Consider the following 525,645-nt stretch of genomic DNA (forward strand, 5'->3'; position numbering starts at 1 on the left):
GAACACTTGTGACAAACTTCTCATCTACACATCCATGCGTGGGCAGCTCGTGCGCACTGGGGCACCCAAACCGCACCTGAGAAGGGCATGCTCTGCAGCTCCTGTGCCACACCTTCCAAGCAGCTCACAGGCCCTGCAGCTCTCCGCTCTGAAGGCGGACACCCGGGACTTGCTCCGTGCCGGGTGAAGGGGGCCCAGCTGGTGCCCCGGAGTCTCGAACCCAGACAGGAGCCCGAAGGATCTGACAGGCCTGGCTGCAGGTTCCAGGATGGCTTAAGGCAGAGGCGGGGTCCGACTCCTCAGCCTGGGCGGTGAGCGGAGGCGCTCGCCATGACAGGAGCTCGAAGCAGTGTCCGTGCCCAGCCGCTCCAGAGGCGCGGCCGCCCGTGAGGCGCAGGCCCCGAGCGCGGGAAAAGCCTCAGCGCCCAGGGCACGGGGCAGCCGACCCTGCGGAGAGGCCCTGCCGGCAACCGACTCCGCCCGCCCGGCGAGGGAGCGGCGGCGGCGGCGTTCCGCCCTCCGCGGAGCAGGCGCGGCGCTGCCGGCGTGGCGGCGGCGCTGAAGCGAGGCGAGGCGAGCGTTGCGGCCGGCGCCGCGCCCAGGCCGAGGGCGGGAGGGCAGCCCCGCTCCCCGCGGCGGCGCGCCCGGGCCCCGCTAGAGGGCGCTGCGCCGCGCTCCTCCCGCCCCGCGCCGCGGGATGGGCCCCCGCTGCGGGGAGGGCAGCGGCCCGGGCGCGCATGCGCAGTGCCGGGCGCTAGACGGCAGCGGCGATGGCTCCGCAGTGACGGTTGGATCTAACGGTTGCTATTGACATTGCGGCGCGGATCGGGCGGCGGATCCTGCCCCGCGAACGGCGCCCGCCCCGCGGCCGCCCAGCCAGCAGCCACCGGCCCCGCGGAGGAGGCCGCGGCGGCGCCGCGGTGATGCGGCCGCGCTGAGGCCCAGGTGCATCCGCCTCCCTCCCCCGCCGCCGGATCGGGCAGCGCGGCCCGGCCCGCCGCCGCCCTGAGCTGGCTTCGCGGTTCCTCCCTGCGGCCGCCGCCATGCCGGGCCGCCGCTGAGGCGCGGCCCGCAGCGGCCGAGGAAGCGTCCGCTCAGAGAGGAGCAGGGCCCGGGGGAGGGCGGCCCGGCATGGCCCGCAGCCTGGAGTAGCGCCGCCGCCGCCGCCTCCCTGCGCTGTGTGGCTGCGGGCGGGCCGAGGCCGCTGCTCGGGAGCGAGGCCCCGCTGGAGGCGGAGGAGGAGCCAGCGCGGCCCCTCTGACAGGGCCGCCGGGCCGCCGCGGCCTCCGCGCTGCCGCCGCCGCCGCGCGGCTCCAGGTGGCCCCGGACCAAGGTGACACCCGGCCTGCCCCCGCCCCGGGGCCACCTGCCCCCTCGGCCGGCACGGACTCGGCGCCGCGCTTTCTTCTCACCCCGGAGCCGGCGGCGTGCGAGCGGCTGCGATGAACCCGGTGAATGCCACTGCTCTCTACGTTTCAGCGAGCCGCCTGGTGCTCAACTACGACCCTGGGGATCCCCAGTCCTTTACAGAGATTAACAAGCTCCTGCCCTACTTCAGGCAGTCCCTCTCCTGCTGCGTTTGCGGTGAGGATCCTTTCTTTTGTTCCCTGCACAATGAGCCCCCCCCCGGGGCTCGCCGCACGGCGCTGCGGGGCGGCCCTGGGCCGCGCTGCCCCGGCGGGCGGGCGGGCAGGCGGGCCGGCTTCGCCCCGGCACGGCCGCCGGAGGAAACGCCGCGGCAGGGCTCTTCCCCCGGCCCCGAGCGCCGGGCTCGCCCACGGAGGCGGCCCGGGAAACTTTTCCCCAGCCTCTCCCCGCGGAGCCCCCCGCGGCCGCGGAGCCTCTCCCCACGTGGGCGAGCCGCGCTTCTCCCGCGGGGGGCGGCGGGCGGGCGGGGGGCGCGGGCAGCGGCGCGGCTGTTTTGCAAGTTGGGAAAGCTGGCGTGAAAATAGTCTTCGGCTTAGACCCGCCCCCCCCGCAAAAAACAACCCGAAGTAGGGGGAAGTCTGCGGGCAATACTGGTCAAAAAGATAGGCGTTAGGGGTCTGCGTTTTAATAGCCTGGCAAGCTGTGAAGAAAATATTCTGTTGTTTTGGTTGAGAGAGAGTGCTTTGCCCAAAACGCAACACTATTATGGTTGCTTTATTTCATAAAGGGTATGGTAGTTATTAGTGGTTATTGGGATACCCTGGTATAGTGGAGTTAATTGCTTTAGAAAAAGTGATGACTAAGAGCAAGCACGGTAAAAGATACTCAAAACAATGTACAGACTGTAGAGGCAGGGAAATAAGAACTTTTTACTTTTTTTTTTCCCCCTTCCTTAAAATGTGAAGAACAAGAAGTAATTCAGATTGAAAGCCAGGGATTTGAAGCACACAGAAACAATGCTTGATTGGATTATTTTTCTGTGTGTGTAGCAGGTAATTGTCCTATAACAGTAATCACCATAAAAAGCAAATATGCTGAAAGTCTGCTAGGATTTCCCCGCTCCCTCCCCCCAAAACAGAGCATTCTGCATTTTGTGGGCAAAGGCAGACATCCGGAATTTCAGTATTACAGTCTGGGGAACATTGGGAAGGAATTGCATTCTGCTCTGTTTATGAAGTGGGGGCACGTGTCCGTTCCTGGTAGGAAGCTCTGGAATGAGCTGTCAACCTTTCTTGAACTTTCCTTTGAAGCCTTGGTCAGTGTTGGGAGAGGGAGTCTGAACTGTTAGACCTTTCAGTTGATTGATTTTGTTAATTCTCCTTTTTTTTTTTTTCCTCTGGTAGTTTTAAGTCCTGGCCCTGTGTGTGTTTGTATTAACAGAGTGGGCTTACATCCACTATGTTTGCATGTGTTTATCTTTACTAATGTGTGTGGTCACACTAAGTTTTAACTGAATTACTGGGGTTTATAAAGCTAAGTATTTTATTTATTTACAGGATCAGGATTTCAACTGTTGAGGCTGCTAAACTAGTGCTGGATGCTTCCTATCCTGTAGCCTTTGGCTCCTCCCACTTAAAGTCTTAGAAAATAGAGATCTGTTTGTACTGGGAAAGAGGGAGCCTGTTCCCAGGATCACTGCATCGTCATTTCCTGAAATAATTTGTTTAAGTTTTTTTTTTTTCCCTCATGTAACCCTGATGTCAGTATTGATGCACCTCTGCTCTTTATCTCTTGCTTATTACCTTAGGCCCTGTTAATTCCAATCCCTAACTGCTTTTTTTTCCATAAATCCTTCTTGCTCTTGGTCAATCATCAGACTGCTTTTGCCTAAAAATATGCTAATATTTTTCTGATTTTGTTTTAAAAATAGGATATTTACATAGGGACTACGTGTTTCTAACTACTGTGCTATCTGGCCTCTCCATTTTAAGACTGGTCTTCTGAAATGTATTCTTTGTTCTCCTTGCCCTGACTTCTTCCCTTCTTGGCCTTTTGCAGTCTTATTTTTACACTCTGTGCTATTGAAATCATCTATCTTTAATTTGTCCCTGCCCAAATTCCTGAGCTGTTTTCCCCCTCTTCAACTTTTCTTGCTTGGCTTTTCTGTCACTCTCAGTTTGGTAGAGCAGACCATGCTTTTTAGTTTGTTTTCTCTGTTGACTTGGGCTTTCATGGATATTCCTGCTTACAAACTGCTTCTTGATGGTTCCATTTTCTTCATCCCTTATTTTCTTTGAATTTTAAGGTTATATTAACCTTTGGCTTATATTTTTTTCTACTGTGGCTAGCTTTCAGATAACTGTAGCCGCTGTTTGTTTCAAATATTTTGTCTACAAGTGATTCCCCAGTATTATCTCTGTGTCTTGGGCTCCTGTTTGTGGCGTGGTAGCATACAGAGGCCTCAGTAAATACCAGGCTCTTTGTGAAGCCGTACAGTAAAATACAGTTTCTGTCCTTCAGAGTTAATAAAGTGTCTTTCTGGAACCTGCAGGCAGTTAGTCGTGGGAGAGTGGTCCTGCCTGATACAAAACTGTCCACTCTGGTGTTGACCAGTAGTCATAAATCTTCAACTCAGACTGGTAAAGGCAAATCAATCTTCTTTTTCTTGTTTGCTTTTTGTGTTCCTTTTCTCCCACTTCTGTCATGGGTGAATATTGGTGCCTCTTTCTCTCTTTGGCCCTCTGACCTTGCTATGATATTTGTAAAATACTTTTTTCTCTTGTACATGTTAGTGCTAAGAGCTGTTATACCTTCTGAATATTTAAGGTCATTTAAAGCGTAGCCAACTGTCAAAACCTTTTTAACTTTAATGTTTTAAAAGGTAAAGTTTAAGTACTGAAGTAAAGATTGCTTTGTGAAATGTCGTGATCACAAGAGTGAGTGCTATGACCACCCAAAACTTCACAGTATGGTGGTTTTTTTTTTTTTAAATATCTAAAAGCTTTTCAGATGCTTACTTCTTTCTACCCTATTTGTCTGTTTAGACTGTGAGATCCAAATATCTGTGTATGCATTCATATACATGGAACTTTGAGTGTCTGGTACTTCCCTTGCACAGATCTTAGTAGAATGAGATCTTGACTGTAAATGTTTAAAACCCATGCTTTGTTGGAGAAATGCTGCATGAATTCTCAGTAATGCATAAAACCCCTACACTTGGTTAAAGTCCCAAGTGTTGGACTTTTAGGACTTCCCTTGGGAAATTACTCCCCAAATCAGTGCTTCTTATGTCATCAGCCTTTCCTCAGTATTTAATCTCTCTGAATGCATTCTGTAATGCCTTTTTCATGCTGTAGGTATTAATTCCGCAGTCAAGATTGTCCCTTTAATTTTAGAGAATTGTTTTTGGAAGAAATTAGCGACAGCTATATAAATCAACTAATATTATTGTGCTTTCACTATTTTCTCAATGCACCAAACATAAGCCAACTGATTTTCTTCTGATGATTAGACCACCAGCTCACATAGTAGGGGGTGGCAGAAGTTTTTGGAAATGATGAAATTCTGATTAAAGCTCTGATTTTGGATTGAAATTGGCACACATGAAGATCCATCAGTAGAAAGTCATAATGTAAATACAGTATGCCATTGTAAATTAGTCAGCTAAATCTGTTTTAGGTGGATTTGAGGTCTCTGTTTTACCTAATGGCTTATAAAGGTTAAATTATGTTGATGGTATGGCGGTGTATGTTTCTAGGATTTAAGTGTGATCATGTGATAGTTTCCTAGACGGTGTTGTAGGTAACGCATCGTCCTTTTACAGGGATGTATAAGACGATATTTCCTAGAGCTTTTAAAACTTAAAAATAACTACTCCCAAGTGTGCATTAGACAGAAGGTATATGCCTTGTGTGTTTTGAGGATGTGAAGTCCAAGTGCAAGTCTCGGGACTAAAGTGATTATTATTAAATTGCGTGTTAATACCACATTTAATTTAAAAATAGTTTAGTAGGATTTATGCAACAAACTTCTATGTTTTAAAAGTACTGCTTATTGGGATAAAAATCCTAGAAGTGCGTTTCCCTGTTTCAAATACCATGTAGGTTACTGCAAGTCATTCAAAGGTTCAGTTGGCTTTTCATTAACAGGCTTTTTTGAAATTCAGTTAAAATGCTTGTAAGAGAGATTGCCAGTCAGGTCAGTTTAGCTTTTTGCTTGTGGAAAATTTCATCCTGGAACCTCTGAAAGATATTTTAAAAGTGTTTGAAAGATAGTTATTGCTGATTTAGAATGTGAAAGTTCTTGAAAGGTTGCATGGCTTTAGGACAACGCTTTACGTTTGGCCAGGAACCCAGCTGTAGCTTGTGCTGTAGAAATACAGGATAAAAATATAGTTCTTGCCTTAAACATCCTGTAATCTAAGTAAGGGGATGTAAGACAACATGTGGCTTAAGGGCGATTAAGGGGTGGGAAGGAACAAAGAAACAACGTGACAGTACTGACCGGTACCGGTACAGTGCCTGTCAAGTGTTTTGAGATAGCTCTTGATAATTTTAATTAGAGGGTTGAAGGCTAAATGGTAAAGTACCATTATGGAAGCAACTCCCAAGCATGGGGAATGGCATGGATTACCAAAAAAGTAAAATAAAAATTGTAGACTTTTTGTTTTCCTATTTAAAGATTAGTATAGGGATGTTATTTCCATCCTGCTCTTGTGTAAAAGTATTAGCCCATTTTTTGAAAGTTTTATACTGTTAATATAAGTTGAGTCTTACGGAACTCATTCTGCTAGCTAGGTTTGAAATTTCTCCATAGTTGGTGGTATATTGAGTTTTGTAAAATTTTCCATCTTTGTGCCCTCTTGTCCATGTTGTTGGACCTGTGAAGGGTCCTCCTCTTCTTCCTTGCCCCTCGCTGAGCTAATTCTTCATTGCTTCTGCAGTTCTGACTGCTTCCCCTGCTATGCTAGTGCGTGGTGTGACCTCCTCCGGACCCCTTGTCTGTAGCTGTTACTGGCATCGTCATGGATCCCAACGAGAGCTTACTACTTTAGGCTATGCTTTGTCATTAGGAAATTGTGAATTAGACCTGTACAGTTCCATTAAACTTTCATATGAAAATTTCTACAAGTATCTAAGGGAAGAAGCTCCACAAGCAAGTGGAATGCAAGCAAATTATGGCTCTAGAGTAAGCAGTCTCTTCTTTCAGTGATAGTATTGAGACAATCTGAGGCATGCAGCAGTTACGTGATGTCCTTTGGAGAAGAGAAGATAGTTGGGTGACACCTAAATAGATTGAAACTTTCTAGAAAATTCAATTTCCGGTCACAGAGATGGAAGAAGGCAGAAGAAACAAATTCCCACTACTAATAAAACTTAATTATATGCATGATACTGGATTTTCTGTTTGGGATGTGAGCCATGACTAAGTGAGTTAAGCCTGGATATCAGAGTTTTAAAGTGAAGAAGCCTATTTAAGTTTTGTGATGGAAAAGTTTAGCCTAGAACTCTCATTCCCTGTCCATTCTCCTTAGATTAAGGAGAGTGAAGGCTGATTCATGATCCATGCTGCCAGATCAGAGTTGTCTTTTATGTTTGAAAAGTGATCTGGGTTGGTGCTTTTTTTTTAGGTATTTTTTTAATTGACATTTTCTTCTTTCCTCCATTTTCAATGATGAAAAATACTGTCCAGCTATCACATATTGGTAGTTTTTAAAAGTATGTTATTTTCCCCTTAAAAATTACATGAACAGTTGCCAAGATACTTCTGAATTTCTGAAGCATGTGCAAAATAACCAGAATCTCTGAAACAACCATCAGGGAGCATGGACTAGGGGACTAAGTACCTATCAAATACCTCCTGCTGCAGGTATTCTTTTTCCTCTTGTCTTGGAGATAACCAGCATGGGCAGTTGCCTATAAAATGTCCACTCAGACATCTCTGAATACACCAGTTTTTAGCCAAGACCATGTTGGGTGATTTCTCTTCCTCTTAAAATCTCCTTACTTAAATTTACTGTTTCCTTTTCCTGTTTTTAAATCCTGTGTATGACTCCTGGGAGAACTGCTTTTTCAAGGTTGTCTGCGCTATACTGCATACATTTTCATAACATAAAGTTCTACCAGTTAAATTTACATTGGTTTGTAAACTTAAAAATACTCCCCTGTCTGAGAACAAAATTGAGAAGAGGAGTAGGGAGAGAAGTAACTGGTTTCCACCTCAACAGCAGGCTGATAGTGGGCTTCAAAAGAAGGTTGCAAAGTGAAGGTTGCAATATTGTCTTCTGATGTGATTTGACTGTGTGTTCCTCATTGAGGCAATGGGAGATGATGGACGGGTTTTGATGGTCGCCTGAGGATATTGATTAAACCAATGGCATTTCAGAGTGTTTAAAGAAAAGTTAATGTGTTGCCAAGAGGCATCCTTATTGGGACAACTTAGTTGTCTGGGTCTATGGACGTAGCGCGTTCAAACACAGATTTCTTTGGTTTTGTTTTCTTACTATGTTATGATTTACAGATTAGTCTGACTACATAAGGAGTAAGCAGTTGCTGGATATTACATCGGAGTTCTTTGCAAGGCCAGAAAAGATTCTTTGCATCTAGTATATGACTTGAGTAATAATGCACAGCACAACCTTTCTTGAGCACTGTGCTTTCCAGATAGTAATGATTTTCCTGCTCTTACGGAGGAATTCACTTTGAAGTCCTTCAATGATGTAATTTGTTATTCTCTGTCTCCTGAGCCTTGCAGTCACAGCACAGGGCTTGCTCCTTCTCCAGTGGTCTTGAAGAACACAGTTTATTTTAAGATTGCGTGGTTAATCTTGATGATGTGAGCATTTTTGTTTGGTGGGAAAAAAATAGTTTTCATTACTTTTTTTGTTTGCTCGGAGAATGTGATCAACTTGATCTATAACGTTCAAAGTAAGTTTTAACTCTTATGAGTGTTTATGCTGTATAGAAACATGTTAAATTAATCTTATACCCATAGGACAAATGTTGACTTTGCCATTTAAAACCTCCTAAAATACAGCAACCTTGACTTTTGGAAAACATCATTACATGAAAATTTTACATTGGATGGTGAAAAATATGAACTTATCTTTTTAAAGCCTGTTAATTACAAAGTTTGAACTTTGCCACCTAAGTTTGTTAAAAATACATTTAGAATTTTTCCAGTCAGTGATTTTGTAAACACAAAGACTTTCAAACAGAAATATAACTTTGACATAGGACTTGGTAAAATATGTTCTGTTGTTTATTATGCAGGGGGTGGAGTCGGAGAACAAAGCAGTCCCTTCTACAGTTAAAATGCAATTTGTTGTCATATTTCTGAGGTTTTTTTCTTGAACTTTAGCTAAAGAGGTTGACTGTATTTCTCTAAATATGCAGAAAAATAGTCTAACTGTATTCTTATCATGGTTAATTTGGGTTCTCGTGGTGTTCAGACAAAAATAGTGCAGTTTTTATTTTTCCAAAGAGTTATACAATCATTAATTCTTTAGTCACAACCATCCCTATATGAGGGTAATAATTTCTGTAGCTAATTATTCATAGTTGTTTGTTGATAGAGGATGCTCAGAAATATTCAGCGGCCAGCAGAATGTTTTCTCTGATAAAATTTTGAAATAAGGTTGTGGGTTGGTTTTTTTTTTTATGCTTTTTTGTGTGTCCCCCATGTTTCCATTTCACCTGACGAGGAATCTGTCAATGCTTGTGAACGTCTTTGGACAAATTCTAGCGGCACTGTTGTTGTAGTGATCTAAGAGCAAGATGGTATTTTCAGGAAGAAATACTATCATTTAGTTCACAGGTAAACTCTTACTGTTTCAGATCTGAAAAAGGGTTGTGTGCTCAAAGTCTTGGGCAATTTTTCCTATTTCTAGTTTTTGGCTGAATAAAACTATTTCTGTCTACAAAACCTTGTCTCACAAAAAACATTAAAGGATAAGTATGTTTCTAGTGTGTCATTGTGAACTCCTCTTACTTACAATCTGTGTTTTATAGACAGAGGTTCAAAGTTTTGTGCTAGTAATATTGCAAACATGTCTTGTGCCTCCATGCCTCTCAACTGAGTGTGGTGGCTACAAATGCTGATTTGTTTTCTCAATACTGGGAAGTGGGTGTGGGATATCTGGGTGATAGTCGGCACCTCTGCCAGGTGATCCAGTAGGTTTCTGTGTGATGAGAAAAGTTGCCAAACATTTTTCTAACTGGGACAGTTTGTCAGGGCGGGGTACGACAAACCTCCCTCTGGTGAATCACAGAATGGTTTGGGTTGGAAGGGACCTTAAAGATCGTGTGGTTCTGACCCCTCTGCCATGGGCAGGGACACCTTCCACTAGACCAGGTTGCTCAAAGCCCCATCCAGCCTGGCCTTGAACACCTCCAGGGATGGGGCAGCCACAGCTCCTCTGGGCAACCTGTTCCAGTGCCTCACCACCCTCACAGTGAATTTGCCTCTTGACTTCGGTACAATATTTGTGAAAAGTATCAACCAGACCATGGTTCAAGCCCACCATCTTGAGTGTATGGTTTGGAAGGGGTTTATGTGAGGGCCTGGATCTGTGGAAGGAAACCTTTCACTGTTGTCTTGTCCTTAGTAGTTGTCCCTTGCACTAACCTCTCCTGAAATTTCTCTGGTTTTGAGTGTATTTAGTAATCTTCTTTTCTAGTAAGTATCCAGATCTTTCTCCCATGTAAAACAGATCTTACACATTTGTTTTATTTTTCTGCAGATGGTTAACAGACCTTTTCACTACTTATCATATGCCTGCCTGTCTATCGTCAAATAGTTTTGCAAATAGTGCTTTTAGTTTTTTTTATCAAACCCTCAAAATGCTACTGCTTTTATGATCGTATTTTTCTTTTGCATGTTTTTGCTTTGAAACCTCATTGAGCTACTTATTCTTGTCGGATCTAGATGATAATTTCTTAGATGAAAAGGTGCTGTGTGGGGTGGAAGAAGGGAGCAGTGCACGGAAGGCGGTGGGGGGAGCAAGCCTTTTCCTTTCAGACGCTGCTTCAGCTGAAGTGCTTGAGCTGCCGGTAGATGGAGGAACTTCAAAAAGCCTATGAAGTGGTATTGCCAGTTGGTGAGAACTAGTTCCCATCCTTCAGGAGGTGGTTAACTCTGAAGCTTGAATGTAGCAATTTGTTAGAGCATACTGCCTGTTGCTCATTATTTTAGTAGAAACAATCAGATCATGTTTAATCCAGAAATGAAAATGCTGAAAGTGTAGCAGTCCAACTGTTAAATCTCCAGCTTCTGGTTATTACTTGGAGGCACTTGCCATATATTAATTTTAAGCGTAACACAGAAGTATATGTGTGCTTCATTGGACTGATTATAGCTTCCCATTTTTTAAAACTTGCTAGATTCATAGAGCTGTAGAATTTCTGTCTGACTAATCCAGAATTCCCAGAAGCTGTTTGTAATCTTGGTTTAAAAATTAAATCATAGTCATTGCAATGTTTGATGTTAACAGATTCACTGGTGCAGGTGAGCTTCCTCCCTACCTTCCTTCTTACTGTCATCTTCCCTGCTTCATGGATGCCAGTCCTACTTTCGTGTTGCGTAGCAGATACGCCACTTCAGTCCGGTAGAAAGTGAAAGGAGTAGAGGGCTGGGCTGTTGAGCTTTCCACTTGTTTGCTTCGCGCTGTAAAACGAGGGTGATTTCTGGTGACAGGAATGCAACCAAGGCTTAAAGACTCTGTTTTGGCAGACAAGTGTTAGAGATTAACCCCAGCGATACATTTATTTCTACTTGTAACAAAATTTGACACAGTTTTTTCTAGTTTATGTCATCAAATTAAGATTTAATAGTTACATCATTCATAAGACTTTGAGTTGTTAAAAAAGGCAATATATTATGTTTCAGTAGGCTTTTCCAAGGGTGCTAAATTAGTTACTTGTGTTTATTCCCTTTTCTGGGGCATTATATTTCTGCCTTTCCTGAGGATAGATGAGAATGGAAGGAGGTGACCTGTTTGGATTCAAGCCTTTCTTCTCAGTGAATTTCATCCATTTGAAGCACATTTGCTGGATACATACACACCTAACAATTGCTTTGATTCCCAATTCTTCTCCTCCCTTTGGTCTCTGAGATACAATTTGCAGATGCTTCCCCTCTTCCTTGCAGCTGTGAAGTAATAGTCATTAAGGAACACAATAGGAAGTATTCCTTGTGGTTTAAATGACCTCCCTTCTGGTAGCAGCCTTTCCAGGACAGCTGTGATATTTTGTAAATAATATATTAAAGGTCTTTCCTCTGTATATGCATCTTATTAATTGTTAAGTGTGCGTATTAATGTAGATGTTTAGTAAACCTTTCTGAAAGTAGGATAGTTACGAACTGTTGTTGTTCAGGGAAAGCCTCTTATTGGAGGCTTTATAAGAACATGATTTTGCTTTTGGTGTATTAATATACCCCTTGCAAAAGAGGAGGAGAAAAGACAAGGCAAAGTTTAGTAATACCAAGCTATTTAGGGTAGTAAAAATGAAGGCCTGCATTGAGTAGTTGTGGAAGGATCTTATGTGGGTGAATGACTGCACAATAAAATGAAAAATTAAATTTAGTTTAGATAAATATTAAATGATAAACATGGGGAAAGTATTAACTTCTCAGAGCCCACCATTTTATATCTTGCAGGTCTATATAAATTTGTAAATTTATAGAAAGGGGTAGCACTGATGGCTACCAGCCAAAAGTGAGATCTTGGCTTTGCAATAGAAAATTCCATGAGAATATCAGCTCAGTACTGAGTATCAATCAAAAAAGCGAAGCAAATGCTAAAAATCAGGACTGCAATAGAGAATGGAGAACTTTATTATGGCACTGTATAAAGCTGTGGTTCACCCGCATCTTACATTGTTGCAGTTGTGGTCCCCCCATCTCAGAAAACAACTGTGGAAGAGTTAGGGGAAGGGTGATCCAACATAAGGAGCAACTTCTGTACAGTCTGGAAAAGACACAACTTGGAGGGTTACGTGGTAGATGCAAAACCATGAGTAGTGCGGGAGAGAGGATAGGGATTGACTGTTGCCTCATCCAACACAAGAACCAGAGATTGTCAAGTGAAACGAGTGAGAGTAATGTTCAGAACAAAAAGGTCCTTCTTAGCACAACGCGCAGTTGACCAGGGAACTTCTTGTCAAAGCCTGTTGTGACTGATTCCATTTGAAATAGTTAAAGAGGAGATGAGGCAAGCCTAAGGAGAGAATCTGAGGGTTCTCAGGCCCCATCTCCCATGAGAAGTATCTCAGCTAATAATGGTTAAAAGCTGGGCAAGTATTAAGAGTTCACTTGCCTTGTTCTGTATGCCCTAGGCACCTGCTTTTGGACACTAGTGAGACAGCCTACTGGGGTAGATGGATCTTTGGTCTAACTCAGCATGGTTCTTCTTAGGAGTTTGAGGATGGTCTAGGTAACATCTTGGAATCCTTCCTGGCTTTGTTTTCATGGTGGAGTTCATAATCTTAATCTGGGAAGATCTGGTAATTTGCAGCATCAAATGAGTGTTATGCATTGGGAGCCTGTACAACCCAGCAGTTTGGAACGTCCTAGAACTTAGTACCTCCAGATCCTGGGTAGCAGCTTGGGTGCTGTCTTTCTGGGACAGTGTTGCTGACTTAATACCATTCCCTGAGTATTAAAAGTAATGAAACTTAATTTTCTGTGAATTTGCATCTTCTGGTTGACTTTTTTTAGCTTAACAATACTAAAGCTGAAGAGAGTGATAGGTGCCACAGAATCCATATGAGAGAGAAACTTTGACTGAAGAATGAATATTCAATGAGATATGAGCTCAAGCTGAAAATATTCCCACAGCTCAGGCATTCCTAATGTCTCTCCCGTGTAGGTTGCCTGGCATTTACTGAGAGCAGAACTTGCTCTGTTCTTTCCTTCAGTGAGAGCATGTAAAGTGTCTGGGTTTTTTCATCAAAGCTTCTGGAAATTTAAATTTTTCAGTATCTTCTTTTAGCATTCATACCCATTCAACAGTTTCAGCCAAAATTATTTTGGGAGAAATAAAATGCACAGTTGGTGATGACTTTTTTTTTTAATCTAATTAAAAGTTAAATTGTGGTATATTGTTTATTTGGTTCCATCTCTGAAGTATTTTAGTGCTTCATAATCTGTAAAGTATTGATCATCATAACTCATACTTAATCATCAAAAGAAGCAAAAAGAGGCTAAAGATGGACTGAGAAGCACACCCAACAGTTTTGTTTCATTGCGTATTAATGCTGGTGGGCTTTTGGTCCGGGAAGTGCTGTGGATGCATGTGGTTTCACAATGGCTTCTGAAGTCTCAAAGCATTAAATGAATGGTAGGTGTGTTTGCCTCCTGCGTTGGTCCCGGCATGGCTTTCTGCCTGCCCTGTTGGAAAGACTCAAGATCCAGAAGGGACGGGCAGTTGTTTGTGAACTGTTTGTGCTGAAGGACATGACTTTTGAGACTAGCTGATGTGATTTAAAGTTTTCTTTTTGTTTTTCCCCATGGGAGTTAGAGACTTTTCTCACAAAATCAAATCCAGTCTTAGGACCATGATGGACATCTCTGCCTGCATTGCTTTTTATATACTGTCATGTAAAGAGAACTTTTAAAAAAAATTTGCACTGCAGGTTGGATTGTGTGACTTCATGTTCCAACTGTTGGCTTTAAATCTTCACCGCTTAACTTGAAGAGTGTTTTGCTATTGTCTTCTCATGGTGGAGTCTCGTGGAGTCACCCTTCCTCAGTCAGTCCTTCCTCGTTAGATTAGCAAAGAAAAGTTAAATACCTAGTCTTTGGTCATGAAATGCATTTCCCATCGAGTACTGCCGTAATTGTGCTTTGAACCTTTCTCTGTTCTACAGCTTCTTCTATTCAATGTTCGTCCTGAATGGCTTTCAATTAGCCGTGTTCAAATACTGCGCGTTTCCCTATGGCCCGTCTTCCAGTCGTGCTGTAATGACAGTTCTCATTATTTGACATTGTGTAGATGTGTGCCACCTGCCAACTTTCTAAACAATTATATTTTCTCTCAATTTATTAAAAAAATACTACATAATGATTACTTCAGCACTGACTCTTGTTACTTGTTGCTCAAAACCCAGTTTACATCAAGCTACTTTTACTGGAAGACAGCTCAGATGGAGGGCTGGAGCAGCCCTTTCCCAAAGAGCTACCAAGGGATTCAGATTTCCAAGGGAAAATGGGATAGTCTGCTCACTCATAGAATTCAAGACTGTTGCAGAATTACTGTGCTTTTAAATTTCCTATTTAAACACACGCAAAAAGTTGAATTTCCAAAAGTTGTTTGAATAGTGAAAAGTATGGAGGGTTAGGTTAGGAAAGGGGGTGCAACATTTTGACAAAAGCTACAGAGTGAGGGACAAGTTTTGTAATTTAAGTGCAACTACAGCCAAGGGTTAGTATAGCATGTCTTGTTCTTCTACCTGAGGGCTTGGATTCTTGACTAAGGTAGTACACGGTAGAAAGGTTGGGTTTTATTCCTTAGTTGGTAACTCAGTCCACTAGACTAGGTCCAGTTAATTATATTATAATTAGATATAATATATGTATTATATCAAAGCACTATCACGAGAATCAGTAACGAAAGGTCCATGTGATTAAAATTTCCTTGGCAAGTGAGTGATGAGAGAAAATATCTTTATATTTTGTAAGGTTTGTTTTTTTTTTAATCTCAGTCTGTTTTAATATATGCACTTTGCTTTCTCTTCCCAAATTGTTTAATTTCATTCATTTGTTCGTTAATAGCACGTTTTCACTTTGGAAAATCTAGGTGAGAATTCCCTGATGGTTGTAACTCATCCAACAAAGGCTCCTCATGGGGAGAAAGGTCTCATCAAAGCTGAAAATCTGCTGCTTGGAAAGGAGGGGAAACCTGTTGCTGTAGATGACTATAGATACTCTGAAATTTAATTTAAGTGTTAGAATATCTTTCTGGCCTGGAACTCCCTAGAAATAGCAAAGCAATACTGTCATTTTCTGGATCTAGTTACTAGTTGGATTATTTCTACGCAGAATTTCAGTTACCTCAGTTCTTCCATATTTTATTCTTATGTGTTATTTGGTTTGTTCTTAAATAAAACCAAAAACGTTCTTCCAGTTTTTTACTGTTTCAGAGATCTGGAGACATAACCTTCCAGATGGTCAGTACTGGGTGTCTGAAACTTTCTGGGCTGTCAGGTGTGTTGATTCCTTTAGCAACTGATTTTTATTAGTTTTTTATTCTTAACAGTAAGATCTCAGAGAAAATCTTTTCTTGTGCTTTCTTCTCTCCTGCCCAGCACATGAGCTGTTGTTGACACTTCAAAGTATTTACATATTGTGGTTATGACAGTACCACTATTTTAAGTATTATTTCACTGATATGTGTCTGAATTGGAGAACCGGGAGCCACCACTCCCCAGGATATGTTAATAGTCACCTTGTTGCACCTTCTGGTTTGACACAAGAGTAATCTATTAGAGCGCAATATAGTGTCGCCCCCCTCCCTTCATTTTTATTCAAATATATTACTAGGTGTTTTATTTAACGTTTATAAGAATTCATGGGCTCTGTTTAACTGTTTTTGTTGCTTGCAAAGTTAAAAACGTGTTTTATTCATGGCATTGACTGTCACAAAGCTAGGCTCTATTTTTAGTCCCAGCTAAATGAAAAGTAAAACAAAGTCTGCTGTGTCTTCTTTCCTTTTGGGGTTGACATTTCATCATTTTTACATTCCTTTTAGGGTTTCCGTTTGCTCCGTTGCCATTTGTTTTCACTAATTTCATTAAAATCTCTGCAGTAGCTCTCCATGGGAGTTTATTCTTGCACTTTTGGTAAATTCATAGAAATCTTGTGTATTTTGTAAGTTTCGGTGGAGGAAACTGCCCAAGGGGACAAGGGGGTCGGTAGGGTTTTAGTTGAGAGTGTTTCTAAAGGCTGCAGCAGCACAACAAATCATGGTGTGATGGTTTTCTTCTGTGAAAATTTTTACAGACTGTTGTCTGGGGGTATGTTTTCTTGTGACTTACTGAACTTTTTCAGGCAATTTTTTTGATAGTACAAAAAATTCATCCCATACTATCCTGGAAACCTGCCTTGAGTCCATTGTAATCCTTCTCTTTCTTTTTTCCTTAGGAAATTTGTTACAAGACCCTATTGCTCCTACCAACTCCACATGTCAGCATTATGTCTGCAAAACTTGTAAAGGCAAGAAGATGATGATGAAACCGTCATGTAGCTGGTGCAAGGACTACGAACAGTTTGAGGAGAATAAGCAGCTAAGCATCTTAGTGAACTGCTATAAGAAACTCTGCGAATACATAACGCAAACGCCACTGGCACGAGATATTATCCAAGCAGTTGATTGTTCTGCAGACCTTTTGGCTTTGCTCAAAGATGGATCACCACTCCATGAAGAGACAGAAAAATCTTCCGATACAGCCTTGGCTTTGTGTTTGACACATTCCCCAGTACCTTCAACCTCAGAACTCACAACTGATCCTCCAGCTAGTTTTACGTCAATACCTGAAAGCACACACAACATTGATATTAGAGGTTCTGTTATCAACGGGTTGCCTAATTGTAATGGGCTTTCGGTAGATAAACTTGGAGTGAATATTCCTTCTCCTGAACACGCAAACACAATTGATGTCTGTAGTACTGGAGAGTACATAAAGACTGAAGATATCTCTAGCAGCCTGCAGCCTGTGTGTGATACAGTTTCTACTAGTGACTTGTGTACAACAGGCATTGACATCTGCAGTTTCAGTGAAGATATAAAACCAGGTGGCTCGCTTCTCCTTAGTGTTGAGGAAGTTCTCCGGAGCTTAGAGACCGTTTCGAATACTGAAGTCTGTGATTCTAATTTGCAGCCCAGCTTGGAAGCAAACATGACTAACGGCCCTTTCCTGCAGCTTTCTCCCCCACCTCTTAGCCATAACATTTTCATGTCCACAGATGCTTCTCCTCACGGAATCTCCTGTACAGCGGCGACGCCTAAGGTAGTTAAGTTAAACAGAAAGCGATCTCGATCAGAAAGCGACAGTGAAAAGGTTCAACCTCTACCCATTTCCAGCATCATCTGTGGCCCAACATTGGGAGCATCAGCTCCTGTAACAGTGAAACAGGAAAATAAAATGTCTTTGCAGCCTATTGCAACTGTACCTAACGGAGGCACTACTCCCAAAATAAGTAAAACTGTGCTCCTGTCTAACAAAAGCATGAAAAAGAATTTAGAACATGCCCCTAAGAAATCTCACCCAAAAGCCAAACCAGGGGTGCTGAAAACAAAAGACAAAGCAAAGGAGAAAGTTCCTAGCAGTAATGTTATGCCAGGAAGCCCAACAAAAACTGTGTATAAAAAGCCACAAGAAAAGAAAGGGTGTAAATGTGGTCGTGCCACCCAAAATCCAAGTGTTCTTACATGCCGTGGCCAACGCTGCCCTTGCTATTCTAACCGCAAAGCCTGCCTTGACTGCATATGCCGTGGCTGCCAAAACTCATACATGGCTAATGGGGAGAAGAAGCTGGAGGCATTTGCAGTGCCAGAAAAGGCCTTGGAGCAGACTAGGCTTACTTTGGGCATTAATGTGACAAGCATTGCGGTGCGCAATGCCAGCACAAGCACCAGTGTAATCAATGTGACAGGGTCACCAGTAACTACGTTTTTAGCTGCCAGTACACACGATGATAAAAGTTTGGATGAAGCTATAGACATGAGATATGACTGTTGAATCTTTCTTTCTTTTCCCTGCCATCAGTAGGGGAACTGCTACAGTTTTAAGGCAGCTATGGTTCTGTTTAACTTGCTGGAGCTCCTGCGTTTAGATCACTTGTATCAAGTGTTTTTCATTGCTATGTTATGTGTATTAGTGTCTGGGAAATAGTTGCAGATAATGGAGGAGTTACCCTAAAACTGTTTTTAGTTCTTACAGCACCTCATAGTTTGAGATCAATTGCTGATGTAAATGATTTTATCACAAGATCTTTGGCAAGGAATATATTAACCTCATTGTACTTGGTCATGCTTTGTGCTCAGTCAAAGCTTCTGCTTAAATGTAGAAAAGTGGTATCTAGTTAGTCCATCTAAACTGTGCTAGGTTATGATGTAGGAAAGTAATTATCGATTAGTTACAGTCACCATTACTAGAAGAATCACCTAATATTCCTCTAGGAAATGCAGCATTGAGCTGGAGAATACAGTCCGAAAAGGGTAGATAATTTCTGATTGTGAGAATTGGTTATCTACTCTATGGAACAGTTTAAAAATAAAAAGATTAGTAATATATTGAGAAAGCTGATAGCCCAGAAAGCAGTTCAGTCTCCAGACAAGGGTCAGGAAGATCAGTTGGTTAGATATGAACGACGAACTGGTGACTCGGATACACCGTCCCTGTTAACAACATCATTCATTTTTTTTGTTTTCTTGACAATTCCACAGGTCACATTCCTATGTTCCTGATCAGTTATGCCCTCCGTGCCAACTCTGCTCGGTTGACATGTTACTGACTATTTTGGCTGGGGCGAGAAAATTACTTGTACACAAAGAAGGCTCAAGTTTTATTAGCACCATTCTCCCCCCCTCCCGGTTTTTTTTTTGGAGTTACTGCTGATTTTACTGCTGTTGCTCCTAGAAAAGAGAGGGGATTTTGTGGGTTACAGAGAGACTCCTTGGCTGATTCCTGCCCCCCAGCTGCCGATCAGTGCCTGGGATACAGAGAGACTTCCACAGCAGTTATCACCATTGGGGGTTTGTGTGTGTTTGCTTGTTTTATTAAGTTTGTACCACAACAGACCTGGGACCCATCCCCTTGAGGGTAGTTCTTCCCCGACAGGCATCCTTCAGCTGGGGCAGAGGACGGATTGTTATCTAAGGTCAAATATTTTGGATGTTTGTTAGACAGAATAAGCTATGTAACTCACTCCACCCAGAATCTATCTCGTTTTTCGCTAATATGTTGAAAGTAGCTTTCGAAGGTCAGTGCTTTTCAGCCTGGGCTGAAAGGCTCTAAAATGCAAAAATAACGCAAAGTTGTCAAAGAGCTTATCTCAGAAACTGTTAAAATGAAAGCGCCTCTGTAGGAATTCAGCTTTATGCAAAAATGGTTTATTTCAGCGCAATCCCCAATATAAGAGTACAAGCGGAAGAATTTAGTCTTGCATTTAGGGCTTCATTGACAGCCTAAAAAAGTCAGATTACTTTGTGAAAGCAGAAATTTCTCTTCTTTGAATGATACAGCACAAACTAAACATGGGCTGACTAGAACACAAAACATTACCTTCTAATTTAAAAGGCAATTCCTGTTTCAACGCATGTTAAATAGTATGTGAATTTTTTGAGTTACTTTACTGCTTCCATCTTTCCTTTTATTCATCCAATGAACCCCGCAGCGCTTTCTGACCTAACGTTAGGTGTATTTTGATTTGGCACAAAGCATGTACAATGATGGTTCCTCACCTAAGAAATAAGCAAAAACCTTTGGACACAAATGACACCTCCTTTTGTTTTGTAGTGTACCATGGTGTCATTTTCTGTGAATGTGGTCAGATCTTTTTGTTGGTTTTGGTTTGTTTCTCCCCCCGTCTTTTTTGTGGGGTGGGTAGGGTGGGGGGTTAAAGCCATAGGAAGAAAAATGTGATGTACGTGTCCAGTCTGTACTTTTTTGTTTTTGTTTTGCAAGAAGAGTTGAAAAATATTTTTGATAATGAGTAAATGGTGGAAAATGCTTCTTAGTATTCTTGTCTTTATTTGCCAACCCAAGTACCTAAGATCTGTGTTTTTTAGCCCTCATGAGATTTAACGATGTCCTATTAAAATGTATTTAGTTAAACTTGTATGTGATTTTTGTGTTGACCCAAAAGGATCCTACCATTTTCTGATTTGGTGGTTTGATCGTGACCTACTAATGTAAATCTGTTTATTAGTCCACTACGTGTAAGAAAAATAGCCAAACCAGAGTCTGATTTAAGAGGAGTGAACTGCACAGCATGGGTTGTTTCTGAATGCTTTTGCAGAGCTGTTAAGTTTTGCTGAGATTGTTGATGGTACATTTATTAGGACTTTAATTAAATTAAATACATAGTACCTTTGCTCCAGAAATGTGGGAGTACTTGGAATCTTTACTATCTCACTGCTGCATTAAATATGGTACCAAAAGTTGGAGGCTTAGGTCAAGCGTGTTTTGGAACCGTCGACAGGAAAGCCCTGATCATTAATGTAAAATTGCAAATGGTAGATTCAGGTTGTTTCTAAAAACATTTCCTTTTATGCTGCCACGTTCTTGAAATGTATATTAAAATTCAAATTGATTTAATAAATGTTAGTTTTCTAATTCTATTTTGCAACTGCTAAGGGCATCAGTGTGGCATATGTTGAGCTTATTGTCTAACTACTACTTAGTCCGTTGATGACTAATTCTGTAATTGTTTAAATTAGGGTTGGCTTGGTTTGGTTTTCTTAACCTCCTGGCTAGTTTTTCTCGAATAAGCTGAGCAATGGAAAGGATCATAGCGTTGCTGAAAATAATTGCCGCGGTTCTAGTTTGAAAAGCATCAGTTTCCATTTTATAGCGATGCGAGCAGCACACTGTTGTGGGACCTTCCGGTATTGGTTGTGGTCAAAGAGAGTTGAGTGAAAACTCAGTCCAGCGCAGCCCACAGCAAGGACTTGCTCTCTGCTGGCCGCGTGTGGGGAAGCTGATGGAGAGCAGCCGCAAGGATCGTTTTCGCTCCAGCTTGGCCTGGGCTGGGCTGGCAGGCGTTCCTCCTGCGGTGCTGTGGATTTGGGGAACTGTTCTCAGTGTTGGCATAGGGGAAGCTGCTTGGGGATTTCTGTTCGTATAGGAAGTGCCTGATACTTCAGCTTTCTTCCCAGTCCTTTTGAAGACAGTGATTAATTTCCAAACTTTATTGAAATCCTGTAATTTGTAGAGCTGCATCGGAAAGAAGAAGCAGCAGTTCATCAGATGTTCTGCTGTGGGCGTCTCCCTGCCTGAAAACATGTCGCAAAGGTGGAAAGAACAGAGCTCCTTCTGGAAGGGGGAGACTTTTGATCATGTGTAGTGGTACAAAATTAGTCTAGTGCTTTTGACCATCCAGATCTGTGGAAGATGCTCTTTCAAGGAAGAGAAGACATCTGAACTTTCATTTTGAGTGGAAAAGCTCTTTCCACATATCATACATCAGTGACGTCACTGGTTGGGATTAAATCCCGGAGGGAGGAGGGACAGGGAAACAAAACTGGAAATGAACACTTGGATTGCGTTGACCTTGCTGCTCTTCTAGCGGTTCATTCATGCAGGTATGGTCTCACTCCCTGGCTTGTCTGACCCTACAGTACAGTGCCTGTGAACAACGGGGTCGCAACAGACGCTTCTGTTCCCACTGAACTCCCTGCAGATGTTCTTGTACAGGCACCCGAGTTTTCAAACACTATCACAAACTGAGGCGGCAGGTAACAGATGTCTTCTTGCGCAGCTGCTTCCATTTGTGTCATCATTACATCTGAGAGGCTGCCCCCTGCAAGCACCATAAAATTTTGTGTTGTCAGAAAAAACCTGTAGAGTTACAACGTACCAGCAGTCTGAAATCAAACCTGAAAAGCCTGCTTTCCAAGGCAGGTACTTCTGGCACAGCAGGGAGCTGCTTGTTCACGGAAAACTCTGATAGACTTTCAAGAAAAAGATCATACAGATGTGGCACGTGAATCGTGCAAAGATTCTGGCGTGGTCCAGAATAAAAGCATCTTTTTACTGTATGCAAGAAGCACACATTCCCAGACATTTTTATGTATTTAATTTTTATACAAATTATAAATAAGCTTTTGATTGCTAACTAACCTTCTGAAAAGTGAAACAACAAAAAAAGAGGAGCTTTGTATGTTAGAATCATTCCAGGTATGTGGCACAGCTGTTGAAATTCACTCTGAAAGGTATATAATGCTATTTAAAATAGTACTGATAGCGTTGCAAGCACATCTTGTTTGGCTGATCTTAAGGATTTAATTTTTCAAATTGAAGTGCCTCTGGTATTTTAAAGAAACACAGAGGTTCCCACCAAAAAGTGACTGTGCTATATACAGATTTCGGCACACGGGAACACTGACTTGCCAGTCTCACAGATGAAGCAATAACATAATGCAGTGATTCTGCTTGAGCATTCACATATAATGAAATTAGAAGAGGCATTACTTCCCCCCCCCCCCCCCTTTTTTTTTCCCTTCATTCCACTTGCAGAAGACCCAGGAGATGTCTGTTTTCAGAGAGGTTAAAATGAGGGAGCTTGGCATTTTGGTAAGTCAGCACAGGGACAGCGCTCCGTGTTGGGGGATGAAGATGTGAGGAAGGTAAGTGGTAGGATTGCTTCTCTTCCCCAGTATTTTTGAGAAGAAAGCCTGGGATTTTGGCTTTGGCAGGCTTGCTGACAGGTAACTGGATGGTGTGAGCTTAGCAGCAGCAGCAGGGAAGGCGATTTTGGGACAGCAGCTGGAGATAAAAGTGAACAACGACACTCTACCCCACCACTACAAGACAGGTTTTACTTTTTAAATTCAAAAGTCCTTTATTTGCCAAAGAAGAAGAAAATACAAAGTGAAAATACAAAGATAAAACCATGCCAGCACAAAATGTCTCCAAACTACTTTGTAAAAGTATGAGAACCTTTATTATTAAATACTCAGTTTCTAAGACCATCACCCAGTGATACAAAGAAAAGATTAGAACAAAAGGGTCAGCACTGTTTACATGTTTTTCTTACAGTAGCTCATGCTCTTTATTGAGGTTCAGTTTTGATTGCATAGACCTAAGATGCTGTGATTTAGAAACACTGTACTCCAAAAATACATACCATTAAAATGACATTTCAGTGACCTCTCTTTTTGGCCTTTCAGGCATATTTTGTTTTGGAAAAACTAAGCACAGTACCTTGGTTAGAGTATCTCAAGTCAGCTTTCTTAAATCCCTCGTTCAGGGGAGCAGGAAGGTTTTCCGCAATGTTTTCTGTAAACCTGAGACTGGAATTTCTTTTTTGCTGTCCATGTCTGTTTTGCAACACTGCCGCTTGGTGGCAGACCGGCAGAAGGGGAGCTATGTCAGTGCCTGGGTTTTGCTGACGAAAACTAACGTAGCAATTACTACTGAAATTTTAGAAGAACGGGGGAAAAAAAATCAAGCTAGTACCATTCCAGCAGTAATTGCATGTGGCTGTATCGAACCGTATCTCCAATCTTAGTACTGCAGAGAGAGAGTATTTGTGAATATAAAAATAAAAAGCAAGGGTTTTGTAAGGACACAGGACTTAATTTTGCTAGACAAAAGCAGACTAGAGAGAACAAATAAACGCAATTTTTTTTTTTTTAAATCATGCAAAACTGAATGTTACTCACTTTTCTGACTACTCGTAAGGACAAAGGAACCCAGCTCATAATAGACTTCAGTCTGAGCTGGATTTACAATGAAAAATGCACGCTCTGTCTTCAAAGGTATGCAACATCTAAAGTGGCATTGACAGCTGGAGATGGGAGGCAAAGTCAGAGCCAAGTGGACTCCTACAAGTTTACTGCGCTGTGGTTCCTGGGTTGCTTCATTCTAGAGAGCTTGCTGACCTCTGAAGCTGGTGTGTGTTGCAGCTGAGCAGGTCCTGCTGTCTGTAGTCACAAACATCCTTGTCTTCCTACATTTTTACTGTCCCAGAAAGAAAAGCCAAGAAGTAGGACAGGAGTTCCCAAATTTACCTTGCTTATATGCTGCAAATTTAGAAACCTTCCATCCAGAGAAGCTGTGGACAGGGCTAAGTCACAACTGGGGTGTAGAATACCTTCTTTACTAATTCATCTGTGGCTGCTGAATTATGATTCTTTTCAAATGTATTAGTGAGAGAGAATGGATTTCTACTCCTGGAGTAAATAATACGAATTACTGCAAGTTTTGCACCGATATCCTACTGGCAGTGGCTTCTGTAGCTTGTCCTTATATTCACATATAAGGCAAAACATTTGCTCTAAGTTTGTTGTTTTTTTTTTCTTTGATTAGCTTGTTGTGTTGACCTACTAGAAAGCATGAATTGCGTTTGGAATCACTCTACTTTGTCACAGCAGCAGTGAACCTCTGTTTGTAAAAGAGAGGGCCTTGGGTTTGGGGGCCAGAGAGCTCAGCAGAGCAGCTACAAGCTTCTTTCTCAATTTAGGGAAGTCAAACCTTGAAAAGGTAACTGGTGATTTTTACCAGGCTCAGGGTACTGACTTCTTCAAAAAAAGGCACCAGTTCAGGCAGACTGGTGTGGTGTGAGATGGAAGTCTGAATTGATTTGCTGGGTTGAGTTAAAGCCTCTCTGCAAAAGGCGTATGAGGAGAAAGACAAAAGATCCTGAAGTGGTGGGTGAATAGAGAGAGCAGGAACAGCAGAAGTAGGCTCAAGGTATGACCTAGCAAGAACAGAAATGTCAAACCAAAAGAGCGACGCACCAAGGGTTGCCGGAGTACCAGCTCTTCACAGTCCATCATGGGCTGCGTCTGCATCCCAACATGCATCTGGTGCTTGAGAACAGGGTGTCACTTGCTCAACTGGCGAGTCCTTGAGTCCTTCATCTAACTCCCTCCTTGCGTGAAAAAGAAACTGTGCGTTCCCAGGAGTATACGTCCTTCCTGGAAAAGGGTGTTGCTCTGAACTCCCATAGGGAGGAGGAGGAGGAAATGTAGTATGTAGAGAGGTTGTAGAATCAACATCTATGGAGATCTTCCAAAACTCAGCTGGATGAGGTCCTGAGAAAGTTGCTCTAACTTTGAAGCTGGCCTGCCTTTGAGTGAGGGGGCGGAATAGAGACCTACAGAGGTCTCTTCCAACCTGAATTATTATATTATTCTGTACAGCGCTAGGAAAGCTTCTTTTCTTGGAGGTGCCAGGGCTATCCCAGGTTAAATCCTTAAAAAGACAATCGCTAAGTTATTCTGGAATGGGACTTTACATAATTGGCAAACTGGACATTCCAGTACTGCTGCTTATGGAGTTAAAAGCTAGCAATGCTGAAGTAACACAAAGGTTCCATTTCAGCCTAGAATGGGGTCAGGTTCTTGTTCCTTTGAGGAATCTTTGTCTTTGGAGAGATGTAAAATTTTATCAAACTAAAAGATCACTCTGGACCTAGATAGTGAAGAGGTGAACTGCTTTGTCTAGGTTCTTTCAGGTAAAAAGTGGACAGAGCTGGTTACAATTAGTGGTTGTGTGACTTTCATCCTATGTTCATTTCTGCAATCATTTCCTAGTTTCAGTTCTGCATTTGGGCCTTTTGTGGAATCATCCCCAGTAAAGCTTTTCCTCTCAGGGTTATACTGATGATGGAGATGCGATTCAAACACCCTGGTGTCGAACAGAGCCGCTCTTGTGTGCTTGTTGCATTCAAAGAGGCTTATCCTGGTTTGGTTAGAGTGCTCCCTGCTTACATCTTTTATTATGGAATGGAAGTTACCTTGCCATGCCTTTGCTAATAACCTGGACATCCAGAAGTTTCCCAAATATCAAATCCAGGATGCTGGGGTGTGTATATGCATCTGGATAAAACAGCAGCTTTGTTCAAGAAAAAAGAGAATAGATCTCCAAGGCCAGTATAACTGAAAACTTCTTCTCTTTCAGATTTTCATCCTGAGGAGTTAGTAACCTCAAGGAGGCAGCAGTATATCCCACCTGGGCATCGGGAGGCAGGCATTATGCTTCAAAGGCTCCTGGAAAAGTTGAAGCTGCATTGTAGTGATCAGCCAATTACTTATTTGGTTATTAACAGTAGCACTTAGAGGTATCATCTAGGGATTAGTGTTCCATTGTGCTATGTCCATATGTACAAAATACACCCGGCTAACAGCGTGCGTGTGTATATACAAGTTATCTATTAACTGGCTGGGTTCTGCCTTTAGCGCAGGCAAGGAGGTGTCCGCTTGGAGATCCGATCCTGGCATTGGCAGTTGTCTCTCAGGTATTCTGGCAGGGATTCACACAGGGATGTCCTGAGGAGGCACGGTCTGATATTCTTACAGTGAGGTAAGAGGAACTATAGTGTATCCATGCCAACCAAGCATTACATATTTGGGTGCAATTACAATAGTTGAAATAAAATATGACAGCTGAAACCTGTCCCAAGCTGGAGAAGGTAAGTACCAGATCTATTTGTGTATCTACGAAGGCTAAAATTGCAGACAGGTAAGAATATGTTATAATCACCTCTGTGTTGAATCACAGACAGCTACTAGGCAAGGAGGAACAGCTCTAGCAGCAGAGCATGTGCTATTACTAGAGACACCAATTGTGATTCTATGGGGAAAGTCAGTTTAATTTTGCACTTAAAGCAAGAATTCGTTAGTTACAGTGTTCACTCTCTGAGACTAGGGCCTACTTCATGGGTGGAAAATAAATTTTTGGCAATATTACAGACTAATTCCTTTACCAGTTAAAGGATCCCTCTGGTAACAGAAATTCAGCACACTAGGTTAGGGTTGGGATTTTTCTTGATTATCTCAGCTTAGTCTCTTGGAGAAGGCTACACGTTAGCAATACAATAGAGGGGAAGAACACAGGGAATGGACAGAACTGGTGCACACAAGACACAGCAGTTTCAACACACCAGCTGAACAGCATATATGTCTTTTTTTGTAAATATGCTAGAAACTACTTTTACAGAGACAAAACACTAGCTGGAGGAAGATCTTATGCACAGGAGAATATGTAGAAATGTTAACTGTATCTCAAATTCTTAGAGAAGCATTACATCATGTGGTGCTTAAACTGTCCACAGATTCATACAAGTAAAATATGTCCAGTATCAACTGTAAGAGCTTGTGGTTTAAAGCGCAAAAGGGGACTTCACTCTCCCCACATGCAGGCATGTTGCCTTGGTTTCCAGGACACTAAGAAAAAAAGAGAATTTCATTGACTTACGTTTTAAAAGATTTCTAGACATACATTTAAATTAAGTTAATTTGGCAGCTCTTTTGTCACTCCTGTATAAAGTCAAGGGGACAGAATGGCACAGGCTTGCACTGACTGAGAAACGACCACTGTAGATGTTGCATGCAGTTGTTACAGTTAATCATTAGATGCTGGCATTTATTGCACATCTGGGCACATAACAGAATTTATATATAAACAAAACAAGGTGCAATCACCATTTTTAATGAGTGTGCACGGTAACACATTGTAAAAAGCCTTTTTATAGAAATTACCTTATTGCAATTACACAGGAAGAGAAAAAGGGTTCTCAAGTTACAGTGTACAAAATAAAGCACATTGCTCCAATGACGGATTTAAGAAAAATCCCTAAGTGTCTTGGGACTGAATGCTATCCAGTTTGAAAGATATTAATTAAATGTCTTCCATTTGTCTATGCTGAGAGATCTGAGATAACTAGTTTGTCTGACTTGTCTCCAGTTTCAGGGGGAGATAAGACTTCATCTGTGTCATAGTCTTCTTCAAATGATCTGCAAAGATAAAATGTATGTCTTTAAAAGCCGTATTTTGGTGAGAGCATTTTCAGGTAAGTTATTTCAGTCACTAATAAAGCAGCTGGCTAAAATACAGTAGCATGCAAGATGTTAACCTCGAGGAGGGTATTTCTAAGGCATTGAAAACAGTGCTGTAGTAATCAGTATTCTGACAGCTGACATCCATCCTCATTTGTAAAGTTCTGAAACAACTTTTCACTGGTGTTCAGCATTATAAAATTTGAGTCCAGTTTCAGTAACAATTGCCAGTAGCTCACAGTAGCTTTAATAGTTCAGTGTAGAAATAAAGTCTTCCAGCCACACATCTAGGCCCTAGAGGATATTTGGCTTGCTCAGAAACACCTGGTTTCCAAAGCGTCTTCTGGCTTAGGATATGTTTTGACATCCACAGAAGAACAATTGTGGCCATGCTGTCAGGTTCCTCTCTCACTTGGTTTGAAGTTTAATATCCAGGTCTCAGCATTTATGGCCTGGGGAGGTTTGGCTGTGAATTCTCAGCTACAGCCAGTTGCACTCTTCAGGCTGGCTGGGTTCTGTGCTCTGCAGCAGAGGATATCACTTTGGTGCTCTCATCCCATTCCTATTCCTGAGAAATGATGTTTTTAAGATGTTTTCCCTCCAGTCTCAGCACACTACAGGTTAGTTTCTCAGGGCTCCCAAGAAATTAAAATTCTTCCTTTTGTTCTGAAAGCAATGCTGCTTATGAAGGAAATGTTGCAGTAGGTGTTCCAATGGCAAGCACAGGAATAGCTCTAGTTTGTTCAGTGATAAACTGTGCTGCAAAAAGGTTAACTCCTTTGATACCCCAGCACGGATGGTGCCAAGAAAGAATTGTCTACCACTTCTTGTGCTGTTTGTCCCTTCACTAACCCATATGCAGGCACAGCAAATCCTTGGGAGCCTGTCACTATGTACGTCCTGCTGTGGGGAGGATTCTGTACTATAGTCTGGTGACCCCTATGTGAGGAGGAGACAAACAGCATCGAGATCTTCCTGGACAACATTTTCATCTTCTCCTCCATAAAGGAAAGCACCTGCTTAGTATTTCTGCCACCTTCTGGATCCTTGCATAAGTGGGAGAAGGGAAACAATGGTCTGAATCCTACACCAATAATTGTTCTGATCATGCATGTAAGGATACCAGAAAGTATGCAATATGCATACTTTTTGCTTAAGCACTACCTGTTGGGAGTCTGCGTGGCCCTGCCTCCCCCCACCTGGGAAGGGACAGTGCATGTTTGTACATGCCTCGGTTTCTCTAACGTCTCCTTGGTTTAAGATGATGCAGCTGAGGAAAACTTTTTATTTCCATTTGAATGCTGTTCTTCAGAATGTTCCTTTTGTGTCCCCTTTTCCTTCAATTTTACCAATTTCTGTTAGCTTCCTTTTTTTCCTATACATGGAATGTAACCTTTTCCCAGTATTGTTTATCCTGCATATTCACCAGCACTTGGAGCTCCATTATAATTTTTTTCCAGTACCTTTTGAAACCTTCTCATGTCTTCTTCAAAAGGGGCTTCCCATTGTCCTTTCCCATGTGAATTACTTTTCCACTTCACTCTTTTGCTCCTTAAGGCTCAACAGTGCCTGCCTTTCCCATCTTCGAAAAAATGCTTTCCACCTTTATGGCTAGGAAGTATCCAAGGGACAGCTTTTCCATGAGATTAGCACTAAAGATAATCACCTCCTCTCCTTCTAGGCCAGTTTCAAAACTTCACAGTCACATAAATACACATATGGGCTCATGTAAATTAAACACCCATTCCTCAAGACTCAACTATGGCAACTCTAGCTTGTTCAGAGAAGGCAAGTTACTCCAGGAAATTCTTTGTCCTTCCTTCTGGCAAACACACATGTTTTGTCACTATGTAGTTCAGCGATGTACTTCTTCCCGCTTTCCCTTCCTTGTGCTGCTGGGTTCATGAAAGTGAGCAACTGAGCCATCAGCCGACTTCAGGGAGACAAGAAGAATGGTCTAAGCTGCCTAAACCAACATCATCTGATCCTCTGTTTTTGTCCCACCTATCCACCTCTGAGCAGGATTGCTCTGCCTTGTGCCCTCACTCCTCGTTGCTCAGGTGAGCAGCAGCTGATAAAAGATGGCCTCTTTCTCCTTATTTCCTTTCCTATGGAGAAAGATCTCTTTCCATGAAGGCAATTGTGGCTTCCATGTACATCAGCTGGCTGAAACTGGTTTCTGGAACAGTGAAAAAAGCAGTGCCCACTTCTGCCAGGCAAGCCATAGCTTATACCTGCATTAAGGGCTTGTGTTGGTCAGATTCAACTATTGCTTCTACCTTCAAACGTGTGTATACATTCACCAGGGAACAAACTCTTATTGAATATCATACACAGATGTATAAAGCAGAGCATGGCTGAGAAGTGTTCAGATCAGCTTAAGCTTCCAGAGAAACATGATGCTTCATTGTTGTCTTGAGCAAGACAACACCTTTCTCTTATCTTATTTTTGGTGATTGTAGCTCTCAACAGTCACAGCATCCTTGAAATCACTCTGCATATCCACTATGTCTTGAGGAGATTCCTCTTCCAGGAGCAGTGCTCTCTCATGGGCAAGCCCGCAGACAGCCACTGACTGGTTTTAGAAACCTTCCATCCAGAGAAGCTACAGACAGAGCTAAGTCACAAATGTGGTACACACTTACTAATTCATCTGTGATTGCTGAATGATGGCTATTTTCAAATGTATTAATAAGACAAATACCAGATTTTAGATTCTGCCAGCTAGCTTAGCCAAAAATCTTCCCGTCTCTCATAGAGCTCATAAATTGTCTTGGTTTTGTCCCCGCTCCCTGTTTCCATCATCCTCAAAGGACAGCAGAAATAATGTATGTGCAAAAACTTAATGCCTGTTTCTGGCAAATTTGTCTGGGCATCCAGCTCTTTGTTTTTCTTTTTCCCTTCCTTTTTTCCTGCGTGGTCTGTTGCTATGCTCCACAAATGAGATCTAATCCTGCTGCCATGACTACAGAGCTTTTCAGGGGCTCTTAAAAGCAAGCAGCAAGGTTGCTGACATGCTCTTTACAGGAAGACACAGAGCTGTTTCAGACAGACTTCAGAAATCTGACATCACCTGCCACTTTTCCTCTGGTTTTGGTGAGTTTGGAGATTCACGGTCCTGCAAAGCTTTTATGGCAGACTCCTATTTCTTTTCTGTGCTGAGGACACAGGTGTTGCAAAGCAGCTGCAGGGAATACAGCAATTTTATCTTCCATCCTGTGTTACCTCATCTTCCATTGTGAAGACCACAAAAAGGCAAGGCAGCTCAAAGGAGACGAGGGAACAGCCCATAGCTGTTTGGATGCACATCACAGGGAGAGAGGGAAACATAGCTCTCAATAGCTTTGCAAATCTCTGTGGCTAATTAGTAGGTGCTACTGTTATCCCAAGCAATTTCCAGTGTGGGAAGTTTGAAAATTACGCAATCTTCTCAGCAGTCTTACTTTAATGGCTCTACAAATACTGTTCAAGAATGGATGAAATCCTGAATCATGCAAGGTTAACATGGGATAAGCATTCTTTGGATGTTTGTTATATTAACCTGGAGACTTCCAGAGAGAAATATTCTCAAGAAGATACTAACACAGACACAAGTCTAAAAGATAATTATACTCAATCTGCATTAGGAGCCTCTGCCGGAAGCCCTTGCACACAGAGAGGTTCTGGAGCAACTGCTCTGCCTAAATTCATTGACTCTAAGGATAGCTGGAGTACCTGTCCATAACTCTACAGAAGGGTGCAAAAATGAGTGTAGGTATTGCAGAAACCAACTGTGTTTTAAAGAGAAAGTCTCAACAAACTTAGTAAATAATGAAAACGTTGAAACACAGCTTATGAAGAGTACAGACAAATAGGCATAAAGTTTGGCAGAAAGTAAAATTATTTGACTAAAGAAAGTCTTCACTAGATATAATAAATGTAACAGAGCTACACCTTCTAATCTATGATAGTGTGACATGGTCAATACGTGGCCAAGACTAGCAAAAGTCATTTGATCTCTTTTTTGTACAGCTGCCAAAAGAAAAAAGCTTTGTCCTTTTTCCCAGCTATCTTCATTACTGCAGCATGTGTAGCCGATTCAAACGGCTCCCCACAAAGAAGCCCATTGTGACAAATACACCAATACTGCCTTTTGGAGCAACTGTTTCAGGCCTCCCATGCTCCAGTATTGAGTCCAAATGATAAGTCCACTAATCCACTACCTCTGTTAAAAGTGGCATCCACATGCTCCTACTAAACCTCAGCTGGAGCCAAATAGTGTGTCCCCAGGGCAATGCAATGCCTATGCTTACCCTTCTTGTAACTGTTCGTTCCCAGACTCCTCAGCCACAAGAATCTCATACTCTTCAGCAGCATATCTGTCCCAGTCAGAGGGTTCAGGGCCATCATTTTCAATGTCCTAAAGAGATCAGACAGTCAAGCACACTATGTCCATACCTCTCTACAGTTGTTTACAATAGGTCTAAACATGTGAAACAGTAATTCTAGGAATAGTAAGCAACTGTACAGAAACAGCTAATCAAAAATTTTCTGAACTGAAAGATTCACAATTATCTTAAACTATTTTAAAATCTGCACATAAATTGATGATCCAGTTTAAACAAAAGAACAAAGTAGGGTGGTTCTGGATTGGGATATATTTAAGCCTTGAATCATGGAACCACAAAAGTTCCTCTTACAAGTTATGTGAGAACAGCTGGGAAGGAACCAGAGTTGGTTTTGGCAAGCCCACCACTTTACTGTACTTGACCAGATAAGAGGCTTCTGGGAGATAGTCTTTAATCTGTAGACACATCTGGTTTCACTGGATGTGCAAGGGGAGCCAGAGGTGAGGGACTTTACACCAACAGCTGACAAAACTCAAGTCTCTGAACATCCCACAGTTAGTGGTGAGCAACGACTGCAAAATACAAAAGCTACAATCTCCTCCTGCTTGGGAAGAGAGGATGGTGAATGACAGTGCAGCCAGGCTGATAACCAGGCACAATATGCAATATCCAAACCTTCCATCTAAGTCTACCGCCTGTGTGGCCTGATCACGGAGCTGGCATCTCATCTGCCTTGTCGCATGTTGTAAAGAAGGCCTGTCTCTTTGCTTCTGTTTAGGCTATGGCAAAATTGCTAGTGCTGTTTTAAGGATCAGACTCCAACCTGGATGTTTAACAAATCTTCACATGTAGCCTACTTATTTATGACTGCAGCTGTGTAGGAGACAGGAAGAGACAAACGGGATCTCAAGTTTTGAATATCACAGCTCCTTTCTAAGCTGAGCGAACCAGGTTCCCTTCTAGTGCAGCTGAGCCCCCCTCTTTAAGCCTGCTGAATCAGTGCAACTCAGCAGGCTCTGGTCATTCTCTCTAGAATCACACACTGCACTGCCACTGCTGGTGTAGTAGGATCAGTGACAGCAACCAAATCATAGAATAGCAGTATAATTTGTGTTGGAAGAGACCCAGGAGGTCTGTAGTCCCAGCCTCTGCTCAAATCAGGGTTTGCTATGAGGTCAGATCATGGGGCTCAAAGCTTTGTCTAGTCACATCTTGAAAACCTCCAAGAATAGAAGCTGCATAACCTCTCTGGGCAACCTGTTCCAGTGTTTGACCACCGTTTTTTTTGACCGTGAAAAAGGTTTTCTTATATTCAGTTGGATTTTCCTTTCATCCAGTTGCATTCCAAAGATGGGTTTGAGAAGGTCTGTATTTAGAAATAAAGGTGATTTATACCTTTTGCACTGCAAAGGGATCCCTCTGTTCATTGTCCAGATATTTCTCTAAATTAAAGAAGGTGTTGTAGAATACATGAGCCATTCTGCACCTCTTCAGGTCTCGCAGGGTTACTCTTCCTGCAGAAAAAAACGCCCACAATATTGTGCTGAGTTCTTAGTGAAAGACTGGACCTGTTCCTTGTCAGTCTTATCAAAGTTTTAATTAAAACACCAGTATGCTACAAAAAAATTCTTATTACAAGATTTCTTCCCAAGTCAGTCAAGGATTTTAACATTATTCAATAAATGGGTATGTTTATTAGGCTTAAATCTCACATACATATGGAGGTCTTTCACATTCATGTGAAATATGAAAGAATGTGAATGGGGATAGTCCAGTTTCATAATCTAGACTGTCAACACATCCCACAGCTGGAATATACAAGACCTGTTGCTCCAGTTCCAGCAAGTTAATTCACAAGGTCTCTTGTTTTAGTATTTCAAACCTCCTGATGCATAACATGACACAATAGCCACTGTTCAGACTTTTACCCTGTGCAGTAATTTCAGCCCTGTGATTCTTCACCCACCTATAGATTGGTTTCACGTGACATTACTTTTTCGATCCACCATAGATCAAAGAGGATGGAACCTCCCATTAAATAGGTCTTACCTTCCCTTTCTGGCTTAACGAGATCAAGCATCTGACACAGTAAGTCATGAAACGGCAGTGGTTCTATGCCCATCACTTCCATCCGCTCACACTGCTCCTCATAAAAGTACTCCAGTTCATACATGGAGAGCACTCCATCCCCATCCAGGTCCATGCACCGAAACCAGTACTCAATGCTAGGAAAAAGAGACAGGACTAGTGAAAGCACAGCACTAGGAAATACATACAGCAGAGACTGCAGCAATGCACATCCCCTTTCCCCAACCCTCTAATGCTCTTCTGCCCAAAGACTGGCATAAAAGCAGGGATGAAAATACCCTTGGGAAAAGGCACAGGCTAGCACTCAAGAGTGCCTCCTGTTAGTTTCCTAGGTGGCTTGTGAGCACAGCCATGCTCACGACCTGTTTCACCTGGTAGCTGTAGCAAGCATCCACTGCGCTGTAGCTCAACTGTCTCAGGTAGGTTAGAGTGTCCCTGTCTGATTCAGCAGCCAAAGGTAGCCAAATACAACCAACTCTGAACCCAGGACACTGGCCATCCCTGAGTGATGCTGGTGAGTGATCAGGCAGGCATGGTACGCTCTTATTTCCTCCACTCCTTTATACAGAAGGCAATGCTATCAGGCAGTTACACTCTACATCATGCCTTCGCCTCTGGATAGTCCAACCCTGGATTTATGAAGTCGTCTTCTCATTTTTAATGATAAGGTTCCTTGTCCTAATAATCGCATGCAGATCTAGTTCAGCTCTGCACAATAGTCTCCCACTGGCTGTACAAACCAACCACATGGGCAGGTTTACAAAATGACACAATGAAGTTTCCCTACAAACTCTTCTTACGCACTTGCTACATGCACGAAGGGAACATGCCTATCTGCTGCAAACATCTCATGGGTTTACCCCCAGAGCCAGTGCTCCGTGGCATGAGGTAACCAAAGGCATTGATGACTACCGACATTTAATATTACAAAAAAACTCTGCTTCTACACAATTTCTCCTCAAGAAAGGCAAATCATTTGACCAAACGTGGACAGTAAGTTGCTTTCTTCCTAATAATCACTGGAATGCAAGCTGCCATCACTTGTAGGAAGCAGTAGGTCACAGAAATTTCTATAATCTTATCTGCTCATCTCAACACTTTTACTAAGACATAGAAATCAGTCAGACCTTGTAGCACTCCTTTTGTCTTCCTCTGAAATCAGGAGCCACACAAAATCGGCATAACTCATGCGGCCTTCCTTTTGAACTTCGTTGCCTCTGGAAGACAAATGAGGAGAAGGAAAAAAAAAAACAAACGAAAAACACAAACCACCAGGCTCCTAAATACTCAGAATGTTATCAAACATATTTTTCAAAAGCCCCAAATCATTAGTGAGAGAAAATGGGGCATCGTCACCCATTTAGCCTGTACTCCCTGCACTCCCCAGCACCAGTCCTTGTGCACTTCCCCACAGGCACAGCATTTGCTGCCTTGCTGTCACTGCAGAGCTGAGGCTCATCTACCACATCCCCTCCCACAACAAGTGCTGTGCTGTTTTACTTTTCAGAGACTTTAAAGCAGTGCTCTCCAGCTATCCCTGTGCCACTGTGGGGCACAAGCACGTAGTGCTTGCATGTTCCCTCCGTCTATGCCCAGCTTATTCTACAATGAGGTCTATAGGTGGTCATCCTGTGGGACTTCTTAATTTGTTTTCTTAAAATACCCAGAAGTCTCACTCCATTTTCAGGCAGCTCCAACTGGAGCACCATGTTTGAAACCATTCTGATCAGTGGGGATTTTTGAGAGTATCTTGCATTTCTAATCAGTCTGACAGAAATTCCCTTCACTTCTATCCCCAATCAGTATGCTATTCCTCTCCTCACCTCACCACAGCGCCACTGAATATTCGCTCAATTATCCTGTTTGATAAAGCTGGAAACAAAGAAAACACAGAGAAAATTAAACTACAGGTCACAGGAATAACTACAATCAGTTGTTTATGCTGAATCCACACAAACCCATTTCCCATTGCTAAAAGAATGCTTTATCTACATTGCCTAACCACTTTACTGGTCACTGTTTAGCACCATTTTGTAAAAAACAAAGATGATTCTCCCAGTGTGTCTGCCTTTGTATCCTCCCAAACACCATATTTCCCCACAAATATGGCAACTGTGTGTTATCTGGATTCTTGGACATGGGCAGTGTTACTCCTACTTTGCTGCAGTAGGATTTGTCACATAAGCAAATCCTGATGATAGAAGGAGACTATTTTAGTGTGTATTGCAAAAGAATTTCAGTTAGCAAGCAAAAATCACACATCAAATCCCTACAAAACACTTCTTAGCAGAGCACAAGCTGCAGCAATCCTGCTGCAGGGAAGGACAATGAAAAACAAGCACCATTTTAGGTGAGTGGGAGGGCTTTGCCAGTCAGGAAATATGTGGCATGGGATTGTTATGGCAGAGACACACCAGCCAAGCAGCAGGTACCAGTCTTGAGCAAGACTAGCACCCTGACCTCACCCTCCCAGACTGCTAATGCACTTCCTTTAGACCCTCACCTGAGCTCCTTCTACATGTTCTCCATCACTTCTGAAGTCCTGGCACACTTCCGCCACAGCAGCCAGGCAGACCCAACCTGCACCACCCCTCAAATCCCCCTGGAACAGTGCTGGCAAGGCTGCTGTACCACTGCACTGATGGTACCCTTCACCCTACCCACAGCACCCCTTCTGTCTTTAGCTCTCCAGCACCCAGTGCTCTCAAGCCTCCTGGGCAACAAATACTCCATCCCCACACTCCAGCATCCCAGCAGGGACCAAGTCTCCCATATCACCTATGCCAAGTCAGGCACTCCTCCATCCTCACCCCATCCAGCCCCATTATCAACGCTCCTGACCCCTGTGACTGCCACACTCACCCAGAACCCCCGTGGCCTTTCCATAAATGCCTGCATTCGGAACACGTGGGCCACTACACCACTCTGACACACACACATACCTACAGCATTGTTATTCTCACACCCCTTTCCTTCTTTCTTACTTCAGCCCACTAGGATCTTGGCTCCTACAAAATGTTGTCCCCATCCCCAGAGCTCCAGCAATGCCTGGCAACTTCTCACACCTCCAGATCCCTGTAGCCCTACGCACTACAACACCTTACCACACGCTTCACCTTTCTTGCCACTTCTAGTCATGCATTGCGTCCAAACATCCCATTTCCCCAAATCTGATTCTTTGTCCCAGATCTACTTTCCCAAAAAGTGCAGCAACCACATGGAAGAATCCAAGAAGGCTTTGCCTTCAGGATTAAACGTGCTAGTCAACAGCTCAAGCTCGTGACTAAAACATTACATCATGAGTCCTAAAAGGTAAGCACATAGGCATATCATGCTCTCAGAACATGGATAATCCTAAAAACAGCCAACCTGAGTGCTTCCATCTAGCACAAAGCATACAGAACAAGTGCCTTTGGATTTTTTAGCCCTTTATCAATTTGTATTCCATTAACTTATCCATGGCCCTTCAACCTTTGAAAACTCATAGCATCTGCTCAACTTGTGCAAAGGAGTTCCACACTGAACTCAAGAGATATTCTCCAGAATGCATTTGCAAACTGAAATTCACCAGGCTTCACTGGACTCTAGAATTTCTCTCACGCATAATGAGATTGCACTTCAGCAATCTTTGAAGTTCACATGGGCTTGTCCTTCTTGTCCCTACTTCCAAGTTCCTGCAAAACCCTTAGTAAATAATAAGCAAGTTTCAAGACATTATTTTAGCTTGTCCTCCTGGCAGTGACCCACACGTGAACAGAAGCCCCCTCTCTAGATACTTATGCAGAAAATAGTGTGTACTGCATTTCTCTGTGTCTAAGCCCCTACAACTGGCTCTGTAAATCAGCATTTGTATAAAAGATGGATGGCTCCATTTAAATTTTTTTGAGGCATCAAATTAACCAAATTAAAGCCAGGCTTTACTCTTCAGTGGGAACATTCTATTTTCAGCAATCCCCTTCGTCCCACCACAGCCTGCAGGCAGCATACCTTGATCACTGTACCTAGCCAGATCCTTCTGGCTGATGTAAAGATCATGGTCAGTGTCCAGCTCCCAGAATTTACAGTATATAACATAGAAGTGCTCGTAGGAGAAATAATCTGTGATCTGATTTATGTCATCCTCTTCTTCCAAGAGAGCAAGAGTCTGAAAGAGTACAAATAAAGTGGGAAGTTAAACCTAGACAAAGAGGCAGTTCAGCAGCTGAAGTCCTCCAGCCTCTGGGGAAGCTGGGTGAACGCAGCTCTGAGAGCTAATCCAAAATGCAGCCTCTCTCTCCTGTAGGAGACTTTGTTGCTGCATTCCTTAACAGGCACTTAGAGAGCATCTGGCTTGGCTATCCTGGTTAGCATATGTATGCACAATATTTCTGCCACTCCTGTGAACAATTTCTGCTAATTTTCAGCTATAGTGAAGAATGAGGCAGAGAAACAAGAATACAACTGCTGTCTCAGCTGGGATCCTTTATTTATGAAACATTTCTGACCTGCACCAGAGACTCTTAGAGCCATTTACAACAGCAAGTCCACAGTTCTCCACAGGAACTGAGATATATCTTTACACATCACACATCCTTGCCTGGCTCCCAAAGGGCAAAATCAAGTCTTGCTCCAGACTCATGCCTGGACTGGAGAAGGAGGCATGGATCCCAAGCAGATCAAACCCATCACACTGATTTTCCTGGGCTGTTGCTGACAGGAATTAGTCTGGTTTAACTGGGAGGCTTAGACAGATCTCCCACCATGACATCTGTTAATGTGTCTTGTTAGATAACATTTAGTGACAATGCCCTTGTTTCATTCCCACTTCACACCTGCCTCTGTCCTTCCCTCCATTCTGCCTTCCCACCTACAGGAGAGTATTGCGTGTTTACCAGTGCCACCTCCCTGCTTGCCTTTCTCCTACTGTTGAGGCCACAGGACACCAGGCAGCCTTTTCAGTCTAATAAATTATGGCTGCAGGAATGTGAAAAGGCTAACAGACTCAAGTGAGCTATAGGTCTGTCCTCCCCTGCCCTCACAGCTTCTCAGAAGGGAGGAGGTGAAACACAGCCTGAGCTATCCCAGGGAGTTGTGTCTCTAAGCAGGCAGGCTTAGTGGCCCTTCTATCCATAACCATAAAAACAGATGCTGTGCTATATGTAGGCACTGATAGTTCAACGTCAACTTTCAGTCATCTCTGCATCCAAGGAACCCAACTGAGTCTCAACAAAACTCTCACATCCTGCTCTCCACCAGGTTCAATAAAGTTTCAGGCAGGGACAACAGGACAGCACTGCCAGACCTGCACTATTCTGACTTGCTGACACTCAAGTCTAAAAACCTCTGATCACTCACTCGCTAGCCTCTTCAGATTCTTTGTGGGTTTATCCATTTCTTTGTAGATAATAATCACTTGCGTAGGTTTTTCAATAACTTATTTTTTCTTTTATAGCTCATACCAAAACATGCCATTTACACATGCAGCCAAGAGCTGCCCAAACGAAATTACAGTCCCAGAGCTGAACTTCCCTGCTGCAGCAGATGAAAGGCAGAGTAGATACGCAAGGAGAAAAAGGGGAAGAGTGTATAAAGGGAGAAAATGAGTGAATAAAGATGCAGGATACGTTGGGAGGATGTTTATAACAGAGGCTAGGGAGGAACTGGGATGAGACAATCTAAGGGAGCACTGATTTTTTTTTTCATTAGCTGATGTGATCAGTGGGGCAGAAGATGTCTGAAAGGAGGAGTGTTAATTCATGCTTGAGGCTTTTGAGGAAGACAGCACGCTACATCTAGAAGGGGGAACAGAATGCAGTAGGGAAGTCTCACTGCTTTAGCTGAGTCCTTAACCTTTCAGCCTAAAGACTTGCTGACTTTTTAGGTTGGGCTGGAGCTGAAGAGCCTTAGACAGTTTTAACCTGGTGCTCTTTTGGGCAAAATGTACAGAGAAGAGAGATTCACATCCTGAAACCTCTGCCCAACATAAGGATACATCACAGGGATTGTAAGAAGAACTAAGCTTCATTTGTTAACCTTTCTGAAGTCTACTGCAGAAGTGGGAATCAGTGCCTGAGATGCACGGTCTTACAATTGCACAGCACAACGGGCCTGACCAACTGTCAGTGGGCCGACTGCCGGTTGGGAGTCAGGAAATTGGCTGTCCTACCCACTGCGTATTGTAGGCAATCCAGCAGCTATTCTTGGCTGCTCAATGAGCCACTTCACGTAGGTACACTGCTGTGTCTTGCTTCCCTTCTTCTTTGGCTAGATCAGGACCCAAGAGCCAATCTGCCTGATGCAGCTTCAGAGCAGGTACAGTCACCCCTTGACCTCCTATCAGTGCACTCTTGGCTACTCCAGTCCCTGGTCTTCTCTCATCTCCACTCAGACACAACTCCTCCACTAGCTCCGGCACTCTCCTGGCACTGAGCATTTGGCCTACCTCACTACAACCCAGGCACAGCTCCCTTGCTATATAGTATACAGCTACAGGAACAACGGTATGATGCATTCTATATCTTGTTCAGGCAGAAACCAACATACTTGCAAGAAGTTGCTTTTCCTCAGCTCTGTTAGAGTGATCTTCCCAGACCAGGATCGATTCACTGTGTAGAATATTCTCTGTATAACCTGCAACACATGAACAGTGCTCTTGAAATCAACTCCTGAAATATACCAGTTTAGGAATTTAAATGCAGTAAACTTTATTTTGCTTATTCACTCATCCTAAGGGGAATTCTTTTTGAAAACTGTTTTGTGATCTTTTTTGTAGGTATTACTATCCTTAATTCACTATGCAGTCTGAAAGTAACATTTGTTTCTGAAACAGTATTATCCATTTCCACTCTGCAGGTACTTCCACTGCTCTTAATTCACATCTTTGGGCATGCAGATGCATTATTTATATCAGGGAATATGTTCAAAGTGCTGACAAATCATTCTGAAATTGAGTTTTTCAGGTTTTAGGCACTGTAACTTGCATAGTTCTCAACTGAAACAGTGTTCTGCACCAGAAAAAAAAAATAATCAGGACTTTTGAAGAGGAAACAGGATATGTAAATGAAAGTCACAATTGATGTCTGACCTATTGTGCCTGTTAACAGCACCTCATCCTCTTGGTAGCTCCACTGAAAGTAAGCAATAGAGATTATCTGTCTGCACTTATCTTAGGTAGGTGTTAACCTCATTTGTCTCCTTTACTGATCTGCCTCTGGTGAAAGTGAGCAAAAAGCAGAGGGGGAATGCACAGACTTCTGAGAACCCAAGAGAAAGAGTTCACAATATGAGACTGAATACACTCCCAAGTACCTAAAAAAAGCAAGCTGAACCCTCCCTAGTCCACTCCTTGTTAGCTTGTCAAATATCATCACAAAGTGGGGAAAAGGCAAATGTGTGATCAAGCACATGCAAGAATGAACTTAACAGGAGAAACAACAACAAACAAACATCTGCAACAAGAGAAATTAGAAATATAATTAATTTAACTATTAGCACTGAAATCTATGGAATACAATTCTTGTCGACCAAACCTAATACAAACAAACCTTTGATGTCTCTGACATCATGTTGACATGTTATCCTAGAATTTTGGTAAACCTTAATAGTGCATGCTATTCCAACACAAAAATTAACTTTACACAACAATACGGACATTATAGGGATTAATCCAGTTAACAAATTAAATGGGATGGGCTTGTTTTTTAGCTAGAACTAGTTTTGAGTGGGCAATCACCATTTAAGGGCCATGCTTTGACGCAGTCACACAAGCGCACGTTCTTAGTCCAGAACGGATCTGGAACCAAGTATGCGATTGTTGTTAACAGTCTGCTTTGGGATACACAGATCAGTGAGACAGTAAATGCTGATGAGCACAAATAATTTTGAGAGCAATAAGAATGATTTGAATACTCAAAATGTATCCTGAAGGGAGAGAACTAATATATTCAACTTGGCTGAACATGACACCTGTTGGTAGCTATCCTGGTCCTTAAAAGTCTACATGGGGAGATGTGGGACAGTATGAGGACTTTTTGTCTCTCATGGAATACATAACTAGAAGCTGAAATCAGCCTAATTCAGACAGATAAGAAAGCACTTTTACACCGCCATTGATTAGCCACTGGGACAACTCCCAAAGAAACACTGCAGGCTCTTTATCACTCCAGACTTCAAAGATGGACGTCCTTCTAAATTTGGGTATCAATTCAATTAAAAACAAAGAAACAAAAAAAATCTATCCTAACCATAGCAATCACTGAGCAATGTTCTATGGCCTGTGTAACGCAAGAGGTCAGACTAGGTAATCACAATGATCTTTTCTGGTCTTAAGCCCAATGAAAAAGCTGTATGTTTGTTTCTTTAATGCCTCTGGCAGCCGCTGCCATTCTGGACTCTATTTTTGGACTTTGTTTGGCCTTTGCTTCCAGATTGCACTACAGCTCAGAGGCTGAAGTGGTCTCACCTCATACATAACCATTATCACACCTAACAACTCTGTAGCAATTCTTAAAGATACAGGGTTTTCATACCATTCCAAGGACTCAAAAATAACATTCCCAAGAAAAAGGACCTCTATCCAGCAATCTTTTTCTTTTCCTCTGCCTGCAGGGTAATAAAAGACAACAAAATATCCCCGTTTGTGACATGTAAGAAACTGTTCCTCTATCAGACCATATTGATAAAAATGTTCCATCTGCTCTCTCCTCACCTAGCTGTAAAAATAAGGCATTCAGAAGTAAAATGGGATCTCTTTTAATCTCTTTTACCATGTCCAGTCACTCAGTGCAGGATTTATTATTCAAATAATGGTCCAGTTTGAATGGATAGCACATAGCGTATATATCAGTACAAAATGTCAAACTTCTCTCTCTCTTTTCCAGGTTGTGAAAACCAAGCTATCAAAAAAAGCATTTGTGAAACATCCTAGAACATAATTACACAGCCTGAGATGATTTGCAGCATTCAAGCCACACTTGTCAGTTATGCCTTACTGAAAGCCATAACTGGCTTCGTTTTCCCCAGCATGGAAGATTATTTATTCTGAATCCAGTACATAAGCCTTTGGAAGGGGGAGCCCCTTCCTATTTTGTCCATTATTCTCATGTAATCTCCCTCCAGGACCCAAACCATTGATGGGTCAGTTCTAGACCTTTCCCCAATCTTCCCATAGAAGAACAAAAGCAATACCATTTCTGGAAAAAAACACAAAGCTTTATTAAACCCGGTAGTCCATCCTCCCCTTACACATTCGCATTGGTAATACTGCATAAGCCGAAGCATTTTTCAACAAGCAATAATGTTTTGCCAAGTTGTTTTTAGTTGAGCCAGCTTTTCGACAACAGCATGCAGTGCAAACTCTGAGCCTTGTTTGAACATTCTGCGAGAAGTCACATTTTAAACCTTTTACAATAAATGCTATGTGATATTCTTCATAGTCTTCACCAGCTTCAGGAGTCGTTCTCTGTTGAAAGAAACAAAAGTAGTTTAGTATACTGGCAATACAACAGCTAACAGATACTGATACAGATTAAATTACAGCCTATTGCATCCAAAAGGCACCTCTAATAGGTGCAGAGGTAGGCAAAAAAAAAAAATTTGAAACATGCATACACATCTTACCCATACTAGACTGTTAGCTTACTCCCCAGTGATTTCAACCAAGTGATGCTGTATCCAGCAATGAACACAAAAGCCAGTGTCTCCTTACAGCCCTCATCTGTAACACAAAAATAAAATGTAATTCTTGCACTTGCAGCAAATACAGCATTCTATCACTGTAATTAGGTATAAGGCACTCTACCTTGAAGGGATCAAAAGGATCCAAGTAGTCTCAAAATCCAAGGACAAAGCTGTTTCCTTCATTACCTCCTGGTGGAAATACTGAATTTTGTAACATTAAAGAGAGAGAAGTGCGAAACCGTCCGTGAAAGGAGATGTAAGAAATAGGAACTCCTGGTATCAGAGAGGAGAACCGCTACTGCAGTGGGCCAAGTACTGCCACTCCAGATGGGAGCAACCTGACCCAACAGACTGGCTGTCTCCTGAGGTCTCGACTCTGCTCCAGCTCAGTGACCTGGCCAAGGCCAAACACGCTGAGCTCAGAAGGAATCTGTCTGACAGCACAGACACCCAGAACAGCATTGTCCTGCCAGTGTGAGGAGCCTGTGAAGGACATCACAGCTTTGTAAAATTTGCCACTACACTCCATTCCAACCACAAGCACCACTGCTTCCTGGCTGCCTGGGAGCAATCCTAGGAAGCCACCTCTGTCAGAGCATTGTAAGGGTGCCTAAAGGTTTAGACTGAAGTAGGAAAGCACAGAGGAGCACTGAGGAGCTTCATGTACTCGGGAAGGGTCCGGTTCTGTAACTGCTTTATGTTGGTCACACAGGACCTTGCCCAGGCACAAGGGAAGTTGTAGAAAAGGAGAGAGGGAGGAAAAGGTGTTGCCCTTTTCAGCAGCAGCCTGCACTTCAGTTATCTCGAAGTGGAACCTCAGCTTCACACAGCTGCTCTCTCAGACCAGAACATGCATTGCACCCCGATGAGGTCCAGAGAGTGCAGCACTTGCTGCTTCTGGACACCAAGGGTGATCATTTGGGGGATTACTCTACAAAGACATTCGTTTCTTGCTTTTATTCCCACCTTTAGTCCCTGAAAAATACAGGAACAGCATGTGACTTGAGAAGAGGAACCTGGAAAGGCAGATGCACAGAACTGCCTTTGTCACTACCCAACAGCCAGCACCAGGACAACAACACACTGTATCTTGACCTGCTCACCAGCAAAGAACAACTGGTTGATATTGCAGTCAGAAACTAATGCTAGTGTGACCTCAAATATTTCAGCTCTCACTCCTCCATGTACTTTAAACACCAAATACCAGGGTACATGTGCCACAGGCACCTTCCACACTCACCTGTTCATGTGCCTCCATAATTCCCTGGCCATTGTTATATTTATTCTGGCCAGTTACTATGCTTAATGTAGCTTGTCTTGGTCCATGGGGACTAAATGTATTGACAATACACTGATGTTCACTTTGATGTTCAAGTGCATCTAAACATTTAAAATTGGTTCTTGTTACACATTTTCATAAAATGTTAGTGTGACAGTTCAGGGTTTGCCCAGAGCAACAATGTCTTTCTGCCATCCGTTCCTTACAGGAAAGGAACAAGCCTGTGTCTGCCAGTAATCTCCCAGCTGCCAGTATGTGATGCAGCTGGCCCCCATGCAGACCCTGGCAAGCAAACAGGAGAAACTTGGGCCAAACAGGCCCTTGGGCCCTGTTGTGATACAACTCCCATCATCAGGTCTGTCTGAACTTGTTACTGCTGCAGAGATAAAATATCCTAACAGTTTCGTACCCAACATGAAACACTAAATGCTTAAAAAAAAGTACAAACTTATTCAGGTAAAGCACCAGTCTAACTGCTGACTGCAAAGCTGGAACAAAGCTACAGAACAAAACCCCACAAAAAATAGTAGTCACAAAAGCTCAGAGACTCAGAAAGACTAGATAGGCTTTCTGGCAAGAGCGAGAAGCAGGGGAGTTGGACGGTAGCCCCTGTGTGCAATGGATGCTTTGTACCATGGAACAATCACAGATTCTCCATGTCTAAGTGACAGAAATCTTCAAACATACAGCCTTCCATGTCTCAGTAGCCCAGCAGAATTAGGGGTAACTTAGCAGCTCTCAAAGACCAAACAAGAACCTCTCATTTTCCTTCATCAGGATTGAATGCCAAAAAAGTTGTGTTTATAGATTTGCTTAAGACCAGAAAGAATCATTACTAACCTTTTGAATAGCCTCTTGTACACATAGGCAGATTCATTTTTCCTTTGGAAGTAGTTCTTAAAATAACTCATTGCCAGTAGTATTAAAAACACGTATTTTTTGAAATAACTGAAGGATTTGCTGATGGGAACAGTGACAAATCACAAAGAGGGTTGGTACAGCAGTATCACAGGAGATCAAAGGAGCCAGCCTACCGTCGTAATATACCGGGAATGGAACTCAGGAGCATCCTTCAGGAACGTCAGGCCAGGATGCGTTTCCACCACATCCTGCAAGATAAGACCAAATAAAATGAAATAGATTTTCTTCTCCTTTTAATGTTTAGAAGTTACTGGGTTTACAAACCAATACTTTTGCTTACTTTGGAAACGTATCTGCAGCATTAACAATAAAACTGAAATGACATCTTTTTATCTATAAAGTGAACCTTCTAGAAGTATAAGTAGAATACATTTTCTGGGCAATACGCACCTGTTGGGCCATTTTGATTTACTTAAGGACAGAAAAACAAAGGAAGAGAGTTAGTGAGTAGATGAAAACTCATTTTCATTGGATGAGACAAAGAATTAGTTAGCTAACCATGCAACTATCTCCTCTCCAAGATCTTTTTTTTCCTCCTTTCATTGAAGATATTACATTTATTAGAGCTGGGTGTCAGAAAAAAAAACATTCCTTGAAAGGTTGAGAAAGTTGCCTTTTGTGTCCTCCACAACAATGAAAGCTCTTGTGAGCCTCAGAATGCACACAGATATGATCAGTGCTTTTCCAAAAATTACTTGAACTACCTGTGGAGATGCCTCTTTCTCAAGATCAGCTTTTTGCAAGCCAAACACTGGCTCATGATGCCAGATCTGCCAAGAAACGTGTGACCAAAAACGTGGAGAAACTGCTCAGATCCTGTATGAATCAATGTCTGTGTAATTTCTACATGTCTGACTCCTCTACCCTTTAAAAAAAAGTGTTCAAAGTTTTGCTTTGTTTATACCATGACATGGCAAGGGGATAGAATGCCCTTAGGGGTGTGATATGACCAAATTTAGGCCAGTCTAATTTGACGTCTAATATGATGGTGTAATATGGTGTAATATTGCTAGTCTCTGGTTGACTGACAAACAAGATTGTACATGCCTTTGATTGCACCAATAGCTAAAAAGCACAGCTGCAATCAATCAGCAAAGGCAGTGTGCCCAGTGGAGAAAAGATGAAAAGGAACATGAGAAAATTTACCCATCGCAGTCCCAGTTTTGTTTGAGACACAGAAACATCCAGTGCAGACACAAAATCTTTCCCCAAAGCAGCATCTCCACAGAGGTTTTGCATAGAGGGCAACACAGTGTGAAAAATCTAGGGATATGTGGAAAAGCTCAGAAAAAGTATCAACAGATGATCAGAAGAGCAGATAGACCCTATTTATAGAGAGACTATAAAGAAACCCTAAACCTATCCAGAATCTGCCTAAACAGCCACAAATAATTAAAGAATGATACTTTGCTTTGTTAAAAATATCACATGTGACTAAAAGGAAAAGAAAGAAATGAAATCAGGATGCACAGATTTAGCCTGAATATTGGGAAAAAAATAAATCAGCAGTGAGACTTGTGCACTAGCAGGTTTAGAGGCATATACAGAACAATTGGAACTGCAAAATTTTTTGCAGAGATTTCCACATGATATTGTATCTGGTAGTCTTGCTAGACACATTCAATTATAATTGTCTTGTCAAGCAACTTTTACAACTTTTCTAATAATCTTTTATGTTGTGCTTGAGTATCAACAGCACCATGTATTTTTCCCAATAACCACCTAGAGAGACGGGGCAAATTTCAGCCTGGTTACCAGGCACTTATAAATACGAATCCTGACAAGAGACTAAGTAGAGTTTTGACAATCCTCAGTGACTTTAGCAAGATATGTAGCTGGTTGGCACTTATGCTAAATAGTCCACTCAAAATGCTTATTTCTATTTCACTCCAAAATAAACCCCACCCAGGTGCTGTTCAAACCAAAGGTCTGCATGCCCTTGGGAAACATTTAAAGACATGAAAATAAAGAAGTTACAAAATAAACATAGCACGCTCTCCCCATCCATTCACTGCTGAACTGTTGCAGGTACCTGAAGCAGTGGGATGAAGTCCTCCTGTTCTAGGTAGTCACAGCTAGGCTTCGCTAAAAGGTATGTAAATCTGGATGCATCATCATGGCAGTTACATAGGATTCTACAAGAGAGATGAAGAGTTACTCCAACCACTTTGTACCTCACAGGACAATCACAAACTACAGATGGATTATGAAGTGCCTTATCACATGTTATGCAATACATCTACACCGTGAATTGTGCAAAATTGACCTCAGGCTACTAGCACCCATTTTCTTCAATACCTTTCAGCAGCACCACAGTACTACCACCCAGTGGAGCTTTTTCCATGTTAATATTGCTGTGCTAAACAAGGTTTCTTACTGACGACTGTTCTTACTTTGATTCCACAGCATCTTAGTAAGTAACCTGACTTTTCAAAATGCTGCATTGCTCACTGATCTCATTTGAAGTCAATAGGATCAACCTAATGGGATGCCATAACAGACATGCTCTCCAAGTTAATCCTTTACTGTATTTCGATATTTGAGGATATTAAACTACAGCAACTAAATTTTCAACCAGAAAAATCACTCCCCAGAAGGGAAAAAAGAGCATCCCTTGTTAATTATGGCACAGGTGGCTGCTGTGCACTGAAGTCATGGAGAATAGCCTAATGAAAGAATTAGTAGGACTCAGTATTTAGAGAAGCATGTCAACTCATTCCTTAGGTTAACAGTTTGCAATTATGACACCGATTCTTGTCTCTGCTTTCTTCTAATACGAAATACTATGCTGGTCAAAGGTATCACAATTACTTAATTCACTCCAAACAGAAATACTCATGAAAACGGAAACTCCATGACATTTACCAAATCACTTCTGGATACCTGTAACAGAAGAGAACATTCAGATATACCAAACACTAAGTTGTTCAAATAGTGTAAGGGAAACAATAAATTGCTCAGAAAATTACCCTGGATTCTTTAATAACTATGAAAATGCAAATGCACTGTTAATTATTTACTATGAGTAAATATTCACCCCCCTCCTCTCCTGAAAGTGTATGAACTTATATTAAAACATAGTACTGAAACACCTGTAGTTTTCCTGCAGAGATCACCCTGTAACTGGCTTGCCACTACTTCTGGCCTCATCACTCTTTACCAAAAGCAGACTTTACAAAAAAAAAGTTTTTTAAAAAAGTCTTCTGGCAAGGGGCGAAGAAAGATTTAGTGGCTGACAAGCAACCCTGTTAGCTGCACATTCATATCATGCTAACTGTCAATTAACAGATACATTCTAAATCAGCTGTAGAGAAGAGGTATGAATGTTTTAGCTTTTTAAAAAAATAATCAGGCACATAAAGATGAATCCTAAAGCCATGTTTTAGCAACAAACTAAAAGATCTGATTTTCAGAAGTATTCTATACCCAGCAATTCCTATTGACTTCAAATGAGAGCAGTGAGCATGTAGCCTTTTGAAAAGTCAGGTCAGCTACTAAGATGCTTGAAAATAGGCTTCAGCAATTAAAGAGAACTATTTTAAAATTACGGCTGTGTTCAGATAGCTGTAGTCTAACTTTACCAGGAGCGCTACATTTATTTCCGTCTATCATGTTTCTAGAAAAAAATTTGCAACTGTCAGAGGGGAAGAGAGAAAAAAAAATCTTTCTAAAAGAGCAATTAAAGTGAGAAAACCATACAAAATTTGGCTTGGAAATGGTGTGGTTAAAAGAATACAGAAAACAGGCATGACCACAGTCTGCAAATATCTGAAGGATGTGAAAGTCAGAGGAGTGAAAATACGTGGTATCATACATGAGGGATTAATTAGGAGTAATTGGAGGAACCTAAGGAAAGAAAAAATGTTGTCTGTGTCAAGAAAAACTTACTGATCACAGTCACCCCTAACATTTTTGCAATTTTGCCAGGGTAACTAGAAGCTGCTTGGACAATATCATTGCAGGAAATACTTTGGGAACTCAGGGTTAAAGGGTACTTTAAGAATCTGAAGAGCAACCATTAAGCCAAAAATTAGAACTCTCTCTGGATATGAGATGGAGACATTGTTCAGGTGTTTCTCAAAGTAGCCTAACGCCTGAATCACCCTGGAGGGGAAAAGATTAGACAAGAGAGCAAGTCTGTTCCATCTCACACCTGTGACTCCAAGCACGACATATCCAGAGCTCTCAATTTCAAAAAGAAGCCTTGACAATGATACGTAGAAGTAACTGTCAAATCCCACAGATGTATTATAGAGCATGCTTAGGGAAGGTAATAACTATTAAAGCTCCCAGAGTATCCACTTGTATGATGCTTCTTTATTTTACATTCCTTCTTCCTGTCCTATAACATTATCACATGCCTCCTCTCCCCATTCCCAAATGGCACTCACTTAGCGCACTAGTGTGGCAGCAATAAGGCCTCAGATAAATATATCCAAAATCCACTGACACATCTATCAGCTATCTCATGAAAGGCTGACATATTTCTAGTGAGTGTGTTAATATATTTTATATGCCAACCAGACCAAAACATAGAATCGTCTATACAATTGCTTCCAAGTTTGTTGATACAGCATGGAAACAAGTGTTCACATAGCTTTAGGGAAGAAAACTTAAGCTGATGGAGATTTTTAAGCCATTCATTTTCTTCTAAATAAGGGACAATGATTTGAAAAGTCGGGGCGGGGGGGGCAGGGAGGGTGAGAAGAGAGGCTTCTATGGCAGACTGTTCTCTTTTTCCAGAAAGAGAATTTTACATTTGCTATACTCACTTTCTCCACATAGATACAAATGAGTGTACAGACACACATGCTGTCCTTTCTCCTCCTGATGCATTGAACATAGGTGCTTTCCAGTAGAGTGGGCAGCCACATATCTGTAATGAAACACCACAACGAAGAGGAATACAAAAGCAGTCACAAGAAGAGCCTGCTTGTTTACACATAGAATTCACCATCAAGACTTTTACATAAGGGAAATAAAGTGGTAATGACACACAGGTTAGTCAAAAAGCTATTTACTGTATGCCAAGGTTCAGAATCCAACAATAACTTTCTACTTTGTCATATGCCTTTTTAAATAGCTGAGAAATACGTCCTGTCAGGCTAGGAAAAGGATCAGAGACTATCAAGCTCTTAAGCTCTGTCTTTGACTGAGCTGTTCAGCAAGATTCCCAGCAAAGTGAAGTGGAGAGAGACAAGCACCTCCTTCTAGAAGGTCACTCAAACCAGCTGCCTCACTGACCTACCTTAGAAAAGTATGACCCATTCTCTACATGGACTGACGACTTCTCATTGACAGCAAGGGAATTTCAGTTCTAATTATAGACAATTAATGATTAAATGCCTGAAGGTAAAACAATTCCCATCCTGTAGTTTTCAGTGCAGTGCCTTCCACCCAGAACAGTCCATTTTCCCCAACACTGCTAGATCATGGCAGGATAGCAAAAAATGAAAAGCACAAATGGAAAGGGGACGATTCCAGCAAAAGGACTCCCTGAACACAACTTTTTAACTAGCCTCTGCAGAGGCTGCTAGCTTTCAGAATGGTAGTCAATGAAAGCTCAAGCATTTTATACACTCATGCCTCAGAAACACTCATGTACACACTAATGCCTCAGAAAAGCAGGCTTGAAAATGGCTTTAAACATTCAGCTGCTGACACCTTCAAGAAACCTCCCCTTTACCGCAGAGATCTTTCCAGCCACCTTCATGACTCCAGCCAAGGTATCAGAACTTGGGCAAAACACAGGCCTTGGAGGGAGTGCAGCTGATTCAGGCCAGGCACAGGTAAGAACGATATCATACCAAATGGAAGGAGGAATATTTTGAAGGTATCACTTCTGCTTTCCCCACAAAGCCTCTTTTACCTCTTCTATTAAGCAAGACTATCCTGCAAGGCCATTCTGAACTTTTTGTCTGGGCCTGCATGTTTCTTTGGGAACCCCAATCAGCATAAGAACTGCTTTTGGATTTAGCCATCCCTGCGTCAGGCAACTGTATTTCTACAGGTGTTTAGCTACTCTGAGGAAAGAATGACATTTACTTTTTGCTGCTTTCTTTGTGTAGCTAGTTCTCTCACATTTATTTCAGAGCCGCAAAACTGGTACCATTATCAATAATCCTATGGAACAGAAGCAAGCCTTACAACAGCTAAATGGCACGGAGCAAATCCATGTAGAAACAGATGCAGAGACCAGACAGAAAGGCAGAGGTCTCTTCTACACCACCCTTCTGCTTTTCCCAGTTTGAACATGACAGGCCACACACAGTTGTCTGTCTTGTCATAAAATCAGTTTCAAACCTTTTTTTGGCCAAGCAAAGAAGTTTTTCTGTTTATGTTTTCAGAGACAGTTTACAAGTAACACCACTCAATTCCTCTAAAAGCAAACAAACAAAAAACCAACCTAGTCTCTCCTTTCAGAAAAATCTTCCTTCTTGGAAAACAAGTGCTCCTCTTGGACAGAACATCATTGCTCAATCTACAGTGCCAAAGATGCATTCAGGGCAAACTGAACATATGAGATGTGTCTGACAACTGCTAGTTTTAGATCAGCATTACTGAAAACCATGGTTGAAGGAGAGGAAAATAGAACCACCCATCTGCATCGTGCTCCCACACAAGTGCTGTGTTTAGTTCCCTGAAGCCAGGAACTCATTAGCAGACTGTAACAACTCCAAGTCTGCTGACACCTGCATTATGGATATTGAACATATGCATCTCAGTGGCTGAGGGTTGACTAAGCATTTCCCTGTTCTGTGTCCAAGGAGGCGTAGGTTGGAAACTGCATTCCAAGCAACACTGCAACAGTATACATAGATCACGTCCAGATTAGTGGGACAGCTAACCACAAAGAAGGTAGCTGGCACTACCTGAAGCCAGAGAGGCAGACTAAGCTTCTGCTATCTTCTGAGCATAACTATGGACGAACAGAAAAACAAAAATGCAATTTGTATCTGGTAAGAAATCTGAAAGAACCATTTGCAAATCAAAGCAAGAAAGAGCACACACATCAGATGTGACGAATAGCAAACCGAACTCATTTTTGTTTACTATTTTCTTAAATCTAAATAAAAACATTCAGAGCAAGAGGATATTAGTTCTTTTTTCACTATAAGTGAGAACAGCTGTGAGATACCTTATTATTTTTAGATTCAGTCTTTCTCTCCAAAAAATTAAAAAACCTAGAGAATAGTTACCTTAGCAATTTTCCCCATTTCACAGATGTTTGCTTTCTCATCTTCAAACTCTGTAAAGGCTTCTTCAATCCTGGCAATGATTTCTTCATGATTAGTGCAGACATTCGGAAGTCCTTTAGGGAAGTAGAAACGTGGAATGTTTATCGACAAAGGGGTACTGCTGGTGGCTTTATTCACAGGCAGAAGAGTGCAAGGGCTAACCACGGAGTTCAAAGGGACTGGGGATGAAGTTCCAGGTTTCTTCTCTTGTTTACTTTGAACCTGAAAATATATCGAATAACAACAAATGCTCTTTTAACAGCACGGCATAATGAGCAAGAGAAAATAGTTTGCACTCCCAATGAGCCGGAAAAAAATTAAAAACACCAACAATAACATATATAACAACTATAGAACAGGGATAAAAATGCATGTCTTAAGTAGCCAATTAAAAAAATTCTGCAATATCAGACATTGCAAATGTAGGATACGTCCCATCCTGCTTTTATGTAGTTTCTTTGCATTTTACGTATGTAGCTGTGGATTATGACATACTATTGAACCACAAGAGAACACACTGCAATTCAGCAATACCACAGAACAAGGACAATGCTATTTCTTCTCATGCTGGTCACTGTGTTGTCATTCTGCCCCACAGACAGCAAAGCATCAAAATCTGGTCTTCTGTATTTCCCCTTACAACTACAACACCCACCCACACAAACGTCTTGCCTCATGTATGAACAAACTTACATTCCTAACATCAACATTTTCTATCCCTTGGGAACAACATAATTAGTTTTGCCAAAGTATCGCTTCACAGATAAACTAAGAAAAGATTTGCAAGACTATCTTCTGAATTTCAGGAAGCCTTTTATTCTATGCCCAACTTGAGCAGTGCAAGACCTGATTTTGTCTGAGGTACTGCGTACTGGCAAAACAATTTTTACACTAGGAATTATGAGCAGCCAGCAGTTTGTCATTGGGTACCCACATGATACAGCATGCTGGGTTAGCGCAAAATGCAAAAGGTCTGTTTACAACTCCAGTTGGAAGAGTCCTTTTGCAGGCAAAGCACCCAAAGGTTTCACTGAATCAGCACCTACATCTTTTGCTGAAAAACAAGGAGAAAACTGGGAATTTAAACTAAGCCTTCTGCATGCCTGTTTGAAGGTGGTCTTTTCTCCCGTGCCTGCCACCTCTTTTTTCATTAGCTCTACCACCCTATCACTCCTCTCCTGTCTGTAATAAACATATAGCTGATATGGTGATCCCCACTAGATCACCTTTCTAACAGACCTCTGCAATCTTCTAGTTCTAGCTCTACATCAATACTTTTCATAAAAGTCAGCATTTGTATTTAAGTACATAATGAGATCCTAAAATAGGTAATTTTTCAGACATGGGAGGGAATATTTTTTAAACTTTGAAAAGTAGTTACAGTATAAGCAGCAGAATTCAGTTGTTGGAATGCTGAGGGATGACAAATTCCCTACTCCCCCATGAACATACACTTCCTTGTGAAAAGGCGATAGAGGCTTGCCTATTGCACAATGGTTCGAATGCAAGAGTTGTTATTAATATAACAACATATGTGATAAGAGGCTAATAAGGCAATAGTCAAGTAAATACAGCTGCAACTTTCAGTTTGCTTATTCTAACTATTCCAATATTCCAAAACAAAATGGGTTTAGGATAAAGTAGCCAAGTCTGAGTTCACTACATACAGAAGAATGTATCTGATGAACTGACTGAACTCTTTGCCTTATTATTTTCCAGAAACTTAGGGCTTTTTTCTTAACACATACTGAATACCCCAACTTGCCATTGGCTTGCTCTCCAGAAGGTGAAGAAGTGAGAATTGTAAAAGCTTCCTTCAGCCCTGTTTTGTCTGCATTTTAGAATACTTTATAACCCATTCTTCAGAGACCTGTAAAATGAGAGAAGGAAGGACTTTCCTCCTCTTCACTGCTCTTCTTTAAATGGGGAGGACCTCCTCCTTCTTCCAAATGCTGTCCCATTTCAGAAGCAGGAATACACGTGCTTGCACATACATGCCAGCCCAAGCATACTTTTGTACTGTAACTGCTCTGCACAGAACACACAAATGAACCCAAGCTCCAGGTCAAAGTCCTCCTCTCCCACATCTTGCAACACAGGAACAACTGAAAATCACTTTCAGCCTTCAGGTTTTCCGAGTGTATCAATACTAGTATTCAGAGTCAGTATGGTCCTCAACATAGCTCTCAACCTTTGGAGAACAAGCCCGATTACCACCATCTGTTCTTCCTCCCTTCCTTGACTTTTCCTGCTCTCCCACATACTGCACATCTTTGTGTCTGATCCTGAATGATGTTGGAGCTCAAAGTAGGCCAGGAAAGAGGGTCAAAGGGTCTGAGGCTCAAAATGTTACTGGGGCTGAAGGGGGCTATGGGACAGAGTAAGCTTCAACCCACGTTACTCTGTCCCACAGTATGACACTGCAGGTAGGGGACCTGAAATGGCGGCAGGGGCTAAGCTGGGGGGAAAGTTGGTTACTCACTTTAGGAGCGACAGCTCACTGGGTTAATAGAAGACAACGCTTCTCCCGGCCTCCTTTTTCTCTTTACTCAGTAGAGTAACAAAAGCAAAACCCAGACAGGCTGAATATGTCTGGGAAGCAAGCACAGAGCAGCCACTGCTGCATGTTAGAGGTAGATGAAGATCCACCCCCCTCCCATGGCTGCCAGCTTCAGCAAGTGAGGCTAAGCAAGATGGGGGAATAGAGCTCCCTGAGACAGGCCTTCTCAAGAAGCCTCCAACTGATTGGGAAATAGCGGGTTAGTGAATCGTGCATAAGTCAAGCTAGTAATTTGGCTTGGAGGACTCCTCGCACACATCACCACTTCTGCTTCTACAACCTGCCTCCCACTGTATCTGCCCTGCCTAGCTCATGACTTTTCCAGCCACGACCCAACTCTGCTCAGTAGTTTTCACTTTCTGGATTCCAGCAGAGGGAAAAATCCCTGCTGGTCTCTCACAACACCATATTCATACAAACAACGCAAAGCTGGAACAGACAATGAGGTGCCAATTCCAGCCATTTGACTTCTATAATAGGACTTAACATCAGTTTGTCTTGAAGATCCACTTCTCGGAAGCAGGTTTATTGCTCATTAATCTCTTCAATGCACACATACACTCATAGCTGTCAGGACTGTGAGGAACTAGAAGAAATGACTCAAATTTAACAAAAAGGTCCACAAACCAAAATGAAGCAAACCAACATATTGTTGTCTCAAAGGACACTGACTCTTCACTTTAATAATATATTCCTTCCCTTACAGTACAAGAGAATGATAAAATTGGATTTTTTCTTTTTCTTGGAAGGCAAAGAGGCATCCCCAAAGTAGATCACCACAACGGCTCTGTGCCATTTTCCTCCTCTTCTGCATACCACATACATCCCAATATGGCATAAGGCTCGAGCTGATCATCCTGTAACACAACTCATCTGCTTTGCCCTGGCCTCTACCCTCTGAAAAGCAGAGCAACTCATTTTCCTCCAGGTACTGCCAGAGGCAGCAACACTTGGTACCACATCAGCCACAAGTCAGGACCCCAGAATCTACGTTAATTTCCTGATCTACAACCACAAGCCAGAAGGTTAGGCATCTACAGGAGAAATATGGGGAATGCTGCTAAGCTTCAAAGTGGGGACCCACTTCAGACATAGATTTGCAGCTGTCCTTCCCAGTAAGACTGAATCACTAACTCCTTCTCAGTCCAAGGCAAACAAGGTGGAAGTATTGCTCATGGATGGCTTCTTTTCAGAAGATTCTTCTTCAGGAATAGAAATACAATTTTTGAACTTTGTCTTCTTCCTTCTACTGTAAGAAATGAGCTGTCTACAACAACACAAAGAGAAAACAACAAGCAGCAACTGGCTCTTGAGGATCCTGTTCCCTAGAACAATCTTGTGAGTTAATACTCTGGGATGGGTATAACCAGGTATCAACCACTATGGAGACAGCAGGGAGTCAGTTACAACTATTTATGAAAAAATAAATTTATATGAGGGGAAATTCTGAGGGAATTCCTTGGAGAAAACATTTTCTTATTGCAAAAAGTTAACCTTAAATGCTGTTTGCTTAGTGGAACACATTTCTCCAACAGGGACATGCATTTTCAGAAAGGACAACTAAGAAAAGAAACTACAAATACTATAATAAATCTTTTAGCTTTGTTACCAATAGCTAAGAGACCAACCTTTTTTTTTTTTTCTTTTTTTTTTTTTTTTGCTAAAGAAGGTGAGATTTAAGCCCATTTTTAAAAACTGCTCTACAGTGTAGTGTAATTTATCTTAACTAAAATCTGTCTATCCACTACATCACCTTTTGCCAGTCATACAATTTATTTATGGACAGACTAAAATAGTGACATCTGCATTATAAATAAACCAGACAGAACTACAGTCTCACTGTAGCTATACAAACAAAGCATAGAGACTAAACCTCTGCCATCCAGGCCTGTCTCTCAGGGACTTGCCAGTCCCAGCAGAAAACTCCACGGAAGGAAGCAGTATCACGTCAAATGCTCAAATACTTTCTACTCCTTCGTCCTGGCCCCAGTCTCCATCAGGAGCCTAGTTAATAAATTTACCAGTTTCTTGTTTTTTTCCAAATGAGATTCTGTAATCTTCTTTTCTAGGGTACAGTGACTCAGCCTGGTTTCTCGCAGTCCACAGTGCTGACTTAATGTCTCCTTCCATTTTTTACAGTTTCTGTCTTACTGAAGTCTGATGGTAACTGGACACAAGCCATCCTCAAAGATCATCAGCTCTCCAGAGCTGATTTGTATCTTTCACGCAAGACTTTCTCTTCCTTTCCTTCCCTGAAGCCCTTTCCCATCATTGTGTCTTTCTGCTGCCTCTTTTTTACCCATTTTGAAGGGGAGTAAGAACAGCAAAGGTTCATCTGCACATGGCTCCCAACAGCACAACGAGGAGAGGCTACAAGAAAATGCATTTCTGGAGAGAATCTTTTCTACTATAAATTGTAAACTCACCAGCAGAAGCAAAGTCTAATCGCTGCAAAACACAAATGAAAACAAGCTTTATCTAAGTAACACAGAATCACGAAAGGACTTAGGTGGGAAGGGACTCAGGGCTAACTCTAAGGCTAGATCAAGTTCCTCATGGCCTTATCCAGTTGAGTTTTGAAAACACAGACTTCGCATGCCTCCACTGACAAACGTGCCTATATATCTTACACATGCCCTTCCTGCAACTGATATATTTCAGTCCACGCTCCAAATGCTTCCCTGAAAACTCCATGGAGAAAAGAACCAGCGTGCATCCAAATTAACTCAGACAGAAGGACAATGGCGGTCATAAAGCACCACTCCTCACAGAACCCCCATTGCAATTCTCATCTGTCCTGATTTGCAGATGACACTTACCTAGGGGGAAGGCTGGCATGATGAAAGGCACAACCTTAGGTGTGAGACACCTTGACAAACTGTTCAACTACTTCCATGAGAAAAGGTGCCAAGTCCACCACCTGCACACAGCAACCCCAAGCATCGGTTCAGGCTGGGAATCCACTGGCTGAGCAACAGCCCTGCTGAAAAGGATGTGGGGGAGATGGTGTGCACCAGGCTGAACATGAGCCTGCAGCCTTGTCTAATTACACGGCAAATGGTGTACCAGACTGCATTAGGAGAAGGGCCAGAAGAACATGGGAAGTTATCTCCTCTACCTGACTCTAGTGAGGCTGCATCTGGATTACTGTGACCAGTTTTGGGCCTTCACTTCAAAAGGGATGGGGAGAGACCAGACAGAGATCTCCAGAAAGCAAATCAGATAGCCAGGATCAGAAGCATGTGGCAGGAGAGACTGAGGGGCTGGGCCTGTTCAGCCAGGCAAAGGGGAAGCCAAGGGATGGGCTAATCACAGCCTACAGCTATTTGAAGCGCAGTTACAGAGATGGTGGAGCCAAACCAACCGAGTGGTACATGGTGTAAAAGGGGCAACAGCCATAAACTGCAGCCTGGGTGGGTTAGGCTGGACAGTAGGAGGATGAATTTAACTGAGGGTAGCGCAGCCTGGAAGAGGTCACCAGAAGGGCATGGGAGGAATCCTTATCCTTGGGGAGTTTTCAAGACTCAGAGAAAGACAGCTCTGACGTGACCTAGTGTTGTGAACAGTCTTCCTACAAATGAGATGTTGGATTAGAGACCTTCCTGAGAACACTGCTATGGGAGGGTCTCTGATCCTTCCGTAAAAAGTCCTGCAAAAGATGAGCATGAGAACTGAAATTCACAATGCTTGAGAGATACGGGTTTTACAAAAAACCTTCTCCTCCCTTGCCTTTCTGGCCAACATCTACGTGTTCCACTAACTACTTATCATTCATCTCTCTGCTCCCTCTCACTGCCTCATTACCTTTCCTCCTGCTAGCACTTTTTCTGTACTTAGTGAGTCCAATTACCTCTACTCTCAGGTCATCTCACACTGACACACCCAAGCCACAAAGTATAGCCCCACAAGGCTCAAAAACTAACATCTCGCTGCCGCCAAGTGGGAAAACTCCCATCTCTGTCCTGCACTCCCAAATGTACATTGTCACTGCGTACCAAGTGCCAGCTCCAGAGCTTGCCAGACCCCTCTGTGAACGGATTTAACCCACTTGGAAAGGCAGAAAACAGACTTCGCTTTGTTGCTGGATGATATTGTATCGTGTTATGAGTTAAGCCAGCTAACAGAAAGGCCCGTGGAGCCCAGTGCAAGACTGGGGTGACACACGGTGAGGAGGCAGCAAAAGGGAACAAGTACTGGAAGAAAGAGAAGAGGAAGTAAGACTATCTTTTTTCAGCTGCAACTGCCCACTGCATTAGTTCGCTTGCCTGGGATCTGTAGCCCCAGAGCAGTTATTCTCAATGCATTTAGCAGTGAAGGTCGCTGATCCTACTTCAGACCAGGCAGAGGGCTCATGTACCAAAGGCTTGTCAATTTTTCCAGTTGGTCTACTAGGAGATCTTATCTCTCCCTGCAAACCTGACTATGTTCTTAGGTGATCAGACTTAACTCTGGAGAGTGAACTTAGCTGTGCTGCATGGTTCTTGTTAGTCTCTTCTAAATTGCTCGTGGTCCCCGCCAAGCTATTACTACACATCATTACTTCATGCAATTCTCCTCTAGGGACTGAAAAAACATGTTCCAGAGATTAACGTCATATATGTACTTTAACCTGTCACCAGAAATCATGAAAACAAAATGCGCTACAATATATTCTGGAGCGATTTGAATAGCTGTTTCTTAGGAAACAGCTGCACCACTCATAATTTCAACTTTTTAACTTCCTCAGTGGCTCACTGATTATTTAAATATAGATGAATCTGAAGATGGGCTGATTTTGGCATATTGCGACCCCTGTAAATCTGGGGTTGCTACATGCCCATTTGGTGTCCTAGCATAAATTACTCCAATCCTTTGCCAGTTGTCACAGAAAGTGAGCACAGCAGCTGGGATTTACCAAGAAATATAGCTGTGGTACAATTACCATTTCTTTGGCTACATCTCCCTGATCTTAAGGGTCTTTTCCAACCTAAATGATTCTATTATCTCCTTCAGCCACAGCCCAGAGACAGGAAGGAACAGCACGGAGAAGCACCTTGTGATGGTAAAATCACAAATGCCAAAGCCAGGTAGGCTGGTCTGTGCACAAGTTTGTACAGTAGAGAGCACAAGCCACTAAATACAGCAGAATGTTGTCGTTGTTCCACATGCAACAAGAAACATTCAGACCAATCACATACACAGAGAGGGGTTTTCTTACAAAAAACACAGAAAAGATTTAATAGTCTTACACTACCTCCCCCTAGTAAATCACTGCCCTTGCTGTTAATTTTTTCCCCTTGTTTACAAAGACATTTTAACTCTGCAATCTAAGCCTGGCAGGTTTATTTTTAAACCTGCTGGTATCTAGCTGCAAATAACTTTCTGCAAATAGACACGCCTAGAGGGGACACAGTTTGATTCTCTGATCCAATAAAAAAAATACAAAGCAACAGAAAAAGAAAAAGAAACACCAAGTGTTCAAACCTGGGCCTGCTGGAATGACTTCAGCCTCCTCTTGAATCGAGATGGAAGAACAAAATCACAGCCCTTCGCAAGGAAAGCTAGCTCCCCTCCTAAGTCTGGGTCCCTCCGCAGAGAACTCTCCTTGATCATCATCCTGGTCAGCTCCTAAGCAGATATTGCCCTTTCCAGAAGGGGCACAGGGACTCTGTAGGAGATCACGTCAATACCAGTACGTTGCTTTCTTGGTTTTGATTTTTACAGGCTAGAAATGGCAAATGGCTTCAACATACTATGTCTTCTCTCTCTTCACAAGAACAACATCTAGAGATTTTATCTTACTCCTGAAGCCAGACCTCCCTTTTTAAACTGATATTCAAAGTATCTTTCAGTACCACCAGGATCTTCTGCCTTCTTGTAATACTTTAATTGAGAAACATGATCTACAACAGAATCTATTTCCCTGCTGGCTACATGACAGACACTCTGTCCTTGGCTTGTAATAGGCCAGGGGTAATATGGGAAAGGAAGCACCCACCACCACTACCAAGAGTGCTAAAATTAGATGAACTGCAGAAGTGGCTAAATATACCATCTTCCCCAATAGTTCTTACTTTATGTGCTTCAGTGCTGAAACCTGAGGTACAAATTTGCGGTCAGACTCAGCCAGAGTTAAACCACACGCTCTCAGCCAAGGCCCGTGCGCATATGATGCTAGTGGTTTGAGGTCCCTGCCTCTGAAGTGATGAAGCAGAAGATCAGCATTAGTTCCCACTCTAGACCAAAGGCTGTAATTTTCAAAACCCATCAATTTTTCCTTCTTGCTTGGAAAAAGCAAATCATCTAGTTTCTTTAACACCAAGCAAGCACATAAGGATAATGTTGGATAATAAGCTAGGCATTCTAAAGCAGTTCTTAAGAAAACTGTTTCATGAACACACCAAAATGCATCACTCTCTTTATTCACTTTTCCCATAACTCTCACAAGGCAAAGGCAAAGCAATTCTCAGTGGACAATAGTCTACTCTTCCTCTGTGTGACCTTGAGCAAATAGACTTGAAACTCTTGCTCAGACTTTGCTTAGGCTTGTTAAAAGCATATTCTTCCTCTCCTATCATGACAATGGTGCTGAACAAAGGCCTAAATCCAGTTCTTGCTCCACAAGATGAACAAACACCTAGTCCCATGTCCCGCTTTCCTACTTGGTTTAAGAAGTCCTAGCTACTTTGCCCGTTTACTTTGTAAGCTTAGTAACACAGAAAAACATCCAATTTCTAGCTAGTAGGGGTTGCTTTTATCAAGATATTGCATTTGAAATGAAAAAGTCTCACTGAGCCTCACCAACAGAAAGCTTTTATTGGACCACATGCGCCTCCGATATCCCTGTCTTCCTGGTTTCCGCTGGAAGGTGCAAGGTTACTTCACATACAGCACCACTTAATATAACTGGACTACAGATAGACACAGAAAGCCTATCCAAAAGGATACCCTTACCATCAAACATTTGCTCTTGTACAGTTAAATACTCTTATTTGCTAAAGGAGAGAGACCCCCAGCTGACATTCACAAAAGGAATTTTTTTTAATGTCTTCATAAATCTTTATCAAAACCCCCAAGATTTACTCCTCTCCTGTTGCTTCTCAATCACCAGGCCATGGTCCCACAACCTGGGCTGTGGAATCCAATTCTTTATGAAAGATTTAAACAAGAATTTGGTTCTTTTAGGTCACTTTAGCTATGTCTAAACTATGCAACCTGGGAACTGAAAAAGCTCTGAAGTCCAGGTGTATATTCACAGCTACAAGTCCGAAGAATCACAAGGTCATTACGATGTCATCAGCCCACTTTGCCACATGCCTTGCAAATGAATATGAAGCCTAACAGAGTGGTAGGATGAGGACAGCAATGAGAAAAGGAGCTCCAAAAAAGAAAAAGGTAGGCAGGAATGTTTTAACTGGAATCGCCACTAAGTGATACAGAGATCTATATGCAAAAGTTTTGGAATAAATTTTGTTTTTCTGACACTGACAATTTTTTTCTAAAGATTAAGGCAATACCTAAAGAGCCCACAAGGCTCCACTGTACTGGGAGTCCTACACATCTCATGTAGCAGCATGTCAGAAGGTGATTTATTTTAAATCATCTGTGGCAAGTGTAGTTACCTCATCTTCCATTGAACTCTCATTCTGCTTACAGACTGTCACCTTGTTTACAGACTGCAGAGGAAATGTAGTCCGAAGAACCTCTCATACCTACAGCTGCCTCCAGACAAGCTACACTGGGCTTTAAAAGATGTATGCATGGAATAGACATACTGATCTAGCAATCACTAGCTATTTCTTAAAAAAAAAAAAAACCAAACCCACACATTTTTCATTCACAAATCAACCAGTCACAAAAGATCCCAGAAGTTTGGGGTTTTTTGCACTGATAACCTGGAAAAATACAAGTAATCTGGAGACAAGGCTTACTGTGTCTGAATTCTAATTTTTTATAACATAGCAGGTTCCTAGGGTGATACTTCCTATCCTCAAAACACACAAGATGGATATAAATAAAAACATAGATGTACAGTGCTATCATAAGATTCTCTTGCTGTCAATTTCTATCAACAATTTCAAAGTCAATTGTACAAAATCCACAGCAGAAAAATCTGTTACCAACAGCCTACAGATCAACTGAACAAACTGCACTCAAATTTAGAAATTCCTCTTTGCTATAAGCGACCCAGTTTAAAGCGTTGAAGGTGAGAGATATCAAATCTAAAGAGGTGTCAGGTTGCCTCGGTTAGCCATCAGAACACAAAGAATCTCACCTGTGCCTAAAGCTGGAGGCTTAGTCCTAAAAGATTTGGATGATTTAATCATCACAGGACTTAGCTGTACCCCAAAGCCTGGCTGTAACAATTCAATGCACTATGTATAGCTGAGAAGGGCACCAGCTTCAACTGTTTTGAAAACAGATGAAACCTCTCCAGCAACAGTGTGACTTTTTCTTGGCTTTAGAGTCAATGAGGCTGAAAAACTCAACACTTATCACTAAGCTTTGTTTCACCTACCTTCAGATGTCTCCTTCAAGATAAATCAACTTCACACAAGCAGAGACTGTATCTGCCCTGATTACAAAAGGTGCCCCCATACCATGAACATGTCCCTGAGCGTTTGGTATCGGTTCTCTTAACTCTTTAATCTGATCTAATTTTTTTTCCTGTGTCATCTTTGACTCTGAGATATTTTAAGATTCACTTACTATTTTCATTTATTCCAATAACTATTACCAAGCAGAAAAAAAAAAAATGCCCTTTTTTACTATTTGGGTTTAGAAATAATGAACAATTGATGTCTGAAAAGAGTGTAGATTGTGTGTATAGCTTAATTGACAGATACTATCAATATCTGATCAAAACAATTTTTAATATATGTAGATGAAAGCTGATTTTCCAGAAAAAAGTTTTCTATTACATTTTGGATGCATTTTGAGAAAATGTGATTATTTCACGACAAAGTTAAAGTCACTATGATGTTATAGAAGACATTTTTTACAGTTAATTGCCCCACACAAGATCCTTCATAAGCGTATCATTAAATTTGCAAAACGAAGCAGCACACAGAATTATGAAGTAGCATTTTGAAGGGGCAGAATTACGAAGTTGCTAGGTCAACCTTAACTTTATATATGATTACGAAACAATCTTAATTCCACTCAGCCATCTTTGGGCCACCTGTTTAAGCATGCAACATAGGCATTTCGATACATAAAAGCAAGGTGTGTGGCCTCAGGACAATGTTTTAGATCACAGTAAATTAGGAACACTTCTGAGAGTCCCAGCCATCCCCACCCCATCAGTCATTCAGGTGAGGCAGGATTAGACAGATGCCAGATTAGACAGAGACAGCCCAGAGGAAACACGTGGCAGCAGGGAATGGCCTCTGGATACTTGACTCAGGGCTCTACCATCTGAGATACAGTGTGGTTAGACAAGGTGGTCCGAGATCATTCCTCAACTCTGTAAACCCTCTGTTCCTAGATTCACAGTCCCTGTCCAGAGATAGTTGTACCACCCATTTGACCTCAGTGTGAGAAACTCCATTTACTAATCTAACAGAAAACAAATATCACTAAGAAATTTATCTAGTATACAAGCATCATAGTATAAAGAAAGATTCAAAACCATGCAATAGGAAGTAGAGGCATGAGGGAGAGAGAAATGGGAAGCAGGACTGCTCTTTCTAGCTCACAACACCATGAGTAATCCTTTTGAGAAGAGATACCCAACTTAGGAAGGAGAAAAAAACGAGGCCTCTCTTTCTATCAAACCCTGGTCCTGGTCTCTGCTCCAAAAATTATTCACAAACTTTATCCAACAGCTCTTAAAGTAAAACGCATGAACAGGACTTGGAGCAGAGCCTTGCACTACTCAAATTTGATTCTGAAAACAGAATGAGTAAGTTTCTTACAGACTTTTCTAGGGTACTTTCACTAGAGTACCAAGTATTCTGCAAGTGTTAACTGAATTTAAATACATCCTGTACAGGTGGTAGACCAAGAGCACAGAGGTTAAGGTCAAAAACACTCACCACTGACTTTTCCAAGGACTTTGCATAAGATGACATTTTACTCAAAAGGTAGCACCTTTTACCTTCCAGGAAAAAACCCAACCAACCAAAAAAACCCCAAACCTGACACTCAGCACTCAGGTCAGGTCAGAAAATCTCCACCTTCTTCACTACTCACTGGTTGTAGTTTCCCCCATTTCCCTCACACCTGACAGTCCACCCAGGCTTCACTCCTTCTTGCCCTCCTGTCTAGAGACAAAAATATAGATACATATTTGTGGGTTTTGCTAGCCTCTATCAGACAACTGAACTGTTTTCACTAAACTATTTCTTTCAAAAACAACATATTAAAAAATCAGCTTAAGACAGGCACACAGAACAGGAAATTTTAAAACAAGTAGTTGGAGTAGTTTAGAGATAAGGCATCGAAAACCGGATCTCAGAATGGGAAATGTCAGACAGCCTGAAAGTATGCAATGCTTCCTGGCCTGCCTGAAAGAAGCATGATGCACTCACTATGTGCTCTGTAAAACTGATGGACTTGAGTATTCATGTCCTAGTTTCTGAATATCTTGGTTTTGAAAATGAAGAGGCAAGTAATTCTATTGTTCTCTGTGAAGAATCATAATTGGTTTTATGATAAACGGAAAAGTCTGTTGCTGAGATAAGTTAGGACAGATTTCAACACAGATAGGCCAACTGAGCCAGTGAACAGCCTAGTCTGAAGTGGCTCTCCCTTTCCTTTTTCATTGCTTACGATTTGAGGGATATTAAAACTGTCACAATCTTCATAAATGAAAGCTGCACTGTGTTTTCATTGGTATCAGATCTCTGGGGTTTTTGCGTGTGTGCATAACTATTTGATAACAGTTTTATGAGCCCTAAGAAAATACAACAAATACTTTACGTATTATTCATTCAGGCACACGTGCGATACTGAACCAGAATCCACATGGAGCTCCAGCCAGATGCAAAGTTATCCAGGAACATGGATGTATTCCCTAAATGCTATACCTAGAGAGGGCCTTGTGTCCAGAGACAAGTGTGTGGCCACATCTACACCATAAATGACAGCAAACCTCAGAGTAAGTGTAGAACCAGCAGTTGTGTCCACTCTGCTAAGGGCCAACTCCCTCTGAAGGGTCCCAGCTGCATCCACACTGTGCAGTGCCCAGCCCAGGCCCCCTCCAGCTCCTCTGGGTCCCCAAGACAGTTACTCTGTCTCATGATCTTTGGTTCTAGGCATCTACACGAAGCAAGGGTTGTGCTGCTGCATGGAAGAGAAAAGCTCTTGTAGCGTGGGTACATGTTATATGTCCATAGAAGGCAGGCTGGGTGCAAACTAAGACACAAGCTAGGTGGGTGATTAGGGAAACAGAAGCTGGTAAGGGACCAGAACGATAAGCTATTTGACAGTGTAAATGGATCCAGTTTTCAAGTATTATAGAAAAACTGCCACAAAGTCAGTGTCATGCTTTATCAAACACATTTGTTTGAAGTTCACAAGTTAGAAAATTTTGTATATTAATATACAAGGCAAGAATAGCTATTGTAAGAGATCACTTCAGAGCTTTTGGAGCTGCTTAATTCTATACTCTTTGAGGAAAAAGAGTCTTTCCCTTGCTGGAGATATCAGACAAGGTTACGCTCACCATTTTCTGTAAGCAAAGATACCCAGAGAAACATCAGAAACACTTGGAAAGCTTAGTCTAAAAAGATCTCAGCACTGTCATTTAGGGTCAGACACACCCCACCCACCCTCTTTCAGAATTGCACCAAATACCTGTATTTTCAGGAAAATGGACAGTTTTGAAGACATGCATATCATGCTCCAGCTGGAAGGAGCTGTGAAAGCTCACTTATAATCTGGGCACTTTTTAAGTGCCTATGTGCAAGGTGGATTTTGGAAATTGAAGCCCTCTCTATAGTTCCTGCACACTTGGAAGTTTGGCACCAAGTTGTCTTGAAACTTATTATCAAATGAAAAGCACTGAGGGCTGGACAGACAGTCTTGGCTTCTCTCTAAAGCAGACTCCCACCAAAACCCTTTTTCCTGGGAAAACCTACTCCTCGTTTGAGAGATACGAGGAATGCAGACTCCACAATGACACTATGCACTGGGGACAGGGAGAAGAAAATTAAATCTTCCTAGATTCTGACCTTTGTGCCATGAAGGATCTCTCTCTTTAGGAACTAGTGATGAGGAGGACAACAAAGGCTGTTGGAGTCTGCTTGGAGATGGGAAAGGGAGAGGGGGAGCATTCAGCTCTCACTGAACTGGTGAGAGGTAGTCCAATACCTGCTCCCAGGAATTAAGTAGTTAGCTGAAAAGTTCCCACCCTCTATTATATAGGACCCATTTAAACCACAAACAAACTGCCTACAGGAGCACCAGCAGGAAAGGAACAAGCTCAAAGGTGAAACAGCACATCAGGGCATATTTTGTTTGCTTAGGTGTTTTAGTTTCCTTTTTTTTTGTTTGTATTTAAATAAATGCTACATTTCTGCCAGGTTGAGCATCTTATTCCCCGCTGCAGCATCCAAAGCATGAAGAATCACTTAGCATATGTAATTTTTTTTTCCTGCACATTTTCCCATGTTTGTTTTATTCACCACCCCATCAAAAGTTTGGTTCTCTTACCTTAATAACTTCTGGAGCCTGCTGAATTGAAGCTGGAACAGAGTCTCTGGAAGCAGCCCCAGCACAGCTTTTTTGCCCTGCAAGGAGGGACTGTGAAGGAGTTGTTAAAGTTTCCTGAAGAATCTGCATTACTTCCCTCTCCTTGGACAAACTTCCCTTGCCTGTCTGGAATTCCACCAGTTCCTGGGCAAAGTCCTCAATGCTTTCCAGGATACGCAACAAGAGGGCTTTGTCATCCTCTTCCATTTTATGACCATTGGTTTCCATGATTTTTGACAAAGGGGAAGTGGGGTCAACGGGTTTACTTTTGGGTTCAAGAGCCAGAGGTAGTACCTGCCTACCTTGCCAGTCAAACACCTGCAAATGGGCAGGTTCATTCTCCTTTAGACAGGGTTCCCTCAAAGTACTCTCCATTTTCTGTGAGAAGGACTCCAAGTCCAGCAGCAGTTTATCTATCTCATCCTTGTCTATCTTACTGCACATCTGTTCTCCTTTGGAGACACCAGCTTGGGAACCATGCAATACAGAATCTGAAGCTAGTTTTAAAGGAGTAATTTTCTCAGAAGCATGGGAGAGCTCTACATCTCCCACTCTGGCACATTCTGCTTTAGCATCGGTAGTTAGATCTGAACAACCAACTAGCTGGTAGCTGCGCTCTAATCTCTCCCAGCCCCCTTTCTGCTCTGCCTTCTTTATTTTCCCTAACGTTCTTTCCCCATCAGACTCCTCCTCAATATACAGAGCCTCAGCAGAAGACATGCAGTCAGAAGGGCTTGTGGCTGGTAACTGAGGTAGAGCACAAGCATCTTTCACAGCTCTCACACTGTTCTCCTGTGGGACGCTGTGAAGGGAGTTTGAGGTAAAGCTCGCAGTATTTGTTTGGATGGACTGAGAGGTGCTTGTCACCTCGCACTGATCACCTGGTAGTCTGAGAGGAACTGCACTTGAAGATGGCAGCTGAATAATATCTTCATACCTAGGTGGCTGCTCATCTCCAAATACTGGGGGAAAGGGAGTTTGCTGCAAGCCATGAAAACAGTTAACTAGTTCTGCCAAGTCACTAGCTTCCTTGTGTCCTGGTGGCTTGAGCTCAAAGGGTAGCTTTTTCAGGTATGTAGAAAATCTTGTCATCAGATTCATATATATCATTTCTGAATTGGCCAGGGGATCATTGCTGTTCCCTCCACTAACACTGTCTGCAGACTTCTTTTTGATGCAATGTTTTATTATGTCTGTGCACTTTTTCAGATCCTCTGAGCACTTGAGCAAGATGTCTAAGCACACCTTAATATCTCCACCAGAAGAACCATCTAGCTTGTGTTTTTCCAAAATCTGAGTAATGAAATTTTCTTCAGAGAAGGAATGAGGAGAGAAGGGAACCATGGGATTCATGGCAACTTCTGCAGCATCATTGTTCTCCTGCCATTTCTCCACAGGTGTGGGACTCTGCAAAAAGCCACACGGAGGGCAGTTCTCATCATTGTTGAAGTGCCCATAAATCAAGTCAAAATCAAATGATCGTCTGCTGAATGATTCTGATCGAACTTTCCTTCCCTTTCTGTAGGCCACATGACTGGAAGAGTTTTTGAGCTTCTCAAAGGAGAATTCCTTTATTTTACCACTGGCAAGGTTTATTGCCTCACCAGTAATGTCTTTTAAACTGCTGGAGGCTTGCACTGAAGAGCCCTTTTTGATTCTTGGATTATTTGGAAGGATTTGCTGATAGTCCTCATTTCCAGGCAAGGCCAGTCCATTTTCAGGAACAGAAATTTTATGGTCTAGGTTGGCATCTTGGACACTGAGCTCTGCGCAGACACTGTGGTGGGCAACTATGCATGTAACTCCTTGCTTAAACACTTGGCAAGTCCCTGTGCAGTAATGCACAGTGTGCTGAAAGTGCTGGTCTATCACCACGCTGCTATAGCAGTTCACAGAAGTGACCATAAGCCTGTAGGTTGCTGCCATAGCACGGATCACACTTGGAAGTGAGGCTTTAAAATTCACCATGAACTTAACAGGAAAAAGTTCACCCCACACGCACTTTTCACAGCCACACCAGATTTAATAAAAAAAAACACAAAAAAACCAAAAAACAAAAACATTCAAATGTCAGTTGAAAACATTCAAACTACATGAGAAACTACTGTCTTGGAAAGCCCTAGTGAAGTCCAGAGTGGTATTAGCAGTACACTTAAAATTAGTGCAACTTGCATATGGTTTAACTTAAGGCAACTTGATTTTTGTACTCCATGCAGAAAGCTTTGATGATCAGAGATGCAGCATCAGCTGCTCCATTTCTAAGGATCCAGGTAGCTTCTCCAGCAGGCGTCATAAAATTCAGCCAGTTCTTAGGCAGAAGTGACAAGACAATGATTTTTGTTCGACCTTTCTTCTCTTTTTTTGGGTGGGTCAGTAAAACATAGATAATCAAGTAGCACGTACAGACAAAAAATCCACAGTATGCTTGTGAGATTCCCCTCTCACACTGGTAAGGCAGGTCCCTGCAACAGAAAAAAAGGTGAGAGTCTTTATAATTTCCATGTAACATGCAGCCTTGCCTACTACCAAACATATGGCACCAGATCGTAACAACCAACACACAGGCTTGTACAGAGTAAGAGTAGGCTGATATTTTTCCTTCACTCAGATCTACCATATAAGAACACTGCTGAGGAGCTAGCCTATATTTATACACAGACTGTCTGTGTGTTGCCATTTTAACAGCTCTATTTTAACCACTCATTAATTTTTTTCAGACTTGCTTTTTTTCCTCCCCAGACTGAACAAAACATTACCTTTAATTCTAATGGAGCAAAACATTTTGATCGTGTTGTGAATTTCTGACTTTCATTTTCCAGGACTCTAAAGATAAGGCAAAGAGCAGTAGAGAAAAGCACTTTCATGATTTCCAAGCTCTCTGGATTATAAAAAGCTGCAAACAGCCTGAAGCAAAGTAGATTAATGCCTCTAAGAATGCATGGCCTTTAATAAAGGCCACATTGGCTTCCATTAACCAAGGTCTCTGGGACCATGGCAAAATATTTTGAGGAGGAATAACTGTTTTTCATTTTTCTTGCAACCCGTAAGTAGCAGCATATTTTATTAAATAAGTCCGCTGGCGTAGACATCAAGAGCAGAAAGTAACATTTGTATAAAGGTTAAGCCTGTGAAAATTAGGAATTGAGTGTTTTACACTCAGCATAGCCATTTCCAGCTGCATTTCCTATCATCATGGTCAGAATTGCACCAGAAAAAAAAAAGGCTGCTTAACTTAGTTATGAAAAGATAGGAGATCCCAGATTTAAGGGTCTTAAATCTTAGACATTGTTTCATCTTTCTTGAATACTTCAATAACCAAATTAAAACACCTCAATGAAATTCTGAGCACCCTCTTTTCCTGTACAACCAGAAATCCATTTCACAAAACATGATTAAATCACAGCTAAGTCACACTGCAGCATGGGTTTCTTTTGTTTTCAAAGGTAAATATCTAGCACTGTGAAAGGCCAGACCTGCATCTGAGGAAAGGACTGCCTGCCCTCCATACATGTTACATCCCACCTATCTTAGGTCATAAGCCTGTACAAATGGCTCACACGAAAGGGAAGTACCTTAGAGTTTGGTGCTGTTGTAATTAAGGACTGGGGATAGCACAAGACTGATGAATGTTCACATTTTACATATTTTAAAGCCTTAATTTGAAATTGAGAAGCACTGATTTAATTGTATTCAATGGAACTTGTAATGTGCCAGGTCTGCTCATTGCAATTAGGTAGAATTGCACACTGTAAAGAAACCTTCCCGATTCGTTCTTTGGATTATATAAAGCATTGAAACGACTGCATTGAACATGAAGAACTGACTGCTCCAACTACCATGCTGGTATCTGTAACAGGCTGCCACCTGCCTATCAAATACCGCAGGCCAAGTTGCATGTTGTACCAGGGCCAGGACTTCTGTGCCTGTCCTGTACTGCTCCCCTCTACACCCACTGGCACTGCCCCAAAGCCCCATAGGCATGGGAGGGCCTTCCAGAGAGATGATCAGAGGTATGAGGTGTGCCCCAGCCACAGCAGTGAGTCAGGGTGCCAGGGGATAAAGGGCGTAAACAGAACCGTTTTTAAACCCCTGGGTGCTTATACCACCAGCCATAAGCCTAGGTAATAAGACTCCACACCCTCCAGTCACTGACTCTCAGGCTTCACTATCAGGTGTGCTAAATGCTCTGCTGAATCAGAGCCACAGTTAAAAAAAGTACTATTGGCTCCTCAACCTCTTCATCTTATAGGACTTAAGGGGCTTTGTTCAGACAAGAAACCCATGCTTCTATGCCTCCAAAAAGGCTAATCATCCACAGACTCCCTGAGAGTGCCTTCTGTCTAACACATCCAGGGTAAGAAGTCTGCTGCTTTTCTTCTGAGCCTTCATCAACTACAAACAAGCTTTCTGGCATTTCCTGAAATAAAAGTTAGATAATATTCAGAGAAAGTAGTGGTCTTCAGGACAACAGATTTGATGAAGAAATAATATTGCTTCCGAAAAAGCATGGGACTTTCTTTCTCAGAGCTCCTTCCTCCCTGTGTCATATACAGCAAAGAGAGACTGGTCTTCTTTTTACCACCAAAGAATAGTCTGGATTTATACCTAATTTGGGAAATAATTATATCTTGATTAAGTTATTCCTTAATTGGAGAAATAATGTATTAGACTCACTGTCATCTCCTATATGACTCCAAGTGTAATTTCCTCCCTACACATGTACCCCTTCCCCTGGACCTAAGTCAGTTTCTCCAATCCTTTAAGCCACCTTCAAACAACGAAGGTTTTTGGGTCTGTAAGATTATTCCACAAGGAGTTCTTCAATTAAAAGGTCTCCCAGATTCCCAACCTAAACTGACTCTTAAAGAGTTCGACTTGGTATTTCCACCTATGCCCAATAACAATGCTCTTCCCACCATCTCCGCTTCATACTTCCCGATAATTTTAGGTGCTTATGCCCTAAAACCATTGCTCAGTCATGTTACAAATAGTCAGCCCTTTCTGCTTCAGTACAAAGAAGGCCCTTCAGCCATGTTTGCCACATTCTCTAATCTCTTTCCAATATGTCTGTATTTCTCTGGTACTGTCACACCCAGGAATCGACATAATCCAGACACAAACTTTTCAAAGCTAACACAAGATTACTCCCTCCTGCCTCTGTCATCAGCACCTTTTACTGCTGTGTCAGGGAAGAAAGTAATCAAAGAATCAATGTAAAAAAACTTATATCCTCTTTTCAACCAGATTAACTAATGTCTTCTCAGTGATTATTTACTAGTTGCCTTATCATCACTGTCTGCAAAAACATGCTAAGGCTATTCAAGGTCCTGGAGTACTTGACTCCAGTTATGCAAGACAAAAAAAAAAGAAAATTGTATAGGCAGCACAAATGCATATAGATGCAGAGTAGAAACTATTTTTCTCATTTCTTCACTGGCTTGACTGAGGCAGCACATCCTCAGGTTGCAGCTTTATTTCAGTGATGCATCAAACATGACCCAGCACGTAAACCTAGTCAAGACAAAACCTAGAAGAGTATTCCTGTTATCAGATCTGGGAACCTGGTCTCAAGCGTAGCCTGAATGGGCTTTTGTTGTGATTTTCAGTTGATGACTAAAACCTACTATTTATGAACAGCAACAATGGAAAGACTGAACGCATTAAGAAACATTCATACTTCCTTCTTTTCAGCCTGCCATTTCATTCCAGTTGCGACTCTAGAACAGCCCCCAGTTCAGATATACTGTAGAAAGATTCTGCAATTAGGACTGCTGCCACAAAACCAACTCCAACCCTGAGGATACAGGATTGGCTTCACAATATAAACTATGAATGAATAGGGTTTCTTGTGTGATTGCAGAATAATGCTTTATGTCTTTCCTATCTGCAAGATGACATGAATCACTTTCCAAAGGAAAAAATTATTGCAGATACTAATGATATAAAAGGTTATTCTATAAGACACACAAGAAATTCTATTCATGCAAAGATTATGCTGGAGTTAAATAACTGAACAATGACAATCTGTTAAGATGGGGACTGTCAGCCAGCACTTGACTTACTTGCAAACTGAAGTCTAGAAAGCTACCGGACAGGCCTCTGCTGCCTCCGAAAGTCTCAAATTAGGCAAAAGTCTTCTTGAACTCCTACTTCCAGCACTAGAAACGGCATTATTAGTGATCAGAATTAGAAACCACCATAACGTGCAGTATGGAGTAAACCAGCCTTTTCTGCACCAGCACACAGCAAGCATGGGTGTCACTATGCAACTGTGCTCGTTTCTAGTGAAAGAGGTGGCAGGATAAACTCTCAAGTTTGGTATTCTTGCAAAAGACAGAAAGACAGACAGAACAACAGTTATGCCATTTGGACAGTCATCAATACAATTTCACAAGTATCATCCTAGCTATGTAATCAGATGTCAGGTCTTACCCTCTTAGAGGAGCTTGTGGTGCCAAAATGCAGCATGTAACTGCATCCTCTTATTTAGAAATGCTTGATTTTTGTTTACTGAACAAAGCAGATTTCGGAAGAAAGCTATATTGATTATAGAAGACAAAAGCAGGCAAATAACAAAGCAATGTTTTCTTGCAAAACACAACTTTCAGCCAATCTTTGGTACTTTGTCAAATAATAGGAAAAAACGAGTATTAATCTTCTATTCATAAATTCTTTAATTTTAAAACCCACTACAGAATGGTACTGTACCCTGAGATGTATCATTACTTATTACCTGGCTCAAGTCAGAATATGGTAAACTTTAAGAGTCAAACTACAAATGCACACTCTGAGGATGGAGATCGGAATAGATGAGGTGGCTCACTCAGTTGAGAGCTGTTCTGCAGTTTGTAAAGGAGCTGACACTGAGCCATGCTCCACAAAATCCAAAGGGTCTCTGATCACACAGCCAAGCGGTCGCTGCTCCAACGGCCCAGTCAGTCATTGCCAGAATCAACAGGGTTCACATGACCACTAGTAATGTTATACAGCGTTCTATACAGTCACTGAAAAATCTTTGAAAGTCTAGTATTAAAAACATCACCAGATGCTCTACGATAGAATCACATCAGCAGTAGCTGTGGTGAATTTTTGTAACAAATCCACTGCTGAATTCAGCAGAAATATTACAAAGAGCCATTTACATAAATTATTTTGAACCCCATCACAAAGGAACTGATTTACAGTTCGCTATCACTTGCACAATTTACCTTCCAAGATAGTTTGAACAGGAGACTAAGAAGAGTAACTTTTCCTTCTATACTGAAGAAGTTCAGAAGAAAAAAATCTAACCATCTGAGTTGCTCCTTTGTCCTGTATTTCTTATATATTTACAGCTTATAACATTTCGATGTCCTTAATGGCAGCATGTATAGTTAATCCAAAAGGACTTTTTTGTACATAGGACTTAGATGGGAACTACAGCTGTGGTAACTTTTCAATCCTCATGACCAGTGGGAATTTGACACACATGCATACATTTCAGCTATAGTAAAAGAAACCATTTACAATTGCACCCGTAAAGTTTTAGGATGAGAGGTACTTGTATCACATACATTGGCAAGGCATCTCAAGTTTAGTTTTAAGAGGTTTTAGCACCAAGCTATTTCATGCTTTAGAGACTGCAATGGACTGTGATGGCTACAAATCCTGACTTCCCTCATAACCCAGGTCAGAGGATCTGACCTAGTCAAACTGAGAACTCCTAGTTGAACCAGAGTACATTTCTTCAACAATTAATCTTGAGATGACAAGTTACATTAGATGCATCCCATCCATCAGGATTAAAACAATACAGGACCAACTGTACCCATCTCCAACAGTGGCTATAAGCCAATGCTCAAGGAATAGTATTAGAAAAAGATACATGGTATCTACTAGGAGTATTCTCCTGGCCTCCAACTGTTTTCAGCTCATGAGAACTGTGAAGCTGGATGTGGATTTTGCGTACTTCGTAACCTTCAAAGGATTTCCCTCACGTGTGCTTGGGATCCCCCAGATTCCACAGAAACTTTTTGCATCCAGAGCATCTCTTGACAAGACATTCTACCACCTACCACCCCTTTCAATTCTGTCACTCACCAGCTTCAGTATGTCAAGATCTTGCACTGAAACAGAGCACAAACAGTAACCCTGTATGCACATTGTCCACAGCATTCCTGAGTTTACAGAATTCCACGTCATTCCTCTGCCTTCTCTTTTCCAGGATTACTACTCCTCACTTACTCAGTTGTTCTTGTATAGAAGCCATTTTGCACCTTTGATCATTTCCACACCCCCTCATAGGCTTTTCTGGTTCAACTACATACTTCAAGATGCAGGAACCCAAACTGTGCACAACATCCAGAACAGATGAGCACCGCATTCAGAAATGAATTTTTGAACTGCCTTTCAAAAACTAGTATTATCACTGTATGTTCCCCTTCCAAGCCTCACTATTTTCAGATAATACATTCTCAAGTGTCTGCTCTCATAACCACCTGGGTTAATTCATACCTTCTGTCCCTCTTGCTGCCTGTCTTTCAAGAGGAAAGAACTACACTATTGTCCTTTGTTAGATGTGCAGGGACCTACTCATAGAACGCTCTATGCAAGAGGAAGGTATTCAGTCTTGGAGACCAAAGTTTTCATACAGTCTCAGAGGAAAGGTTAGGAGATAGGCAACAAGAATGATCCAAAGGTCTTGAACAGCTTGTCTGTGAGGAACGACTAAGCAGGACCAGGTGTTTTGAGACTGGAAGAGAGATTTCTACGAAATCATGAACGGCATGGAAAGGATAGATAGGGCCTGACTGCTCACCTTCTCCTTCAACACAAGAACTAGGTGCACTCAAGCAACGCTACCGGAAGCAGGTTAAAACAAGCACACATGCAGCAAATCTGTGAAACTTCTCACCAAAGGATGCCACGGACAAAGAAAGGTTCTAGGGAATCAAGGGGTCATGTTTTAACACTTCCTCTGTTAAAAGTTACCACCTTTTGCTTGGGCACCACTCAATGCCCTTTCATTCTTGCCATGTTCAGGTGACAAAATAAACAGGGAACAATTGCTTCATATTCCCAGGGCTGCAGATTGCTATCATAATCCCTCCTCTTATCCATCTTAACCCCAGGCTAAGCTCCAGCTTATTTGGTTATTCTTTTACAGAAGCTGCTTCAGTCATGCCCTTCTGTGTTTTTCCCTAATCCTTGGAGGGGCAAGAATGTCTGCCCCTAACTTTCAGGGGGGTATGTTATTCATTACACAAACATACCATGGATTTATACCATGGCATTCTGCTTTGCTCCCTCTCCCTTTCCTAAAGACCTCCGTCACTTCTATTTGCCTTTTTTTTTTTTTTCTTTTTTTACTATTGCTGAGAGTTTCACAGAGTTTTATCTGCATTACTTAAAAGACCTCTTTCCTGAATGGCACAGATTCTGAAGAGCTCATCACTGCATAGACAGTGAATTGTTTCTCCCTGGGCACACTATTTTATATCTACCAGTATCAAGTACCACTTGCCTACAACCAAATACTGTGAGAACCTTCTGCAACTCCAGTCACCTTTTGTTCCTGCTACCCTAATTTTGTGATTCTCAGCATATAGTGTCACTCAGCCTCTCTTCCAGATCATTTATAACTATGTTGAGCAACAGAAGCCTGAACACAGATCCCCCTGGGATTCCGCTAGTGATTACTCTTCACTAGAAAAACTGACAGTTCTTCCTACACTTTAACCAGGTATTAATTACTGAAAAAGCTACACTCCTACTCCACGGCAGTTCATTTCCTTTAAGGAGCATTAATAAAGAACTTTGTTAAACTCCCTCTGAAAATCTAGAAACATCAGAATGCTTGCTTGTTTGCCTCTTGTGCCTTCTTGTTGAATAGCTGCAGACAGCCTAACTTTACCAGCTGAAGCTGGACTTCAGCATTTTTGCAGTGAACCATGAAGGTCACCGCAATGGGAGCACTTATCAAGGCAGGCTTCCAAGTAGACATGACCTTGAGAATCACCATCTGTGACAGGATGATAAGTACTGCTTTGCAGTCAGTATGGATTCGTAAAAGTTTACTTCTCCATTAAGAGATCTGTTTCAGTAGATTCATCCTAAAAATATAAAAAAGTCCCCCAATACTAACTTAAATACAACCTCTCCATGTTTACAGCAGCAACATAAAGCAAACCCAACACTCAAAGATTTGGGCTGGTATCAATAGTCTACACTGCTTTTTAAAAATAAACCTGGCACTAGACGCTAACCTATTGTTCTAAGATACTGACTTGTGGTTAATGAATGCAGTATTATTCAGTGTGATTCTTCAGGTTAAGTCACAGTGTTATCTAATACTCTAGTGCTGCTATGCCCTTCAGAAACATTGGTATACAAGGCCTTTGAGCACAAGTGTACTAGAAACTGTTGTGGAGAACCAATGTATGGGACTTGCAAACCTTGTCATTATGGGTATCAACTGGGGAGGAGGATAGTTAATAATATCAAGAAAGATTTCACCCCTTTCAGCTTTCCTCAACTTTCCCTTTGCACAGAGACTTGGAACTAAAACTGACCAGACAGGAATTTGTGTCCCATGAGACTGGTTTCCAGTTATACAGATGAGACAGCAAGAGAGTAAAAGCTCACACAATTTTTCCATAACACCAATCTGTTAAGTATAAATAATTTGCCAACTAATTATTGTTCCAGCCCCATGTCTGTACAGAACTATAATTTAACCTTAGCTCATTTAGCAGGCCCCCAATACATTAAAACACACATTGAAGCTTAGCAAGGCATGAGTTAAAAAAAAAAAAAATCGTAGGAAGAGTAAACCTAACTGAGTTTTGCCATGCTAACAGAAAATAAGATGACCAACCAGAAAACACTGGAGGTGAACAAGATTCAAAAGCACGTAATTAACAAGGCGCAGGGCAGAGGTCATAAAGAGCTTAAGTAATGTGTCTCTTGGCTGTTTATAACCTTATATGGAAAAAGATAAATTCATATTAGCAAGATAGATTTATTTTCCTTGGAATTGATTAATTTAGTATTAACAGTATCCAATTACTTTACACAAATTAAAGTGATTTTATTAAAGTGTTAAGATAACAAAGGAAGAGTTGTGTCCAAGATGGCATTCCCTCAGTCATTAACCTTTGTTGACGCTGAGGTTACAATCTACAGATTCCCCAAAACCATCTTGGAGACTTACTTGCAAGTTGGGTAAAGTTTCTCCTGTAGCAGACTAGCTGTCTGCTAGTGATCTGCAGGGTAAAATAAATTTTTCATTTAAAAAAAAAAGTTTCTTTATTTGCTATTCATTCATTAGCCATCTATTCAGAGCTCATACGTTCCTCATTGCTGTCCTATCTCACTTCTTCATGTCTTATCTGTATCGCACTACCTCTTTATTCACTTATTTCCTCATGTGGTCAAGATTTTTGGTAAAGTTTTCTTTGTCTAAGGTGACAGCCCATTTCTCCAGGGTAGTCTCCGTTCCCAGCCAGAGTACTATAGCTCTTCCATAGATCAGCAATGAGAACAGTGAAATGCCAAGCTGGGGAGAAATGCTCCGATTCAGTGCTGCACGCCCATCCTCTCCTCTGAGGCATAATCACAGGAATAAAAAGCCAGCAGTCATTTCCACCAGTCATACCTTCCACAAGCCCATTCCTGCCAGCCTCCATCTCACACTCTGAAGAGGAGCAGCTGTTGAAACGTAACAAATTACACCAAAAGGTGCAGCATGTCCTAGCGTTCAAGAAGTTTGGCACTGCTACAGCTTTTACTGCTTATGACTTGGATAAGCCACACCAGCGACACAGATCAGTGTGATCAGAGCAACACATAATTTAAGGGAGCATAACTTTTCTATCCCTTTTCCTCTACCAAGGAAAATTAAGGGTGTTTCAGCCTGACATCCCAGTAAGACAGAGGAAGTAATTTCCCCTATATCTTTACTAACCCAGGGAGCTTTACAAAACAAAGAACTTCCATTCAGTTCTCTTTTTCCCTGTGTATTTAAAAGAAGCAGATTAAAAAGACAAGTGATATGCACAAGAAACAGAAAAGCAGATAAATGTAACGATTGCCTTACTCTAATTTGAGTGAACAGCAGTGTTCACATTCATGAATCTGAACATTCATTAAACTGAATAGTCATTTTTAACAAGCTTGCTTGTTACACATGTGACCTCAGGTATTGCTTACTGCATACTACGCATCCACTATTCTCCAATCAGAATTATTAATTTCTCCATCAGTATAGTATTTATATACTACTTAAACATTAACTTTTATTCCAGTATTATCCTCATTTTACCCTGCAAGAATTGTGGCAAAGAGAATACATCAGTTTTTGGTGCTCAAGACCTGATTTTCCAAAGTATGTGACATTATAGAGTGTTTCATATCACAGCATCTGCTCAGTTGCAACTGCCCTTACAGTTGTACATCAGAAATTCTGCAAATCAGATCCAGGAACATAGGCAGTAGATTAAATGTAACAGTGAGGTCTGGTGGAAGAAGCTTCTCCTGTAACACACATGAAACCAGTTCTTTAAGACAGCACTTAACTACCTTAATTACAAATGACAAAATTCCCTGCCTCCCACAGTTCTACTTTGCTGTCCGGTTTCTGCCAGAACTGGAGCACAAGATCCAAGCTCTACTTCAGTCTTCAGAAAGTTCAGTTCTGTGTAACAGGAGATAACCTAGTCTTATGGGGGAAGAAGAACATGCAATCATTTAAGTAAAAACAGTATTGGAAAACATTTAGTCAAAGGAAGTGAAGCAAGACTGCACAGCAACCCCTGTACTGGACCAAGATATACCAAATTCAGAGTTACTGTTTAAAGTAATGTTTTCTGTGTAATTCAAAGGGAAGAGGTGTCTGCAGGAAGGACAGAGAAAGGTCCTGACAAAAAAACAAAACAAAAACAAACAAAAAACCACCACAAAAAAGGGAAAACACAAAGTCCACTGTGCAGCACCATATTTATACCTCCAGGGCTACTAGCAGTGAGTGCTAGACCACAGGGCTCCACTACAGAGATTTCTGAACTGCCTGAGCCACAATATTCATCACCTGCTCCACAGGCTGCAGCTGAAGGAGATGAAATAGATGCTTTACCAGTGAATCTCTGCAGTATTTGGCAGTCACACATCGGTCAGCTTTAACTTGAGGCACTTTGCCCAGAGCTACCTTTAGTGCTGCACCTCTGTGCAAATTATGAGTACAAAATAATATGATGCATGACCATGATTGCAAAGGTCTAGTAGTGGAAGCTGGCTATGTGCCATCAGGGAACTTCAACTTTTTTTATTTTATGTGAAGTCAAATGTAAATCAGTCTCATCTGATACACAATGTTACTGTTTCCAGATACATAAATACTGAAAAAAAACCCAAACTACTGTCTCTTGCTTCAACTTCTCAGAACCCAGCAGACATTAAATACATAATTTTACAAAACTGAGAGAAGTCTGCTAGTACTGACAATCTGCTCAAAGTTCTCATGAAAATAACTTCCCCCTACATAACCTGTGAGAGCAGACCTAGCAAGCTTGAGAGATTCACAAGAAATAATCAAGAGGCAGCTATTTTAAGTAAATGCCTGGAAAATTTATTTCCTGAAGCACGCATCAGATCACATAAGGTAAAGCCATGAGACCACCACCAAGAAAAATGTGCCTAGCCTTTCAGGCAGCACTTCAATAGCAAACAGCTTGGGGATGACCTGCCTCTTCTCTTGAATTCTTCCCTTGCACTGCCAGCCTACCTTTACAGGAAAGATGGGGGCACACAACAGCACGTCTTCCAGGGCTTCCTTCTTTAGTGTGAAGAACAGAGGTAATAAAATTTGTCCCGAGCTTAAAAATATTTACATTACTTGAGACCAGCGCAGTCTGATGACCTTCAGAGAGAATTACTCCAGCAGGAACACGTCCTTCAGTAAATCATTCCAATAGTTATTCAATCTCAATTTTACAAGTTTATGCCCAACTTATCCTTGGATTTGTCTACCCGTGAACCAACAAGTCTTGTAGCTAAAGCTGTTCCCTTTCTTGATCATGAAGAAATACTTCAGAAAAAAACAAAAATCCTACTTTCATGACCATATAGTAACAGCTGCATTGAAGAAGATCAAAGGTCCTGGGGCAAGTGGCAAGCGTTCACAAAAGAAGAACAGCCTAAGCAGAGGTGATCCTTTGCCGGTGTTAACCTCCTGCTTTACAACAACTAACAGCTTCGGGCCACCCTGAACTAGAAACTGCACCCAGACCACTGTGCTTAAAAGCCGTTATGCCTCTCAGCACTCTGCCAAAACTCTTTTGAGACAATTTATGGTCTCGGCCTCCACAACACCAGCAGCAGTGGTTTTCACAACTTAAACAGTGGTTTTCGCAACTTAAACGCGGGCGATGCGAGCAGTATTTCCTCCGCCGCCGCCCTGTGTGCTACCCGGTGGCTCCATTCAATCCCTGCTTCCCACGACGGCGGCTCAGCCCGCCTGCCCCCGCCGCCCTCCCCGAAACACCCCGACGCCACCGCCGCTCCCCGCCCGTCCCCACGCCGCCCCCGCCGGGCCGGGCCGCTCGGCCCACGGCTCCCTCCCAGACCCTGTCAGCGCCAGCACCGCGACCCCCGAGACACGCCGCGCCGGCGGCGGGACGGTTCAGCACCGACAGACAACGCACCGGCACCCCCCACCGCGGGGCCCGCCCGGCACCTGCCCCTGTCCCTGTCTCCGCCGCCGGGCCCTGAGGGGAGCAACCGCTGCCCCCGGCCGGGGAGAGCCGGCGGCCGCTCGGCCTCGGCGGCCGCTCGGCCCCGACCCCTCCGCCCGCTCCTACCCCAGGCCCTACGGGCGCTGCCGCGGCGCGCCCCCCCTCACGAAGCCCCGCCGCGCCGCGCCGCACCGCACCTACCCGCCGGGGCAGCGCCCCATCCCATGCCGGCGCCGCTGCTCCCGCCGCCGGGCGCTCTCTGCCGCCCGCCCCGGCCGGCCCCTTCCGTGCGGCGGGGGGCCCCGCCCCAAAGGCGCGGCGGGCGGGCGGGCAGGCGGGCGGCCCCGGGCGCGCAGGTCGAGGCCGGGCTGTGAGGGGGCGGCCGCGGAATGGCGCTGCCCGCGCGGAGGGGGCGGCGGAGGGGGTGGGGGGAGAACGCGCCGCGCCCCTCCCTCTCCTCACAGCCACCGCGCCCGCCCCGCCCGCCCGGTCCCGCCGTGAGGAGGCGCCGGGTCCCCCGCGTCCCTCGCGTCCCTCACCGCCCGCCGGCCCGGCCCGGGCCTGCGGTTCACCGGGACGCAGCGTCCCGGGCGGTGGTTTTTGTTTTCACTCAGCCACTCGAGAAGTCCAGCAACGCGGTTGCTTCATCTCTTGGCTTCGGAGGTTTTTTCGGCCCTCTTTGGCTCGAGGCCGTTTGTAGTGCCCTCCGGCAAAACAGCGTGATGGGTGCCTCCCAGAAAAGGTAAAAATTAAGAGGGAAAAGAGACAAAGCGCGACTGGAAGGGGAAGGCAAGTGCCGCGCCGCAGTGGCTAGGCCCGGAGCGGGCCTTGCATTGGCAGTGTGTTTTGCTGCAATCATCAGACACAATGCTGGGGGAGGAGGTGCCCAGGGACACCAAGGCATTGTCGTCGGTAAGTCTTGTGATATTTAGGCCAGCCTCATGGGGTCTTTTTCTAAAGTGGTTGCAGCAGTGTCTTCCTTCTTTCACACACAGGCACACCAACCTGCGACGCCATGCTCTCTCGTGGCTTACAGGGACATCTCATAATCTCGGCTGGAACGCATCACATTTGTCTCTCGCACCTCCAGTTTATCTCCCTCTCCTTCACAAACACATACACTGTCTCCCACCACTTCTCCCTTGTACCTCCCTTCTCAGCCATGCTATCCCACCCCAAAAATCAGTTACAGATGCCTCCCTTTTGCTCTTCCTCTTCATTTTAGTATCTTCTAAATGTAGAAATCTTTTAATATCTTCTAAAAGCACTAGAAAGCACTGGACAGGAAAGTCTCCCTCTCATTCCGTTCTCAGAGATGAGGGAAGCAACCCTGTCATCCACAGCCCCTTAGGATGCCTTTCTTTCTTCCTCATTTCTTTGGAGAGGAAAACCAAACTACTTCCATGGCTGTAAATTATCATAGTTAGCTCAGGAAAAAAAAAAGCATTACTGGTCAGTGCAGGCGGGCAACAGCCAAAAGGGCAAATACCTCCCACCGAAACAATCCACTGATCTGAGCCTGTTTCTTGGGACTCTCCCTTCTCGGCCTCACAGTTCCTTCACCTGTCACGCCGGACAGGGTGGCATTCGGTCACTTCAGAGAGGTGCAGGTCCTCTCGTAGGACTGGACATCCAGACACGAAGACATGCGCGAGCACGAGTGCAAGGGACTGTGACTGCAAAGCCCAATCCATAGCCAAACATGCTATGTTAGTCATGTGGTGGAAGAGAGCTGCACTTCAGTCACATGCTTTTTTAAACAGTCTTGAAGGACTGAACAACATTACAATAACATAGTTAAACGTTAACTTGTTACTACTTACCCTGTAAATATAGCATGGCTGCTTCCTTTTGTGGTCTGACTGCTGTGGAAAGTTCAGAGCAGTTTGCTCGGTGAACACCCAGAGTTAAATTAGGGATGCTGAGATGCATAATGAATAGTGTACAAATACTAAAATGCTACAACATAAAAAAACCTTACTGACTTTACAGTGCACCAGTTCACTTGGGATAAGTGGCACGTGGAGTATGAGAAATGAGCCTGAGCTAACAAACCCAGGAATTACAGTATCAGCTTACCGTGACTGGCTGGGGATGAATTTGGGTAGGCAGGAGAAGCATCTGCTGGCAGGCTCAGGAAGCCCCCCAAGAGGGTGTATCTTGGGTAAGGGGGTATCTTCCAGAGACTCACAGACTTTTTCTGTCTTCCACCCGCTTCCTTTCAGGAAGTCAGACGTGGCAAATGCGAGGGGCTGCTGTTCTTCCCCAGAGAGGCTGGAAAGCCTTCCCAGGCGATGCCTTGGACTGACCGAGTTCTCGCGCTATGCCCTGGTAAGCCTCAGCAAAGTTAGTGAGAGAGCTAAGTGCACCTAGGAACACTTCTCTCTCTGCTTTTACTCTGAAGACTTGTGGGGTTTGAAAGCCAGAGGAACTTTCCCCTTCGCTTCAGCTGGGCTTGGATGAGAGCCCCGAAGAACACACAGTGACCCAACATTGTGAAATTATGAAATGTGTTAGAGAACACTCATATTTTCTTAGTATCAAAAGAGAGGCCATTATGTAATAGTTGCTACCGTAGGGGAACAGGAATGTCTGCTTGGTTCCATGATTACAGGGTAAGTAGCAAGTTAATGCTTAACTATGTTATTGTAATTTTATTCAATCCCTCAAGACTGTTAAAAAAAACCCAAACAGTGGAAAAAGTCTGGAGCGGTTTTATTACGTGACACACAAATACCACCCAATGATCCAATTCACCGCCCTTCGGAACGAGGAAATCGGTGCTCTCCAAAAGAGGCAGCCTGACAGTCTGTCAGCGAAGGGAGAGGTGCCCCATTTCTCACCCCGCTTCATACGCCATTGCCCTGGTAAACTCACTGGCTGTTCCTGTCCACGTGTGTTAGGGAGTTACAAGAAGCCAGAGCTCGACTATGCTAAAAATACACTTGCCTGATGCTGGACTGGCGGGACAAAAGCACTGCAGGGATGGTATGTCCTTTGCAAACCCAAAGACGGTCTTTTATTGGCACAAACGCCAGGCGAACGTGTGCGCAGCTACTGCTCGCTCTGCTCTGCCGCAAACGCTCCACCGCCGCTGCTCCACCACCGCTTTGCTTGTGGTCTTTGTGCCACGCAACGAGAAACAAGGTAAAGCTTTTGCCGCTTCCCTGCGAGGCCGGCAGAAGCGGCGTGGGCTGCGCTCCCCTGGCCCGGGCCGGGGAGAGAAGCGCCCGGTGGTTGCTGTAGCGCGGGGGGGCTGAGCAGCGTCTCCCCGAGCCGTTTGCGTACCCACTGCAAAAGGCGTTGGAAGCGTCTAAAACTGCGCTGTGTGGGGGAGACGAGCCTTTTTAATTCATCACGAACCCTCGCGCTAATTGCCGTGACAGTTTTCCTCCCCGGGGCGAGGTGCAGCCGTCGCGCAGGTCCCGCCTGCCAGCGGCCACGGGTGCTGGGGGGAGAGACGGGGAGCGCGGCGGCACCCCCGGGCCGATCTGACAGCAGCTGCTCTTGGCGCGGCCTCGGCTGGCCCAGACACGCGTGGCCGTAACCGCGCCGGTGCGGGAGGTGCGCCCGGGCCGCCGTCTGCCGGCGAGACGGGCTGAGGCGCCGCGGCCGGGCTCCGCCATGCGCGCAGGCGCCCTGTGGGCGGGCGGTGACGCGGAAGGCGCGCGCCGCGCCTGCGCGGTGGAGGAGGAGGAGGAGGAGGAGCGGCGGCGATGAAGGTGGCGGTGGCGGGGTGCTGCCATGGCGCCCTGGACAAGATGTACGAGACGCTGGAGCTGCTGCAGCGGCGGCACAACGTGCGGCCCGACCTGCTGCTCTGCTGCGGCGACTTCCAGGCCGTGCGCAACGAGGCGGACCTGCGCTGCATGGCCGTGCCCGCCAAGTACCGCCACATGCAGACCTTCTACCGGTGAGCGTCGCCCGGCCCGGCCCGGCCTTGTCCCACCTGGCTCCGGCCCGCTCCGCTACAGCGGCTGTCCTGTCTCCGCAGGTACTACTCCGGCGAGAAGAAGGCTCCGGTCCTCACGGTGTTCATCGGCGGGAACCATGAGGCGTCCAACCACCTGCAGGAGCTGCCCTACGGCGGGTGGGTGGCTCCCAACATCTACTACCTCGGTAGGTAGGGTCCCCCGGCGGCGTTGTCCCCTCCGGCCCCCTGCCCTGCTCCGGCCCCGCCGTGACGAGCCGCGCTCCCGTCTCCCCTAGGTTACGCGGGCGTGGTGCGGTTCCGCGGCGTGAGGATCGGCGGCATCTCGGGCATCTTCAAGTCTCACGACTACCGGAAAGGTACGGCGGGACGGAGCGGGCCCGGCTGGGCGGGCAGCAGGGAGGCAGCGCTGGGCCCTGCCCGTCGTGGGAGGGTCTGGATGTTCGTCCTCTTCTATCAGCCGACTCTTATGCTGGAAACCTCTCTGGGCTCAACACGCGGGTTTGTCTGGAGACGGTAGATGAGTCGGTAGCTGCCTGGCGACCGCAGCAGGAAGCAGTGCGCTTTTTGAATGTTGTTGTTGGACCAGTCTTGATTTTTCCACGGCAGCGTCCTTTTAGCGTGCAATGCAAGACTGTTTCGTTTTCCTTGCGTGAAACAGTCAATGTATAAATGTGATATTGTACAAATGTACTGTCCTGAGCTGAAGCTGACTGTCAGTACATCTCAAGATCAGTTCCTCCTGGTTATATCTGTGCGCATTCAAGAGTTCTTCCTTGAAGGCTTTTCATCAGTGGACAGATATCTTGTCACAGATGATACCTGGTGTCAGCAAATAGAAGATAGTTTAGTCTTTCTGATCTCCTTAACACATGTAATAGTGGTCTCTTACTTGTGATTACTGTACAGTAATATTATCTTTAGTAGCATACTGCTTCAGAGAAGCTTTGCAGATGGCTTTCAAGCTGCAAAGTGCTGAACTAGTTTTCTAGAACACCTGATTCTGTCTAATACCTATCAGCGCTAATTAGATTTGTTGTTATCAAGCATACAGTTTGTATGCCTGAATATTGCATGTGGGAGATGAGGCTTTTTTGACAATAATGCTAACTACTAAAAAAGGAATTTTTCTGTTCATTCTTAAGAGTATGTAGAAGCTCTGCTAGGCATTCAGGTTTCTTGTCCCAAGGCAAAGTTGGAGGCTATATCCCTTTTGCACTGCCAGAGTCTGTGGTGCCTGTGGGCAGTTACAGGCACGTTTAAGCTGCTGCTGAATCTGTTAAGCTGTAGTTTCATGACTGGTGGCAGCAGTCTTGAAGAAACACAAAAAATCCCGGCCTCAGTGGCCTGAGTCAGATCTCATGCAGTGCTTTGTGATCTTTTAGTTTGTACCTCTTTCTGAGTTGTTACATCCTAACTTATGTTCTGGTCACTGACCACGCAGAGAGGCTTGCTCTGTGCTCTCACTATGTTGATGCCCAACTTTTGCTTGTTCTCGGCTACCTTATGTTCTTCGGCTGTGCCAGCATGTTTGCATGTGTAGCCCTGATATTAGTAGATACGTATGTTTCATGGCTGTGCAGCAAACAGCTCTCTGTATATGTGATTACACACGGTTGTACAGCGTAACTGTGGAGATCAGGGGCGTGGGGAATTAATGAGGGGTGTTATCTCACTAGAGAGGTACAAAACCTCATTCAGTAATTAAGCACATAAATCTTTCTACCAAAAGTTACTTGTTTCAGTCAGGTCCTAGGTTTTAAGTATTGGAGTCAAACTCCCGTTTTTTGTTTCTACAACTGAATTACTGTGTTCTCTATTTTGCTGAAAATAAGACACAGAATGGAAGAAATGCTCATTGTTGTAGATGCATTTTTACAACATACTTGCCTCAAACATAAAAAGTTAGCAGCCTGTTGGTGTAAGCCTCGTGTAAAGGAAATACAGTATCTCCTCTGATTATTGGCAGCTTTGTATTTGGGGTTGCTCAAGGTGTCTGTATGACCCCAGGAAGCTAGCTTACAAACAGTGTTAGGAGGGAACTATTGATTCAGGCAACTGCTCTTTTTTTTCAATGTTTCAGGCCACTTTGAGTGTCCACCATACAACCAGCAAACAATTAGAAGCGCTTACCATGTGAGAAATATCGAAGTCTTCAAACTCAAGCAGGTTAGTGAAAAATCTGGTTTTTCAAACAGTGGTAAATAGTTTTCATTAATTTAGAAGTAAGATGTTAAAGCTACTCTGAACAAGTACACTATTGGATAGCAAATCTTACCAACAACTCCCAGCTAATCTGGACAGGCCATTTTATGCTGGGTGTTATGCCACAGTTCTTCCTGCAGAATATCTCCTCCAATGCTGTACATAGCAGTGCAAATTTGATCTGAATCAAACACAGACAGGAGTGTTGTTTTGGTTTTTTTTTTAATTGGATAAAATTCACAGAATGGAAAGTAATCCAGCTATACGCCTCTGTTCTAGCTTTATGTTAGCTTTAGGAAGATGGATGCTACCTTATCTAACATGCAGGCTGGTTGGTACAAAGTTAACTAATCAAAATTGAACCAGCTGAATAAGCTGATCCCAAATTTCTGTGGTTGAAATATTTTTGACTCCAGGGCAAGAAATTCAAAGGACAGATTAGCTTTATTTTTGAGCTATTGCCTATTCCCTGCTTTGTCACAAGGGCTACTGCATTTGGCTGAGGTTGTAGTGTGAATACATGTACTTATAAGCATCTTGTGAACGATTATTCAGGTTGCAGTTGCACCCTGAAGTGTTCAGTAGATACAGGGATGCTGAACATAGGACAAAGGTTTGCTGTCATTGTAAAGAGTTTGATGTGTTTCACTGTAAGTTTCTTACTAGTTGGACTCGGGTTTCATCTAGAAGTGTGTTCTGATACAGCTGATGGAAATATGCTGAATATTGACCCAAGACATGCTTAAGACATTGATTAGACTTCTGAGGGGTGCTTCCTTTGAGGAGGAATATCGTGCTTAGCCATTATCCCTTTTAAACAAAGCTTCTAAAAATTTCATGAGGAAGAAGATGCCTTTGATTGTGAGTGGAGAACTTCCTCTATAGCTGTAATTTTTAAGAGTCCTCTTCTGAGTGTTTGACACTTACTGTGATGATATGATCTCTTTTATAAGGCAGTAATATAAAACACAGCTGGCTGTCCCAAGAAAATGTAGTACAAACCATGGAGACGAGCCCCTGGACAACTTCAAAGGCCACCTGAAAGATGGGCTCAGTGGTATACTTACTTGCTTTGAAAGTGAGGCTATTGGTCACAGCAAACTCTGTACTGATCTGAGGTAGAACACATTACACATGTGTAATTTTGAAACTTCTTTATCGTATGTGTTTTATTAATACCATATGCATTTTGGCTTGACAGTTGAAGCGTCCAATTGATATATTTATGTCACATGACTGGCCAAGGAGCATATATCACTATGGAAACAAGAAACAGCTTCTTAAAATGAAATCCTTCTTCCGTCAAGAAGTGGAGAGCAACACATTAGGAAGCCCTGCTGCTTCAGAGCTTCTGCAGCACCTGAAACCCACCTACTGGTTCTCAGCACATCTTCATGTTAAATTTGCAGCTTTCATGCAACACCAGGTAAAGGGGAAAAAAAAATCAAGAATGTGTGTGTCCCAAGCACATTTTAGAATTCCAATGCAGGTAATCATGTCCAGAAAAACAACTTCTTAATGTTTTTGCTCAGTTATTAAAACTCAGCTTAAGCTGCAAAACATTAAGCAGTGTTAAGACTACTAGCTTATGCACCTTAAAGAGATGGTATAAATCAGTGGTGTAACTACCTAATCTTCAGGGACAGCGTGAAAAAGCTAACGTTACTGCACTTTGAAACCTCTTAATTTAAGGTTATAGAAAAGCACTCTCTTTCCCACTTTATTGGGGAAGGAGACAACTGCAAAACAACGTGATAGAGAAGCAACTGAAAAGAAGATAGTGGTTAACTGGGGATGGGAGGATGCCTGTACTAAGGCTTGGCAGATGAAGTTGTCTGGTGGCCTGAGTAAAGCCAAAAGCCAGCCCCTGTAGGCTGAAACTTCTATTGGTTTGAGTTATTCCTGAAAGTGGTGTGACATGCTATTCCTATTTGCAAGTTATTTAGCTGTAAAAATGTCACTCTAGACCTTCTAGACTCAACAAGTATGTTTTGAATTATGTTAAAGTTTTTCTTTTTGCTTCAAGGCTAGGTGTGCCCAGCTGCCTTGGTTAAGGACGAAGTGTGGGTCATACTTTATCTTGCTCTCATCTGCATCCAGCTTCCTGTTAGGCTTCCAGCGAAGTCTGTCTCTTTGTCCCTCCATCCCTTTCTTATAATCCCATGCTGATTTTTTTTCAGAAACACCTTTTCTGTAAAAAGTATGCATTTAAATCTCTCTATATAACTTTTTTAGAATGGTCAAATTTCATAGAAATGCTAATGACACTGTTAACACCATTTGTTTCCTAGACAAACTCCAAAGAAGAGCTACCAAAAGCAACAAAGTTTTTGGCTCTGGATAAATGTCTGCCACACAGAGACTTTCTGCAGGTGATGACCATGTGCAGTGGGTTTTCACTTTTTAAGTACTTCACTTATCTGGACCGCAAAGTGCCGGGCTTAAATATAAGCTGAAGAATAGTTCTGATAAATGGAGGAATTGGAAAGAAACTGGGAATGGTGCATGTGTGGAATGGTCTTTGCATAATATTGCCTTGATAATATTGCCTTGAAATAAGCAGACCTTGCATCCTGGCATGCAGGCATAGTGTTTGCTTATTCCTACCATTTCCTTCCACCTTAGAACAAGTACTTGACTTAATTGGAGAAGTAGCTCTACTTTAACCTGAATTAAATCTCCTGTTGTGTTTTTTTGACAAATGTCAAACCTAAAAAAAAAGCCTATTCTTTTTTTTTTCCCGGACCAGTTTGGGTCAAACAGTGACTCTTCAGATCTGTATTCGTTAATTCAGACAGGATTGAGTCCCAAGTTGAGTACTGCAATTTTCTTTCAGTGTTGTGAATTCCAGCAGGAACTGGTGTGACTTCCTAAGAGAATGGCTCAGCTTCTTTTTGCTTGTTGCATATCTTGGCTAGGAAGGGCAGTGGCCAAGGAGGAGGTCTAGGCTGTAGGAATTTTCAGTATGAATGGCAAACTGATTTGCCAAGAGTGAAAAAACGTTCATGTCTGTGGCCTGTGTATGCTACCTGGGGTGCCATCTGTAAAATCTCAAATGGATGAATCTGAATCCGTTGCTATGAGAGGGAGCTGCTGACAGCATGTTCTTCAAATGCAGTCAAGTGTTTTAGTAGTCTTAATTTAAATTATCTTTTATTTGTCAACTTAAAGGGAAGATGGTTCATTATCTGTCCTTTGGATGTGTGGTGGGATCCATTTGCCCTAGTAGCTACCTCTGAAGATGGGATAGAGTATGAGGATGGGCTTTTGCTGTGCAAAGGTACACTGGGGTGCTAGTCCACACTTAGAATTCTGTAGCAAAACTGACCTGGAGTAGTACTGCCTCCAGCAGCGTGGTGACCCACCTGTGTGTAGCTCTGGTTTAAAGTATATCCTTTTTTTTTTTTTTTTTTTTTTTTCCCCTAAAACTATCTTACAAGGTTGAATTACTGTATGGATTATTTAAAATAAGAGCCTGACTAGTGCAGTTTGGCTAAACCGAATGGTTTGATTCAGATGAATGTCGCTGAAGACAAAGTGATTTGGATTTCAGTTTGTCAGCTACTGAAAGAGTTTAAAAACATTTCATGTTAATTTCATTGCTGTGCTACAAATGCGTGTTTACACAGCAGAATAACTGTTGCTATCAATTCTTGATGTATATCTGCTGAGAAGGCAGCATGAGCTTAAGAGTAGGCAAATTCTGGTTTCTAGGTTGCGTAACTGTCCAGTAGCTGGCAGTAGGGAGGAGGGTGTTCTGCTGCTTAATTGCTGTAAGCTGAAATACAGAAATGCATTTTTTTTACCGTTGTTGATTGTCCTTTCTTAGCTCCTTATTGCTATAAGCTTCTATGTAGGGCTAACTTGAGAGGACTTGTTTGATAGAGACCACTAGCTCAGTGTATTTGAAACTTAATTAAAACTCTATACCATGAATGTAACACTTGAAACTTTAGTCAGTTTCTGGTGTTAAGAGAAATAACTCACTGTATTTTTTCTTTTTTTAAACAGATAATAGACATAGAACATGATCCTAATGCAGGTGACTCACTGGAGTATGATGCTGAGTGGATTGCAGTCCTCAAGGCCACCAACAGCCTTGTTAATGTGACTCAGAGCTCATGGAATATGCCTGAAAATAATGGCCTCCATGCAAAGTAAGTTGCATGCAAAGTAGAGAGGGAAGTGGAATTTTGCTGGACTGGAAGTAAACTTATTGTTGTGTTTCTCTGTTCTGCAGCCTGCAATGTCTGTAGGACTTGCTAAATGCCTTGGAAAACAAAGGGGATGGTGACAAGACCCATGCTCTAGAGCATACAACTTCTTTACTGCTCTACACGGGCAGTTAGTTTTGTTTTGCAAACTTGGATACCACCATTTGAGGGGCAAAAAATACATGGTGGCCAATCATGTTGCCAGTTATAACCACTGCGAGACTGAAAATCACCCTGGATTATGGGGGTGGGCAGGTGAATGCTTATTGAGTGGGTTGACATAATACACAAATCATCAGTGGGGAGAGGGGAATCTCAGTGTTGACCAAAGGCAATGTACTTTCCTGAAAAGTCATTTGAGAAATTAGATGTCTGTTGTAAGATGAATTTGTTATCCATCTTTAAAGGTTTCTCTTTGCAGTGGGAACAGGAAATACCTTTTGACTAGCTGCACTTGTTTTAACTTTATACACTTATTTAGGTGGGATTACAGTGTGACAGAAGAAGCCATCAAAGAGGTGTTAGAAGAGCTGAATCATAACCTCAAAATTCCTTGTAACTTCACATTGACAGCTGCTTGTTATGATCCCAGTAAGCCCCAAAAGCATGTGGAACCAGTTCATACCATCAATCCACAGACCACTGAGTTTTGTGCCCAATTTGGCCTCACTGACATCAATGACAGGATCCAGCAAGCTAAAGAAGAGGGCTCAGTACGAGGCGAATATGAAGAGGAGGAGGAGGAAGAGGAGATGGACAGTACTGGGTCAGCTGAGGAACCCAGTGAATATAATACAGATAATTCTGGACTTTCATCCATTAATCCAGATGAAATAATGCTGGATGAAGAAGGTGGTGATGAAGACTTGAGTACATGTTCTGTAGATCCTTCCCCTGATCATCCTCCTGATTTTTCTGCAAGTTTTTCTGACATCCGGATCATGCCAGATTCCATGGCGGTATCGTCTGATGATGCTATGGATTCCACTAATGAGGAACTGGAGAAATCTGGTGTGAGTAAGCAGGTGGAAGAGAAGAGCTTAAATGAGAGACCATTAAAGCGCATTGGTGGTAATGAAAACGGAAACAGTGGCATTAAAAAAATTAAGAGAAGGAATCAAGCTATCTATGCTGCAGAGGATGAAGATAAAACAGAATAATACTTCATATGATGTACAAATAAGTTCTTTCCGTACCTTTTTATGGGAAGGTGGTGAGAACAGTGGTGGACTAGTCATGCTTTTAATGTTACTTGATCTTATTCACGTTACTTAAGCTGAAGAGGCTGTATGTACCTCTTGCAGGGAGGCAGATTTATCCGAATTAAACATTTAAGTCAGAAGCAGACTTTTCCAACAAAGTACTTTGTCAAAGGATTTAAAGCTCATGTATAATCAGTTGATTTTGCTCCAGTTCTCGGTTACTAGTGTATACTATGTATCTTCAGCTGTACTGCTATACAAGATTCACCGTGCTTGTTTAACAAGAAAAGAACTCTTAAACTATAACTCAAGTCAAAGTGAGGGGATGTCTGACTTACAAGACTGAATGATTTGATTTGATTTTATTGCTTTTGTCTTGTTTTATACTAAACTTTTAATACAAGGTAGCATATGCAATAACTCCGTGAACTAAATTTGAAAATAGAATTCCCATGATAACAAAAGAGCAATAGAAGAGTGAAGATTTTTGTTTCTGGTGATATTCATGCCATAGAAAAACTTCATGGTCATAAGCAAAACAATGTGTATTGTCCAGTATTGGCTTTTAATTACAGTTTTGATAGGGAACCAAGTCTCTTAATTTGAAGCATGACGGTTTTATGGGTACCATGGAAAAGAGCATCTCTGTTCTTAAAAACTCAGTTGTGTGCTGTTTCTTGAAACTTGAGAACCATGTCTTAAAATTAAAATGCAAGAGGTTAGGATTAACAGCTTCTTAAATGTGGACATCATCACTGTCATAATTATTACTAATTAAGGCTGCGTTGTATTTTCATATAAGGTGGTTGATGTTTATAAGTTGCCTGAGACAATAATGCCTACTGTTATCATTAGCCTAAGTTTTCACCTGTCACTTCTTTTCAATAGTGTGTAACTTGCCGAATTCTTACAACTGGATTTGGAATCTTCCAAAGTACCTTCATAAACTTCAGCTGAGGCAGAACAGGAGCTGCCAGAATATAGATCCTCTTGGAAGTTTTCTTTTTACTCTTCCAGTTTGCCCTGAATTATTAGCAAGCAAATTATACTCTTTTGGCCTAAAAGGCTGTGAGGATAACAAAACTTCCTGAAGTCATGAAAATGACAGTGTTTTCAAGAACTATAGCCTATGTCATTAGACTCATTAGTCTTACAGTCAAGTTCTGCTGGCATTCTGTGCTGAGCTTTTGGAGTCCAGACAGAGCAGGACTTCCTCTTGACTGTGCTGCCCTTGAGAGCGGAGGTAGCTCCTGTGTGCTTTTACTCTAAGGCACAGGCGCTGTGGAGAAGAAAGCATCCCGACAGGAAGAGGGAACTGGACAGGGAGCCATGAGTGAAAAGGATTGGTGAGTGTGAGTCATGTAGCAGGGAAACACTTTAAGGTCAAGACTTCCGTCTTTAAAATCACTTCCACATTCTGGGATTCATCTTGGTTCCTCTCCTGTCAGCAGTTCGCTATGAACTATAAGTATTCCAGAGCTAAAAAATAGCAAAATTAATGCTCTCCACAGTTCTGATTAATGGCTTTATACTGGTGGGTTGATGCCGTTAACATCCTGGGTTTTTTCCAGAGGACACGATCTTGTTTGCTAAATTATTAGTTGGGCCCTCTTAATACTGCTGCTGTATCTCTCTATGCCTGCTCATCTGTCAGAACACCCACCAAAGAGAACTGTGGTACAATGTGATGAAAATTGGAAGCGTTTGGTCTAACCCTCAGGTTATCTAAAGTAGCTGTGAACTGTCAGCTAGATTACTGAAGATAGTTGAGTATCTTCAAGGGTCCTGGGTCTGCAATGCTAAAATTTTAAGCATGCCTCATGATCTGAAGACTATAATGGAAATAAAGTATTTTAAGTATAAATTGTGTTATGAACTTGAAAAGTCTCCCAAGAAATCTGAGCATGCTATTCAGCTGTCAAACTACATGAACTGGAGTGGAAAATACATGTTACATATAGTAGACTTTTTACACTGACTTCATATGTTTTTAAAGCAAATTATTCTGTTGTGTGTCATCCCCTGTCCTCCCCTTTCTGCTAAATGAGTTTTGGCTTTCTAGAAAGCAGGAGACTTTGACAAGATAGAATACTGATTTTTTTTTTTTTTTTTTTTAATCTTTAAAAATTTTTTTTAATGTAGTACTTCAGCATCCATTGCACAGAGTGCAGCTGGTAAATATACTTAACAAAATTTTTTTGAGTACAAACTATGTCTGATCTATATAAAGTTACTGTGCCCTTTCCTATTGTTGTTCACACCCTTTTTGCAGTTTGAAGTGTTGAGCTCTACTGTGCTCTCGTCTATTATGGATTTTCCCTGTCAGCAAGATCCTCTGCTGCATATAGAATTCAGTTGAAGCTCTGAACCTGAAGCTTCCCCAGTCAAGAAGACCAAATACTCCAAAAAGTATGTAAAACGCTAGGGAAGGCTGAAAAATCTTAATCGGTTCTTCAGACCCAGAGTCTTCACTCTTCTTTAAAAGGAAGCTTTAAAGTCATTCTGAAAACTTTTGACTTTTTTAATTTTGGTGAGAAACATCTGGAAAATGTTTGTCTGTCAGACCCTCATACAAGTTGTAATCACAGATTTTTCAGTATATGAAGCTTGCACTTAGTCTAAAAATGTTTTTGCTGTTACCTATAGTGCTTGAGAAAAGTGTTCACCTGTTTCATTCCACGCTAGCACACAGGTATTTTGTTCAAAGCATGTTATTAATCTACTCAGAGAAAAAAAAAAAAACAAACCACTAAGAAAAGGGGTATAGCTTTTTTTTTTTTTATGAGGAGTATTTTTTTTTAAATTAAATCTATTAAAGTCAACTTGTGGCAGCATCCCAAAGTATGTTTCTTGTGCTCCTGTTATCCTCTGCAATCTCTAACAGCTGGCAAATCTGCATTTACCTCACAGCAGCAAAAGTTGACAGTGAACTGTGACATGTGTCCTCCCCCCCACTTAATTGTCTTCAGGAGCAATGAGTTCGTAGAATTAGTATCCCTGTGCCTCAAGATGTGAAATACAGGGGGGTTAATACCAAAATACAGAAGTCTGTAGGAAAACTGAGTGAAGTCCTAGGCTTCTTGGGGTGTTTTCTGCAAAAACCCACCCCAAAACCGAACAAATTTATGAAAGCAACAAAAACAATGAAAAAAAAAAAAAGGAATCCAAACCATCTACTCTATGTGCAGCAAAGCTGCGGATGGGAAGTGGCATGCCATGCCTGTGTCCCAGATGAAGACTGTGCCCGAGTAGCTGGTTCTCAACAGCCCTTTAGCTCTCCCTATAGCTGGCGTGAATGAATCGCCAACGCATGCCCTGCTCACGCTGTCTTCACGTTCCAGGAACTCCACACAGACCGGGGCAAGACCCAGGATGGGCATGTGTCAGAAGGACCTGCAAAACTCCATGGTTTCCACTAGTGCAGTCAGAATATAAGGTAGCTGAAGCTAAACCTGGTTGCTTGTAATTAAAAAAAAGGTCAGGCCGTTGTTGGATAGCTGAGGGGCTGTCCTGAAAGCCGTGCTGGTGTCCCTGTCCCACAGGGTGTGGAATGGGGACTAGGAAAAGAGCAGTGTGGGGGTGCCTCTTAGGGTGCTGTGTGAGAAGCCTGTGGTAAGGTCAGCCTCCCCCTGCCTCAGCGTCAGGGCTTCAGTCAGATGAAGTCAGTCACCCAGCCCCACGTTCCGGTCTTCTTGGAGGGCTGCTGGGGTAAGCTCTGCAGTGGGACCGGGAGGACTGCGGTGGGAGAGCTGAGGAAAACAAGGGCTGAGTCAGTCCCCTGCGCTGTCTGCAGCTATGGGCTGGGGGAGGAGTGGCTGGAGAGCTGCCCGGCAGAAAAGGACCTGGGGGTGTTGACTGACAGCCGGCTGAACATGAGCCAGCAGTGTGCTCAGGTGGCCAAGAGGGCCAATGGCATCCTGGCTTGTATCAGGAATAGTGTGGCCAGCAGGGCTAGGGAGGTGATAGTGCCCCTGTACTCGGCACTGGTGGGGCTGCGCCTCGAGTACCGTGTCCAGTGTTGGGCCCCTCACTACAAGGACACTGAGGTGCTGGAGCGCGTCCAAAGAAGGGCAATGAAATGTCCTCAAGTTGCACCAGGGGAGGTTTAGATTGGGTACTAGGAAACATTTCTTCACTGAAAGCGTAGTCAGGTGCTGGAGCAGGCTGCCCAGGGAAGCGGTGGAGTCCCGGTCCCTGGAGGTATTTAAAACGCGTGTAGATGTGGTGCGTAGGGACGCGGTTTGGCGGTGGACGTGGCGGTGCTGGGTGAACGGTTGGACTCGATGCTCTCAGAGGTCTTTTCCAACCGCGATTCTACGACCCCGCCCCGCTCCGCGGGCGCGGCGGGGCAGCGCTTCCCGCCGCCAAGGGGCGCGCTCGCGACGGGCCCGCACATGCCGGGGCCGCGCCCTGCTGCGCCTGCGTGCAGCGCCCGCCTCGCTGCCCGCCGCTGCCGGCCGGGGTGGGCGGTGGCGAGAGGCGCATGTGCGGGGCCGCCCGGCGGACGGCTGTGGAGGGGCGGGGAGCGGCGCATGCGCGGCGGCGGCGGGCTGGCGGAAGGTAGCGGGGTTTCGGCGTCGGCCGATTCGCTGGGCGCGAAGCCGCGGCGCCCCGCCCCCCCCCCCCCGCCGCCCCGTCCCGCCCGGCGGCGCCGCGCTGCGCTGCGCTCCGCCATGAGGCCGTGCCCGCCGGCGGCGGTAGCGGCGCGCGCGCGAGCGTGAGGGCGCCGCCGCCGGAGCTGGAGCTGCTGCTGCGTCCGCCAAGATGGCGTGCGTGCTGGAGGCGCCGCTCCGCATGAGCGTCCTCTCGGTGAGTGCCGCGGCCCCTGCGCCGCCGCCGCCCCTTAGCGCGGCCGCCGGGGGGGGCGCCCGCCCGCCTGCCGCTGGGCTCGGCCTGACCTTGGCCTTGGCGGGGGCGGGCTGTGCGGGGGCCGCCCGGCACCTGCCGGGCCCCTTTGTGTGGTGGCGGGGGGCCCGGCGGGCCGGCCCCGGGGCCGGGAGTGGGCCTGGCGGCCTGCGGTGGGCCGCAGGGGTGACGCGGGCGGCGGTGGGGCGCTCCTTCTCTTGTGCCTCCCCCGTCGCAACAGCTTCTTCCCAGAGGGGGGTTTCTCTTCAAAACGGCATTCCCTCCTTTTTTGAGGAGTCTGTTCCCATTTTTGTTAGAGGTACTGGCTCTTCTGAATGTCTTTTTACCTGATGACACGACTTCGGCTCTTCAGCTGTCCTCCTGTAAATGTTTTTGGTCCCTCCAAAACGCCTGTTCAGCAAACGGAGGGTTCGCTGGCGTTATTTCGAGCTGCAATAGCCACGCTGCCGCAGAGGAGAGCAGGGTCTCTCTCGGAAGCGCACCGGGCTGGTTGTGGCTGGCGAAGCGTGCTCTCCCAGCCCTTGCTAGCAAGTGGGTGTTGTTTTGGTGGCGAAACGCTCATCTTCTCGTAATAGCTCTCGGGGCCTTGTTGGCTTTTGCTGCAGGGAGGAGGCTGATGTGTTGCATCTGTGGGCAGGGCGCTGGGGTGGCGGAAGGGGGTCTGACAACTACCACTAGCTTCCTTTCCTTGGGGAAAGCTGAGAGTAAGTAGAACAGCCGGTGCTGGTTGCCCAGTCCTGCTGCTCATCAGTCGTGCGCTGGGAGTAGCAGTGCAAAAAAGTATAGCGTGGATACTGCTTAAATGAGCTGAGGTTTGGGGCTTTTTTTTTTTTTTCTTTCCTTAGAATTTCTTGCTAGGTAAGAGAACTGTGAAACTGATGGTGTTGATAAATTCTTTATTTTTGGGGACTACCTGAAAAACTTGTTTGTCTGGATATGAATGCCCTTCTTCTACATATTGCAAACCTAGTAGTTGATAGGGTGAAAGCCAGGATATTTTAGAAACAGAAAGCAGTGGGATCTCTGAAGTCCAGAAGACTTTTGCATATAAATATGTAGATCACGTGGATGAAAGTCTACTGCTGTTCTCAAAAAATACTGTCTCTCATTAACATGGTGGAAGTTTATCTGTAGAATTTATTTGGCGTAATTTAATAGTATTCCTGGAGACAAAGGAGTCTTGCTGCCTCTGGATGATTCTTCTCTCAGAATTATGTGAGACCACATTCAAGAAGCTGCTGGTGCTTCTGACGTCTGGGTGGGGAAGCAGGAGCAGATTCAGCCCAAGAGTAGACACTTGCAAAAGCAAGGAAGAGTTTTCAATTCCCTTATAGCTTCTTTCAAGGAAAACTCATAAGGAAAAAAATGGGAAATGCCTAATAAAAAGTTGAGTTGGCAAAAAGAAAAAAAAAAAGTGAGATACTGGAAATGCACCCTGGCATGTGTTTGTAAGAACCTGGAGGGAAAATTTCCTTCCTGTTTCCCACCCTTGTTTTTTGGAATGCTTGCCATCTCCAACTTTGGATCTTCTCAAGGGAATAACAAATCATTGGTGCCTAAGTGTTTAGCTTACAAGCATGGTCTTGTTGCTGAGAAGAGAGTTCACTTTGTCTTATAAAGTAGCTATGGGAATGTTATGGAGAATATTGTGCTGCTGTCCCTGTTGAAGTTGTATGGGACAGTATATAGAAGGACGATCTCTGAAATGCATAGATATGTTATGATAAAGTAAGTTACAGAAAAATGCCTTGATATGAGCTTCCTTATTTTCGAGAGCTTGTTTGTGGCTGTGCTTCTTGAGCAACATTAACTGCTCTTACAAACTGTTTCTTTCAGGAATTCATGTTTTTTCTATATAGTAATTAAACATAATCACACTGGAATTTAAGGCAGTCCTGATAACTGAAGTAGACCCCTTTTGTGTGCCCTGTTCATAAACAGCATTCTGTTAACTTGCTTTGACTCGTAACATGTTATCTAAATTAAGTACATCATCATCTTTAAATCACACTTGAACACAGGGTTAATTCTTTGTGTGGATGTTGCTCAGCGGTAACATACTGCACATTTAAATACGATTTTGTGCTTTTGCTGCTATCTTGCCTGATAGGTTTTGTAGACTTGCTGCTGTGTTAGCCATTCCTGTTTGTCTGCCATTATATGAATTGATATAAACTATTACAATTTTTTTTTTTTTCTTCTCTGCAGGAGGTAACGGCTAGTAGCCGCCACTATGTTGATAGATTATTTGACCTCGATCCTCAGAAAGTCCTGCAAGGTGTCATGTAAGTCATCTGAAATACACTGGGGCTGTTGGTTGTGCATAGGCTAGGCTTACTTGAATTCCACTAGAGTTGTATGTCAAGGGCAAGAAGCTCTTCCTATCTTTTTTTGAGAAATCTTGTTGGAAAATTTTAATGCAAACATGATAGTATTGTTTTAGCAGACTATCACTCTGTAGTGCATATGGTTCATAACGCAGCCTCCTAGTTGCCAGAAATGAGGTTAAACATTCTGTGAGCATTCAGAATTTTTTTGGATATGTTTCTTCCTTTTGGCCTCGTTTTGCTCCTCTTGCAGGTCTGTTGAGACTCTTTTCTCTTACTCCACTGCCAAGTCAGTGTACCTGCTTCTTACTTTTTCCCCTGCTGTTGTGCCTGAGTGGGGGCTTTTTTTTTTTTTTTTAATGCATGGATTCCATCTCACCGATGGGAACTGCGAGCTGAAAGAAAATGCTTCCATAGAAATTAATTTGGATGCAAATTATACTTCAGTACTTCTGTTGCGTGCCAGTGATAAGGGGTAATAACTGAAAGAGTGAGTAGAAGACTTGCCATGCTGAACACGTAGTAAAACTGGTGCAAAGATCTGGTTGTTTTCTTGCTGTCCTTGGGCTATAAGCTTTCCATTATAACCACACAGCAGCATGGCAAACAAGTCCTTGCCCAGGACTGACTTGTGGTGGTGAAACAAGACCTTTTCAGGCTTACCAGTAACTTGCTGGCTGTGGCTATCTAGCAAAACACCAGAGGACATCGAAGGACCAGGTGAATCAAAAAGCCAAGAATGTTGGTTGTGTTGCTTAGGACAGTCTGAGGTGTTTTCCAGTAGCAGATGAAAAAAATTATTTCAGAAGGTGTCCCAGGGGCAACATATCAGAATTAGTGTCCCTTTGAAATGCATGAAAAACACAACATACGTAAAACTGTCCTGGAAACTTTATTGGTGGAAATACCCCCTTACCTGTATAAAAAATTCTGGCACACCACTGTAACTATGTACAGGTTCTTAACCCTTCTTCCCTGTAGGAGAGTTGGGGGATGGACCCTTGGCCTTCTTAGTCTACTACTCATAAGTGCTGGTGCGATGGTCCCAGGGGCAAGGATGTGTCTCATCCTGTGTCCAAGTGGGTTGACTGAACCCATCTTTTCTCCTTGGCAGATGCTCTGAGCCCTGGGTGGCGCTCCCTCCCTGCTCTCCTTTCTTTCCAAAGGACTGGAACCCACAACCCTTGGTAATCCCTTCCCTATCTTTTGAGGTGTTATTCATCTCTTTTGAAGTATAACTGATTTCCTAGAAACAAAAGTTTTAGGCAGTATCTTTGTCTCAGCTAACATCTGAAATTCTTCATCTTGTCCGTGGATTTCAGTGGCTTCTATGCTGAGATGCTTTTCTGGCATTTAAAGACAACAAAATACCAATTTATTTCACAACAGCTTTCAAAGGGCAGATTTGGATGGTAAACCATATTTGTGATGCTCTGGTTAAAGTCCTAATTCTGAGAGTATATCTTTCCTGACATTGAGCAAATCCTGTGTGGTAGATTTGTCATTTTCTGAATATTGGTGGATGGGTGTGAAACAGTCCAATTTAGAAAAGTGTATATGTAAAAATAGAATTTAGAATATTGTATATATAAAAAACTTCTGTCAGTCCAAGATTCTCTTTGGGCAGAAAAATACTGCTTTACCCTTCTTTCTTTGACTTCAGGGTATCTGAAGAGATATTGAAGTTGGAATGAACTGATATTTGGGGTGGAGTAGAAGAGGATTAAAGTTCTAACATAAGTGTCTGTCAGAAGCTTTACCAGATATTCTGCATACTTTGCTGAAAATCTTTGGTTCCTAAGATATGCTGTTTTCTTTTCCTGCATCCTGGCTGAAAATACTGATGACCTAGATTTTTATTTTGATTGATGGAACTGTACGAGTATCAAGGATCAGAAAATAGGCTGTCTTAAGAGCCTTTGTTTCTGCAGATTGTCTTCAGTTACAATAGTCCTGTTCTTCATATGCTATTGAAGATGCTTGAATGAATAACTTGGGTTTGGGGCTTTTTTTAATTGCATCCTTGTAATTTTAATGAGAACCAACTTCTGAATGAGGTTTGATAAAAGTAAAATATAGCTAAATGCCAATCCAGTTGTCATCTTGTAACTTGAGAAAGCTTTTAATTGCATGTTCTGAAAGTATTTAAATGATCAAATCTCTTCTTTTCCTTTCTTTCCCATGAATTGTCAGAGAGGTTGTGTTCAGATCTTCTTTTGTCCGGACAGTGAAGTCTTACCTGGCTAGAAGCTTTTTCCTTTTCCTCCTCATGGGAAAACCGAGAAACCATTTCCCTTGTGTCTGGTACCGCCCTATGTGGTTCTGTTGATCTTATTTCAAAATATCAAGTTCCCTGCAGAACTTTTGTTCACATAATTTCTGTCTTGTTCATCTGGGTATTGATAGTAGGTAGGCAGGGGAGAATTGTGTGTACCTGCCAGTAAATCATGAATTTCAGTTCAGGATTTGAAATGCTGAGATTCTTATGAGTATGATTACTGCCTTTTACTGTACCTGACAGCAAACTATTTACAGTGTGGAAGGCCCACATCTGTATGGCAGTATATGTCTTTACCTTTCTATTTACTGTCTTTATAAATAAGCAAGCTTAATATAGTAGTTTCCTTCTGTAAACATAAATTTTACATTGTGGCCGTGCTTAATGCTTGAGAGGTCTTACAGGTTTGCTTTGTGTCTACTTAGGTGCTCTTCTAAACCTTTCGTCTTCTACATGCTGTTCTGCAGTTCAAATTTTCTCAAATACGCTTTGACTGCATTCTGCAAGGTCAGCGTTAATGTCAGGTATGCAGCTATCGAATACATTTAGCGTTGACAGTGCATAGGTTACCTCAAACAGATATCGTAGGGGATTAAATACTGTGTTCTCTCAGTTGTTCTCTTAAATGTTTTGCCATTATTGGCAGAGGAGCAGAACATAGATAGCTCTGTAAATTTCTGCGTTGTTTTAAGAGCTTCGTTTGTCCCAGGATGGTTGCTGCAACATCATCCTGTGCTTTGCAGTGTGGCAGTATTCATTTTTTTTGAAAAAACAATTCTGGGTGGTGATCCTTAGACTATCATTTGCTTTTCACCTGCTCTTAAGCTCAGGACCACATTGTTCAGATGCAAGACTGATACCTATTTTTGTCCTCTAATTTATTTGCTGGTCAGGGGCTTCTTTGAGAGACATTTTGTCATGCTTACATTTAGCCTGATGTCTTCAAAGAGGCAATCTATCATTTTACAGAGAGCTATGTGATTCCATCTCGAGGGCTGGTTTTGAAAGGAGCATTCTTTCTGACAAATCTGGCTTACTCAAGGTCCCAACTGTTTCTCATCAGGCTGTTCCTCGGCAGTCAGAGGGTGTCATCTTTTAAGACTTGTAAATAATGATCTTTTGTGGTGCACTGAGAATGCCTGTGCTACTGCTGTTTCTGTCCTATATGGATGTGCTTCTCCAGCCAGCTGGAGTTACTAGGCAGGCATTTTCCAAACTTGTGTGAGCATTTTATTTCTTGGGAAAATGAAAGAAACATCCTATAGAAATGGCACTTGGTACTGAAGAACCAATTTCAAAGTGTATGTTTACAGTATCTTCCTTTTTCCTAGGGAGCGTGTCTAGTGCTGTGGTGGGAATACTGGTGCAGATCTCTGCAGTATATTTAATTTGAGTTATATATGCTTTCTACACAGTATGATTTTGAGTGTTTGAGAATTGATGTTGTTGCTAAGGAAAGCATAATAGCTGGCATACGGGTAAGAACTTGTGAACCACTATCAATCTGACAGTTATGTTTTTAGGATCCCTGCAGACTTAGACTGACGGTGCTGCAGTGGTTAGTGGTTACGCTCAGTGTTTTGAAGACTCTGAAACTGATGTTTTAGTACAACCAAGATGTAATTGGGCTTACCTTTGTGGTAGGTTCTTGGATGCAAAGTTAGATATGTGTTAAAAGCTCCTCTAAGGGACAATGGACTTGTACTTGCATTTGACTGAAGATGTTTTGTACTGCTTGCTGGTTTCTGCCTTTTTCAAATGGCAGATACCAGAAGGTAGTCACAAACCAGAAAAAAAACCCAAACCCTTATATTTTAAGTAGTAACACTGCTTTCATGGAACCTATCTTGTATCTCTTTTGTGGTCGGTTGCTTTGAAATGAATTGGGAACACCTCTAACAGTGTGTGGTTTTTACATCCAACTTTTTTCATTTGTGTATTCTTGGATTTGAAAAAATTGTTCCAGGCTGGATGACTGTATAATAGTGTCTTGTATTTCTCAGCTATGGCAATTGGAATGAGAGCATCAGTGCAGTGTTCCACACATGCCTGCAGGGAAAGCTGTGTGAAATATGAGGCAGCTTCATGGAGTGGGAAGAGAAGAAATTCCCATCTCAGTTCTAATGGAGCAACAGGTACCCCCTTCAGACAGTTATGAAGAGGCTACTTCTGCCTCTTGTTCTTCATGTCCTGTTAAACAAACCTTCTTTAAGACTAAATAATGAACAGCACTTATTTTCACACTGTGCATCCCAAACATATGCAATCACATTTTCAGTCTCTCAGTGGGCACTTTCGAACCTAAATTTTCTGCAGGAGCCATGTTTCGTTCTTTGCATATTCCCTTGCTTCAGTTTTCACCAGAATGGTCCTGTGGAAACAGAGCAGTCCTTGGAGGATTCTGCCTGTTATACTTTGTCTCTATGCATTTTTGATCAATTCTGTTATCTCCTAGACAGTACTCTGTAGTAAATGTATATTCTTTCAGATGGAATAGGGAACTTTGGGGTCTAATTGGCTAAGAACAAGTGATATAATTTTTTGAAGTATTGTTTTTGTGCAGTGTCATTCATGTGTTGAGGGAGAAGGTTCCTGAGTCTCTTCTGCTGATACTTTGTGAACTGCAGGATAGGCTCTTTGTACTTTGGCAATGGAAAGCTTGTTCTTTAGGTTGCAGAAGCTGACAGAAATTTGAGCAAATTTAGGTGATGCTGAGAGGGTGCTGGGAGCACTACTCCATTTGTTGATTTCTCCCTTTCAAGAGGTAAGCTGAGGAATCCAATAGCTAGACAAACTTTTCAGAGTGATGGAAGATGAAATTGAAAGGCCTCAAACATCATTGGAGAATTAAGTAGTCCTCTATGAAGAGTGGTTTTCAATATAATAGGTTTTTGTGGAGTCAGATAGAAGAATAGTGTAGATAGAAGGAAGAGAGGAAGATGCAATAGGAAGAAAGTGTGTTCCTGTCATAGCACAAGAGTGAGAATATTTTATTCTTTCTTTATAAGGCAGCAAAAGGTACAAATGCATAATACTATTTTTTGCAAGTAAATTGTTGTGTATTGTAACTCCTGGTCTAATATTTAAAGGTGGGCTAAACTTTTGGAAATTAGGTATACCTATTACGTTTGGCTAGCAGTCTTCAACCTAATAGGGTTGTTTAGTATTTCAAGCCTTGCAGTTGCCACTCTGAGCCTGTGAGAGAGGACTGACGATTAATGAATGTTTCAGTGCTGCCTTTCAGAAGGGCATGAAGCCACTTTTCTCCAAAACGCCTCTCTTGATGCCAGCTTCAGAGTAGTGGTACTGTTACTGTGATGATTTCAGGCTGTAAGTGGGATGAGAGAGGAGAAACAACTTCTATCAGACTAGCTGATGTAGCTGGAGAAAGTCAAGCAAGTACTGGTCACAAAAGTCTTGAGGTCTGAGTTGGAAGTAGCAAACTTCAAGCTGAGCACAGTTGAATACTCTGAGGTCATTCAGAGTTTAACTTAACTTTATTAATCTGTTAGATAAATGCAGCAGAGAGGTGGTTGCCTGTAAGGGAGGGCAAAAAGTAGCAGGCAGCGGACGGAGAAATAGTCGTTATGGCCTTTAAGGGTGCGTGTGGGGTGTTATTAAGACTGAACTAGAGGTTGGCCCTGAGGGATGTGTGCTGCAAAATCAGCAACACTACAGAGTTTATGATTCTTAGTACTTAGAATTTCACTTTTTGGTTCTAAGCTGCCAATTCAAGTGGATCAGAATCAGCATTAAAAAAATTGAATGTACTTGCTTTCCAAAACAAGCTCATTTTCAGTTTGCAATATGGAACTATGTTCTTCTAGGCTAGCTCCCTGTAGAGGGTTGACATTTCTAGTAACATTCAAAGGACAGAACTCTGTTTACCAATTAATTTGTCTGCCAGATGATTAAAATGATTTCAGTATGTATGCTGTATTGCTGGTGTTGAACTGATAATTTAAATATGTTGAGATTTTTTTATTTTTATTTTTTCTTTGAGAATTGTAAAGTAGCAGGAAGGCTAGCTGGTAAAATTACTTGCTAAAACATGCTTCAAACATGCATTGCCTGAAATGTCCAGTAACTCCCTCATATGTAGAATGAGAGAGTTCATTGGGATATAGATAAATTATGGTGTTTCTGTCCTAGTGAGCATTTACTAACACCCATTTGAAAAAGGAAATTTAGGCATGACTAAAGCATATGGAGGCCAGTACATCATCTTAGATGATAGCTATTGGGAGATAAAAATCTGAGGTTATACTTTCATGTTGGAAACACGTTAGATTATTATGATCCAATGGGTAGTAGCTATGTCAAATTAACAGGTTTTGGTGATCCTTCAGTGATTGTTGGCCTCAGCTGAAGTGGACAGTGTGTCATGCAATATTACGAGCTCACATCTGAGAACAGCTAAGCAGGTGCTGGAAAGCCATTTTAAGGTATTTTCCTGTACTGAATGAAATTTAAGAGTTCTCTATATGAATGACTTCTGGTGGACAACATTCTTTTGATAATGAGTGGTGGGCTTAAAATGGACAAAAATAACTTTAAATCAAGAGACAGTGAATGAAAAATAGTGCTAGAAAAATGTAGTGTTACAGGATGCCTCTTTGCTTAATGACATTTCATTTAATTTTTGCTTCAACTGTGGAATATACTACTAAATGCTGAAGGCATTCTACTACTTCATCCTGGGAGGGGAAATATACTTGGGAGGAAAATAGAGACATTAAAAAGAAACAAAGTAACACAGATACTTATATTCGACGGTTTGGGTCATTCATCTGAAGCAACAGTGGTGAAGGCTGTTCTTTTCATGTAGTTTGGCTGTTTTGGGATAGCTGTGAAAAACATTTTTCTGATCTGGCGTCACAGGGCAGGAGATCTCTCAGTTTCTGAGAGTTCTGCTGAACTGCAGCTGTTTTTCCCACACCTCTCTTTGGATAGTTCTTTGCTGTTAGAGCCTAGTTTATTTACATAGCAGAGACTGATGCTGAAATGCTGATAATACAGAGCTCTAACTATGGTTTGTGTGGTTTTGGGTTTTTTAGTTTAAAAACTGTACATAATAAAAGCTAGCTGAACTCCCATCCTCCACTGACTTCAAGCATTTTAAATTTGAGCTACATCATTCTTAAGGTTGAGTAAGCAATTTTTCTATTGATTTTGCGACAAGTTGCATGAGATCATTAATTTCCAGACTCGGTGCAAAGGATGAGGCAATAAAACATGTTTGAGAGAGAGGTGGGAAAAGCAGCATCTCCTGTTTTGTCAGTCAACCTAGAGATTTGAAAGGAACTTGAGTTGAAACTGTAGCCAAAGACATGGAGAGCTTAAGTTGTTAAGCTTGATATAGAAGGCTAGCATGTGAATTGACTGACGTAAGCTCTTATATGGAAGTAAAGATTTGATATGAGAGGTTTCTTCAGTCTGTCACACATACAGAGCAAGATAAGTACTGGAAACTGGATAGATTCAGGGTAGGAATAAGGTATAAATATTTCTAACTACTAAGTAAGTATGGATCATTGAAACAGCTTACCTTTCTATTTGGTAGACTTTCCTTGGCAAGAAATCTTACAACAAGGTAAGTTGCCTCTCCAAAGAGGATACTTCAGACAGGAGTTTAAGCTGTTTCTGTGGCATTGTGATATGGGGAAGTTGGATTAAACAATCACTTTTAGCATTATGTATGTTAAGTTCTACTGTTCCGCGTTGCTGTAATTATAGCCATATGTTATTTTTCTATGGCACTTTGATTTTATGCAGTGTCTGAGAATACAGAATTAAGATTGGGAACAACCATGGATTTAGGGCTTCCTTGTTTAAATGTTGAGTTTGTTTAGTTTGCACTGTATGCTAATTGTGTAACAGTTTCTAAGCGTTAAAACTCAAACAAGTTGAGTAACTTTCTACGTGCTACTTTGTTCTTTCCTGTAAAATCATCTTTTTCTTTGCATCAACTGATATTTTTTGAATGGGATTAGAAATCGTGAAACTTTTCTTCCCAGCCTGGTGATTAACCTTAAAAATGAGCTGATCTATGATTTTGGTGGTTTGCTTGCATTGGCCGGAGTTTTTAACATTTTATTGACTTGGTTGGACCAGTAATCATGCTAGTACAAACATGCTCCCTGCTAAAGGGGTAGAAAACAACTCACTTGTTGGGTAATTAACAGATTCAAGCTGTGGTAGTGTCCATCTTATAAATTAATTATGTCAAAACAATGATGGGCATATTTTAACATCCAAAATTTGTCATTAATTCCTGTTGTTGATTGTTTTGCATCTCTCTATAAAAATGGGAGAGTGGGAGGAAGGGAGAAGGAAGAGGAGGCAAAAGCTATAGAAAGCATAATTGTCAAAACTTTATCTCCACAGTTAGCTTTTGACTCGAGTCCCGCCAGTCCAGGTACCATTTGCTTATGTGATACTGAAACTTAGAAACTCTCCTGAAGTTGGGGCAGACAGTTTTTATTTGAGCTATGTCCTTGTATCACCTACCAGTACCTCAGCTTTTGAGATATTTGCATTTCGAGTTTTTGAAAACCTTTTCAGAATGACAGTTTGCATCATTCTATTGTTTATAATTTCGATCAGCCTCTGGTAGATAAATCTTCTGGTCTGACAATGCATTGTTTTGGATGCTTCCTCTGTGTGCATAATTGTCTCAGAATCTCTTGTAACTCTTTCATGTTAAAAGTGAAAGCATTGACTTGAAGTGTCTAGGACTATTTTTTCCTTCTGTGGTTGTTCATCTCATGTTTGATATCCTTCTCTGTCCAGGAACCTCTTAAATATGGCTACCTACTCTATTTTCGAAAGACATAAGATGAGAAAATATCACGCAGGCTGTTTATTTCCTCCTCTTCTGTGTAGTTCCTATTGCTGCTTCCTCATCAAGTCACTCTAGCTTGTTTCAAGATCTTTCGTGTTGCTTTGCTAGAAGGTGACATAGGAAAGCTCCAGGGCTTCCTATCAGAATTTTAAAATTTCTTATGTTTGTGCTTGATTTACTGTATTTAAAAATGTAGGTAAAACCAAATTCTCACTGAGGAGTCCATATATCCATGTTGCTTTCTCATGATCTCTTTTGCAGAAGAGGTGCAGGTATTGGGGCTTGCTAGGAATGCTTTAGAGGTCTGTTCTTTCTCAGCTGGGAAGTTAGCTCATACCAGTTCAGAGAACTGCACGCTAAATACGGGACACGTCTGGTGTTTTTGTGAGAAGAGTCCAAACTTAGAATCAACTTCAATAATTTCTGCTTAGGACAAAGTTCAGCACCTTAAGTTGCTTCTACAATAATAATTTACATTGACAGACTAGAATGCTAATTTTCTCAGGACTTAGACATTTCATAATATTAATTTTTATTGGCTAAGAATCATTAAAACTTAAAGGCCATATTTTACTTGCAAATTGCTATATTTAATATTGCTTCTTGCTTATCTGGAGTGGGCTATATCTGGTGCCTTTAAACACTTACACATTAAGTATCAGAATAAAAACATATTAACTTCATACACAATTGACAGATTAGTTCCTCTTGTAAGCCTTGTCGACCTGCATTTAGTTGGAAATTAGATGTTTTTTTTGTGAGTTCAATGTACTCCTAAAATATTTTATTTTAAACACTCATACTGTGCTAATACACTTGCAAAACTATCATGCATTGCATTTTATTTATAGCTAATTAATTGAACTGATTGCTTTTGGGTTGCTATGTTCCAAAAGATCATTAGAGCTGGTAAACCTCACCTGATAATTTTTTTCTCCTTTTCTAGGGTTTGTAGGAAGAAAATAAGTCTACTTTTCCAGTCTCTAGTTAGTTTCATAACTTAAAACTGAGTGGTCACAGGGTTGAGCTGATGAAACTATATTCTTATTTCTTTAAGAAGCAATAAATGAAAAAAGCTGGTTTAGCACTTCAGGAAGCAATATTTCCAAGTGCTTAGTTAGGATCTCTTCGCCGTATTTTATTGTTGGCAGCCTATATTATCCTGCTTGGAAGTTTTTTTCACATAAATTACTTTATTGCATTATAGTAAATGTAGGCATAAATATCAGGTATCAGATTTTAAATCTGTGCATTAAAATTATTGTAATTTAGGTTATTTTGTTAAATGACTTTGAATTCAGTTTGAATCTAAACTATAAGATTTAATACACAGGATATAAAACAAAAGAAACAACCCAAAAACCCAACCAACCTCAAATGCATCTTAAGACCTCTGTCATATGAAGGCTTCATGGTTTATCTTTTGGCTCTATAGAAAGCTGCCTTTATGAGGCTGAGAAACTGAGTAGTGCTGGAATGTTCTAGGTACATATATAAGATTTCCCTTTTTTTTTTTTTCTGAAGCTGCTCATGCTGTGCTGTTGCCTGGCAGTAGGGTTGATGACCTACCTGAGAGCTTGGAGCTGATAATTGGAAAGCCTGTGTTATCTCCCTCTTCTGGATCATGGTCTTCTCTCAGATTAGGCCTAGAATCACCATAGACTAGTTGTTCTTTTGAAGTTCTCATCTCTTTGTAATTGTGTTTTTGCTGCTGTTTCCTTCTTCCTCATTTCAAGGACTCCTTTTCGCAGTAGGAAATGGGAGCAGTGTGTATGACATTCAGAAATAAAGTGGTTATCCAGTTTTGGACTACAAATATCTGAGGTTTTTGTTACCTTTTGGAGAAGATGGTGATCTTTACTGCTTTTTCTCCTTGGATGAATCTCATGTCGTCGTGGATCTGAAATCAGTCAAGCTCAAACTTGTTGGAGATGATGTTTTCAAATAAGGGAGTTGCCTTCAGTTTTTCCAAGGTTCATGATTCACCAAGGACCTGGTAGCCTAGGACAGCACATGGTGCTTTACTTCTTAAGGAGATTAGCTTCCTGATCAGGAAAATCTCCATAAAATGTAACGTGGAATCACATAATTATTTTTCAGAGTAAACGAAAAAAAAAGTCCGCTATTATTCATCATTGGATTACGGCATTTTAAGGATATTCTTGGTTTCCATATCCACCTGCTTCCTGTGTATTGAATAGGTTCATTTCTGTAAGTGGCAAATTTGAAGAGATAAGCATGGCATGGAACTTGGGAGTGCCAAGGCATAATGCACACAAACATGGTGATCTTTGCTGAGTCCTATCTCTGACAGTTTTTGGTCACCTTACCAATTTGAAGGTATTTTACTTGCAAGTTGAAGTGGTCGAATGTACATGTGTTGGATTTGTCAGAAATCTCAAGCTTGTGATATTTCTTGTCTATCTGCCGTGACCTTTCTGAGGAACTTTATGAAGTAGGATGGAGAAACTCATCTGCATCATTTACAGATGAGGGCTGTGACCTCACTAAACCTCTAAATGTGAGTGTTGGGGAACTTGGCCATGTTCCTGCCACTTCTGAAAGGGTCTCTAAATCAAATTCTAATAGGCAGTACTTAATACCTATTAAATGGTTATCAGGTTAGCAAGCTATTTTGTTGTGGAGTTGGTGTAGGAGTCACAAAAGTTTGGTGGTGGTGGTTTTTTGTGTGTTTTTTTTTTTTTAAAAAAAAAACAAGCACAAAATGATGTGTAAAATCACCTGAGCGGAGCGTTAAAATGTCACCAAAATCTGTTTCTAGTGCCTTCTCTTCAGCTTCTCAAGATACCTTCGCGGATACATGAAATGATGCAGCCTTTCTGATGACTTCGAGAGCTGGTGCCTAAGGATAACAGGGAGAGGTAGCCTTTTTAGAAGTCCTAGAGTGGCCTGAGCAGTTTAGTACCTGAACCTAGCACATCTGTTGGTACAGTTTCCATTCCTTTGAGACATCTGATCATTGCTTCTGCCACTGTTTTGGACTGACTCTTGTATTTTAAAACCCTTTAAAAACACCTGGGATACTTTCATATCAAGTGTTCAGCATAGAAACCATTGAAGTACTGTTTCTGAGTTTAGTGAAATCTTCAAGTCCATTCCTTAAATTTTCTTGAGCTTCCAGCTTAGCCTGTCTTCTGGTCTTGCTCTTTCTCCTCTACCTCCTGTCTTGTGGTGTAAAGTTACCAAACTTACAGGAGATACGACAGAAAGGTCCAACATTTTGTGCTGATACTCAGCTGTGTAAAACTGCGTTCTCAGTAGGCAGATTCCTGTTAAGTAATGGCTCCCTTGACAATTCAAGTGGACTCTGCCTGGGTTAAGAGATACACAAAACTGCAGTTCAGCGTTCAGCTGCTTTCAATGCTGCTGCCTTCTTGGAGCTCCAAGATCACTAGCCGAACTTGAGAAGTTAGCCTCCATTTGCTTAAAATTTGTAGAGCACTCTTCTGTGTCCGCGTAACTGCATGCAACGGGAGAGTGAGTCACATGGAGAAAAATACTTTAGGAAGAACAGGCAATTACCTTTTACTAATTGAGGTTTATAAAGGTTCTGTTTTTGCCAGTCCAGATATTGCCTGCCTTGGCTAAGAAGTTTTTTATAACTCTTAATGAAGTGAGTTTAACACTCGGCGCAACTGCTTATTGCAGTGGAATTTGCACGTTCAGTGGGTACGTAAGGACTATATAGTGTTCACGCATGTCAGGGTCAATCTTAAAGAACAGGGCTACTCTAAATCTCTTAAAATTTGCAGTTAGCAGGTGCAAGTGTGATACAGCAAGAAAATACGCTAACTTAAAGCAACCACTAAAGCTCCCAAATTATTTGAATGAATTATGGGCATAGTTAGCCAGTGATAAGGTTATCAATTTTGCAATTACTAACACTATAATCAGTCTAGTTTTGTTTTTTGTTGATAAAGAATTATTTGAATTTGGACTGTTTGTTCTCTGCTCTTATAAAGATCCCTACAACTAGAAAGCTTCCTAGAAATGTGTCATCTTGATTTTCTGAAACTGGTCATAAGTTGCTAGCTTTCTTTAAGATTCTCTGGATGTTCATCTATGTTCAATATATTCATATGAAGAAAAAAAAAATCTTAAAAAGGTGGTGATGGTTTTCAAGATATAGTAGCAATTTTCTGAACAACAAGGTTGCAAACCACACATTTTCATAGGACTTCTTAGTGTGTGCAACCAGTGTCCTCTTTCCAAAATGCTTCCCTTGCTCCTTTACCATAGTGTGAATGCCTTTAATGTATTTAATCTTGCAGTAACTCTCAGACAGGAAAATGCTTTCGTTTCCACTTTATTCCTGGGATTTTGACATGCAGATGTTTAGGTGTCCTGCTGAAATTCACAAAAGGAAGCTTGTGGTGAAGAAGAGAGCGAAAGCCTGGTCTCTGGAGACTGGTGATAGTTCCTTGTTCCTTTTTTTTTTTTTAAGCTTGTCTTTTCCTGCACGCAGTAGAATATTCAGTTAATACTTTAAATTACCAACATTTGATTTCCCAACCAATAGTGTTTTTTCTTTTAGAAGTCTAGTGAATATATGGGCACAAAGAACCAGTATATCTAGTTTTCCTCAACAATGAGATTACTTCATGTCTGATGTGCATGTGAGATAGTTTGGGTTTTTGCTTACTTGCATAAGCTGGGACATAATGGAATCCCAGAGCTCTGGGGTATTTATATGTGGGCTGTGGAAACTGTGCCCTGAAGCACGACTCAGTCCTGTAGGTGCAGCATGGACATATGGAAGACTACTTGATAAGCCTTCATGGAAATAGTAAATTCTATAGATTAAGCCCTCAGTACCTCAGCATAATTTACCAGGGTTTGTTTTTCTTTCTGGATTTACAGAGATATGAAAAATGCTGTAATTGGAAACAACAAACAAAAAGCCAACTTGATTGTTTTGGGAGCAGTTCCAAGGTATGTCCTTTGCTACTCTCCTTTTCACTGATTCACAACAGGTCTGGAATAATGATCCTTAGATCACAGGCACTTTTTTGTTTTAACTTTGATTATAGTTGACTGCATACTTTCTTTAATGTAACTAAGAGAGACGTGAAATATCTGTTAAACTCATTTATTACAGAACAGGCTGTTGAGTAATGCTTTTAATTTAGAATTTCATAGAATTCTCTAAAGTAGTCTTGGTGATTTTTATTAAACTTCATCAGCTCAGGAATGAAATCTAATTTCTGACATTGATGATATTAATGATGGATGAAAGTGGTTTTATCTTAATCCTGTTCAGCCAATTGCCTGGTGAGTTCACAAGTGAAAATGTGTAAGGTTATGTTAAAAATATAATTCAAAAATATTAAAACCATCTGAGATAATTTGCTTGTCTTCTCCACCTGCTTTAGAGGATTAAAAACCATTGATCGTACTTTATTGCTGAATTACTGCTTCAGCTGATGTTAACATTTTCTGGATCCTGATTCCACTAGTACAAATTTAACAGGTAACTTTAGCTACTGGATTGCTCACTACAGCTTTCATTTCACCCCTCTTCTCCTCCAGCTTTCTTTCAGCCACAATTTGCAGCAATGGAGAAGATAAAAATTGAGCAATGCATTACTTGTGCTAGCAGTATGGGACCCACCTATGATCCTTTTGCTTAAATGGCAACTAGGTCCCAAACCGTCCTGCTTGAGAAAGCTTCTTCTGGCTTGTCAAAAAATGCATTTTATTTGCAGGGAATATCTTCTCATTTACAGATTGATTTTGTGTCAAGGCTAGCCCTTTAAATTCTCTAGGGATTAGCTGTGGGGAAACCCCCTCTACAAAACCTGCTGAATTATCTTCCGTTTTGACCAAATATAAACAGGTGAAGAGAAGACTTCACATGAGACGAAAAGATTGAAGTGGACACTTGTTGAAGATGATGCAAAGTTTAAGGAATTTTTTTAAGCAACAGGCCCTAAGGGATTCTTGCGACTACCATTGATTCTTGTGGTTCCAATTTTAAAAGCAACAGAAGATCTCCAACTTCCAAATCTAGAATCTGCTTGTTCTTAAATTTTGTCAGACTTCATGTTCCTTCAGTTATCCTGCTTTTTGCTGTTACTTGTTCTGTGCCCAATAATGAAAATCCAAAAGTTTTTGGGTTGGTTTTTTTTTCCTGTTAATGCCTTCTGGCTGTCCAAGTAAATTATATGGTTAACCTATAACTGCAAATGACTGCGTCTGGAAAATGTTAAATGGTAAACTATGATGCTTGTCCTCAGTTCAGTACAAGTTATCCTCAAATACAGGAAATCTAATATCAAGGCTTTTCAGACTAGAGATACAGATGAAGGTAAATTGGCTGACTTATTATGAGAAAAGACGATTCTCACTGGCTAAAACTTAAGTGGCATCATCTACTCCCACATGCCTTTCTGAAGGCTTTAGAATTTCCTCAAGGTGTTGCAGGCAGACTTAAATAGATTATAGACCATTTGAATTGGAGAACTCCTCTTGTTCTCTCTAAGAAGCCGGTGGGAATTCATTAGCTTTTTTGACATGCCTTCTAATTCGTGAAGTGGCTGCTGAAGTCATTAGAGTACTGGAACCTTTGGAATTCCAACCTGCATAGTCAAACCTTTCTCTCAATAACAATAGGAGTAAGCAAGCTAGCATTCTTTGTTTTAAGTCTCCTCTGCAAAGTTAAGGAGGAGAACAGTTTTCTTTTCACAGAGTTAGATTGCAGTCTCCCAAGGGAAGTCGATTCTTTCCTGTAATGGCATGGGGATTGTTAGAATTCTGCTGCTGCTGCTTTGTCCTGTGGTTCAGCTTCTTGTTTACTCATTTCTTGCTTCTCTCTTCTTCTCCAAGTATTCCTCCAGCAAGCTTTCAGAAGAGACCCTTTAAACCCAAAGAACCCCTTCAGATTTCCGTCACTTGGTGGAAAAGCAAACAGTATGTTCAAATATTAGACAGATTCATATGAGGTTTGGAAACAAGTCTAGGAAGTATCTTTTGTTTGAAATTGGGCCAAATACTACCAGTAGGTATGAAGTATCCCTATTATTTTAAAATATTAGACTGCTGCTTGATTGGAAAGAAATGCAAAGTCCTTTGAAGATCTCCATACAGGAAGAAAATGCTGTGGAGGAATGGCTGAATCACTGTCATTTCTAGGCCAGTGGCCTCCTGAGTCCATGAGCTGACTGCTTAGTCATGTCATCTTTAGAAGGGGAGATACATCTATAGCTTAAATGAATTTTTTTTTTTTTGTCCCTTTGAAATTCGGTCTGACCTATGGTCACTTCTTGACCACTTGTTCTGAAGAGGGTGCTAAGAAAAACAAAGTCGATTGAAGAAAGCTTGCAGAATTGCTGTGTCTGGACTTAAGAACTGAGTAGTGTTAAGAACTGTACAAATGTGTACACAAACATGGTCCTAGATGTTAAGAATATAAATGTAGCCAGCCTGTATGTGGATTTTGTTTCTTAAAAAAATGATCTTCTATATCTCTTCCTCTCTGCAGAATGAGAGTTGTTCCTTTAAATTCTCATGAAATGCTGGCCTCAGGCACCTCTGTCAAGACTGCAGAAATTTTACTTTTTGAAACTGTTACTTTTTAGTAGCAGTACCAGAAAATAAAATTTCTAAAGTTCGGGGGGGGGGAAAAAGGTATTTCAGTGCCATAATACCAAGTTCTTTCAGTGGCAGGCCAACTTAAAACAAAAAGTCAGCCTTGCCTACAAATGGTTTACTACTTGTACTGTCCTTCAATTTTCTAGTTTTTTTTTCCTTCTACCCCGCATAAGTGCTAGCAGAGAATGAGGAAGTCCGTTCTAATTATTGGTGTGCTCCTTTACTTGACAGTTTTACAAGAACAAATACTGCAGCTCTTGTGTCTATCAACATGTCAGGCACCTCTTCAGAGTCCAAGTTCAGTATTTAAAGCTTTTTGTCAGTTGCTCTTACTTCCTAAATCTCAGGAAAATGATTGAATCCTCAGTTCAAATGTAAATTTTTCTTTTCTAAGGCATCTTGATAGGACTTCTGACTTAACGAAACAACGTTCGTTTAGTAGCAGTTAGTCTGTGGTGCTGCTGGCTCCCAATCCTCCGAGTTGTAATTGAAGCCCCTTTCTGGTGGCCTTCATAATAGAGGGTAGAACAATGCTTGTTTACTGTGGAGTCCAGGCTGACAATCATACTGTCATCATATTCGTTGCCACTTAATAACACCTAAGGTGAAGGGGAACTAAAGACTCTCGCTTAAGTGGTTACCAGGACCACCCAGATATCTTTCCATTCTTTGATGTAACTTCAGAAGCTAAGTTCTCTTTCCCTCCCCGCTCTGTGGTACCTTGAGGTCTCCTTTATACACTTTCCCACAAACTGCAAATCTGTTACATTTTAAGGCTACTAAATTAGTGAGTAGGTTACGTTCTGTTGTAGGCAAAAGATATTGCTCTTAAGCTCTTTCTGAATTCTGCAGTAAACAGTCTAAAGCCTCTGGCTTACAGAGATGGAATTGGAAAAGAAAAACATTCAATGAAATGAACATGTGAATAAGTTCCTGATAACTCTGTTTTGCAAGTCTGTGGACCACTTTCTGGCACCCTGAAAAATACGGCATTCAGTGGTTTGTAATCCAGTCAACAACTGGGCCTTTCAAGCCTGTGACATATTTTCTCTCTTCCTTCATCGGGTGGATGGCAGAGTGTAGAGAAGGCAATGTTAAATTGTGGTTACCTGTTAAAGCTCTGACCTGTGCTATTTTGTCAAAAATGTTAGCTGAATCAAGTTATTGCTTATCTAATAATTACTGAGACTTTAATATTAAAAGTCTAATCCAATTCAGAGGTAGTTTCTCATTAAGAGCTTCAGTTATTCCTTTGCTCCAAAATGAATACAGAGGTGTTTTTAAATCAAATCTTAAACCTAACCATCCAAGACCTTTGACAAAAACACTAAATCATTCTTGTCACTTACCAAAAATGATTTTCTAACTTCCAGCTGATTGTTCTCCAGAGTCTTAAGGCGTAAAGTCAGTTGTTTGGAGCTGTAACGTGGTAGTGTACTTCTTCCCAAAGCTAAAGGCCTATCTAGGTAGGTGTACCTCAAAGAACGTTATATAGTTAATTTTCACTTTTCCCTAAATCATTTATTAGGGATTCTGTTTAACTGTTGGGGTTTTTTTATTTTTTAATTTCTTTGGAGCACATTTTAAATGACATGTAGAACAGCTGATGAGCTCTTATCCATTCCATCATTTGAAATTTGAGTTCTGCGAAGCATACTGTTAGGTTGTCTGTGGAAGTGAAAACTAGTAAGAATTTGTTGGGGTTTTAACTTGTTTCTAGGGTCATGAACACACCAACACGGACACTCATGAAATTTTATGTTTCAATTTATTGTTAAATATAATCAAGTTCCTTTAGGCAGTGTTCTTTTAGAGTTTGCCAAAAAATAAGACTGCTGCTTTGATAACTGTGTAACCTACTAATAAGGTGAGAAGATATCTTATTAACTGGAAGATTCTGTTACATCCCAAAGTCTGTCAGCTAAGGAAAAGGATTTTATGTAGGCTAGTGTCTACATTAAATATAAGAAGAGTATCCGTAAAGAAGATTCTTGTGTGCAGTAATGGCTGCCGAATACTAGAAGAATTAAAATGGATGTACTGATAAGTAAGTAGAGGAATTCACATATCTGTGATAGTGTTTGAAACATTTGAGTATGTGCTCCTTTTGAGATTAAAAAAGAAAACTTAGGCAGGATAGTTTTGCATAGCTCAAGTATCCTGATCAATTCTTTGTTTAAATGCATAGTATTACAAATTCATAGATGATCCATGATGTTGATACTTGATCCTGCATGGAGCTGAGCAGAAGAGCACCCTTACATATTGAATACTTTCATACTGGGATGCTGACTGTTGTGAGAGCAGTTGCAGGACTGCAGGGTGAAAAACAACCCTGTTGCTTTCAGCTTTTCTTGGAGTTACTCAGATAAATGTTAGATAATGTTAGTTAAACAATTCATTTACTGTTTAAGCAACAAACTCCGTGTGTTTGGGTATTTAGGAATAAAGAGGCTTGTGCATATAGCAAGGCTTTAGTTTAGTACCAAGAAAGTATGTCTGTTAGTGTCATGGAAAGCTTGGCCTCGTGGCTGGAATACTGAGCAACCTGCTCTAGCTGATTCTGCTTTGAGCAGTGGGTTGAACTAGATGACCTCCAGAGGTCCCTTCCAACATCATCTATTCTGTGATTCTGTAATCTGATTTAATGAAGAACTGCCTTTATATGTCTAGTTTTTCCTTGGGGTTGTCCTTAAATTCAGGCACTCACTCTAGAAGTTCTTCTAATTAGTGTCTTTTATAATGCTACTCCTAAAGGACTGACCATCCTTTATCTATAGGAATGTAAGTATCTGCTTGACAGAACCATCTCCTGTGCGGACAGGATGTATTAGCACTTGTCCGAGTTTTCAGCTCTAAATCCATCATTAGCTAGTATAAGGAAATGCTCCCTTATGAATGAGGGTATGGTTTCAATGAAATTCTTAATTTCTTAATTTATAACTTTATATGCTGAAATTATGCATGAAAGATGTATTTGTACAAATATATGTTGTTCTTGGTGCACGTCATCATGCAAATCTCTAATTACTGGCTGGTTAGGATTAGACACAGCAGTATTGAACCCAGTGCTATCCCAAAATGGTTTTAGACAGAAGTCTCTAAACCACCTTTGGAGGTACGCACTGATCCATGGACCTCATATTGAATTTTGGTAAAGAAGGAACAGCACAGTAATGGATTAGGAATTAACTTGCATAGATCTGACATGACTTTTTCTTCTTTCTACCTGGGGCAGTAAAGCTGTTGAACTATTTCAGAGAACAAACTTAGCAATCAGTTTTCACTACAGTCTAAGGCTGGGTTGCTAGACAGGTGTGGTTAGGTTTAGCAATGACAGCAGATAATTTTTTTGGATGTTTTCTGGTTTCTAATCTTAAGGTAGCCACCAAAAAAGAGTTCTCTTGTTGGAAAAGTTCTGGTATTGTGAAGTGGAAAGGGCTGATGAATGGTAGAAACTGGTTTGAGAAATATTCAACCTCTATGTGTTTTTCTCTATGATCTGAATGACTGGTGGTAAATGATGTCTGCTGTTGACTATTTTTGTATCTGATGGTTTATTTTCTTAGTTTCTTTGTTAAACAAATAATTTTAAAAAGGTAAAAAATCCCTAGTAGCTGGGGATTGTTTTTCTTGATAAAGGATGAAGAATACTGCAGGGTTGCCGGTTCTGATGAATCATACAAACCCAGGATTCAATACAGTAATAAAAATATGAAGTACTGCACCTTTTGGGAATTTCTAGATTCACCACACACACTTTCCTGTGAGGACAAGGGAGCATCCAGTTACTTTCATAACATGGAAGAGGGAGAAGAAACCTCATCATAGAGGATCTACCCCTTTTATGGAAAGGAGACAGCAACTCCTTCCTATTTAATTTGTCCATGTAACACCATTTGTTAAAGAGAGAATTAAACCCGGACCATTCTTAAGCGTGAGGGGATGAAGCATGCCTGCAGTTGCTCCTGCAGACATGTGAAGAAGGATTTCTAGTTTGAGGCCTAGAGAATGAGCAACTCTAGAAATGTTAGTGAAGTGACAGATACGAAGCTGGCAATATTATTATTTTTTGTGTTTTGGGTGATAAACTGGACTTTATGCCAGATAACCTGTCTTAATATATGTGATAGAAACTTTGTTTCTAACAGGAGTGAACAGTGTTCAGAAATCAAATTGGGAGGAACAAAAAAAAGGCATAAATAATTTAAGCTCCAAAAAGCCTATGCCAATTTTGAGTGTCAGATTTGGGTGTTCTAACTTTTTTCCTAGACTTTAAATACTTACCAATGAAGGGATCAAAGTTGTCTTTTAGGATAGTGAAATTACATTTTACAGAAGGCTAGGAATCTGTTAAGTTTTCCTTGGTCAGTTGATATTCTAGGGAACAAAAACATTTGTTGAGGTTTATCCCCAGCCAGCAACTAAGCACCACGCAGCCGCTCGCTCACTCCCTCCCTGTGGGATGGGGGAGAGAATCAGAAGAGTAAAAGTGAGAAAACTCATGGGTTGAGATAAAGACAGTTTAACAGGTAAAGCAAAAACTGTGCACGCAAGCAAAGCAAAACAAGGAATTCATTCACTGCTTCCCATGGGCAGGCAGGTGTTCAGCCATCTCCAGGAAAGCAGGGCTCCATCACACGTAACGGTTACTTGGGAAGACAAATGCTATCAATCTGAACGTCCCCCCCTTCCTTCTTTTTCCCCCAGCTTTATATGCTGGGCATGACGTCATATGGTACGGAATGTCCCTTTGGTCAGTTGGGATCAGCTGTCCCGGCTGTGTCCCCTCCCAGCTTCTTGTGCACCCCCATCCTACTCACTGGTGGGGTGGGGTGAGAATCAGAAAAGGCCTTGACTCTGTGCAAGCACTGCTTAGCAGTAGCGAAAACATCCCTGTGTTACCAACACTGCTTCCAGCAGAAATCCAAAACATAGGCCCATACTAGCTACTATGAAGAAAATAATCAGTAATCATTATATGAATTGTTTTGGCACAAGATATCTACTGCAGAAGAAAATGTGTTGTGTATCTCTTTTCCAGAAGAGAGACCTGGTGTGCTTAGTGATGCACAAAATAATTATGGTCTTAACTTGTTACATCTTTTGTAAAGTAGTTTTTGGCAAGATCATGTCCAAAGCCAGAAAATACAAGGATCTCCTCAAGTTCTGATCTCCAGTTTGCCTTCCAGTGTTGGTACCTTTTCAACTTGCTCTGTTTCAGTGGGAAACCATTTGGATACACAGCACAAACATGAGATAGAGTTGGATTTTGTTGCAGATGGCTGTTTATTTCTTAGAGAACAGTTGCTGAATATGCAACATGCTAGCACCTTATTGTCCTGATGCTACCTTCCATTTTAAACACAATCTGATGAGTTGATGACTTATGTTCAGATGGTCCTTCAGGATTCATGCCTGTGTTTTGAGCTTTTTCCTTTGTTTTTGCTTGGCATCTTTCTTCTCTGAAATTAGTATTTCTGGAGTAACCTCATCCCTCAGTGCTCAGTAGCAACTCCTTTCTTGTCTTCCTTTGTCTGAAAACTTTTGTTGGTAGAAGTGCAGCTTTTGTGGCTTGCATCTCCTCTTTTTATTGCCTTGGGATTAGGACTTTGTTACACTAATGAAAATGTCTTTGGTGGCTCTGGCCCAGGTAGTATATGTAAAGGCACAGGTGAAAAGCCAAATTGATGTAGCAGGTCTCTTCTTCTGACAGAGGGTTATCTCACAGACCCACTCCTCTATGCCTTCTGATCATATCCTTCTACCACTTCTTGTGTTGATGTTCGTGTGACTGCACAGAAAACTGCTTCAACTCAATAATCACAGAAAAGCTAACTTTCACAAAAAAGTCAGTATTGTTCTGTTGAATTAAAAATTGACATATGAGCACAGGCGCTGGAGAGAGCAAGACTGCCCCATAGTAGTAGAAAAATGTACATACATCTGCACCTTGCAGTGCTGAAAGGCTGCTGGTGGTGACAATGTGATGAATCTCCACCAACGAAAGTATTGAAAAACCAGCGAGACAGTAACTTCAAATGATTTAATGATTGATGTTCCTGCCTTAGAGCAAGGTCAGTGACTGGAGGATCTGTCAAGATTGCTTACAGCTCTGTGATCCTCAGTTCCCACCTAATTGACCTGCTGACCGCAGAAGTTGTAAGGTGTTCAGATCAACTTGTACTGCATGACCACTGCTGGTGGTGTTAATAAGAAGTGTATTAGTTATCAATTATGCGCATCTTTTGAAACATTCATGATCTCTGGCATGTTACTAGCTTGCTTTCAAGAACTCAGACAATACATTTGGACACAGTATTACTAGGTCTGTCATGCACATTAACGAGGTGTTTTGTCCAGACTTCTTGGACATCCTTATGAGGGCAAGGCACAGGTGTTTCCTGATGCCTTGTTCTGTTCTTGGCTGCACTTCGCATTGGGATTTTCTGTGTCATGTACTCCATCGCGTAGGGATCTGTGCCCAAACCTAGTGGTTTGCGCACTTAGGTGAAGGATCATCAGCTGTGATGCTGGTATTTTTAAAGGCTTCCTTTGCTCTAGAGTGGTGAAAGAGGTGGAGAGTAGAGGGCCCTAATAGGCCTCCTGTGGTTGTCCTTGCTTTTTTCTTTAAAGTAAGTCAAGAGTCAGGGCCTGTTTACATAATTATATGTCTCTTTATGAGGAATAACCCTCACCATGAGGGTTATGTATAACTGGAACAAGGTATTCTTCTAACCCAACTATGAAGTACGTGTGAGTCAAGGCAAATATTTGCAGTCAGCAAAATTTTATTAGAGCTGTTTCTGTTTAAAAGCTGTGCAGCCATCTATCTCTGAAGTGCCTTTTCTATGAGCAAAAAGGAAGTTGTTAATATAAGCTGTACCTCTAATGACACCTTTCAAATTGTGTATTTTTATTAGAATTTCAAGTTTCAGGTTTAAAAACATCGTGTAAAAGGCAGCTTTATAATATCTCATGGTATCTGTTCATAAGGAACTGTAAGAGTCAAATCTGTAAAAAAAAAGTATTCAAAAATGTATTCTTGACATCCTCTTTCATGTGCAGATATTGAGTGTTGGGCAGTGATATCAAATGGAGTGGGAATATAGTGTAGCTATTTTGTATACAATGGAGAGTTTCAAAATGCAGATGAATGGGAAGTCAAAACATAGCTTAATTTTTGTTTTAAGGTTGCTTAGCATCCTCATATAAAAACCTTTTGAAATTGGTTTGTCTAAATGAACAGTAGCTTTTCAGATGGTCATAGGCTGTCTGATTCACTGATGTTTTAACACGGAAAAAATATTTCCACACAGGAATTTCTGGAAGACTTAGAAGAAAGTTTGCATGTTGGTGGTTTATAAAGGTAAATGGAATGAACAGTTCAATGATGAACTTGTTCGTAAGACATCAGTCTTGAGAAAAGCGGTTAGATGGTTGAAGCAAGACTGGATGAAGATGTTGCTTTATATAATGCCTGTTAACACATTTCTTGTAAAACAAAAAGCTTGTATCTCAAAAACAGTCTTACTTTGATGAACGCAACTGACCTAGTCCTATAAAATGTTTAAGCCTGTGTCACACTTTAATACTAAACTGAATCAGTGTAATTCACTGTGTTAGTTAAAAGGCTTTGAGAGTTGTTAGTGTAAATTTACCTCTGTCGGGCTTCAGCGGTTGTGTGTTGATCCCTCATATTCTAGTATAAATGGCTGCAGAGAAAGGAATGTATTTATTTTTTGCTAAATGGCTTGTGCAGTGATCTTGGGGGTGAAAAATAGAATAAATTTAGCTCATAAAGACTGCAGATTTGACAGTGCTAATGCACTTATATGTGAGCTTTTTTTAATCTATTAACAAAAAGGAGAGGCCCTACTGCAGCAACTTCAATATCCTTCAAACTACTCTAAAAGCGCGTGCATGTGAACAACTTTAGAGAGCTGGTAGCACTTTGGGGTAAGAACTAGGAAGAGGGTTAGCAAAGTGTTATATGCTGAATGAAAGTATTCATGTTATAAAAAAGTGAATAAGACTGCACTGGTTCAATGTAGAGTAGCAAGAGTAATTTTCAAATGAAACTGATCATTAAAGAGAAAGGTGAAGAAAAACGTGATCGTAGTCCTTATTTACTCTTACATGAAAAATGTTGTGTTTTTTTTTTTTAATTCAGACCTCTTACAGCTCAGTAGATATTATAATGCTCCAACATTGGATTTAGTTAAGTGAACAAAAATCAAATTGGATGCAAGTCATGTGATGTATATAGAACAAATCATAGAATATTAATGTAAGTGAAGATGTCTAAGCATTAGAATAAATTACTAGAGCTGTAAGCTGAGACTCCTTGTTTTGTTCCTAATGGAAGATTTTTCTTTGCAGCTTACTTTCCTACTGCAACTTTTGGAGATTTTGAATTAACTTGTCACTTCCAGAAGTGAGACTGACATCTCAGTTTAGGATACATTTCTTTGACTAACAGTCATAAAAATAGCTCATATTTTTTAGTCCTTGTGTGTAAGAATCCATAACTATTTAATTCGTCACTTCAGATATTTTACAGAAATTATCCTGTGTACTTTTAAAATGATACTTAGTTCTTACTTTGGAAAATTCTGCGGCCAGTGATTGCTTCCTGTTATGATGTTTGAAAAGTAATGCTTAAAATGCATTAAAAGGAGCGGTTTTTAAAAAATTTGTATGTTGTCCTATCTTGTTTGATCTATCCTCATACTTTAATTCAGTTCACAGTTTGGGATTGATGCTTATTGGGACTTCCCACGTGTTCAGAGGTCAACCTCTATGCATGCATTAACATTTTATTCAATATTCTGTAAGCCAACAGTAAATAATATGCCTCAGTAGTACCTTCATCTGTATATTCATCACATATGTTGCCATAGTATAGTTTTCAGGCCTTCTTGCAATGGACTGGAAGACAAGCATCTTCCAAGGTAGAATAAGAAATCATGATCATTCCAGCAAATAGTGCATTCATCTGTTTTGCGAGGGGACTAATAATAAATATTCAGATAATCATGATTGAATTAAAGCTCTTATTTATTCATTTACTTGGATAAAAGGTATCTTAACATTCATGGTATTATAACTCTGTTACCCTGAGCTCTTTTTCCACATGCTTGCTTATGGGGCTTGATGAAGTGTTGAAAATTTTCTTTTACGAACAGCTGAGTTTCATCTCCTTCCCAGGTATTTTAAGAACTTCAGAGATTTTTGTGACAACTTGTAAGTGGGATGGAATGTCAAAGAGTAAATTTCTGTTATTTTTAGCTAACTGTGAGGTCTGTGTTCAGATTGGATTGATGAGGTCTAAATCATGCAAGTCTGTCTTACAGTGCACAACTCTGCACCACACCCATCTCAATAACGTTCAAAAGAAAGGAAAATCTGAACTGTTTATCTTCCTTGCTAAGCCACTGTAGTTACTATTTGTTCAGCAGCTACTTTCCTTGAAAAGTTTTCTACTTTATCTAGAATATTGCGTGGTTTTCCTAGCTGAATCCCTGTCAGTTGTTCAAAATACATCATACCTCCAGCTGACCTTTTTTTGGTTTCCAGGCATAGTTGTTCATGGAGTTCATTGAAATATCTCTCTGGACAGATTTACTGTCCTACCTCATTTAGATATGATTGCCTGGATACCATTACTGACATCTGAGAAAGAGGCTTTAATCAGTTAATTGCTCTTAGAAGTGCAGGGACAAATGGAAGAAATTGTATTCTAGATAAACATTAGAGGAAAATATCTTAGGGAAGCCTTCTAGAAGCTTGAAAAAGTCCAAATATTGTGTTTTAAACTGCTTAGCATCAAACCTTGGATTAATGTTTATGAAGATGTTGCAAGATCTTTCCATTAGCTTTGTTTCATTTCCTGTCTCATTGTAATGAACTTTACTGCGGGATCGTGGGCTGAAGAGTGAGCCAACAAGAACATTAGTACCTTTTTGTTGTTTTAGAATATCTGTTCTGTCCTTTTGGTTTCTCCTGAAGCTCTCTCAGGCTCTACAAAAGTGAGTTATGGTGGTTCTAACAGAGCCTTGTTCCACTGTTTCTGCAGGTTTGGCAGAAGTCGAACAGCTGGTGGATAAGGCTGGAGATAAGGGATCCAGGTTAAGCAGGGACATCGTGTTCTTAAAAAATGTGGACTATGAACAATACCTTAGTATTTTTTTTTAATGTCCAAAATCCAAATGATGACCTTCCCTTTTATCCCCTGCACGTACATGCCATTCTTCTACCTTTTTATCCTTTTAATATTAATACATGGGAGGAAAGTATTGCAAACATCCTTGCTGAATTTGTCTATGCTAGGCCCTGGAAACAACAAACCAGTCCAGGATGTACACTAGTGTGCTTTCCCTGTGTTTCTTGTGACAGTAGAAGGATGTGGTCTTTGTCCTTAATGTTTAACAGTAGTTCATTGATGCACAGTTTCACCTTTATCACTTATATGGGTTCTTCTCACGTAAAACTTTTCTTTGGAATTTTATAGTTTGACATTTAACTACTTAATTTTCAATGTTACTTGGTGTCAGTTTTCTCTCTCCAAGAAAGAAACAGAAAATGTTATAACATGGATGTCTAGCTCTGTGGAAAACCTAATCTGAAACACAAGCATATTTTAAAGATCTAGAAAAGGGTATTATTAATATTTCAAAAACTTATTGTATGTAAAATTTGAACTTAAATTTTCATCTTCACTAATTATAAAGCTTAGTAAAGGTTTTCTATTTTAAACACAGAAAGACTATAGATTATAGTCAGTGTTTCATTTTCACTCTTTAACATTAACGTAGCTGTAACATCTGTTCCAAGTTCAGAGTGTTAATGGGAAAGAAAATAGCAATTATTTTCTTTGTAAGAGAACAACCTACAGAATTTAGGGTGCTTTTGGATTTTTTAAAAATCCCTTTTAAAAAGAAAAGGTATTTTAGGACATGACAGTGACGTGCTGGAGCGTGTCCAAAGAGGAGCAATGAAGCTGGTGAAGGGTCTGGAGCACAAGTCTTATGAGGAGCGGCTGAGGGAGCTGGGGTTGTTTAGCCTGGAGAAGAGGAGGCTGAGGGGAGACCTTATTGCTCTCTACAACTACCTGAAAGGAGGCTGTAGGGAGGTGGGGGGTCAGTCTCTTCTCCCCAGTAACAAGTGATAGGATGAGAGGAAATGGCTTCAGGTTGCACCAGGAGACAAACCCATGTCTGAAAAGCTTGTTGAATGGCTTGCTAAGCTTGTTAGAAAATAATCGGTGAAAGGATTGATTTAGTCTTGATTCTTGGTTTTGGGTTTTTTTCTTGGTTGATTACTCTAAGAAGAGGTACTTTCTGTAACAGTACTCCTTCAGATAATTCTGAAATGAAGATTAGCATATCTCCCAAGTTAGTAGTGGTCAGTAATAGTGTGTAAGTGAGGCCTTTCTCACAGGAAGGGGACAGATGCTAATGGCCAGTTGTCGTTGCCCCAGCACTCTGAAACGTATTTCCCAGCTTAGTCCATAAAAAACCAACCCAAGTTAAAGCATGCTGCCAAAACACTTGTCATGGGGTATGGTTGAGGATTTAGGGAAAATGGAGCCTTTTATTCCCACTTCGAAAGCTGTTTTATGTTGCTTGATTACATGTTTGTTCTGTACATGCTAAATTAAATAAACTACATGGTTCAGTTTTATGTTCCTGCATCATAAATGGATGTACTTACTGCAGCGTAGGTACAGGTGACCCTGGATATGTCCTTACAGATACCATCACTGAAAGGTTCTAACACACGTTTGAAGGAGCAGACTGAGAAAGCATAGTGAAAACAGTAAGAATCAAGTGCCTTAAGTCTTACTAAAATCACTATATCATATACTGTATCATTTAAAATAATTGTAAAAAATAACTTTTAATAAACTACTTATACCTGAAGCTAAATTATTTTGGTAACAGACTTAAAACTTCTTATTCTCTATTCCTCTTGAAGAGATGAAAGATTGTATGTATGTTGTTGATGATTTCTGTTCTTGACTGCTCTGGATGGTTGTCAGTATGTTTTCTAAATGACGAACTCTTAAAAACAAAATTTTCCACTTGCTTTTTAAATACCAGGGGAAACAAAAGTTTAAGTTTTGCTGTGAAATAAAGTGATACAGATTATTGAAGATACATAACTATTTCTAGCAGTGGAGTTACAAATAGAACATGTTGAAAACTGTTCTGCAACGTTAGCTTGCAAGGTGTATGTGTGTAAGTTAGAAGGGTTGAGAAAAGTCAAGTCTTTGGTGTTAAAATAAAACAGCTGCACAGGTTACTGCAATAAATTAATTCATCTTCTGATCTGCTCACGGTAACTCCTGTCAAATTATTTTTTACAATAAGGGATTTGTCTTGGCAATTAGTGAATGTCAATCAGAGTTAGAACTGTAGATGAGATTGCACTTTCCACATAGTAGCTCAGTGTCCAGAAAAAACTTGACATCTTTTCAAGGATGAATTTTAGCCAGGATCACTCAGTGCATTTGCACATTACCAAAGAAGCTTCTTCCTGTCTGTCCTTACCCGATCTAGAAGGCAGAGAACAAAACCTGCTGTTTATAAAGAAGTAGTAGTAATGCAAGGTTATTCTGTCCCGTTGGATTGGAAGTGGAATGGTTTTTTTCCCTTTGTGATGATTTTGCATAACAATGATTATGTATTTTGCTTCTTTTGTAGTCTTTCAGAAACAGCACTAATCTTTACCTTGAACATAGCTCAGCTGATACTTCAAAGAATACAGTACCAGACTTTGTAGCTTTAGAAACATGTATTTAATTGCCTTAAGTATAATTTTTGTTCCTTTTCTAGAAGCTGATAATATAGGTATGGTTAATTTTTGAGTTTGCACAAATGATGTGTGAGAGATATGCTTTTGTGGAATAACTGAGCCTTTTTTACATACCTTGTTCTGTCAATATTAAAGGGGCCTACAGTAAAATGAAAAACAAACAGCAGATCAGCTCCACTGAGCCATGTGGGCAGTAGGGGCCAAAGTGCCTCAGGACCTTTATCTGGTCGCTGTGAGAAATGAGAATTACACAAATTAAAGGATAATATGTATGCAATATCAAATTTATGTAAATTTGTCAGGAATAGATTTATTCAAGGAATTAGAAGAGGTTTCTAAACATAAGGAATAAATGGCCTTTCAGATAAAACAGATAAGCAGCAACAAAGAACCTGGATGCCTTTGATAAATTTGTGGAAGGAGTGGATTAAAGAGTAATGATTCTGGAAATATATGCCATTCTGAATTTATGCCAGTCTGATCCTTTGAATCTGAAGGAGGTTGAAAGGAGAAAAGATATCTGTGCTTTTGAGATTGCTTGCATCTCACACGTTAATTTTGTGCCGCATTTCAACTGTTTTGTTTGTGTTCAGGGAGAAATTATATTTAATCTCCTTAGTATGTGTTTGTGTTTTGGAGCTTTTTTCCACAATGAGATTAGCTACATCTCAAAAAGAGTTCACGTGTGCTTTGAGTGATATTAGCATACCTCCGCTTTCTGGCTGCTGTCAAACCTGCGTTTAGAGCAAAGAAGATTCTTAACAGATTTGCAATCAGAAAATTTTTCATCCAAATAAATTGTTAGGGAATACTGGGGGACTATTTTGCTGTTCTCCTCCAAGAGCTTGGTAAATTATCTGCTGCCTGGGATAGTCCGAAATTTATAAAATAAATGTGCTGCTTATAGGTATTGAAGAGACCTTTGATCTCATAGCTTTCTTCCAGTGCCATGCCATAGTTATGTCTGTTGGCCTTTTACTTTAGGTTTCAAATGTAGGGGTTTCCAAGAAGCAATTTCTGCCTTATTTAAGTGGGGAACACTGGGAGTGTGTGTTAAAGGTATTCTTCTGTGTTACTGTCTGTTGTGGGGCTGCTTGCACTTACCTTGGTGGCCTTTTCCAGTCCTGTGTACCTAAATTGCATTTAGCTACTGTGTTTCTGGTTATTTTTTCCCTTGCCTTTGATTTATGAAGTCAGCTTTTGGGGCATTTTGTTCAAGGATCTGTCTACCCAAGTAACTACTTCTGTCCCCTTCAGCAGTGGGGTAGGTGCTGGCTCTTGGTTCCTTTTTGTTCCTAGAGAAGGCTTCAGTCTATTGCCTGGCTTTAGGAGAGACCTTTTCAAACTAGTCAGAGTAGTGTGTTACTAAATTGAGAATATTTCTGTCTTAGCTCAGTCAATGTAGAAAAGTGACTGTGTATGTTGCATATCCAGAGAGAATTGTATCTCAGTGTCCAAGTCATCTTACCTGTTACAGTTTTGCTCAGACTTGTATGCAATGTGGGAGCCCTTAGTTGAAAAGGTTTTCATCTTAAGCTTATAAACCACGTGAATCTTGAAGTGGTTATCTTCTGTGGTGATGCAAGGTAGGAATCTGGTTGCTCTCTGGGCTCTTTGTATGACTTGAATTTAGACTTAGTGTTCGGTGACCTCTGCTGTGATTCAGGTGCTACTGGTGTAACCTAAAATATGTTCAAAGGACTCCTAGGTATCTTGATACTGTACAAAGAGTTCAAATTAGTTGAGACCCAAGGTGTGCATTTGGCAAGATGTGTTTTAGACTTGAAGTGATCCTGTTTAGCTACAGTTCAGCTGCCTTCCTGCACATAAAACTTGTCTGGGCTTTCTTTATGTTCATATATGATCATTCCTCAGTGTTCAAAACTCAGATTACTCTCAGCCCCCATGCTTGTGCCTGATGATGGAATTATTTTGCAACTGTGACGCAGAAGAAATCACTGCCAAAGATAACAATCATCATGACAGCGGTAATCATGTCCCTAGGTGTTAGGGGAGATGCATTAGGTTCCCTTTCCCACTGATGTCAAACTGCAGAGTCATTTCCTTTAATTGAAATTTGGGATCTTCCTGGTATCCTGAAAGACCTCATCCCGGATATCAGTACTGTGACACTACATTTTTAGAAAAAACAGTGTGGTACCTATCTACCATAACAGCAAGTAAAACCTGTGTAGGAACACACAGTGTAAAAAGGTTCTTATGAATAAAGTATTCATCTTTTTTGTTCAGTCTTCATCTTTCTATTAAGGACTTCATCTTCTTTACATAGCAGGATTCAGAGGTTTTGTGGGTTTTTTTGTTGTTTTTGGTTTTTTTTACTAGACTTAAAAGTTCTTTTCCATCTGAATTTTATTCTAAAAGTAACTTTATTTCCAGGTTGCTGTATTTACTTCAGCAAGAAACCTCCAGCACAGAACTGAGAACGGAATGTGCAGTGGTCCTCGGAAGCCTTGCAATGGGTACAGAGAATAATGTCAAATCCTTACTAGACTGCCATATTATCCCAGCCTTATTGCAAGGTACATTTCTCTTAATGGATCTATGTTGGTAAATGTTCCTAATGTATTCAAATAAGCAAAGATAATGAAACTGAATAGTAGTTTTTGTCTATATTTTTAGGATTACTGTTGCCAGATTTGAAGTTTATTGAAGCTTGCCTGCGATGTCTCCGTACTATTTTCATCAGTCCTGTAACTCCAGAAGATCTATTATACACAGTAAGTTGTAAGCAGATTATTATGTCCTTTTAAAACCTGTAGAGTTGGTGGGAGTGAAAGGTCTTGTTGTCTGCAGTAGTAATGAGGACTTGTTTGGCTGACAATGTTAGCATTTTTCACCTACGTTTAAGACATCTGGCTCACCTAACACTTAAAGCAATATTTGATATGAGATGTTCAACAAGGTAGCACACTGATAAAGAAAAACCCTAAAATTTTCAGGCTTGTGTGCAATCTTAAGGACTAAAAACTGTCTCTAAATGGTATTTACAGATACCGTTATCACAGGTACATTGGCAAAAGTTAGTTGCTGAAACTTAAAATTTTACCTGACACTGTCCTCCCGCTCCAGATGTGAGGGTGCTTGCTTAGTTTTTGCACTTCGTGTGGAAGAGATTCACCTCCAGAATTTCTCTGCTTGTAGTTAATATCCATGTGATTTACATTAACTGGCAGGAGGATAGAAACTGTCGTCCACCATTGCTATAATCTTGAGTTCAGCTTGGAGCACGTGACCAGTAAGGCTATTGGTGCTAACCTTGTTAAGGTGACCGGGCAAAGCCATTGACGTGGAGCCCTGTCTGAAAGTAGTGCTGTCTCTTGGCAGCTTAGACACAAAAGGCCTTGCCCAAACTCAGTCACTGTCTCTTACTTGGAAGGAGGGGAAAGAAGGGTTTGCACTCTTCCCTCCTCCTTTGTCCCAGTGTAAGGGATGAGGCAAGCTGTGGCATGAAAACTGTGCTGTACCAGCAATCTCTTCCTACTAGGAAAAGGGTACCATTGCACCAGTCTGCTGGCTGGGGATCACTGAGCAGGTCCAACTTCTGAGGGTGACTGGGAGCCCACAGTGCTAACCGCTCTGGTCCCACCAATCAAAGGGATGACCGTCGCTTGCTGAGGAAGACTTGACGCTTATAGAGAAGGGCACAGCTGGCCTTTGATTTCATACTTTCTCTACAGTTCGGGTGTCTGTCATTACTAGATGATTTCTATGTGTTAATAGTCCTCAGCAGATTTTCTTCATGATTTTTGTCTAGTTGTTATGCAGTGCTGTAATGATGTCTGTTTTGTTCTCTATTCCTTTTCTAATGATTTCTTACATTTTCATTCCAGAAATAGGTATGTAAACTTGTTTTCTGTGGACTCAATTTTACCGTACAGCTATTTTGAATTTCATCTTCTAGTTAGTCCATGTCATGAAGTCTTTCTGCAGCTCTTCACAGCTTACCCTTGTATTTAGTTTGTGTAGATAATCAGCCAGTTGTTTTTCAATTGTTCAGCAAGGAAACCCTCAATGCAGATTGTATGTGTGACCACTGAAGGCACCTCTCCTGAGTGATCTGAGAGTTTCCTCTTTGCGTCTCTGTTCCTTCCTTTGACTCCACTTCATGCTCCCAGATTCCCCCAAGTTGGCCTCTAAGAGTTCATAATTACAGGGGCATCTGCTTCCTGCTCTTAGCATCCAAAGTCAGGGCTTAAGATGATTGTTTCCATTAGCAATCCATACCTCTTCCTGGGGATCAGTGCTCAATAGAGACTATTAATTGCTCCCTATTTGGAAGAGAGATTTGATATCTTGAAGGGAGAGGAATTGGAAGAGTATGTACAGAAATGTGAAAGAACCAGTATTAGCAAATAAATTACCACTAACATTGTGGGAACAATATGCCTAAGATACTGGATTTTTGGTTGCATCGTTTGCTTTCTGTGCTGCGCAACAATGACATCAGAACTCTGCCACCCCATTCCTTATTCAGGCAAATGTGATGTCCCTTAATTAACCATAGCTACAGGAAACGATCATCTGGTGAGGGTGCCCTTGTTCTTTAGTTTCAACTGTAATACCCGTTTTCCAATCTCCCATTTCAGTTGGACACCTGGAAGTTAAATATTTTATGATTGTGCCTAAGGTCCTATTTCTGCAAATCAGCTTCTTTTTTGCTGCTTTTGTGGGAATACCCAAACCCATGCTTTGAAAAGTAATGAATGCAGATCCTTTGAAAAGAGACGTTTTTCTCCTCTCTTAGAAGGTATAGCCATAACCCACACTGCTGCAAGCTGTATTTCACAAAGCAGCAGTTCAGAAGTTGTCTTTGCAATTAAAGAAGTAATTATGGGCCTAATCAACACTTTATGGCAGACACTCTGCTTTTCGGACATTGAGAGTAACAGGAAGAACTTAAAGTTCTTGTTTAGCCACCCTGCTCCCTCTTTGTTTCTGATCACAACAGCTCCAGGGAGACTGTCACCATTTCCATATAGCTTCAGATCTTGAATGAATGAAAGGGCTTATTCAGCAGCCTCTTGAGTTCTGCCTTTTTCAGGTCCTATTTTGAAAGGTAAGAGACTAGGTTTGTCAGTGGCTTTTCTTTCTTGTCCAGCAGTTCTGGACAAGACCTCTGAAAAGTTGGTTCCTGAGTTGTATCTAAGATAGAAACTTTTCCCAGAATTTCTTTGCAGTTTGACTGCATGGAGGATGCTGTATCTCAAACCTTGGCCAGGGCTACTTCCAAGACAAGATATTATGACTTAGGTCAATGTCTCCAAGGATGTTATAGTCACTCTAGAGGTTTCAGAGGACCTCTCAGTTAAGATCCAGGATACACAAGTGCTTTAAAGAGAGCTGCTTAAAATATTTCTTTCTATTTGTAGTAATTCAGGAGAGAATAACCATGAAATCTCATTTAAAAAAAACAAAACCACATCATCCACAGTAACCTGAATATTTCTGCCAGCAAAAATGCTAGGTGTCAGAAACTACATCTTTTCTCTTGAATCTTTCCTTATAGACAGGAGCTTGAAGGATAAACTGCTGGCAGTTTTGAGCAATTATGTTCAGTTCCAAAGACAAAATAGTTCTTCAGACATGGAAACATTTGGGCTGTTCCCTGTAGGAACTTAGGACCTGTATTGGGAAAATGTGAAGACCCATCCATATGTGTTTTGAGCTGAATGAACACTGAGCTCCCAAAAAGGCCAGGCTTTTAGTGTCTGATACTGAGATCTTACAGCAAGTTTGCTGCAGAACAGTAAGCTGTATCCAGACCTGCTGCGCCAGGTAAATGCACCTTGTGAAGACTTCCTTCACTGGAAGGGTGCTGGCTTTGGTGCTGAGACTGATTTAGTGACCATCCTGCAAATGGAAACGAGGAATGACATGGAATCCCAGAGTGATAGATCTGTTGAGATGCAGATACATGTGCAGACTTTTTTTTAAATTGTAAGATTATATTTGGAGGTGTTTTGTACATATCAACTAGCCAGCTCAATGTAGCTAGGTGTGTTTTGGCTTGCTGAATAGATTCAGTCACTGGGTCAAATCCAGTTTGACTAATAGCCTGTTGCTTCAGCTCTTGCTATTCTACTTAAAACAAAAAGAATGGTTTCAGTGGCAGAAAACCTTTCCAGCCCATGAAGACATTCTGCGTGTTTTCTTACAGATGTTCTCAGTTGTGATCCCATTTTCCTTCCTCAGTGGGACCCAGATACAATTTTATTGAGAAATTGCTATCTGTGGCCACTATGCTGGCCTTGAAGGAAGAGGCTGCTAGCAGGTACGTTCTCTGCTGTGAGCGAGTCTGCCTTTACAGGAAACGGGGAGAATGAAGGCACAGCAGCAGGATGAGTTTCTCCCTGCTGTTGAGACAATGAGGAATGAAGTTTAAGAAATTGCACTTTTTCCAGCTTACATGAGCTAGTAATGTGAAGTGAAAGGTATTCTTCCTTACTGTTCAGGTTGGAGATGGAAAACCTAATGTCACCTGGTGATCGACCAGGCTTGATGGAGGGGAGAAGGAAAAATTGAGAGGACAAGGCTAGCAGGACAGAGCAGGCTATGCTACACTGGTTAATAACCAGGTATTTAACAAGCAATGAAACCACACTGCAAAGTGTACACGTGTTCCACCATGGCTCAGCGATATGCAGTTACTAATGGAGGAATCTGGGTCATCTTCTAATGCCTTACTCCTTTCATCCCTCCTAACTGTTTGTGATGGCTGAGCCCGTGCAGCAAGGCTAAATGTTCTCTAATCTGAACTGTTTCCTAAAAATGAGAATTGTAAAATGATTAATTCTAGCTTAGAAAGCTTGAATTTAAGTTATTTGGATGAATATAAGAATTTCAGTTCTCTGACTTGGAAAAAGGAGTAATAATCCTCTGTTCCAAAGAAATGTTTTAAGAATAGATCATAGAATTGTTTAGGTTGGAAAAGACCTTTAAGATCACTAAGTCAAATCATTATCTTACAAATTTTGTTTTTATGTTAAAAAGGAATATGAAGAAAGTAGGTAGGTATTGGGATCCAAGCAGGTAAATGCAACTTTGTTAATTCTCTCTTTCTGAATTGGATGAGCAGTAATTTTGTTACAATACATGTGTTGTACAGATATTTGTTGTAAGTTGCCTGGAACTAGTGTTCATTAGCAGACAATGTTTTAATGGATTTGTGAATCTCATTGTTTTAACTGCAAATTAGGAGTGTAGACTCAATATTGCTTACTAGGATTGCTAGAAGGATCCTTTATTACTTAGATATTAACATGAAAAAAGTGGAATTGTGTAGCCTCATATTGCCACGTAATTACTATTTGTGTTTAGTTCAAAGTCAGTAATGTCCACACATCTTTTTACTCTTTCTAGATTCATTAACCCTTACATCATAAATACAACATCATTGCTGGTGTCACAGTGACACCAGAAATGCCCTGTCAGAATGTTTGGGATCGGAACAGCCCAGTCTCATAATGCTAAATTAAAATGCTTTTCATCATCCAATATGAAGACCTTCCTATTCAGGAATTTACCATTGGGCCATGATGCCGCACTGGTCAGTAAAATGTTATCTTATGCAAATCACTGTGCCATTCTATTCCCATTTCTATAACTCTATAGTAGAGCCTCTAAGCAGTTAGAGGCTCTATTTCTGTCCACTTACATCTTTACCAAAACTCTCCAATCTATCAAACTGCAGCCAAAAGTACTCATGTGATCAATACTGTTGAAGTTTTAGGTGAAACCGAACTATTGCATGGCAATGTCAGTGGCTAGGATGTGAAATAAAAGTTTGTTAGTTCCTTCCCTGGTGTTAGATACAAGTAGAGAGATGTTATGCGTTTGTCTGTGTTGATAAAAGAGTTTAACTGAATAATTATTTTATTCAAAGATGAAAGCAATGTATTCATAGTTTGGGAGATAAAAACAAGGATATGGGAAGATACATTCTGGTAGAATCTGTGAAAGCATCAGAAATCTTCACTTCTCTAGCTTCAGGTTGATTTCCAGTGGCTCCTGATACAAAGCTTGCCTTCTTGCACTTTTTATAGATTTCAAGTGCTTTCTTATTTAATGAAGAATAATCTAAATGTTATTCTTGTGTATTTTTGCTGAAATCTGATTTTCATAAGCAATTCCACCAGTTCAAGTTTAAAAATAAAACAAGACGCAAAACCTTTCTACCAGCTTGAGGGAAGGAGGGAACGTCCTATAGCCTTTTATAGGACACTTCAGAGTTGGCAGCATTATTCAGTATCCAGATGTGCACTGGTCACGTGATAAAGGTGACAGATTATGTGAATGAACTGTATGTATTGCCTGAAAAAAATGCAGATCTCTGCCTGCCAATATCTCTCTGTAGACAAGACAGCTGCACAGAGCAATCCATAAGAATTACCCGATTGATGCGAGGGTCAAATCTGGCTGCAAGCTAGTCACCTGTGATTTAGGAAATAAATTAGTTGCTACTCTTCTGGCTTTCTTTTTTTCCCTGAGAACCTGAATGGATACTGACATCTATAAATTCTTATCTAGAATTTCCTGGTTAGCTGGGAGAAAACCAAATTTAAGGTAAGGACAAAATACAGTTAAAAAGCAATATATAATAGTGGGTGCTTATAAATTAGAACCCTATCTATTTGGTGGAAAAGACCAAAATAGGAGAAATGTGTTTTCTCCCCTCCCTCTAGGTTTTCTGCAAAGTTTGCAATGTTCTGTGGTTTTCTAGATTATGTAGATAGAAAAGCTTATGTTACTAACATTAGGGAACACCGTGTCTGTGCTTCTTTAATAGAGACAGTTTGAGTCCTTTTTAGCTCATCGGGATTTCCTCTGGCTAAGGATTACTTAGCTGGTACAGATTTTTTCACTCAGCTCACTCTGCATATATTTCTTTAGTTGTGAATTCTTGTACCTCTTATCTTTGGCAAGAGCAATATCTCTATCAATTTAATTAGACTTTAACTTTTAGACCAACATTTACATCCTTCTAGTTGCAATTTTTGAAATAATCCAGATTACCTGGTCAGTGATTGCCCTGCAGGAGATTTCAGGTCTTGCATCTTACCTTTTGAAGCTCCTTTTTTTAAGCTTTACTGCTTCTGAATCGTGAAGTGTCTCTTTTCTCTTCCCCCTGCCCTCCTGACTTCTTGGTTGTTTTGTCTAAGGTGCATTTTATCGCTGATAAGCCTCTTAGCATGTATATATGTATGTTGTGTTGAACATTAATGTGGCTTGATGTCTTCAGCTGCCTAAGATTTACAGAAAATGACAAGAATCTGTTGTAATGGGTCAAATGTGCTAAACCACAGAGGAATCCTGGGTATGTTGTCAGTTTGTTTTGCTTTAACTCAAAGGAGGAGACACTTAGCAGGTCCCCAAAACTTCTGTGACTTTGTAAGATTGTAACGTGTTTTTCTTGAGAACAAAGTTGGCCTGTTAGCTGCTTCTGTTTGGTTTTTCATGGAAATTTGCTGCTCTGCTTGGCATATGCCCAAAACCCAATACCCACTTAGTTTACATGCCACTGCAGGCTTACCTCTGTCAGGGAGAGAGTCAAGAGACACTTCATTATGGTTAGGACCATCAGTGCTATTACAACATACTTGTGGATCTAATGTCCACTATTGCCCTGCAACAAAACCAGTTTCTTGCAGGCCTTTGGGTTCTGAAGTTGCAAAGAAATAGACGTGTTTGTACATATGCCATGTGTAAAGGTAGAAGATCAGATGGAGCTACTGTTGACCAGACCTGAAGAATATTGCTTAGAATAGTTTGTCCCTTGCTTTTCCTATACACATAAGTGTGCAATGAGCATGGGTATATGGCTGGTGTACCTGGAAGAACTCCACTTTTTAGTAAGTAACTTTATCTCTATAGGATGCTGAAATGGCAAATGAGGCTGTTGCACATTGATCCTTTCCAGTTATTGAGAAATAAGCAGTAGAAACAAGTTCTTCTTATTCTCAGTGTGTTTCTTGGCTCTGTTGTCCTATTGTTTTCTGTTGAGAGTAAGAAGGCTGGATTGTTGGCAGCAAAGCTTTCTAAAATAAGTCTGCTAATTTTTTATGTATATATATATATAAAAATATTAAAAATAAAAAAATAAATATTATGAAGCTTCACCTAATCTTAAATACGTATACAAACAGGAGAGACTTATACATGTTTATTTTGCTAATATAAAAAAGTGTGATTGGAGATTTCCCAAGTAATTGGGAAGTAAAACTTCATAAACAGCTGTGTATCTCTGAAGCTATAGTCACTAAAAGAGTCAGGCTAGTGCCACTTTCATTACTGTAAAAGTAGCTGAGGAGCACTACGATTTTGCTCTAACTTTAATCCACCTCTTCCTATTTAGAAGGTTGCAATTCATCATTCTGCAGGTAAAACAAAGAGTCTGACTTACTTAATAGGGTCAACATAGCACAAGTTCTTTGGAAAGAAAGACTCATTCAGTCTTTCCTCTCTTCTGTTCAGCACCCTTTATCTCATGGAAGTAATATAGTTTACCACCTTTCCAAACTAAATTGACCAGTGTTTCTTTTAATATCACTGCAGTTGCTGCCACTGAAATGTACTGGTAAAAGTAAGTGAAAACTTTAAAATGTAATTTTGTAACTTACCACAGAGCTTGAGTAACTGGATGTGTTTTCAGAAGGGATCTTCAGTATAATGATTTTCTTTTGCTGATTTATTTGGAATTCTTTGTCATTAGTGTCATGCATTCTAATAGTGTCTATAGTGTGTGTTTGACTTAAAGACAAACAAAATTATTACCCCACATTAATTGGTTAGAAAGTGAGTGCCACAGAATTCAAGGTGGACTATATTGTTCAGTCTGGCACCTTGTTCCCCTCTCTGCTCTTTTCTACTTGGAGCTGAAATGAAGAGGTAAGTAAATCACACTTGTAGTAAGAAAATACTAAGGCAATTCCTGGACTAATTGCTTTCAGTGACCATGTTTGCAGTCGGTATGTTTTTTTTTCCCCATTCTATTGTTTTCTCACGAAGTAAAGATTCTGGAGACAAATTCCAGAATTTTTCTATCTAACTTGCATTGACTTTTTTTTTTTTTTTTTTAAATGGGGATTTGGCTCAGAACTATCACTCATGCCTTGAAGTCTCTCCTGTACTACTTTAATAGTCTTGTCTTGTGTCCCTACAAGTTTCAGTGGAAGGGAGAACATTGAATGCAGAATCAGGAGTACTCTTCTAAATAACAAACTGTGAAGAAACTATGCTGAAATACAATGTTAATACTTTTTTTCTTTTCTGACTTGTTTCCAGGATGCTACAGTTATCTCCCACCTCATGGCACTGCTCAGTAGGTCTCGATATACACAAGAATACATATGTCAGATCTTCTCACATTGCTGCAAAGTAAGAAAGAGAATACATGTTCTTTATGCAACTTGTTGTCTTTCTGGCATATAAGAAACTGTGTAAGATGATACTGCCTTTTGTGGCAGGAATATTAGGATGATAAGACTGAACTGTTAGTGCTCTGGATTTGCTGACAGATTTACTGGGGTTGATATATGTTTCTCTACAGTAAAACAAAATATGCAAATAAGCGCTTTTTTATGGGGGGGGTGTATATATTTTTATACCTTTGGCTACTAAACAAAGTTAACAGTCTAGGCAAATATCAATCCTCACTATTATCAGTATAAATTTTGGAAGGCTTATTTTTTTCTCTGGAAGTCTCAAGACAGTGTGAGCATCTCTTTGCAGAGGTCTTGCATCTGCTTTCAAGACAGTTGTTTTAAACCCAGAGGATGTTTTCTAAGAGGTACTGTAGGTTGAGAGGAAGAAAAATGCTCTTCTCGGTTGAGCTCTACCAGTTACAGGTTTATCCAGATACATGTTCATTCCTGCTGTATAATGCAATTCTCTTGATATGGGAAAACTAATGTAAAAACAGCAGCAACCCCACCCCAAACACAGAGGTTTTTGTCTCCCCCCCCTCCCCCCCCCCCAGTTTCCACACACCACTGTTTTTTGTATTATTATTGCATTTTTTTGGTAGTTACTGTACTCATGGGTTATACAGTAACTGTGTAAAAATAATTCAGTGTAGGAAATCAGATTTATACAGCATCTTTCCCTTTTAGAAACAGTTTAAAACTAAACGATCATACATAGTATTTCTCCCAGACTAACAAATGAACAAGTTGCAAAATTTATGAATTTGTAAGTATTTACCTTGAAAAATATCCTTCTACCTTATCACTTACAATAAGCCTTCTGGAACTCTGAATTATTATTTTGTTAAAAATGTATTTTTCTCTAGGTTGTCTGTTATTTATGTACATTGCATTTCTTCTGTTAAGTGAAACTGAGGACTGAAAACTGTAGACTTAGTGTGACATAAAAATATAACTCAGCTGCTAATATTTACAGAATTGTTTAAAGAAAACATTAAGACAGAATCCTACACTGGACGGTGGAAGTTCAGGTCTATAGCTAATATTGGAAAAGTGATTTGGTATTTTAAGAAGAAAAATGCACCAGTGAAGTGCATCTCATGTTTTAAGTGGCCCTCGAAAGCCTCCTTAATAGGCTGAGTAGCTTGAACAGGTGAAAAGTCGGGCCATGTTGGCTTACAAGAAAAATTATACAGGAGTGATTATAGAGTGGTAGAGATATACAGTCAGGGGTTAGCTTTGTAGCAATATAAACCCTGTTGGTTGTGCGAGAACTGCTGAGTAACTTCAGGTAATTAGTCCAGCATGAAAACAGTTGTTGTCGTCTTTTTCCAAATGAGTTACTTCCTTGTACCTCCATTAACTTCTGGTAACTTACATATCAAATATATTGTTAACAAAGCAAATATCCAGTCACTTAACAAGAGTAGAGTAAGTAAGGTCTTATGAACTCACTATACTGTTTTGAATGTTGCCTCCATCCCCTCAAATCTATCTTGAACAAATTTTACAGTGGATGTTTTGAAAAATCCAGGTTTTTGGAAAGAAAAAGTTGATTGTGTGAACAGATAGAAACATGAATGCACAAGAAAAGCAGGGTGATGGGTATGAGTATTAGGAAATAGTTGCAGTTACAGAATAAACCTTAGCTGCATAACAAAGAAAAATATTTGAGGTTGAGTAAACAGATCATCACAAATGTTAAATTGATGAAGAACTCATTTTTCTCTTGCCCAGGCAAATGCAGCTGTTCAGCAAAAATCTAAAATGCGCCCTTCTTTCTTTTTTTGTTTAGTTCTTGGGTTTCAGGTCTGATTATCAAGGTCAATTACTGTATTTTCAGACATAACAAAATACATCTAATGCAGTGAAATAGAATTTGCAGGGGATTTTTCTGATTTATATGGATAGGCAAAGTACGTTCTTATAGTTAAAAAAAAAATTAAATACTGAAAGTTTCAGTATTCACTACATTTTTAATGAAGACTCCATCTTCCCCCCCAAAAGGCCATGAGTGAGAGAACCTTTCTAATTTTTTCCTGAAGAAATAAGTTACTGTAAGCTTTCATATTTAGATAAGGCTTAGCATATATTATAAGAGGTATTGATGCTTTTATTTCTCTTTCTCCTCATCTTAGTAGATTTATTCATTAAACTAATAGTGACTTATCATAGCTCCTACCCTCCTTGTTCCTGCATACTGTTCTCTGCTTAGATCTTGTGCGTCCATTTTTTTTTTTTTTCTTCCTTGCCAGAGTCTTGTCTGGTTGGGCTTCTCGGGTTTCTTTCTTGCCTGCTCGAATTTCCCTGGAAAAGCTCAGACCTGTTCTCTTGAGCTAGGAAATCCTTAATTCAGGTTCCTACCGTATTGCTGCTGTTTCCTGCTTTTACTGCTTACTTTTACTGCTTCTTACTGCATTTTTAGAGTTAAAATTAACTGATAGAAAACATTGATGCTGGAGAAGAGCCATCCTAAGCAAGGGAAAGTGTTGATTTACAGGGGGAGCAGATGCAGTTCTTAACATACAGAGCCAGGATTCTAGCAACATATAAGCAAATAAGTAAACTGAAAGCAGGTTGATGTGCATGGTATCCTAAAATGCAAGTATAAATTTACTTTTTAAGATTCTCCCTATTGCAGTTGATTTGTTTCCAGAGAAAGAGATGTGAGTAGGTAAGCTTTACTATTTTAATGGTCAAATTAAAAAGATAAGGTATGCATTTGGAAACACATGGTTGTTTGAATAATTTGAAAAGAGAGTTCTGGAACTTACATTTGAATGTGGTGACATCTCTGCATAAGTAATAAATTCACCCCCAGTTGAAAATTAAAATCTCCTGTCTGGGAAAGATCCAGGATAAAGCCTGTAATCAAGGCAGCTTACTCCCAAGCCTGTTCTGAGAATGTTTTCTTATGTGATCTTAGGCCTGGTACTGTATCCCTGAACTAAGTAAGGTACATTTGCATTTAGATGTCTGCTTTTAAAATTTCATTATGGAATGAATTGTTATATTGTTCTATCCTACTGCTTTCTTGAAAATTAACATTTTATGATGGAAAATCATGCAAGAAGTGTGATTTCTATTGCTGAAATATGTCATTCAATCGTATTTGGAGAAAAAGATCACTGTAATAGGACTGGCTTCTGGAACTATGTCGGTATACCCAAAGAGAAGCAAAACCAAAAAGCCTTGCTATCAAATTGGTGCCTGAGCTGCTTGGAATTAGGAAGGAATGATACCTTATATTCTCAAGTTTTCACATTTATATTTGAAGTTGTCCCTATTTATGGATTAGTGCTTAATATGATTGTGCATTAAATAAGGTGGATTGGTGTGTACAAACACAATGTGTACAGATTAGATATTTTCATGTACATCTAGTTATGCAACCAAGAATACACCCAAGTGTCACCTCTGTACATGCTTTTGTCCTGTTTGCACAGAACTTAACGTCTGCATCTTGTTGAAAAATCACTAATACTTGTGAATTACTAAAACTATCTAGGTCAATATGATTTCTTTTACTTTAATTTCATTCATTTTTTTTCATGTATTTTAATATCTGTTCTTCAGCTTCAACACTGGCATAGCTGCGGCTTTAAATCATTGCCTCAGCCACTTCTGTGTGCCAATGTAAGTTGTTTTCCTACTTCAACCATGCTGTTTTAATTGCATTTTTTGGTAGAAAGCTCTTGGTGGCAGTAGCAGCTGAAGCATCTCTTAAAGCACCAGATATGTTACATCTAAAAGTAATTTTATGCTTTTTTCTTTAGAGGTAAGGGATGTCCTAAAAATGTTCTTTCGAATATTAAAGGTATCTGATTCCGGCTGTATCTCAAATGTGAAGATAAAACATCACATACTAGGGTGTATATATGTGCCCATAAACTCAGCTGGGTTTAAACAAAAGATTGAGTGAAGATACTTTCTTCACTTGCAGATCAGTCAAGAAAGTGCATTGAGGTATGATTAATGCTGTGACATACTAAAAGCTGAATTTAAATCACACATGGCCTGTGCTTAATGCAAAGATAACTAGAATAATGGATCTACTTCTAAAGAGATGTTTGTAAGTCACAGATCAGATTCCACAAGAGACTGTTGAGGGTTGCAGGCCCCATTGAGATTTCATGTTGTTTTTCTCCAGTGTCGTTGGGCCTTGTCATACTACAGAAGTTCTGAGACCTTTCTACTGCAAAATTCAATATTTGTGTTTAATTCCAGATGCTTTTTAATCTTGGAAAAATATTGACATATCAGCTATTGTCGACTTAGATCTTGAAGTCGATAAATGGGTGATGGCTGACTAGATTTATGGCTAAATGGGTTTGAAACTAAAATTATCTGTAGGAGTAAAATATGAATCTGTTCTCAAAGCACTGTCACATTCTGTCTAGAAACAGTTTCAAAATTAATTTGCTCTCTTCTGAAGTCAGAATTGTTGAAAATGCTTAATATTACCAGTGAAGAAGACACTAGGAACTGGGGATCTTTTATATGATTCATAGAGAAAATCAGGAGCTTTCGATTGTTTCCAATATGAAGAATGGAAACATAAGTACTCTATCCATGTTTCTTCATTTGTGAAAACTAATTTCATTGCCTATTGAACAAAAGAGTAGAAATGATTACTGGAAAAGGGCAAATGCTAAAAAAATAAGCGTTGGACTTCTTTATTAAAAAAAAAAAAATCAGTATGCCAACTGATTACAAAGTCAATTTTAGTGAATCTACCTTTAATACTTAACAATAAGTTGTAGATAGTGGAAGCCTCTTACATGTACTTTTAAAAAAATAAATTGTGTTTTATGTTTTCCTTTGAAGGGTCCAGATCACCAGACAATCTTATTTAACCATGGAGCTGTTCAGAATATTGCGCATCTGTTAGTCTCCACCTCCTACAAAGTAAGACATTAAAATTATATGGTGTTTTACATATATTTATGAAAGGGATCCAAATTAAGATTATAAAAACTATGTCTATGCATATGAACTAGAAAAGCATCATACTCTACTGTAACTTGGTGGCAAGGAGGGTCAACTAGCTCTTTTCAGTCTAAGGCCAGGATTTCAAATCCTGAGCACAGCCTTAGGAGTCTGCTGTAGATTGCTTAATAAAAAGTTTGAGTGCATAAAATGCTTTCTGAGGCTCTTCTGTGTAGTTTGGTTTTTTTTAAGGGCTAACAGATGTCTGCTATGCAAATGATTTTGAAATCTGTCTGAAGCCAATCCTATGATCTCTAAGCATGGACTTTCTTCTAAAGATATCAATTCATCCCTCCTCCCCCCAAAAAGTATGAACGTTGTAATTCTGAAAATAAGAAACACTTCAAAGTATCCAAATTTATCTTGGGCTATTTTTGTTACAATATCTAATACCAAATATCTAATATGTTATCATGCCATTTGTATTTTATTGAAAATAAAGACTTCCTTACTACTGATGAGAAGAGATCTTACTGTGGCTGTGATTAGATATCATAAAATTAATGCACAAAAGTGTGATTGCCTTTGCTGCTGTTGTTTACCCTTGGACGTCCATGTTTCTAAGACTTGTTGTCGAGGAGGGTGGGATGGGCCTAAACCTAACTTGCAGTAAGTGCTTTCTGCCGTGATGGGATTCTTTAGGTCGAACTCTTGTTCCTTTTGCTTTGTTTTCACACTGAGAACATGGTAACAGAAACATGGAAAGACACGGACACAGTTTAAGTATGTGCAACTGTAGAAGGTGAAGTCAAAGACTAATATCTGAACTAAATTAGATTCTTCATCTGACAAGATGATAATGGTCTTCCCTGTGTCAAAAAAGAAGTTATAAAGACTTGATAGCCTAGTGTGACTAGGCAACCATGAAATATTATTTGATTAAACCAAGACATGGTTTTGGACTGGAGGAGGAAGATCCAGCATGAAGAAATTTGTGAATCCTTTTTGTACAGGTGATACCTGAGGCTGTGTAATGGCAGTAAAACTTGTGGTATATATTTTTTTTAAGATTAGTTTAGAATCGCTTCAACTGGATGGTTCTCTTTAGGTATTTTGTTACAATCACCTTTAAAGGCTCATGAAATATAAATCTCAACGACATGTATTTCTGATTCTCTTACTTATGAGTCCTGGAAAGAAACAGTGTTATTGTTATGATACTTCAGTTCTTTTGTTATTTTTTGCACGTTTGTGAGGCATCACAAATGAGACCAGTATTTCTGACTGTCTGGTTCCCAAGTTTTATCCTTGCTTGTCTTTTTCACAAATAGTTCACAACATACCCTATAGAAGGATAATTCCAACAGGGAGATCACAGGAGTCAAGGTGTGAGTTAGATGTTTCCATCTGCCTTTTATTCATCATCTGCATTTCTTATTGATTATACAGAATTATTTTCTACAAGCCTATACAGCAGTATACACCAATTTGCTTCTACGTTTGCATTTACATTTATATTTCGTGTATGTTATGTTTTTAAACAGGTTCGAATGCAAGCATTGAAATGCTTCTCAGTTCTAGCCTTTGAAAACCCACAGGTATCAATGACTCTTGTAAATGGTGAGTATAATGCTGCTGTTGCTTATTTGACACTCATTTTAATGACTGGTTGAATTAGAATTACTTGGAGTTCTTTTTCGTTGCTTGCAGTGTCGGTTGATGGAGAATTGTTACCGCAAATTTTTGTGAAGATGTTACAAAGGGACAAGCCTATTGAAATGCAGCTCACATCAGCCAAATGGTAATTTTCATCAGGAATTAGAATGAAATAGTATGCAGTTTAATACTTACTTTTTTAACTGTTCCCTTTTTGCTTGTTGCAAAGTAATATGTGATCTAAAATCTTAAGAATAATTATAGATATTATTTGTATTATGTAAATCCTTGAAGTGGTTCTCACCTAATAATCTTTATAGCATAACTTTCACTCTTTGCTGTACGTAAACAGGAAAAAATGTTTCTGGGCAGCAGTTTAGTCAGGAATGTGTATTCAGACGTATGGATTTTCATAAGCTGAACTGCAGTTTTCACAAGTAGCTTGGATTTTTGGTTAAGTTTTACTTTGAATAGTCTATGGTCAATCGTATGTCCTTACAGAGTATGATACTGAAATATCATCAGGTAATACAAGGTAATGTTGTTGCACCACTGTTCAGAGGACTCACTCAGGTGACTGGGGCTGTGGTGTGTTGAGAACTGTATGTACTAAGATGATGAGAGAGTAGAGCTAGTCCCTCTTCCCAACTGTTTTAATTAAAATAGATTATTCTTTAAGCTTCGTGTGCTCATACAGCAGAATTAATGTTATTAGTTAATTTTATAGTTCAGATCAAACTTTCCCTTCTGGTGTGGGCACATTTCTGTGTGTTCATATTCATAATGACTTTCTACCCTGTGACACAATGTGACCAAGTTCAGTAACAGCAACACTAGGGTTATACTCACTTCATAAGCTAGGAATTGACTGCCTTTAAGACACTTTTCCTTTTGTGGTGTTGATAATAATGGAATAAATGACTTCAGGGGGTTAAAGAGATAAAACTAGCCATCACTATAAACTACTAAAACCAAATGTAACTCAGAGTTTGGTCTCTGGTGTATTGTTTGATTATTCTTTTAGATTTTGGTGGCTTGTTTTTGACCTAGATCAGTGAGTTCTCTGATTCAGTTCACCAAACAGTTTCACTGACACTTGTCTCAGTGGAGGGTTTCAAGATTCTGGGTGAGGAACAAGCGGGGTAGGTAGGATGGCCTTTTTTGTAATGCTGCCAGGTTATGATGACTTAACCCGTTCATGAAGGCAGTTATAAAGACGTGTATGTGTGTGTAGGTTGTCTTAGGAAGGTAATCCCACTCCATGTGGAAGGTCTGTCTAGGGACCTCCCATGCTCCCTTCCAACCACAGTTGGTCTATGCAGTCTGGTTTTACTGGTTTGTTAGGTAGCTCTTAGTGAAGAAGGCAAGTTTAACTGTGTGGTAGCAGTTTCAGTTCTGATTGATTTATGTGTTTCTTTGAGAATTCAGAGAATACGTAGAGAATTAAGTATTAGAATTTTTTTTTTTTTTACTGATCTCAAGATACAAGGGAGTTGATAAGTTGTGAAGGCAGGCTGGAGTGAAAAGGATTGTTCTGGCTCTGGACTGCCTCCTTGTTCTGGGATGAATGCTCCCAGGTCTGCTGGTGTTCTTTACTGATCTGCTTCACATTGGAAGCAGCTGGGTAGAGAATCCCATCTTTTGCTGTTGGTTTGTACTACTTTGGCTCAAGTGGACCTTTGGAAGCATGGGAGAAAATGATGCGGTGAAAAGCAAAAAAGAAAATTGCAGGAAAATGGAAGACAAACCAGTATCTTGAGTTTCAGACTGGGTTTCTAATTAGTCCATGGGCAGTCATCCTTATTCATAGGGCATTCAAAGCCTCAGTTTCATGACAGTCCTGGATGCTCGCAAAGACCTACTACCTTTTCTTCTATAAGTCAATTCTCTGCTTGATTCCCTCCAAGTCAGACTATGTCTCCTTGCTTTTTTTTCCTAATGTGAGTAGTAGGTGAAATTATCACAGGTCGTCTTTTTTTCGGCTTCTAAATTAGACTTCACTCCTGCCTTGCCAGCTTTGGTCAATTAATCTGCAGTTCCTCTCTGATTTATTAGTAGAGTCCTTGGAACGCGGATGTAGAAGGGTTTTTTTTATGCATTTGTGAAGCCTTTTGTTAAATTTCTGTTTGAATCCAGACTGGCAATACGAGGCTATCTTAAGAAGTTTCCTTTGGTTTTCAACAACTGAAGTAGACCTGGAAGATCCAAGTTAATACCTCTTGATTGAAATGGAGTAAGGATCCTTCACTTGAGCAGCAGTGTTGGCACAGAGGGAAGAGCAGTAAGCCTCTTGGGAGAGCGATTTGCAGCTACAAGTGGAGCAGTAACATTGTCTACTAAAATTACTGGAATTGCTTCCAGCTAAGCCAAGCCTATTTTACTTGAAGTAAAAATACTTATTTCATGTTTGAAACAGAGCTACTTTGGCAAATAGGCTCTAGCTGGACTAAATGGCAACTGCAAGATGGATATTTTCACTCCTGATTGTTCAGGTGTAAAAATGAGTATTTCCTACTGTCAGCCGCAAGGCTTGGGCAGTAAAAAGTTTATAAAATGATCTCTGTGCTAACAGTCAAGTCTTGTCTTTTCACTTCTGAGAAATAATATATAGAAAGACTTCTGATTATGGGATTTCAGCTATGTCTGTCACTGGTAGGTGTTTGGAACAGGATCAGTGTTGTTGCCTTCTAAGAGGTGAAAGAACTCTCTTTAGGCACTTGGAAAGAGCTCAGGAATGCAGTGAAATGTGATATGGTTACAGTATGTTAGCATATTACTGTTCCTTAGCTGAGCAATTATAATTGGCCCTATGTACACTTTTAGCCTGCCCAATTGAGAGTTGAAACATGTTAGTTTTAAGTCACCTTCACTGAAATTCAATCATTCTTTTAACCTCAACTGTGGCATGATAAAAGCCAGTTACAATGGCCTAGTTCAAAAGCTAAAACAAAAGATACTTGACTGTTCCTGCACTGAATGCAGAGCAGTTATCCTCCAGCTTCATTCCGCTTCCTTGTAGCAAAGCAGGTAAAAAGTATAAACCACTTAAATGTAAACCACTTTTATTGGTGGGTGAACTACTTTGCATTTCTGGTGGCTTGGAGCATGATTCTCTCCTGATTGTTTTAAGTGTTTGCCCATGCTCTTTGCAGCAAAAGACAGGTCTACATATATTGCTGCTTTATCTTAATGAAAGTTGTTCATTTCGGGTTTTTTTGTTGCTAAAAGAGATTTGTGGATCAGTCAAGTTTGACAGACCTTTTTTGACCAGTGTGCTCCAGCAAGATGTCCTGTACTAGAAATCTGCTTAAAAGTGTGTCTATAGTAGTTGGTTCATGTGCCCAAGTCTAGTAAGCCCGAATGTATTGAAATCAATGGTAGAACAAAGGGGAGTACATTTCATTAGTACAGTTGGTTGTTCTGCAAGGTCTTACTTAAGTACATAAAAAACAATGATAGGTGAATGTATGTTTTATTATGTTGTTACAGCCTTACTTCCATGTGCAGAGCTGGAGCAATACAGACAGATGATTCTTGCATCGTTCTTAAGGTGAGCTGGTTAAACAGTGTTCTGTTTAAAATGTTTTTCTCACTTAGGGCTATCCTGTGTTTATTTGTCTCACATAAAAAGTAGCACAAAACCAGTTACACTAAAGACTTCAAAGCACCGCGTTCTGATTTTTTTTATTTAAAAAATTAGTTACCTAATTTCCCTTTGTGTCTTTAAGCTTTTATAGTGACGTGGCTTTTTTAAGAAGTTTAAAATAAAGAATCATACTAAAAGGTCAATATCCAGGAATAAATATTCCAGAGTTTGACACGCATCCATTTGAGGTTTGTAATCATTTCGGTAACTATTTGTAGGTAACATGGAAACAACATTACAGCCTTGGTCTCTGTATATGAACAAGGCACTGGTTCGTCTTTCAATAGCTTATTTCACAAGACTAGAATACTTGCACAGTGTATATATGGAGTCTGTCACGAGCAGATGATTTCTCAGGTTTCACAATGTTTTTTGGTTTTGTAGATTTGCCTGCTTCATACTTTGTCTAGGGAAATTTGTTACAAAATAAAAGAAACTGTCATGCTGAAATGTTGGATTTGATTTTTATACTGCATGTGACTGTATAAGGAAATTCATTAAAGGAAACTTCATTAAATACCCTAGGAACATAATCTCTTTCTTAATAGTCACACTTCTATAGCTAATCAAAAGAAAAAAGCTGTTGATGAGCAAGTATATCAGCCAGACATCAGATAATACTAACACTGCTTGTTTCTCCATGAGATATTGAAGTATTACTCTAATACTGCAATAATAAAACATGTTTGCTTTCTTTGATAATTACTGTAGCAGTCTGGCAGACTCTAAAGCTTTCAGTATGCTTTTAACATCCTTCATTCCAGAGAATAACACATAGTTCAGACTTAAGGAAATGCAGTCTAAATGCCTGAAAAAATTAATTTTTTCCCTATGTGTGCCCCTGTACTGAGATTGAGAAGATGACATGTGTTCTTGGAATTGGTGTTGATAGTGGCATCTGTTCTGCACAGGCATCTGGTCTTACAGCAAGTAAGGAAGCCAAGCTGCATCCCTCTCCCTCATTCTCCTGCTTAGCTTTTTTCCAAATTGACACTCCCAATTCCCTGATCTCTATTCTTTCTCCTTACAATACGTGCAAACTGAGGGCTACAATTCCATGCTCCCAACCTGCAAATCTCATTCTTCTTTTGAAAATTTCTTCCCTTCAGAAGTCCCCCACTGTCTGCTTAACCCCGGGCTATATCCTGGGCAGGATGTGTGCGTTCCAGAACTGTTCTGCTCTGGTGAGAAGAAATGGGCGGACTGCTGCTGTAGGCAAAGGCAGGTTATTGCTGATAGCTCACTGCTAACTGCGTGGAGCTACGCATTCTCTGTCACATGGGCCAAATAGATAACTAGTCCTTTCAAACCATTGTGAACTGATTTGCTTGCCAACCTACAGCAATAGGAACACTTTCTCATGGAAGCTGCTTCTGTGCAAATAAATGTTTTAAACTTTGGACTAAAATTTATTCATAGAATCATAGAATACCAGGTTGGAAGGGACCTCAAGGGTCATCTGGTCCAACCTTTCTAGGCAAGAGCATTGTCAAGACAAGATGGCCCAGCACCCTGTCCAGCTGCGTCTTAAATGTGTTCAGTGTAGTGGAGTCAACCACTTCCCTGGGGAGATTATTCCAATGGTTGACTGTTCTCATTGTGAAAAATTTTCCTCTCATATCCAATCGGAATCTCCCTGGGAGTAACTTGTACCTGTTACCCCTTGTCCTCACCATGTGACTCCTTGTAAAAAGGCAGTCTCCATCTTTGTAGCTCCCCTTTAAGTACTGGTACATGGCGGTGAGATCACCTCCAAGCCTCCTTTTCTCAAGGCTTAACAAACCCAGCTCTCTCAGCCTATCCTCATATGGCAGGCTTCCCAGACCTTGGATCATCTTGGTGGCCCTTCTCTGGACCCCCTCCAGCCTGTCCACATCTTTTTTGTGTAACGGGGAAATACTTGAGAGTAGATGAAAGAGTGAGGACAGAAGGAAGGCACAGAACCTTGCCCTCTTGTTCAGACAACTCATGTAACTTCTTCTTTTCTTCTGGGGTCACTCCAGGAGCTCGTAGTTTTAAGGTAACACACTGTCTCAGTCTGTGGTAAATCCAGTCACAAATTGTTTGACCTCCGGTGAACTAAAACAAAGCAATGCCCCCTCTAGTTTTCAGAAATTACTGAAGAGAACTTTGACCCTTTGCTATCAAACTTTCTTCAGTTGGAGGACAGTCAGGGATGTGTGTTTCCAAAATGGTTTTGATTTATTTTCATTGCTCAGTTTGAGTAGTGGGTTGGCCTGTAACGTGGAAAAAATAAAATCAGTTGGGGTGGCGAGAAGGCAGAGGAAGGATTTGCTTGGAAGGGAAATTATTTCTCTGGAATCCTAATAATGAAAGTGACCCTTTGCCCAGATAACCCTGGCACATCCGTGTGATACCATGTGAATTAAGTATTCCATCTTTACAGTCCGTTTACAGACTTGTATCTGCTGTCCAGAAAAGGTCAAGTGTGCTTTGTGGCTCTTCATCTTACACCCCTAATACAGTCCCCTGCTCCCCTGCATTAATTACGTGGTACTGACCTGGAGGTCTAATGGAACAGTTAAAACATGTCCTTCAGAATTCTTGATTTTGTTTAATTTTAAACAGATGGAATTGCTAAAAGTTGAAAGGTATGAGATTGTGTTTCTTGGGTGGTTGCAGCCAGTGACTTAACAATATCTAGCCCTTGAATTCCAAGAAATAGCTCATTTCAGGCCATTTGACCTTGGAAAGAATTGGGAAGTACAATATCTGTGTGGTTTAGGCATGGAATTCCACTTCTGTTCTTTCTTACTCAACCTGAATGTTGTTTTTTAAGAGCTTATGTTCAGCTTTTATGAGCTTATTTATGCAACTTTTCAGTTTTTAATATACCTTATGCCAGCTTGGTAATTGAAGCTGGTGATGTTTAATCATTATGGTGCAGTTCTGAATTCTACAGATTAAAAAGTGTCATAGCCTGAAGGCTTTAAAGCAAACTTGAACAAACTTGCAGAGGTTCTAGAAATCTCACTTTTGGAATGAGGTGATTTCTGAGGGCGGCTGAAGTTTACCAACCCTCAGAAGCTGTCTTCTCTTTTAAAGAGTTCTGCCTAACTTCCTAAGGAAGCAGAAGGTCCTTAGGTGTGTCTGCGCTATTAGAACCAGTTTTCAGCTGTTCAGGCTGAAAGTCTTATCTGATGTCTTCAGTGACAGACATGCAGAGAAAAGGTGCTTTGGCTCCCTGGATTAGGTGCGGGATTAGATGGTAATCCTTGTGGTAGCATCTACTTTATCAATAAATGTAGGCAAGTCCTGTAACCCTGCTTCCCTACCTGTGGACTGGAGCTATGTATCTATTTAATTGTTTGAACAGCCAATGGATAAATGTTATTTCAGGTCCCCAAAAACATAACTCTGAGAAACATTTTCTACTAGCAAAATTCTTTTGAAGTCAGTGGAGTAGTGCAAGAAAAAACCTTGATATTATTCCTCATCTATTTTCATACTTCTGTTTGGTGAGGCTTGAGTGAACAGAGTCCCAACCACTGGAGAACTGGTCTTTCCAGAGCTAAGTGCCTTTCACTGAGCTTCAGGTAAAGAAAGATTTGATTGTTTTTAATGTTTAAAGTAGAGAAGGTATGACAGAAGTGTTGCCATATGACTGTAACCAAGGTAGGGGGGTATGTCAGGGTATGGCAGAATGGACCTGGATTCCAAGTAGACTTCATTTCTGGTTGACCAAATATACTAGTTAGGAGTAGTTGTCCCTTTCCTACTACTCCAAACAGCCAGCATGGGTCAAGGGAAGCCCTGAGGTTATTTTTGACTGCATTGTCCTTAGTCAATCCTAGATTGCAAAAGGGCAAGAGGGGTCAAGTAATTCTTAAGGGCAGCTTGGGTACTTTTGGTTCTTGTGTGTAGTAAGAATAAACCTGTGCAAATAGGAACTTCTGAGGGGATATTTTTTTTTTTTTTTTTTAGCTTTTGCATAACTTTGAGCATGTTCACTTCTAAACGTTGTATTCACGCAGACTAATTTTGACTGCAGAAGTTAGTTGAAAGTAGCCTACTGTATACTTAGCAGTGCCTGAACAATTTCTCTGTGTGTGTAGTTTTAAAACCACTAAAATCTTTTTGTCTAAAGGTACCGATCTAAAGAACATTGTGAATTGCTCTAGGATGGCTGTTTGATTTTTTTTTGTGAGCTTTATGAACATAGCTGCACTAAACAATGGTGGTTTGTTTATTTATTTATTTCAAACTTTTCAGACTCTGCCATGTTTGGTTCGAATGTGTAGTAAGGAAAGACTGCTGGAGGAGCGAGTAGAAGGAGCAGAAACACTGGCCTATTTGATTGAAACAGATGTGGAGCTCCAGAGAATTGCCAGCATTACCGACCACCTCATTGTCATGCTTGCTGACTACTTCAAGTATCCCAGCTCAGTGAGTGCAATCACTGATATCAAGAGGGTATGTTTCCTTACCTACTTCTGAAGCTTTGAAGAATGTGCAAAAGCAATAATACATGGGCTCAGGATGGTTTGTTTGGGTTTTTTTTCTATTTAAACCTTATGTCTGAGTTCCTCAATAGAAAGGTGACCAGAGGTCCAGCAGGACTTGATTCCTGATGCATGCAGTCCCCAAGTCTTTCCTCGCTCACTGCTTTTTCTGGAGCCTGTATTATCCAAACTGAAGTTGTTGTGTATATCTGGACTCCCCACCCTGTAAGAAGGATTCTGCCACTCTTCTATGTCAAAGATAAGAGAGATGGCCTATGGGTAGCTTAATATAGTTTCACCATACAAGTTTCATGACTTTTTCCAGAGATAGCAATGAAGTACCAGAGTGCGACATCTGTCATGTTTCTCCTTTGCAGAGTTTGAAAGGCTTACCTTCAGGAACAAGTACATTTCAGCTTCGTAAGAGATAATAGTCCATGAGATGAGAGATTGATTTCAATTCTTAGGTCAGGTTTGTGAAAAGTGTTAAGTTCAGAGATGGTTCTGTTCTGTTAAATCAGAAGAACATGTGGATATCATAGTATTTCCTATTATGAGTTATCTGCACTTGCAAGAGGTTGGATAAACAGGGACCAAATATACCTTGGAGGCTTAGTTTGGTAGGTGTTGTACTAGGACTTCTCATCCGTGAACTTTTTCTTTTACAGGTTTGCATACACTTTCCAAAGCACTAGTGGATCAGTCAACCTTAGAAGCCAGATTGCTTTTATATTCCACATAGAGAAATATCCATTGCCTATTCCCTTCTCTTCTTACCAAGTCTGATTTTTAGAAAATACCCCCAAAAAATGGATTACAGAGCCTTGATTTTTCTCTGAAGCTAGGCCAAGAAGTAAACTCACTTCTCAGACTTTTATTGAATGGGATTGATTCTGTGTATAGAGCTGCCTTGAATTCTATGTAAAAATGCAAATGAAATATAAGAGAATAGTTGTAGTATAAAATTAAGTAAGCAGAAGAAAGTTTAGCAGCTGATTGGGGAGTAATGGACATTGGCTGTAGCACCAGAAATATTATTAGGTTCCAAATGTGAGTGGGGCAATTATAAATATCATGACATTGATTTGGGTGTTCAGAAAGTCTGTAAAATTAGTCAGCTGGGAAGCCAGGGTGCTTACTTTGTAAAAATGCTTCAAATTATACCTCGTAAGGTAAAAACTACATGAGTGAGGACTGCTGAACAGATTACTTGTCTGTTTTAAATATTTTTTTAACAAAGGTATAATACATTCTGCTCTAACATAGCTGCACCAGAGAGAATTACTCATACAGCTTAATTTTTGACAGTTCTTTTATTTCAGTGCTTTGCTGCTTAATACTAGCATTTTTCTGGCATTTTCTGTAGACTTTAAATATTGCATCATTTTGTGGAACCCTTTGGTGTACAGAGTTTTGAGGGCAGTCAGAATCATTAGAATTATTCTCGTTGGAAAGAATGTGAGGAGGTCTGAAAGTCTTAATTTTCTATTGAAAGCAGGGTCAATCTTGAGTTTAGATGAGCTTGCTCAAGGTTTTGTCCAGTTGGCTTGTGAAAACTGCTAAGAATGGAGATTAAACAACCTCTCTGAGCTATCTGTTCCAAAGTTTGACTATTCTAATGGTCGATTTTTCTTTCCTATATCCAGAAGGAATCTCTCCTGTTTCAATTTTGACTATTGTCTGTCCTTCTCTTGCTGTGTGCACCTACATAAAGAGTCTGGCTCCATGTTCTCTGTAATCTCCTTGTAGGTATTGGAGGGCTGCTCCTAGGTCTCCACTCAGCCTTCTCTTCTCCTGGCTGAACAAGCCAGGGTACACCCCATCTGCTCCTCCAGGTCTGCTCTCATGAAGTCAGGGCTCTATGCTCTGCTCCGTGCCTTTCTCATGCCTCTCAGGAACTTGAACACCACTGTTCTATGATCCCTATAGCTTAGTGCTCCCATTAATTATCATACCCCCAAGCAGTTTTTCCTGATCCGTGAGCAGCCTATCCAGTGGTACATCACCCTAATTCACCCCTCTAACACCTGTGTTAAGAAGCTACCTTCCAGAAACCTAGACAGCTTGCACCCTGCTGTATTGCCTTTACAGCAGAAGTCAGAAGTTAACATCCACCTTAAGATGGAGACCCTGTGATTTAGAGACCAGCTTTGGTTCCTGCTTTTGCTTCAGTTCTCTTGATAAAACTTCCCTTGAAATCCCCTCCCAATTCTTTCACTTCTCCTGGCTTGTTCCTGTAAGTTTCTGTTGGGTAAATAAGAATAGGTTTTGCCTGAATATGGTCTGGATAGAGTTGTAACTTTATAGAAGTGTTTTGGCCTCAAATTGTGTAAGTTGACTTTACCTGTAATTCAGCAGAGAAGTTAGACATATTCTTGACTTCTGTTATTGTATTCAGTTGGTAGACATGGACATTGGCTAATGGAACAGCAGTCCATTTGTGTTTCTGGCTGCCCTTGGTGTGGTCGACAAAACCCCAGTGGATAAGCACTAGTTTACAACAAATAAGAAAATAACACCTGTAATTTTTTAGTGTCTAAATTTGATATCTGTGCTTTATTTAAATAGCTTGACCATGATTTGAAGCATGCCCATGAACTGCGCCAGGCTGCTTTCAAGCTCTATGCTTCCCTGGGAGCAAATGATGAAGATATCCGAAAAAAGGTGAGCCTGTGAAAAATGATAGCAGTCAGGCAAAGACATAGCTGGAGGTTGGTCTGAAGGGCAGTGCAAGAATTTCCACTCTTCCATCCCTTTTTTCATTGTGGTATAAGTAAGTTGAAATAAGAAGGCTCTCTTTCTATTATGTTGCACTTTCTTTGCATGGGATTTGAACAAAAATTCATGTCTTGCCATAACAAAATATAACAGTAAAGTTTATTTATGTAACCATCTTCACAGTGATGAGCTAGAGTCTCACAGTAAGTTGTCATTCAACATGTTGAGGTCCTTGCTGCTCGTAAGCTGTGCAGGGATATTGTTGTGGCATATGTGTAATTTTTGAAACCTATGTTCTGAGGGACAGACTATACCTCTTGTCATGTGTTCTATTATAAAACAAACTTTTTTCCCAAAAATAAGCCCTAGAAAGTCTAATCATACTGGGAAACAAAGTAAAAATTTGTTCCATGATTCTGAAGTGACCAAGGGGGCTTGCACTGTTTTAATAAAGCAATTGGTGTGAAGGAGAACAAACTCTTCTTGGACATCACAGAGAAGAGATTGGCTGGTTAGAGCACTTGTATAGTTAAAAATTTGTGCGGAAAGTGGAGGGAAACAAAACAATGAATAATTAAAAGCAGCTTTTTTTTTTTTTTAAATTAAACATGGAGTTGCTTTGTCAAACAAAAATGGCAGGTACAGGAGGCAGGAGAGTTTTCTGAGTTTATTTGTTGGTTAAAGCAGAAAAACAAAAGGAAGAAAGAAGTGGAGAGGAAGGAGGGAGGAAAACACAGCACTGAAAAGATAACTAGCAGGAAGCTTTATCAATGGGGAACCATTCAGGATCTCCAGAATTCAAACCCATAAATTTCTCTTTTGTTGCCAGGTTAACGTCTTTAGTTAATAGTAAGGATCCTTCTTCTACATATCAAAGCATAATTTTTAAAAAGTGGTGGGTGTGTACATGACAAAGTTGATTTATTATACAAAAGCCATCTTTCATCTTGGTATTAACTCCCTTTTATCCTAGTTTTAAGTGCTTGTGCTGGCCATGTCTAAATACAGCAGATGAACTACTATGTATTTTTTTCCACATAGCTCCACAGCATGTCTCTAATCTGTATGTATTGTGTGCACTCACACATGCTCTCTTTTGTTTTAATATGACATTACGGGTAATTCATGTATATATAAAACCCTCTTGTTCCTCAGTGATTAATAAAATCATTTTGAAAGCAGTAGTGGAGCATAGAATGTAGATGTTTTTTTCTAAATTGTATGTAGATACACACTACTTTCCACTTAATCTGGGAAGAGAATGTAGCTTGCTGGTTTTAGCTACAGTTTTTATATGCAATATTTAAAATGTTGCAGACAAAAAACCAACAACCCATAAATGCTCATATTATTTTATTCCTTTTTATTCCTATAACATTAATTCCTTTTTGCTCCAGATCATTGAGACCGAAAATATGATGGACCGTATTGTTAATGGCTTGTCTGAATCTAGTATCAAGGTGCGATTAGCTGCAGTCAGGTAGGAGGCTTTTCTGATTCATGCAAATACTTTTGTCTTGTCAAAGTCTGATGCTGCACTTGCTAGAATTTCTGCTAATTTTTCAAAAGCTAATCTGAAGTCATTTTTACTGTTGGAAAATTTGTTGGGGAGGGGGGCGGGGAGTTATACTGGATGAGTATAATATTTTATTTTTGCTATTTACAGTCTACTACTTACCAAATTCTAAGCTGAATCTGTGTGTAGAAGCAACATATATATTACAGTGAGTGTGTGTGTTTCACAATGAAGGGTTCTTTTCCATTATAGATGTTTGCACAGTTTGTCCCGTTCTGTACAGCAGCTCAGGACAAGTTTTCAGGATCATGCTGTATGGAAACCTTTAATGAAGGTAAGTAAAGAAAAGTCAAGTCTCAACTACCGAAGTTCTCTGTTCCATTAAATAAGTATATGGTGTCTGTTCAATTTGTAGGCCTTTCTGTAGAATCAGAATAGAAATTACGTAGGAATCAAAATTCCATGACCTTCTCCTAAGAGAGTTGTAAATAAACAAAAGCCAAGCAGCAACAGAGAGGACTGTGGTCCTGAGTGATCAGTGAGTGAGGATAAGTTATCCCTAATATTTACATAGGCCACTAGGAGGACTACATCTCCTTTAACTTCATGCTCAGACTAGATTGCACAGTTCAGACTTGGTCTATAAGCCCTACAAGAGAATTTAGATCTGAGTTTTCTCCTGTAATTCTCTACCTTCTAGATCTCATTGCAGATTCTAAAACTGAAGCCAAAGAGCTCAGCAAGACTTCTAAAAAGACACATTTTAATATAATGCAATTATCCACAAGATTAAATGGGATCAAAGTGTGTAAGGTTATATATCATCTCTCATCCTGTAATGTGACTGTCATTAAGTTCAGATAAATAAACCAGTTTCTCAGTTTCAACATCTTTTAGACCTTCAAAATGGGGAACAGATGAGGTCTGCTAGCAAGAAGCCTGACAGCTTAGGCAGCATAGACATCTATGACAATCACCTGCAGTGAACTTGACTCTCTATTCAGAAGTAAAATAGCCAAACTGGAGAAAGTGTTGTTGGAAAAAATGAACTTATGAGCCTGATAATGAGGCAGTTATATGAGCTGACTGTGCAAAGCTTCACTCAAGAGCCTAGAAGGAAGTAGAGGTTCAGGAGATCCTTCAGTTATTTCTAGTGATCCAGAGATTTCAGTACATGAAAGATAACTGTTGGGCATATTACTCAGTGACAGTGTATTCATGCCTGATTTTCTCTGTTCTGCTCATGTTCTAATTCTCACAAGTTATGGACTCAAGAAAACTTGACTCACTAGTTATCCTCCACTCTGGCCATCTTGATGGCTGCAGCGCAAGAAACTTTCTCAGCCTTTTATGTTGCTTGCATGAATTAGAGGCCCTAAAGTATGTCTGCTTTTTTTTCTACAGTTTCATGATAGAAATGATGGGGAAATTGTTTTCTGACAATACACTTATTACAAGTTAAGCATTCGTCCTTGAATTGGGCGTGTGAGTTGTGATACTAATCCATGGGTGTCTAATTCATTACTCTTATTGGGAGGTCAAGGGAGATCTGTCTGTGCAGGTTTTTGCTATCAGTATAGCATAATAATCCCATGATTCAGGACTCATGATCATCACCTGAAGGGGCTTGGAGGGAGTGGTTTGAATTTTTTAAGAGTCTGTGAAAGGCCAAACATGAAAACATCAAACATTTATAAATGTAAAACACAAAAACGACAGGATTGCTTGAAGAAGCATAACTATCATAAAAGGAGAGCCATGTGAAAAAAACCAAATGTAGATGTCAGACTTCTGTGTAAACGCAGCTGCTGGCAGTTGTTAATTTTGATTTGTATTAAATAAGCTGAAGTCAGAAACCTGTATGTTCATTCCAAAACATCAAGAATTATTCTTAATAGAAAAATAAAAGTAATATTAAATAAAGATAAATTCATTTTCAGTCTAGATTAATAACAACTATGTAAGTCCTTTCTCTCTCCCCTAGCATGTGTAACTGTATAAGCCGTGGAAGATTAATGCCTAAAATATAGGGCTTACATTTATGTACTTTAGTGCAAGCCACTGTAAATGCAGTAATTGTTAATGTTTGCAGTTTGCTTGCTGCTCTGAAACAAAAGGTGGTACAGAACAACCCTTCTATGTTGCCTTTCTTTGCTGGAGGAGCAGTTGTATCCTCCATGCCTATTTCCTTATTGAGTTTTCTCAGAACATGCAAGGGAGATGCTCTGTTTAAGAATGGCATGTATTGGTCCTGCTGGAGATCCAGGCACAGATAAGAGAGTATAACTTGTTCCAGGCTACTTGCTTTTCTGAAAAGATAGTCATGAGGAAATTTGCCATGTTGTGCTTTGCATGAGGTACAGAAGTGTTGAGGAGGCTCCTCCTGGAGCTTCCTTCTCTTTTCTGTAAATCATGACACAGAAGTACACTGCAGGACACAGCCTGCTCTCTGAGAGAATGGCTGCAGGGCTAAATTATAACTGCCAGCACATCTATGCTTTTCAGAGTGGGGATCTGTTCCCACTGATTTCTTTTAAATTGGACCTGAAAACTGTCAGATCTGGCTTCTGTGAAATAACTTTGCATTGCTCCAGCTTGTCATGTAATGTGTATCATCACATTGAGTTGAATGAGCACTGTCTGGATCTGCATTGCTAGCATCAAAGCATCTCCTAAAGTATGGAATATAAAAGTGCAGCATAATCATAGTTTTAAAATGATCCCTCCCTTATCCTACTAGTTAACAGAGATTTCTCATTCTCCCCTTTGTGACTGCAGGTTTTACAGAATGCTCCAAATGAAATTCTCATAGTAGCATCTTCCACGCTATGCAATCTACTTCTGGAATTCTCTCCAAGCAAGGAGGTTAGTATTTATCCAGAAACAAGTGGAGGTAACAGACAAAAGTTACATTATACAATAGTTCAATAAACATAAAGATATCTTAATTGGTAGCCACTGCTTGTGAAGCATTATAGAACTGTAATGTTAGGCAGACTGTATCACTGATAGCTTGTGAATAATAATTAAAAAAAAAAAAAAATCATCTGTTTACAGTGCTGTGAGAGTTAATTATGGTTGAATAGTTAAATGTAGTCTCTAAAGAAAGAAGTAGACATGAAATCTCGGAGTTTTTTACTTGTAAAATGCTATTATCTAAGAAATTCATAAGCAAGAAGAAAACAAACTGATAATTGGCAATATGATCCATTGTCTTAGAGAATTAATGCTATAATCTTGAAAATGCTGGCATAGCTGATTCTTGTGGTTTTTATTGTTCTTGACTGAACGATAGAGGATATCTGTTCTTGAATTCTGCAATGTCTGTATTTCATACAGATCATACATACCTATCAATACTTCATAGCACTGGAACAATTCCCTAAGTCTTAAATATTTCTTAACTATAGAAAACATTTGCAAGATTTTGGTATATGTGGGCTCCTGTGGGGCACTTTGGATTACTTTGGTTTGATCAATTGATCTTGATGGTTTTAGTCAGGCCTGTGAGACAGAAAATTACCTGAAATAATGCCAAGCAGAGTTCACTGGCCCATGGGCTTTCTTGTTCATACGGCAGGTCACAGTCAGTGTAGTGTTTCCACTTAAATTGGATTGAAATATTGAATTTCCTGTCGGGTCACATGGTTCATGTAAAAAGCATCATTGCCAAAAGAAAATACTGCTGATGGAAAATGAAGGAATATTTATAAATGTTAGGTTTGAAAGCATCTATAAGCTATCTGGTATTTATTTGATGTATCACCTTTTTTTTTTCCTACATAGTATTTTGAAAATTGCATGTAAACTGCCAGTCACTTCAGTAAATAACCAAAGCTGAGGTGGATCTGTATTTTACCATGTAAAAGAGCTGAGTCAAAACCAATTTTGGAATGTTTCCCATCTGCTGTGGCTGTGGAGAAGTCCGTAGGAGCCAGCCAGCTACTGGGCTTGTGGAGAAGTCACCGGCAGCTTATTGCAGTGCACAAGCACTTGGGACCAGGTGAACTTTGGCACAAACTGCTGCCTGGTTCCATTATGGCCTTGCTGCTCTTCAGTGAGATGAACCTGTTCCTATGAAGTGCAGCCGTTTCCACACATTCCTGTTTTCTGATGAATTCAGCCCTTAAGTGGGTTAAAAACCACACAACTTCCCCAAAACTCAGATATGTTCAATTATTCACTGCTTTTGAAGCAGTAACTTCAGGAAGAAAGGAATACCTTACAAACTAGAGCAGCACTAGTCATTGGATGAATCCTTTCAGCATACGAGCTCTTCAGGTCTTAGATACAACTAGTAACCTTCAAATTCGGTTCAGGTTGAAAGCAGTTGTTCCAAATTTAACTTTCATTACATTAATCAGTTTGAAAGAAAAGGTGCTTGTATTCATCCTGTCATTTAAAAATGTGATATTACAAGGTTTTGCATTCCAATTTGATCATCAAGAATGGTCTTCAGTCATCTTTATTGTGCTGAAGTTTTTCTGTTGGATTTTAGTTTGGTCTGATTACTAAACATGAAGATTAAATGTCAAGACAGATATCAAGTAGCTACCATTCTCCATAATCTCTTTTAAACAGTCACAAATGTCCCACTTGATACTGAAAAAGATGTCCTTGCTCAAGGAAGACAGTGTTTTTGGAGAGCAGTCCCAAGCTGAAAGTTGTTGGGGAAAACATTTGCTTGTGTGTGTGGCGGATATGTGTATAGTATCACAGCAGTATGTGTGTATGGCTGTGTATATACATGTGTACACATATGTGGATACACATGAGAATGAAGCCATCTTGACTTGAGGTTTTTTTCATAAAAAAACTGCCTTTTAATGCTCATGAATATAGGGTATGGCTCGGCCAGTTCATGTGAGTGGACTGGACATGTTGTAAACTCAAGAAATAGATATAAGCAAGACTTTTCTTATTATATTTACATTTGTCTAGACGTGTAATTAGTCTAAGTAGTGTTTTAAATATTTTTTTTTTCCTCCCATTCATTTTAGCCTATTTTAGAATCAGGAGCCATAGAACTTCTATGTAGTTTAACACAGAGTGAAAATCTTGCCTTGCGAGTGAATGGCATTTGGGCTTTAATGGTAAGTAGAACACACTGATGAAATACCGCTTGTGATTTTGCTTCTTAAAAAGTTTGTGAATGTAACTTGAAGTCATCAGTTGTTATTAAAAATAACATAGCTGAAATCTGGCTTGTCTTTCCACCTAACTACAGAAGGAAAACAGTATCAGCCTGGAACACTTCATCAATTAGTCCTTAAAATAAAATAAACTCTTCAGTTCTGATACCAGTTTGGTTGCCAGGATCATTCAGGGAAACAGTTAAGTAGCGTCAGTAGCATGCCAGGGGACAAATAAAAGCAGGTAGTAACCAGATCAGCCGTAAGACTGTGTGGAAATTTAATTCACTGTGTAGCAGTTCCTCGTAAATTAGAACCTTTGCAAGATTAATTTTAGCAAGCATATATGCTTGCAGGTAATAGTCTACTAAATGAGTAAAAGCCCAAGTTTAAGGTAAAAAAATAAAGCAAAAAAAATTTGTCTCTTTCAGAATATGGCGTTTCAAGCGGAACAGAAGATCAAATCAGACATCTTACGAGGTCTGAGTACAGAGCAGTTATTCCAGTTGCTTTCTGATTCCGATGTAAATGTTCTGATGAAAACTTTGGGACTGCTCAGGAATCTTCTATCTACTCGCCCAGTAAGTAGAGCTGGAGACAGACCTTCTGAAAGCTGATCAAACATGCAGACAATACAAATTAATTCTTAATCTTTTTTGTAAGGCAAGTTATTTTTCTGTTTAATATTAATGTTTGATATATTGCTAAAACTGAAGCCTTTGCATTTATCCAAGTATCTGTAACCAAATATACAAATCAGTGTAAGAAAACATTTGAAAGAATTCTCTACATCCACTGAAACTTTGTAATTATTATCAAATACAGAGCTAGAGAGTTACATTTAATGTTCAATTCCATTGCATTTAGCTGTCAGCAAAATTATTTTCCTAACAGTCTTTCTGTGAAACTTGTCCAGAACAACAATAAGAGGGTTGCACTGTTGAGTCAATGTGTGGAGAGGCACATGTCTTAAGGATACCTGTGTTTCTTCTTTCTTGACACCTGAAATATTTCTGTTCTTATCCAACTATATAGATAGTACCGGCTTTTTGAATTTGACTGTGGCACTGTGCACTTACAAAATGCATACGTTCATTTTACACACTGAAATAAAATGGTTTGAAAATGTAAGCCCATGAATTGTTTTTGACAGGGAGAAAGAGATATTGGTGGAGGAAAAGAAAGGGGTAATCCCCTGTGAAGAACAGAGGGAAAACATGCAGCAAACATTTGGCAAGCCAACATTTTTGTGGGGGAAAAAAACCACGAAGCCTCTACTGTGCATTTATCACGTATTGTGTTTCTACCATAAAAAGGTCACTGCAAAAAATCTTCTGATATTTGTACTCGTTGAGTCTCAATAAGCTTCATAGAAAATTAGCTCTGTCTTAATGTGAAAAGATATTTAATAACCAGTCATTCATTAAGTTCACCCTGAGCTCTGACAGCAGAGTCTCATTATCACTTAAGGTGTTCTTCATCTGAAACTACGTCCCAGCTTCACCTACTTTCTGTAGTATGTTTTAGAGCCAGAACCAACCATTCTCATTTTCTACCCAAAACTCACTCCAGAATAACTCATCCAGCAGCTTTTGAATGAAGTCTCGTTATTAGCAATTTTAAGAAGTCCTACAAGAATCCCTAATGTCTTAAAAAACTGTAGTTGCCATGTGCTCTCTGGTGGCTGTTTGCTGTCACTCTTGGGTTTTGCTATCAGTTAATCCAGTAGATCTAGTTTCATCTTTTTCTGTTACTCCTAATGATCAATTTTATTGTAGTATAGGTGTTTACAGTCTGTGATCAAATGACCTTTTTACCTGTAAGTCTTTTAACTTGAGACAATTTTCCTAGATGATAAGTAATGTGTATGGCTTATTTCTCTGAACCCTCTCAGACTTTTGAAATGTGGCTATCGGACCTGGTCACAGTGTTCCAGAAAGAGTAGCAAATACCAGATAAGAAACCTCAGTTTTCTTACCCCTCTCTGATATCCCCCTGTTATCAGAAGAGAAGTGGTTCTTTGTAGCTGCAGCATCATACTTAGAGCTTGGGTCCAGCAGGATTCAGTCTTCAGACTGGCCTCCATGCAATTGGGAAACCAGTGTCTTTTCTACAGGTTACAGTGAAATCAGAACCAAGGCCCATATCATGCTCTCTCAAACAAGACCAGGCTTCAAATGAAGAGGAATATTATGAAGTGTTTCTGCTGTGATAAATTCTTGGTTTTGGGAGACCTTGCTAGGAGCTAGGGTCTTTGTGCAATGTTGCTACTCTTAGAGTAATTCAAGTAGGAATGCCCCTTCTTTGTCTGGAAAGTTCTGCTGATTGTATTTCATCATTGCTTTGGCAGCACATAGACCACATAATGAGCACTCATGGGAAGCAAATCATGCAAGCAGTGACCCTCATTCTGGAAGGGGAGCACAATATAGAAGTCAAAGAGCAGGTACCCTTTTTTGTTTCATGTTGTCTTGACAGAATAAAATTTAAGAAACAGCTAAGAATGCTTGTTCTTCTCAACATGTCATCTTTGGGTTATGATGTGCTGTGAATATTTTACTGAGATCTGTCAGATTAATAATTTTAGTACCTACAAGAATGCTGCTCTTTCTAATGGATTATTACAAACATGTTTGAATTGAATTCAGAATGTTGGTTGGTTTTGGTTTTTTTTAAATGTAGGTTTGGTAAAAGGAGGGCACTGTATGTGAGAGCAGAAGAATTAAATCTAAGGCAGTGGCATGGCAGAAAGGGGACAGTAGGAACAAGGGAAGAGAAAGAAGCCAGTATTTCACACTGGGGAAGTGTCATGGTTATTTGCTCCAACAGCAGCCATTGGAGCAGTCAGTAATGAAGAATACCATCATCACTTGCCTTGCTGGCAGTAATACATGTTCTGCTGGGAGATGTGGTAACTTGGCTGTTCTTGGGTGCCTGCAGGAGCCAGCAGCGATTAGAAGAGGAGAGGCACTAGCAGGGAAAAGAGCATGCTGATGTAGCCCAGGAAAAAGGGGGGGGGGGGACGACGACATGCCCTGACAAGAAAAGCAATATGCAAGAGGAAAGGGAGAAGCAAAGAGGAGATGGCCAGTAGGGAAAAGCATTCCTGGCTTGGTGGCAGCATAAGGGGGCCAGTGTACAGGGATACCTACTGCGGGGATGCTAAAGCAAAAGTAAGAGGATAGATGGGCAGAATTTGGCTGATGACCATCTTGTCTGTCACAAGAGTTAAATTGGAGAATGCTGTTTCTTCTTCATACAGGGCATGTGGTGATGAAGAATGGGGGCAGCAAGAAGCTGTGGGAGATTCCAGAGGATTGCTTTGGTTAGGATGGATATGGGTAGCAAACAGCATGGCAAATAAGTGTAAAAATGCAGCTAAATCCAGACTGGTCTAAATCTCTGCTCAGTGAAGAATGGGCTGAAGGCAAACAGGCCTTATATGGCTATTTAAGTGCAAAATTAGAAAAGAAAAAAAAAAAAGACTCTTAGCAAGTTTAGTGATACCATGGTTCTGAAACAGCTGAGGATTAACCAGTTGTGTCTTTCTAAATAGTTCTTCCTGAAAAAGCTCTAGTGACAGGAATGGCCTTCATTGCAATAGAAGGTTATTTACCTTGCCAAGCCTCTCAGAATTATTTTGGAGAATAAGTGTACCTGAGAAATACTCTTGGAAAGGGCTAGTGGACTAGGGTTGAATGTAACCTTTAGGGTTTGGGGCCTTTCTACATAGAGCACTTTCTTTGTCCCTGTGGTGTGATCAGCAGCTTGCTTTTAATTCAGAATGAAGTCATGCATCCAGTACTGCCTACGTGCACACAAGGGCCCATACTTCTGGCAGGACAGTGCTTATCACTATCATTGACTGGCTCATCAGTATGTAATTAGCAGCTTGGAAGTAATCCCTGCAACTGCTGACATGAACGCAGTGCAGCTTAGACATGGGCATCACACAAATGCTGATCGTTCTCCAGTGTCCTCTGGTAGTCATCCCTGCATGTCCAGAAAAGATGGTTAAGTTCTTCTACAACTCTTTGGGAAAGAATTTGTAGAGCATCTCCTGGTGCCTCCTGAGGACCAGGAAAGCTGGCCTCTGCAAGTCTACTACATGTGCATGTAGTGCCAACATGGGCCTAGTTGCTTCAAGGTTATTCTGTAGCATGGCTTCTCTAATTTGCAGGAAATAACCAGATGTGTTAGTAGTTTGAGTTATCTCTGCAGGTAAGATGTGTGATTAGACTTGTTGGGGAAAAAAAAAATTATTACTCTGCTAGATCAGCAGATAGACCTCTGTATTTCCTTTTCCTGTCCTGCAGAACTAGATGGATATGGTGGGTTTTTTTTCCCTAGCCACTGGTAAAGAATAGACTGTTTTATTTTCCAATGTATTTAATCTTTTCTATATGCTGTATATTTCCATGAGAGACTTAAAATTTTACTCACTGAAATGAATTAATGAATGATGAATGTTGCTTTTTATTTTAAAATGGCAATGACTGTTTGTTTTTTTTTGTTTTTTTTTTTTGCTGGGGCTGTTCAGCCACAGCTGTTAACTCTTTGGCATTGGCCTCAGATGCAAGCAAGCTGGAAACTCCATATTAAAGATATTAAAACTAATTAAAGAAATTGTTTGTCATAAGTTCAGAGCTGTCAGGGAAACTATAAATCATGGCATGTGATCTGTGGCCAAATAACAGTTTTTCTCTCTTTCAGACATTATGCATACTTGCCAATATAGCAGATGGAACAACAGCAAAAGAACTGATTATGACCAATGATGACATCCTGCAGAAAATCAAATACTACATGGTATGGGGAATTTCTCTTAAAGGTTTTATGTTGGTCTTTTGCGGGAACGAAAGAAAAGAGGGTATTTCAGCATTTTGTCTTGTAAATTATTCACTATCGTGCTTAACTTACATATACCCAGTTGTGTTTAAGAAATCACGTAGTGCAGTTCTATATGGCAGAGGTGTACTGAGGATCTGATTAAAAAGAAAATCCAGTCGTTATTTCCTGTAAGAATGTTACAGTGACTTAAGTAATACCTGTAACAAATCTACATGGAAAATGTTTCATGATCTTGGAAAAGGCATATCTTGTAGACCTCAATAAATATTTGGAAGGAATTGAATGCTACTCAAGTGTTTTATGTTATGGCACTATCTTTGAGAGAAGTTGTAGATAAGAATTAGTCCCAACTCTGCTACCTTATTTATTACAGGACTGCCAAAATGTAAGTCTGAGAATTTCCGAGTTTCTTCTTCTAAACTTGAGTACTATTTTTCTATATTTAGAGTCATTCAAATGCTAAACTTCAGCTTGCTGCCATGTTCTGTATATCTAATCTCATATGGAATGAAGAAGAAGGTAAGAAAGCATCATTATTAATGCATGTACAAGTTACTATCCTGATCAAAAGGCTAATGTTACATAGTAATCAATATTTGCAATGCACAGCACAGTGGGATCCAAATCATAAAGGGAGACATCATTATAGGTATAATATGGAATAAGTGAGAGTGGTCAGGAGGACATTGAGGAAAGTGTAGAGAGCTGTTCTGGGGCAGGAAGGGGAGACACAAAAGAGTGTCAGTAAATAGGAGTTGGTGAGAGTCACACTGGGAGGTTTCCACCTGTAGCATTTCTGTAAAATCTGGAAACAATTGGAGTGAAAGAGAATCCTAATAAGAGAGCTTCCAAGTCTTAAGGAGGTTATGGAAACTCATTGTTGGAGGGAACAGGTTCACTGGAGAGGATAAATGGATTAGAAAGGGGATTTGTTGAAAAGAAATTTTCCCCAGCATGGATGACTTGAACGGGTTGGGCGGCAAGACTCTGAAACCAGTCAAAGGACTTGTGGGTGGAACTGGAAGGAACGGCGAAGGCATTCTGTAAGAAGAGTTGTAGACTGGAACAATGGAAGGTAGCCAGGAGGGAGCTGAAGGATGCTGTTGCACAGAAAAATGTGTGTTTGTGTTGAGGGGTGGAAAGGGCAGATAGAGACAGCAGTGTGGAGCTGGAAGAAATGGCGAGGGAAGGAGTGTTGGGAGCTGGTGTGCTTTGAGGAATGGTGGGGCTGGGAGGAGGACTTTCCTAGATGGATGATTTATAGACCCTCAAGTTGACCATGCTGCTCTTCAGCAAAGAAATCAGTGTCTCTACTTAGTTTTGGTTTTTTTCCCTACTGTGTAACTTATTCCACATCTCTTGGATCACAGAGCTTCATTCAGTGTGTGACACCTGGTTATGCTCCTGGTGGCTTTCTGCTCATTATCCTGGCATTATACAGTGCTACAAGTCAGACTTAAAAACATACCTCCAGTTGAATGTTCTCTACATCCAAATCAGAGAGAAGAGAATAAACCAACTGAAGTCAGGCTTCTTACTTCAGGATAAAATGTGTTCAGATTTTTGCCTTCAAAATTTTCTTTTCTTTAACTATATGCACACAGTACAAAAAAAGAAACTAGAGCTCCCTTGGGAAGTAGCCATAGCTGAGGGAGTTTTTCCATTGCTGTGTTCTAACTGAACTGTGTTCCATACCCCTCCTTTAAGCTGGTTTCTGCTACCACTCCTTTCTTCTGTTCTGCAGACATTTATTTTTGGTGGTATTCCCAACAATGTGATTTATTGTTGTAGGTTCACAAGAACGACAAGATAAACTACGAGACATGGGAATAGTAGATATTCTACATAAATTGAGTCAGTCATCGGATCCAAATCTGTGTGACAAGTGAGTATAAAGAAAAATCCAAAAAGAAGATTAGAAGGAGCTCTCTGCTTTTGATTAAAAAAGTATCTTTTTTTGAAATCTTTTGATTATAGAAAAATTCCCCAGAAAAACTGTCTATCATTGCACTGAGTTTTACGGTGTATAAAGAAATTGTGATGAACACTTATTTAAAGAGCAGGTTTTGTATTGCTCAGGAGTAACAAATTTTACTGAAATTCTCAATAGTATAGAATAACTACACTTAAGATCTTCTAAACCAGTGGAGGGTCCTCTCTGAAATCTCACTGATACAAAAATATTTGTGTAAACCTTGGACTAACTAAGTTCCACAGGATTGGAACAATGATAAACCATCACATAACACTATGAATTAAAAAGATAATACAGGATCACCACTGTTGTTAATTAAATTCTTTTAAGCTCAACAGTAACTTTTCACATATCTATTCTGTATTGGTATTATAGTATCTACACAGATCATCTAGCTTCTTCACAAACACCTATAACTGAAATAGCTAATGACAGTTTCTGGTTTTTTGTTAACTTTTTGCAATTATCCCACCTACAGTTAGTAACAACTCATATTTCTTTCATGAACTAAAGGAGATGATCTGATTTTTGGAAGAGGTCATACACACAGACAACACAACTCCAAAACTGTGCAGTGTTTTAAAATGCATGAAATTTGGGGTTCTTGTTTTTATGAAGGATATTCCAGTGTTCTTGGACATCCTTGTAGTAAAGCTAGGACTTCTCTGTTTAAAATCTATGCCAAAGTATCAGTATTGAAGGTGATAATCAGGAACATATAGCAGGCTCAATAATAATAATTGAGCAGGCTCACAGAAAATGATGGAAAAGCTAAATAGTGTTTTCAAACAGTGAGAAATAGGAATAAAACTTACAGCAGTGAAAATACTTTCTGGTAAATGGGCCTTGCTTGTCAACACTTAAGCCTTGGTTTTAAGAGACAGGGAGCTGATTGTGCTTAGCACTGTTGCAAGTCACTGTCCCTCCTGTTCCTTCTGGCCACCTGCTCCCACTGTTTACCCTATCCCAACTCTGCTTCATCAGCCCCCTCTATGAGCTGATATGACTTGTGAATGTAGCTGGAAACTTGGAAGAAAAAAAATAAATCTTCCTCTGGTTTGCTGAGTTGTATTGGATCTTGAAAAAGTCTGTCAAGGTCATGCTAGCATGGTTGGGAGGTGTGGGGCACAAAGGAAGAGCAAAGCTGCTCACTTCAGGTGGTAGGAAACACTGAATTAGCTGAAGTGATGATGAAACTGTAACCCTACACTTTTGGGAGGTGTTTTTTTCTTAACAAAAATGTTACACAATGTTAGATTACATAAGTTCCATTATTACGCTGGCTGTTGCTTCTTTTTTCCCCTCTCGCATCATTGTATGTTTTTGGTAGGGCCGGTATTCCTCACAGAACTAATGTATTTCTAGTATGTTCTGAGTTGTCACACCCCTTTCATTTCTCAGCTCAAAGACCTGCTTTTCGTGGTACATCTGTGTTACAGAAAAGTAATTGCTCTTAGCAAGTATTGCTCTTAAGGGTTTTTTATAAGGTGTGTTGATAATGAGGTTCAATATACGTCTTAAGCCCTACCATACTTGAAAGTTGCTCAGTTCATGGTAAGCATCTAATATGCTTGGTTAGATCATCTTATTCTTAGGTGCAAGGTGGATTCTTAAATTGTTAGAGCCCACGCAGAGCACTTCTGCACCATGGGCTAGATTCTTCCAAACTGAAGGAGCCAGCCACTCGGCTTCATTTTACTTCGCTCGTTCATCCTCCTTCTCTTGCTGGCACAATGCGTAGTCTTGTACATAAAGCTGTTGATGATAAAGCCAAACTCCAGTAATTAACAAGTTGTTCCTTTATTGCAGGGCGAAGACAGCACTCCAGCAGTATCTTGCATGATCAAAGGCTAATTGAATCTATGGACACCCCTCATGTCTGCTTAAGGAATAGCAGGAGATATTCCTGACTCCTTATATTTGCACAAGTCACCTTGGGCTGCATTTTTCTCAGGTGCAGGGAGCTGCTTTGCAGAAACAGTTTAAATGATCAGGTCTCCAGTGCACTTGAGAATTTTCTTGAGGTAGTTTCTTTACTCAGAGGACTCTTGGGGGGTTGTTTTGTTTTTTTGGGTTTTTTTCCTGAGCTACCTGGACTTTCGGATAGAACAATCAGTCATCATTTTCCTTTTGGGCCTACAATTTTCTGCTTTTGCTGCAGCCTGCGTGTGTGGATGTGTGTGGGTGTGCTCGAGTGTGTGGGTGTGCTTGGGTGAATGTGTGTGGGTGTGATACCTCAATTTTGTTTTTCCTTTTTTTGTGTGAAAATCTTTTTCTACAGGTTTTCAAGGGTTAACCATTGTTTGCTGTACGAATACTTCAATGAATTATATACAGTTTGAATGAAATGTTATTTAAAAAAAAACCAAACTGTTGTATCCCATAAAGTTTATTTTGAATTTTGAACAGATGAATGTTTTTAAGTAAAATATATGCATTTCTGAACTTCAGCTTAACTTACATTATACTTCCTTTTTAAAGAGAAAAATAGAGGGAGACACTAGACCCCAAATTATAAGCAGGGCATTCTGTACTGACAAGGTCCAAGAGTTTTTTTACCACCGTACAAGGTCACCTGGTACTGATGACGTGCTCAAATCCATGGAATGGGTCAACTGGATTGTTTTGGGTTTCTTTGTGTTTTAGAAGAAAAGCTCATACTTCAGAGTTAGCATGACTGTTGATTTTTCTGGAAAGGAACAGGTGGCTGCAATATCAGCAGGCATAAGCTATTGCTTTAGTAGCCAAGAACTTGCTCAGATAATTGCTGAAGGATTAGCTTATTTCACTGGTGTTAAGTATTTGCCAATCACTAATATCAGTAGAGCAAACAGTATGTTGCAGAAGTTATACTTTCAAGAGACCAGAAGGAGCTGGCAAGCAGTGATTAAGGGATTGCTTTTGTTTTGCATCCTTTACCCCCAGATGTAGTTAAGTGACTTACAAATTCTTTCCACGAAAGATCAGCTGGGTGCATTAAACTGGGGAAGGGATGGGAAAATTGGGGTTTTGGTTTTGTGGGGGTTTTCTAGCTCAGTAATGTCGCTACAGGTTTTGTGTATATATGCAGATATACACACTTGCATGGATTTGGATAGCTGGATAATAAGTGATGGGATTTTACTGCGTTCAGAAACCTAGATTGTCCATAAGTTCCTGAAATTGTGCCTGTAAGTGTGGAGGGGAAAAAGAAAAAGTACAAGTGAAGATGACTGTGTTAAGGTTAGGCTGGAATATGAGACCCCAGTGGCTTCACACTCAAATATGCATAGAAACAAATGAGGGCAGCAGCAAGGAGCTCTCCTTCATGCAGTTCAGGGTTCTTGCTTTCTTCCCGTGTCTACTTTCTGATTGCAGTTTAGACCATAGTTTTAATAGTCAGAATCTCCAAACACTATATTTACATAGCACTAACAGGCACACTAAAGATTGCAGCCGATGTCTTAAGCCAAATCTTTCTTCTGTTACACTGAACTTCAGGAAGGCTGCAGCAAGAAGAGGTCTGTAACTTTGCTAACCAATTTTGATAAGTATCTTAATCTTTTATTTCTAATCAGAAGGTCAAATTGTGATAGCCTTACTTTTTCCCAAGGTAACTACTTGTGTCAGAAAATGTGACCACAGTTTGGCCTGCAATTTGAATGTGCTATGTATCAGATAACTGTTATCACTTGGTTGCAAAGGAGAATATATACATTTCATGTAACTTCTTCCACTCTTGAAAGACAAATAAAAGTGAGCACCTGACACTTTTTCCCCAGGCATTGCAGTAAGTGACTGGCAGTTTTTTAATGTCCTTCTGCAAATTTTTCATGATGGACTTTGGGGGCTGAACAAAAGGGAAAGTAAAAATATGTGAGAACTTGATCAGAATTGAAGTCTTATTTATAAAATTCAATCAAATATATTTTTGCTTGAACTGAGAAAAAAGTAATGAGGCAGGTATTGTAAATGCAAAACTGCACAGCGTGCATCTGACTTCTAAATTTGCACTCCTGCTATGTACGTTTAGGAGCTCAAGTTCTTACATATCTCTTCTCGTCTTCCCCCAATTCACGTTTCTAAAAGCAAATCTGAGTTTGATTCTATAAAACGTCAGTGCCTAAAGGTGTTCAGAAAAAAGGTGAGTAAGTATCTGTGTACATGTTTTGAGGTGGTTTCTTAAAATTGTACCAGAAAAACTAAAAACCAATGCTCAGACAATCTCGTTGCTGCATGAGAACAGTTGACATTTTCCACAGATATCGATAGGACAAACTGTTGGATGAGAACATTTTTACATTCAGTTAAGCTTTGTGAATAATTTTTGATGTTGCTATAGGTATGTACAAAAAGAAGAATACTGTAAATAAAAAGAACTTTACCAGAACACCTAGATTTTTCTCAGCTTCATGGAGAAATCTCAGCTTTGTGCCAGATTCTCTACAGACTGACAGTTGCTAGCCTGAGATTCACAGTGGGAACAAACTTGTTTGCTGCTTGGCCAGATCTTCACCAGCTTTATTTAGGTATCAGTGTCTTGTGAATTACAGTCTTGCTTGCAGAACCAAAGCAAGTATAGAGTTTGTCTGGACATAATGCAAAACACCAGGATTTCTGCTGCTGTTGTGCTATTTCCCTTCTGAAAACCAGTCCTAACGAATTTTGGTAAGTATGTCCACTCTTCATATCTGTGTACAGTGACGGTAGTCCTCTCAGAGGTTACGTGTATCAAAAAGTGAATAGTTCTGCATGGAGTTTGGCATGCTTGTTGTCAGACAAGTGGTACACTTGGTTGCTCCCCACCACCTCCAGTCCACATTTGGAGTAGTCTCTCCCACACAGAAAGTCAAATGACACATAATTTGGCTGTTGTTCCAATCATAGATTTGCATTGTAATAGTGAAAAGCTAAGTGACCTGCTCACAAGCATCTTGTGCCAGTATATCCTTAAGGCAAACATCTCTTACTTTTTTTAAATTTATTTTTACAGACTTCAGCCATTGCAGTAGATGCTGCAGCACCATGAAACTGCTGAAGCAGTGGCACAGCAGGCAGAAAAATAAATTGAGGTGCATGAGATTAGATTCTTGAAGAGCAGAAAACGGGTTTAACAGGACTGTCTTTGGTAATCCTAAAATGTAAGTGCGTGATAGGTGTAAACATGCAAAATTTCAGTGGTGGTTAAAATCATCAGAAGTTTACTGGAGGCTTAGTTCTACAAAAAGAGACGGTTGCTGGGGGCATCCAGGGATGCAGTTTGCTCTGCTGAGCTGGTGCTGGAGGCAGGGGAGCCCCTGCCAAGGCTCAGCCTTGCCATGTCCCCTGGAGGCACTGGACAGTGTCCCCTCGGGTTGCCAGAGACACTAGGGGAGTTGACATGCAAAAAGCCAAATCCTCAACCAGGAGGGACCTTGACCAGCTGGAGGACCAGGCCACCAGACATCCTGTGCTGCATGACAAGAAGCAGCACCACCAATGTCTGCACCTGGAGCCCAGTGACCCCAGCCATGGGAATGGACAGGGTGAGCAGCAGCCCTGCCCAAATGGGCATCACCCTGGGGGGGTGCTGGGCACAGGTGCTGTGCAGTCACTGCAAATAAGAAAAAAAAAAGCCAACCCAACCAACCTTCAAAAACTGAGCTGCATTTGGAGTGGGGCCAGCAGCTTATCTCCTCGACTCGGTGCTGGAGAGCTCATGGCTGGATCCCACGCCTTTATTTTGGGCCCCTAGTTTGGGAGAGACACGGGAAAACTGGAGCCAGGGAGTGTGTGGTGGGCTGGAGTAGTGGGCTGGGGGCATATGTCCTGCGGGGGGGGGGAAGATGGGCAGGTTTGGCTGGCAAAGAGGAGGCAGAGGGGCCCCAGCTGCTGCTGCTTGAAGGGGACTAACGGAGGAGACAGAGCTGAGCTTCCTGGCTGCAGCGGACGCAGAAGGGAGTGGGGTGGGCTGGGCTGCAGCTCCGCCTCTGTTGCCAGGGCTGCCATAGCAGCGTTGGGGTGCTGCCAGCTACCGCACCAGTGCTGCCAGGCCTTGGCTGGGGCCGGTTCACTTCTGCCACCCTCACGGGGCGAGGGGGGCCAAGCTGCTGTGTCTCTAAAAGTGAACAGCAATTCAGGTCCTGCAGCAGCACCTCACCTCTATGAAAAGGGTGCAAGGAGAGCTGTGTCCGGGCTTTGGGCACTACTGAGCTAATCCTGCTCCCTCAAACGGGGCAGGGATGCTGCTGTAGGCAGCGTGTCCTGGGTGGAGGAGCAAAGACAGGTAAAAAGCTTTCTCTGTGGTACAGGTTGGCCAGCAGTTGGATTCACATAATTAGAGGACGTCTGCAGTGCTTTGCGCTTTGGGACTGCTGCTTAAAGGACACTTGTTCCTGCAGAAGGATGGCTGCAAAGAAAAAGGAGGTAGTACTGCAGGTCAGTAGGAGTCAGGCTTTTAAAATCTTAAAAAATGGTTTCTACTGCTGCTTATCCAACCGTGTTCCTGTGTGATGGGGAAAATTACCTCAACCAGACTTTGCACCTTTGGCAACTGAGGGGAAAGGTGGGTCTAGATCTGCAAAAATGTGATTATTCACATCTGCAGATGAAAGCTGAACCTCACGTTGGACATGATGTGATGTCCTAGAAAAGTTCTGGTTATATTAGAGAAAAGCCAAGTCCTAGCAGCCTCAGGGCATCTAAATTAGCAAGGCACTTTGAAGGGTGCCGGCATTACTTTCTGAGTCTATCAGTTGAACTCACGGCTGAACTCATTATCACAAATTATTATCATAAATATTTTGAACTCATTAACATTCTGTGAAACACTCCGAGGGTGGTCCTAGCACTAGTGATAACTGGAATAATTAAATTTCTTAATTATGCAGGTGTTCTCTGAAAAAATTAGGCTTGGGGTCATGTGCCAAACAGGAGAACAGATGGAGGTGTTTGAACAACTCCCTAGCCTGTGTTAAAACATCATTACATATCAGACTTCTATTTAAGTGAAAGCAAAGTAGCTCTGTTTTTTCTATAGCAGGAGTGCTGTGATAGGGAGCTCAGGGTCCCTCATCCCCACTGCCTGCTGCTTTTCTGGTACCTGCACACCTGCAGGGCTGTATGGTAACCCAAGGCACAGGAGGAACATCTGGAGCCCTTCCCTGCTCTCGGATCTTGCTGCATGGCCCCATGAGGAGTTGTGTTTCCATAAAAGCAGGAGAGTGATAGGAAAAACCTGAGGTTGTCCAGGTATTTCACAGACCTTTGCTCTTGCGCCATACATGACACAGCCTGGTAAGTTCAGCTAGGGTTCTGGTCAGTCAGCCAGAGGTGCTGATAGGATGCAGGGGGCTGTGTCCCCAGTCCATTCCCCAGAACAACTCTTAGTCTCTTTGCAAACTGAGTCTGGGGTCCCCAAGCAGCCAGGCTGTTCAAGTAGTTGCTGCCACTAAACAGGGCAGGGCTTGCTATTGGCTGGATGCTGCTAGCCTTTCCATCTGCATTTCCTTGGTTCTTGTGAGACAACGTGAGTCTCTAATCCAACAAGCTTTTCTATGGAGTTAGCTGGCTTGCTGATGGGTCTCTCAGAGCTGGCGTCAGCTAGTAGAAAGAGCATGTGGGAAGCGGGGAAGGAATGAGAGTTTGGATGTGAGGATATCTTGACTTCAGCTGATTTTTCTCAGAGGTCTTCCACCCATGTTGTAGCACAGCTTGGCCCACCCAGCTGGTCAGAGGTGAGAGGATCGCAGTCAAAAGTGTTTCCTGAGTGCTCAGGTAATACCTCTTCGGGCAGATGTGTCCATCTTAAGTGCAAGCATGAAGTGATTTGTCAGTACGTTTGCAGCAACCAGGTAGTACCTGATGACTTACTGTTGCTTTTACTGTGTTTTTAAATTTTCACACAGATTATCATCAATAGCCAGGAGCTTTGGGAAGAAATGCTGTGTCTCAAAGGACTCATTGGTAAGGGTTTAGTCAACATACTAGAGTGCTTTTGTTCTGTGTTAAAAGGACACCAGTACTGTTAGGAATCAATTTTTACTGATATGGATGTTCAGTCAGTCCCTCTGTTCCTCTTGCCCTGAATGGAAGAAATATGCTAACAGAGGTGAGACTAGCTGGAGGTTGTAGTCTTCTTCGTTTATGTGAGACAATTATCATGCAGTCAAAGCAGTGCTGTTGCAGGAGCTTCTGGAGTCTCCAGTCCAGCCACCCGCTTGGAGCAGGACTGTCCTCAATGCAAGGAACAGCCCTGGTTCCCAAGGGTGGAGGTTAGTTGGCTGTTAGGTAAGCCTCATGTGCTCTACTTCTGTGCAGCAGTTTTCCCTAGAAAATCTGGTACGTCCAAGGTCACGGCCACGTCAATCTTTCTTCTAAAGACTCCTCCATAACGTTGTTATTAGCTTGTTATTTTATAATGTGATTTCATCCTCTGATCTAGCATTTGAAATCTTGAAAGAGTATAATATTTTCTACTTCAGAATTGAATCCATAGCCCTTCTAGTGCTCAGCAGGAGTCCTGCCACACTCCAGAGAGGACCATGGGAGCAACAGCCACAAGTTGCAGCTTGGGAAGTTCTGGTTGGACATGAAGCAAATCTCCTTCCCCAGGGTGGTGCAGCAGAGGTCACCAGAGGAGGAGACCTCAATCCTCAGAGATTTCAAGATTCTTATTGCACTAGCACCCTTTTGCAGTCCCTTTCCAAATGATTATGCTGCAAAATGGAAAAGCGCACAAACCAACCTATCGGTCTATGTCTAAACTGACCCATTTTGACCTAATTCTTACTAGTTTTCTTGCTTGCAGTTGTTGATGCGTTTCAAGCCTGGTGTGGTCCATGCAAAACAGTAGTGGATCTTTTCCGAAAAATAAGGAATGAAGTTGGCAGTGATCTCCTGCATTTTGCTGTGGTAAGATCTAATTTGGCACTGCTTAAAATATCCAGTCCCCCAAAATTAGCAGGTAACTAAAGGCTGAAGTCATTTATCTTTCCAATATTCAGCCAAAATGATAGCAGTCTAGGAGTTCCAGCTTGTGTGAGTGAGCCTGCCAAATACAGACACTTGGTTACATTAGTAAGAACTCATTAATAATTTTCAGGCTTCAAGTGTTCTGTACTTTTCAGATTTCTGCTTAAGCAAGTAATACTAGACAGAATCATTAACATACATGTGCCTCTGATGTACAGGGAGAGTCTGAAGGAGCTGGGTTTGTTCACCCTGGAGAAGACTAAGGGACAGATGCCTAGTGGGGGATTAGTAGAGAAGGCAGAGATAGACATTTCTCAGTGGTACACAGCAAAAGAACAGCAGGTAATAGGATAAAGCTGCAGCAGGGAAAAATCTAAGTAGATAGAAGAAAAAAGTATTCATAGTAGGAGTGGTTGGACACTGGGACAAGTTTCCAGAGAGACTGTGGAGCACTGGTTCTTGGAGATGCTCAAAACTAACGCAGCCTTGAGCAACCTCCTATAATGTTGAGACTAGCCCTGCTTTGGGCAGGGGCTTGGACTAGAACCCTTCAGAAGTCCCTCCCTCCCTCAGTTATGCTATGATTCTGTGTTTAAATGCCTTTCCTGGCTGAAGACCAGCTCTTGATTGCTGACAGAGCCATGGGCAGCGAGGTTTCTTGTGGAGGCCACTGCTCAGCACTCCCTGCAGCCTGCTGCCGCCTCTGCTGCTGCTGCCACCACAGCTCCTCCTGTTGCTTCTCTCACTCCTTGTAGACAAGGGGCCCTGATTTAAGTTTTACAGGCTTTTTCTCTGGGACTCAGTCAGGCAAGCTGCTGTGAGATAGATATCCCTGCCTCACAAGAGCTGCTGTTCCAACTCCTGCGGGCCAGATCTGCCAGACATCTGCCTGTTTCTCAGGTTGCTGATACTGAGCTGGGAGCCGGTTGTGACCCTGGCTCTGACCAGTGTCATTTTGTCCCATAAGACTGGGACACAGAGGTGTTTTGCTGTACACTGGGGATGAGTGCCAGCCAGCTGAGGCTGTCTGAGTCCAGGCAGTTGCATGTGTATTCCTCCAAAGCAGAAATGCTTTTCTAGAAACACCTGTTTTATTTTACGTTCCTTTTAGGCTGAAGTTGATTCCATTGATGCTCTGGAAAAATACAGAGGAAAATGCGAGCCTCTCTTTCTGTTTTATGCAGTGAGTGAAAACATTGTTACCATAGTTGCATAGCAATAAATATCACTTGCCAGTGGGAACAGCTGTCCTTTTTGAGAGATATTCTTTTTCTTTCATGTGTGACAGCACAATTTTATTTGCTCTGTCTCAGCCAGTATCTACTGATGATCAAGTGCTGCATGGATAAGAATGTATAGCCAGAGTTTAAATTTAAATATCTTCTGTTTTGCCACCAAGAAACAGAACAATGTGATTTTGTTAATTAAAAATAAAGTTGAGAGATTAAGGTGTGAATGAAGTAAAACAGTTTAAATTGCACAGGTGGGTGAAAAGCAGACATTGCACAAAGTTACAGGGACTCCTTTAGCTAGAGATTGTTGAGCTTTTTTTTTTTTTTTCTTTTACCTGGGGCGAGGCCCGTGTAGCCTGTGATGCATGGCTGTATTTCATGGCCCTTTCCCCCTCCATGACAGGGCATCTTAGTCATTAAAATCCCTATAATTCACTCCCAGGGATCCCTGTGACTTACTGAAGGAGGTATGTGTCTGCAGGGTCTTGTGGCTGGCTGAGTCCACGTGAGCAGTGTTCACACCATGTTAGTATGTGGACACGTGTGTTGCTCTGCGGGGTCTTCAGGTTCAGCTCCTGTTACTGCAGGACCTCACTCCTCTCACGAGCTGCTTTGGTTCATCCTAAGACTGATCAGGAACAACAAAGAAGGTTGTTCCAAAGTTTCCCTCTTGTTCTGGAGCAGAATAGCTCTGTCGGGGAGGAGGGCCTGGTATATAATACCATACATGATGGGCTGCTGTGGCGATTTCCAGGGCCCAGAGGGCACCACTTGGGTGCTTACTGACTGATTTGCTTTTCACACCTTTCAGGGAGGAGAGTTAATAGCTGTTATAAGAGGAGTGAATGCACCATTGCTGCAGAAGACCATCCTGGAACAGATGGCAGTGGCAAGGAAGGTTTTAGAACACGGAGGAGAGCGTGTGGTGGTAATCAGTCACTGAATCCTTAAATACCTGTAGATGTGCATGCCAGAGGAAAGGTTCAGCTCCCCAGTGCCAGCATAGATCTAAAGCAGAGTTACTTCCTCGCAAAAATCCTGTCCTTTTGTCTGGACTGACTCTGAAATCTGGTTAGTGTGCTGCTTGAGTGTCCACAAGCCTGCGGAGTGTACCTGGATGGAGGAAGCTGGAAAGGGTGATTGTTTTTTTCAAAACCTCTGTCCTATTGACAAGAGGAAAAGTAGTACATATCATCCAGCTCTGCAGGATGAAAGAGAAACTCTACTGTAATTTCTCTTGACCTGTTCACCTACCCTAAGCATTTATTTTACTCCTTAAAGCTACCTTCCTAATCAGCTTCTAATTCCAGGATCTCTAGCAGGTCTCTGTCATGGTATTTCTCAGGCTGTGGTGGGGGATGGTTCATTGCAGTCTTAGTCATTTTGGTTTCTTGGTGTGACTGATTCTGTGGATTTCTGTCTGGAGCCTCTTCCAGAGCTCTGCCCATCTTTCTCACTAATCTGCAGCTCCAGGGACCTGCTGTGCCTGTACTCTGGATATCACTGTGTGATCAATAAATCTGCCTTTCAGCAGCTCTATAGTAACAGTGGTCGTGCAGTCTGTAATGCCTGCTGTAAAGCCCTGGGCTATTGCATGGCAAATGTTCTCCTCCCTCCAGGAGTGAGCTCTGGTGTCAGAGCCTAGAGCCAGCCCAGCAAACTCCAGCACCCTGCTGCTGGCAGGGTGCTGTTGGGAACAGCATTACCAAAAAAGTGCTGCCCTTTGTTCTGAACTTGCTATGTGATAGGATCAATTAATTCCTCCCTAGTTCTCATATACCAAAGTGATTCTTATTCCCTAGTCACCTTCCCCACATCACTGATGACTTCTTTAGACTGCTATTAAATCTTCCGTCAGCCTGGAGACCTTTGTCGCCTTAAGTGTCACAACCCTGTTTTGGTTCCAGATTCCTAGCCTGGGCACTGCTGGTACAGGGTGTATCCTTAGAGCAGCTGGGCAGTCCTCGGAGCTGAAACCAGAGACAGCCCCAGGCCTAGTCCTCCCCAGCCCAGCTGGTCTGCTGAGCCACTGCCATAGGCAGTCTTTTTGTGTGTGGTCTCCTGAATGGGACTCCTGAACTAATGGTATTTCTGAGGAACAAAAATTACTCTCCTGTCTGTAACCTGCTACTCCTAAGGCATCTTCAAAGCACAGACGATGGTGTGTCGGTAACTGCAAGCTCCCTCCACTGAGCAGCTCTCTCTGGTGATGTTGGCTGGCCTGTTTCTGTGAATACTTTTTCTCCAGCTTTTGTTAGTCAACTGATTCAGAGCTCAGAAGGTGACCCTGGATGGGTAGAGCCTCTGCTCTCAGTTCTGTGCTGAGCCTGGCCCTGAGAACAGCAGGAGGACTGGTTCCTGCTCAGCTGGAGGTTGAAAGTGGGGACCTGCCTGGCCAGATGCTCACCTAGAGGGTAAGAGGACACTCAGGATGTTCCTTGCTTATCCATGTGCTCTTGCTGCTAGGTACAAGACAGAGCCTTCTCCAAAGAGGAGGGAGACATGGCTGCTTTTCAGGAAGAACAAAGGGAAGGCCAAATAGGTAAGGCAGCAACAGCTGTAGGATGCTCTTTGTGCCCTTAGTATGTGCCTTTGCTGGAGCTGCAACCCTAAAACCTTCAGCTGCTGCTGCTACTTGGACACCAGAGGGGCCATTCCTCCAAACGGACACAACGTGGGCTCTCCCCCAGTCTCTGACAGATCAGTACACAGGATAGTGTCACGTTGAAGCACTATATGTAGGCACAAAGAAGAGACCAGGGTAGCTTGGGTGTCTGACATCATTAAATATTTTTCCTCCCAATGTGTGTTTGTTTTTACGTTTGTCAGTACTGACCCCTCCCCTTGCCTCCTGGCTTGGCGAGGGCTCTTGGAAATCCCACTTGGCTGTAGCTAAAAGGCACCGTGGGTCTGGAAGGGGTGCAATGCGTGTTGATCTGTCTTTCATTTCTCTACCTACTACTAATTTTTCCCCTTTTCCTTCCTGCGGAGGCTAACGCACCCGTCGGTCCCGGGCCCGGTTTCCCAGCTGTCGTCGTGGAGCAGACGCGGGATTTCTCAATAAATAAAAGGATTTCGTGCGGCAGCGCCCCCGGCTCTGCCCCTCTGTCCCGCTCCGGCAGCGCGGGCGCCGCGGCCCCTTTAAGGCCGGCACGGGGGCGGGTGGCCTTGCCGGGCTGCGCCTGCGCAGGGCGGGGGCGTCTCCGGACGCGGGTTCGAGTCCCGGCGGTGCCGGCCTGCTGTGGTCGCCGCCGCGGCGCCCTGCAGCCCGGCGATGGAGGCGGCGCCGGAGCAGGGCGCCTGCCCCGCGGGAGCGGAGGCCGAGCCGTGCCCGGAGCTCCCCGCACACCGGCTGAGCGCGGCGGAGCTCGACCGCGAGCTGGACTCCCGCAGCGAGCTGGTGCGTCGCGAACCTCTGCGCGGGCGCGGCTCCTTCCCCGCCGCCGGCGGGGCGCTGCTCCCTCCCTCCGGGTGAAGCGGCCCAAGGGCGCCGGGGAGGCGGACGCGGCCGGGCCGCGGAGCCCTGCGGTCTCTGCGCAGGCCCCCGCCGCTCCCCTCAGCGCCCTGAGCCGGCGGCGCGGGGACCGGCGGCCGCCGGCCCCCTCAGGCGGCCGTGAGGGAGGGAGGGTCCGTGGGGCGGGCGGGGAGGGGCGAGGGCGGCGAGACCCCGCCGCTGGCTGCTCGCCTCGGTCCCGCCAGCGCCCTGCCCTGCGCTGAAAACAGACCCCGCGGGTCGCCTTGGCCGTGTTTAATTCCTCCCCAAGAACTCACCCGTACGCAGTTCTTGCTGGTGGGCAAAACGCAGGTAACAGTCAGGCTTGGACTATCAGATGGCTAGAGGGGCAGGTAATCAAGAGCTTAAAATAATCCTCCGTCCTGGAAGATGCTGTGTCGGGCCTTAGTCGTGTAGTCAGCCCGTTTTAAGTCAATGGGAACGGACACTGAGGAGGTGTGGGGACAGAGCAGCAGTAGACAAGTTACGCAGACAAGTAGGACACGAGTGCTGGGGCTCGCTTTCCTGCGACAGCAAAGCTTGATTTTCAGTGATGCAAGTCTCAGATAAAAGTATCTGTATTTTTAAGAAAGCTACCTTTTTTCTCATTAGTAAGTAGCCAGAAAATCTTGTGTATTGATGTCTATCTGTATTACAAAGGGAGTGTAACATTAGTAGTAGTGATCTTTGGAAATTAAAAAAAAAGGCATTTGAAATTTCAGGACTGGGCAGAAGTCTGAGAACTATTACATAATTTTCATAATAAATACCTCTTGTTCTATCACAGGTAGCGCATTTTGTATAAGAGACTCTGTAGGATATACGGTGCCTTTCTGGGCAGAGGTAGGTTAGGAGGAGTGCATGCATAGGTGCTTTTTTTTCCTTAGTTAAAAAAAAATCTGGAAGGTGGAGTAGGCAACCTGACTCAGTCTATGGTTTCTGATGCACAGATTGATGACAAAGAATTCGACATTCCTCAAGTTGATACCCCTCCAACACTGGAGAGCATCTTAAATGAGGTGAGTGGTCCATCGGATATGCAACCAGCTCTACTACAGGGATCATCTAAGATGAAGCATCACGTACTCCTTTGGCTCTTCTCATATTGTTTTTTCCTGGGAAATAAAATTGTATAACTTCATAATTTCCTGATACTGATAGCTCATAAAGTGCATGTTCAGTTGAGTAATTGCTGTACAGTGTGAAATAAGGAATTTTGGTTTTACAATCAAAATAGCCACAGCTGAAACATAAAAGGTTTCCATCAAATTTAAGCATGTTCACCTGTGGATTTGGACAGTCATCTGAAGTCTATACAGTTCATTTAAAGGTCAGGGTTATCACACAACTTTTTTTTTTTTTTTTTTAAGCTAAAAATAAATACAGAGATTTCTGGGTAGTTCTTAAGTTGTGGGAAGAGAGGAGAACTGTATTCTTCACAACTCCATTTATATTGTGTTTCATATATTTAGCCCTCTGGCAGGAGTAATGAACTGTCTCAGCATCTAATGATTCCTGTAGTACCTTGTAGGTGAGAATTGACTTTGTCTCACTTATATCCAATTCAGTGCATTTTTTACAATAGCCACATGAGTGCATGATTCTTAGAAAGGAAAAGAAGGGCATGGAAGTAAAGACAAACTTCAAGAAAACAAGCTTATTAACAAACTGAGGAAATTAGAATCATGGAATCATAGAATAGAATCATAGCATCATTTAGGTTGGAAAAGACCTTTAAGATCATCAGGTCCAACCATTAACCTAGCACTGCCAAGTCCACCACTAAACCATGTCTCTAAGCACCACGTCTACCTGTCTTTTAAGTACCTCCAGGAATGGGGACTCAACCACTTCCTTGGGCAGCCTGTTCCAATGCCTGACTACCCTTTCAGTGAAGAAATGTTTCCTAATATCCAACCTAAACCTCCCCTGGTGCAGCTTGAGGCCATTTCTTCTTGTCCTATTGCTTGTTACTGGGGAGAGGAGACCAACCCCCACCTCGCTACAACCTCCTTTCAGGTAGTTGTAGAGAGCAATAAGGTCTCCCCTCAGCCTCCTCTTCTCCAGACTAAACAACCCCAGCTCCCTCAGCCGCTCCTCACAAGACTTGTGCTCCAGACCCTTCACCAGCCTCATTGCCCTTCTTTGGACACGCTCCAGCACCTCCATGTCTTTCTTATAGTGAGGGGCCAAAACCGAACACAGTATTCGAGGTGTGGCCTCACCAGTGCCGAGTACAGGGGGACGATCACTTCCCCAGTACTGCTGGCCACACTATTCCTGATGGAAGCCGGGATGTCATTGGCCCTCTTGGCCACCTGGGCACAGTGCTGGCTCATGTTCAGGTGGCTGTCAGCCAACACCCCCAGGTCCTTTTCTGCCAGGCAGCTCTCCAGCCACTCCTCCCCCAGCCTGTAGCATTGCATGGGGTTGTTGTGACCCAAGTGCAGAACCCAGCACTTAGCCTTATTGAATCTCATACAGTTGGCCCCAGCCCATCGATCCAGCCTGTCCAGGTCCCTCTGTAGGGCCTTCCTACCCTCCAGCAGATCAACGCTTCCACCCAACTTGGTGTCATCTGCAAACTTACTGAGGGTGCACTCAATCCCTTAATCCAGATCATTGATAAAGATATTAAACAGAACTGGCCCCAGTACTGAGCCCTGGGGAACACCACTTGTGACTGGCCACCAACTGAATTTAACTCCATTCACCACAACTCTTTGGGCCCGGCCATTCCAGATGTTTTTTTATCCAGCAAAGGGTATGCCCATCCAAGCCGTGAGCAGCCAGGTTCTCCAGGAGAATGCTGTGGGAAATGGTGTCCAAGGCCTTACTAAAGTCCAGGTAGACAACATCCACAGCCTTCCCCTCACCCACCAAGTGGGTCACCTTGTCACAGAAGGAGATCAGGTTAGTCAGGCAGGACCTACCTTTCATAAACCTATGCTGACTGGGCCTGATCCCCTGGTTGTCCCACATGTGCCGCATGATGGCACTCAAGGTGATCTGCTCCATGATCTTCCCTGGCACTGAGGTCAGGCTGACAGGCCTGTAGTTTCCCAGATCCTCCTCCCGGCCCTTCTTGTAGATGGGTGTCACATTTGCTAACCTCCATTCAACTGGGACCTCCCTGGTTAGCCAGAACTGCTGATAGATGATTGAAAGTGGCTTGGTGAGCCCCTCCACCAGCTCCCTCAGGACCCTTGGGTGGATCCCATCCAGCGCCATAGACTTGTGTGTGTCAAGTGGTGTAGCAGGTAGCTAACCATTTCCCCTTGGATTATGGGGGCTTCGTTCTGCTCCCCATCCCTGTCTTCCAGCTCAGGGGGCTGGGTACCCTGAGAACAACTGGTCTGACTGTTAAAGACTGAGGCAAAGAAGGCATTAAGTACCTCAGCCTTTTCCTCATCCTTTGTCACTATGTTTCCCCCCACATCCCATAAAGGATGGAGATTCTCCTTAGCCCTCCTTTTGTTGTTCATGTATTTATAGAAACATTTTTTATTGTCTTTCATGGTAGTAGCCAGATTAAGTTCTAGTTGGGCATTGTCCTTTCTAATTTTCTCCCTGCATAACCTCATGACATCCTTGTAGTCCTCCTGAGTGGCCTGCCCCTTCTTCCAAAGGTCATAAACTCTCCTTTTTATCCTGAGTTCCAGCCAAAGCTCTCTGTTCAGCCAAGCCAGTCTTCTTCCCTGCTGGCTCATCTTTCGGCACATGGGGATGGCCTGGTCCTGTGCCTTTAAGATTTCCTTCTTGAAGACTGTCCAGCCTTCCTGGACTCCTTTGCCCTTCAGGACTGCCTCCCAAAGGACTCTGTCAACCAGGCTCCTAAACAGGCCAGAGTCTGCCCTCCAAAAGTCCAAGGTAGCAGTTCTGCTGACCCCCCTCCTTACTTCTCCAAGAATTGAAAGCTCTATCATTTCTGGATCGCTATGCCCAAGATGGCCTCCAACCATCACATCGCCCACAAGTCCTTCTCTGTTTGCAACCACCAAATTGGTGGTTGGACTTCCTAGGGAGCCAGTATAAAGGGAAAAGGAGCCTGGGAGAGGTGACAGTTCTTTTAAAAAGCTGTATTAAAGATACAGGTATAAGGTGTCCCACACAGATATAGTCTAAGAATGAGAGGAATAGTTGTCGGTGATTTGCTGCCCAAGTAGAAGGGGATGTTGAGGGGAAGTGTACAGGGGTATGTCCTGTTTCTGCTGATGCCTTGGGTGATGAGGGTGGAGGGACCTTACTGAATTTGGGTGATACCAAACTGGCAGGAGATGTGGTCACATCCATGTCAGAGGAGTATTATCCTGGTAGTCTTAAACTTGAGAGGTAATCTGAAGAAAACATAGTTCAGTGCAGACAAATATAAAGTTTTACTCCAATGCTACTTGTCTCAGTGCATCTGGGATGGGAATGACTGGGAAAGCATGTTCTGAAAAGGATTTTAGCGGAGAACAACCTGACTAAGCCAAAAAGGTATACAGCTGCACTGGAAAAAAAAAGACACTTAATGGGCACAGGACCGCTAGCTGTAAGACAAATGAGGGGCACCTACTGTGTTCTCCACACCTTTGGCATTAGGTGGGGTATTGTGTTTGCTCTCTGTGGCTCTGTGTTTTAAGAACATGAACTGTGCTGAATTTAGAAGACATCTGGGAGAATGGTAATTTAAAAATTACTATAAAAACAATTCCGGGCTAAGCTTGCAGGGAGAGAGGGAGAGATCGCCAGCAGAAGAGCACAGAAGGAGAAGAGCAAAATCAGCCCTTATAGCAGCCGGAGGGAATGCTAGACTCTTATCTACCACTTGGTGAAGTGCTGGAGTAGATGATAAAAATTCTAGGCCTTCTCTTAGCAATTGGAAACTTTTGAGAACAGCTTAGTTAAAGGTCTGTTAAAGTTTTGATGGAGTAGATCATATCTGGGGAAGAATGATTAGTTGAATAACTTTCTCTCCAGCTCACTTCTGTGATTATTGTGAATTCTGGAAACCAGTTCTTCCACAGAATAAGTTTAGTAAAATAATACATAGTTCTGTTTTTTACATATGAGACTATCTTGTCCTCTCCTTGATTTTTCTGCTTAATTGATGCTGTTTTGCTAATATTTCAGTTAGGGTGTTGTGCATTTTGAGTGTTTAGTAAGCTGTAGTGATTCTCTTCCTTCAGACTGATGATGAAGAGGAGTCTTTCATTTTGGAGGATCCCTTTCTCTTGAACATTGATAACACGGATACACACTCCTATGACACATCTTCTGTAGCAAGCTCTGACAGTGGGGACCGGACACACTTGAAAAGGTATTGCAGGACTGATAGCTTGGGAGGTTAAGTGATTTTTGAAGGAGCACTGCTTACATCCATTAAAAACGTATTCTCCTTTTTTGAGTGGGTAGAAGGAGAATGCAAAGTTAAGAACAGTTGAAACTTCCTAAGGCACCTCCTCCCTGAGCTTTGCTGTGAGCATGCAATTTGTCTGTTACCTGGGTAGGAACCCTTAATTGCACATGTGGATTTTGTCTCCTGCTGTTATATCCTTGGGCTGAAGTCCCAGGGGGATGCTGCAGGGACTCCAGTGAAGCTGCTTTTGACAGAATGGTGTTATTCCTGAAGGATCAAGTAGGCAAAGATGGGATTTGGTTTTGCATGGAGGGATAGTCTGTTTGAGCAATAAATGCATCTTATGGGTGATGAAGTATTTAAATTTCTCTGAATTTTAATGGAATCTTTAAAACACTAAGCCTTGATGACTTTAAAGAAAATCTTTCAAAGGTGTCTGATGACTTCCAGAGTCTGCAAGCAGCTGGTGGTTATTTTTAAAAGACAGGTGAACTGCTGTCACTCCTGTAAATGCAATGCTAATCTTGACATCTAAAAGCAGCCTGGAATGTGATAATTAGCTATAATACTGCTGACTTGTCTCAATAATTACTCAAATGATGGCCTGATCCTACATCCTGAGACACTCCCATGGCCTTCTTTTCTTATGTGCCATAAGAAGTTGTGATTGTTGCATGAGCAATTGCATAGGATATAAACACTCTTCAGTGTGATGGTTTATGGTGGCATATGGTGGTGTACTGACTCACTGTCTTTTCTTTTTTCAAATAACATCATTTGTATTGAAGGAAATGTTACCTGGAGTGGCTTAAACATTTTCCGGTACAGAGTGGGCAGAAAAACCTGGAAGTGTTATTGGCATCTTTGGGTGAAGCTAGGTGCCATGTTTATAGGTCCTTAGCTGTAATATAAGCTATTAACAACATGTTTCTTCAGCCTACATGTGAGCTACTGATTTGTCCACCTCTTGAGAGAGAAGAACCAAATGTTTCCATATTAGTTTTGGAAATTTGTCTTTATGGTGGTGTGTGCTTGGCAACAAAATTGCAAGTTTCCTGCAGATTTTCCCTCTGCTGTGTGTGCTACAGTATACCAGTGCTCTTTAGAAATAACTGTTGCCCATACACTCGTTACTTTTTAAAGACATTTTCTCCATAAATAGAAACACTTAACCTTTCATATTAGATAATGTGTTTTAATTGAATGTTATTCTTTAAGCATACATCCAGTTTTCCTGGCTAATTTTCCAGTATTCTGCTAATAAGCCCTGTCCAATTGTGTATTTCCCCTAGATATTCACCTTTAAAGGCTGAGGCTTCCTGATTCATTGAAAGATTAATTAAAGAGCAAAAGTGTTGCTTTCAGGCTTTATTAATAAATTCTAAGTTTTGTAGATACGTGCTTGAAACTGACAATTTGTTTGAAGAACTATTTTTTTTTTCCCCTGGGAGATGAGTTAAAAACAAATTTTATGCAGACACAATGGCTCATAGCAGACTTTGCTAATAATCTCATGTCCGTTTCATTCTGTGCATGTAGGCCCCAAGAATAAGAATGGAAACTGCATGAGTTACGAGTGCATGCAGAATTTACCTGCTGGTTTAGCTGTGGGTTAGGCAAAGTTCCAAACTTTTCTTCCGCTCTAATGCATTTGGATTATTTCTTGTTTCCTTAGGAAGAAAAAACTCCCAGATTCTCTCTCACTGCATGGATCAGTTATACGGCTCTCACTTCTGAAAGGAATTTCTGCCCAAATAGTATCTGCAGCAGTAAGTGTCTTTTTCTCCTGGTTGCATTCATTAAGAAAAATTTGAACCTCTTCTGGTGTGGAGGGGTGTGTGTGTGATCCCCTCCCTCCCCCTACAATTAGTTCTGGATAATACTAACATGTTTGGTACATAAACTACTAACTAGTAATCCCTAGCCAGTAGTGAATCAGGTATTAGCTGACTCATTGCAGCAGCAGTATGGTAGGTCCTCTTTAACGCTGATTTGTGTTGCTAGATGTCATTAAACCTGGTGGGAAATATTAATATAAAATGATAGCAGTGCTATTGTTCTGCTTGCTTGAAGATGCTGGAAATGGGTTTGCTTAATGCCTGAAGCAGGCACAGAACGCACTCGTTGTTCTGAGCTGAGAGAGGAGCAGGTTTGCACGTTCCTGCGTCTGTGACTGCACGTCAGACATGGGTGGAACAGAGCTGGCCTGTAGATCGTATTGCCAGGGGAAAACTGACTGTCAAAGATCGGAGCTAAGGTGGTGATTTATAATGTATAATTATGTATAATGTATGATTTATAGTGTATAATTTCTGAAGCATGTTCTGTTAGAACAGAATACAAGTGATGCATCTGTGTGTGTTTTGCGACGGCTGTGTGACCAGGGTCTCAATGTTAGTGTGCTGCTGCTGGCTGTTACTTGCGTTGATGGAGGTGTGGGTGATCCACCTGAATGGGAAGCTAATAAGGTGTGCTTGAGAGGGGAGAGGGGCATAGTTTTGCAATCGATGTCTATGCTGTGTACACAGAATACTGAAAACTGTTATTAAGATTAGACAGTTTTGAGAAGAACACAGTACACTTCATATGGAATTAGGGGACATTCTGGTTCCTCTTCATTTCTGTGCACTTTCTTATCCCTTCTGGGTATTTCTAGCCAGTGGTTTCCTCAGCACTGTCTGCCCTGGTGGGACTATTAAAATGCAACTTGTGTTGATTTTTTTGTATGTTGTAGTTCTAATTATTAGAGACGTGCACGGAGCTGGGATTTCTGTCTCTCTTGCTCATGACTTGTCCTGTTTTTCTAGGACAAAGTGGATGCTGGCTTGCCCACTGCAATTGTAAGTACTCAACAATTTTCAAGTACTGTATAGTTAGTTTTCAAGCAAGTTTGCTAAAGCAGTAATTTAGGACAGCTGATAAATGCATATTCCTCCTTACCCTTACTAAGAATTTTCAAATATGAGGGGTGGGAGAAGCAGCATGAAAGATCTAGTTCCTGGGGGCAGAGTTCAACCTTTCTTAACTGCCTGGCTGCCCCTCTGCTGATCAAGCCCCATGCTCTCCCCTTTTTCATGTCATCACTGGGGCTTGTTAGTTGAGCACCTAACCTTTCCCCATAAGGTAAATGTTCATCTGTGAACACACTGAATTTCCCTAGCTTCTTTTACTTTGCCAGTTATTGCTTTGGCTCCTAACAATTTTTTAAAGAAACTTAAACTGAAGTGCTCATAAAGTGATAGGTTCAAAATCTCTACGGCTCTGATGTAACTGAAATATGACCTTAAAATATAAAATTTCACTAAGAGCCTGTCTGAAAGATACTCCTGCTTAGCAATTTGCATTAAACTTCTTGAAGTCAAGCATGCTAATTAAAATACGTCAGAAGTGAAGCTGCCTATAGTTAAAGGAGAAGAGAAACATTTTAAGGAGGTAAAATAGGGCAAGTATTTGTTCTGCCCTTGTGAAATGAGTTTTAATGTTTTACAAAGAAACTAAAGATGTGCTTGGTCGCTTTGACTGTAGTAGCAGCAATCCATAAGAAATTATACTTTTTGTTTAAAAAAGAAAAAGGAAAAAAACTGTAGTCACATCTAAGGCAAAAGGTTGCACAGCAAAATTGGAAGCACGCTGTGACTGATGCGCACATAGGATGAAAACATGTACTTAGATACTCCAGACATTTGAGCACTTAATTTTTTTAATCTGATTTACATGTGCTAAGAAACAAAAAGTGGAACAACATTAATATGTCTAGAGCATTATGTGATTTCTATTAAGTTTTATTTAATTGGGCGCAGGTTTGCAAGTGCGATAGAATCTTGGAGCTATGCTTAATTCCCCATGGGAGGAAGTTGGAGTCTCTGGGTTTGCTGTGGACTGTCTCTTCAGGAGACCAGCACTGCCCAGGGTTGTAGAAGAGTTCAGATGTGGATGTAGCAGCTGAGTGAGCAAAACCCTCTGAGTATTTGTACTCAGCTACCACACCAAAAGGATGAGGCTGACTTTACAGAGAAGAAATTTCACTGTGGGTACCACTCTGAGCATTTGAATTTCAAACAGCAGAGTAAAAAGCAGGCCTCTGAACTTGAGAAAATCTGTGTGATGGTTGTTCAGGTGTAATACTTGTCTGGCTTTCACATGAGAATTGCTTATCACTTATAAATTAGAAAATGATTATATCTATAACCTTCTAAATCTTCCCCTTTTGGCAAACTTTGCATGAGTGTAGTGAGAGTTTAAGTGGCGGATTTGTGACTGACATTTCTTCTACTTCCAATCTTTCTGCATGACTATTTCAGGCAGCATCAAATCTGATAGCAGTGGGGACTTCCCATGGGTTAGCACTGATATTTGGTAAGTTAAAAATAAAGTTTTGATTATTTTGCATTTTAATGATCTTAAAAAAAAAACAACAAAACCAAACACAAGCAAAAAAACCCAGCCTGAATTAGAACTGCAGGGCGGATTTCTTCTAATATGTTCTGTTTGTGCTAAATGTGATTTTCTTGCAGTAAAGAAATAAAGCACAAGTAATATTTCAGTTGTCCTTATTCACATATTTCTTCTGCTTTGCTGGGGATTGGCACATTGATATTGAGAAATTTAGCTCTGTGGCAATTGTCTAAAGAGCATTTTCTATGTTTAAATATAAATTACTCTGTTTTCATGTGGAAGAAACCAGAACCAGTATACAGCCATCATCTCATACAGTATTAATCACCTTCTCCCCTATGACATAATAGCTGCCAGCATTAGGGAAATTAAAATGTGTTCCTTGCGAAGTGGAACTTCTGGCCCATGGCTACAAGGCTTGCATCATAGATTTCTCCTTCCCTGACCTTCCCCTGCACCAGTCACCTCTGTGTCCCTTCATTCTGTTATTCTTTCCTTCCTCTTATCACCAAACTTTCTTAAAAAAGTTTCTGAGCTTGTGCCTCTGTTTATCCAGCTAACTAGCTGGGTGAGAACAGCTCTTGAATTGCTCCCATGCACATCGAGTTTTTGTACCTTTTGTCTATGCAGCACGAAATTCTTAACAATTTTAGAAATTTCATTATCTTCTTTACTTTTCTTTTGAAGTTGGCTGAAATTATTCAAGAGACCAAAAGTTATGGGGGACAGGGTACAACAGAAGGATGGGAAAGACTGTGACAGTGTAAGACTCACCTTCCTGAGTATTTAGACATTAAACCATTTGATGCCATTTGCTTAATCCAGTATTGAAACAATTACAGGATGTGCTTAATCTGAATATAAACAACTTCTTATCTGCTACAGTCAACACATGATCCTACTGAGTTTTTAGTAGTAGGTCTTTGTGGTTTTTCTAAAATTTTTCTAATATGTGGAGATCTCTAATATCACTGCTACAGAACACATTTTTACTCTGGTTTTCCTATTGCTCTCTATACACAGACAGTATGAAGTCAGTAAGTTTTTAAACAAGAAACTGTTCTTTGCAAGCGTCATAATATAGAGATGTTATTTTTAGCATTTTACACTCCAGAAGGGGCTCTAGGACTCTATATAAGCATGCAAAGAGGAAGGGTCATTCTTACCTTTGTTGTGATTATTTGTGCATCAAGTCCCATTTAAGAGGATGGACCACTGAATGCCTGAATGTCCAAGATGCGTAGTATGCTATGGTATTTAAATTGATGTATTTTGTAAGATTTGTTTGTTTGTTTTGCTCAGTGCAAATGTGTTTAAGCAAAGTTTTCTTTGTTACACCATTGATTACTTTGGACCAACATGTTTACTGTTGTTTTAGCCATGACCTTTGCAAGACTGTGTAGTCTGTAGTTATTCGGTTCATTTTGTGGCCTTTAGGAAACTTGGCACAGTGCCATCTTTCCACTAATTGGCTTTTATTAAAACAAATATCAGTGCTTTGAAGAACTCTGCATACTTGCAACAGGGCCTTTAAAGCTTTCTGATCTATTGAAACATGTAAAGTTATTGTTTATACAGCCATGTACTGGGCTGTAGTATCACAAGCGCATTCAGCAGGTTGAGGAAAATTATTACTCCCCTCTATTCTGCATTTGTGAGATCACATCTGAAGTACGGTGTCCAGTTTTGGGCTGCTCAGTGCAAGAAAGATATCGATGTACTGCAGTGAGCCCAGTGGAGGGGGGTCACTAAGATGATTACAGGGCTGAAGCACGTGATGCATGCGGAGAGGCTGAGAGAACTGGGTTTCTTCTGCATGGAGAGAAGGTGGCTAAGAGGACATCATGTTGCTATCTTCTCCTGCCTAATGGAAAGGTATAGAGAAGAGAGACTCAGACCCTTCTTAAAGGTCCATGGTATTAGATAAGAGGCAGGGGACCCAAGTTGCAACATAGGAAGCTCTGATTAAATTTTTCACCACGAGGGTGCTGAAGCATTAGATAAGGGTTGAGAAAAGTTGTGGAATCTCCTTCCTTGGGGATATTCGAAACTCAGCAAGACCCTGAGCAAGCTGATCTTGTTGACTTTGCTTGGAGCAGCAGGACTGGGCCAGAGACCTCCACAGCTCCCTTGCAACCAAAGTTGTTCTGTGAGTCTACGCTGTAATTTAAAGGTGATGAGGAATGAAAGTATGTCATCCAACTTTGTTCCAGATATGGGCACAAATTCTTCCTGGACACTTGTGTTCTCTGCTAAATTCTTTCAGTTCTGTAACTAAAACTTGGGTGTTGACCCCAGTCCTCTCAGATCTATCTACAAAGAGAGAAATCCTCACGGGATATGGCTATATAAGGCCTTCTTGTGTACAAAGAGAAAGGATTAGTGTTCTGGCTTGGTTTTATTCTGTAATTTAAACCAGCAGTTTATGTCTGTAGACCGATCAATTTCTGTACATTTTTATGAAACCATTTTTCTACTAGATGTGTTAATTAGGATGAGATTTACTCCCTGAAGTTTTGTAAGCTGTGGGCATGGCTTATGCTGTACAATGGAAACATCACCTTTTTTTGCCTGCAAAAATGTACATCCATTTTCTAGTTGAACATTGCTTATGTTCAAGTTTCTCTGAATAGTTTTGTGTCACTAGTAAATTTTTTAACCCTTTATGTTTTTCTTTCATATATTTGGGTTTACGTAGCTATTTCATTTGTCTCTTTTCAGAAGTCCACCTGTACCTCTTAACTTGTCTGCTTTGTCCTTTTTAAGGAAGACTTGGGTAGCTTTCATTCTGCTTTTTTGAATGCTTCTGTTGGCGCTTGAAAAATTATCACAGGACAGTTCTCAGATTGCTCATCTAATCTTTGAAAAACCATATTTTTCGTGTGGATTAGAGTTGCATTAGATGCCAACTCTTTGACATCCTGTAAGTGTTGCAGAAGTGTTGGTAGGAAGGGATGTCTGGAGGCCTGTAGTCACCCCCTGTTTGGTGCAAGACTGTCACCAATAACTGGGTCGGGGCAGCCCTGGCTTTGTCTAGCGAAGTCTGGAAAAACTCTTAGGGATGGAAAATACTGCCCGACAGGCAAATGTGCATGCACATACTCCTCTGGTAACCTGCTCCAGGGCCACATAATCTTGCAGGGGAAAAAAATTCCTAACAGCCCATCTAAACCTCTCAGTCTACCACTTCTGGTATTTGCCGTTTGTTACATGATCTGATATTACTGAGAAGAGTTCGGTGCTCTCATTTTTTACCTATCTTTCAGGTAGTTTATCTTCTATTTGGTGCTTTGTTACCACATTTGGATAATGACAGTTTTTTGTGCTTTAGGAATATGACCCTTAGCTTGTTTCTAGTGCTGTGCTTGCGTGGGAATTTTTTTTTTTTTAATATAAATGAGGGCCATTCTTTTGCCAAATTCTTTCTGAAACTTGTTTGGAGTTGTGAGCATTGTGCAAATGAACAGTTGTGCTGTGTGCCATGACTTCTCATGAGGATTGCTAGCTGGAGCGGAGAAGTGGTCTCCCAGCAAGCCTATAACAATAAACAAATAATATTTAGAGGTTTTTTTCCTCCATCTTCCTAGAAGAACTGAGAGGTTTTTACACTACTCAAAAACTAGCCCTTAAGCAGAACTCACTGAAATGTGTTATTTTTCATGAAGACTTTATGTTCTGGACAGAAAATTTCTGTATAGCTAAACTTTGTTTTGATTAGTGTTGAACCATTTATTTTCTCTGTTGGCTGTAAAACTTATGGTCACTGTCCTGAGTCTTCGTTGAGGTGTGGGGGTAGCATGATATCTTGAGAGAACAGGTAGCGTAAGTACCTAAAGACAGCATTAAAACTAGATTTTGGGGACTGTTGTCCTTGGTTGTTTTTTTAAATTAATGAGGAGTTGATTGGCTGGCTGGCTGGTAACTGTTGAAAATAGTTTTACCAGTTATGTCACTGTGAACTTCCAGTTTTATTTCCTCTCAGATTTCTTTTTTTTTTTTCCTTCAGTACAATGAAGTCCAAATTTATAAACTCATTTTTCTTCAGTGATTCCATATGCTTTTTAAACTGCTTGGTTTTAAAACACTAGCTATCACAGCATCCTCTCAATTCCTTAAATAAATCAAAAGGGGAACTGTTAACAAAAGGAAATGCTATCAGCAAAATCTGAAGGTTCTCTCTGTCTTTGAAGATTATCACATATATGCTGTTCGTTACTTCACTCCTTCCTTTTATATTGATTTCTGGCTTTTTCTTTCCTCTTTTGGCCCTTTCTGTGTGGACTGAAAAGGAAAAGGTACAGTAACACCGCACTGTGCACGTACCCTGCATGAATGACTCCTGTCTTGCCCAGTTTGCATGTTGTCTGTGCCAGAATTTAAGATGCCAGATAAGCAGCAAGTAACGCAGAGCAGTAACCAGTCAGTGGATAATACTGCTGGTCAGTCTGGGAATTGGTTATTGAATGCATGTGCATTGCACATTTCCAAATTCTCCAGGCAAGAACAGCAGAGGAACAGGTAAATGTGCTATTTATAATGTTTTAGGGCAGCTGGTCCATAGCTGTTTGTAAAGGTGGTGTTTCGGGGCAGGACAAAGGCTCTTCCATGAGATCACCATCCACCTGTTTCTTCCTGAGAGCTGTCAAGTGGGAGCACTATGGAGTAGAACCCAATTCAAAGAGCCACAAGCCAGAAACTCTGTGAAACCCATGCAAGCAACTTCTGAAAGTCCTGCTCATGCACCCATTATACAGCTGGGGAGGGAGCAGTTGGTTCCTGATGTGGTAGGCACAGGTGGTCTGACTTAACCCCTGCTCTGAGTAATCATTTTACTAGCTTAAGCTAAGGGCAGCAAGTGGGGAGGAGGGTTCAGCATGCCCTGGTTTAGGGGGACAGCTGTTGTGTTATTGGGGGAGATGGTGTCTGCAGGCTGTCCCATTAGCTCACCATCTATTGTCCTCCTCATCCCCAGGCCCAAGAGGGATATACCTCCTGGGAGAGCATTTACTGGTATTGTGCCTAATAATGGTGGGAGGAAAGGACCTACCGGTAAAAATTGTCATATTTGAGTAATTCTGCAGGAAATAAAGCAGACCTTTGAAACTCAGGAAAATCATGGCTTAAGGAAAAGATCTTGATGAAAACCTGGTGATCTGAGAAGTAATAACTTCTGGAGTGCTATGCTTATTACTTTGTTCTGGAAATTGACTTATTTCATATTCACAAACTTGGTTTTGTTCTTTGCTTGTAGAGCTGTATCAAAGTGCCATCTCATTTTGACCTCAGACTTTGAGAGCAGCACAAATAGTTACTGCCAGAAATTCTTCAGATGAAGAATTGCTTTATGTAAATTGAAAAATTAAAAACATTTTTTTGACAATTGATAGCCACCTTTGTTTCAAGCATTTGGAAAAAGCTTTTTATGCTTAATCCTAAATGTGCCTTAATTCAAAGCTGATAATATTAGTCTGGAAAATCATCAAATCAGCTTTTATAACCTTTTGCTTTTATCCATTTTTATTACTCTACCAGCTGATTAATAGGAGCTCATTTATTTCAGGCATCTTGCTTTTCTTTGGAAGCAATTTCGTCCATCTTATTCGTAGTTAGTTTTTTTTTTAAAAATATTATCTAATGGCTCCTCCTTGTGTGTCATCTTTTGACTGGCTGGAAACAAGAACAAGTACTGGCATGGGTTTCTCTGGGGTTAGCTTTCCAAGTGATCATTTCTCAACTCTGAAAATGCATCTCTGGCAAACAATGGGCACTTCCTCCTTAGGAAGGAATAACTTGAGCCATACAAAGCATTTTGGGGGTGGAGTGGGGGTCTTGTTTATTTTGAATTGACATTGTGGGTGAGGGAAGAAGAAAATGGATTTGAAAGTTCATGGGGCATACATATGAAGATGTAAAGCTGGACTGAAAGTAGTAGTGATTCTGAAGCTGCTGCCCTTTTCAGAGAAAGCTGTGAAAGAGTCTCCTTTTTCATGCCTTACAGGAAACAGGTTATTGATGGACTTACTGACAGGTTTAAGTTGAAGTGGAAGGAACAGAATGCAATTCACCTTTAACAGCAAGAGCTGCAGTATTCACCTTATTTTTAAACATATTTCTATGGTTAGCAGATGGTCTTTTTGTAAATGACCTGTATTTCCAGTCCTCTGCAATAGGAATTATTTCTTTGGAACTTGAAGGACACCATTTGGAGACTACCTGTCTGGGGAACTTGTTTTCCAGCTGTAGCTCTGTGTTCTCTGAGCTTCCATGGAAATCTTGAATGATTTTTCTTCTTTTTCTTTGACCTGCTCTGATCTATGCCATGTACACCCTTGTCGCAGTGATGTCAAGGTGTTTTCTAGTAGCATGGCAAAGGATGATTTTTATTTCCATCACATGGCTTCTGCTTTCATCTTATCCTAATAAGGAGGGTTGTGTGCAGAGCAATGGCCTTAGTTTTGAAGCGTTTCCACTGCCTTGTGCTTGGTAATAGCGGTGGTGGCTGAAACACCCTGCCTGGCCCCTGGAGCAGAAGGTGCTGTGGTTTGCTGTGGCTCTGTGGCATCGGACTGACCTTCAGGAAGGCTCTGCATTGTGCTTGAGTGGCAGATGCAATGAATTACATGTTGCTTTTCTAATTTCTTGCTATAGTGACACTGAAGTAGTTTTGGCTCATGTTCCTCTTATGTATTGAATGATGGCAGCCATTCACAGTATAGTCACTTGAATTGTATACATCCTTTGTTTAGTTAAACATGGGTGTCAAGCCTTATAAAATTTAGATATCTATTTAAACAGGAACTTGTGTGACTGTTGGAGCTTTCAGAGCTGCTTCTGTACATGTAGGTTCAGCCAGTTTGAACCCTGACATTCTCCTTGGCTTTCAGAGGATTTTATCTTGAACAATGTCACCTTCATTTGGAAAGCTAATGAAAAGTGGTGTTTTATACAGTTCTGATTATTTAACTGTGAAAAATAATCTTCATCTACCTGTAGTTTAACTGAATATCTCTTACAGTAGAAGCAGTATCTTTATGCGATGTTTTTAAGTGTAAACAAGCGAATGCCAGTTCTCATTTGAAAATGCAGCTCCCTTGTTCTGTGTTTGGCACAAGCCAGACTGCAGAGGAAGAAAGGGGAGATGCTTCCTTCTTCATGCAGCATCAGGTGTTGTGCTGGCAGGCACAGCAGAGCAGAAGCATGTGAAGAACAGGTAGGCTTTTCCAGAACTGCCTGGGCTACGTGTCACCAGATGAGGAGATGATGATTTTCATTGATATGGTCAACCGAAAGCAGCTTTCTCTTTTCCTCCCACAGATTTCAAGAGCAGAGCTCTTCAACTTTCACAAGAATCCTGATGTCTCTGAGCACCCATAACATATGGTGTCCTCTTGACCACTGCTATCATCATGTTTTAGATCAAAACTGACAGTTTTCAATAATACCTGAGACTTACTTGTGCATTTGCAAGACAGAGCATGGCCTTTCTGTCTCTCCCCGGCCCTGTCTCATTTGGCGTGCAGAACAAGTGTTGTTTGTAACACCCTCTCTATCCCTAGCTCTCTGCTACCACTATCCAGATTTTGCAGGAAAAGGAATTTTTTACTTTCTTTTGGGTCACTACAGCGGACAAGTTTATCAAGGTAGATGCAGGAAAATGAGCAAGAGAGTGGAAAAAGTATTGGGGAAGAAATGAGAGATACATCCATGCTCTGTTTCACATCTAGCACATTGCTAGTGGTGCTGCAACTTGGAGAAATGTGTCCTGTGCCTTGGGCAATTCTTCCAGGGGGTTTCTGATGCTCAGCTGCTGTCTGTTCCTCTGAATCCTGTCCTTTCCCTTCCTTGCTCAAGGTGAAATCCTGCACACAGTGTTATTGTGGTGCTTCTGATGTATTTCAAATCTCTGGTCTTCATTCCAACAGTCCTCACAAAGCATCTTTTCTTCCTCCCCCACTCAAAAGCAGGACAAAAACAAAGAGAGGCGGAAAAAGCAGATCCAGAACATTTGTTTTCTTAGCTTTTAAGAGCAATGCACCGAAGATAGTCAGAGGGTTATCATTCATAACACCTGAAGTGCAACATCTTATAAAGCAGTTTTTAGTCTCTAGTGGTGGAAGCATACAAGAACTGAGCACAAACAGAGGTGCCTGTTGTTTGTCATCTGCAGGGGGAGGCAGGCATGGCCATGCAGCAGCCCAGTCCCCTAGGAGGCTGTGCAGGCAGTACCACCTCCTTTGCAGTAGCCTGTGTCTCAGGAAAGGAAGTTCTATCACAGTGTGGTGATCATTACTGTTTCCTTATAAAGTAAGAACTATGTTCACTAGAACTCATCGAGCGTTTTAACTGTGCAGCTTGGGCACACAAGTTCATTTTCCCTCCAGCTTCTGGCTTTTATCAACAAAACCGAGGAGTAAAAGTTACATAAAATTACACTTACCAAAAGCTTGTGCTGGGGACTTGTAGTTGATGTTCAAATCAGCCTACAGAAGTATAAGGCTCAGAAGATAGAACTAATTTTCTGTCATCTTCCTTGCTACAACTTAAACACCATTGCAGAATAGTAAAAGGAAAGCTAGATATTGCTTTGATTTTTCTGTTAGTTTCTTCTTCAGTTTGTAATACCTCTTCATTTCCATATTCCTTGGGCCTGTTTTGTACTTTTAAAAATAATTTTTGTATTTCCTTGCAAGACAGTGTCCCACTATCTCTGTACTAACATGGGCTCTCATCTTGTAAACTCTTTTTTAAGAACTTAACTGTAAACCTGTGAATCGTTAGTGTACCCCAAGTAAATTGTATATGTAAATAATTGCATGATGTTAATTTTAATCATTCCTCTTTCTTTCCCTTTAATGTCTTACTAATTGTTCTGCTCTAGATCAAAACCAGGCTCTTCGGCTGTGTTTGGGCAGCACTGCTGTTGGGGCCCAGTATGGGGCTATCTCTGCTCTCAGTATCAACAATGACTGTTCGAGGCTCCTGTGCGGCTTTGCGAAAGGACAGGTAATTCCCATAGGATGAGATGGTCCAGTGCTCTGTCCTTCTGCAGGCTGTTACTGAGAGACTTTCCAGAGGTGACAATAGCTCCAAGCCAAGCACACTCAATATGTAGCTGTTTGTTAGTTGTTTTTGTGCTGAGAAGCAGTATGCATGGCTTGATCTGCCCAGAGCTTCTTTGGCCAGCCAGTTCCTGCATCCAGTGAGCTAACTCAGACAGATTGGGGTAGATTTCTGTGGAGGAAATGGGTAATGCAGAATATAGTGAAGGAATCAATTAATCATGGCTTGTTGTGACATAAGTGCTGCTCCTGATAAACTGAAATGTGCAATGGCGCACCAGGACAACCAGCTTAGTCTTTCTAGCTCACTTTGTGAGATCTGTGCTTTGTAATTAAAGCTAGTTTTTACTGTGGTGGTGACTTGAAGTTCTTGAAACTCATATCTGGCCACAAAGTTCATTTTTATTAATACCTTACTTCTGTTGTATGACAAAAGCAGCATAGCTTTTGAATGCAGAGGAAAAAGGGTTTGAGTCTGCTGGTGTAGTTTTGTGCCCTTCTCTGAACCTAAAGAGAGAAAGCAATTCCTGAACAAAAGACTAAAACCAAAATGGGTGGAAGTTAACTTGGTAAAATTTAGAGGTCCATGGAATACAAAGAAGGCTGCTTTGTTTTTCTTTTTGGTTTCATTTCCCTTTGCTCCTTTGGCTTTCACCTTCGTTCTAGATAAAACACACTCCAGCGCCTGTGATAGGGCTAGATGACAGACTGCTCCAGACCATGTGGAAATACAGATTTGATCCATGGAGAGCAGTGGCCAGTTTTAAATGACACTCAGATAAAATATGTTGAAGCAGCAGTTCTGAAACATCTGGTCTATGAAGCTTTGATAGATGATTCATGGAACCATATAAAATAGTATTTCCAATAAAAAGTTTGATTCAAATTGTAATCTCAGCTCTTCTGGGCTAAATATTCCTCAGTTATGCAGTAAGTAGTTTGGGACTCCTGCTTCTTAGTTGAGAAATTGCCTGAATTTAATATCCAAGCACAAGCCAAGCTGTATACTCCTACCTGACCTGTCATAGTGAGCAAACGCAGAAGAGGGGTGATAGGGTTCATGGTAGCCATGGGGATGCTTGAGTTTTGCTAGTGGGTGTCAGCAGAGATTATTCAACTGTTCACTGATTCTGTGAGAGAGAAATGCATTGAACCACTTTGAACAGTTGTGTGGTAGCAAAGTTATCTTGCATTCTTTAATTGTGTTATCAGGCAGATAGCTGTGAGGTGAGTGAGTTTAGGTAGGTGGTGGGAGCTTGCCAAAAGGACGTGATTCAGAGTTGTGAAGATAACTCTAATATTGTCAATGAGAGTATAAGCAAATGAGTAAACTGCTTGTAAAAACAGGGTAGGAACAGATTGCAGATCACTTTTCTTTGATATGAAGACCCTACTAACCCAGGATGATATTGGAAATATAGCAGTTTATTGATGTACTAACGCACCAGGTGATGGAGAGAACCTCTTGGCAGTAAATGTGTACTGAGAACAATCTGCTTGCAGATCACAATGTGGGATCTGGCCAGTGGGAAGCTGCTACGATCAATAACAGATGCCCACCCACCAGGAACAGCCATTCTGCACATCAAGGTAACAAACACTACATGTACTCCTTGTATACTACTTTTTTTTTTTTTTTTCCTTTAAAACACACTTGTTTTCAGTCAGATGTGTTGACTTTCCTTGTGTAGTACTTTTAAATTTACAGATGAGAGCAGCTACTTAGGAGCTATATGGCAATAGTACCTAGAGGTGAGAAAAATGATCAGAAATTCTGTTTAAAAAGCAACCTGGGTATTTTGAGAGCTGAAATAGTATTGGCTGTGAGTTGTACTGTAACAAACAACAGTTGTCTGTTATAACTCCTCTCTCTGATGCCAAAATCTATGAAGAATTAGTTGCTAAAATACATTTCTCTAAAACTTGCAGTGGTTTTAACTGGATACATGACTTGCCAACTTTAAACTTAAGAGTCTGAAGTGTAGAAAGAAGCTTCTGTCAGCAGTTTTTCAAATAACTTGTTGGGAACATTTGGGTTGAAAGAGAAATAATCTATGGCTTCTTGTTCAACACAGTGTTGTTGTCACACACAGAAACTCACATCTCATTTTGTGCATGGCTTTGTTTTATGTGGACCTCTCCTACCAGAGCATAATACTCCTTGGCAGCCTGGTCAGAGCAGTAACTTTGGTGCATCACCCAAACTCTGCTCTCTCTTCTCCTTTCCTAGACCTTGCTGAGACATCCCAGACCCATACAGTGTCACACATGGAATTAATGTAGTGGGTCTGGTGGAGCACATTGCTCAAGGACAGGTTCTCATGTACTGGTTGGTCTGACCTGGCTAACCAAAAATGTTTTGTGGGCATGAAGGTGCCCCCTTACTGCTGCATCTTCCACACTTCCTTCTCTGCCATCTTTGCCCTGTGCATAAAGATGAATATTCCCCTGTGCCAGGTCCTCTGCTCCTAGTGGCTTCCTTCTTTAGCTCATGACCTGATGGCAGTACCAGCATTGAAGAGTACTCAAACACTGCTATACAGCCCAGATGCTTGTGCTGCTAGGTGCTGGGTTGCAGGGTCTTCCAGAAGGGTGCCTCAGCTGTGGCTGTGACCCTTCCTTATCTTGATTGTTTGGTACCATTAGTAGTTTTGGATGTTTCTGATTTCAGTCTGTTTGTGACTGCAGCCCATTCACTAGCTCTGGCACCAACTCATGGGCTTGAGGCTGTGAGCTGTTCTAGTGGTAACACAGGTTTTGGTATGCTGTAGTTCTGAGCTGCAATAGAAAGTAATGTGACTTTGGTAACAAAATCTAGCAATAGGGCTTGCTGGAGGGGTGAAGATGAAACACAAAACCTTGCCTTTCTTACACATCATAAAAAAGCCAGTAACCGTCTTAACTCTGTATGTTAAAGGTGTCTTTCTGGTAGGTACATTGCTTGTACTTTTGTGTACTGTTAATAATGCCATAGCATACATTTTTTCTATCAAAACTCTTTTATAGTTTATTTCTTAGTGCCACATTTAATCTAATTATCTGCTCAGTTTACAGATGACCCGACGCTTGCAATTTGCAATGACAGTGGAGGCTCCGTATTTGAACTGTCATTTAAGTAAGACAATAACTCTAAGTACCCATAGAAAGTACAAAAAACTAATGCTGGATCATAGTTTCTAAAACCTAAGCAAAAAACCCCATTGGAACCAATAAAGCTACTGTCTGAATGTTGAAGGTGTCATTTAGGGCTGCAGTATAATTTCACAGCTGAAGCAAGATGCTGTCTGGCAGTGTAATAATCAAAGAATAACCTAAGTTATTAAGTATCAATGTATTGGCCAGAATCTCGGCATTCCTTGTGGGCTCTTGGTAGTTGTCATAAAAGTGCTGCCTCTTAGTTTTCCTTGTTGCATTAGTGAGAGCTGCCCTGCAGTAACTGCTCATTTTCTTCTTGGCCTCTTCAAGAGGAGGAGGGACAAGGAGGAAGGATTGACAGTCTAGGGAGTCTGATCATGTCCAGGAATTTCCAAAACTTTACCGTTAAATAAGATCCTATGGAATTTTTGTCTGTATCTGAGAAGCTGTATGGGATTGCTTCCAGTGACACAATAAAAGTGATCCCTGGAACTGTGTAAATGACTTTTTAAAAACAATAGTTATGAAGGATCACTCTTGAGATTTCATGAGGTTGTTGGGCTGATCTTTTCTTGATAGCTGGCCACCAGGCTGATTTCTTTTTTTTGCAGGAGGGTTATGGGAGTGAGAACATGTGAGTCTCGATGTCTCTTCAGTGGCTCGAAGGGGGAAGTTTGCTGTATTGAACCATTACATGCAAAAGTTGAGCTGAGAGACCATCCTATCACCCAGTATTCACTGCTGGCCATGGCCTCCCTGACAAAGGTAACTTGCTGCTTGCAGAAGGCTTTGTGTGAGAAATCACAAAGGAGAAGTTTTCTGGTATATACTCAAACATTTTATTTTGCCTTTTTGTTTTCCTTGAAGATACTGGTTATTGGCCTGAAGCCATCTCTGAAAGTGTGGATGACCTTTCCCTATGGTCGTGTGAGTAATGAAGCCAAACAGTTGCTTTTTGAATTACGGCTACAAACAGTTCCTAGAATGAAGGGGATGAGATTAGGACCAGGTGTTTGGCATCGCTACTTTATCAGCACACAGTAAGCTCTGCATTGTGGAACTGCAGCGATAATCTGTTGGTCTGATGTGTGCAGATTGTGGGTAGAGCAGAGGTGAAAAGGCTGCTTTCATCTGTACCTATGTAAAGATGCTGAGTTTCTCCAATAAGTAGGAGGGGAGGAACGCAGGAGCCTCTCAGCTTCTTGTCTTCCCTGCTGCAGCCTGGATGCACCCGCAGATGGGATGTTGACTTGATTATGGCTACAATCACCTCGGACTGAGGCCATTGCTTTACATAACCATACAACAGAACCCTTAGTTGCAGGGACAGAAACAAAGTGGAATTAGAGCACTAAACAGTCTTCTAAACTCTTGATTATTCACTTTCACTAGTCGCTGCTATAATTCCTCTTGGCAGCTAGGGGAAGATGTCGTATATGTTAGATTGGGAGAATGGAGACAAGGCTGCTAGCAAGCTGCAGCTTGTCATAGTCCATCGATCCATGTGAGACTGGATCTACATTAAGCAGCTAGGACACGGGTTTTGTTCTGACCGGCCATCCACTTTGCCAAGAGACACACGTTGCCCCTAAACCGTGTGGCTAGACCAAAGAGCACAAGCTCAGCTGCCAGCAGACCACGGAATTGCTTTACAGCCTGTGTGTGTACATGGCAAAGTCAGTGAGTAGCAGCTGATGAACAGCATGTGTCCTGGAACTGAGGTTCTGCCTTGCGTACTGTAAATACTGGCTGTGCTTTTTGTCTAACAGATGGACCCTTCTAGTGTCCCTCTTCTGGCGTGGCACTTTGTGGCTGTACAGAGCTCTGTGAACCCCATGCTTGCATTTTGTCGAGGAGATGTCGTTCATTTTCTTCTGGTAAGCCTTGGATGTTTTATGCTGCTTTTCAGATAGACGTCTTATTCACATATTCAGTTGACTGAGCCTCTGTCTCAGTGAAAGTATGATATCTGTGCACACTAGGGGTGTCTGCAGCCTGCAACCAGCTTGGGAAAACAAACCTGTTGGTCATTGCTGTCCAGCATCAGTGGTGCCCTTCCCTGAGAATCTGGAGGCATGAGCTTTATGTGTTCCAGAAGTGTTGATTTGCAGCTTATCTCATTGCTACTGGAGGTAGAACAATGTGTATTGTTTTCAAGGAGATCACATGAATTTGAGATACCATTTTATTTTTTGCTTTAAAACGTGAGTCTTGAAAAAACTTGTATGAACCACTAAGAGACAACAGCTTTCAGGTCCTATTGGCATGTGACTTTACGGCATGCCACTTGTCCTGTTTAGATCTGCAGAAGTTACACATGTAGATAAGGTTGTTTGAAGATGATTTCATGCCTGATTTCAGTATGAGAGCAGTACCTAGGCTTCAGAAAATCTGGCATTTTGGCTTTGGAGCACTAAGTTTGTTTCCCAGCTCTGCTATCATCTTTGACCTTAAGCTTTGCTCAAGTACCCAGAGATTGCGTTGTCTGGATTAAATCCTCTTTCTCCTCTATCTTCTCTCATGGTAAACTTTGGGAGAAAGAAAAGGGTATATGTTTAAGCCTGTCTTGCTGGAGATGTCTGTGCATGCAATAGCACGAGCCTCTGCGCAGATACCCAGCTCAGCTATGGCCAGTGGTGCTGCTCTGCTTATAGGTTACTGAACAGCAGCCATGTTACCTGAATTCAGGTCCCTCTTGCTGTGCTTTGAATTGTGAAAACGTAAAAAACCTTTATTTTTCTTTGCAGAATGCTTTTTTAAATGATGATGCATTAAAGCCAGTTTCATGCTAGTGTTCTGTAACAAGAACGAGAGAGAGCCCGTGACTGGGAGTTGTCATGCAACATCTCCCTTCAATTCATTATTCCAGTGGGGCTGAGCACCTTGGGAGTCAGTGAATGAGAATCAGTCCTTCTTCGGTGCTCTTTGTACGAAAGCTGAAGGTTTGCACTCCTTTTAGAAACTGAATTGCCTTATATAATGTGTGAAGTGGGGCAAGGGGGAACAATCCCTTGAACACATGTAGTGCCAGCTTGTTTATGACATACAACTCTTGTAGTACAAATAAATGACTTAAAATTGATCCAGCAGAGGGCATATATTGTTACTGCCCCCTGCTCAGAGCCTTCTGTTTCCTTGCTTACATGATTGCTTTTGAAAGTGAGACATTATGCTCCATTTGAGAAGTGTGTGTGCTGCTACTGCACGCTCAGCGTGCTTGTCTGAGAGTTGCTTCAGACTCCTGGAGTTGGTGTGATGGTCTCTGGGTACAGAGAGGTTGAGCTGAAGAAAGTCTTTGAGTTTGAGTCAGCCTTGTCTGATTTCTCTTTTAGGTAAAGAGAGATGATACTGGTGCAATACATGTCACTAAGCAGAGGCAGCTTCATCTACACTATGACCTCATCAACTTTACTGTAAGTCTCAATACTATAGAATGGTTATTTTTTTTTTTTGCACTAGTTTTCTTCTAAATATCTCAATAGCCCTTAGTTCTATACTATTGGCTTCAAAAATGTAGCATAAGAAGTGGCTGTGTTTGTCTGGGGCTAACTAACTGAAAATGCCCTTAAACTTGGGACTCAGTGGAAAACCAGCACAAATAAAACAGCAAGTTAGTAGCTAAAGGATAAAAAATTAGTAGCATTAGTAGCAACAATACTGCCCTTTCTTGGGAAGGAGGGGTAGCCTTGTTGAGGAGATATTTTCCAGACCCAGAGAGAATCTGGCAAGAAAGATTTTTATTCTATATCTTCACTAAAAAGAATGCAAACTTCTGTGTAATCAGCTCAGTAAAATTCTAGTGTGTGCATATATAAGTGCTTGCTAAAGCACCATAATTGTATGATGCTCTCAACAAAAAAAATTGTTCAACTCTAAAACACATTTACAGAATACAACGAGTAAAACATGCAAGACCAAATTACCAAGATGGATGTCCACATCAGCTGGAATTTGAAGTTTGTTAACACATATGCTTGGCTGTTTAAAAAAAAATACTGTAAAAGCAGCAAAAAAAAAGCCTTTGTATTTGCAGGGTTTTGAACATAAAAGTAGAAGCCACAGAATATGGATGACAGGCTTTGAGTTAAACTTAGATGTACTATTTCTCTTTTTAATGCCTCCTGATGCCATATTTACATCCTAAGGGATTTGAGAACAGATGTTGTAGTAGTCTTGTTTTTGAGACCTTTGGATAGAAAGTGTGCCAGAGCATAAATAGTGCACCAAGAGGACAAGAGCTCTGGTGGATTGCCATTTGTCTACAGGTGTTATGTGAAGAAGGTTCCTTGTAATTTTTCTCAGTGTTAAAGCTGATACTCCAGAAGGAGCCTCCTTATCTTTACCTTTGGAGTTATGCATGAGTGCTGTTGTGAAGTGACCATGTATAGTAACAAAGCTACTAGCTATCCTTGAACTTCCAGTATTGATACTCAGGGATATGGCCAGAGCCTGTTTAGTTGGCCTCTAATTGTGTATGCATTGCTGAAATCTGGAATTTGTTGCTTTTTCAGTGGATAAACTCACGGACAGCAGTGCTTCTGGACAGTGTGGAGAAGCTGCACGTTATAGATCGTCAGACACAGGAGGAGCTGGAAACCATAGAGATCTCAGAAGTTCAACTAGTCTACAACAGCAGCCATTTCAAATCGCTGGCTACGGGAGGCAATGTCAGTGAAGCCCTGGTAGGCACAAATGACCTGCTTGTATTAGGTAACTGTTTCAGATATGCCCTAAGTGGAAGCCTGGAGCTTTGGAAAAAAGCCTTTTTGAAGCATGTCAGAAATCATACATGGTGGTGATGTGGCCAACTAACAGACAGTTCATGTTTCCTTTTGTGCATTGATGTTTTTAGGAGCTGCTCTTAAGTTACCAAGCTTTGGAATACTCTGTACAGGAAAAAAGCTGATGTGCTTTATTCTTCAAGAGATTGCTATAGGCTTTTCTACTTTGTATGCCACAAATACTCTGCCGCAGCAGTGCCTGTGCAGTACATGCATTCCCTGCCCTTGTCTCATAGATTGTCATGCAGGGGTGGAGAGGATGAAACATAGTACCTATGCTTGTAGGTACTACACTTCTTTCTTGTTTGAAGTAAAAAACCAAAATGATCCATACTAGTGGAAGTTACAACACTTCAAACATCGTGCTTTCTACTTTTTCCTCTTTTCTTTATTTTTCTTTCTTTTATTTTGACTTCCATGCTTGTTGGTTTGTTTGGGTTTTTTTTTGACCCTGGCCCATGTGGTGTCTGGACATGTTTTATTCCTGAAGTAGGTGTTAATTTCAGTGGCTCCTGATAGCTCCTGTAACCCACCTGTGCCTTCTGCAGCAGACTCACTTTGATGTGGTATTTGTATTGATGAGTTTTTTTTAAAGCCATGGTTGTGGGACAAGTTATTGCTTTCAGTAGAAAACCATTTTCTCTGTTTTGGAAACAGTTTGCCAAGAGTCTGTGTAGGAAAGGGCCTTCCACCCTTGCATTCAAGCCTCCCAATGCTTCACCAGAGATAGCCCAGGGGTTCTGAAATTCCACAGCTGGACAATATGGTTCCAATTCAATTCTGCTATAGCCCTGTGAGACTTGCTGGCCCAAACAACTAGCGGAAGGCTCATGTGGGTCTGTAGGTTGGATCCACAATTTCAAGCCCAGCATATGGTCATGACTCAGCTCCAGAAGCCCAAGGTAAAGTGTCTTCAACACAGGATGGCAGGAGTTCATAAAAAAGACCTCTCTGTCATGGTCCCCTCTGAGCACCAAGGAACAGAGTGCTTCTTCCAGTCTGAATGGCCAGATCTACGAGGAGTCTTTGCAACCTTTAGATCTACATAGCTGATGCTTATCTGGCTTTCACTGCTTTATATGATTCACACTGCTAGCCTTGCTGTCATTCTTTCTGCTGCAGATGCATACTGAGGAAGAAAGAGTTGGAAGATGGAGTCTAGTCTAAGTTAGCTTATGCACTGCCTGCCACATGATCTGGAATTGCCAGGCACAACCTCACAGAACATAGCTAGAGATTGTCCCTAAGATGGTATATGAGCTCTCCTTGCTAGGATATGTTGTTATTCAGAGCCTTTCACTCAATTCCAGAAACTCTGCAGTGTTCTGTGAGGACTTCTGGGGATTACCATCAAAGTGAGAGATATGTGGCTTGAAAAACTGGTGGGCTCAAATAAGTGCTGCCTATTAAAATGCCATTGTGAGTCTAGAAAAGACCCCTACTTAATTCACAGACTGTAAGTGGCAGATGAGATCTGGAGTCTATAATGCCGTTTTGAAATACTGAGGATATGAAACAGGCAGTCTCTTTTCCTGCATTTCAGTAGGAATTACAGGACAACCTATTCCAGAGCAACTGAGTCAAGGACAACTTCTGATGAGAAGTTGTTTTTTTTTTTCTCATGGCTCAGAGGATCAGAAATATGCCTTTTCTGGTGTTAGTTCTGCAGACACTCTGGAAGGCAAATCTTAAGACAAGGCTGCTACTCCCGTAGGAGATATTCTGGTTTCAGAGACGCCTTGGTTTGTGGATGAAGACTGTCAGACCCCATTCTTCTACTGCAGCATCTAAAGAAAGATGCAGGGAATATCTGCTACCTCAGCCTTAGGTCCTGTGCTGAGCAGGTTGAATGGTTATTAACGCAGTCCCTGGAATGGATATACTTTTCAGCAGTGGGAAGAGATCCAGGAAGCTTCCCTGCCTGACCAGACTGAGAAAAGTACAGGACAAACAGCTCTAGCCTGTGTAACTGTACAGCAGAGTGGGGAGCAAGCACTGCCCATGCACTGTGGTAAAATCTCTAATTTTGATGTGATCCTCCATTTCTCACATTGTAAATGTGCCCATGTACAGCCTTTTGAACACTAGTTACTGGCATTCAAACTTCTATTGTAGCAACTCTCACTTCAACAATATTCTTTCCATCTGTGTCTCCTACTCATTTGCTCTTGAGGAAGATTTGTGAAAAAGCAGATGGCAAGGAAAGAGCCCCCATAACTTTTTTTGCATCTGAGGATAGACACAGAGCACTGCTTGTGGGTCCTCATGGCTCCGTCATGTTTTCTGGGCAGCCAGAGCTCAGTGGCACTTTAAGCTGCATTCACAAGCAGGAAGGAATGACAGCAGAGCTTTTTTACTTACTACTGCCCAGCAATCTGTGTTGTTCTTTCCCAATCCTCGTTTTGATTTCTGAATTACAAAGTGTCTCTAAAGTTGAAGTGTGTATATGTTTCTTGGGAAACTTTACAAAAACAAAAAGCAGTTTTACTTGAACATAATTTTTCTCACTGTAGGCATTGGTTGGAGAGAAAGCTTGTTATCAGTCCATCAGCAACTGCGGTGGTCAGATCTTTTACCTTGGAACTAAGGTAAATGTGGGGAGTTTTTAATACAATACAGGGCATTCACTGTTGATGGTAGCTCACCTTCTGGAAAAGGGCAATTTTTTATTCTATGGAGATGTGAATCAGGGGTGGGTTCTTTGTGCACTTATGCCATGGGATTAAAGAAATGTGCAATAATTTGGTGTTAGCCAAGGTATGGGCTAAGTAAGACATTGTCATAGTTTCACAGCGTCCTGGTTCGTGCTGCTTCAGGGCAGCTTCAAAGCTTCAGTTTCTCTGTCCTAAATGTGCCGGTGAGTAAACAGAAGAAAATAAGACAGCAGGGAAAACTAGACTCTATTGCATGGAATGATAAAAGGAATATTCTATTCGCTTTTCCTGTCCTGCAGTGCAGGCTGTCTGTGAAAAGGCAAAGAGAGGTGGCCTGTAGGATGGCATGTGGAAGTAGGGGAAGAAGTGAGGGATGGTATCTTGGAGCAGATGGGTTGTAAGGCCATGTAAAGGATATTTTCTGTTAAATACAAACATCCAATTTATTTCTGCCATGCCAAGCTTGAAGGTTGCTTTACTTAGCTTAGAAGGTGGGTCTGTGAGATACCACAGGCTGCATGAGCAACCATAAGTAAATAACGCTTTTTTTTCCCCCCCTAGTCTGTTCACGTCATGACATTGAGAAGCTGGAGAGAGGTACGTTGAGAGGAAAACTGTACAGCTTAGTAGGTTTGAATTGCTTAAATATAGCTTGAGAGGAGGGAGGGAGCATTCGTGAAGCATGTTCTGAGCACTGCGTTCAGGATCCCTGATTGCTACGCACAACCAGCACCGCAGGTATGCTGCTTTCCATGGTGGGATGCAGTGGGACTCCTGCTTGCATGAACTTGCAGGCTGAATGGAGACCTTGTTCCCAAGCAAGACATAATGCCTTGCTATGTTTCAGCTTCTGTTAACAAGACAGAGTTAGTGCAATGTATGACTTTGGAGGACTGTGTAAGTCAATGTATGACTTTGGAGGACTGTGTAAGTGTAAGCCTTCTATCTGCCAGATAAGCATACAGGAATGGAAGCAAATCTGGTTCACTGTATTTTGTCTCCAGCTGCTGCAGGAGCTACATCATAAAATCCATCAAAGACTACCTAGAAAGTTCATTGGGTTTTAAATCCTTGTTTCTGTTGGTAGAAGATTTTTTTTTAACATCATTTCTCTGACAGATGAAACCCTATCAGTTTCCACACTAAAGTTCTTAGTGATCTATTTAAGTCTATTTGTTCCTGAGTTGTTCTTTTCACTTGAGTTAAAACAGCAGTTTTTCCTTTCTGGATCATCACTTTGCAGTATGTTTATTCAGTGTACGCACGTTCTCTCTCAGACTTTGTTTTGCAAGGCTAAGCAAAGCTCTTTCATCATCCTTTTGTAAGATTACCTTCCCATTCATTTCTTTTTTCATAGTCACTGTTCTCTGCACCTCCTTTGTGCTCAGTTTCTTGAACATAGGTAAACGCTTTGGCACATATTACTCTGGGTAGGGTCTTACAAGTGCTATGCACAATGGCACCTTTCTTCACTGTCTCTACTAGATATGTCATTCCTCATGCATTGTTGGGTCTCATTTTGCTGTTCCTTTGGCTACATGATGTCAGTGGCTTGTAGCACTCTGGAGATTCACCAGTACCCTGTAGCCAAACCCTGATTTCTGCTGTAAGTTGCTTGTACCATTGGATTGCATCATACTTCTATTACGCAGCTTTAGGGGCAATCCTATTGTGTCTGTCTTTCTGGTCTGCTGTCTCACATCACGTGTTGACAGTTGATCATCAGCAAACTTCATTAGTAAATTCAGCTCATACCAAGTTAGTTGACCAAATCGTTATGTAGAAGGGGGCTTCAAGGCTGATTCTCAAGGAACTCCAATAGTAATTTCTTTCCAGTCTCACATTTCTCCTTTAAGCAGTGACCTTCACCATTTTTCCTCTTACCTGCTTTACAGCTCTTGTACTCATCCACGATTATAAGCTCCTCCATGTGACATTGTATCAGGACCTTTAATAAAATACCAGCGGTTCAGCTCTATTGAACTTTTATACAGTTGCTGCTTTTAGGTACCAAGATCACTTTCCTCTGCTAGTTTTCCCTCCAGCCATTCAATACCGACTTTGGTTTAGTAAACTGTTAATGAAAAGTCTTGCTTTGACCCATGATTTCATGTACTGGCTTTCCTAGAATTCAGAAGTTAATCACCACTTACATGCTCTGAGCCAACCTCCTTCTAAATTACTGTATGGTTTCTGTTGTGCTGCAGGCCTCCTTATTGCAGGGGACTAACTCAAGAGTTGTAATTGACTATGTGGGAGATTAGGGTGTGTGCTGAGAGTTAGTTTTTGCTGCAGTACGGAATGCTGGTCTGAGACTCGGAATCTCTCTTTTCTCAAACAATACTTTAATATTTTGACCTAACATACCAAGACTAGTGGTGCTTGACCTTGTGTGCTAATAATTCCTTAAAGCAGAAACTGTGAGCTCAGGAGAAAATAAAGGGTAGGATGAGTACACCCGTATGCTGAAGACATGGCAGAGTTTTTCATTGTGCTTGAAGCGATGAGACAAGGATGGGGAATGGAAAATTTTTATTCTTTGTGATTGCAGACATTCGCTGATGCTGTGGGTCTCCATCCATCAAGCATCTGACCTAAAATGTAGCCCACAGGGACTTGATGTACTGGAGCCTGACATTTCTTAGTCTTTTTTAACTGTCCAGCAGAAAATGTACATATGAGAGAATCTTTTTGAGATACTGTCCTTTACTGTAATGTGTTGAGAGCTTCTGAGGTTTCCTGTCCCCTTGCTGTCAGGGATCGTGACCCACCACTGGGAAATGTTGATCTTAAATAGGAGGGGATCATCTTTTCTGTAATACTAAGGTCCAATATTACTTGTTATTTTAGAGAGTTGACCACCTTCTGAAACAAGAGCGTCTCACTGATGCCCTGGCTCTAGCCTGGTCTTTTTACGAAGGTAAAGCAAAGGCTGTAGTAGGTAAGTTTGGGTTTTATTTTTGGCTTTGGGTTTTTTTAATTGAAACCACTAGGGAAGGTTTTAAACCTATGCATGTACAGAAATCACCTTTTCAGGAAAAAAAAAAGGAAGATAATTGAATTAAAGAAGAGAAAGTAGGATGTGCTACTTTGGGTTTGGCAGAAACAACACTTTTATATGGATTGGTTTGATTTTTTTCCAGTCGTAGTCCCTTTAGTAGCCTGTTGTTTTCAACTGAAAATCAGACTTGGTCTGTCTTGTGACTCCTATCTGTTGTCACTTTGTCATGAAGGAGGTGGATCCAGGTGTTGAGTATCTAGCCTGCTAAAATATTCCTGAATTGTCTTTGTGATATTCTGTCAGCTCTGCCAAACAGGTACTTTCATTCAGGTCTCCTCTGACTATAAAACTGACTGAAAGAACTGCTGGGTTTTGGCACCATGTGTCCTCTGAAGGAGGATGCTTTGTGAGCACTTAGCTTGTTACAATAAACATGTTAATTATGCCAGAAACTGCTGCTTGAACGGTCTGATTTGGACTGGACACATTGACTTTTCAGCAAATAACTTCTGATGGTTTTGACAGATAAGACTCAAGTTCTCAGGATAAGATCCTCCTGCTGTGAAATTGCTAGTATGTGAAGATGTGTCTCGTTTTAATGCATGGATATAATGCAATTAAACAGATAGTTTTTCAGTATTCAAAGAATTACTGTCTTTTTGAACTGGCATTTAAGAATTTTTTTTCCCTTATAGTGCATTTAATTCAGCTTCTTTGCATCAAGGCATCCTCCAGCAATTAGCTTCATGTACACAGTCTTTGAAAGCCCTCCGTTAATTGTTCTCTCAATGTTAAAAAGCACTCAGATCTATTCTTGCCACTCCTGTGCTGGAACAGTCTTTACATTGGGAGAATAAGCTCTTCAGAAGAAGAGTGGGCTACAAGTAAAACACAAAATTGTGTATTTAGATATCCTGACCTCTGCATCTTAAGGGTAGTGGTGTTAGCATCTGAACTGTGGGATTTTTATATTTCAACTGGTAGCTTAGATGAGAAAAACTTCATTTCCCTCCCTGTCCCCATTCTTTCTAGGCTTGTCTGGGGACACAAGCAAGCGGAAAGCAGTCATTGCAGACAGAGTGAGTCATTGATCTCTTCCTAACTGGATTTTCATGTATGCCAATGTGATACTAACTGTGTTCTTGGAAGGAATGGCTTCTGTCCTCCAGAAGTTAATCCAACTAACTCTAGAACATGTACACGTGCCTTTCTTGCTAAGATTGTGAGCAGGATTTTAGAATAGACTTCGAAATACCTTTTGGGTAAAGGTGGGCATAAAATCTGCAGCATTAGCAAATCAAAATGTGACATTATCATCCAGGCCTTGAGATCTCTGGTCCCCTCACAGTGGAGAGAAACCTTTTTTGTAGGTGACTCCAGAGTTTCCTGACCTTTGGTTGGCAAGTGTCCATCAGTATGTAACTTGCTGACTCTCAGGATGGAAACTTCGCTCCATGTATACATGGACATGGAATAAACTCTTCAACTGATCCTGTTCAGTTGTTACAGAAACCTTTTTCTGGGAAGAGTATGTTTAAAATACACAATTATTGAAATAATTATTCAGCTGTACTTCATTCTTCCTGTATATTTTATTTGCAGGTAAATAAGTTTTGCTGTTTAAGATATTAGAACTTAAGCTTTGGGTAAAAACATGGCCCAGATGAGCCTTGTGCTTCAGGATGTGGTCATCTCCCTGAAAATTTGCTGGCAGACTGGCTGCCCAGTTTCTCGGTCACTTAAAGTTAGTGTAGGCCTTCAGTATCCCATTGGGCCACTTCTGTGCCGTGTCATGCTATTGTCTCTTGGCAGCCTCTTTCTTCTTCTCCTTCCTGCTCACAGTAGTTCATACCCAAAATGGTACAACAGAGTTTACAGTGCTGCCAACCCCCAAGTCAGTCTGTTAAATGTGCTACCAAGTAGGGCCTCTAGTATAGGATTTGAATGAATTTTCTTATTTGTTGTAATTCAGATGGTTGAAATTCTTCTCCATTATGCTGATCGGACTTTGAAGAAATGTCCTGACCAAGGAAAAATCCAGGTTATGGAGCAACATTTTCAGGTATGGTGCTCCAGAGGACTCTCTTGTATAGATCTTTTGAATTTTTTAATCAGACTTTGCTTTGCTGCAAAAATTACTTGTCTGTTTTTGGAAAATATTGCTGTGGTTCACCTGAACTCTCACCTCTGTTGTGTGCACTAATGCAATCAGGGCTTAGTTACGGCTCAGCGGCAGAACAGAACCTGTATGCCCTCTGTCCTCTGTAGAAGTGTGACTAGAGTTTGTCTCCATATGAACCAGCATACGGGAAAACCTGTAACTGTACCAGCTACCAGCTGATTCAAATAACTCATTGATTCTGCTCTGTATTGGCCAGGCTTCATTTTGTGCTATGCAGGCTGTGCTATTTGGCAGGATTTTTGCCAGTCCCTACCTTTTTTATGTTTCTCCCACAGGACGTGGTGCCTGTCATAGTTGATTACTGTCTCTTACTCCAGCGCACGTAAGTCTGAGCTTGCAAGCCTGTCTCCCAAGGCAGACCACCAGGGCATGTAGTCCTGAGTGCTGTCTCCTATACTATCACATAGTTTAGAGGAATTGTATCACATCGTCATATCATATCTCACATTACAGTTTAGAGGAATGCTTAAAAACCAATACTAAAGTCAAGGTACTCAGTACTCAAAGAAAAGTGTGTCTTAAATTTTCATTGATGTGCTGAGGAAGAAAAGTTTGCTTCAAACTGTTTCCCCCACACCATCCCCTTAAGAAAGAAGCTGCCTTGATAGATTTTCCTGTCATCATGATTTCTTCACTAACAGCATTTTTTTTGCTGCAACATCCATAGCCGAGTTATTCTGTGTAGCTGCCTGTAACTTGCATCAATATAGGAGCTGAACAGGGCATTCAGCTCATGAGTTTGAGAAATACAGAGAAAATGGTGTTTAATTTGGGGCCCTCAGAAAATAGATAAGTAAGGAGATTTTGATAAGATTATTTGATAACTAAACACTTCTTTCCTCCTAGGGACCTATTATTTAACCAGATATATGATAAAATGAGTGAGAATTCTGTAGCTAAAGGCATCTTTCTGGAGTGCTTGGAGCCATATATCTTAAGTGATAAGCTGATGGGAATCACAGCTCAAGTGATGAAAGACTTGCTGCTTCACTTCCAAGACAAGAACAGGTTGGAAAATTTGGAAGCCTGCATTGTACATATGGATATCACCAGCTTAGACATACAGCAGGTGAGCTGTTGTACTGCATGCTGTATTGAGTTCCTCTGAATAAATGACAACGTCCCCTAGTCACTGATGCAAACTTCTTGTGCTTTAAGCACAGCATAGCATGTGGAAAACAAGGTGTCACCTTTCAACAGACAAGACTTACATAGTCCAAACCATTCATGTCTTTTGGTCACCAATTTGTAACAGAACTTAGCCCTGTGTCCCTGGGATCAAATTCAATGAATATGGGAATTATTTACCGTGGCTATATCCATCCTGTAACATGAATGCTCCTATAAACATGTTTTGCTCCCCCAGTTTGTGTCCTGACATAGGTTAATGCATCAGCAGCTGAATGTGTTGGAAACTACTAGTCCGTCAGGATTAGTCTGATATTCACAATCAGTCTTTCCTGTTTTGAGTACCTTACCTAACATCAAAAGCTGCAGGGGCACAAAAAACTGGAGTTGCGTTTGTCAGTTTGGTGCCTGCCAGCCTGCTCTGCGCGGGTGCTTTTGCATGACAAAGTTAGTGGAGCAAGGAGGTGTTCCTGCTGGGTAGTCCTGTTTTCCTTGGCCAGTTTTTATTCCCACAGCACGGCTTTCCATTCCAAGGAGGGAACAGCTTGGGAACTTGACAAAATGGTTCACTAACTCAACCAAAAGGCAAACTAGTGCAATCAAGGGTTTTGAAGAACTGATTTTTTTTTATTATTCCTTAACCTCATGCAGGTTATGAATGCTAGAATCTAGACAGCTAGATTCCATGTTTGCTGTGTGAGCAATAAGCTGGATAGTCCCTTTGGGGATTTGGGGTCCTTGCACAGACTAGTTCTGTAAATGGAAACTCTCATTCTGCTTTAAATCATAATGTCAGATGATGCAAATGCAAGGACAGAGATTGTGTTCGAGGGACTGAGGAATGAGAAAACTGAGAGCTAAGAGCAGCTGTATATCTACATTGTGCTTTGTTTGCCTTGCAGGTAGTTCTTTTATGCTGGGAAAACCATCTCTATGATGCCATGATCTACGTCTACAACAGTGGGATGAATGACTTCATTAGTCCCATGGAGGTAGGAAAGATGTTCAGTGCAGTGAGTTGTTATTTGTGTGTTCAGCACACAGTCTTTCTGAGAAACAGCATTTCAAACCCAGTGAATTATCTTCTCATTGAGTGTGTATATATTCTTGTTCTTTTTCATTTCAAGGGGGAAATCATGTACGATATATGCAGTTTATTTGACTAGATGCAGTAGAGGAGAAAAGTAATTTGTAATTACTGTGCTTTAGAACACAAATTTCCCTGCTGAGGTAGCAATGCTTTGCAAAGTTAGAGCAGGAAATTTAGTCGTGTTAATAAAATAAATATAAAACAAAAGCAGCAGAAGAGAATAACATGATGACTTAAGGAGATTGCGTTGCAAAACTGTGCTAACAGCTTTGTTGCTGGTGGTGAGCCTGGCCTATGTGGCATGATGTGCTGAGAAAGCATCAACTTTCTGCACAATGGGATTAATGGGGGTGTAGGCGTGAGAGGTTCTATGAACACCTCATGCTTTTTTTCCTTCATGCTGTTCTTCCTCTGCTGACACAATAGTATATTAATATGTATTAAAGAGCAATGGAAACAAAGGGTGAACTTATCTGTGTACAGAATTCAGAAAAAAGGCTAGAAACAGTCCTTGCATTGGGGCGGGCTTTCTTCTTAGCACTTGGGTGTGATCTATCAACAGTAAGTATGGGACTCAATGTAATGCTGTAACTGAAGGCCCTGTTGATGCTGCTGCTGGTAATCCTGAAGATGTGCCTGCTATACCAATTGCTCTTGAAGCCTATAGCTATAACATCAAGATGTTTCATTATGGAAGCACTGCTGATATTTTCTCAGTAGGGCTGAAACAGAGAGCTGGGTCCATTTGAGTGTGAAAGTCTTAAACTGCCCAGTTTTTAGCAGTTATAATCTCATTTGATTTTTCTCAGGAAGGGGACTTTCTAGGTGTTCGTGATTTTAAAAAGGACTTCTAGAAACCTAGCACTAGCTGTGCTAGTACAAATAACTTTTTCTGCTTTCTAGAGCTAAGTATGTAGACGAGTCCTCATTCAACATACCCAAACTAAAGTCTCTCTGGTGACCCTGCTAGGTAGGCTGAAGGTTTGCATAATCTCTGGTGGCAGAAGATGCGGGAACAGGAAGAGGGGCTGGTCAGTTATGCTCTGACTGTTAGTTCTGGGACTACTGAACCTTGCTTTTTTTTTTGTGTGGACTGTGCTTAGGGTTAGATCTGATCGAATGAAGGCTGTTTTTTCATAGGTCATAACATCAGCTGGAAAAATCATCCTTTGCCACATCTTGGTGTCCTCTGTGCCTTTTAATTGTAAGACATGGTGAGAAAGCAGAGTTTCTGTGGGGAAGATACCCCATTGATCTGCTTTAAAACCACACAGATTCTTTGCTATGAGCTTTTCCAGCTGCTTGAGCACTGCCTTCTTTCTTGTTACAGAAGCTGTTCAAAGTCATTGCTCCTCCACTGAATGCTGGGAAGTCTCTCACAGGTACACAATTCTTTCCCTTTAAGGGCTTCTAGTTTTGATATTTGATGTTTTGAGTATCTCTAGTCACTTCCAACAGAGGGATGAAAAAAGGAAATACACACCCAATATAAGGGTCTTGGAGAACAGAAAAGTGCTCTACTACTATTTACTGTGTGTAAAGCTGCTCAGTTTACTGTGTGTAAAACTCTGCATGTGTGTCAGGTGAGATGTTTTGCTAACAGCTGGGAAAAATAATTGCATCTCTGTATGTTGTCTTGTGAAGAAAAGGTGACAAATAATTTTTGTTTTGTAGATGAGCAGGTGGTAATGGGCAACAAGCTGCTTGTATATATAAGGTAAGGTCCTTTAGAAAGTGTGTGAGGTGTTGCCTAGTGGTGGCACCAGATTTTTAACTCAATATAGTTGCGTAATGTTTAGTGTGTTTCAAGGTCTGAGAGATTGCGTAAAATAGCAATGGCTACTTTGTACAGCTGACTTAAAGTTACAATGGCTTCTTGTTAACACATCGTGTGAGTAGATAGGTAGGATAAAGTTAGAAACTTGGAGCTCAAGTTACTGCTGATATGCCAAGACCAAGTCTTTATCTTTAGAATTTGGTTAGAGTGAGTTCTTTGCCCTGTGTGTGACACGGTGCTCCTTGAACAAGGAGTCTGTAGCCTGAAAAGCTGTATTTTAACCCTTTCTGCCATGCCTTTTGGGATAGCTGTGCTCAGTTGCTGCTTACTGTGTTGCCTGTCATTTGCAGGAGGTCATTCTGAGATTGCACAGTAGTGATCAATTCATTAATTCCTCTTTCTGGAATCTATTCAAGATCGTGAACATTAGATTCTGCATTACTCCTGCTTCCTAAAATGCAAGAGTAAAGATTTTTGTCAGAAATACTGAGTTTCCCTGTTACTTTTCTGCTGTGGAATGGCATATCTGGGATGCAAGTTCATGCACCACATTGGCTTATTGTGTATTAACAGCAGTGCTGTCTGCAATGCTTGCTTTCATGATTTACAAAATAAATTTGTTTGGCTTGTTTTAAGAGCATCCTGAAAACTAACTCAAAAAATAAACTGTTCTCCTCAATCTGTTTAATGTCAGGATGTATTAAAAATGCCTTTCTCCTCCTTTTCTATAGCTGCTGCTTGGCAGGCCGTGCATATCCATTGGGCGATATTCCTGAAGATCTGGTACCTTTGGTTAAAAATCAGGTGAGCAACCTTTCAGAAGGAAACTTTCCCATATGAGGTTTTTAGAAGAAACCGCATATGTCTTATTTCTTGGGTTTCTGATAGAAAACTATTATCAATCTGATAGCTGTATCCTTGTGATATGAGTATATACCACTGTAAATTCCAAATAAATTTTTGAAGAATGAAATCAAACAGTTGTTGCAATCTGAACATTTAAACTTAATATTTTTTTTCAACTGTAAATTTTGGTGTGGGAACATAGAGTTCTTAGCGGCACTGATTTTGATTGTTTTTTTTCTTTATTCTTTACCACAAAGTTACCAGAAATTTGTAGCTGTCCCTTCTTTCTAAAATTGACTATGATGTGTCAAATATGGGAGGATCTTCCATGTTTTCAAATGCACGTAACACAGGCTTGACGGGAGTAGCAAGTAAGATAACATCAAAGAACATTAACTAAATATTCCTTCCTCTGTTTGGCTGTTGCTAAAACTTCAGTTTGTGTTGGAGTTTTCCTGCCTCAGATATTACACCTCTGCGTTCTTTGCACAGCAAAGTGTAAAGTTCAGCACAGTCATTTCCCATAATGAAGGTCCCATTAGATGCATTTCTGTCAGTCTTTGCTCTAGTATCCTGTCACCGTATCTTCACCTCTGAGGCTTATCCTGTCTCAGGTATTGAGGACACACATGCATCTGTCCTCTAGGTGTAATTCCCATATGCAGGGTGAATATGTTTGCCCTACCACTTAAATCCGGATCACATATCCACAGATACTTAGTAAATAGGTGGTTGAGGTGGAGTGTGCCATGACTGCTGAGTTAGGTAGTACTAGGTAGAGTTCAGTAGGTAAAAATGACTCTACTAAGTAGCTCTTGGTTGCAGGTTTTTCTGAGGCTTTTGATTTTATGGTCATAATTATATTAGTGTGTGTTCATGCTCATCTCTGTTCATCAAGACATTGTATTTGCTGAAGATAAACTTCCAGCCTTGTGATAACTGCAGATATTCAGCTGAGGTCGAGAGCACATTGTAATCAAGTACTCCAAACTGCATCCTTGTACCCTTGGCTCGCAGGGTCAGCCAGCTACCTGTTTCAGTGGTGGCTGGTCCTCTGCCACTTTACACAGTCATATGTGGGCAATTGTTAGCCAGCGCTACTTAATAGGCTCAGGGTGCTGCAACATGTCTCCTTAGACTTGTCTCAGGAACCCCTCTTGAGAGCCTCCTTTGGCAGGAAGGACGTTCTGGGGGCCACAGAACTGGGAAAGGGTTTAACATTAGACGTCTTTTGGTACTTGGAGAGAAAGGAGGATGCAGTAAGATCTGAACTTAAACTCCTGTATCCTAGCATTTGATTCCACTTGATGTGATTCCAGCTTTTTGTATGGGGATTTTTGGGTTGGCCTGCAGCTTACATTCCTGTCATCCCTGATGTCTATGACTATTTCTGAGATTTGGAGCTAAGGTGAATCTGTGATGGCTGTGAGGTCTGTGATTCAGGCTGTTTGACAGCTCCTTCCCTTATGTCCTTATTACTGCCTCCTGCCCACAGCACTGAAGGGAAGAGGCATTCCCGAAAGACTATTCCACAGTGATGGTGTTTGGAAAGACAATTTCCCTTTTCTGATAGTCAGCACCACTCTGAGACAACTTAAAAGGTAGCCAGTTTCTTCCTTCTCTTAAGAAAAGGCATAAAGCAACCCATGGCTTGATATTTTCCTGTCTTGTGGTGACTCTGTTATGATCATCTGCCTTCTCAGTCTGTTCCAGCTCTGGTTAGGAGGCAATAGGCTGGTACTACATTCCTCTTCATCCACCCATCTTGGCCATCCTTAGTTTGGGAGAGTTGGCCCTGAGCACGACCAGCCATTCTGCTTATAAGGCAGGATCTTAGTTGCCTCTCAAAAGTCTATACCTATGTTTACAGGCTCTGAAGCTGCTTGTTTTACACCCTGTGGGCTGAGCACAGGCTGATTACCCATCTTTCGTTCTTTTGTTGTTCTGCCTAGTACCTCTAGGAAGAACTGTGACCTAACATCCAAATCATCTTCCCAGGGCACTTCAGGAACAGCAGCTGATGCCTGAAGGCTTCTGTGTGCTGCTATTATCCTGTGACAGTGCAGGCTTATCCTACTGTCCTCCTTTGGGACAGGGTTTGATTCTTGAGCTGCATCTCTTCATGTTGTTCTTTGCCGCCCTGTTCACTGGACCATCTTTGGCTGACCAGATTCATCACACTGTTCTGAGTCTGCAACAGTAGCTTTCACATCGGCAGAAATAGCCTTTTCCATCTGGATTGCCCAAGAGATTGGCAGGTTGTTTCAAGGGAACGAGTACTATTGAATATGCCTTATATATTTGCTCAGGACCGGTGTGAGCACATTCTTAATGGTTTCATCGTAGGGAGAGAGTACCTAGCTAAAATCACAGCGAACTTATGCCAAAAGTATGACCAGCCATGCAGGTTACATGTCATGAAAGTTGGCTTGGTCACTGCCAAGTAAATCCCCTTTTCTTATTCATTATTTCCATCAGAGCCTTCAAGCTGACTATTTCTTTCTCTTTAAGCTGTGTCTGAAGGTTGGTCTAAGGCAAAACTTAACTCCTTTGGAGTCATCTCTGACAATTTCTTGAAACAGAGGAAGCTCCTGATCGTCATTTTGTGCTCATAAAACTTTTCCTGAGTTTCTGGCCAGTTTTACCGCAAACATTTTTCTGGGTTCTCTGGTGTTTCACTTTAGTTTCAGGGTTTCAGTAAGAGGATGCGCTTTCTGTTTTGCACTTTCTCTTTGCAGTACAATGGAACAGATATTTTTTGGTTGTGGGGTGGGGTTTTTTGGTGGGTGGTTTTGTTGGTTTTTTTTTTTCCCCTAATCCAGAGCTTGTAGCTACGTGGTAGCTCTGGGTTACTGCAGACCCTTTCCTCACAGGGTGTGCAAACCAGTCTGCTCCCCTTTGCTGGTTCAAGCACTAGGCTCTTGCCCTCTCTCTTTGTCCTTATGAAGTGGCCCCCTGCACACACTAGAGCTGGCACAGCAACAGACTGTGGCTCAAGGTCTAAGGGGAAGTGGTAGCCCAACCAGCAGCAGTAGCTCTGGGGAGGAGCCATCAACCTCTCTCTGACAGTGTTCCTGAGAGCTTGGCTTAAGTAACACCTTTCTGTCTGGATACTTGAATCCACTCTAGCTACAGTCTGGGTTTTTTGTTTTGTTTTCTTAAGAGTTCCTAGCTGGCAGGTGGCTATCGGGTTCAAGGAGGCCAACAGCAAAGGCTGTGGGTCTGAAAGTCAAGCTGCTAACTCCTCCTGGCTTCACTGCCACTGCGGTGACAGGAAAGTTAACTCTCAATAGGAGTAAATGAGAGAATGTGCATTTCCTGAGGATGGCTGGGAGAATATATTGCCTGTCAGTTCTCCATGGGATCCCAGTGTGTATCTTAACACATACTGAGGAGCGCTAGCCAGTCTGCAGCAGTCTGCTCTCTTTCTGCTGGTAGCCAGATCTGTTGTGAGCATGTTTGAGGCATCTGGAGCTGTCACTGCACTGTTTGTTCCCAGGGAGGGTCTGGACGCCTCTGTCAGTGGTTCAATAAAGGGAGTTGCCTTCACTTTGAAAGACATGCTCAAATTTCAGGGACTAGAAAGTCAGTGGAGGAGATAGAGAGTTGAATAGTACCTAAGTCAGTCTTTGCAGTGCCAAGAGCTTTGTGCCTCAAAGTGAGGGGGCAGATTGACTGGCTCTTCCCAAAGGAAGTGCTGACAAGGAGAGGAGCTGTGCCCTGGATAAGGAGGAGTTGTACAGATTCTCAGGAGAGCTGCCAGGAAGGGGAGGGAGTTATCTAATTTCACATGCTTCAGTCTGCAAGTATAAGCCTTAATTTTTGCTTGATCTTAAATTTTGATTGATCTTAAATTGGTTGGCAAGTCTAAGGAGGGGGAATTTTTTTCCTATTAACAAGCAGCAGAAAACATCATTCAAGTAAGAACACTGATGGACTCCTAAGGTGCTTTAAAGCTTAGGTGCAAAGCAGGTAACGATGCTGCTTTCCCATGTGCTTCTGCTATCAGTTATCTGAAATCCATAAGAAATCTGCTGTGTTTGTTTGAATTTTCATTGCAGGTCTTTGAATTTCTCATCCGGCTACATTCAACTGAGGGATCTGTGGATGAAGAGGTCTACCCTCATGTTCGTACCTTGCTGCACTTTGACACTCGGGAATTCCTTAATGTCCTTGCTCTGGTAAGAGATTGCTGATTTCCTCCAAGAGAAAAATGCAACACCACTTCTTCCATCATCTATGTCATGGTTGCATGATCTGTAAGATTCCAATTTAAAAGTTCATGCTTTAGCTAAACCAGTAGTTACTGCCTTGATGCAGGAACAGTTTTGATGTGTGTTCTATAAGATATCAGAGATCATAATAGTCCTTTATATCCTTAAATATAAACAGATGAATGTGACATTATACAATGAAGACTCTGGTAACAGAGGCCATGTTTAAGGCACAGGTAAAACAAGAATAATGTATTTGTAGAGTATTTTAGTACCTATATCTTTCTCCTGCATAAAGATACACCTTTCTTTCCAAATTTCTTGAATTTCCTCTGTCTATTTGGATTTGTTACTTTTACCTGAATATGTAAGAACCATTTTGGTAGTTACAAAAGAGCAAATTCTATCTTGGAACCTGCTGCTTAGGTGATATGCACAGAAAGGACTTAAAAGCGTTGTCAGCTTTGTGATATGGCTGCTTCTTTGTGTTTGCTTGTATTTCTGGGGTTGGCAGTGGAGATCATTCTTCTCAAGGTCTCAGTGTTTTGCCTCATGCAGACTTTTGAAGACTTTAAGAATGACAAGCAAGCTGTGGAATATCAACAGAGAATTGTGGACATACTTCTGAAAGTGAGTGTGCCTAAAAATTAACCTCTGTGTTTACATCTGACTGATTATATACAAGACTGTGCAGTAAAGCCTGTAATATGGATGAGATGTTTCCAGTCCTGCCCTGGATGACACCTCTGAGAAGGTGGTGGGCTGGAGCGTGGATTCTCCTCAGCCAAGGCTGTCAGTTGGATATTCGGAAGTGATGCTTCTTGCATATTAAATATGGTGACAGAGAGGTCTCCTTTCCTGTCTGTGATTTCTCCTGGGTTGTACTTTGTTGTCACATTTCTCCTCTCTGCAGTGTTAAGTTTATTTTTATCTGCTTCTCATTGATTCCACTCCCTGATTCCTTCTGAGCAGGAAAACAGGTCCCAGGAATCCTGTGCTTGGCAGGGTGCCAAGGCTCTTCTGATAAAACTCTGCTCCCTGTATCTGTAAATGCTGTGTTCGGGATGTAGCATACCCAGAATGACAGGCCTATCTTTAGTAAACGCGAGAGAAGAGGAATGTCAGAGTTATCAGCCTGGTGCTCTAGAAATCACTTGTCATCTGCAGACCGTGTTCCTTAACAATGAATGTTCTCATTAAAAGCTATCGCTGCCAAATGCCGTTTAGTTTCCCCTTCAAAGCTGTCAGCATTAATAATGAGTAACTCCACTTGGAAGCTGTTTATGTATAAACATATCATAAGTAGCGTTTTCCTGTCACTGTCATCATTGGTAGATGAGAGCAAGGGCACCAGTAAGTGAATTCAGTGACGGTGCTGCTGCAGTAGTCTGTGTTGGAGGGGCTGAGATAATGCCACTGTGGGGAAACTTTTGTGAGCCTGCCTGAGTAGGACGTTGCTGTAAGGATGTTAGCTCTGTGCTGGGTTAACCCATGCTTTTTTGTGTCTTTAGCTACCGTCAGCAGGAGGTGGCACACTGCAGCTGTGTTCTGGAGCTACTGTGGGATGTGTTCCTGTGGCACAGCGTAGGCTGGATTGAGCTGTTTACAGCCCTACTCTGTGCTGCTGGCCATGTAGCAAATGTCTACCACAACAGAATTCAACCCTGCGCTTGGAGGGGAAAAGGAGTGCAATTGTGAGAAGTGCTGCAGGATTAAATGCATCTGCAGGCAAACAATTTGATGTTATGGGAACTGTCAGTCCCTTGGTCTGGAATCTGCTCTCCTTTTAGATAAAAATAAAAATAAAAAAATTCAAACTTTTTCTTTAAATTTATCACTGGCAAAAAAAACCACTTAGGAAATACATGCACTTTTAAAATAGTTTGATCAATATAGATGTTCTGCTAATGCTGATCTAAACTTTGCCAAATATCTCATCTTTTAGAAAGTCCACATGGTTGGCCTGCAGCCTCTGTAAGGTTGCTCTGTTTCAGAGGTACAGTATTTTCACCTTCACATGGACTGATGAGGACCCAGTTTGTCAAAAAGAAAGCCAAAATGAATAAAACACTCCTATTGTTTTAGTGAGCCATATTTTTAATGCTGTTAGCTAATGCCATTCTGACTAGGCTCCTGTATGAAATAGCCTTTTTAAAGAGAAAATGAAGATTAGAAAAGAATGATAGAATTAGCTGATGTTTCAAGCAGAGCTCTACTTGATTTCTTAATGTGTCTTACCTGTCTGCCTCCACTTGTGTAAGATAACCATTAGCATCCCATGGGGATCTGGAACTCTGGGTCACTTTAAGAAATCAATTGTATCTCCCAAGCTTAGACTGAATGAGGTTATAAACTGTGAGATGCTCCGTGTCTAGGCTTTGCTAGAGCAATTCTTAGATGTTAGCTGACAGAGTTGTTCAGATGATGGATTTCCTCCCAACTAAACCCACTGCTCTGAGAGGGGGACTCTCCAAACAGGGGCACTTCACTTTCCTTTAGTGTTTAGGATTTTTTCAGAAGCATGAGACACCAAGTCAGGACACATCACGCTTGTTTTTTATATGCCAGACAGGTGACAAGCACTTCTCAGATTTCAAATCCCTTTTGTAGTGACTCTCCGTTTTTCTGTAATTTCAAGTCAAGTCAGCACAGCCACAAGTTTCTCAAAATATTCATAGACTAACAGCTAATTTAATGTGAGAAAAGAAACTTTTCCCCAAACATACAGTTGTTTCTTAGTCATTTGATCTGTTCTGCATACCACAATTGAAGTGGTGAGTGCCTGGGACTTGAAGTCAAATGTATTTTTTTTTCTCCTATAATTATTAATTTTATCTTTTTTCCTCATGTGAAAACATTTCTCTGCTCAGAAGCACTGTTACATGTCCAGTGATCAGCACAGACTACGGAGATGGAGATAAATGTGGGTTTGGAGCCCCCTCACACCCGAAAATCAGGGACATGCAAGAACGCTTCCCTTGAGTATATGGCAGAGAGGTCGAGCCTCTTCAGCTTTAGGACAGAGGTGATTTAGCAAGGACACATCCACTGTCTATGTCTTCAGGTGACACAGTTAAATGCCATGGAAGGTGCCTTATCTTTTGATCTTCAGGATGAACTAGCACCAGGAGATTGTGTAGATGTCTGGGGTAGGAGGAGACATGATGCCTGTACAGGGATTTCTTGTTGCAGTGTCCTGATTGCTTTCCCAAAAGCAGCTGCAGAATCTGTCACTTGTATTTTTATTTTTGCCTTTTCTCTCTAATGCTTCTCAGGTCATGGTAGAGAATTCTGACTTCACCCCATCGCAGGTTGGCTGTCTCTTTACCTTCCTTGCCCGTCAGCTTGCCAAGCCCAACAACACATTGTTTGTGAACAGGACACTTTTTGACCAGGCAAGTATTCTTTTGTGAAGGGTGGAAAAAGTTCCAAACAGGGTGCAGCACCACAGAAAGTGTGGCTAGTGCTGTGGACTGAAGCAATTCTGGAAGGACTGGTGCGTTATAAAACAGGTAGCATCTTGTTGGGACTTTGTTGTGGTTTCAAAGAAGCAGAGTAGGAGAGACCACAGAAGCACAGTAAGCTCCGTATTTCAGCTTTTCTGCTGGAATTGTTTGAGAAATAAGGTCAGGTCCTAGGAGATGGAACAGCCTGTGCTCCTCTCCATGGAATGGCAGATTCCGGTGGTTGCTAGTGTGTCAGGAGAGCGAAAGCAAAGGCCCATAAGGGCCGGAACCAAGCTGTTTATCTTTAAGCCCCAGTGAGCATTTTGGTGGCTCTGTTGTCACTTGTTACGTGTATGGAGATGCCAAAATAGGCAGATAAAGGATGGCAACTAAAACGGTACTAGTGAGCATACAGAGCTTGTAGTCATAGCTGGTAATTTCTAGTTTGCATGGCCACCATCCTTCTCTGCTGTTTGAAATAGGCTGATATGCAGCACTGCATACCTAAAGCTTGCATGGGCTAAGTTTATATCCTAGTTTAAGTCCCAGAAATTCCTGGGACTGAGGTGGCGGCTTCAATGGCTACAGCAGTTGTGCTTTGATGATAATATGGGTATATGAACAGTAATAAAAAACAGATTAGAAAGTATATGTCCTTTGTCATAATGTAAGACCAAAGAAGTCTGTGGAGGTGAAATGGATTTGGATTAAACACTGTAATTACAGATATATTGAATTTTATGAATTACATGCTTTCCTGTTTTTCTGGCAGAGATGGCACAGTCCAGGAGGGAAGTTGAAAGGGTCAGCGTAGTGGTTCCAGCTGTTTGGTGTGTGGTCCAAGGCAGGGTCATGGCGTCCCCTGAGTTACTCTGTATTCCCTGGGTTCCCCAAAGTTTGGTTCTAGATCCTGATGCAGAGTCATGGGTTTCCCTCCCTGGAGTCTTCAAGCAGTTCTTGGTTACTCCAGTATTCTTAAGTGTCCTTAGTTACAGGACCAAGTAGAGTGTATGTCACAGATGAATAGTAGGTTCAAATTGCAGTGTTGTGCTCTGATTTGCTGTTGCCATTATTGGTGCTCACAATCTGCTTGTTAGGTTTATGCCAACAGCTACACTAACTAGGCCTAACTCATGCTAACCTCTACATCCTTGCACAGGTCCTTGAATTTCTGTGCAGTCCGGATGATGACTCCCGCCATTCAGAGAGGCAACAGGTAACGGCCTTCAAGGGAACATTTCTTTAAGCATCAGATATGACCAGACTGTAAAGCAAAGTTCAGCCTCATTGGGAACATATGCTGGCTGAAGGTCATATGCTAAAGCAGTCACCTAGTATAGGAATGGTGGCCAGCATGGAAGAATTGTGCAGTGCTGTACACAGCAGGAGTGAAGGAGGCTCCTACCCCAGCATTGCCTGCAGGAGAGGTTTGACAGTAGTAAGAACAGAGGCAGGAAAAGTCCTGGATAAGCGCATGACCTTCATAGTTAATGGACAATCAGTTAAAAAAAAATCTGTAAAATAAGCCCTGTGTTAATACAAAGTTTAATGGAGCAGGAACAGTGTACTTTTGAATGGCACCGGCTGTCCAGGTACTCCTGCAATATAAATAACTGGCCTTCAATATCTGCAGGTCCTTTTAGAATTGCTCCAGGCAGGAGGAATAGTACAGTTTGAAGAGAGCCGTCTTATCCAAATGGCAGAAAAAGCAGAATTGTAAGTTGCTGTATACAATATATAAATACTGCCTTTAAATCTCCTCCAAAGCTTTTTTCCTCCACATTTCTTGTTCCTACTTTGCAGCTGTGTTTGGTGTTATTTTCCCTATGCATTCACATATGCTTCATTTAATATGTTCATATTTAGACCCAGTCTTTCTATGTTATCTCTACTGGGTGTTCTTACAGAAAGCATTGTTAAGATAAGAGGGGGTAGAGCTGTGGAAACCCTTCAGCATGAAACCGTGTGGGGCTTGATGAGTTTTGGCACTTCCTATCCTAGAGCCCAGGCTTTGTTCAAAGGTATAGTTGTATATTTGAATGCTCTACCACTGACAGATGGAGATGGCTTGTTGGGGTGAGAGTCACAGGTGGATTTAAGAGCACGAAGGGGTCTGAAGCCACCCCCATGGTACTCATTTTAGAATTGAGTAGGAGAGACAAACACAATGTCTGGAAAGGCTAAAAATTTCCACCATCTCCTTTAGATGCTTTACACTTCCAGCAAGAATCTGCCATGCATGAACAGAGTCAGCCAGGGAGGGGCATCTTCATCGAAGTCTTGAATTTGGATGTTCTGTGAATTAATCCACCATACTACAAAGGACAAGAGGGATATAAGTGCAGTGGTAGGGTATGCCATGCCTGTTTTCCTGTGTGTCCTAGAAAGAGTTACTCAACCAAATTTTTCAGACTCAAGAAATGCCTTTTTCCTCCTTGCTTCAGAGAGTTTGACAGCCAGAACCACCAGCTCAGCAACTTCCATCAGAGCTAAAAGACCTATAGTATAATGTTATTTAGCAGACTTTTCATTTGTTTTGTCTCAGTTGCATCTGTTTTTATCTAACGTCTCAAAATATTAAAGATGTTTATTAAATCTGAAGGTAGGAAGCTGTGTCATAACATGTTATTGAGTCACGTTCAGTGTATTTCTTCAAATTAGTATTGTGGTTTGGCCTAGCTTAGAGCTGAGTGTGTTATGGAAATAAGGATGATGATCTATGAACAGCAGAACCTGTGAAACCTGGTTTCTTTAAGGATTTTTGTCCTCTGTCCCTTGCCTCTCACCTCAGTAACTCCAGTTTTCTCTGATAACTTCCCAAAAAGAAGGGAGGTTGATAGGCTGATTGGCCTGTGGCTGATACTAAATGGCATATGTAAACTGGAGCCATCCAACCTGTGTGCTGAAAATCTTAATGTAAGATACTTCCAAATCCTTTTTGTAAAACATGCTGCATTTTCTTTTGAGTGCATCCAAACTGTGCTGGATCTGAGCTCCCTACTTCTATTCAGCTGCTTGGCTGAGGAGTGTGTTTTTCCTAATGTGGAAAGTATTTTTCGTTTTAGCTATCAGATTTGCGAGTTCATGTATGAACGAGAGCTTCGCTATGACAAAATAATTGGCTGTTACCTGCGTGATCCGGTGAGAAAGGTGAGTAAAACTGATGCTTCTGGCCTTTCTTCTTCATAGCAGTGCAGCCTGTCCTGCTGGCCAGAGTGTGAATGGGCACAACAGCCCTCCTCTTCTGTCATACTTCTCTGCCTTGAAAAGTGTCCTCTTTTTACAGTTGAGTTTTCTTAGTTATAGTCAGGCTTTTTGTGTTTGTGTGTGTGTTGGAGAAGAGTTTATTTTTTTGGAAGCTTCAGTGGTTTTTGTTTCTTTTTAAATTTAAACAATGCTAATACATAAAACCTGAGTGCAAGGTGGGATTTATTGCAAATGTTGCTAGCTGCAATACTTCTTTGTTTCTGCCATCAATCCCCTCTTTGGGATTGATGTAAAGAGACAGAGACAGAGTCTCTCTCCCCTTACTGTCTCTTTACAGTTACCTTCTGCATATGCATAAGTTGCATATCTGCCACAGTTTTTGAGGTATTCTCTTCCCTACCACCAATAGAAGTTGGGAGGAGAGTCTGGCAAATTTGATCTCACCAGCTCCTTATGAAACCACTATGCTGAAAGTTGTGTGGGTGAAGGAGTCAGAAGAGATAGGTTGTGATAGTGAGACGGTCAAAAAATATTATACAGGAGAGCATCTGAGCTGAGGACAGTGCAGAACCTGGGGCTAATGTCAAAGAGGAATTCAGGAATATGCTGGGAAAACTGACCTGCTCTCTGGTAGAGCATTCTTTTCTCTGCCTATACTCCTAGCTAAAGAGTGATGTCCTGTCCTTTTTTCCTGTGAGCAAGAAGGGGATATTTCTAATAGTGGAAGAACAATTCTCTTTGACCTCAGTGCTTAACACATTTAGCATCTATTCTGTTCCTTTTGGCTTTTTTTGCCTGGCAGTTCTTCAGGAGCTATTTAGGGACATATAATCTTGCCTGCAGATAACTTATCAGACTAGCCCTGAGGTCTTCCTAAGACTGTTTGAAATGCTTTCCCTTAGGAACATCTAATGCTGTTAATGGCGCTGCAGAACATACTATACCGTTTATGGTTTTATGCCTTACAGGAAGAAGTTTTCAACTATATTCACAACATCCTGTCCATGCCTGGCTACAGTGCTGAAGAAAAGCAGTCAGTGTGGCAGAAAGCTTTGGAACATATAGAGGTACAGTGTATCCTAAACGCGTGGTACCTGAGCTACTGCTAACTCCAGTCGGATGTGCCTAGTGCTGTTCCATAAGCAGAAATGCCACATTTTCAAATCACAACTGTTTAGGAAGCTCTGACTTTAAGGTTTAGTAGCCTCATACATTAATATAAGTGCATCTCTTAGATTCTGGCTGGCCTCCTCGGTTTCCTGGTTTCAAGTATTCCTCTCTGGATAATGGGACTTTATCAGGGGATGATGGCTGGTGAGTGCTGTGTAGCAGGGAAGGGAACCATTAGCAAGACTTTCATCTCCTGAGCGTACAGCAGCAGCAAGGTCGGGACATTGACATCACTGACCTCACAGTCTGTGGTATCAAATTCCTTACAATGGTAATAGCATTCAGCCTTGGTACCCTGGCAGTTCTAACCTGTGGGAAGACAGGGTCATGACTTCTACTGTAAGACACACTGTTGCTAGACTTCTGTAGCTAATAACTTTTCCCATCTCTGCAATCTCTCTTTGCTTCAGGGGATGGAGATGTGTCTGAAATAATAGTCAGTAGACATGGGAAATCCATAATATCTCTAGTTCCTACAAGGTGGTGTCAGTCCCCTCCAGGGTGATCTGGAGATAAGCCAGGAAAATAACTCTTTCTATAAAACAAGCAGTCATGCCCTGACTACTTAGCAGAAAATGGCCACAGAAGTCTGTGTCCTGTGAGGTGGACAAAAAAGTACTAGGTACATTTGAAAGATACAGAACACTTTTAGTCTCTACCAGCATCTGCAAGTAGTGCATGACTAATGAGAAAATGGACCAAGAGGGGAAATGGTTTGAAAGACAATAAACAAAGAAATGCTGTGAATCCAGCTGTATGACATGCAGATCACTGAGCTCACACCCACTCTCCAGATGCGCTTTCAGAGTCTATGGGAGTAGGTGGTGGTGATGGTTGTGCTGTGGCTGAGCGGGCCTGGCTCATTACTACCTTATCAGAACAACTGTGGTTCCACAGTGGGCTTTCCAAGTTGAGCAAACCGCTGTCTGCTTCGCTGCTTCCTTGTGTCTGCTTCATTCTTCTCCTACTGCATCCCTTGTCTCTGCTTGTATTGGTATATACAGCCCAAATGTTTGGCATGATGAGTGAGCCAGCCTCCCTCTGTAAGCCTTATTTTGTGTCTTTATCAAATCACAGGTGGGTCTCCTTGCTGGGTCTCTTCAGCCTGAGGCCTTTACAATTGCTGTTCCATGCTTGGGTGTCGCAGGACAAATCAGAAATGTCCTGGGTTGCCCTTCCTGATGTTTCTCACTGTGCTGTACCAGTTTTGATAAGCTTATTGTAGGCTAAGACTGCCAGCTTTTTATATTGAGTTGTTTGTTTATGTTTTCTCAGTCTGGTGGAGCCACTTCTTGATTATTGTTTGATTATTGGCCATTGATTATTGATTATTAGCCATCCAGAGGGACCTGGACAAGCTTGAGAAATGGGCCTGTGTGAACCTCATGAGGTTCAACAAGGCCAAGTGCAAGGTCCTGCACCTGGGTTGGGGCAATCCCCGGTATCAATACAGGCTGGGGGATGAAGGGATTCAGTGCAACCCTGCCGAGAATGACTTGGGGGTACTGATAGACAAAAAGCTGGACATGAGCCAGCAATGTGCTCTCACAGCCCAGAAAGCCAACCGTATCCTGGGCTGCATCAAAAGAAGTGTGGCCAGCAGGTCGAGGGAGGTGATTCTGCCCCTCTACTCTGCTCTGGTGAGACCCCACCTGCAGTACTGCGTCCAGCTCTGAGGTCCTCAGTACAAGAAGGACATGGGCCTGTTGGAGCAGGTCCAGAGGAGGGCCACAAAAATGATCAGGGGGATGGAACACCTCTGCTATGAGGAAAGGCTGAAAGAGCTGGCATTGTTCAGCCTGGAGAAGAGAAGGCTGTGGGCTGACCTTATTGCAGCCTTTCAATACTTAAAGGGGGCCTAAAAGAAAGATAGGGACAAACTTTTTAGCATCGCCAGTAGCGATAGGACAAGGGGTAATGGTTTTAAACTAAAAGAGGGTAGATTCAGACTAGATATAAGGAAGAAATTTTTTATGATGAGGGTAGTGAAACACTGGAACGGGTTGCCCAGAGAGGTGGTAGATGCCCCATCCTTGGAAACATTCAAGGTCAGGCTGGATGGGGCTCTGAGCAACCTGATCCAGTTGTAGATGTCCCTGCCAATTGCAGAGGGGATGGACTAGATGACCTTTAAAGGTCCCTTCCATCCCAATGCATTCTATGATTCTATGAACTCCCTCTTTCCTTTTGGCATCTTCTTTTTCCCAGGATTGGTGAACAAGATACACAATTTCATGTGGCTTAACAGCTTATTGGCTGCTATGGGTTTTTGTTTCTCTCCATTGTATTAATCTGCTCTCAGACATTCAGAAGACTTAAAATAGTAACTAGCATTTTACTAGGACAGTGCTGTGATTTCAGGTCTTTGAACAACTGTCCTTTCATCTGCTGAGGTATGACAGTAGCAAACCAGCCTCTTCAGTTGAAACTAGCAGTGTCTAGAGAGGCTTTCCTGGTGATCGTATGACAGAAAGTGGGGTTTGTGATCAGCGCCACTTCTTATTTTCGCCATCATCCTACCTACCTGTTGTTCCTTGATGTTTATCTTGAAAATAAAGCCCAAGGCTTCTCTTCAGTCATAGTGCTGTTTGTGGTGGTCACTTTCTGTCCTCAGACCCATGTGCCTTGTGTCGGTACTGTCTCCTCAAGGGCTGTCTACCTAGGAAGTACCATGTTTGCAAATCGCTCAAACCTGGGAAAGGATGAAAACCCAAGCCCCAAACCTTTTGCTTAGGGGTAGGCTATGAAGGTCACACTGATCCAAGAGCTGCAGTCAGTTACAGGGAGGCTGGGCCATCTCCCTTCAGCCAGTCAGTCCTATCTTCAGCAGTCCTCGAGACTCTCAGGGAGGGTTTGTCCAGAGAGAGAAACAAATGGAAGCAGTCACACTACATCCTTTCTGCGTTTCTCTGCACTACTGTGGTTAAGATCTTCTGGGTCCTTTGAATCGCCTGGGCCTGTGAGATGAAGGGGTCTTGCTCCTGAGCATTGGGGAAGCAACTAAGAGCTGTGGCTCATGCAGTAAAGCTGTAAGGTCAAACACCAGAGAGCTGCTTTACAGAAAATATGGTAGGCAAATTTTGCTTTGGAAACCTCACAAAATGCCTCTTCTATGATAGCTCTTCTTTAAAGTGCTTGTGGAGTAGTCACACTCTTTGTTACTTCCTTTCTTCCCTTCACCCTGGTCTGTTGCTGGCATTGGCTGAATTTGGTGGCTGCTACATCTGTCTGGAGACCAAGCTAGTGCTAAGTAACTTTTTCAGAGGTTTTTTTTTTTTCTTCTGGATGTATATTTATGAAATTTTTCTTTCTTTACCAGTATAACAGTTGTTTTTGTTTAGTAAAGCAACGTTGTCTCCTTTGTAGGCTTAGCAGGGGCTTTTGGGAAGGGTTACCAGGTACCCAATATGGGTTTGAAGCAGTTGCTTCTCATTTGTTTGGAAGCATGGATGCATTTAGAAGCAGTAGGAGCAAAAAAACTCATGTTCTGGATTGTGTAAACTTCTATGATATGAAGCCTTTTAGATCAAGGTTGACAGGATGCCAAACCACAGGCATTTTAAAGATTTTTTTCCTTTTATTACAGTAAAGAAATTGTTTTTTTTCAGGTCTGGACAGGTATCAGTTACAGTTAACAGTTACAGGAAACCTGCTTTTAAACCTCTGGTTTGGTTCAGTTCAAGCCAGTTAAACACTGTTTCCATTTGACTAAGAAATTCCCTAGGGTCAGTTGAGGGCTTTGTTTCTGCTGCTGGCTCCTAGCTGGCACTAGCTGGTCTTGTTGGCAGGGGGTAAAAGGCAGTTGTCAGAAAACCTGATGAAATAGTTTCCTTGCCTTAGGACTGAGATGTGGTCTCGTTGGTGTGAAGTGTTTTGCATTCTTACAAGGCCTGTTGTGTAGTAAAATGATCGACTTTCAAAAATGCCTTTTTACAAACTACCCTTCCTTCTAATTTTTTTCAAAATCACTTTTTGTGCGATGGTATTAATTATTTTAGACCTTTCATCTAGGCAAAGATGAATGGACAATATGAATGGACTCAGTGAAACTGCATATTGCCTATGAAATTAAAAGTGATTATTTTTGTTGTGTTTCCCTCTCCGAAGGAGTTGCTGTTGCTGAGCCCATGTAAAGCAGCCGACTTGGTAGCCATTCACTTCAGTGAGCAGATTGAGAGCATCATTACAAACCTCCAGGTAAAGTGTCAGACTTCATTGATGTTGGTGCTTCTTTACAGTGGGGTTGCCATTCTTGTAAGAAATGATTGCTAAGAGCAATGGTAAGTTGTTGCTGTGTCATAAATGGAAGAAAAAAAGCTTGATAGTTACTCAGCTGCAGGAATTGCTACATTTAAATTATTTGGCCTGTTTGTAGAGTTCTGGCCGTAAAAATGTGCTGGTTGCATCACTTGATAATGCAGTTTTCCATTTGGAGTTCAGTATGGCTTGCACTCAGATCGGATAGAGCTGTTGTCAGCAAATATATCCTCTGAGTATTTATGCAAGACAAATGCCTAAACCAACTTCTTCAGCAGGCACCAGGCGTGAACAGTATTTTCTTCCACGGATATAGTTCAGGAATCACTGGTTTATAGCACATTATTTAAAATAGTAATACTCTGTCTCCTCCTCTGTTGTACAGGACCAGTTTTTACTCTTCCAGTTTCTGAGGAGTCTCCTTGATCCGAGGTATGTAAGAAAATTAGACCATTTGCAATCTACAGCTTGAATACGTGGGTTAAAATAAATTCCTTTGACATGCAGCCTACAGCCAAGTTTAGGGCTTGGAAAAGGTGACTTGCTCTTCAAACTGCGCAAAGTTGAGAAGGATAGCACAGAAATAAGCGTTCTGGGGAGTATCCTTTAGCAGAGGCCGTGCTGGCTTCCTAACTGGGAGGTGGTGTGGGTTCCAGTACGTGCAATGTGACACCTCTCCCACGCTGGTGGGAGTTTGGGCTTTGCTGTAATGGCTTCTTTGAGAAGGCTGTGAAATGGTTACCCTGTGACTGAAACTGACATTTCTGTTCTTAGAAATGGCAGTTTCTGTTCTCAACCCACTGACTGATTACTTGACCGAGGCGCCCAAGTTTAACATAAATAGAAAAGTGTTTTGGTGTATTGGCATTTTTCATTTCTATATTATTTCAGAATTGCTGACATATTTCACTGCAAACTTCTCTTTAACTACTTGCTTGCTCCATCTGCTCCTGTTCTTTCAGTATTTCAGCACTGAGTGTTCTCTTTCTGTTGAATCAGTTTCAAATGCTACAAGAACTTAATTTTATTTATTTATTTTGTAAGACATTTATATATGCACAGCTCCAATTGCCTTCAAGCAATTGTTAATGCAATTTAAGGCAGGATCTTGTTTTGTCAATTAGCTACAAATTAATTGTGCTTTATGAGGAGTAGTAGGAAAAGGTAATATCTAAATTCAAGTGTCAATGTTTCAGTTCTTGTTGAAGTGGAATAAAAAGCATGCTTTGGAAGATAGAATCTGGAATTAATCAGTTTTGGGATTTTGTTAGGATGTAAATTAAAAGAAAAAAACAACCAAATACGATTTGTTATTTCCTGAGTTTTACAGACATGCTTGTATGGAAGGTGTGAACTTCCACACCTATTTTGTTTCTTAGAAGTCAATATAAAATCAGCATTTTGCCAAGAAAATATCTTGGTTGGGTTTTATAGGAGAGAAATTAGATTCTTTAGTTAATAAATGGATATATTTTTAAAAAATTGAATAGTTAAGCAGAAATGATACCTAGCTGGATGTTAAGTAGGACTTTGTTTATGCTGTGATATCACTTGCAGCAAGTGAGACCCAATGAAGGTAGTAATTAACCTGGATTTTAATCTTATGCATAGAGTGGCTTCCATAATCTCTGAGTAATAAACGTATCTAATTTAGCTCTACCATAATTAGAGCTAAATACCACCCTTTCTCCTGTATTTATCTTCTAATCAAAAGCAACACATGATGTGTTCAAACCAGCAATAGGAAGCAACTTTCTGTATCTGATCTTTCAAAAGATCTCTGCTTTTCCCTCCAAGGCTGATGTTCAGCAAGGTGCATTAGGCCACATGGCTTGTCACATTGTGCCGTGTGTCCCTTAGGAAAGCTTATGAACAGTTCCTTTTCCCTCTGTGTTCCAAAGTCCACTAATTCTCTGCACTGCAGTAAGATGTTTAGCATCCCAAGTAATGGAGGTAAACCACGTACTGACTGGATTGTTGTTGCCAGAATACTCAATAAGCGAAAGATAAGTGGGACAGCTATGCAGAAAAATGAACAAAATACTACTAAATACTTTGGATTCACATGTGCCTAGTGACTGACCGAAGGTCAGTCCTTCAGCAGAAGGTCTGCAAGCCCAAGGTTTAACCTATTGTTATTAAACTATGTTGTCGGTAAGAAGTGTTCTGTAGAGACTCTAGATTGCTGGAGGGGCTTTTATTTTTTAATAACACTCTAGGTCCTGTGGTCGGTTTCCAGTGCTATGAGGTTGTCAGCATCTAAGGCCTATTGGAATGAGCTGAACTGTATCCTGGGAGAGATGGGGAAGGAGAGAGAAATCTTGCTATGCAAGACCTAATCTGCAGATATACCTATACTTTGTAGTATATCTATACATAAAATAGTGATTAGGTTCTTCTGAAAACATCTGTCTCTTTTCAGTCAATCTAAATGTTTATATGCTTTTTTGAGCAAATTTTTTATTAAAATAAAGACTCTTAGAGCAGTAAATGAGCTTTTAATGTCGCAAATACAAACGATTGCCTGATCATATGGGGACACGACTCATCATGCTAGTTTAACTATCCGAGTTGGTGGAATTGCATTAGGGATTAATTTGGCCCATTTAATTTAGCTAGAGATTTATTTTAAAGGATGTAGAAGGCGGAAGGGAGGAAACAGGGTTAACAGAAATTGCCTGGGGAAATTAAAACCAAATGTCTGTATGTTTGTATCTTATAAGCAGCCACAGAAAACAGAGAATGTAGTGTGTATAGCTCAGCTCATTAATCACAGCCTTCGCTACGTTTCCATTTTAAACTCTTAAGTTTTTTCCTCTAAAAAAATGCAGCGAAGCGTGTCTGTTTGCAGCATGCGTTTGTGTATTATACCAACAATATTAACTTATTTAGCAATACAACGTTCTGGGTTTATAAATATATTAACAGATACCTAAACTTTTAGGTTCTGTTACAATGGCTCGTCCCACTGACCAGCTATCCGTGACACTCGCAAGGCTCACTTGTGCCAGTAATTATCACATTTTAATGTTTCATCTGGTGAGAAACCAGTAATTATCTCTTCCTTTTAGGAAAGCACATGTAGAGTATGGCAGGGGAGATGTTTGGCATGGTTATATTGAAGATGAACCTGATCACACTGAGCTGAGCAGGACCTGCAAGTCTCAAGACTGTTGCTTAGTTTTAACATTATAAAAATCCAGTTTTCTTTCCATTCTCTCTTCTCTGCATTTCTTAGTGAAATGGTTAAGGAAAAGGTCAGCTTGCTCATGAAGTCATGAATTACCAGAGGTACCAGAGGTATTTCCAGACTAGAAGTTTGTTCTCATACTGAAAATGTATGACTTGCCATTTTTCCCATTTTGGTAGACAGAGATCATTTTAGATAGAAAGTGCTTCTTTATTTTAGTCTAGTTGCAAAAAGAGTAGAACGCTCACTCCCTTACAGGCATTGGGGGAGTTTATAGGGTGTGTGTTGTGGGAGGAGTGGATGGTGAATGCGGAAGGCCAGAATTTAGGGTTCTCGTTTGGTCCTTCAAAAGTCTATCCTTTATTTGGTGTCAGAACACAATAGTTTGGATACTAATTTTTGTACAACTGTGTCCATACTTTGGGAACTGTGATCAGTATCTGCGTGAGGCTTTCATTTCTGGGCAAATATAATTTATAATCAAGTGATTGACATTGTAATCACAGTAAGCTTCTTTTGGCTTGCTAGGGGCACAGCATTCTCCTGGCCTTTCTTGGATGATAGTAATCCTGTTAGCTCTTGTAGCTCCCAGGAAATATAGGATCATATTGTATGTCAGACCTTTTCCATCCCGTGGTTGTAGGGTTTTGCACATCAATGCATCGTCTCCTGATCAGGAATTTCTGTTCAGAAAGGTAACAAAACTAAATACATACCTTGATCTGTTTTCTTTCCTAGCAGGAGCTTCGGAACAGGTTTAAGAGCTCTGTTTCCTAGACAGCATAAACTGCTCTTTCTCTCTGTGATGCATCCATCCTAGAACTGCCACATGAAGTGGTGGTGAACTGCTGGTCATTTTGAAGGGTTGCAGGTGCTATATCTATCTCTAGGAAAGTATCATCGTTTCCATGCTAACTCTTTGAAATCTGTTGCTTCATGATGCTCTTTTTAAAAATAAGATGAGTAGAAAACAGTCAAGACACAGGGACAGTCATAGGCACTGCATGCCATTCTGTTCTCTGTTTTGTTTCCCCCACATTAAGAGTTTACTTAATAATAAGCCAAGGGATTCGAAAATGGCCACTGCACAAACCACTGAAGTGCCAGCAGCTGCTGCTGGAAAGGAATTAGAGAAATGCTTTTTACAGGGACATCTTTATTAAATGAGTTTAATTGTACTCTGAGCTTCACCTGCAGAAATTACCTCGTCTAGAATCAGAAGGGAAGCCCTAGTTTGGCCTCCTGAATGGCTCAGGCCAGGCAGCATTACCCACAGCCCTAACCAGAAGTGAGAAGTGTCAGGTCTGCACTGCTGAGTGCCTGACCGTCATGGCAACGTTGCTTGTGACAGGTCAGAGGAGGTCAGGGAGACAACAAGGGCAGGAAACACAGCAGAGGTTGGAGACTTCGCCTACCTGTGTTGATTGAGCAGATCCCATGCTGGGAGATGAGGTAGATGTCTTTAGTTCCAGCTGGATATGGTTCTGTAGTGCAGCTGGTTGCAAAACCCTTGAGAGAGGATGCAGCCTTTGGCTGAACAATATGCAGGGTCTGGTTCAAAACCTTACAGTTGGCGATCTGCTCTACCAATGACCATAAAGTGCATAGAGTTATTGCCCCTGCAAAAGCAAAACCCAATTCACCAGTTTTGTTCTGTCTGAGAAGAGGAACTAAAAAAAAAATGCTAACAGAAGCATGAAGTTGTATCTCAATGAGGTAGATAAAAGGGATTATATTCTAGCAGATGAAACATTAAAATGTGATAAAGCAGGTCAAAGAAGCATTTCAGGAGCAATAAGAAAAAAGCAACTAAATATTTCTTCAAACACATGCAGAGAAGGTCTATATAACAAATAGATGATCAGCATCTAAAAAGACCACTTGGAGACCATAAGGTTTCATTGAAGAACTTAGGTGAGTTCTTTGTACCTCTCTGCCATAGAGTTGCTGAAAAGGTGTCTGTGCTGGAGTCTTTCTTCACAGGGGTCTTTGGTAGTCTAATTTATACTGAGGCATCAGTAGAATATGTTGTGGACCCAATGAAATGCCTACTAACGGACCTCCAGCACCAGTAACTAGTAGAAACAGCATAATTTTTCTCTTAAAACCAGGTTTTTTACTTCTATATTAAGAATAAAAGACAACACACAATTGCATAAGAAACTCTTCTTTCCAGACAAACTTCTGGGCTAGAATTTGACTTGAGTCTCCTGTGCCTTTTTTATTCCAGAGAAGGCATTAACCAAGACCTGATACACTTACCACCCCTCATCACTGAGCAGTTCATTGAGCTACTGTGCCAGTACAGCCCAGACCAGGTTTTGGAGACGCTTAAAGTCCTGGAATACTGCAGACTGGAAGAAACCATCCAGGTAGGAAAGACATGTATAAGGACAGGGGCTGGGGAAGCATTCAAATCAACTCCTACCTCTTTAAAATGCTGTAAAAGTACTTTAGCCTAGGTTGTGGATTAGTTCCTGGATACTCTTCCAATCCATTTCCTACACTGTTTGTTCCCTTGAGCTGCTAAACTGTTCTCCTGCAGCATGGTTAGCTATATTTAATATACTGATTCTGAATTTAGTCTCAGGGCTAATAAGAAAAGGCCATTAGTGCACTGAAGCTACTGAGTAACTGCAGAATGCAGACTGGCTGTGTTAATGTTGATTAGTATGTTGAAGGTAGGCGAAATCATGGGCCTGGGGTTTTTGGAAAGCAATGCTGCCAAAATTTGACTAGCGCTGGGAGAGCAACTATTGTGTCCCTTTATGAAAATTTTAACAATAATCTGTCCTTGATCTTGATTTCTAGAGGATTTTTTTTTAAGATTTTAATGCTGGTTGTGGCAATACTGCAAGTTGAGAAAAAAACACAGTGTAGCCAGTGGGGGGGGAGGTGGGGGGGAAGTAGGAGTGCTCAGACTTGGGTAACGTGCCTGTGAACACATGGAGACACAATCCTTTCTGACCATCTGGTCATCATTGTCTTGTGGAGTAAACAAACACTGGCAGATTTCTTAAGATAGACGTTCACTTTTTTTTTTTTTTTTTTAACTCAGATAACCCAGAAACATCAGCTCCATGAAGCTTCTTCATATTTACTGGAGAAGAAGGGAGATATCCATGGTGCCTTTCTGGTTATGCTTGAGGTACAGGACACTGAAATCCTGAATGTGGCATTTTTGCCATGCCAGCGTGGCATGACATGCCATCAGCATGATGGTGTGTGTTAAGGTTTCATGTTGTCATTGCTTCTCAATTTGTTTCCACTAGAATCTATGGAAGTATTTAGCTTCTGTCAAATAACAATATGTTGTGTGCAGACTCAGCAGATCAGTATATTTTTCTAGCATGTCTACAAATATCAAGTAGATAATAGATGCTGAAATTTGTTTTTCTTAATCAAAAATCATCTTTCAGCTCCTATTTTCCTTTCCATATTTGGAAAGATGTTTATGCTATGTTAGTCATATTGGGAAAGAAAATGAGGCTAAGCCTCTGTAACCATACCTTTTAAAAACACTTCTGTCAAGATTCTGCAAGTTTACTGTTCTGAGTTCTCTCTTTTGTTTCAGCGATTGCAGAGCAAGTTGCTGATGCTTACACAAGATGATGAAAGTAAGAGTTATCAAGTTAAATTCCATTTTCTGTTAAAAAGAGATAAGCACAAAAATGTAAAGTGCATATATCTGACACCTGGCATAATGAGATCCTCTTTCAGGTTTCTAGGTGTTGTGGTGACATTTTTTAAATTTATATTCACATGGCTGTGGTAGTTACTCTGATGACGCTTCCTTACTCTGTTACTCTGATCTCTAGCAAGATGTGATGGATTTTCATGTGGGGTCATCTGCCCTGTTAGCTCTTTTGATTGTGACTGGTACTCTTACCGGCTTACCAGACACGATTCCTGTGTTAGAATCCATTCAAACTCATTACGGAGCTTTAGCAGGCATTATAAACGAACAGTGATGAGACACATCTGGAAGTATCTTTTTTTGAAGCAAACTTCTCAGAGAAGTAAGAATGTTCTGCCTACAGAAAATGAGTATATGCACAGGTGTGCTGTTCACTAGCCCAAGGGCTCATGGGCACCTAATTAAATGCAGTGCCCATATTTGTTACTTAATTGTATCCTAACCCACAGCTAAGATATTCCTTATTCAATTACATGAAATGTTTTATATGCCCAATTTATTGTGCTATTCAGGAAAAGTGCTAAAAATCAGGACCTGTCTTTGTAATTTAGTTACTTGCTGTAGTGAACAGATTTTAGAAGAAAAGCATGATTTTATTTTGCAGAATGATTGGGAGTTAACATATCTAATGGTTTTTATAATTGCAATTTGGTTTTTTCCCCAAAAAACTTAGGCTCAGCTGAACTCCCCTTGCTAGAAAACATTGAAGATACTTTAATGAAAACAATTGCCCTTTGCCAGAGGAATTCACACAATTTAGACCAGCAACAGCGAGAGGTAAGGTAATAAAAAAAGTATTACTAAAATTAACAAAGGCCTCTGCATCTCCTGAAACTTTCTCTTCACATGCTTCTTCCTTTCCCTGTCTATTGGATACTGATATGTCTCAAGCAGTCATTGTTTTCCTCTGCCTTGTGTTCTTCTTGCCGTGGTTCAGGTTTCAGACCCACAAGAGAGAAATCCTCACTTGTAAGGATGAAGCACAAAATAAAGTGCATATCAGTAGTGGAGAAGCAGATGAGACAACATCCTTTCCCCCATTTTTAGCTCCAGTTGAAATTTTGGCTTGAATGTCAGTTGGGCACTAAAGAAGGCGTAGTAAGGTTTGAGCCAACTTTATGGTGGCACAAAGCTGATGCTGCTGTCACTGTGGCTGCAGAATATTGCTGTTCTGAGTATGTTCACAAATCCTGAATTTAATGTCAGCCTGGTCTTTGAGGGGTGGAGACAACACAGCTTGCCTGAGCTCTTGCGGAGAGAACTGGGTTTGCCTGTCTGCTTGTACTGAGGTTGCATTTCCATTTTGCCAATGTCAGTGACATAGAAGGCATCTTTACTCCTAAGATTATGTATAACTTGCATAACTGAACTCAAAACTGAGAACATTGTTCCCGTGTCTGAGGAGGTGGCATGTCTGGAAGTCAAGAATTCTGTAATTTCTTCTGAGCACTGCCCAGTGTATGAGGTGACCCACTCGGTTTCTTCTCTTAAATGATCTTATTGTGCAACAGATAGCTGCTGTGTTTTATTGAAGAGGTGTCTGCCTGCACACCCTGAGTGCTTATGGCCTGCCTGCCTAATTGGATAGATTTGAGTTAGTGTTGGCTCTCACTCTGGGTCCTGTTCCACCTCATGGAATTGCTTTGTTGACGCCCAAATAAGATTTGACTCTGGTCACCAAATGAAGGACCAGCTTCCCCAGTACAATATTATGTGAATTTTCACAACTCCTGTATACTGCCTGGAGAATTTAGATGCCCCTTTCCTGTTGCTACCTGTTGTGTAAGCAGTCTCTACACCAGAGAGTTTGCATTTCACATGGAGAAGTAGTTGGGGACTGAATGAAGTAAAAGTAGGTTTCTTATGTTGTCACAATTCCAGTAAAGAAACAGGTGACAATGGAGAAGAGGGAGCAACAGGAGTCAAAGGTCTTCTGTGCTCAGACCCCAATGAATAGTACCTTAGTGTAAGATATGAGCAATCTAGACTGCAAGAAGATCCCTAAGTGCTTTGCTCTGAGGTTATTTTAACATGTTTCAGTTCTGTTCCACTGCAGTCATGAGAAATGTAGTTCTGTTCTTCAGAATGTGGAAGTGAGTCTTTGGAAATACACTCTGACATTGGTCACAGCTCATTTTTAGTACTGCCATGTTCTTACTGTTTTTTTTCCTCGCATTCAATTATTTCAGGCCCTCTGGTTTCCCCTGCTGGAGGCTATGATGTCCCCACAAAAATTATCTGGTTCTTCACAGTGTCGATACTCTGAATGTAAGTATTTTGGCCTTTGTGACCCCCAATATTAATCAAAATCTATGTGCTGTCTCTCCTCCTCTACTGAATGACTAGAAGAAAAGCAGTTTTTTTACTCAGTTCCTAAATTCGCTGCTCCTGCAGTAGATCTGAACTGCAGTGGATGTAGGACTGAGCTCAGGTTGGACGTTCGGTAGGCTGCAGCTGCCAGATACTTTCTTTTTAGTCCTGAGTGGAAGAGGAACCCTACCACAGCCTCTGCTCATAAGCTGGTCCCATTGAGGATGGTCTCTGTGAAAAAGCCAAGGTGCACAGCGCATACAAAGGCTTTCTAGGTTGCAAGTAGGTTGCAGTCTGCACTTTGGGAACTTCTGGCATAATACACTGTCATCTTCCATGCCTAGCCTTTTTGAATGCTTATCCCTGCACCTGTCTATTGTCTAAAATCAGTAGAACTTGAATCAGTAGAACTATTGTCTCAAACCAGTAGAACTCGAATACACTAGCTAAATACACTACTGCAGTTCTAGTGCCCTGAATCTGTTGTGGGTGTCAACAGCACATCTTGAAAAGCCTCCCTTTATGGGAGACTTAGGACTAGTTAGAAAGGGGCTTGGATACTGTGGTCTTGGGACAGAATAGTGTCTTTTGGTCCAGTCCAGCCCTGTGCCCCACAGTGATTGTAGTTGTGCGTGGTTAAGGATTGCAACATATTACAAGTAAGTGTGGTGGTGATCGTGCTGTCTGTCCTCCCTCTATTTCTTTCCTTGCGGTGACCATTAGCTGTATCTGGACTCCTGGGGATAGTCTTGAAGAGATCAGTAACCCAAAAATATAAATAACCTCTCTTCCCTCAACTCATCTTTTCCCGTCAATTCAGAATGTCCCCTAGATTATCCATTTTTGGGAGCTAATGCCTGCAGAAAAGTAATCATCTGAAGTGATACCAGAAATGATGAGAGGATAATAGACTTCGATCCTGCATAACTATTTTGTTTTCATTCTTAATGTGCATACTTCCCAAACTGCTCTAACTAGCTAATTATCCCCACAAAGAAGCTGAATTGTTGGGTCCATGCATATCTCAATATTGGCTCTTACTTTGGGGAACTGGGGATCGAGGAACAAGTTTCATACAAAGGTTAATGCTAGGAAGTCTGTGGGACTATAACACGGAGGAGGCATCCAAACTGGTTTTTGGTAGCAGTAGGAAAAGTAAATGACAGTAAATCTCAAAATGTGAATGTTTATTGTAGGTAGGGTGCGGGAGGGGAAGGGAGAGGCATCGTGATATTGAAAACTTTTAAATACACTTTCTGATATAAAAAGCTGTGTGTGCTTAGTGCAAAACGTGCAGAAGAAAAAAAATTAAAACTGTTTTCAAACTAGAAAACAGGAACTGAAATAAAACTCTCTTAATCTGAAGGATTGATCTCTCTTTACTCCTTGAATCCTAATGAACTGCTGGTGGCTTTTATGTTTGATATTTCAGCTTTGAAGAGTTTGACAATGCAAGTGCTGAACAACATGGCTGCATTTATTGCTCTTCCTTCAATCCTGCAGAGAATTCTACAGGTGAGTTTCTGAAGAGAAGAAGCTTTTACCAAGCTGTGCCACTCAGTTATTGCAAAGAGCTGAACACTTCCTGATGTGATAGCAATTTCGATGTCGTTGAAGATCAGATTAGCTAATTGTCTGGTTCAAAGTATTTCAATAAAAGTTCAGTTGGTGAGATATAAGTTGGAAAAGCTGATAGAATGACTTGGAAGACTTGATGCTCTGAGGACACGTGGGAACACATAGACCTGTGAGAAGATAATTGAGGTAATTTCTGCAAACCAAATGAAATATTATCTCAAAGTTTGTAGTTACTTTGAACTGAAACTTAGCAGTTTTAGGGGCAAAGCCACTATGAATTTCTCAAAACTTGGAACTAAATTTGTTGAAAGCCATTTAGGGCAGTTGTGAAAACACTAAAGCAAAGTTTATGGGCTTTGAAGAAAGAGATCAAGACTGGGCCATTTTGATTGATGGTGCAATGTATTATTTGAGAGATGTTTGTTAGTGAGCAGCAAACACCTTGTAGAAGAGCTGATTTCAAAACAGGATCTTGGGTTGAGTGATCAGAAGCAGATATGATTTGTTAATTTGCAAAATAGACAAAAGATGAGATTGGGATTCAATAGCAAACCTTGAGAAATGCAGAAAATGAATTAGAGGATTTGTCTGCATTATGGAGTGGAATGATTGAAGAAAGTGTTGAATTAGTCGTCAGGGTTTCTATTCCAGATGAGAGAAGAAAATGTAGCAAAGGGCTTACAGGCTTCACAGGGTGAACACGCACCTCTAGCAGCCTATTAGTTTGATCTTAATATTATGCACAATCTTGGATTTTGGAAAAAATCATAATTAAAGACAAAGAAAAATGTTGTAAAAGAGTGGATAAAAAGTGTAATCAAATGAAATATCGTTTTATCAAAGGTAGAAAGTGTCAAGCAAACTTAATGCCTCTTCAATAACTTATTTTGTCTAGTTTTAACTGGGGCATTAGATATAATTTCCTATTGAGCTTTGTTTGATGTTTAATGTAGGCAGGAAATGATACAGAAGCTGTGAATGAATAAGTGGGAGGTTGACAGGGGGGCTTTCCTGGGTTATGTTGAGAATTACCAGAATGGGGCAAGAGGCAAACCAGCGGCCACTGTGGAGATAACACAGCCAGGAGGTATTACAGTGTGGAGGAAGATCCGGTTCTCCCTTGGGAAGAACAGAAATTCTTGTTTGCAGTCTTCAAATATTTCATCTCATTTCTGTTCTTACAGACTCTTTTAGCAGAAATAGAAGAACCCTTCTCTAGAGGCTGGCATTCATGTCCTGGAGGCAACCAATGAGTGAAACGTATTTGCCAGTGGTACAGGGAAGTGGTTGGTGTGATGGCACTATTGCAGAGGATAATGGGATGCTTATGGTGCATCAGGTGAAGTACTTTTACTAGGGACAAAAATGTGTAAGGCATTATTTAAAGCAGCATGTGCAGCTCTGGTCACTGGGTTTGGAGGCAGGGGGAAATTGCTCCTGCTCATTCCATTTCCCTTGTCAGCCTTACAAATTCAGTCTGACAAAATAGTGATTTAAAAAGGCAGATGTTTTCGTACAACTAGAGAAAAACATGGGGAGAAATTATGACTTCTTAAAATGCATTCAGAGAGAAGGACTGAATTCCAGGTAAAGAACATTAGTATCAGAACTTCATAAAATAGGAGTAGTAATTGGTACCTTGTAGCTCAGAAACAGGTGTAGGGAAAATAGTGTTGTAAAACTCATTAGAAGATCCTGTGGAAGGGAAGGTGGTATTTATTTACAGGATCTCTAAAAAAGATGACTTTGCCTCTTAACACTCTTATAGATTTCACTTAACACTTTTATAGATTTCATTCGCACTCACGTATTTGCGAACACCTAAGATGTATGGGAATGAGTGATCTTACCTGGATCATTTGTAGGCAGTAGAGTCATTTGTGTCAGCCCCTTACTGCATCTCTGGGGTTCCTCTGATTGATGATGACAGCTTAGGTTTGGACAGCTTAGGTATGTCTTTTAGAAGTTGCTGGCTGTTAGAAGGTGGATTTTTGCCTCTGAATCTCACTTAAGCTTCTGTAAATCATAGGCCAGATTGCTGCACATTTTGTTTTCCCTTGTTTGGAACCTAGGTTTGAAATACGTGTCTGTAGTTGGTTCTCCTGTTTGGCTAGTAGAAAAACAGTGCATGATATTTTGCACACTTGTCATCCTCCTCATGTTAGGACATGGGGTCTTCCACTGATAACTTGTCTCTGCTGGTCTCTTATCAGTCTGCTGCCTTCAGTGCTTGACACCCTCTTCAGCTTTGCAGCTGGGAATGGTGTCCTTTGTTACCAAGACAGACCATTCATTTAACCCTTTGTTCTTGTGCTTAAACCCACACATTTCCATTCAAACGGCGTTTACACCAACTTTTATTTCTGGATTTCTGGGATTGCATTGCTCTAGGTTACTTTTGCTTGTGTGTTTGTAGCTGTGTTGTATTAAACTGTGGCTTCAGGGCTTGCACTGGATGCCTGTGGGAGGTTTTCTTTGGCTTTTATTTTGGTGCACAGCTTGGCCCTTGGAAGAATGTTGCTTTGAATTCAGCTGGGAAGATGATGTCGGCAATGGTGATGAGTATGTCTTACTGCATGGCCATGTCTTTGAGTGCCCAGCTCAAATGTTCAGGGCTTCTGAACCCTTGCCATGTTTGGGATCAGGAAAGAAATTCCCCCTGTGTTAGACAGCAGGGAGCACTGGATTTTTTGCGTCCCTGTCTAGTGTGACCTGTCATCTGCTTCCTTGGATTATCTGGGAATGCCATTTAAGTGCCCTACGGGGAAGAATCACAACATGGCATGCATACATGGTGTTTCCCCAGAACACTCTGTCTCAACAAATTTCTCAGCCAGAAAGATCTCTATTTTGTTAGCCCTGGGTGGGTATTCCTTTTGCAAAGCTGTGTCGTTGCTCTTTGAAGCCATGTAAAGTTCTAAACCCTGGTGCCAAACCGTTCTGCCTTGGGTCTGAGCAATTTGTAGGGCCTTGTTCAAAATGTTATTGATGTGCCACTTTAACTGTGACCATAAATAAATTCTTAAACCAGCTCTGCTAGGCCCTGGAGAACATACAGCCTTTCCCAAGCCCTCAAAATATTTCTGTGAAACACAGAATTATAAGTGGTGCTTGTCTGAAAATGCCCTCAAAATCTGTTCCAACAGAGGTCAAGTCTTGGTGGTAGAGCATAGATGCACTGGAGCTGCAGGTCTGGAAGGTAGAACAAGTAATTAACTGGGGGATTTTTTTGTAAGGTGGATGACATCAATAAACTGAGGTAGATTATCTTGCCTTTTCTGAAAAGGAATTAGTGTATTCCAATTTTCGTGGACTGTTTTTGTTCCTCTTCTGGGCTTAACTACTTACAGATTATACCTTATGCAAATGTTAACTTTGCAACCAAAATGCTTTGCTAAAGGGCACCTTGCAAATGGCTGTGACCAGATTCCACAGCTTTCACAGAAAATAGGTATGTTCCTGGCATCTGCCTATTACAGCATATTGATTCAACTTTATATAATTGAAGTCACATGAAATAACGATTGATATATTTATGTTCTTGCTCATCCTTAATAATGTTGTAAAGTTATTTATTAAATAGGAAGTCTGAAATAACCGTATTAAGAGAGATACTAGAGGAATCCTCTTGAGCATTAAGAAAAATTCCATGTCATTAAGGATGTGAATGCTGTCTGAAGAGGGCTGAAAGGTTGAGTGTTAATTCCCTTACAAAGCTGTAATCCTTCATGAATGTTTTGTAAGTAGATGCAGCTGATGCCTCCTACAAAATGGAGAACTGGAGAAGCTAGAAATTTAAAAGCTACCTGTAGGAACCTCAGAGTGGGGAAGGAAGGAATCTCTAAAAACTGTTCCAGAGTAGAAGCAGAAAGATCTAGAAAGCCTTTGCTTTAATTTTTTCTGTCCCTGCTTAGGGCTCTGCCTATTTTGTTCTTTCCAGTCCTGAAGGTCAATGCTGGGATTAGTTTTACGTACAACAGTTGCTCTGTCCCCTTGCAGATGGGACAAGCTGCAAGTGAATGCGTTTTCCGAGTTCATAGTGCATTTATTAGCACAGTTCTCTAAGCGCTGTTAGCAAAGAAAGTGCTATTTCCTGGACCTGGGAAGAAATTGGAAATGGAGGACACAGAACTGTCTGAAAGGCTGCATGAGCATCTCTGGCTTGCATCTGAATACCTGCCAGCTTTTCCTGATCTGTTTCTTGGTAGCGGCACTGAGCAGTGAGCTTGGCTTTGGCTTACCACGCTGGGCGTCACCACGCCCCCAGGGAAATACCAGCCTGGAAACAGTAGCTGGGATCTGTTCCTGGCTTGGTGCAACTGACTGATGCGCCATCCCATACAGTGTATTTGGAGCATGCATGAAGTCCAAACTGAGGTGAATTTTATACAGTGGAATTAATGAAACATATTCCTCCATAAAAGTAATTGATCCCACAAGGGTCTTGTGACTATAAATTTTGTGGGGCCTGAAACCAGCAAATTGGAAGAAAGCATTATAACTGGCTGGAAAGGTGAAATGACAGCTCTGGATTTCATGCGCAAGGCAGGCAGGCAGCTGCAGCCCGGGCCCGTGAAGCACTGTCTAATGGCTGCCGGCAGGAAACGTGCATGAACGTCACCATTTGCAGTTGACTGCCAGGCTCAGTATAAGGCTTTGCTAGACCACATGCCTCCTCTTTGGAGAAAAGTCCATTCTCTTCCTACCTGCCTTTTTTTAGAGATCATCAAGCATGACTTGAGAAAAAATGAGCAAGTGAAAGTTGGCCCTCAGAGTCACATTCCTCCTCTGCAAAGCTGTAGGTGGCTCTTTCATTTTTCTCTCTTCTTCATGTCTCCCCTTCCTCCTCTATCTCTATCCAGACAAGAAACAAGTTGCTTTGAAAGTCTCTACTTGCAGCTTGGGAAGTTTGAGTTGCTATGTGTAAATGGTTGCATCTGTACAGTTCGTGAGTTACCTATTTGAGTTTCCTTGGCCATATACTTGAGTGCTTTACAAAAGTGAGTAGCTGGTGGATACAAAAATACCTTGCTCTATGTTATGGATCACGTACATGCTGCGTTGAAAGTCCTGAGTTCCCTTTTGCCCTCCATAATTCATATGGTGACTCAGTGTAGTGTACTTTCTATGCTGTTGCTTTTAAATTATGCATGCAGAAAGAAAACTTAGTGTTGTTTGAGGCTGTACTGTTCACCTAGCAAAAAAGTAGCCTCTGCAGCATGTCGAGCTCTTCTGTATATTCCAAATCTACAGCTGGTTTTGACTCAAGTGCTATTACTCAGTGCTGTTTTTATTTAGGCTTGAATTTCTGCCTGTCACATTTCCTCTGAAGACGTGTTTAAAAATTGCCTGACTTGCTTTCTATAGCTGTTTTGGTGATCTCTCTGGGTATCTTGCAGTGTAACTTCCATGCCACTTTAGTCGCCTTTGTCAACTTGCTTTTTCACTCTTGATTCTCCTTTCTCTCCTTCACTCTCAGTCCCAGCATGGAATCAGCCTTGCTCCTACTCCTTTTCTCATTCATCGTATCCAGAGCTTGTTCATCCAGCTCCTTCTGTTCCTGTTTCCACTGTGTCACCATCATTTTTCTACTCTCTAGGTTAGTTTCCTTTTCACATCTTGCCAGTCTATCTATTTTTGCCAATTGTCCATTCTACCAGTCAGCTTCTCTCAACTTCCAGCAGGCTTCCCCCAGTATCCTTCCACTGCCACCCAGCAGGGCAAAATGCTTTTTCCCAGGTCCAGTTCAACGACTGTCTGTCAGCCTTTGGGATTGTGTGTTACACGAAGACAAATTCCCCTGATCCTCTTTTGAGGCGTTCCTGAATAGACTTGTTCTGATTATAGGCATGCGTGTGCCTCGCCGGTGCCAGTTTGGGGTGGAGAGGGCACAGCCTTGCTCTTTTGCAGATCAGACTGTCTGGAGCACAGAGGCAGAACTGAAGCTGGGCTGCACAGTGTGGATCACACCACTGCAGTAGCCAGTAGTAGATCCTGCTACTAACCCGGCTCCTCTTCCTTGCTTCCCATTTATGTTAAAGAAACAAAGACTGGCTGCATCCCAGCTGGTTAGCCAACAGCTTGCAGGGCATCTTCTTTAGTGAAATATCACTGTGTTGCATCCTAGTCTGACCTTGCTGCTGCTGCAAAGACAAGTAGGAGAAAGTTGTGTTCCTGGCATGTGTGTGCTGGAAGTGGTGCCATGTTGCATGTTGGTAGGGGACAGGGCACCTCTGCAACCTGCATGGAGAGGTCTGTCAGGGTCAGTTCTGCCCAGCAGACACTAGTGCTGGTGGCTGATAGCGCTTGTGGCCACTAGGAGCTGTCAGCCAACTCTCACCATGCTGCTTCATGGGCAGAGGTATTTCCTGGCATGGTCCAGTCTGCCCATGAGCAGGAGCCTGCTCTCTTGTTGTGCAACAGGGAGGCAGGAGGGAAGGGTGTTGCAGAAGTCTCTCCTCTCTTCCAGTGCTTTGCCCATCTCTGCCTGTTTGAGAGGCTGTGCGCTGTCATGGAGAGCAGCTCCCAAAGGGCTCCTTGCTAAGCTCACCCCAGACCAGGGTTCCTGTCCTGCACTGAGCGATGCTTCAGAGGGTGCCAGGGTGGCTGTGGAGGAGAAGGGGAGGTTTGGTTTGGAGCGGGCCTAAGGAAGGTGGTTGAGATGTACCAGGGCGATGACTTGTATCACAACCCTTCGCTTGGGCTGCTGGGACATGGAAATAAAGCTGCTCAGGGCATGTGGAAATCATCCCTGCAGCAACAGAAGAGCCTGCCAGGCCCCTGTTCCCTAGGTGATGTTCTGTCATCTGGGATGTGAGACCAGTGTTGCCCAGGATTCCTGCATACTGCACAGGATTGCCCAGGATCCCTGCATACTGCTGTGCAGCTGCACAGCCCACAGGATCTCTGTGCTTGCAACCTGCAGCTGAGGGCATGTTGAATGAGCTTGGGGGTGACCTGTGGATGCACAGAGACTGAGGAGTGAATGAATTACCCTCTGACCTGGGCAAAAGCACGCTGGCAGCGTGGGGCCTGGAGCCCTGCAGGCAGCCCAGGAGCTCGCTGACCAGCAGACACCCGTAGCAGTCGGTGTCAAGCGGCAGCACAGACAGAGTTGATACCTCCTGTGTTGCTGCAGGGTATTTTCTGCTGTTTTCTTCGATATTCCTCAAATGTGCTCTCTAGTCAGCTCTTGCATTTCCTGAATGAAGTCTCCAAGGTCACATTTGAAGTCTTTTGACCCAAGCACAGTAATTAGTATTGATGTTGTCATCTACTCGGTTTTGCTAATTACCAATTTTCCCATCAATACATAGGATTATTTTGCTGTCCTTGTGCATGTACAGCATCTTTAAATCTGGAGTCATAACTTGCGTTTGCGATGCCAATCTGAAGGAAGAAAAAATGATTAAAAAAAAGCCAGAATGGTCATATCCTGTGATTCAGCTGTAGCTTTTCATTTCTTCATACAGGATCCAGTTTATGGAAAAGGGAAACTTGGAGAAATTCAAGGACTTGTCCTGGGAATGCTGGACACTTTTAACTATGAACAAGTAAGTTGCATGCATTTCTGTTCTGTCCACTGCTGTATACAGGGATTACTTTTAGCTATCTAGCCTACTACTCTCTCATTTGCCATTTCTCTCTGCAGGGCAAAGTAAATGGACATGCAAGTTATTTATATTTGTGTGATTGGGGGAAGGGAAATGAGTTTGTATTGCTCACAGACAGATTGCAAGTGAAGGGACTGGCAGGTACATGGTGATGTGAACACTGCTGTAGTTCAGTTTTATGTTAAATGTACCGGAAGGATAAACATCTGCTTTTTCTCCAGCTCATCCTGCAGTTAGGGATTCAAAGGCACAAAACCAGTATGTTTTTCTTTTTACGGGGTTTTAAATAACTGCCTTTTAAATTAGTCTGTTTTGCCACTTCCCAATGGTAATGCTGCACTTCCTTTGTCACCTGATGAGATTTCATCTTTATCTCACTCCTGCCTTTCTCTGTCCAGTCTCAAATCCCAGGCAGCCTCCAAACTTCAACAGTTTCTAAAACTCATTTTCCCCAAAACAGAATGCGTAGTCTTCCTCCAAACTCACCCTCCCTCGTTCTGCCTACTGTATTGCACTACCATTGCAGCTACTGCTCAGACCTCCGTGCAGCAGCATCCAATTTAAAACTAAAATGGGAAATAGCTTTCCTGTAGAGGGCTGAACATAAAGAGCCATTATCTCTTTTGGGTTTTTGGTAAAGGTCTGCTCTGAGCAGCACAGGTCCTCTGTCATTGCCTGGCAGTTTTTTGGTACAGGCTGGAGGTTACATTTGGACTAGGCCAGATGTGAACCACTGGTGCAACCTCTGCAGCCTTTTGTGAGTTGCTGCTACAGAGCATCGATAAATCACGGACCAGAGCACCTATGCCTGATACCTGTTGTTGCTGAAAGAAGCATTGACTGCTAAAAACTAGGGGTATTTTGCTTTTTGCTCTTCAGAAATGGAAATCTCAGTTGGGAAGAACTAGCAGATGAGAAGCTCAGGGGTTTTTTGTATTTTAAGTGCGATAGTGCATTTGGGCTTCGATTTTTATCAGTATGTTTCTCCTAAAATGGGAGACGTAAGCAGTAGCTTACCGGGTAGAGGGAAGAAAGAGGGATCTGGTATGGAAGATGACAGAATGAGCCTACCACGTCTCTTCTAATGTTCTTTGACAAAAATCAATAAAGGACTTACCTATTTAAGAGTGAAAAGGTACTGCCTCCATTAACATATGATGAAAGGATAAGTATTTTGAGGGCCGTGGCTAGAAAACATATAAAGAGAAGCAATTTTGTTGGAATGGTTTTGCTCTTAGTAATCTGCTAAGCTGCTTGTTATGAAGAATTGATCAGTATGGAGTTTCTGCAGTCTGGAGATGAGAAAATGACCTAGTTATTCTGTATATTGTCCTCTACACAGACCCTTTTAGAGACAACTACGAATCTTTTAAACCATGATCTCCACTGGTCCCTGTGTAACCTAAGAGCTTCTGTCACTAGAGGGCTTACCCCAAAGCAGGATTATTGCTGCATTTGTCTACAGCAGTACAAAAGAAGGCAAGAAACTGCTGACGAAATCATTGTTTTCAGGTAAAGTTAAGGGGTAGGGTCGCAGCTGTGATCATGTTAGTAGTTTTAAAAGGGAAAAAAAGAAAAAACAATGCTACCGGTCTTTGACTCGCACAAGTAATCATATGTATTCCTGTGAGCATGTATCCCTGCTCCCTTGCACTGTAAAAGGGCTGGCTAATCAAACCCATCAGAGCCAGCCTTCTTTGCATGCAGCCAGCTCTGTCTCGGCTGGAAAGAATTGCCTTACAGTTCTGTGAGAGCTGTTCAGTTAGCTGTCAGTTTATCTGTCATCTCGCCCAGCAATGCAGTTTGTGCAGCTGCAGCACCCTGGATTCATTTGCCTGTATTTGTACATCTCGGATCTACTGCAGCCCTGACTACGTACTCTGTTGGCATCTCCGATATTCCTGTCTGAGACCAGGTGGCTGTAAAATAAGACAAGATCATTATTACCTTAGTATTATGATCTGTAGCTGTATCAGCAAATAGGCATCTACTGTTATTTTTGCAAGTCTAGAAATACTACAGGAGGGTGTGGAGGTACAAAGGGAGTGTATATACTGCTGATCTGTATTTACAGATAAGCAGCCTTGTTTTCCATTTCCCCTCCAAAGTGTAGAGCTGTCAGGCTGTGTTACCCTGCTTTCAAGCACCTAGCAGAGTTCTCTTCTCTTTACAGCTGTGGCCACTTGTACCATTCACTGTGTCTGCTGAGTAAAGAGTGTGGGATGGTAACCAAAGGCCTGATGAGGTGGATGTGCTATAAATGCAACTCAAGTAACAAGGGAGGAAAACTGAGTGAGAACTTCTCGGAGCTAAAAAAAGGAAGTGGAGCATCCTTGGCACAGGTAAGGTTTGTGAGGCGGCTTCTCTTCAAGTAAACTTCAAGCAGTGGTTATAGACTTCAACGCTTTGTTCTCATGTCTGTCTGCTTCCAGACAAGCCCATGATCAGTAACCGTCAAACAGTATCAGCAGCTAACTAGTCACGTTTATGAATGTCATTTTGTTTTGGCGTGGGTATACAGAGCTGTGGAAGTTACAGAAATGTGTTCATCCAGAAGGTCTGGGAACTGCTAGCCAGTGTGAGGGGAAGCTGGATGTTTGCAGCTGATTGCCTCCTGGATGCATCTACTGCTTTGTCTTGTTTGTGAGAGCCTGGGACAGGTCACTGGGGACAGTTCCTTTCAAAATATTTTTAGGTGTGTTTTATGTAAAACTTGTATTAAAAGCTGGCATGTTCCTTGTGGCTGGATGGTGGAGCCTCCGTTCTACCTTCCTAACAGATAACCTGGCTTTGGGTAAAAGATCTGGAATTGATTTGACTCGCTAAGTGCTTGCACAATGTTTTAAGAAGCTTGTGTGTAAACAAGACTGATGCAGCTGGATTTGGGTGAGAGAACAGATAATTAGTTTGTATTTGTTGTCAGTATGTGTGTGCAAGAAGTTCCACCGTCCCTAATTCAAACAGAAGTCCAGTCTCCATATGCATGCTTCTGTCTTTTCCCTGGCAAGATACTGTGGATTGTAAGCAAAAATGGCAGGTAGCTTGTTGGGATGTCTTTTAGGGATATTGCACCACGGGGACCTGAACTCCGCTGCCCCGTGTTCCAGTGAAGGTGGTCACTGATGAGGGTTCGTTCCTAAATGCCTCAAGATACTTTGTGCGTTTGTCACCACACAGACGCGTGCAAAGCAACATTTTTCCACTTCTGAAACCGAAGTAATTCAATCTTGGAGTATGTTTTTATAGTAGCACTTTAGTTTTCTTCTAGCAGATTATTTCAATTTCTGCCAAATCAATTCTGATCAAAAGATAGCTAACAGCATTAGTCAACTTCCATCAGCTTCTGTATTAACAAAAAAAGAAGCTTCCTGCTTGAAGGGAGACTTGGGGGAAAAGTAATCTCTGAGGAATGTATGGAGCACAATGCAATCTTTGCAGTCAAATTGTGTTAGTTTCTTATACAGTGACAGAAAGAAAAGCTTTCCCAGGAGACTGTAAATCAACTGTGGTCCAAACAGTCTGCTTAGAAATGCTCGTCATTTTGTGTACCATCCTGGTACAGTGAAATATGGATACTGGCTCTAAAGTTAGGCAGATTCAGCAGCCCCATATTTTACCCTCTACACTTCTGCTCCAAAGGACTGTGTGCAAATGGGTGTGACCAACCAGGTTTAACTTTAAAAGCTAAAGGCAAAATTAAGTACTAAAGCTACATTCATCATTAAAGTGCCTGACATTTTATACCAGTGCCTTATAATTTGGTTATCGCTGGATTTCTCATCGGCTTGTCAGTCAGAGAACCCCTGTGTCTCCCCTTTACTACCGGTCCGGACATACCCCGTAGCACAATGAAGCAGAAAATGCTCCAGATGACATGGGAATGATCAGAGCAGGGAGGAGAAGATAACTTCCCTTTATTTAACTGATCCGCCTGTAAAAGTGAGGGGCTGGCTGGGAGTCAGGGTGTAAAGGGAGACATGGAGAGACTGGATGGAGAAGAAAAGGGGTTACAAGATGGACCATCTAGCGCTAGCTAGAAAATGCCCATGCCAGACCATCTGAGAGTGCTGGATGCTTCCCTGCTGTCTGTCATGTGCTCTTGGCAGAGAAGCCCATCGCTCCCTGCTCTGCGCACAGCCGGCCCAGCAGAGCTTGGCTCTGGCTCCTCAGAGCCCAAGCACTGCTTCAAGCCCCCCCGCCTCCTCCTCCTGATGTCCCAGATCCTCTCCAAGTTTGTGATGTTCCTCATGTATTTAAATTATAATATTTAACTGTTGTACTCGCATGTGATTAAACTGTTGCGCAGTCAGATCTTTAAAAAGCTGAATATATTTAGACTTGGCAAAAGACTGTAAAATCTCTAGCTTCTCCAGGAAGTTTGTTTGCTTAACAATTGCTGCTCAGTAGCATTAATTAACCCTGTGAGGTAATGATTCATCTGGCCAGGCAGTAGTCTGAGTTACAGAACAGACTTTTACTTCTGGGGCAAGTGCTGGGAATGCAAAGTGGAAGAGACGGATGTGCGTATTGCCTGGCTAGGCTGCAGCCAAAAGCAGAAGGGCGAGGGGGGGTACCTGGAGCACAGAAGCGCTTGCTGGAGGCAGGCTGGTGCACGCCAGTATGGCAGGGTTTGGTCTTGTGCAGCCTCAAGTAAATTTAAGAGAATTAAGCATGAAAACAGCTAAGCTCCCCACGCTTGTTTTGACATGACACTGGTCTGTGAAGAATTTTGAGGTCTGTTTGAAAGGTGCATTTTCTACAGTAGCCTGGTGGATGTTGCACAATGCTGGAGAGAGGAGGTGCAGGCAAGCAAAGGGATTGAAGGAAAGGGGAAACTTGCAGGGCTCCCCCCACCCTGAGCCACACTCGTGTTCCCAAGGGTCCTTCTCAGCCTGGGTCCAAGGTAGCAGCGGTCACTGGTCTCTGGTGCCACCCCAGGCACCGAAGGGATTTATTTCTGTTTGTCACAAGGTTTGTTCAGCCTTTTGGTGCTGCAGTTCTTTGGTGAAGGGCTTCTCTGAATCCCCTCTCAACTCCGCTGGCACTGGGCAGACCCAGAGGTCTGTGTTGGTCAAGCTGCTCTTGCTTCCACAGCTGGTGTTTCTGCAAACAATGAACGGGAAATCCGGGAGGGAGGTTACACCCACACGGTTGTGCTTCCAGCCCTGCCTTCCCTAGGCCTCGGAGAGCCAGCTCCGAGGTGTCTGGGACATTTTGCATATAGATCTGTGGGAGGGTATTTCTTTGCAACCACTTTGAAGACCCTGAAAGCTTAGTCTGTCTCTTGGCAAAATCTAATGTGTGTTTTTTTCCATAGTGAAATCCTCAATTTAGGTATGTATTTTCTTAGCAAGCCTTGAATTAGGAATAGATTCATACTGAGAAATGCCACTGAGCATCTGGAGTGCATTTCATAGTACCAATTCTGCTCTGTTGAAACAAAGACTGTCAGTTTGAATTTTGCAACGTTGTTGAGATTTAAATGTGAAACGACAGCCCAACAGACAGTGTTTTCTCTGTCCCTGCGTTGCATGCATGACTTCTGTAGCAATTGCCTTGAAACTGGGGGAGGTGGAGAGATGCCACAAGCCAGCACTGAACCTGAACTGTTATAGCTCTTATTTAAATGGAGCCTTGCTGTAATGAGGGCTTGAGACATTCTGCCCCAGCGAAGGGGAATAGCGAGAGGAGGGCAAAGGGGCTTTTCCTCTGGTTTTGCTACCAAAAGTTTGTGCTTTCTGTGTTATCCCCTAAACCTTGCTGACTTCCCAAGGGTAATCTTCTGTGTCTAAACTGATCATCTTTCCTGTCCTCCTTACCTTATATTGTACCATAAATGAGTGTTAAAAGAAATGAAAGCTTGTGTGTTTGTAGTGGTTTTTTAACCTGATTTAAAACATGCAATGCTTTTTTGCATTGTGGTGTTTGAAGTTAACTGAGGCATATTAGGTGAAAGCACAGTAGCTAGGCTTCTGCCTAAATACATACGTGAAATAGTCCTGATATCTTAGTCATTGATCTCCAAAACTGATTTGCCGTGTTACAGCAAGCTAGTTTGCGTTTCCCATTTATTCTGCCAGCCTACATACTAGGGATCGGGGAGAGGAACACAGTCTTGGCTCTTGGGCCATAAGCTCTGCAGAAAACACCGTCAACCCCTAAGCTGACATGCTCTGGTTATCCCATGTTTGAGAATGCGCGTGAGTTCTAAGGACACCATTGTTAGAGCTGTTCAGATGGCAAATATGTTTTATTCAGGAGTTTAATCCTGTCAAGTCACGCCGGGATGGACAACGACTGTGATCCGTAGTTAATCCAGTTTGTCAGACTCTACTTTTGAGCTCTGTTCTGCAGCCTGCCACCAGCGTCCCTCTTTGGAACTCAGCCTTCCATCCAACTCAGAGCTTCTTGACCAACCTCCACCTGTGAGGTGTTGGTACCATACTGTATCACTTAACTGAGGTGTTAAACATCCCTCTGCAGCATGTCTGTGTGCTTTCTATTGGGTAAGAAGGCTTAGGATATTTTTTTTGCCAATACTTATTTTAGAGCTAGACAAATGTTACATGACCTCCATCAATCAGTAGACAGAGCCGATTTTACTGTTTTCAGTGTAATGGTGACCATCAGTTATTAGCTTGACTCCCAGCAATATCAAAATTTTCCAAGGGCTTTATAACTTTGAAAATATCCAGGTATGATTTTTTTTTTCCCAAAAAACCCCCACCAAGCAGATAATTAGCATTTTATACAGTTACAAGATTGTGCATTCTCCTCTGTAGAGAATATTCCCACATACATATTAACTGAGCAAATGCCCAGTCCTTTAGCTTTGGAGTTGGTTTTGGTGGTAGATTCCTTAACTTCTTCAACAATGTGTAGGAAATCCATGTGAGGAAGGAACTGGCGACACTTTGTACCATTGGCTTCACATCAGCAGAACATCTGTGTTTTGAGATTTCTTGTAATATATTGGAAACAAAAGCGATTTAGCTAGAAGAAAACCCAGTGTGGGAGTCTGAACTAGCAGCTACAGGAGGACTGGCACTAAAGCTAAAACTGAAAATAAAATACAAATTTAAAAACACTAATTTCAAAAACATAATTATCCTTTAGCAGCTTTTAAATCAAAATTGACAATTTTCTTGGACTTTTCGTAGGTCAGTTTGTTCTGTTGGGGTTTTATTTGAGAAAATCAGACTGAATTATAATTGTTTCCCCTGGCCTTCATGTATAGCAATCTGTAGCCTGGCAGAAGTTTCCTCTTAGAGCCTGCAATCCAAAGTCTCGCACTCGAGGACCCGTGAGAGGCTAACGCGAAGCAAAGATGGCTGACTTTCAGACTGCCTGAAGCAAAGACCAGTGAGACTGGTCTGTGCTCCTAGGATCACCTGGGGAAGTATTGTGCTCTGGTTAAGAGAAAAGATGGCAAAATTTCAGTGGGTAATCTTTGCTTTACTTTACATCTGAATTTCAAAGAAACTATTCCTATGGTTTGATGAAAATTTCCTGCCTTTTAATAAAACATTTCATATCTAGGAGGATCTGAAGAACACACTCATTTAAATACGGTGGCAGATGCTGGGCTGTTGCAACCTGTACAAACTGCATCAGTCCCTGTTGCCAATAGTTACGTGGAGTTAAGCACAGTGCTTGACAGTCTTAGATCTGTTCTTCAAGGAACCGGCACAGCTCATTACATACATCTTCATTGTGAAATTGCAAGCTTTCAGTCTGTCTTCACGGGTCTGCCTTGGAGCACAGGCAGGAAAGAAAGCGTGTGACTTTCCGTCTGCTAGGAGAGGCTGCTTTTCCAGACCCAGCACCGGCTGGAGAGTCAGTGCGCTGCATTGCCAGTAACCTCTGCCTGGAGTGCTGTGCTTGCTGCTGCTGCTGTTGGAGGGGGTGATTGCTGCTCCCCTCTGTGGTTGTTTGTACTCATTCCAAGCTGAGAAATAACCAAAAGGCCAAAGGGTTAAGAAGGGTGCAGATGACTCCTTTCTTCTGATGTTCCTCTGAAGGAGGGGAACAAAATAAATAGAAGCTGAGGTTTTGGTTCAGTTTGTAGTAGTCTCCAGATGGGACGGCGTGAGAGGGAATTATGGCTGGTTCAGTGGTGTTTGCTGTAGCCGAGGGCGTCACTGGCTGTTCTGGAGGGTGGCTTTCAGAAATGCAGGTGGCAGATGAGCATCTCTCTCTTGTGAACCCCTTAAATGGAAAGCTGCAGTTTCCATGTCCCGCCTCCCTCCCCATGCCTTTTACCCTCATGTTGCACAATGAAAACAGTATGTTTTGTTGGTTTATATGTGAATTGAGCATACACAGGCTTGGGCAGCTGCAGCTGAGCTCCCAGGACCAGACTTTTTCTTAAGCACATTATAAACTTCCCTTGTGAACAGCAGTAACAGATTGCTGCATGGGTGTCAGGAGCTATGAAGGGGACAGATAGCAGAGGCGTCTGCTTGGATTTTTCTAAGGTTTGGGGTTACATTGTCAATAAGCCTCTGGCAGGAGGGGTCACTAATCCTTCTTACACCAAGTAGGACTTCTTCCTTCTTCTGCATGTCTTTACCTTCCCTTTCTTTTCCCAGACATTGAGAGAACACCGCACCTCTTGTGTCTTCTGGGGTTGGCTCTTGTGCGATGCTGTTTAACAGCATCTTAGCTCATGTTTAGAAAATGAATTATTTGCTTTCACGCATGATGCTTCTGTCGTCTTGGGTTCAGGCACTGAACTGAGATCAGCCTGAGCACAGGCCTGTTGTGCATCATCTTTATGTAATGTTTAATCCATGTGCTGCCATGCTTCCCTCGAAGCCTGCTACATTATGAATAAATCTCTCATCTGCTGGGCCATAGTGTCCAGTGAGGACATGTGGGGTTTGTATTTATCTAATTAATCCTGAACAGCATTATTGCTCCTTTGGCTGAAGGCATCAGCGGAAGTCCAAGGGAATATTCCAGCAGTGCCTGGTGTAAGCACGAACTGCTAAACAGACCAGCTAGCAGAGGGAGAATGGAGGTATGCCAGTGTGTTTCTAGATATTTAATACAGACAGTTCTTCCTCCTCTCTCATCAGTCACTGCAGTATTTCACGTTGCAGCAGCAGTGAGTCTATTAGAGCACAAATAAGCCTGTCCTCTCCCTTGCCTTGAGTGGGAGGTTTGCTCCTTAAGTTCAGCTAGGTTCAACTGGAAATAAGAGACATCTGCCTTTCCCGTTCTGCTCCTGAAGAGATCAGAGGACAGAGCTGTAGCACAGACCTGTGTGACAGATTGCTTCTGCTGTAGCAGTGCTGAGGGAGGGCTGCTCTGCGACGAGCTTTGGTGAGTCAGTGCTTCTGTTTACTTGCAGACAGCAGGTCCTGGTTTGCCTGCCACTGCCAGCCCCAGTGGTGCCGGCTGCCGCTGCATCCAAACAGGAGCAGGCAGGGCCTGGCCTGCTGCCAGGGGTTTCACTCCTGTGCGTGCTAGCAGAGGTAACTGGTGAAACACTGTGGAGGCTGGTCTTGAAGCAGCACGTTCTGCTGCCGTAGCGCAGCTACAGTGGTTCTGGGACTTCCTCCCAGCAAAGGTTTGCCCACTTGCCGCATTGCCCAGAGTGACTTGCAAGACTCCATTTCCACCTCCGCAGCGATCGGCCGGTCTGCGTCTGTCCCGTAGCAGTGGTGCATTACTCTGCAGTAGCTCTGCAGAGGTCTGCAGCAGCACGCTTTTGTTCTACGAGGGATGTCCTAAGCTTTTCTGAAGTTCATTAACAATTTTGTAATGTTAGTGTCATTCTAGTGACTTTGGGTCAGAGCAGCTGCCTGCCTGGCTCTCTTTTTGGTTGATTGTTCCAGGTTCCTGGGAGTACCATGAAAGCAGCAGGTCCTTATCCTGCGAAGGGAAGTAGATTTACTTAGTTTTACGTTAATTGGCTCAGCTCTCATTAAAAAACTGAATTTGGGTACCTTTTTGTAAGGCTACTTGAGCCATGGTGAAGTAAGTGTCCAGCTGCAGGGGAGGAATGGCAGAAGGTGGGCTTGGTGTCCATTGCCTGTGGATTCGGCTCTGTAAATGAGTGAGGCAGGTGTTGCTTTTGTTCCCAGGAACCCTGAAACCTTCCCCAGGACTTCTGGCCACATCTTCCCTGTGTTATGGAGCAGCCCCCTGGGGTAATGTGGTGCTCTGCTGCTCTAACTGATGTAGCAATATCTTTTGTGGAGGGTATGGCTCTGAGAGGCAGCACTTAGATGGATCTCTTGGCGTGATATTAATGGTGCCTCTGCTTACAACTGCTGTATGATCTGCTTTGCTTAGGCACTAGCTGATGATGGATTTTGTAGCTGTTAAATTAAAGATAATTGCAGGCTTAGGAGGGCTGTGTGGTGACTACCAGAGGGGGGTGGAATATGTGCAAGCAAAATGTGCAATGGAGATTAGCATTATAGTGGTGGGATCTATGAGAACTGTAAAACAAAACGGAACCTTTCTTCTCTTTGCTGGCCCAGATCCTCAAGGGGATAAATTGCCTCTCTTGGGTTCTGTGTCTAGTCTGAGGCCTTTCCGAAGGGGTGTAAGGATTTGGCTGGAAATGGCTTGGAGGTGCCGAACTGCTTCGTACTGATCTAGACAATAACGAGCTGGCTGGCCCTGCAGTAGCACTGGAGGCAGAAGCTGTGTTGCGGCGTGAGCGAGTGAGCCAAGTAGATTCCACTAATGCCTGAGTGCTGATGCTGGACTCTGAGGGCCTCCCTGTAGCTCTTGAATGAAAACATGCCTTTAGTGACACGGTTAAAAAAGGAAAAGGCCTGACAGCAGTTGTTTCCATGACAACAGAAAGAATTGCCTGCAATATTTCAGCTCATCAGCCTGGAGAACAGTCTGATTGATAGTTACATACACGTGGTAGAGAGATAGCAGAAGAGGGGAGGCCAATTATATTGCATTTTCCTTGTCCTTGAATGCCTGTGGCCACAGCAACTGTGGAGGGCAGTTTTTCCTTGCTTTTTGTCATTTTTTTCCAAGTGAGAATGACCTGCATGTCCCTTGGAAGCGTCTGTACAACCTGCCAGCTGCGGATATGTGACCCTCACTGTCATAGGCTCTCTGGTTCAAAGCCTGTGCTGTGTGTGCAGGGAATATGGACATTTGGCTCCTTGACTGGGGATTAGCAAATAGTTATTTACAATATAAAGAATATTTTTGGAGGGGAAAGAAGTGAGTTTGAGCACATGCTTCCAGCATAAGTGATCTGCACTCGGGACATTCCTCTCTTCTCACGCTGTCTGATGAACGTCTCGAAGGCAAGATGCACGTGGCTTCAGGAGAGTAACAGAACGATTCAGGCTTCAGGAAACCTGTCGTGGCTTCAGTGCTTCTTCCCCCAGAGCACTCCTGGGCTCGCCAGCTCTGAGCCGTCTCTAGGACATTCACATGATGAAGGGGTGGGTGGCCAGATTCTGCTCTGGCTGTGCTTTGCTCAGAGCTGAGTAGGAAGGGGAGCATGTGATGGAGGAGCTGCCAGAAGAGAGGGACAGGTAAAGGTGCTGTGGGAGAGCATGAGAAGACAAACCCAAGGGTCTGGGTGAAGCATTCCCAGATTAAGAGTTTTGCTGAGGTCGGGGGACAACATGGCTCTCAGGTGGAGCAGAAGGCCCTGCCAGTGCAGGGTGGAGGGCTGCTGCTGGGAGGGAGCGTTGTGTCGCCTGGGGAAGCCAAGGCTGGTGCCAGTGCTGGTGCTCTGCGTGGTGCCATACCCATCTCCCCACGGTGTTTGTGCTCCGGGTTTTGTCCACAGTAACTTTCTTTCAAGGCAGCTCACTTTAGTTGATTTTCATTGCACAGTTGCCAGCAGCGTTTCCCTTTTTCCTTGGGTAGTGATTAAAAACTGAGTCGAAGACTAAGACAGTGTGATCTCCAGCAAAACGTTGTTCCCTCTGCCCCCAGACCTGACCTGTTGCAGACCACAGCTCACCATCCACTTTGGGCAGGGCTGCTCAGCCAGAGCCTTGTCCAAGAGGCCCTTAGCTCTGTCCAGGGCGTAGGACGCTTCTCTGGGGCCGTGAGACAGAGCTGTAATGCAGACTGCAGCCCCCCCAGGCACCAGCAGCCACAAGCTGTACCTTAAACGCAGATGGCAGTGTACTCCAGGCTTAGGATAACTGTGTGCTTAGGATAATTATGGGAGTGTGCTTTCTAGGGTGTTTGCTGAGTCTGGCGAGCTCTTCCAGAGAAGCTTGGGAGCCAGCGTGCTGTGCCCCGCACAGCACCATGTCGCTGTAGCACGCGCTTATTTCCCCAAACAGGATGGGGAGTCATCTTCACAGAGCTTTAGAACATGCTCTTTAAACACACCATAAAGCATGAGAAGTACAAAGCAAGCTGGGTGTTGCAGCGAGTGCGCTGCAGCCCCGAAGGAGAATGGCTGCCCTGGCAGAAGGGCCTCGCTGCTGGTAGGAGCCTCTAAGTGCAGAGGGAAGCACGCTTATGCCTGACCGGGAACGGTCCTGACTCCTGGTGACCCTGCCTGACTCCAGAGGAACAGTGAAGCCCCCTCTGCCTTCATGGGGCCAGGAGTTCACCCTTAATTCCAGTTGATCGCACTCCTTGAAGGCAGCAATACTAGTTCTTCATGTTGGGCTTGATCCATTGCCAAAGAGTGTTTAAAGTAAATGCAACTTCAGTCAGTACCCACTGGTAGGACTGTAGCATTTTGGGTTGAGAGCCTTTGGGAAATGTATTTTGGGGAAAATATTTGAGAATGAACATTGAATGTTCCCTTAAAAATAGATCCCCAGAGACAACAGATGCCAGATTGCTGCTCTTGAGGGAGGCTGTTCTCCCTGGCTCCTGTTGTAGTTTCTTGATGATGCTTTTGCTTTGGAATATGAGCAGAAACATTCAAAATAGAAACATTGTGATGTGATAAAATGGAACAAACCTACAAGAATCTGTGATGCTCTGTCATCTCTCCCTGAGATATGTAAATGATGCCTTTTAAAGCAGTTTGAGTATGTATGCAGCCCTCCTTGTGCTAATGCTCTTGCTGCAGGCTGTGGTCCCTCTCTTTGCCTTTCTCTTTGTCCTCACCTGCAACTCTGTAACTGCCCTGGCGCTGCTGGGGTGACACTTACCCTTGTACCCAACTGCTCGTACCCTGCAAACACTGACACTGCTGGGCAGTACCACGATGTCTGTTGTGTCCGGTTTCTCAGGAGACATGGCTGCCGCTGATGTGTGAGTCACCTTGCCTCACCCCCACTTTTCACCCCTCATTTCCTAGCTTTTACTCTGTAACATCCTACTGGGGGAAAATATGGACCTTAGGAGAGATACTGTTCGTAGATAATAGTCATTGGCACAGCAATCATTCCCTGTAATAGCCACCCACGACCTGTGCCCGATCACAGCATGCTGCAGTCGGTGCTGTGTCGGGACCCAGCAGGGAGGCTGAGCGGGGCTGGGGCAGGCTATCAGGAGATGACGAGAAAGGACTGGGGGGAGCTGCTGCTGCCTGGGGAAGAACCCAGGAGAGGCTGCTCATCTGCAGAGACCCATTACTTCTCTTCCCAGCTGGCTGCAGGGGAGTTTTCCCATTCCTTTTCTTTCTCTCTTTATCTGCCTCTCTTTTTTTTTTTTTTCCCCTCCCCTTCCCCCAAAGGTAACTTAGTACTGTTTGTCTGTCTGCCATCAGCTACAGACCCCAACGATAAGTCATTGTGGATATAAGGGTATTTCTGTCCTTTGTGCAACCACAGGATTTTTCCTTCCAAAACGAAGGTGCGCACAGTGGCTTCAAGCCAGAAGAAAGATGGCTAAAAAAGCCCCCCAAACAGGCTGCGGACCAGCTGCTCCAGGCCCAAGGACAGGAGCAGGGATGAATTTCTGTGTATATGAACCTGGCATCTTTTTGTGTGTTGTTTGTGTAACCTTCTCACTCTGTTTATCAGACAAGTTCAGAGTCTCTGTTGGATCCTCAGCAAATCCAAGCTTTTGACCAACTCTGCCGGCTCAACCGAGGAACCTCCAGAGTATGTACCACCTGTTTTCCTTTCAGTTTTAAATTGGTGAAGGGTATTTTGCATGTTGTCAAGCCAGATATTAGCACTGGCAGCAAGGGCTTTGGCTTTTCTCTTGGGTGTCATTTAGTGCTGGCAATTTACTGTGCGTAGAGCTGGCTGTTTCACATCACAAGGCAGCCACGCTGCCTCTGACAGAGCTGGGGAATTCACTGGCAGTGAAACCATGGAAATGCCTCTGGCTTTGGGGCTGGGCCTGCAAAGTGTCCATGGTGTGAGGTTTTTCAGATTCTTTTTAGATTTGCAAATAACCTCCCCTCCAGACACTGTGTGGCTCCTGCAATTGATTGCACAGAAGGCTCCCTCCTGCCCCCCGTGTTGTCCCAAGGAGAGTGCAGCTCCCTCTGTCCCTTACATTTTCCTTGTGCCTCCTGCTTTTTTGACTGTAGTTGTTGGCACTTTCAGCTCTTTCTGGGATTGTTTTTCAATTACGTAACCTTAAAACAACCTCAAAACACCTGGAAAGTTGCTTAGTTCAGGACTGTTGTCCTGCACCGAGCTCTACAGGGTCACTACATACCATATATACCCTTTTCTTTACACGTGTTAAGTTTTTTCTAATTGCTGCAGGAAAAAGGTGAGCCCCCCATGAGCACTTTGTCTTTCTGCACCTTGCACGAGCGCTTCTAGGCAGTCTGCCCAGGCCGCCGGACGGTGATCTGTCAGGGTTTTGTCTTGCAGCTAGCTCTCCTGACAGAACTGTCTCGCGGCCATGGTGGTGAAAAGCACGGGCTGCTCAGCATTTCCCACGGCGACCCGGCCACCAGCAGTGTCTTCCAGAACGAGAACTTCCAGCTCCATCTGGCCCCCCCTCCGCTGGCTGAAGAGTAGCGCTCCTGCCTCCAGCCCTGGCTGCGGCAAGGCCACGGCTGGTTTCAGGCCTTGGAGCTGGGAAGACTTTCCATCGCAACACTGGACTTTCCCCTGCTCTGCTGCCTCTCCCAGAACCCTCTGTGCGGTGTTGTCTTGCTAGGCGCTGGTGGGTTTGTAGCAATGGGTGATCTCCCAGCTCTGCTGCCGCCTCTCACTAAACTGAGGCAGCCATGGGGCAGCTGGGCTGGAAGCTGTGAGCTCTGGGGGCAAAACCAAGCGTGCTGGAGCACCGCGCAGCACTGGGCTACCTGCACTGACCCGGAGGCTCACCGCAGTGGTGGGAACTTTGTCAAATAACCGAGTCAGCTCCACTCCACTGGAGGAGCATGGCCTGTCCTGTGCCCAGAGCCTGTGTTTCACGGTGCTGTGTTGTTTTTTTGGATAGGTACCACACCTGAGTTTTAACTGTAGTACTACTAAAAGCAGTCATTTTGCTAGGGCCTGGCTCACTGTCTCATGGCAGGAGCCGTGGGGTCTGAGGGCACAGAACAGGCAAATCTGGAAAAGGCTGAAGAATGCAGAAAACAATACACGTGAGCAAACTAACCTGCGCACGGTGTGTTCCTACAAACTTCCATTAAAAAGGCCCTTGGTTGAACTTTCCTGCGTGAGCTGTTGCACATGGGGAGTGGGTAAGAGGGCAGCTGGTCTGGCAGTGCTGCTGGCTGCTGTTTTCTTAGTACAACTGCCACTGAACTCTGGTAGAGAAAGATGCATCTTGTCACTGTGGGTGAAGCACAACCCTCCCCATCTTGCCACCTTGTATCTGTGTTAGGGGGGGCAGGGGGAGGGGGGTGTGTGTGTAAAGAGGTGCTGCTGCAGGCCCTTGGGGGCTGCAAGGGGGAGAGGATCGGTGTGATGGGCACTGCTGGTCAGAGAGGTTTGTCACTACTAAGCTCAACCCGCTGTTTTGCAATACCAAGCTGGGCAGCGTCCCTTCCCAGCGGCACCTTCATCACTCTACTCACACAGCTGCAACCTAATAGCAGTGGTGTTTCTAATACTGTCACCTCTGGCTTGGAAACACACTCCAGATCCTGCCCTAACAATGTGTGTTATTGGTCTGGTGATTATCTCTACCTCTTCCCCCTGTTCATTTTGTCACTAGCACTTGGGTGTTTTGGGGTACCATACCCTCAGGGTCCCAGCCACCCCCAGGAAGAACACAGCACCAGGCGGGTGTTGCTCTCCATGCACACAGAACGAATGCACAGAGCCGGTGGCTGGTCCGTGCAGAGCTCACACGGGATGGCAGGAATACGGGGCAGCGCTGCTGCCTCCAAGGAACACAAAAGTGCCAGCTGTTGTGCAGAGCCCACCTGGCTGGGGAGCAGTGCCAGCACCGCGCACCCTGGGACCCGGCATGCCCAGTGCTCTCGCTTTCTTCCCACTAGCATTAAGAACTACAAAACGGTGCCCCAGGCTGATGTTTCCAGCCTGCAGCCACATGTGAACCTGGTCAGAGGTAAGTCAAGGGCCTGCAGCCAGCTGAATTCTCCCAGACATCAGCGTGGGCTTGCAGCTCTTTTCCCCGCTGTCCTCCCCCCTGACTGGGGTAGCTCTTCTTTTACAGGTGAGTGAGAACTGGGCTGTGAGGTTGCCCACCAGCCCCAGTACTTACCAGGTGACCAAACCCAAAGTGGGGCTGGGCCTGGCGCGCTCCACCTGCTTATTACACTTCTCTGCCTAGCACTAGGTGTGTGTTTCGGGTGCTGCCATCTGAAGCTGTAAGTGACCCTTCCTTTGCTGGAAATATCAGAATGTTTCACTGCAGTATGGAAAATACACAGTTAGTTAGGAAAAGCACAACTTCAGTTGTTTAGTATTTTATTAAAGAGGAAATATACACACCTCTCCCTGGCAGAGTGGAGCAATGCCCAGGGCATGTCTCTTACAGCACGTCTACGCCAGTGTTTGTGCAAAGAAAAGAAATCACGTTTCTGTGAAGAGTGTGTTTCTGAACTGGGGTGCGTGATGGAGCGCAGTGAGAAACCTGCCACTGCGCTGGCTGCTGAAACGCTTTCCGGAACTCGCCCTGTCCCACACCAGGCTGCTCCACTGATGTTTTACAGGTACAACAGAAGGAAGAGGCAGCTTATTGTGCTTAAGACATTTGAACAAATCCTGGGTAGGAGACACTCACAGCTTGTGAATATTGCTAATTACTTACAGTTAAGAATGTATCCTGACGACAGTGATATGAACCTGCAAGACCACAGGATCTTACAGTAAGTCTTGGTCATAAATACCCAACTGCATTTCACTACGCTCACAGCCTGTGCCCCCTAACAGCGGGAGGAGGCGGCTCCTGCTTGCTTGCAAACAAGGTGAGCTCATGCCACGTCAGAGGGTCCTGATGACCGTTCCTGTGCTTGGTGCCTGCAGCGAGAGCTGGCGAGGAGCACCCCGTCCTCAGGAAAGGCCCCACTGCTGCTAGTCCCTTGAGAGGATGCATCTGCCAGCCCACCCCGTCCTCCCGGGAAGGAGAAGCCACCGCTGGGAAGAAAGCTCAGGCAGGCCAGGCACAAGAGTGAGCTTTTTCAGCTCTCCACTCAGATTACAATTGAAAGATTAAATATGAATAAATGCTGTAGGTTTATACATAATGCTTCCTTCTACCTATGGAATGTGTCTGAATGGTCAAAAGACACTAAAACCTTAGAAACCTTAGTTAACCAAGAAAGACAACCCCGCCCTTAAAAAAGAAATAAATCCTATTTAGTTTTACTACAGCCTTCGTTTAAATGCCCTCAGAAAAAGAGAATATTTTCAGGTGCCTTGTAAGAATGTATCTGTTCATGCAATGGCCCAAGTTCCTCATTTAACAAGCATTGAACTTTTTTATGTAAGTCATCAAAACTAGAAAACCTATTATTTTTGTCTGAAAGTGTTAGTCTAAAAAGTACAGTATTACTTTATAACCATTTATGGTAAACTCTTAGCACACGCGCATGTGCACATACACACACTGTTGCCTAAACGTTTTCTAAAGATACTGATTACAAAGTGTATAAAATTAGTAATACATTGTCAGGATACAGTGAGAGAGATGAGCCATCCTATAACACAGACTATAATCTAGTATCAGTCACTAAACTGTACACATTTATACAGCCTTATATTCACCAATGACTTTTGAAACGTAAACAGCAAATACACAAAGAAATTCAGTAATGCTGTTGAAAACACAGTTATTACTGACTCCAACTGATTCAAGCTGACTGAAATCTTCTGAGAACAACATTTTCGTTTCTTCAAGCACGGCCAAAACCAAACCACCAGTGAGACAGCTCGCTCTTACCAGCTATTTGAGGAAACCCCTGTTCAGAATCCGCTCTTGAACTGGGTGCAAAAGAGTGGGAGTCGAAGCTTCCTCTCTCTGCTAGAATGACCTTAGGCTGTATTTTAACAAGCACAGGCACTACCGACTGAGCCCGTGGGCCACCTCCCCCGGGCACCTCCGCGCTGTCCCCAAGCTCTGCCGACACAGTGGTGTGGCTGATAAACTTTTTTTTTTTTTTTAATTTTGTTATTCTTCAGGCAAATGCAGGCCCTGAGGCCATTTGGTCCTGAGTGCACGTGCCCGGTACCAAACAGCACAGGAGGAAGCAGCAGGCAAAGCCAAGGGCGGATTTTGTGTGTTTGGAGGTAGTCACTTCCTTCATTTTACACCCCAGTCTAGCATGGTATTGGTCAGATGGCCGTGCTTCATCTCTGCCTACTCCCCCTCCTGCTGAGCTGCAAAAGCCAGATCCCCTTTCCGAGATCCATGTAGAGAAAAGGGACCAGCTGGATCCAGGCAACTGATCCCCCTCTGGAGCAACAGTTGTCTTCTCAGGAGATTTCAGAGCCTGACCTAACTCAGCAGATGCTCGCTGCATAGCCTGGAGAAAAGTTGGAGGCACTTTGTGCATTCTCTAGCCTGCCATACCAACCCGCTGGAAGAGTGGTGCCAACAGCCTTCAAGAAGGGTCGCACCAGCACTAGAGAAAAGGATGGACAATGCGCAAGGACAGACCGAGACAGAAAGAGCCTCTTGTCGCCACACCTCGCGTAGCTGTTTGAGAAAGAATAAGGGCAACTTGGTTTTGCTGCTCGCAGGCGTGCTGCACCAGCTCAACCCTCTGTGCTTTGAAGGCCCACTGCAAAGAGCCTGACAGATGGAAACATCTTGAGTGGCACATCCTTGTATGAGTAGTATATGATGTAACCCAGACCAGGAAAAGGGCCTATTTCAGCTATAAAAGTCTTAAGATTTATCACTACCTTACGTGCAGACGTGGGAGATCTGATCAGGCTGAGAACATGGTAACATTGCTCAGGCTGCTGCTAGTTCACCAATATGGAAGTCCTGTAACCACACTCCCATAAGGAATCTGAAATATCAAGTGCACTGGAAAAAAGGGATTGTCAGAAAAAACAGAAAATATAAATACTACAAAAGTAACATTACTGAGTGGGAACTGGACTGATCTGATACCAACTTGTTGGATCACACAGTGGTTTCTATAGTCTCAATCACTTCCATTTCGCACTGTGAGGGTGACAAGAGTGGGCATTCATCTGGTTCCCAGCTGCTATCCGGGCTGTAATCTTCTTCTGAACTTAGCTCGGCCACCCCCTCCGTGTCCTCGTCACACGACTCCACGTAGTGAACCCCCACCGCATTGATCCCGGAGTCCTCAGAGCTGGAAGGGGATGAGCAGTGATCTGGTTTTGGTGTATTGCTCTCTTTTGTGATTAAGGCATTGCGAACAGGGACTTCCTCGGGCTTTATCTTGTGGGGCACGGGGGGAGGCTGCCTCTGCACATAGCACATCTTCCCGTTGATGCATTTCACGCGGTAATTGTCAATGAAGAGGTCTGCGATCGTGCAGAACTGCGGGGAGTCAGGGGGCAGAGGGGGCTGGAAGACGGGCGCAAACTTCAAGAAGTGTTCGGTGAGCGAAACGGAGATCTGGATGGTGTTTGTAGACTCCCGAGGGCGAACAGGTATTTCGGTGCTGGGAAGCTGCTCTACAGGTGTCATAGGCTGATAGACATATTTACCTGCAGGGAAAACAGAAAAGCAGCATTTAAAGATTGTTATCTTTATGTTAGAAACAAACGCATGACATGATGCTTGCCCTTGGCCATCAATAATAATGGTTCCCTGCAGTCAGCAGCCGCTCTGTTTTCAATGGCCTCAAGGTGTTCAGTCCTCTCCTGATACAGATTCTCTGATGCTTAACAGGGTAGGTAAGCATAACCTTCCTTACCCCAGTCCTGCTCCTCTCCCTGCCCCTGCTTCGAAGACATCTGTAGGACATCACTAACTCTAGAAAATTAACTCCAGGGGCACAACTCCATAGCTAAGAAGTGGGACAGACGGCAAGTCTGCGTGCACCCCTTTCTAGGGGAAAGAAAACTGAAAAGATGCTCAGACACTTTTTTTTCACTGAACACAGAGCAGTTCTAGCTTACATCTTTGCTACAATGATCTAAATTGTATTATATTATTATTCTTCCAAATGACAATGAATCGCCCTGCATGTGTTTCCATGTTCTTTTTTTCTGGGGACTAAATCGTGTTTTTCTGTATTATAAACCAGAGGTTCGTACATGACTGCAATTAGAATTTTACGGCAGAAAATAAGGGAATTCCCAAGCCATAGAAATGCCTTTAGCATCTTGATTATCTGGTTAAGTAGGAAGAAAACAGGATTATGTTAGTTATGTAGAGCTGAACCAAGAGTGAACTGAAAATCTTTACTGAAAGAAATAAATAAAAGAGCAGAAAATCAGCACTTTGTTAGGAAAAACTGAGAAACCTGAGGCTGTGCCTAGGACTGCAAAATGCTGCATTTTATTTGCATGAAGCCTCTGAAAGATTCATGTCTCCCTAGGGGGTTCATATACTATGAAAGCACAAATTTCCAGAAGACTTGCAAGTAGCGGGGGTCTCAGAAGAGTTTTGATGCAGAAGCTGCAAATACTGCTTTGCAAAGACAGAAAAAGTATCAAAGCACTGAAGGACTGTTTTGATGCTTGAAGCTCTCCAGGTAAGGAGCAGAAAGCCACCAAAGTCTCGCTGCATTAATGAATCTGGCTGCGCTGTGATGAGATCTGCCACACGTTTTTGTGTCTGCAGCTCAGAGGTAGGTGCAGCCCTTCTCTCCTGAATTACCCATTCCTTTGGAAAATCGGAGCAGTGATTGTGTTTCTGCTCAGGGAGGCTGAGCAGGGCCCAGGCCAGCAGCAGGAGAAGGGCTTTCCTCTGCCCGCTCCCCCCACCATGCCTCTGCAATAAAAAATCCCATCCTCAGCCTGGGAATCCTTCCCAGACATGAGAAAAGCTCTGACTGCAACAAGTTCCCAGCCAGCGTGGCAGTCGGTGCCCCAGCCACCTGTTGAAAGCACTGGCAATGGGACGGGCTGAGAGATCCCAACTCTTGGCTGCAGCAGCTCTGGGGTGTTCACTGGCTCTGCCAGCCCCGACGAGCCAGGGCCCACGCACCCGCTGTGCTTTGCCAGCCCAGCTCCAGCACGTCACCAGGGGAAACCCTGAGCGCCGGGGGAAGGCTTTTCCCACCCCTGCTGTGCTGTTGGTATTGGAAGGGAAATGGCTCGTGTGAAAGTCGGCTGCGCTCCTCTGCTGGGACTTCAAATCCCCATCGCCGAAGGACGGGGAGAACAGAGGAAACACCACAAAGAGCGCAGAGCCAAAGGAAGAGCTCCGGGAGCACTGGAGTGTGGGAGAGGCAGACTGCAAGGCCAGCACAGGCAGAAAGCAGGCTCGGAGGAACGAGCGCCAGACACACTGAAGAGAAAAGCCCACCCCTGTCGTGCCAAGGGAGAAAACAGCCAACCGAGCCAGACTGAGAGCAGCGAGACAGTGGTAGTGGGTGGGCAGGGGAAAAGAACATTTTGTGAATAGATTTGACCAGCTCCCCTCAAATACCTCATTAAGCACTTTTTTCCTACAATCTGTGGAATGATAATTGTTAACAGAGCCACTGGAAAAGCTCAGTGAAAAAAACCAAGCTTTTTTTCCCTTCCCTCCTGTTTGATTATGGCTGGATGGCAGAAAATACAAAGACATCCTCTCCACTTGCCATCTTTTTAACATACCATGGTCTAGTTTCTAAACTTGCTGTGACTCAGAGGAATTAAGTGCTAGCATCAAACAACTGAACACTTCAACCACGGGCAGAGCAGAGCTCTTACTCCTCCTCTGCCCTTCGGAGCAGCGGCACAGCTATTTCAGTTCTGGGAGTCACTGAGGGATGGGGTCCCTTGGGTATTTTTCAAATCTTGCTGACACAACAACTCTGGGAAGCTCACCGGGGCAGGTGGGCAGACCCTAGCTTCACAACCCGCTGTAACAGCAGCAGCCTGTGGCTTCCTGCCATACACTGTTCTCCAGAAATCCTTCTTTGAAATTAGTGATCATTAAATACGCTACTGTCTTGCAAAGCAACACGGACAACTGATTAGCATGCTGCTGGTTGGAATAGTGTCTGATAAAATTCAGCTCACGGCAACTGAAATGCAGCCTACCCTTGCCTGAAACCACGATGCTGTATTTGTTCATACATTTGGAGCACTTCTGTGTGGGCTCCTATTCCATTCCATTGACAACCAATGATAAAACACAGATACTAGTGAAAAAAAAAATTTCTCAGGTCAATTTTGTGCCGCCTCTATTTGAAGCGTCCAAGGAAGGCCTTGGTGAAGATTTTAACAGGATTAAGGAAAAAAGGTATTTGCACAACAGGACTATATTTTTCCACTTAAAATAGCCACCACGTGCTGGCAGAAGGCTGGGGGACATTGGGAGAAGAAAGCTACCTCACGCCAAGGTAGCTTACAGCATGGACATTGAATGATGAAGCCTTGAGTCATCAGTTTGACTTTTTGGGTTTTTTTCCCCCCAAAAAAGTGGCGGCAGGGGGAGATGAGGTGTTACCTGAGAGCTCAGCTGGTTGTTTTACCATTGCAGCAGCATGTGGTAATTCTCTGCGTGTTTCAAATCTGCCCTGCTGGCACTAATTTCAGGGTAGAACTAAACAGTGGCTATTCTGTTAACAGAGGATTTCAGATCCCCATTCGTGTGACCCTACACGTGGCTGAAACCGGTTCCTCATGTTCCAAGGACAAGCTCTGCCAGGGTAAAGCAGGAATCGCCCAACGGAAAAAAGAGAATTTTCTACATGAACTGATTTCTACATTTCTTTAGAATTCTGGTATAAGTTTGTTCAGCTTCAGCTAGTTTTAGGGCCAAGTTTGTTTATTTTAGACAGATTAAACTTCTGTTTTAAAACACGATGAGGTCCCTCTTTAAGGGGTGCTGGTGCCCACAGCGGGGACTGTCAGACTGGATCACGGACAAAGCTGTGGTTACAGCCTCCGTTACAACTCCTCACCCTACATAATGCGTGTAAACGCATCAGCCATGATACCTCCTATGAAAAATAGATGCAGAAATTTAAAAATAAGATCGCCCCCCGCCCCTGCAGCTTGCAGGATTGTCAGGGATGTCTTTTTCACAGAAAATTATCCCAAAAGCACAAGTCCCCAAGTTCCCTTATAATACGTCTTGGTCTGATAGAACTCCCACTGAAATAAACAGCAATATTTTCGCTGACTTCAAACAGCTGGCAAAAGTCTATGATAAAATAGTATTTTGAGCACCTATTCTGATACATTCCTTTTAATATGCTAGCACATAATTTGTTGCCTATTTATTCCAACCAAGTCAGTTGAAGAACTCTGCAATTGAGCTGTGCTGATGAATGCTCCCGTAAATTACAGCGTTTTGCACAAATACAGATGCCAGACTAGACACTGCATTGCAAGTTGCTTCCTGGGTCACTTGCCACCGCTGCCTACGCGGAAGACGGTAATTCAGTGAAGGAAAAATACTGCACGTGCCAAACACATGTCCAAAAATCAAACTCCAAATTCTGTGAAAAGCCATTTGCTGCATTTGCAGAAGTTTGGGAAGCTCTTGAGCACTGTAGTAGCTGCTATGGAGAAGCATCACAGCTCTGGCTCTGCAGCTCCACCACCATGGCAAAAGGGCTCAGAGGAAACAAGAGCCCGTTGCTCTCCTGGGTGTTTGACAGGAAATGTGTGAAACTAGGCTCTGCCAAAATTATTTTCATGATAAGTCTCAATTATCCATGACGACCATATGGTAACAGATGATATGATGAAATGCAAGACAATGACAGACTTCAGAAGTAGGTATGTAGGCTACGCTTAACCATTTGTCACAACTGAAAGCCTGCACCAGTACCTACACCTTCTGCTGCTACATGCTCGCCAAGCGTTATCCTCCATAAACATTGCACCTCTTTGTCTGATCCCAGTCACACAGTGACAGCAGTTTGTGCACAATTAAAAAGGACTGATTGTTTTTCCATTTCTTCATTATTCAACTGACCCTTGTGAAAGCCTGAAAACCAAATCCTCCACTGAATTAGCACACACTAAAGCCAATACTCAACTGCAAAACAGCTATTCCAAACGTGTCCAAGGAGGTAAGTACTGGGCAGTGCTCATCTCCCTGCTTCTCTGTTCACAGAAATATGATTTTTTATTGTTAAATTGGATGGATGCTGTTCACCAAAGCCTTGGCTCCAAGCCTCCAGTGACACCTGCCAGTAGGTTAAGGCAGAATCCAGCAGAGCAGTGAGCTCTACCGTGACCTGCAGATCCTGAGCAAACTCATGCAACTTGGAAAATTTTTCATCCCCAAAAGTAGACGCACACTTCTGTATAATATATATATAAAGCCTCTTTGTAGCATTTATATATAAAGCCTCTTTGTAGCATTGATTACCAGAACTATGTGGTCGATTGATTGGAAGCTGTATTATAGTGTCTCCTGCTTACAAAAACCAAATACAAGCCACAAAGCAAGCCACGAGGTCGTTTCTTTCTGATTTTTTGCTAATTGAGCAGTCTGCATGCATCCTCACTGAACAGACACAGCAGCAATTTCCGTGGCTAATACAAAATAACTTAACCATGAAATAAGCAGAGGTGCTGCTTAAACATTTTATTTTCCTCTTCCCTTGGTCCCCATATTCTAGTTTACCTCTGACACTCATTAACGTGCTTGGCATAGTAAAAAAAAAAAAAGAATAAATCCATCTTTCAGCAGTTAGGTTTCTCATAACAAATTCTCAAGTTTTACCCTCTCAAAATGCTACCTTGAAGGATCTTTTCCTAATAAACACCACCACAAATTGCAATGCACTTCAGAAAATAATAAAAGATTGCTGTGGCTCTTCAGTTGTGGATCTTACGAGTCTAAGTCAGCAATACCTACTGTGCATATTTGTTTGCATGCAAGACATTTAGACACCTTTTCACTGAAACATTAAAGCTTTTTTCATATGTATTCTTGCCCCTGCAGCTGCTTGGACAAAGATTTCTTCACCCTCCAATCTGTCAGCTCACCCACGCTCTAAAAATCAGCAGGGTTAATGAAGACCTGCTAACCATACACTATTTAACCATAACCTGGCTCAATTTAACCCATACAGCTTAGGAACTGCTCCCTGGCACCTGAGCTGGCTGAGTGCTTGTGGTGAAAGCACCTAGCCAAGGTGTGCTGGAGGAGAACCAGCTCTGACCTCACCAGAGATTTCAGTGCCTTTGGCTGTGACGTATGATTCAGGAAGGCTGAAGCAGTGACCTCAACCATAGGGCAAAGCACCCGGGCTGACATTTAGGCAGCTGTGCGTTCCCACTGAATAAGGGTGCCCAAAGGGTGCATGCAGTCGGCATCCATGGTTTAACAGCAGAGAGCTGCTCTTTAAGTGTTGGTGACTTGTTTCTGCTTGAACCTACACCTTTGTTAACAGCACCAGTGATCTTTGGTTGCAAAGTCATCCGGGATTCTCACTCCAGCCATGCAAAGCTCTCCTATTGCCACACATAGCCCTGCCAGAAAAAAATCAGCTTACATGGGAGGGAAATCAGTCCCACTATGAAGAACATAAAAAAAAATTCTAATTAAATACCGCACAGCTTTGAAGGAGAGAAGGCAAAGCAAGTATTCATAATGCATGTGTAACAGGAGACAGTATTAGCTTGGAGGAATTCTGCATTAGTCTAAGGAGAATTCACAACACGGGGGCTCTTCCACATCTCTCTGCGTGGGGAAACGTGGGAGATCAGCCTCTCAAGCACTGGCTTTCTTCATAGCAAAAGATGGAGAACTACCAAGCGTTCCTCCTGTGGGACTTGTTTCATATCTCACCAGTGTGGCAGGAGAGACAAGCCTGTCTCTTTAGGAAGAGCTGACTGGATGCACACCCCTCTGACGTCTAAATGAAGTTGTCTCGCAGGTGATGACAGCTACAAGCTGGAGTAGTGTGCTGCTGCCTGGATTGGCACCGTAGCCCAAGGACAACGTATAAACTGTCAAACACCCAGCTGGTTCTCCAAGATCCCTGGGGCGGTGGGTGGCACAGGTGGCAGACAGCTCTGCCGTAACAGACTGGCCCGCGGTCAGCCCCAGCCTGTGCGTGGGAAGGAACTGGGTATTGTTTCACCACTGACAAAGCAGAAAGTCGGGGCAGACGGAGGGCTTTCCTCCTTTACAGACTAAAGCAAAGCTCGCTGCCCACAATCTGGAAATGTATACTGAAGGGCACTCAGCACCCTAAGCCTGCTTGAGGTACCCACCACACCTTTTTTTCAGAAGCGTTCAGCAAGTAGAAGGGTCATCTGAAAGCGCGATACTGGTCTGAGCACCTACACCAGGATGCTGCCTTCCAGCCCCGCAGGCTGCAACAGCGGACAAAATGACTGCCTCCGGCCTCCCTCCTTCTTTCTCCAGTTATATGCACTGCTTGGGACAACAAACCTTTGCAAACAAAGATTGCCCAAACCATAAATATTCACCGAGGACTATAATAGCTTCAAATTACATTTTGCTTAGAGCATAGTAATAGCTTTCCCAGAGGGGTGAGAACAAATGGAAGGAGAAACCCAGAGTACGTTTACAGATGGCACATGTAAAAAAAATCACTGCTAACCCAGTTTCCATTTCTTTGTATTGTATGGAATAGCCATCATGTCATATCTAGCAAAACATCACGGGCTGCGTTGGGAACGTGAGACATGGAATAAGCCACCAGAGGAAAAGAAAAATACTTCAGGCCACTGAGGCACTGTCAGATTTACAGTGCAAGCTCAAGTAGAGCTGAGCTGTGCCATTGGTCATTATAATGAAACGTACCTACAATGCCTGTCAACGTTGAAGGAGCCTTGTAGATAAGGATGCAACACCTTAATGCAAGTGATGCTTTCACCCTGCACTTCTTCCAAACAACTTTGAAAAAGCACTGCGATTGCGTTCCCCACTCTAGAAATTTGTTTGAACAGAGCATCCTGCACATTTCCAGTACTTCTGGCATAGCTAGAAGGCACAGCAGGGGATCATAAAAGAGACTCCAAGGACACGAGCCAACTCTGCCAGGGAACACCAGTTACCCCACTACCACCATAAAAGAAAAAGAAGTCATGCAACAGGACCTTAGCAGTTTGGAAAGACATCAGGAAACATTAGCAGGCTCTGACCTAACAGACGTGTATCATTACAAACAGCACCTTCTCACAGAAGCACCTATGTCAGGCCACTAAAAAATCCATCCCATTCCTGACCTCATCCAAGCACAGAATAGAATGGGTCTAGCAATGTTTCTACAGTGGCTCCTCCAGCAGCGATATTGTTCAGTTGCCAGTTCTCTTCTCATGTGAAGGAGAGGTGTTCCTTCTCATTGCTGTATAGCGAGAGGCAGCTGTGACAGCCCTTGACTTGATGAGCCATCAGCTTTTCACAGGAAACCAAGAAAGACAGGGGAAAAAAATCAGCAAGTTTTTCTTCATCAAATTTGTATTTTAATGTTCTTTTGTATTAATTCGGTTTAAATACAAAAAGGATCATGATTGTACATGCTGCGAGCCGTCTAAGCCTTTCAGGGTTTTCTGTGCACGTCTGCTTAAGAGCAGGTAACTCTTAAATGCAAACAGACCCTGGAGCTTCCTTCTATCATCCCTGCTCTTTCCTCTCATTTCTTACACGGATTTACCAGACTTAAAGAAAAAGTGACGCTGGAGGCTTGAGAAATGTTTCATGCAGCCATAAACCCTCTTAAAGGGGCCATATTTGCTTACTAACCATCGCAAGGGAACAGAATATTGACACCTAAAAAAACAATGAACACCAGCGCACACCAGATGTGCGTTCTGAAAGGAGCTCTTTCCTTTCAGGACCTGTAAGAAGTGTCACATTTATCACAGGTACTACTAACCCCAGTCCCGGCAAAGCCCTGCGCTGGGTTACAAGAACAGGCACACACCTCAGTGCAGGCATGAAAAGCGTAGCAGACAGTCTCAGGTACCTCCACAAGCACAGCTTACTGTGAGCACAGCAGCTAAGCGCTGGCTATCACAACCTGTGCTCTGAACCCAATGATATTTGCCTTCCAACATCCCTTTACAAAGCTACCCCCAAAGGGGAGAACAGCCACTCTTTGCACATTTCCCTGAAAAATTTTATCCGCAACTTACACTAGATATTTTTTTTAAATTCAGTAGAGAAGATAGATAGCAAAAAACAGCTTAGTGCTAAATATTTATTCTACAAAACCATCCCTGGGCACCATCTGCTCAAGCTTCAGCATCCCATCATTTTCATGCAGAAAGTCAGTGTGCTGATATGGTAACAAAGAAGGATAAGCACAGATCAGTGTCAGAAGCTACCTAGAAAATGAAGCCATTTCCTGGTATACAGAAATCACAGGCACTAGAGAGATAAGTTACAGTCTTCTTCCAAGTGCATAGTACCTGCTGGAGGGGGGCACCCATGAGCCCCTGTATGTAATGAGAAAATTTTCATGTGAATTCACAAATAAACAGAACAGCTCATGGAGTCTTGAATGGAAAGTCCTCTCCAAAGGACTGTACCATGCAATAAAGACCCGCGCTCTGCACCCACAGGAGACAGCCTGGACAGACAGCTGAGGCAGGAGGGTGGATTTTGTAGCTTGGAATAGACACATTTTCATGGCTACAGCCTGTTTTCCTGGTGGGCTGACAGGAGAAACAACGGTATATGTGATGTGCTGTACCTGTGCTGCTCCCTTCCTGTGGTCAGAGTACAGGGTCTCCTGCTGACGAGTCATTTGTGCGGTGGCCTGACCAGAGCGCGAGCCTTCTGGGCTTGACAAACAACACATTCTTCAACTTCATTGCTGGGAACAGTGTCCTTATTATCAATACAGGCCATTCTTTTAACCCTTGTCCTATTGCTTCTTCTGGTGCCTATCTGTGCACATTTCCATTCATACTTCATTCAAACCAATCTTCGTATTTCTATTACAAGCCTCTACTGAACGTATTTCTGGAGAATTTAAAGGACTACTCTCCCTGCTTATGCCCAGAATATGTCACCACGTGGAGCTGATGTGTGTAGGTATAGGTGCCAACCCTTCCCTTGGAGGGGTGTGGGATCCAGCAATGCTCTGCATGAAAAAATAAAAGACCAAGTACCACCCTTGAAGGCAAAGGAGGTGGGCCATCACGTCACACAGTGCCACTGCGGGCAAATGGCTCAGAGCAGCTGGACAACGCAGGTGGGAACAAACTCAGCACTTGCCACTGTGGCAGGGTAAGCAAATGATGGCAGAGAGGTAAAAGCATCGCCCTCGGTTTCACACCAAGAGGGCCACGATCCCACAGCACCACCTGGAGAACGCTGAGATCTAGTGGCACAGGTTAGGAAAAACAAAGAAAAAGGTGAGTGTCTCCTTTTACCTGCCCTGCCTACCAACAGACTAGTGCTGGTGGACTGCAGAAGACTGCAAGAGCTGATCAGTCCACTCTGACACAACTGATGGTGTGCAAGCCTTTCATCAGGGACAAGAGGCACTTGTGAGTGAGTGCAAACACCTGGAATGTGGCTCAGGATGAGCAAAGCACTGAATTCCAAACATCACAGGCAGCCACACAGCACGAAGCGTGAAACAGCCAAGCACCCTGCCTGAAACAGCTGCAGGTGTGCTCTAGCACCGACATCACGCGTCAAGCAGTGAGAGGGACGACAGCAGAGCATGCTCTCGCTGGGCACAGCAGGGAAAAGGTTTCAGGGCTGGGTGCAAGTACACAAGCAAAACAAGCAGTTTTGAGAGCACGCGTGTGGGCTCTCAAGCTCCGCAGCCACCAGTGAGAGCAAGAATACAAATGCATGCCTCTTGTTGAAATTGTTTTACAACATAGGTTATATATAAATTCCAACTGTTATGTTGCCTAAATTAAAGTATGGGTATATTAAAAACAAGGCCCAGTTGCCAAGCAATCAGATTTTCCTTTCCCAGTAGGTTTTTGACTTCCATCTATGTGAATATACTGAACTATTGGCAAAAACATCTCTAAATTGCACCAACTGCACTTCTTGAATGCTGTGATCAGTCACTACAGAAAAATTGATTAGTGGAAGAATCAAAGCCATTATGAAAACATACTCTGTATCTTGTGGACAGATAGATTCATGAAGGTGCTGGAATAAAAACCACAACACACTACAAACCACAACACACTACAACAGGGCCACTTTAGAGAGAGAGTACGCACTACCTGGAATCCAATCTACTGTCAGCCAGCTTTTTACATTAGTGTAAGCTCGTGCCATCCATCAACAGCTAAGCCCACACTGTCACAGCTATCATTCTGGAACATCATACAATGTTTGTGAGTAAAGCATTTTGCTTTTTGTCCCTTACAGAAACAAAAATTTCTGGTATAGCCTTACCAATGTGCAGAACTAAGTTACCAAGGCTTGAAGCGAGTCATGCAGTGTAAGGCAGTATTGGTTAAATTGAGAGCCATTACATAAAAACTCCCCAAGATACCCATCCTCTACAAGCCCAGCTCTGCTGGTTGCATCCACATGAGCAGTGACAAAACAAATTCTTGATGAGCACAAAGGTGCTGCCAGGAAATTTGAGGTCCTGTGCCAAGTACCTGAATGCCCTCTTCAGTGCTTCCAGCAAACGCGAGCACACAGTCAGCTCTGCCGACCTGCAGGATGGAAACCATGAGGATGACAATCTCATGACTCAGTTTGTCTCATAGGGCAATGCAACGATATGACCACGGGCTGCAGTTTAAGACCCATGAAACATCCAGCATCAACCACGAGTAAGGATAATGTGTTAGAAGGCACCGCAGTCATGCACTTTTGCATTTAGGTGCTCAGAGTAAGCACACTTTCAGATTCAAGCTGGCAAACAGATTTCCTCACCTGCAGAGTCTGGGGAGGAAGCCACACACTTGCCACAGGCACTGTACTCCAGTACAAATTTTATCTTTGAGCTGTTACTCTGCAGTGAGAAAAGTGCCTGAAGCCTTTTACCAGAATGAAGATCTCTGAGCAGGAGCAGAGACTCAGCCTTCACCACGAAGCTGTTCAGAATGTCCTGAATTCACAGACAACCGCACCAGCTGACACGACGGAACGTGAATGAACTTTTCCTTCGGAAGTACTTGCTTCTGGTAGGAAACATCCACAGCCTCGGCATTTCAGGCTGGTCCTGAGCAGGCTTCATGAAAACAGCAGGTTACCCCTTCAAGCAGCTACAGAGCAGAGGTGTCATTATCTGCAACTCTCAGAGGCTCTTAGCAGCAGATCATTGAGTTTTGGGCAAGCAGATGTAATTCTTTGTGAATCACGCTCCTCAGATAGACAGACAGATTATGAAACACAGCCTCATAGTCATGCATGACAAACAAGAGGTTTTGGCTGGCAGAAAGCGTTTTGGTACACAAGGCCCCTTTTTCTCAGGACTTTTGGAGAAAGAAGTGCAGTGATTTCTATTCAATCCTGTATGAGGCGTAGAAGACTTAGTCCTACAAGATGTACTTAGAGCAAGTAACTTGAATTAAAAGATTTTCCTGTGGTCTGTTCCTGTTAAGTGATATCAGGGGTTTTGTTAATAATAATAATAATAATAATAATAATAATAATAATAATAATAATAATAATAATAATAATAATAGAACATGCATGTCTCCAAACGTAACTGCATTATAGTAAGGATTTCAAAAGGAATGCCAGCAGGTTCTTTCAAAGCCGCTGATGTTCCCACACGGTATGATGAATCTACATATGTGGGTTCTCCTTCTGAGACACAGCATCAATAGTACATTCATACTGTGATTTGCAGATTAGAACTAAACCCAGAGCAACAAAACACAATCCAGGTCCAGAATGGTGCACCCATAAAAACTGGCAGATAAGTGTTTTCCCTTAGAGTTACACTTCAGAATATATTAAGCTGACATTCTCTCCTTCATTGTGTGCAGCTTAGTGAAATGAAGCTAGAATATCATAGCTCTTCAAAATACAGGTGAAGAGAAGATCTTGCACAGCCACAGGCAGCAAATCCTCATTAAAATCCACCTTTCTGGGGCTCTTGCCTGGTGCTCAGCATAATGCCTTGCTTGTGCACAAACATTTTGTCCGGATACACGGACTTAAACTGGAGGGATGTTCAAATCCTTTTCACAGCAAAAGCAAATGAAAAATGCCTATTTCTCCTAGGATTTGTAATCATCCTCCCACCAAGACAAGCCGTGTTTTCAGAGAACACCCAGCCCCAGAGTTCCTAGCCCCACTGCTGCATTGCTGTTTAGACAGAGTTTTCTGTCTTTCTCTGCAAAGAAAACCCACCAGAACAAAAACAAGGCTTTTGGAGATCTACAATGTATGCAATGCTGCAGAGCATCCCAGGGCTTATTTTAGGATCCCCTCCAGGGCTGTAGCTGCTTCTCTAACATGGAGGGATCAACAGAAGCTGGCTGGCAGGCAGACACAACTCCTCTTTAGATCCCCAAGCTCTGTCACAGTGCACTTGAATACCTTCAATAACCACTTTAGCTCACTTACCAGTGGTCTGTTACAGGAAAGAAAGGCTGCCTTGCCGATTCCCCGCTTACGGTCCCCACAGGCAGACTGGGGTCTGAATAATTACATGGGCTTCAAAGATTGTCAGAGCCCCTGCTGATAGCTTCTGTCGCTTGAGAGGTGGGAGAGGCACCACGGAAACGCTTCCCGTGTGCACAGAGCTACTTATATGCTGCACACATCACTACGTAGCAGGGGAAAACACCAGCACCTGGCGCGTGGGGCCCGGGTGTGTACGCTGCCAGAGGACAGGTAGGAGATGCGATGTGACACACAACACCACATCTTTCTCTCGAGAAGAGGTATAATCAAGGCTGGCATTGACAGAGAGCTTTCACCAGTTTTGTGGGACAAAAAATGAATGTTTGTATTTAAAAATGTTATAAAATAAAACCACTGGTATTTCAAGTAGAGAAGAATGTGAGAAACAAATATCTGCTCAGAGTACACACAGGTGCAGTGACCGTACTGATTTGCTTCATTCCCTGTCAGGAGCTGTGGGAGATGGATAATCACCTCTCACCGCCCAAGCACACAGCAGAGACCGACTGCAGACCCAAAACTACGACTGGCTGGTCCACCTCCGGGGGACCTGCAGATGCCCGTAACAGACACAATAAGGAAGCAATGGCGCTTGCTCTGAGACCGAAGAGAAACCCTGGTCTGCCTGTTCAGCGGGTGGATGAACAAGAAATGTAAATATACTCTGATTCTGCGTCCCCAGAATATGTGCTGGCATGGCCAAGATCAGAGAAGTCCTTCTCCGCAAGACCACCCAGAAAACACATGCCCTTCGTAGCATGCCACCCGTCATATAAACCCAGTTTCTCCTCCTGGCCGAGGAATGACAGTTTCTTAGGTTTCTTGCCAAGCCTGCCTGACCTCATGCAGAAACTGCCAGGTCTGGATCTAAACTCAGGGCGTAACAGTCCCATAATTACGTGATGCACACCAGGGAGCAGGAAGCTATTTCAAGGCACACCTGCAAGTGCTATACACCACTTAGCAAAACGCAAGGGTGAGGGAGAATATGTATCTTTGAAAACCTATACTGCCACCATAATCTTTTTACATGTCTGAGCCTAGCAACTGTTTTCCCTTTCTGACCACCCAAAGGAGACCTCACAGCTTTCACCCATGCTCAGTTTGTTTTTTTGTAAACAGTCCAAACAGCTGAATCTCGCAAAAGCGGTGGAACTGAAATTTATTTGCCGCATTTATTTTTCAATATAAGACATGCAAGAGGCTTTAAGTAACTAAAAGCCTGATTTTTTGATGCTGAACCAGGGGGGAAAAAAATCACAGAAAGGCTAATACAAGGTAGCACAATTACTATCTATTGATACAACTGCTGTGAAATGAGCATTGTGGAACCATTATTCATAACGTATTTTTAGTAACTGCAACATAACATACTGAGAGTTTTGCAAGGTGTTTAACATAATGCAAGATATTCAGATTAAAAAATGAACACACTTGCAACAGAATACCCTATTTTTGTACTGTCCAGGGATGAAGCCAATCTTGTAACTGTATCAAGCGTGATGCTTTCTCTGGTGACGTAATTCTTAGGAAGTAAAATTAGCAAAACACAGTCAAATTCCTGCTGTCAGGACAGATGTAACCCCAAGGATCTGATCCCTTCTGACAGAAGCAGGTACCACCACACAGCCAGCAGCCTTGCAGACAGCATCAGTGCCAATCAGAGCCGCAGCGGAAATCCAGAGGTGAGGAAAGGAAGGCAGGCACCTTGCTGCAGACCTGCCTCTGGCGCGTGTTTTCTCTGACTCTGGAAAAAGTAGATCTGAGTAATTTAAGGTTCTCAACCTGTATCTAACAAATAAAACCCCACAAAGGCTGTCAGAGGGGATGGGAGGAAAGTGAACAGGGGGCTGTCACCCTGGCCAGGGGAATGCACGCAGGGATAGACTGAAAGGGTGCAGTGCAAGCAAGAGACGTGTAATGGGACAAACATAGGGGCTGAAGTCAAAACACCTCTTGGGCCAACACCTTCTTCCCTGCAGGGAAGAGGACTCTGAATGCTTGAGCCCTCACCCTGCTTCCACGTGCAGACAGGAGTCAGCAGGCGTGCAGATGTCTGGCAGCACACAGGGGAAGGGTGTTGTAGACTTCTATTGCAGCAGGATCCGAGGTGCTGCCCGCTCTCCCAGACCCCTGACGCCCACAGAGCCAGGCGTCTCCACTGACACCCAATGGACCCTGCCAGCCCTCCCATCTGCAGCCTCCCCAAGCCCCCCAGTGCTGCACGTCTTACGTGTGCCTGCTTATGGAGGTTTTGGTTGGGTTCAGAGCTCCCCAGGCACAGGGGCACATTAGAGAACCACCTCCCATCTCACAGGGAAATCTGCTCCACACCAAGCCCGAAACAGACTGAAAATGACCCAAAATAAACTCCCAGGCTTAGACACAGAAGTCATACAGATACCCACACCACTTGAGGTTCTCGGAGCTGTTTGGATACACTAAACAGTCTCTGTGATCTCACCTGCCAGCTATTATTGCCATTTTACGGACAGAGAAACATCGGAGGTAAAGAGAGCACTTAAAGTACTGCTCACTTCAGAGCATGCCAATAAAAATGGCTTTGGGGAATTCAGACTATGTTCTTCCTCAATTATTACTTCTATAGCCAAGTGGCTCTGCAACGCTAAATTGCTTCTGTCACTGAAGTAAGCAGATGTGATCCTGAATACACATGAGGAGACAATCTACTCATTGTGGTGGTGGTGAGTTTTTGTAATTTTTCAGTGTAAGTGCACTTTAACTGAGCTGACACTCTCCAGGACCTTGGACACCGATGGAAAATAATACTTCAAAGGCTATTTTAATTGATGTAGAGCTTTCTGTACCGCAATACAGCTCTTAAGAGTCACAGAAAACCACTTTCAAGAACACTCTGAGGATTCCCAAGTCAGTATTACCGCACCACATTTATGGAAGACAACTCCCAACATTGTTTAATTACATTTCTGACCTCTATACAGTTTTCCATTATAGGCCTCATTCGTGCCCCTTTTAAGTCCAACTCAACTCGTTCTGCAGGAGCAGGATGCAAAGCTCTGAAATTTGCATTAGGAAATAAGGGGGCAAGAAGGGAGCGCACTTCTTCATGGCTTTCAGAAGATTAAACAAGAAAATGAGGCATGTGACGTCCTTCATTTAAAATCATAGTTTCATGGGGCAAATGTATCTCAAAGTTTCCTTAGCCGTAAAGGAGGAAGTCTCTACTTCTTGCAAAAGCTATAATTATTTTTAAGTCTTATGATTGCCACAGGAAAGCTAAGGGTTGGATGGGATCTCAAGTGGTCCTTCCAAGAGGGAATCAGCTCCGTGTAACTCCTAAGAGACACCAGTCTAAGCCTTCCTTAAAGGCCTTCAAGGACCATGATTCCTCACCTTCTTAAGTACTCTGTTCCCTTGCTTCATTTCTCTTCCTAGTTAAAATGTTTTCTAATATCCAAACCTAAACTTTCCTTGCCACAGGTAAGTGACAACTGGTTATCTTCCAAGTCTGTGTAGAGAAGGACTAGAACACAGCTTTTTTTGCAAGGCTACCTTTACGCTTTGCAAAGCTCATCTCCCCTCCCTCCATCAATCTTTTACAGCCCAAGCAACCGCTTTGCTTTTGCACCCCCTTGTAAATCATATTTTCTAAGCTGATCACTGTGGTCTCCTACAGAACCTCCCCAATCCTCCTACAGCATTTTAAAGTGCAATGCTCAAAACTAAGCCCATCAGTCTTGTTTTCATCATTACTGAGCTGAAGAGACTAATTAAATTGCACGCTTGCAATGCTCCTGTTAATGCATCCCCAAGTGAAGGCTCGGGTTCTGGTTTTGGATTTTCTACCACAAAGGCCTCCTGCTGCTGACGCACACTCAGTTTGCGATCCATCTTAATCCCCAGATCCTTCTCTGCAATGTCACTTCTCCAAGTCTCCAGTCAAAATGTCTCTGCATTTGACTTCCCCTTCCCAGGACCATCCCCAACTGATTTCAGGTAACATCTCCCATTTATAAACACCATTTTGGGCTCTGATCCTGTACTCCAAAGTGCTTACAAGCTCATATATCTTGATGGCGACCACAAATACTTGAGACGAGAGAAATTTTGGAAGAGTATATCTAGGTCATAACTTGAGTGCCTTTGTGTCATCGATGAAATGCCAACGGGACATTCCCGTCCCTGTGCAGCAGGTGACTATGGCACTTTCTCACGCAGCCAGTTGTGCCATCACACAGTACTCATTTCAGGGCACAGACAGAAAAAACACATTGTTCTGAACTGATTTCAAATGAACCCCAAATCAGGGCGAAATTCCTAGAATGTGTATTTAATTCAAACAGAAGCTCTCATCCAAATAAAGGTGGCTTTTTAGGCAGGCCCTTTTCCCCATTAAGCAAAATTTGCAAGCAGCATGTGTGAGGGGGAATCCATGTAGGAGATTAAATTACAAGGAGAGATGGCGACAGACTTAAAAGGAGAACGGGATGTCAGGAGCCAAGGGACACCTTCAGCAGCACCAAGCAACCCTCACATAAGGGTCCAACTTTAACCCTGACCATCCAGGCTTTAAGATGTCCTAAACGCAACGCGACCAAAGTACATAGCTCCATCACCAGCTCCTGACCTCATACCGACACGCTGTTTGAAAAGCCTGCTCTTCAAGGCTATATGTGATTAATTATTCATCAAACTATGTTTGGACATCCACAGTTCAATCCCAGCCTCCATGATTATACACATCAGTATCTTGAATACAGATATTAAAGTCATCGGGCGCCTTTTCAACAGAGTTGGATCAACACTGGATTTTGAAACAGTGACTATCTGCTATACATGTCCTAAGGCAGTCACTTCTTTACTCAAAAGATTCTAAACCGTATGCCCGTAAAAAGAAAATAACGAGAGCTGAGAACGAAGTAGCCGGTGAATGCTTCCTCCGGCGCAAAGGACAGCCGTACGCGGCAGCAGCGGTGCGCGAAGGCAGCAGCCGGCGCCACAAGCCGCTCACCCTCCGGCCGTCACCCGGGCCTGAGGGGTGCTCGGACGCCAGGCCCTGAGGCGACTCTCCCGAGCACCGCCGCCGCGGCCGCGCCCGCCCTCCCCTCCGGGAGCAGCCCCGAAGTTTGGGGTCCCACCGCAGCAGGCTCGGCCCCGGGCTCCTCTCCGCTGCGGCCGCGAAGCCACCGCGCTGCCGCCCCGCCGCCAGCCGCCTCGGCAGGGACAGCTCCGGGGAGCGGGCTCCTCCCGGCCGGCCGGCACCCCCGCCGCGGGACGGGGCGGGGCGGGACGGGAGGGGACGGGGCGGTGAGGCGGACCGTCGGGACCGTCGGGACCGTCGGGACCGCCGGGACCGCTGGGGCCGCGCGCTCACTCACTCACAGTGGCACCATCCCAGGTGGCAGCACCAGTGGAGGCGGAAGCAGCGGCCGTGGCTGTGGGTGGCGCAGAGCGAGAGCCCGTCGCAGGGCTGGAAGTCGGGTCTGCCCGCGCAGCTGCGGGCCAGCGCCTGAGCCTCGTCCAGCTTCTCGCTCTTCGCCGCCGCCGCCGCCCCGCTCATGGCGCCGCCGCTCCGCCCGCAGCCCCCGCGCCGCAGCGGCCAGGAGGAGGAGGAGGTGGTGGTGGAGGAGGAGGAGGAGGAGAAAGAGGAGGAGAAGGCGCCGAGCCGCAGCGGGGACCGCCCGCCCGCCCAGCGCCGCGGGGGGCAGCGCCGCGGGCAGGGCCCGGCCGCCCGCCCCGCCGGCTCCTCCCCGCCCCGCCCCGCCCCGCCCCGGCCTGGCCCGGCCCGGCCCGGCCCGGCCCGGCGCGGCGGGCTGCCGCCCCGCCCGCCCGTCCTTCAGCACCACCCGCTGCCCCGGCCCCCGCCGGCCCCCCGGAGCCGGGACGGGGCTGCGCAGAGCCGGGAGCGCGGCGGTGACCCAAGGGCAAAGCCGCTCCCGGGAGCGAGGTGGTCAATCGCGGCGTCCCGAGGGCGGCTGGCCAGAGGTCGGGTCACCCCTCGGGCTGCCCTAGGCGGCTGTGGTACGCTGGGGACGCCAGCGCTGCCACGCCGAGGGGTGCGCGCCAGGGCACCTGCCGTAAATTTTGACCCATTATGAGATTTAACTGATTTTCAAAGGCATCTTGTAGCGGCAGGAGCAGACGTGCATGAGCAGCGACCAGTCCGGGCTCAGCCAGCCTGGCTCCCTGCAGAGATGAGCGATGCCAGCGGGCCATGGTGCCAGGCGCGCCTGGGCCAGCCAGCTCCCCATTCTCTCTCTCTCGCCCCTGCCATGAGAGGGCGTGTGGAGCTCCTCTCTGGACCCCTCCGGGCTTGTTACATGGGATCCAGGCACCCTTGCATCTGGATGGCAGCCTCCAAGGAGTGTGAGAAGGAGGCAAGCAGGCTGGATTACATGATCAGGTACAAGTGATCTGGGGTGCTCCAAGTGTGTGGCTTTTGGCTATTTTATGAGACAGGTGGGCACAGATCATCCCTGCAGTGCCAGAGTCAATAGAGCAGGAGACTGAGCAGCTTGCACTCCTGTCTTGTGGCAACAGGCAGTTCTTGTTTTGTATTTTATTCTTCCTGCTACTTATTCTCAGGTCATCTAATTGGGAAAACCATTTCTTTCTAAGCATGCAGTGATTTTATAAACACTGATAAACTTTGTCTTCCATTTAGTAAAATAATCAGTAGATATAATTTTGGTTAATAACAATATGAAAGTGTATTGTTATTTTCCAACAATCATATCTTTAGGCCAAAATTAAAGTTTGGATTTATCTTGAGCAGCGGCTACATTATCTGGTTTCCTAAGTGTAGTGGTGGGCTTGTCTCCCTGTCACGTTTGAAAGCAAATTGTGTTTTTATTGCCCCTCTGCTCAGTACTGAGAGTTGAAGTCAGCTTTCTGTTAGAACAGAAATCAAACCAGTCATTTTCATAATCACTTATCTTTGTACAATACCCAATAGCTCTTTGTCAGAAGTAGTCAAAAAATACTTATTTTTCTGTGTTCTCCAGAATATTCTGAGACAGTTCTTTTGAAGTCTGTCTCTGGGATAGATCCCAGAAGTGTCCCCATGCTGTACACCCTCCTGATGATGCGCTGAGAGAATCATTTGCTTCTTTCCAACAAGAAAAGGTTAAGAACAACCAAGCTGCAGGTGTATCACTGTGATCAGCTATGTGCTTTATGGGTAAAAACAAGGGATATGGGTCGTAACTGCAGAGCAGAGAGTTGCACTCAGACTTTGAACAACCTCTGACCATCGTCCCTGACTTGCAGCACAGACCAGCTCCCTGCAGCGCTGCTGGCCCTGGGATGTTTCACCGCTTCCACTGGTGCTAAGCCAGGCACAAGGCTGAGACCCACCAAAACAGCTCGTACAGGTGAGCAGCTCCTACCCTGTGCACTGCCCTGTCCTCCGCTCAGGCTGCCAAAACCATTTGCCATATGCATTTATGCAGTACTCCCTACCTGCACACCCACAGCACCCTTCCCCCCCTAAAGCAAAGGTGCTGGAGGATGGAGTTTAACTGGACGGGTGGTGCAGGGCTCATTGGGGGAAGCCTCTGGCCCGTGTTATGATGGAGGCTGCACAAAATGGTCCTGCTGCTCCCTTCTGAACTGAACCCTCCCTCGTTGCTAGGAGCGGGGACGAGCGCTTTGCCTCGGCAGATGGGCTGGACGCCAGTCTGGGGGGGCTGGAACGCTCACCCGCGGTACAGCCGGCTCCTTTCAATGCAACGCACACGGGCAGTCAGCACGTACCTGGCTTGCTGCTGCGCTTCCTGCCCTTACATGGTCCTGGGGAGTCTTTCGCTCCCTCCTGCAGCATCTCAGTGCAAGGCGAGCCCGGGGCACTCATGACTGCGTCCCAGTTTATGCCCTCGCCTCTTGGGATGTGCAAGTGGGGGCTACCACCTCTCCCTCTAAGCACGCTGGTCACCCACGGCTCGAAAGAGAGCTTTTCACCAGGACGAAGGGACATTTCTGGGGCTGGCTTTGATTGCTGGGACAAAAAGAATTGGAGCTGGCTGAGGGTGACAGGGAGGTTTACACCGTGCCTCAGGGATGGGACCCGTTAAACTCAGCCTAACTGAGCAGGAGATGGGCACCCAGCTGCACCGAGCAGGGGGCTTTGAACCTTCCTCGGCACTGGTCATCAAGACTGAGGGAGCTTTGCAGGCCTGTAGATTTTAAATGCCTCCAGGGTTAATTGCACTGGAAAGCAAGTTTTCTGAATCACTCCTCAAGGGTTACCTGCCTTTGTTTTGCTGAAATCCCACTGAAATCTGCAAACACTCAGGACCTTGCTCAGCTGTTTGCAAGCAGAGGAAAAACTGACTGCAAAATAAGGTGTTTCTTTGACACTGTCCTGTTGTCCTCCTGTTCCCTGGAGCCCACCAGCAGCAAACAGAGGATGCAGCTCAGCTCCCACAGAGCCCCAGCCCAAGGAGAACTGCCTCTTCTACCTGCTGGCACGAAGCCCTCCCTCTCCACTGCTGTTTCACCTCCAGAGCTGCTCTCAGACCCAGCCTGGGCTGTAAGATCACTTTCTGTTAAAAAGAAATAAAGTGAAGGAAGGTGAACTATGGGTTACAGAAACGGCTGCAGGTGCTTCTGACAAGACTCAAGTGCCCCATCCAATTCGGGCATGCGCTGCAGGACAGTGCTTCTTAGCACGCCATAAGGCAGGGAGCTTTTTGCCTCCCTTTGAAGGCCCAGTGCTGCAGGGGACGCTGATCAAAGCTAAAGCAATTCTCTCCTTTGGTGCACTCCCATTCTTTACTGTTTTGCAAAATGCCTGTGGCTGAGCAGTTAATGGAGGCATCTGCTGCACTGGCAGAGTTCACCGACTTAATTAAAGACATCTAACAATTCTGCAGCTGCATGCAAGAGACCACGGGTACTCACAGGGCTGAAACCGAATATTCTCAGCACTGAAAGCAAGCATCCCTGCTGTGCAGAAAGTGTAGATCTGCAGCCAGACACTCACATGAAAGTAGACACAGGGCCCAAAGATTAAGGATGGACTAGAGCCAGCTTGCAATGTGTGTCGCCAAGGCCTCACCATGCTGGAGAACTGTACAACCTCAGCTCACACTCGCATAGCTTAGAATGCTCAGACTTGCAACAAGTGAGCAGAGCCCCTCACCAGTAGGGATGGTTTTACCTGGAAAACATTTTTAACAGATATTTATTCACTGAGTGAAAATAGTTAGCTGGTGTAAAAAGACAGGTGGGAAAACTAATCCTGTACCAAGTGGTTATCAAGTTCTCCTCTGCGTGGGGCCGTGTTCTCTCCCTGTTAAATGAAGAAACATTTCACTCATGGGCATATTTCTGGTATCACTGCATATTTGAGCTGATCGGGGACTTTGCAAGGCTGTTATTTTAACAACTTACCAAAGAGGCTCACAGAACAGGCTGGTGCCTTCTGATTAGATTGCATGTCAGCAGACACCAAGGGCTTCAAATCAGGCTGCCGACCACAGGCTGCTGCCCTGCAGGGCTGGGGGCCGGGGAGCTGTGGTTGCTCTTTGGTGTGCTCTCGCCCTGCCGGGAGCAGAGCAGTCGAGAGGCAGGGACTCCCACACACTCCTGCCAGCTGCAGGGAGCCTCACGCCTGCCCTCTCGGAGCTGTGAATGCAACCGCTCAGCACCAGCAATGTCACTGATGGCTGGCTGGGAGGTAAAGCAGACAGATCAATGCTGTGCTGCTTTGGTCGATATGAATTTACAGATGAACTTCTGTCAGGAGAGACATTACTAGTGTGAACAGCCTCTGTTCTCAGTAATTTCTGTGAGGGGAGGTGAGAAGGGGAATGGGCACGTCAAATGCACCAGCACAAAAGTGCTGCAGGTGAGGAGACGCATTTTGGCCACAGGGTAGAAGCTGGTGGGTCTCGATATCCTGAGACCAGCATCTCTCCTACAGAGGAAGGGCATGCCTCTCCTCCGCAGCCCGCTCCCGCTGCAGAGGGAATTGCCCTTTCCCAACTCATCTCCGGTATGGGTGAACACCACGGCATGAGGCACAGGAGAGGGGATGTTAGCCCGGGCAGTGCATTGTGTCCAGAGCTGTCCTGCAGATGACATGACAGCCGCCAGCACCAGCCAGGGCTGTTGTGTAACACGTCACGTGGAGTCTGCTCGCATGGAAGCAGCACTTCACCTTTGAGCAAATGCTGGATTGCTCTCAGCTGTGGCACACAAGTGATTTGGGGGAAACTGCAGCAGTTTGCTGGGCCTAGAGTTAGCTCTTTCTCTGGTCCTGGAGAAAAATCCTCCCTGGAACCAGGCACTTGGGTTGCCTTGTGACTTCTGAAAGGTTTCCTGCCCTCAGTTTTGCACCCTCACCCACAGAAGGACAGGGGTAGATAGAGGGAAAAATAAGATATATTTAGAAAAAAGAAGCATGCAGCCTTTTCAAACACAAACCCCTCCACAAACAGGAAAATGATCTAATTCTACCGTGTAGAGAAGCGATGGAGGTATGTATGAAGAAAGAACAAGCACATTTTCCTTTTTCTACTTTTCCATATGATATCGTATAATCTGTCATTAGATAATACAAGCACTTTTATTAAAATAAAAAGCAAAAGTTAGACATCCAATGATAATCTTCCTGCGAAGGGAAGGGAACGCAGACCAACCTATTCCCCACACTGGACTGAAAGATACATTCACTAGACATGAGAAATGGGAGACTGTCCCAAAGCATCAAGCCTGGAGCAAGTCTGGTTCACTCTCTCTCTGCTCTCTGCTAGAGATCTGCCACCTCCCTGCATACCTGCATCAACGTTCCTGCCTACACAGCTCTTGAGCCGTGTACTTCTCAGTGTGCCCTCTGCCCATGTGAAAACCCGGCAAGTGCCAGGCCAGGCTTCAATCTGGTCAGTTAGATCATGCTGAGCCCCAGGACCTGGTAGCTGTAGGCAAGGCAAGATAGGGGGAGTGATGGCAACACATATCCACACTTAAGAGATGCCAGAAGATGTTTCTGCTTGGACAAAGCCACGTGGGGTCAATGATAATGGAGGATGGAGTCTGGATGCAGAAGGCCAGTCGTGAGCCAACACCACAGGGCAGGTTAGTCAGGTCAATGCGTTTGTGGCTTTTCTGTCATTTATTAGAATTTCCTCTGCAGCAAGGAGGAGGGACGGTACCAGCCGTGCCCCTTGCTCTCTGCCCAAACCTGCTCTCCCCAGTTCATTTGACTTTACCTCTGAAAGGTGCCACGCCCCTTGTGCCACCTCTCCCCCAGCAGTGGGAAGGGAGCAGGCTCCAGCTGGCTGTCTTTGGGAGAGCCAGGGAATCCAGTGGAGGTGGGCTGCACAGGAACCTGAGCAAACTGGGAAATAGACTTAGGGAAGGATCTGGTAGATACAGTTGGTCTCAGGTGAATTGTGACCATCTCTCTCTTGCCTCCTACCCTGATTTGCTTTGTGGGCTGTGGATGCTGCTCCCTCCCTTCCACAAAGACAGACTGGAAGAGATGTACAGCTGTGAAGACCTGAAGGCAGAGCAAAATGAGATGGGCCTTTACACAGCAATCTGCAGAGCAGGTGGTTAAGGCTGGTGGTGGGAAGGGTGGGTGATGGCAGTGGTTATCTCCAGCAAGAAGGAGATGAAGATCAATCATCGGCCAAAGTTATTGTCTGCGAAGGCCCAGGAAGGTCAGTGGCATTGTTTACGAGCCTGTACCACTTTGGTTTTGATTGGAAAAGACAGTGCAATTACAGCACCTGTTTCATGAGATCAGCCTCCATTGAATTTATATAGCAGGCATCAAGGAAATCACAGCTTATTGCTCTGCCGGCTTAGGTAGGACATCCACTCTTTGAGAGGAGGGTTCCCCATAGCTACCAGCTTTTTCAGAAAGGCACTGGGCTGTAGCCCAGGAACATCAGGGTGGGCCTCGGAGTACTTCTGCAGTTTAGCTAAAATGCGAGGAAGCCCGACAGTAGAAGCATAGAACATGGGGCCACCCCTGTGCTTTGGCCACCCATAGCCATTGATGTAAATTACATCCAGGTGTTCTGGGCCAGATGCTATTCCCTCAGCCAGGATGTCAAATCCTTCATTGATGAGGGAAAACAAACACCACTCCAGGACTTCCTCCTGGTCTATAAAGCGGGTCTTGATGTGATGGGTGTCTCTGTACTGGGCCAGGAAGTTGTGAAGCCATGGATCTGGCTTGGCTCTCCTGCGCCCAGCCTTCTCGTACTGATACCAGCCTTTTCCAGTTTTCTGACCGAATCTGCCATTCTCACACAGAAGATCTGGCAGTGGGCTGTAGCGATGGCCATGCCGCTGGCGGGCAGGTGTTCCTGGAGGTAGCGAGGCCCCGGTGAGGCCCTGGCCCTTTCGAGACCTCCAGCCCACATCCAGCCCAGCAAGATCAGACATTCGGAAAGGTCCTATCTTAAACCCGAAATCTTCAATAACCTGATCTACAGCTTCTGGTCTGCTTCCTTCCTCTACAAGGAAAACTGCCTGTTGAACATATGGAAACATCATTCGGTTCCCAACAAACCCAAAACAATTCCCTACCACCACTCCAACTTTTTTCAGTGCTTTGGCTAGCTGCATAGCAGTGGCAATGGCAGAGGGGGATGTGTGATGGCCATAGATTATTTCTAATAGCCTCATCACATGAGCAGGGGAGAAGAAGTGCGTGCCAATGACCTGCTGTGGGTGGCTCGTGGCAGATGCTATTTCATCAATGTTCAGGGCTGATGTATTTGTACACAGAAAGGCCCCCGGCTTGCAGATTCTTGATAGCTTGTGGAATATTTCCTTCTTTAGTGCCATGTTCTCAAACACAGCCTCAATAACTAGATCTACATCCTGCAACACATCAAAGTCCACAGTGAACTGGAGACATGCCGGGTTATGGAAGTCCAGGGTTTGGGCACCCTGCTCCATTTTCATAGCCTCACGTTCCAAAAGGAGCATCACAGCTTTTCTTCCTGTGTTCAGATACTCCAGATTCTGCTCAAGGGCTACCACAGGTATGCTGGCCTTAACGAGAGAAGTCACAATGCCTCGGCCCATTGTTCCCAGCCCTAGGGATAAAAGTGAGACAGAATCAGAGACTATGAATAGAAAATGTTAGAATTAATCACTTGACAGTAGCACTTCCTTTGTATCTCCAGGATAAAAAGCGGAAGTGTATGCAAAACGAGTGGTGCACAGATAGAAAAAAAGAATGGAAGACTGGGAAAAAGGAAAGTGAATTCTCCCTTTCAGTGCACCTAAATGTTTGAAAAGCAGTAGCATAAAGGCAAGTAATTTTCCTCTCAAGCTTACAAAATATCAGTGGCATGCACTCCAGTGTGTGCAGACCATGTGATTCATGTCTTCTCCCTGCAAAGTTTTATACCTTTGGAAACCAGCATCACTTAAGAGTTAGAACCTGGGCATCAAAGACAGGAGATCTGAGTTTCAGCTTCAACCCTGTTAACCACTTCTAGCAGGCATTTTCATAAGCAAGCTCCACCCTGAGGATATCAGTGCCTCTCTGTTCCTGAGAGATTGTCCTTTATGGGCACTCATAGAAGAATATTAGTGTAAGCAAACACACTGCACCCAGAGATTTTAACACCAGCAAAGCTCAGACAATTGGTTCCTCCCTCCTTCCAAGCTTCCTCTTTGTCCCCTTCCTCTTCTCCCTCTGCACTTCACTGCGTAATCTTTGAAGCAAACAAAATGCAGCTGATCTTGGACACTGATCTTCTCTAAACTTTCTCTCTAATGTCTTGTATGTCTCTTGTCACCAGGCCAAACAGGATGGAACTAACACAGTGTTCTTAATCCAGACTGCAACATCTCCATCTCCTTTTTAATCACTCTGGAACATCAGTAGGCTTTTGCTTGCTGTTTGTGCTTTGTATCAGGCATCTCTGCCCACTGGGAACTCTCCAAGCCCTCCAGTACAGGCCGTTCCTCACTTCTGAAGATTCTCGAAGACAGTCTTCCTTGTCCAACCATACAGTTAAAGTGCTTGCCCAGAATTCCTGTAACTGAGCATCCATTCAAGCTGTATTTTTTCTCTCCAAGATCCATAAATGCACTACTACCAGCTCATACCCACAGGAATACCAGTGTAGAGATTACTGGCTTGAGCCCTTCCCTCCTGAGCCCTTCCACCAGCTCTGCCCTCTATTACATCAAATGAAGCTGCACGCTTATGCTTTCCTGTGATGCACAACCCACACTATTTATTCTGCTCTCCCATGATGGAGGCTTTTTGGACTAAGTTAATACAAACGAGCAAGAGAAGGCCAGCACAATTTTACCAGCTTTAAAAGTGCGAAGCATCTGAATGGGAGGATTATTAATATCCTAAATAAAGCAACAACCAGACAAAGTACAGGTTTGTTATAATTCCGTAAAAATGATTTTTTTAATCCCAGGTTTACAAATGAAAGTCAGCTAAACAAATAAACAGAAACAAGGGGATTAAAAAAATTGTCTAAAGCAGCTTTGTAAAGAAGAGCTGAAATTATGTCATCAGTTAAACAAGTTCCAACAATCAAGGTCAAACAAGGTAGTGTGTTTTTCCTGCAAGCTACACACCCATAGTTTAATTCTGCCCACCCTCAGCTTGTGTACACACAAGACATTTAAAACATTCCGTGCTTAGCCACAAGAAGATAGTTTTTACAGACATCACTATCTGGCAGCCTGCTTATAAATCATTACAGTCCCAAGCAAATGCTGAAGTTCCTTTCTAGGAAATTAGATTTGCTACTTCATAATCAAGTACTACTGAAAACTAATTTGAAAGTAAAACTAGAATAACATGAATCAGTTCTTAGTATTTCAGTGTCCGTGGTTAGCTGACTGAAAAAAAACCCAACACAAATAGCTCCTCCTACCGTGCTCAGTACTCAGAGGCTTGGATGTGGCAGCAGGGACAGTCAGAGACAGTTTTTTCCCTGTCTTTGATGAGCTACACAGACTGCTTTCTTCCTGGACAGTGCAGGAGGGTGGCTCACCACCTCATGCATACCCACCAAACGTGGCCCCATCTTTAAGGCTCTCTGTAGACATCAAAGGTTTGCAGTTCCACATCTGGGTTCTTCATGGCTCCTTCTTGAAGTCTTTTCTTCCTTTCCAGGGTGGAGACCTGGGATTTCTCCTTCAGATTTCCAAACTCTACTAAAGAAATAACGCACACATCCTGGGCCTTATTAACTCCTGTTCCTCTCAGCTTCAGTCTCATGACCGAAATCTTAGCAGTTATCTCTCAATATGAACACACTGCTTCTTCCTAAATCAAAACCTCTTCCATGAGCAGAGGTTCTCCAGCCTTCTTTTCAAGGGAAGCTCTGCAGTGCTGTTAGCCGATTCCCCTGTTTGCTTTTGTCCACATGTAGTATAAGTATGCCCATCTAGGTTTTAGCCAACCCATGATAGACAGGCGTATGTGCTTGTAGTACTTTACTTTCTAGGCCACGGGAATAGGTTTATAGATAAGATATGAGCTTGCCAAGCTTGTTTCTGACCTAGAAAAGCTGTCTCTCAACTTACTACATAACTCTTCAGTGGCCTGTATGAAATGATGTTTAATGAAGCTGGCAGAGAGAGTAATGAAAGCCCCAAGGGTTTTGTTACATTAGAGCTTGCACAGCATGACTCCCCTGGAAATATTTTCTAAAACTGGGCTATAAAACTAAGGAGAGATTTGGCTATCTAGCAGGGAAAGAAGCATTTCTGAGGACTCCTCTTTTCAATTTTATAAAGCTGAGTGATCTTGGGGAAGAATATATTAGAGCAGAAAAAAACAGTAGGGAATCATTGGGCTTTACATGTGTAGAAGGCTGTAGAAGAAAGAGAAAGGGAAATGTCGCATGCTTATCTCAGATCACACAGACCAAAACGTGGCTAGGAACTACTCCAGAATTTCTACTGTATATTCCATTTTCTTCCTCAATAGTGCTCTCACTTCCCCCAAACCATGAAAAACCCCTATATTCTTATCTTCCACGCAGGGGACAGTTTTCGGAGCTGTGTTACCATCTTTCATGCCCAAGGCACATCTTTCAGAAGAAGACTGAAATCTGCTTCAGGAGAAAGAACAGTGTCTATCCATCTTGCTTCTGGTCTTTTGTTGTGAAATGTAGCTTTGACAAATAAATAAAACTACACTTGAACCCATGTAATTTCAAGCCAAATATGGATATGACAAATCCATTTGCTGGGCAAGCAGAGTGAATAATGACTGATAATTATTGATCTGTCACATGAGGTACTTAGAATATGAAAAATAATGCAAAATTAATTGAGGGAATTTAAAAACAAATTTTAAAACAAATGAACTTGAAATATGTACAAAGCAACTCATGTACAGTCACACACACTAGTGAAATACAGATCAGTGGAAAATATTCTGAACTGTAATGAATATTTGGACTTCAAAATGCTGGGCAATAGAAATAATACTTTATAGATTGGTAAAAATACGCAGAGACTGTTCCAGTTTTCCTGTTAAAAACAACAATGAGGAACTGGCGGTGGTGGACTGCTGCAGACTGGAGCTGCTTCTTTCTCTTTTTCAGGGTATTAATTTCAAGCAGAAATAATGTGATACTTGAGGCAAGCAGGCAGCTATGGGAAGACTGCAGAAGGGACAGAGAAGAACTCTTTTTCTGGGTGACGAGGACCAGAGAAAGTCGAAAGAGATGGGAGCCAAGAGTTCAGAACAAGCAGAAACAAATGAAATAGGTGAAATTGTATGTGGCTGAAGACAGTCAAGGACAGCTAGGCCAAGAGCAGGAGGGATCCCACATAGCTGGGTGTTACCTGCTTATCAGTCTTTCAGCAAGCAAACTGCAGACAAAGGCAGCTGATGGGAAGCCAGCACTGCACAGGAATGGTTGCCAGTTCATCAGCAGTGCTACTATCAAGCATGCCCACAGAAACGATAGATCATCCTTGATATTGAATCTACATTAAGACATGCCAGCTCCCTCCAACAAGTTCCTGCTAATATGGGACAGACAAGGGAGCCACAAAGCAAGGCTCCCCTAGCATTCATGGGACTGCTCCCATACCCTAAAGGTCCTCTGTGCCTATAGAAAAGGTACTGAAGGCGGAGGAAGTCAACATGATCTTCTCAGTTGCTTCCCATCGTGTAGTGATAAAAGATGGAAGCAGCAGCATAATGCAACATGGTTTTAGCGTGTGAAACAGCACAGCACTGACTATTGGAAAATGGGGTCTGCGTTATTTCTGACCATCCAAAATGGATGCAACATCTTGCTCTGACTGCCCTCCTCTCTGCAGTGAAAACAGAGAGACCCTGGATCACCTAAGTAGACTCAATACTTACATGGATGAGCAGCACTGTTTTAAAAGGTGCCAGTCCCTCAAAAATCTTCCCTAAGATTTTGATTTCTGGTGCTGCAAGAATGTACTTAAGATCAAGAATGTGAAATTATGAGATATGGTACGGCATGGTACTGGCTGGAGAATGACTTTTTGTTACAGCAGCCTGAAATAAAAAAAATACAATTGTGTCGGCATGTTCTACGCCTGTCTCTAACGAACTTGCAGTTTCACTGATATCAAAAGGCAAAATAGGAGGAAAACCTTCCAGAGGAAGGAGAAAAAGCACAGTGGGGTGGCAGAAAGAAGTGATGGAAAGCAGTGACACTCAATACGGTGTGGGATTCAGAGTTAAAAGGAGGTGATCAATAACCTCCAAAATAGGAGATGTCGTTTATCGAATGGAGTATAACATGAATAACTAGCATAAACAAAGCAAGCTATAATCGTGGGCTATGGGGGCTGTATTGATAGAAGCAGCGATTCAGAAAAGGCATTAGGATCTTGCTAAGTGTCAAGGCCCTAAGTGCACTGATAAGCTTTAATGACCCTGACCAGCTACAGCTGGAGCCTCCACCCACACACACTGCCCATGGGCCTCAGAGCCCCATTTATGCTCAGACCTGGGCCTTCAGTCCCTCCTTAAGCTATGTTGGAGGAGTTCTGGTGTCTTACTGTGGCTGTGCCAGGCTATGGACACTGTTTGTCCAGACCTTAGCCTGCAGACTGGCTTCCCAACTTTACCTTGGACCTGCATCATCATGTGAACTTTGCTTGATCATCTGCACTTCTGGTAGATCTGGGCCATGATCTCTGGGTCTGCCCTGCTTGCCTTGCTCAGGTACTGTAAATAATTGATACAGCAGTGGGTTGTGCTGCTATCCAGAGGGAGAAATGGGTTGATAGGAACTTCATGAAGTTCAGTAAGAGGAAGTGCAAAGTCCTGCATCTGGGGAGGAATAGTCCTATACAGTATATGCTGGGGGCTGACTGACTGGAAAGCAGCTCTGCAGAAAAAGATCTGAGGGTTCTGGTGGACACCAAGTTGACTATGAGCAGCAATATGACCTTGTGGCAAAAAAGGCTGATGGTATACTAGGCTGCATTAGGAGCAGTCTTGCTGGTAGATTGAGGGAGGTGATCCTTGCCCTCTACTTAGTGCTAGTGAGACCATACCTGGAGTACTGTGTCTAGTTCTGGGCTCCCCAGTACAAGAGTTGATATGGAGCTATTGGAGTGAGGTCAGTGAAGGGTCACTAAGGTGATTAAGGGACTGGAGTGTGTCTCATGAGGAAAGGCTGAGAGAGCCCCTAGAGAAGGCTCAAGGGGATCTTACCAATGTATATAAATACTTGAGGGGAAAATGTAAAGAAGATGGAGCCAGACTCTTTTCAGCGGCCTCTGGTGACAAGACCAGAGGCAATGGGCATAACCTGAAACATGGTAGGCTCCATCTGACCATAAGAAAACGCTGCTTTTTTATTTTACCATGAGAATGACTGAGCACTGGGACAGGTTGCCGAGAGAGGCTGTAGAGTCTTCTTCCTTGGTGATACTCAAAAGCTGTCTAGACATGGTCCTGGGCAACTGGCTCTAGGTGGCCCTGTTTGAGCAGGGGGGTGTGGACAAGATGACATTCAGAGGTCCCTTCCAGCTTCAAAGATTCTGTGGTTCTGTGCCCCTGGGAAGTGTTACTGCCATGGGCTCACCATCCCTGGGGTGCAGCTGCTCCCTGACGGTAGATAATTAACAGAATGTGTTGAACGTGGCTAATACGAAAGCTAGCATACTAAGTAGGAGCAAGGCAGAAACATCTTGGTACCTGGTCTTAGTGTAATTACTCCTGCAATACTCCTTCCACTTTGGCTATGTGTGCTTTATGAAGTGTTGAAATATTAGAGGAAGTTCAGAGTCAGGAAAATGACCAGAGTGTGGCAGATTGTGCTCTGCAGCAAAAGTATCAAAGCACTCAGCTTATTTATTCTGCAAAAAGTATGGGTTAACTTGAGCATTGTCTACAACCAGCTACAAAAACACTGAAACTTGGGGGTAGAGGTTGGGGCAATTTCAGACCAGAATAAAGAAACCTGTCTGGAGATGAGATGCAAATACTTAATCCAATAGATAGATGTAGCCCAGCCAGTTCAGTTTGGAAACAAGATACCGATTATGTTTCTACTAGAAACTTTCCAATACAGATTGCATTTGTCCTTAGAATTCCCTCTAGCTCAGTTACAGCACCAAAATAAGCAGCCCTTCTGGCTAAACTGTCATTGCGATTGGGACTTCGCAAATGTATTATTCTGGCATGATTTATCAGCATGTAGCAAAGAATGCCCACTCTAGTCACCTGATCATTTCTATAAAACTTCAACACAAGCCCTTCCTGCCAAAGCACATGTTGCAGGACTGGCCTGTCTGGGATTGCATGTGTCTGAAGTACTGTGCTCTTCAAGTCACATGATAAAGTTGGCAATAATTCATGCCTCTTTACCCGAGTGCTATAACAGCCATGGATCCTCCTCACAAGGTTTGTGGACTGATGTTTAAAAACCATCTTCATTAAAAAAAAAAGACATGACAGCTAATGAAGAGAAGGGAACTTCCAAAAAAAAAAAAGTGTTTCCATGGCCTGAAATGAGCTTTCAGAGAGCTCATACTGCAGAGCACAAGAGGCCTGAGAAGTACCCAGGAAGACCAGTGTTGGTCTGGTGAGCTTCCTCTGAAACAGAATGGATGTTTTCCAAGTGCTCCATTACTTGTCTAACCATTTTTTTGAGTGCTACTATCAACAGGCAGAGCTGAAAGATACTTTTTTAAATCTCAGCAGTGCATCAAAGGTTTTATTTAAATTGCTCTTATAAAAAATTAATGAAGGCATTATCTTGCTGGGCTACAAAATGGCAGGAGTGGATCCCAGTGAGATGAAATCTTCTTAAATACAGCTGTCAAAACATTTTTGTATTAATATATCCCTGAGTGACTCTGTGCACATGCACTTGCAGTACAGAACTAGACCAGAAGGAGGAGAATTTCATGCAAACCTGCTTACAACATGGAACAAGCCAGGAGTCAACATAGCAGTATTTAAAAGGGAACAGACTGCTCGTGGTCCACAGCTGAAGCTGTCTCTGAAGTGAGAGGAAGTTATTCTTCCAAAGAAAGAAAGAGGTGGCATCAGGTAACAATCTAGTGGGATGTGACTTGCCATCTGAATTTCTGAGCTTACCGAGGCAGTGACAACTTCCCTCCTTGCATGTTACATACGGGTGTGGAGTATCTTTGCCTGTGATGGGTGCAAGTGACTGCTGGGGAATCCTACCTCAGCCTTCTGCCACGAGTAAAGCCTGATTACACTCATCCCACTCCCCTTCAGCCCTGCTGTTAGCTGTGCAGTCAGCAACCACAACAGCTTTTTCATTCTCTTACCTATCACAGCTGCTTTGCGGATGGGCTGAGGGGAAGCACTTTTCCATGAAGCTCCACTGGACGTTGTCCACTTCTGCACTGCTCTTTCTGCGAAGAAAGCGTACTGCAGTGCTTGGGCCTGGCCTGAAGTCAGCAGGATGTTAAACAGCTCTCGCTCCTTCCGGACGCCATCTGCAAAGGGCTGCTCTGTGGCAGCTTTCACTGCCTGGAAGCACAGCTCTGGAGCCAGGCACCCATGGGCCTGTTTCTTCACCTTCACAAGAGCCTCACTGAGAAATGCTTCCACATTGGGCAGTTTTGGAACTGGCTTCAGGCTGAGCCTGCGGGGTCCCAGTGGCTGGCCTGGAGGGTAGAAAAATGGAGTTACAGGACAAAGCATCCACATCTGGAAGACTACAGATTTTCACCCCTTTCTACATAGACTGGGAATGCAGTCTACCTCTTTTCCTCCTAAGCTCACTGCATTAGGGCTTACATGGCACAGTGATCTGGGTCTAAAACTAAAGTGTCTGACATTTCTCTTTAGCTTTGTTTGCTCTGACAATTACAATTTTTCAAGTCCCTTCTCAGACTTCAAAAAAGCAAGATTTCAATTTCAAAGAAGTAACTCTCTCCTTCCTTTTCACAGCTACACAGAGTACCTTGACTTCTCCAGTTCTCTTACTCCACAGTCCCAGCTGCCACATTCATATGGCTCTTTCTATAAGCTTCAGTACTAAAGTTTTCCTCCAGTAGTGCCCAATTGACTTTGCTAGCCAGGTGCATTCCAGCCAGGGTCCTGACGCAGGCATTTACAAGAGAGACTGGGAAATATACCCTGACTTCAATTCTTCCCTGACAGTAGGAGTCCCTCTATTCACTTTGGGATTAACCAAGAGGACAGCTCACGCAGCATGAGTTGGGGAGCAAATGAATAACAAGCGGGAGTTCATGCTTCGGTGTCAGCAAGGGGTGAATCAAGCAGCCACACAAATACATGAGGCTCATTACAGACAGAGGTTGCTATGGTGATACCTAGAAAGGATTTTAATTGAGAGAAGTTAGTTACATTTCAGATGCCAAAATCCTCTCCATCCTCTTCAGAAGTACAAACCTTGGTGCTTGCTAGGAGATCTCTGATCTGCCCATACTCAGGCTGTTCCTGTGCTCTTAATGGCAGCTTGCCTCAGTAAAGACCATGGAGGAACAAGATCAGAAATTCAGGATGTATCTCCTTAATATTCCAACGTTTTCACAAAGACCCTCTTGTCATTGTAGCCACATCCAGATTGTTAACTAACCGTGTAGCAATGTTACTGCACTGACTGCTGCAGTGCTGTTCCCAGAAGCATGCAGGACTGCCACCAAAGCAGGATGGTGAGTGGGCCCCTTCTAATGAGAACATTATGCTGAGAAGCTCTCTGGTATACAGTCTCATTGCCCTAGTTTCTATTATATGAGCTCTGCCACAGGAGCACGCTTCCTTCAGAGGTGACATATTGCATCCAGCTCCCCTTTTTCCTCCTGTTGTCTGAGTTAGGAAAGTGCCAGTGCATCAGCAGAAGACTCAGGAGCAGGAAATCATATGCAGGATGCTGAAGAGCAAGAATAATGGCAGCACTGCAATCATGGTTGCCCAAAGAATATGTCCTGCTCTTTCTCCAAGACCAAGCAATGTTTAAGAGAAACAGAAGTATGAGTTTCCAAGATGAGTTAAGAGACTGATTTCCTGAAATAATGGTTTTCAGAGCTCAGGCTTTTTAATTAAGCCTTTTAAAGAACACAAAGATGAACACTCACTGTGTAAGTAGTTTCCCTTGTAATCAGAGTTCATAAAAATAATGTTTTCACATTGACAGTGAATATAGCTTGTATCTGCCAATATTGCAGGATTTAGTCAGGATAATGTTCCTTTATTTTGGAATCCTTTGTTTCTCCCCTAAATGTATGTTTTTAACCCAGAAATGCTCTTTATCCACAGTACTTTATTTAGGACTTAAATAGTGCGTTTCATTTCATCACAAGACGAAACTTCAGGTTTGTCCCAGAAAGCAGATCTGATGGCTGGAAGGCCACTTAAGACTGGGCAGATCAAGGGACTTCATATGACTTCTCTGATGTGGAAAGGACTGGTAAAAAAGGAATATTACTGGGAGCCTTTAAGCTTGGTCTTCAGATAGCAAATAGTACTTGTAAACACAAATACTGATGGAGGACATAAGACAGTTCCGCAGAATAAAAAAGAAAAGTAACTCTCCTCAGGGTCCTGTAATAAAACTCCTATTTAGCTGTAAGCTAAATAGGTTTTGCTAAGTATTTCTACAGCATCTTCATGCAGTGTCTTTGCTTCTGCAATGCTAATAAGAATCAAGGGCATATTTATGAACAGGAAAAAATTATCTGAATCCAAACCTGGGAAGAAAAGATCAGTGTGGGACATCCACAGCTTGATTTCTGAAATCAAAGCAGCAGGAACATGATGAACAGTATCAGACATCAGTGCTGCAGGGAAAAGCGTCATCCATGCGCAGGAGCTAGCACAGATACCTGCTTTATTTTACTAGGGTTTGTAGTCCAGGTGGCACAAAGGACAGATCAAGTCTATAAAATTTCTATCAGCAAAAGCAACATGTAAGCATGCAGTATCAACTATTGTGCGACTTACAACAACAACAAAATCATCCCCTCAGAGTTGTAACTCTTGGGATATTACAGGACTCCACATGGAAGAGGCAGGGCTAGCCTAAGTCTTCCCGGTGCAGTGAAATGCTTGTGAATTTCTTAGAAACAAAGCTGAAACTGGACCCCTGCTCCTCAGGCTTGCAGTGGTCTTGGGCCTGCCAGGGACAAGTCCAGCTTATGTCAGACCTTTCACAAACTCTGGCTCTGTCAAAGGGGCACTTTGCTAGACTTTCTGCCTACAGAAGGTGGCAGCCAGAATCATGAGCCCTGGAGAGAGATTCAAATGTCATTATATTGTACATCTTTGCAGAGATGATGCACTAAAGGCCCTTGCAACTGTAACTGAAAGCCTTTCTCCAACAGCCTCTGTTTAAAGCATGCAGTTACCTAACAGCACTGTCTGTTACTCCTTTGGGTTTCATGAGACTCAGAAAAAACACATGCTTCCTCCACAGTTATTCCTAGTGGCTTACAGTCAGAAACTCATAATCATCTTTCCACACGGAGTTTAATACCTGTGGGACCTGAGCTAGTCTAAATTGAACTGATTCTCCTTGGCTCTTTGGTGCAAGCCATTGATACTTTTGTGCTCTGAGAAGATGATAAAGGTCAATCAGCAAATCTGGTCAGAAAGCAACGGATGATTATATATGAAGGGAGAGCTTCAATGAAGTCTGCTGCGCAGGGGATCAGCAGCCATTTTCTCCTCCAGCCGAGGAAGATTACAGCAGGCCAGCAAGAGGTGGGCAGTATAAGCTTCAAGCTACCGACTGCCACAAGCAATTACAGCAATTTTTCAATTTTGTGGTGCCATCAGGTGGACAAATTGTGTAATGCAGCTTTGAATTAGTGCAGTGATTCTCAAGCCCATTTAATGAAAGAACATTCTCCTTGTCTCCAAGGATTTAGCTCCTGTCTATTCCTTCTAAAAATGCCACCAAACGTGAAGATATTTTCTTTTGCCTGAAGAGGACAGTTTGCCTGAAGAAGGCCAGGAACATATGCTCACTTCCTATCTGCAATACAATTACTGTTTTTCAATGAAAAATTTAACTTAGAATCAGTAATTGTCTTTGTGTATTCCTACACCCGCTTATTCAGGACAGTTTCAGAACTCCTTTTGAAGCTGTACTTCATCCATACATTTTTATGTATTATTCCTAATGAAGATGCTTACCCAACATACCTACCATAAAGGCAGCTCTGTCAACTGCATATTGAAACAATAATCAAAGACCCTTGCTTCAGTAAGGCCAGTCGTTTGAGACTGATCTCTTGCCATGAGATACTGCAGCTCCAGCACTGAGAAAGCTTAGAAGAAAATAATTTCTGAGTTGATTCTTTGAGTCTTATCTTGCAGTACAGCCTTCCCAGGAATAGAAATTCCATCAGTGACAAAACTAGTTACTTAGCCAAACTGCTCTGTAAGAAGCCACCAGCTGTTAGCCTCATGTTTAAAAAAAAAAAAAAATCTCATCAGAAACAAAATGCTGCATGCCATACAAAGACAGTGGACTTCTGTGATGGCATTTTTTTTTTTTTGTGCAATTCTCTCTGGTTTTATTAAGATTATCTGAAAAATGTTCACTGAAAACAGAACTCAATGTGAACAAAAACCAGACCAGCTACACAAGACTGTCCTCTCTTCTGCAGCCCTGAGTTAGTGCTTGATGTAGAGAAATAAAAGCACTGGTTTGCCTTTGTATGGTAGGAGAATTATATTAACTTTAGGCAAAGGCCAAAGCCAGGAACGACTCAAAAGGAACACATGGACTCTGGGTACAACATTCTTTCAAATAATTGGGTAACCTGAAGCTAAATGGTGCGTCAAAACTTTTCATGGTCTTCTGCAAGGTCTAATGAGAAATTTTCCAAGCAGGAAAGAAATAAAGATTAGCTGACATGCCAGTATTTTCACTGTTAAAGCACATACTGTAAGTTCTAGTAAAGCTGTTGGAAAGAGTCTGAAAGCATTTTTAAAGTCCTCTTGGAGTTGGTATATACTGTGATGTGAAACACCTTCAATGACATTACTCATTTTTACTGGGGTAAATCAAACCAGTAATAAACAGATAAAAAAATCTACCACTAATAATGAGTAAGACTGGGACGGGTTACATGCTGAACATCCAGCTAGGATCCTTGTATGCTTATACAATTCTCAAAAAAATTTTTCTTGGTAGTGACAATTTCCAATGAAGATGAAGCTACAGAAGAGGAATTTACCACTACAGTAGTGGACATAAGTTCCAGAAAGCAAGTTACACCAAAAAATAGTGTGATCAATGATTCATTCCTGAGGTTCTCCTCTAAGGTCAAGCTGACTTGATGACAACTGTCAAGATGACAACTGTCATCCACTGCACAATGTCTGTTACAGAAGAAATAAGCATACAAATATCTAAATTTCACGCAATTTCACATAGCATTTGTTGAAATCCAGAATGCTTGCTGGTTTGCCAGTTCTAGTAATATATGTGTTACTCATTTTATGATGCGCTGCTGCTATCAATACTGGTATAGATCTTATGTAGGGCATCATTCAGAAGCCCAGAGGGTACATCAAAAGGAACACTGTTTGCTGGGTTAATTTGCCTAGAAGAGTAGCAATATTTCACTGCTCTCCCAACAGATGGAGAAACAGAGTTCTCATTCAAAACAGACAAAAATCAGTGAACCAACTATCTTTGTTTTTCTTGGAAGCAATAGTGAAGTACATCACCCATCTCTTTCTAAAGAATTATATTTAAATAGTCCAATTACATATAGGGAAAGAGAAAAGAGGACTGCTTATGTCATCAATTCTGCACTAAAAATGAAGCCCCAAAATACCGTAGGATGAATACAGTGAGAAGGAAGAGCATCTCTTACAGAAAACCTAGCCAAAGAATACCCTTTTGCACTGATCTGGTAAATCTAAAGTTGTAGGAAAGTATACAAGACACTGATCCTTAAGAACAGCCCATTCATTGAGCTATCTTAAAAATATGGTGCACTGTCATCTAGGAAAAAATTTAGGCTGCTTCAGCTTCTAGCACAGAAGTGCTCCTACAGAGAAGAAAAGGTCTTGTTTGTAGTGAAGAGAACTGCAGGAGCAAAAGCAGCACCCCAGCTTGGAAAAGCATTGCCTTAAAAGCCATGCGATCAAAGCAGAAAGGGTTTTTTTGCTTCCTTGCGTGGATCACATTGTTACAGAGCTCCAGATTAAATCCTGATGGAAGTCAGTAGTCTGTTTCCAAAGGTACAAGGAGGTAAGCAGTGGAAAAATATCCTGTTTTTCTCTCAAGGTGATGCTCCTTGTGCTGCACAAGGAATGTTCCTCTTCCTGTGTTAACTCTAGTGATTTTGATTTTGTCATTTCTAAGGTGGGGAAAAAAAAATCTCTCCACATCCTTCCCATCTCCACAGGCCTTTTTCTTGCACAGCAGCTAAAGGATTAGGGACTGAGTCACTTACAGACTCATGGATCATTAAGCTGGGCTGACGATGTACCAGCTGCTCCACTAGAGGGAGAAAATTATTTTTGATCAGCCATCACTGATGGTGCAAACAGAATACATGAAATACTAGCTGTGATCCAAAACTATCTATGGAAGGAGCATATATTCCCCAAAATCAGTGGAGTGCAGCAGCCCAGAGGAGCATGTGAGTTTGGATACACAATTAAGAAGCAGGAGAACTTGATATGTATCTGTTCTCTGAATCCTCACTTGCATATCTGCAGCTCTTCAGCATCTGAATTTTTCACTTCAGACAACAGAAAACAAATTCTGCAATTAATTCTGTCTTATATGGGTGCCAAAACTCAATGAAGGGAGCATAGAAATTGGAACAAACTGGTGGGCTTTGTTCTGACTCTCTCTAGCCCTGAAACATCACCAATTATTTCTTGGCACTGCTACAATTCTTTCCTCACCAATCACTTTGTTTGCCAAGCCAATTGCTGCCTCAACTGTGTTTTCTTCCACAACTTCATCAACCAAGCCCAGCTTCAGTGCTTCAGTTGCTGGAACGTGTCTTCCTGTGAAAAAAAGAGAAATAAGGTGACTACAGTGGGGCATGATGGCCAATTTCATTCTTTTCTATCTAATCAAATGACTTGTGTGTAGCTGGCTTCAAACATGAGATGTGCCCATTATCAGGTACATAAAATGCATTACTAACAGCATGCCTCAAAGAACATATGTCCCTTTCTTAGCCCATCATTAGTGGAAGCAAGCTGAATTTCAACCCAAGCAGCTACATAGGTAAAAGAAATTCATTTTTCTGAGGCCAAGCTGGTGGTATGCCTCAATGCTATATTCTTATATACAGAGCAAGGCCAAGGCACAGTACTTTACCTGTAGTGATTATATCCAGAGCAGCTGGTACCCCAATCAGTCTGGGTAGTCGCTGAGTGCCTTCAGCGCCTGGAAGTAACCCAATGGTGACCTCTGGTAAACCCATCTGAGCCTAAAATTAAGTCAAATTCAAGAACAAATCTGATTAGAAAGAGTGATAATTACAAACTGAGCAGAATAGAGGAAAGACAAGCAGACCTGATTCACACATTGCTCCTCTAGGAAGCCTCAAAACTTATACATAGAAACTTCATCCTTGCTTTTTGCCACATAAGATATGTAAGACAAAAGCCCACTCAACCATTTCAAGAGCTTGTGTACAAATGCACAGGAAAAACATCACCTTTCAGTGGGTGCATGTGTGCTAGCACAGCACTGGAGGAGAGCTGTTGGGCCAACAGCATCCCCCAGACTGACACATGTGTAAACTAATGCTTTCAAGCAGTTGTTTCCAAATGTTGGAGGGCACTCTGACTTAACTGTTACCTCCCTACTCTAATTCTTGGAAGTTTAGTAAAGGAAAATTGTTACTGAACTCTTCCCTAATCTTCCTTCAAGTGTGTTTCCTTCAAATGGCTCTTAGTGTACTTGACATTTAGTAGGGTTATGGCAGTGAAGCCAGGGGCAGCAGGAAGGGGGATCTTGTCTTCTCTTAGAAGTCTATCTAGATTTTGTTGCCTCGTTTTAAAAAACATAGTCTGTACATTTCCCATTGAGCTCTTAAGAGATTTGGAGTCACTTTAAGACCACTACTTATGGCACCCACCTTAGGTGGCATATAGGGCAACGTAGACTACCTCTTTATGCTGTTACAGCAACCCACACTGTCATGGAGAAACAGTGATTCATGCTGCAAAAGTGAGGGGATGGCCCTATCAGTGAAAAGTCTCTATAAGGAGACCAGGTGCCTCTAAAAGGTAGTTCAGCATTCCAGAGTCTTGAAGAACGAGGTTCAAGAAAAAAATGGATCACTCCTTAAAAGACTCTTAAAGCTGTCTGTTGGTCAGAGTACTCCCCTGGGGAACCAGAGCTCATGGGGAATCAAACCATAAATGTTCTGTGTTAGCTGAGTTTCAACTGCCTATTGAAACTAGGCCAATAGCAGAAAGAAATGCAAAATTCACAGGGCTGGGGAGCAAAAAAGAAAGTCATGCTGCATGAGCCAGTAAGATACAGCCATCCACATCAGAACATACATAATGACTACTGAGATCTAGGGCAAATTAACACTGGGTTACTGAAGCGTCTATGCAGCCACCTTACTCTACTAGTTACAAATCAATTTTATATTCAGAAATTACTTGAAATTAGTTATTTAATAAGACTTATGAAAGCATGTCAAGGGTGGTGTTATAGGTGAATAATGTCTAAGCACACTGACTATGGGTCCAGAGGAGGGCCACAAAAATGATCAGAGGGATGGAACACCTCTGCTATGAGAAAAGGCTGAAAGAGCTGGGGTTGTTCAGCCTGGAGAAGAGAAGGCTCCAGGGAGACCTTACTGCAGCCTTTCAATACTTAAAGGGGGCTTATAAGAAAGATGGAGACAGACTTTTTAGCAAGGCCAATAGCGATAGGAAAAGGGCTAATGGTTTTAAACTAAAAGAGGGTGGATTCAGACTAGATATAAGGAAGAAATTTTTTACGATGAGCGTGGTGAAACAGTGGAGTGGGTTGCCCAGAGAGGTGGTAGACGCCCCATCCTTGGAAACATTCAAGGCCAGGCTGGATGGGGCTCTGAGCAACCTGATCTAGTTGTAGATGTCCCTGCCAATTGCAGGAGGGATGGACTAGATGACCTTTAAAGGTCTCTTCCATCCCGAAGCATTCTATGATTCTATTCGATGATTCTATGACTTGTATCCTGTAGCTATAAAGCCTTTCTCCTCTGAGCAGATGATCCCGGTGTCTCACTGCTCTCCAGAAGCAGCCTCACATGCTGTCCATGGGCATATGTACATGGTTCCTGATGCCTTCACCAGCCTCTCTAGTTTGCAGCATGTGTTACCTTCACATGTGCAATCCGATAGTGACAGCCAAGTGCCACCTCCAGGCCTCCTCCCAAGGCAATGCCTTCAATGGCCGCCACCACAGGCTTCTCACTCCTTTCTATGAGAGAGATGATGGGCCTCAAGGTAACACCCTGTCTCTTCGGAGCAGAAAATCCTCGAATGTCAGCACCTGAGTTAGCACAGAGATAAAGAGGAATTAGTGGGGAAGGCAGTGCTTGGAATGATCCTTCCCTCTGTGCCATTGAACGTAGCTGCTCACAGATGATCAAGTCCTTGCAGAGCATGCTGCTGGCAGGAGAGTGGTTAACAGGAATCAGCCCCTTTTGGGACCACCATCAAGAAACCCTGGCTCCTTGAAGCTGTTCAGAAAGCTCAGGAGAAAGCAGTACAAAAATATGTAACTGTAGTAATCATGCAGTTACTACAGAAAATTGCAGACATGCTTGGTTAAACAAAACAAAACAAAAAAGTTGAGTCTGGAATAGTTAAGCACAAGTTACTACTAACAAGCAATGTAGAGCTCCACAGAAATTCCCTAGCTTCCCAGGTTTCTACAACTGGAGAAGGTATGTTATTCACCACTGCCCCGCCCCAGGTACGTTCCATACACTGGACCAGTTAGTGGTCCAAAGATTTTATACCGATGCCTTCTTACTTTACATGGCTTGCTTTGTATATCAGGGAGATGAGAAGCTGTCTCCCACTGCACCATGAACATACCAACTTATTTCTGTCCTGGACAGTCCAACTTGTCATGTGTGCCATGTCAATTGTGGCACAGCAGAACAGAAAAAGCCCACTGTCTTGGGGCCATTTTCAGCCAAATCAGGACTTTTATCAGCAATGTTACAAGGCAGAGAATCTTCAGACATGGTGGGTGTAGAGTGTTTCCTCTTTTTCTTGGGCTGTTTGATGATAAATGTCTTACCTGCACTGAATTTCCCATTTTCACCACAAATCATAACAGCTTTCACTGAAGGATCTGCATCTGCTCTCTTCAGTGCATCCTCTAATGCCTGGAGAACTGTCAAGCTGAAATAAATTAGAGATTCAGTGAGTAACAATCAACTACGTTACCTTTCCAAGAGGTCTGTGTTATAAACGGCAAGCATCCCAGTGAAAAAAAGCAGTACATCCAAGCATGTCTCTTCTCTAGCTTGTCTTCCACCACAGCCTCTCCGGGTGAATCCTTTCATTAGTTTCCCTCTCACTTCAAGAGCAAGTGCCAAAACCCAACAAGCTTATGACTACTGACCTGTCAATCACTTGCTGGAGAGTCTTCTCGTGGCTATGCCATTGCTGTTTCCAAAGCAAGCAGCATAGAGAAATGCTCTTTTGAAAATGCCTTTATGAATTAAACATTCAGATTTTTAGGAAAACAGTTTAGCATAATTTAAAAGTAATTAATGCTAGACCACTGACAATCGAAGAACTTTTCAAAAAGGGAAATGAGCTCCAGGGGTAAAACGCTATCTTTCAAAGACCTGACACAGAGTTGGTGCTGGGCTGACATTTATAATGCTTTCACCTTGTGAAGATCTGTATATAGATCCAGACTTAAACTTGTGTGGGATCCTGTCAAAGTGAATTTGGGCCTAAAAACCTAAGTAGAATTTCTTTTTTTGTCTTATCTTAACATATTTCCACAGACACAAGCAGTAAATGTGGCCAGCAAAGAATTAACGAGGAACTTCAAAATGGAACAGTAAAAGTATAAATAGTATTTTTACAAATCAGATATTTAAAAAAATCTGGCCTGACTGTATGCTCACTTGGCATTTGAAGCTTAGAAGCTAATTATATATATATCTGTGTGTGTGTGTGTATGGATGGACATGGAAAGTATAGTCTGTTTTAGAAGACAGTGACAATAAAGAAGATGGTAGGTAAAAATAGAAGCATTAACACCTAACACTTTATTTACAGAACCATTCACACAAATTGTGTATATATAATTTAGATACTAAAATATATTCATATACACACACTTGTAAGTATATAAGTGTATATATAGTTTGTGAGACTTTTCTGTGTGCATGTGTGTATACATACTGCATATGTAGATATGCCTCTGATTCAGAAAATCTGAGCCACAAGTGGTTGGAGGCTGGAGGAATACTCAAAGAAGTATCATACATACTTGCCCAGTCCTTTATAAATACACCTTCTGTTCCTAGACCTTCTCCAAACTGTAAGCTCAGTTTCACGTGTAAGCTTGGTGCCTGATGAAAAGAGAGCAGAGCTCTGTTGATGCCCAGTTGAGAGGAGGAGCGTGAATTAAAAGGAACTGATAGAAAGGCCTGATGCACACTCAGTTTGTGCATGTTTTTCAATATATTTGAGGGCATTTCACTTAAACAGGAAGCTTGTCATAAAGTAGATGAAAAATATATCACTGTAGTTGTGTAATGTTTCTAGGTGTGTTCAGGGTGGGTGATCACATTGTTTACGTAAGACAGCGGCCTGCAGCATTGACATGGAAATCCATAGACTGAAAAGGGAAACCTGGGGAGCCCAAGAAGTTTTCTGTAAGCCAGCTGTGTGAAGTCCTGCCAGCCAACCTCTGCATATTCCTCCTTCAAAATAAAGAATTAAGAGAAGCTATTAGCAAAGTCTATTAATCAGGGCTGTTGGCTGAGCAGAGAGTTGGGGCGCTGCCTAGGGGGGTCTCCAGGATCAGCTGCTGCCTGGATAAGGCCATGCTACACAGAAGGATCACTGGGAGCCCTGAGACCTGACCACGAGAGACTGAGAGAAGTGTTATTTTTGGAGAGAGAACAGCCAGTTATGTACCAATTGCCACTTACAGACATCAAAGACAACTCTGAAGTCTGACATTAGTAATGGTTCTGAAAGCCGAAACTTAAAATGAGAATAATTTGGCAATGACAAAGAAAAACTATTAGGTGACTCTGCAAAGGTCCTTCCAGTGCATATAGTTCCATGTAGCAGAATATGAAAGCCTTTCCAATTTTAATAAATGGTTTCATATTCTGTGCGGAAAAATACATATTAAAATTTTGGTTTTTATCTCAGTCCCTTTGAAATATAAAGTGCTGTGGCTGCTGCTATTTGAGGAGGACTCACAGGGTGTACCCAATGCTCGCTGCTCTTAGAGGCCTGTTTTTGCATCAGTGGAGAGCCAAGCCATGGAAATACCAAATTCACCTAGCAGCTGGAAGGTTAAAGGGAAAACCATTATGAAATGTCATTACACTTCACAAACCATGGTGCAAAGAGGGGGAGAAAATATGTACCAGTATTCCGAACAAATGTTAAATTACCGATTTGAAAATATTGCACAGAAAAATGGCGCAGTTCTCTCGGGAACAGACAAGAAGCAGCCAAAGCATTTCTGTGTCTGTTGCAGGCATGTGATCAGCAGGTGCAAAAGGCCCATACAAAAGGTTTGTCTGCATTAAATGCAAAGGTTCAGGATTTTATGTAGGAAATTAGTTACAAGCCCTTAGCACTTACAACAACATACTCCTACCAGAAGAAAAATTAGTCATCAAGGCTGCCACAAAATAACAGTTCAATACCTACGTGACCTGTATTAACCCAACAGAACTATTTTTGCCAGAGAGTAACTTGACCCTGTATTTGCATAAATATTTCTTCTCCCTCCATACAACTTTTTCCCAGTGGGAATTTTTTTTGTGGGAAAAAAAGGAAGAAACATCAGACTTTCTGCAGTTTCTTGTTCTCCTAAGATGGAGCAATATGTTTGCCTCAGGATATGTTACCGTCCAACACAAAGGCTGCATTGCTTTATAACTCACACGTTATAACTGGTACTAAAAGATGTAATTTTCAATGAAAGCATTGTAGTAAAACGTATGACAGTAAAACTATAAAAATACTCAAGAGTATCACAACTTCAAACAGCTAGAGTATTAAAGAAACAAAAAGTCACCATTTGCATAAGTATTTCATTACTGTGACAGTGTCATTCATTTAAGAGTAACAATGCAAAAATTCACTCCATGCATTCCAATCAATGCTTAATCCCATGCTATGTAGTCAGCTCCACCATGTATACTATTTTGACTGCAGGAAAAGTGATTCTGCCAAGATGATTCAGTGTTACGGGTTTCAGAAACACGCTGCAGGTGCTGCTAAAGAACATGTGCACACCAGGGTAAGAGAATATTCTTATAGGTGACCACTCCAGGTTGTTATTATTATTTTGCATAAAACTCATTGCAGTGATGATGTGCTGGATTTTTAACAAGGTTTTATTATTTACCTTAATAATTTCAGATTTTAGCTTGGGTGTGTGAATGTGAACTTCTTTCATTAAAAAGAAAAAAAATTAAGGTTATCCTGAAAATTTACTTAGTCACCTTTAAAGAAGTGAGACTCAAATCCAACAGTAGAAAATGCTGTTTATGGAAAACATGCAAGTGTGGTCCTTTCCCCTTGTACTTCCCCCCACATCTACAATCACCGCATTGGGGATGTTGCTATGTACGTCTACACACGTTCTTTTTAGCATCCCTTATACACTGCTGTCCATGAATTTGCCTAATCCCTTTCTGATTCTGCTGATCCATCTGCCTCCACAGGCTCCTATGGCAGCAAGGTCTGTATTAACTGTCATAAAAGAGTCTCCTACTAGTTTAGCCAAATGCCTCTACTTCAGCTGTTGCAGGATTTGGTAAAGGGTTATGCCTTTAATTTATTTACTTTATGATTCTGTAAACCTTGACCTCATTCTCCCACAGCCTTTTCCTCTCCAAACTGATGACATTCAGCTTTTTCATTCTGCTTTCTTAATGCAGTGCACTATCCCTTCGATTATTTCAGTTGTCCCTTTCTGCATCGTCCCTATATTCTTCTGCAAACACAAAATCCATAACTACACCCAACAATTAAGCTGTTTTATATTGCAGAAAAAGGATGCCCTCTGCTCTGTTCTCAACATATATCCTGATGGTACCCAATATTTTGTGGGCTTTTTGGGCTGCCCCAGCACATTGAGCTGATCATTTCACAGAACTGTCAAAGGTAAGGATCCCTCCCCTGAGCTGTAACAGCCAGTTTTGAGCTCTGCATCCTGTAAGCTTGTCCTGGATTACATTTTTTATTTAAAGAACTTTTTGCTATTATTTTTTAGCATGCCTTGATCCACTCTTTATATCCTTTTAGTCTTAATTTCCAGTTTACATCTCTCCTGTCATGTTTTATGGGCTTTCTTGTTCTCCTCACTTGAGTAAGCTTTCCACTTCTTGAAAAAAAAATCAAACTTTTCCCTTTGTCTTCTTAGCTTTCTCATCAAGCCATGCAGGGCTTTTACAGATCACTTGCTGGCTGAACAGTTTACCTGGGCTTCTAATAAACTTAAAAAACCAAAAATCCTAAACCCAAACAACAACAATCCAGCCTCCACCCTTTTGCAGGCTTCTTGTCTTTTGGATAGCTTCTTGCAGTGTTTTTGTTTGAACTAACTGCTGGGTGTTTACACAATTCCCTTCTTGAAATTGAGTACTCTCGTGCTGGATTTACCTGGTCTGCTTTCTCTTGCCTCAGTGTCAGATCCAGCTGTGTAGTAGTTGCTGTCACACAGCAGCTAGTACAGCTTGAATGGAGTCATGCACATAAATTAAGGCCAAATGCAGAATGCCATCCTTTTTGTGGGGTTTTAGAATAGTTGTTTTAGGAAGCAGACACTTATTGCATCCTGGAATTTTCTCTCTACGTCTCATCCTGATGAGGTGCTGATCCAGTCCAACACAGGTAATCACACTCTCCTGTCATTGCTACCTATCCGAAGTTGCAGCTTCTCTAATCTCCTTTACATTTTCTGATCATTATGCTGATCGGAGGTCAGAAGGACAATCCTGGCAGCCAGGGAGAGCCTTTTCCAATTCCAAGTTGAAATACTCTTCCACATACTTCTTATTTTTCAGTGCCAGCAGTCTGCCTCTGCTAATAAGGTGTGGCTGGTCTTCTCTCTTTCAAGTCTTGTCTGTCTGTTCCCCAAAACTTCCCAGTTTTTTGCATATCTAAATCCCTTCTCTCTATGCCATGGTCTCATAAATCCAGATCTCTGAATACTAAACTTCTGCAAACCAGGAAAAAACCCCAAACAAATCAAATTTGGCATGTGCCACCTCTGCTGCTGGGGAGAAAGATTGGCTTGAAGGGGAGTCTGTGTGTGGGAGCCAAATTTGCTGCCAGACTCACAAGTCAGCATACATTCCTCAGGAAAGCACTGCCCAAGAGGTACTTGCACAGCAGCGCATGGTGTCAGACAGGAGAAAGCAAATTCCTACCCACCAGTGGCTTCTAAAGTGCTAATGGCCAGGGCGATGGTGTGGGAGCTGGGATAACGGCACTGAGTGCCACATATAACGGGGAGAGAGGGGTGAGGCTGGAGCAGAGCAGGAAAAAACCCACCAGCCTTTTAAAAAGCATCTGTTCCTGCTGTGAAATTAAATTTTCAGGATCACAGGAGATGGCTCCTCTCTGCAACTTTCACTGCCTGCTATCACCTATGTAGTCAAACATTTCCAACAGCAATCACAAACCTGCTTCCCTATGGTCCAGTACATAAAATATGCAGAAGCAGAAGGAACACACAAGGATCAGAGTGTGCTCTACCTTTCCTAGCTATAGCCTTGTCTCAGCTGAAAATTACCCGATGGCAAGTATGAGATAATTATTGATCCCTACTAAAACAGGTATTACCCTGACATGCGATCAAAGACCACAGGCATGTCTCAAGCTGAAGTTTCACAGCAGCGTAACTGATTTAAATCCATGCTGTGCAGGTTTCCATCCTTCCCCACGTACCCCTACTCTGTCCCTTGTGGCAGCAGTGCTGGGATGCAGAGAGCTAGGCTAGCTGAAAAACCAACCCAGACCAACTGGCTGGTGTTTAGTCACATTTGCACCCCGAGCTGGCTTGCTGCCAGTCACAGGAGCACCAACGCTAGCAGAGCAGATGCTGTGAGGAACCATGGCCAGGATCACAGCAGCCCTATCTTAGGTTGTGCTGTGGTGCTACGGAGCTCATCATGAGGGAATGACCCTACACGAGTGAAGTAAGTACTCGGGTCTCCCAGAAGCCTTCATGCTGTGGGGTTGTCAGCGGATAAAAGAGTGTGGGCAGCACAGTACAGGTGTGCGGGGAGTGAAGATACAGCACTCAATGGAAAATGCCTTTTAACGGATCTAACGCATTCTGCCAGGGTCTTCCTTCTCCCTCTCAGGGCTGGGGAACAGGACCACAATCACACCATCCGTCACTCTTGGCTGACAGCGTCAGAACTGCACCCTGCAAGGGCACTGTGGGGTGTAAAGGGGAGTAGACGCATGGGTCTGTCCTGAAGAGGCTGTTGTGCAGGTGCATGCAATTGCTGTTTGAAAGCAACTTTGGGTTTTATCAAGGACTTATAGAATCATAGAATGGTTTGGGTTGGAAGGGACCTTAAAGTTCATCTAGTTCCAACCCCTCTGCCATGGGCAGGGACACCTTCCACTAGACCAGGTTGCTCAAAGCCCCATCCAGCCTGGCCTTGAACCCTTCCAGGGATGGGGCAGCCACAGCTCCTCTGGGCAACCTGTTCCAGTGCCTCACTTCTCAAAAGAGACAAAGTTAAGGTTCCTTAAGCACCTATCTTTACCTCTGTATTTTGTACTTTTCATGGTAAGAATGGAAACTTTACTGTAGGCATAGCCTGGAAGTTTTCTTAGGCTGGTCTTGGGCACAGGAGGTCCAAGGGGTGTCTTGTACCCTGCAGTTCTGGGAATCCTACATGTCTTGTTCAGCTAATCTCATCAAGTCACTCCAAGTTTGTTTTCTCATTATAATTATCCGGGCATGTGAAAATTATCTTACTCCACTTTTAAACATGTTGCAACACAAGAGTGAGCATTGCCAGTTACTGCAGAAGAGCAGCAGGTTGTATTTCCTATTCATGCTCCTACTCGTCTCTTTCAGCTTCTTTTTAACAAACTTTCTGGTTTAGAAGTTGAGCATAACTGCAGTGGATTTTTTTGGTTTGTGAATATATACTGAATAGACACTATGGTCACTGTTACAGAACAGCTCAACTACAACTGCTTAAAAAGAGCCTATGCGGTACTCAGAACTAAATGAACTAAAATACACACCTTATAACCAATTACGTAAAGCCAAAAAGCACGTACGTGCTTTTCAAAACACATGGAAAACTAAAATTTCAGGGGCTCCTACAGATTGATGTTTGACTTTGTTTTTCACTGGTTCGTGTTTGAGATCGCCTGGGGCCTTTCTTGTCCAAGATCAGTATTTAGAGGTCAATTCCTTACTCATTTTTAAAAAGCAAATGAACTGCCTTTGCTTCTGACAGCCCTGACTGTGGTTTAATCCCAGTGCCAGCTCCTCTTGTTGAACCACATCTGCTATCTACAAAGCCCTTTGCCCTAACCCCTGCGCTCGCTTGGATAGCACAGGGACTTGCTGTGCATGCACTGCGAGGGGCTGGCAACTACACCAGCAGCAAATCCGAGAGGAAAAGCTGGTTTTCACCTACAAGCTCTGAAGGAACTCCAGGGTGAAATGGCTGAACTGCTAAGGCTGCTGTGCAATTTCTTGCTGGAAGCATCATCTTGATGCTTAAGGACTGGAAGGTGACAAGAAAGACGTTAAGTTTTTAAACAGCTTGCAGAGGAGATGACAGAAAGTACAGATTGATGAGCCTGACACCTCTCCTGAGAAAAAAACCACTAGAAATTACCATAAAGAGCATAAAGTCATGGAAAAAATCAGCACGTTTTTTGCAAAGGCTGGGGCAGGTACCCGAGCGGCATTTGGACAGGTCCCTCGGCAGGGGCCTCACACGGGCAAGGAGGGGAAAATGAGGCGAAAAGGAGGGAAATCAGAGAATCCCGCTCGTCAAGGGAAGGCAAGCGCCAGGGACCGAGCCGCCCGCCGCTGCACCTCCCCGAGCCCCGGCTCGGCGCTCCCCCTGAGGGGCGGCGGGGCCGGGAAGGGGCGACCGCCACAGAAAATGGCGGGCGGGCGGGGGGACCCGGGCCGCGGGGGGGACCCGGCCGCGCCCGCCGTTACCTCAGCGCGTTGACCGGCGGGTTGCGGAGCCGGATGACGGCCACGGCGGCAGCGCCCCTCGCGTACTGCGCCATGCCCAGCGCCCGCCGCTCTCCCCGCCGCCCAGGCACCCGGCCCGGCCCGGCCTCCGCGGCGCCCCGCCCGGAGCCCGGCCGTCCCCGCCGGGGCGGGACGCCCGCACCGCGGGTACTGTCCCCGGCCCCGCGGCCTTGGCTGCCCCGGCCTGCAGGGACGCGGTGGCTCTGCCTGGGATTTAACGTGCGCTCCCCGTCAAGCGACGTTACCCTCCATCTCCTCGGGCGTTATTTTACCCCTAGCCCTCTCAGTTCCCTGCAGCTGTGCCACCGGTAACCCCTGTTTGGAAAGGACAGTGAACATTGTCATGGCTTGATGGTATGCAACATGCTCGTGGTGTTTAAATGGAAAACATCTGTCACAGGGGCTGGTCCTGCTTAAAACTCCACAAGAGGCTAAGGACCATGTGATTTTTTTAATTAATACAGGGAAGCTAATGAAGTGAGGATGTGGTAAGCTTTGCCATGTTGTAAAATCCTATGTAGAAAATTACCAGTTTGTAGAAAAAGCTAAAAAGTAGGGGTAAAAAAAGAAAGTAGTTTCTAATATTACAAAATGTATCCTTTGCACTAAAATGTAATTCAAGGGAAATAAAAGGCTCTTCAGAGGGAAAATTCCTGGACATTGAAGAAATGGTGACTTTGTACGTGGATCTGTTGGTGTCTGGTTGTCCTGCCCGGTGACCAGCTATTCAAGAGGCAATGCAGAAAAGATGACGAGGATGCTTCAGGAGCATCTGCTCGCAGTGCTGGGTAGGAGACACATCAGAGCTGACCCCCAGACCAGGGTGAATCTCCCAGTAACTCCCGGAAAAACCCACCAGCAACCATGCGTGCTTCTCCAAGGGATGCGTATGTAATGAGGCCTGTCTTTCCCTGTGGGTTGTACGGTGTTGGTTTAATCTATGGGTTGGGTGTAGTTTATCCTAATTTAGCTTGCTGTGGAAAGTTAACTTTGCTTGAAATGTTTTTGTATCTCTCTAATCTCTCTTTTGGCCTTTAAAAGTCAGCCACTGGGCAGAATGACTGCAGCTCCTTCCCCTGATCTGGAACAGGTATAGATCATTTTAGTACTTGATTTATGTGTACCAGAAGGTCTATATGAATATATAGTCTTCACTCATTGCAACTGCTGCCTTTATTGTTATTGCTGTTGTGGTGGATCACTACAGCTCTTCTGTCATTTGTTAAGTAATGCAAAAAAAACCCAAACCAAAACTAGGGATAATGCTCTGCAGTTTGCTTGTAAAACAGTGTGTTTTGGGAGTTTATAAAACTGCTGTAAACTATGCCTTGGAGGGCTAACTGATCAGTTGTATTTTTATTAACCAGAATGAAACCAAAGACCACTGTGAGTTGTACTTTCTGTTTATAATTTACAGGTCTATTTTACTTGTCCTTTAATAATACAACTGCGATAGTTGTGACAAAACAGGACCCTTCTGAGCATGAATAAACACAGAAGAAAACAGTTCTCAGGACAAGAAATCTCAATGACTCTACAGAGTAAATGTTTAAGGGTTATTGTTGTAAGCTTTATGTTTGTCTTTTTTTGTTCCTTAAAGATAGAGTTTGGTAGTGAAAAGAAGTGCATTTAAGTGTACACAGCAGAGGAAATTAAAGTCTTCAGAGCTTTCTGTGAAGTATTTAATCTGTGCTGCACTGAGCTGTACAAGGACCAAGTGCAAGGGCCTGAGCTTAAATGCAACTCCCAAACCAATGGAGGAAGACGAGTGCGTGGGCATGGTCTTCTTGCTGTTTTTTTCTCTCACAGCTTAGCAATTCTCAGAGCAGTCTCATCCAAGGCAACGCAGCTCTGCCGTATCAGACCTGATTTTGTGCACAGGCAGCCATGGGAGGGGGTCGAGGCTGCAGAGCCTGTTCGTGCACTTAACCTTGACAAAATGTAATCAAGATGGTCAGCTTTCTTTAAGCTATTGAGAAATTCACCAAAAGCTTGTACAGTTCTTCAGCGCTTCTATTTCTAAGGCTGTTCTGTGAGGAGCAGGGCTCTTCCCTGCAGACTGCCTGGCAGTTCATACTTTGATGAAAACCAGCTGTTGACTATGGAACCACAAGACATGGTGGCAGCTTTCTCTAGCCCTAGGCCTGCCAAAAGAAAAGGTATCTTGCTGTACAAAGAGAAATAGAGCTAAAATTGCATATCTAAAATTGCTCATGTCTTCATCGTCTGCTAGGGGACAGCTCTACTCTCATTTGTCTGTGGGAGCCGATGCCATTTCAGAAGTAAACTATGATTATGGTAGAGGCTTAACTTTGGGTAAGAAAGTTTGGGTAGTAATGAAAGGCTTTCTTTCAACATGACGAGGCAGGCAGTGAGGTAGGTTCTGGATATTCCTCTGGGTGTTGTTAAGTTTTGTCATCCCTTTGATTACTGGTCTTTTGACTACATAGTAGAGGATAATGCTCAGAAAATATACCTGGTGCCCATTCCAGCTCTGGAGACAGAAAAGGCTTCTCAAAATGGGAATATCAAATCCTTAGAGACTCCATTACTAGAAATGGAAAGGAGGGATATTCACCAAAAGACAGATTTCAATGAATGTGAATGTCGTGCTTTGTCTTCCAAACCCCCCGGCATGTGCTGTGGTAAAATAATCCTACTTCTTCCTGAGCTGGAGCAACACGAGTCTGTCAAGTCTTCTCCAACCGCCTGGGATCATCAGCCTTGTTCAGGAAGTGCCGAATGATACAAACAAGTGCTTTATTTATAGGAGGCTCGGGTTAATTCTTATTCCAGTATATCATTGAATGCAAGGTCCTTCAGAAGATGCAGCTTGATTTGCTATAAACTTATTCACACAGAACAAAAATTCCTGGAAAATGACTATTTGTCTAGTTGCACAAAATGTGTCCATTTCTGACCCCAGAGGCATTTGAAAAGGAGGGTCTGCAGTGATGTTCCAGCTGTAGGAGTAGAGTATTTCCGCTGAAACTACCTCTGAGGAATACGGAAGGTCTAACTAGCTGTATTGTATGATCTGAGCTGAGGTTTTGTGGTAAAACCTGTGGTCACAGTGCTGAGAGGGGTAGGAGCTCTGAAAACTTACTTGTTTTTGACAGCAGCTGGTCTAAACATCAGGCTTGAATTACAGCCTGCTGTTGAAATGACGGCTCAGAGGGCCAGCTAAATTCGCCAACAACTGTTTTCTGCTTTCCCTTTTACAGCTATGACTTTTTAAAATTTTTTTTGGCTTTAAAAAAATATTATTTGGTGTAAAAAGAACTGTTGATCTCCTCACCTTTATAATCTTTTGTCTGGTACACTGTTCTCTGATCCTGGCTAATACCTTCATCTCTGGTAAAAAACAATATTGGTAAACATCTGATCATAAAATAATTTTCAAAGGCTCCTTTGGTTCTACAGCCCCTTAGGTGACCTCCTCTGCTGACTGTGAGGTCCTTTTCTAAACTGTCTCCAGAAACAGCCTTCCAGAGCCTCTGTGAGCTGGAGCTCATCGCCTCAGGGCTGGTACCTACAACTCTTTAAAAGGCACAGCTGGACTAAGTGTGGTAACTACATCTACACAACAAGACATGTTGTGGGCTGTAAAATATCATCCTATTCTAGAGTTTAAATTTTTGCTGAAGAGCCTCAGCTTGTTTTAGCAATGGAGGTTGTTTTAGCTTGATGTGATAAAGACATATTTAAAATATTTTCCCTCTTGCTGGGTATCCTTTGAGGTGTTTTTTCCTTTAGCAAAAAAGGTTTTAAATGTCTTGGAAACTTTGCTGCCTGTTCTGTCATCTAGACCAAGTCTGGGCATAATTATATGCATAAGTAAATTTGTCACTGTTAATATGTACTTCAAAACAGGGCTGTAGGTGGAGAACAGTTGTATATCCAACACTCGCTTGCCCTTAGAAAGAAAGAGCTCATTTTCTTTTAAAATGAGCTCGCCCTTAGAAAGAAACAGCTCATTTTCTTTTAAAATGTATGTGTGCAGGTGTGGAGATCACAGCTACACAGCTTTCTGAGCAGAACAACTATTTGTCTTACTGAGGCTTTACTTTGCTTCTTGGCTTCTTGAAACTAAGAGTTACCCCTCTAAAACTCCCCACTGCATCAGATCTGTTATGTATATATATATATTTTAACCTGCAAAGACAAAGCCATTGACAGTTTTGCACACATAAAGCTGCTGTAACATATTTGTAATGTACAAACGCAATGGTATTTTCCATCGAGTGGGTCTCCCGTTCAGCATTTGTTTCGCTCTGTACTACTCTGCGCATTTCAGATTTAAATTGTCTTAAACAAAAACTACCGTTTCAAATGGAGGACCTTGAGTTCTCCCTGCCAGAACAAAGTATCTGTTGGTTATTTTTAATAGTCCAAGCCTATTTCATGATTTTTAAGCTCTGATATTTGCGTGGTTTCAAAGCAACACCTCCTGGCAAGCTGTGGTATTGCTTGTGCAAGCAGAGAGACCTTCCTCTTGGATTGATACAAGACAAAACAGTAAGACAGCGGAGTGATCTGCAGCAATAGTCCCTGCTTGCTTAGTGTTCAAATTGCAGTGTGATTGACATGGCTGTTACGACTTCCACTGGGGGAGGAATAAAAATGAGGAGCGTGTTTCAGATTTTTTTAAAATGAGAGCAAACGCAAGCACTTAGTGCTGTCATACAGGTATCGCTGCCTTTTTTGTTTGTTTGTTTATTTATACTACGTGTGCTGGTTTACAGTGGACAGTATCACTCAAAGCAATGCAGGACTTTATCCCCAAAACTGTGAAGCCAGTGAACAAAGGATGCTTGTTATCATCCCCGTAAGCAGTAATATGGACATTAGTGTTCCTCTTTGCCCTCTTACTCCCTTCTCTATCCCAATGTAAAAGTAACTGGCAGAAAACAGAAGTGTGAATGGAAATTCAGAACAGTTTCAGAAAGCTTCATTAATGTTCAAAGTATTACATCCCCTTAGTGCTAAAGCAATGCAGCTGTCCTTATGAGCAAATGAAGATACTACAAAAGACATGGAAACATCACAGAAAACCACTAAAGAACGAGGTTACGAGGTTATTCACAGCATCTACGTGTGGTTTAAGGTAATATTGTGCTGTATTAGCATCACCACAAAACAATCCAACGCGCTGGAATAACTTGAGGAATCAGACATGAAGAATGCCAGGCAATTTATACAGAAGACTGAGATGATGTAAATGTTCATATACTTATAATGCATAAAAGCAACACAAGTCGCTGTAGAGGGCCCTTTCTTGGAGGAGACAGTAAAATTGTCAATAACAATGATAAAAAGATACATGTATCCTGCTCTCCATTCCAGATTGCTGGTTGATTTGTTGATGTACTGCTAATGAAACTCTTTTCTGTCCAGTAGTAAAGTATGATGTTAAAAGCATCTGTCAAAGCTTGGCATCTTAATATCCAGTTTGGCCACGTAGGCTGCCTCCTAATATTTTGAGAGAACCAGCTGAAAAATTATCTGACTGCTGGGGCTGGTATCACTAAGTCTTTGAAAACAGGGGAGACCTCAGATTACAAGGAAACCATTTCGCGGTTTGCCTGCCCTAACTGCACTCAGCCACAAACCCGGTGCGCTGCCACCCACGACAGCCCACGCAGGTAACGAACGGGCTGCTCTGGAGACCGAGAACCGGCCTGGCTGGGGGCTGTCCCTTGCCTGAGCCTCCCGGCTCTCGGCAGCCCGCCCGGGGCAGCTGGGATTCCCGCGCATCGTGCGCTGGCCCTCCGCGGGCAGCCCCTCAAGGAGACCGCGGTGCTCCGGGCCGGCACCGCCCACCGCGCGCTGCCGCCTCACGGCCTCCCGCCCTCGGACGCAGCCCAACCGCCGCCCGCGCCCCGCTGCGCCTGCGCGCCCCACTACCCGCGGAGGGCGGCCCCGGACGTGACGAGAGAGGCGAGGCCGGTGCCGAGCGGGGCGGTGCTGCCGGCGCCGGACGCCGTGCCCAGGTAACGCGGTGGGGGCGACGGGGCCGGGCCGGGGCCCTCCTGTCTCTCAGCGGCCGAGGCAGAGGGAGGGGAGGGGAGGGGAGGGGCGGGGCGGGCAGGGCCCCTGCGCCGCGGCGGTCGCTGCGGCGGTCGCTGCGGAGGTGAGCGGGTCCGGCGGCCCCTCAGCCGCTGTCCGAGCGTCGGGCGCCTCTCCCCGCGGGACGGCCAGCGGTGCTTCCCGGTGAGCCCCGGGCGCGCAGGGCTGCGAGCTGCCCTCCGTCCCGCCGCTCCCTGCGTTCTGCTCTGCGCGGGTCGAGCCAGGATTTGTCCGCTCGTGTTCTCAGGCGCGGAGCTTCCACGCTTACATGTTTCGGGGGAAAAAAAAAAAGGGAATTTTTCATATTTAAAAAAAGAAGTTAGGGTTGCATCCGTGGCACTAGCTGTTTCTCAGCCCTATAAAGAGCGAGGTGTTGGCAGTGCCTATTTTGAGGCAGATGAACAACCGCAGGGTATTATCTCCTCTTCCCGGGAAGGAGGAAGCGTTTAAGTAAACCTCCAGACAGAATCTGAAGCAGATCATTATTGAGTTAAGACTGTGGTGCCTGCCGTAATCCTGTCTGAGCAAAACGTCCCGGAGGCTGTTGGCAGATCAAAAAAATCAGCACAGGCTTCTGTGGTTTTGTACCTTATTCAGTAAAGTAAAGGCAAGTGTAGTAACTTCGATGCTTCTCTCAGCTGACAGAAGTTTGTAAGAGCGAACGGGGTGGCTTCAGCAGACGCTTCGCTTGGACTCCCCTTGGCTTAGCCCAATAGGGTGAAACAAGGTGATAACTGGTAAGAAGCGCAGCACTTAAAACTGTGAAAGAAGAGAGCATTTTGCCTTCTTATAGGGAAAGGCAGTTTCCAGGGCAGAATCTAGTACCTCTAGCTTATTTTTGCTAAATGGATGGAGGTGGATATAAGTAACACTTGCAAGTATAGCACAATGAAAATAAAACCTTTAGAGAAAATGGATAGGAACCTGTCGGCCTCCTTTCTCATCTGAGCTTCGCGGGAGTTTTGCTGCTGGAAACCACTAAGACCTTGTGACTTCATTTGCAGTTGTTCTTCTTTTATCCTCTAGTTTTACTAGTTCTGAGATAGACTGGTCTTAACATACTCATCTCATTCTCAAAGCAGAGTGAAAAAAGAAATACTTTCTGCATTCACTCTGAGATGGATTTGATTCCTGATCTGATTGCTCCAAGCAGGTATCTGGGATGTGAAAGGTTGCATTTTCATGGTAACTATATGTATCACTAAGCGTGGAATTTCAAGAAAGCAGGTTTAAGATGATGTTTCTGCTGAAAAGGGTGGCCCTGTGCACCTCTTCTCCAGTCCTCTGATTGTCCATTTTCATTGCCTCTCGTGTGCAAGTAGAAGTGGCTGTGTTGTCGGCTGGATTCATCTGCCAAACTGGCCAGCAATTAGCACCATTAAAAAAAAAAAAAAATAACTGATGGAGCTGGCTGTGTGTCTGTACTAATGCTAGCGTATATATCAGGGAGAGGCAGGTCCACCCATGAGGCAGTGTCATCGAGCAAAATCATTTAAGCAATCACATTGTGAAAGTGTTCCCTGAGGCTGCACTTCCCAGGAGAGGTGAGCTGGCCTAGTGTTTGTAGTTTGTTTTTTTTCCTGTGGTTTTTTTTTGTTGTTGTTGTTTTGGTTAAGTTTTGGTATTTTTTTAGATGAAAGCTGTGCAATACTGTCTCCTTATTTCATGCCGTCGTTAATATTCTTGGCCCCCTGCCCCGCTCCACTCTTTCTCAGTAGAAATATTTTTATTTTGTTTCCTGAAAAAGTTTACTTTTGGATGATGACCAAACTGGTACATGTAGAAGGTTACAAAAGTAGAACTGGAGAATTTTTAGAAATTTACCCGTGGTGATTATCACCAATAACACCACTAGTATCATTGCTAAAACAGATGTTCAGTTTTAGAGAACAAAAGCAGTTGTTGCTAAATGTAAAGGTGGGAGTAGTAGCAGTAAATAAAGAAGGCACAAAAACCAGGAGGATAAAGAATTGAAACAGATGTAGTAAACAAGAAATTGCTCTCAGTTGCTCAGTTTTGGTCTCATCTGTATTTTAACAGCTGTTTCTGACATCAGAAAGATCTCTGTCCAAAAAGATGATAAAAGATGAGACTATTAGCAAAACTTTATTTACATCAGAGGCATGCAAAGAATTTTTTTTGGATCTAAATAGTTTGGTTAGCTTCACTAAGACTAAGAACAATCAGTCTGAAAAAAATCAGGCTTTTGTTTATTGTATTATTTTAAAGTCTATGTTAGTAGAGCAGCTCATTGATTTTATTCAGATATTTAGCGGAGAATAAATGTTTCTTCTTGTAATGTCTGAGAGTTTTATATAAGCCTTTGTGACGTAGTTTAATGGCTTAATTGCAGTGTTAAAATAATCCTTCTTGAAAAAGTGCTGAATTTCCAGAACTTGGTGTGCATTAGTTTTAAATGATTTTTGCACTGTGGCTCCTGCCCCTGTCTTGAACCTGTTCTGTGGTGTACACATCATATTGTTTAGAACTCCTTTCATGGAAACATTTTCTTTTAGGTCCCTTATTACAATTATTCAAGCTGAATCTAACTGCTGTCCTTGTAGAATTTATCTTTACAACTGCTCATAAAGAAGATAAATTGCCCTGTATTATTCTTTGTTAGAAAAGATAGTGTAAGATTTAATAAGTTACTATATCAAATACTCTAGGCGGGTCTCAACAGTACAGTACTTAAGTTAAATATTGACTTACTGTATAGGACTTTGGTCTTGTGTAATGCTTGGTGAAGCTGCAGCCAGGAGAAAGGTATTGTGGCAAAGATAATGACAACTTAAAATTACCCCCTACCAAACTGAAGCCAGTCTAGCTGTGCACAGAAACAGCGTAATGATTGCAGGGGAGGCTTAGTGTGGTGATGCTTGTAACTGATTAAATGTAGAGTTAATTCCTCTGTCTCTTTCTTGTCTCTGTGGAAGATAAAAATTAATTAAAATGCCATTGAAAGAAAAGTGTGAAATAGGGATGTGAAAAATGTTAGTGTTTTTTGCAGTGTATTCTTTAACTACATAAGCATAAACCTTCCTGTAGTACGCTCATGCCTAGTGTTGGTAGTCTCTGCAGCATGATGTGAGTAGGTAATAAAGTTTGTACCTGGAGGTGGTGACAGTCCTTCTGTCTCTCTGTAGACAGTGAAATGACTAGAATTTGGGGTCTCATTGCTGGTGCCAAGTCTGGTGGTCCTTTCTAATCTTGCTCTTATTTATACTTAAACATACTTTAGCTGGAAGAAATTCTGTGTGCCAGCTGTCAGGAGGTCTAGTCTCTGGGACCATGCCTCCCTGTATAGAAGGCTCTTTGTGTTTTATATACACATGATCACTTGAAAAAATAACCATTTCTTATTCTTGCAAAGATTCACTTTCAAATATGAACTAAGTGTAACTGGTTCAGTATTTCCAGACTGCTCCATGCCTCTTTCCTTGCTGTTGCGGGCTTTCTTACAAAGGTCTAAAATCTGGTTGCTAAACTGCATTGAAAATAGAAGAATTCCTCTGGAACTGATAAGATAAATTTTTTTCCTCAGTGATGTGGCATGTATCACTCTTGAATGCTTTGCTATGGGGAGCTCAGCATGCAACACAGAGCTGTGTATTAAAGACAACTAATTTTTCTCGAGCTAAGAGACTTTGTAGGTGGCAGACATCTTAGACTTTCTTGTTTGCCAATGGGGAATAGGAGTTTCAAGCTAATCAGGAGGTTGTTAGCAAAAAAAAAAAGACCCAGTCATCTAAGGTGCTTTAGGTGAAGGAATTTCTGCATCCTTTAACAGTAAGATATTTTGAGCTGTTTATACATGAGTGGGGGAATAAGTTATTTTATATCTTTGCTAAGTCTGGTTTACTGTCAGAATCTAGTTCTAGGAAGATTTTTCTCCTGTGTTATTGGAAGAAGGTTGGGTATGTCATGTGTCAACTTTGTTTGCTATAAACTGAGGTTTGGATGGAAGAAACATTTTGGTTTAGATGTAGGATTGGGTTGATAAATCCTGCCTTTTTATTTATTCATTTTGAAACCATTTCCCTAACTGGGATGGGCATGAATTGCTCCTTGCTCACTCTCTGGATATTCTGGAATGTGCATTTGTAGAGCTATCTGTGAAGAGCCCATGGATAAAAGGTGGTTCAGGTTTTTAGCATTCCTGTCAACTTTTCCCACTTTGTGAATTTAATGTTGTGATGCGATTCATTTTCAGGTGTGTTTCAAAGATGCATGGGTGTTTGGTGTGACTGGGGTCAAGATTTAGGCTGAACTCCAGATGGTGGCCAGAGGATTACTTTGAAAGCTTATTACGAGTGTTCTTTGTGTAAGTCTGAATAGTTACATCACACAGATTTTTCTTTAATGACTTATCGAGCAATTTAGTGTGTGGGGGGAAACCCCCAACTTTTAAACTTTATGATGAAGTGTATTTTTCCCTTAGCCCATCTGGCTCATATTGAGCTGTACCCCAGCACTTGCAGGCTATTTTAATGGGTATTCATTTCCTGACTCTGAAAAAGAGATCTATGATGTCTGTGAAGTCTGGATATCTCTTTTTCTCTGCATGTGTGGCCTACATTTCTCCTTGCATCCATCTGCTGAGCGAGTGTACTGCTGTGGTGTGAGCTGTGAACAAAGACCTCTGCCCGTGGTTTATTCAGTCGTAGACTCCATTGAGTTAGTGTTTGCTATTTTTGGAGTTCCCTTGGGGAGAAGGTGGTCCGTCTGTCTAACCTCAGAGCCGAGCAGAGGGGAGTGTAGCAATGTCAGCTTTGGTGTCACTGTGCTGGATCAGCTGTTGGTGGTGGTTCTGTCAGAGAGGATCCTGTCTTCTTCAAAGGGGTGCTAGCGGGGTCATCCAGCAGCAAGTTGGTGAGAAAAGATTCATTTTACTCTGTTGGTTTGTTACTGTTTCCAGGAAGCACCTTGTGCACCTTTCAGAGACTTGTGAGCTATGGCTGCTCCTGTCTTAGCTCAACAGATTTGCCCTGCGACTCATAGATAAAGGTTGATGCCCCTGACATCTGCAGCTCCGGATCACTGTGCCAGCCTATCTTGTCAGGTTGAATTGTCACTGTCTTACTTGGTGCCTGGTGCTGCGGCCACTACAGTTTTGGCCTTTGGTCTGTGGCAGGACAGCTTGGTGCTAAAGGGGAAGAAGTTTCCTCTCAATTATATCCTTCCCTATTTCTGGACTACTTGGGTATCCCTCGAAGGGCAGTTTCCCACTGGTGCTGTGTATCCAGCGCTGCTGCTGGCTTCAGATCAGCAAAGCACCTGAATGTTGGTGGAGGTGGAGAAAACACAGCGCTGGGGTCTCATGCCGGTGATGCCATGGACCTCAGCAGGTAGCAGATTGTTTTCTGAGTTTTTCTGTTTGTTTTCTACCTGTTTTCCTTATACAACCTTGCTAAAGTTTGCGGTGTTGCTTGGTGGCATTAGGACACCTCTTTGGGAATGAGAATGTTTAAACGTTGCTTTAGTCATAGGATTGCTGGGAGGAGTATCTCTTTGTATCTTCTGAAGTGAAAGTTAGTATGTCCTATGGCTGACACAGAGTACTTTGACCTTCCTGGTTCACTTAGAAATAGACTGCTCTTTTAACGGGTTGTTTACATTCCTCAAGGTACAATGTCCTGTAGTTTTGATGTAACTGCCTGTCTGTAATGGGAGGAAATACTGGTGCTGGTTAACTGTTTTGATGTGTTCTCATGATTAGTGCAGTCAAGTTCAGGAGCTCCGTAAGGTGACCAGGTAGGTGGTCAACTGAGGAGATATCTGTATAGAAGCCTCCTAGTGCTCAGAGCCATAGGGAATGTCTGCAGTCATTTTTTTCCCCCCTGTGTCTAGGGCCAGAACATACAAGTTGCAATAGAAAGAGTCATCATGATGTCCCTAAGAGATGAAAGGATTTGTACGGGTTTTCTTTTGCTTTGTCAGAGAATGGTTGATCTTGGGACCAGTGCCTTGAACTTGCTGGTGACCTGGCTGCTTTCCTGTGGTTCTGAATGCACTGAGGCAGCAAAGATCATTCCCCAGACTCTGAGTGTGAGATTTGGTCAGTGCCCTCTTTAGAAACTGGATTACCTTGCAGTCAGTCTCTTTGCCTTCATTTCCAACAGGAACTGTCAGTTCTTTTCTGAAAAACCTAAATCTAAGCCCAGTCTTCCTGATTCGTGGAGTGGGAGGCCATTGTATGTCTGACCCCAAATTGGCTGCTACTCAAGGTTCTGCAGCGTGTGATGCCTTGTGTTGCATCAGATGATGGATGGGTAATTTTGTTGATTCCCTCCTGGCCAAGACATCCTTGAATATTCTGCCTATTTTGTGGGAGGCTCATATGGTTGCAGGACAGAAAGAAAACCCTAACTTCAAATTTGTGTTGCATTGCACAGGCTGAGTGCTGGGTAGTTCTTGAGACTTGCAACAGCCTGCTCTTCTCTGGTAGGAGACTCATCAGTTCCAGGAAAGATGGTAGTAAAGAACCTGCTCAGCCAAATGGCCGGTTTCCCCTCTTTGTGCCCATTGAGTTCAGTGTTTTCTTTGAAGGTCACGGTACTTCATGCTCCTTAATTTCTCTTCTTTCCTGGTAAGTCATGGGTTTTTTTTTCCTGGTGAGTCATGCTTTTTCCAGGTTGCTCCCTAAGATTTCATTTCAATCTTTTCTCTGAAACCTCACATCTCCAAGGCAGAGGTGCTGTATACCACACTTGTGTGTTGAGAGAAGACTTTTTTTTTTTTTTTATAATTAGAGGATTAAATCTTCCAGGTGTTTTTGAAGCTACTACTGAGAGAGGAAGGCTATTGCCAGAGTCACATGGAGGTGCATTAGAGACTCTTAGGAGCTTGTTTATGCGTTGTGCAATGAGAGATATTCCTTGTCCTCCTTTCCCCCTGGGCTAGTTGAGATTATGCTGATAGTATTAGTGAAGAACGCTTCCAAGTCTGATGTCACTCTACAGCAAAAACCTGGAGGTTTGTTGAGATACTCACCAAGCATTGGGACTTTGCAGAGTCATCCAGGAATGAAACTGCATTTTGTGGAGAAAAATGTACTGAGATTCCTGTTTGCATGGTGGACTCTGGCGCTTGTTTTTAGATAGCTGTGAAAGAGTAGTTCCAAGCAGAGCTCTACACACATGTTGTGCATGCACAAAGTTACCTGAAGTTACAGGAGTGTTGCTTTTAAGTGGCTGGTGTTCTTTAATCTATATTGTCTGTATGACACTCTACTCCTCTCTTTGTAGTTCTTTCAAACTTCAGCAGCAAGTTGACAAGAACTGTGAGTTTGGAATATATGCAAAACCTCTATACCTGTGAGCTTGCAAAGAGGTGTGGGACTTGCCCTGCAGATATGGCCAAAGGGGAAAAAAAAAAATCTTGGGGAGACTGCATCTCAAGCAGTTGGGTGTGAAAGCGAGAATGGATAATATATACTGAGCTGTAATTATTGGGAAGTAGCTGTGTTTTCCTAGACTTCCTGGCTAGTGGGAACCTTGAGAGTGTGAACTGAGTAATCTAAAAGAGATGGAGGGTTTCACTGCCTTGAGTAGCACTGTGACTCTTTCACGGACACTTCCAAAAGGACAGAATATTGGTAACAAGAACTGCAGGACGTGCTGTGTTGAAATTTTATCTGCCTAAGTAGCTGCTAGTCCAATTCCATTAATGTTTGCATATTTAATAAACTTTTAATGTTGGATTTTAATGAGTTGGCAGTTATCTCTGAACATCCAGCAGCAGCAGTCACAGAGTCTAGGTGGCTCTCAAATGCGGATTTCTCTCACTTAGAAGGCATGCGGCCTTTCCTTGGGCAGTCAGCACTTGATAGGCTATAGCATGCTTTGATTCAGTTTGTGCTGATGTACATCAACAATGAATTTCTTAATTTGGATGGAGCCCTAGGGTTAAGTTTTCAGGGGAGGAATCTTTTTAAAAAGCTGGATATAAGAGAACATGACCTTGGTTAATCTTGTAACGCACCATTTATCTACTTGGGATGATTCTTGCTAGTGATCTAATTATTTTGTCTGCAAAATGGGCCTCCTAGGGAATTTGTTTCTAATGTGACATTTGCTCATTTACAATCTCAATGCTTTCGCTTTGCCTTTTCAGCCTTATTTTCCAAACATATATCAAACTCCTCAGAACCCCAGGCAGGCTAAGAAGTGCCCTGGTTGTGCTGCACAGTTGGAACTAAGTGCCTCTAATGAGATTATGGAAGCTAATCTATTATTGAGGGGACCTTGGCAAAATTAAGCAGAAAAGTTCAATGTTCATGCTTTTGAGATAAACCAAAGTGTAGTAAATATATGTCAGTATGTAAAATGTAGCAAACAAGGTGAAAAGGGACTTTTGATAACACAGTGTAATTCTCAGTTCTGGCACCACTATGACTTTAAGTAAGTCACTTCCCCATTCCCAGTCTTTAGGATAAATTCCCAGTATGCTACTGTAATGTAGATAGTAAATGTGTAAGCTGTGAGCGCCGCAGGGGTAAAGAAAGAAGCCCTTACTGCCTTCTTTGAGATAACACAACATAGTAATTCAGTGACTGGACCCAACAGATTGGTTTCAGGTGACCTTTCAGTGTGCCCAGTAAAAAACAGGAAAAATGTAATGTTTATGTAACATAGTAACTTTATCTGAGAGTGCTGTATTTTCAACTGAAGTTCTTTTTATATCTCCAGAATACCAGTTTCTAAGAGGAAGAGCAAAGAGAGTTAACGACAAAAACTGATGGACCATTACATCTTCCAAAATGAGCCTATTCACATTTTTCTACTGGAAACTAACATGTCTTGAAGGTGAGTAGGTTTTGTATGTGACAGATGAGCTGCCCGATGTCTTGGGCCTTGACCATCAGTCTGCCCAGAGATAGATCTGTCCTCATTTTGGCTTAGCGTGCAACTGCCTTTCTAGGCTGGCACAGCCCATAGAAGCATGTTTGTGAAAGTATGTATTTTGTCATTGGGAGAAATATGTACGAAGTAGGTAATATTTTCCACCGTACCAATTAATTATCATTAATTTGGAAACTCTTGAAAAACCTGGAGTGCTTAGTGAAAGAGGTGAACCAATGGGAACATGGATATTTTTTGGTGAGTGGAGGAAACACAGATGTGTTATTTGCAGGATGAGAATGTTAAGTTAGTAAGACAAATTTTTGCTTAGTTTGGTGAATGTATTAAATTAGGTAAGGCATTTTCAAGTTCCGTTCTGGTCGTACCTCAAATGATATTATCGGCGTTCAGAGTAGCTGAAGAAGAGTACTTGCTGTCAAAGATGGTAAATTAATTTCTGCAAAGCAAATAACATAATGGTTGAATTAAATTAAATCAAAATTATATTTTGTAAAGTTTGTGATGTCTTTTATATTATTTTTGTACTCAGCCTCTTAGGGCTGTAGTCAGTGACCGTACAGTACTGTTTTAAAATCCTTTAATAACAGAAATCAAAATGGGAAATGTCACGTAACTCCTGCACTCAACATTGAAATAAAACCAGGATTTCTGAGACAAACTGTTAAGGTTTAAAATATCTTGTTTTAGACTTTACTGTCACTTTAATAAATAACATATAAAAGGAAGCCATGAGCCTATGTAAGCCTAAGTTTGCCTGCTTGGCAGCATTAATTCTGATTTTTAATTGGGCTAATAAATTTGCTTTTCTGTTGGTTACTTTATTGATAATTAATTTTTCTGTTTTTTGGTATGAACAACCTAGCACCTCTGAACTCAAAGCTAATAGTGGAGTGTAAATGGTGAAAAATAGGTGTAGGTGGTTGTCAATTGTCATTCTGTCTGCTCAGCAATTGTTCTAAAATGTCCAGCATTGGAATCACAGGTCTCTTGTGTGCAAATCATTTTTGGTGTGAGGAAAAAGGCCTGGTAGAAATTCACCCTCCACTGAACTCGATTGTCCTGTGTTTTTGCAGATTTGAAGCTGCGTCTCATTATCCATGTGAGTTTCTTAAATGTTCATATATGTGGTAGTGCTGATGAGCCTTTCATGACCTGACAGAGATAGGAGGGGATGCAATGTCAGGGGGCCTTACCACTGGAGGAAGAAAAGACTTGTAGCTGGAGAGAGAAATACTGTTCACATTCATTTGTGCTATTTGCTCTCTGGTATAATCTGCACAATTCTGCATAAAAGTGATGGAAACCTGAAACCCCCAAACCAAAAGGTATTACTAAGTTCTAAAAAGTTTTCTTGTATTGACTAGTTGCCTGTCTTTTCCAAGTGTCCTCTTCAAATTCAATAGGATGAGCTGTGGAATGTTTTGGGAAGATGTACGAGTAACTTAATTTATATACATAAGGGCCATGGGACTTCTGTATGGAAAATTAGTCATGTATGAAAGTGATTTGCAGTACTGGGTCCCTGTTCCTGAATCAGCAGCTTTGTTTCTGATTCATTTTTCATTAATTGTATGTGTGTTGCTCTGGGTGTTCGTTATAGCTATGTGTAGGGAAAAGTAATATTGAAGTGTTCAAAAGTACAAACTGAGGTCAACTGAATATCTTTTTTTTGTCAGCTGGGACAACTGAATTTTGAGTTTCTTTTGTTCTATGTAGTTAGACACTGAGAACTCCTGGAAGACTTTAAATAGGAGCTTGCTATTGATGTTTCACACTTTCTACCTAATAATGTGGAAGCTAATCTAATGCTATGGAAAAGTAAGATGTGTTCCAGGATCTGTAAGTAAGTTGAGTGTTTTCCATGTATATGGAAAAAATAACAATTTTTAGCTGTACTGTGTTTGCAGTCTAAACATTCATAACATGCTTGTAGATTTTGGAGAGCCATAGTTTCTTCTATATTATGCGTTCCTTATATATAAAGAGGCTGGGAATGGTTATGTATTTGTGTAATGATCTTCAGTTGTTTTTTGAGGGAAGGATACTTTAAGTGCGGTCTATGAATTCTGCACAAATAGCTATCTGTATAATGATCTCCAATATTAAAAAGTTCTTGTGATGTTTGAGTGATTGCAGAAGTCTGTAGTTATACCACATGCTGTTCATGTGTAGATGAAGGATGTTTTGAAGGTAAAGATGTTATCTGTGAACCCTTTTGCCAAAAAAATATTGAGAACTAGGGAATCTCACTTGGAAATATTTATTCTGGTGTAGTCTGTCCTTTTCTGTTTAAGTGGATGAACAGAAATACACTCTTTCTTCTGCTTTCACGTCTTGTGAAAAGTGCAGCTTTAATCTGTGCAGAAAGATTGTGCAACAGGGTAAAGAAAGAGGGAGGGTGGAAAGAGGATATTTTGCTGCTATAAAGCTTCTTTGTTCTCTGAGGTCAGGAAGAGCTGAGCTCCCAGTGATTTCATAAGCTCTTCTATTACCTGTTCACATACTGATCGGTAAGCCTGAATGGATGTATGTGCCTCTGTATGAGCCATTAAGTAAATATCAGGCAGTGCTGGTATTCCTGATACTGTCTGCTCTGAGTATGTGCTTCTATTTCTTGCTTATTGTTGACTTGCTGATTTCTTAGGTGCTGCCACAACCCCAGCAGATTTTGTCAGTACAGTGTCTTCTCAGGGTGTGCAGTTGCAGAGAGAGACCTCCATTGGAGCTAGTAACTGTTCCAGCCTTGTTAGAGGATATATTTTCAATCATAGCTGGAAAATATTTGGAGGTGTTTCCAGTAAAACAGTTGGTACTGATTCTTGGCTCAAAGCCTCCTCTTGATCAGAGGCGGCATTGTGGCTTGCCAGATGGCCTGCAAGCTGGATCTGGTGCCTGCTCTGATTGCATCCCTCCTGCAGGACAGGGCACCGGAGGAAGTGCATCTCTGGCTTCCCGTGGGAGCACAGAGCACACTGTGTTCAGAGCTGTTACTAGAGCAGGAGGTGTCAGCAGTTCATTCCTGCTTGACTGCCTTTAAGGACAGCTGGCTGCTGCAGATCAGGCTTTAGGACTGGAGGTCTGTGCTTCTCTGGCAGCTGCTGCAGCCAAAGTGTGGCTGAGTAACGATGATATGCTGCTGTCTCCTTGAAGAGGAGATTTGCAGCTTACATGGGGGCGACAGGGCACTTCAAGTATTTGTGCTCACTGGGAAGCTCTACTAGGGAGGGAATAGGGCATGTTATCTGCTGGCCCACCCAGGTACTATAAGGCTGGCTTCCAGTGTGCACACATTCAGGTATTGGATAACCACTGGGTTTTGCTGAGACTCTGGATTTGTGTCCGTTTTTCATATTGATTAGACTGTAGCAGGCTTTTATCATAAGTGTAAGACCTTGGATAGGCATAGGGATCCCTGTTAGCTTCTCTCTCTTGCCTGTCTGTCCCTGATATGTCATCACTTGTGGCCTCGTGAGATATGAAAATGTCCCAGCATTTCTGGATTAAATTCTTGTCTCATTGGGAGAAAAATTTGCCACCAATTTAACCTGAATCTTGACTAAATACGGACAGTTGGAACCTTGGGCAAGGATTCACAAACTGGATGATACTGCCCAGCCAGAATCAGTTGCCATCCTTACTTTCTCTGGGAGAGGGAACATTTTTAGTGCTGGATGGCTGAGACCATTTTGGGGGAGCTATCCAGGCCACTAGAGACAAGAGCTGTGGAGAACTGCATAAACTTTTAGATACTCCTTTGCTTTTACTGATACTGTCTTCAGGGCATTGCTTATCCCCTTCTGCCAAGGGGACCTCTTCCAGCTATCCCTAGAGATGCTTAAAGTAGTCCAGCTAATCATTATCTGTTTTTTTTCTGGAGATCTTGAGGGTTTCATGTGATAAACTGAAAGCACAAGAGATGCAACTCAGTTGTGGTACAAGTAGTGTAAGCAGCCTGAGACGCACCAGATTTCCTAGAGGAAGATCCATCAGATTCATCCTCACATTCAGTTTATAGCTGTTGTCAATGTTACAGCAGTGGATTTGACAGCTTGGTTGTTAGATGTACACAGGCTTTTTTTTGATGTTTCATTTGCTGTGCTGGGAACCATTTGTTTTGCTTCAACTGGATGTGAAATATTACCACTGGGGACTGATAGGATTCACTTAATGGCAAAGGAGGCTGTACTATCAACATCAGCCTGAGGCTTGCTGTTCTTAGACCTCTTTTACACAGCCACTGCACCGCAATTAACTCTCCATGAACAAAACTTCAGGAATTCCTGATCTGGGACCTCACTGTGCCAGGAGGAGTCTGCAACCCACTTTTGTTAGAGAATAAGTGTCCAGACTGAAAGCCATTGCACACTTTTATTAAGATCTGCTATTAAGAAAGTCAGTTTTGGTAAGCAGAGCACATCAAGTTGTCATTTAGTTAAGAGAATAAACTAAAAACCTTTTATCACATTGGAGGTGAACAGGAGGTATCGCTTCATATTCCTGTGGTATTTTTTCTAGCTTCCCAAGTAAAACAATTATTTTTATGGTATATTTTTCCTACATTTAAATATTGTGTGGATGTATTTAAAAAAATATTTAATTACGTTATGATCATGTGTAATGATTAGATACTGATTAGTATAAAAGAGGTGCAGCATTCAATTCATTGTAAATTTGCCAGGTAGCGTTATTTGTCTGCATGTTGCCTTACCAAATAAGAAGATGGTGTTTCTCAAGCACATTACACTTGCCATCTTGAAACAGAATTGCATTTCTATTAAAATAATGCTCTCAAGTAAAGGAGAAGTTTAGTATTAATGATAAGGTCGATGGTAAACTTTTACTTAGTTCATTTCGCACTTGGCATGGTCTCCATTCTCTGGTGCATCAGCATTGCATTATCTGTTATTTTGAAATAGCTGTGTTCAGAAAGGTCCTCAACTCCCGTGTTCAGATATCTGTTATCACAATTTATTTTTCCTTCAAATCTAAACACTGTCTTTTGAGTTGATGCATCTTTTTAATCTCAAGCAAGTGGAGTTCTGGTTTTATCTTTTTAATTTACGCAACCTTGATAAAAGCAGCCAGGTTATGCTGGAGTCAATTTGATTATAGTAAATTCCTTCTATTCTTCTTAAGCCACAGTGAAAATGAAATAAGCTAAATTTACTGGCTGTTCTTCATGCCTTTTTGTCCAGTGCAGAAGAAAATTAAGCTATTTTGACCTTTCTCTGGCATGTAGTCAGTGAAGATGAGGGCAGAGAAAGGCTTTGTAAAAATAAATGAAGTCGATATTGGTCTTTCTAAAATTGTTATTAATGCACTCCAGCATGCTCCAATTAAAGTCACAGCCTGTGAAGGCAAGTGCAGGCCATCTCAGCTGCTATTTCATCTACCAACGTGGTAACTTGGTTTCAAGTTTTTGTTCCTATCTTTGAAGCTGTGTCACAGAGGTTTTGAGGTAGTGGCTCTGGGCGGGTGCACAGCACCTCATGGCAAGCTTTGTACCACACTTCACCTAGAATATGCCTGCACTGCCAGAAAATCAGCTGTGCCGAATCCGAACAGGGCTGGCTGAAATCATGAAATACATGGATCAAAAAAAGGCTTGCAATAAGCTGAAGCATTTCAGACTTCAGCACTGTGCACATATCTTTGCAAATACAGTTGAATACCTTTTTGTGAGAGGATCATAACTCTTTATGAAAATGGAGAGAAATGGTGTCTCCTGTAAACACTGCTAGACACAATACTGCTGAGATTAGGAAAAAAAAAAAAAAGCCAAAAAGCCCCACCCAAACCCACTTGCTGATCCAATGGATGTACCAGTGTGCTATACTGTGTATTTGCTAATGGCAAGGGAGGCTGGGGAGAGCTTCAGTTGCCAGTCCTCCTCTGTGTTTAAGTTGAGCTGACCTAGTCTTTATGGCAGTAAGGGCTGCCAGTTCATTCTCCCAAAGGGGTCTTGTAGAAGAGGTGGCGAGTGTGGCAGCTCACGGTGCTGGGGACTGTTTCATGAGCTCGTGACAAGGATCTGCATGCAAACTGAAGCCTGCTGCTGGCAGGTACCTAAAAGTGTTCTGTTCCTGTGCTGATGGTGGGGGAGTCGGGATAGATGCAGGTGCATCAAATGGAGTGTGTGTTTGCATTGTCCATTGTAGCTGTGACTTCTGAAGTAAAAACTGAGTGTGCATAGTTTAACACCCAGAAACTGATAGTGCGTGTGCTGTTACTTTGTAATGTTTCTGTTGTATTTGAAGAACTGAGCTGTGTGCTTTTAAATTGGTTGTGTTTTCTCCTGAGATGGCAGTTAAGAGGATACTTTAATGTTTGCTTGACAAAATGTTGCAGCGGTAGCAGAGGATATTGTATTCTCAGTCTGTGTAATTTCAGGTCTAACAGAACTCCTACTTATGCTTTGGTACATTCCTGCTTCTCCGCTGTATCTTTTCTAGACAGCTGTGCTTGCACTGGCTGATGTATCTAAAAAGCGATTATACTGGTATCTTTATTTGCTCTGCCCTGTACTGATATCAGCCTTCGGCCAGCACTCTGTTTCCAGCGTCAGGATGGGCAAAGTGAAGATGGCAAAATGAGCTGGTGCCTAATTCCTTGCTTGTGGATGAGGGAGTATTGTGCACTGAGAACCTGAACAGCGTAACTTAGTGGTGAACTCGAATCATGGTTGGTTGTTTCAGGTATAGACTCCAGGAAATTGAAACCAGCCCTGATTTTGCCTGATAGAAGGGTTTCAAAACTTAGGTAATGTGACTCAAAGGAAAGGCTTTTCTGGATGCACTTTTCTTCTAGGAAGTTATGATACATTTATCTAGCGTGCTGTCTCTTGCATTTAAAATGATTGGCAATTTATGGGAAGTGCCATCTGAAAAATGCAAGGAATTTGCTTTCTCACAGTATATAAAAGAAAGCTTCACTTTATTGTTTCTGCACCAGAAGTGGCAAGGCTCTGTAATGGAGTTAGGATGTATGCCACTGCAGATTTTCATTTTGGTTTACTCTGAAAAGAGCTCATATCTTCAGAGGTACACATGTTGTAGTTTGAAAACTGCTACTGCTGTAGATGAGTTGAACCAAATTCTTAATTACATTGCTGGGAAAAATGGGGTTGTACTTTGCATCCTTGAAAAAAAAAGTTGATGCAATGGTATTGATATTGGGCATTGGATGATACGAAGTTAAAGTCAGAGTTTGAGAAGAGTATACCCTGCCTACTTAAAAATTCCTCCCCTCCATTTTTGGGGAGGTGGGTGTGCTAGCCTAGATTAAGACAGGCCGAGGGAGCAGCAGTGTAGCCAGCTTTTGAAAGTCAGGTCTTTCGGTTTCATGCCTAAACTAGTAGATACAATTCTATATTTTATTAGTGTATAATATTCACTATGACTTCTGTTCTTAAGTATTATAAATGCTTCTGCATATTTTTTAAAAAAGATGGGAAAAAACCATCTTGCCTAAGAAATAACTATGTTTTAATGTTGGGTAGAAATTTAGCTTATTGGGACCTCTTGGAATGAATGCTGTTAAATGAACTTTGCTATCTGTAGCAGTGAAGAGAATTTTCTGAATTTTATTAACACTGAAGGATTTTTATGCAAAAAGAAAGTACATATATATATATGGCTATAGACATGTCCAGTAAAAATGGGCAATTCTATTAAACCATGAATTTCAGGGAGTGTTAGAATGGTTGCCTGGGGCTTCAGTGTGATTTCTCAGTACTCTGGATGGTTAATACAGACTAGCCTAACTGCTAGGACAGAGAAGCCCAGAATAATTTTCCTTGTCCCAGTTAAGTCAAGAACTATTAGAGCAGTGGAAATAAGGTTTCACCAAGAGGGGAGAAAATGATGAGGGAAGTGTCAGCTCTCACTCTTGCTAGTGAGAGGGGAGAGTACACAAATGTACCAGAAGTTAGAACGGGAGAAGAGTGAGTAGCAGTTACCAGTGAAAATAGAAAATAGGCTAATGTTGCCAAAGCATATAAGTGGATTAGGAATGATTTTCACTCTTCCTGGTGCTTTAAAAAAAGAAAAAAAGGCAAACTGTATGAGTAGTTGCAGTAAGATGTGCAGGTCAAAGGAATATGTGATTATCTTTGACCTGCATGTTTGTCAAGAAAGGCTTCTTTGTTATCAAGCTTGAGCCATTACAAGTCATTTTTCTCCAGCCTAGTACCACTGAATGGCACTACACTGGCTACACAGGAGACCTACCATGATCTGATGGCTTTGCTTCCCCTGATGCTGGGAGCAGGGAAGGCACAGCAGCGAAGAAACTCCACTAAACCCCTTTCACTGTCTAGCTGTTATTTAAATGTTTGGCGGAGTGACATCAAGTACTACTTAATGTGCCTTTCTCACCTCCTTTTCCTAAGGTATTATATTTTTCTCCTGCCATGTGTTGAGATACTTGATTATGATACTGCAATAGAAGTAAAATTTTCTGAGCAGCATATTCAAGGACCAAGAGCTTGAAAGGTGGGCTTGTGTGAGAGCTATCTGTAACTTTCTCATTGCAACAACCTGTAGTGACGTACTGGGAGTTACTCAGTAAGCAGAATTTCTAGTCTCTTTTTGAAGCGTGAGTGTAACAAGACAAGTGGAAGGAATGAAAAGGTGTAATGTAGAAGGCCAGGTATTAGACAACAGCCCCACATGTGGCTGCATATGTGAAGGCAGTTTGCTCAGTAGCCATGACTAGTGACCACTATGCTTCTTGGCTGTCAGCCTTCTAGTCCTAGTCAACATTCAATAGACTACTGTTAGAAGAAATGATGGGGCTCTTCACTAAAGGAAAAGATATTCTACTCAATGGGTTTCTACAAATGGGTTTTGAACATAATAGTCCTGAGCAACTCATTTGCTTGTTCTGTCCTACCCTTAGCCCATTTTAGGGATTTTCTGTGTCATGCTCTTACCAGAACAAGAAGATACACCAGTGTGTTTAGGCCTGCAGGAGGTAATACGAGGTCGAGGGAACAGACTTCCACTGCCTGTGTTTCCTTGTTCTGAACTGATAATCTGTCTAGAGCATGAGAAACTGCTCTCACACTTGGGTCCCCTCTCTCACTCTCCCTGGTCTACATTTTTCAGCTTCAAGGTTAGTTTCTGTAGTTCTCAGGTTAAAATACGTATCCTCCCATGTAGTTGAAATTCATTATCTGTACAACACATTTGCTCTTCAACTATTCGGAGCAATGAGACTATTTCTGTAATGCTTCCCAATGAGGCATATGGGAAGAAAGAAGTTTGATCAACCTGTTTCTTACACAGAAGAAGATACAAGGCAAACCCAAAGGGGAGGCAGAAGTGAGCATTAAGTGTTCTTTCCTTCTCAGCAAGCTCTTCTAATGTGCTAAAGAAAATTGTCCTTCATGTCATCTCAGATGATTATATTCACAAAAGCCAACCTAGAAAAATCATACCTGTATTACGCACTAATCATCTACAGTCGAAGTCTTATTTTGTGCCTTTATCTTGATTACCTTTGTTACCTTGGGCACTTGGCTGGAGAAAAAAGCCGCATCATTCTGATTGCTTCATGTTTTCAAGATTTTTTTGAGAGAAGGTATTTCCTGAGCTTTGTTCAATCTCTGAGGTAGAATTTGGTCTTTCTGGGAATCATGAGAGATCAAGTGATTTCCTGGAGCAAGAGAGTATGTACTGAAGCTGCAATAGCAAAGACTTTGATATCAAAGACCATCTGCTATTGTGCTCCATCTCTTCAGCCTTAAAGTTTACCAGGTTATAAATTCAACTTGTCACTCTCCTATATAATGGCTAGCAGTTCTTCAGCAGATGAACAGGACAGTTTCTCAAGGATTATTTTGTATTTATATCCCAGCCAGAAATCTTCTCCAGCAGAAACCTTGGTGTAGTCTTCACAAGGCGTACCGAGTTGTCTTTCAGCCTTCTTTCTGAATGCTCCTTTTACTGTTTTCTTGGTCTTCCTGGGGACAGTCAACAAATCCATGTTAGCATGTGGCTTTTACCTTCAGGTTTGCAATGCAGCTTACACAGATACCTGGTAGGAGTAGAAAAAATGTCCCACAATAGACCTTTTAAATAGTTTTTTTTTCCAAAAATTGCTTTATATTGATCAGCTTGTGTGAAGAATTTCTTATGAAAAACTTAAATGAACTCCTGAACCCTTTCTGGTTGAAGAAAATGGGGAAAAACGTCTGACAGTCTGTTGATATGGCTGAACTTCACACACAGAGAGGGCATTGTTTAACCTGTATTTTCTGTTCATGGTGTGTATTTTACTAACTGTGCTCAGTCAGAAATGCATTCCTAGCAAGCTGGGATTCCATTTTTGGAGTGAACTTTATCAGTGTTGTTAAACTGATAGAAAAATCTTGATTAGGATCACTGTCCATGTGGAGGTCTGCAGGCCTGTGTTTCACCTCTGATGCTTTGGTCATATACCTTTATGTGGTATTTCCTCACCCTTGAATCTGCGACATAAAGGACAGAGCATGTTTCCAGTTGTTTTGCTTTTAAGTAGCTTTAGTAGTTGGGTATAGCTGTCCTAAAATATTTTTTTGCTTTCAGCCTAAACACAAACACAGTGGCCCCTTCAAAGCTATGCAGATTCAGGCATTGTGGTATATGCAAGGTGCAATCATTTTTTTGTTTGTTTTGTTTTGTCTGCTGTTTGGCACAAGAGAGACTCCACTGGCCCCCAACTGCTGCCAGCAATTAAAGACAGTTACCAGTCCCCAATGGGAATAAATGTTTTCAGTGAGTATTTACAGCCGGTTCTGTCCTGGAAGAATGCGGCTACTGCTGCTGTTGTCAGCTGAGATGTAGGGAGGCTTCCTTTTGGCTCTTCAGTGGGAAATAAGATGTAAAATATAGCTCTGGTAGTGCCTGTTAGCTTTACTGGTTGCCTAAGAAACACTGCAAAAGGTTTTGCATAGCTATGGCTCAAACTACTTGACGTATCTGTGCTTTCTTCTGCAAGAGAGGGTCCTGATATGGGGAGTAACCATGGTCACCTTAATCCTAGCAAGGAGGGATCTTCCCTGTAGTTGAATGTCACAAAGTACGACTAAGGCTGAGTCTCCTGGAGGTGTTCTGTGAGTCTGTCTGAGAACTGCTTTCTTGGACTGTTCTCCCTTCTGCAGCCTTTGTATGAGGGCGAGGTCATCAACCAGTGTTTGGTAAGATATGGGACAACTGTTTCACTTACTCAGTGCCATCTATCTTGTATTCAGAGTAAGAGAGAGTTTCTCATAAGAAAAAATAGCATGATTGTGTTATAGGACATGGCAATTATAGTAGAATCATATCATAATGTGTCAATGTAAATATTTACTGTTTTCTGTCATTTGAGTAGCATGGCATACCAGCATTTTGGTTGTCATCTGTACATTTTTAGTATTGGATTGGGCTTCTTTCTCCAGAGGCCTGCAAAGGTCACTGTTCTGCAAGGAGAAATCATAGAATCATAGAAGTGTTTAGGTTAGAAGAGACCTAAAGAGATCATCAAGTCCAACTGTTAACCTAGCACTGCCAAGTCCGCCACTAAACCCTGTCCCTAAGCATCACGTTTACATGTGTTTTAAATACCTCCAGGGATGGGGACTCAACCACTTCCCTGGGCAGCCTGTTCCAAAGCTTGACAACCCTTTCAGTGAAGAAATTTTTCCTAGTATCCAATCTAAACCTCCCCTGGCACAACTTGACGCCATTTCCTCTTGTCCTATTGCTTGTTACTGGGGAGAAGAGACCGACCCTCACCTTGCTACAACCTCCTTTCAGGTAGTTGTAGAGAGCAATAAAGTCTCCCCTCAGCCTCCTTTTCTCCAGGCTAAACAACCTCAGTTCCCTCAGCCACTCCTCTTAAGACTTGTTCTCTAGACCCTTCACCAGCCTTGTTGCCCTTCTTAGGACATGCTCCAGCACCTCGATGTCCTTCTTGTAGTGAGGGGCCCAAAACCGAACACAGTGTTCGAGGTGTGGCCTCACCAGTGCTGAGGACAGGGGGTTGATCACTGCCCTAGTCCTGCTGGCCACATTATTCCTGATACAAGCCAGGATGCTATTGGCCCTCTTGGCCACCTGGGCACAGTGCTGGCTCATATTCAGCCAGCTGTCAACCAGCAACCCCAGGTCCTTTTCCGCTGAACAGCTCTCCAGCCACTCTTCCTCAAGCCTGTAGCATTGCTTGGGGTTGTTGTGACCCAAGTGCAGGACTCGGCACTGAATCTCATACAGCTGGCCTTGGTCCATCGATCCAGCCTGTCCAGATCCTTCTGTAGAGCCTTCCAACCCTCCAGCAGATCAACACTACCACCCAACTTGGTGTTGTCTGCAAACTTACTGAGGGTGCACTCAGTCCCCTCGTCCAGATCATTGATCAAGATATTAAACAGAACTGGCCCCAATACTGAGGAAATACCACTTGTCACCGTCCGCCAACTGGATTTAACTCCATTCACCACTCTTTGGGCCCAGCCATCCAGCCAGTTTTTTACCCAGCAAAGAGTATGCCTGTCCAAGCTGTGAGCAGCCAGTTTCTCCAGTATGAACTCAAGTTGAAGGGGCTGTGACCTGTGGATGAGTCCACACAGGAGCAGGACACCCCGAAGCGTCTGTGACTGATAAGCCCATGCCAGAGCAGGTACATCTCGAAGTGTCTGTGGCCATGGTTATGTATGTGCCACAGCAGGTATACCTCTGAAGGGACTGCGGCCCAAGGATAACTCCATGCTGGAGAAGGTACACCTCAAAGCAGCCGTGGCTGTGGATAAGTCCATGCTGCAGCAGGTACACTTTGAAGTATCAATGGCTGTGCATGAGGTCATGCTGGAGCACCTCAAAGTGTGTGGCCATGGATAAGACCATGACAGAGCAGGTACCCCCCCAGAGGGACTGCAGCCATGGGTACGGCCATGTTGGAGCAGGTTTACTGCTGAAGAGACTGTGGCTGTGGGTAAGACCATGCTGGAGCAGGTATCTCTCTGAAGACATTGTGGCCCATGAAGAAGGCCACGCTGGAACAGGTGCTCCTCAAAGTTACTGTGGCTGTGGATAAGTCTATGCTGCAGCAGGTATACCCTCGGAGAGATTGTGGCTTATAGATAAGGCTCCTCTTGGAGCAGGTAAACCCCTAAGGGACTGCAGTCTGTGGATAAGTCCAAGCCAGAGCAGGGGCAAGGGGTGGAGTTCATTGCAATGTTAAGCCCTATAACCTGGCCCAAAGGGACCAGGGGTGGAGATTGTAATGGAAATACCTTTAAATTGTTGTAACCTGTGATTTGAGTTGGATGTTAAAGGAATTACTGTAGCAGGAACCACCTGAACCAGTGGAGGACAAGCCTTACAAGAAACAGTGCAAGTGCAGTAGTGACCTGACCTGAGCTGGATTGGGTGCCGGTAACTCCACACAACATACCACCTCTCTTGTCCTGAGTGACCATGATAACAGATGGAGCCCCAAGTCATGGACTAAATGAACTCAGTGGACATTTTACAGGGATTTTACAGGGGTGGTCCATAGACTAAGGAAATGATATCTGTGTATTTTATCAAAGGATGGGAAGGGTGGTGGTGGGTAATGAGAATGTATTGGATAGTGTGCAACCTGAGCATGACGTAAATGGTATGGAATAAGGGGTGGAGAATGTGCTGGTTTTGGCTGGGGTAGAGTTAATTTTCTTCATAGTAGCTAGTATGGGGCTATGTTTTGGATTTGTGCTGAAAACAGTGTTGATAACACAGGGATGTTTTAGTTATTGCTGAGCAGTGCTTACACAGAGTCAAGGCCTTTTCTGCTTCTCACCCCACCTCACCAGCGAGCAGGCACAAGAAGGGGGTGCACAAGAAGCTGGGAGGGGACACAGCCGGGACAGCTGACCCCAACTGACCAAAGGGCTATTACACACCATATGACGTCATGCTCAGCATATAAAGCTGGTGGAAGAAGAAGGAAGGGGGGGGACGTTTGGAGTGATGGCATTTGTCTTCCCAAGAAACCGCTGTGCGTGATGGAGCCCTGCTTTCCTGGGGATGGTTGAACACCTGCCTGCTGATGGGAAGTAGTGAGTGAATTACTTGTGTTGGTTTGCTTGTGCGCACACAGCTTTTGCTATACTTATTAAACTGTCTTTATCTCAACCCATGAGTTTTCTCACTTTTACTCTTCCGATTATTTCCCCTATCCCACCCGGGGCGGGGAGCAAGCGAGTGGCTGTGTGGTGCTTAGTTGCTGGCTGGGGTTAAACCACGACAGGTGTATGTGGAAGAGCCCAAGGTGCTGTCTTGGCTTTGCAAGTTTGTTGCCAGCAGCTAATTGCTGTGAAAAAAGAGGCTTCTGATGTGGGTGTACTTGCAACATTTAATTGTGTCCTTGTACGTTTAAGTTGAGGCTGTGCTGTGGGTTTGTACTTTGTCATTTTTTTTTTTCCATTACCTCAGGAGAGAAGAAAACTACTTGTTGGAAGTGCTTCTGAAACTCGTGATCGCTTTCTAAAATACAATCCCAACCTTGAGGAGAGTGCAAAATATGAGAATACTAGTGTATGTGTTTTTAAGTCTGTTCATACTTTTAAAAGATAAAACCTATACTCATTGATGACCTACACTTGTTGTGTGGAGGTTTTTCAGAGGCTGGACAGATTTCAGTAGGCTCTGTAGCATTTGTCGTTTGCTATTTCCTAGCTTGCCAGTGTGTTCAGCTATATGAGGCTCTCGTACTGGAAGTGAGGAAAGCTAAGCAAAGGGCTTTCCTGCTCTTATTTGATGCTTGTCCATTCAGTACTCGGGGATAGCTGGCTTGGGATAAGTGACATAATTCTAATAAAATACGGATATGCTGCTGGGGTGAAATCTAGGTCTACTCAAACCTTTGTGTTTCATTTTTAGCGAAGCTACATTTCTCTTTAGGATTGGAGACAGGAAGGAAGACTAGATATGCTGGTGGAGATGGCAGAGGAGAGAGGTAGTTGTATGAATTTCACCAAGTAGTCATAGAAGCAGGAAAAAGAATTCAGTTTGAGATGAGAAAGATATAAATAGGGAAAGGAAGTAGGCTCCTCTCTGAAGGTGGAGGGGAAATAAGCAGATAATGGTGATCAGGTGACAGTCTGGGGTAGGTAGAGAGCAGGAAAAGGAAGAAAAATAGAGGTGGAGATCTCACAGGGGTCATGGAGTGCATTAATTTATCTTATGGGATCTTGCATTTTAGGCAGGAAGAAACACTAATTAGCAACTTTCCTCCCCTCACAAATTTATTTAACCAGTCTGTGCTTACTGTTTAGAGTGGGATGGGAATAACTCAAGGAAATGATGGGGAAGGAGTGATCCTTGCTGATGGGTTTTATTTGCAAGGGAAACGGTACAGAGAGAAAATCAGCCCTTCTTTTAGGGGAAGTGTTGCAAGAGGATCGTTCCAGGTGGGTCCCTTCTCTGCTTCCAGGACTCTGTGGCTTCATGTTCTTCAGTATTTCCACATGCATCTTCATTCTCTGGTTCTACAGTTTCACATTTTTCTTAGCAGGCAACATGCTGCTTTTAATCAGAGGTTTGCAGCACTTGCTGTTTTCTAAGGTGCAGTGTAATAGCTCTTGTTCTCAGGTGATGTTATCCCCAGCATTGTGTCGAACTGTCAAAGCTGTGAAATTGAGGTACCTACTTCAGAGCTCTGCATATGTTGCTAACCCTTGTGCTGCTGTGTTGTGCAGTAGTGAAGGGAGAGAGCTGCATAGGTTGCTGGCTTGTGCATGCTGCATCTGTAGTGCCAGGTATAAAAATCTCCCTGTTCTTTTTCTCCTATTTTATTTTTATACTTATGTTTTCATTTTGTGTCATTTAGAAATCAAAGCAGGAGTGTGCATTTCAGCAGCAAAAGAACTATGCTTACTACGAATCTGCTGCTTTGCTCAAATTAAACATTTATGGGGCCAGAGACTCCTCACTGCTCCATCTCAAGTCTTTCGGCCTCCTACAGTGTGATGATTTTTTTCTTTGCACTTTGACACAGCTCCTGCAAGAAATACAGTGAAATTATCCTCTATTGGCCTCTCTTCCTTCCAGGCCATCTTTCCTTTGTGCATCCAGTTTGTTTTTTCCTTAAACATAGCTTATGGGGAGTAGCTGTCGGTATGAGTAATGCTTAATATTCCCTGTGAGTTGGAAGATTTCATCCCAGTCTGATGGGCAGAGATCTGGTCTGTTATTTGTACCTTATTCTGTTTTCAGTGGTCTATACTAAGGTGGGGTAATTGAGTAGGAGCTTCTTATTCCTCAAACCAGGTTAACACAGTGCTGCAGCATTTTACCTGCTGACGCCATAAGCTGTGTTGACTGGCTTGGTTTCTGTGGAGAGCAGTCAGGTACCTTCAAAGGCCTGGATCTTATCCTCATGCTCTTCTGTGGCCTGAAGCCTGGAGTGAAACCTGGGCAGTGGTTCTGTTTCTTGGGCATGCTGAAAGCGAAGATAACTTTTGCAGAAGAGAGAGTTGTTTCTGAGCCTAGTCAGAGACTTTTACAGGACCTAAGGGATGTTGCAAGTGCTCAGTCTTCCCTGCACGAGCATTGTCTACTTCTTTGGTTTAACTTTTTTAGCTTAAAACAGCGCTGCATGGATGCTAAAAGCCCACGCTCCTAAAATAGATCAAGTAGAACAAGCACTTCACTGATGACTCCTCTTCAGGAGAGGAGAGAGAGAAGGTAACAATGAACAGATGGCAGGTATTAGTCATATCACCTAATATATCTGAAGACCTCAGACTCTATCGGCTCAAAGGTGGTGGAGGAACCTAGAAGGAATGAGTTCTCCTAACAAACCAGACTGGGTATTAGAGTTGCCTCAGATACAGATAGAGGGTACCTGAGAAAATGAGTGGACTTGCAGCCAAATGAGCTAAACCAAGAAGAGTATACTTGCAGAAGCTCAGAAAGCCCTGGCCAGATCCTGAGACTACTTTTACCTGCCCAGTTTGCAAAGCCATTCCCTTGCATGTTTGACATGTCCATCAGAGCATCATTCCTTGGAGCTCCCATGCTTACAATGCAGTTGTCTCTGCAGAAGGCCTAGTACAAAGGTCCAATACCTCAGAAATAAGTGAATTCTTCCAATTTCACTATCAGCTTGAATGGTGTTATTCTAGCTTTTGCTGTAATGAATTCCATCCAGAAGCTGCTTGATCTTTTCACATAGTGTCTAAATTGCCAGTGTGCACCTTGCAGTCTAATTTGGCTGGCTCAGCATCCCCTCTCTTCTCTAGGTCGCTGGTGTCTACACGTTGGCCCTGGCCCAGTTGGCAGTAAGCTCATAGGAGAGCCTCTGAGATGCTACTGCCCGCTGATTTGCTGCGAACACATCGTGTAAATGAAATATAAAATATGTACAGTCGTTTGTACATAAGTGGCTTCCAGCAAACTTGACACTACAGAGCAAGTAGGCCACTGAAGTACCTGCAGAGACATCGTGGGAGAAGTGCATCGTTTCCAGTTGCTTGCTCTGATTGCGTTGTTTGTATAATCATTGGCTTTAAAATCAGTCTGTCCAAAAGGCAGCGTGGCTGTGGACACACTAGAGGGTAGGAAGAGAAGGTGTAAATGTGGGCTCTTTTGACTTCCCTGTGCAGAGATGGGGTCATCAGGAATCACAGCATCAGTCTGATCTCCCCACAGAATGGCTGTATCTTGATTTTTTTTTTTTCCCATTTGTTTTGGGTTTTTTTGTTTTAAAATCTTCAGCAACAGAGGCCGAATGTGCAGTCCCCTCCTTTTTCTCCTCTTTTGTTTCATCTTTTTGGCATTCATTTCTGAAGAGCGCTGCTCTGCTGGAGATACTCTCATCATTTTTCACACTTGTGCTCAGACCTCTGCGGAAGCCAAGCACCCTGTGGGCCTCTGAATTACAAGTACCGTTTTGGTGGCACCTTGCATCTTTGGGCTTCAGCTATTGCCAAACACCTAATGAATGCATGAAGTGAGTAAAGCGCTTCTGCTGTCAACTCTGCTGATACATAAGGGGTTAAACTAAGCTCTGTTTATTAATGTTGATACTTTAAATTGTGCCAGAATGCTTTGAAAATGTGACAGAGGACAGGGCAGCAGGCAGTAAACACCGTTAAATGACAGTACTGTTCAATATTTGCTGTTAATTGAGAGAGGCAGCAGCTGCTGGTATGCAGCTTCAGCCAGGATGAATTAGTAATGAGTCTGTAACTCTGGGTTTTTTTTCTGGTTTAAAGTTGCATCAGCCCTTTATGGATCAGTAGTTTGCTTGGGATAGAAATAAAAAATCATAGCAGGCCCTAAAATGATGATTTTATTTTGTTTTTGTTTTCCTGTGAGTTGTCATGGAGCTGTGGTGTCAGTGATAAATTTGGCAATAGTAATAAAATTGCCTTGTATTTGAGGACTAGACTTAAAGATTTTGGGTTAGCTTTTCCATCCTGTGTGGCCAACAGTGGGAATGTAGCAGACAAAGCAGGCTTCTCCTTTGAAAGAAAGCAGTTTTGTTGCTTTCTCACTGGCTTCCAAAGACCAGTTATGTTCAAGAAATCAGTTGTGATTTCTTTGAACAGGAGTTTAGGTTCAACTTTCTTTGCTGGACTGCACTGCAGGTTATGGTGTATGAAATAGTTCTGGCCTTTGCTGGAGGGACCCGCAGCAGTAGAGGGAACACTAATTCAACATTTTCCTTGTGCTTTCTTTGCACTTTTGCCAGGCAAATGTGTTGAGTTTAACCTTTGAAAACTTGCTGATAAGCTGTTATCACCCAACAGTTAAAATAACAAACCCTCCCACCTTGCTGAGTTGGGATAGGAACTTCCCAAGGCTTCAAGGCCTGGGTATTGTACAGGAACAGCATTAATCCAGGCAGAGCAACCAGGCTGGGGACAAAGTTTATTCTCTGAAGAAATCAGCCCCAGCTGCTAGTTTCATGCTGTTTATGCAACCTTCCCTGTAAGTATTTATTTTGCACAAAACATTTTACTTTGAACTATAGATGTGATTGTGAGAGTGCAAAGCTGTGTTATGGTGGTTAGCAGCATCTTTAACAGATCTTAAGTTGGGCACAGGAAATGAAATTCTAGCTCTGTCGAAAACAATGCTAACAGTCCTATTGATTTCAGTACAGCTCGGCTTTCACCACAAGTAGAAGAATTTCGAAGCAAATAATGTTTTGTTTGTTCAGTTCCTTAAACAAAACCCATCTGCAGGGGTTAGCGTTTGAATCGAAATACTCGGAATTCTGCTGATATTTTGTTAGGATGAGAAATACTAGATTGAAAAAATTCCTTGGGTCCACAACGATTATGTTAAGCAGGAAAAAAATCCAATCAGCAGGTGTGTTTTGTAACCCTGTTTCCAGTTCGTATGATTTCTGTATTACGTATGTTTGGGTTTCATATTTGTTCTGTTCTCATTAACAGTTTTTACCAAGTGGGTAAGTGCATTTATGCATTTTTAAGAGCTTAAATCTGCAATACACCGTGCTGTTTTCTATATTGGCTTATAGATGTATAAAGTCTTTGAGGCTGAATCTGGAAAACAAGTGTTAAAAGCCAACAGAATACTATAAAAAGTGGCGGTAAATAGAAGTGCAGAAAGAGCTAAATTCATCTGGTAGTAGAAGTCCTTTGGGTCCAGAAGCCCCTCTTGTCTAGGGTACCGACAATTCCTACCTTTGCTACCAGTTATCAAATTAAGTTTTACAATCTGTCCTTAGAAGGCTGTATTTTTTTCATGTGAAATTCAATAATTTATTCCAATGGCATTCTGCCAACTTCAGGCATCTAGTGTCTCATGAAAAGAAGGCTTAGGGGAGACCTTATCACCATGTTCCAGTATTTAAAGGGTGGCTGCAAAGAAGATGGAGACTCCCTTTTTACATGGAAAAGACAAAGGGTAATGGGTACAAGTTACTCCAGGTGAGATTCTGATTGGTCACAAGAGGAACATTGTTTCACAATGAGAACAATCAGCCATCGGAATAATCTCCCCAGGGAAGTGATGGATTCCCCAACATTTGACGCTTTCAAGATTCAGCTGGACAGGGTGCTGGGCCATCTTGTCTAGACCCTCCTTTTGCCAACAAAGGTTGGACCTTGAGGTCCTTTCCAACCTGGTATTCTATGATTCTGTTTTTTATGAACAACTCTCCAATTTTATGTGCTGTTTTCTATATATGTGAATTGTGTTTAAAACTATAATGTAATCAAATACAATCTTTCTGGTTTTGTGTGTTTTTGATTCTCTCAAGTCTGTATTATTATTTCATCTGTAGTATCTGCTTAGAATGTTTGTTTTTTTTAAGCAAGGAAATAAACCCTGGTGTGTTTACATCCACTATTCCTATCTTAAAACAGTGGTAAAAATTGTAATTACTAGCTTTGTGGGCTTTTTTTCATCGATTTAATAGAACCACCATGTACTTTTCTTGTAAACAAAGGCAAATATTTACATTTTTAATAGATAAAAAAGTATAAACTCTAAAGTTTGTCTAATAAACCTGCTAAAATGTATGCATATTTACTCTGTTTTTTATCTTAAAGTATCCTCCGTTGGAAGGAATTATTAACTGCTTAATAAACATTGTTCTCAGCAATGTGCTACTTAGGAATTAAACCATATACCTACGTGGTATGTTCCCGATTTCTAGAAGGTGTTTTGCTAGGTGTTTGACATGGTCTGTAACAAGGTCTATACATGTTCATCTGCTTTGGAGTGGTGAAATGTCTGCGCTTTAAGGAATTTGGATGCCACATCTCACTCTTGCTCGTGTTGTGTCCCCATCTCGCTCTTGGGACATGTCCATGTGGCTGCTGCACTGGTGCCAATGAGTTGCTGACTGGGCGCATTTGTAAAACTACTTGGGCACCAGCTCCTACTAGAATAATGCTGGTATTGATGACCAGTTATTTCAACTTGAGGTAATGTACAGCAGAGCTCTGCTGACTTATCTGATTTGGGGATTTTATTTTTCTCTGCAAACTGTTGAGTAAGATGGCAGAAGTCCTCCATGAGGAGCATTGCCACTTGCTTAAATAATGCAGTGTGAAAGCACAGCAAGAGGCTTTGGTGCACTGGTAGAATTACCTTCTGCTGGTGATGGTGGAGGGGTGTAAACAGATGAACAGATTTACTACAGTTGTGTGTCTGTCATTGCCAGTATCAACGTATTGCCTCCAGGAAGGTGATTGACCTGGAAATTATTCTGTAAATGAGTGGTTAATACAGGGCAACAGTGGTTGCAAATTGGTACTTTCTCGTGCAAGAATATTGCTGTATCATCCTCATCCTCCTTTCTGTTGCCCAAATATAGCCTCTGAATGTAGCCTAACCTTGCCTTCACAAGCTTTCTCTTATTTGGAATGTGGAATTACCTTTCCTGGTTTTGTGGCAAATTAGAGAAGCTAAGGAGAGAACTAATAAAGTGCTAAAATGAAATGACAGTGGTGACAAGACTTACAGTGGTGTTGGTGAAAGACAAGCAAATGTGTGCTGAGTTGAGCTATCGGTGCTGGGAATTTTTTTTGCAGAACTTACTTTTGCTACTCCTTAGTCAGCAGTTTTTAAGGCATATTCAATAGAAATTATTCAGCTTGTATAATTGTGAACTGTTTTTCTCAAATACAAGATTTTCATGTTTGTTTCCTGTAACACAGTGTAACTGTTATTCTCTTAAGTTGCATGTATAATTGTAATGACCAATTCACAACTGTACTTTTGCAATTGTTTTTCTGATGTTACCATTGAAAGTGACTGTTTCAGAATACGTGACTGCCAGTAACTAAATGTGCTAAAATATTAATGTCCAGCTAGCAGAAAAAGTTGTCAACAGTGTGGGGCAAATTGCTCTGTGGGGGGCACCCCTAGAAAACAAACAGCTCCTGCTGATAGCCATCGCCATCTCCTATACGAGAGTGCTTGTGGCACCTTCTTTCTCACTAAGGATTGTTGTTATAGATCTCATTATTGTGTTTCCTACATAATTTTTAAAATAATCCTGAAAGTTAATCTTGGGTTAAATCTCAGTATGCAGTTTTGACATGGGAGGGGAATACATGATGCCTACTCATACTTCTGCAAAAAATTAAGAATATGCTGAACTTCCCAAACTTTGGGAGTGGTCTTGAGACCAGCTGAATCGCATGTGGTGCATAACACGAGGCAGATGGTGCCTATGTTTTTGCAAGGCCAGCTAGCTTTCATTGTCTAAAGTCTCTTAATTCTGGCAAGACAGTTGTGCTGGTATTGCTGAATCCCTTCTTCAGTATTGTAGTAGCCTTGTTGTGTCTGTGATGATTAAGGATATAAGGAAAACAATGTTTGCAGGTAGAGCTAATCTCTTTTTAAGACCAGTTAGTTTAGTCTTGGCATTAAAAGCTAGTATCAGTCAGTTCTGTAATTTCAAGGGATTGATTATTTTCAATTTTATGAAGAACTGGGCTAAGTCTTGCAGCCTTTTATGTTTTTGTGGAGTGGGAAGAAGAGGAAGTAGGCTCAGGATTGGAAGTCTCTGTATTTGTTGTTTCTTTGCTTAAATGTTTCTGATAGCAAGAGCAATAATGGTATTGCGTTGTATATATGTAGGAGGACTGTAATAACATATGCTTCTCCTAAAATTTACTTAAAATTAGGAAAACAACTTGGAGTTTAGGTATAAAATGAAGTGTAAAGAGTCATTAATAGATTACCTTGAAGTATGTTATTTTAAAATCTAATCCAATCCTGAATGATGTAATTTTGTAATATAGAAAGCTGTGAGTTCTTTTACTGGAGCTGCTTGCTTAATTTAGATTAAAATTGTACCGTAAAAGGATTATAGAGTATATGCCTATGCTAAGAAAGGATGTACTAAATGTGTTGAGGTCTTTTTCTACTCCCAGCTTCTTTTTGAAAGTGCATACTTAATTTTTGATGTTTTCTGCTGCATTTAAATGTAACATCAGGATGTGCTAATGGGATGTTTGGGATTGCAGGAGCATTTATTTAAATACATTTTTGTTCAATAGGATTCTGAGTTTTTTTGTTCTTCTTTCTAGAGAGAAGAATTCAGTGCTGGACTGTCCTAAACATTACTCATGGTGCAACTTCAGAGAACAGCTTGATTTATCTGACCTGAAGAGGAGGCACATGTGCAGTAAGCCAAGAGGACATGGGCTTTCAGTGCATCTGGAAAAATGATCAGGTATCAGCAGTTGTTGATGTTAAAACCGTAGTAACTAGTCAGAAACTTGAGAAGACATAAAACAATAGCGCAGTCACTCCTGCAATGGTCCTTAAATTTTAGGTATGCTTTCCTTTCAGTGGTAGAAATGAGGTAAGTTTACCTTCTCGTTTTATTGTGTCTGTAGCCATTTCAGTGCTGAACTTGTTCGCTTGCAGTAGCTCAGTTGCAGACACCTAACGGGATCCAGTTCAGATGTGAGTGAACAGGAGGGGACAAGTGCCAAAGGGGTGTTTGCATAGACTGAGTTGAAGTTAATCTTACGAGGTTTAGATTTTTCAAATATAACTTGAACTCTGAAAGCATTTGAATCTATTACTTCAGGTTTATTGATTTGATGAGGGGATAACTTTGATATATTATTTTTCTATTGTTATAAGTACTTTTTCATTGTACTTACTCTGGTGATTGGCTGGAGAATGCAGATGTCCTCACAGGAATCCAGGCTGTTGTAGCTGGAGTAGGGACACCATTAAAGTTCCAGAAAATGCAGAGTCGTGGTTCATTTTGAAATCTGAGCAGGTTATAGGTTCAATAATGTAAGAACTATATGTTTTTAGCTATTTGTTTGTTTTCAAGCAGCTGTTCATCCTTTCTAAAATAATGTCAAATGTCTAAAGCAGTGTCAAACTTTACTATTGGAGGTAACTGCTCTGTATAGGTACTTGGATTAGCTGGCTCACTTGTTGCTGATTCTGTGTCTGATGTCTTTTGCCATAGGTAGCACAGAGCTTGTGCATCTCTGGTGTCCTGCCTCCAGCGCTTCCCTTTGGCAAGTATGAGGCATGATCAAGGACTTGCTTTAGCGAGCTCACAGCCCATTTTGTTTTAGTGAAGGGAGATTCATTAAAAAGTAACTTGGCACTTCTGCGGTAGACAGCATTTGTTTGCTTTGTACTTCTGTTCACAGTTGTGCTGCCTGTCTTTGAGAAGACGGAGCCTGCATCATGGAGGAGGTGACTGCTGTCTGGGAACAGCCGGGTTCAGCTCATGGAGAGAAGCTTTGGGAGACTGGGCAGGGCAGGGGAGGAGGGAGGAGTGAGAGATGCAGTAGGCAGCCAGGAGCCTGCAGCTTGTGCAGGGAGACTAAGGTAACGCTGAGAAGCAGACAGTCCTCAGAGGTGATGAGAAACTTCCCTAGGGACCAGACTGCACTGTGCAGAGTTTGCTGCAATTTGGACATTGAGGGCTAAATGGAAGCCTGGAAACAAGGCATAGCAGGCAGGGAGGGTTGTATGTAAACCCTTCCTATTTCTGGTCTGACTGACCTGGTCTCTCTGAGTTTCCCTTACTGAAAGGGTTCTAGTTCATATTCTAAGAAAACATGGCTTTTTTTCTTCAGGGAGCTCCCCGTGAGGCAAAGGTCTCTGCATGTTTGACAAAGAGCTCTGACTGACAAGGAGTCTAGTCTCAGACAGGTTGATCCTGTTGACTAATTACAATTTAATTTTCTGAGGAGTGGCTAGCCATGTAAGAACACCTTTGGACATGATAGAGAGACCACTTAGGACACAGGGTTAGGAGCTTTAAGATGGCTTTTGGTCTTCAAGTGTACTGTTCTTTCCCTCTGTCCTCAAAGGGAGTCTTTATGGTCTGCTGTCACTTTTGAAATGTGAAGTAAATGGCAGGAGGTTTCTTTCTTTCTGTCTCATATTCTCTAATCTTCTAATACATCTGTGTGAACTTGAGATATTTTTTGTAGTGTATATCACCTTCAATGTTAGCATGATACTTAATGTGTTTTGGATATTGCTATTCCTAAGAATATATTATCTGTTGAATCTGTGTCATATATGCAGTTTTTTAGTTCAACTGTACCTATTTTATGTATTAAAAATTAAATGGTAAAACTTGTATGCTACCAAACGTGCGTATATCTATGTGAAGAATTGAAAAGGAGCAAACTGTATAAAAATTTTGTAATCTTTTGGGAATTAAGTTTAGAATAATTTTTTTTAAATTGTTTGTTTTCTTTATAGATGCTAGCTGAAAAATCACTTATTCTTGTCTCTAACTGTAAACTTATCTGAAGTTTTCTTCAGTTAGTGAACATATACATGCATAGTGCAAGAAAACAGTTGCTTCAGTCAAGGAGACTGAAAATGGTTTTGTTCTATACATTTTCTTTACGTTTGTATGATCTTTGTCATAAGGAGATACTTCATGCAGAAAAAGCTACAGATACGCAGATTTTAGGAGGTGCCTGAGCCACCTCTGAGTGCGATTGGAGGAAGGTGTGAGATGAAGCTACATATTGGGATTCATTTCTTAATATAAAAGCTGTCAATTTTTACCTGTTTTATGAGGAGTGGTGGGTGGTGTAGAGGCAGAGCATCCATATATTTAGTCTTTAGCTGTCTCTTGTTACAAGCTATAATTAAGGGGAAGTATTTTACTGAAGAATTAAATTCTCCCTTGATATGAACCTGGTTTCATCTCAATGAAAGCAATTAGTTGCATGAACTACCCTGTCCTTGCTTCATCAACAATTCATCAGTTGCTTCATCAACATTGCTGCTTCTTATTTATCTTATTTTTTCCAGTTAATAGACAAGGCAGTCTATATTGGAGTGCTATATGTGTAGTAGTGGCTTAAGGATAGAAAGTATGGCTCGTAAGGGGGACTATGACATTTAGTAGATGACATGTAATGGGAGAGCAAGTGAACCAGGCAAGCTTCTAATCATGTAGTCTGACATGTTTTTTTTCCTCCAGTATATTATATCTTTTGTGAAAAGTATACAAGCACTTTCTGTAAACCTTTCCTTACTAATAAGGGGGAAATTGGAGTTTGAGCAGGCTCATATCTCTCTGCTTGAAGGGAAGTGCAGTCACCTTTTTTACTTGCTCTGCTGATGGAGGACTGTAGGTTATAAAACACTCTTGTGAAAGAATTGTCCTGGAAGGTCCCTGGGTTAATGCTTCAGCTGACATGTTTTTGAACATGACTCTCATCCTTTCTCTCTTAGCCATGACTTGCATTTACTAATGTGGTGCTTATTTTCCGTAGATGGGCAAATCTTGTGCAATACAAAGCTGATGGTTTGATTGAGTTGGAGTATTAGGGCATTGGCTAACTTTTTTGTGCCCTTTTGGTGAAGGCTGTTGAATTTTTGGTTGTCCCTTAGGGACAGCTCTATGACTTAATTCAGAAAGCAAGTATTTGGTATGCCATACAGCATCTCCTGAGAGTGTCCTGCTTTGGGGCACCTTCTACATCGTACTGCATTGTTCAACACTGTGCTTGAAAAAAAGGATCAAAATAAGCACTGCTGACAAGTTTAATGCTCTCAATCCAAATATTCTGCACAAAAAATCTGTTAATCATGATTGTAACTATTTAAAGTGTCGTCATAACTCTTCATGAAGTGAGTAATTCTGTGTCGTGATACCTCAGACAAATCAAGAGGACTCTTCTAGGGTCTGCATTTAGCAGTGGGGGAACAGAAGAAGTCTCCTGGAGGAGAGGAAAAAAAAGCAGTAAGTTCTGAAGCAAAAGCTACTGATAACTTCATGGCTGATGCTAGTCTGGGAGGAAGATGCTGAGCAGGTTTTATTTGTTTTAAGAATATTTACATAGGGCTGATCCACTGTTCTTGAAGGAACTTCATCACAGTACTACAGAGAAAATTATTGATACTAAATATAGTGCCTTATTCTGGCAGTCTTTAACTTACTTATAAATGCTTGAATTCTGCTGTCTTAATGGGCTTTCAGCAGTTTTTGTAGGTTTTTTTGGTAGAAATCTGAATAATATTCCTCAGAGAGGTTGTATAACAGTAGCAAGGATGGAAAGATTTAATTCAGCAAGACCTTGTACTGCAAAAGATCAGATTAATTTTTTAGCCTCTGGTCTTGCTGTAAAGCTTTCAATACTGTGATATCTTCATAGGAGAAGAGGCCTGAAAGGTTCTAAAAGATCATCTTGACTCTTTGCATCAAAGCATCATCACTATTGCAGAACAATTCTTGTGAGACAACTTTCTTTTCCTTTACCTCCTAATATAGGAGACAACATGACTTCCTCTTAGGCAGGTGCTTCACTGTGTTTACCATTTAGAAGAGTTCTTCTAATGGCCTGAGTAAATTTTTCTTGTTGCAGTTTGAGTCCATTATTTTTTCTGCTCACCACAGATGTGGAGGATAGGTTTCCTCTTTCTTTGCAGAACCTGCTTCTATATTTAATAGAAATATATCATACCTCAATCTTCTCTTTTTAGTCTGTTCAGGTTGAGCAGCCTCAATGAGTTAGCTCACTCATCCCTCGTAGCTCATCTTATTGTCTGTCTTTTCTTGTAGTTCTGTTGTGGTTTCTCTCTTTCTTGACAAGCCTGACCCAAAAGTGGACTTTACCAAAGGCTTTATCAAAACTGAGTAGATTGGGAATTTGTGCTCCTGTCAATGGACAGAAGTTGCCTTGTTTATGACAACTTGATATTTATAATTTGTGCTCAGTCTATGATCCTCTCTATCCTGAATCCTTATCTACAGAACAGCTGCTCAGCAGTTGTTTCTATATTTGTGCAGGTGATTTTTTCCTCTGAACAAAACTTGACCTTGGGGAATTGTACTGCATTTTTTAATCAATTCTTCAGTTTCATTAATTCCTCCCCCCAATAGCTTCCCATTTATGTGTGCCTTTTTGTGAGAATATGCCTTTCAGTGGAGATAACATAAATTATAGGACTTTTCTTTCCACATGGCACTAATACTGAGGTTTCGTTGTCAGGTCTCTCATTTCTTTTGCAGGCTCCTAACCTGGGAGAGGAAAGGTGACTGTAGCTCAGTTGGCTTTAAAAATGTCCATTATAACTGCTAATTATACATACTTATTTTTACTTCTTTTGCAGTATTTCTCACTGCTGGCAATTCTATTAGAGTTAATTATTGTTATGGAAGACTTCATTTTGGCATGTTCTCTGAGAGAAACATTATTTTGTGACTGTTTCCCTGAACAAATAGATCTGCTTTGCTCACAGGGCCTCTGCTAAGGGTTTCTGCAAATGATTTCTAGAGGAAAAAAACAGCAAATAAACACATTTTTACCTCTTTGGTTGTATTACACTACTCCTGACTATGTGTATTTAGGCTGACTTCCTGTTTGCTTATCCTCTCCTTGATGATTTTACAACCCATTGTCTGATTTCAACCATGTGTTAGAGACGGAGTTTTTAAGATAACAAAATTCCTACAGATTTTGTACAAACAGATGGGCATCTTGGAAAGAGATAAACCTAAGTGCCCTCACATACTCCTGACCAAGGGAAAGGATGTGGCCTGAGTCCATGTCGTTTCACGTGGCAGAGAGTTCCCCCAAGGAGGAAGACCTTAGCAGCTTCCCCAGCTACAAGGGTGGTGGCTGTGCATGTTCTGCTTCACGTGTCTCCTCTGTGCTTCCGCCAGCCGGCCCTGACAACTGTAAATCTGGGAAGACCTGTTGTTCACTTGTTGCATTAACTGCCTTTTTAGCAGCAAGGAAATGGGCTCTAATGTCTCTTATGTAGCAGTGTTTTCTTTCCTGATGGAGTTCCAGAGCTACTTCTTATGTCTGAGGAATTGGGCCATCTTCCTTCAGGAATATAAAAATCTGCAAGTGTAGTCTTTTGAACTTCCCCAGCCTCATTAGTGCATGTTCTTAACATTGTAATGGCATGCCTTTTCCTAAAACTACACAGACCTCTATCATGGTGAGGAGCCTGAAAGACAGGGCTCATCTGGAAAGAGTAGGCTTGCTGGGAAGACCACCCAGAAGCTCCTTAAAGAAGAATCCATACCAGCCTCAGGTTTAAACAATGGAAGACATAATGCATTTTGTCTTTTAGTGCCTTTAGTGTCTTTTTTTTTTTTTAGCTCCTGGAGTGTTGCTAAAGGCAATACAATGTTAAAGGAAGTCATCATATAGCCTTGTGTACTCCTGCCCGTCATATCTTGCAGAGCACACTCAGTCAAAAAAACAACTGGCACCTGTATGGAAGATGGTTTTGCTGTAAGAAGCCTCACTTTGCTAACAGAAGTTGGTAACATTTTCATTTGAAGACTGTACGGTGATGGTACAAGTGTCCATGAGTTTGTTTTAATAGCTTTTGAGTAGACATGACGATACGGGTAGCTTTCTCTCAAGGTATTGCATATCTATGAGTTTGTAGCCATCTCCAGCTCTCTGCTTTAATTTTTAAGCAGACCTAAACGTCTCACCGTGGCTCACTAATGATGCTGTTTTGTGAGCAGAGGCAGCTTTGATGTTTCTGATCTGAGAGGGTCTGAGCCTTGTTCCAGGGATAGCCCTGTTGAATGTGTAGCAGTAACTTGGTCACCAAAATGTACACCCTAACTTCATCCTACCCCGAAGGCAACACCTTAATTGGTGGGGGGGCTCATCTTCTAGCTACAGGCTCTGGGCTGTGGGGGCTCAGCAGCTGCCACAAGAGCAGCCAGGCAGGAATGGGGTCTGAAATCACTGTGGCTGTCCCATTGTAAACAGACTCCGTTACAAAACAGGGCTTGTAATTAGGGTCTCTGACTCAAACTGCAGCTCACCTGTTCTCATGGTGTTGCACATGTCCCACTTTTGGGCTTTTTCTCTTTGAGTGACTTTTTTTATTTTGGCCACACTTCTTGGCTCCTAGCCTCTTGGCTCTGGTCCTGTCAAATTGTAGTCCCCTTCACCTGCCTTTGCAGGAAGGACTTCTCAAAGTCTCAGATCTGGGGAGATTCTGGTTAAAAGCCTCAAGATGAGGTGGTTTAAGTATGATTTTTTTTTTTTTTTAATATTCCCCCCCCCCCCCTTCCTTCCTGTCACCCACCCCACTGCTGAAGATTAGGACAGTCAGAAGAGAAATGTATGCCTACAGGGTTGGAAGAGTGGATCAAAGATTTCACAGATTTTAGAACCTGACAATAAAATGTCCCTCTAGCCATCTTATCTATGCAAATATTTACCTAGGCTTTCTCCTGTTAGACAATCATTTGCTCTTTCACTTCACATATTTGTTCATCCAGGTAGAAAGTTTTCACAGTGGAGTCCCTCTTGTACCTCCGAGTGTGCACTGAGTAGATAACAGCCTTATTGATGTATAATTATGAAATTAGCCTCTGAGTCACTTTCATCTCTTTTCTAATTTTCTGCTTTTGCTAGTAGAATATGCCACAAGAAGTGTTAGGCATTTGCTTTGATTTTCCACGTCCCTGTATGTCTTGTTATTGGCTGCCATCAGAGACGGGACACTAGGATGAATGGGCCTTTGGTCCGATGCAGCAGAGCAATCCTTTCCAATCAAAGGTTGTATTAGGATTTTAGCTGAAGATCGGCATCTAGTTACCAAGGCCTATAAATAGCAAACGTATGCTATTTTTGAATATTGGCATAATATTGTTATTCTCAGTCTTCTGCAATTTTAATAGTTTTCCAATTTATTAAAATTGAAGGTCACAGGATTGGAGAACTTGTTAAATGATTATTTTAGGACTGGGCTTAAATTAGTATGATGTGCCAACTTGAAATGTTATGCCTAGCAGATGCTGTATAACATTCCTATTAGTTACTAATTGGCTTGAAAGTACTTAATTATCTTGTCTTTTTCAAATATGGCGAACAGATATTTTTTAAATACTTCTAGCTTTCCTTTTTGCACCCATTACCACCAGTTTTGCCTACTGTGTCTCTGAACAGTCTAGTTACTTAGTTACTCATATATCCTTTCAGAAATTCTGCTACCTGTAAACTTTTCACCTATGAACTTAATTTTTTTTTTTTAAGATCTTATACCCTTGTTGCACTTTGTACATTTTTTTTTTTTTCTGTTTTCATATTAATACTGAACTAAACTTCCATAGAATCGTGTTTGGGCATCTGATACCTCACAGGGTTTCCTGCTTTTACCAGTGTTTTTGTCTGAATGAGAAGGAAAATAATTTCTCTTTCTAATACTGATCAACTTAGTTACTCACTGCTGATGCATCAAAATGTAATGTCTACTATTAAACTATGTAGCTGGTTGCAGCCATCCTGTTTTCTAATGCTGTTGTTTGGCTACCATCATAATCTTGTAAAAGCCATCAATTTTAGGCCAATGATTGTTTTTTCTTTTTCATAATGAGTTGAGGTAGTTCTCTTGCATTTTAAATTCAGGACCTTTTGTGTTGAAAATTTTAACCTGAGCTGTTGAGACATAGATGAAATTGAGTGTTGGTATGCCAAACCAAGTCACCATGGAGAAGAAAATCTTAAGATGTATGTGCAAGCTCTTTTTCTCTACTGGAGTCTTCCTGGGGTTTTGTTCCCACTTATTTTCCCTGCTGGGTATTTTTTTAAATGTCACTGCAATTAACCCTTGGAAACCTCTGAAAATTATTTTCCATTCTATTTTTATTCTGACTTTTCTCATTCTATAGCAATATTTCTCCTTTTCTTCCACTTCTTGCATGTGGTACTGTGCTCCCCCTTCTAGTTCCTGAATTTGTCCCTTTTTGCTTTAGGGTAAGAGAGTGAATTGCTGTTTTTGTCTCTGTTTTGAAAATGCCAGGGAAATCTGGAAGCTGTTGTTTTTGTACCATGGTGGTGAAGTCAGCTGTAAGGCAGAGTGTCGGGCTCTGAAGGGGATGGGAAGGCAGGGAGTCAGAGCAGGTCTGCTGAACTAAGGAACCTGATTCAACTGGGGTTTGAAATGGTGACACAAAGTGATCCCTTTGAAGAGATGTGTCTCACCATACCTCCACTCCTGCTTCTCCTTGTGTATAGTAACGCTCAACCTGTAGTGGTTGCGTTGTCTGGGTATAAATCTCATTATTTGTGTTTGTGACTTTTAGCTCTTAAAGAATAGGTATTTCTTCAGCAAAAGTTAACCTGCATTTTCTTTGATCTTGAAAGTAGGTAACGAGGAATTTGCATTCATTTTAATTTTCTCTGGCCAGCTTTATAAAGCTCAATTCAAAAACCAAAGTCCAAAATCAAAGCTGAATTTATTGTGGCCACTGTTGAATTGAGAGCATACTAATACATTCCTATCATTGCAACTCTTTAGTGGAGTGATAGTATGCCGTGGTACAACTAAGAGACGAAGATGTGCTGAGAAGTGTAGGTGCAGGAGTCCAGCGACTCCCCAGCAGTGTCTTTTGGCATAATAGAACTGGAGAAGAACAGGCTGTGCTGCCCTGGCTGGCTGTTCCTTGCTCCATGTCAGAAATGCATAAAAAAATAAACTACTGTCTTAATACATGCAAGCACCTACCTATCCGCTCATATAAGTACATTTTTAGGTAAGTATGGTCTCTGTAGGTGTGGCTGTATTAGCCTCCAGGAAGGCTTTTGCATCCTGCCCTTCTCCGCTCTTCCCACAAGCTAGTATCAGCGGTGCTGGCTCACATCATACCAAGTAGCACAAAATCCTTGTTTTCTGAAGCCAGGTCCACATTGTTGTTACATCCAGTCCTGGTTTATTTTGGGATGTTACCCAGTTTCCATAGGGAAAGGTATGGGATTCTCTCAGACATTCTCTTAAGATGTGCTCCACCAGAGTAAGTTTTGGGACATTCTATTTTGGCATAATTGCCTCCTAGTTGCTAGGATAAGGGGTGGTGAAAATATGGAAATTCTGGCTCTTAATAATTTGGAGGCTACAAATTGTTTAGAATGAGTTTGAGAGACCAGAATTCTGGTAAACCCTGAGATGGTGTAATTGCACAACTTACAGCCTAGATTTTCCTTGAAACCTTGACCTTAATTCCTGGTTATGCTCATCCCTCCACGCCTTCTCTCATGTTTCAAAGATACAAAAATAAGCTAAAACTTGTGCTCTTGCCCTGTCCAGATCCAAGTTAATCATAGCCGCTCTTGCGTGTGTTCAGCAGGACATTGCTATCTATTTGGGCGTCCAAAATGACTCCTTGTGCCCTTGCATCTGGTATGCGGAATTAAGTATATTCATTGGCATGGAATTGAAAATGAAATGAAAATGGCTGGTAGGCTGTGATATGTGAATGTTGTGCCCACCGTTCATTACGTAGCCACAAGTGTGAAACCACGCGTGCTCCAGGTTTTGTTTTTGAATGTTTCTGATGTTGTGAGCTTGTCTGCCCGCTGTTGGGAATGTTTGATGAGAGCTGAATGCATGATTTTGTTAGTGCTCCTATTTTTATTTTGTCGGTGCTTTTGCATCATTAATCAAATACAAGCCTCCTATTGTTCTCCCTGCAGCTTCCTCCCAGTACATGCTTATATTTAGTTATTTTAATAATAATACCCAGGGTTTGTAATCCTGAAAGCAGCCAGAGAGACGCTAAACTCCTTTTCTGATTACTAAATACATTTGATTCATATAACAGATGGCTGTTACTTGATATGCTGTTGTTATCCAAGCTGTACGGAGGGGCAGAAACTCGCCAGAGCAATGACTTGAAGGCATTAGAGGATGTCCTCGCCCGGTCCTCTCCGCGGAATGGCAGCAGTGATGCCATTTTACCCAACAGCTTCACTTCACTACGAAGAAATTATTTTCAGTGTCCTCTCCCCCGCCTTGCGCACAGAGTACAGAGGCGCGCAGCCCTCCCAGCTGGCGGGGGAGCCCCGTGTTTCGGGGTGGCTCGGCGGTGGGCTTGGACTGTTCAGTGCCCAGATTTTTGCTGGCAGAAGGCGGCCGGCGGTGCCTGCGTGGATTGGCTGCCCCCCTGCTCCCCTCTCCCTCTCGCGGTGCGCAGCCCCAGCCAGCGCTGCCGAATCTCGAAACAGCCCGATTTACATCCATTCATGAATCCGTGACGTCAGCACGCTTCTGTGCTTCTTTGCAGCAGGCTGCAGGATTGTGTGGGTGGAATTTCCTTTTATTTTGCAACACTTCCTTTTTTTTTTTGCCTTCCATCTTTTTAAAACAAGAAAATGGAGCATCACATAGGAAATCTTAATCCTTGTAAGTATTTAGATGCAAATGTCTTTTTTTGAAGCGTGTGTGTTTGTGTGTGTGTGTGTGTGTGTGTGTGTTTAATGGTCAGTGCTACCCTTTCGCCATTTATTTCAGAAGGACAGATGGATGTTGCATTTGTGATGTGAAAGGGCTGAAAAAATGATGCTGAGAGAAGGGAAGAGGAAATGTGAAACCTTAATTTATCCATCACTGCATATAAATCTGATAGCTGGCCTGTCCTTTTGCTTGTTGGTGTGCTAGACATTTTTCAGTTGCAATTTTGCACGTTATCTTCTTGTGCCCCCCTTTTAAAGGGGAAGGGAATGGCAATGGAGAATGGATATATATGGAATATACAGGGAATGACATAAGAATTACTAGAGGTAGTATAAAGAAGCAGAATTGTATTTTTTGCTTTCTAGGCAATTGTAATTTTTTTTCCCTTGTGGGCTAATCAAACGATTCTTCTGTTGTGTTACAGTAATAAATAATTTAATTTTATTTTTAAGATGAAGAAGAGATATGCTTTTCTTTCTATCAGCTGGGTAGGAATTTGTTCCTTTATTATTGAAAATAGCAGTTTGAGCTGTCTCTGTTGTGCTGAACACATGATTTTTACCCCTCATTTTCCTAATAGATGAGGAAGCTGGGAGTACCATTGCAGTTAATGATACTGTTCACCGGGGCAAGATTTGTCATATTCTTGCTTACCTGAATGGAGCGTGATGTCATGTTTTCTCCCAATGAAATGAGTGGAGCTGCTCTTTATTTTTGTTTTGGGGGGGTGGTTTAGGTACTGCAATAGCATAATCATATCAAGCCACATGTCTCTCTTAAGTAAATGAAAAATTGGGTATTTTAAGTTGATCTGGAGAAAGATGACAGCAGGCCCATGTGTTTGGATGAACTGATGTCATCAATAGGCACTCTGTTCAATAGAAAAAAACTGAAGGAATGTATTTTGATCGATAATTTTGAGGGAGGAAAATACGAAAATATTTGATATAAAAACCAAATGGATGAGTGAAATGAGAGAGAGATCCAGCTAGTCTGACTCGCAAATGTGGGCACTTTTCACAGTAACTGCTGTGTGTGTAGCCACAGACATCTTGGGATATCCTAGAATGTGGAGGTTAAAGTTGTCATTGGTTTAAAAGTTTTTGTACCTGTTCTTTTTGTTGTGTCCCCATATGTATGTGGGTTTGTTTCTAGAGAGAGACAACCCTTTGAACCTCTGTTTCTGTAACAGACTTTGGCTATGAAAAACAAATAAATCATAATTTTGATGTAGTGTGGGGGGTTTTGTTTGTTTTGCTTTAACAACAGTTTTGTTTCCTGTATTTTGGGTCTCCAGCCTGATTCTTTGATCTAGAGTGGTCCTGTCATTCAGATTTGTCTTTGTCCCCTGCTGCCTGATAGTTAAATTTATAGCTGGCATTCATTTTGACCCCTGTGCCTGGAATTAGCAAATAACTTCTAGTACAGGATATATGGTAGGGACTCTTACCGCTTCTCAGCTATACGTGAACTTGTGTTTAAAAATGTGTGGGTGGTTGGTTTTTTTTCTGGTTGCATTACTAACCTTTCTCTTTTGTCCCCTATTGTAAAGAGTTGGTAAGTGGCTTATCTCCAGCGGATCAGAAAATTAATGATTTATTTGAAAATCTCTTCATAGGTAAGCAGTTTCATGATTAGTAGTTATTAAAATGTGGTTCTGCTCTAAACAGAGGCAGGATAAGAAAAGTTTTACAGTATTTCCTGTTTTCTTATTACTTTTTTACAGCAAATATGAGATGGTGACTGATTAGACTGGAGTTGTTCACATCTGGTAGCTGTTCCAGGCTTTCTGCAGTTGAGATGTGTGGAGCGGATTTCAAATAGTAGGATTTCTCAAAATGGCAGTCTTTAAATAAAACTTTCGTACATAAAAATAAAACAAGTCTGACATTGGTCATATGACCAGATTTAAAATCAGTGCAGGTTCCTCTTCAGCTCTGGTCCCTGGGGCTGGGGTAGGCAGCGGAAGGCGCCCGACCCTTCCCATGCGTAGAGCATTTTAGCCAAGCTCTCACCTGAGATCCCATGTTTGGGGGAAGACAGCAGCAGACTTACTGCTTTTACAACTTCCAATGAGTTTCTCAGCCATAACTGAATCAAAATGAGTCAACTGAGGCAAATGTTACCTCTGCATCTGCAGAAGAGGCTGAAGCTCTTGGGTTTGGCACTTCAGGAAGACTTGACCAGCTTATGGGACTTTTTTTAATCCCTCCTGGGCAAATAAGTCCCATGCATGGGCTTTAGTCTTTTGTAGGTTCTTGTTTTTGTGACATTAGAGCAAATCACTTTTGCTTCTTGGGGAAGAGGGAGTAAATATTTCACCTAAAACACATACTACTTTGGATCAAATAGCAAGTTGGCAGCTGTGGCAGAAATACTGAGGTGGGCCGGGAGCAGAAACACTGTGTGTACTTACTCCCACCCCTATAAATACTCAACATGTATTTTGACCTCTGTCCTCTTTCCCTGTTTACAACTTCAACTGAAAAGTCGGTCGTTGGAGTGAGTTCAAAGGCATTAGCAACAACTGGGTGTAGGCCAGGGTGAAGAATAGATTTTTCTGTGTAAAGTACACAGGTTTTATAATCCTCCAGTGAAGCTGTAATTGTTTGTGCTGTTTCTTCGGGAGCAGTTGCTAGCTCAGCGTGAGAGGTGCTGTAAGGGAAGGAAGGAGAAAGTCCTGGGGGGCTGTGGGTGGGAGGCTGGACTTTTTCCAGCAGAGTGGGCTTGAGGAATGGAGGTCTCTCAGTGTGGACATTTTCTTCATTCCTAGGATGTTTGTCCTTTCCTGTCCCCAACCCATTGCTCTGTTACCTTCGGGTCTTCTGGAGGACATGAGAATCAGTAATGCAGCTGTACAGCTGTGGCTTTTTTGCTGAAACACAGAAAATCTCACCTCACCATCCTTTTGTGCCTGAGGATATTCTCAAACGTTGGTTTATCAACCGTAGCCAAAATGTGATCTAGTAGGGATGAACCAAGGGGCTGAGCGCTGCTTTGGAAGGTCTCTGCAGGGTGTTAGATGGCACGTGTCATGTCAGGCCCCTGGAGGGTCCTCTACGGTTCTTCAGTCCATGACTGTGTGTCGTGTGTGCTGTCTTGATTGCGTTACCATCATGTAAAGCTTTAGTGGCCTAAGAATAGGATCACACCTCTCGAATGTTGCTCTAACCCTTTACGCTGTGTCAGTAATACAGGCTTAACAGAGCTCCTGAGCAAGTCATTGTGCTTGCTTCTCTGTCAAGGAGTAATCCTCTTTGCTTGTAGAAGTGTTATGGTGCTTACTAAATACAACTTAGTACTACTGTCATTTCTCGTCTGAGAGATCTGCCAGCTGGATTTCAAATGTCCCCTTCCCATCAGGTGCACTCACTCTGGTACCTAGAGTAATGTTGATAGAGGTCAAAGCATTGCACATACCCCAGTAATTTTTGTACTTTCATGGATAGTTGTTTAGTTACTTTAACTCTGGGTATGAAGCATATAAGCTGTTAGTGCCAAGAAGTTTGTGTGTATAGCTTTTACGTGTCAAGTGTGCTTTGCAAATACTGAATAATTCATATCTACTACAAAAATAAGAACAAACGTGTGAGCGAATTTACCTGAGACCAGTTTGATGGCTCACATGAATTAAAGTGAGAGCTTGATTCATTCACTGGATTCCTGAAAATAACACTTTGATATTGATCTTCATCCTCGAAGATCTTTCAGACATTAACTAATCTTAACACTACTCCTTGGAGGAAAATATGTTTCAGTTCTGTAAGTGGGGGAAATTACAAGATACTGTTTGTTGGTAATACTGGAACATTTTAATGGCTTCATGTTGCAACGTCAAAGAAGCTGTAAGGTGTCTGTGAACTTAACTTTGAGTTTTTCCTGGTTTTTGTAGTTGTAAAATATTTGAATTTAAATCTTTTAATCTGTTACTGCTATTTAGTAATATAACATGGATCTTTAATGAAGTAAGAAAAAAGTGCAGAATTCTGAAGGATGAAGAGAGAAAAGGAGTAGAGCAGAGCCTGAAGTTTGCAACTGGGTTTTAAAAGTTGTTTCATATTATGAAGACAGCTGGAAAGATGAAAGAGAAGAGTGTAACTTAAGGTAATTTCTAAATTTTGATCTAAGACAGATTCCAATAGTAATTCAGTAGTATAAAAGGCTAATGAGCATTTAGTCTGTCTTTTATACCAACTAAATGTTTTACAATAGTATTGATGAGCCCGTGATGGAGGTTATCAATGGTCAATTAGATGTCAGAACATTGTATATGAAACTTCTGGTGTTTAATGTATGCACATAGCTCAAGACATGCGAACAACCAGAGGGAGGGAAAACAGAAATAGCAAATGGGCATACAAAGTTAAACCGATTTTTGTGAAGTGAAATTCTTATAACGGTGTGGTACAAGATGGTCCTTGGTTTGTTTCCCTTACCCCCCAAAGGCAGGTGGCTGATAGATTATTCTTTCTTCAAAAACCGAGGAATTCAATTCAGAAACACAGAGAAGGGCTGCTTTGCAACAGAAACGTGTAGCACCAAAATCCTTCAGTGAATATAAGAATCATTATGCAACATCACTTATTTCCTATGGCATCAGATTATGCAGTTTCTGAACAGAAGAATGCAAAGCCCTGGAAGAACACAGTAGCATTTTAGCAGATCCAAAAATACCTTACACAGGATAGAGGAAGCATTTATGTATGTAGTGCTGAAAATACAGAGTTATGTAAGCTGCTTATTTCACAAACTGCGCTGTGCAAAGCTGGCTAGCAGGTGAAACAGGAATCAATCTTGCTTTCATTGAAATCAGCCAAAGAGGTCTCCCTCAATACAAGGGAGGGTGGATTGGCTCTTTGTCTGCCTTGTTCACAAAGATGACTTTTTTTTTGCTTTGTTTGTTCCTCATGCCAAAAAAAAGAAGTGGATGCTTGATTTCTGTTTCCAAATCAAGCACTACTTCTCCACCCCCCACAAATTTGTGACCTTATGTTGAAGGAGTTCCTAGATAAATATTTGTGTAGTGTTTGTGGAGGTAGAAATTAATTCCTATGCTGAGAGCCAGTGCAGATGCACAAATTTCAAGAGTCAACACAGTTCTTTTAAGGTGAAGTAACACCTTGGGAATCTATTAAATTTCTTTGGAGGAGTCAAGAGCATGTGAGAAAAGGGGATCTGGTTGACACAATCTGTTGGGATTTTGGCAAGAATACTTACCAGAGACTCTTAAAGAAACGAAACAGCTATAAAATAACAGGGACACCGCTCTTGCAGACAAATGATTGGTTAAATGGTATGAAATAAGAGTAGGGATAAATAGACAGTAATGATGAAACATTTTTCTCTAAAAGGAGTTGTCATATGGCTCTGCTTTGGAGATTGCGCTATTCGTGCTCTTTCCACCTTCCCTTATCCAGATCATTTAGGAACACACTGAAGCAAGAGCATTTAGGCTGTGAGACTAAGGTGTTCACGATAATAAACATGTAAGCCAATTGCAGAGAGTACTGGAAGGCTCTCATGAACTTGGGTGATAAAATGTCAGTCAAATTTAGTGTTGATTAAATACAATTTCATCTTAACATCCTGTACATAAGAATTAGGCTCTGATCTAGCTTTTACTGCTCCAGAATGAGACCTCAAGGTTTTAAGAGATCCATGGAAGTTAGCTCAGCATCCTGAAGCATGCTTAGACACTGGATAGCATTAGAGGAACAGTTAGGAAGGCAACAAAGAACAAAAATGGTCATTATGCCTTGTACACTTCTGTGATGTGCCCGCAGTGAGGATTCTGTCTGTTGTCTTACTGCCCCAACTCTAAGGTGATATAGGAGAAATGGAAAAGATGTAGAGAGGTGACGAAAGACACAGAGCAGCTTTTATACGGTGAATGAGAAGGCAGAGTGGGAATTTTTAGACTTGAAAAAAGATGTTGCAGTGGAGGATGAGATAGTTCATAAAATCACAGCTGGCATTAAGAAGATAAATAGGGTTCAGGTGTCACTGAAACAGTGAACAACTGGTTGTTCAAAGAAAGGAATTAGATGAGAGATGCAAAGTGAAGAATAGTTGTTGTTACCTTATGCAACATACAGTTAAGCTACACAACTCCTTGCCACAGCATAGTGGTTGCCAAAGTGTTCTGGTTAAAAAAATTCTTTGACGCATTTGCACATGAAAAATACTTCGTGGGCTATGGAATAGAAAAATACCACTGTGTGCTGCTGGTGGAGAAAGTCGGTGAGCTGCAGATCACAGGGAACTGGGTGAGACTGCCCTGGGGAGGTTTCGCTGCCTGCAGATCCTTTTCTAGGGTTTTGGAGGCAGGAAATGGGAATAGATGATCCTGTCATTCTGGTGTGGTATGGTTTCTTCTTATGCTGTAGTCTAGGTGCCACTTATTTCTACTCTGACAGGCATAGTTGGAATGTATAAGGTGCATAGCAGACCTCCAGCTGGCTCTATGCACAGAGCTTGAATTCAGCCATTATGAATATTTCTTGGCTGGTATGCCGTACTATTTTTGTCATTGTCAGAAAGGGTTCAGACCAGAAAGCTAGACAGTGTTCTCTTTCTCACTGATACAGCGACAGATAAAAGTATATTACAACCGTAAAATCACTTTTGCCAAAAATGATGCGGCCCTGTTTTAGGATAGACTGAATATATTGAATAAAGGCTAACTTAAATCAGCAGACACGAGTTCAGGCTTCTGTTGTGATAATATGGACATGGCTACATACAGCATAATTACATGTCTGTGGTCTCACATGCTTAATGCCCATGGCTATGTTAAAATATTCCGTTAACGTTTTAGAATGATCATGATAGTTGGGAACCTTAAGCAATTACTGCCACATAGCTCAGGTGATGATTATGGTGTCTGCAAAAGTTACTGATTTTATGTTGTGGTGGCATCCAAATATTTACTGGAGAAAGGAATTAAAAGTATATATTCCAGTCAGTATTCTGCAGGAGGTACAGAAGTACTGTAGTATTTATCTGACAACCAGAAAGAACAGGGTAAAGCACAAAAAGGCCAGTGTTACACCACTCCCGTTTTCCCAGATAAATCTGCTGTTTTCTTGTAGAGGAAGTTAGGGTACATGCATAAATGTGTTCAGAGCTGTACAGGGACAGTCAGAAAATCTCAAGTGGTCAGATGAAGAATTTTCAACTGTTTTATCAGAAATTAATTATGTTTTGGCAATGTCATAATTGTAATATTTAAAAATAAGGCTGGATTGTGGCAGAGCATTCATGCAGGTGTGAGATGGGACGTATGTTGTGATGTGGAAGAAACATGCTTCCTTGAAGGAGCAGTGTGTCTCGAGAAAGAGACTGATTGCTTAAAAAACCCCAAGCTTTTGCCTTGGGCTACTCCACAGTAGGCTTAAAGATTTACCCATAACGTGGGCTAGACTGCACTGAGTTAAGATGGGCTAGCTTAATAGTGTAGTTTCTTTTTTGAAAACCTAACAAAATAGAGGGCACTTCCCTCCCCCCCCCCCCCGCCCCCGGAGAAGGGAAAGAAAGGCAGAGCAATTCTGGGTGAAGCTTCAGGGTATGTTTGCAATTCCTTCCTCTGAATAATGTGACTTCAGAAAAAAATTACCAACCCAAAACCCCTGAAAACAAAGAGGTTGCATTTTGATGATGTGTTATTCATGTTAACTCATTCTCTATTAATAAATCTGCTATTACAGTTTGTGTTCAAAACAACCAAAACAACAGCATTTTCCTCACCAGGAGACTAGGAAAAGAAAAATTTTATTGGAATCCTGTGTAATAAAATCATGTGATTTGAAAACCCAAAGGTCAGAAGTGACAGCCAAAGCTCTGGTACTTGCCAAATCAGCAGCTCTCAGTGCTTTCCTGTGCTGAAGTTGTACAGTGTGGAAGGTCAAGAGATGGGAGAGGACTGTGTATCAACCTGTTGTAGAAATTCTCTGTAGAAATTGAGAGATAATCACAAGGGACAGGAGAATTCAGCTGCAAGATATGTGTAGCAAGATAACTATACCTAACAAGTATGCTTTTTGTGTTTTTGTTAGATTCTAGAATATTTTAAAGTATTGTCCCAAGCCGGGAGTATTGCACTAGTCTTGAGATGATACACATGTGAATTGCAGCCGTGTTGTCAGTGCAGAAGGGTGCAGTTACCTTGCTGTACCTAATGTAGCCGGAAGGAAATCACACTGAATACCACGAAAAAGCAAAGGAACTCCAGGGCTTGAATGTAAGTAGTGATATGGACAGGAATCTCTTCTATCCTTGATATTCGCCACGTATCAGCTGGCTAGTTTCTGCCAACTGCTCTTTTTCAGCCCTTAAACGCGGATCAGACAGTTTCTTTTATTTCCTTTGTATATTGGAAGTACAAGCATAGAATATGCTTGACTGGGTAATAGAGCAAATAGCTCTTCAAGGAAACTAACTTAATATTACTAGACATTTGTGCTGTTAGGAAACTGAGCGGAGACCGCTTTGTACTTACGCAACCTTTACAGCATACTAACATTTTGTTTGTGTGCTGTATCTGGAATTGTGATTTTCTACTCTATTTTTAGCACAGCTCTTTAAAGGAGAAACTTCCATTATGGTCTATGCAAGGCATTTGTTTAACTCTGCCATGTCTTCAAGCCTGACCATTGCTTTGGCGCTCTCATAAATAATGGGGTTGTATAGGCAACCGCGTGCTTTGGTTGCTCTGTGCGTGTGTGAGAACACTTACTAGACAGATGTTTCCAGGAGCAGGCACAGTATTGGGCAACATGAGAGCGTGCCTTGTGATAACTGGTTTACCTGCTCTGGTGCTGATTCAGATAAACTGTCACTTTTCTAATAGTTTTAAACTGCAGTTCAGGCTGTCTGACGTGCTTGAGGTGCAGTCTCACTCTTCCCGGAAGAGGTGCACTTTGTGCTCCTTTTGCCTGGACTCGGTGGGATTTTGTCTGGAAAAATGCTTTGCCTGGAAATGGAATCATTTACAAGAAGTTGTGATCATACAAAATTACACTGAGCCCCAAATTTCCTTATAGACGTAAAATAAATTTGTTAGCTGCGGAGTGCGTGAACTCGTCAAAATAGTTCAAATCAGAGGGCCTGCCTTGAAGTCTGCTTTTGCACCAGCGCTTTGTGAAATCTGAGTATCTTAAATATGCACACAATCCTCCTACGCACCCAGAGCTTTCAGCTTTTGCCTTGAAGACTGCTACAGCAGAAGCATCACTAAGATAGAAAGAATGCCGCTTGACTATGCTCTTCACTGTAAAAGTTAAGGAGGCACATACAGATCATAAACATCTCAAATGGCAAACAGTCGATATATAATGAAACTTTAAACTTTCAAGAAAATGTTTTTCTTTCCATTAAATGAAACTAAGATTTCTTTTATTGGGAAGAGTTCATCAAGAACAATCTCAGCCATATCTTTGGTACTTTGAGCAAAAGAAATAGGGGAGGCATGACAATAAAGCTTGAAAAATGCTCTTCATCCCTTGTTTGAAGAGATGGCAAGGTCAAAGACAACCTAATTTGTGTTAAATCAAATTTTGCTAAGGCGAGAGATTGCACGTTGCAGAAATTACTGTAATATAAGATAATTTAAAAAATTAATTTCACCAACAAGTCAGCATTGATGCATTGTGGCAGAAACTGCCTTCTACCCCCCCCCCCCCCCCCGCAATGTATCTGGACCACTTTACTTCAAGTTGGCTTGATACGAAGTTGTTTTATAAGAAATGCTGTCGTCTCATGCTCTCAAGACAATGAGTTCACTACACCTCTGAAAAATCAGGCTGCTTATCTAAGTACCTAAATAAGGCTGTATCATGCCAGTTTGAAAATAATTTTGTAACTTTTGCATGCCTTGTCTCCCCATGAAGCAGATACAGTGCATATAAAATGGCAGGGCACTGTGCTTAAAGACTTTTTCGTTTGTTTGTTTGTTTGAACAGCTAAGTCTTGGAGAAGGCAACTTGATTTGGTAAGACAGACCTGATGTCCCCGAATCTGTGTGTGTGTTCTTGGCTGGGTTATCATAGCCATGGCTGAGCTGTGTTGTGATAAACCTGCTGCAGGTAGGAGGAAAGGTGAACCTGGTAACTTCCAGAGGTCCTTTCCAGCCAATATGCCAGTGATTCTGTGATCAGAATATACAGCACAGAAAATGCATGTGACTTGCCTAACTTCGTCTTTTTATCGAAATAAAAAAAATGGGATTCTCTGTGTACGCTTGTGCTCTCTGCTGTATTGAGCCCTGATCTCAGCGGGAGGCTGTAGGTGTTTGTAGGGCAAATAATACCAGAGCAGAAGTGAACTGAGGGTCAGGGCGGTCCAGTAGCTATTAGCAGCATAGTGTATATGTTGTGGTGCTTCAGCAACAGGATGGCAGAGAGAGGCTTGATTTTCCAAGCAATACTGAGAAGTACATGAGGGGAGGAAGAGTCACATATGATGCTGATAATCCATTTAGAAACTAGGAAAATATGAAATATGTACAGGAAAACCTGTTCTTTCTCTGTTAAATTTTACATGATCATGCATTGTGAAGTCAGAAAACTACATAGAAAGGTAAAAGCAAAATCCTAGCATTTATTAGATAGTGTATTTTGAGAGTCATGTACCAGCAAAACAATTTTATCCTCCAAGTCTGATTTAATCTTTAATGCACTTCCCATTGTTTAAATTTGAGGTACTTTTGGGATGCTGTTACCCCAAATTCTTGTTTTGGCTTTTACTCTAGGGTTTCTTGTAGGGGAAACTGACTGATGTTTTATTTACGTTGCTTAATATGCTGTGTTATGAAAAGCAGATTCCTCTGTAGAAACACTGGTCACATTTTGCTTTTGCTTAAAGAATCACTTGCCTCTCTCAGACTTTTGGAAATGACCAGGGCCAGTGCCCAGGAGCGCTGAATTGGAGTTGTTTTGGTATTTTTCTGAAATTCTGTTCAGGTTTGAAACTTTTCCCTTTTCTTTATATTGACAACAAAATCTGTGGTCATATAACTACTACTACTAGTAGTAACCATGCTACTGCAGTCACGCTACAGCTTCCCGTGCTGGGGAATCAGTTATTGTAACGCTGGTCACAGGTAGGCCAGGAATAAACAACTCCGAGCTTCCCGTACAAGTCTAATTAAGCTCCTTTACTAGTATGAACTATGCTGCAATTCTTACCTCACTTGCTGTTTTGCTTTCTTTTAAAGAACGAAGTTTACAAACTAAACGACCTTCTTCTAATAAAACTTTTACGCATACCCCATGTGATCAGGCAAAAAAATGGCAACACAGGCTCCTGGCTGCTCCCATTTGCTGCTTCTGCTGTTGGAGAGGGGCTGAAGCCCAGGGCATGAGCTTTTCATACACCAGGCTGGAGGTGTTATCTCTCATCTCTGTAATGACCTCATCTTGAGACGTTATGGGACTGAGCTGTTCCCTTTCGATTGGCTGTGTGCTACCTGGCCACCTCTTTCTTCCTTTCAGTGGCTGTTTGCAGAGCCCAGGACTTTGCACCCAGTGTAACTGATCTTACTTTTTAACAAAATAGTTACTGTTAATGCCATTTTTCCCCCCTCTCAACTTCCCATGGAATTTAAAACTGGACTTTGTTCTGTGTTACAGGCTGAATGTGCTTAATTACTTCTGGCGCAAAGTTAGAGACTCTTGTTTCAGCAGTGGCTCTACCCCACAAAAGTGCTTTGGCAGTGGGCAGCTATCACAGCGTGACCCTCAGCTGTTGGCCTGGCTCTGTAGAAAGGTGGCACTACGCTGGATTGTGGAAAAAGTGTCTTTCAGTGGAGCCCGTAGCAAGAGAAGAGAGGTGGGGGGACTTTTAAAAAGGGATGGCAACTCTGAATTTATATGCAGGCTACCAGGAACTTCATGCAGGGGGAAAGCAGAGCAGTGGGAGGAGATGCTGTTCAGGCTTGTGGAAGGAGGGAGATCAGAGAGGAGAGTATACTGTTCCTGTGAAGCTCTGTAATTCTTAGTTGTTTATGAGGGTGACATGTACATGGTTAGAGAATGTAACATGTCTTGCTACATTGAACTTGAAAGGATTAAACTAAAGGACCAGGATGGTCATAACTAGGTGGGGCTCTGAGGGAGCAGATGCAAACCATCCCTTGGTGGACTTAAGGTACCTGTATCACTGTGATTTGTTTCTCTAACGCCTTGTCTCAAGGGTTTGCAGAGGAATCCTGAGCTTGCGGGCTGTGCCAGACCCAGAAACAGTGACTTGGACTCAAACCATACCTGACCTGGGAAACACCTGGGAGTCAGCTTCAGTCTCATAAATGCTATAGCAACCATGAAGAAACAGCTCTTTGCTGCAAAGTGTCTTTCACAGTTTTGACCTTTAGGGTTTTGTTTAAAACTTGTGGTGTTTATTTACTGGACAATTCCTGCAGTAGGTTACTGAGAGTACTGTGTGAGTGGAGTTTCTGTTGGAATAATTTATTTGCTTCTTTTAGGGCAGTAATTATTTACTAAGTATCAGCAGTTGTCTGGAATGTCTAGTTAATTATCAGCTCACCTCTGTGAAAGTGCGCGTAGTGAAAATACTTAAATAAAAATTTGAAAGTTGTTCTTTTTCCTCTCGTTTCAGGTACTGGGTCCATGTGTCACATCTGAATTGTATTGTACTAATTCTCTAAGTACCAACTCGGACCATCTCCTTGATGCACACTCACAGCATCATGGCCAGTACTCAGGAGCGCCTGAGCTTGTCTTCCTCTCCAAACTCGATCGGCAAAGCTTTCTGTGAAGATAAAGACTTTAGTAGGTTACATGATGAACATGCACCTACTGGAAACCACCCGTCCCCCGAGCTCATAGAGGATGTGCGTGAGAAGGGCTTGCTGCAGGCAGACCTCATCGAAAACATGAGCAGCCCGGTCACTGCAGCAGTGCTGACCAGCATCAGCGAGGACTCTAGGGACCAATTTGAGAACAGCGTGCTGCAGCTGCGAGAGCAGGATGAGTCTGAAACAGCCATTCCTCAGGGCAACAGGAACACTATGGATGGAGAGAGCAACAGTGGAGCGGATGACATTAAAGTTCAGTTCAACAGATCAGGCAGTGGGAGCGGTGGGTTTCTTGAGGGACTTTTCGGTTGTCTGAGGCCCGTGTGGAACATCATAGGCAAGGCATACTCCACAGACTACAAACTGCAGCAGCAAGGTAAGTAGGGAAGCAAACCTTTATTGCTTCTGGGGGAACGTGTGAAGAAAGGAGGAGAGAGGAAAGCAACCCAGGGCTTTTTCCCAGCTTTCCGTATGACCATTTTTGTCTTGTGCAGCCCTATTATGGGTTTGCAAAGAGAAATCCTGCACTGTACAGCCAACAGCCATCATTTGTAGCAAAGGCAGCTCATGATGAGGTCAAAAGGAATTGTCTGTTCTGACCCATGCCTTGGACCACTGTGACAAGGTCTGGATCTGAACTGAGTATTTGTGTAAGTGAGGATCAGAAAGAATTGTACTGAACACAGGGATTGTACCAACTACTTAATTTCTGCAGTTTTTTCATGCCAGATAAAAAACACAGGCATAGGCATTTCTGCTCCTGTGTGTGTATGTGAAGGCTATCTCCAGTTGACCACCAAATAGCAGAAGTACTGCTTCTCTGTGGGCATATTACAGGAACTTTTATGTCTTTTTGTTCAGGAGTGATTTTACTCTTTAAAATGTCATTCAGTATTTATCTTTCCAGAAATATGTCCTTTAATGTTTATACTTCTTTCATTTGGATTTATAAATGTATAAGTGTAAATGTATAAGTGTATAAGAGTGTGTGTGTGAGTATAAATATATATATATATACACACATATATATATATACACACACACATATATATATACACACACATATATATATATATATATATATATATATATAATATGTAGTTTGGGAATGAGCAATGTCTCAGTCAGTTGCATACATATATCTTTAGGGGTTACTGAAAGCTGGAGAGCAGATTATGCTCTGCCTTTGGTGTCTAATTTCTCCCCTAGCACAAGGGGAGGGAAGTGGCAGATGGGAAAAGAACAAGCTGTCATTAGAATTAAGGAGCTGAAATGGTTGAGGCTTATCGAAAATGGGAACAGCCTGGCCACCATACTATACTGTGGGGTAGAAGTCTCCTGTATTGCTGTGATCATGACTCAGTATTAATCAAATGGTTTTCTGGCATAGACAAATTATAAGATACATGGTCAGAAAACCCATTTGAGTGGTTCGTAGCTAAACCCCAGAGTTGGGCTGGGGAACAATTCCTAATATGAGGGAACAGAGCTGTTAAATAACATGTTGGGTGAATCTTCCTTGAAATAAACTTACTACTTCTTCCTAGAGTCAATCGTTTCCAGTTCATAGCTCTGAGCAGGGAAATCCACCTCTGCATTGCAGAATGGCAGGTGCCTCCCAAGCAGCAGCCTCTTGTCTATCAGACCTATGTGCTCAGCAAGAGTTTACTTGGTTTTGAAATCCTTTGGCAAAGTCAGTTCTAAGTTTTGTCTGTATGTTTTAAACTCAGTATGTCACACATGGTTGAGTCTATAAATAAAAAAGTGACTGAAAATTCCTTGGGGAATTAACAGTATTGGGGTGATTTCACAATATGTGGAGTCAGATGTGGTGAGTTTTGGAAGAGACTGCATCTGGCTGGGGAAAGGAAAATGAGCTGCGGAGCAGTCAGATAACGTTCAAAGGAGGCATGGTGTCAGTATGTCTGTTGTGCTTCTTTGGTTTGTATGCTCAGGTTTTTTTAAGTGAAGCTGAAACTTTCCAAGGAAAGGACACAGATCCAGAGTTACATTAGCTGCTTCCAGCAATTCTGTGACTATCCCATACAAGCGCTGTCTCACCAGGTCAGACTTCTCATCACTGGCTGCTGCGGAGCCATCACGTGCTTGTGTGTGCCTGTAAGCTTGGATGGGTAGCTTCAGGAAAGCTACCTGTGAGGCAAAGAGATCGTATTTCGCATATAATTGGGACAGCAGATGCATTGGAGACCACAGTTTAATATGTGCTTTGATGGCCCACAGGGGACACTTTTCCTTTGTATGAAAGTCACGAATAAAAAAGATTGAAGCGCTAACTAATGAAAATGAGCAGCTGAGAGCCTTGTTGTGTTTGGGGGGTGCACGTAGAGCTCCTCTTTGTATGCACAGAAGTATCTTGCTGTTCTCAGTGTCATGAGCATAGTCAGAGCCACAGATTCATGGATGCTTTGCAGTTTGCTGTTGGCATGAGGCCCTTCCTAAAAGGGCAATTTTGAAATGGCTATGGATGTGGTAAAGCTGAAGATTAATTGGGATCTGCTATATATGGCCTGTGTGGTTTAGCTGCATCTTCAATGTCTTCACTGTCATAAATGAGAGTGAAAATAAGATTATTTTTTGTTTAATTTTTTTTTTTTCCTCTGGAGCTGATCAGCTGATCTCTGATGGTAGTAGTACGCTTCTATTACCCAAGGATAAACCTTTTAAAACTGCTTCTGTGGTAAGACTTAAGGATTTTGTCAGAATATTCATGTTCTGTTTTCCAGATGATCTCATTCTTGCTTCTTGCCACCAGAAAATCTTCTTTGTGTGTGTTTCATCAGCTACATACATCAGTTACTAAACTGCTGGCTTGTATGTGATTGCTTTTATTTTTGCTGTCTTTTAGCAAGAGCACAGAGGATGCAAGGTTTGTGTTTGTGCAAGTGCTATGCATTTGCAGAAGACAGGCTGAGTCTCTGGCTCTTCCAGCAGTAAAGAGGGACTTGTGGTGGCCTTTCATTCCCCTGGGAGCTTATTTACAGCTTTGAGCTGGTGCCACAGATCTGTGCAGATGACTTTTTTCCCCTCTTCATGAAACAACTACTTTAAGCCTTATCCAGGAGCAATCCTTTGTGTTGGGCTGAATCAACAACTGGGGTAGGAGTCCAGTTTGGACCTGCAGCTGTGGGGGACTTCACGTTGCTTGCAGATGCTTCCTAGTACTTTTCGCTGCTCACTGGCATCCCTGCTCACCTGATTTGGATCTCCAGCAGGCCCAAACTCTAGGACATGGTGGTGGTGTTGTGGTGTGGTTGCAAGTAGTAAAATATAAATAGGTTTCGTGCCCTTGTCTAATACTTGAGTCCATATTGCCTGTGAAGGCTTGGCTCCTGACTTGGTGAATGGGGGAAAAGATAAGAACAACTTTTACGTGATTCCACATTATCTTCTTGTTGAAATTACTTCTTGGGTTTCCCTCTCAACATCTGAGATGGTAATCAAGAGGAGTGCATTTCTGTGCTTCCCTTGAGGACCCACGATGGGCAGAGCTTTGGTCAGCTGGAAGTTGCTGCAGGGTGGTCTGCTGGTTGACTAAGCAGTGCCAATTGCTGCTGTTAAATGCTCTACCTGCTTGGTGAGTAGTCATTCCTGAAGGGAGTGTTTGCTTTCGTATTGTTCAGTGGCTGCCAGCTGATTATCTGAGGTTTAAGTATGGTTTGACCCGTAAAATCACTCCTGACTGTTTTTCCAGTTGTTTACCCTGATTTCTAAAGGCTGTTGGTGAGTGCTTTTAGGGAGATATACTTAGTTCTTTAATTTGTGTCTACTAGTTATTTAATTTGGATTGTTGAGACTCTAGCACTTTGTAGAAAACACAAACAAGCCTTACTATAGACTCATTAGACTTCCGAGCCATTTCCTTTGGATTAAGAATCTGTCTTCAGGAGTTGCTTTCACCTTCCCTTTCACAAGTTGTGTTTACTGTCATTGTGTGCATTTTTGTGTAAACCTGGAGAGCGAGGTGCTTTACGAAGCGTGCTTGTGTTTGTGGGTTTTTTTGTAAAGCAGAGATGCTTCTTGTCATAATGCCAGTGCTGGCGAGCAGCCAGTCCTGGCAAACGGCAAAAATTTGCTTCAAATAGATTGACTCAATGGCACAGGCTGCTCCTGCGTTTCTTCCCCATGGGAAACAGATTCCCATCATTCTACTCAAATGGTTCTTAATCACCTTAGAAATGCAAGCTCTTGCGTAATTCCTGCTGCTATTACACTTTAATTTATTTAGGGGAAGTATCCCACAGCTTTCTTTAGGCCCAGAAGAGTCTGGAATAAAAACTGCTTCATCCTGGTAGGAGATATCCTTGTCTGTCTTCTGCTGGAGGAGGGGGGAAGCTAGGAGAGCTGTAGCAAGCCCTGAAGTCTGGGCAATCTCAAAGGATGTTTAGCCAAGCAATGTTAATGGACTTTTTGAACAAGGCTGGCAATACAGTCTAGTCTTGATTAGTGTGTCCAGATGTGTTTTCCAGCCACCCTGCTGATCATTGGAGGTGTTACTCTTCTGGACAGGCACTTTCACTTAACTATGGTTAGTCATCATAGCCACGCACCCAACTTCTTGGAGCTGGTTTATGCAAGTCCTTTTCTGTTCCGAGCTGTTGGTTGAGATGACAGAGATCTCAGCATCACCTCTCTCATGCTGTGTTTCTCATTGTACCTGCTGTGTAGATGTGCCGTAGCTGGGACAGCTGTAATTCACCATTCTTTGCTTCAAAGTATTGTGGGCGGTTCAGGATGGGTCTGTACAGGCAGTGGGGAGAGCTTTATAACCTGCTGCCCGGGTGATGTGCATGGTCTCAACTCTCAGCTGTATTCAGCTGGCGGTGTGTTGAGTTCTCTCTTTTCCAGCCTTGCCCATTGCCCCTCTGCAGAACTGGTAAGACTAACTTTGTAATACTGACCCTTGCCAGCCTGTGTCCTTGAGGGTGGTCCCAGGGAGCTGTAAAGAGCACATACACAGGGTAATTTAGATGTGTTTTTTAATCGGTGGGTTTGGGTTGTAGTAGAAAATGCAGGTTTGCACTACTGATGCTAACAAACCCTGGTTTTCAATTGAATGTAGTCCAGTGCTTTTCTCCACCAGCATCACTTTCTTTGGGAAGCTTTTCAGTGCTTGATGTGTTATGGTAGCCAAACAAATCACTGATGCTGGCTGTCTTGAAACATAGTAACATGATCCTGTACAGTGAAAGCATTTTTTTGGATTTTTGTCTTACTGTTGCATTATATGTTACATATGGTTTGGCTCTTTGTTCTTCTTGAAATTCCCAAAGATGTAGGATATTTCAGTGATTGTTGTTACACAGAAACCTCTTCCCTGAATTGTGCCCTTGATGATCAGGGTGCAAGTGAGATATGGGAAAGGATATATCTTACCAAATAAACACGAGATGACTTTGCAGGAAGCGCATGAACTTTTGCTTACTTTGTTTACAGTCTCTCTCTGCCTTTGCTGTTGTGGAGGTTAATGGGTAATGCTAAGGGCAAATTAGAGCTCCTAGGTGATAGCAATATAGTTACCCATTACTGCTCTCAAACTTTGGGTGCTTCAGGGAAATAAATGACAATGTTGCATGCCTTGTACAGGAAAGGCAGACTTCTCACATGTAAAGAAACAGCTATTTCAGTACAACAGAATAGTTTCAGCATTGCCCACGTAAAAATACTGTTCATCAACAAACACAAAAATCAACTGCATTTGCCACCTTCTTTCAGAAGCAATGCATTTGTGAATTAAATAGAAATATGGATCTTCTCAATTTATTTATTAATTTCCTTATTTTCTTTTATTTTCCATATTTAAAGAACTGTCTTTAAATGTCTAAATGTCTAAAGAATTAAATACCAATTATATGTATTGTGACAAAAAATTGCTCAAGTTGTTTGAATTATTATTTTGACTATAGCAGATTCAAATATTTTAAGACAGTGGTCACAGCATGTTTCATGCATCAGTTTCTGTTAGGTTCTTACACAGACAGGCATTTCTTGCTTCAATACCAAAGGACACATTTGCTGGTAGGCAATATTGCCTTCACAGTGTCATGGCATTCTTGAAAATTGAAGGATAGGGATTGTCTGCTGCAAATCAATGGCTACTGGGGTTGCTTAGTTATAATGCATTTCAGTTGAGAGCTGCATGCGTTGTCTTAATATTTTTGTACAATGTAAGGTTGCAAGCGGATATATCAGTATGAAAAACAGACTTGTGTCTATGAAAAAAACATGTGCTGAGGATTGAACTTTGCCCTGCCAAGTCGAAGGAAATTTTTGCTGTAGATTAACAATGTTTTTTTTTCTAGTTCAGTGAGCAGAACGAGCGCTGGGGTCTGGCTTGGGATGGGAGCTGGCTTTCCTTGGCCATGCCTGGAGAGCAGTCATTCAGCAGGAGACATCCAGCTAGGGTCTGACTGTCAGAGGAATGATTTGAGGGAAAGATTTGAATCTGGATCAGGATCAGTCCAGAGACAGTTTGGGTATATAAGTTTCCCTTCAGTGGTGGCAGTATCTAAAATGAACACTTTTGCATAACCCCAGTTGCAGCCCTGGGAACACCCCAGTGCCTTGGAGACTGGACGAAAGAAGGCACGTGTTTGTAGTGTTCTGAAATAGGGATCTGTACAGGCACAACTTTCTTTTATTTCAGAAATCAGTGGGTTACTTGTTGGTTTTTCTGCTAAATAATTTATTCTCTAAACTTACACATTTATTGAGTTACAGTAAATAAATTATTGCCTGCCTTTTATCTTGCTGTTTGTGGGATGTTACGGTAATTTCAAGGTGACTTGCAGACAACAAGGCTTTTTGTTCCATGGGTACAACTGTCTTGAAACAGTTTATACAGTGCCACTGGACCACTCTGGCAGTATCCCTACAAGATGCATGCGGGTACCTAAGAGGAGGAATCGCTTAAGATTTCTTTTGCCTGTTTGACACTGGTATATACAATGGTGGTGTGGGAAGGACCTGTTTCTGTGACTGGTGGTGGTGGTTAACGTGCTTTGTGTTGGGTAACTTGGTGGTTGCTGGTCTGTGTTTTACAACCTGCCACCTCTTTTGTTTCCTAATTTTGCGCTGTTTCATGGTGGGGTGGAAACCTCAATTTTTTTTTTTTGTCAGTTGTCAATGTTAATTTTTTTTTTTTCCCCTCATCTATGATTTTCAATGGAGTCATGTATTTTATAAGAGATACCATCATCATTCAGTTTTGGGCTACAGTACCAGCTCCCTAAATTTCTAGTCCAGTGTCCCTGGTATATCAAATTGCTGCCTGCCAAGTCGAAGTGGCTCACCGGAGTGGTTAGCGCTGGTGGTGCGCTCTGTTGAAAAAGCAGCTGGGAGGATGGGAAGGAACAGGCTGGAGGCAACTGTGATGGGGGAGAAGAGCTGGATGAAAGGGAAGCTGGGGCTGAGCATGTGCGGTGTGTGCCTCAGCTGCGCCTGTACTGGGAGGAGATGCCATCTACCACCCCTGGAAAAGTCTACCTTGTGATATAGCAAGGAAGATGGCTGGTGCTGTCCTGGCGTGATCTTGCAGCAGAACGTTTTTGTGGTCTTGATCTTTTACGTTGTTTCCTTTGCTTGCCTGTGCCTAGATACCTGGGAGGTCCCGTTCGAGGAGATCTCGGAGCTGCAGTGGCTGGGCAGCGGCGCGCAGGGAGCCGTCTTCCTGGGCAAATTCCGGGCAGAGGAGGTGGCCATCAAGAAAGTGAGAGATCAGAACGAAACGGATATCAAGCACTTGCGGAAACTGAAACATCCTAACATCATTGCATTCAAGTAGGTTGTGAAACTTGTCAGAAACATACCTTTATCCAGGGAAGAGCCATTCTCACATGTACCCTAGCCAAGTTTTTAAAATCCAGGGACTAAGCTGTCTGTAGGACAAAATGGGTGGTCATCCTTCCTCTCAACTTGTTGCACATTCTTGTGAAAACAAAGCTATGGACGCTATTCCCACCCAATGCTGTGCTTTGCACACAGGCTCACAAAATGCCTGCTGTGAACGCTACAAATCGGCAGGTGTGGAAGTTGAAGAAAACCCACCTCTGTCATCAGTGAGGTTCCTCCTGTGCAAAGCATGCAGGAAACATTCCCCTTCCTGTTTGGTAAGATGGTATTATCAGAGGCTTACCCAGGCAGAGTAAACAGGTTACTGTCCCGTCCCTTGATTGCCACCTTTGATAGTTGCTCTGGGACTTTACTGATCCTTACTGGCTGTGTGTTTTCTTTGACAGGGGAGTTTGCACTCAAGCCCCATGCTACTGTATTATCATGGAGTACTGTGCACATGGACAGCTCTATGAAGTTCTGCGAGCAGGGCGGAAAGTCACCCCTCGGCTCCTTGTGGATTGGTCCACAGGGATTGCAAGTGGGATGAATTATCTGCACCTTCACAAAATCATCCACCGAGACCTCAAGTCACCAAAGTGAGTCTCTAGCTACTTAAACATCCCCCAGTTGTGGTAGTCTTTTTTTATCTTGAGGAATAGTTTAAAGTTAGGTCAAAAGCCCCATTATTTTGTTCCAGTGTTGACTCCAAACTAATGAGAGTGAAACTAATGAAACTTATTGGCACTCCCCTCCTGTGCTGCAATTTAACAAGTCTGTAAATTTTACCATTATCTTACATGATAAATAGCAGCCAGGAAATATTTCTAGTGATTTGATGGTGTCTGGTCCTTTTTGAAAGTGGGATATTCTGTTGCCTTCTGCTGTTTTATTTTTCCTTCTTAATTGTTCTTTTGTAACTTCCCTGGATTTCTGGAATGTGTCTTTCTCATTCTCTGTTGCTTTCTGACTAAAACTATCTGGCTGTTTATATTCTTATTCCCTAGATGTTTATCACTCCTTTAGCCTATGACATGACTGTGACAGTATGTTAGGATAATACTTTTAGATGGTTTACAGTACAGTTTAAGGTATAGCTTTACTAAAACTTTGAAACACCCCCAGATACAGTGAATCTTCAGTGACTTGTTAATTTGCAATTTTATCAAGATTTATTTTTGACTTCTAGCATTTAGAAATGCATTTGAGGCACAAAACACAACCACCCCAAAGAAAGTGAGTGCATAATCTTTTTTTCTTGTGCTGCAATTGTGAACAGCATGGCCTCATCAACTGTTTGTGTTGATTAAGAAGGGATTTACTCCCAGTGGCTATTGTGGTACAAGAAAAATTACAAAATACTGTTTTTTTTTGTTTTTTTTTTTTTTTCCCCCTCCAGCGTTTTAGTTACACACACAGATGCAGTAAAAATTTCAGATTTTGGTACATCTAAAGAACTCAGTGATAAAAGTACCAAAATGTCTTTTGCGGGAACTGTGGCTTGGATGGCCCCAGAAGTGATACGCAATGAGCCCGTCTCTGAAAAGGTGGATATCTGGTGAGTAGTATTAATGATTAAGTATCTTCACCTTCTGTTTAGCAACTTAGTTTCCCAGCACTTTACATACTTGGCACTCTTTTCTCATTCTAGGCATGGGGATAGTTTGCTTTGTGGTGGACTATTCCTTTCTCCATCTGCCTAGTGCCCTGAAATTTGTTACTGAACCATGGGCTATAATGGAAAGAGAAATGACATACCTGTGTAAAAGCCGCGAGTTGAGATCTGAAGGTACCTAATGAGAACTTGGTGCAGACTACCTGTGTCTTGCAGTAAGCAAATGGAACAGTTCTTCCCTGTGTCATTATTCAGACCAGAGCTTTCTTCCACTCCTCGTGCTCAGGGGCAACTTCTGCAACCAGGGTATTTTTCCCTGGCTTTCTACCTTATTCAGGGCCACGCTTGAGCTGTAGGGAGGCCTCTACTCTGCTAGGCTGAAGGGTTTGACCACCTTTTGCTTTCTGCATCCTGGGCTTGGCTGTTATCTGTACAACCCCGGATCCAAGAGGGAGGAAACCAAGGTACATTGTAAGAGTTTTGAACACCTATTTCCATCCCATGTGAAATGTATTCTGTGTCCAAAGAAACACAAGGAAATGTTCAGATCTCCATGCTATTAAAAATGCTTGAGAGAGGACTCAGCATTGGAGCTCCTTTGGGATGCCTCTCCACAGATTTCAGGGTCCTCAAGGGAACTGCATCTCTGTTTCTGCCTTGTTATTCGTGCATATTAAATGCCAGGAGCCACAACAAATACCCTTCTCCCTGCTTTACAGACAGGATGAATTTTCCATCTTGTGGTTTTTCAGCTTCAAATGCTGTCACCTCCCTTATGCAGTATGAAGCTGCAGGTCAAAGCTGCGGGTGGTTCAGAGTGTGAGTGGAGTCAGACAGCAGCCTGCTGCTGGTGTTTTAGCTCGGAGCTGGGTCATGACTTTAAGTCAAGATTTCCTGGAGGGAAAGGGAAAATCTTGTAACGTGCAGCATACAGCTCTTCTTGTGCCTGCAGTGTTTTGTGTGTTCATTTTGTGTGGATGTAGCAGGCCATAGGATAGCCAGCTCTTCTGGGATTGTTTTGGAAAGAAAATAGACTCACCATTTGTCTTCTGAGCTCCTCCCTTTGAATCACAGGTTCATGAGGAGGAATGGTGCTGGATTTACACCCTCAGCTTTCTGTCCTTTAGAGTGGCTTAGGGTCAGGAATATTGTGTGGAGCATCATGTCCAATAAAAAACAGCTGCTAGCTCTGCTGAGGACTGTGGGCACTCCTTTACTCCTTTCCTCAGTGACTTAAGAGATGTTGCTCTTTGGTGCAAACCTAGAGGTGCCTTTGGTGCAAGTTCCTCTTCAGTCCGCTGCAGTGGTGATTGTTCAAACTCCTCCTTGACATCCATTCCTCCCCCAAGATGAGTAAAAGCGATGTTCATGAATGCTGACAACAAATGAGAACAGTTCCTAAGCTGCTTATATGTCTGCTCTCTCTCATCTTTATCAGCATGCTAAAAAAACCAAAACCAAACCTATAATCTTATCAGGAGTTTTGAAAGTCCTTTGTCAGTTCTTAATCATAACAAAGTTGAAACCAGATGGGGTTTCCTGGTAGTTTGTCCAGCCACCTGGATCCCTGCTTTCCTGCAGCCCACAGAAAAAAATTTTGAGAGAAAAAAATGTTCAAATGCTGCTTGTTTGGTTCTTTTTCTTCTTTTTCTCCTTCACATGATTTGAAGCCAATGGGCTTTGAAAGTGCAGTGTTTTTCACATGAAGTTCTGTTTCCTGACGGTTTTTCAGACCCAGGCAGTTTGTCCCTTAGATGTTCTTCTGTACTTAATAAAAGCAACTTGATATTAGTACAAGCCAGAAACGCACTTCTCGCTTTTCACCTGGTTTGACTTGCCAGCAAGCTTGGCAGGATCGATGTCCCACAGATGTATGGGGCATGCAAGTAAAGTGATATGTCTGGGTTTGAAATTGAGATGGTTGTACATCACCTCATATCGCAGCCTGGTTGTTAATGTGCAGTAAGAGCGGTGTCGGTTCTCAGCAGTGTTTTGTTTACCTCTGTATCGACTGGTTTGATATTTCTTTGGTGTTTTATTGGGTGAAGATTGTAAATAAAACAAATAACTGTTTGCTGTTATAAGTTAAGGTTTTGGTCCTTACTGATCATTTCACTAAGGAAGAGAAGCAAAGTGAGTTTTCTTACCTATATCTTTCAGTTCTTGTAATGGGGAGGTTCTTTTCCAGGCAAAGTTCTCATAATTAATTTTTTCTTTCTTTTGCTTTCCTTTCTTTAGCACAAAGAAGTGTCAGATGAGACTGCATGTGCTTTTCATACTGACACTTATGCATATTGCATTTGTTTCTTCATTTCTATGTTGCTGTAGCAATGAGTCTCAAACCTATGAAACTCTTACCTAGGAGTACATGTAACAGCAGAGGGAGCTTTTGGCTAGAGAAAAAAAAAATTAAATGAAATGTAAAAAAACACCCATAAAACACAATCTTTGTTCTGTTGTCTCTAAAGCACTTAGAAGTTCTGTCTGTTCGGTAGACTTTTGACTGTTCTTATTGGTAAGAACGGATCACCTACTATCTCAGAAAAGCTATCTTTCCTCTTCATTTAACGGGAGTAAGATTTCATCTGTACAGAAAAGTTTCTAATGTACTTTCAGGATTTTTAAAATCTCACACAGAAAAAGGAAAGGGTGAGTGAAAACCAGTGTGGCTTGGTGTTCAGCCCAGTGCTGGGGCAGAAGAGGAATTGGTACCTTGTGTACGAAATAGCTGTTCTTGGTTAAAAAATAGCACGTAAACACTATTGCACCTACTTGCAATTTCAGATCAGACATACCTGACAAAAAACAGTGATTTTCTTCCAAGCTTCAGATATTTCTGTTAAATTGAATTCACACAGAAGTTTTTGTCCTGGTTTATTTTGTCATCAGGTCATTTGGAGTAGTTTTGTGGGAGCTGCTTACAGGAGAGATTCCCTACAAGGACGTGGACTCTTCGGCCATCATTTGGGGAGTGGGCAGTAACAGCCTGCACCTTCCCGTTCCTTCCACGTGCCCAGATGGCTTCAAAATCCTCATGAAGCAGACCTGGTAAGACCCTGAACCCTGTGGGGACCTAGGGCTGGCTCCCAGCTCTTGCCAGATGCCCAGTAAAACTGATGAAACCAGAGTCAGGGTGGGAGTGTTGAGCCCAGAGCAGGGGGCTCTTAAATACTCTCACACTTATCACGAGAACAATAAGTTTTAACATTTTGGATTCTGCTTCCTTGTGGCAGCAGGCTCAGGCCCCAGAAGGACATCTGGAGCTTAGAGGAAGTAGGAAGAGACCTGTCTGGTTTGCTGGGTGGACAGGGCAGGGGAGGGAGTGGGCAGGCACTGTTGAGAAAGGCTGGTGAGGGAGAAGGAGCTGAAGAGAAGAGAAGCAGGGGCGTAGAGCTTGATGGGAGCCCCAGCAGGGTGAGTTACCCATGAATTGCCTCTCCAGTGTGAATCAGGAGCAGGCAGCATGAAGGTCATCTTCGGTAGCCTTCACAGAGGTGGTTGCTTTGGTGTGGCAAAGTAGGTGATAGGAGGTAGCTCTGTGGGAAGAGAAAAGGAGCTGGAAGGAAAGTAGGGGTAAAATTTCTTGAGGCTGGCTCCAGAGCGGAAGGAAACAATTTTTCACTCTGAAACCCCCTGGTACGTGGCTGGCTTTTGAACTGGACAAAGACAAATTCAAGCTTTCTGTATGAAACTAGGATTTTACAGGTATAGATATGGAAAATGCTTTCTGTTTCCTCTACATGCCAGATTAGAGTTCAAATTCTTTGTCTTGGGTTATGCATTAATGCTTTGTCTTTGTAATTGCATCTTGACACAACGTGTAAGTGGTCTTCCAGCATTTTCCCACTCCATGAGTTTTACCAGCCACCTCTCAATGGCACAAAGGGAAAAACAGGCCAGAGCATCTATGGATCTTTTGAAATGGCTGTTTACCCCCCTGACCCTGAGCTGCAGCAGGTCGTGCTGTTGCAGTATCTGTGCTGAGACGTGCTCTGCCTGGCTGTGCTTCTACTTTGTGCAGCTCTGCACACGGAGTACATACACTGGTATCCCCACCTAGTGGAAGAAGGTGGTTTGTAGGGGAGAGGTGGCTGAAGAAGTTGTTTCTTGTCCTGAGCGCTGAATCCATGCAGCAAGTCTGGTGGGTTCAGTCCTGAAGCTCGAGTGCTTGTCTCTTTTCTCAAAGATACAAATGTTTTTGTACTCGAATGTGATCTTACAGAGATGTTCAGTGCATTACAATACTGTGTAGGCTCAGGCATTTACTATGTGGCAACATAGATATGTTCGGTGTTTATAGACACTCTGTTCTCTTGAATGTAAGTTATCATTTCTACTAGACTGATTAGTCCCATTATAAAATTTGGAAATTAACGGGATAATGAACTGAGATCTGTTTCTTCTTGACAAACAAGTTAGGAACAGTTTCAGTTTGTATCCTATCTTTCACTTTGTAATCACGTTTTCCTATTTTAAATGGTTTTCATCTCTTTTGTTTCTTCAGAATAGATCATCACAAACCAAAAACTAAATACAAAACCGCTCTAGCACAGTAAACTCATATTCAGCAAAAGAGAAAACCAGAAAAGTTCCTTTGCTCTAACCTGTCAGCTACACTATTCAGAGAATACGTTCTAGTGAGAAACCCTTTCAGAAGGGTAGGAGTAGCTAGCAATGTAAACCTCATCTCATGCTTGGGTATTTGTTTTGCTCCAGGCAGAGCAAGCCCCGGAATCGTCCTTCCTTCCGGCAGACACTGATGCACCTGGATATCGCATCTGCTGACGTGCTGGCTACTCCTCAGGAAACCTATTTCAAATCACAGGTAACTGGAGAATAGCTGTAGCCCATGAGTACTGGAGTTAGCTCCAAGGATCTGATTTCGGAGGCAACAAAAGTCTGGGATCCATGATTTCTGTTTGATTCCTGGGGAGAAGCAAACTGATGGGTATTTTAAAATCTTTTACCCAAGCTTTCACAAACTGAGACATCTGCTGACTGTAGTCAGAAACTCATCATTGTCTCATTCACTTCTCCCTGAGACTGCTGACTTCAGATGTTCTGCTCCCAGCTGTTCTCTCAGTACTGTTGTACAGGAGACCATGAGGCTGCTGAGGGCAGAACCATTGCATATATAGTGAAGATGAGCAGGGCAGCCAGTGGGATAAAGAGCTGTTACAGGGCAGTGAAGGGAAGATCCAAAAGTATGTTTTTGGAGATTCCTCCGAGTCCCACCCAGAGAGCTATTGTCTGCTCCCAAGGAGGGAATGAGAATGAAACCTTGCCTCCAGTGTAGAGGATCTATACAGTGTTGGGGTGTGTGTGAGGAAGTGGGTGCATTTATTAAAGCTGCAAGAATCAGGCTTCAAGGGGCAAATAGAGTTAGTACCTCCCTAGTGACAGTCTTCGTTGTCATGAATATAGGTTTCCAAATCATAAGCCTTTCTGTTTACTTTAAATGCCAAAAGGGAAAAAAATGTTGTCTTAGGATGAAAAGAGCTTTAGGAATTTTTAAAAATATTTTTTAGAAAATGGAGATATGTTTTAAATGATGTAATTGGAGCACAAAATTGGAAATGCCATTTGAAAATGCTGAAACTAAACATGCTGCAATGTTGTTACCCAAAATAATTCAGCTAACAGAAACATGTTTTCAACCCAAACCTGTACTTTTCTGCAGACGCAAAGAATGTTGCCCAAGAGTTTTTCTTTGGGGCAACCAGGGATCCCAATCCTTTGTAAATACCTGAAAGTAAATTGCTTCCCTAGGCTGAATGGAGAGAAGAAGTGAAGAAACATTTTGAGAAAATTAAAAGTGAAGGAACTTGTATCCACCGGCTAGATGAAGAATTGATTCGTCGTCGAAGAGAAGAGCTGAGGTCTGTTGACAGTCTCTTATGTTTACTGCTTGCTTTTCCTGTCCAGCCTTCTCTTCACCATCTAAAGGAGCCCAGCTCCCTCAGCTTCTCTTCACAGGGCATGTGCTCCAGCCCCGGACTGTCTTCATGCTCCCCTTGTACTGGGGACCCCAAACAGGACTCAGTATTCCTGGTGGCATGAATTCGGGCAGCCTAAGTTCCTTGTGAGTCCAGAAACTGAAGTTCCCATGGGCATGCCCTAGGCCTTGAGCACTGCTTGGCTGATGGAGCGCTATAGAGAGGGAAACAACGGGAACTGTCCTTGCTCTTGGGCAATGTGAACAGTTTGCTCCAGGCAAGACGGGCAAGTGTCCATCTCAGTGGAAAATGCATCTTGCAGTTTGCTGTGAGCTTTCTCTGCCCTGATGCTTTCTTTGGATTGGTTATTTCCAGATAAGTGAACACACTCCAATTTATCAGCGCATTGAAATTCATTTTGAACGTTAGACCAATTTAGAAATGAAAGCAGAATGTTTATTTAAGAAAGGAAAGTGTTATCTTCTGTGATACAAATTTGCAAATATAGTTGCGACAGAGAAACATGGAACACCAAGTAGCAGTTCTGTGTCAAACCTGAGAAACCGAAGGAAACCTCGTTTGGCCAGCTTGGTGTAGTTGTTGATCAGTGTTCCCTAGCCCTAGGGAGCTTTTGATGGTCACATCTTTCAGCTGTGGTTCAAGATGTCTTCTGCAACTATACTGTAGCTGTACAGGCATATTGCTTTTTATGAAATACAAACAGATGACTTATTTCCCTGTTTCTTTAGAAGCTGACTTAGCCCCTTCTCTGCACAAACAGGATGATCAGGGCTTGGCCAAAGGGCTTGTGGATGTGTGTGAGGCATTTGCAGCTTCTCTAGTGAGAAGCATTGCCACTCTTTCAAGACTGTTAAATGCTTTCTAAATCGTATCATGATTCATTGCTGTATCAAGCTCTTAATCATCATTCACTGTTAGCTCTATCTGGGGCTCAGTGCAATACAGCTGGCAAATTTGACTTTTAAAAGCCCTTTTCCTAAAGCACCTGTACTTTTCCTTATTCTGTCTTGGTCCATGGATATCAGATTGTGGAATAATGATTCTTCTGTTTTTCAGACATGCATTGGATATCCGTGAACACTATGAGAGGAAGCTGGAGCGAGCCAATAATTTATACATGGAGCTCAGCGCTATTATGCTGCAGCTGGAGGTCCGTGAGAAGGAGCTCATAAAGTACGTATCTCTGGGCATAATGGCATGCCATGCATGTGGCAATATGCATACAGGAGAAAAAAACAACGCTTCATTTCTAAACTGCATAGTGGTACTTGTAGATTTAGTGTCCCCTGACAAACTTACAGGGTAAAGAAAGAGCTGGCAAGCAGAGAGAGGCCCCTTAAGAGCAGATTACTGCAGACCACTTAGTGGACATATCTTTACCCAGAGTTTACTGACTGTGAGAAAGGCACCTTTCCCATTTGGTGTTGTCATCCTTTGGCCCCTTTGTAAAGAGAAAAGCAGTGCTGTTTCTGGACTGTGCGCCAGGGCCCTGTTCCAACTGCCTGATCTCTTTAGAGAGAATTTAGAAAATGACTGTGTCCTTTCTCAGAACAGCATGTTGTGTTGCACCCAGCCATAGCTGAGAAACAGGCTCGCAGCGTGCTCTTAGTGGAGCTGTGTTTCTGTCCAGTAGGAGCTGCAGTTGGATAAGGAGAGAACTGATCTGTGTTTTTTTTGTTTGTGTGTTGTTTTGTTTTGTTTTGTTTTGTTTTTTTCCTTCCTCAATGTTTCAGGAGGGAACAAGCAGTGGAAAAGAAATACCCTGGGACTTACAAACGCCACCCAGTCAGACCAATAATCCACCCCAATACAGTGGAGAAGCTGATGAAGAGGAAAGGGGTCTCCCATAAACCAGGCAGCCAGACTAAACGGTAAGAAGTAACAATCTAGTTCTGTGCCAGGAACCAGTGGTAGATCCCCATTGAGATGAGGAGACAGCTTACTTGCCTTTGAGTCTGATGACAACACAGGACAGGCCAAAGGAGTGTTCACTCTTGACCCTGGTCTGATCCTCAGAACCACAATTGTTTAATTATCTTAAGGTAAAAGGGATGAATCCTGCCATCCGTTCTACCTGAGCAGCTCTCTGGAACCGCTTGGTCCATATGATTTTTTCACAGATGATGATGTTTTGTCAGGAGGTATCTAATGTGTTGTCTCGAATTCCTAACTGTCCAAGCAAAGAGCAGTTAGATTATCCTTGACTTGAATGGTAATAAGCAGGATGAGGGATTGTGGAAATCAGCCAGCCCTCAGGGAGGATGGATTCATTGTTGAGGAATTAAATTTGGATTTGAGAATTCATACTATCCTTTCAGCTATTTCTTTTCTGCATGACTTTCAGAAAGTAAGATTATTTTTTTTTTTCCAGAGGAGTTGTCTATTTTATTCTTCTCTTTTCTGAGATATCCAGGAGTTAGAGAGTCCTGATTAACAGTGAATAATCACTTCTGAATTAATAGCCACATGTGCTTCTGAAATGAGCAGGTTGATAACCATCAGCAGATTGGGACCCTATTGTGCTGAACATTGTATATGCACATAGTAAGAGACGTGCCCTACACCAAGGTCTTAGGAGGGAGCTATTTTGAGAGCAGAACATCAAAATAAGAGCAGAAAAAGGAGAATATGTGGCAGATACTGGAAAAAGCAGAAAGAAAGGAGTGTAGAGCATGATGGGCTGAACAGAAAGGAGTGGAGAGGATCAAAGGAAACTAAATGCAGAAGTCAAACAGCTGAAGGGGAGGGAAGCCTGTAGATTTTAGAAAGCAGAGTGTGCTTATGGCTACAGCTGCCTCTTCATCCTGGCTCCGAGCCGATGTCGTTTCTTAGTTTGTGGTTTAACGTGTAACTTCTGCTGACTGTCTCTCAGGCCAGATCTACTGAAGTCAGAGGGCATACCGAGCACAGAAGCAGCATCCAATGGCTCACCAGTCTCAGGAAGTCCGAAAATGTCAACACTGAGTGGCAAAAGCCGCTACCGCAGTAAGCCACGTCACCGCCGAGGGAACAGCAAAGGCAGCTACAATGATTTTGCAGGGATCTTGAAAAACCAGCCAGTGCAAGATGATGCACTTCCACCTCATAATCATTCTCATCATCCCGGCCTACCACAGCAACATGGCCACAGCCATCCCCATGGCCATCACTCACGGCTTCATGCTCACGGACAAGATATTGCCAACTGCGCAAACAACTTAAGGTACTTTGGCCCTGCAGCAGCGCTGCGGAGCCCTCTCAGTAACCATGCGCAAAGGCGGATGTCTGGTTCCAGCCCCGATCTCATCTCCACTGCCATGGAAGCAGATTGCCGAAGGAATCTGGAGAGCAAAGAAAGCAAAGCTGATCATTGGGAATGTTGCAAAACAGATCCGTATAATTCCTGTCTTCAGTGCAGGGAAGAGGACAGTGGTCAGGTACAGATGTCATCTGCTGAAACAGGGATGAGCCATTCTCAATCACCAACATCTGTATCCCTGTATGAAAACGCGCAGTTCATTGAGAAGATGGAGGAAGAGGGCTTCAGCAACTGTAAGTCGGCGTCCGCCCTAGGCACTCCCCAGCACATGGCTTCCTCAGTGCTGCCTTGCAAAGCAAGACCCCTTCAAAAGGTAAGGACAAAGCATAGCGATCTGAAAAAAACCAAAGCTTTCTCCTCTTTTCCCTCTCCACCAAAAGAAGGTGTGTAGCATAGGCTAGTGTCTGGATATAGGGTAGTAGCAAAGCCATGTTTCCCATGCACATAGCAGTAGAGTTACATGTACAACTTTTATCTTGAAGTGATCATGCCCATCTGAACTTTGCTTTGTGATCTGGACATACTTTTAAAGTCAGTTTTACTGAGAAGTACTGTAGGCATATTGGAGCATACTGCTAATAATGAGGGTTGTCAAAGGTGGTTTTGATAGGGCCTAGTTCTGTTACTTGCAATTTAGCCAATATTTGAGATGAAACTTGGTCTACTGAATTTTTGTTGTTGAAACAGTTTCAGTGTTTTCTGGCCTTTCTCAAAACAAAGGAAGGCATTCTTTTGGTGATGTTAAATATCATGTACCAGTTTCACTGAGAATCTGTAGCACTTCAGTGCCTTGGAACAGAAATTCAGCATTTGCCATGGTCTTTTGCTGTGCCTGCCAGAAACTGTCCTCCTTTACCAAAAGTCGTAGTTCTCACGTATTTTGCGAAGATTTTGCAAGAGTCGAAAAGATGTTACAGCACAGTTGTACAGAAATGGAGTTGTTCTTTATTCCTCCCGCTTCCATCCAGGAGGTGAGAGAAGTAGGAACCAGTCTTAGTGGAGTTCAAAGAGCAGGAAAAACTGGGCCTGGGTGGAAAAGTGAAGGAAAAGAGGATGAGTACCAGATCAAGGGTGTGGTTTGGGCCCGGAATGAAGGGAGGAGGAGGACCTCATATTACAAGGGGATGGGATGAGATAGAGGCGGAGTTTGAACCAGGGGTTGGCAGGTTGGATAGGATAGAAGGAGGCTGTAAAAACCAAGAGTGCAGGGGGAGATTTGGATGGGGAAAGGAGAATGAAAGGTTCTGTAGTCACTGAGGTAGAGAATGGAACAAAACTCAAGTTTTCCTAGTTGGTGAAACCCACCAGCAAAGGCTGTGTCATCCCCCATCCTGCTCTATGATGGGCTCATGTAGAAGAGTGTCAAAGTCGTAAAGCCAAGAGTGCCGGATGAGCTCAATAATTTATGTGGATTTTAGTGTGATACTGATTACTTGATTTGCTTCTGTAAAAATCCGGAACGTTATGTACTCATTGCCTGCTAAAGTACTCCAGTATCTTTCAAAGTCAATCACTCCAAATTCAGAAATGGCAGCATTAAGACTGCCTGAAATAATCTCCTGATAAGAAGATGTCTGAGTCAGTTTTCACTGATACGCAAGTTCTTTTCTTGTCTAGATTGTTGCAGTCCGTTGACACAGTGACTTTGTCCTGGAAGACCAAGGGGCAACCATGTAGTTGCACGTTTGTTCTTTCACAAATGTGATATCATTCTCGTCCTTGTTTTCTGCCAGAGTGGTGATGACTCTTCAGAAGAGGAAGAGGGCGAAGTAGACAGTGAAGTGGAGTTTCCTCGTAGACAAAGGTAAAAGGTGAATTCACTCTAATCTGTCTTTGGTGGGACAAAACTCAGGCGGAGAACTGTCATAGCAGCTGCATGCCAGCATTGAAACTGTGGAAAGTGCTGGCAAAAGAACAGAATCGCATTCAGTGTGTCCCATCTGCCCTCAGTGATCCTCCATGTTCACTCACTGTTTTCAGCCTGTTCTGAGATGTTTTCTCCAGTACTGTTTTTCTGCTGCAGGCTGTTTGTAGCACAACTTGATCACACTTGATAACATTATTCAGCCTATAAAAGTAAGCTGCTGCATCTGTTTCACCAGAATCAGACTTAATGGATGTTGGGAGCCTTTGTGAACTCTTTCAAATGCTGTTTATTAACTGTTGCTGCAGTGGTGCTGACTCCAGCATTGTTGTAGTTGAATTCAAGTAGGATTGAAGAGCTAGGTGACAAAACAGCAGATCGAATTTGGTGATGTTGCCTGTAAAATAAGAAACTTGAGCGGGCATTCCTACCTAAGCATATGTAATAGTGGGCTTTACAGTCCTGTGCTCAGGAAAGAGATCATGGCATTGGTGCAGAAAGCATCTGCTTGAAGTGCAGAAGTGATCCAGCGGGCAAATAGGTTAAGGGTTATTAGGAAAGGAGCAGAGAAGAAAAAAAGCTTGTCTGCTGTTGTATACATACACGGCACACCTGCAGCTTGAATCCTAAATGTCACCTTCATTGCTCCAGCTCAAAGACCGTCGTAAAATTTGAAAAGGTACTGAGAAGTGTGACAAGAATGGTTAGAGATGGTTTCCACAGAAGAGAATAAATCCATGAGGAGTGTTTGTCTAGCAGGAGGAGAGGTGATACTGGAGGTGCATGAAATTGTAATTTATGTGGAGAAAATAGACAAGGAATGATTCCTCACATTCACGTTAGGGACACCTAGTGAAGCAAACGGGGGGTTAAAATGAACAAAAGGAAGTGCTTTTTCCATCCAAAACGTTTTCAGATGTGGAGCTTATTGTCAAGGTATGCTGTGGAAATCAAAACATAAACAAAGTCATAACTGTTAAATTCATGGCGTATAGATCCATCAGTGGCTGTTAACTACTGTCATCCAGGTTTGATCTTCAGCCCAGAAGTCTGATTTGCTGAATGGTACAAACCAGGAGGATATGCCAGGAGAAAGCAGGCTCTGTCTGTACACCCTGTTCTCATACTTTTCCCAGATTATTTCTTCCTGCTGAGGGTTGGAGACAGAACACTGGGCTAGATGAGTTTTCTGAGTCACACAGTTCTTGTATGATTGTTGATTCTGCTGCGATTTACTAACTTGGAAGACAAATTGCCTTTCCTGAATTCAATGTGATGACATGTTATGGGTCTCCTGGCATGTTCAGTCAACTGATATTTTGTACCATTAGTGTTGAATCCTGGCATGAGGCGATTTCCACATTCAAATAAGTGTGAGCTTGTTTTTTGAGTGCACATACCTAAATTCTAGCCTGGCTGTTGGGATCACTGCCAGGTAATGCAGATATTCCCAGCTGAATTTGCTTGAACCCTACAGTACAACTTTTCTTTAGGAAAAAGGACTGTTAAAGAAAAATATGCTCCAGGGCAGATCAGCTACTATGAACATGTAGCAGACAAGACCAAATAAGAACAGATGAATTTAAAGATGCAGTTCTTGAACTAAATCATTCAAAGGGTGGTAGATTTCCATAGCTCCAAGATGTGAAAGGCAGCCCAACACTTTGCAGAGCTCTTGCTGCCAGCCTTGCAGATCAGTTATGACGCAGCTGGAGATGTGTTCTTAGGGTGGGAAGAGGCTTTTGGAGAGTTGATGTAAAGGCTTTTCTAGGGATAGGACCTATTTTGCTCAAAGACGCTTTTGGAAGGATCAAGCCCTTAGCCCAGTGCAGAGAAGCAACCAGGCAGTATTGAGTGCACTGTGCTTGACCAGTATCTGCTAGGGAGAACAGGGTTGAGTGGCCTGGGCTGCCTGTTACAGTGAGTGAGCACTATTCTTGTTGTGCTGAAGATGCCAGTTAAAAGTACAGGTGCAAAAATGTGCCCTGCATTGTATGCTTCAGAAAGGAAGATCAGAGGTTTGCCAGGGGAGCCTGTGTAAGGGTGTCGTAGCCACTCTGCATTCGCTACACTAGTGATGATGTGAGGGTTTTGACTGTGATATATGTCTTGAAAGAAAGCTGCCTGGTACCCTTGCTACACATCAGAAACAGAGTTCCTTATGTTTGAACTGTAACACTGCGCTGGCTCGCCAGCTCGTTCTTCCTCTGTGCAGTGAGAGTGTGTGCAGAAACCTGTCCACTGAGAAGCTGTAACTTTTCTAGCTGGTAGTGGGCTCCTGGGGACAAGCTTACATAGGGCTAGGCGGGCACCAGGAGTGGGGTCTGGTGAAGCCAGTTGTAGCAGGGTAGCCGAACACAGCACCCAGGAAATTGCTTTTCCTCTGCAATCAGAGGCACTGTGATACAAGCTGAACTACTCTCCTGGTTTGCAGACCTCACCGCTGCATTAGTAGCTGCCAGTCCTACTCAACCTTCAGCTCAGAGAACTTCTCTGTGTCAGATGGAGAGGAGGGGAACACAAGCGATCATTCGAACAGCCCGGATGAGCTTGCCACCAAGCTGGAAGATGAGCTGGCTGAGAAGCTGGAGGACATGTTGTCCCAGACTCCAGAGATCCCCATTGAAATCTCCACCCAGTCTGATGGGCTTTCAGACAAAGAGTGTGCTGTGCGGAGAGTAAAGACTCAGATGTCTCTGGGCAAACTTTGTGCAGATGAACACAGCTGTGAGGTGAGTTGTAAGTTTAGCAATCCTCTCTTCCTTCTATTGAGTAAAAAAAAAAAAAAGTTATGGAAAGGAATCCAAGGGTCAGAAAGTTGGATGACTGCCTAGGAAATGCTGTGGGAGAGGTACTACACCAAAGCAACTGCTTAAACACCCAGTCTTTCTCATACTTGGCCAGATGAGTAGTAGGGGGAAAGCAGCACAAACAAAGCTGAACGTAATTTGCCGGTCAAGATGAGTGTGATATTGGGAGGCCATCGGATTTGCAGTTGCATTAAGTGGGATAAAAAATAGCACATAAAGTAGATAATGAAACGGAAGGGATATAAACTGTCTGCTTCAAACTTATCCATTGTCAGCCTTGCTGACGAAGCTAGAATGATTTTCTTCCTTTTACTGTCTTTCAAGGGAGGGGTAGGGCAGAGCCTGCTGCACCATCTTCTCATTACTCTGTGTTTGATAGTGCTCTGACCAGATATTTTTCTGCTGTCCCCTTGTTGAGAGGAGACAAGTGACCTTTGGTAGGGCGATTGTGTGTTGTTGCTATCTCATGTGCTGCCAATCTCTCCTTCTCTGCTGGTGGTGACCTTTGCCTGTCTGCTGTTACAGATTGGGATGGTGTGGTTCATCTGCAGTGCAGGAATGTTGCTCATGTCTTCCCCTTTCCTTTTGCTTTGCAGAACCCAGCACAGTTTGGAGAATCAGACTGTGACTCTTCTGAAGGGGAGTGTTCTGATGCCACAGTCAGGACCAATAAGCCCTGCAGCTCTGCTACTTGGTAATACAGATCTCCCCCAAAGCTTCCTGATACTGGCATTTTGATTTCCCTGAGATTCCACTTCATTCCCCTTCATCACACTTTACAGGAAGAGAAGATGCTTCTCCTTCCCACCCCAGGAGTGATTTGCAATAACCCGAATCTCTGGAAAATGTCCAAATGAAATTAATTCTCTTTGAGCATTTCAATCAAGAATGGCAGGGATGTATTTTATTGAATAATCTAGTTACTGTAACATGGATATTTATTTTTTTGACATTTTAACACTTTTTACTGTAAAGAGTGGATTGTATTTATAGACACACAGACTTGTTGCAAAAAAAAAAAGTTCAGAAAGCAAGCACATTACAGAGAAACATCCTGGGAGTCCTGCCTGGACAGCTTTGTGTACAAACGTGGGGGGATTCTCTTGCTGCTTTCACAGGGGACCAGGCCTTGTGGCCCTGAAGATTGGAGAACAGATCAAGAAAACTAAACCACTCAGTCTTATCAAATGAGGAAGCATAAAAAGACCTTACTATAGGGTAACCTGTGAACAAAGCGTATTCAGTATAACCAGCTGGGTCAATTTTAATCAGAAGGTGGACATGTTCCTGGAGAAAATTGGTACCGAGGTGCTAACATCCAGGGTCTTCTGAGTTGATACATCCCCAGGAATGTAATAGTGGGTTTTATTTTAAGGATTTTTAGTTTCTTTTTTTTAATCAGCATTTTGTTGTGAGATCCTGCAAATGTATTCTAACCTCGTCCTCTTGAGAATTGGTATAAGAGCACTTCTTAACATCGTCCTTGCTTCATTCTGGCAGTGTCGATCTCCAGTTCAGCAGGGAAACCTCTTCAGATGCAGTGTGCCATTTCCCAGTTTACTTCCTCCTCTTACCTCCTGTCTGTTTCAGTCAGTCAAAGAAATCAATCAAATCAGTGTTGGAAAAGCAAGAACTTGCAAACCATGGAAAGCACATCTGCAGAACCTAAGCACTCTTCTGGGGAGGAAACTGGAGATGCCTGTACTGGACTTGGAGAAGCAGTCTCTCACCTACAACAGCATCGATAACCAGCAGAGAGCTGTGTGTTGAGGGGGAAGACTGGGAATCACTGGCCGAGATAAGAGCATCAGCCCTGCTCTGTCTCCTTATTCACTATACATTCTTGCAAGCATTAACAACTGCCTGCCCTTCATGTCAGGCTTTGTGCAAAACGGGTTGCACAGGTAATCTTGATGGTGGCTGTGGCACAGCTGTGTCTCAGGTGTACCCTGAGGCCTCTGTTTCTCCTTCAAGCTGAAACTCTGCAGGTGAAAGCGAGGATAGTACTGGTATGTGACAGGCCGAGGCATTGGCAGATGAGAAAAATTTGTTTTCTGATAGAACTCATAGTGCCTTCCCTTCAAACACTACTCTTCTAAATCAATATTTAAAGAGAACAAAAATGATAGAGCACGTTTTCCCCCCACCTTAGCTGATGTCCCCCTGCAAGAGCTTTCACTCTGCCCTTCCTAGCGTGCTGGCTGGTGCAGCTGTGCCACCTGTGTGTGGTGCACAGCTGCACTGCTGGGTGCTGCTCTGCAGACTGGCACACCAGCCTGAGATGAACGGCAGGAATGGACCATGGACAGGTACTTCTGTTGCTTTGTTTGTTTACATTTTATGTTAAAATATTGATTTGAATTTAACTGTGGTAATTTATAGCCTCATGGCACAATGAAGGAAAATGTCTTACTTATACAGAGAGCAGTATTGTATGAGTTAAATTATCCCATATTTTTAAATTTTTGTAGCTGGACTACACACAGATCTTAAGTTATGATGTTATTTTATTATTTATTATCATTTGTGTCGATCAGAAGGTTGGTTTCACCGCTAGCACAATTGTAATCTGTTTGTGTGATGTTACCTTCTCCCTGGTCGCTGGGGGGGGATGGGAGCAGAGCTGGGCTCAGTGGCTGTCAGTAGCCGCCGCCTCTTGTGATTTCCAAGGATGCTGTTATACCGCGGCAGAGAACCTGTCAAGGCTGGTCCAAGAGGCATGGATGCAGTCAGCTCCCTGGGCCCTGTGATACTGCTCGTGGTCAATGCTGCAATTTGCTTGTGTTGCCGGTGGAGTTGGCAGCCCCTGAGCTGGTGGGGAATGGTGATCAGGGAGCGAGTGGCTTTTGAATTGATCACAAAGTGAATAACCATCACAAGATCCCCTGGCAAGAGCATCCGAAAGGACAAGCAGAGAGGAAGGCAATTGCTCTGGGCAGCAGGTGCGAGATCAGGGGTGGCCAGCAGTGGATCCACATGATGGATCACTTGTGCAGGACCAAACAGGCTGCTGGAGAGGAGAGGGAGCGACCAGCTCACCCCTGCCTGCAGCAGCAATACTCAGCTCTGGGTGGAGGCAGAATGCGGAGGGGAATGCTCTTTTCTGGCTTGTTTCTCGTTTTCTCTCTCTTCCCATCCCTCATTCCTCCTCCCAAATGTTCTCTGTCTCTCGGCCAGTGGCAGGGGGAGGTGGCAGGGCCAGAGAAGGCTTTGCTGTCGTGGTGCAAGAGGGGTTTTGGTGTGGAAGAGGTGGTGCAGATGGTTACTCAGGAGGCTGGGGTGCAGGCGTTTAGCAGTGGAGAACTGTGCGCATGTAACATACGCACACAAAGAGGAAGACCAAACTATTTCATAAAGAGAGGTTGAGAACTACCATTAAATGTCCCCCCCAGCAGAGGATGCCAGGCCTTACGCCCCTGGAGATACTCTGCTGCTCAGATCTGGCAGGCTTCCTGAGCTCCAACAGGCAGGGCTGTTCGCTGCCTCTGGGCAGCGCGATGTCAACCCAGTCCACGGCCCTGCGGTGCGCACTGCCTGCGGGCAGCCCCGGTGTCCTAGCGCGGCCCTACAGCAATAGGCCCAAAGCAGAGCTGCCTCTGGCTCAGGCCTGTCGGAGTCTCCGTGCAGGGACTTAGGTCTGTGGTGGCTCAGTCCCTAACAATAAGATCCCAGAGGGGTTTTGGTAGCTGTGGTCTGCTTAGAGCTCCTCCACCATGTGATGAAGCTCCTCTGGGCTTGTAGAGAAGCGTAGAAGCTTTGATGTATGGGATTTTGGGACTCTTCTGGGCCAGCTGTCCTGGGTGTGTGCTGATTCCTCCCCGTCCTTGCCCGGGGACACGCTGCCCCATTCTGCAGCCTGGAAAAGAGTGCAGAACCCTTCAGGTTGTCTGCTGCCACACTTGGCTCTAGTTTCTTTACATGCCCAGGTCGCTTCTCGTAAATGCTGCCTACTATGCAGCGTCCCTCTGGGACTGCCACTAGGGCTGTCCCCCCTTGCCTAAATGCGTAACCCTGTACCCATGGAGATGTAATCCCAGCCCCCCCCTTGCACACACATCTCGTGCGCTCGGCTGTGTGCGGGCAGGGGTGGCTCAGCAGCCCCCTGCGTTCCTGGGATGGCTGCTGTCAGTTCTGCAGGGGGTTATATAGGCATTTTCCTTAATGAAACCTACCCAGAATTGCACATAGACGTGATCTCCACGTTGCTGTATGGGTGCCTCTGCTACAGTTCCTTGCACTTTCTCTCCTAGCAGGGTATGGGGCTGAGGCATAAATCGGCCTGCTTCCTCCTCGCAGTAAGACTGCATTTGCGGGATGGACGTAAACCATGGGTTCCCTTTTCAGCATCCTGACTACCCTGATCCAGTTCTCATGGCTGCTGACAGCTCCTGAACACTAGCCTAGATTTTCTCCCAGAGCTGAATGTTGCCTTCCCCACTGTCGTGTTAAGTAACCATTTCATCTTGGCCCTGTCCAGTAGTGTTCATCTCTCTCCTCCCTGCTCTGTGGATTCCTGATACAAACTTGATTTTTTTTGTATTGAACAGTGTACAGTGATGGAAACAAGAATGACTATCAAAGCAAACAATGCATGGAATAAAAAGCCAGTGTACTTCAATGCTTCTCAGGCTGGTCTGGTGATCTGGGGATGGTTTCTCTGTACTTTGGGATAATGTCATGAAGCCTTTTAATAACTAGCATGATGTTAGTGAGCAGCTTGTTATTACCCATCTCTGAACACAGCTGAACTGGAACTACTGGGAGCTCCAAGTAGCAGGGCAGAGGTTTGGTTGGACACACGTAGCCTACCAAGTACGCAGATGTCCCCAGGCATTGGCTTTTGCTCTTGTCAGATGAGTGATTTTTGCAATGTGAGCTGGGTGATTGAATCTGCAACCATGACTTCTCACCCTGGTAACCTTGCTGTCGCACTCAGTTCCAACCCTGCTGGTGGGGAACGCTAAAACAGATGAAGCATTCACTCCATCAGCTTCCCGAGTGCTCCAGGGTCTCCCATCTGCCCCCTTCCATGCCAGAAAGTTTACTTTATCCTCTGAGTGGAGGGCAAAGTCATGGAGAGCAGAGCAAGAAGGTGCAAATACCAAAAGCCTAGGGGCATAGTATCATCCCTGGGGGCTACTATTCTCCATCAACTGGGACAGAACCTACTTGCTTATTTGGAAACCTTCTAGTTACACATGAGCAGATGTGTAGGTTTAAAGGTGCTTCTCAAGGACAAATCACTGCCAGCCAGGCACATCCTTTCCTCCCCCCCTCCCCTTTAGTCTTTGTGGGGAGTAGCAGCCACACCTCAGAAGCAATCTCACGTGTTCTGACAAATGAATGATACATACAGGCAGCTCATAGCTGGTCCCAAATCCTGAATGGTTTTGCTGCAGGGTATGCTTCCTTAACATCTGAATGACAGAGGAAGAGTCTTCTACAACTGTGCAAGCTCTCCTACAGAAGGTGCAGGGACCCTGAAACATCATTACTTTTTTCTCAACTTGGTACTTGTACTGCTGCACCTAACAGCACAGAAGTGCATGGTTTGTCATTTTAGGCCAAAAATGCTAAATAGGTCTGGGTTTGAAGAGGGCAGGGGGAGGAGGGCCTGCCTAGAGCTGGGAAATGCTGCTGCTAGAGGGGTGGTGAAAAATAACCAAGGCTTTTGCTGTTGCAGCTCAACACAGCTGCGTGTGCTGTGGATGACTCAGTGCCAAGGGATGAGGCTGGGCAGAAAACCAGCCTGCCTCACTCTCAGAGCAGGCAGCGGCTGTCTGCTGCCACCCCAGTCACACCATCAGGACTAGCGGGGCTTGGTGGGAAGTGTGGGAGCCCAAAGGAAGCCTGTGACTTGGGCTGGTAGGGAGACTGGGGGGAGTGTGGTGCTTGGCCCCTGTGTTCAAGAGCTGGGAGGGAGTTAGGGGTTCTGATTTGCCTTCCTCATGGGATGCTATACTCCTGACTTTTTTTTTTTTTTCTCCATTGCTAATACATTTGCAGTGGGCTGGCAACACCATCAGGCATACTGGAGACACAGGCTGATTTAAAGGAATCAGACAAAGTAACTGAAGTGTACACAAAGCCCCTGTATAGCACTCTCCGTGCAGATACATGCACAGTTAAACATTCATTAAAAATAAGAACCTCACATCTCCTCTTAGATGAGAAGAACGATTAAAAACTGCACTTGTCCTTGGTCCACGGTGGCACTAGAGCATGCAGCATATAACCCGCAGGAACAGAAACCTGCAGCTTTTGTGAGGCAGTTCCCCAACATCTGGGGCACCTGAGCCATCATCACAAGCTCTTTTTGCCATTGAGTAACGGAGCATGCTTGTCTTCATCCAGCTTCAAGTGCTTCTTGCTGTATTTTTTGATGAGGGTCCCTGGTATCAATGCTGCCACAGCCATCACAAGCAGTTTTAGCAGCGTGTCCCAGGAGAAAATGGCATCCAAAGAAGTGATTTGTGACAGAATGGCTCCTGTCTGCACACAGATGAAATTATATGGTGTAAGACCTGAAAGAATCAGAGCAGAAAAAAGCCTGTTAGCATTTCCCCCCCATGTAAAATTAGCTCAAATATGCCCTTGCCCAAGGCCAGACACAGGGGTCTGTGTTCATAACTCAAAGAACGGGGTGCGATTCAAAACTTTGCTGCATCGGTGACGCGCACATATTTGCAAAATGCTCCGAGACCTCAGAGTATAAGGGCAGCATGAAGGCAAACAGTTAAATGGGGCAGAGTCACAGCTATGACCCTGCTGCTCTGCCTTCCCCAGCTCGGCATACTACCCGGGGCTCGGTGACGAGGAGAGAGGCAATGTCACGCTGCCCCCTCCGACAGTCTCCCCAGGCCTTACCGATGAGAACGGATAAGAAGAACTGGGACACAGGGATGTTTAAAATGGGAGCTGAGAGATTCAGAAACCAGTTTGGTGTCATGGGGAACAGCCTCAGGAACAACAAGAAGAAAAATAAGCAGCTCCTGTTTTCTTCTACCTGCCAAGAGAAACATTCCAAAGTATTTCTGCTCTTCAGACAGCAGTAACATCTGAACGTCCACGATACTAAAGTGAATTTAAGTTTTCTTCTAACATACCACAACATCAGTTCAGAACTGATGAAAAGTGGCAACTTTATGTATGTATGGGAGCCTAATGGTGAGCCAGCCCCTTCCACGCAAGCGGTAAAAATGGGATCTAACCTGAATGAGAGATCAGTAAGTCGACAGCAGAACCACCTCCAGCTGTACAATGCAGCACAGGACGGGTGGAGGCAGTTCTGGAGCACAGGGGCTTCCCAATCAATCCATTATCTTACTTCTGATTTCCCTTGGGATCTGGGATTTTCCATGCACCCCCTTTTACAAACAGGCTCTGATTGTATCAGAGGAGGCCCTTAACTGACCCGATGCATGCCCTGCACGTATTCATTTTTTTACTAAGTCAACCCAAAAGGCAGCCCCACCCAGGGGGCATTCTAGATGTCTGCAGAACCAAGCCTGTTCTCACCTTTCTTTGCAGCAGAGCCACTTTATCAGGAAAGTAGTAGATGACGAACTGCTTCCCGAAGGCGCCCGAGAGCAGGTAGCAGAAGGTCGCTCCCACAGACGTTAGGGCCGAGCACAGCACCAGCCCCGTCCACGGCCCGAAGAGCGCTCCCGCCAGAACGTTCTGCCAGGGCACAGCGCCGTGTGAGAGCCCGGGGGCGCCCGCGCCCGCCCCCCGCGGGGCTGCCTCAGCCCGGGGGCTCTGGCTTCGAGGGCATCGGACGGACCCGGCTCCTCCTGCCAGAGCCGCGACTCACCCAGCCAGGCACCGACCTCGCACCCTGCCCCAGCAGGCAGCGCCTGGTGCGGGACTGGGGGCAAAGGGCCCCTCTCAGGCGAACGCACCGGCTCCCGCCCTGCACCCCGCCGGCCCGGCCCGGCCCGGCCCGGCCCAGCCCCGCCGCCGCCCTCCCGCCGGGCGGCCGTACCAGGAGGCTGGAGCCGGGGATGGCGAAGCTCTGCTTGTAGAGGTAGGCGGCGCAGAAGAGGGCCAGCGCCGCGCCCCGGTGCTGCCGCTCGTAGTCCCGCAACGCCTCGGCCAGCTCCCGCAGCTCCTCCAGGTCCGACGGGAACCGCAGCGGCCTGAGCGGGGCGGGGAAGAACACGGGGAGACCCTGAGCACCGGCCCGCCTCGCCCCCCTCACCGCCCCCTCGCCCGCACCCACCTGCGCGTCTGCCCCGCGCTCAGCCGGGCCGACAGCAGCCAGAGGGCGGCCGTGGCGGCCGCGAAGGCGAGGAGCAGCCCGGCCAGCCGCCGCCACATCCCGCGATGGGGCCCGCCGCTGCCGCCCGCCCCGCGGCGGAGCGGGAGGCGCAGGCGCGGGGCGGGGCGGTGCCGTGGGCGGTGCTGTGCTGTGGGCGGTGCCGTGCTGTGGGCGGTGCGGCGCGGTGCTGTGGGAGGGGCGGGGCGGTGCTGTGGGCGGTGCGGTGCGGTGCTGTGGGCGGGGCGGTGCTGTGGGCGGGGCAGCGCGGTGCTGTGGGCGGGGCGCGGCCCCTGGGGGCTCGGCAGGAAGCTCCGCTCCCCTCAGCACGAAGCCGGCTCCAAAAACACGCGACTCCACCATTTTTTTGTCACTTCTACAGCCCCGTTTATAAATCTCTGCGTTGACGCGAAGGCCCCACCACGCTGTCGCTTGGTCTCCACAGAAGGTGCCGAGGGCCTTTCAGGTGAGCCCCCATATGTCTGTGAAAATGTCTGCCGCGGTCAGATGTAACATTCAGAAATAACACATTTGGGTCTTAGCTCCTGCTCCAACATGGGATGGGCTTGAAGGTTTTTTTGGTGTTCTCCATCAGGACAAGGTCGTATCTGCACAGCTGTGGTCTGCATAAAAACAGTCAGCGTGAGCCAAAAGAGAAAAGTCGGCCTTTCTTGTATCATCCCCCGGCAAGTCTCCCAGCGTGCTGGAGGCTTATGTAAAATAAGTCACGTTCTCAAGACAACTTACCGAGGTCAAGGATACCTTGAGCATATTTTCATTCTGTTCAACGTTATCTTTTGCTTTGCCTCACGGAAGAACAAAACGGCAAGCAAACCGAGGTATTGGCTACAGAGTTCACGGTTCCCTTTAAGCCAGTCTACACTCGCATGGCCACCAAATGGGTGGTCCTTCCATCTCCCCTTGCCCACCTGCGTGTTCCTGCTGGTCCCCTGGTGTCAGCGTTAGGGATCGTGCTGCCACTCTGAGCTGAGACCAGGCATTGCTCTGGCTTAGAACTAGCCCAGCCGAAAAGCAGACGAATGCTGAGGCTTTCACCTGGGGCCAAATGAGCGTTAGCCCTGGCACAGGGAAGGAGAGAGGGCAGGACATCCCTCCCTGGGGCAGTGACTGATTACCTGATGGTGTTAAAGTAGTCATGAAACTGTACTCACAGCCTGTGGCAGCCCCTCCTAGGGGAGAGTGGACAGCCTCTGGTGACATGTTTGGGCATTTGTGTCTTTTAAAAGATTAAATGTGGATCTGGGGCTGGAAGTGACTGTGGAGATGTAGAATAGAAGGGGAGTGTCAGTGAGGGGGAGCTGCAGAAGGACTTTGCTTATTAGACATGCACAATCTTTTCCTTAGTCTAAGACTAAGGTAATTGTAGCAGACCTTCATGAACTGCAAAGAAACGTGTTCTGCAGCTGCCCTTTTTTTGCTCCACCCTTCTCACTCTGTGATGTGCAATCCTTGTTTTAACCCAAATTTCAAGCATGGTGTCCACATACTGTCCCTGCACACAAGGTCAGCCTAAGAGATTCTGTACTCGCTGAGCTCAGGCAGAGATCCCCTCCTCCAAAGGTGCCCTAAAAATCAGGGAAGTTTAAGGGTAGGACTGTAGAGCAGACAGAGGTTAACAAGGTGACTGAAGCAGCTGTAGAAATCTCATCAGCAAATGACCTGGTAGGTACCTCATGATGTTGTGGGCAGTAGTCAGTGCTTTGGGGCATAGTGGCCACCAGCTCCCAGTTACTGGAATTCCAGGAGTAAATTAATCTCCCTGTTTGACTGGACATAGAAATTGACTGCGATATAAAATGTGTATTTGGGGTCAGACATCTGTATTTCCCTGACAGCTGCATTTACTTTCAGCCCAGAGTTTGGGCCCGCGCAGCTTCTCTGTAGCTACTCAAAGGTCATTTTCCTGACCAAAGGTTAAAATGTCAGACCACGTCAGAGTCAGACCACTAATTACATGTTTTCAGTACAATAGGACAATCTCTGTGTTCAAATTCAGCTATGGGATTTGTGTGCATGCGCTAAAGACAGAATTTATTCCCAAGATATGTGTGCAAGAATTATCAAATGTGAAATAAATATAATTCTTCCGGGCAAACTCAGCCACGCCAGGCATCTGGGAGATTCATTTACTTCTTTCCAGTCTGCAACAACAGAAATGGTTTGTAAACTTCTGCTTACCTTTCTGGATTTGTAAGCGACCGGAACCTCATTTGGAGAATCCTGAGTTTGAATTTTGGGCCAATGACAGATCCCGTGGAAAACGTCAAGGAAATTCTTTCTACGTTTTCAAAGTCCTGGTCGAATCCCATTAGCAAAGTTATTTGGTTGTACCGCTGAAAGGCTGCAGCTTCTCTAAAGATAAAGCACACAAGGTGTCAGGGAGTCACCAAGGGAATAGCACCATTTTTACTATGTTCATTATAATATTAGAAACAGTGCTGGGCGAGGAGGAGGACTGAACTTACGATTAGTTTCTAATTTACATGAAATGGGTATGGATTCAGGTCTCCAGGTGTGAACCTGCTCAGACGCTTTTGCACTCAGTTATTTGGGGTGGGAGTGGGGACACAGAGGTCTGATTCTGTTTGCTCTGGTCCCAAAGCAGAATCCTGACTGTGATTCTACTTTGAATGTGAGTGGACTAGACCCAAATGATGTTGGTACATGGCTATCTGTGCAGACCTGAGCATGAATCATCCGTGGAGCTTGCAGAATATGTTGCTGTATGTAAAAATCTGGTTGTAACAATGCTGTATGGCTGAGGTAGCTATACAAATGGAAGACTGTACCTTGGGGGTGTTAATGCCGCTAACTAAATTTCTGATAGTTCTTTTGTGGCAAATGCAGCAGAAGTGTCTGTGAAACAATGCAGTGTTGACTGGAATTAACGGCGAGTAATCCAGCTTCTCAGGATAGGAAAATAGCACAGGCTTAAAGACACGAAGCCTCGCAGGGCTGGGGTTTGACCTTGGTCCTTTTTGACAGAGTGGCTGGTTCCACTTCGAGATACGCATGAAAACTGCACCGGTCTTGGTGCAAAAGCAGCAGAGCTGCTCACAAGAACGCTGTGGCCACACGACACATTCTTTATATAGCTGGTTGTATGGCCATAGTTTCAGGTTTCCCTTATGAAGGTGAAGAGTGCAGATGTGACTGGAATTATATCCTGGTTGAAACGCTCAAAATGACTGGCCTTGTTTAAAAGTTTTAGGAGGCCTGACAAATAGGACAAGTTTTAACCTGTCAAAGGTGTTTGCAATGTGCGTGTGTGTGTGCTGCCTGGTGGGCTGTCACACGCTCAGCAGAGCGGCGTGGCCCTGTTGTGCAGCCCCAGGGAGCTATGCAGATTGCTCTGGTGCAAGCAGATACGGCTGAGAGAATATGCAGTTAGAGACACTTGGGGAAACTAGTTGAGCAGGACTTGTTTGGCTGAATTGTGTTTAGATCAATCAGGAATTTGCATGTCCACATAAACACCAGTCATTAATTTGCCTCTCCAAGTGGAATGAATTGATTTGGATGTTACATATTCAGGCCCAGGTTCATCCCAGCTGTCTTGGGCACCTGGCGCTGGGGCAGAACACTCCCAGGAAAGGGAAGGGAAGAGGGGGAGACGTGTGTTCCTCCTGCTGTAGTGGAAGCCTAGGACAGCCGTGCCGCTGGCTGAGACTGTCCGCTTCAGTCCTTGAGATGACTGAGCAGGGTCCAGACAAAAGGCCTGGGCTGTCAGCTGGTGTGCACTGGGGGAGTCTGGGGAAATCACATAGGGCCAGGCAAGCCCTGAGGCATGTGCACGATCAAGTATCAGCAGAGAAATTAAGAGGAGGATATCTTGCCTCCTCCCAGATGCAGTTGTACCAAGTGATTTGCTAATGTTACTGTCTGATGATCTGTAAAACTTACGGATTAACTTTAGATTCTGCCTTCTTCCCAGTTTCATCAGCTAGTACAATGCTGAAGGTGCCTCTTCTGGTGTTTTTGTTCCATGTAATAATATCCACAAAGTAGTGATAAACTGAGGTGAGAGAGAGAAGCGGGGGGCGGTTAGACTCCACACGCTCTGCTTTCCAGCCCGGCTGTGTGCCTGTCTGGGAGCTGAGCTGCAGGTGGAGTATGCCTTTCTCCCATTTGCTCATCTGACACAATCCGTTCGATTTATCTCTAAAATCTCTTTCTGCTTCCTTTGCAGAAATTTCTAACAAAAATATTAAGAGATGTCTGGGAAAGCGCTACAGCAAGGGCTCGCAAGTGGCATGCAAGATGGCCTCTCTGTATGGCTTTCAGCACATCGCTTTTCACTCCGTGCTTTCCCCGTTCATTTTCAGATTGCTTTTTCTTTCTCCTGTCCACCTCTGATGCCTTTAATTTCTGTTCTAAACATCTTTCATTTGTCTTCTCTGTCATGGAGCACAATCGTCTGCTCTTTACTCTGATCTGTAACTCACTGAATTCACTTGCTGACCAGCACTGGAGCTCAGGTCATAATCCCCGCCCATGGCTTGGTATGTTGGCAATCATGAGGGTGAAACCTTTTTTTCACTGATTCCTCCTTGCCTGGGCCCTTTCCCTGTGCCTTTCGCTTTTATCCAAGGTAGCTTTTTTATCTGTTCAGCTCAGAGCATGTCTTTGACTCTCATCGTTCCCACACACCTCTTACTTACAAAAGAGTGGTGTGTTGTTTTGAAACGCAGTTTAGAAACGACCCTTTTATGTTTCATTTGCATGTTCCGAACAAATTTCCTAGCACTGTAAGCAAGATGAGCCTGTTCTTGCACATGTCTAGCGAGTAGCTGGCTTTCACAGCACCAGGCAGGTTCACAGGTAAGGAATGTAATGGCAAGACTGCAGATGGGCACAATTCTATCCAGCAGCCACTGGCTTTGTTTTTAAATGCTGGCTATGATGCCAATAGCAACTAACCATCTCTGCTCGGCTATTGCTGAAGGAGGCAACACACAAAGAAAAGTCATCTCAGAAATCTTAGTCACTTACTACAAAATGGCTCTTTGTCCGCTGTATCAAAAAACATACTTGTCACTGGATGGCTCTGTTGTGTTAAATAGCTTTTCCACTTGTGGGCATAATAACCTATAGATGTCAGTTTGAAAATGAAACAGAGAGTTACTGCACAGGTATATAAGCAACTGAATTGCTGAAAATAACAAAGCAAGTATTTAAGAAATAGTATATTGCTTGCCAGCTGCAAGGTGGTACTGTGACACGTGCTCCCGTACTCTGTAGACTTATACCAGGGCTTAATTTTACTTGTGTAACTAAAGCCAACTGAGTGTCTAAATATGCCTGGTTACTGTTCAGCACTTATTTTAAGATTGATCTTTTTCCACGTCTGATATCCATGGTGAAGAAGGATTTCATTTTGCTGTGCCAATGAAAATCATCCCCTTAGCTTTGCAAGTTCGTTTCTGGAAGTGTCAGGCTTTTTAGCATCAACATTTCAGAAATGGCAGCCTCAAGTTGGTCTGTCACATCCAGGCTGGGACACCTCTTGGGGGTCAGTTACGAAAAAGCAGAATACTCTTTGTTCACCCCTCTGCCATTCCTTTTAGAGTCAAGAGGTGTTTCTGGTGCTGAAAATTTCTTAGAAAAGATTCTGTTTTAGCAAGAATATGCCCCTATCCCTCAAACTCTGCAACTAATGGACTTTAATTCATTGTTTCTCTGACTTTAGTTTAAAGATCCCAAGTCTTGTTTTGGCTTTTCTACTTCAGGTTCAAAGGATTTCTGTTTTAGAAATTTAGAAATTTTCTGTGGATTTCTGTTCTAGATCATAACGTGATGTGACCGTACAAAAAGCAGGGAAATTTCTCAGGCCTCTTTTGCCTGCAGCAGAAGCTTGTACCTCTGCAGAAGTCAAGTAGAGACCAAGTCAAAAACCTCAGTGGAAATAACTTACGTGCTTTTGCACAGCACTGTGTTGTGTTAGTCCTTCAGCAAAACACTTGTCACACACCAATTTACAGTAATGATGGGCAGCTCTGTCAGACATGTGTATTCAGGATGTATTTACATCCCCTGGATCCTTACCTAGGATGGGGCATGGCATAGGCCAAAAAGTTTCACAGCTGGTACATTTGCCATTCCTGTAATTTCTGTACGAGTCACACGGGTATGCAGTGATATTGCAGCTCTGTTTCAGGGATGACATGAACAGGAAAACAGACCTCTGGTGGTCACATTTAAAATACTGCAATCCTTAATCATACATAGGGAAGAAATATTTTGTTAGCAACCACCATGCTTCAGGAAAACCGTATTAATGCACTAGCAAACAAGGGCACACCAGTGGACAGTCACTGACCAGTCTGAACACAACCGATTGCGCTGGGGAGCGCTGGGCTGTGGCAGAACAGTAAGTGGGCACTAGCCTCTCCCTTTGAGTGTGCTCAGCTCTGCCTGTGTCTACTTTACTTTTCTTGTCTTTTTTGGTTTTAAAAACATATTTGTTTGTATTGTTACTGCAGTTCCAGAGGATCCAGCTATGGATCCTACTCCGTCTCAGGTGTTCTCATCTTCTCTCTGAGCTCAGGCCTGACAGGTGGATGTTGATTTTTTTTTTCATTTTGCACATGGCCTTCCATTTTGGTGTAAAAAACTCTTTAGAAAGCCAGAACTAATAAAATGAGTTGTTGCATGAGCAGCAAAATGAGTGAAGCCTCATTTCCTATGGATTTTTGTTTCAGGCTGGTTTCCTATGTAGATTCTCTTGGGTCTGATAAGGGTTAAGTCTGCATTATTGCCTTTTCTCCTGTGAGGTACCTTCTTCACCCAGCTTTCATAAGACCAGTTCTGCTGCTGGGCTGGAAGGCGAAAAAGCTTTCTCTCATTCAAGACTAGGGCTCTACCTGACAGACTGCACTGTCTGTCACTGCCAAGAAAGGCGCATTGGATTCGGTATAACTGCCTTCCCCACGTTCATCTTGAACCTGTTTTCTGAACAGGTTCTTGCCATTGCTAGTCCTTGGGGTTTTGTGTATGTTCTAAGTAATAATAATAAAACAAATACACAGGTTTTCTAAATGTAGTCACAAACTGAAGGCACAAATCTACCTGATGACTTTTTGCACGGAAAATTAATCCCATTTGCATTTGTGATAGAGAGCAGGAGGATCACCCCTGACTCATATGTCTGCCTGGTGCACATCAGCTAAACTCCTGTTACGTCAGTGTGCCACATCAGTGCTGGGAAGAGACTGCTGTCGTGACTTTCCCAGAATATCGTTTTCATGTATTTTCTAAGCAGTGATGATGTTTCTCTGGCCTTCTCCTCTTTTCTGATTGGAAACATTTTGTCAGTGTTAATGCAATTCAAGGAAGAACTGATTACCAGAAAATATTGTCAGTGGACAGCCAGGCTGGTCGGTCCCGCCATTGGGGTAGAAGTCTATGTGGCCTAGTGCTTCTGTGTAACCTAGTCCTGACAAAAGAAAATATCAGGGTTGTGGGGAGGGAATATTAAATTGTAAAATGCAGAAGAAGGAAACATAAGAAACTAGCTGGAAAAAATAATAGTTACTTAGCTCTAGGATGCCTGCCCGTGCAGGAATATTAATGTCATTCATCTATTTAGGCAGCAGGCCAGTTGTGACCCAGCTGTGTCATTGTAGCAATGGTATCAAATACCTAAAATAAGTCTGTCACTGTGTCTGACAGTACAAAATTTGGGTTTTTTGTGTTGCTGTGTGCAGGAGAGGAACAGGGATGTGCAACAGCGGGTATTGCTGTGCTGCTGAAGTCTGAGTTCTTGGAGGGACTGGGAGAAGAGGAGTGGCAGCAATGAGGTGGGAAAGCCAAGTGCCGGGGGTAGGATGCCAGTGGGAGCAGAGCGGAGGGCTTGCATCATGCTGCTGGCCTGGCTGGCGGATGAGAAGACGTGCTGTGCACCGGTTGGGAAAGGAGAGGGCCAAGGAAGATTCCAGATTTGCCTTAGAGGAAAGTTTAGCCCATGGGAGGTGGGATGAAGACTGGAAGCCTCATGCAGGGAGCCACAGGTTGGGGATAACTGATCTGCTGTGCAAGGCATTGAGCTGCGTGACTAGCTTTTGAGATGCTGCATGCTTGGCGGCAGCCTGACCCCGCAGTGCAGCGTTACTGTGAAACTGCTCCAGCAGGATTGTGTGCTGTGGTAGCAACAGGGCACTCCTGCGCCAGTGCCTAAGTCCTTGTACTTCATGGGCCAGGAGGCTGTAATTGCTATAGAACAGCAGCATGTTTTGACATGCAAATAAGACAGCAGCTCCCAAGGGAGTGCTGAGCACAGTGTGGGCAACACAGGACCGCAGAGCCCTTCACAGCACCAGTGAAGGAGACTGCTGTCCTCCTGGGCCAAAGGAGCAAGGATCCCCCAGCACTGCTGCCTACCAGAGCCCCTGCTGTCCTGTGCTCCCCATCAGTCTCTAGGTTTCCTCATAATGGTAAAGAGGAGAAATGTCACATACCATCGGTGTCCGAATGAATGACATCAACAAACTGTGCGTCTGTAGGATCCAGCCTCTCAGTAGGCGGCTTTCCTCTGTACAAGGGGCCTGCTGGGTCAAGGCCTGCAACACAAAACCATGAGCATGACATCCCTTCAGTACTGCGCAGCTCGCTCTGCTCACGGTGAACAGCTATCCTCGAAGCAAAAGGACTGACAGGAAGAAGGGCTTACCTGTGATTCTTCCAAGTGTACCATCAAACATCTGTCCCACAAAGCCAGAGATGTGTGCTCCCAGGCTCACTCCTATCATGTGCAAGGAGTCAAGTGATGCTCCATCAACCTGAGATTTAAAAGTACTCGTGGTCACAGATTTTAGGTACATGAAAGGCATAAAAAATACCAGGAGGAGGAATGTAAATGCATCTCCCTACTTTTCCCACATTTTCCCTTGGTGTGTTCCACTCTGTGTAAATATTCCCCCATTGATAGTCCCGCAGTACAACTAGCAGTCATGTTGAAGGCCCATATCTGAGAGAGCTGTGATGAGAACAGTTCAGGCAATGCTTGTATTTTCCCGGGGCAGTGACTACAAGTGTGGACAGGAACGAGTATTCATGGGCCCCATGAGTACAACTCCAGGTGCCAACATCTGGTTCCTGCAAGGCATTAGCAGACACATCGATCCTAATGATCTGGTGTCATCATTGACTGTGCCTGTGCAACAGCTTAGAGGAGCTGCGAACTGTGGCTGATCCCCATAAGCTGACTTTTGGACATTCAGAAAGTGGAAATAGAGTTTCTATGTATGGGAAAACATACCTGTAGAGTTTTGTATCCAGAAATGTAGAGACTTAGAGTATAAACTGAATATTGCAACAAAATACAATTGTACCAAGTCCAAGGATAGATTTTGGCACTGCAGTATAGCTGCACTTCCAAAAATGAATGCATTCCTTTCTAGGAGTTTCTTTTCCCAGACATCCTGCTGTGTTTAAACAGTTCCTTTGTGCCCTTTACATACAGTGCATCCATGGCTATATCATAGTGTGAACATTCAACTTACCAACATTTCATCGATAAGTTTCTTCAGAATCTCAGCAACTTTCTTGCAGTTTCTGGAAGCATTACTGTAGATGAGAGTTGTTGCCCCCTGGTTCCAGTCCACAAGGATGACGTTCATGTCTTCTACAGAAAGGAGGAGATGTACTAAGTCAGGGATCCAGACTGGGGCAGAGCCTGTGAGTCGGTATCCATGGATGATGAAGGTGGTTTTCTTGGTCACATCTAGATACGTGGAGGATGTTGAATTGAGCTCTTCAGCACAGTTTGGGTTCTGTCTGGTGTAGAGCAGCAGCTTCACTTTCAGGTCTGTCCCTATCAAAGCGTTGCTGATGCTGAGAGCTGTGAATGCAGGACATGTCTCCCCAGGATCTGAAAAGAGCACAGTGTGGCAATCCTGACATTAGCACCAATGCATTTGCTTTGACCTTTTCTACCTGCTAGCCCTGCACAGGTACATAATGTTGTGAGCTCCTCGCCATCATGTTCATGACTGGAGTTACCCTGAAACTTAGGTTTTCTTGCCATGTTGGAACAAAGACAGCAATTGTACCTTCTCAGAGCAGCATTCCTTGAAACAGCACAGTCCTGCTTCCTCTAGCAGCTGGGAGGTGGCATGGACTTTCTCCAAAAATGCCACTAGTGTGAGGAAGGTATTAGAGACTGACAACTAGGATGGCTGCTGTATTGGTTTGAGGGCACACCCAGATGCTCTGGACAGGTTCTAGGGTAAAGAGATATCCTCATGGTTTGTTTGTAACTCCCGCCCGGAGCTGACAGGCTGCAGAGGATCTTGCTGTTGTGAGGGACAGCTCAATGCTTCATTTGTATTTGCAGATGCAGCCTGCTATTTCAGACTGCAAAATGGGACACCCTTTGACTGCATGAGATACGTTACTGCTATTGCTTTCTACACAACTGAGGAGTAACTGAATTTTATGTAACTGCTGCTTTATGGGACAGTCTCCGCCATTTGAAAGCCTGTCTTTGTTCCTCGCTCTTCCAGCAGAACACCAGCTGAGCCTTCAGAGTCCAATACAATCTTCAACAGGACACTGGCAGGGAATGGAATAACTGTCTCCAGACAGACACTGCTTATGAAGGCCCTCCCAGGTTTTGTAGCCTCTTCCTGGCTTACACCTTTCCCCCAAATCCCCTTAATCTTATTGAAGAACTTTGTGGGAGAGAGCGTCTCTCTCACACATACGCGCTGGGATGCAATAATTGTTCAGGCTGCAGTTGCCAGAGAAATCTTCCTGATCTTTGTTGCTTAAAGGGCTGTGCAGTAGGTAGAAGGGTTTAGAAAACCTGCAGCTGTAAGCTAATTGTGCTCTAGCAAATCTCCAATTCTCTGTGCATTTTAATTTCTAAATGATGAGACTCTCTCAGTTTCTACGAGCAACTTTCCCTTTTCTCCTCCTATGGAAATCAGGAGCATGAGAATGATATAAATGCTATGTGCCCAGCACATAAAATAATCTGCTCAGTTGCCATAGTTCTGCTAATTACTTTGTAGAAGCCCTAGGAGCTCCAGAAATAAAAGTTAATAGGCTAAAAGGATGTTGCAGTTAAGTCCAACTGGATATTTTAAATTGCTACCATAAATTCAGAAATAAACTTTAACATCTGAAATCCATGGCGTCCTTCCTGTATAAAGTGTATGGTAAAATATGAATAGTGGGACAGGAGTGGTGGAAAATGAGCCCTCAGCCAGGCCCAGTGAACATCAGTTGAAATTTGAATTGAGGGTGTTCTGCCTCCGTAATGCTTCAGTCAGGGCTCCCAGGGGCAGTGTGACTCCGGGCCCTGCTTGCAAGAGTAAAGGTGACCTGGGTGGCTGTCTCCTGACCAGCTTGCTCTCACCTCGTTCTTACAGTGCCAAGATGCTCCAGAGAAACAGGAGGAAGAGTTCTCCTATGACACTGCTCATGTGGAGATATCAAAGTAACCAGCAGAGAAGAGGTATCATTTTTTGCTGATGTACACCAGCATACACAGTGATACTCAATGACTGTCCTCTAGGTGCTACTGCAACATAAAAAAACCCAATTATATTTATTTTTTACTAATAACTAGAAATTGTTTTAGTTATTGTGTAGTATTATTATATAGTATTGTTAATCATCTTTACTGCCACTGAAGCTGTAGTAATACAGGCAGAAATGCCAGGCAAGAATTACTTCTGGATGGTGCAAGATTGCACTGATTGCTTAATTTGTTTCTGTTATCTCCTGCATTGTGCTGAGACTTGCCCAGAGGAGCACTATGTTTGTCAGCAGAACAGCCCAAACATTCTGGTAAAGAAGAGCTTTTAAAGAGCTGATCGGCATTTGCTAATACCTAACACAGGAATTGTTTAAAAAGCCTTGTTATAGCTGCACCAAGTCTGTTAGATTTGTTCTATTTTGATTAACAAAATCAGATCAGTGCTAATAGTGGGGGAAAACCTGCCAGCTTCTCTTCTGGCAGGCTGGTGCATATCCCAGACTCATCCACCATGTGTTACAAAAGCTGACACATGAGGACAGCCAGTTATCCTGGCTTTGCTCTTCATTCTGATAAGCACAGTGAATCCTACCCAAATGGCTGGAAGTGTCTTTGAAACTCCAACAGGATTTCTTGATGGGGCAAGAGGCTTATTGAGATTAACTCTGCGAGCAAATAAGTGATGTGGAAACTCACAGCCTGGCACTGTACTTAACCCATGTCCAACAGACCACTTCCCTCCAGAAAAGGTGAATAAATGTGGCAATTAACCCAGTGTCCCGTTAACTTTCTCCCAGGCTTGTCTTGGCTATTAGCTTGCTGAACAGCCTCAGGCAATTCACTTTGCTCCCTCTGCTCAGTTTTCTGGTATGTAAAATGGGATGGCAAACAGCAGTTTCCTGGGCAAGGTGCTCTGACCTCTCAGCACCCGTATCAGGGGGCATACCGATCTGTTAAACCGATGTTCCTACGCGGGAGCTGGGCATCTTTTGTCTCGAGCTTGCGATCAGCCTCTGAGGCGCTACTGCAGTAGGAGGGGCACCTTCAGGGGTGTGTGGGTGTGTGGGTGTGCGTGTGTGTAAAAGTTATATACTCCCAGGTGGGAGTGTTGTGTTCATGAGAATGCTCCAGGCAGACTCTGTGGTATTTACTGCAGTCAGTGCTCCTTAAGGCCTGCATTCCCCTGGTCTCTCTTATTCCTTTCTCGGACACGGTGTGTGGAGGCTTTTTCTTCCTTCAGTCCTGGATGTTCACCCTATAGACAGGCAGGGTTTGCAATAGTGGCATTTGGGGGCTGTGATCTTGAGGCCATCTGCATGAATAGAGTAGCAGCTGAGTTTTTTTAACTCCACCAGTCTGTCCTCTTGCAAAGTGAAGTTCCAACAGATTTTCACTTCCATGGGTCAGTGGTCACTTGGTCAGATTTGTAGTTGTCCTAGCTGTCATCCTCAGGAGGCTATATTGCCACGCAGAGCCTGCGAAGGGGGCTGCCCACCCAGTCAACACGTTGCGTGGACCTCAGATAAATGTGTTGCTGCTTCTGCGTCTGTCTGCAGTTCCACTGACACTCAAAACACTGTCGCCTCGCCTGGGCTTTTTACAGTGTGTTTCAACAGACTGGTCTTACACATCAATAATGAAGTCTTCAGCTTTAAGCACACTTCACTTCCACACAGCAAATCTCAGCAGCATTATTGAAGAATTCCATCACTTTTCCACAGAGAGAGTGTGCCCTCTACCTCTTATAACGGTCTTCAGTGTCTCACTGGGTTTCCTTCGTGCTTTTTCACACAATTCTCTTTTTCCACTTACTACTACATTTCCTACAGCATATTTAACAAACTAAGCAAAATGCGACCCCAAGATTACTCCAGAGAACCTGATGAAATACAAGTTAGTATTTATAAGAATACTTTTTTTTTTTTTTTAATCCTGTTTGTTTTCCCTACAAAGCAGAGAGCTATAACTTGACTTGCTCCCATGTGTATGCTAACACAAGGCAGTACATTTGTTTATTGTTACACAGGTTGATTCTTGATAGGGCTGTGAGGATATCAAATGAAGGTTATTGTTCATAAATGGCAATTCATCCTTTGCGTCTGTCATATAAAACACTGCTGAAAAGAAATCATTCTTCTCGGAAGATTTCAAATGACATTTTCAGTGTCGGTGGATAGTACTTATATAAGAGAAATGTTTGCAAAGTGAGGAAAAGATAATAAAAATGACTTCTGGTTTTACATTTGGAACTCTGAGAGCTGACGACATTCATGTAACCAGTATTATTTACTTTGCCAAAATAAATAATGTTAGCGAAAAACCCTACACAGTAACAGTAAATGCAGAGGGTAGATATATTAACGTTTCTGCAAAGCACAGAAAACATGTTATATTTGCCAAAACATTCAAAACACATGGTTGATTCTTACCTGTTTTCACCCCATACAAAAGGTAGATGAACACGACACACAGCCTCAGCATATGGACTTCCACATGGAACTTATAGGTAAAAGATTTTAAGGATCCCACCATTTCTTTGGCATGTGTCTGCTCGCTCTGACAACAGTTTGCTCTCCTTTTCTGCCAGTAACAGTAGGTGTGGTGAAAGGAGGAAGTTACCAGCCAAGAAATTAAGACCAGTCTTTAGTTATACAACTAAAGCTTCTTCTTCAAAAGGTGGGGCACCTTCTATTCTACCATGTTTCCTTATTTTAAATATAGTTTGCCCTGGGGAATGACTAATCAAAGACACAAACAGTTTGGTATCACACTGCAAGCAGCAATTTGACTACATGTGTTGAAACTAAGGAAATTATTGCATGTCTATTTGTCTTTTGCAAAGAATGTCAAAAGGCAGCAAAGAACATCGGTGTCACTGCAAGTCTGATAAGCATCTGGGCAGGGCCAGCGCTTGGTTTTGCAGGGCCCTACGTTGGTAGCATTCATGACGATCCCTTCTCTCCCATGTCCCTCTGGCTTGCCTGAGCGCTGTGTCCCAGCATCCCTCCTAACCTACGAGATCACAGCTCAGGCAGGAGGCAGATGCACAGCATGATGTTGTGACAAAGGGAAGGTACCAGTTTGAGTCAACCTGGGTCTCCATTGGTGTATTGGGTTTGCATGGCAAGGTTTTGCTAGCGGGGTGGCTTCTGTGAGAAGCCGCTAGAAGCTTCCCCTTTGTCCGATAGAGCAATTGCCAGCCGGATCCAAGATGGACCCGCCGCTGGCCAAGGCTGAGCCCATCAGTGACGGTAGTAAGCGCCTCTGTGATAACATATTTAAGAAGGGGGGAAAAAAACTGTGCAACAGCAGCCAGAGAGAGGAGTGAGAATACGTGAGAGGAGCAGCCCTGCAGACACCCAGGTCAGGGAAGAAGGAGGGGGAGGAGGTGCTCCAGGCGCCGGAGCAGAGATTCCCCTGCAGCCCATGGTGAAGACCATGGTGAGGCAGGCTGTGCCCCTGCAGCCCATGGAGGTTAATGGTGGGGCAGATATCTACCTGCAGCTTGTGGAGGACCCCACGCTGGAGCAGGTGGATGCCCGAAGGAGGCTGTGACGCTGTGGGAAGCCCATGCTGGAACAGGCTCCTGGCAGGACCTGTGGACCCGTGGAGAGAGGAGCCCATGCTGGAGCAGGTTTGCTGGCCGGACTTGTGACCCCATAGGGGACCCACACTGGCGCAGTCTGTTCCTGAAGAACTGCACCCCATGGAAAGAACCCACGCTGGAGCAGTTCGTGAAGAAATGCAGCCCGTGGGAAGGACTCATGTTGGAGAAGTTCATGGAGGACTGTCCCCCATGGGAAGGAGCCCACGCTGGAGCAGGGGAAGAGTGTGAGGAGTCCTCCCCCCGAGGAGGAAGGAGCAGCAGAGACAGCGCATGATGAATGGTCTGCAACCCCCATTCCCATCCCCCTGTGCCGCTGGGGGGAGGAGGTAGAGAAAATTTGGAGTAAAGTTAAGCCCGGGAAGAAGGGAGGGGTGGGGGGAAGGTAGTTTTTTAAGATTTGGTCTTATTTCTCATTATCCTACTCTGATTTGATTGGTAAAAAATTAAACTAATTTCCCCAAGTTGAGTCTGTTTTGCCCGTGACAGTACTTGGAGATTGATCTCCCTGTCCTTATCTCGACCCAGGAGCTTTTCCTTGTATTTCCTGTCCCCCATCCAGCTGAGGAGGGGAGTGATAGAGCAGCTTTGGTGGACACCTGGCATCCTGCCAGGTTCAACCCACCACAACTGGGCTGCCAAGCAACTGCTGTCTTGGATGACAATCGTACATTTGGTATCCCCACCACGTTTTCTTGCAGACCTGCTGGAACCTCATGAATCCAGCTCTACTTCAAGTAAGAAAGGCTTGGTTTTCTCCCTGCTGGACAGGAGGAAGAAGATGGCAGATGCAAAGACAACTGTCACGGTCCAGAAAGGAAGTCTGAAATGGGAGCTGGAAGATCTAGTGGCAAAATTGGAAAGATGAGGGTGGGGGGGAGTTTGTAAAGGGGTGAGAGAGGGGAGGGGAAGAGAGAACAGGGATGGTTGCGGGATAGAAGCTGTGTGGTAGCTTTGCCTAATGTTTTCTTTGCAAATTCTTCTAACGTAGGCCAGGGAAAGGGAACATGGGGAGGATCAGAAACACCTCATTAAGCACAGGCTCTGCTTTTTCCCCCTGGTGATGATCCAATGAGGAGCTGAACTATTACAGTTCCCAGCTGCATAGCTGTTTCTTTGGTCCATGCTGTACATACTAAGCTTTTTGACTTTGCTAATTCTTGGGTTAATCCTTAACTCTGCCTGCTGGCTGTCTGCAGCTCCTTCTTGTTCAGACAAGTGCGTGCTGCTTGTCTCGGAGCAGGCACGGCTTACACCTCAGACAGAGGAGCGCACCCAGCAACACACGTGATTTTTTTCACAAGCACCTGGAGGTCTCCATCCTCACACAGCTCAGCAATCACAGTCTCAGAGGACACATGACGTGCTGTGATTCCATTGGGTAATCACACAGGCAAAAGTTGGGTTTTGTTATTTTGAAGAGGATAAACATTGAGAAAAAAGATGAAAAAACTTCTAGGGAGTCTAGAAGCTGCAAGCTCCAGGAAAGTGCTTTTTCTGATGCATTGGCAAAAGAAAATAATTTGAAACATTGTTTTCCTTCCAGTTCCTTTCTCACCTCTACCAGTAATCCTAAACTCTGTCAAAATATTTTCTCCTTAGCAAGTTCTGCCAGTGGTGCGAAGGAATCGGTCCAACAGTGAAACATGCAAGATGAACAGAAGGCTTTTACCTATTGCAAAAGACATTTGAGGATCAGAGATAAAATGAGATAAAGAAATCAAGAGGGCCTTGCCATTCTTCTCAGCACAAAAAGGAAACAATTTCTTGCCTGAAGCTAAGTCCCACTTGTTTCTTTTCCCCATTGCTTTCCTCAGATTTCTGTTTCTCACCTGAGACAGCTCATCCAAGTGGCTATCAGTTCAACAGGTGGTACACAGGGACGGGCACGCTCTTCCTTGTAACTCTAAATCATCGCTCAAAAGACAACGATTTTGAGTAACCACCATTTTAGCATAAATTAGACTGTTTACAGTACGTATTGGCAAACATACCCAGGATGTCAGCACTGGAAATGCTGTCCACCGCCACCATCAACTCCTGAGATGAGGAGTTCAAATAACCACCTGTGTTTCCAGATTACTTGAATCCTATTGACCAGTCTTTCATGTCTGCCCCACACAACCTTCCTCAGCCACACACTAGTTAAAGATGGTAACAACTGACTTATGGTTACTTGTTTTCTGTACACTGAACTCTAACCACAGAATACACAGGCATTCTTGGGACATAAGCCTTCAGAGTCAGAAATGATCCCATTGTGAGCTTTGAAATCAATTACAACTTGAGACAGTAAAAACTACTTTTATCACATGTAGAAAACATTTAAGATCAGAATTGGCACCAACTTAAGAACAATTTAACAGAAGATATGAAATAATTCTACATAAGAGAAACATTCTGATATTAGCTCTGAGGTGTCAGATAGCCATTGTTATAGAAGCATTTTAAACTGTGTTCGGTCACTGTGAGTAGAGAACCACTGTTTGAATCTGAGCCTTTTTCAGAAATGTTGTTTCCTCCTTAGAGAAGCTTATGACAGTGATGGTCAGCTGAAAAATATTTTTTATATTGCATTCATGCATCCACTGCATGAGATCTCACTGATTCACTAGTTTCCCGTGGGTGGAACGTTTTCATGGAGATACTGGAGAGCCAGATCTGTCCACTTCATCTCTTGCTCTTTCACAGACTCAGTTGTGCCACCATTGTCTTGCTCTGGTTCAGGAAGCTCATTCTGAGAACAAAACAGAGGTGTAATGCATTCCACACATAATATGCTTCCTGAAAGGAGTGGGTTACTAAGACCTCATGTGGATAAGTACAAAAATCCACAAACGAGACCAGAGGGTGCATCTGAACAATACATATCGTACATACTGATCCACTTAAAAATATTATTAAGCCCAGTTATGAACAATATTCTTTTCACATGAATATGGTGCTTAATCTGAAAGGTAAATTGGTTTTCCAGGACCCTGGGGCCTTGCTATACACTCAGATTGCACATGCAGTGAAGAAGGAGAATATATAGCAAATGCAAAATAAGTAAATAATAGCATGACGCAATTATTCCATTGCTTGTTTGCAATGTGTTTCTTTTGCTGTTGCCAAGAATACAGATACTGCATTTATTGTAGCTGTTATTAAGACAACTGTAACATGTTACTTTCCTATGGCAGGTGAGAAATCCTTCCTCTTTCTATGTGCTGAACACAGGTGTGGCTGTGCTATATCAACTGTAGAAGTCAGAAACCCCTACCAGGTGCAACACAGAGCTGCTCACAACACAGTAAGGAGGAAGTATAGTTTAACTGAGATTTCATTTTCCTTCCTTATATTATTTGTTCTCTGTGTTGCTGTAGTGGTGCAGTCACACAGAGTGCGTGTTATTCTGCCAGATACCATTTGGGCAAGAATTCTGAGTTCTGGATCTCTGGAAATCCCAGCATGAGCAAAATAAAATTTTTCAGTTTTGAAAACAACATATGATTCGAGCCCATTTGAGTTCATAGGAATCTCTCGAGTGAGCACTGGATCAGATGCTCAGGACAGGCTCAAATACCACTTTACAGCCATTCTGTTTGTTCCCTTACAATGCCGCTCAGTAAGTCTCCTGTGAATTTGTGCTAGTTTTTCTATGTATGTGATCAGAGCCAATCCCATCCCTGGGGATCTTTATATCCACAGCCAGGCCTTTCTTTCTATTGTTAGTTGATGAGGCTTCCTGCTCTGAGGCTGCCATCTGTATGTGACTGTAAGTAGCTCAAGAGATGGCTGCAAGGAAAGAAACAGTAATGTTTGGACACAGGGTAAAGGCAAATGTCACCAAGGACCTAGTTGATAATATTCGGCCTGCCTAATAAAGGTTATCCCAAGCAAAGGGGGGTTTGGGCTCTCGTATCTGAGAATCACAGTTCTGCAAGATCATTCCCTCAAGCCCAAATCTTGGCAGCAAAACTTGTGTGCTGTATATATGGATTTTGGAGGCGTGTAGCTGCTCCTTACCCTTTCTGAAAAGACAGTGGTGTAAGGGCTAAAGCTTGAGCCATGTCACTGGCAATTTGGAAATGTCTCTGTGCTAAAAGAAACTAACGGCCTATCAGTCCCCATGATCTTAGCATGACTGCTTTGTCAGTGCTAGCCAGGGTAAAGCTTGTGTACCAGAGAGAACAAGCAAAGGGAAAATTCTCAGATACCTCTCACTTCCCTGCTAATTCCCAAAGGGCTAAGGAAGACATCGGTGGGGGACATCCAAAGCTTCAACTTGGGGATTTGTGGGATCAGAGGTAGCTTTTCCCCAGCTGCATCTCTCTGGCCTCGTAGCTGCACAACAAGCTGTACACTGCCTGAGAAGATAACTGCCATGCATTGGATGCAGTGCTACAAGCCAGAGTCCCACTGCAGATGCCAGTTCATTCACTACTATCCTTGTACTGGCAACAGCAACGGTGTATTTGGAAAAGGCTGATTAGGAAGACATTTGAAAAATTTTCAGCTTCTTTTAATGGAATTTCAAAAAGTGGAAATAAAGTGTAATCGAGACTGCAACTGTCAGCATGAGACGGATCCTCTGTTCTACAGACCAACTGGGAAACCACTTCAAACACTGGTAACGTGAAGGGGAACCACAGAGAAAGGACGATTCTACTTCTCCCTGATGCCAAACCCAGAACTGGGCGATGGGAAGGGCACTCCAGTTCTGAGGAGATATGGCAACTGGCCAGGGGAAGGGGGAGAGAAACATCCATATCCTCGTCTGCACACAGGAATGACTGGCACGTAGGACAGAAAAATAGTGAATCAGATCCACCCCAGGAACCTTTTGTACAAATTAGCCGCGCCACAAGTAATACTTTCTGTGCTGTTTCTTGGAAGGGGCTGTGGTAAACACACCAGTCTTGACTCAGATTGATAAGTAGCAATTCACCTACCAGAGGGATAGCCACATCCTCGTACGGCAATTTATCTTCCCTCCATGCATCATCAATCAAATCCAGTATTCTGCCATCCCTTTGCACTTCGCTGTCCATCGCTGTAGCAGGCAAGTACAGCTAAATCTGCAACACAAAGCAGATACCATTTCTAACATTCATGCCCCCAGCCACATAGCTGGGAGTCTGGACTACAGGCTTGCTCCAGTTTTGATCCAATTCCTATTAAACTTTTATGGAAAAACCTTGATTTTCCTAATCCACTCGAAAAAGGGTTGTAACCACAGGAGAACTACTTAATCTGAAACGAACACTATCAAACCAAACTGCAGATTGATGAATATATAAAACTAGCCTGTTATTATTAATTGTAGATATTTACATGTGTTTATAGCTACTGACCTTTAGAAGTATCTTTTGAGCGAGCCTGGGGACCTAGAGCTCTCCCGTCCCCTCTGACTCGGCGCTCAACTCTCGCGTATGGTTTGCTGCCCGCTGGCTCCCAGTGCCTGATCACCCACGCCTTCGCCAGCCTGGGGAAGAGGCAGAACAAAGCATTTAACGGCACACAAAACGCTGCCAAAACTTCAAGTTCAGGAAACGGGAGAAAAATAAGACCTGTCTGCCACCCTCGGCTACTATACTCGTTCCAGGGGTTTCTTGTGCCCGTCTGATGAGCGCCCTGCCCTCCTCGAGCTGTCACCTCGATCGTGCCAGGCTTGGGGCCTACCGGTATTCATTTAACACCGAAGCAGGCGGGGGACTCTCGGGGGTGCAGGAGCCAGCCGGCCACGCCCGGCCCCAGAGCTACTCCTCGAACAGGCCCTGCCGTTACACCCAGCGCTGCGGGGCGCTCCCGCCGCCCCGGAGGCGGCCCCGCGGTGGGTGGGGACAGGCGGGCAGGGCGGCCCCGGCTGGGCGCTGGGGACAGGCCTAAGGGCACCCCAGCCCCGCCAACCGGGGCGGCGCGGCTCCCTGCCCCTCCCGGCGCCCCTCCCGGCCAGTGCAGCCCCGTGGCCCTCCCGGTGCGCCCCCCCCCGGGGGACGCGGCCCGCTGCCGCCTACCCTGCCCATCGCCAGGAGGCAGCCTCAGCACGGCAGCGCGCAGGCGCAGCCCCCGCGCAGGCGCAGCGCTCGCCCGCCGCCGAGGGCCCGGCGTTGCTCCGCCGTTAGGTTCGTCAGCGGCGGGGGGTTGGGAGGAAGGGAGGAAAGACGGATGGACGGACGGACCGAGCGACCAGTGGCGGGGGTGTTTGCGGGAGGGGAGGGAAGCCAAGGCCGGCCCGGTCCGGCCCGGCCCGCTGCTGGCCTCCTGCCAGGCGGGCGCCGCCCGCCCTCAGTAACGGCTGCCGACCGCCGCCCTTTTGGGAAGTTCTTACTGCAACGTGGGTCGTGCTTTTCTCTTCATTGTAAGCTTGCTTCCAGCGACACTTTAAAATTGCGTCCTACTGTGTTTTTTAAATGCAGAGTAATCCCAGTCTTTTCTCACGGGCAGTATTCTTAAGTCCTCCTGCGTACTGTCACATTTTCTCCGCTTGACTCTACTGCTGCAATTCTTTCTTGAGTTGGGGTGCTAAACCTTGTTGTTTTTAAAATTTGTATTTCTTTTTTTTTTTTGCAAATACTTCCTTTTCCTTCAGTTTCGGAAGTGGCAGGCCAGGTATCATGGCTTCAGCTGTATTTAGCGACAGAGATTGTTTCCTCTTGTGGTATCTGCGTGGGTCTTTACTCAGTTGCCTCTAACTCGCACATCGCGACTTGCAAGCTTGAGAGGTCAGAATATAATACTAAGTCAACAAACCCGATGTAGCGTAGAACTGGCTAGAGGTGTCTGATTTTAAGGCTCTTCCCCCAAACCCCAGTAAGCTGGCGAGTACCGAAAGCTGGCAGATTCAGGCATCTTACCTTGGGGGCCCTGCGTAAAGCCAAACAGGAGCAAGAGTAGATGCTGGCTGGCTCCTCGTGGCACTAGAGCTTTCAGTGTTGACCTGGTCCCAGCCTCTCTTGGAAGGAGCTGCTGATAAAGAGCCTGGATTGCTCTCCGGATTTTCTTTCTGAATTTTGGCAGACATTCTCTGTGGTAGATGGTGAAATCTCTCTGCTACCCACTGAAAATCGGTTTTGTGTAGGTGTGATTAGAATGAAACAGAAGAGCTGCTACGGACTGATGTCCGCTGTTGCCACCTGGAGAACTCTCTTGGAGTGCTGTCAGCAGCTCTGGGGATCTGCTCATCTGCTCTCCTCTGCAGCTCTGCCGTCAGCAGTACAACAAAGATGGTCTGCATACTGATTGAATTTTGTTAAGCACAGACAGGACCAAAGAGAGACAAAACACTATCAAAATAGGCATAGGATTTTTTTTCCCTCAGTGGAATTTGTATTTTCTGTATATGTGTGGTTTAAAATACAGCTGAACTCCGAGGGACAGGCTTTAATGTCTGGATGGCATTTTAAAATGCTCTAGGAGCAGGATAGAAGCTCTGGTGGAAGTGAAACAGAGAAAAGCTGAGTGTGCATTTCTGAAAGTCTCACTTTCTGTGACCTGCTCCCTTTTTTGTTGATTGCTTAATAATGCCATATTAATCTTTGAGGAAACATATTGTGAGGATCCATCTGTAAATACTTGAGAAAGTGTGTAGATGTTTTGGCAACAGAAGATTGTGTGAATACCTCCACAGAGTGAAACTGAAGTGTAGTTTTGTATCCTTAGTGTGAGTTTAACCATTTTCCTGTTAGAGAGCCACAGTTTCATGGAGGAGCTGCTAAAATAAATTCTAGCTTTCCGGATGTGGTTCCATGGTAACTTTCTTTTTTTTTTTTTTTTTTTTTTTTTTTTCCTCATTTTTGCCTTTAAAGTAAACCTTTCTTGCTTCACAAATATGTGAAACTTCTATGTGTATGCGTACATATATGTGTTCGTGATTTAAAGGATGTCATTTTTAACTAAGACAATGTACTGCTACTATAAACCTGTGCAACTTATTTTCATAGCTTAAGGCACCAGAGGAATTTTTAAAGAGTTAGTGCTATCTTAAAAGAAAATTCTCACAACTGTATGAACTAGCAATGTGTTCTGAATGCAATTGTAAACTGTGTAGTCTGTTTAACCTAGTCTGTAATAGAGACCTGGGAGAAACCTAATCTATGGACAGATTCTTACTGCTACTTGCTACAAGGTGCTTATGATTTTTCTCTGAAGTGACAAGTGCCCCTGTCGGAGGTGGATCTTGGGCTGGTGCGTTTGGAAGTCCCCGCGTGTCGCTGATCCTCTGCAGTTTGGTGCACCCGGCAGGTGGGAGATCTGCCAGTCCCAGTGTGCTGAGTTCGCCCATTTGCTGAAGCACAGAGTTTCTTTCACTGCTGCTGTTTGAGTTATTCTGTTCATTAGATCGCATGTTTATATCACTGCAATTTGATAGTGTTGAATGGTTGCATTGGGTCTTTTTTTTTTTTTTGGTAGAAAAATGTTTTCCTTTATTTGGTGGATATTTGGCTTTTAAGTTCATGAAGGTGACCACTGTTTTTCCTCACCTGCAATTGCGTGCTAATGGTAATTTTTTTAACTTCCTTCTTCTGTGGACTTCTGCTTGTTCTGCAGTTAGATGGAGAAGTAGCCTTGTTTGTACATTGCCATGGATGACTGCTGCTTTTGTGTACTTTCCTAGCTGCTAAAGCCACCAGGATTTGGTGATGGAGGCTTTGCTGGAAGGAATGCAAAGAAATGGGCTGGGCAGGTATGTATGCAACAGTATATACTAGTCATTCAAAATAGTTTAAGTACTAACCTTCCCTCTTATTCAGAATCACATCCTCTGGTATCAGACAAAGCTTCTGTTGCTTAAATAAGGGCCTTGGAGTTTGTCCACTAGCACGCTGGTGGACAAATAGAGCGTGCAGTGGCCTTCAGCAGGTGCAGAAGCGAAGTCACTGGGCGAGCTGGCTTTGCAATAATCCTTTGTCAGATATTATTGTCTTAATTGTTAGAATTTTCATTTTACATCTTCCTGAAAACCTTACCTCTTTGTTGTTGTTGTAAACCCTTATTGCCTTTCAACATCAGGAGCAGTAGTAATTAAAGGTGTTAATAAATATTTTTTTTGGTAGCAGCCTTGCAAGGTTAATGAGACATGACTTTGTTATCTGTTTCTGCTGAAAACATCTGATTATTTCCTGCTTGTGTTGAAACTGCAGAGTCCCATTCATCTCTGAAGAATCCTTAATGCTCTCTTAGGTGAAAATATCTAGACTTTTGGATCCCAGAGAGAGACTGTAGTGCCAATAATGGAAAAAAATGTTTTATGTATTAAAAAAGCATGAAGCAAAAGTCACTGATGCCATTTTATAGTAATCTTTGAGAATGTGACTCAAGTTTACTGATACCATATCTTCTGCAGATAACTGGTTGCAGAAATCAAGTTTAGACTTAGCTTTATATTAGCAGATGCTGTGAAGGAAATGTTCTTGCTGTGCATAATAGCTGCTAATTTTTGGTTAACTCGCAGGACAGGGTGAACTTCAAATTTAACTGATTTTGGCTCCTTTAAGAAGTATTTCTCTCCCTATAGAAAAAATGCCAAGTTGTGAAGTGTGCATATGCTCTGGGGGAACAGAGAAGTTTCAATCCTTTAACCTATTGATTTCCATTTCTTTTCAGTGCTTCCTGTTTGACAGGCAAATTAAAGGGGTGAAGATCATCACAGAGTTCACTGCCCTCTAGGGCTGTATCTTGCAAGCCTTAATATTGTCCCTGGCTTAGCAACTTGTGAAGTTTTAGAGGAGTTGGTTGAATTGGCTTCAATAATTACTGCACCAAATTAGAAATTGCAGCGTCGCTAGGGAGCATGCTCTCCCCAATGGATTGCGAATGTTTTATTCTTCATTATCATGTTGTCATCCAACCCCCTCTACTTAGGGGTTTGTCTGCATTTGTGATAAACTTCTGTTTTCAGGAGCTGATAGCTTGGCTATAAGATTTCTCTGGTGACTGAAACTTGGTATAAAATGCCTCTGCCTGGAGAGCAATTAAAGCAAATACGAAATATGGATAGAACATGCTCTGGTTTACTTAGATAATGCATAGTACTAAGGCAAAGGGATAAGCATTTATAGGTGCTTATAATGGTTCTCTGAACAGAAGACAAACCCCCTGCATTTAAAGTGTGTATGTCATTTGTTCTCAGTGGGATTTCACAAGTATTCTTCATTGGTCATTGCCAAATTTAGGTCTCTGCCCAGTGATGGGAGCATACCACTTGTGAGATAGTTCATTAGAGAATGGGGTGAATGCATAAGTATTAAGTATATTTCTCTGCAAGCTGATTTGCATAGAGTTCAAAGCACTGCATGTGCAGAGTTGGTCCCTTGGTTTGTTCTGCTGACTTTGTTGTTATGGGACACTGGACCTGTGTTGGGTGGTGCCTGCTTTGTAACTTCAGCTTTTTCCCTTCCAGTGGTGGGTTCTTGACTTCCTGTGAGGCTGAGCTGCAGGAGCTGATGAAGCAGATTGACATTATGGTGGCTCACAAGAAATCTGAATGGGAAGGACAGACACAGGCTTTGGAAGCTTGCCTGAGTGTTCGAGAGCAGGAACTTTCCTCTGCCAGGGCTGCTCTGCAGGAAAAATATAAGGAGGTACCACCTCAGGTTCATAGTTTCCTGGTCGGTGTCGACCTGTGTGTTTTACATGTTACAAATACAGTATAAAGACTGAACCTGAATTTCCGAGTTTGACTTTGCATGGACATGTATTTTGGGTATTGTTTCATCAGTTTTGATTTTTTTTTTTTTTTGTTTAAATGCTAAGCCAAAACAAGGGGTTAACTTTAGCAAATAGCTGGCTAAATGAAACAGGAGCCTGTCTCATAATTGGAAATCAGGAATAGAATTTACAAAGGAGCCTGTTGGAACAGGGTGTCTGATTCATAATTCAATCAAAGTCAGGTGATCAGCTCCCTAAGGGTTGGTGGAAGTCCACAGACTGAATTGTCAGAGTTTCCAGAGAGAACCCAGAGATGCTGAATCTGGGTACAGCAGTAATCAACAGCCCAGCAATGTGCAGTCATTGGTAAAAAGAACATTTAGTGGTGTAAACTATACCAAGATATTGGTGGGAGATTCTCCAAGGGCTATTTTATGCAGCTTACGTTTGTAGCCTTTAGTTAAAGGCCTGGGGGAAGTGCACCAAATTTCTGTGTTGGTGGAGAAGTATCAGTAAGTGAAGTTTTTGCATAGGATGTGGACCATAAACTCTCTCTTGTGCAAATGAATTGATGTATCTTTTCTTGGATCAGAGGAAACCAGCAGAAGTCTGAATGGCTATATCTTAAGATCTAGCCACACTGACTTTTTCTGAAAGTGTTTAAAATGTGTCCTTATATTTATAGCTGCTGTGTCCTATCTTTCGGCAGGCTGAACAAAATTGTTTTTTGGCAAATTGTGTTTTGGCAGCTCTCTGAGGAAGTTGCTTTGACTTTTTGGGTCGACAGCCAGCTGATAACTGCACAAGCAGTTGGGTTTTTTGAGTGCTTGTACAACTATACTAGAGCTATTCTTACATTCTCAAAATTACCCAAGTAGTGCTGTAGCTTTTAGTAATTTGGTGTGGAATCTAGTAAAATAAAGACAAATATGACAGGCTCTAACAACAGTGGGTTAGGAACTCTGTAGTTTCTTGTTAATATGGTCAGGTGCTTCTACTGGTCTGCATGGCAAGTTTTGGAATTAATGTCTTTGTTACAGAGTTATTAAATTGGGAGTCATGCCACAGGATTTTCATGTGCAAGAACTGTCATTTTTATCATATAGGTTAGCATTGCTGTTATGATTTGTGTTTTCTCAAGACACTTTTGAAATATTTCTTACCACCAAAAGCAAACATTGATTTCAAAACTGAACTGTAAACTATGGTTAAAGTCACTACTGGAGTATATTCATGCTTTTGGTTTACTCATATGGATTTTCTCTGATTTCTTTTAATTTTTATTTGTTGGCTTGCTGTCCTTTGGACCTGCAGTTAGACAGGTGGCCACTTTGGGTTGTGGATGCAAAAAAGATTGGGGGGGGGGAGGACAAAAATGAGTCACAGGAGTATTCGAATCAATGTCAGGGAAGTCTTCCCCATGAGTTTCAAAGCCTCATTTCTTTCTTTGTCCTCCTCGTCTCCATGTATTATTTGGAATCTCTGCTTCACCTGAGCATAGTAAGATAATGACATGGCCATCTTTTCTCTTGGTAGATAGGTTGAAATCATAATGCATGGTTATGAAGAATTTGATGAAAATGCCAGATAAAAATAGCCTTTTGACATAAGCCAAAACTGTCAGTTTCATCCCAAAACATGAAAGCCAGAAACTGGCTCAAAACAAGAGGTCAGAACAGAAACAGTTCTGGCTCCAGCCTACCAAAGATTTAGGCATAGGCTTAATCTGATTCGTAGTGAGTGACCCCACTGAAACTTGCAGTTGTTAACAGAATTGGGATCTTTTAATAGTCATTTACCACTCCTACTAGAATGTATATTTACAAAATGAAAACTAATCCCAGTACCTACTGACAATAAAGTCCACTTCTGTTGTTTTATTTATTTGCTTTTTAACTCTTCATTCAGGTTGGCATGTTGCGTCACCAGGTAGAAGACATGGAAAAAGCTAAACAGGACATGGTTAGAGAATATGAACAACAGCTGAAGAAATTTCAAGAGGAGGTGAGTTGCAAAAAGAGAAGATTGGTTTTTAGTTCTCAGTTGATTTATGATCTGATAGGTGAAATACTTTGTGTCATTGCTTTTGTTTAAATGCCATGGTTTTAAAACTTCACACTCCTTTATTGTTTATGTTCTTACAAAAAAGAGCATTGAGTGTAGACAAAGTAATATTTTTATGCTTCATTAGGCCTGTTTTTTGCACTTCGGTGGAACTTGGTGATGAACAGAAAACTGTTGGAGTAGAAATGTGTAGTAAATGTATTGGTGCAATTTTCATGTGTTAGACATCTGCAGAAGTTTATTGCAGAAATGTCCTGTGTTCACCCATCCTAGTCACCATGGTGCTTGTTCTGAAGTTGCCATGGGTACAGGCAGCAGCAGTTTGCTCCTTCAGCATTTTGTGAAATTAAAAAACGGTGGTGGCGTAACTGGCCTTGATTGTATGAGATCAAGAGATGAGAATGGTATGTAGTCTCATCTTCTTTTTGCCTCCATTGACTCTGATTTGGTTGGGGAGGATTTTGTTCTCTCAAGGCATATTAATCTTAATAAACTTAAAAAAACGTAAATATACCTGAAAAATAATTTTTGAAGATAGTTTCAGAGCTTTCATCTCAAAAAGCTGCTTATTCACCACAAGGTGGTACATGTGGAATGTCCTGTAGGTGGTACATGTGGAATGTCCTGTAGGTGGTATAACAGCATTCCATGTTTATGCCTTAACTCTTTGCCTGTCTCCACTTGCTTGTCAGTAGCAGTGAGTTAAATGACATGAACAGCTAGTAGAGCATTGACCTGTTTCCTCTGGAGGGTTGGGCCTAGTTCATGCTCACTGTAAGCCATAAGTTAAATTAATTTGGCAGTCTCTGCTTTGACGACAGAAGGCATCTGTCCTCATTTAAAACACCTTACTATTCAATATGACTAACAGTCTTCAGTCACTAGATGTTCCCACTGGAATTGTGGATAAGCTGCAAAGCAAAGCTGAGGTGCATTGGCAGATCTGCCTAAACTGCTAAGGCTAAAATACAGTGTGCATGTTGTGGCCAAAATTGCAATGTGTTGGTATTTTACCCTCACAGTATGAATGTAGATGGCATTAAGCTCCAATATTCCTCAGTATTCTGTTCTTAGTACTGTTTGGGGAGAAATTCTTTCTGTTTGGGTTTACCACCATTACCAGTAAAATGACAGGTACAGAAATCACTGAGATTGTTGAAAGAATAAGCATGTAATCTTCTGATGTGTTTGGCAAAAGACGTTCATATATTAACTCTAAACCTGTATATCTGTCCATTCCCATTGGCCATACCTAAATACTTTGATTCAGGGCTCTGGAGAACCTTTTGTGACCAGTGCATGAGGTCTTCATTCAGATGGTTTTTTCTTCTCATGGTCCTTCTGTTCATCCACGGGCTTAGCTTTCTTCAGTAAAATGGGAACAATGAGTTCTCAAATTCATGTGGCTATTTGGAAACTTTTTGTTTAATAGTTGAGTTGGGGGGAGCTCATCAGATGGAAAATTCTGTGCAAGTTGCAAGTGATTATTTGCACAGAGGGTCATTTAAATGTCAAGAGTTTTTTCCTCATTCCTGTTTCTGATATGACTTTAGCATTCTAGCAGTAGGCGTAGGAGTGATATTTTCTGTTGGCATTCTCTACTCATTGTGAAATAGATAGTGTATCTAAGCAGAAAATGACAGATGAGGTAGTGTTGATATTATGTATAATGGCAATTCGCAAATCTTCCTTCTCCCGCTAAGCGGAAGAGTTCTAGTTCCCACCTGAGCTTCACAAGTATATTTTGATCACATAAGAAACTGTACCTCTGTGTAGAACTACCCCCCACCCCGTGTGTGGTGTGATGTGCCCCTCTGTATGAGGAGATCAACTACAGGTCCTGTCTGCTATTACTGTGGTGGGGAGCCACCTGTAGAGAGGGAGTACCATGCTCTTGCTGCATTAACAGCCACATGTAAACCTCCATCTTACCAATATTTTAGTCGTGTTTTAATAGTGGTAAGACAGAGGTCTAATTAGAGCTGCTGATGTCATGACTTCAGTGGCATCTATACAACTCGGCATATTTTGCAATCCTATTGGTATAATAGGCTCATTATACAAATAGAAGTCTTCACTTACAAGCTGTGTGGCCTTGATTAGGGGAATTGTTTGTGTGAAGCCATTTTGTGTGCCTTCTTTCAAAGTGCTGTTTAATTCTTGCCTTGGGGCCTTGAACAAAATTGTCTCTTTCACCATATTCCTTGCAGTTGTCCAGGCTGAGGAGGAACTATGAGAAGCTGCAGAAGAAACAATTAAGAGAAGCTAGAGGAGAAGCTAACAAGAGACAAGGGGAGGACCAGTTTGAAATGAGCCGACTGACCAGGAAGCTGGAGGTATGTAGTGAAAAAGAAAGTGCTAACCAGAATTTGTATGCATTAACTGACTTTCTGGGCTTCAATGGTGACTGAATAGTCAACTAGGAAGAGGACTATGAATCCTGCTTAAACAGTACTCTCTGTCTACTCTCTCGGTGTAGCTCTTCTCAACTGCTTGTGTAATAGAGGCAGTTTCCTGTGTTGGGGCCTCTGTGTACACAGTATAAACTATGCCACTGTTCTTATTCTTAGACTAAGTGAAAGAAAGAAGGTGCTGGAAGGGTAATTAATTATGTGAATGGAATGAATTTCAGTGTGGTGAGGTTGTCATCTCGCTTCTTTGAGGAGGAGGGAGCTACATGCCAAACTTCTTCTCAACCCTGTCTCACCTTTTAATCTTTCTGCTATGCTGAGCTCAACCACATTCAATTTTCTTCTACTGTACCCAGAAGATGTGGCTAACAAACACATCTGACTGATGTAGTGTCCAATTTCTGGAGCAGAGATTAGCATTAAAATTCTGTAGTTCATACTTGCCATCTTAGTGATTTCAATAGCAGCATGTTTTGGAAGCTAAAGCCAGTCTGAATTGTTAAACCTCTGACAGCAAATCCATGAAACTAGCCATGAATCTGTTAGCACTTAACATTTGTAAACAGCAATAATTGACACTGACGTTTTAACTCAGGAGGGAAACAAGTACAGCAAGCACAGTATGTGAGGGGTTTTATACTGCTGAGTTGGTGCATCAAATGACTGGCTAATGGTTTCCCTGCTGTGGGGAAAGGTGCATGAGGATATGGTGGAGAGAGAAAGCAAACATGGATATGAACTAGAAGGGGGCCTTCTTGTCAACTGTATGGACGCACTGCTCCAAGCCACCCCTGCTGTCCTTGCAGGAGTTTCGTCAAAAATCACTTGACTGGGAGAAGCAGCGCTTGCTTTACCAGCAGCAGGTGGCATCGCTGGAAGCACAGAGGAAGGCTTTGGCTGAGCAGTCTGAGCTCATTCAGGTACAATTAATATGTGCTGAAAGTTTTTGTTTTGTTTGTGGCAGCAGGTGGGAGGGCAGGGAGGGGGGGAAGAGGGAGAGACTAATGAAATCTCTCAGGCTTGAATCCAGTTTAGGTTGCCATTGAAATGACTTTTAATGTCCTGGCGGAATAAGGTTTACTTGTATAAGTGGTGTATGGAAAAAGGATCTGGAGGCTGTCAACAGAGGTTAGATAAACCTCGTGCAGCTCTCCCTGCCACCCCTCCAATAAGTAGAGAAGTTAGTAGGATGTGGCTTTCCCTAGGAGACCACAGCATGTGACATTTTAAAATAGCTGTTACGTCATGTCATCTAGTGCAAAGATGTGTACCTGCCAGTACCTAAATATGTACCTTGTAGGTCCAGCTCAGAAGATGATGTTGGAAAATAGTCTTCCCCTACAACAGATACTTCTGCAAAGTACTGAAGTAACACCAGTTTTCAGCCCCCCCGCTTTTTTTTTTTTTTTAAGTCTCTTAAAGGCAACAAGTAGTGGGGCTGCTGTTCCTGAAAAGCTAATCGTTCAGTGAGTTAGTGGTGCTGCAGCTGAGCAAGATGAATTGACCTAGAGCACAGCTGTGAAGTCGTACTGACACAATCACAGCAGACACTGATAAGAAGCTCTTGCTGGGGGTTTTACACTTAATGGGCTCCTGAGTTGCTCTTGAGTGGAAGCTCCTGCAAGGAGGAAGCTTGTGATGACAGGATTGAAGCTGGCTCTGACAGGGGCTTTGTGAGAGGCTGACACTAGTAGATCTGCAAATGCAGAGAGAGTCATTGAGCAGAAGGTCTTGCTGCTCTGCTGTCTTTGTATCATTGATAGCTCAATTGTCTGAGAACAGATGTGTCCTTGGAGTGCAGGCTGGTATACTGGAGCGCAGAGGAACTCTTCTTACTCTGCAGCAGAAAAACAGGAATGTGGGGAGATTTTTCCTAAGTGGTGTAGATGACTTAGTTGCATAGGTACTCTGAACAGACTGCCTGAATCCTCAGTTTCTTTGAAAAGCCCAACATGAAAGTGCTAAATTTTTGCCTTGGATGTTTCTATGCATTTTGTATGCTTGGTTGGTTTTCTGGCACAAGATCAAGCTGAGATTTGTGACCATGCAGTACTTCCCCTTTCTCTTCTTTCAGCTGGCTTCCCCTCATATCTTTCAGTGCAGCTTAGGGAAGCCTGGCATTCTTACCCAGTGATGAGCACCTTCCTGTAACACCTGCAGCCTTTAAAGTCAACAGGTGAAACTTGGAATTCTGTGCTGTCCTGTATGTTCTGTGGCTGAAAAGAAGAGAGAGCTTCAATGTTTTCTTCGTGCAGAAATAAATATTCACATAGTCTGATACTCCGGTTTCTTGGGTGGAGAAAGGCTGTACTTTAAACTCTTGCCCTTCCTGATTACCTTTTCTGTCATGACTATTCAAATAATGAAAAGACTGTAATCAAAATTATACCATAGTCTTCCAAATGCACAGTTCCTATAGTTTCCTCAGTTATGAGGCATTATATGTCAGGCAATAAATCAAGGCATGTGGTGATTCTGAAGCTGGCAGGAATTGCTACTATTAGAAATGGGGACTAAAGGACTACTCAAATATTTTGTTTCAGCTTTTAAAAATTATAAGGTACTATACAAAAAAGGAATATATGAAGTGAATATTCTTAGAAGCTTATATGAGAGCTGGCTTGTTAAATTTCACCAGCTAGCTACGTGGAAAGAAATTCTATGAAATAAAGTATTGTGCCTATAAATAATAGAGCATGTATTGTTTGCTAGTCATATGTTCCTTATAACTTTTTTTGTCTGCCATTAAAACAATGAAACATTCAAAGTGAGCATTCTCACAAGCTGTTAGAACCAGGTATTTACTGCATAAAGCAAAACATAATTGACAGTTACACCCAGTTCGGTTTTTGATCTGTTTGGCGGTTGTGTTTTTTTCCATTGTGCACCAAGAGCTGCTTTCTGTCCTGGTGTGGAATTAATGATTGGGTAATCTCTAGCTTGTGTATGGTATTTGCAAACCTTCTTATGCTGCCATTTCTCCTGGTTTAGCTTTAGGTTAATGACCAAAAAATAGCAGGCAGCTTTGTTCTTAGACAGTTCATGCTTGGACAACTTGAGTGATTTGAGATACTCTTTTCCCAGATTCTCTTTGAACCCCTTTTGGAAGCAGACAGCCCCCTCTTTTTGTTTGTTTTTTTTTTTGTTCTGTTTGCCTTCAGAAGTTTTGCCCATCATGTAACCCTGGAACAATACTTTCCCTAATTCCCTGAAAGGTACTGTTGCTTACATTGAGAATGTGACTTGTTGCACAAAGAAATAAGTAGTTGTTTTGAACGTAGTTTTGATACACTGTGTTTTTGATAATTTAGCTTTAATGCAAACCAATTGCTCTTAGCAGACTCAGCTTGCCAATCGGAAGCAGATTCTGGAGTCAGTGGAGCTGGCTAGCCGATCGGAAATCCAGCACTTAACCAGCAAGCTGGAGAGGGCCAATGATGCTATCTGTGCTAATGAGTTGGAGGTGGAGAGGCTTAACATGAGAGTGGATGACCTGACTGAAAACAATCGGATGATTCTGGAAGATCAGCAAAGAGTTCAAGAAGAATTAAGGCAGTCCAAGAAAATGTTAGAGGTCAGTGGTGGAAACTGAATATAAAGCAGTGCTTGTGAGAAGTAGCACAAAGGCTCTTCATCCCAGAGCTCCCATCTCTTTCTAGAGCCTTTGTAAAGCTGGCTTTGTACCCATGTGGTGCTCTGCAGTATTTCCAAGGGTTCCTTAAAAATCTGATCAACCTCTCGTTGCCTTACAACAAATTGATTTGGTCCGTCTTGTAACAGTCATTCCTTCTCCCTCCTGTGCAGGTGCTACAGGATGAGAAGATGGAACTTAGAGCCACCTTGCAGTCTCAGGAAGATTTCATTGACAGCTCCAAGCTGCACCAGGAACAGTTACAGAAAGAGCTGGCCAGGTTGACTGAAACTCTTCACACAAAAGAACTCCTCATCAGGTAGCATCTGTGCCTCACTGGTACTTATGCTCTTGAATCCAGATCTATATTCCAGGTTCTCCCACTGAGGATGGTAGAAGCATTTTCATACAGCTGGATCTGCGTTGGTTGATATATAGAATGGTACGCTGTAGTTTCTCACAAGCGCTGTGCTTCCTTGCAGCATTTGCCAAATTGCATTGCTTTTGAAATCAACTGATACTCAGTGAAGAGTGTGGAAGGAATCAGCTTTCTGCTCAGCTAGGTTTCTGGAGGCAGCACAGGGCTTTTGAGCTTTTCAGCTTTTTTTCCCCCAGGCATTTTCAGTCAACTGCTGGAGGCCTTTCAGGATTTGATACTGTGCTTATTAATGTAGGTGAAAGTTCTCACTGATTTAATGATGTCAAATTAGGGTCTTGGTAAAGTAACTACATTTGTGACAAAATCATCTTGGCCATCCCCATCTGCACTGGCAACATGCAAAAGCTATAGGGTTCTGCTGGCCGTGTCAAAAGGTTTTGGTGTATGTTACCTAAAAGCCACACCGTTTCTTGCAAGCTGGATATCTGGTAATGGCAGGGAGACTGTCTGGATCAGGGAGGCCAACATCAACATAGGATGTAGTCTTTTTTAAATCAGCCTGAACTCAAACAGGGGTCTGTCATCCAGCTGGTATGTTTGCTTATTCACAGTGCACACAGGTGTCGCCTAGTGTTGGGTTTTGTGTATTTTTCAGAGAATTGCAAAAAAATGGTGGTTTTGTTCCCTGTATTAGTGAACTCAGACATGATGTTTCTGTGCTGAGATTAAAATTCATGTTTCTGCTTAGGGCCTTGGAGGAACGCTTGCAAGAGAAACAATTGTCTTTTCCGGGGCTGGAGCTGGAGCATTTACTACTGCAGTTGGATGTTGCCCAGAAGAAGGAACAGCACTTACAGTCAGAAGTGACTCAGCTTGAGAACAGGTAGCCAACTGCTTGCTTCCCCTGGATGTGCAGTGAAACTGGGATAATAATATAATACCTAATATATTGTATTCATCAAGTTAACCAGTCCCACTGATTTTTGTAGGCATATTTTAAATATCAAAGGGCTGAAGAAATCAAATGCTATTCATTTTGCAGTGTAATAGTGAGACTGTTTTGCTAATTGGTTGGTTGCTTTTCACCGCACACTGTGGGTGTTTTCAGTGTTTTAGCTTGCTTAGGCTTAGCACCTTCATTGGTAATAGGTTAAGGAGTCTTTGTTAGTCAGCTGGTAAGAACCAGATCTAGACCTTACTGTGAAATAAGAATTATAACCAAGTCTTCCTCTCTGAGTTTGTGGTTTTCAGACTAATGTTTGCATGGGAAGTTTTTAATCTTAGAATGGTAAAGAAATAAACAAGAAACAGCTATTACCTGTTAGATCAGCTTCCTGATCTCTTTTGAAATTATTTTGGTAAACAAAATCAAAGGATTGGTAAGGATCTTCTAGGTTAAGAGTCCAGTTTCTGTTATGACGGACATAGGAGACTGCTTGGAAGATCAAAGTTTCTCTGACTATGTCCTCCTCCTTGGGGTATTCTAATCTGTAGTTTTACATTTGGCACCCAGCCTGGTGTCTTCAAATGCAAGGTGTGTACAGCTGAGTGAAGAGCTGGATGAGAATATCAAAGAGCTGCAGTCAATGGAAGAACACCATACCGAGTCAAAGGCAGAGATTAAAAAGGTAACGTCGCTTTGTTCCTGGAGAGTGGGAAAGGTGCTCGTGGAGTCAGCCATTACCATGTGTGTCATGTGCCTCAGCAGAGACTGCAGTGCACAGTTAGCAAAGCTCCAAATGGGATTAAAGGCCAGGAGTGTTGTGGAGGCAGTGATATGCTGAAGGGTAAGGAGCAGATCTGACAAAGGAGGAGTTGAGAGGATGCGTTTGCAGGGTTCTGTACGTGGCTGTGCGGTTTACTTTGTGAGCATCTGTTAGGCCTACTCCTACATCATGCAGTACTTAGCTACAGTGTGGAGATACTTGAATTAGTGCTGGAGGGGCAAATATGCAAAGAAATTAAGGCCTGGAATCCTGAGTTTAAGCCTAATACAGGCTCCCAACAGGATGAAGAACAGGGAGGGAATGGGTTTTGCTGTAATGTGTCCTATCACACTGGAGACAGGGCTTCAAATGTGTTCTAGTCGATATGCGAATAAGGGAGTTTGTTTCAGGCTTGATACCTAGACATGAACCAGGATCTAGAAGAAATGGAGCAACTCGTCTGGCATGAGAACGTCACCGTAGTGCTCTGTGCACCCACGGGAGGCAAGCCCTCCAAAAGGCTTGACTTTTAATAATGGTCTAGAGCAGTTAGTGTGAGAGCTTTCAGTGGTGCATGGTTAGAGTAGAAACCTTATTGGACTTGAGTGAAAAACCTCACTTCTGTGAAAATCTTTCATCCTTTGTTCTGAATGTACAGACATGCAGATCTTGCCAGAGGTGCGTGCTTGGTTACACATGTAAACAGCCACACAATAAATGAATCTCCTACAGGCTGCTGGGGAGGAAAGAGAGATTTATTGTGGTTGTTTCTATTTTATATACTTGGGAGGCATTGAGGTGACATGCAGATAAATCACCGTATGTATAGTATTTACATGGCTAGGCAGAGATCATCTGGTTCAGTTTTCTAAAATGCTTGTAATTCTCAGAAAAATCGTGGAGGTTTGGGTGGCTAATATTTGTGGCTGATGGAATGAAATACTAGGGAAGAAATTATGCTATGTTGTTGTTCTATTATGTCACTGAATAAATACACGGTGTGCCTACCAGAATATTGTATGAAGTTCAGGTCTGCCATCTCAAAAAGGACTGAATAAAACAAGATAAGGTATGGAAAAAGATGACCAAAAGGATGGAGTGTTTTTTACACAAGGAACAGCTGAATGGAATAGGACTTACCAAACTGGAAAAGAGATAAATGAGTTTGAACATACTAAAAATAAAATCATGCCTGTCATGTGGAAAGTAAATAGGGAATGATGATTCTCTCATAATGCAGGGACTAGTGGTCATCAAATGGAGTTATGAAAACAAAGAGGTATATTTTTACCCTGTGCATAGCTAGCTTGTGGAAGTTTGCCATGGGTAGCTTTAGTTGCTACAAGCTAATATTGATTCAGAAGACTTAGGACAAATTAGTGGAAGAAAAGTCTGGCTAGAGCTATTTAAAGATACCATGTCTGCTTCAGGAAGGTGGAGTGGCAAATTGCAAGGTTATATTATTAAAGCATTACTGTGCTTGCCCGGTGATGATAAACCCTTGGCTATCTGTTGTTGGTCACGGAGGTAGAATGGTGAGCTGAAGAGACTGTGATTTGATCAATTATGGGTCTTCTTGAGTATTCCACAGCGTAACTTACGTCTTGTCCCACTTGGCAGTTTACAGTGTGGAAAAGGATTGGGATTAGGTGGTTTTCCATCAAGAAGGACAAGCATGCACAAAGGGCTTGTTATGTAGAGCTTTTTGTTTTCCAGTACTTAGATTTCACATTACCATGTGCAATATTTTTGCTTATTTGCTGAAACATCTTTTAAAAGCTCGTGGGTGGTGTGTGCATATCTTCCTGCAGCTGAAAGAGCAGCTCTCTCAAGCTGAACAAACTCACAGCAGTGAGCTAGAAGGGATGAAAAGGGAAATCTCCAGGTTGACACAAGAATTACACCAGCGGGACATCACAATTGCATCTGCAAGTGGCTCCACATCAGACCTAGAACAACGGCTGAGAACAGAGATTGAAAGAGCAGAGAGGAAGGCGGTGGAGCACAGGGTAAAAAAGGCAGAAGGCTCTTATGCTGTCTGTTTAAGGGACCTGAAGGCTTGGAATACCACCCTAGTTTTTAGCTATGTTAAGTTTCCATCTCTCTTCAGCCTTTGAACAAAGACTTTAAGACCCTTCTGATGAAATCTTCTGATTTATGGTGTTCACTGAATCTGTCTTGCTTCTTCTTTTCAAACTTCTAACTGGCAGTCCCACAGAATTCTTTGAGATCACTCATGTTAACTAGGCCTGGATGATGACATCTTTGAAAACTAAAGTAAATGACTGTGCATGGTTATTTATATGGCCTTCTCTATAGGGTCCCTGCAGAACTAATGGCCCAAACCTTCCTTTATACTTACGCTTGAATTGAGGGTGGAAAATGCCTGTAGGGTGTTGTGGGCATGTATTGTGTTGTGTTCTTTTTTCTGAGCTTGTTGTTTGCCTCTGTCTCTTCAGGTAATTCTGGTCCAACTGGAAACCTTGAGGCTGGAAAACCGTCATCTCTCAGAGATGCTGGAAAAAACAGAGTGTGGTATGCTAGAGGTATGCTTTAGGGAACGGAGATGGGAAGGGGCTAGTGTTGTGTGTCCCCTACCTGGGAACAGTTATAGTCTTTGCCCAGGCCTCTCAAAATGCTTGGTAGAGTTCAGTGAACTTAAAACCCAACCAAAAGGGGCAATTTCTGAGGAAATAAGGCCCAGAAATACTGAGCATCTTGTTCAGTCACAGAGTAGTGAGGAGAACTGCAGAAACAGAGCCCTTGTCTCAGATTCTTCTCCATGGGGTCTGGCCCATGATTTTTGGTACGTTTTGTTACATTTCCATTTTATGCTAGATTACCTCAAACCTCTGAATCTAAATCTCTGATGTCCTTTTGACCTGTCTTCGAGCTGCAACTGCTCTGGTCTTTGCAGTTTCTGGGGTGAGAGCATGTTCCCCTCCTGGTGAGGAGCCAGTCAGCAGGGTTGCCACTTGCACTCCACAGGCAGGTTGCAGCCTGGGAATATGGGCTGGATGCCCTGGGGCAGTGTGCCTGGAAGGCGCACTGTGGTGGGCTCCTGCTGGTGTGGCACTGTTGAGACTCGGTGAGGGCAGCTCGTCCAGTGGGGAGAAGGGGAGCCTGCATGGAAGAGGTGCAGTCTTGGCAGGAATAATACCTTGAGGGTGGTTCATTTTAGTGCCTGTGTCAAGGAAGAAAGGGCTGGTTTGCAGCTTCTGTCTCACATAAACCAGAATGGATGCCTCACAGGGGGCAAAGACTGGATTCAGACAGCTGAAAACCTAACGGGAGTATATCATCAGAGCTTTTATCCTGTCAGATCCATGGGAAGGAAATACTGAGCTCTTAATATTAGTTTGGGGTGATAGTCAAATGTGCCAAGTTCTTGGGACTCCCGAGTGTTGAACAGAAGCTTGCGGTTGGTGAGATGGAGAAAAAACAAAGCTTTCTGGAGGGCTGATTTGAGACTGAAATGACCCGAGGCCCGTTACTTTCTGTTTGAAGCGCCTGGTGGGCTTTTGCCTGCCTGACTTACCAAAAACTTGATAGCGAAGTGCAAAGCGAGAAACCTTTTTTTTTTTTTTTTTTTTTTTAAAAAAAAAAAAAAAAGCCCCACAGCCCCATGGCACAGGAGCTACCATTCTTGGCCAGGTTCTTCTAATGCATATTTGGAAAGTCTTTAGTTACAGCAGCAATGAGAATGAATTAAGCATCTAAATTTAACAGAATTGGCAAAAAGAAAGTGGGAATGTCACAGGAGTGGAAACAATGGAAATGATGCCCACCTGGTCTAGTAAGGAAAAGATGGGGGGAAGCAAGCTGTTCAGAGTTTCAAAAAGAAAAAGATAAGTTACTTCTACCAGTGAAAGTTTCTAAAGCACTATGGGTCATCCCAGGTGGGGAGGTGTATGCACAACCTTTTGTAATTATTACCATAGGCCTTTGCTAATTTGAGTGAGGGGATCTAGAAGTGTTCCTGCGAACAGCTTTGCTGGTAGATCACATGGAAGGTAGTTTCTGACTGAGAGTGGTTACTTCTCATCCACAGCTAAGCCACTGGGGTATGTGTTTCTTCACACCTGTAGGAAGTATCTGATACCTGGAGAGTTGCTTGGACTGAGACAGTTTACTGGGGTGCCACCTGAGTGTGCCCAGCTTTGGCTGAGAGGCTTGCATCTTAGCTATGTGAGGGAATCCTAGAATATGTAGCTGGAGGAGAACTCGAGGTCATATAGTCCTTCTCATTATCCCAAGGCAGATACATCTGAACCATTCTTGGTCTATATTTTCCTGGTTTCAAAAGCATCCAGTGATGAGAGAGACTTCCTTTCCTAGGCAGATCAGCACAGCTTGTCTGGATGCAGACACAATAAGGTATATATAATTGATTTGCTCTTACAAAAGCCTTGAAAATGTTGCCAGTCAAAATTGGGATTAGAGGATATGCCTTAAGGAATCGCTTGCTGGCCTTTGCTCTGGATTTGACTATGGTGTTTTGCAAATGACTTCAGCCCTTCTCTGTCTATTAGGGAAAAGATGTCACCCTAAGAGCACTCAGTGAAGACTATGCTGTTGAACTAAATAAATTAAAATCTGAGAACCAGAAATTGCAGAATGATCTAGCAGAGGCCAGAGCAAAACTGGAGCTCACTCGGCAGGTCTGCCAGCATGAACCCAAGGGCACTGCTCAGCAGATGCAAGACGAAGAGCCTGAGGCCAGGGATGTGCAGTACAGGTAAGTGTTGCATGACCCCAAGGATGCTGCTTCCTTATTATGAAGGAGAACAGAATGTGTGGGGATGTGTGGGTTTTTAATGACATGCTTTATGTATACTATCTATCTCTAGCACATAGTGAGTATGGGAGAACACAAAGGACTGTTTTGGCATCTGCCTTTATGCTTTAAGTAGTGCAATAGCTTTTTAGTCCCAGCTGGTTTGTGTTCTGCAAAGCCAGCTAGTATTTGACTGTCTTTTGACTGCCTTGCCTTTTTCTTTGATTGGGAAGCAGTATGTGCTCTTTTTGGTAAAGGGATTCGATTTAGCCCAGGTGTCTGTACTCCTTTCTTTTGCAGTACTAGGATGTGCACTCTGTAGTTTTTGATATCTACAATAGTAGAAGAGTGAGAGATAATTTTCTAGAGACTGGATGTGCATCTGGAAGTCCTATGGAAACAAGATCCAGTTTGGATTGCCAGGGCTATTAGTAACCTGTATGTTAATTGTTATCTCTGTGCAAGTTTTTGCTGAAGTTCAGCTGCTAAGAGGCAAACTGTCAAACAGTTATGTGTTCAAAACTGCCTTCCAGGACAACTTACAAAACACAGCACAAACATGATGAACAAGCAGAGAGAATGCATCACAAGCCTGACGGGATTATTGAGCATCATCAAGGGGAGCCCCAGAGATGGGAGGCTGCCAAAATAGGAACTGTGACCCCTGAGATGGGTGAGCTACCCACCCAGACCAGCAGGAAGAACTGCACGGAGTCACTTGCTTTGGGTGCCTTGCTGGGAATGGATTCTTTGCTCCATGTGCCGGATGGAAACGAAGATTTTGCAGATGGAGCATCTAAGCAGTCCATCTCAAATGATCAGACCAAATCTGTGCCTTTGGTAAGCAGTTGTATAGAAGCTGTTTGCTATTCAACAGCTGAGGATATAGCTGGGTTCTCATCTGGCAAAAGGAGCCAGATTTTTTTAATGTATGGTCTGGCTGCATGGTGTGTATGATTCTTTAGGCATACATCAAATGTTAACATTAATGTAACAGGGAGAAAAAAGCACTGCTGAATGGTTAATACGTTGACAATGGGAGCCATGTGGTTATTCTTCAGAACTCTCTGGGGAAGGGCTTTTTGTTTGGTTTAACTGATAAGCTAATTCCAGAAGTTCATGGTTCTCTCCATACTGGTGCTGTACATCAGTGTGTACCATGAACTGCTTCTGTCACGTCGGAATTCTGCTTCAGGTTTTGGCTTGGGTCTGTAGTAGATGCTCAGAGTGGATGCAGAGTGCTGAGTATTTCAACATACAGTTTCTGAGTGAGTCTGAAAGCTGGTGCTGCACATCCATGTTCACTGTAATGCACAGGGTGAGTCTGACCCCTCTGAATGGGACTGCAGTAGTCAGCACACTGAACTTAAAGCCACTTACGCCAGCTGATAGGAAAGCCTGAAATTGGTGCTTCACTGCACAAGGGGAGGCTATTATTTTTCTCAGTTGCTGATCACATTTTTTTAGTAGGGAGCAGTGTTGGCACCTTCTCTGTCCTTCTGCCTCAGCTCAGTTGCTGAAGCGCTTGCCCAAAATACAGGAAATTTGGACTCGATCACTTCTAGCCTGTGGTGTTGAAGACCATATATCCCAGTACCCATTGCAATGACCAGGCTGTAGACTGATTTGAGCAGGGAGGGGAATGGAAGAGGGACACAGAGTAATTTTCATACTCTGGGTCAGACAGGGCTGTAGTAGTTCAGGGAGGGGAGAATCCTGGGTGCTGATCCTTGGTCCAGATGTGTTGCCACTAGCAGTCTTCGGAGTATTTTTTTCCTCTGGTTGTGTATTGTTAGCAGTGACAACAGCTATTTTTATTTCGGGGGAAGCTCAGAAAAGTGTCTCTAAGGCTGATGCACAGATAAGCAGAAGCTTGTCAGGTTTGTAGATTTTGATGAGGTTTACTACCAAGAACAGGTCTTGATTGTTTCAGGACTAAAGTAGCTTCTGGGCATGTCCAGAGAACAAATGTTGGGAGCTTAAGGAACTGTAATATTCTAAATTGAAACTCTTAAGACTGCAGGATTGGAACTGAAGTGTGAACAGTTCCGCTGCAGGGTCTGAGAAGCTCTAGGGCTTGATGTTAAATAGAAGAGAATGTGCTGCTTTTTGTTTTGCAATGTAGAAATAAGGTTTCTAAGGAAATGCAAATACTTCTCCTGGTGTTGACTGGGACTCCCTGCTCATGGTCAGGCTCCCAGTGTCTTTGAATCAGTTCCTTTAACATTGAGAGAGGAGAATTCTCATCAGTAGTCAATAGTGGGATGGGAGAGATTTGCTTGTTATCTGCAGCCTTTTGTTCTACTTCCCTTTTTTCCTGGCTGTTGATAAAAGACCAGAAAACCATGAGACTCCAGGATTTGGAAATAACCAGTTATGTTCTCTTGCCAAGACACTGAGACGTTTTCTGTAATGGAAACCAGCCCCTTAGTAACTTTATAATTCACCTGCCAGCCCCTGTGCAGGAAGCTTCTCTTCATCAACTCATAAATTAAGCCTAGTTTACAATGTTAGTTTTGTAAGTTAAGAACTTGTGGGTAAGTAATGTGAGTAGCAGGAATAGTTCTTGACTGTAAAGGAAAGAATCTGAGGTAGTTTATTGACCATTGCTAGCTGAACTGAAGTGGCGTTCAGTGAGCTGTGATGGGAGTTTGGTCTGTACTTCCCCTGTGGGACTGTAGCAGGAACCCTTATTTCAGGGAAGCAGAAGAGGTATATAAAAGAAAGCAGAGATATCCCCAGTGCTGGTCCAATCTGTCAGTTCTTTCCCTTCCCTGGAGCCCGTATTCTTGCTCACTGAGTTTTTTATGAAGACAAGGAGCAAGATGTAGACCTTAAGCGTGAGGCTGCACTCATGCACCCAGGACAAAACCCTTGGTATTTTGTAGTGACCTTCTCTAGAGTTATGCTATGATTGCCCGTGCCATGTCATTCCCTCTCATTATTTGAAGTGGAGGGGCTGGTAATTTAAGTGAAACTCCAGTTGCCCTAAGTAAACAGTCGATTCCTATTGATACCTCTGGGATCAGGGTTCCACCTGTGGAGTGCGACAGTTATGTAGGCACATGGAGAGCTTATTTCTGTTCAGCTCTAGCCCCCCAGTGCCTTAGAGAGGGAAACTACTGGAATGGTAAAGTTATGTGTGCTGAGGAACTGATTTTACTCCCTGCGGTTTTGGCAAAGGCTTGGGAGGCTTTCACTGTTGGTTGGAGACCGTTGGGAGGGACGTTTACCTATGATACAAGCATGAGAGCTGAGCGCTTAGTCTGCCCAACACGATAAACACAAGAACTCTTTAGAAGTGTATTTAGTTGCGTGGTTTGCGGATCGGTAGTGTTTCTGACTGAAACTCGGAATGAAAGAATACCTGATATCCCTTTGTTTCCCTTTAGTGTCCCCTGCCTACAGCTTCAGTTGGATCGATAGCTGCAAGATACCTGGAAGAGGAAGAACTGAGATCCCAGCACATACTGCAGTGCCTAAATGCTCACATTGAGGAACTGAAAAAAGAGAGTGAAAAGATCGTGAGACAATTTGGAGACCAGCAGTAATGTTTCTTATTGCATTTGAATGCTGGTTTACTTACATGGTTCCAAACTGCGAGTGGGGAGGTACCTAGAAACCAGTTGCCATTGGAGCTTGAGTGAGAGGCTGTATCTTCCACTTGGAGCTGAATCAGCAGGATGGATATTGAGGAAAGGAAACTCCTCTCTAACGTGTTTGATCTGATGGAGGGTATTACACCACAAACACTTTAGTCAGCTTGCTGTAGGTCAGAAAGCTGCATCAGACATATGTGTTTTTGCACTTACAAAGAGATTATGGTGTTTTTTAGAAGCAAACCGTTTGCTAATTTTAATGTAAAGTATTTTAAGTATATTTTATACATGTAAAAGCATTGGAATAAAACAAAATGGAAAAACACCTCTTTTCTTTTTCATAAAAATATACAGAGTAAATGTCTTGTGGCTTATCTTGCCTTCTCCTCAGGAACTTTGATCAACACTTTTTCCATCCTCTCCCTCCCAGAGTAGCTATGTTCTTCAAGGAACAAGGACTATGATTCCTCTTTCCTTTAGGCTACTTGTATTTTCTCCAGTTAATTTTCACGTAGTGGAATTTCTTAATATTTCCTGGTTCTTGCAACTCCTGCCCTTTACTGTTTGTATATTATCTGGCATCTTTATCTTGCCTTGCACATTGCTTGAAGTACTGCAAAACAGCTAAGGAATGAATGGTTGGATTCTCGTTGTGGTCACAGCTCTTAGAAAAGAAGGGAGAGTAGTTGGAACTGGAAATGAAATTGTATGGAAGGAGAACCTGCAAACAAGTGAGCTTCATCAGTATGGCAGACGTAATTGCAGCTGCTGTGCAAGCTGGTATCAGCCTGTTTTGACTCTAGGCAGTCTCGGACACTGTCTAGTCAAGTGGAACTGCTGCATTAAAATACATCTGTGACCTGTTTTGAGGAATATATTCAGTCCTTCCTCAAGGAAAGTAAGTTGTTAATAAGTAAACAGAACCTGTTTCCTATGGACTTGCCTTTTTTCCAGGGGCACTCTGCAGTTCTTCTGTGGCTGAGGTTTTACAACCTTTGTAGAGGCAAACCTAGGGCCAGAGATATCCCTTGTCCATCTCAGTTTCCTGTTCCTTTCCATCAGCTTCACCTTGTCCTAGAGCAGCTTGAGGCTGTCAAGAAACAGGAATTCAAAAGCAACATATGCATGCAAAAACCAACCATCAGATTAGGCAGATGAGTTCAGCAAAGGTGATACCTGTGTGCAGACTGCAGCCTCTTTGTCATGCCATAAAATGGGACTGCACTTGGTCAAGCAATTCTGCGTTCCAGAGTTGAAAAACATTTGAATCAACAAGTTATTTTATTTTGGCTTTCTTCTAGAGTTCTTTAAACAAGGATAAAACCTTCAAATCCATTCTGGATTCTCATTGTGCAGTCTTTGTAATGAGGCGTTTTAACTGCCCACAACTCTGGATAAACTGTGGTCGTGCATTTTGCACTTAGTCAGCATTGGCCTGGGTTCCTGTTCAGAGCTGTCCACAGGTAAGCATTTTTGGAACATCCACCTTAACTATCCAGATCTCAAGTAAGGACTTGTTGATCATGGGGCGTTTTGACAAAACCAAATGGCTAAATAGAACAAACTTGTTTCCCCTTCCTGCATGAACTTATAGATCCACCAAGTATGTGGTATGCCAGAACTCTTAGGGATTCCTCATGTCCTGAGTGGTGACAGCAATACCATTTTTTAAATGATACCTTACAAACCATTTTATATTTCCTGAAGATTTGTTAAGTAAGCTACATCATGCACTAAGTGTTTTCAGAAGTTTAGAAGACATTTTGGCTCATTAGTAATGTTTGCTTCCATATCCCTTTCCTTTAGAGCTATTTGGCAGTTCATGTTGGCAGAAGTGAAGAGCGAAACTGAAGATGATCCATTTGTTTAATTAGCAGCAATAATCCTACAGTATTTATCAATTTCTAATACATGTAATAAGCAGCTTCATTCAGGGAGTAGGCTGTAAAAATTTGATCTAAAGTGATCTAAAGAGTAAAATTTGCGACAGGGGAACTGCTGAATTACTTCTCTGTGCTGGCATATGTGCTCTGTCTTTCCCACCTTCTCTCCTTGCAGGTATACAGTGCCCCAGACTTGTGTGCCTGCTGTTTCTGGAGTTGCTGTGCATGGACAGCAGGAGAGGAGGACAGAGGTTGAGCAAGGCAGTATGATGAGTTGAACAGTTTCCTGCTCTCACTGCGCTGTTCGTTTTTAAGCATGTGCCTTTCTCACGGCCAGCATGGAAATAGTAGAGCATCTGATTGTATACTAACCATAGTCATTCCATGGGTGAGGAAGCTAGCTCGTGAGTAGATGGAAGTGCAGAGATACACTTGCCAGAGCTAAAAACTTGTTCTACACATACTTAATTTACCTTCACTGAGAAACAAGATGTTTGCAAAAGTGAGTGATCTGAATTCGTAGTGCTAAGTAATTGCACCTCTTGGTGTAGGGATTACAAAAACTGTTCAGTCCTAAGGCCTGCCGAGGGAGAATTCTGACTGAAATGGGAGAGCTGGTAGTCCCGAGATAACGAAGTCTGTTCCAGAGATGTTCTCCTGGTGTTTGAGTCTTGGCTGTGCTGAAAAATCTACATTTTTTAGGAGGAGGAGGAGAAAAAGACTTGTTTATCCTGGAGGGAGATGTCACAGCAAGTACAAACTTCCGAGGTGCTTTTATCTGGGGCTGGAGGGTTTCTCAGGCATTCTTCTCTGCTTTTGCAGTGTCAGACATCCCTTGGAATAATCACCTGGCCCTAGAAGCTTTATAATTAATGAAGCTGGAGAGTGGGGGTTTTTTGTGTCTTTGAACTCATGCCTTCGATAGCACTAAAGAATTTCTTACACATTTGCAGGGCTGAGCCAAATGTTTGTTTTCTGTTTGAAACAAAAATGCGGCAATTTATTTGCGGTACTTCTGTTTGTATCAGCCTAGCATCTTGAAAGTGGGAAGCTGTTGCAGGCTCTCTCTGTCTTTAGTGTGCTGCAGGTATTCCATGCGTGTGACAGTGCTTTGGGTCACTCTTTGCTCTGAGGGGTTAAATGAGTCTGTGCCTGTATACATGTGTATAATTGCAGGTGCCTGGGTTTTGCGGTGTTGTGTAGGGGGAGGAGGGAATACTCCCCGAGATCTTGCTAGGTAGGGGGGCAACAGTGTATAAACTGTCCTCTTTGCACCCTTGGGGTAATTTTTTTTCCCCCTGCCATCTTGAGACAGAAATAGAGCACGTGGGGTTAGAGAGAGACCTTGTGAAAGGGGGTCTTTGAGACAAGGAGCAGGGACTGTGTTCCTACTTGCGTAGCCCTGCGGAGAGAGGCTTTACCATGGCTGCCCGCTAGTTGTGCCTGTTTGCATACCTGTAAGTGAACCTCAAGTATTTGGTTGCATGAAGAGTGCGTGTAGTTTGGTATCCTTGACGCTGTTATGTGGAAAAAGTAATTTTCTTTAGTTCCTAAGCTCTCTGGGCTGGCTCCTTACCCTCCCATTGTAAGAAGTGATGCATTTGACTGGATCAGCTTGACTTGTAAAATGAAAGCTACTGAAATGTGTCCTCCTCCATCTGAAAAATGGGATCTAAGAAAAGAAAAAAAGAATTCTTCTGCTAGGCACCAAAATAAACCAGGGCTGTCTGTGCTTACAGACAAGGCTTGCTTTAGCCTTCAAGGTCCTAGGCAGTCAAAAAATCCCTGAGTCTTTCTTGCATCTGCATCTGTGCTGTTCAGTATGTGTTCCTGTCCAGGGAGTGGATGCCTGCTGGGCTACAAGGCTTGTTAGTGTTCCTGCAGGGAGGAGCTGCTGCTGCCAGTCTTTGAGGGCAAAGACACTTAGCTGTTTGGGGGAGGACTTAAAACCTACTTTTACGTCACGTGTGGAGCCTCCTTGTCTCCAAGTACAAAAAGACCCCAAGCATTGCTGTACTCCTGACATCCTAGAGTAACCTTTGTTAGCTTACACGTTGGGTTTATACTTGTAACTCATGTCTGCAGTAGCCTGCATCCTCACTGAGAGTTCTGCTACTTGAATACAGCTCCAGGTACCCTGCACACTCACTCAACTTGCTTAAAACGGGGACTCAAACCCGGTTGCTGGAGTAGAGGGAGTAATGTAGGAGGGATCGGAGGCAGTGAGCCTGCTGCAGATGGGCAGCCCTTCACTATCATGTATAACTTCTGCCACCCAGTCGCTGAGGAGGAGGGGAGTATAGGAATAACCCACGTATTTTGTGTGGAAAATACAGCAGCTTTGTGAAGAGGAATTCATATTGTTTGATCAATGAATCAGAATGCAAAAGCATAACACGTTTATTTTAAATTCAAGCTCAAACATAATATCTCTCGGGTCATGCTAACACTTACGGACATCTGAATTGTTTATGAAAATTTTGCTTGATCTTATGACGTGTATTTGTGGTGAGATTCACTAGAAGACCACCTTTGCCTTGTGTATGTAGGGGTTTTCCAAGAGTACAGCACCAAATAGTTTTTTTACATGATAATAACGTCACTCAGCCTGCTATTCCGCATAGCCCCTTAAGGTTTTTTAGTTGCAGTATTGCATAGACAAGTTGGAGTAAGGAGTGATTTTTGAGAACTTTATTCTCCATTTTACTGCAGTTTTAGTTATGGAAACACTATATGCTTGCGATATGATTACAGTGTTAATATTGCAGAAGAAGTGTTTACAATTCAAATACTCTAATATAAAAAGGTAAAAATGATTTTGTTTATTGTATTTAAGAATCAGTGTAAAAAGTAATTTCGCAGTATCACTTAAATTTATAAGACAATGAAGTGCACAAGAAAACTTCACGTTGTATCTTCTTTCTAACACTTCTCTCTCCTGGGATGTATTTTGCAACTTGACTAAAGATATACAGAAACTCAGTTTAAATATCCTGAAGTTCCTCATGTCCAATATTGCTGCTCAAAACCAGGGTGTGCTTTCTTCATCCTGCCCCATAACTAGGTGGATTCTTCTTGGAGTAGCCATTTTAAGACTTTTCTTATGGTCCATAACTCGGAAACCAGCAATCACTGCTGGCACAGAATGACCTATGGCCAGAGAGTCAATTGTTTTCTTCAAAATGTTTGGACAGTATTACTGAAACATAGGTGAGGGTTTTATTTAATTTCTTCCACTGCTGCTCCCTTCTTAACAGGATTTTCTGCTTTTTTGAACTTCTTTGAGCCCTTGGTCTTGCAAAAGCCTGCAAGTCTTGTCCTGCTTTCATTGAAAGAACAGATTTGATTGAGAGAACGAGCGATTTCCTAAAGCTGTATTGGTTTTGGGTGCGTTGGAACTGTTGGTTCATGCAGGTGAGTGAAAGAACAAGGAGGGGGTGTTACTCAGTTTCAACTTCGTATTTCAGAACGTGTGAGTAAAAGCTGTGGTTAGCGTTCTCGTGCACCATCACAAACACCTCTCTGCATCCCGAAGTGTTGCAGGTTCCCTCCCAGTAGCCTCTGTTCTGGGTGAGAGGGTAAGTGTTCTCAGCTTGAACTAGCACCTTTGCTATCCCATGCATTTTGAGTTTAAACTGAACGTTGCGATTCGCTGGCAGCAAGCCGGAGAGCGGCTCCAGTATTTCATAGTCTTCCACCCACTTGTTGTAACTCTGAGGGAAAGCTGGCCACTTCACTTCAGTGTTCAGGCAAGTGATGAGGTAGTTGAAGATGTAGTCGTAATTGCCAGGATCTGACTTCTTCTTGGCATAGATTTTCAGAACAAAGTTCCCTGCGTGGGGCAGATGGATCTTCAACTCAATTTGGTTCCCACGATGGATTTGCATGATGTGCCGCCTTCTCATATCCTCTGTCAGGCTGCTGTTATCGGAGTGCAGTGAGGCTAAGACGCTTATGTCTTTGCCCAGAGTGAAGGTGACAGAACACCGCCCGTCGTTGGTGTGAATGATGGGGTTGGGGTGTGACGGCCTCAGGAACCCTTGCCGCTCCGTGAACCAGCTTGGTCCAACAGGCTGATGCAGGTCCTTTGGGAAACACATGGCCTTGTCCACAGACTTGCACTCTACGATGTATTCTAACACACAGTCATAGACGACATCTGAGGCTTTGGAGGGCTTGGCAAAGATCTGCAGCTTGTGACTCCCTGTCCTCTGTGGGTAGATATCCAGCTTCATTCCGTGTTTTTTCAAAGTCATTAAACCGTGTTCATCTGTTCCCTTCAGCTTAAATGTAAATAATGTGGCAGAACGGCAATCCACTGATACAGAGGCTTTTCCATTTACTATGAAACACAAAAGAAAAGAAACCACATAAGAGTTTCAGTACATTTTTTGCATGTACAGCCTGTTCTGGGAAGACTATTCTGTCCCAATAAATTGCTGCTTCTCTAATAGTAAAAAAAAGAGCTGCAATTGACAGGTCATAGCTTGTGAGCTGTCTGCTTGGATCAGTGTCCGTCGAAAAGAATGAGGTGAAGAGTGGCCTTTGTTTTGGAGATGTGCATTTATCCTATTTTGATATACACTGAAACGGAGCTGTGGTCCTATAGAATATGAAAGCCTGTGTGAAATATAACTGAAAGTACCATCAGCCCGTGTGCTCGAGAAGGGCTTAATTAGATGTGATTAGACCTGATTGCTAGTCCAGTAGCTGTTCCAAGAAGCTTCAGAGAAAAGTGCAGGAAGCCTCTGGTACATAGGTATGAGATAATCTACCTCCCTATGAGCCTGTTCCCAAACAGCTTGAAGACAACATTAAGTCATAAAATGTTGTTGCTTTAAGTTTCAACTCTGAGTTCTTAGCATTCATAAATTAGCTATCTAGTTAAATTCCTGCAGCTCTTTTAATATCTGAAGAAGGTGATCTTAAATGTGGGCCCTGTAGTTCAGTGGTGTTACCTGAATAGTTTTACGTTAAAAGAGCTGCTGGACTTACTCGGGGTGCTGAGTATTGCATAAAGAAGTGCCTGTTTATCCATCATTTGGGATGTCAGACTTTTGGAACATCGTAAAAGGTTTTAATCTCATTTTCAAGCCAGAGCTGCTAATAAATAACAGTAATACTTCTAATTATGCACCACTGATGCTGGCTGATAGAGTAACTCATCCTCAGCGCTGACTGAGGCTTTCTTTTAGACCCAGGAGCTAGCTACAACAATTTTTCACAGTTTGAACAAAAAAAAAAAAAAGAAAAGAAAAAAAAAAAAAGAAAGAAAAAAGACCCTCCTCTGCCCCAAGAGCTTTGAGTGCACTCTGCTTGCCAGAACCAAGCTGGAAATGTAATTCATTACACGCATGACAGTGTGTGGTGGATGCAGGGCTGCATAAAGAAAGATGCTCTGCAGCTTCCCCGCCACAGGGTGTTACCTGTCTGGATGACACCTGTCTCCGGGTGTGCGGTCAGCAGGCCCAACATGTAAAAATTACTGTTGTGCAGCATGTTGTTCTCGAAATCTTTCAGCGTCAGGGTTGGTTTAAGAAGCTGCCAGTTACTGTTATCTGGGAAGTGATTGTTAATGAACAGAGCTGGGTGAGTCAGAAAATAAAACTCATTGTACCTGGAAGAAGAAGGAAGAGAAAAAAGGAAAATGAGTAATTATAAATAGTTAATTCTTCCCCGGCACGGTGGCAGTGGTTTCAGCAGGAGGAAGTCAGAGTGTTTTGGGCTGCTGAGAAATTGAGGTCTGTGGGTTTGAAATTCTCCAGGCAGAGAAGGAACTTGAGCATTGGTCTTCCATTTCCAGGGCAAATGCTGAGCTGATAAATACCCTGATAAAACCAGGGTATTTGCACTATCCCCTGCAACCATGGGCTCTTGAAGAAAGAGAGAGGCACTGCTTGTTGTTTGAAAGTGTGGAGGCACCCCCTCTCAGGCAGCTGAAAGCTATGAATCAAGTGCCACGCAGTATTGCATAAACTGAAGATGTGATAACCAAAACAAGTTCACTTTCAGGAGTTACACAGCTTGCTGCTCAGGGCCGCTGCCTTTCTACAGGTTCGTGCTCCGACCCTCGTATAGGCAGCCCAGATACCTTGCTTGGGGCTTTGGGTCTTGCTGTGGGACCTAAAATTTGTCACTGTTTGGTGTTTCTTATCACACCTATCAGCTTTCTTCTGCCTTTGGGGTAGGTTTCTGTATTAATATAGAGAATGGTTCTTTACCTGAAGGTGAACTTGGTGAAAGAATCATCAACAACACCACTTCCCCAGGTGCTATCGAGTAAATGCCACCTTCCATCAAGGTAGACAGCGTTCCAGGCATGGTCAGAGTTCCCTGTGAAGGTCTGCCCTATCTTGTACCCGTGCCCCTTAGAGTATCCTGATAGCTTCATGCACTGGATTCCTGCAATACTAAAACAAAACAATAAGATGCAGTAGGAGACTTCTGTTTTAAGCCTTTCAGTGTACTTCTGTGGAAGGACATGAGGAACAATGCCCAGCATGTCTGTAGAACTTCAGTCCTGTAGTCAAGTGGACCAGCTCCATCAGCTCCTCAGGTGCCTCCTTGCAGTTGAGTCCCAGGGGAGTTAGGGGTTTTAAATGTCTAAATGTGCCAGTGTACCTCTCTTTGAAAACTCAAACTTCTGACCCTGGTGACAGACTACTGTGGTGAACGTCTAGGTTATTGCATCTAGAGACAGGCAAGTTCTCCCCTTTGACTGCTGACATCATGTAAAGACTGTATTTTTCTGGGCTGTGCTAGTGAATGACTTCATATGGGGTGGGCATGTGAGAGTAACCCAAGGTAATGATGCCTGAGGTGTTGGGTAGGGGCTGTTTTTTCTTGTAGTCTTTGCATAGGCACTTGGAGAGAGCATCCCACTGGAGGAAGGGGCTTTTCTCTTCCCATTTTTGCATATTCCTTCTCTTTTTGTCTGATGCACCATCAATTCAACATTGTTAGAGGAGGATGACAAAGATGAAGTGTGCTTAATTGCTCTCTGTCTTGTTACTCAGTGGAATCCCTTTGATGCTGTCCACAATTAGCCCACATAATTATAAATTAAAAGTGCGTCTGTTCATGCTTGTGTTCTCTCTGTAACAGTAGACCTGATGTTTGACACCAACTAAGGTATCTTAGACCTCAGGGGATTGTGGATGCTGATTTAGTTTCCTTAAAGAGTGAGCTTGTGCTTGCCCAGGGTACAAATGATTAAATAGTCTCTTTTTAAAAAAATAATGAATACCTGTGTTGATGTGTAAATAAGATTTAAATAAGCACTGTGTTAATAAGCTCTCTGCTGTTGATAGCAATGGAATCTAACATTGGCATCTTATTTCAGCATTAATCTAGAATTGCTTCGCTTAGAGGATTGTCTTTTGTGTAGGATGGTATTGACATTTTTCTTCTTCATTGAAAAGTACATTAAAAGGAACAGCTACCTTAAGTAATAAACTGTGCATGCTTCAAGAGCAAGATTGTCTGCATAATGTGGGTTTAACTCAGAAGAAAAGTGATATTTATGGGGAAGATAATTAGCATGGTTGTTAAGAAGTCAATGTCTGATAACAGATACTGGCTGGTAATTGGCAGTGCAGTAGTGCTTATAGGGAGGATCGCTTTTTTCACGGAGATGATGCTGGTTTAAAGAGAAGGTGGTCAATTCAGCTTCTCATACAGACTTACTGAACTCAAACCTGGACATCTTTGTGTTACTTAGTTATTTGATACTCTTTCTTACATTCTTTCTAAAATTCTTTAAGAAAGAGTATAAAAAATAGAATCATAACTGCAAAGGGCTGATTGAGAGCCAGCTGGGAGCTCATGTTGGGTAACCTGCAGAGAAGACCAAGTTATACACGGAGAGGAGAAATGTGGCAGTACCCCATCCCTGCTAAAGATGGCCAGCAAAGAGGAGGAGGAAGCATGCAGGCCAGCTCTTGTTTAGTGTGGGCTGTTATGTGCCGATAGTGAGGCGCTGCCTGTCACAGGAGGTATTCAAAACGAACGTGGCAGGACTGGAAGGAATGCCATTGAGAAACCTGGTGTCGCAGGTGGTCTGTAAAGTCTTTGCCAGGCTGCAGGCGCCTGCGAGCCAAATTCTAACGTGGAGCTGGGCAGTAAATCTGGAGCAACTCCACTGACAAGACTGGTGAGAGCTTGGATTTACATGATGTAACTGAGACTAGGAGCTGGCCCAGGAACTTTAAGGAAGATTTGATCCTAGGAGTTTCAAAGGGGCCTAAGTACCAAATTCCCACTAATTTCATGGGGATTGGCATCTAATCCTTCTAGGCTTCTCTAGACATTCTTGTTAGCTGGGATATTCGGAGAGAACATTAAGGGACAAGTTGTGCCCTTCGTTCTCTCTGTGCTCTCACTTACAGTGAACGTTAGCAAAGCAGCAAGAAGAGTTTGTGCTTGGATGTGTTCAAAGTTCACAAAAGAAAGGTCAGAGCATTTAAACAGTGTTCTCTCTAATAATGGATAGACAAAAGACCAGGCTAAAACATCCTGTAAAAGAGCAATCCTGTATTGGTGAAAAGAGTGGTCGTGTCTCCGTTTTTGTGTGAATGACTTTATACAGATAAATTAACCAGGCAGAGGGAAGATTGAGAAGATCTCCAGAAATGCTTGAAGTGGCAATGTGATGGCAGAAGATGACCTAATACAAGGTGGACTGGAAGAACTGAATTAAGAAACAGTTGGCAACATCTGCTTGGTGCAGCAAGGAAGTTAAAAGCTAAGTTGTTTTTCTGCTTCAAAAAGAGTAGGAAATCATCTGGATTTTGCTACAGATGTCACTGAAATTCAATGGCACCTTCTTCCCTTTGATTTCAGGTTGACTTTGATTTCATCTAAAAAAGAAGCAAATCTGGCTTCTCCAGAGGGAGACAGAATGGTTTATACTTGTGGTAGGTAGGTGTATGCTTCTGTGCCTGAAAAGAAGGAAAGCTACTGACTGTAGAAAACAGGAAAAGCAAGAAGATGTGAAACCTGGATTATTTTCAGACTAATTATGAATAAGGAGCAGCTAAGTGGTCAGACCAACTGTAGGAAGTGCGGTCAGCTTTGCTCCCAAAGGTGGTGCTGAAACCTCTCAAGTGTAAATAATTGTTTTGCCTTCAGCGTTAATTCTGGTAAGGGAGTTTCTCCCCAAGTTTGGACTGCTAGGTTTTGCCCTAAATTGAATTAATGAATTTACACTCCCTGACTCACTCGGCCATGCTACCTCCTTGAGTTGGTTGTCAGCTGAGAAGCGAATTCTTGATAAATGCTGCTAAAATACTGGTAAGAAGCCTGTGTTTACATTCATTGCTATTACACCTGATGTTTGGAAACTGATGTTTTGTGGCCAGTTTCCCATTCTCCGTGCCCACCTTTCCTCTGTGACAGGAGTCTCAGCTAATGGGGAGAAGTCTGGCTGCCAAAGCTGTGGTCGGAGGTGACAGTGTTGTGTCTGCCACAGGAACTCTTCTCTCTGCTGGCACTGGGACAAGTAGGACTCAATCAGTGTCAGCCGTTGACTTCAGCAGGACCCTTTGTGGGGGACTCCTGGTGACTGGCAAATTGGGTTCTTTGTCAAAGTGGCCTCAACGGGAGCTAGGAAAAAAAGGCATGTTAAAAGACCTTTTTCCCCAAAACTTGGCTCTGAAAAGCTTTTCTACAAGAAGACTGCTCTTTGCCTCTTGCCTTTATGCTTAGACTCAGCATAAGACTTGAACAGTGCACAAGAAGAAGGGATGAGGAAATTCCCTTGCAAGAAAGGCGTGTTGTCTTTGGTTATAGTTTTTCAGGAAAGGAGCTAAACATTTTGCTAATATTTGACAAAAGTAATAGGCTGGATGACTGGGAGGTTTCCCAAATCACAAAATGAATAATCAACCTGGAACTGAGGAATTAAATCAACAGAGTCTTTAAATAGTAAAAGATATCCTTGGAAAGATTAATGTTTGTAATGAACTAAACATATGCTTTTTAATGAACAGATGCAAATTTCCCCCACTTCTAACTGCTAATAACTGTTCCATAAGATGCAGTTATAAATTCATACTTCATCATCCTATTTCTTTACTTTACTCTTTAGAAATCAAGATCCGATATCGCGGGATATATTATTGGTTGGAAGCATTCACCTCTTTAGCATCTGGCACAGCATTTTTTTTTTCTGTCCTTTTCCCTGTTTGTTTCATGGTGAAAACCTTCCCAAATCTTTTTGGATGGTGTGGAAAGCCAGTTTTTACTTACACATGCCAATTAATAACTGGTCTTCAATCTTTTCCAAAGCTGTCTTGTAAATGGAAGCTGCTCTGCCGAGAAGGTGCTCCCTGGGAGAGCCACCGTGCAAGCACACGCTCTTAGGAAAGTACACCATTGCTTTCTGCTGTTAGGAAAGCCCCTTCCAATCTTGTGTCCCTGAGTCGTCAGGTCCAGTTTTCTCCTCTTGGGCAACCCTTCTATGTAAGGCTGGTCCCAAACTTGCCAAGCACCTTCCTTGCCTTCACTACTCCTCTAAACCAAACTATTACATACAGCTGTGAGAGGCGAGATGCTGCTCCTTGCTGTGGTGCTTGAGGGTTGCCTTGTGCAACGGCCATCTCCTTTCTTTACTGGGTTGGAGAAACGGGAGGGAGAAGGGATTTGCGCTGCATTCATATGCAAGGCGCCTGTGCTCCCTGCCAAGGAATGGGCTGCCTCTGCTATGAAATGGCTCTGTGATTGTAAAGTCCTGCTTTGTGGGGGAAATCCCAGTTGTTTATGCAACTAATCCCCAGTGAAGTCAACAAGGTTTTGTACGCAGGAGAATGGATTTTAGTCATTAAATGCCGACGTAGCTATAAAATGGGAATTGCAGTATTGGCCTCAGCAGTGATGCACCTTGAGGTTGACTGCAGAAAATGGTGCGGTAAGCGTGAAGCAGTGTCCCTGTGGTGCTTCTGTAGTGGGGGGGAGAGGGCATCTCCAGAAGGTTTTGGGAAAGCTCCTTCTGGGACTGTGCCTGCCTCTTGCATGGGAGCATGTTGGAGACAACACTCCTTCTTGTTTAAGTCTTGCCATGCTTTTAACCTTCACATACAGATACTCAAAGGAAGAACTTAGCTTCTTCTAACCAAATTAGCTCTGTGTTTTCATCTGCCATTATGTTAATGCAATGCGAAGCTCAGCAGATGGCACAAAGTAAATTATGCTGGGGAGGGGGGGTTGGAGGAGGAAGCAAAATTGACCTTTCTAGGACTTGCTGTTTTTCCACAGCATGGTTTGAAAGCTAAAGTTCCATGTCCTGCTTAAAGTCACATCAGTCAATGCAAAGGCAGACAGAATAGCCACAGAGATGACAATGAATGTTAACTCTCCCTGGCATTGAATGTTTGTGAGCTTAATTTACCTGCACATTTGTTCAAAGAGCCCAGCGTATCCCTCACAAACGCTCTTCCCCATCTGAAGCACATCTATGGGTTTGCTCGACAGCTGGCTTTTGTTATGGTAGCCCACTACGTCGTATTCTGTGGGAAGGAACACAGACGAAAGTTCATCCAAAAGCCTGAGGCAATGGGATCGACGGTCAGCAGGAGCAATGGTTGGATTGCTTTTCATCTCTGTGAGCGCGAGCAAAGAGAAATGAGCCGTGCTGTGTGCTGCACAAGGATGTCGTGGACGGCTGGTGGGGGGAGAGGGACGAGGTCTATCTCTCATCACTGTCTGTTCTAAGCCTGGGCTGGGATTCAGCAGTTGAATCCAAATGGGAGGAAAACTTTGCTTTTTGAAAGAAAGTGGGCCTCCCCAGGGGCTGCCCTCCTGTGGGGGGGATCTAAAGTCTCAAGAGCTCCTGGTAAAAAACAGAGCGCTCTACATTTGAAGGAGTCAGACTCTTGTTACTGTCAAAGGAAACCATTGAGCTTTTTGCACTCTTTACAAGCAATTTGTATTAAAAACACCTGGAAAGTAGCTTGTTGGGAAATACTTGAAATGATTTGTTGCAAGTGAATCATATTAATACCTGGAAGTGTAGCAAATCTTAATTTGTTTGAATGCAGAAAAGTGGCACAGCAGGGTTCCTTCAGACAGAGCTTGGGGAACTGGTCTGGGAAGGTTAATTCAATACTGACCAACCTTGGTCACGTCCATAACCTCTTTCTTAAAATGCGAACATATTTTTCTGACAAAGCTCTAAGGAATGCTGCATCAGCTGATTCTTCCTTCCTCAAATGCTGTAGAAGAGGGGAAAAAAGCTGGCAACATGCTGTATTTGTGCTTTGATGAAATGCTGCAACTGCTTGTCTTTTATCTAAGGGGCTCAGCTGGCGGCTGCCCCAGGGTTGGCTCATGGGGCTGTAGGGAAAGCCTGGCTTTCTCGACCTGGGCTGTTCACTGGGCCACCAGCAAAGCTGCAGAGCATTTTGAGGGGTATGGAGAGCTAGCTGGCTGCACGGGGCTCTGTGTTTATGCTAGAAATGATAGCTAAAATAATTTCTTTTAGTGCTGTTGCTGCATGGAGGTAGCAGTCCATCGCAGGGAGGGAGTTGAACTGGGTGGGAAGAGATATCCAGGGAGCAGCGCTCTCACTTAAAATCCAAACAAGGACGGAGTTTATATTGTCAGTGCTCTTCCAGGATAGATACACTGCATTTTTGTGAGCCAATTTAAATTCCTAGCACTGTGTTTATTTCCCATGCATGTAAATGGGGGTCAGCCTCTGCAGGAAGGGAGGAGAACTGAGGCCAAGATGGTGTAAAAAAATCTTGTGAGGAGATCACAGCATACCTGTCAGGGATCAGAGACATCCTGTGAATGTGTGTAAGGTAAATGGACTGAGTCAAACCAGACTGGCCGTCCCAAGCAGGATCTGGCCCAGGCAGTGGCAGGCAGAAATGGGAGCTCAGCGCTGGGTGAGCCAAATGCTCAGTTTCAGGAAATGCAGTGAAATCAGCAGTATGCATATTTAAGGGAAAGATTAAAGCTGCTTGGGATTGACCTAACTATGCTAACCGTGCAGTTGCTGGCAAAGCTCTGCTGATCTCAGTGGGCGTGAGATTAGGCCAGTGCTTCCCGAATTGCTTTTCTGCTCTCCATCAGCGAACTGCACCTCACCAGAGCCCATCAGGATGGGTAAGAGGTGAGGGAAAGACTAGCTGTGCTTCTCCCCCTCCTCCCCCAAGAGTTAATGGCAAAGAAATGTTTTTGCATATGCATATGCATATGCACATTCAGATTCCCCCGCCAAGGAGCTTGGGGTGGCAAGAAGCTTTTTGTCCCCTCTGATGTGCCAGACTGGAAAGGCTACAAATGCTGCCTCATCCTCCTTCCTTGTCCTCTTTGCATCTCGGTTATTTCTGAAATGCCAGTGTTGCCTGGGTTGGGGTTGGCTAGGAAGGGGAGGGGAAACTGAGTGATTGCAGCTCTCATGAAGGTTGAAAGGGTGCACGTACAGGCAGGAACGGCAATCAAGCAGGTGCCAGCACGTTTTATGAAAGCTGGCCTCTCTGATGTGCTGCACTGACCTGGCTGATGGACATGTTAGGTACCGGCTAGAGACTGGAGCGCAGGATGTATCCACGATACACAGGGGCAAAGCTGGCTGCGAAAACAGCCAAGAGACTGTCAAAGGCAAGAGGGCACCTCACCCAGGGCGGGCTGTGCTGAGCAGTGGGCTGGGTCCAGGCTGCTCCTTGCAAGGGCTGGTCTGCTGCCCAAAGAGGGAGAACAGAGGAGCTGCAGAAGCAGCTGTGATGACACTGAGCTGGGCAAGGCAGCTTGATGGTTCCCGGTGGTACCTAAGCTATGCCGAGACCCTCCTGGAGCAAAGGCACCAAGATGCAAAATGCTCTAGGAAGGGCTGCATGGGGGGTGCGGGGATTCAGGACAGTGGTGGAGATGAAACTTCTGGTGGTGCTGGATGGCTCTGAATGTGACAACCAAGCCTCTGGTGCTTGGCAGCCTGGCTTCATGCTCCGGCTGCTTAGTTGATAGGGACTTGTATGGTTACACCCGCAAATAAATCACATAGGAGCTGCAGATTCATCACATGGAAAGAAATCATTTACACGCAAACCTTGTAGGTCCTGGCAGTGCTAGGAGAGGGAGTATGGAAACAGAGATCGTGAGATAACCTCTGAATATATTTCTGGATGAATACATCCAGAAAGCCTTCCTACCACCCACCATGTGAAACTAACCCACAAGATATCTAGTATACTGCAATGACAGAGTAACAAGGGTGACAGCAACAGCCTTATCTTCTCAACTGAAGATCTCAACCTACCTATGTGATGACATATCCATATCCATATGGCTCGGACTTTCTCCAGATCAGTCTGGGCTTGTTTAAGCAGGGCTTTAACGAGTTCCTCTACGCTGTTCTTGACGTTTACCTGTTTGTGAGGAGGAAGCATTGCAAGATCGTGGTGAAGAAATTGCTATGGTAGATCTCCCTTCCTTCCCCGCTCCCTTGATCTTCTAAAGCTAGTGAGACCCAGCCTGCTGGGAGACTGCTCTAACTCGAGCTTCATTAAAAATAGAAATACAAAGCTGTAGTTCCATGTTTCAAGCAAGTATTTTTGGTCATAGTTTTCCCTCCTAGAATGGGATCTCTGTTGCTCATGTTTGCAGGGAAATGGTTTTTCACTTCTTTGGGAGATTTTGAGGCACTTTCCCTGATAGCTCAGACTAAGTTGGTGTTAGTGCTGGTAGCTAGGTTTCAAGGAATGTCCCTGCAGGGGAGGGAGAGAGGACAGAGGCAAAAGCAAGACTGACTGACTTACTTTTAATGCGTAGGCATCCAGCTTCTCAAATTGCTGCAGATCTACTGGCATGGATTTCAAAGAGGATTTGTCCCATGGATATGCTGGGAAGAAACAAGTTGTCATTGTCTCGGGAAGGGAGGGGGTATTTTTCCTGGCTGTATGCTTGAACAAGGGGACACTGCGGAGCTCCTGCCCGACCCATGGAGGCATCCATCAGCGGGTGCTTAGGGAGCAGAGGACACGAGGGCACTCACAGAAGGTCCCTGCCAGCTGCATGAGAAGCAGGAGCCATCCTGTCTAGTCTGGTATAATTTGGGCAATGCTGGAGCAGGAGGTGCCCCTGCATCTTTGGCACTGTATAACAGAATAGAAAATCCCAGGATATTATACGGAGGTGCACAAGATATAACGCAGGAGTATCAGGGAAAATCTGCACTGTGGGAACCCTGGCAAAAACTTGACTTTTTAAAAAACTCAGCAGAGAGCTGTATTTCTTCAGTAGTTTTGCTGAAAGCGATGACTATTTTGCATGGTAAAGGGCCATGATTCTGCACAAATTCAAGCTCATGAGAAACGTTACATGGGGAGCAGCTGGACTGAAACTCGTGTGCCTGCCCCTCTGCATCTTTGCAGGCTCTAGGCTCCTGGTTCTACTCAGTGTGAAGAAAGGGTTAATAACTTGCCCTAATTAATCAGATAACTTATTTTTTAACAGCCTCTGAATGAGCTGACACTGTTCTCTCTCATTAGTGAGCCACCCGAGTGATCCAGCTATAGCTCAGTGCACAGATGTATTGGATGGACATCTCCCCTGGACCGCCGTCTGCTCAGCACTCCTTTTTCTTCTGAGCTGGTGAGAGAAGAATTGAGCTCTACAGCAATCTCTCCCCCTGTCATGTGCTGTCAAAGCCGTTCAGGACTAAGGAGATTCTTCTAGCTATCTCTGTGGGACTGTTATTTCTCTGGAAAAAAGGATTTAAAAGAGATCACAAAGTGAAAATGCTGTTGCGTGACTCCCAAGTGCTGGAGAGGTGAACGAATGGTGCCGTAGAGCTGCTGTTTGCCTGGAGAGAGGTGACAAGAAGTGAATTGCTTTGGGCTGCGTGTGGGGTCTATTCCTGACTTGCAAAGGTGTTTTGTTAATGTGAGCCCTGTTTTTCTTGGAAACCTCTGCCCCAGGGAGGGCTTGTGGGGCATCCTGGTGACGGTGCAGCCTGCCAGGCGAGATGCAGGCACATCCCTGTGCTGGGCAGGCGCCCGTCTGCCAAAATCAACGTGTAGGCACACAGCATCTGTTTCTTTAACAGGCTTCTTTGTTTATCTCGGTTTTCCCTGAAAAGGGCTATTACACTGACCTAACGAGAGACAGAGCAGATTTACGCGTTTAAAGGTTCCCGCTCTCTACAGCTCTGAAAATTACTTCTTTCCTTTTGGGAATGGGATGTTTTTTTTAAAATTGTTTATCGCTTTTTTGTCTTCGTCAGGTTATAGCTGCAAAGGCTCACTGCGGATGCGGAATCTGCAGTAACTCATGCAGCCCTGTGCAGTTAGGAAGTGTGCATCGTGCCTGTTTGCAAAGTAGCCTTCCTTGGGTGTGGAGCCTTGGGAAGGTCTCGGGCACGTGTGACATTCCCAAAGCCATCCCCATCTGCCACCCTGATGAACAGGGGGCTGGGAAGCTGAGTGCTACTCATGGTAATAGAAATTAAATCCCTTGTCTTGAAGAAATTAAATACCCTAGGCTTGCAGCAGGGTAAGCCCTGTTCTAGGACTTAAAGGCTTCCTGTCTGGGGCTGCCCCACGTTGTGCTCCACCGTGCCACCACCCTGGGGCAAGGGGACAGCTAATAGTTACCGTGCAGGTCTTTTCCTCCTGGCGGCTGCGGGGCTTCGGTCTTCTGGAAACCTAGAGAATTGGGGAAGGGAACGTGAGGTGAGCAGTTGTTGGCAGGGGAAAAAAGACAAATAGAAAAAAGTTATTCTGGGGAGCAAACTGGGTGGAAAAAGCTGAAATTGAGGCTTTTCTTTTCCCATTCCCTTGCATTCGGACATGGATGTCAACAGCCTGTGGAGCGTGGGTGCAGAGGAGAGAGGGATGAAGCAGGCCGCCTGGACTGCCACTGCACCCTGCATCCCCTCTCTGCTGTCCTGCGGCTCTGCAGAGGCCACATTCCCCAGCAGTCAGACATCTCCTGTTCTAGCCCGAGGGCTGGGGATATCTAACCTCTGCCCACCACCCGGCCAAACCCCGCAGGCATGGAAGAAGGGAGAGCTGAGCTCCAGAGCTGTTAGATGATAACCCTGCAGAGAGCTCTGCAGCAGCTGGAGGATTTCTGAGGGACACTGCGGCCCCCAGACTGTCACCACCTGCCTTATCCCAGAGCCTGTGGAGGAGAAGACTCCCCTTGCCCTAGGAGCAGAAGGATTTTGCTCCTCAAGCCCCAGGAGTTGGCAGGGTCCAGCAGCATCTCCCTGGCAGGGAGAGTGGGCTTAGTGGTTGGCATCCTCTCAAGAGCCTCGAGCACCCATGGGGAGAAGGGAGCCTGTCTCCTCCCGGGAGCAACCTCCTGGGCGAGGGCTAGCTTGGAGACATGCTGTGGCAGAGCAGAGCCTCACCTTTGTTGTCCTGACCATTCAGGCTGGGCAGCCTCCGGGGACCTGCAACAACCCCGGCATGGTTAGTGCAATCATTGGAACCCTGACCCTGGCTCAAGGGGTGCAGCATCTCCTCGAGCTCCCAGAGGGCTTCTCGCCCTCCCTACTTCTGCAAAGGGAAGGATGTGGCCCCTTCTGCCTCCCACCCTTGACCCGCTCTGCCAGGATTCAAAGCCTGGGCTGTACCTTTTCCAAAGGAGAGTTTCTTGAAGAGTTGTGGGGTGGCATCCTTGGCATGAATTTCCACTGTCACTTGAGTTCCTGCAAGAAATTATGACAAACTCCCTAAGAAAGGGAAAACTAACCAGGACATGGAGGAGAAGGGCAGCATTGCGTGTCAAGGCATCGCTGAAGCCAATTCTTAACTTTAGCAAAAGAAGTGGCAGCTCTGGAGATTGCAAAGGTACCACAGTGCTTGGCTTTCCTGGTACAGCAAAGCACCCTTAAGAAAAACTGTATAGCCAGAAAGCTTCTGGTCACCTCTGATGTGATTTGTAATTCTCAAAAAATAAAAGACAGCCAGTTATAGCCTAACAGGTGATAAAGCGGATCATAAACAAAGCAGAGGTCCTCAGCAATTCTGTGGCAGCTTAAAAAAAAGGTTTAGTACCATATTAAATAGCTCTTGATGGAGATACAGTAAGCAGAGAATCAATTTCTTTCATTGATTTTTCTTGGAATCAAACAGAAAAAGGCTCAGAGCTATGAAAACGGTTTGACTTGTGATATTAAAACCTTTGGCAGTGGCCGTTGCCTGTAAGAGGCAGCGTCCTGGCAGAGCCAGCTGCAGTCCAGGCATGACCTGGGAATTGCGCTCTGCGTGCCATGATGCTCCAGAACAACCTCAGATGGAAATCTGGGGGTCTTGTGTTTCCAGTTTCACAGAGAGAAGTACAAGGAAAAAAGTTAGGGAGTGTCTTGTAAGAATTACCTGAACTTTTTGAAAGAGACTGCATTTTTTTGGCAAGTATTTCAGAAGGTTTTGCAACCACCGAGGTTCCCTGGAGGACCTCAGCGTGCTCGTGGGCTCCCCATTTTGGATCAAACAGAGGTTACTTTGGAGACTGAAGGCCAAGATGTTAATGCACCTCAGGGCTGCCATCCAATCGCACGTGATACCTCCCACAATTTTATTGAGAGTCTTGTGACATTTGGGATTTTCCTTGAAAGCTAGCTAATTAGGTAGAAATCTGTACTTTCATCAAAGAATAAGTTTTTCCTCAGAATTTAACTTTAGAAAGAAGTTTTCTTTATCTGCTGTGATTATGCAGAAGTTTGATGTCCTTTAAAGCTCCAAAAGCATAAGGCAAGAAAAACTGTAAAAACTGTAAAAAACCCCTTTTAAATCCTACCGTTTTACTCCAATGCTTGCATATATCAGGGTGTCAAGATTAGAGCTGGTTGGTGTATCTTGTCAGTTAATTCAAAGGTAAAATGAAGCTGTTTCTCAAATACATGACTTTTTGTGCAAGCACTCTCATTTCCTTACGATTTTTGTATTTTCAGGGGTCCTTTTTTGTTTCTCAAGGTGATTTTTATCTTTGGGTTTCTGTGAGTTTTCTTGCCAACTTCCACTTTCTCAGTTTTCCCCCATAAATTAAATTATTTTGTTTTCAAGAAACGAATTTAATGACGAGGAATGCCTTCTTCCAGTAAGTTTAAAAGGCATTTAACAACTGAAAAAATGTAATTCCACAGAAATTTTTCCAAACTGCTGCATCCATTGCTTTAAAAACTAATGGTATGAAATGGTTACTGATGTTTTTACTTTTTTTTTTTTTTTTTTTTTTTTTTTACTATTCTTAATCAAAACATCCTTCATAAAAAAAACACTTGCATTTCTCCTCATTCTCCATGGCCAGACAAGTCCTTGGCCAGTGAGAGCTTTGGGGCATAGCTGGCCCAGCACTGCCCCTGCTCTAGTGCAGGGATGGCTCCTTGCAAGGATCTACCCTATGAAAGGACTTCTGCAACCAGTTGTCTTAAGCTAAACTTCTGCCAATATTATTTCTTCCAGCCCTTGCACCCTTCCATCAGCACTGGAATATCTGACAATGGCAGGAATATGTTATTATCATGCTTTCTAATTACATCTATGCTATGTCCTGGTGGGCAGGGGGATGGTGGGAACCCAGGTGCTCCAAGACCCACATCCACGCTGAAAGACCCAAGGATTCTCCAGGCTCCCCTAGGATTTTTAATTCTTCATGCTCAAGATCACAAAATGGTCAGGGTGGGGCTTTTTTGCTCTTTAGGGGTGTTCTGTGGTTACTTTATTACAAAAATCTTGAGTGGGAGCTCACTGAAGCCCTGCTCTGAAAAACCATTATCCCTTGGGTTGCCACTTACCTTCGTTAGAGTAAGAAGTAACGGCTTGCGTCTGCTTGCAGAGCTCCCTGGAGACTCGCTGGCCTGCTTGTACAAAGAAAAACATCTCAGTGCTTTGAAGAGAGCGGAGATGCCTGGCACGGAGGCAGACCAAATCTGTGCCTTTGCTCAGCAGTGAAGTAAGTAACGACACAAGAAGCCTGACCTTGTTCTCCAGCTTCAAAGCCCAATTGCTTGTGGTCCAGGGGTGCCTGGCCCCACTCCAGAGGGATGCTCCAGCCCGGGGAAGGGCTGGACCAGGCTCTGCCACTCAGGGCGGGGAGGTTAGGGTGCTTGGACCAGCGGGCGTGTGTTTGGAGAGCTGGGTGGGAGGGAAGGGCAGGGTGGGGAGCTTGGAGGCGATGCGGTCCCTGAATGGGAGCATGGTGCGATTCTCAGCATCTCAGCCTCATCTTCATCTCTGCCCTCTGTGCTCTGGGAGCCCCTGACCATCTCAGTAATGCCGACCAGCCCCAGGGTCCTTGGGGCAGAGGGAGGTGCGTGGAGCACCTGGCATGCCCAGAGAATTGTAGGCAGCATAAATCTGCTCCCCCGGGCTGCGCTGACAGTTAGCCAGGGCGGTCAGCAAATGCCAGGTGACGCTGAGCCATAGCTCCCACGTGGCTTTGGATGCTCGAGCCTTGCCGGAGGCAGGGTGGACGTTGGCCAGGATGCCAGGGCGATCCCTTGCTCTTTTTCAAAGCGTCGTGGGATCGCCATCCTGCCAGCCACCAGCGCAAGGAACCTGGTTTTCACGGCTCGTCCTGAAGGCCAGATACCATTCGTACCTCATGGCTGTGACAAGGATCAGGCCCATGAATGATGGGATTTCGTGGCGCAGCATGGGGCCACAGCCTGTTTACCTCGGTGGGGTTGGGGTGAGGCTTATGTAATACAGTTTGTAAATATTGCGGCAGCACCAGCTGCTCCGTGGTGTCAGAGGCTTCACCAAGATGCTCAGCAACCGATTAAAGGGGAATTTATTAACCCCTGTGGTGCTAGAGGAGCGAAAGCTCTGCCTGCTCCTCTGGCATCTGAATTCTTAGTAATCTTCACGGGGATTTAAATTGTGCCTAAGGTAGAGCTGCAAGGAAAGGTTTCCCATAGGCATACTAAATACCCCTGCCATTAGTTTAGGGTGGTGAATGATTGATACTGTCCTCTCGCTTTTAATGAAGGCTTTGACTTGTCTCTGCAGCTCCAGTTGCAGACCCTCTTGAGCATGATGGAAGAGTGAGAGTGTTGAATATTTATCTGCTTCCCGGAGCGGAGGCTTTTGTTATCTGGTGTCTGAGATCATCAGATTTGTTAAAAACAAACAAACAAACAAAAACCTAAAGTTGTATCTTGCCATGAGATATTGCTTGCTTACAGTCTGTGAGCGCCATCCAGCCACCACTGATTTCAGAGGGGCTTGGATCAGGGCTCCCATCAAGTATTGTCATGGCTTTTGTATATTGCCATTGCTTGGTCTGTGGCAGCAAAGCTCCTGTTTGGTATAACTAGAATCCACTGTTTGGTACCGTGAGAATTACTTGTTGTCTTGCTTTACCTTTGCCTCCCCACCTTTCTCTGCTAGACACCATATTAGGCTTAGACTACCAGGAAAGAAAATTGGATGGTCTGATTCCCTTCCCCAGGAGCTGCTCTGTCTTCTTGCATCGCAGTCCTGCAGCCTGGCTGCGTGCAGCCAGGGGTAACCCCTTCAGATGCTCCTTCTGAACTGTTTCAGGGCAGAGGGGTGAGGAACTGGCAGGGGTACATTCAAGACTAGCAGCCACATTGTTCCTGGATGACAATTACACCTGCCTCGCACTCAGCAATCTCTGAGCGGGGGAGATGAAGAAACGACTGGTGGGTAGATGGGTTGAAACCCCAAAGGTTTCTTGCACACCCCAGATCCTGCTTAAGCTGTGTGAGTGCCAGGGAAATCTCTGGAAACTCTATCTGCAACCTGAGCAATTTGGGGGACTGAATTTCCCCTGCCATCAGCTGGCTGTGAAATGCAAGACCTCCGTGCACCTGAAATATGACCGAGCTCCATGGCAGCTTCAGGACAATCCCCTGCAAATGGCCGTGCCCGGGCTCTGCAGTGCCACCCATGTGCATCCTGGCCACGGGGCAGAGGACGGCATGGAGGGGATGCTTTCCATGAGACATGGCCAGAGGCCCTCTGCCTATCTCCATTGAAGCCGCTCAAAGCACTGGAAAGGGATGGGTTGTTTCAAGCATGTTTATGCTTGAGAGGCACAACTGGGTGCTAACAGCTTGCAAATGGATTTTGTGTACTGCGGTTAGTTTATCGGTAGAATGAGAAGATGACATACCGTTAAGGTCTCTCCTCTGAGGTGGCTGTGATCTGCTGTTTCCATTTCCATCATCCTGCAAACCTATAAAATATAAATGTGAGATTGGCAGGCTGACCTCCTGGAGTGAGGTTTTGGCAATGCCCGGAGGCCTAGCACCCCAAAACCTTTCATGTAACCCATCATTCCAGCTGAACCTAGGTGTCACTGGGATCCACTTTCCCTCTTGTCTGTAGTGTTTGTTGCAGCCCCTGTTGCTAGCGTATGAAATAGCAGGAGGAAGAAAGTGCAATAGTCCAGGTCTAAGTTGCTTGCTTGTATTTGGGTAGGTGCTGGATGCTGTGTTAGATTAAGCATGAACATGACTTCTGTGTTAGCTTTGCCTAGCCTTGTTAGCCTGGAACTGGTTGTCTGAAAAATCTAGCTTTCCCCCAAGGTTTTAGATCAGGAATACTCCTTTTTCTCCTTTTATTTCTGCAGGGAGGGTCTCCTTACAGTTGCAGAGCACAGCCTTAGCTTTTTGGAAGATCCCCTGAAGGATAGGAGCTGGGCCAGGGAGACTGTCCCAAACTGTAGCTATAAATGGCTCAGGGTAGTCATCCTTGGGGACAAAGCCTAGACACGCTTCAAACAAAACAGTTTTGCCCCTGTACTCTGTTGTAGTAGGTACTGGTCTGGGATGAAACTGCCGAGCTCTCCCCCTGCTCCCCTTGCACAGCTGAGAGAGCCCATGGAAGCATCTCAGGGCCACTGCAGGACAGAGCAAGTTGCAAATGTGGTCCTCAAATTAGTATCTGTGCGCACGTCACCTCCTCCTGCGCCCTGGATTGCATGCACCAGAGCCAGACACCAAGCAACATGCAGCATGCAGCACTGCATGAGCAAGGGCTCTCCTGCACCAGGAGGACCAGCGAAGGCACGCTGGGTTTCTACAAAGAAATGTTTCAAGTTTGGGGGTTTTGCAGCATGTCTGCAAAGGAGAAGAGGAGGGGGGGAGCAAAAACCCTTCTCCAAAGCTGCTGCTTCGCTTCACCGTCTCCTGGGCAGCTGGTGCTGCACCTGCAACCCTCCCCTCCCTTGCACCCACTGCAGGCGGGACGTTACCTGCGCTTCGGCTGCCTTCTGTCTGCCTCTCTCTCTGCCGTTTCTGCTTGCTCGCTGTCTCCTCAGGGTGGACAATAAGCAGCAAATTGATCGTTACTGCACTGGGATCTGTCCTAAAGTCCATGGTACCCATCAGAGCATGGCCAGGACGCCGGTCCTCCTGTGGAGCTGCTGCTGCTGCGAGCTGCCGTGTTTATTTTCCACCCTTGGAAAGGCAAGTGCGCTCCCTCACAAGCCACAGCACCGGCGGGCTGGCCCTGCCAGCTGCACCATGAGTGCTCTGCCAAAGCCAACCCTAATGAAGAGGTTACAAGTCACCTTTGAAAGGAAATCACAGGAGGGATTCGTTTCCTAAAGCAGAGGAAGGAGCTGTGTTTCGGCCGAGGGGGGTCTGGTTTCAGAGTGTGCCCCCGGCTCCCCCTCCCCTCTCTCTGCCCTTTTCAGCTTTAAGCACTTGTCTACACTCAAATCCCCCAGCAGCACTGTTTGCTGGGGGGAATTCGCTTCCCGGTGCTGGCAGAAATCCTTAAAAGGCTTTCTGTTTTGATCCTCTCCCCCGGCGGAAACTTAAAGGATGCTTGGGAGTATAAATAATAACAATAACTGCCACAGGAGGAGGACAGCAGCTGTGGCAGGGGGAAAGGGGCTAGAAATGGGGCACGAGCAGCCATTTGCAGCAGGGAGGGTCAGCCTTTGCAGGGCTGCTGGGTGTGCAAAGCGATGGTAACGAAGGGAATTGCATGGTGCAAGCTGGACTGTCCCAAATGAGCCAAAAACATCAACCTCCCTTTGCCCCAAAGGACCCTCCCTCTGCCCCCATCAGCCTGCAAGCCTGGCTCTCTGGGGTAGCTGGAGACCCCGCTAACCAAAAAGGAAAGCCGTGCAAACCCCTGGCTTTCTAGAAACTCTCCCAGCCCTACAAAATGGGGGACTATAAGGGTTACAGTGCGGGTTAGCAACTGGGCTCAGCTGGCCCCTGCAGCTTGGAGAAGGGACTGGCAGGGAGAAGCTTTCTAATTTTATCACTGGCCCCCGTCCCGTCCATGGTGCCAGCCCCGACTGGCTTGGCCGGTGCTCCCTGGGGAGCGATAGCACCTGTGGGCTGAAGGACTCTCCGGCAGCATTAGGAAGGGCTGCAGGGGTGTGGGAGGCACCGGCTGGCAAAGGGGGATTTCGGGGGCTTGGCATGTGCAAGGTGCCTTTTTGTGGGTGTCACGAGCACTTTTCAGGCAGGAGCGTGAGAGCACTGGGTTCCTCTGGCTGCAGGCTGGGGGAAGTTGTTGTCCTGGATCCACAGGCAGGAGCTGGTACTACTGCCTGGTGTTAGGTTACTCATGTTTGCAGACACGGGTTTTCCCTGTGGATCTCTATATAAATCCTGTTCCCTCCCAATCTCCTGCCCCTTTTCTATTCCTGAGCCCCTTCCAAAGCACGGACAGCCGATATGCCCCTGTGCTTGCTTGCAAATCCAGCAGCTCCTCAGCAGATCCAGAAATAGCGTGCATGGCTGAGGGGACCCTTCCTCCATCCAGCTTTGCTGGTGCACCTTTGTGTGGTTCTACACCCTCCATGACCCCCTGGATGGTGCCCACAGCATCCCTGCCAAGAGGAGAACATCAGGGACGGGACGTTGCGTGTAAGCCCCAGTAATGCAGCAAGAGTCCCATGCTGGGGATGGGTAATATTGTTGTTGTGGTCCAGGTAGTGGTTTTGCTCTTTAGTGCGTGCACCAGTGTGATTTTAGGTTCAGGGGTCCCTGTTTCAGCTCTGGCTGTAAGGAGCTAGCTGGAGGTGGGAGGGAGGGAGGGACAGATGCACGCTGAGACACGCTGGGCTCTGCCAGGCAGACTTTCCAAGCCATCTGGGGCTTGCCCGTCTCCGGTTCAGGTCCCTGAGATTTATGGCTGGAGTGACTTTCTAATCACAGTTTCGCCATCTGCCTGTTGGCCTTTAGCACCCCCTCTCACCTGTCACCGAGCCCTGCCGCTCCTGCCCGTGCCACCCAGCGAGGAGCACCCTTTCCTCCCCAGCCGCTTGTCCAAGGGGCAGTCCTTGTTCCTGTGGGTCCTGTCTCCCTCATCTTCCCAGGTGGGACTGTCTGATCTACTGAACTACTCATTGGCACAGCTGAATCCTAATTCTGGTGTCACCCAGGTCCTGCACCAAACTCTGCTCTGGCTAATGCATCTTCCCACCATGCCACTTCACTCTGCTGCTGCCTCCCATCGATTTCCCTGCATGTCCTGGCTTCACTCCTCCAGCAAAGCAGCTTGCTCTTCCTCCTGGTCTTCTCTTAACCTCGTTCCTCTCCAGCTCCAAAATGGTGATGGCTTAGTGACAACAAGAAGGAAAAAAATATGGTTGGGGACATTGATAAAAGAAGGTTTCGCTGGTGCAACCCAAGTCATGCTGAGAACATGAGCTGAACTCGGTGAAATGAATGTTGTGGTGGCACCAGCTGATGTTAAGCTGATACATTTCTTCCCTGGCAGCTCAGAGCTGGAGCCTTCGCAGCTGAGCATGTGGCGGTCGCTGCTTCAGTTGTTGCTGGTGCTTTCCTTCCTGGCAGGCTGTAAAAATTAGTAGAGTCTTATTTTATTTGTCTTAATGGTGAGCTGGCTGCTCCTGGCCCAGCTGCCCACAGGCAGCAGTACTGCAGGCTGAGCACCACTCCGCTGTATTATTTCCTCCGACGGCCTCAGCTCCGTTCAGCCAAAATGTGTTTCCAGCGCAATGAAAGCATGCGCAGGAAGTTGCTGCCCTCCTAGAAATAACGATCATCAGGGAGAAGGTAGTTGTTTTTGGAGGGCTTTTTTGCATTTTGTTTTCTTCTGTTTTTTTCCCAACAAAAGGATACCTTGAGAAGGGAAAGGGAAGGTTACTGACTGTGTTTTTGTGACAGTGCCATGAGCATGAAGGCAAAGGCTTTGCCTGAGGTGGGTGCTGCTACCTCCCCCTGCAGCAGCAAGCCCTCCTTGTTTGAGCGATTTTTTTAAAACCATGAGATTTCTTATGCATAGGAAACCTGTCGTTGGCGTGAGATAAGGTCATGACCAGCAACATCTGTCTCTGTGCCAGGATATTTTTGAAGCTAAAAAAAATTTACATTTTGAGGAGGGAAAGAAGAAAGCTTTTTATGGCTGTGTTGATTTTAAAATAAAGGCAGCTCTTTGAATTTGCTGCAGGATTTAAAATGTTCACCTAAGTCCCAGGGAGATGAATTAATGGCCAGAGAACAAGAGAAGCTATCAGAGTGGCATGATTACATGTATTTACCACATGGCTGTCATTTCTTCAGGGGTGATCCCGGGGAGAGACAGACCATACAAATGTAGAGCAAGAATTAGGTTATTTGAATCCCATTGGGTAGAAAGGAAAATTGCAGGCTGCTTTCCCAAAGAAATCGTTTTTAACTCTTCTGCAGGTGTTTTGCCTTCTGTGCGGTCCATAAAGGCTCCAGCAGAAGGTGTGGTGGGAAGGTGCTCTGCCTCCACCATGCTGAAGGGTGGCTGCTGGAGACCTTGGTCCTGCTAGGGCTGTGGTTGAGGGTGCCCAAATGCTTTTCCAAGACTGTTGTAGATGCCTGCATCTGGAAAAAGTGATAGGGCTGCCCTTTTCCTCGGTGCAGAGGCACGGGGCACATTCTCCCGACCTGCTCTAGCTGTCCACCCTGGGGGAGATGACTTACATCCCAGTGGCACGAGGTCTTCTCCACTGTCTGGAGAGGAAGCCTGGGCATGTAACTCCAGTGGAGGCAATGCCAATGTCATCTAAGGCTGAACCCTAGCCTCTTTAAATTAGTTTGGAACTAACATGCCCTTGATGACATCTTTGGTAACTGGCTAATACTTATTGCTTTAAAACTTCTGCCTTTCATTTGATGCTTACTGGTTCTTGTGTTACGACAAATAATATCCCTATTTCCTCTACCTGTGCCGTCCATGAAGGCATTAGCAGTAGTCATCTCCAAGCTGGAGAGCCTTTGTGCAGGAGTTGTTCCCCATTGCTGCTCCTCCTCCTCTGTGCTCTTGTAAGCTCTACCATACCCTTTTTGAGCTGGGGGACCAGGGCTGGACATGCTGCCCCACATGCAGGCATACCAATGATTTCTGTCTTGTTCTCCGTGCCCTTCCTGTTAAAGTCCTGTCCCGGCATGAGCTTTGCTTTGTTCCCTGCCACTGAGTGGGTATTATCACAGAACTATCCATAAAGGCTCCCAAGATCTGTCTCCCAACTCAGAATAGCTCATTTAGAGCCCATTATTGTGTGCGTGTGCGTATATATTTGGAGTTTGTTGTTTGCTTTTTTTTTTTCTTCAGGCATTACTTTGCATTTGTAGACATTGAAACTCAGCTTCCATTTTCTCTCTCAATTGCAAGTTAACTTTGGAGAACCAGGACGTATTCATGTTGTATAACGCATTACAATTGCACTCTGATGAGTTTTAATCTACTCTTTTGGCCTGCTTGTCCTTTCTTCCTCCCTCCAACAGAGCTGCAAGACACTGCGCTTATTCTCCTCCCAGCGGCTTCCAAACCACAGATTGCTCAGATGCTCTGTTCATTTTGCAGCTTCTGCTGTGTCAGCAGCTGTGCTTTATGATTTAAGACGGCAGCAGAACTTTCCACTGAACTATAAACCCGTGTATTCAGTTTCCTGGTATCCACACAACCGGGAAGCTAATTGATGGCTGGGATAGTCCTGCAAGGAGAGGTCAGGACGTATTTAGATTGCAGGGAGACAATGAGGGTTGGTGCAGAACTGAATCGAATGCCATGACCCCCAGGAAGAAACATGGTGGGGGCGATGCTTTGGAGCTGGAGTCTACCTGCCTTGGGGAAATAGCTGTCCCCAGGTGGAAGAGCCTCTGGCAGGAGGTAATGCATCTCCGATGGTATTGCTCGTCCACAAAAGCCAAGCCTGGCTGGCCCCTGGCTAGTGGTACAGCAGCACTCATTCCACTGGGGAGCGTGTGGGCACCCTTGCCCTGGCTGCCTGCACAGGGCTGCTGGAAGCAGCCATATGATGAGTACGGAGCTGGGTGAGGAGTGGAGCTGTGGCTTGGGGAATATGAGTGTCACAGCTCTGTGCTCAGAAAGAGGACTGCAAATATTTCTGCAGGTTTCTACTATTTTCCCTTTCATTCAGTGAAAAATGACATTGCCGTGATGATCGCTGCTCTTTGTTCCTTGAAGAACAAACTTTCAGCAACTGAAAATTCAGCAGATGTTTTGCTAAGGTTTCTTAAAAATGAACAATACCAATGTTGGTTCCCAGTGGCAGAGAGCTGCAGGAGTGGCCCTGTCTCCTCGGCCACTTTGGGTCGCTCTGACAGGGCGCTCCTCCTCCCCTCGCGCGGTGGCAGCTGGATGCCCCTCAGCCTGCAGCACCAGCAGCCGAAGGCAGGGCTGCCTCTGTCCCCAGCATGCAGGGCTGCTGGAGGGAGGGAAGGGGCTGTTGGCAGGACATTCGCCACCAAAGGTTGTCAGGGCAGGAGAGCTATGCTGTCTTGTCTGTCAAAGCACGAATCTGTTGACCTTCAGCGTGCTGCTTGGCTTACTTTTTGTTGCTGGCCTTTCTGGATGAGGAGAGTGGTTCTGGCTGGGCTGCATGCAGTTATTAAGGCATTAATCCTTTTATAATCTCCAAATAACTCATCCTTTGAAGGCAGTGAGGGCAAGTGCAACAGACCCCCTCCCCCTGACCTTGCTGGGAGGCCAGCAAGCTCTCCTGGCTGCTGCTGGTCCCTGGGAGAGGTTTCATCCTCTCCTAACCACTGCCAGAGCAGCTCTCAAAATGGCTCGTTCAGCTTTTCCAGGGACAGGCTGTATTAGCCTTTGGATACCCTGCAGAGAGTTTAGAGATCATTTGTTAAGGTGTCCCAGTAACCTGAATTATGCGTGAGCCATGCACTTGGGCGACGTGCTTTATTGTTAACCACTTACCATAAAATTACCCTCAGACAAGCTGGGTTAATGTATGATGCGAAATGCATCTAAGATGGGTAGTATGGTTACAAATGTTTTGAGAGACATAGGTGAAGAAATGAAGGGCGGGGGAAACCCCATGCTATATTTACTTACACCAGTATTAAATATGAAGGGGGTCTCTCCCCCCTGAGCAGACTGGCTTTCTCAACACACCCCTTCTCCGAAACTCTGGCTCTTGTACTGTGGAAGTCTGGTGGAGATTGTATAGCTGTTCTTTCCTAGAGTCCGCCAGAATACCCAGGCAGGTTTATTTTCTTTCCCTGGAAGGCTATTTCTGGTTTATTCAGGAGGGAGCCTTGCCCCTTCTAATTAAATAAGCAGCATGTCACTTGCTGGGAGATGCAGAAGGTGCTTTGCTAGACCAAGCATCATCTTTTGCATTTTATCAACATCTCTCTGCTGCAGTGATGAGCAAAGCCCTTCTTCTGGGTGACCCAGGAGACATGTGAGTTATCTCCTCTGCCCAATCAACCTGGTATTTTCTAATACAATGACAAACATAAATGGAAAGCAAGTTTGGAAAAAATAGTGCAGCTCAGTATGAGTAGTGGTGTTTGAGGGAAAGCAGACATTGCAGTAATCAACCCTTCTGGAGTGACAGTGGCCCTGGGGGGACTAAACCCCCAAACCTTCCTTCCCGAGACAGCATAAGAGTGGGGTGGTTGTTCCTTGGGAGCTTTGTCTGCAGATGGGCTTGATCGCTGGTTGTGTTTACCTGGAGCTAGAGCTAAAGGACCTGAATGGTCATTTGGAGGCAAGGTCATGAAACAGTTCTCACTGTGTTTATTTCTTCTTAACCCAAGATACCAGGATGCTGTGGAAGGAGCTGGATGCTCTACATGGTGGTCATGGACACGTGAGCTATTGGATGAGCTGATGACACAACAGTGCCAACAGAAGCAAATACACCGATGACTTAGAGAAGCTATTGAGGAAACTATCTCTTGTCTTTGAGATGGTCTATGCATATCTGCTGCTGGTGGGACATACCACAGTGTTGGTAGTAAGGGCTGAACAGTTCAAATTTGCTGTGAGACCTGTGTTTGAAGGAGTAACCCTGGTGTTTCAGTGGGTACCTCTCTGAACTACGTCTACCAAAACATGATCTCAGATGCCCTTGAATAAAGTATCCGGTGCTTGTCAGGATTGATTGAGCTGTTACAGTGCCAATAGGAGGTGGATAAACTTAATTCAGCCTGGAGAAGAGAAGGCTCTGGGGAGACCTTACAGGAGCCTTCCAGTACGTGAAGGGGGCCTACAAGAAAGCTGGAGAGGGACTTTTTACAAGGGCACACAATGACAGGACAAGGAGTAATGGCTTTAGACTGAAAGAGGGTAGGTAGATTTAGATTGGATATTGGGAAGAAATCTTCATTATGAGGGTGGTGAGACACTGGAACAGGTTGCCAAGAGCAGTTGTGGCTGCCCCATCCCTGGAAGTGTTCAAGACCAGGCTGGATGGGGCTTTGAGCAACCTGATCTAGTGGAAGGTGTCCCTGCCCATGGCAGGGGGGTTGGAACTAGATGATCTTTGAGGTCCCTTCCAACCCAAACCATTCTATGATTCTATGATAATTCAGGGCGAGTCAGGCCTGGTTTTGCTACATCAGGGTCCTTGAACCAGGAGTGCTGCTGACTCCCTGTATTCCCAGGGCCAGGAGTGACACGAAGGAGGTCTGCTATGTCCCTCACAACACGTGAAGAAGGCTCGCAGGAAGAATGTGTCCATAGGGAGGCAGGGCTATTTCTTCCACATGTAAACTCATTTTTTCCTTTTAGCCAAGGACCAGAAGGTAAGCATTGCCTGGAGCTGCCCCTTCGTTGCATTACACTGTGGGCAGCAATGCTATTCATGGGCCAGGAGGCATGGGTTTGCTCTATCAAGCTGGCACTGATGGTATTCTCCTTTACCACATCTTCTGCCCCCTTGAGGGCCACACCTTCTCTCAGGCTGACTGCGTTACTGCCATTCCCACCCAAAATGGGGCACTTGCTGGAGACACGGGCTGTTTGCTGTAGCATGCAACACCTGCCAAGTAAGGGCTGCCTGTGCTTGCTGCCACTCACCCTGGCCATGGGAGAAGTCCAAAACGCCAAAGCATTTTTGCACCAGCCAAACCTTCATGCTCTGCCAGGTATTTTGCTACCACCTTGGAAGAACCGACTGGCCGGTTCCCCAGGTCAAAGCCCCCAGGTGTGTTGCTTCCCCAGCAGCCTGGTAGGGCATTGAGAGGAACCAGACACCCTCTCAGTTCCTGCTGCCCTTCCAAAAGGCACTAGAAGATGAACCTGATAGCCTGCCGCTCCGACACAGACACTGCACCCAGCAGGAATGAGCATCCCGGGGTTGCCATGGAGATGCCTGATGGGCATCTCTAACTTTTCAGAGACCTGGGAGGATGCCAGGGCATCCTAAGCAACATTAGCAGTGCTGAATTACACCCACTCTGCTCCAGGAGACCAAAAAGTAGTCAGGAAAGACTTCTCCACTCGGGAGGGAATGAGCTCACCTGTGGAGCTGGGCTGTCTGTCTTGTCCAGTCCCTGCTCCCACCTCCACGTGAGCTGTTGGAAATGTTATTAGACTCTTTCCTCAAGCAGCTGACCAAAAATCACATTATGCTTTTTGTTCTGCTTGCATAGTTTCAGGAAGCTGAGTGCCGAATGGCATGACGCTGCAGGTCTGGTGAGATGCACAGCACTTTGTTTGGAGAAGGAGAAAGTTGTTTTGATAAAGAAATGGGGGAAAAAAGCGGGAGGAAAGCACAGTCAGTGGCATAGCACATTGGCCTGAATATTGGAGCCAGACCCAAAGGGTTAAAGCAACCCAGAAAGCCTAAGATGGTCCCTCAGGATAGCTCCCGAGCAGATTCAAGTAATGAATTTTCACTTCTGTACTTTCATTATCATTGTTCTTAGCTGGAGATTTACCATTTGTCCCCCTTAGCTCTGCAGCACATTATTTGTGTCATTGAGACAGTTGCAAGGACAGTGCTGTTTGCTCAGCTTTCCTATTGGAAACGTGATGGGCTCAATTCCTGCAGGCTCCTGCTAAGCCTGAGCTTCGGGGGAGGAGAACTGTGCATGGACCGTTACCCCAGGAACGATGTTCTGCTTTGCCTTGTCTCTCCCGCTGGCTCCTTCAGATTGCCCAGAGAAGTCCCAGGTTTACCATAGTGCTGAAAGAGCCACTGTGCTCAGCAAAGCCTGTAATTTGGTTCTTTCAAAGATGAGCTGGTGACTACCAACCACCCTCCCTTCCCTATTAATCCAGCCAAGCACACGTATCACGATTAAAGGCAAGAGTAGACATGCTTAGGTTCAGTGCAGCCAAACTCGGTGGGAAGGAGTATCAGTCATTTCCTTGCATGTGAGATTACTCCTTTTTTTTTTTTTTTCTTTCCGGAAATATTTTACTATGTCATGTAAAATGTTGACATACTTCTAGAGAGGTAAAAGAAGAGCAAATTCAGAAGCGTGCTACAACATTGTACTGGAACGCAAGTGGCAAAGCTTTGAGGTACCACTGCATTGCTTCCAAATCAAATACCTTTTTTAATCATTCATGCTATTTATTAGTTCCCAGGAAATCAGGGAACCAGGGAGGTGATACTGGTAATTTGTGTATCACTCCCTGATACAAGTTCCTTTGGAGTTTAGCCCTCCTGTTTGGTAAGATCAGTGAAAGCTAGTTTACTTTTCCCCGAGACCTCCAGAAAGTGGAAAAGCAGGAGAGGTAAGGCAGTGTCCTCCATGAACCAAGCCTTCCCAGCATGCTATACTTCAGGTTGCATTTTTAAACATCAGTGCCACCTAATCTACTGCTAGTGCTGATCCCACAACAGACTTACTGGGGTCGTTGGCTTTGCCTTCATCTTCGCTTCCACAGCTCGGGCAGAGCCTGCAAGGGACAACACGACTGTCAGTTCACAGCTCTCGAGTGACCGAGCTGCCTGCCTGGAAGTGGGTAGTTCTCCATCAAATCTGTGTTTTGCTTTTTTCACAGGGTTTATTTCAAGGTATAATCCAAGGATCTCAAGGGATTATCTCAAGGGATCTCTCCCAGTTTGTGTCCTTGTCTGCTTTAGGGTTATTCAAGCAAAAGAAGACCCAACCCCTGTGACCACCCCTGCAGAGCGAAGGAAATGAGGACTGGTCCCCGTTCAATGAGGGAAAACACTTTACTGAAGAGACAAAGCATCTTCATCGCTCTAAAAGTATTCCTTAAATAAGCAGCCATAAAAAAGGTAAGACAAGAGCTCCTGGGCGTTGCACGAGGGCTGTTCACCGTGCACTCGGTGTTCAGAGCTCATCTGCTCATGAATGGTTTGCACCTGTAAAGCCCAGAGTTGTGTGGGTGCAGGTGCCAGTGCCAGCACACCTCTGGTTTGCGGCGGCAGCTCATCCCATCACCGGTGGGCCTGCTGTCGAGCTGCCCACGGCTGCTCTCCTGTGAAACAACTGTCAGCCATTCTCCGCTTGGTGGCCAAATGTCAGCGGCTTCAAATCTCTGTCGGCGAATGTGGGCGGCCAGCTCTTTGCTCTTTCCATCAGCGCTGGGTCAGAAGACAGACCCTCCCCGAGTATTATTATCGTTATTTATTTGTATCATGGCAGTGCCTAGGAACATCCCCCCCCGTGGACCAGGAGCCTTTCATGCTGTATGCTAATGCAGCACAGGTCATGACATGCATCGCCAGAAGTGCTGTGTAGACTAAATACTGAGTTATTGCGATAACGTTGCCTCCCCCCATCCTCATCCCCCTGCTTCCATGTCAGCTTGGAGGTAGCATCCAGCCATTGCCGTTAATGCCTTCCTTGATTCTGGTTAATTTGATGGGCTGAAATGGTGGGGAACTGGCTACTCTGCGGGGCCATGTTGCAGAGCAGCCTGGGAGCAATGCAAAGCTTCAGCAGGCAGCATGGCCCCTCTAATCCTGACCAGCAGGCTAACGCAAGCTGGAGACATCTCCAGAAAGCAGGGCTGTGCAAATAGGCTGCTTTCGTTAAAGCAACAGGTCTCCAATTAAGCATAACGGGAAGGAACTGTTTCCCTGGGTTTTGCTCCGCGAGACCAGCTGTCTCAATTAACTGGCTCCCCTTACAGTGTTTTTCAACTGTACAGAGATGAGCCAAGGACACATGAACATAACGTGATCTGGGAAGGTTCCCTGAGTGCCAGGAAGATGGAGCGCATGCGCAGCCCGGTCACTCGCTGAGCGGGGCTCCTCCGAGCGAAGTTTGGAGGAGAGCTGTTCAGGCTCTCACGTGCTCACGGCTGTATTAATGCTACAATAGCTCCCTAACCCTTGCATCGCAGAGCCCTTGGGGGCTTTCCTGCAATTGCCTGGAGCAGCTATTGCTCTTGGCAAAAAAAAAAAAAACCAAACAGTTTACTGGTGACGGTGCAAAACCTCTAATCTGTGGGGGAAACACCCGAGCGATGCACACTGCTAATCTCTGCACATGGCTTCTCTGCTGCCTAAGGCTCCCTGCAGCCTCCCCAGCCCCTGTCCCCAGCCCCAGGGGCATGATGGGTTGTGGCCATGCCCAAGCTCCCCGCTGACTCCTTACCCCTTTTGGGGGAGGCCAGCTGGGCACAGGACATGCTTTCTGCCCCTGCTATTGCTCCCTCTATCCCTGCTCCTCCTGTAGCCTTGGCCATGTGCCTCACTCTGCTGTTTTCTGCCCCTTGTGCCCTTGTCTTAGGGGCAAACAGCAGCAGTGGATGCTTCCTGGGACCTCCGGGCAGCTGCGGCAGCAGGATGAAGCTGCATCAGCAACAACCAGCAAGAGCGCGGCATTACTGGGTGACAGCAAGACTTTTGAGGATTTGCCTGATGTCCTGTGATCCCTCTGCCACTCAGCTTTGCTCATGGCTCCTCTCCCTGCAGACTTCTGCCCCCAGCTACCCCAAGCTCGTTGCTGATGCTCAAGCAGGAGCAGTATCATCTGTGGCAGATGGAGATGCCGGGGCACCGTGAGCTGGTGATTTTTCTGACCGTTCAGTGTTAACCCCTGCCACGCCAGCAACTGCTCTGGCTTTGCCCCCGGTTGCGTGGTGTCCTGCCCAGTCCCACAGGCATGCAGGAGGCCCAGGTGGCATGGTGAACATCATGTGAGGCAAGGAGCTGGGGGCTGACAGCGGCCCTGGGCCAAGTCGTTATGACCATCTGCTTTGCGCTGTGCCAGGCTGACGGCTGCTCTAAAGAGCGTGCATGCCACAGAGCACTGGGGATCTGGCAGTAACAGGAGCTGAAGGACTTCAGAGAGGAGCTGACTCTGTCTTTTCAGCTCTGCCTTGTGTATATTTATCTATACATACAAATAGAGAGCACTGGATGAGATGGTTGGGCATCACTAAGCTGCGCAGGGGCACGTTAGGCTGGCTTCCAGCGTCCCTGCGCGTTCAGCTCCATCCAGCCTTGGTGCGATGTGGAGCAGCCGAGAGGCTTGTAGGGCAGCAGCCAGCAAGGCAGAAGGTTGGGGTTGCCAAACGTGGGCAGCAGGATTTGATGGTTTTCTGTGCTTATTTGCAAATCCGGAGGTGGGATGCTGGGGGGTACCTGCCTCGGGCAAGAATCAGGATTGCAGGGAGGGGAGAGGCTGCTGCTCATGGCAGCAGGTAAAGCCAAGGGTCAGGAGCCACGAGGCACATTGTGATGGTGAGAAAGATGGGGGAGAGCAGGAGAAGACCCGGTCCTCTTGCTTAAGGGAACTGCAGTGAGTGCCTTGGTCAGAAATGGGACTTTTATCTAAAATACACACCTTGGCAATGCAGAAGAAAAGCAGGAAAGGGCTTTTACTCAGTGCTATAGAGCAGCCGTCAAACACCTGACTCTACATTTTGATTTCAGCCCACAAAATTAATGCAGTCCAATGCAAGGCTTTCTCTGAACTCGGTTTTGATTTTTCAGGAAAATGTGTTATCAAAGGCAGAAAAGTGGCAAAAGGATTGAATGGAGTGCTTGGGTATTGTGCACCCAGGGAGGCAGTGCAGCACGGGGCTGTGCTTCGGGACCTCAGTGTTAGGGAGCTTTCTAATATTCTGTCTTTGAATCTTAGTCATCTCCTTTCCTTTTAACTTGTGAAAGACATGAGGCCGCTCCTAGCTCGGTGGAAAGAGATTTTCTTTGTGAGCCAACTTGGACAAACTTCAGGACCTGCTTAATGGTGGTTCTGATCAGACTGAGCTTCAAAGGGAGATTAATTTCAACCAAGCTTTAAAATGTTTCACAAATTGGCTTAAAAACAAGTATTATCAAAATGCATCAACACTGGAAAGAACTATTTAAAAATAAATTGTCACTTACGATAACTGAATTTAGGGGACCAGAAACGTAAATGTGGGAAGAAATGGGTGATGGTGACTCCCTGTAATGTTTCCTAAACCTAACAAGGTCTTTTATTTCCATCCCAAAAGCACAATGAGAGTCAAAGTAAAAGAAACCTGAATCTAGTTGACTTAAAGGTCATGAGACTTAGCATATGATATTTGAGGATCTCATGATTTTTTTTGAATGTTAATGCTGCAAGCCCTGTGTTGGGAAATTCACTGCCACTAGTTATCAGCTATGACTATCAGCTTGAAGACTCAAGTTGTTTCTGATCTGCTCTAGTGGAGGTCTGATGACAGAGTTATCAAGTTACTTGTAGGAAAGGTCTTTTATACGAGGCCCATGAGAAAGTATGAAACTGGAGAATTTTTTCTTAATTCCTATAACATTTCTGCTATTTGCTCTATTTGCTGACCAGCCCAAAAAGTGTTTAGGTTTTTAGGATTTTGACAGCTCAAGTCACCATTGCATCTCTAGTTTTTGTCTTCACGGATCTCAGCACACCTCAAAGAGGTCACCTGAGCTCCTGCCTGCATCTCGGAGCGTGAGGACTGAGGTCTGGGGGGTAAAGCATCTCTTGAACCTGGTGCAGAGCTGGGTTTAAAGACATGTTTCTCTTTAGTATTTGATTTTCTGAACCTTCCTCTTCTCTGCCTTCCCCAGCCCTGAATTTTACTCACATGTCATGTTGAAGCTGTTGGTTGAAATATTTCATATTCGGTTTATATGTAATGCTCAACAAGTGCACAGGGCAGCGCTTAAAAGGTCAAGTTTATATAAATATATAATGCCTATGTATAAAAATATATCATTTTAAAATAAATTTTGAATGACTGTAAGACATGGGAAGGTTTTCTTAGGGTAAGCCATTTTAGTGCTAGGTCAGAGGACCCCTGGACACACTATATTTAGAAGCTTTTCTGGCCAGGTGTTGCTAACAAGAAGTCAAAAAGAAGTTGAAATGGGCTTGGGCTATCAGACTCCAGCAATTCTCACACGCTGCAGAGGCTCATGAGCTTTCAGCAAAACTCCTGCCCTGTTATATCACATATTGCACTGCTTAAAATGATAAAAGGTGGTTACAGGGTCGTCAGGAAATGTTGTAACTCATCACGCTGGTGATATCAGAGCCATTGTCTGTTTTAATTCTGACCCCATAATGAAGTATTGACTGTGCTTTACAATAAAGGCCCAAGAAACAGTAATTCTTCCCTCCTGTTTTTGGCTCACAGAAACATGATTTTTGTTTTTCCGGTAAAAGGCACAAATGTATTTCCAAATTAGACTAACAAACCGGCAGCGTTAATTCCGCCGCAGTGCTGGCGCAATGTGGGGGAGCCCAAAATGCAGCTGGGTGGCGAGGCACCGGGTGCAGCTGTCAGAGCTGCAGCAGGGCTGGCTGCACCCATCAGCGTGGCCTCCTGGCCCCATGTCCCTCCATGGCCCTCCACTGAGGAGCCAGGGCAGGCAGCCCACCAGCAGTGCAGCACCTCTGGCGTCAGGTAGGAGTTTTCTGCCTTTAAGTGGTTTCATATGGACGTGCATGTGTGTGTATGTGTAGGTGTTGACGTGCTCTGTCGTTGCATTATCGCAATTTTTTGCAGTTTCTATTCTGTTTACAGCCCTGCAATGTTCTTTGGCTTGTGAAAGCATGAAGCTTCATGTGGAGCATCTTATCCTCCCTCCTTGGCCTTATCCACCTATTAGCACCAATACAGCTCAACCCCCTCCTCCAAAAGCCACGGCTCTTTGGCCCCTGGCACGCTCCAGGCATCCCACGTGGGGAGGATGCCGATGCCATGCTGCGGCTGCCCGTAATGCAGCACCGTGGGGCTGAAACAGGCACCAGGGGTGGGCATGGGTGTCCCCTGCCACAAATCTCTGGCCATTCCTTGAGCCTTCTCCTATCTTTCCCCTTCCTGGGAATGACTCCAACCTGCCATGGAGCGGGTGGTGTGGGCAGTGCCTCTGGCTGCTCCATCACTCCGGCGCTGAACATGGAGGTGATATTTCTCCCCTGCAACTGCACGTGGTGCTTACACGGAGCTGGGGGCACAAACTCCCAGCAGCAAATTCTCCCCTTGGCAGCTCTTCACTGGGGCTGTTTGCTCTTATGACAGATGGGTGTTTTCCCATCCAGGGTTACTCAGCATATAATAGAAAACGAGGTGAAATGCAATTACGGTGTCAGCAGAAAGGCTGTGATTCATGGGGCCGATGACATCACAGGGCTAATGACAACACGGGATTGGACGCTGCCTGATTGACTTCCTTTTCAGCAGAAATTACCGAGGATATCAGTTAGCTGGGAAAAGGCATCCTCAGTAACTCAGTTACTTAGAGATGAATACTGATGATTAAACGTTGCCATATATTACTTAGATGAGGTGAATTCTTGTTCTGCACTTAAACATAGAGGGACAGGTGCTCAGCTGGTGTAAACACATCTGCCTTGGAGTAAATTAATCCCCATAAGTCAGGGGAGCTGTGGAATTTACACCAGTGGTTTACTAACCTTTAATGCATACATGCAGCCAGGAAGCCTCTCCAGTGATTGCCCACTTTATGCTTGGTGCCTTCCAGTCCCTTACCGCCACTAACACCTAATTAATTCCCATGCTTTTAAGGAAATGAAGCCATACAGAAATATGCCACCAGTAACAAATTACACAGTACTGATGCCACCAATTAATGCTGCAGGAAATAATACTATATTTCAGATGTTGAATGTTTTTTTTTCTCCTAAATTAATTTGTCACTGTACCATAAAATAAGGCTACTGTCCTGCTTGGAAGTTGCTAAATTAACATTCAGACATTGTGTGAAGTGCTAGAAGGGGAAAAAATTTAAGGGGCATAGGTCTTTATTTTTTTCCCCTCTTGTTTTCATTACGTCTGAGCGCAAACAGCCAAATAAGCCTGTAAGTCTGCTGTACCACCAAGGGACTGCGGTGACTGTCCCAGTGTTCCCAGTCTACACCAGCACACGTCCCATCCCAGTGCTCCCATCTCGCCTTTCTGGGCAGGCAATGCTGCTCACAGCATGCTGTATGCTGCAATATTTTCTAAAAAAACAGTGGCTGCTAAGACGACATTGGTCCCTCGCACGAGGAGGCTGTGGGGTTTGTTATTACCTCCTTGCCCAGGCGATGCAGAAGCTTCTGATGTTTCCCATGCAGGCAAGGATGTGAGCGAGACCTCTGGGCTTCTGGGACTCCGTGAAACAGGTCACAGCTTTGCTTTCCTTAGAGTAGATAGGATGAGTTATGGCAAAAGCAGGAAATGAGTTGAAGTATGTATTCCCGCCGGGACTGATCTTTGTACCTGTGAGCTCGAGTCACAGTGGCAGGACTGTTTACGCGAGCTCACAAAGGAGAAGATCCCTTTACGTAGCCAGGAGTGGCACAAATGCACAGGCTGAGATGGTTTTTTTCAACTGAAAGCACATATGTGAATGCATCAGGAAATGCCGGTGTGCAGGTGCCATAGAGCACAGAGAGGCAACAGGGAAACAAGGTGAGGCAGGTTACCTGCTCCTTCCTGGCTGGGCCAGGAGGGCGCAAGAATGGAAAGCAAAAGGGAAAGCGGGTTTGCTGGGTGGTGGCACCTGTAATCGTGCAGGGAGGTGTTTACTGATGTAGGCTGTGGCTGCCTGTAAAGCACTCTAGGGTTATCACCAGGGTGCTCAGTGCAAACACCATGGAACTGCTGCTCAATGAACACTGATAGGATTAAAACCCAAATTAATCTCACTTCAAACAGGCAGCAGAGATGGGAGGCAACGCCAGGTTAGCAGGGCTGGTGTGCAGAGTGTAGTCCACCTCTGCAAGGATTAGCTTAAAAATAGCCAGGCTATCATTGTTGATATTTTTATTTATTTATGTATTATTTTGAACCTTTCTAAGTGTATGATTAAGAAAAAGAAGCATCTTGAGATGTTTACCACTCCCCCTGGGTTGCAGCGTGGCTCTGGTCGGTGCCGGGTGGCGGTCAGTGTGCGAGTAGCTGAGTGGGTGCCGGCATTGTTCTTGTAGGGCCATCAGAAACGGTCTCCAGGCCATCAGCCAGGGAAGCATCTCATGCCAGGAGACAAACGAGGCCTAGAACAGAAACTGGGTGTCAAATTAATAAGCAGGAGAAGAGAGCTGGCTGGGTACAACAGCTCTTTAGCAGGGGCTCCTGGCGTCCACGGCTCCCAGGTGGTGTGGGCAATGCTGCAGGTGAGGCAGGTTGCATCCTGGTACAATGGGCATGGCACCATGCACTGAAGAAATGCAAAACTAAGCCTGTTTCTGAGCCTACAAACCAGCTCTGAGAGCAAAGGCAGCAACTCTTACAATGTGTTTTAAAAACCAGTGCCATGTAGCAGCTCCTTAAGTCAGAAATGGTAGCACTTGCCCCTCCTCTCCCTAATCTTAATACTCTGTCCTGCCAAGACATAAAGTTAGTTAAAAAGAGATTTTTCTTTAAATACCACAGACTCTCATCCGGAGAGGACAGCTATCAGCGGGGTGTATTCTCAGCAGGCTCTTGGCAGCTCAGCTGTCTGGAAGGAGCATTACGCAGCGACATTGAGGGGATCCACCCAGCTACCGAAACTCCACCTGCCCTAATGGGTAATGAGAAATGAATTTGATAATGTGGAAAATCTGTGCGTTATTGAGAAATTAGATCAGTCTCCAACTGGATTAATTCACTGCTGGTACTTTGAAAAATTAATAAAGTGCAGATCTGCATCAATCTAGGTGAATTTTCTGTAAAGCTGTAAAGTATGAACATTATCCATTGAAAACTGTTGGAATAGCAGCTAAGGCTCAGACCCGCAAGAGGATTTGTGCGCTGGGATGCTGACTGTCATGGTGCACCCCTGGAGCATGTCAGAAAGGGGCTGGGAGGGATGCCCTGGCTTCCAGCCCCTCCGCCAAGGCTGGGTGGACATTCAGCTGAGTCCCCCTGTCACCAGCCGGCTGCCCGGGTGGCCCTGCTCTCCTGACAGTGTCTTTCTCGTCTGAAAGTGGAGCAGCATCGCAGGTTGGGCTGGGTGTGCCTTTCTCCTGCTGTGCCTTATAGCCTGGTGTCTTTGCCATGCTGTCCTGAACGTGGAGCTGTACCGAAATGGGTACCGAAAGCCTGTGCCTTTGGGTACCGAAAGCACCGACATCCCAAATACCAGCTTCAGGATGCAGCTCTCGGAAAATAAAGCTGGATGAGTTGAGCTATGACTTTGTGGCTGCAATGAGCGCAGTGGAAATCTATTAAATGCACTTCTGGGGAATAATTTCCCAGCTTGTACTGGACTGATCACAGCTGAGATTTGAATTTGGACTAGAGACTTAAAAAGCGCACAAATGAAGATGTTTTTTTTTTTGCACCTGGCAAGAGCAAAGCATCCAAAAGTTAAACTGGCCTTGGCTTGTGTTAAGAGGAGTTATCTGTGCTGGCCATAAATCGAACTGGGATGGCTTAATTGCTCTTTTGCAGTAAATAAAGCTATAACTGAGATGTCTACTTTATAATATAGAGGGGATCTCCCAGGCTATGGAGGATGATAGCTAGCCAGAGAAATCCATTTGGAGGCTCTTTGGGATCAATAAGCAGTTAAGAGAGCTGCGGGAAGATGACATTGCCTGTCTTTGTGCACAGACACCCGGAGAGGTGCCGGGCTGTTAAAAGCATGAAAGGCAATGCTTGGGCTTGGATCCGTCAGCTTTAAAACACGGTGATTTCTAGCTGAGTTTCCCCTTGGTGTCCAAATACAGAGAGGTAAGAGCAGCCTGTACACCAGAGTAAATGGCTGGGGACCCATCAGCTTCGGGAGCAGTGCACCCACCCTCACCCTGGGACAGTGTCCAAAGCCAGGGTGATGGACTTAGGCACCAGGTTTATTAATATTAGTGAGGGCTCTGTGGCTCAGAGGGCATCAGAGGCCAGCCTGGCGCTTGCAGACGTGTTGCAGCTCATGCCAGGAACCAGCCCTGGGGCTGCCTAACTTAGGCTGGAGCAAATACACTGTCCTGGTGGAGGGAGTGGTTAAGAAGCTTAGAGCTGGTTTTAGCTGAAGATTTCCAAGAGGTACTGTGGCAGGGCAGCAGCTCCATCCAGCTGTCTGTGAAGGGTCTCTTCCACTCATGAATATACTGCTGGTGGGGTGGTTTGTGCTCTTGGCGTTTTGCTAGGCGGGCTGTGCTGTTTCTCCTGTCTCTGGGGCAGTGGGAGCCTACCATCAACCATGGGAAACGTAAATGGCAATGACCGGCTCATCCTTAATAATTTACTTTGAAATGCTGTTCTGCAGGAGTGAGATCAATTACCACTTAGCTTCCAGCTCCTGCCCTGCTGGTCTTTTAAAAAGGAAATATTACAGCCAACTTCTAGCCCCACTACTCCTCACCCGGCTCACATTTAATTTTTAATTCCCCCATGCCATGGGAGAGCTGGTGGGACTGCAAGAGGAGCTGGACCAAGCTGCTGCCCCTCCAGCCCCAAATCCAATTGAGATTCAGAACAGCCCAGGAAAAAATGAACCGTGGAGCAATCGCTGCTGTGATTCTGCTTAGTGATATACAGGGGTTCCACCTGGCATCTCTCCCCTTGGGTACACGCACCTTCCTTGCTTTGGTAATGCAGGATGCTGGAGTCTGAGGGTGATATCAAACTCCTGCTGGCCTCAGAAAGTGTTAGAAAACCCTTCCATCCTCTGAACTAGGTCCCTTTAGAAAGAGGAAAGTTCTCCCTGCTGGTTTCGGAGGGGACGCACCCAGCACCATGGTTTGCCAGGAAACACTTGGGAAGCTTTGGGGTCAAGTCGCGGCATGGAAAATGATATATTATGTTTTCCCCAGTGAACTCATGAGAAAATCGACTGGCTCACGATCACTTCACAAGGACGGAAAGATGTGAGGCTCACTAGAGCCATTATTTCCAATGACTGATTTGCTTGGCCTTATTTAATTAGCTCTCCTTGTGCCAATCTGCTTAAGTGGCAGTGATTTTACGCTGATGCAAAGCACAGACTCGTAAAACTAGGACTGGACAAGGCGACTGGTGTGCCAAGGCACCACCAGCTTTTGCCTTCATTATTTCCAGCAGATAGCTGTCCAGTCAGGTCTTAGAAATGCTAATGCTAATGACTTTTTTGGGGGAAGGTGGGGTACACCCCTGCTAGGTGCTTGGAGATTCAGGCTGTTCAAGCTGGACAAGCTTAATGGTAGAGTTTAAAATACAAATCAGAAGTGCACTCAATGAGCTTGGCTGGGGTTTAGCCATTTAGCTGCACCAGTAGAAATATTTTTTTTTTTCCCCAAAAGGATATTTTATACATTTGAGCAAGTACTAGTACCACATTTCTCCAGAAAATGCGGAAGTTGAACTGGGGAGAAAATACAGCCTAGCTAACTGCGTGCTATAGGGAAGCTGGCTGGAAATTGAGATGTTTGATCTGCAGACTGAAATATTGACCAAAGAAAAGAGTGTGCTGTGCCCTGCAGAGGGAGAGTGGGGTGCGTGGGCTCAGCACAACCCCGGTGCCCAGCTCTGCATGGGGAGGGATGGAGGAGAGGCTTTGCTGGGTGCATTGCTGGGAGGAGGAGCAGGATTGGTATTTAGCCATTTCTACTTTGTTTTCTCTTGAACCTGAAATAGATATGGGTACAAAGGACAAGTGCTGAGCAGCTACTAGCCAGAGGGCACGAGTGGATATTGTGTCCCGGAGTAGCAGACCACCCTGTAGCATCTCCCCCGTGGGGTTTGTTAGCGGGGCTGTCCATGACCTGGCTGTCTCCACTTCCTAGAAAGCATAGGAGAAGAAGTCCCCTGAGGCACCCTCCTCCGACCCGGCTAAAATTAACCAGCAGGTTCTAAAATTGTGGGGTAGGGAGGAGGGCATGCATGTGGAAATGCTTCATTTCCTCAGGAAGGCCGGCTGCAAAACCTGTCGTCTGGAAAAAAGAAAGTACATGCTTTACCCTTTGTCATCGGGGATGTTTTCCCCAGTGTGGTATCTATTAAAATGAAACTTTAACTGTTTAAAATGAGCCTGCCCTTACCTCTGTGGCCTTATTTAGATCTGCACGCTGCCTTGCATCCCTTCCTCCCTCGCCGTGTTGCCTCGGTGCCCTCTGTGCTGCCAGCCGGGTGCCAGCCCTGTCACAGCGGCATGTAGTGACGTGATGTTGCACATGTACAGGTGGCGTTTCCAAAAGCATCCGTGGGGACAGACACTTGGGTCCTGGGCTGTCAGCGAGGACAGGACTAACTGTCCTGTGGGAGCATCAGGCTACTGTCCCCTAGAATATAACCCCTTCACAGCATCATCTGCCAGCACTCTCCTGCCAAAATCCCTTCTTTGCCCTCATTCCTCCTCTGCTCTGGCTTCAGGATTATGGTAGTTTTTGTTTGTTTTTTTTTTTTTCAGAAATAGCAAATGCTGAAATATCCCTGGGCTTGAAGGCATTGCACGGACACGTGTGAGCTGGGGGAGGGATGGGAGCTTTCTCCCTGCCCTTGACCACACCATAAAAAGTGCTGCAGGCACTAAAAAGCAAAGGCAAGGGTATTGCTGAAGCCTGGAGCAGCATGGGAATCACTCTCCAAATTCAAGATGTTCTCTGCATTTATTTTTCCATCTGGGTCCGTTTGCTGACAGCGAACAACCCGTGGCTTCGGGCAGCCAGCGCCTGCGCTACATATTTTTGTTCATCCGTCCCTCCCTGCCAAATGCTGAAGTCAGACAACTGGCTCCGGCTGGTGCCAGCTCTGGTTGCTCACACTGGGATTAGCACGTAAACTGGTTCAGTCCCACTGACGAGCCCGAGCGTGGCCTTCTCTTTTACCCTGCTGGCTGCAGTTACCTCTGTAAAAGATGTCTGTTATGACTTTGCTTTTGACTTTCTGCAAGAGGCTGTTGTAATAAAGACTTTTTTCCTGTTTTTTTGCAGATGTCTTTTCACCCTGCGTGCATGTGGGAGAGCATGAACGCCTCTTCGTCCATCACGTCTCAGGCTGGCCTTGTACTCGGTCCCTGGACTGGACACCTCTTTAGAAGGGATTAAGGGGAAGTGTCGGACCCAGGAATCTCCAGGAAACCAAGGAGTAATCTCCAAAGTGTTGGGAGACCTAAATGTGACTGAACTTCTCAGTTACAAGTAAAGCTGTTCTGGTCTGCTCTTTTGCTTGCAGTGTTCACCCTCTCCCCAGGACTCTGCAAAGAAAACTAAAATGAGCTGAAAAATAAAAGAATTGAGTACCTTTTAAAAATTGCTAATTAAATATTCAGCCTTTTGTTTGGCTTAGACTGATTACAGATGGATTAGCAGAAAGGATGGAGTTGCATTTTGCTTTTTAATCTGTGGATAGAGCCCAGGCAGCTGCTGTGACAGTGCGGGGCAGAAGTCTTCCCAGCGTGCTGCAGCGCAGGAGCTGCCCTTGCGCGTGCTCTCAGCCCCGTCCTGCTACAACCAGGCACCAGCTGTGCTCAACCTATGCAGCAAGTAGGTCAGTCCCCAATATTGCTTCTAAAAGCCTTCCCGTTGTCCTGTGTCTCTGAGCTGAACTGGCTCCCGAGAGCCGGGGGGTGCTCAGGATGTCGCTCAGTGACACAAGGCTCAGCGCCAAGTGACTCCAGCAAAGCACCCACCTGCTTCAGCACATATGCTCTCTTTTCTCCTCTCTCTGAGCCCTATTTACACCTTGTTTTAGCCTGGATGCACGCATCCTTGGTTGAATTTCTTTACAAAGACAAACAGCAGCGAGAGGCCCTGAAATGGGAACTATGCAGATGATGGCAGAAGACAGTAAAACCAATACAGACATCCTGGGCCACCTCATCAAATAGCAGAAGCTGGTGTAGGGGAATTGATTTCAGCAGAGCTGTGCCAGTTTACACAAGTCAGGGCTTTGACCTAAGTAATTCACCATAATAAAGATATCCAGATTCTGGAAAACTTCCAGGAAAACCATCTCCTTCGATCAGGTCAGTTATCAATATATATACATATCAATATACATGCATTGACACCGTGTGGGGCTGTAAAATCCCACATTTAAGGCAAGTTATAGCTAGATTTCAACCGCGTTGGGTGGTTACTTGTGCAACCTGCCAGAGCGAGGTGTTGTCCTTGCAGGAGCGAACGCTATTCCTTTTCTCTGGTGGACAAAGGAACTTGATCTTTGCTCTTCCCATCACTCCAGAGCGTGACAGGGCGGCGGCTGAGGGGGCTGAGATGCTGGGTTTCTGCGAAGCTGCCGGTGAGCAGGCATGAGGGGGATTGTCAGGACAGGAGCATGGCTGTGGTGCAGCTGGGGAAATGTGCAGACTCAGTCCTGCCTGGGCACTCATCCTTGGAAAAGCCAGGGGAGCGCTGCTGGTGAGGAGGGGGCTCATTTTGGGGTCCCCGGGCTGTAACCTTGCCTGCCTGTTGCTCAACAGCGCTGTGTCTTATTGCAGGGAGTGGTGCTGGTCAGAGCCTGGCTGCAGCTTGCTGGGGGATCTGAGTGTGGCACCATGCAGAGATGCTGGTTATGCTGGTTCTGCCTGGGGTGACCGTGGATGCTGTGCCTTTCATCCCCACCCCAGCTGCCATCTTAGGGCACCGCAGGAGGTGCTCTCGCAGCATGGGTGCGGGGCGTGCAGGACCTGGGTACAGCCTGCAAGTTCCAGGACTATCCTCTGACCTATTCAGGTTTGGCTGCCAATAAAATAAAGCCAGGCCTAAGGCTTTATGTTTCCCATGCTTCAGACGGGTCCCTGAGCTGAGCAGGGTACTTGGAGGCCACTCGAGCAGCTATGGTTTGCTTCCATAGAGTATTACACCTATTTTAAACTGCCTTCTTGCTACTTTTTACTTAAGGCCCCCTCCCTTGGAGCAAAGCGTCTGCTTAGGTCTAATTTCTTTCAATGGGACTTCAGCATGTGCTCAAGTACTTTGCTGATTTGGGGCCCAAGTCATTAGCTTTACAGTTGATTACTCAAGTGGATTTTAGGTGGGGGAATGGGAATGCTAACATCCAGCAAGAAGAGTTGAGCCAACACTCAGGCTTAAATTGAAACCAGCCTCGAAGTATTAACATGGTCCCGTTGTGACCATCGGTCAGCCCCTAGTCTTGGCATTACTTCTCACTGCCTCCATCTCCTGTGGTCCTGGGTGTCTTCCCAGCTGATGGGAGGACAACGCCTGGTCTCGGCAGCAGCCTTCCCCTGCTCCATTTAACAGTTTAATGGCGTTTGTCAGCTTCAAAATTACAGTCTTAGCGGCTTCACCCACAACAGAGCGGCGAACGCTGCAGAGCTGATTGCGTGCACTAGAGGAGCTGATTACCTTCTCAGCGTTTCAGATCATCAGAAATGCAAACAAGCTGGCACTGTAAATATACATACATTTTAAGGCAACCAGATCAGCAGTGCGTACATGCTCTCAGGCCCTCACCAATTACCCAAATTGGTACGTTCCACTCATTGCATCAGCGTATTCGGATATAATATATCATATAAAAATCAACGGCTCACAGCTAAGGTTGTCTGTTGTACTGTGGTTCTCAACTTGTTGATTTTTTTAAAAAAAGAAATAAGCAGATTATTTTATACATACACTTACGAAGTTTGTAAAATTGTAGGTACAGTTAGGGCTGGCGTGCGTCAGCCCCGAGGCTCTGCCTGGCCCCAACGCAGCAGCATCGTGCCTGTCCCCATGCTCTGGCACACATTGGCCTGGCTTGCTGGTGGTGAGGGGCAGCAAAGGGTTTTTTCTTTTTAAATAGTGATTGATGGATGATTTACAACCAACTGCAGGGGCTTGGATTCCGGCAAAATGTCAACATTCAGTGCAAATGGGGAAAAAGTATATTTTCGTCCCAGTGCCCACAGTTCAGTCTAGCCTCTATGCTGCAGCCTCCGGCTGCCAGCCGCATGGGCTGGAGCAGCAAAAGCAGGGCAAAGCCTGTGTTTTACACCGCTGATGGGGCTTGGGCATGCTCTGCAAGTAGGCACGCTATGAGCTGAGTGGAGGGCACACTTACTTCGAGCTGAAAAGAGAAATGTGTCTGCACAGCATCTCACCTCTTGTCCTTCCAAGCCAGCACATCTCATATTCTTCATCTTTTTTTCCAGCTGCAGGTTGTCTGCAGTGAGGGATGGCACAGCAGGGCTTTGCTGGTGGCTTTGGGTCAGCCTTCAGCGTCCTTGACTCTGTAGAAAACACCATGCTTGCTGAAAGCCTTGGCTTTCCTTGAGAAGGCAGGGGCAGGCAGCCAAGGACTGGGGAAGGCTGGCATTAGTTTGGGGGCATTCTGGTGATGCCCTTGGGCACAAGGAACAATGAAGCAGTTAAAAAAAAAAAAAAAAAAAAGAAGTTTTGACAAACAGTTTGAGTGTAAGTGATTTTAAAGATTTTCCAAATTATTTAGAGAGAGATGAAGGAGATGAACTAAATGTAACACTGAATAGCCTCAAAAGGGGTCAGTGTTTTGCTTTAAACACATACACAAACTGCACAGATGTTCTGACCTTTGAAAAAAAACAAACAAACACAAAAATCAGCTAATCTGAAATGAAGGGATGATTTCACTGTTGCCAAAGAGGCTGAAAAGCATCACTTTGCTCAAGCTGTTATTTCTTCTCCCTCCTCCAGGTCTTGCTCTTGTGTTGTGCCATCTCTGCACAGGTGGGAGCATTGCACCTGTAATCTGGAGATAACCTTTGCGTGTCCAGCTGTGTCTGCCCGTCCAGCCCAGGGGAACTTCATACTACCCTGGTGCAATTTCCCCATTTCTTCCTTTAGCATTTAGGATTGCTGCTCTTCACTGTGCTGGTGTGACCCGAGCATGTTCGTGTGTGTGTAGACTCCCACAAATTAAATGCTGTGTTTCGAGCCTATGCTGTGTCTTCCTTTTTATATGTATGTGCTTGCCTGATGATAGATGCAGACACGCACCTCATCCCACATAACTCTGTTGTAACTCTGTGGGTTTTGTGGGGAGCTCATGAGGCTCAAGGGGGCTTTGAGCTGCGCCAGTGCTGGTGTTCGCTCCCCCCAGGAAGGCACCATGCCGGTGCCTGCTTCCCACCTCTGTGCTGGGCACAAAGCACTTCCCAGTGCAGCGGCATGGCTCTGCGGGCTGCTGAGATGTGAACAATAACCCCCCCGAAGCAAGGAGGCGGGAGATGAAAAGAAACTTTGATGAGAGACATGAAAGGGCTGGGAGAGGAAGGGGGTGTAGTGCGATGTCACCAGGAGATGCTTGAAGCTCCCAGAGAGAAAGTGGGAGCAATACTATGGGTGAGTGCAAGTTGCTGGGTTTTAAGGAGATGCTGATGGATGGGAGCAGCGAAGATGCTGGTGGCAGCCCTGTGACTGCTTGGCCACGTTCACAGTGTGGAGCAGTTTGGATTGGGAGCAGGTCACAACCTATCAACCCAGCCCAATCTCCCTTCCTGCTGCTTTTGAAGCATCTTCCTCAGCTTGGACTGCAGCTGGCAGTCTCTGAGAGCTGTCACCTGGTGAGGAAGAGCTGAAGGTGGGTTGTGATATGGAGAGGTTTTGCCCACTGCCTGTGGGGTGCACCCCAGCTGGGCTCTCCAGCCCAGCTGCAGAGGAGCCCTTGTTAGGAAGAAATGAATTGCAGCTGAGATGTGGTCATGGCATAAATAAGGACCCAGGTGCACTACAGGGGATTCTGGCTAGCTGCTGTGGTGCTCAGTGTTGCAAGCAGCTCTAGAGATGTGATGGGGACTGTGTGCAGGAGCAAAGCACCCGCAGTGGGGGAGAGTTTGAGGAAGCTGCCCTTGGTTTGGGAAACCTGGGTGTCTGATAACATTGTGCTGCTGTGTAACACAGGGCTTTTGCTGCATGGAAAATGCCTGAAGGGAACAGCAGGAGCCTTTGCCTTAGTGGATCTGATCACATCCCTCGTGGTGTCATGAGAAAATCCATCATGTCTGCCCTCTCCCCTTGGGTACCACATTAGGTTTTCCTTGTTGCTTCCCAGCAAAGACAGTGCAGGCAGGGGCAGAGCTGGTGTGCTGCTGCAGAGGCTGAGGTCCTATACTGTGTGCTTCACAGAGGGATGGTGCTAAGGGTGGGCAGGGCAGGCCTGCTGCTGGCCAGGGCTAACTCCTGGCACTGTGGCAGAGGCTGTGGATGGGTAAAGTGCTTATTTTCTCCTCTGGCAAAGCAGGGCCTGTTTGTTCCTTCCACTGGAGTGGTAGCTTGACCTAAGCACCCATGCCTTATAACCCTGAGACTGGGTTATGTGACTGAGCTGTCTGGGACGTTGCAGTATGGGACCATTTTGGATGTGGAAGGTAAGTGCAGCTGCTTGCTCTCAAAGAGGAACCTGCATGTCAGTGGCATGCTGGACCCAATGTCCCATAGCCTGTGCTGACTGTCAGCGAGCTTTTGGGGTGTCATAACCCTCCCTTAATGGGGAAAGGAGGGAGCAGTTGGCTGTCCTTTGCCAGATGTCCTCCATTTTCCCTCTTTGATCTCCTCAATCCCAGACTTGTTACCTTTCATCTGCTTCCATTCATTTTTGGGAGTCATCTCATATCAGTGCATGATGGACCCATCCTCTCGTTTGTGCTTCTGCCATGAGCCTGGAGCTTTGAGAACACACCTGGAAATGTAATCTAAAAATAATGAGATTAATGATCCTCACCCAAAAGTAACACTTTTGCTTTCCTAGAGAGCTGGATGAAACCAGCAATGAAAACTCTTTCCCAGTGGGCAGGAAAACTTGTTTCCAGCTAGCAGAGAGCAGGCTGTAGCCCAGCCAGGAGCCTTCACGCCCTGCCACAGCCCCATCTGGGGCAGGGAGTCTTCTTTTTTGGTTAATAGCTTCTGGCACACAGCAGAGCTGTGGTTCTGAGGGATGCTGGCTGGTGGCTTTCCTGCCGATGCCCAAGGAAACGTGTCCCTGGGAGGAGATGTCAGCCTTGTCCTGGCAGAGCTGCTGCCTTTCCCTGTGTGGCTGGGGAAAGCAGGAGGATTTCTCCCACTTTTCTCCTTCAGTATTTATACGTCTCTGGAGCAGGTGAGGGAGATGTTTCCCTTTCCTGCTTTGCACAGTGGGTTTTGCTGGGGGTTTCTAACAAGTCTGGATGCAGTCTCTGCCTTGCTTCCCCTCCATACCGGGTAACCCTCCAGTTCACTTGCCTATGCTCTTGTTGGTGTCTTTCATTGACTGGAAATCTTTGTATTTACCAGAAACACTGAGATTTATGCAGGGCGATGTCAGATTCTATGTAGTAAATTTACCAAGAGGTTTTTTTTTTTTGGTTTTTTTTTTTCACATTACCAGCTACTCCTAACCTCTGTATATTCAGTAATGATTTAGCTGTACAGGGTTTGCTGTAGTGTCCTTCAGATACGAAATGAGAAAATGACATTGGAGGTTGCCAAAGTGAAATGCGGATTCATTCCTGTTCCCAGAAATGGGGATTACTCGTAGCTTTTAAATGGGAAAAACAGGCTTTAGAAATTAATCATTTCCTATTAATGTGGAAGGTCCTGCACTCCTGAGTGCCTGCAGGGAAGGACAGCAGTGCACGAGGGACGTGTGCCTGGCCCCTGCAAATATTTGGGGTCACCTTTGGTATGGAAGGAGCACCTTGTGCCCAGACTACTGGGTCCTTCCTCGCATTGCATTGCTTTCCTGGGTCAGTTTTGGTTTTTTTTTTTTTTGTTTGTTTTTTGTTTTGTTTTGTTTTTTCAGCTAACGCAGAGCCCCAGTGCTGCCGGTTGCTGACCTCCAGAGGTTGGTGGGAGAAAACCTCTGTCACCCGCATGGCCAGAGGGGACGTGGGGGTCCTGGACCCCAGCCCGGGGTGCAGCACAGGTAGCAGCAAAATGGGAGGTCTGGACTCAGCCTAACACCGCTGCTTGTTGATGAATAACTGATGAGAGGAGACAGCTGGCCTGGATGAAGCCCAGAGCAGCTAGCCTTGC

General features: G+C 43.3%; 14 protein-coding genes and 2 long non-coding RNA genes across 52 annotated transcripts; 8 read left to right on the forward strand and 8 right to left on the reverse strand.

Annotated features, from left to right (window-relative positions):
• Nucleotides 1-750: 750 nt before the first annotated feature.
• Nucleotides 751-20,531, forward strand: MSL2 (MSL complex subunit 2). The gene is made up of 2 exons (XM_087738552.1): nt 751-1,584; nt 16,507-20,531. The coding sequence occupies exons 1-2, from the start codon at nt 1,443-1,445 to the stop codon at nt 18,102-18,104; spliced, it is 1,740 nt and encodes a 579-aa protein (XP_087594678.1). The 5' UTR covers nt 751-1,442; the 3' UTR covers nt 18,105-20,531.
• PPP2R3A (protein phosphatase 2 regulatory subunit B''alpha) lies at nt 18,461-86,472 on the reverse strand. 5 transcript variants are annotated; one of them, XM_087738549.1, is made up of 15 exons: nt 83,527-83,564; nt 82,377-82,544; nt 68,579-71,079; nt 53,344-53,604; nt 50,917-51,020; nt 48,177-48,279; nt 46,258-46,332; nt 40,810-40,896; nt 38,275-38,431; nt 36,111-36,159; nt 35,415-35,504; nt 34,249-34,424; nt 33,595-33,713; nt 32,164-32,270; nt 22,910-27,829 (listed from the first exon to the last, which is right to left on the reverse strand). In XM_087738549.1, exons 3-15 carry the CDS (start codon nt 70,583-70,585, stop codon nt 27,733-27,735), a joined length of 3,432 nt encoding a protein of 1,143 aa, XP_087594675.1. In that variant the 5' UTR covers nt 70,586-71,079; nt 82,377-82,544; nt 83,527-83,564; the 3' UTR covers nt 22,910-27,732. The 5 variants fall into 5 exon arrangements, with proteins under 5 accessions (XP_087594677.1, XP_087594675.1, XP_087594674.1 ...); XM_087738551.1 differs by lacking the exons at nt 22,910-27,829; nt 82,377-82,544 and adding an exon at nt 18,461-21,888 and having other exon boundaries at nt 83,527-83,658; XM_087738548.1 differs by lacking the exons at nt 82,377-82,544; nt 83,527-83,564 and adding an exon at nt 86,275-86,472.
• Nucleotides 42,798-46,243, reverse strand: LOC148050952 (uncharacterized). Its single transcript, XR_015700292.1, has 6 exons — nt 46,064-46,243; nt 45,185-45,324; nt 44,066-44,145; nt 43,885-43,981; nt 43,453-43,726; nt 42,798-42,867 (listed from the first exon to the last, which is right to left on the reverse strand). It is a non-coding gene; the product is annotated as an uncharacterized LOC148050952 (long non-coding RNA).
• A 7-nt stretch (nt 86,473-86,479) lies between the features above and the next one.
• On the forward strand, nt 86,480-97,712 carry DBR1 (debranching RNA lariats 1). 2 transcript variants are annotated; one of them, XR_015700291.1, is made up of 9 exons: nt 86,480-87,238; nt 87,320-87,444; nt 87,535-87,615; nt 89,340-89,425; nt 90,663-90,887; nt 91,753-91,833; nt 93,473-93,618; nt 94,157-96,223; nt 97,150-97,712. XR_015700291.1 is itself a non-coding variant. In XM_009462815.2 (8 exons), the coding sequence occupies exons 1-8, from the start codon at nt 87,042-87,044 to the stop codon at nt 94,833-94,835; spliced, it is 1,620 nt and encodes a 539-aa protein (XP_009461090.2). In that variant the 5' UTR covers nt 86,480-87,041; the 3' UTR covers nt 94,836-97,712. The 2 variants fall into 2 exon arrangements, 1 of the variants encoding a protein (XP_009461090.2); XM_009462815.2 differs by having other exon boundaries at nt 94,157-97,712.
• A 1,774-nt stretch (nt 97,713-99,486) lies between these two features.
• Nucleotides 99,487-176,328, forward strand: ARMC8 (armadillo repeat containing 8). Of its 9 annotated transcripts, none has more exons than XM_087738669.1 (23): nt 99,489-99,686; nt 101,952-102,028; nt 116,074-116,145; nt 134,020-134,162; nt 134,263-134,360; nt 142,924-143,016; nt 146,640-146,699; nt 147,891-147,971; nt 149,537-149,612; nt 149,703-149,793; nt 153,138-153,198; nt 157,528-157,728; nt 160,326-160,421; nt 161,873-161,955; nt 162,244-162,325; nt 164,770-164,856; nt 166,992-167,084; nt 167,555-167,704; nt 169,474-169,569; nt 171,837-171,932; nt 172,421-172,493; nt 173,766-173,859; nt 175,759-176,328. In XM_087738669.1, exons 1-23 carry the CDS (start codon nt 99,642-99,644, stop codon nt 175,790-175,792), a joined length of 2,082 nt encoding a protein of 693 aa, XP_087594795.1. In that variant the 5' UTR covers nt 99,489-99,641; the 3' UTR covers nt 175,793-176,328. The 9 variants fall into 9 exon arrangements, 8 of the variants coding, with proteins under 8 accessions (XP_087594795.1, XP_087594797.1, XP_087594796.1 ...); XM_087738672.1 differs by lacking the exon at nt 99,489-99,686 and adding an exon at nt 100,108-100,274; XM_087738673.1 differs by lacking the exon at nt 99,489-99,686 and adding an exon at nt 103,185-103,257.
• Nucleotides 176,329-178,443: 2,115 nt separating this feature from the next.
• Nucleotides 178,444-187,185, forward strand: NME9 (NME/NM23 family member 9). 2 transcript variants are annotated; one of them, XM_087738678.1, is made up of 8 exons: nt 178,444-179,069; nt 180,219-180,345; nt 181,815-181,872; nt 182,717-182,820; nt 183,992-184,063; nt 184,924-185,040; nt 186,579-186,654; nt 187,104-187,185. In XM_087738678.1, coding segments are annotated over exons 1-8 (561 nt in total). In that variant the 5' UTR covers nt 178,444-179,067; the 3' UTR covers nt 187,109-187,185. The 2 variants fall into 2 exon arrangements, with proteins under 2 accessions (XP_087594804.1, XP_087594803.1); XM_087738677.1 differs by lacking the exon at nt 187,104-187,185 and having other exon boundaries at nt 186,579-187,080.
• Nucleotides 187,186-187,344: 159 nt separating this feature from the next.
• On the forward strand, nt 187,345-277,210 carry VPS8 (VPS8 subunit of CORVET complex). Of its 3 annotated transcripts, none has more exons than XM_087740038.1 (45): nt 187,345-187,512; nt 188,556-188,624; nt 192,777-192,907; nt 194,622-194,715; nt 195,754-195,786; nt 197,248-197,302; nt 206,220-206,344; nt 207,904-207,990; nt 209,448-209,515; nt 210,147-210,300; nt 210,403-210,462; nt 211,305-211,412; nt 212,868-212,948; nt 214,047-214,217; nt 216,830-216,904; nt 217,532-217,567; nt 219,821-219,911; nt 221,004-221,050; nt 221,944-222,033; nt 222,429-222,475; nt 223,000-223,222; nt 224,184-224,273; nt 225,702-225,753; nt 226,046-226,088; nt 226,880-226,952; nt 231,056-231,175; nt 231,767-231,838; nt 234,484-234,603; nt 235,814-235,870; nt 236,288-236,370; nt 237,720-237,804; nt 238,830-238,928; nt 243,139-243,228; nt 243,674-243,720; nt 248,709-248,850; nt 249,537-249,626; nt 250,053-250,095; nt 250,849-250,952; nt 252,365-252,443; nt 253,918-254,000; nt 261,536-261,616; nt 263,019-263,188; nt 263,850-264,018; nt 275,611-275,691; nt 276,421-277,210. In XM_087740038.1, exons 1-45 carry the CDS (start codon nt 187,387-187,389, stop codon nt 276,568-276,570), a joined length of 4,194 nt encoding a protein of 1,397 aa, XP_087596164.1. In that variant the 5' UTR covers nt 187,345-187,386; the 3' UTR covers nt 276,571-277,210. The 3 variants fall into 3 exon arrangements, with proteins under 3 accessions (XP_087596164.1, XP_087596165.1, XP_087596166.1); XM_087740039.1 differs by having other exon boundaries at nt 219,821-219,890; XM_087740040.1 differs by lacking the exons at nt 187,345-187,512; nt 188,556-188,624; nt 192,777-192,907; ... (1 more) ...; nt 195,754-195,786; nt 197,248-197,302 and adding an exon at nt 201,763-201,859.
• A 1,212-nt stretch (nt 277,211-278,422) lies between these two features.
• CUNH3orf70 (chromosome unknown C3orf70 homolog) lies at nt 278,423-300,326 on the reverse strand. The gene is made up of 2 exons (XM_087739997.1): nt 299,984-300,326; nt 278,423-281,661 (listed from the first exon to the last, which is right to left on the reverse strand). The coding sequence occupies exons 1-2, from the start codon at nt 300,159-300,161 to the stop codon at nt 281,105-281,107; spliced, it is 735 nt and encodes a 244-aa protein (XP_087596123.1). The 5' UTR covers nt 300,162-300,326; the 3' UTR covers nt 278,423-281,104.
• Nucleotides 300,327-300,438: 112 nt separating this feature from the next.
• Nucleotides 300,439-312,012, forward strand: LOC148050954 (uncharacterized). Its single transcript, XR_015700587.1, has 3 exons — nt 300,439-301,004; nt 301,871-301,974; nt 310,591-312,012. It is a non-coding gene; the product is annotated as an uncharacterized LOC148050954 (long non-coding RNA).
• Nucleotides 305,153-333,571, reverse strand: EHHADH (enoyl-CoA hydratase and 3-hydroxyacyl CoA dehydrogenase). The gene is made up of 7 exons (XM_087739996.1): nt 333,427-333,571; nt 325,297-325,400; nt 324,365-324,537; nt 322,357-322,468; nt 321,933-322,037; nt 315,356-315,697; nt 305,153-307,659 (listed from the first exon to the last, which is right to left on the reverse strand). Exons 1-7 carry the CDS (start codon nt 333,498-333,500, stop codon nt 306,389-306,391), a joined length of 2,181 nt encoding a protein of 726 aa, XP_087596122.1. The 5' UTR covers nt 333,501-333,571; the 3' UTR covers nt 305,153-306,388.
• A 5,776-nt stretch (nt 333,572-339,347) lies between these two features.
• Nucleotides 339,348-423,382, forward strand: MAP3K13 (mitogen-activated protein kinase kinase kinase 13). 10 transcript variants are annotated; one of them, XM_087739691.1, is made up of 19 exons: nt 339,348-339,458; nt 348,225-348,341; nt 371,425-371,570; nt 386,502-386,665; nt 390,616-390,800; nt 395,174-395,748; nt 402,986-403,169; nt 403,628-403,819; nt 404,620-404,778; nt 407,725-407,883; nt 409,552-409,660; nt 410,605-410,714; nt 411,849-411,965; nt 412,526-412,663; nt 413,665-414,403; nt 415,824-415,894; nt 418,389-418,686; nt 419,361-419,458; nt 419,547-423,382. In XM_087739691.1, the coding sequence occupies exons 6-19, from the start codon at nt 395,247-395,249 to the stop codon at nt 419,581-419,583; spliced, it is 2,913 nt and encodes a 970-aa protein (XP_087595817.1). In that variant the 5' UTR covers nt 339,348-339,458; nt 348,225-348,341; nt 371,425-371,570; nt 386,502-386,665; nt 390,616-390,800; nt 395,174-395,246; the 3' UTR covers nt 419,584-423,382. The 10 variants fall into 10 exon arrangements, with proteins under 10 accessions (XP_087595817.1, XP_087595819.1, XP_087595816.1 ...); XM_087739693.1 differs by lacking the exons at nt 386,502-386,665; nt 390,616-390,800 and adding an exon at nt 372,330-372,385; XM_087739690.1 differs by lacking the exons at nt 386,502-386,665; nt 390,616-390,800 and adding an exon at nt 381,930-382,510.
• Nucleotides 423,383-424,841: 1,459 nt separating this feature from the next.
• On the reverse strand, nt 424,842-427,147 carry TMEM41A (transmembrane protein 41A). Its single transcript, XM_087739699.1, has 5 exons — nt 426,986-427,147; nt 426,749-426,902; nt 426,283-426,444; nt 425,632-425,770; nt 424,842-425,288 (listed from the first exon to the last, which is right to left on the reverse strand). Exons 1-5 carry the CDS (start codon nt 427,081-427,083, stop codon nt 425,068-425,070), a joined length of 774 nt encoding a protein of 257 aa, XP_087595825.1. The 5' UTR covers nt 427,084-427,147; the 3' UTR covers nt 424,842-425,067.
• A 361-nt stretch (nt 427,148-427,508) lies between these two features.
• On the reverse strand, nt 427,509-444,272 carry LIPH (lipase H). Its single transcript, XM_009462820.2, has 10 exons — nt 440,954-444,272; nt 436,543-436,910; nt 435,711-435,819; nt 435,499-435,600; nt 434,388-434,477; nt 433,088-433,255; nt 432,035-432,130; nt 430,946-431,057; nt 429,221-429,394; nt 427,509-427,644 (listed from the first exon to the last, which is right to left on the reverse strand). The coding sequence occupies exons 1-10, from the start codon at nt 441,054-441,056 to the stop codon at nt 427,560-427,562; spliced, it is 1,407 nt and encodes a 468-aa protein (XP_009461095.2). The 5' UTR covers nt 441,057-444,272; the 3' UTR covers nt 427,509-427,559.
• A 144-nt stretch (nt 444,273-444,416) lies between these two features.
• On the reverse strand, nt 444,417-448,264 carry ANAPC13 (anaphase promoting complex subunit 13). 3 transcript variants are annotated; one of them, XM_087739288.1, is made up of 4 exons: nt 448,128-448,264; nt 447,465-447,595; nt 447,063-447,188; nt 444,417-444,865 (listed from the first exon to the last, which is right to left on the reverse strand). In XM_087739288.1, the coding sequence occupies exons 3-4, from the start codon at nt 447,159-447,161 to the stop codon at nt 444,740-444,742; spliced, it is 225 nt and encodes a 74-aa protein (XP_087595414.1). In that variant the 5' UTR covers nt 447,162-447,188; nt 447,465-447,595; nt 448,128-448,264; the 3' UTR covers nt 444,417-444,739. The 3 variants fall into 3 exon arrangements, with proteins under 3 accessions (XP_087595414.1, XP_087595415.1, XP_087595412.1); XM_087739289.1 differs by lacking the exon at nt 448,128-448,264 and adding an exon at nt 447,793-447,931; XM_087739286.1 differs by lacking the exon at nt 448,128-448,264 and adding an exon at nt 447,681-447,874.
• CEP63 (centrosomal protein 63) lies at nt 448,097-471,646 on the forward strand. 10 transcript variants are annotated; one of them, XM_087739280.1, is made up of 16 exons: nt 448,211-448,235; nt 450,262-450,354; nt 450,661-450,796; nt 452,513-452,693; nt 454,669-454,764; nt 457,035-457,160; nt 458,042-458,155; nt 460,573-460,809; nt 461,040-461,185; nt 461,994-462,128; nt 462,759-462,873; nt 464,763-464,960; nt 465,411-465,497; nt 467,484-467,689; nt 468,262-468,568; nt 471,121-471,646. In XM_087739280.1, exons 3-16 carry the CDS (start codon nt 450,753-450,755, stop codon nt 471,277-471,279), a joined length of 2,151 nt encoding a protein of 716 aa, XP_087595406.1. In that variant the 5' UTR covers nt 448,211-448,235; nt 450,262-450,354; nt 450,661-450,752; the 3' UTR covers nt 471,280-471,646. The 10 variants fall into 10 exon arrangements, with proteins under 10 accessions (XP_087595402.1, XP_087595410.1, XP_087595408.1 ...); XM_087739277.1 differs by lacking the exon at nt 448,211-448,235 and adding an exon at nt 448,344-448,471; XM_087739281.1 differs by lacking the exon at nt 448,211-448,235 and adding an exon at nt 448,344-448,471 and having other exon boundaries at nt 450,728-450,796.
• A 5,004-nt stretch (nt 471,647-476,650) lies between these two features.
• On the reverse strand, nt 476,651-496,515 carry KY (kyphoscoliosis peptidase). The gene is made up of 12 exons (XM_009462757.2): nt 496,383-496,515; nt 495,300-495,362; nt 492,955-493,017; nt 490,792-490,866; nt 490,567-490,608; nt 489,806-489,856; nt 487,970-488,052; nt 487,471-487,579; nt 484,597-484,714; nt 479,432-479,620; nt 478,637-478,827; nt 476,651-477,552 (listed from the first exon to the last, which is right to left on the reverse strand). The coding sequence occupies exons 1-12, from the start codon at nt 496,513-496,515 to the stop codon at nt 476,651-476,653; spliced, it is 2,019 nt and encodes a 672-aa protein (XP_009461032.2).
• Between the last annotated feature and the right edge of the window lie 29,130 nt (nt 496,516-525,645).

The sequence above is a fragment of the Nipponia nippon genome, unplaced genomic scaffold (assembly GCF_047370975.1).
Source record: "Nipponia nippon isolate SJK-2023a ecotype South Korea unplaced genomic scaffold, ASM4737097v1 scaffold_7, whole genome shotgun sequence".
In the NCBI taxonomy this organism is placed as follows: domain Eukaryota; kingdom Metazoa; phylum Chordata; class Aves; order Pelecaniformes; family Threskiornithidae; genus Nipponia; species Nipponia nippon.

Coding starts and splice junctions, on each gene's coding strand:
- PPP2R3A (XM_087738548.1), bottom strand. CDS start 70,585: ATGGTGAATTTTAAAGCCTCACTTCCAAGTGTGATCCGTGCTATGGCA. Junction 48,280..50,916: donor TTTGTATCTATGTGGAGAAA/GTGAGTATAGCA, acceptor TCTCTCTTGTAG/AATCCTATGTAACTGCCATG. Junction 32,271..33,594: donor ATCCCTTTGCAGTGCAAAAG/GTATAAATCACC, acceptor TGATCTCTTTAG/GACATTGAAAATGATGGCCC.
- DBR1 (XM_009462815.2), top strand. CDS start 87,042: ATGAAGGTGGCGGTGGCGGGGTGCTGCCATGGCGCCCTGGACAAGATG. Junction 87,616..89,339: donor GTCTCACGACTACCGGAAAG/GTACGGCGGGAC, acceptor TCAATGTTTCAG/GCCACTTTGAGTGTCCACCA. Junction 91,834..93,472: donor CACACAGAGACTTTCTGCAG/GTGATGACCATG, acceptor TTTTTTAAACAG/ATAATAGACATAGAACATGA.
- EHHADH (XM_087739996.1), bottom strand. CDS start 333,500: ATGGCGCAGTACGCGAGGGGCGCTGCCGCCGTGGCCGTCATCCGGCTC. Junction 324,538..325,296: donor AAATGGGAAATTCAGTGCAG/GTAAGACATTTA, acceptor GTGCTAACTCAG/GTGCTGACATTCGAGGATTT. Junction 307,660..315,355: donor CCGCAAAGCAGCTGTGATAG/GTAAGAGAATGA, acceptor TTTTATCCCTAG/GGCTGGGAACAATGGGCCGA.
- VPS8 (XM_087740038.1), top strand. CDS start 187,387: ATGGAGGCGGCGCCGGAGCAGGGCGCCTGCCCCGCGGGAGCGGAGGCC. Junction 197,303..206,219: donor TGGGTTAGCACTGATATTTG/GTAAGTTAAAAA, acceptor GTTCTGCTCTAG/ATCAAAACCAGGCTCTTCGG. Junction 275,692..276,420: donor TCAACCGAGGAACCTCCAGA/GTATGTACCACC, acceptor TTTGTCTTGCAG/CTAGCTCTCCTGACAGAACT.
- MAP3K13 (XM_087739693.1), top strand. CDS start 395,247: ATGCACACTCACAGCATCATGGCCAGTACTCAGGAGCGCCTGAGCTTG. Junction 414,404..415,823: donor AAGCAAGACCCCTTCAAAAG/GTAAGGACAAAG, acceptor GTTTTCTGCCAG/AGTGGTGATGACTCTTCAGA. Junction 415,895..418,388: donor GAGTTTCCTCGTAGACAAAG/GTAAAAGGTGAA, acceptor CCTGGTTTGCAG/ACCTCACCGCTGCATTAGTA.
- ARMC8 (XM_087738669.1), top strand. CDS start 99,642: ATGGCGTGCGTGCTGGAGGCGCCGCTCCGCATGAGCGTCCTCTCG. Junction 99,687..101,951: donor TCCGCATGAGCGTCCTCTCG/GTGAGTGCCGCG, acceptor TCTTCTCTGCAG/GAGGTAACGGCTAGTAGCCG. Junction 102,029..116,073: donor AAAGTCCTGCAAGGTGTCAT/GTAAGTCATCTG, acceptor CTGGATTTACAG/AGATATGAAAAATGCTGTAA.
- CEP63 (XM_087739276.1), top strand. CDS start 450,753: ATGGAGGCTTTGCTGGAAGGAATGCAAAGAAATGGGCTGGGCAG. Junction 452,694..454,668: donor TGCAGGAAAAATATAAGGAG/GTACCACCTCAG, acceptor CTCTTCATTCAG/GTTGGCATGTTGCGTCACCA. Junction 461,186..461,993: donor ACAAAAGAACTCCTCATCAG/GTAGCATCTGTG, acceptor GTTTCTGCTTAG/GGCCTTGGAGGAACGCTTGC.
- MSL2 (XM_087738552.1), top strand. CDS start 1,443: ATGAACCCGGTGAATGCCACTGCTCTCTACGTTTCAGCGAGCCGCCTG. Junction 1,585..16,506: donor CCTCTCCTGCTGCGTTTGCG/GTGAGGATCCTT, acceptor TTTTTTCCTTAG/GAAATTTGTTACAAGACCCT.
- ANAPC13 (XM_087739288.1), bottom strand. CDS start 447,161: ATGGACAGCGAAGTGCAAAGGGATGGCAGAATACTGGATTTGATTGAT. Junction 444,866..447,062: donor AGGATGTGGCTATCCCTCTG/GTAGGTGAATTG, acceptor TTTTGTTCTCAG/AATGAGCTTCCTGAACCAGA.
- KY (XM_009462757.2), bottom strand. CDS start 496,515: ATGGGTACCATGGACTTTAGGACAGATCCCAGTGCAGTAACGATCAAT. Junction 493,018..495,299: donor TCAGAGGAGAGACCTTAACG/GTATGTCATCTT, acceptor TTGTACAAGCAG/GCCAGCGAGTCTCCAGGGAG. Junction 487,580..487,969: donor TGGATGCCTACGCATTAAAA/GTAAGTCAGTCA, acceptor CCTCACAAACAG/GTAAACGTCAAGAACAGCGT.
- CUNH3orf70 (XM_087739997.1), bottom strand. CDS start 300,161: ATGAGCGGGGCGGCGGCGGCGGCGAAGAGCGAGAAGCTGGACGAGGCT. Junction 281,662..299,983: donor CCACCTGGGATGGTGCCACT/GTGAGTGAGTGA, acceptor TTTTCCCTGCAG/GTAAATATGTCTATCAGCCT.
- LIPH (XM_009462820.2), bottom strand. CDS start 441,056: ATGGTGGGATCCTTAAAATCTTTTACCTATAAGTTCCATGTGGAAGTC. Junction 435,820..436,542: donor AACTTATCGATGAAATGTTG/GTAAGTTGAATG, acceptor TTTAAATCTCAG/GTTGATGGAGCATCACTTGA. Junction 429,395..430,945: donor GCAGAATCTAAAGTTAATCC/GTAAGTTTTACA, acceptor CTTTATCTTTAG/AGAAGCTGCAGCCTTTCAGC.
- TMEM41A (XM_087739699.1), bottom strand. CDS start 427,083: ATGTGGCGGCGGCTGGCCGGGCTGCTCCTCGCCTTCGCGGCCGCCACG. Junction 425,771..426,282: donor TGGCTCTGCTGCAAAGAAAG/GTGAGAACAGGC, acceptor TTCTCTTGGCAG/GTAGAAGAAAACAGGAGCTG. Junction 425,289..425,631: donor CTTCTTATCCGTTCTCATCG/GTAAGGCCTGGG, acceptor TGATTCTTTCAG/GTCTTACACCATATAATTTC.
- NME9 (XM_087738677.1), top strand. Junction 180,346..181,814: donor AAAAGGAGGTAGTACTGCAG/GTCAGTAGGAGT, acceptor ATTTTCACACAG/ATTATCATCAATAGCCAGGA. Junction 181,873..182,716: donor GTGTCTCAAAGGACTCATTG/GTAAGGGTTTAG, acceptor TCTTGCTTGCAG/TTGTTGATGCGTTTCAAGCC.